At 50.2% G+C, this 529009-nt stretch overlaps 14 protein-coding genes across 24 annotated transcripts; 6 read left to right on the plus strand and 8 right to left on the minus strand.

Moving 5' to 3' along the window:
• Positions 1–1521: 1521 nt before the first annotated feature.
• Positions 1522–14427, minus strand: hyal2b (hyaluronidase 2b). Of its 2 annotated transcripts, none has more exons than XM_088917735.1 (4): positions 14334–14427; positions 8160–9163; positions 4293–4382; positions 1522–3951 (listed from the first exon to the last, which is right to left on the minus strand). In XM_088917735.1, the coding sequence occupies exons 2-4, from the start codon at positions 9093–9095 to the stop codon at positions 3559–3561; spliced, it is 1419 nt and encodes a 472-aa protein (XP_088773861.1). In that variant the 5' UTR covers positions 9096–9163; positions 14334–14427; the 3' UTR covers positions 1522–3558. The 2 variants fall into 2 exon arrangements, with proteins under 2 accessions (XP_088773861.1, XP_088773860.1); XM_088917734.1 differs by lacking the exon at positions 14334–14427 and adding an exon at positions 10171–10526.
• Positions 14428–17296: 2869 nt separating this feature from the next.
• LOC148835468 (tumor suppressor candidate 2-like) lies at positions 17297–26313 on the minus strand. The gene is made up of 4 exons (XM_088916881.1): positions 26034–26313; positions 25026–25305; positions 23964–24084; positions 17297–23585 (listed from the first exon to the last, which is right to left on the minus strand). The coding sequence occupies exons 2-4, from the start codon at positions 25175–25177 to the stop codon at positions 23520–23522; spliced, it is 339 nt and encodes a 112-aa protein (XP_088773007.1). The 5' UTR covers positions 25178–25305; positions 26034–26313; the 3' UTR covers positions 17297–23519.
• Positions 26314–28309: 1996 nt separating this feature from the next.
• Positions 28310–63455, minus strand: rassf1 (Ras association domain family member 1). The gene is made up of 7 exons (XM_088916882.1): positions 62332–63455; positions 58773–59663; positions 46900–47018; positions 31471–31575; positions 31033–31318; positions 30081–30196; positions 28310–29457 (listed from the first exon to the last, which is right to left on the minus strand). Exons 2-7 carry the CDS (start codon positions 59095–59097, stop codon positions 29311–29313), a joined length of 1098 nt encoding a protein of 365 aa, XP_088773008.1. The 5' UTR covers positions 59098–59663; positions 62332–63455; the 3' UTR covers positions 28310–29310.
• A 1337-nt stretch (positions 63456–64792) lies between these two features.
• zmynd10 (zinc finger, MYND-type containing 10) lies at positions 64793–72883 on the minus strand. The gene is given in 13 exon segments (XM_088916883.1): positions 64793–64978; positions 65484–65609; positions 66280–66401; positions 66562–66632; positions 66635–66686; positions 68276–68448; positions 69387–69487; positions 69885–69973; positions 70432–70584; positions 70908–70961; positions 71478–71594; positions 72159–72267; positions 72636–72883. Coding segments are annotated over 13 exon segments (1362 nt in total). The 5' UTR covers positions 72731–72883; the 3' UTR covers positions 64793–64878.
• A 1187-nt stretch (positions 72884–74070) lies between these two features.
• On the minus strand, positions 74071–81004 carry nprl2 (NPR2 like, GATOR1 complex subunit). 3 transcript variants are annotated; one of them, XM_088916592.1, is made up of 11 exons: positions 80794–81004; positions 79806–79897; positions 79160–79328; positions 78485–78593; positions 77966–78102; positions 77739–77836; positions 77028–77064; positions 76781–76874; positions 75750–75867; positions 74965–75107; positions 74071–74597 (listed from the first exon to the last, which is right to left on the minus strand). In XM_088916592.1, the coding sequence occupies exons 1-11, from the start codon at positions 80869–80871 to the stop codon at positions 74530–74532; spliced, it is 1143 nt and encodes a 380-aa protein (XP_088772718.1). In that variant the 5' UTR covers positions 80872–81004; the 3' UTR covers positions 74071–74529. The 3 variants fall into 3 exon arrangements, with proteins under 3 accessions (XP_088772718.1, XP_088772717.1, XP_088772719.1); XM_088916591.1 differs by lacking the exon at positions 74071–74597 and having other exon boundaries at positions 74668–75107; XM_088916593.1 differs by lacking the exons at positions 74071–74597; positions 77028–77064; positions 77739–77836 and having other exon boundaries at positions 74668–75107.
• A 435-nt stretch (positions 81005–81439) lies between these two features.
• cyb561d2 (cytochrome b561 family, member D2) lies at positions 81440–86856 on the plus strand. 3 transcript variants are annotated; one of them, XM_088916885.1, is made up of 4 exons: positions 81440–81581; positions 83723–83971; positions 84466–84503; positions 84947–86856. In XM_088916885.1, exons 2-4 carry the CDS (start codon positions 83845–83847, stop codon positions 85448–85450), a joined length of 669 nt encoding a protein of 222 aa, XP_088773011.1. In that variant the 5' UTR covers positions 81440–81581; positions 83723–83844; the 3' UTR covers positions 85451–86856. The 3 variants fall into 3 exon arrangements, with proteins under 3 accessions (XP_088773011.1, XP_088773013.1, XP_088773012.1); XM_088916887.1 differs by lacking the exon at positions 81440–81581 and adding an exon at positions 83482–83576 and having other exon boundaries at positions 84466–84664; XM_088916886.1 differs by lacking the exon at positions 81440–81581 and adding an exon at positions 83488–83576.
• A 2315-nt stretch (positions 86857–89171) lies between these two features.
• On the minus strand, positions 89172–93740 carry tmem115 (transmembrane protein 115). Its single transcript, XM_088916888.1, has 2 exons — positions 91773–93740; positions 89172–90082 (listed from the first exon to the last, which is right to left on the minus strand). Exons 1-2 carry the CDS (start codon positions 92627–92629, stop codon positions 89860–89862), a joined length of 1080 nt encoding a protein of 359 aa, XP_088773014.1. The 5' UTR covers positions 92630–93740; the 3' UTR covers positions 89172–89859.
• A 671-nt stretch (positions 93741–94411) lies between these two features.
• abhd14a (abhydrolase domain containing 14A) lies at positions 94412–100823 on the plus strand. 4 transcript variants are annotated; one of them, XM_088916890.1, is made up of 6 exons: positions 94412–94467; positions 94782–94898; positions 95801–96240; positions 97277–97392; positions 98479–98714; positions 99683–100823. In XM_088916890.1, exons 3-6 carry the CDS (start codon positions 95981–95983, stop codon positions 99863–99865), a joined length of 795 nt encoding a protein of 264 aa, XP_088773016.1. In that variant the 5' UTR covers positions 94412–94467; positions 94782–94898; positions 95801–95980; the 3' UTR covers positions 99866–100823. The 4 variants fall into 4 exon arrangements, with proteins under 4 accessions (XP_088773016.1, XP_088773018.1, XP_088773015.1 ...); XM_088916892.1 differs by having other exon boundaries at positions 95961–96240; XM_088916889.1 differs by lacking the exon at positions 94412–94467 and having other exon boundaries at positions 94880–95115.
• Positions 100824–101619: 796 nt separating this feature from the next.
• Positions 101620–119152, plus strand: LOC148835475 (aminoacylase-1-like). Of its 3 annotated transcripts, XM_088916894.1 has the most exons (15): positions 101620–101755; positions 102942–103088; positions 106205–106269; positions 106730–106834; positions 107272–107366; positions 108707–108783; positions 109770–109859; positions 110391–110447; positions 111180–111253; positions 111892–111941; positions 113503–113647; positions 115253–115321; positions 115934–116013; positions 117264–117324; positions 117823–119152. In XM_088916894.1, exons 2-15 carry the CDS (start codon positions 102947–102949, stop codon positions 117985–117987), a joined length of 1275 nt encoding a protein of 424 aa, XP_088773020.1. In that variant the 5' UTR covers positions 101620–101755; positions 102942–102946; the 3' UTR covers positions 117988–119152. The 3 variants fall into 3 exon arrangements, with proteins under 3 accessions (XP_088773020.1, XP_088773022.1, XP_088773021.1); XM_088916896.1 differs by lacking the exon at positions 110391–110447; XM_088916895.1 differs by lacking the exon at positions 101620–101755 and having other exon boundaries at positions 102534–103088.
• Positions 119153–197639: 78487 nt separating this feature from the next.
• Positions 197640–450363, plus strand: cacna2d2a (calcium voltage-gated channel auxiliary subunit alpha2delta 2a). The gene is made up of 38 exons (XM_088915597.1): positions 197640–198096; positions 213226–213307; positions 257943–258059; positions 309596–309655; positions 354021–354065; positions 367360–367501; positions 380489–380620; positions 381876–381933; positions 390377–390427; positions 392880–392979; positions 401839–402000; positions 405449–405559; positions 409215–409293; positions 414387–414436; positions 420233–420322; positions 421894–421959; positions 424109–424183; positions 425630–425704; positions 426601–426672; positions 427341–427412; positions 428044–428105; positions 429058–429134; positions 434587–434647; positions 435998–436095; positions 436795–436885; positions 437401–437463; positions 437738–437841; positions 438813–438911; positions 439693–439784; positions 440108–440155; positions 440598–440669; positions 441368–441520; positions 441968–442020; positions 442160–442215; positions 442476–442599; positions 442979–443088; positions 443764–443846; positions 444715–450363. Exons 1-38 carry the CDS (start codon positions 197981–197983, stop codon positions 444841–444843), a joined length of 3330 nt encoding a protein of 1109 aa, XP_088771723.1. The 5' UTR covers positions 197640–197980; the 3' UTR covers positions 444844–450363.
• Positions 450364–450662: 299 nt separating this feature from the next.
• On the minus strand, positions 450663–459571 carry abhd14b (abhydrolase domain containing 14B). Its single transcript, XM_088915598.1, has 4 exons — positions 459474–459571; positions 457450–457702; positions 454143–454384; positions 450663–453361 (listed from the first exon to the last, which is right to left on the minus strand). Exons 2-4 carry the CDS (start codon positions 457661–457663, stop codon positions 453179–453181), a joined length of 639 nt encoding a protein of 212 aa, XP_088771724.1. The 5' UTR covers positions 457664–457702; positions 459474–459571; the 3' UTR covers positions 450663–453178.
• Positions 459572–461109: 1538 nt separating this feature from the next.
• Positions 461110–478262, plus strand: mst1 (macrophage stimulating 1). Its single transcript, XM_088917606.1, has 18 exons — positions 461110–461223; positions 464252–464396; positions 465876–465991; positions 466508–466622; positions 467287–467423; positions 468411–468531; positions 469279–469397; positions 470157–470325; positions 470497–470627; positions 471101–471203; positions 471953–472089; positions 472272–472304; positions 472526–472637; positions 474104–474181; positions 474670–474816; positions 475024–475130; positions 476370–476509; positions 477681–478262. Exons 1-18 carry the CDS (start codon positions 461169–461171, stop codon positions 477840–477842), a joined length of 2127 nt encoding a protein of 708 aa, XP_088773732.1. The 5' UTR covers positions 461110–461168; the 3' UTR covers positions 477843–478262.
• Positions 478263–491938: 13676 nt separating this feature from the next.
• Positions 491939–511489, plus strand: LOC148835479 (uncharacterized). Its single transcript, XM_088915811.1, has 7 exons — positions 491939–491974; positions 492143–492238; positions 492286–492374; positions 492928–493011; positions 493494–493544; positions 499741–499773; positions 511348–511489. Exons 1-7 carry the CDS (start codon positions 491939–491941, stop codon positions 511439–511441), a joined length of 483 nt encoding a protein of 160 aa, XP_088771937.1. The 3' UTR covers positions 511442–511489.
• Positions 511490–518316: 6827 nt separating this feature from the next.
• On the minus strand, positions 518317–523776 carry c5h3orf18 (chromosome 5 C3orf18 homolog). Its single transcript, XM_088917267.1, has 4 exons — positions 523388–523776; positions 523015–523040; positions 521840–521966; positions 518317–520819 (listed from the first exon to the last, which is right to left on the minus strand). The coding sequence occupies exons 1-4, from the start codon at positions 523640–523642 to the stop codon at positions 520739–520741; spliced, it is 489 nt and encodes a 162-aa protein (XP_088773393.1). The 5' UTR covers positions 523643–523776; the 3' UTR covers positions 518317–520738.
• Positions 523777–529009: the final 5233 nt, after the last annotated feature.

Genomic DNA, 529009 nt, shown 5'->3' on the forward strand with positions numbered 1-529009 from the left:
AATGCGTAACCTGTGAAACTTCACTCCATTTTCAAACCCCGGTAGGTTCATTCTGCCATGAGTCATCTGGTGGGTTAATCAGGTGAAAGCGTTTTACGTGAGAACCGCTCAATCAAGAGGAGATCAGGCAGAAGGAGTACATTGCACGTACAGGAGTAAACCCCACTTGGGAGCTCTCGTTTCCCTGCAGGAGAGCATTTCCAGCCCGCGACAGGCAGAAGGTAAATTGAAGGAGATTATTTCTTTCTGGTACCCAGAAACATACTCAGTGTAATGAAGAACACATGGTGGCAAGATAAGGGAAGGTTCAAAAGTCATCCTGATGTTGTTTTGGTGTAAACAGAGATTTTGTCTTCTGGAAAGAAACAACAATGACCAAAAGTAGGTACCATTGCAAAAAAGAAAACAAGGAAACGAGGAGAACATGCAAAGTCCGCACAGACAGGAGCCAGTGGGCTGAACCCAAATTAGGGTCTTGCACCTGTGAGGCCTCAGTGCTAACGGCCACCCCACACACAACCAACATCTCTCAAAGACATCAGATGAAGATGTCACAGCTTTTACTCCAGTGCAAACATTTCCTCCATTTCTGTAAAGAATATTCAGCAAAATATTTTTTTAAAGAACTGCATGTAGGTAGAAAAAATTCATGTTGTCATACCTGCACTGTCCCTGACAAATCGTGCACCGCTAATGTCTTGCGTTCACAAGAAATCCTGCAGGGAAGGAAAGCTTTGAGAACGATCTGGCTCTGTTCCTCGGCAGCGCTGGGTTCCTGAGCCTGGGGACGGCAGAGGAATTTTGGGAACAGGTACTCCCCAATCTAGATTCCTTTAGGTTAATCTCAAAGTTCGGTTAATTCAGAATCTTCTTCTTGAGAACAACCTTACCTTGTAAAACGTACTGTTTACAAATTTAATAGGGATTTTTAAAATGTCTGCAATGATTCTTTAAGAGATAATCAGCGAAACAGGAACTCAAGGAAACGGGTCTCCTCAGAAATGTGCCCTTAGGCCCAGAAGAAAGAAGCTGCTGTAATGGGAAGAAACCCTTGATATATGACGCCCCCCCCCCAGGGTACAGTACGGTTTAGAGCTGTCAATCAGAAGTAACCAGTGTGTCTTCAGGAGAGGGGAGCAAACCAGAATGCCCGACAAAAGCATGCAGACTCCATACAGACAGGCACTTCCAGCAATCGAACCCAGGACTCCGGAGCTGTGTGGTAGTGGCGCTCACCACCAAGCCACTGTGCAATGGCTAATTATTGGCCTTCCGTTTACCACTGCTAAATTAACAAGGGATGAATAATTACGACTGTTGATCCAGCCTGAAGAGGGTTAGGGATTTCTTAGACACAGGTACCATTATTATGAGCAGCTTAGTAAATTCTGCTCTAAACCTGAACCCCTTGCAGAAGCAGTCATTAACGAGCAGATAACAGAATCCATTAAAACTTAGATACAGACCAACCACTGAGAAGGGAAACAAACAAAAAAAAAACAGCTCAAACCATGAACGCCATCTTATCTGGAATTTTAATAAAGTTCATTAATCAGAATTTCGCTACTGAACATCTTTGTTTATGTGTAAAAAGACTGATTGAGCAGCCCAATAAAATTATAAATAAAAACCCAAACCGTCCCCTGGCTCGTACGAGTCTTGTGGCTTAAACACTCTTCCCGAGAGAGCTTAAGACATTGAACACGAACGTTTGAGTTTGGGCACTACTTCAGCACAGGCCACACACAGCCACACTTGTCATTTTTCTCATGAATGAACCATTTCATCTTGGTTCCTTGGCAACATGTGGCAGAGTATTCAGTCTCAAGGCTCTGAATTATCCAATTTCAGCATTGTTAGGAGCAACACACAACCACAAAATAAAAGTGTGGAATGTGATGCAATTATGTCAAACTCAGCTGGATATTCAGCTGTACTGAAACAGAACCTGCGTACAACAGACTAAATAAACTGAAGCTGAAAATCACCTTCCAAACGCTTCTTAGTGGACACCTGAAGTCTGCAGACTAATTGTCAAGGTGCACTACCAATTGTGCTCTTTTTTAACAGGCCAATCTACAGCCTTGAGATTGGCACAAGATTCCCCTCAAAAGGATCATCATCTCCTTGTTACGTTTCCGCTGCCCATCTAATCAAGTTCTTTACAAACAAAGGTTGTTGCTGAAATTGTTTCCTGCGACACTTTAAATAAAAAGGAAAGCGACTGACTCGATTTAAAAAACAAAACTAAAATAGTCATGAAGCTAAGATTCATTTAGCACGGGACTCTCATGGAGGAAATGGTTGTAAATACCATTGGCTATCCATGTAATTTGATTAATATGTCTATTGTCGCAAACCCAGTGAATTATCCTACAGATAAATATTGCTTACACAGATGTCTATCAAATACTCTACTGAAAGATTTGCAAATACATCCATTTTAATGTTCCAGTTTCGCTCCACAAAATATCAATACTTACAAAATCAAATACTCATCAGATTTAAAATAATTCCTTGATGTTACAATTCCTAACATTTCTAAGTTGTCTATGACACTTAGGTAATCATGAAAATTTAAGACAAAAATTGAAAGCTTCATTAAAAACCTCCAATTGCACTGCTCGGTTTTTCCAGTTTCTGGAGTGGTCTTCCAATAGGTTTGTCTCCACATTGCTAATAATCTGTTTCTTCTGAACACACAGAGAGGAGTGCCCCACACACATGTGCTGGTATTCCCTGAATCTGCACGGACAGAAAAACACAGCTCTTACATATCGCGTGAGCAGTTACTACTGGGGAGGTGGAATGGTATCTGTGCAGTGCTGTAGCTGTACCAACGGGAAAGACACAGAAGGCAGGGAAAAGAGTGGGGGTCTACAGGAACTGGGAATGGAGTCTTAAGACATGAAGGAATGAACACTTACACCTGGATTAGACAGGAGGCCAATCTGGAAAATGGTGGTGTGATTCTCAGATCTGGTACTGGAGTGACCAGGGCCGAGAATCACCAGAACAGAGCACACTTCCAGAAAGCTCAAAGACACAGATGAAAGGCTACTTTCACCTAAAGCATCAGTCTAACCCAACAGCCGCTAAAAAAAAGGCAACTGATGCATCTTGGTTCCCCTTTATTCATCTTGTTTGAACACACCAAGCTGTCACTTCTAATAGCAGAAAACTAGCAAGCTGGCTTTCTGTAGGGAAGCCAGCGAACCACTGTGCTCTGGGGGCAGACTGGAACACCAAAACAGTGCGTGCAGCTGCACAAATGTCAAATGCACAGGAAATCTGTAAGCAAGATTTCAGGAAACAACGGCACTCTCACGCACAGCTCTTTGGGACACAGTCGGCAATTCACACAGACTTCTTGTTTTTTAAACAGGTCTGGCGACCCGGCACTCCGTTCAGCTCCGCCTGTGGCCTTGCCTGCCCACAGACTACAGAACCGGTGCCACTCTGCTCCCTTCCACCTCCCAGGAGGGAGAGCACTGTCCTTCTCCCCCCACCCCACGCACAGCATGAGCGCCAGTGTCCGGTGAGAGACGGCCTTCGCACTTAGAGCATGAGCCGCAGGAGGGCGAGGGTGGGCAGGACACTGCTCACGGCGGTCCGCAGGCCCGGGGCGGTGCCGCTCCCTTCCCCCGCCTCTCTCTGCGCGCAGGACTCGCCCCTGTGCCCGCTGTAGCACTGGCACTGGAACTCCCGCTGGAAGAAGTCCCGCTCGCCCGCGGTCAGGAGCCCCCGCGCCTGCAGTCTGCCTCCCTCCCGCTGGATGCTGAAGCTCTGCGGGCTGAGGTGCAGGTAGGTGTCCGTGTTGGGGTTGCGGCGCAGGCAGCGGCCCTGAGCGCTGCACCTCGCCTTGCTGCACTGCTCTGCTGCCGTCGACACGTTCACCAGGTACCGCCCTAGCGCCCCCCGCAGGTATTCATTTAGCGTGTTGCAGTTGGCCTGTGAACACACAGCAGGAATCCAGTTGTGTTTGCAACTGCTCCGAAAAGTGGGCTTAACACAGTTAACACAGTGACACTCCTTTTATTCGGTTTCTCTCCTATTGTACACACAAGGTCTCCGTTATTTGGTACAGAGGGTTTTTGCCTTCTAGGAGATTTGAAAGAAGAGTAAGGCTAGCACACTTCCAAAACCGCTGGGAAAAAAACAAAACGCTGTGGTCAGAGTTTTTGCTTAAACCACATCATGGCTGTAAAGTGGGTTAGTTACCAAGGCAATAAGATGCACACGATGAGGCCGGTCCAGGTTTTCCCTCCCCAGTAAAGAGATGCATCACTTACAACGCTGCTGGCGTAGGTCGAGTCTCCCCAAAAGATGATTCCCGCCACTCCCAGAGCCACGCTCTCCCCTATAGTGGAGACGAGGTCCATCTGTCGAGAAACAAAGGCCCTCGTGTTCAGCTCACACAACAAACTCCTTCTACAGAAGGGCTACTCGCCTCTGCCACCGCACTGGGTGTCCCAGTTCCCTGCAAAACCTCACTGGAACGCCAACCAGTTCAATCACTGGCTCCAGTACGATGGGACTGGATGCAAGTGATGAAAATCCCCCAAGGTCCTGACGAAGTCAATCCAACGGGTTTTCAGGTGCAGCAGTGGTAATGCAAACTGAGAACGGGATGCGCTTCTTTACGCCAAAGGTGGTGGGGGACTGGAACAAGGCGCCCAGCCTTGCTGTTGAAGCCGAAAACCCTGGCTTCTTCCAAGACATGGCTGGGTGAGATCCTGGGATCCATTAGCCCCTAATTAACAAAACAGGCTGAATGCTCTTGTTCGTGACCCTTCAAATATTCTTATTCAATTAAGTCATTAAGGGCTCAGGAGGTTATGAACGCCAGACACAGGAGACTTGTCTCTAGTCACTGATACAGAGATCCCTGTGACATGAACTGACCTATGAGGGCAAGGGTTAACTAATCTGAAGGACGACAGATAACGTGCGCCGAGAAGCACTGAAAACACAACGGTTTTGCAAATGTTACTGGTTTCAACACGCATGCGGTATTTTCAGTAGTTACATCATACATGCTGAATGGCATTAAGAGATCTGGAAGCCTAATAGGTGACATAAAGATGGCACAATCAGCTTAAAGAACTGCTCAACTTGAAGAAAGCCTGGAAAAGACACCTACAAAACGTGTTACATGCATCAGTCCTTGTTCACAGCATAAGAGGAATGCAGAATATATCAATGCACCTGAAGAAGAAAACAAGAACGATACACAAACGAGGCCCAGAATGGGCATTCCTGAAGCCAGACGTTTTTCCCAGAGCTGAAAAGGGAAAGAAAACTCTGCAAAAGGCCTGGCTGATGCCCCCCCCCCCCCCCTCGGTTGAAGGGGCTGGTGAGATGTGCCCCCCGCTCCAGCCTGCACAGAAAAGCAGACGTGAATTTAAGAAAATATTCTCTGCCTGCCTCTGATCTCATACTTCATCAGCTGGTCAGTCCCTAACTAATAACCACGTAAGAGGACCCTGTTAGTTTAAAAGGAAACAAAACACACAAAAAAGAAGCAATAAACCGAACCCAGATTACAGTGTGGCTCAGATCCTTATTTCACAGTCACGAAATAAATACGACTTCACAACTGTGGCTCATTTAGAAGTGAAATTAAATGCAGGTTTAACACGTTTCTTCGAGCAGACTTTCACCACCGACACTGTTCAGTGGAAAAATCCCATTTTATGATGAGATCAGCAATTTATCCTTTCCTTCCTATTTCAACAGATAATCTAATGGAAAAACACAGAGGCAGGAAGAACAACAAAAGGTCTTTATTTTATCGAGGATGTTTTTTTTGTGATACTGATGGTCGAAAAATTCCTGATGTGCGATTCAGGAGCTCAACCCTCATTATTTTCTTCTCCCAACAATAACATCTAAAACATTTCACTCCCTACATCTGCTTTTTCCACTGGGTCCAGTCCTGGGGTGTTCCAATTAAAATTCCAGAAATCAGGAAAAACCGACGAAGGGTGGGGATGCGAAAGATTTCGTTTTTTTCAGAATGTTAAGAAGAAAGCAGTCAAGTGAATAAATAACAGTGAAAAGATTACACATTACTACACAGCTGTCACAAGGTAATGAGGTCTCAGATTTAAATGCAGCCTTGTCCTTGGCTGTCTGGGCCACAGATAAGGCCCAGTTTTCGCAATTCTATACTTAGAAATAAGGTAGACCTGCCCCTTGAGCCTTTTCTGCTGTATCAATTCCAGTTAATGGCGCCTGCCCCTCTGAGCCTGCTTGGCCTGGAATTCTGTCCTGCCAGGAGGATAAATATGAAATAAAAACAGCTCCTGAAATCCAAATACTGAAAAATGAAAAATGAATTAAAGTTCCTTTATAACCCCCCTACATCCCCCTTCCAGTCTAGGAGGCCCGAAAAAAGTAAGTTCAGCTGGAAAGCAAGCGTGGAGTTTGTTTTTTTATGAGCCTGCTCTTCAGTGAAAGACAGGCTGGCTGGACACCAGGAGGAGGGCAGCTGAGCTGGACAGACCCCCTCCAGCACCAGCTCCCACGCCAGAGCCGTTTCTCCACTTTCAGGTGCCGTCTTGCTCCAGCATTAGTTTGCGCTACCAAAACCTCGTGATATTCTCTCAAACCTGCAGGCCATGCCATTTGGAACTTAAAAAACGATGTCTACAGAGACGCTAGGGGAGAGAACAACAGAGAACAACAGTTTTTTTCATATTTTTATCCCAATGCGCACTGTGGTTTGCGCATGCATGAAAGCTCTGCTGTTATACCCCGCTGCAAGAGTCGATAAGGGCCTGAGTCTGGACCAGTGAGTCAGCGCAATGTGTCCTCCTTCAGCTGGGAATTGTGCAATGGGGCAGGTGTGCGAAACCTGATACACGAACTTACGATACGTGCACAGTGAACAGTGCCAGAACACAGACAGGTGGGGGACAACGCCGCTGGCTTGCTCCAATGCCTGGATTTACCAGCACCTCCTGAGCAGCTGCTTGTTCACTCTTTAAAAACGTATTACAGAGATTGACAAGGAAGTTGCCCCATCCCTCCTCACATTAGGAAAGCAGTACTGATAAGAAGTGCATAAACTGTGCATCACGTCATCTCCTTTTAACTGCCGTGGATATTTTGGAAATGACTGTACTTTACAACCCTTAAAACTGACCTTCAGAATTAATTTGACAACACACACCCTTTTCCTGCTAAACAGAGGACTCTCCGAGCTGCCCTCCAGGCCTAGCCAGAGGCACTGTGGGACATGGTGATTAACACTGCCTCACAGCTCCAGGCTCCTGGGGTCGATTCTAGGCCAGAGTGCCTGTCTATGCGGAGTCTGCATGTTTTTCAAAGTTGTTTTTTTTTTGCTGGGAGCTCTGGTTTCCTCCCACCTTCCAAAGACCTGCAGGTTAGGTTTGACTGCGTCTTCCAACATGTCCCTTTGTGGAGGGTATTTCCTACCCAGGGCTTTTACCCCCAAATGCTAAAGTTGTACCCCCAAGAGAACCAATTGAACTCAATGGCCACAGTGACATCTATGACCCTGCTGGAGATCTGAGGTGTTTAACTCGGCAGGACCTGAAGCTGTGAACTGTCAAGACAGCTCACCCCACCCACACAGCTTCACAGCCTCCACAGGCTGTAGGAGGACACGGAGGTCAATACTGTTTATATCCTCATTGAAAACCTTTTTGTCTTTTACTGTTTGGTTGTTATATTTTTCCCTCATTGTTTTTTTTTTTGGGGGGGGGGGGGAGGGAGAGCTTTTTAGGCTTTCTGTTTCAAGATGCCATGTAAAATAACAATCATAATAATTGACTCAATATTATGCTCTCCTCACTGTTTCCTGAGAACAGTCTCCTCGCTTTTTGGACGTCACTCTTCTCTGCCCCATCGTTCAAGACCCGCCAAGTACTCCATGATTCAGGTCCTGACGAAACGCACCAGCACTGGTCCCGACAGGTGAGCGAGCAGCCAGCCAGCTAACCAACCAACCCGGACTGCCGCCCAGCGAGGCACAGAGAACATGCAAACTCCACACAGACTGGCACAGCCCCCGCCAGGGCTGGAAATCGAACAGCGGCACTCACAGCTGCACCGCAGATGCCACAACCCATCCGAAGAGCCTTACTTTCGTCACCCCACCCACGCACAGATCCTGCCCCGGCACGGCTCACCTCCGTCAGCAGCTCCATCTCGTTGGTGTAGGTGGGGCGGGTGTAGACGAAGACGGGCCGGGCCGGGCCCTCCCCCACCTGGGCCAGCCTCATGCCCTCCCTCACGCGGTTGCGGACGAACTGGCGCCCGAAGGGGCTGGAGCGCAGCACGGAGCCCACGTAGATGGAGGGGAAGAGAGCCGTGCTCTCGGCCCACAGCCAGGCCAGCTGGTCGTTGCGGCTGACCTCCACGTCGGGGCAGCGGCCCGTGTAGTTCTCCAGGCTGTTCTTGTAGTCGTGGTTGTAGCAGTCTGGGAAGAGGTAGAAGCCCCAGAGCTGGTGCGGCCGCAGGTGCTTGGCGTGCCTCAGGGTGCCCAGCATGAACGCCCTGGCCGAGGCCTCGAACTCCTGCTGCGCCACCTTGTTCACCTCCTCCTTGCTCCAGGTGGGGTTCCTCCTGGCGGTCAGGTTGCGCGACACGCTGCGGTACACGTCCTTGGCGTCCCAGTTGCGGATCCACAGGGGGCGCCACTCCTCCCAGTCGATCACGGCCAGCCCCCTGGCGCTGGGGTCCCGGATGTACTTGTTCACGCCCTCGGGCATCTTCTGCAGGTGGGCCTCCAGGCTGGAGGTCTGGGGCAGCCCCGTGTTCACGGCCCGGCCGCTCCTCTCGAAGTAGGGGTACAGCCCCAGCCGGTCCTTGTAGAAGATGGTGAGGTTCTGCCCCACGAAGCCCTCGTTGGGCGAGGCCCGGATCTCGAACTGGCCCAGGTCGAGGTCCACGCTGTAGCGGGGGCGGCAGTCCTCCGTCGGGGCGTTCCAGGCCAGGAGCAGGGCCCTGCTGGAGAGGAAGGGCCGGCGGGTGGGCTTCGGGGGCCCGGCGCGGCAGCAGCCCGGCGACAGGAGCAGCACCAGCCAGAGGCTGCAGGCGAGCAGCGGGCAGCGGGCGCCGGACATCGCTTCGCCGACAGGGGGCGCTGGGGGGGGGGGGGGGGAGGTGCAGCGAGCCAGGCGTACTCGGGTCTCTGTCGAGGAATAAAGTTGTAGTTAATGGAAAAGAGGAGGGGGGAGAAGCACCAGGCTGCAGGCCGGGACGGCGGAGATGTTGAATCCTCGTCCCGGAGGGTCGCAGTTCAGCCGGGTTTTTTTTAACCTCCCGTTGAGTACAGAGCTGGGGGGGGGGGACACAGGCGATACAGCGCGATTCAGGGGGTGAAAACTAGGAGACACGGGGGCCCTGCAGGACCAGAAGTGAAGAGCAGTGCTGTGCACACTTCACCCTGAAGGAGCCACGCAGGTGCACAGAGAAATAAATGCCCACTGCACTAGAACTACGGTACTGAACAGCCCGGGAACTCGTGGGTCTGCCAGACCGCGTTACGATACCCTATTGTTTTCTCTCCATTTAAATACTTCATTTCCCAAGTAACGTACGTTTATTTAAAAAAAAAAACAAGCCTGGTCAATGACGAAATGAAAACTTGGCATTTGGATATTAAAACGGTTTAGTGTGTACAGAACTGTGGGAAGTAGTTATCTCTAAGTCAACTATTCATATTGTTTGCGGAGCTGCTGAGCGGTACAGCGCTTGCAAAAAGCGTCCAGATTTGTTAACAAAGCCATAAAAGTGCAGAGACTCCCGTGTCACGCGTGTACTAATTCTTAGTTTACTTGTGCACGCATAACGCGGCGCCAAAGAGTTCTTCAGAAATCGGTTGGAGGTCTGTAAAATAAATTACACTGAAGTGGAGCCCATCTACACCCTTTTTAAACTGAACAGAACAAAGCGTGGCATGTCACAGAAGTCGGATAAAGATCCAATGAACTATCCAGTGCGATTCTGTTCGGGTTGACTACTCGCAACGCCGCTGTAAGAGATGATACAAATAAAAGCTCTGTGCATTTAATTAAAGATCCGCACACGCACGCAAAACCCGCTCACTGGGAAAGTTTCGCAGGGTAGAACTTCACCATCACGGCTCACAACTTGAGGACGCAAACAACTAAAATGAAAACAAACGAGATACAGTACCTTTCCGACTGCTGCTGCTACCTTGTTAAAGGTAAAGGCGGGCAGGCGAGCACGACCATTCCTGCGCACGAAAAGTTGACCTGGAATGATTTAAGAATAATTCCCCCTAGACGCCCGGTCGGCTGATCAGCAGTCGGCACGCATGAATACAACTTTAAAGAACTGAACAGCCCATTAAACTCCGTTGTTTCTACCAGACCATGATTCCTCGTCGGGGAAGACACAAGAGCCCCTACTCGAATTTCTTCTTTTTCCCTTTCATTGTTTTACGCGATCGGCGATCCGGTCCAAACCACATCCCTGTTTTTTTTTGACGAAATCACCCCGCAGCCTCAGCGTAGCTCCAGGTTTCTAAGCGTGGGGCTCTTCAGATGGCTTAAAAAAAGCAGCTTCGACACTTTCTAGACTGGGAAAATGAGGGGAGGGGGAGCTAAGAACTCTTCTTGTGAGAATGTATCAAATAAACGCGACACATTATGCGTCCCACATATATCGCGTCTGTTCACGTCCAAGGCACACACTCGTTCACCTGAGTTCAAAGTCTAAATATGATCAATTCTCAAATTATTTCTCTCTCTACTGTACCCGAACCCCCCCTCCGCCATTTTTACGAATAGATTATTCCGCACACAGCACGCTGGAGCGCAGCTGCCCGAGTTCTTACAGTAGGAAGGAGCCCACAGCAGTTACTCTGTAGTAACACAGGGCTGGAAACACAATGACGGTATCATGTTACAGGGTAGGGGGAAGTGAATCGCCAGGGATTAAACGGGATTGTGCTTTTGGATTAAAAAACCGAGAATGCCTTTTCTTTTTGTTAAAACAGACCAACAGCAGACACTTTTGACCCGTGTTTAAAACCCCATCTGTAGAAAACCGCTCACCACCAGCGCGTGTTAACTGCACATTCCTAATTCACATGCAAACAAAAAAAAAACTCCGTTTGAGAAAGCGGCATATGCAGCCGTTTCTCTGCATGTTCTGCACACTAATCAACCGTTTCCCTTATTTGTTTCTGACGCTTATTTATTTAACTTCAGAAACTTAATATGACGAACGCGGTGTGTATTATCTGACAGGCAAGTGTAAAAGGGTTTTTAGAGGGCACAATACTCGAGGCGTTGCGAGAAAAAAAAAATAATATAGCGCACCATCATCGTCCCCGTGGCACCTGCTGGAAAATATCGGCATGATTTGATTCTGTTAAGATCGGATGTTGTACCTCCGCCTACGAGAGCATGAAAGAGGAAATGTGATTTGAGTGAGACTGGCTTGTCCGCCCGGCGTGGTGCAACACGTGCGGTCACACCGTCTCGTGAGCTGCATTTGACAGGTCAGTGAATTGAGGATCAGAGAGAGATGCCAAGCGCATTACATCTTCAGGTTGCAGTCTCTCTGTAAGTCCCCAGACCGTCGCTCACCTCGTGTGGCAGACAAAAGTTAAAAGAACCGGGGCGTAACGTTCACGAAAAGTGAAAATGCGTCAAAAATGGAGAATCACAACTTTTTTTTTTCCGAAATGCATTTCAGTGCAGTACTTCAAATAAAGTGCACCAGATGCACATTCGCGGCAAGGGTGTGTCAAACGGATAGCGCTTTCCTAAGAACAGGATATTCCACTCCGGTTTACGGGGATGACATTTGAAACGAACACCCGTCGACATGTTGCATTTCATTCCTGCAGCCGCAGAGCTCTCCACACACCTGCAATAGCTAATTACAGCGCTTGTTAGCCTGGGGCAGAATGTTAATTAATCCTGTTGTTGTTGTTGTTGTTGTTGTTTTTACCTTCTTAAGCTATCTGTCACATACAATCAAATTATACCGATGTTGGAAAACAATTTAATTCAACTTCTCTCAGAATTCGGAGTTTTATTTTTTTTTTCTCAAGAGTGTTTCACTTGAGATTCCGGATTGGGACAGTACAGTTCGGTCTGATCATGGGCTCTGTTTTCCTCTTGTAAAAAAAAAGTACTTGTTACAACTTGTCGCTCAAAAACTCCCCCCCCCGCTCGCGTCTTGCTCCTCTTCGCTTGCTTTGAACCTTGTCGCGCTGACTCACCTGTTTTCTCCCCAATCAAGGAAAAGCAGTTTCCTGTCGGGAGGGGAGCCGACACCACTTCCTCCACCATCCCGCCAGGAAACGTCTACAATGGGGGGGGGAATTCTGATGGCTATCGCTGGCTACTTTTCGTTTTTAACCCCTTTCTTTTAAAAAAAAAATCCTTCTCCGCCTCAGTAGCTCAGACCCCCCCCCCCTCCCTGGAAAAATCCCTTTCAACCTCACGGAGCCGGATTTAAAATCAACAGCGGGAGCCAACGGGCCGACTCAAAAAAAGTGAACGGAACGGTGCTTCCTGGGCGTTTGAGCATAATCCGCCGCCCGAAACGTCTTGGAGAGGAAGTCTCGGTGATGTAACTGTCGTACTGTTCCCACTGCAAGGCCGGCAGGAAGGGACGAGCGAGCGCCACCCACCGCAACACCGTCTGGGGAGCCTTTGAGGTGCCGCTCCGTATTCCTCACTGCGCAAATCGCAACCTGCTTTCATTTGCCCCCGGTTACGCGCTGCGACTTGCCTGGAGAGACTTGCGGGGAGGCGCGAAGGAAGCAATGCCTTTTAAGTTAAGGCCACGGTGGTGGGTTTCTCTCCTGTTTCTGGAAAGCTTTCATGTTGGGGTTTTTTTTTTTTGGTTTTTGGGGTGAGCGCAGCTGTTCAGGACACTAATTTTTTTTTTTAAACAAGTTCAAAGTCTCCGGGTTACAAATGGGTTTCCTCTGTCATCAGAGTTAATTTCAGAAACTGAATTTTGCAGCGTTACGGGACACCCTAACTCCGGCTCTGTTCACCCTCGCCTTGAGTTCTGGAAGGAAAATCATAGTATTTTTATGAATAGGAATAAAAAAAAATGTCTTTTCCGTGTTTATGGAAACACACATCTGTGATCTCTGTCAGTATTTCATGGGTCTGTCAAGATGACGATGAGTCACTTTTAATAAAATAGCATTACTGTTTTTCCAGAGCAGATGTTGAAAAAGAATCATACGTTGTGCTTCCTTTCTTCTCTTTTCAGCATTAAATAAACCTATTACTTGTTCCTTTGCAACATATTATAACGTTGTTAAATGTAAAGATGAAAACACGGGCGACCCAGTCCAACTGGGAACAAGACAGAAATATTTGCTGATCATCAGAAGACACTACATATCACCTAAAGAAAAAGCACAGTGAGGAAAGTGCCTCTATCAATAGCAGGTGCAGTGGAATTTTATTCGACACACATGACGTGGGCAAATTCATTATGCTGATGAACATTTGTAATTGGCAGTGCTGATCGACGGGAGGTCTGTTGTCAAAGTCACAGGCTAGTAGACAGTCTGCACCTCTGTGTCACACTGGCTTTCCAGCAGGTTGCAGATACTGTCTGATGGGATTCTGTGTCTTCCCTCTGTTAGAGCCTGTACAGGCCTGTGCCTGTTCGCCGGTCTCTGAGCCCTAGGTGCCACGTGTCATCCCAGCTCATCCCAGGAGTGTTCACTGGGGCTCATGTCTGGTGCGCCCCAGCGATCCACAGCAGAACGAGGACATGTTGTCACTTCGGGATGAGCCCACAGGAGGGGCCGCGAGTGGGCTCCCAGGACTGGATCAATGTAGCGCCGTGCAGTCAGGCTGCCATCAATCAATCAGTAGGGACTAGACACTCCTGCCCATGCGCCCATCGCAACACGGACCCCTCCCTAGACTGGTCTTTCACACACGAGACCCCCGTTCAGAACACCTGCATCGCCCTCACCGACATCCGTCATGGTGGTCTGCACAAGCTCGTGACTCATCCCTAGAGACGATCTGACTCAACACGGGATGTTTCTCCAGCACCCCAGTGGCACCAAAGGCACCTTCTTCTTGATTAGCGGAGCATGCGGGCTGCTCAGGTGTTCGATCACCTCGTCCCCCATGCCCCAATCAGCTCTCTCGCCGATGAGGTGATTTGGGGGTTCACGCGACATAGTCTCAGGAGCTTATTATGGTCATTCTCAAAAGGATTGAGCAAACCGACACCCAAACTACTTACCCAGTATCTCAAACCTGGATATTTTCCCCCATGCATGAACACAGCAATAGGTTTCTTTCACTGCTCAGCTCATTTAGAAGACGACTACTTACCCTGACAGAAGCCAAAACCTCCTCTTCTTAGAAGGCCTCCTGGAGCCCCGGCACTATTCCAATCCACTCTCAACGTAAACGAATCCCACACGTATCAAACAGAAGCTTTTAAACCATGTGCTCTGTGTCTTGAATGCACCGCATGAAGAATCCCACGGCTGAATGTCCGCAGGGGGGAATGACACTTCTAGTAAGTCCCCTCTACCCTTCTGTAACCCTTCCTCTCCCTGTCCCTCTTCCTGCCCTCCAGCGACACCCTTCCTCCTGCCTCTGCTCGCCTTCCTGCCATTAGAGGAGAACAGGAAGTCAGCGAAAGAGGGGAGCTGCCGGTCTCCCCCAGCCTGGCAGACATACAGAACGACACCGGACTCGTCGGAGAGCCAAGATGGCACTCCCCTGCCCGGCCCTTGCATTATTGATCCTCGATTTCCTCCGTTACTGGTCGTTCTCCTTTCCAGGTGCCAGCTACTAGGAAGAAAACGCCCGGAATCGGGATCGGCAGTGAGTCAGTTTTGGTTGGGCGGAAGGGAACTGTAGCACACGTGCTTTGTGTTTTGTGTTTCGACCCTCTGCAAGTCCGTAAGAGAGCTTAAGGAAGAGAAGTAGCGAAGTCTTGTTCGGCTCCAGGCTGACTCTGCACCTGCCTCTTTTGAAGGAAGGATTTAGACTGGGGTCATTTCTGGAAAAAGCGCTTTAGAATCCTGGTTAATCTCCTCCTCTTTTCTAGTGAATTACCGAAGAGAGCTTCTAAAAAGGTTTCCATGCTGAAGCAGCAAACCTGAATCAGTCTAGCTCTGGTGCAGAGTAGAAGTTAGGTAAGGAAAAATATACAAACTGATTTCAGTGTCATATATTATTTTTTTGCTTGTGGTAAGGCAGGAGGTTAAAAGAAATATACCTTAATGGATGGTTCTGTTCTGAGATTATTTTAGAAATGAAGCACATATGAATTTTATTTATAAGAATGTGAAGATACATGGTCCTCCCTGCAAAACAGCCCTACAAAATAGAAGGTAGGCACTGGCTTAGATTTGTGACTTGATGAGGGCCAATTGTGCAAAATGTAATGTTTTTGTTGTCCTAAATACCTGCAAATTGAACAACAGTGGAAGGCCTGGGAGTTTGCTGCTCATAATGGGACCGAAGATGCCCCAAGAGTCACGAGCCTTTTCTATCAGTCAGCGAGAAAGAGGCCAGTGTGAGCCTGTCTGTTTCTTGGAGCTGCATCCAAAACGCTTGAACACATACTGTAAAACTCCAGCCTCAGCTGCAGCAGCAGCAGCAGCAGCAGCTCTGTGGAAATAAAAGTCAGCGTTCCGTAGCTTTTGCAGGACTCCGAGCAGGATGGGAGGCTGGTAAAAAGCCAGCGTGGAACCTGCAATCCCCAGGCAAGATTGTGTGTGTGTGTGTGTGTGTGTGTGGGGGGCGTGAGAGTCAATAAAATCGACCAGGCGTTCGCGCAGAATCAATCGAATCGCTCCAGAGGGCGCTGAGAGGACGGCCTCCCGCCAAGCCTGCTTTCAGAGCAGGCCAAGGAACAGGGCGGGCCAGAGAAAACGCGCGCCTGGCTGCACTGGTGGCAGTGGCCGTCGACCTTCTGACCTCCAGCTGCGTCTCCCACATTCTTACGTTAATGGGAATCCGACGGTCCCGAAGCAAGCTGGGACCGAGTTTCATTCAAACTCCAGACACACTCAAGGTCTCACATTCCAGCAGCCCTGTGCACTCGGCTCATAATTCAGAGTGTTACATTTTAAAGCCCAGCGACCAGGAATTCTGCAGCTCTTAAAGTGGGGTTTTTAAAATGAATAAGGAGCAGCTAGGGCACTAGAAGGGTTTGAACTGGCTTCATCACTCTGCTCTCCTCCCCACTGAGAGCTGGTGTGTGGGGAGCGGACTGGAGCATCATCCAGGTGGGGGTACACACTGGTGGGGGTGGAGGGGATCCCCATGATCTGTAAAGCACTTTGAGTGGAGAGTCCAGAACAGTATATATTTAAGGAAGAATTATTATTATTATTATTATTATTATTATAATTGAAAAGCACACAACTGATGTTTCCCCCCGTGTCGGCGATAAGGGCAGAATGAGGTAAAGTGGCCCGTCCGTTTTTCCACCCCCATCATGCCTGCGATCCACCCTGGTCACAGTTTCCACAGCTCACAGGATATCCAGGCCGGGGGGTCGGCAGGGGGAGGAACACGGATGGCCGACGGAAACGAGGGGAACAGTCCTGGAGGAAGCCGGGTGTATTGAGTCCAAATCCTGTGGCAGAGGTGGGAGGGAGCAGAATGATGAAGCCAGTTCACAGATGTGGATTATTAATATTCAAAGCGCTTTACAGGTAAGGGGGACTCCCCCCCACCTCTGCCACCAGTGCGTAGGCCCCACCTGGATGATGTGACAGCAGCCAGAGTGCACCAGTGCGCTCCCCACACACCAGCTCTCAGCGTGGAGGTGAAGCCAGTTCAGAGATGGGGATTATTAGGAGGCCGTGACCAGTAAAGGCCAGGGGGGAATTTTGGCCAGGACGCCGGGGTAACACTCCACCTCTTTTTGAAAAATGCCCTGGGATTTTTAATGAGAGTCAGGACCTCAGTTTTATGTCTTATTCAAAGGACAGTGCCTATAACTGCTGGCTATAAGCAGGATATCTCACTATGCTAACACCTCAACCACATGATCTTTCATCCCCAACAGCAGCTTCACACCATGCCTGTCATCTTAATGTCCAGCTCGTTGGAAAGATCCTACAAGCACAATCTAGAGAGCTGCTGCTTTCAATATCAAGTGCTCCATGTCCTCAACTGCAGGACATTTACACAGTCAGCTGCTTAATTCCGAAATGGATCCTACTAATTATCAACTGAATTAAGGAGTCGGCTGTAGCACAACTGTGTGCACAGGAGGTGCCACAGGCTGAATAAACTCTTAAATGACACACATCACCATCGCAAACGTCTTACTTGAAGAGCTTTATTTTAAAACAAAAAAAGACAATCGAAACATAATTAAACATTCTTTTAACTTAAAAAAAAGATCCATAAATATCAAACTGATTTTTAATTGTATCTACGCACATAGTTTTCACCCCACCTCCAAATTATGCGATATGTACTTAGTGGTGCACACATTGTATCATTTCATATATACACTGAGAGTAAGCAGACAATTGCATGAACTGGGAGTGCTGCCTGAAGGAAAAGGACACCACAGCTATGCACTTACACAGTACAGTACTTTTAAGAACACAGCATCCCTTTTTGTTTTTGTACCAGCACGTGTCAGTTTATCTCCATCATGACATAGCCAAGTACTGTCAGAATAATGCATTAATGTCTCTTTGTTTAAAAATACACTCCTGCTCCCCCTTTCTAAACGATTACATGTTTTTTATGTTCATTTCTATACACCGAAGTCAAGCCCAGCGGAAATGCACAAATGCTGCCAGTCAGTTGCGGACATGACCACAACGTGACAGTTTTGAACAGCTTGCTGCAGTTGGGACGAATCACAGACCAAGAGGGTGTTCCAAAGTCAGCTGGTGAGACTTTTTAAAACAAAAACAGCCCAGACCATCTCCAGGTGCCTCTGCACCCGAGTGAGCACTGCTCGAGGTCTCTCGACATTCAGCACGACGGGGACTCCTGGGACTCGCCAGGGCCTGATAAAGAGCACCCCTCTCCCCATCAGTGCTCACTCTCCTGTGAAGCGCCGCAGAGCTCTCGGTGTGTCGAATAAGCAGCAGCTCTGACAGCTGAGCATCACGGGGGCTCGTCCACAGGTGCTCATTCCCCCCGTGTGTCACAGGGGCTACAGCTGTAAAACAGGACCAGAAACGCCCGACCACCCCAATCCAGAACACCGCCAAGTCCAAATTTAAATACAGGCCGCGGGCGCGCGCAAATCTGTGGTCACTCGACACCCCCCCCCCCCCCCAACACACACACAAACACCACGATTTTGATTGGTTTGTTTCAAACGATTCAAATTTTACCAAAGGGAAATCTTGCCAAATACCAACTGTCCTGAGGTCAAAGAGGCAATGAAAACCAGGAAGATCAAAAGTACATTTCTGAAGGTTTACGCTTCTAAACACACACTGACGCTATGCTCCACACCTGGGTTACTCAACAAATGGTCCTCCCGATCCACCACTTCGCTGCGCTCGGATGCAGCCAGCTCCTTCTTGGTTTTTATTTATCCTGTTAACGTTCAGTTTACAGTAGCAGTAAAGGAGCAAATTTCTGCAGTGCAGCAGAAAGGAATGCCAGGGCTGTTTCAAATGTAATTACGAATATTTCTTTGTCCGTGTGCCGTGAACACACACACACACACACAAAACACCATGTCATTGGACAAACCTCCAGACTAAAAGCAAATTAGTGTATGTGGCTCAAAGCCTTGGACTATGATGAGCTGTGGGGGAGATTTATGATTTACAACCAAACGGCACTCCACCTAATCACTCTGTCTTGGAAGCCCGTTTCATCTTGGCTTTCTGACACCTGTGAACACCTCAGTCTTGGCCTGTCTTGCAGGAACTTCACAGTGAATATGAGAAAATGTGCAGTTGGATATAAGCAGGGAGATTGAGCCTGGGTTCAGCTATGCTTTGTAAACATGTCTACATATTTTCAAGAAAAGGAAATGGGTGAATGAAGTCACAGCATTACAGGGAAATACATTTCATCTGCTAGCAATTAAAAGGACAGCTTACGCACAGGGTTCCTTACAGAACACTCACTCTGGCATCTTTCTTGCATTTTGTTTATTTTTGAGTCACTTTTTCTCCCAAGTCCAGTAAAAATGAATGTTCATCCAAGTTTAGTACAAAGTCAGGGTGCCTCTGTAATAAAAGAGGGAGCAAGTCTCATCAAAACCAAACTCAGTGTTCTTCAAAAAGGAGCTACAGGGAACAGTCTTATCAGAGTGTTACCCAAGTTACAGGCATTCTCAGTTAACGAGTGTGAGGAGTGGGGGCTCAAATTAAACACAATGCAACTTAATGGAGAACTGCTGCTGCTGCTAAAGGACAATTCAGCTTTCAAGAGTGAAGCATGGATCAGTTATATAGCACACTATATCCATACACTGCTTCCAAAAAGGTCTCCAATTTATCATGTACTGTACAGACAGTACATAAGCAGTTAAGGAAATAATTCCTGTTTTAGTAATGGGTTAATTTAAAAAAATGTGGTACTGTAAGCAGATTTTTTTTTTTAAAAGGAAAATGATCTAGAACTCTTGACCTAAACATGAAGGGAAGCAGTTCTGCAGAAACTGTACAGAAGGATAACGAGGGGAAGCACTTAGAGGATCTCATGGGTGCTCTTCCTCCCAGACAATAAGCAGGAATTCATGCAGGAACTCGCACATGAGCTACCTTGATCGGTCCTGCTTATTCAACAAGCAAAGACAAAGAAAGAAAGATTTCCAGTCACACCGCCAGCATAATATCAGTGCGCTCTTCCTACGTTGCATACGTCATATTTTTGGCAGAAAAATAAAAGCAAACAGAAACATTAACAAGGAACACCAGGCATAGTGGGCTGGGCTATCAGTTCATTCATTTTCACAATTAATTATTCACCCCACCAAAACCCACATATCCTAAGTGATACTTGATTCTCCAATTACTATATCTGCCAGGGTCTGCTGTATAATCATCCAGCTGATGAGTACTTTCTGCAAAATATATTCGTTTTAGGAGGCTCTCGGTAGCCATGTCTCAGTGCAGTGGGAAGGTTTTGGCAAAAGTACTGGAAAGTTGAATTTATGCTTCCTCCAGCACAGTCTCCAACACGGGCCTTGGACAGCCCCTGTCCAGCAGATTCAGGTACCTAACCGTTAAATCTAAACACCTGGCACAACTTCGGTATGAACAATTAAAGCAGGTGATAAATTAGAGACCATACTGGACCGCACTCCCAAGTACTTTTTAAACCTCAAGGACCAGAGCTTTCTTCAGTGAACAGATTATGTTCTTACCAATAACAGATGTTGGAAATCTTTAGAACCAGGCGACCTATAAGACTGAGTTGGGACCCCCTGGGACGAGGGTTGGAGACCCCCCTCTGCTCTAGCCAACAAAGGGTTTCACATTTTTGTGGTTTACTCTGTGCTGAATGCACCTCGTAAGCATCTCATTCCTCTCCTATAAAAAGAGCTCCTGTGGGGCAACGCTGACATTCAAAGCAAGATCCAGGGTTCTCTAAATCTGCGCGCTCAAGGCTTCACCCTCATTTTCGAATGGCTTACGATAAAAACGCAGGATGTTGGCCTTCGCTGCGAGTGAATAGGACAGTCAGGAACTGCCAGGACCTCCTATGCGGGACTGGAGGCGTCCCAGTTGGAACTTCTGGGCACCCACTGCTGTCGAGAATGGAAGTGGCCATTGACCGCTTTGGTCTGTAAACGCTCATGTACGAAACACGCCAGAATTTCGGCTTTCGGAAAAAAAAAAAAAAAAAAGGCCTCATCATCTCCGAACAAGTTCCGCACTGTGCGGTGCGCCTGTGTCAGCCTTTCTGTGGTGCTGCCACTCAGAGTCCTGAAAAAACAATGCACACAGAAGTCATTACAGACATTCCAGCCCTTCTGCGTCTGAACGCAAGGCTTGGGGGTTCCTGCTTATTGACTCATTTTTAAAACAGCAGGGAGCCTTCAGGGGAAGGGATGAAAAAGCCGTATCGGCCGAAAGAAGATTAAAGCACTGAGTGGGGGCAGGGGAACCTAGACAATTAGCCCCGTCTGCAGACTGGGCATGAGGTCTTAAAAGGCAGATTTGCTCTTCCCACCGACTTCCTCAGTTCCACAAAGTCTGGGCTGCAAACCCACCTACTCTCCAGACCCAGATCCAACGCGTATCCCACTTCAGTCTTACAGAGGTCACACAGGCTTGGCCCAAAGCTTTTCCATCAGGTGTCAGAGCCTCTCGCGTCACATTCTTTTATTGTGCTTTGCTGGGGTGTGTGCTCCGCTGCATGGTTTTTTTTTTAACAAAAAACCATTTCAAAGGTGGAGCCCTCCTTTAAGTGGAGATTCTGATTTCACTACAGGGGAGCGGAGAGCTGGACCAAAGCGTTTCTTTGTAAACTTGTTGACGCAGCAGATGATGATGATGGCGGCGACGCCCATTTCTGCCTGGCGCAATTTCTTTGGAATCAGAAGATCACGCTATTAAGAGGTCAGCTAACACCTAAAAACAGGTGGAAAGACGAAACACGACAAAGGACGACAGAACAGTAACGAGTGACGGTCCTGAGATTCGCGGGGGAGCACACCGAGAGCTTAATCCACATGTGGGTGAGCAGTCGAGCCGAACGAAAGACACATTTCATTCGATGGGCGGAAAGCCGAGCTCTTACACGACTGCTGCACCATTAAAAAAAAAACAGCAGATTAACGGGGTCCAACACTTTCAGGAAGTGTTTTTTTTCCCGGGGCTTCACGTCGCCTCCGCGGAGGTCACACAGCTATCAGGCCCCCGCCTCGCACCCTCAGCGTTGCGCGGGGCGGTTTTTTTCCCCACCCTGCTGCTGCTGGACACATTTCAGAAGCCAGCAAATCTGCTGAGCTTCCTTGGTTTCTCGTAATTTCGATAAGCCTGACCTTCCTCCCTCCCGTTATCTCCGCTGCGCTGATTAATAGCTGCTGACAACAGGCAGGAGTCTGGAGGAGAGGGTTCAACACCAGCCAGCCAGCCCAGAATGAAAACAGGATACAAGAGTGCAAGCCCCTTGTCAGACAAGGCTCACCTACACAGGATGGGCCCTCTAGCTTTCCAGTCTCTCTGCCAAGAAATGGAAAACCTTTCCGCTGGTCGTGCTATCCTGCCACCTTGTGTTGGGAGAGTGACTTGCACTTTTTGACGTACACTTCATATATCTGCACGGCGAGGTACGCTCAAGTCACCCGAACCCACAGCCTGCAGACAAGCGGCTTGGAATCCGAGCTCAAGCCACACAAACTACTGAAACCTCTGTCCTTGAAGAGCCTGCTTGAAAAACAAAGCCGAAATGGATCTCATGAGAAATGGCCTTGCCTCTAAAGTCCCTTAGAAGAAAAATACCGCTGATCGCTTCTCGATGCTGAAGGGACGTTAGGAAACTAGACGGTTTCTTTCTGCAAAAGCTGCACGCTAGTCAAGACCAGCTTACATGTCAAATACAAAGATAAAATTCCATCTTAATTCCAATTATCCAGCTGGCCAATTTGGAAAGCAGAACTACACTTCAGGTTCACATCATGCATGGTATAACATCCTGGTATTCGGTACGCTGTTCTTATTTTTTATTACCTAAAAACTATACCAAGCAGTTGGGCCCTTCTTCCCTAACGAGATGTACCTTTAATAATAATAATAATATTAATATCAAAGTCTCTTAAACAAAACACACTCTATCCACTCTAGCCTTTAAAAAAAAAAAAGTTTCACAGCTTTAACATTTATATAGATTCCTAGTTTGGCTTCATTCCTTATCACTCGAAACAAAAGAAGTGATTTTTTTTCCTTTCCTTTTCCATCTGAGATATACAGATGCTGACGGATTTTTTTTTCCCCCCATTCTTCACTCCCTACAAAAACGAATTGTTGCTTTCCCGTTGGGCTGGGGGGGGTGGGGATAACGTGAAGCTCTCATCAGCCTCACGAGCAAGACTCGCGTTTTCGTCTCCAGTCTGTTCTCCTTGGCGCCCCGCCGAGACGAGCGCGGAGCTTCGGGGAAACGGGAGTCAAAACAAAAACAGAGACAAGTCCTTCAGATTTTTCACATGCCAAGGATGCCGCGCCAGCTGAAGAGACGGAGCAAAATCTCCCACATAAGAACCCGTGAGCTCGGGCGCACAGGGCCTGTGTGTTCGGCGGGGGGGGTGGGGGAACGGGCTGTCGTTCTATAGGCTGCACTTGTTTGTGAAGCTCTCCGCCTTGGTCTCTCTCCCATCGGGGTGAACAGGAACCCACAAATCCCAGCCCCGCCCCCTCTTCCCCCGGCACGCCTTACAGTTTCTGCGCACCATCCCACGCGGCTGAGAGTCACCACAGTCGAAGATCGGAGTCCGGGGTGGTGGTGGTGGTGGCGGTGGGGGGGGTGGAGTGGGGTGGGTCGGGGTGGCTGGGGGTCTGGGGGGGGTGAGGAAGAAGGGCCGGAGGGGACGGAGGGTGCCGGAGGAGGTGCCGCCCCTCACACCTCGCAGAGAACCACCGGAAAATCCACGTGGATCCGTGGGTGATCCAGCTTCACAATTCCCTGTGGGGAGGAGCCGGAGAGAATCGAGGAGGCAAGGCAAAAAACACAACAACAAACTATTAGCATTTGTTACTCGGACGTCAAACAGTCTGCTTTCAAAACGTCTGGGGCTTTAAACTGGCTCAAAGCGCTCTTCCCACAGACGAAGGCGGGTGAGCCGCATGCAAACACTGGGGTCAGCTCAGGCGGTCTCTGCCAGGCCCCCCCCCCCCTCCTTCGTTAGAGCAGCTGTGATCTGCCATCGCCCCATCTCCAGCAGACGGGACCGTCCCCATCCCGGATGGGCATTACAGCACAGCCTGGCGGCCCTAACCCCTCTTCCACCAGCCCCGCCCCAACCCCAAACCGCCCCGTCCGCCTGCGGCCCCCCCCGCTCACCTGAGGTATGAGGTTCTTCTGGATCCTCTTCAGCTTCGCCCTCTTGCGGCCGTTCTTCGTCACAATGGTCTCCTCGTAGAACTCGTGAGCCAGGTCCCCGTCCTCATCGTAGTACAGAGAGCTGCAGGAGAGGGGGAGAGGGGAGGTGTGTGACTGTCGTTCTGTCAGGGTCACAGACACGTCCAGGGGAAACACAGACAGGACAAGGAAGGCCCGCGGGCCAGGCCTCAACTTCTCTGCAGCCGGGCCTCGGCGCACAGTCCTAGCCGAGAGGCCGCAGCCCGTGCCCGGGCCTCTCCGAGAGATCACCCCCCCCCCCTCCTCTAGTCTGGCACCCACAGCCACAGCAAACGGAAAACCAACCCCGCATCCCCCCCCCAAAAAAAAATGGCATTACAGTCACACCGCTCACTGCACAAGAACGGTCTCACCGCCCTTTCGTGAAACCGTTAGCTCCCTGGGGTGTAACAATAAAAAGGATGAAGCAATAGCTCTTTGTAGAAACCTCTGCGTTTTATCACTGCTGTTAAGGAGAAGTGTTAAAGGGGTTAAGGGGTGACTCAGTGCTGCGTTTGCTCCTGGTGTCTCTCCAGCAACAGTCTTTCCAACAGCCACAGGAAGGATCTCCACGAACTCCCTGGTCTCGCACAGCGGCCCCAGTGAATCACAGGGTCGCACTGCGCTCCAGAGGCGTGCACTTATTTCGACTGCTCAGATGCAGACGCGCGTTTGAGACACGTCAGGGGCTGTAAAAAAGAGCACTTTCTCTTAACACCTGAATGATGCTAAGTGCCATACAACCCAAGTCTGCAATGTACTTGAATACTTTCCCAATGAGTTGATTATTTTCTCTACAGTATAGGACAGAGTCCTAGCATTGCACAGCGTTACTTATATAATCGTTTCACGGTCCGTATGTCGGTTTACGCACGAAACATGTCGTACAGCATGTTGCACCGCTTGAGGCTTCAGCTGCCCAACTCTACGGGATGACTCTAGTATTGCAAAACGAGCTGAACTTGAACCGAACCGAACCGAACCGAACCGAGCGCGGGTGTTTACCTCCGCCTCGTGAACACGAACGGGGTCGCGCTCCGGGCGCCTCGCAGCCGGGCCAGGGACTGCTCGTGCCCGCCGCCGCCGGCCGCGTCCGGACCGGTCCCGGACCCGGCAAAAGGCCAGAACCCCCTCGATTTGGAGCCGCTGCCTCCCATCTTCAGCGCCGGAACATTATTTTCCCGGCCCGGACGGACGGACGGAGTCAGTTGGGAGGGGGTGATGAAATGTTCGCCGGACAACTAACTCCCCCGATATCCTTTATTATACCGGATGTGTCGGAGTCCTAATGTTCCCCAGAATGACATAAATACAAACAAAACAAAAAAAAAGAACAAATCACTGCACACAGAACCAATAACGGCAACAGCTCTAACTATAAACAGCCTATGAAAAATTCTGAAATAACATTAGAACCGTTCCAATATCCCACTCCTTCCACACAAACCCCCCGTGCTGTCATTCCACGCGTGGGTACCCGTCTCCCCTGCTACGGCGTCGCACTAAAAACCAGACACTTGAGATTTACTCCAACAGCTGCAAGACTCCTGCAGAAGATCCCTGCTCCCAGAAGACACCCGGCTTCCGTGCCCTCGTCATTTTAAATGCATTTTCGCTATGACAATGACGAACTCATCGCCGTCCTCCGTCCAGCCCATGCAATGCAGTAGTTTGTTGGTATTTTTTTTTAAATCTACCCCCCCCCCCACCCAGACAGTCTACGTCTGCTCACAAGTCATCATCGGTCGAGGGGGCCCCGGATTTTTCTAGCTCCTCGCCTCCCGGCCCGTGACCCGTAAAAATACTACTTTCAGTACTGATGTCATTATTACTATTATTTCTCCACCCGCAACCCGCTGTCTTTAATGTCATTGCTTTTATCTGTGCCGAGCTGTGGAGATATCGTCCCCCCGTTTTATTGCGGGGTTCCTGACGCCCCTGTACCCGTGGTTTAACCCCAGAGCTGAATGCCTGCCCCCCCCCCACAGAGACAGCAGGTCAAATATCACCAACCTGCTCCTCGCCGACAGCCAGTTATTTATTTCCCGTTACTGATGTTTAGCCAGACACGACTGACACCATGTCTTTCCCAACATTGTCCTGAGCAGGGGTCTTCCGGTAGTCCCAAAAGCTCATTCGAGTCCGGGGGCCCCGTGATTCGAATGAAACAACTCTTTCCCCCACCCCCAAAAATGAAAAAATAAAATAAAAAAAGCTGATCTTTACCTGAAGTTTTATTCTTTCTTTTTTTTTTTTGCCAAAACAGTCTGCACTACAACCACACACACACAGCAACTAAGCCTACCTCACTTCCGGCGCCAGATTTCCCCTGTCACATGACGAGGGAGAGCGCCCATAGCGGAATGACGCGTCTGTCTTTGGCTTTCTTTAAAACAGAAAAATGTCATGTTTTCCGCAAAGTGTTCCTTACTGCCTGACCGTTGAACAAACTTTTGATTTTTTTAGAGTGGTGATTCATATTTGGTTCTCATTTCTTACTGTGCCAGCCCACTGAAGCTCAGCAGGTGTGAGCCCGGTCAATACCAGGATGAGAGACCTCCTGGGAAAAGCTAAGGTTGCTGCTGGAAGAGGTGTTAGTGGGGCCAGCAGGGGGCGCTCACCCTGCGGTCCATGTGGGTCCTAATGCCCCAGTATAGAGACGGGAACGCTATACTGTAAAAAGGCACTGTCCTTCAGATGAGATGTAAAACTGAGGTACTGACACTCTGGTCATTAAAAATCCCAGGGTGTCTCTCGAAAAGAGTAGGGGTGTTACCGCAGTGTCCTGGACAAATTTCCCCCTGGCCTTTACCAATCATCACCTCCTAATAACCCCCATCTCTGAACTGGCTTCATCACTCTGCTCTCCTCCCCACCGAGAGCTGGTGTGTGGGGGGTGTACAGGTGCACTATGGCTGCTATTGCACCATCCAGGTGGGGGTACACATTGCTGGTGGTGGTGGAGAGGTGTCCCCATTGCCTGTAAAGCACTTTGAATGGAGTGTCCAGAAAAGTGCTACAGAAGTGTAAGGAATTATTATTATTAGTGTAACTAATGCACCAACCATATTAGATAGATAAGACTTTATTGATCCCGAAGGGAAATCGATGTGTTGCAGCAGTCCAGCCCAAGACGAGCAAAAACAGACATCAGAATAGATGAAAAATTAAAATATGTACAGTAATACAAAATAAATATAAAGTAAAATAAATACAAATACATAGGTGTGTGCAAAATATGCTCATACTCACTGTAAAAACAATAAAATCTGTGCAAAATGTGCATAGGTATATAGATTGAGTGTCCAAAAAGTACAATGGAGCAACATGCTGTCCATAGACGAGCAGATGAAGGGCTAACAGTCCTAGCCTAGGGCAGCGTTATACACCCTAAACTATATTTAGGGTGTATAAATTATAAATGATAATTTTACTAAATTATATATATACACATATATTATGCCTGACATTAGTACAGTTCACTCAACACGCTTTTAATGAAAGCCACACAAGTTTTTGCCCACACCTTTTCTTGCAGTAACCTCCTGGTATAGAAAATACTATTTTACTCATCGATTGTGTTTGGCAATACCAATAATGTTTTTTTTAATTTGAATTATTAGCACTGAACTTGAAATTCGTAATTATAAGAGCATAAAAAAGTGACGAGAGAGGAAGACATTCATACTCTAACTCGTGGTAGTTTCGCGCTGTGGTTATCAGACTTGGTTGTGTCGAAAAACAGTGTTTTTCACTGGTTTTCACTTTTCATAGATGACTTAATTTACTGGGTAGCTCGGTGGCACACTTTTTACAATCACTGCCTTGCAGTGCTGGGGTCTTGGGTTCAATTCTGGACCTGGGGTGCTGTCTCTGTGGAGTTTGTATGTTCTCCCTGTGTTCATGTGGGTTTCCTCCAATTTCCTGGAGTGGCTATTGGTATTTATGACGCTCTGGCCTGACTTACGATACAAGTTAAAAGTCTAAACAAGCATCCATCCATTTTCTAAATAATTTTAATCCAACCCAGTTGCTTTCTTTGATAAGAAACGGCTGTCACAAGGGAATGGTGGAATGTGTTGGTAGCTGGAGTTCTCATCTTCTCAATATACAGCAGGTTTGTCCTTAAACTTTCTATATCCCTTGAGGAAAGTACCAAGCAGATTCCCAATCACCCGTCTTTCTCATGCTTTGGAAAATCAGCAGCCCGAATACTGGGGACTTGACGTAGCGTCATCTGTGAACTCCGGACACACTTCTACCTGCTGTATTGAATAAAAACCCAAGACTTTTTTTTCTGGTTTAATTCATTTATTGTGCAGTCATTCTGGCAGGTTTACATTTTGCATTATTTCAGGGGTGTGTAAACATTCTCAACTGGCTGTAGAAAAACAGTTAACATTGAAGCTCACGTCCCCGGTTGGAAATCTGCTACCCTGCCTCTCCCCCTCAGTTCACTCAGGGCAAAGATGAAACCGCCATTCCCAGACTGTGACAGCTGTCCAGAACGGGGACAGAGGAACGAAACAGAGGGCTGATCCCTTGGAGAACATCACATTTACAAAGACAGGAACAAAAACAGGTACAACAGTTTGGAAACGGTACAAAAAAAAAGCCACCACACACGTTACACCCCTTAGAAACAGTCTTGCAAGAAGATGTCCCATCATCCTGAAAAATGCAACCCCTCATTGGCAGACCATCATCTCCGGGATACTGAAATTTTATCAAGTCTCTCGGTGTCCCGGATAAGTCGACAGAGCTGCTCCACAATCAGTCCTGGGACTCACACTGTGCACCGGTCAGACGTCACACCCACTCACAGCCAATCGCTGCACACTCCGGACACACAGCTGGTTGGCTTGCGCCAGTCGCAACACCACAAAAGACACTGCTGTCAGGGAAAGGGGATAGAAGATGGGCTTGAGTGTCCCCCCCCCCCCACCCACCCCCCAAGTACAAATTCCCAAGCAGTTCCAAGTCCCCTCAGTGCGAAGCACTGGAAGCACACAGGAGTCCATTAAGGCCTACATGCCTGGCGACAGCTGGACTGCACACCAGGGTCAGGCTCGCTCACTCGCTCGCTCGCTCGCTCATTCTCTCACTCTGGATTCGAAGGCACAAACTGTATTCTCCCCACTCTCACTCTCTCTCAGGACAACCACCACCCACGCAGGGCTCGGCGTCACGTCCATCCGCGCGCAAGGTCAGCTGGGATCTTTGGGATAAAGGCGACAGAGGGCCCCCTAGTGACCCCCCGGGGCAGCACCGCGACCGTCCGCGGCCAGCTTCAGCCCGGGGTGACGCTGGCCAGCGCCTCCCTCATCCTGTCGCGGGCGCGGGCGTAGCGCAGCACGATCTGCTTCACGTGCTCCTCCTCCTCGCGCTGCAGGATCCGCAGGAAGTTCCGCAGCTCGGGCATCGTGAAGGCATCCCACTGGAGGCAGAGGGGACGAACTTTGAGCGGCGCGCGAAACACGCGATAAAAGGATGCGAAGGTGCAGAAAAGCACCCATTACCAAACACGTGATTCATTGCCGTTTCCCCCCCACCCCAGTGTTATAACCCACCAGTTTGGAATGACCAACTGTGCAACATGACGGCTCTCGAGTTAAAGCCTCTGCAGCGAACAAAGAACACGAGGATCTTCGCACACACTAGTCCGACGTGCTCACCCATCAGTCAAACGGCATTTGACACGACACAAGCTTTACAATAACTTATAGGAGAGCAAGCACTGACTGGAGAGGAGGTGGTGCAACTCTTGCTGAAGTCGCTGCAAGACTACAGACAGCAACCCCAGGGCTTAGCCAATCACGTGCCAAGCCCAGCGGCACTCAGCCAATCGTATGCTGCCACGTGGGGAATTCCAATTGGCTAATGACAGGGCCTAAGCTCGAACCAGTGAATAGTTCTTAAACTCTGCAGCTCAAACAGGTAGTCTCATAACGTCTCCTCGGCTCCCCAAAGACATCAGAACTACTTATTCTATGTAGGAAAAAGAGTAAGAATCTCGGAGGTCGGGGTGCGTGGAAAATCAGGGGCGCGGCAGTGACTCACATGGACCTCTCCCGTCTCGTTCTCCTTCAGGATCAGGCTGAGCGCCTTCTCGCACGGTCCCGCACACAGGCGCAGCTGCAGCGGCCGCTCCTCGTCGGCCAGCTTCCGCAGGTACACTGCGCACGCGGCAGCCCGGAGCCAGCGAGCGAGGGAGAGGAGAGAGAGAGACACGGAGAGAGCTGCTCAGCTACAGACGATCACAGCTCATTCGCCCCCCACCGTTTCAAAGGGGAACTTCAAGGCTGATTTTCTATTTCAGGGTTAGAAAGAATCCGCACTGATGAGTGCATTTCAAACCGCAATACAAGTCAAATGTAGACAATAACTTGTGAAACCTCCACTTGACATCACAAAATAGACAAAATTTCCAGGTACTGTATGTGCAGCTCTATGTTCTGCGATTCAGAACGAGGCAGCAAAACCTCCAGTGCGGCCCTATTACGCTGTAAACATGCAGGCTTGTGAATACCTCTCTTTTGATCCAATAGAAATATTGCTCTCGATATCAACAAGGTTGTGCCGTCAAACACTACTTGCTAACCCTGCATGTTGATCATATTGGAAACTTTCTGCAGTGAAATACCTGCTGCACAACCCATTTTTATTCACTCATACGTCGCATTAGTCGTTAGGGAGACTAGTGAGCAGGAAGGGTTGAATCATGGTGCAATTCAAGGGAACTTGACCCCAAGTTTGCGACAACATGGCGACTTACAGCACTTCCCCTACAGTTAACGATTTAGTGTTGAATCTGAAATTCATCAGTGAATTTGTTTTGTTACGGAGATGTAATAACCGGTCTGAGAAATTGGGACTACACTGCCCCTTTAACTACAGAAGAATCCCCTTTGTTAAAAGCAGCAAAGCCTGACAGAGAGGGATGCAGCTCATTCCAAGACAGTGTGGCGTCTCTTTCAGAGGCAGGAGAAAAGGGCGGCCGCCGGCGCCTCACCCTGGTCGTGCCGCTCGGTGCGCTCGAAGAGGGCGAACTTGCGGGGGTTGTCCACCACGGTGAACTTGTTGAGCAGCGCCTCGATGACCTCGCGCGCCCGGGTGCGGGAGCTGATGTGCAGGTGCTTGGCCGTATCCTTGGGCAGGTAGAAGGAGGTGCGCCTCTTCACCCCGGCACCCTTCCGGGGGTCCTGCCCCGCCGCGCCCTTGCGGGGCGGGGGCACCGAGACGGGCCGCACCAGCTTGAACTGGACCTTGATGAAGCCCGTGTAGGAGCCGTCCTTGTTCTGCGGGATAGGAACCACAAGCTAGGTTGAGGCTGGATGTGGACCGTGCGGCCTGCCGTTCGGGAGCCGAGTTTGGAGACCGATTTCAGACCCCTGAACCGTGTGTGTGTGTGTGTGTGTGTGTGTGTGTGTGGCCTCTGTCCAGCACTCACCAGGGCCATGAAGAGGTTGCTGTTGATCTGTGCGTTGTACTCCTTCACCTTCTGCTCAATCTCGGACAGCGACAGCTCCTGCTTGCTCCACTCGATCTGCTCGTCCTGCCGAGGAGAAAGACCCACAACGCTCAGCGCTCGCTTGTCCACCGTGCCTCCCGCGCACTCCAGAAATGCCACATCGCATTCGCGGCCACAGCAAAGGCAATCCAGTTCCGGTAATAGCAGAGTCAAGAGTCTAATTTTCAGCCTCACACCCTGTGCTCCTCAGGCATGGTCAGTGCCTCCAGCAGATGGCAGCAGCGCGCCATGCACCACCGGCACACACTTCACGAGTGTTCGGAGCAGCGCCTGCCTCAGCCAGACTGCTTCTTCCTTCCTCCTTTTCATACTAAAAGCAAGAAAAACTTGACCTCATCCCCCCCCCAACTAGCTTTGAAAAAATAATGCAGGAGAAAATGCTTTTCTCCTGCCAAGATCATTTCAGGTCCAAAAATTGACCAAGTATTAAAGCACGACAGCTGACAACAACGTTCCACTATTGCCAAATTCCTCTTCCAATTTCTCGCACGGCCTCAGAAGCACAACTGAAGGCAGCTGAGAGCAAAGTGACGGTCTCGGGCACGTTTTACTCCTATTAAATTGCTCCTCCTTGCCAGCTGCACACTAGGTCAAAGTCAGGGAATTAACAAACATCCTCTTTGACACTGTCCGTTCTGAACTATGCTGTGCTTTTGTTGCTGTTTTCACTTGTGCCTTTTTTTTAAATTAAATGTTATATTTTTGTTATGCTAAAATTGCCATCGACCCTCGTTCCATAAGAACCCAGTACGTCCGTTTTCCGCTTCTCTACTACATTGGGAAGGCAGTTTAAAATGAAACTACCTTTCCTTAGAAACGCAAGCATACAGAACTCCTGTAATCTTCCAGACTTCAGAACCCTTTAATCCAATTGTTTTTCTAAAATTTTATTTGCTGAACATGCAGTTCTCCGTTCTCTAAAAATGTAAAAAAAAAAAAAAAAACAGCGGTTCTTGTCTGTATAGAGAAAGTGGGAAAGTGGGGAACGTGCCGCATATCTTAGGAAAGCAATTTCTTAATACTGTTTACTTCTGACAGAAGCTGCGCTGTGGCAGATTTATCACGATGGGCACATTAAAAATGGACAAATAAATATGAGCCTGGTGGGACCAGCTGTGCACGATAAGGCTTTTCTTCCCCCGAGCAAGAAGGCACTCATGCACACAAAATAACCTACAAGCTGAATTTAATATGCATGAGAACCTTCCTCCTCTTTCCTCAAGCACACCGTTAAGTCAAGCGGCTCTCCGCCGGTTTACTCTGTATTTAAAACGTCGAAATCTCGAGGTATTCGATCCCCAGCGTCCTGCGTGACAATGGTGTGGCCTGTGGACAGGATGCGCTTTGTGCACAAACACAAGGCCAGCACTGTCACGAGCTCGCCCTGCCGCCTGCTTGATCTTAATGGCACAGATGCGCCGAGCCCTAGGGCCCCGGAGAGACGTCCCGTGACAATCGGTCACAAGTATCGGATTAAAGTGGGCATCTGCACCCCGGTTCACACTCTCATCCAGAAGCTCTACCAATCCTTAACCCCTAATTCTCTGGAGACCACGGCGTGAGCACATTAGCTCACTCCGCCCTCCAGAATGTCAGGAACTGGAGGTGTCAAGCATAGTGAAGCACTTCCTGGGGTTAAAGGGGAGGTCAACCTGCAGGAAAAATGTGCTCAGGTTGTCCTTTAGAGGTACAAACGAACAGGAACTCCACTTGCATTTTCCCCATTTCAGATTGGGGAGGCAACCACTTCTAAAAACCACACATCCTCAAAAACGGGCTCAGATAGATGAGATTTAATCTCCACGGCCCAGTCCTTCACGCGTGCTTCACTGAAGGAGCCATCAGGGCAAGGCGCAGGGGCAAACTGGACTTCCCTTCCTTGGGGTCTAGACTCAATCCACCCCCCCACACGTCCAGAGAAATCAGACAGGGAGAGCCTGCCCTCCCCCCGCACAGACACAGCACTTATCGCATGAGTAACATGTGCTGTCAACAGGGAGATTAATGCAGTGGCTCACTGAGTGCTGCACAGGCCCTTATTCATGTTCCTCAATAGCCACTGGCCCCAATCATCAGAGGACTGAATTCAATAATTGCCCTGGAGTTCAGTATTCATTCTCTTAACAGGAAGAAGACAGCCTCAGACAGGGACGGCAATTTATCAGTGTCTTCTGCTGCAAAGTGCGATTTACACTCGAGAGTCAGAGGCCACCTCACCATGTCCATAAAGAAAAACATAAACTGAGCATGTCACCTCAAAATACTGATCTAGGGCTATATCATAAAATATATCATTTGCATTAAAAAGTGAAGCACGTTTCTTGGAGAAAAAAAAAACAAGCATGCTTATTCAAGCAGTTATAGAATTTATTGTAACACCTACAGGTCTGCAACTTCATTGTTTCAGTTACTGAAAAACAGGTCAAAGACAACAAGCTTCAGAGAGCAAATGCACCGAAATGCTGGAATCAAATTCCTCTTGAAGGTATTTACTGCCACCAAGCAAGCCTTCGGAAACCGTCCGGCATCCCTTTCATCCTGAGCTCCAGAGCCACAACTTGCATTCCTCCGATTCCACTGCCACGTTCTCCAGCGATCAGAGCGCAGCTGTCTCACACCGGGCAAGGCCACGTGCAGAGGACGCCTTTTTTAAGGAGGCTGAGGTGCGGAGAATCTGCCTAGCTGTGCAGGCTGTCTTCTGAACACGTCTGTTACTGTGTGCATCTGTACCGAGGGGGCAGGGAGCCCTGTGGGATGATCCCTATCCCACAGTGTGCAATTACATCACATAATCACATACAAAACATGATGGATCGCTCCCGTTTCGCACAGAATTAATAAGAAAACAAGAGTAGTTAAGAGCATGCGGCGCTATCTTTATCAGCGACCGATCTGAGACCTGCGCTAGTAAGTAAGGAGTTCAAAGATTCCCAATCTCTCCTATTGGTGAATACAGAACTGTTCACAACTGATAACAGTTGAGTTGCAAGTTTACACTCTCTCAGTCAGTCCTGAGTGTCATAAATATAACCTCAACACACAGACCCTCATTCAGAAAGACAGCAAAGTTGAGGGGAGACTGAAGAGCTCTTACAGATCACCCACAGTGGATGTGACAACATGTCAGACACGCCCACAGCACAATGTCCACCTGTGTGCTGCAATTCAGACGGGACACCTGACGCAGGGAGGACCTGTGAATCAGAAACGGGTACAGGGTTTGCCAGTTCCGTATCCAATCTGACCTTTTAAGGGCTGAAAACATTCTTGGAAAATACCCCAAACTAAAAACTTGAATCAGTTCGACTGTGATGAAGTATTTGGCTGGAACAAATCCCAGAAGAGGGGTGCTCTCCCAGGAGCAGAGCCTGGGACCACAGCTGTACACAAGGCAAGGGGACGCATTTCAGGCACAACACAAGAAAACACTTGAAAGCACAGGACACCTCAACTCCACGTTTATTCTTTGACAGACAACGGCTCTCAAAAGGCCAAGTGCTCCACCTGTCTAATTTCAAATAATAAACCGTTCGTGCTCCTGCCTGTCGCCACTATCAAACACTGGCAAGGGAACCTGTGTCTGCTCAGTGTGCTCAAGTCTCAGGTCATTAGTCTACCGACACGCACAGACAGGTCATTTGTGCATTTATACTCCTGACTCGGACACGGTGAAACACCCCAAAACAACCTAACCTCACCAGGTAAAACTGTGAAGAGGTGAGGGACTGACTGCCTGGCCAGAGATGAAAGCAAATCACTACAAGTGCATGAGTTGAGCAGTTTTGTCTCTGAATGCCAGGACAGCACTGTGCTTTTCTATTCGGTCTCATGAGCTCGTGGGGGGAGCAAGCAGACGGTTCTGTAGCTTGAGCTCGTTCAGAGCTCTGGGAAAGGGAAAGCTCGGCCACTGCCGTTAATGCCTTAGCCATTTGAAAAGGCTTTTGTTTTCAAACGGGCCGCGACCCGGAGCCACCAAAGTCTCGTGAAGTATTCAGGAAGCGTTTCCCCTGGAAATGGTATTCCAAGACTTGGGAACCTCACCCCCCCCAGCTCTTGAGGGAGAGTGGCCTCGCTTCCTGGACCCTGCTCTGTCCACTTCGCAGCACAGGGCTGGTCACTCACAGCCTCAGAGGGTCAGTGCGAGACTCTCGCCCTCCTCTCTTAGGAGTCGTGTCTGAGCCAAGGCGCGTCACCAAGCGAGAGCCCCTCGGCTTCCTGTCTTTCTCCCGCTCCACAGCTCCCCGCCCGGGCCACTTTCCCACAGCGATTAACTCCCAGTTGCATCAGACTCCCTTCCTGTCGACATTTAAGGACACAATCCTATGATGTCAGCGCCGGCCAATCAGATTCCTCGGCTCCCGCCTCCACTCCTTTACGAGGCATGCATGAGAAACCGGGAGCCGTGCCAAGCCTGTGGTCACCTTGATCCGCGTTCCACAACACTGTGCTCATAAGGGAAAGCGCGGCCACAATGCCTGCACTGTTTTACAAGAACGCTTCCTCATGTTGGAGTCACAGCTCCCAGACGCACTCGTCACCATCCAACAGCTGCAGTTCTGCCTTCGGGCTGAGGAACGCCACCCCCCTCCCCGTTCTGCTGTGTCACTCTACATCACTGCGAGGGAGAGAGAGGCTCCGGGACCCCCGCGGGGTAACGGGGTCGGTGGGATCCAGGAAAAAGCACCCACGCTCCGGGCCGAGACTGCAAAGTCCAGCCCAATTGGCTGCTTCAGACCCAGCGGGGACACAGGAACGAGAGGACGCGACCGGACACTACAGGGACGAACACCGCCGGCGCTCGGCGACAAAGGATAAACACAGCCGTGCAAGAGCCTGAGATGGTCTGCAGTGCTCTGCTCTCCCCACAGCGCTCCCTTTTCATTCTTTACGTGGAAGCAATCGGGGGCTGGCCGCTTCGCTTGAAGACGGGGGTCACTCCCTGCGTGTTGCTGTCCAGCTTCGTGGGCGTGCAGGGAGGAACAGCTGACGTTCGAGACAAGGAACGCCCGACAGAGCCAACGAGATCCCATAGCTGAACGCCACCGATTAGCGACAACAACACTTCCCATGGGCAGCGCAGGTATACAGGGTATAGTTTACCCCGAGATCTCGTGATGGGGTAATTGAAAACAACGATCCATGCGAATTACAGCCTGCTAAGCGACAAGCTTGGGCTCTTCTCATCCAGGCCACGCTGTGTTAATCATCAAATCTGTCATGACTTCAACACTGAACACCTTGAACACCAGAGGAGGAGGCTGCCGGAGTAAATTGCAGATGCTGTTTTTGCACAGCTCGTTATTATTCCGTCAAGCCTCACTGTAATAACAAATAAATCACAGTATTCAGGACGGTTTGTGAACGTGTTGCGTGGATGCATTATCGGCTCTATGTTGTATATTTGTGTTGTATGTCTAACAGTATGAGCTCACTAAACCAAATACCATGCAACTAGTTGTTATGGCAATAAAGTATTGAACCTGAAGCTTGTGAAATACTTCTATTGAAACTCCTGATTGCATCTGACATGTCTCAGGTTTTTCCACTGTAGTCATGGGTAATTTTCCATGGGCACGACCTGACCTTCCTCACACAGCTCTGCAGGCGCCACATACAATACGGCCCAGTCAGCGCACTCAGAGGCTCTGCCACGTGCACTTTCACACCCCGAAGTTCTCCTGGATGTGAAATGCAGTGCAGCTGCTGAGAATGGGGGGGGGGGGGGGGGCTCTGTCCATTCCAGAGTCTTCCCAGCCACCTTGTGCAGCTTCTCCACCAGAGCTGTCACCCTCGCCCAGCTTCCCAGCAGCCCCGCCTGCAAACCTGACATTCAGGGTGGATCTCCAGTTCCTTCCATGTCCCAGACCCCAGACCCCAGGCCCTACCCTGAGGAACAGCTGGGAGGAAGCACTTGACGACCCCTGACCCCTGGGTTCTGCACACACGGCCCTGCCTCCTCTCCATCCTGTTCGGACTGGAACTGCTAGCCGGACACGCAGCAGGTCCTAGATTTCCGTCTCGGATCTCTTCCAAGGCACAAAAGTTTAGGAATAATAATCCAACTGCTCCCATTTCCCTCCCGTCATTTAGTCTTGAGAGGAAATATATAATAACTGAAAAAGTGGAAACAGCACTGACCTGAACACATGCAGTTTCATTAGGGGAAAAAATCAAACCCAGCAAACTCCAGCAGCTGCTGAGGGCTGTGTTACACAGCTACAGTGCAAAAATAAAAAAAGCTAGTTTAAACTTAACTTATTTTTTCCCCCCCATTGTGTCCAGGGTCATTTAAGAAACTTTACAGATAGGTTGCCTTCGCCAATAGTTCACCTCTCGGCTTTCATATTGCAATTCTGCAGCTGAAATATGCATAAGTGTAAACATCTTGCACAAAAAATACATAAAGATGAAAAACAAGGCAAGGAAACCACCCCCAGAAAGTGACTAACAATTCACAGAGCTGAACTCTCCGAGCTGTGGGATGACTCCTTGATTTAGTCACTGAGCTCACGTCTAGATGTGGAAATGACAGAGCTGAAGCTCTGAAACACACGCTGGCAGAGGGGTAGGCTGGAGGTGGAGGGGGTGGACAAGGACTTGTTTCAGGTGTCGCTTCATGCCATTGAAGGACAGCACCAGCCCAGGGAGGGTTTTTGAAGTGCAAAAGTGGACAAGTGGTGTAGGTGCAAGTGGCACTGAACAGGATGGCAGGTTCAGAAAAAATATAAAGGTCAGAAGTGACTTGAAAGAAGTCCCCCTGAATTGTTTTTTTTTTTACACACACACACACTTGGATTTCAATGGCTTTTCTTTTCAGGGACATTTATACCAACCACACTGCGTCTTTGAAGCATTCAGACCCGAAAGGATGAAGGAACCAGCCTAACTGTGTAACAAATCCCTCCTGCTTGTAGTCACTGGACAAGGACAGAGAGAGAGAGAGAGAGAGAGAGAGAGAGAGAGAGAGAGGCGTGTGGACGCTGGACAAGGAGGGAGAGAGAGAGAGAGGAGACACAGGTGTGTGGACGCTGGACAAGGAGAGAGAGAGAGAGAGAAAGAGAGGAGACACAGGCGTGTGGACGCTGGACAAGGAGAGAGAGAAAGGAGACACAGGCGTGTGGATGCTGGACAAGGACGGAGAGAGGAGACACGGGTGTGCAGCCCCCTGCACAGAGCTCTAGGGAGAAACAGCACAGGCTTGTGAAGGAGGAGACGAGGGGGTGGGGGCAGAGCTTCCTAAAGGAAAAGGAGAGCAGGAAACACATTGGCGAGCCCCATACACAAAGGCAGCTCCCAGGACTCTCATGCTAATGCATTTATTTCAAACAACAGCCTAGACTGACGCATGGTGAGCATGGCTGGAATCACACCCAGACTCGCTGGACTAAGCCACCTCCGTCCTCCTGCAGGGCTTAACCAGAACGCCTCTGCAATTACAGGGCAATCAACACCACAGTGGCAACAGATCAATAGTCAATCACAAAGCCAGCGGGTCTTGATGAGCCCATCAGCTTGTGTGACAAGCACTCTGCAGCAAAGACTTCAACAAGACAGGCTTCGGAGTGACGCAAACACGGCGAAACTCACATACATGCTTGCAGTGCGTTTGGGAGACATCGCCGGAGAGCAAAAACATTGTAAGTGAATTTTTCCACGATGAGGCCTCAGGCAGGCCCACTTTAACCCCTGCTTTACAGATGCGCTTTTGAGAAAACGTCACACGATTTGGAAAGCTTCGACGACTCGCTGCTTCTTTGAAAAGCTGGTTGATCTGCACGCCCGACAGCCCCGGTTGTACTCCAAGGACTCTCCTGAACCCCTGTAACCCCACCACCGACTGCCATGTGAACCCCAAATTAACCTGCACGGGACACCGCACCGATGATGCGCCGGCACCTGAAAAGCACATGGAAAAAACGCTCAATTTCAGCGAGGTGCCGTGGCGTTTCTATTCCAACGGCTCAGGACGAGCAGGACACCCCCCGCCCAGCCCAACACAGGCCACACCACCACTGGCAGCAGGAGAGCTCGGCAGACTCCGTCCTCACCTTAGAAGGCAGTACAAGCTCCGCTGTGTTTGAGAGGTGTGTTAAGAGGCCCCGTTTTATTTTTTGCAGAAAAACTGCCGGACTGGGAGCTTCCCCAGGGACTCATCCGAGACAGGGCTGTCACTAGAGTCGTCTGTCACACCACACGCTCAGTCTCACACATACAGTCCCCAAAATGACTCTCTTAACCAGCACCACCCAGTTTAACACATTAACACACACACACACAGCGGTCGGCCTGACCCAGACGGGCACAGACAGCCTTTCCAAAATAATGATGATGATATTATTATTATTATTATTAATAATAATAATAATAATAATAATACACGAAGAATCCAGTCCAGGGAAACTGCAGCATTTCTAGGTGTCAAAAAGGTTTTGATCTGTTCTGCACAGAAGCTAATCCTCGCCAGTGAAAGTAAGCAGAGATCGGCTCATCACTGAAGCTCATCAGTCAACGGCTCACGCAGAAAAGGTTACGACACTGTATGCTGGCAACAGCGAGGGGCGCACTAATGCTCGACTGTCCGAAGCATCTCATCCTTTCTGGGGGTCGGTTTGCCTTTTGTGCGAAAGGCCCAGGTGTCAAATGCACAGCAGCCAGCTAAGTGTTAATTTGAAAGCGAGTCAGGCCACGCCGCGAAGCCCCGTGTCCACATCCTCGAGAAACAGACAACGTGCGTGCAGGGACTTCGTCCATCGCGCCAGACGAGCCATATGGTTTGTGAACCGTATACCTCGCCGGGCGATCCTGCTGGATGACTCAAGAGCAGCACAATCACGATTAGAGATGAATGCGTCACCTAGAACAGGGATTTACAGTCTGGGGCCGATAGAAAAAGTCTGTCACCCCCCCCCCCCCACACACACACACACTCTCTCAACTACCCGGTCATTAACGGCACATATACAATTCTCCTTCTCTTTCAGGCCAGGAAAAACAGAAATAAAAGACCGCACCGTACCACATGACATATTACTGAGAAGCAGCAATCGTGTTTCATTAAAAAAACAAAACCCCAGCAAAACTAAATCTAGTTGATGTAATCCAACAATCCATGAGTTTATTTTACAACGACAACAACCAGCCCAATGAAGCTCTCCGGGACTTTCACCCTGCTCTGAAAACTAGCTGACGTAATCGTTTGGTTTAAGACAATTACAATAAGTGTACTTTTCAAAGCCCAGGAAATGCAAGGGCGTACAAGAGCGAATGATTCTTCTCCCCGGTGACGCACGAAATAGATTTAGGGACGAACCCCAGACATAACGGATACCCAACGCTTTCGCCTTTTTTTTTTAAAAAAAAGAAATACATTCAAAATGCAAACAGCAAAGGGGGGGGGGGGGAGGAGAGGGGGTCCTGATTTTCAAAGAAAACCTCATCAATAATATTCACCAAAAAAAAAAACAAATAAGGGGGGGAAGGAGGTGGTGTCAGAATCAGAACTTGTATTTATTAATTTTTTTTTAACGTGCCGCAGAACGAGAACGGCGACGCGGAAGTGCTGCTCGGGCGCGAGGAGGAGGAGGAGGGGGGGGGGGGGCTCACCTTCTCCCTGCGGGGCTTCCGCGCGAGGGACGTGCGCGCGGTGAAGTACTGCTCGAGCTCGGAGTCCGAGTCCTCCTGGCTGCAGTAGCCGCTGCTGGCCGTGCTGCCCCAGGTCATCTCGAAGGAAGCGGTCAGCTGCTGCTGCTGCTGCTGCTGCTGCTGCTGCTCCTCGCCGCCCCCGTCCCGCATCGCCGCCGCCACCGCCGCCCGACAACGACTAGGCTATGCACGGAGCTAGTCTCTCCCTCGGACCCCTCTCCCTTAATTAGTTCAAAGTAAAGTTCTGTTGCAACGCCGGCTGCGACAACTGCTACTGTATACTCGCCACGGGTAATTTCTTCAACCTTTAGAGTTCGGTTTCTTTTTTGTTTTTATCCTGTTCTGACGGCGACTCGGGAAATCTATCAGCTCTTTCGTTGTGTGTGTGCGTGTTTTGTTTTTTTTTGTTGCCACCGACCGCGAAGGCTGCCTCTTTCTCCTCTGATCTCTTTCGGTTTGAGCTGCCCGGTCTCTCGCCCACGTTGCAGTTCGGCAGAGACTCTCAGCTTGCCCCTCTCTCTCTCTCTCTCGTCTGCCCCTCCCCGGGCCGTTGAGATTGGAAAATACACAAGCTCGCCAGAGCCACTCCCTCATTGGACGGGGAAAGGAAATTCCAGCTCCCCAGTGACTCGAGTCCACTCCCTTTTCCTGCCTCGCTAAAAAAAAAAAAGAAGGAAAGGCGACCGTCCGCTCGCTCGCTCGCTAACTCGCAGAGGGAGGAGAGACCAGCGCTCCTGTTTTATTTTCGGTCGACCTTACAGTCGATCCAGCACTGCAAAACAACAAGACACACCGGCGGAAAGAAAGGTGTGCTTGCCGAAGTACAAAAAAAAGACGTGTTGGGAGAATTTGAATAAACCTGCATGTCTTCATCACCCGATTTCTACAGCACTGTTCCATCCCAGCGCCATGAACACACTGCCCATGTTATTACACCCGGAGGGATACAAGCGCCTTATGATGTGATCGATATAAGCGCCGATATTTACAGTACGTGATCGGGGTTGGTGGCAAAATTAACCGGCGCATCCGTGGGCTCAATAACACGTCTAACGAAGCGACACATCATTAATCTCGCACATAAGATCTTAAAATGACCCCTTCTCATCCACTCCTTTTAGAACAGACTCTCCTGCTCTCTGTGGGGGGGAAGCAGATCTGAGAGCAACAGCACAAGACTTAAGAGAGCATTTACTTCCTTCATACCTAAAAGCATCCGATCGTGGAACAGAGTCTTTACAAGCTGTGTTTTATTTTAAAAATCTTATGGTACTGGAAGAGTTCTGATTGAGCGATGTTGCTGAATGTTGTTTTGTGTGACGGTATTGTGCAGTTGCTGTATTGTATCAGTGCCATACGTGTTATATGTTTATGAGCTCCTGAGGAACTTGTCTCCCATGTTGGGACAGTAGCAGTCTACACCCGGCACGCAGAGGATGCACACCAGACTGGATTTTACAGCGAGGAACGAGCGCTGGGCGTCGCCTAACTGGGAAATCAACAACTCGTCAAAGCCGAGGAGTTCGTCTCGGCCTTTGAAAAACACGCCCGTGAAGCCAATCATTTTGAGTACATGAAACAGTCCAGCCTAGTTTTGCTGTGGTGCATTTCTGTGAGGCTTGCAGATGTAACACCGGCAGACGTACGCGTGGTACCTCTTGTTAACGTGCGCAGCTTGGAATGGAAGCTCGAAATCACTTTTTGCGTGACTTCAGCTGGTCCTGGTGCTCATCCTCAAGGAAAGCAGCCGTTTCAAAGCCACAGCTGGGGGGCATGAACAGAGAGTCTGTCTGCGCTGGTCAGAGCAGAAGCGCCTGGTTACCCAGAGAGCACACGAGGACGCTATCAGCGATTTAAACGGTAGGCGGCAAGGCTGTAGGAGAACCGCAGTCTAAAAAAAGATCAGCGCATGAACCAACCCTCAAAAAGACATTTCTTACAGGAACCATTAATCAGATAGAGACGCCAGACAGCCCACACCAAACGCCCGCTGTAGTGTGAAAGGCTGAAAGCCCGTCTTCCACATCAGAAACCCACTGGGTCAGCACCCGACTGGGTCGGATTCTGACTAATATGACACGTTTATTGGAAATGCACTACTGCAGCGATGCTTGCTGTGTGCTGAATCAAAAACCGTGATTGACTCACTCTGTGGGACAGAACTGAAGTACATGATGATGTTTTTAACGCACCAGACGCTAGTCTCTCCCCCGTACATATTCGTGGAAGAGTTTCAAATGCGATCAAGTTAAAAACGGTTTGGGTTGGGTTTTTTTTTACATTCAAAGGAATAAAAAAAAACACACAGATGAGGTCATGCCTCTTTTGGTAACCGCGACGGAGGCGAATCTCACCCAAAGATCTCATTCCCTCAACAGCATCCCCCTAGCGTTTCGATATAAATAACTTTTTTGAAAAAAAAAAGTATATCCAAATAAGAGAAGGACAGGAGGAACTGAAACGAGGCTGGAAAAACCAGCGTTTCTTGAAAACAGGAAAGCATGACCGAAGCCATTAAAAAAAGCCCAGAAATCTTGGGTTACAAAGACGATGTTAAACACAGTCGCCAATCTATTCTCCGTAACGTTCCATTTTTCCCAAAGCCAAGCTTTATCTTCAGGTCCTCCTCCGTGTCCTTCAGACAAGAACCGGTGCGCAGAGGAGGCTGACGGGAGAGCAGAGGGATAGTAAAAAAGCCGCAGCATGAGTTCTCATGTGGGCCGAATCCTTTTCCCATCAGCCTCTGGGCGCGGCATCAAAGTGCCAACAGGCGTACCCTCTCCCTCAGTGTCCGTGTCACTGTGCACCAGGCCACGTACCCGCGTAAAAGAAACTCTTCCAGGGACCCTCGACACTTTTAGATACTCTTGAGATTGCACCAGGTGGCAGCTCATGACCGGTTACGGGGGAGCGCCTTCTGTTCGAGGCTGACTTTCTCTGTCCTACAGATGGAAAGCACTTTCAAATCTCTTTCCTTCCCCGCACCCCGGCCATGGCACCAGTCCAGCGTCCCGTCCGCCGCTCTCCGCGGTCTACTGCCCTGGCAAGCCCTCGCTCCGGCTCCAAGGGCCTCTTGTGCCGGCTAATAAGCGCCTTTGTCCCCGACGCCAACCTCCGTCCGACCCTCCACGTGCCATCTAACAATCCAGACCGGTTGCCCGGCGACGGGGGGACTCCATCATCAAGCCAGCCCATTTTGGTTGCTAGGTTACCCCCCTTTTTCCTCCTCCCCAGTTCCCCAGTTGCCTGTGCTACTGCTGGAGACACTTAAGTGATAATTGTGCCTGGGCTCAGTCCTGGCATCAATAGGTAGGTAATAAAATATGGCATTTGTACAGATGGTACATGGAGCCACTCAGCTCCCAGAGCCCTTAACCCCAATCCCAGGAGATGATGAAGGGTCACACTCCCAAATATCCCCCTTACCAGTCTTTCTCCAGAACACACTGTTGAAGCCCTATTTCCTGCCAACAAATTCTGCACCAACAAAACGATTTAATAATGGCAAACAACGGCTTTAAGTTCACGCATTTTCTTTCTTTGTGAACATATACATGAATACATACAGCTTTCTAGGCTGGCATGTGGAATTCATTGAAATGTCTCACGACGTCTAACAAAGACAAGATTTCAGGCCCGCCTGGAAAATTCCAGAAACTAAATCTACAGTTCAGTAGCACCCCGGGCTCCTTTCTAAATTAAAAACAAAATTATGAACAAAGCCTTTTCTCAAAATAGTTACCGCCCTGTAGATCACTTCGTCTGAATTTAAAATAAATGACGGGCCTGTGCACACTGCAAGCAGCAGGGACGCAGACCTAGAAATCAACAGACTATAAAAAGAGAAACTAAACACAGAGACATCTGTAATTGCGTGAACTGCAAATGCACAGCAGGACTTGCTAACCCTCCCACCTGCGCTGCCTGAAGTTACAGGCTCTTCCTAGCACGGCTGCTCGAAATACTGCTTAAGCGCTTGTGCGACAGGCCTGGTTCGATTCGATCCAGCCTTATTTATGCGTATTGTAATCAAAATGCCCAAGTTAACCAAGGTCACTGCACTGCTTCATACTATGCCTATATGTAAATGGGAAAGCAAGGCTGGTGTGTTGTGTACATCAAGGTATTTCAACAAGAAATGGGCTTCTGCATGCTTTTAACGCTTACTGCTTACAGAGCGACTGATTTATATTGTAATTGTGTTTTATCTTGTGTATTCTTTTTATTTATTGTTGTTGTCATTCTGTAAAGCGCTTTGAGAAGCCACCTCCTTTAAAGCGCTAAATAAAATAAAGTTTTATTATTATTATTATTATTATTTAAGTTCAACAGACATGGTGAGGCAATGTGCGCATGTATTTTGGGAGTGGTCAACAACAGAGACGGCCATTCTCAATCTATCAGTATGTCGGGTCCTGCAGAGACAACAGACCGTTTGCTCTGTCTGAGGCAGCCAGTGCTTTACTGCTGCAGTGCTCGTGGATCGGAGAGGGATCAGTGATCTGTGATCTGTGATCCCCGCAATGTATGAAATCTGGACTTTGCAGAGACCTGTATTGGCACAGGTGTCCCTGATTGCCGATGAGATCTGCGGACACCCGCAGTTCCTCGGTCTTCTCTCCTCGTGCGTTTATGGCTTTGGGCGAGAACACATTACAGAAATCGACGATAGTAATCTAATTGAAAAAAGACGGCTGTTACCTGCAGCTATTGCCTGTATGACAAGTGTCAGACCAACACGTCCAGGGCCCTACCATTGTCCTACAGCTGCTGTTACAGCAGATGAGCTGAAAGGGAGTCGTTTCTCATGAAATGCAGAGCAGGGCAGGTTGATAGAAGTGGGAGGTGACAGACGTTCAGGGGATCTGATTTGCATCCCCTGAGGGAAATAACGAGAAGACACCCCCCATAAACCCTGATCAAATTCAGGGAGACATTCAGTGTAGACAAGTGCATGTTTCAACAGCTGTAATTCAATTTTAGTTCCGAGTGCTTTTCACATGCGGCACAACACTGTAGAACCAACACACTATGCAACAGAAGCAAAAACAGAGTGAAAGAAAAAAAGCATGGTACAGTGACTCAGGGAAACCAAGAATGAGACCACATTACACAATGAAAGCTTATTCAATTCAGTGATATAAAACCCCGAAGGACAATGACAAAGTCAGCCCTATTCACTTCTTCAGAAACAACAGTGAAACACGAACCAGAGGACTCTAGGAAAAACCGCAGGGGAGCAGACTTAAAACACAGAACAGGAGGCAGATCTTTACACAAAGGGTGGTGGGAGGACAGAACAAACCAACCCTATATTAGCTACTAACTACCAAATGGGCTAGATGGGTGAAATGGCCTCCTCTTGTTTGTGAGTTTATTGTTCCTTATAATAAAAGCATTAAAAAAGCACAGTTTAGAATCAAGGGCATGAATATGTTTAGTTGTTCTTTGTTTGACGTCTGTGCTTTGCATGCCTGCTTAGATGTAAGCTAGACGCCATTCTTAAATCACGCTGTGTGAAGCTCTGGTCTCCCATATACTGTCAATTCTGTATTATATCCCTGGTGACACACAGGAGAAGGCTGACGATCACAAGACCACCAAGACAATGCAAAAAAGGACACAGTTATTATGTTTCAAAGCGGTGGACCTTGAAATCAGTAATTGTGTTACTTTTTTTCCATGAGTAATTGTAGCTTTCCATACCACATTGGTGTCTGTCTCTATGGTGTCTTCTGCGGCGTCTGATTGGTCGGCGCCGCGCTTGGAGCTGCAGTCTAATTGGATGAGAGCCCGGCAGCGGTAGTGGCAGGTGAACCTGCAGTCTGGGAGACAAACAGGGGCACTGTGGTCAGAGAACATGGCTGTGTCAGACCCCGCACACGGACCACATACAGCACAGTACCCCCGGAGAGGTGCCAGATAAGACTGCACGATAGTTCACAAGACAAACCCACACGCGATGCATTTTTACAGCCCAGCCCTTGCAGAACATTATCGTGGTATATCACTGTGAAAGCACCGTCCAGCTCATTTTAAAACAGGGTCAAACGGAATAAACTGGGCAGGGTGGCGGCTCCTGAGGCCCAGGCTGAGTGTGTGTGTGTGTCTGTCTGTGTGCGTGTGCGTGTGCGTCTGCATCTGTCTGTCTGTGTGCGTGTGTCTGTCTGTCTGTCTGTCTGTCTGTCTGTCTGTCTGTCTGTCTGTCTGTGTGTGTGTGTCTATCTGTGTGCGTGTGCGTGTCTGTGTGTCTGTCTGTCTGTGTGTCTGTCTGTCTGTGTGTCTGTCTGTGTGCGTGTGTGTCTGTGTGTCTGTCTGTCTGTCTGTGTGCGTGTGTCTGTCTGTCTGTCTGTCTGTGTGTGTGTGTGTCTGTGTGTGTGTCTGTCTGTGTGTGTGTGCGCTCTCCCACCACTCTGGACTGGAGTAGGAGGTCAGTAAATGAACAGATGTTGCAGCATTAACCGCCGAAAATCAGGGCAAATGAAACACAGGGGAACATTGTTGAAATGCCAGGGAAAAAACAGCTGAACAAACACTCAGGAAAACCCCAGGTACTCCTTCTGCATCAGGCTCGTCTCATCATGAGCACCCCGCACAAGCACAGCCACACGCCCCCGCCCGCCTCGCCCGGAGACAGAGCAGGCTCGAAGTCTGTGGGCGGAATGGCAGCACACGGGCCACGCTGCCTGCGAACCGCGGCGCTGGAGCACAGCAGAGGCAGGAGGGCAAAATCCGACCCCGCCTGAGCTGGGCGAGCGAGGAGCGCGGGACACGGGGAGGCCCGTTCCGAAACAGTGCGGGTCTTGGAACGCTGCCCATCAGTGTTTTCATTCCCATCGCGAACTCCCAGCTCCTCCGGGAAGGGTGGGACTTTCAGGGAAAAGAGTTTTATCAGCCTGTATTGCACAGGATGCACCTTGCCTGGGGAAGAAGTCACAAGACAGAGATGACAGCGACCCGACATCTTAAGACAGGATGTGAGACAATGCTTCAAAGAGGTTTTTATCTGCTCTGTTCCCTGACAAAGAACAGGGACTAACCTGCCATCCACTGGCTCAGGTTGTAACAAAGTGTGCAAACATTTCTACAGATGAGCACTGGGACAGGACACGACTCTCTGGGTGTTCTGGCTGTGCGTGTTTACTTCTGAAAACAACCGCAAGATTAGCGGTAATAAAGCTGACGCTGACAAGAGTCATGAGAAGCTTCAATCTAGCGGGTAGATCAAAGGGACTGTCTCCCAGAAGCTTTGCTCCTGTGCCCAGAAGGTCTGTTAACCGTGCAAACTGTGTTATGTCTTTCAAGGTTTGTCCCCGTTATTTTGGAGCGGAGAAAGTCTCCGTTTCTTAACCCGGCTATTATTTTTTTCCTACCTAATGCCAAGAAACGTTTTTTCAGCGTAACCTCCATGGTTGCGCTGCCCTCTAGTGGCAACGCGTGATCATAATCAGAAAGAGCAAACGGCGCTTTCGACAGCGCTGTGTTTACAGATCCCGTCCATTCATTTTCCAGCTGCTTTAACCAATACAGGGTCACAGGGAAGCAAGCAAAATTCAAGGCAGGTTACACCCGGGTCAGGGCTCCAGCCCATCAAAGTCCAACACACAGACACACATACATGAACAACAGGGCCAATTTTCCAACAACAACAATCTTTTATTTATAAAGCACCTTTCCTAACCCAAGGGTGCTGTGCATGGTGATAAAGACAAAAACAAAAAAAAAGTATATTAAAAAGTAAAAGAAAAAATATAAACAAGAATTAGAAGAGGCCAGTCGACCTACTAGCATGTCTTTGGAGCACCCAGAGGAAACGTATGTGAACAGAGGGGGAACATGCAGACTCCACACAGACAGCACCCAAGCCCTTTGAGGCAACAACGGTTTGCATCCATGCTGCCCTTTACAGAATCCTTTTAAACCTCTTCCTGTTTGCCCCCCACAGTCGGCTTCAGAAGATGAGTGCAGGCTATTTAAGCGCCAACTCCGCGCTCCAAGCACAAGAACACCAACTGATCACATCAAACATGCAACTTCTCTGTGTTGTTTCACTGGCCACCGCAATGAAATAGTACAGCAAGGACAACCAGCTAATTCAAAAGTCCAGCCCAGGGCGAAGGGCACGTCCTTACAACAAAGTGCACACAACAAATTCCTGTTGCGACAGACACGCCAAGGCATCAGGTCAACAGAAGGCACTGCACACAGTGCTGCACACAGTCACACGACACACTTTCGAGGTTCAGCCAAATAAACTGTGGACCAAGCACAATATAAACAGATATCTTGGATCTGGACAATGTCCTTAGATAAAAGTGGCTGCAATTTCCCCATCAGCGGCGCACAAATCCCCATCACCTCCCGATCTCTCTGCTAGTGAAGGCTAAGTGCTTGGGGCACTGTGGGAGGGAGGGGCAATAGCGACCCCTGGTGGTTTCCTGGGCACCTGCAGGAAGAGCCAGGAGGTGTGAAAAACAGCAGAGCAAAGAGAGCCTGATTTCCCCCCCTACTCCTCCTCACTGCATCTGGACACTTGATCCGACCTCAGTTCCAAACTGGAACTGGAGAGGGCTACAATTTTTTTCCCCCAAATTTAATTTAAACAAAAGTTTAATAAAAAAACACATTTACTACTACTGGGTGAGAACCGACCAAGGGTGTTAATACTGGGGTTCGAACCCAAAACCTGCAAGTGTGATGATGACAAATGCGTGACTTGTACATGTACACCCCCTCTGCTTCTGTGGGGGGTGGGGGGCACAGAAAACAGGCACGGCCGCAGAATGGATTAAGACATAAACACTACAGCTGACACAAATAATCAGAATTAATCATCCAAAAACCTACAAAATTCTTCAAAAACGTAGCACCTTGACTGGCGGCAGTTACGGATTGACAGCTGGTGTGTGCTTCAGGACACTGGGGTACTAGACACCCTACTAAAGCACAGGGTGTCCAGAATGCATCAGACGGTTCGTTTTCAGTCTTGAAAAAGACACAGGAAACAGGAAGACACCATCGGCCAAGGCGATGAGAGCGATTCGGTCATAGGTGAGGGTCAAGAGACCCACAGCTCGCTCAACTCACCTCCAAGTGTCGAGAGGGTGGTTTTCGTTTTTGCAAGAATGCGTCAGTTCCAGTGCAGGGTGCGCAGAGAAGCGAGGCACGCCTCAAACCCTCACCTCTCTCGCAGCACCCTCTGCTCTGTTAACCACAGCCCCCTCCTCTTCTCTCTCAGAGCTGCACCTCCTCCCTGGTGCCGACCTGCTCTCACACACTTCTCAAGACCTTCTGGAAGCGTAACTTCCTCAGCGAGCGCCCCATCCGGTCGCTTGATCTACAGACCACCGGCGCACCTGGCTCACCTGCAGCGTGTGGATTAAAGTTCACTCCACGTACGGACACCAGCGCAGTCGTGAGACCGCTCTAAACCCGCCAACTCTGCTCTCTTCGGCAATTACACAACGCGTCCGATGTCTGCAGGGTCTGGGGACGCGCTGAAAGACAGCACAGTGACAGTCTGACGCAGACTACTGAAACCACATGCAAGTCAGTCGCCCGGGAGGCTCATGCCAGCGAGGTCAGGAAGTCGCTGCTCTCTGTGCGCACTCTGAGATACCCACAACACAGCTCTGACACACAGGCGTGGGAGACGTCTGCACAGCAACGCTTAAGAAAGAGGTGAAAGACTCCAGGGCTCTTGGCCTCTCGGCACACAGTGGCTGCACTGTTCCGGGAGGCACTAGTGGGCACCTCGACCCATACGAGAATCCTGGCTTCCCGATTGGCTGAAAGGGACTTCGTTGCATGATGGGAAGTACAGCATTGTACTTCATTGTGAAACACCCATCCCCCCCATCAAGAGCTGAAAGGCCTGGTTCTCCAAAAGAGCACAAGCTGTTGAAATGAGGGCCTTAATATTTAACAACCCAGTTTGAGATTAATGCAAATCCAAACCCTCAATAATGTAGGACGCTCGGAAGCATTATGTCCTGAAAGACGTGTCTTAGTACAGTATGTGTTCAGTGTGTTTGTATGAGGGGGTTATCTAAGCAAAGAGCTTTGGATTGAGATCCAAATACCCTCCCCAACTGAAGCCCCCAGCCCCCGTTTATCCTGTCCTTCCCATTATCCCTTGAAGTCCCACGGCTCTCCTCCCTGGCAAAGAGGTGAGAGGGCAGCTGCCCACAGGAGAGAGGCTCCGGGTTCCCAGAGAAATCTGGGAAAGACCCTCGACCGGATGGCTGTGCGCCAGAGGCTGGAGACCGGGGAGGTCCCCTACAGACACTCGCCCTCCAGGAACCTGGAACGCCCCCGGGACACGTGCTTCCCCGAGGAGACGCAGGGGCACGTGTTCTGGAGCTGCCCCTTCGCCAAAGCGGTGGGGGGCAGTATGGAGAACACCGTGCAGCTCCCGGGATCCGGAGCGGTGCTCAGTCACCAGTGCCTCCTGCTGGGGCTGGCACCAACAGTACTTGCTTTGCCTACTGGAGTCCCTGATAAAACAAGGACTGTGGAAGGCAAGGAACACTCTCATCCAGCACAACCCAGAGCGGGGAGCGAGGGAGCTGGACTGAAGAGGGAATCCCTGTTCCCTGAGCTCCTGCGGAGGACTGGACAGCCGCAGTTTCAGAGCCGGGACAGAGACATGGACCACAGCAAGGGGTGGGGCTTGGAGGGACTCTCTTATCGTGCAAATCCAGACCCAGAAACTGCTTGCACAGCAAAGGGAATGAAAAAGGACAATCACCTTTCTAAGATCTTTTTTTTTTTTAGTAGAGATTTTAGATTTTGTCAGGGTACACTCTCACTGGAAGATGGGGCAATAAAGTTTATTTTGGGGAAAAAAAAAAAACAACCCAGCGATCCCACCTCTGCGCTGCTACTGCTGTTCCAGTTCAACACGGGACACCCGCAGAGGAAACCTCTCCTCGCGCCACCCTGTGCGCACATCACAGAGAGTATCTGTGTCTCAACGGCACACCCCCTCCACGCAAACCAGCAAATGCTTCAATTTCCCCCCTTTTCTTGTTACTTTCGCCTGCAGCTCGGTGGAATATTCCCAGGAATGAAACAGCAAATGCGTTCCATTTTAATCCTCTTAGCCACATCCCCCCCCCATCCACGCCACCTGTTCTCCTGAAAGATACAGGAGCGCCACCCCATGGTCTCTCAACGCAGGATGGAACAGTAAAGTGGTCGTTCACACGGAAGACGGACTGTACACATCTGCTGAGAGCGGAGGAGAGCGACTCTCTTGACAGGCAGGCGCCTCTTTCTGCCTCGGGTTCGGCCCCACGAGCCGAGCGCCGCGGGGATGGCAGTGTGCAGGCTTTAGCCTGGGGTTGCTGTTGTTTCTTGTTTGGATCTGCAGCTCCAGACATCAAGTGGTAAACAACACCGACGCCTCTCTCTATAAACCACATGCCATTTTTCTAAAAAAGCTGCCGAAAAGCACGACTCCAGAGTGAAAATAAATCGAGCCGCTGTTCTGCGCAAAGGTCTGCCATTGAGCTTCCCTATAAAACTCCGTCACAAAATAAAACGGCGTTCTTTGCTACTAGCCAGAGAGGAAAATGGAAGAATAAAGCTTACAGAAAACCCCTAGAAATGTGTCGGCTAACTGTGTAAAAACGAGGAAAAGTGGCAGTTTTAGGTCAGATATTAGGTCTTTTTAAGACCCAGAATGACTCTGCTCTCACTACAGTATTTCTCATCTGTCAGATTAAAAAAACAAAAACCTCCCTAGGAAAGAGACGCACGTCAGCTCAGATAGTTAATCCTTTAATAACTGGATTTCTTTTGCAGAATATTTTAGGGGGTGCTCCACTGTGGGAAAAAACGCAGCAGAAACAGAGGCAAAGCCACATAAAAGCATGAGAATGAATAAAAAAACATACAATGAAATTCTATGGAGAGGCAGCTCCGTGTTGCCTTCTCCTCTCCGGTAGCACACTGGACAGCAGACCTGCTCACTGAGCTTCTGCTGCCAGCCGGTCTGAAGCACACGAGCTCTGTGCAGCCTGACACTGGACTCCTCGCGCGAACGGCCTGTCCTAGTCACTGGTGCGACTGGGGGGCGTCTAAGCTGGTTCTGGGGGATGGGGGAGGGGGAGCAGCGGTAGTCTTAGGGCCACCCTAATCCTCTCCCACAGTGGGGTACATCCTCATTTTCCAAACTCACACAATATTCAAAATACCTACAAATAGTCCCCCCCCAGCTGAAACCAGCTGTTAAGGTTACACTGTCACAATGTCAGATTGAAATATCATTTAGAAGGTGCTCTTTAAAACAATGACGATGGTTGTTATTATCATGTCACTTATTCTAGTTTTTGGACAGCTCAGAAATTCAGCCCCACTGGCGACTGCATTTATGCTGACTATTACAGTGCGCTTGCTCGATCAAGCATGAACACAGAGGTGTGCATCTGGGCTGAGCGGTAATGACCGCAGTCAGATAAGGAGGTGAGAAATGACGGAGGATTTTCTTATCACTACCCACGCTGGGATTTACGCGAAACTGCTTCATCGGAAGCCACACTCCGATCTCCCCACAGGTGAAGGTGCTGCGTGGGCTCTGATGATAACGCCTGCCTGAAGTCTCTCCGGGGAGACGAAGGGCTCACTTGAGCACGGAGAACCTGCGCAGCAGCTGTGCCCCTTTTCCTGCGCTCAGGCGCTGGAAGCCATAGAAATGAGGCTGCAGCAGGCTTGCAAGCTCGACGCAGCGCTCCAGGCACAGGAAATCACAGAGGACTCTGAAGGGTCAAACGCAGGCTGCGTGCAAATGGGCACCCACGGCGAACGCCGACAGGACCGCAGTTTGCTCAGAGTCTGCAAACGCCTGAACCTCTCCACATCCCTCACGCGGCCTGCTGGGGGCTGGGACTTCCTGTCCCTCCCTAGAAACGCACAGACACCAGGAAACAGCAACACCTCTCAGAGGGAGGAATTCAAGACCTGTCAAAGCGTCACCTGACCACAAGCGACTCTGACCTTCATTAAGAAAGATCATGTTCTCACGCAGTGAAACGGAGGTGCAGACAATAAATGCAAACAAAGCAAATGAAACCATTGCTGACTGCATAACATCACCCAAGGGCTAGCAACCAGCTCATTACTTCTTAATCTGCAAATATGCAATTAAAAATAGCGGCATCTTTTCACCCTGTCTAAACATAGGAGGGTCTGGTTAAGACACAAAAAAGGTGTCAGATCTGTGGTCAAACGGGGACAGATTCTAACTCCAGTGTGACGTTTTATATGCAAGGGAAGCTGCTGTGTGGCCTTGCGGCAGCCAGTAAAAAATGTTAATGAAAAGAAAAGGCAGCTTTTATCTGTGAACAGCAGTTAATACTGTTACTTTATTAGCCCTATACAATTTCTTGCATTAGGAATCCATCTTTTCGCATACCCCAGCTTTTTCTCCATGGAGACACAGTCAGGGAGAGAAGCTTGGGGTCAGAGCACAGGGTCAGCCATTGTATTGTATAACCTGGAGCAGTTAGGGTTAAGGGCCTTGCTCAGGGGCCCAACGGAGTAGGATTCCTCTGCCGGCTGCGGGATTTGAACTGGCAACCTTCCAGTCACAGACGCAGATCCTTAGCCACAGAGCCACCGCTCCGCTCCGCTCCGCCCCGCCCCGCAGTTAATATCTGGGTGGAGGAGCAGCCATGTTTTTCCCTTGATCACCACGGCGACAACTCGTTCTCCGCGTGCTGGTGCCGTCCACGGCGTCATCGCAAACGCACGTCTGCGTGAGATATGGGAGTATTACGGGCAACAGTCCTAGACCGTGCCTTGGCCTCACACAGCTTCTTGGGTCTCCTGTCCTTCTTGTTTTACACCTGACCATCTCCTGACCGTGCTGCACGACAAACCGATTTGAAGGCTTTGTTCTAAATCCGTGCACATTGCAGGAGTCGGGCGAATCCACCTCCAGTCAGGCGCATCAAATCTGCACTTCTTGTCTCCTCTCACCCAGTGAACGAAATGCTCATTACACAGGAGCCCCAAACCAGGCATCACCAGACAAAAGCCGTCACTGTTTTCTTCTTTCAGTACGTACAAATCTGCGTCCTCCGTTTCGAGAGCCTTGTCTTGGCATTTCCTGACAAGGACGGCCACTGGACTTCCTCTGGATGTTTACAAAGGCCCTGTAGTGAACCCGCAGTCCTGCTGTCACATTGCTTCCTCAAGGTCTCGGGGCTGCAGGACTGCTCTGACCACAGTCTGATGCACACAGCTGGTGTTGGAGTTGTCCCCGCACTGATTTTCCATGATGGAGTCTATTTAATAATGTATAATAATAATAATAATAATAATAATAAGCTTTAGCTCCACGCTTCCTGAAGCACAAGCTAAAAGAGCAAGAGACCGAAAGAGAACTTTCCAGGAAACTAGATGTTTCCCCATTTGGCAGCACAACCGCAGAGCAAGTCTCCTGCGTATATATCTGGGCCGCTGACTAACATGTAAAGGCGGCTGTGCCACAGCGACAGCAGCCCCATGACAAATAAGATGCAGAGACACGCAGAAACTGCAGTCGTTTTCAAAACCTGGAGATTAGAGTTTCAAACACGCAACTTTTGAAAATGCTGCCACGAGAAATTGGAATTCCCAAAAGTCGATTTTCAGCACTAGCAATTTCGATGCTCTGACGCCCATGGAGAGCCAGTCCTTGCCAGCTCACGGAAGACGCTGCTCTCTACAGATCCCCCGTACCGGCAGGGCACGGGGCTCATCCCTGCCTGGCACACAGCTGTCCCGCCGGCTGGCCGCCGTTGCTGGAGTCACGGGGTCCCGGATCAGAGACGGGACGGGAGCTGCCCAGGGGGAACCTGCTCTTTCTATTCCAAAGAAAGCGAGCGGAAACCGAGAGGAATTTCATGCCCAGGAAAGATTGAAACACCCCAAAAAATCACACGACACCCAGCCGAAGCGGAGCTGGAAACCGCCGATACGGATGGAAAGATGGGATTGCTGGCAACAGAAAAACGACTCGCCGGGGGAGCTGAAGTCTCGCCCCGCTCCGCTCCAAACTTGCGTTCGCAGTGAAGTGCCAGTCTCCGGGCGCCCCTGGCCCCTGGCCTTCGATTCTCGGATGGTCCTGGTTTATCTCTTTCTTTCTCGCCCAAAAAAGCGATGCGAGACTAGCCGCCCGGTCTCGCTCACTTTTAAAAAATGATCAGGCGTTCGCCTCTGCAGCAGGCTGGCGTAGCTCTGAAACCTCACCGCCCAGACGTGCCAAACCTGCCTCACAGGTGCCTATCCGGGTTTCAGCCATCTCCCCGAGCGCGTGGCCCGGCCCATAGTACCCTGCAGATCTCCTTAAAACAGACCCATGTTCCGCTCGTCTATGGTCTCTCCCCTGCTGCCTGCTGCGGGCCTCAGGAACACACATTTCAAGGTGATGCTGCAGTCGGGTGGGGGGACGCTCGAGGAACCGCAGGCACAGTGAAGGCCAGGCCCTGCGGTTTCCCCTCGCGGGGTACAGACAGCTTCGCGCGCACAGCGTGCTGGAGGACGCGATTGCACGCCTGGGCCAAGCCACTGTGCTGCTGAACTCCTCGCCTCATCGCGACTCACCGACACAGAGACAGGGAAAGGGAACCAAAAGATTCCCCCAGAAAGCCTAAAGAGAAGTGACGTCAGCCTTTTCTTCCAGAGCCTGTCTTCTCACAAAGACTGTTAAAATACCAAAATCAGGAACGAGGGTGTGTGAGTCTCTATGCGTGTGTGTGGGGAACATATTATGTTTAGTTAACATAACAGGCAAATAAAAGTGTGGAAATGGCTTCTCCCAGACGAAGTCTTATGTTTGGTACAGGTGAACAAAATCTTAGAACCAACAAAACTCATTAGAAATCTGAAAGCTGAGATACAGGACCCTGCAAGACTCACCCTGCCAGTAGCTTAAAGCTACAAAATCAGTCCTGAAAAAAATTACAGGTCCATCAAGACTCTGACAGCTTTGCAAACCATATAGAATATAAAGACAACTTTTTAAATGAGAAAAACAACTTTCACCAAGCATGGCGATATTGAGAAGAGATCAGCCAGTGCATTTGGGCGAGCATCTGTCTTGACTTCTCCGCTCTCAAGACGGGAGAAAGGCAAGAGCTCTTTCAGATTTGCGATTAGCTTCAATAACAGACGCATGGTATTATTTCCACCTCCTTGCACAAACAGAAGAAGGCTGGTGTGCTGAGGCAGCCATGTCAGCAAGGGGGAAGGAAATGTGTCTTGCGAAAGCTGGAGATAATCGAGGGATTGAGGAAACTGATAAAATAAGGTTAGGGCTCACCAGTCAGCACTGAAACAGGCTTCTCGTAAGGTCAAAGATGCACGATACGTTAATCAGAGCAACAGCTAAAGGCAGCCTTCTCGTCTCTTATAAATAGGCTTGTTCCGTCCCAACATTACATTTTTACAAGCACACAACTGAAGTGAAATTTAGGTTCATTGCTCTGTTTTACTGAAGCTGGTTTTGACACCTGTATTTACGGTCTGGGTGGAAGCTGTGTAACTTGACTGATTAGTGCGAGAAGACTTTCAGCTCACTGCCTGGTTTGTTTCTACATTAAATGGTTTTAATCTTAAAACTGCCCTGTTTTGCAGTCGCCCAAATCATTCACTCGAACTTTCCTCTCGTTTAATATACTATCAGACCAGTACAGGACATGTGTGAATATTACACCACAGAAGTTGTATCATCTAAATCTATTTTCCGTGTCTTAGTGCTCCGTGAGTGTGGTATGAGTTTTTAAAATAAAAAATTGCTTTTAAATCCCTATGCCCTCATATACTTTGGGCTGTCAACAAACATAAAAGAGCAATTTTAAAAACAATCAACAAGTTTAAAAGAGCACTTTAACACAAATCCTTCACATCTAAAGCCTGGAGTTTTAATACGGTATCTGGTGCATTTAGATATTCAGAAAGAGGGCCCACCTAGTTGTAAACCAGCACAATTAATAAAAGGCTTGTGCATTTACAGCACAAGCACGTGGAAGCTTAATTAATCACAATAAAGATTTTATTTTTAAAGAGCCACAAGCACCAGCTCAAGTAGTTTGCTATGGTTTTATGACCACACCACTCTTCTGAATTATTTTTAGAGAGCTTGTGCGCTCGGTTACCGTGCGTAAGGTAACTCTGCAGACACGCCACTCTAACAGCAGGCACACTTCCTGGGCTCAGGCATGCTTCTGAAGCCATGCGATGGCGATCTCTGAGGAGGACTCATGGCCAGATATGACTACGCTGTCACACCTGGGTGGAGTGGTGGCTCAGTGGCTCAGGATCTGCGCCTGTGGCTGGAAGGTTGCCGGTTCAAATTCCGTGGCTGGCAGAGAAATCCTGTTCTGTTGGGCTCCTGCGCAAGGCCCTTAACCCCAACTGCTCCAGGGGCGCTACACAATGACTGACCCTGCGCTCTGACCCCAAGCTTCTCTCCCTGACTGTGTGTCTCATGGAGAGCAAGTTGGGGTCTGCGAAAAGACAAATTCCTAATACAAGAAATGGTATAGGGCTCATCAAGTGGCCTTATCTGATCTCATGTGAGCGGTACTCACGGGTGCATCGCAGGCTCTGCTTGTACAGTCCCCAGATGAAGTCCCCGCACAGGTCACACCAGGTGGGCTGCGTGTGGGTGCAGGGCTGGAAGTCATGCCCCTCCCCCGCCTCCTCCGTCAGCTGGGGGTCCCCGCCCTCGCCGAGCAGCCGGATGATCCTGACCCGGTTCAGCAGCTCGGGCACCTTCCCCGGGCTGATGCGCAGGGCGTTGACCCGCTCCAGGCGGGGGGTCCGAGGCGGCGGCAGCGGCGGCGGCTCCGAGGCCAGCTCGATGCGGTCCTCCAGGGACAGCTCCTGCAGCTCGATCAGCTCGCCCTGGGACATGCTGGGTGAGTGCCAGGCTGAAAGCAGAACTGGAGCGAGAGGCTCTAAACCAACACCGTGAAGCAGCCGGAATTTATCCTAAACATGGATCCTTCCGAATATACAAGCCGGGCAGACACTCTGCTAGCTTGGACCACGGGACAAGACTGGGAGACAGAAAGCGTCCATGTCTTAGTAACAGCTCAGTCAGTGTACGAAGGTAGAAGATTCGTGCAATCGCTGTCTTTTCTCCTCCTCACAGCTGAGCCCCCGAAGATGCCTCTGGAACCCATAGGAGACACAGCCAGGAAAGTCCACCGATGTCTTCAGGTCATGCTCCAGTGCGCAGGACGTGACTCGGGTGTGTCACTTCACATAGCACCAGCCCCATCATTCCAGCCACGCACACGGCTTCCCGGCAGTGGTCTTGTCAGTCTTGTGGGGGTCTGCTGCATGGTCGATCTGCGAGACCCCCCAGAACCTGGGATTGCTTCGACGGGGTTCCACAAACGGTAAGGGTCTCCGGTCTTCTGCGGTGCGCGGCTCGGAAAGACGCTCTCGGTTTCCACAGGGAAGGGAGAGACTCACTGGGGAAACAAAGGGGAAGACTCACGGTGAAGACGCAGGAACAGAGACGTTTCCAATGAAGCAAAAGCTATCAGGCGCCAAGATTCTGGACTTTCGGAGAACACGAGGGACAGTACGATAGTCCAACCCACAACACGGCAAGAGTCACTGCTGAGATACCGGGTCTCTCAGCCATTGGTACAACGCCGCTCAAAACTGTTCAGTGTTCTGACGTTTTTGTCAGACAAAGGAAACCTTCCTTTGTGTGCGTGTCTTTGGGAATCCAATGTCTCGCAGGATAAAGATCATTATTTAAATGCACCTTACAATTGCGTCTGTTTATACAGTGAGGCAATGTGCCATAGCGGTCTGAACGAAGCACCTTGCTCAAGGGTACAGCTGTAGCAGTACCCTGTGCAGGATTCAAACCTGCAACCTCCTGGTTATAAGCACAGTACAGCGGCCTAATCACTACTCCTTGTGATGAACCATGCAACACGCATTCTAGTTTAGAATTCTCTACTCTCATTAATGCTTCAACGGGACTTCCTAGTGATAAACAACACTGATAAATAGGGAGAACACTGTAACATGTAACACAATTTACTTCCCTGGTTGAACGGTTTCAGTGATCGCGCATTTATCTGACGGCAGCGTTCACGGAGAGCATCCTAGCTAGAAAGGTGGCGCTTCTGCCGAAGAAGGAGAATCACACCCAGGAAACCAAGTCAATTCTGTGCTGCGTTTTGAGTTCAAGCACACATCACTGAGATCTGTTGTTTTTTTTGTCATGCTGCACGTAGGAAAATGCTCTTCTGCGCACTTTGAAATGCTCTTTTTTGTAAATGCATTTGATAATGCATTTTTTACCGTGTTTGTACAGTATATTGCTCTTTCACGCGTATCCACAGTGCATTCATGCGCTGTCGAAGTTTAATCACTTTTTAAAAAAACTTTTTATTTATGCTTAACAGAATAACAAAAATTACCATACAAACGAGAGTACACATAACAATTCAAGACAAAAAGATCGTCAGGGGTACATATTACTACATTAATTCAAGTTATGATTGAACAAATTAAATAAAAATAGGGTCCGCACCGCTTTCATATTTTTGCACTTCGAAATAGTCTGCAAATACCCCCTTACACCCATTTTAAAATGCTCAAAGGGTTCTTCCCAGACCACTTCATTTTATGTATATAATAACGCGCCATTATAATCATTAAATTTATTACAAACGAAATTTTAATATTGTTTTCGATGGGGCTGAAACTTAACATAACGTCTTTTTCATCAAAACAAATATCAATATTGGTTTCTTTTCTAATATGAGTCTGCGACTTAGTCCAGAAAATATTTACCCTGGGACATAACCCAGACAAAGGCTGAACAGGTCGAGGTTTAATCGCGCTCGCCATGCTGATGCGCTCTGTGCTCTGACGTCTCAGTGCACCGCGGTGCCACCTGCGCGCCGCTCCGCTCACGGGAAACTCCGACTCGATCAGCGCGTCTTTCACGCGCCCCACGCCCACGCCACCGGGAAGCCGAGAGCACAGAAAGGGGGTGACAGTCCTCCACGGGCCACGCACGCCCCACACTAGGGGCGCCCATGGCTGAGCCTGTCCGAGCTGTACAAGTAGGAAAAGCATCCTCCACAAGCTGGTGCAAAAAAAAAAAAACCGTTCAGTTCCGCCACTAGTATAGAAACGTTTAGACTAGTATTCCCCCAACACACACTAAAAAAAAAAAAGCTTCCAACAGTGAATGTAAAACCTCTATCTATGCACTGAGCCACCGCGCTCTCCGGAGATTTTCGTTATCGGAGCTTCGACTATTTTATTTTAACCGCTTGGGTGCAATCCGGTTATTTTCTTCCGGACAGAAGGCAACAGACGAGCCGCAGCCCCATCCGTGGGAAACGCATTTTGAACGCCGGGCGCATCCCAAATTTTTAAAGGGAAAGCGCAGATGCTGAAACATCCCCATCTCCCCGCCGTGCGGGCGGTATGAGGACTCCGGGACACCGCGCTGATAGTTCGAGCTACACTTCGTTCATGTGAATTTTATCATGAGAGGAAAAAAACAAAAACACTTTCTGGCGCTCACACTATTTTAAACTACATTTTAAACTACATTTAAAGGTCATAGATTAAAAAAAAACTTTTTTTCCCAACTGAGCGGGATGTAAAACGCGAAAATAAATCAATGATCCCTTCGGGAGGAAGGGAATCAGTTGGGCGTAGCTGCTCCGAGAGCTGTCCCCATCTGGGGCTTTCCTCCGCACCGCTCACGCCAACACGGTGACCCGAAAATGCGGAACGACCACTTCTAGTTTTCGGAATGAATCGCGCTTCTGCTCCTCCCTGAACAAAAAAAAAAATCGTTTACACTCGGATATGAAGTTCTGTCCGGAGCTGTGATTTTGGGGGATTTGCAACTGCAACTACAACTGCAACCGCTTTCATAGTGTGAAGTCTTCAGCATCAGTTCAGACCTCTCTCTGCGTCGAGACTGAGCCCGCTTGTTTTCAAGCGCTGGATAACACACGAACTTCCAACAGCCTTTTTTTAAAAAATATATATATATTTCACCGTCGTGATTTAAAAAAAATACACCTCGCGTTCAAGTCGTCCCCGAAAAATATATAATGCATGTAAAGATGTAAGCTGGGACACACCACTTACCAAGGCAAGACTCGATCTAGGTCACCAACACACAGGCGTGGCTACAGCGGAACAAAAACTGTTGAGTTGCAAACGCTGTAGCAATTTAAAATGCCCTTCGTGATCTGGAATACTAATCCTCCGTTATTATGTAAAAAAAAAAAGAGTTCGTGTTTGTCGCCGGCAACCTTGGAAGGTCGCAATGGAGCAGAAGAAAAAAAGATAACAGTCGTCCACAGTTTGCCAAAGATGTATTTTTATTTAACGCAGTCCATTTCCCCCAGCTAACAAGAGCGAGCAAGCGAAGCGAGTTAACTCCTTAAACGCGTTTGCGACCACAGACGCAGCTTGTCAGCAGTTAAGCTGTAGCAGGACGAGCTCCTCGGTTTAAAACACCGCCAGGGAATTTTCTGAAGGTCTGGCAGCTTCATACGGTCCTTCGGTTGTCCACGCACTGTCTAGCTGGTGCTTGAAAGGAGGACAGAAAGTAATTGTCTTGAAACACGGAGAACAAACGGTTTTTCTCTCGTGAAAAGTAGATGCAAGCAGAAAAACGCTACACGAACGAAAGAGCCCCCTTTTTTTTTTCCTCCGAAAGCTCTGCCCCCTTTTCTGCCCGCGCTCATGTGATTTTATTTTCTCCTCCGTGCAGGACAGCCGAAAAGGAACAAATCGAAACTTTGCACGGACGAGCCCGGAGAGAAGACACGCAGCCGTCTTCATGTGCTCCAGCCCGGAGCTGGGCGCAGCTGTCGCGGCGGTCACACGGAGAGGCGACGCGCGATCTGCCGGGCGCTGTTATGCTGGTAGGAATCCGCTGAAGTTTCCGTAGAGAGTGGGTTGAGGAGGTGTGGTGTCCCGTCTCAGCGACGGTTTGCGAAAGGGAAAAAAAAAGAGAGAAGGAGGAACATTCAAAGCCTTCATGTGCGAGATACGGAGACCGCGCAGAGCCCGGTTGTTGGTGTCGAATGCAAGCCGTCTGCAAAAACTGATGTTTCAAAGGGTTTTCCACGAGGTTCCACCTTAAGCATCAAGTCCTACTTTCCGTCCTGGGGTCGTACCCGAGGGTGGGCGCTGGGCACACAATCTGTACTTTTTAACTATTCCCGGGCTGGTGCTGGGAACGGGTTTAGTCCTGCAACCTCTTATCGCTTACACGCTGAAACCAGCTATAATAAACGATTAGGGGTGTCAAATAAGTGTCGACAAAAAGATCCAACACACACACACACGCACAAAAAAATAATAGCGAGACATCGCCCTGTCTGTATACTGTAATACTGGAATAAACACTGGCGGACAGAAACGAAACAGAATTTTTTGGAGGGAATGAGAACAACATTCACAAAGATGCAAAAATAAAATAACTTCCCCTGACTAGTGCATGAAAGTTATTTATTACTTGTCGATGTTAGAAGTTTCTTTTTACAGGGAGATGTTTTACAGGTAGTCATGTTCCATTAGGGTGTGTAGTAAACACCAAACTGTACGCATTGTAGTATCACAACATCCACAAACATATATACACAGTCATGCTACACCATGGCTAAGGGATTCGGTGTAGAGCTCTTGTGTCCTCTGGTTTGCTCTGCAATCAGTGATGCTCCCCCCGAGACTATGAACAGTTCTTTCCAGATGTGCAAGAGTGAGGTAACACCATCGTTCTGCTTCCAGTGAGAGCAACGCACGCAGACACAATCAGAAAAGTGTGTATTTCTAGGCCAGAGTTTCTGAAGAAGAGAAGATCTTGGATGAGCTTTCAATCTGAAATAGCAAACAGACAATAAACTACTGCCGTTGGCCATCTAGTGGTTTCTGGCAGAGGGTGCAACAGCCTCTCCATCACTGCGCAAACATGGCCTTCGGTATATTACCCAGTTAAACCACTGAGAATCTTTAACACAAACGGGTTGGATGGATGGATGTTCTCCTCCCATTTCTTAACCGGTATGTCCGCCATGTGTCTACATGCCAACATCTGAGCAAGGGAGACGTGTGTCTTAATCTTCAGAGGAGATGTCATGTACTGTATGTCACAAGCGAGCCAATGTTCCTGTCCTTTGACACGAGTAAGCAACAGACAGTTCCCATGTGGAAAGGATAAAAATAACACATCTTGATCAGCCAAAGAGGGAGGGATATGTCGAACACCATGATATAGTAGATAATTGCACAGTGTCTGTTTAGCATTTAATCTTTGGCAGGGAGCCTTGGATCACAAGTAAAGCCCCAATTCTCTGTTCTAAAATGCTCTAATTTGTTTTTATTTTTGTGAGCTTGTGGTTATTTTGCTACTGTGAGTTTACTAATAAATGTACAACAATCAAAGCTAAGTGACTTAGATACTATTAAAAGGAGTTTTAGCTGAAAGCAGTGCAACAGTAGATGAACGTTCTCAGAACACCAATAGCTGTCTAACTTCACCTCTCATTTAGTTTTAGCACTGCACCGACATTGACAGTATATTGAAGGGCATGTCAGGCAGACTGCTGGGACCCTGTGCTTTAAAACCTCAGTTCAGTTTGGGCTGTCTTTCCTGTTAGACCCACTGCTGACTCTTCTCGAGTCCTACGGCTTGACGTCCAAGTCCCCCCGGACTCTGTGAAGAGCTTCGGCCATCAGCTCACATGCTTGCTTGTGTTTCGCCCAGTGTTTCACCTGACATTCCCTGCAGGCAGACAAAACAGGTTAACCTTGCGAGTGTAGAAAACACTAGGGGACCCAGATTAGAAGATTTCGGCAGGTGCCATTCACTTTCATTCTAACTGTATTTGTTTTTTGTTGCAACAGACATGCAAGGGGGATGGGGGAGGAAATAAAACAAAACTCAGTGTTACAAAACCATGCAGTAGAAAAAAGCCAAATTTTCTTTCTTCCTACTTTCTCAAATATTTTGAAGCAGGGATACAGCCACATAAGGTTGGCTGCCCACCCATTTTCATACTGTCCAATAATTATTTACAAACACTGAATGGAGTCTCACACTGCCGGAGGTTTTGTCAGTCATAACTGTGGGCCTTCGTATTAAATGCTGACACCGTTACACTGATTGGGTCTGTTGCAGCTGTTTTTAGTTCTGCACAGCACTCTGGGATGTCTAGGCCCGTGGGCTGCTACAGGATGTGAACCCACTGCGCCCTCCTGCAACGGGGCGTCTGCCCCTGCCGGCTCACCTGCGGCAGTACCACTCGCTCCGGCACCGGGAGCAGCGCTTGGAGGCCTCACAGCCACAGAAGCCGCACTTGGGTTTGTCAGGGATGAGGTTCTCCATGACATCCAGACTGTAGGTCTGGGCCAGCCTGACAGGAGAGAGGGCAAGGTGACGCGAGGAAGGACACATCTCTCTCTACCTACACCTCAGACGCCGCGTCTTCGAGGTGAATGGTTTCTCAAGGATGTTACGTACGTGTCCAGATTTACATCATACAGTACTTAGGCTTTTTTTAAGCAGCCCTTAATAAATACAAATGTCCTTAATGGGGTAAGAAATACAGTGCCTGGGAGAATAAAGTAAGCATCCGTGTCATATTTTGACTTGATCATTAAATACTACATGTGGCTCTGAAAGGGGAAGTAATTGTGTTTCAGAATATAACCAGATATTTAGTAAGCAAGCTGTGCCAGGGGGGGTAAATTGGTCAAGAGAGCACATGCCTTTATCCCAACTAACCCCCCCCCCCACCACCACCACCACCACAATGAACAGCTTTGTTACTAAACATTCTTCTTTCAGGCCCAAATCAAATGTTTAATGAGAAAGCCTTATCACACAAGCACCTGCTGATGCCCTTTCTTACTCATGAGACAGATGCTTAGATTGTAATTTTATTCTGCTAGGGCACTGCCCCCTATAGATCTCAGTGGCAGTTTACAGTTACAGTTATACGCTGCTGCATAAACTGAGGCATGTTTGTGTAGGCTGCACTCTCCCTCTGCAAAAGTCCCGACACCCCTGCCCCTCTGCCTTACCTGTGTGCCTGCTGCCTCAGGTCCTCTTCAGAGGGGCTGAATGCTTGCTTCACTTGGTACTTAGCAATGGCCTTCCACTTCCCAGAGTTCTCTTTCATAATATTATTCCACATTTCCGGGATCTACAGATCAAGGCATGGTGAGATAAAAAAAGAACAGGCAAGGAAGAAACATCCCTGTGATTTAAAGAACACAGTAGGTGAAGTGATGCCTTCTTGTCAAGCAAAAAGGAGTCACTCACTTGCTTGGTAGGGGACTAATTCTTACAATGCGGTGCTTTACCTGTTCCAGAATGAGGTCCTTCTTAGGGGGTGCGGGGTCAGTGATGGCCAGGTGGCTGAGGAAGCGCTGAGCTCGGCCAGATTGGGCAGCTGGTCAATCAGTACCTCCGTCAGGAAGCCACGGAGCTGGGAACACACCCACAAACATCAGGATCGGGCCAAAACAGGTCCCGTGCTTACAGTAACTAGAGCACAACACACAGCAGCAACTATCTGCGCTTGTCTGAAGCGAACTGCATCACACACGGCTGCTCTGCTCACTTAGCTACACCACGGCTCACCGTGTGTCAGAATTTATATCATTTTGTGTTGGAGAGTATTTAACTGAATGTGATTCTGAAGATGTATCAAATACTGTATATATATTAATATAAATAAACCTGTGTATACACCGCAGGTGAGAGCCGGCGGAAGGCAAAAACATATCTGTGTATATATACCAGGCCAGTGAAAGGAAGATGTTGTACATGAGGGGATTTTCAGAATTACCACGTGTTTATCACCATTTATCCTAAAACCAAACCACAGAAAGCATGTTTTTAAGACTAGGGTATATTAAAACGAGCAGGCACCCTGATCACTACATAACAATAATTTATACAAGCTCATGAGCTTTTTTTAATCATTTAAAAAATGAAAAAAGTAAAATTTAATTCACACAGTTGTCGCTTTCGTCTTCCTTATCTGTCCGCGTGTCTGATTTTGTGGTTTGCTTGCCCTCTGGCACAGTGGCTCTTCCCAGCTCGTTATCTTATACACCTTGACAGGATGTTTTAATTGGAAAAGAAGAAAAGCGAAACAGGCAAAGGGAAGTGGCTTCAATCGGAAAAGGCATCTGGGAATCTAGCGGAGTGCCTCTTAACAGGTCACAGTGAAAAGACGGCTCAGGGAAAGCAAGACGCATGGCAGACTCGGATATCCCTCTTAAGTGCTCTTCATTTAAACTCACTGTGGTTGGAAACTGAAGGCAGCTGGAACAGATCTATATCATTAAGGGATGCATTGTTCCTTTGTTTTCTATTAAACCGTGTGTCTCGCCAAACCAAGTGTTTATTGTGTTAGAAGTAAACAGCTTTTTTACCTGGCATGACTTCAGCCCTAATTACAGTATGTTGCTAATGATCTTCAACAAGATTGCTTATTATGTAGTGTCCGGCTATTCATTTTAATTTGGGATTACACCTATTAAGCATTATCTGTACCACAATGTACGCAAACATAGCTGTATAGCCCACAGGTCATTCCCAAAGGTTAATTGCTGGACTCAAGTTTTGCTTGCCTTTTAGGATTTAAAAGGTGTCAGGCCAGTGTTTAAAAGCTGAGCACTGCCTTTGGAAAGAGATGTATAAAACTTGGGGCAGAACTAAACTTTTATCAGTTTTGTTCACATGTAGAGAGACTGGCTCCTCAATTAAAGAGTGATTACCAAGCACTGGGTGTCATGGTGGCTAGCTGGTGGCTCACAGTTCTGGGGTCCTTTGTTCACTTTCCTCATGGGGAGTCTTCCGTGTGGAGTTTGCATGTTATCACTGTCCGGCATCCACTCACCTCCCAAGGACTCTCTAACTTGTCCCTGGGTATGTGCGTGTCCTGCGATGGACAGCAGTCCCATCACGGATGTAGCCCCCCCCCTTCTGCTTTCAGGATAAGCACTGGAATTGCCGTGATAGTTCTTGGGAATAAGCTGCTTTAGATAACGGACGGGGTCACTGTACCTTTAAGAGCTGGGTCTTGCTGAAGCTGTTGAAGTCGTATTTCCTCTGACATTCGGGCCTGAGCAGCAGGTTGTACAGAGCAATCCACACCTGCCCATCCAGCTTGGTCATTTTCAGGTGGTCTTCTCTGGGGATCTGATGCCACTTCCCATCCATGTACTTCTCCAGCTCACCTGTAGAGGGAGACAAAAAGTGAAAACACAATGAGTGAACACTAACACCAAAGGTTTTGTCATATATATTTTTAAACGAGTGTCTAAAATAACAGAAAACCCCAGTTAGTCAGAACAGGATGTAGGGCAACTTGTATCCCACATAGTTAATTCGTTGTAGTATGCTTGGAAGGATTTTATTTTCAGATCCTGCTTCAGCATTGATCGTATTTGAAAATGAAATTCACTGAGACTTACAAGTTACCCATTTTATAAGATTGTTTGAATCAAAACAGGACTGGAGTAGGAGATGAAAAGGTTTAGACCGTTTAGTGCCCTTAACTGTCTTATATTTATTTTTGCACCGTAGTTGCTAGGCTAAAACAGAGCAGAATGAAATGTACCGGCTAAGCTGAGAAGATCAGCAAAAAAAGGAAAAACAAAAACGAGGTTGTATAATTATTTTTTAAGTTGATTACATAATTAGACCATCTTTCAAGTTCAGCAACACTTATCTTTGAATACATTCATATTGGCACATTTGATAAAACTGCTTCGGAATGCAGTTTTTATTCCGTCTCTTTTCAAAAATGGGTTGTATGTTCAACCACAAACAGCGCATTTGTATTCTTACAATGGTATTTTGTTTTGTTTAAATGGGTTGTTAATTCATTCATATAAAATTAGTCACAGTATTTTCCTTAAAGGAAGGACAGCTTATAACAATACCAAGAATTTTTTTTGACTAGAATTTAAATGTGGGAGGTGAGCTTGTTTCAGTGAGCATAAAGGTTTATTTGATTTAATGCTGCAAAGGACTACACAGATCTCCACTTTCTGTGCACAATCTCTACCGATTTCGAGACCGTTCCACGGTACGCCTGCGTGCCAAAGAACAACCTCTGTTGACACGTGGCAGTGGAATATGCAGTACATTCCTCTCCGAATTTCGATGTTACCATTTTTGTGACGGCTCCAGGGACAGTGCTCCACCAGATGCACGAGCACACAGGGCAGGTTGTGGGTGCTCAGCAGTCTTGTGAGCGCGCTCAGGCTTAAACTGAAGGGGAGAAACAGCACAGGAATCTCCTATTGTCAAGTCCAGTTATTACAAGCTCCTATTCATGGCCTATGGGAATACAATACGGTAAAGCACTACCAAATGGCACTCACGTACCAAGAGAACATTGACACTGGTAAGAGTGGAGAAATGAACTGAAAGGCATAGTTACTGAGAACACATAAAGAAGGGCAAACTGCAAAATTCAGAAAGGGGAAAGCAACAGCACAGCCTCACTGCGTTCTTCTGGGACGATGGCTTGAGATTTTATTTTAATACTTAAGACTTTTTTTTCCAGCATCAGGATTTAAGGAAAAAAGAGGTAACAATCTTTCAGTTCAGCGGGAGAGTCCAGTTCATTACACTGAGCCCCTACGAAGATTGAGAGAATACAAACCTGTCGATGTGGTCAGTGATGTAGCGGAGGACGGAGAGGGACTTCAGAGAGATGTCAAACTCCAAGGCTGAGCTCTGCTTCTGCAGCTCCTGAGATAAAAGGAAAGCAGGCTATCGATTCCAAGATGCAGGATCTTCAGCATCTGCTTAGAATGCCTAACTGCCTCGATAGTTAAAGACAACTACCTCCTTAACCTCCATCATTAATGCAGATCTTCTTATCTATATGCCTTCATCATTAAGATTATGATCAATATCCTGTTAACCCTTGGTGTCTGGGTTAAACATTTCTTAAAATTACAGATTATTTAGTGCATTAACATTCTGCATATTTTTAATGCGCTTATATATTCCTTGGAAAGTGAACTAAAGAATTTAAGGACTGGGCTTGTTACTCTTCTTTGACATTTATCCTAAGAAGAAGATGACAAACTCCCATTGACTGTTTCATAAAAGATTCTCAGACTGTGTTCTCTGGAGTCGTCGCAGCCTCTGTGTTTTAATGAGTGAGGAGCACATGCTCATGTGCTCCCTGCTGTGGTGCGGACCTGCAGGGAGGACATCTCTGGGCCCTCGTCCTCAGTCACTCTGTCCTTGGCTGGCACGTCCCCCGTCTCGCCTCTCGCTGCCAGCAGGGTCAGTTTGCGGTGGCAGTAATCGATCAGGTCCAGAATGGACTCCTCAGCTGCCTCACAGGAATCCTGCAGTTAAGAAAAGAGTTCTTACAACTTCAGCAGAGAGAGCCTGTTGTAGGCATGAACAACAGAGTGATTAGTTTCTGTAGCGCAAGAACATCACTTCTCCCTAACTAGCGTATGTCTTTATCTCTGTGTTCCACGAACTATATATGTTTGTGCAGCATTCATTTTAAAAAAAAGTCTGTGCCCGGTGAAAACACTTAAGTTTATTTCCGCTACTCATGTGGATGAGTCTCAGCTGGACAGTCTTTGTGACCGGAGTAAAGCACAACACACTAGTGACACTGGCCACACTCACAGTGTTTGAATTGATCAGGTATACGTACCTGGTAGAATAATACGGTCTCCAGGAGATTGATGATGGTGGCTTCGTGATGAATCTGTAAAGACATTAAAAAGTCAACACTAAGCAACCCATCCATTATCAGGAAGATGCTTATTCCAGGTAAAGGTTGAAGCAACTTGAACCCTAGCCTTGAAGAGATATAGGACTGAACCCTGGGTGGGATCTCAGTTTCAAAGCAAGGCTTATGCATGCAAATACACATGCACACACATCTACAACTGAGCTGTGAGCTGTGAGGCAGAGCACTAACTTTCATGCCAACATACTGTCCAGTATCTCTCAGTCTACTGCAGTTAATCAGAAAAGAACACTTTATTGGCCATATACAATTTCTTGTATTAGGAATTCGTCTTTTCGTAGACCCCCACATGCTCTTCGTGAGACACACAGACAGGGAAGCTTGAGGTCAGAGCGCAGGGTCCAACGCCAACTGGATTTTTCGTGCCTTTTCAGATTTGTTCTTTTACAGTTCTTATCATTATAGTAGTACATTGTGAACAATGTCTGCCCTATTACCGGGGCATTTATTTAACATATTGCACTCACTTACCACCATGTATAAAGGGAATGTGCTCTTTGGGTTGAAATCCTGTAACTGGCACAACACGGGCAACACCTTCTGTTTCCATATCTCCACCGAGATCATTTCTCGGATCAGTATGGGAATCTGAGGAAAAAAACAGGGCAGGAGAAACCGGAATAGAAGCCCTTACTTACTTTAATTGTCCCACATGGAAAAAAATTGCCGTGCAGCCGGGTAAATGATGTAACACAATGCACAACACTTGTAACACAACACGAACCCATCAACAAACAAGAGACAGTAAAATATACAATCAATGGTCCAAATTAAACAGGTGAATAGCCACAAGAATAAAACGTGGGCAGTGAAAATCAATGCCCCAGATGAAAGGAGCTCAAATTCACTGTGCATGAGGTGGTCATGACAGTCAGTGATTATATTGGCCACGCTCACTATCTGTTTGATGTGGATATCTGAAAGCTGCAGCTGTTGTGCGCCAGTACATGTGTTGGCTACCTTCACAGTCCTGCTGAGTCCGTTCAGCTGATGGATGAATACAGGCAAACACACCGATTAGCAGTCTCCCCGTTCTCCACCACAAACACATGATGTGGTATATAATGTTCAGCAGAACATTAAGAAAGTTACAGTGCGGTAGCGTACAGTACATGGTCTTGGAACCCCACGACAGGACCGGAAAGACTGTACCTTCCCAAGAGACACCAGAAAATCCTTGATAAACTCGTCCTGGCTGGCGCTGGCGTTCAGGATCGCCTGCATGTTCAGCTTCTCGATGTATTCGTGCTGTCGGAACCATCTGCCAAAAATTCAGAGACGCAAAAACCGATTACTGCGGTAACAAGTTTTGTAATAATAATAATAATAATAATAATAATAATAATTATTATTCATTCTGACACGATGTTGCAACATTCAGATGCGAGTTTAATTTTATCAACACACTGATCACGACATAATAAAAAAAACAAAAACAAACCGGTCAAAACAATTAAACACAACGCGGACCTCCAGTCGAAAAACTTTCTGATGATTTTTTTATGTTGTTGTTGTTGTTGTTATTATAATGCATCTTGAATTTCTGAGTTTCATGTTTTTATTTTTCTCCATGATTTAGATAAGGGTTATAGCAGAAACCTTGTCTTTTCTTAATTCAACCTTACGGACCTTGCGGAACCGATCTCTTTGAGTGGAAAAGTTTCCAAACTCCGGATAGACCCTTCGGCTTCCCCGGCAAACAGCACCGTAGGTGTCGACTCCATCGCCAATACACCGTAGAATACGAAAAGAAAAAAAAAAAAGAAAAAAGCCCGGTGCCTCCAAAACTGTTTTAAATTTTAATTTCACTCGACCGCGTTATCAGCGGCTCCTTCTGCTCTGCAGTGCGGCCACATCAACCGCCGTCGTTGCCATGGCGACCCGGGGAACACACGCATGCGTGCTGCGCTGCTCGGATCTGCGCGCTAGGGCCCGTCTCGGTCGAGCTGCGCTGCAGCTCTGTTGCAACGACATATCTGTGACTTCTATTTATAAGTATACTATTTATCCTTCGAGGAGGCAATGATGATCTATTTACGAAACGATTACCACAGACGGTAAACATGCAAAACAAACACACACGCAAAAAAAAAAAATGCTCGACAGGAAATGAATTGCGTTTTAATACGGTACAGTGGTGCAGCGATGGGCTCCAGGCTCAATTCCTGGGGTGCTATCCCCGTGTGGACTTTGTAAGTTCTCCCCCTGTTCGCGAGGGCTTCCTCCCAAGGTGCAAAGACATACTGGTAGACTTCTGGGGAAACTGGCCCTGGTGTGAGTGGGCCCTGTAATGGACTGGTGTCCCACGGCTGGATGAATTGGATCGATCTAGCGCAAAAAGCATGGCGTTTCTTTATGTGCCAACACTGTATGTGGGTGTCGTTCGTACCCGTCGATATGGCATCTCGCTAAACATCCGATGCGGGAAGGGAACTGGGCACCTTCCAGTTACTGGTCCAGCATTTTCACCAGAGCTCCAGATCAAGTTCTGGGCACCCTTTCCCTCCGCTGGAGGTCTCCTCAACGGAAACACAGTATTCAATTTTCCCTTTTCAAAACACCCTTTAGAAATCTGAAGGAGATGTAATACCCGTCAGAGGAAGTCTGATTGGAAGTCAAAATTGAATACTGTGTTTCCGTTGAGGAGACCTCCAGCGGAGGGAAAGGGTGCCCAGAACTTGATCTGGAGCTCTGGTGAAAATGCTGGACCAGTAACTGGAAGGTGCCCGGTTATATATATATAATATATGCCAGGGACCTGTGCAAAAAAATTATATTTGTAGTCATATTGTGCAATACGACTTTTTTGTGTACTGTTCTGGTTTGTTCTTTGTGTGTTCTGGACTGTGAGTAACTCTTCTTAGTGCACTTCTCACTGTACTGATTGTATTGTATGTATTGCATTATTATTATTGTATCATTCGTTACACTGTGTCTGTGTTAAGCTGCTGTTGCACTGCAATTTCCCTCACGGGATCAATAAAGTTTCTGTCTATTCCTGCGCAGATGAACTCGCCGACCGCGGGCGAAACTCGGAAAAAGAGTCAGCCAGAGAAAGAACACAGCTGAAATTGAACTCAATTTATTCATTAAACAAAAATCGCTTTAGCACACAAAGTCGGGGGCTGGGGTTAGGGGGAATTACACAACTCACAGAAAGCAAAAGATCTGTAATCGCGATGGCGGATCTGGCAGTTTTCAATCATCACCGGCGTGGATGCAGACTTTATGACTCTCCAGACGTCCACGTTTCCATCGCTTTCCAGCCGCCCCCTCGTCCTCTCGTCCTCTCTCTCCCCGGACGGCGAGAGCCGAGGCGCAGACGCTGACCTCTACTACCCCTTGCACAGCTGGCTGCCAATACGCTGCACACTGACCATTAACCCGAAGGAACTGGCAGCAGCAGCCCGGGGAACACCGGGGGAAAAAAACCGGCGCAGGCGCTTCCCACGATCAAGCGCGTCGCTCCCGACGACGGCGACGGAGCCCGCCCCCCCCCCCCCCCCGGGGGAGCCCCCGCGCCTCACTTCCAGCACACGATGATGTTGGGGTCGTTTTCGAGCCGCTCATCCAGCTCCCGGTAGCTCATGCCTGGAGACCCCAAGGGACGAGGAGTTAGTCGCATCCAGGCACCTGCTTCAGCGGGATGTTCAAACTTACCAGCGCCACCGAGGACACTCGAAACGTAGCCCGCTTGTAGCCTGGTGTCCGAGCAAAACAACGAACGACTCAAGGAAAACGAGGAGCCCTGCGCCAATTAGACTACAGCGTACACTGCTGCAGTGTCTCATGTGCAATGTTCAATCCCGCCGAGCAAGCGTGAAAAGACACACACACACAAAAAAAATGAACGACGCGCCGTTAAATGAAAAGCGTATTTCCTTCAAAAACTGTTGGCAAAGTTTTTTGCCGATCCGAAGAGCATTCCTCCGTTCAAGCTGGAAGGGGAAGGGCTCACCCGTTTTGCAGCAGATCTCGTCGTAGCTGTGGCAGCCAGTGTAGAGCCGGGGCGGGCGGCTCCTCTCGTCGCGGGTCGCCTTCACCGGGTACTTCTGCAGGCGCCGGATCAGCCCCTTCATCAGCCCAAACTGGATCAGTTTCCTGAGGGGGTAGGGGGGGGGGGTAAAGACACCCAGAACACACCTCTCATTCATCGGGGCAGATTGCACGGGTTCGTCAGCATCCATCCGACCCCCGAGGGCTATAACCCTCTCCCGAACGAACAGGGGAGCACGGGCGGACGGACACCAGGTGGAGTGTGTTTGTCAAACCGAGAACGGGACGCAGGAAGGGTTGTGGGAGCACGGAACAGGACGCCCCAGCCATGTTTTTGAGACCACCTGGTTTCTTTAAAAAACAATGGCAGGATGAGATGCCTGAATCAGTTAGCTACTAACGAGCAAACAGGCCAGACCTCTCATTTGTAACCTTTCTTAAGTACCTATTAATATGCGAAGAACGGAGAGCACAGATTCAGTAGCCATTTCAGATCTTTGTTTATAAGGAAGGGTGCATTATTTACGCTGCGCACTAAACTCGTACAAACAGTGTGTTACCATTCAGAAGCAACGCACGTTTTTTGTTTTTTGGCTTAAAAATGGGACATAAAGTTAAAAGCACAGATCTTAAGAATTCTAACTGAATAACAGATGGTGGTATAATACTGAAGGTTTGGACTTTCATTGAGGCATTTCTGCCTTCTTTTTTTAGCTTATTTTTGGTTTCATTTTCGCGCCGACTGACCTCTCATCGACCCTCTGCAGTTGCTGCGCGTAGCGAGAGCACAGGTCTCGCACTGTAGTTCCTGGACTCAGGCCGCAGTAGAGCTGAAACACATCCCTCAGGTTGGCTCTCTTCTGGCCTAAAACATGCATATAGATCGTGTGTACATGCACAGAAACTTAAATGTTTGAAAATTCGTGCTGTGGAAGAAGAAACGCAGGCCGAGAATAAATCACAATTACAACTGGCTTGGCAATCCCAAAGCCAAAAGGTCTCACTTGTATCTAGTCTGTGTTTTCCAGACGTTTCTTGTGTCTGACGATTGGGGAAGTTCAAAAGTGGTTTTGAACCGGAAGGGTGACAGTCTTGATTAAATGTAGTCCTTACGAGAGTATAAGCCAGCTTCAGTTGTGTTCACACATTAGTTCACATCCATTCATCCTTCACTGCATCTTTCTACAGCTATCTGAAGCGACAAGTATTTCATTCACTTCAGTCCTGACCCTGCTACACTGGCTACCAGCACACACTTTAGAGATTTAAACATAGCATTTTTGGAAATGTGTTAAATAAAACAAAAACAAAAACCACTCTGAAATCAAACTACTCTGTAAAGATTTCTTAGGGTGTCACGATGATGAGTGCTGAAGTCTCACGGCACTAGGAAACGGGCTCCAGTTCTGGCCTGTCTGTCTGGAGTCTGCATGTTATCTCTGTTATTGCACGAGTTTTTAATAGGTACTCGTGTTTTGCCACACCTCCTTGAAATGTGCTGGCTATGTTTCCCTAGCTATGCTGAAGTGTCCCTTTCCACCTTGGCCTTAAATGGACTGACATCCATTCCAGGGTGGCAGAGCACCTGCATGCTCTAAATGTCATTTTCTTTCCAGGATATCTGTGGAGGATCTGCAAAATTCACCAGGAGAAGAAGCTTTGGGATGATGGATAGACTAAAAAATGCCCTATCCTTTACAATCAATAACACAGCTGGTATTTGATTATGACAAGTCTAGCTGCCCGGGAATTCTCATTCTTAGCCCTTCCCAGTCTACCTTGCTTTGTGACATAGGCGAGGCAATCCTCCTGCATCGACTTGTCATCCATCAGGTTCTGAACCTTGGGTGTCGTGGAGTACACGTTGGAGTACTGCAAAGAAAGACAACAGCACTGTGTCAGGTGAGAAGGGGACTGAAGCCCTGATGAGAAAAATGATGAGATATGGACTCAAATATATCAAGGTCAGTTCTGCTAAAACCAAGCATGACCATGGAGATTGATTTTTTTAACTCCCCTGCTCACCTGAAAGATGGAGACCACGGTTACAACGCCATAGTACCTGTTGGAAGAATTCTAGGTTTAATACTGACACCCAAAACCTGCAGGAGAGCAATCAATCCTCTATTAGATTTACTAACCATGAGTAAAAAACTATCTTCTGCTAACAAAAACACTTAAACCAGTACCACTGTGTGCACATTAAGTTATGTACGCCAATGTGGAGAGGGTCTCTGTGAACTTTGTACATACTTTTTCTGCTGAAGCTGCAGTTATAAAGTGGACACACAGAACTGGTTTGAACTGTAACGAAAGGACGCTGGACACAAGGGCTAGGGTTTAGGAAACTAAACTAAAGGCGCGCTATGAAACTAAGTAAGCAATTGTGTTAAAAGAAGTCATCTTTGGCAAACAGGGAAGAGGAAGTTGTGCGTGGTCTTGGAACGATGTCAATCTCCTAAGCACAGGGAAGTGCGATAGATAACAGAAATGTATTTAAGGACTGTTCTAGTTTAATCGCTTTGAGAAAAATACACAGAGCATCTCTGTGTTTCGCTCCCGCGTGCAAGAACTAAAAACTTCAGAGACGGACTTCCTGACTGTCTTTTAAGGGAAAGCGGGAAACTTTCTCCAGCACTAAGGAACACTGGCCCATATTCACCGGACGAAACTGCTATCTCCACAACAGGGCTGCACAAGCTTCACTACAGCACTACATCACAAAAGTACGCTTACAGCAGGTTCTGCACAGCTATCCGCACGAGATTCAGCTCCACATCCGCCTCTGCAGAGATCTTCTGAATGTGACGGAAGCCGTCAATGTAGGGCAGGATCTGCCACACAGAGAGCCAATCTTAGCAGTGAGAAAGAGTGCGCGGGAAACCAGTCCCGCGAGATCCGCGCTTGGAACCTGGGAATCTTGTACCGCCAGGGCTGCCCCCAGACTGTGGATCTGCCGGTACCTGCTGTGTGGTGAGGTCCCACTGCGACCTGTAGAACTGCTCTTTGCACTGCGTGAAGACGGGCACATCGTACTCCTGCACAATCGCCGGGTCCTTGCGCTGCTCGATCAGCTTCAGGTGGATGGTATTGGACTCATCTACGGCGGCCAGAAAGAGAGAGAGAGAGAGGACACAGAAGGGAGATTACAAACAAGAGGAGGCCATGCAGTCTATCCAGCCCATTTGGCACTTATGAGCTGATTGATCCCAGCTGTTTCTTCAGAGAAGCCAGGGTTATCAGCTTAAAAAATATGGCTGGGCAGCTTGCTCCACACTCCCACCACTCTCTGTGTAAAGAAGTGCCTCCTATTTCCTGTGTTAACTGCTTGTCCACATAGTTTCCACCTTTGGTTTATATTTCACTGTTGAGGCCTCTTTAGAATCAGTCCTCTTTGCTCTCACTGACACACACGATGCTGATCGGTGCAGGACGAGAATGGCCCGGCCTGCAGGTGGACAGTCTTGGGGAGCTGCACTCACCAATGGGCAGGGTGCACGCTCCCTTGGCATTGAGCTCCTCCAGCAAGGTGGACATAATGGGCACCAGCTTCTGCTTGCTCTCCTCGTTGGAGATGAACCCACTTTCCAGCTGCAAAACAGGGTTCAAACCAAAACCAGTCAACAGACGATGAACTAAACACACAGGGATTATGCACAGCTGCCATCTGATTGAATATTAGATCTTTCTTTTGCCCTGTGTTCACTGAGCACTGTTTTTAGGATATAAAAAAACAAATCACTGAGCTTTTCCACAAGAGCTGAATTTCTCCAAAAATCATTCTTTTTTGACATTCTGAGATTTTAAAACCCTGTGATAAAAAAAACCTCTAGTTGAATTACAGTACAGGCCTCAGCATCAAGACATTCCAGTGCAATTCTGAGTACGTTCCTCACCACAGTACGGTCCATTGTTCATAAAGACATTAAGTTGCAGCAGTGTTGACAAGGCATAAGTGCTGATGTCTGCAGTCCAGAGGGAAGGTCACGGGTTCAAATCCCAAGCAAGACACTGCTGTACCACTTCTGAGCAAGGTACTCAACTTGCACAAGTAAATGCCCTGCTGTATATATAGGTATTTTCCTAGACTGTCATGAGAGAATGACAATGGTGTTTAATGAAGAGTTCAAAAGAGCCTGCGGGAAGTGAGCAGGTACCTCCAGTGTCGTCAGGTATCCAGACAGTTTTTTGACAATGGGCTCCAAGGCGCAGGTCTTAGCCTGGGCGTCGCACACGAAGCCCAGGTTGAAAAGCAGAGCATTGCGGCTGTATTTCTTGTGCTCAATACACACTGGGCAGCCAATCAGCTTCTTCTCCATCGCCGTGCTGCACCAATCACAACACGTGCTGGCATTAGGTGACACAGCCCACATAAATGCTGGAACTCTTCCCACAATATAGTGCAATAAAGTACAGTACTATCAGGGTAGAAGAATATAACAAAGCTCTGGAATTCTAACTCCAAATATATCAGAGAGTCATTTACTCCGAGGGCATTTAAATCTAGACTCGAAACCTTTCTGTTCAGAAAGGCTTGTACTTACTGTAACAAGCGTCTGTTCCATTTTCTAATGACCATGCATTTTCTACTGCGTGTCTTACCTCCTGTCTTTCTTATAGGTACTTATATTGTAATTTGTTACCCTTATAACTGTTTTTTTATATCTACCTAAAGTGCTTTGAGATAATACATTTGAAGGTGCTATAGGAATGAGTTATTATTGTAATATTAAACAAAGCTTGAAAACATTTTCTACAGCGATTAGAAACCTAAAACGCACAATCGGCACCAGAAACACTTACACTGTGATGAGCTTGTTCTGGAGCTCAGGCTTGGTAATGATGTACACTTGCACTGTATCAAAGAGCTCTCTAGAGATGTATTCCTCGGGGACCTGAACACACAGAACACAGGGGGGCAGCAGACCTGTCAGAATGGCTGAAAGACCAGTGAAAAGTGCCTGAGATGCAATAACCACATTCACAAGGAGCAGACGCACTTAGAGCAACATTAAAACCAATGTCCAATGTCGATGTCAACTTAATTCTTTCGGGAATCACACCTCCACTGTTCAACACCAGACAGGTTCCATCTCTTCAGAAAACACTCGGTGTGTACAGCCTGCTGGTGTGCTACCCGTAGCGTGTGTTATGGAACTGTTCCGACCCCCACAGTACAATGTAGGATCTATTTTAAGTTAACACGAAATGCCGTTCGTTTTCACAGGTGGGGACCCCGCATTCTTGCCCCGGTATTTATTCACGTTCTTGCAAGAGGGGCTCCACTTTTTTGTTCCCGAAGAGGGGGTACCCCCAGACGTCTTATTGGTCAAAGGGGGTTATCCCAGATGACATTTTAGTGCAAACAACGAGAGCTAACAGGTGTTCGCAGCATCTCGAAGGGCCCTGCAGAGGCCAACCATCCCACAGGCTGATGAGGCCGTTAACAGCCCGGAACACCGCGGACTGTCCTTGTCGTCTGGAGCGCGGATGATATTCTAGATCAGGCTTCAGTCAGCGGTGTAGCTGGAGGTCTTGTAACGGGTCTGCGGTGCCTCAGGGTGCACACACCCCCACCCCCACCACGACTCTATCATTGTAATAAAATGCATTGATTTTTAATCAGGTAGTTGGAAATAAAACGACATTAGCTCTTTCCCCCGCCCAGAATCCTTGGCATTAGCAGAGACCACTCTCCTGCCACCTAAGATAAGCTAAGAAAGCGATTTGGCGAGAAACGACGAAGAGTAGGAAGAAGCACAATGACTATAACGGTGTGGTTTAGTCTTACCTGGTAGGTGATTTTGGGCCCCAGAGTCGGGTGAAATTCACTGAAAAAGACGCACTCGATGCGGCTGCTGCTCCCCATTCTTGAGCGAAAACGCCAAGCAAAATGTTAAAGGAAGTCTGCATACAATTCTGCAGGAAAAGATCTTCACCAGGTCACGCACAGAAGAGCTAAAAAGCCTGCACACCCACCCACGCACGCACGCACGCACGCAGCGGCTTCTCAACAGCAGCTCCACATCCAAAACAAACGAGGGGAGCAGCGTGTGTTACAGGATATAATCCTCAGCGCACCAGCGAGCGCCACCTAGTCAGGAGGTGTGAAACACCTGCGTGTTACGCTGTCATTGTATGTGTGTGTGCGTTTGAATTCCATGCAATGGCAAACTTATTCGCGCGTCCGAAACTCAAACGAATTCGCAAAATCGGGCTAGAACCGGAAAGGCGATGTGTACGAATGAGGTCACCGCATCACGTGTGGAAACAGGAAGCAGGAGGCCTGCCACGTGGGTGGCGAACGGCTGTGTTGGAAGGGGCGGGGCTAAACACACCGGGGGAGGTGGGGAAATCGTGTCGTCTTCTCTTTCAATTGGCGGAGCTCCGCCGGGGGGGCGGAGTCCTTCCTTGTGATTGACGTGGACTCTGGCCGAGGAGAGCGACGCGACTTCCTGTGTCAATCCGTAGTCGCGAAGCAGCAGCAGCAGCAGTCGATGTGATGGTGATGTTTCGTTTTAAAGTAATCGCTGCGGGGGGACTCTTAAAATAAAAGCTTTTCCACCCCGTTAGATACAGGTAAGGTATGCGTCTGGCACTTTACTCTACTTAATGCTCCTAATTTAAGAACGAGGAAAGAACAGGAAGTTAACCGTTCAACCGTAAGGTTCTTGTACCGTTTTTTTTTTTTAATTCAAGCATCTACACATGAAAACCTTAAGACCGTTTTAAATTAAACCCAGCCGGTGTGCGGGTACTGATTCTGCGTCCATGCCAGTCTCGGCCCTGGGTGAGCGGCGGCTTTTAAAGCGATACGATCATCGCTTGTTTTTGTTTTTTTGTGTTTAATTTTACCGCTTCAGAGCTATTGTCACGGCGCTTCGAGAGGCTCCGCTGGGCAGCTTCCGCTCCGGTTGGAGCTGCGCTCGCCTGCAGGGCTGAGAAACCGCTGCCGCAACCACAGGGGGGCGTCATTAGGACTCCTAATCCTAGGGCTCCCCGCCTTGTGCACTCAGGAGTGGAGCTGGTGCATTGACACCAGCGGGCTAAATTAAAGCTTTATTCCATGCTGAAAAAAAGAAGAAAGAGAACACAACGTTTCGGCCGTGGAGCCTTCTTCAGGTGTGAGAGAGACAGGGCAGTAGGCCAGTGCATTCTCTCTCACACCTGAAGAAGGCTCCACGGCCGAAACGTTGTGTTCTCTTTCTTCTTTTTTTCAGCATGGAATAAACCTGTTACTTGTTCCTTTGCAGCCTACGCATGCTGACGCAGCTCCCCACCTAAATAAAAGCTTAACTTTCAAGCCAGTAATCCAAGCTGCCAAGCGTGTGTGATATCCCCGAGGAAAACGAGTAGCCTTGCATGGGAGCCTTCTCCGTCTCACCCTGTCTCCGGGGAATAGCAGGGTAACTCATTAAAATGACCTCTTCGAAAACAGGGTTTTTTTGGGGAGGGCTTGTAAAGGTGGATGTTACACATTGGTGGTGGTGGAGGGGAGTCCCCATTACCTGTAAAGCGCTTTGAGTGGAGTGTCCAGAAAAGCGCTATATAAGTGTAAGCAATTATTATTATTATTATTATTATTATTATTATTATTGTAAAACTTTCGTGTCCTCGGCTGCGTGTCACAACGGCAAAGGAGGAGGAAATCCCTGTTCATTTTCTTTTTAAATTATATATATATATTTTTTTATTCATACACCAGAAATACGAAAAGGGAGACAGAAATAAGACACTTCGCAGCCAGAGGAATTCACCATTGTAAGAACTAAAAACGATACTTTTGACATATTTCCATTGTGTGTCTGGCCTTTCGATTCTTTTAAATTTCTGATAGGATTTAAATTAAAAAAAGGAATTCAACTTTAAAAACACGAATAGAGGGAGCAGTGTTAGACCATTTACTTTCGTGGATGAAGTATTTAGCCCAAATAATTTACAGATTAACAATAAAAACATATCCTCTATCCAAATCGGATCTAACAAAATCTAAAATAATATCAAAATGATTCAGTTTAACAAATCCCTGAGGTCCGGATGACCGCAGTGTCAGAGCCGGGACAGGGGAAAGGAGTGGGGCTTGGAGGGACTCTCTTATCGTGCAAATCCAGCCCCCTCATGCACTCGCCCTGATTGATCAAGGAGAATCGCTGATTGAGAAGGTTTTCAACGGATGCAAGTTTAATATGTTTTTTTAAGAGTGCGTGCTGACTGTGAAGCGTCTTTGTGAAGTAAAGGTGGGGAGCTGCGTCAGCAGGCGTAGGCTGGAAAGGAACAAGTAGTAGGTTTATTCCCTGCTGAAAAAAAGAAGAAAGAGAACACAACGTTTCAGCTGTGGAGCCTTCTTCAGGGCTCACGGCTCACACCTTACACCTGAAGAAGGCTCCACGGCCGAAACGTTGTGTTCTCTTTCTTCTTTTTTTCAGCATGGAATAAACCTATTACTTGTTCCTTTGTGAAATAAAGTTTATTTTGATAGGTAAACAAACAAAAAAAAAAAGTCCCAGCGGAAAACTACGCAGTGTTGTTGCTGGGTGCCTTCCCTGTCGCTCTGTATCTCCGGGGGAAATCAAGGTAACTCATTAAACTGACCTCTTTGAAAAAGCAGTTGTTTTTGCTTGTACAACGTGTCCTAGGCGGCGGCGCCAGCGTGCGTTGTGATCTCCTCCCCCTGTTAAATCCCTGCCCTTCTCTTTTCTCCCTTCCCGGCACCCGTGCAGCCCCGAGCCGGAGCCGGAGCGTTTCGGGGAGCCCAGCGACGGCAGCCCTGGATGGGACTGGCCCTGACCTCGCCCCGCCCCGTGTCTCGAACCCGAGGCAGTCTGGCTGGAGACCCGCGAGGATGGCGCAGGGAGTGGAGCCGGAGCCCCGGGCGTACCGGCACCTGAGGAGAGCCGCCGGAGTCCTGGCCCACCTCCTGGGCGCGGCGTTCACGGTCTTCATCACGGTGCTGGCCCGGCCCGGGACCAGTGAGTACCTCCTCCTCCTCCCCCTTTCGGGGCCGCCGCTGGATTAGGGAGCAGCCCTCTGGTTCCTTGTTCTGGGAACCAGTGGGCGCAAGGCGGGGTACACTCTGGGTGGGACACCAGCCCGTCGCAGGGCACACACAAGCACACGCTCGCACCAGGGCCAGTTAACACACCAGCAGGCTGTGGGAGGAAACCAGATCTCCCAGGGGAAAACCCATAGATACGTGGGGAGAACATGTAGACTCCACGCAGACAGCACCCCCAGGTCCGGGATTGAACCCAGGGCCCCAGCGCTGTGAGGCAGCAGTGATAACCACTGTGGCTGGACCAGCTCACCGCAGATTCCATGGTGCTCCAGGGAGGGTCTTTCGCAGTAGCCCGTGGTCTTTGAAAGCGTCTGACAGCATGCTGCAGTCTCGGGAGCTGAGCAGGACAGAAGGCACGCCTGCGACTGCTGCAGCCTCGAACCCGTGTCCCCTTTCATTGTGTTTCAGGCTTGTTTTCTTGGCACCCCTTCCTGATGACCCTCTCCGTAAGTAGGACTTCCTTCCTGGCGTCTTTTCCGTTCCTTTCGGGCGTCGCCCCAGAAACGGCGCTTCCTCGGGTCCTGCTGTTTGGTATCCCAACTCCGAGATGTGGGACGGACTGCTCCCTCCACGCGATGAGGACAGCCAAGGGAGAACAGCAGGAGAAGTAAATTAAGTAGGAGAGGAATGTAATTCCGAATAAAAGGAGCTCCGCCTAGCATGCTCTGCATTTTATATCGTGTAACTAATTAGGCAAATTGCATAATTAGGGTATAGGGTTCTGATTTTAAGTGTACAAATTTTATTCCAGTAGATCAGGAATAAGGCATGGAGACTGTGGCTGCAATGCTAATGCACAGCAACCCCTGTTAGTTAGAGACCAGACGCATCCTTTATTTTCTTCCTGAACCTTTTTTTGTATTCCTCTTCCCTTCCTGCCCTCCCCCAGTTCTCCTTCCTCATGACGGAGGCCCTGCTCCTCTTCTCTCCGGACTGCTCCCCTCTGCAGCGGTTTTCCCACAAGGTCAAAGGTCGCTACCACTGGATACTGCAGAGCCTGGCTGCCGCTGGTGCCGTTCTGGGGCTGGCGGCTGTCTTCTACAACAAGTATCTCAACAACAAGCTGCATTTCACCACCTGGCACGGCCTGATCGGCCTGTCCGCCGTCCTGTGCGCTGCGGCGCAGTCCCTGGGTGGGGTCTCCTTGCTGTACCCCAAGCTGGTCAAGGCCTGGTCCCTGGCCAAGCTGAAGCGCTACCACGCGACCTCGGGGCTGGTGGTCTACCTGCTGGGCTGCACCAGCCTCCTGCTTGGCATGTGCTCTCTGTGGTTCACGACGGCTGTGCACAGCCTGGGCTGGTACCTAGCCTCCCTCTGCCCAGCCCTCTGCGCACTGGTCATCATGAACCAGGTCACCAGCTCCTACGTGGCCAAGAAACGGTTCCAACCTTAACACGCCCTCCATCCTGTCTGTCTGAGAAACCCTTCCAGGTGGAATTCCACATGTTGTTCCATCTGGTAGTTCAGGTGGGGAGCTGCGTCAGCAGGCGCAGGCTGCAAAGGAAGAAGTGACAGGTTTATTCCAGGCTGAGAAGAGAAGAAAGGAAACGCAACGTTTTGGCTGTGGGGCCTTCTTCGGGTGTGTTTTCTTCTCTTTCCAGCAGGGAATAAACCTATTACTTGTTCCTTTAATCTGGTAGGTTGTTAAAACCCAATGTTTCAAAAAAATGCATCTTGGTGGAGTTTAACATGAGTCGTTTTGGATTTTTTTTGAGTTGTGTAAGTAAGGAGTTTTTTTTGCAAATGGGTGACCGAACAGGTTTTGAAGTTGGAATGGACGTTGCGGATGGATCACAAGAAGTATGGACAGAAATCCATATACCTCGCTGATGTGTTCATCAATTCAACATCGTGAAATTCATCATTCCTGCCACTCCTACAGTGGTATTGTTCGCATAGCAGCAAGCAGAGGTTGATTCCATACTGGACAGTAAAAAAGACAAGAACAAGCGATGATTTATTTGCCTGTGGCATTTTCTGTGGGTGTGTTCTTTGTTTAAAATTCATTTTCTGAGATTTTAATGCCTTTTATTATATTAAAAATATATTCCAGAATGCCCATCTTTGGCAGTTAAAATTGGGGAAAAAAAGGTCACTATAATGAAAATCTCATGGTTATTCTGATTATGGATTTCAGGAAAACCTTGCACACCAGTCAAGTCACACTGGTGTAGATGAAATAATGAAGCCATGTGTGGCTGATGCAGCTAGATGATGGACTTTTATCAAACAAAGGTTAGAAGGTTCAAGTGTAAGTTACAAACTGCGGTCTCCAGTGCCAAGATCTGATACCACGTTGCTGTTGCCGATAGTATTGCTTAGAAATAGCAGATTACATTTTTTCTTGTCATGACTGTGTTTTGGAACACGGGTACTCCTAATGATAGTCTTCCAGGATTGCAATTCTAGTTTTGGTATTGGGGTTATTTTTTTAATGACATAATGTAGGAGGTTATTTACATAATTGGCCACAGTTATGGTTATTATTGTGCTATCTATGCCTGGTCTTTGGAACATCCATGCAGTCCATGCCTGCTGTGCTGGATTTTGGATGTCTCTGTGTCAGCAGGTCCACTCAGGACTTGATGTTATTGCTGAGAAGCATTTAGTTCCTGTCTTGGAATATGAAGGGAGAAGGTCATCAACGTTGTGATTGGGACTTCCGGCTCCCGGTTTAATGCTGATTAAAATGCCTGTGATGCCAAACACGAGAAAGTGGGCGATAAGAAATTTTAGATTTTTTTATTCTGTTTTTCCGGTAAATTTAAAAATAAAAAATACGGATTTGAATTGTGTGCATGCACTGTGCTGAAATGTGTTTTATTGTTCATATACGTGAATTCCTTGGGTTTGAGGAAATGCTGTCTGCTTACATTATCCTGCCTAATACAGACACGTTTAATCTGTCTAGTCTACAAAATGTCCTTTTTGTGCTTTATGTAACTATTATATAGACTACTAGCAATACTATGGAAGGTATATCCTCGTGCACAAGAAATTCCCAAAGCTGCCCCACCCAACATCAGTGAATTCTAAAGTGAAAAACTGTCTTCTGTCTGAAGCAGTATGTGTTCCACGTTGCTGGAAACGTATTAACACTTTATGGTGCTTCACCAGATGTTTAAATCCTTTAACCTTCTGGTAGGTAAGTTCATTTTGGTGGTTACAAAAACCAAGATGATGTCCATGCCCGCCTGCTTCAGAAGGATTGAGCTGCACAACAAGACAAGTAATGTTCTGAGCACTTGTGAGCACCATGAGCTGGTTTCCTGTCACACAAGCTTTCTGAGGCTCGTATCTCAGCCCCTGTGGTTTTTCAGAGCTTCCTGCAGAAGCCTGATTTGTGAGGCAGATGCATCAGCTAGCTTACGGTAACTGATAGAAATGGTCCGACTTCTGACCCCAACTCCAAAACTCATTTTTTTTTCCTAGATGCTTATTTTCCTCGATGCTAGTTTGGCTGAAGACAAATTAATTCTCACTATATAAAGTCTGTGCCTTTTATTTTTTGAGATCAGGGTTAGTGTTTATGAGGTTTACACAGCATGGTGTATGTTAGGGAAAAAAAGGTTCCGGATATCATGTGTCCAGATATCAGGATATTTCCTTTTGAGCCACAGTTTATTATTGTTGCTTTGTTAATTGTGTCTATTTTGGAATGCTCTACTCTCCTTCCTGTTCCAAGTTATGTTTCTCTAGCACTTCAGATAAGAGCAGGAGTTACTGTTTTACTATCTGCGTCGCCAGATATAATACTGCGAAGACCAAATCCAGGGAGAGCTCAAAAGTCTTGTCTATCAACTGCGCATTACCACCTCTAAAACACCCAAGACCTTAAGGGTTCCTTCAGCTACAGGGGTTACACTGACAACTGGTGGCCATTAAGTATTACTGCAGTGATATAAAGAGCAATCAAATCTATTTTTCCCAAATCAGAAATTTAGAAATGCTCCCTCCCTCCTATCCAGGGTCTCGATTATGAAAATACCTTAAATTTACAGAGAGGACAGACTGTCTGCAATCTATCAGCTGTAACACAAGCATGAGTCAGAGTGTTAACTTCATTTTATTAAATTACAGGGATTAGGGAATGGTATTGAACTCAGGATCCAACACCAGTGACAAGTGAGCTTTATTTTTTTTTGTATTGCTGTTAAGGAAGTTTCCTTGAAAATTGTTTCTGATAATATTCTGGCCTATATCAATCAATTTTTTTCAATGTTGAAATTGGTTCTATGATGATTAAAATGTTTCTTTGGGTAGGATCTGTCCAAAACGGATTGACAAAACTTTAATAACAGGCAAGTTCTTTTTTGTTTATGCTTTTTTAGGTTGTTAAGCTGAACACAGGTCAGATTGATCATTTTTCTTTTTTTAAGCGACCGATCCGCCCTGCAGATACTATCACCATTATACCATTTAATCTTTGTTATTCTCTTCCAGTGTATGCCAGTGGTATAAAGACACTGAGGATCTGAGGCTCGGTTTTTAAAATGTAGCCACCCCAAGGTCAGGAGAGTTTAATGATACAGGAGTCCTTTATTCCACATTATGGAAAAAAAAAACTTAATTCAGAAAAGGTATCTTTGCAACAGCAAATTATCAAAACACATTGTTTCTGCAAAATCTTGGTCTTGGAAAGAGAACATTTTCCCTCTGGTGTTTTGAAGTGTGAGTTTTAACCAATATACATATACAGTTCCCCACAACAATTCCAGCAACTGGACAAATTATACATCACTTTCTATATTTGCCTTTTTCAATCTGTATGTAAAGAGAGAATATGATTATTTCTAGCGTTATAAATTCTAGGTTGTACTGAAATTTGAATTTCTCTGAAAAAAAGTGTTGACCTTGCAGGAAATTACCCTATTTGACACTGCAGATTCATCCTTCGTCACTGCAGTAATTTACACACCTCAGGTATGATAGATGAGCACTAATCAGACTCATAGAAAAACTCTGCAGTCTGGTTTAATTCAGAAAAATGCTCCAATTGCTTTAAATCAAGCACCACTGATTGAGTTTTTCTCCACACAAGAGAAATGAAAAATATTTGTTAAAGTACTTATTCTGTTTGAACAAAATCGGCTACAAAACACCCAAGAGGACCCTTAGAAATGAATGAGTGGAATGTGTTTTAATATTGGAAACCTCTGAATAAGCGGGTACCTCAATGATAAAGTATATTATATGTCACAAGATCAAAGATTTATTGAAGTACAAATAGATTTCTAAGCAATTAAACAAAAATAGGTACAGAAAGTGTCTGCAGGCAATCCTAAAGTTTGTAACGCTCTTCGTGAGGGGAAAAAAAAAAGCTTACAAATAGGACGCAACCATGAATTACTGGCAGCACAAGAGGGTGACCTACAAACTGCAAAACTGTAGTGCTTTCAGCAGAAAACCTACTTTAGTAAGGAAACACGAAATACAGACGTTGGCCACGGAATTCCAGCAAGCGCGCCCAGCAGTTCGGGAGAAACTGTCCGGCAGACCCACGCAACTCCATTTAGATCTATTTTGCTGAAAGAAAGGGGAAGGGGGGGGAGATTCCCTCCGACCACTACATTTTCTCTCTATAAAACTGATGCTGTACCCCCACCCCCCCACCATCCCCCACCTCCAGGAATAAAACACTTTTTAAGATTGATTTTTTTTTTCCTGTTCGTCGTCCAAAACCCTAGTGAGCTGGGGCAGGAGAGGGGGAGAGGGGTGGAGGTGTCCTTTCGACAGCCTGGCACTCGGTGTCACATGTATGTGAATGGGTGTCCCTCAGACCGGGGCTCAGCCCACTCAGCGTTAGGATTTGGAGGGGGCGTCCTCAAAGCTGATGATACTGGACTCCTGTCCCGAGCCGCTCTGCGCCGCGCTGGCAGCCCCTGCGGACAGGGCCTCTCGCCCTGCGAGGAGAGGCACGTCGACGCGCCCCTCGTCCTCCTCCTCCTCGTCCTCCATGCTGGGCCAGGCCGACTGGTCCTCCACTTTCTTGAGACGCTCATTCAGGGCCTTCAGGGCCAGCTGCCTGCAAAAATCAAAATATAACCAAGTAAAGATCCTGTTTCTTTCACTTCCCGCAAATGGCTTTTTCAGCCTCGGACATCTGAGCCCATAAAAAACTGGAACCAGGGAATTTTCAATCGGCAAAGCTCCTCTCTAGACGGTACAGATGATGTGCAGCAGCGAGCAGGGTGGACAGTAGCAGCTCCATTTAAACGTTCTGCCTAAAGCACAGGTTTGCACTTTGCATTCCTGTATTTACAGAACAGCATACTTCCCTTCAAGGGTCTAGTGTTTGTAACATACAAGTCACAGATTTCCTAAGTCAGGATAGCATGCTACTTATAGGTAGAGACTGAATTATGCGCAACATAAGTATAAATGGATTTTGGACTGTATGTCTTAACTCAGAATACCCCACCTTCACTCCCACATTCACCCAGTCTGCAGCAGACAGCGGTGTGCAGGTTAGGATGACTGGACTGGTGATGTCAGAGGTAACCCACAGCAGCCCAGCTGGAAACTAACACATCTCCGCCCAGCGTGGCTCAGTGAGAGAGCACGAGAGGGCGTCTTCCCTATCTGTGCATCTGCATGTAATTATAGGATTCTGAGGCTCGGGCTTTATCCCGACATCGTCTGCAGATCGCCAGACAATATCCCAGCACGAACCATTAATTAGCCAATGTATCTGTGCTAGAAACAGTATTTTTCTTTCTCCCTAAACAAATGGAACTACTCTTAAAATGTACAAGGAGGGAGGCTACCATTTTCAGAGGTTTTTTTCGTCCAGACAGTTTCGCAGGGTCAACAGGCTTGAGAGGTTCAAATCCCATCCTGTGCTCTTCACTCACAGAAAATATCGAGCAAGCGGTAGGTGAGACTTCCAGTAAGACACACGCCTTGCTGCTGTTGGTAGGAGGATTTTCTTTCTGACCGCACACGACCGCTTCAGACACGACTGCCCCCAACTAACGGATCTGGCTGCCGCCGCGGTTGTCCAGAGTGGCTAACGTGCGCCCACTTTTAAACAGCGGGGTGCTGCGGTACTGGAACGAGCCAGGTGAGGCGCTCCGCTCAAGGGGACAACAGCAGCGTGTCCCACCTGGGAGCTGAACCCGCAACCTCCCAGTCACAAGTCCGGATGCGAATCATATTGCATTCTCCTCCCCACATGTCCGGATGGCTTCCGGGCTGGGCGCCATCTGAGCTGGATGGTATATCCTGCCATAGATCCAAGAGGGGCATCATGGATATAGCTATCATTTAGGAGGAATTTACTGGTCTACAGAGACCTGCATGGAGTACTGACACACAGAAGACATGATGGATGGATGGATTAATACCCTCATTCATTTCCTTTTTTTTAAAATTATATAATGTTAGCATGCCCAAAGGGGTTGGGCAGCCAGTTGACCTTGGACCCCTAGAGGTTTCTTTTCTCCTTACTAAGGAGTTTTTGGTTCCTCTCCTCCGTTGTCTTCAGGTCTTCTGTACTGACAAAACGTATGGTCACTTGCACTGTTAAGCACCTCGGGGCAACCTTGCTGTGAAAAGCGCCATATAAAAATAAATTGAATTGAATTGAATATTGCATTAGCTTGTACAGCAGCCTCCCCACCAACCCCTTCAAGGACAAATCCCGAGAGTGTCCAGTGCGTTACTGTGCTCACAGAGGCTTTACCAGCAGCAGCGCGGCAGGATTTTGCACCTACCTCCTCCTCTCGGCGTCCTGGGGGTCGGTGCCCGGCAGGCTGATGGTAATGGAGGAGGGGGCCCCCACATCGTAGCGCTTCACGGTCTTGCGGCACACCCTCAGCCTCACCAGCAGGCCGTGCACCACCCCGGCCACCAGCCCCACCGCGGGCTGCAGGATCTCGGGGAAGAAGGAGGCGAAGGCGAAGTGGTCCGACATGTCCCCCCGGCCGCGGCTGTGCTTCTGGTAGAACCGCAGGTAGACCCAGCCCGACAGGGCGCCGTAGCCGTAGGCCGCCAGGGGCGCCGTCGTCGCCAGCAGCGTGGTGAGCCGCAGCAGGGCCAGGGCCAGCAGGACCAGCGTGGGGGCCACCTTGACCCGCACCTGGGGCACCCTCAGCACCGTGGAGTCCTCCATCGTCTGCTTCAGGGCCACCAGCACCCCGCCCAGGAAGCCCAGCATGCCGTGGACCCGCACCTCGAACAGGTAGTCCAGGTTGAAGGTGGCGACGTAGGTGAGCAGGTAGGAGAAGCCGGCCAGGAGCCCCACCGAGACGTTGACCACGGCGAAGAAGACGAGCAGCTCCAGCGCCCCCCACAGGGGCTCCAGCAGCCGGCCGGCAGTGACCACCGTCCCCAGGCTGACCGCCACGCCCCAGACGTGCCGCTCCACGACGGGGTGGGTCACCAGAGTCCAGATCCAGAAGTTAGGGGGGAAGAGGTAGCCCGGGGTCACCCCCAGGACGTAGACCGTGTCCACCGCCCAGGACAGGAGGTACAGCAGGAGCACCGTGGCGCAGATGGACTTGACCACCACGCTGGTGCTGGCCAGCGCGGCCAGGAAGTGCTGGCGGGCCACGGGCAGGTAGCGGTTCATCGCCGGGCCCGAAAAGGTTCCCCGCGGACGAAGACCCGGAAAAGCTCGGCCTGCCGGATCAGCAGAGGCGGGCGAAGACGAACACAACCCAGGAGCCCGTAGATCGAGGCACTGCACCGACGAGCAACATCCAGCGTCCAGACAGCAGACGCCCAGGCAGGGAGTGCCCTCCTTAACACTCGTGTCACTGTGAAAATGCCTCACTGACAGACCTCAGCTCTAGTCCCTGAACACTTGTAAAAGTAGCCCAGAGGACGGGTGCAGCTGTTTACACAAGCAGTGTACACCGGGGAGGTCAACAAGTCTAAGTTCCTTACAGTCAAGGGGAAAAAAAAATCGTTATGAAGCAATAGGGTTGGAAAAAACTCAGGCCCTTGTCTTCCTAGGCCACTGTTCGCACTCATCTGATGCCGATCATTACATAACAGAGATGCAGTCTTCACCCCCGGCTCTCACCAGATGCCTGCCTTCGTCGTCCGAGCTGTTCCAGTGGCAACTTTTCTTTCCATTTAAGAAAATCGCTCACGCCACCAGAACTCATTACGCGCCCCGGTGAGGCGGCAGAGCAGCTGAGCGGGGTCACGCGTGCACCACCACAAAAGCGATCTGAGCCCCCAAAACAAAACTCCACACCTACCCCCGTACTGGTTCAGGGGTCTCTGAATCGGTTGCAGGCACGAACCGCGACCCCCGCACGTCCCGTCGTCGTATTTCGACGTCCTATTATCTCAAGACAGCGGCGTTACCTCCTGTTTTGTTTACGGTACGGACTCCCACCCCGCAGCGGGGCTGTGCGCTCTCCGGCGATCCTTTCCGCCGCCCTCCCTCTGCTCCAGCCCGGCCTCAATCCACAGGCTTGCCCGAGGACTCTCCTGTCTCGACAGGCCCCGATAATGAAAACGAAAGTGTCATGACCCCTCCACCACCCTCCCCCCCCTCTTTAAAACAGCACAGCTAGTGATTGTTTTGCGAAGATTACGGGTTTTATTTCTTTTTTCACTTGATTCGGACTTTCAGGCGCCGCTAATCTCAGGTATTTCTCGCTGAAATGAAAACTCCCCAGACACTCCCAGTACTACCTGGCCTCTGCCACCGTCACCAACACATCAAGGAGCGTCAAGCGCGCATGCGCTCTGAGGGGCGTTGGGGAAGGCAGAGGCTTATGGGAAACTGAGTTTTTTTTGCCAGATGCGCTGTAGTAGGTGATGGCAGTAAACTGGCGTGCGTGGGTAAACTTGATATTACCATTGATCTGTCCTGTTGTGACATCTCGTCACAGCCCCCTCTCATGTCCGCTGGTCTGAAGTCTTCGTTAGTGGCTATTAACCTACTTTGGTATGAAAAACGAAAGCGAATAAGAGCCTGATTAATTGTAGGTTTGCCCACTTGTCGTTCGAACGTCAATCTCAATTTAATCGGTTTCAGGGAAAACCTATATAACGCATAAATCGATATATATATATATATTTCATACAATAATTCTTCACCTTAAAGCAAACTAATATCAACACGAAACTGAACATATTTATATAATATGCCTCTGTGAAAATATGTAAAAAGTATCATTTTTAGTTTTTACAATTGTGAATTCCTCTGGCTGTGAAGTGATTATTTCTGTATATATTTTAATATTCTGGCTCTTTTTTTTGGATGTCTGGTGTTTAAATAAAAACCTATTAAAAAAAAAAGAATTGTTGCATAAATCAGGTTATCGTGTGTGCTGTGCTCTCGCAGGGAGTTGTGGGATATGGGATTTCCTGTGCGTTATACAGCCTAACCACAACAACAAAAAGTCCGTTGGCAATAACGAGGCAAAAACAAAAAAAAACACTGCTGGTGTATGTAATTTTTTAACGTATTGTTTCCAGATTTGTAATCACCTCTGCCTGCGTATTGTTCTGTGCTTTTTGTTCACTTATCTTTTTTGGATTCGTTTTCTCCTTTGTACTATTTGATATTCAATAAAAGTTGGAAAAAATCTGTTATTGGAGGACATCATGTCATTATTACAACGGTGGATGCATTTTTTTTGGTTCTCGCAAGCGTGTATTTACTTTTTTTGCCGAAGGTGTAGTAGTTCCCGAGACTGAATAATAAATCGTTTAAAACTTTTCCATTGTTATTTATTTTTATTTTTCCATTGTGTTAGCAGTGAAGTAGTGAAGAGGGGGCAGACCGGAACCTGCCATATCCCACAATCCCCTAGCTCCCCGCGAGAGCGTGGACGGAAGTCGCTGAACCGGAAGACCTAGGTGTCTCGAGTCTTGACGTAAGTTTACAAATAAGACCAAGGCACCTGACGTGCGATATCATTATGTTTAGTAATTGCATTACGTTTCTATTTACATTGTGTCAAAGCTGGTCGGTATTTCGTTATATTTTAACGTATGGTGTTTAACGAAAACAGCGCCAACTTAATTTCTGAAGGACTGCGTAGTTTTTTTGTTCTCTTCTAACAGCGTTAAGACGCCCACGAGAGAGAGTGTGTAAGTGTCCTAACGTGCCAATTGCAAGAACATACGTAGAGCGAGGGGGTTTAATGTCTCATTTAAAATATGTTCGCCACTAGCTTACATTTTGTGAATAATTGATGTCATGGATATTTTGTTTTATAGTTTTAAAACGCGTTGCCACTAGTGTGATTTCCCCCCTAACTCTGGAGTTGATTTGGGGTTATCATCTGAACGTTACAGTTTCCCGTATTTGTCAGGCTGAATTGCAGACGCATCTTTGTCAAGTTGAATAACAGTGCGTGTCACCAGGAAGTCTCAGCTTTATGTAAGAAATGGGGTTCATTCTGCAGCTCTGGCTTGAACTGTATTCGGGAGACAGAGCCTGCAAGGTCGTTTTTAAGATGAGGGCTGCATAGCAGGTCGGGAACTTGGGCGGTTTGCTCAGCATTCTTCCCAAGTTTAAATGTTAGCAGTGCGCTCTTGTCTTACTTTATTAAGACTCTCACGGCTCCTGCCACGTTTTCCGTGTTGAGACTTAGTGTTTCACTACGTACTCCGTGACAAGGTGGCCTGAAGACTGATGTCAGACGAGGAAAAGTGTGAAAACCTTCTCACGCTGGGCTTCGGAGTGCACGCTGGCGCCATGCGGGTTCCCCGAGGCCCTTCCCAGTAACCTGTTCTGAAACGCCTTTCACAAAAAAAAATTGCATTTTTTCAGATGGGTTCCATCCGAGCATCGGTCGCTTGCACGTGAGGCGGCAGACCACTGCAGACCTCTCTTTTCTCGGAGCGCCGCGTGTCCATCCGGCTTCGCCGAAAGAGCGTTTCACTCCTCTCCTCCCCCCATCTCCTCCTCCTCCTCCTCCTCCGTTCTCCAGACGACACAGGGACGCCGGGGATGAACTTCCTGCGGAACCGGCTGGCGGTTCTGGGCCTGGTGCTGCTGGCCACCCTGCTCCTGTACCTGCTGCTGCCGGCCATTCGCCAGGGCAGCATGGAGCCCTCCCTCGATGTGCAGAAGATGGGCCTCGCCGGCGCCACCCCGGCGCCCGCGGCGCCCAACATCACGGTCCGTTCGGAGCGCCTGCCCGGGGACCCGCCGCTGTACTTCAGGGTGGCGCTGCCTGGCGATGCGGGAGGGACACGGGCGCAGGGCAGGTGGGTGGCGGAGACTGGGGACATCCCGGTCCCGGTTGTGTCTGCTGTGGCCCAGTAGTGTGAGGCCGGAGAGGAGATGCTCTGCTGTGTTGCCCCGGATATAAGCCGCGTCCAGAAATCCGGTCTGTGGAAGCTGGAAAAAAAGGCTGACGTGAAAAAACGGTTCTCCCCGTTTTAACTAAATAAAGGAAAATGGAGAGGAGTTTAAAAGACAAAATGCACGTGATGTTTGGATCAACGCCATGCTTTTGTCCTCTAAAACTCCTCTTGCTTCCCATTTCAAGCTCACAGAGACCTGTTCCTTCCCCCCTCTCCATCTCCTTAAGCACCATCCGTCCCCTCCAAACTGCCTTACAGCCTGACAGTTTCCCATGCTCCTCTGCACACAGGATCCCCTCCTTCTTGACTGCAAAAGTGTGCTGTGATCTCTTGTTCATTTTGGATTCGCTGAAAGTGAATAGGAGTTTTAGTCACTCTATAGCAGCAGCACGCTCCGGAACCTGGCAAAAATGTGGTTGTTATGGTACTCAGTGACAGTTCATCACTCTGGTGATAAATATGTCAGCAACCACTATCTTCCAGTTTGTTTGTTTTTTTACTTGTATTTGAATGTAGGCCGCAGGCTAATTTGTACTACCCTGAAATTTGGGGGAAAAAAAGAGCGGCTTATTTATTTAAAGTGCAGCTTATGTGTCCTGGAGTATTACGTGAGGTACATAAGGTATAAGGCGGGTGTTTAATGGGGGGCTAAATAATAATAATAAACTTTATTTTATATAGCGCCTTTAAAGGTGGCTTCTCAAAGCGCTTTACAGGATGACAACAACAATAAATAAGAAGAATACACAAGATAAAACACAATTACAATATAGAGAGGAGACCGTGGATGGTGGTACTAAGAAAAGCAGAGGGGTGAAAAATGGAACCAGTTAAGTAAAGGCTTTTCTGAAGTTGAGTCTGGATTTGAAGGAGTGTAGAGAACTGTCTTGCCCTCTGGTGTTTTTCGCCCAGTGCAGCTTGTCTGCCTCTTGTCTAGACTGCAGGTTGTTCTGCTGCACGGTCAGTCATTCACCTCCAAGAACTGGTTGGACCTCGGTACCCTGACGCTCCTGGCGACAAACGGCTACCAGGCTGTGGCCCTGGACCTGCCCGGTAAGAGCTCAGCGTGTCATTTCGTTTCTCCCCTCTGTTGTGCCAGTTTCTGAAAAATACAGCTGTATCGCTTTTCGAAGAAAACTCAGTCTTCACTCAGGTTAGGAGAGTGTCAACAGAGATCTTTAATTCAATCAGCTGAAGGGGAGCATATCACAGAGAAAGGGTTTCCCCTAGCACTCAGTAAGACACGCTCACTGGACTGAAGTTACACTTTCCTTTTTATACATTAAAAGTAGGCATGACTTTAACATATCAAAGGGGCAGTGTCAGAAGTCAAACAGGACAGGAAGATGCCATTTGGCATCCTGCAATCTGTTTCATTTCTCTCTGGTTGAATGGGTGTGAAGAATCACAGGCTTTAGTTTGCACCTAAGACAGTGGTCTTGGGTGCAAACAGAAAAACCTTTCCCGTGCACAGTCACTGTCTTGACCTTTTGACTCGGCCTTACACACACTGTTGTTGTTTTTCTTGTCATATATGGAAAAAGGGGGAAAACACTACTTGTTTTTTTTTTGGAAGAGGTGTTAGCGTGGCCAGTAGGGGGCGCTCACCCTGCAGTCTGTGTGAGTCTTAATGCCCCAGTATAGTGACGGGGACACTTCAGTGTCAAAAAGACGCCGTCTTTCGGATGAGGTGTAAAACTGAGGTCCTGACTCTCTGTGGTCATTACAAAATCCCATTTTCGTTTCTCAGAAAGAGTAGGGGTATAACCCCGGCGTCCTGGTCAGATTTCCCCTTGGCCTGTCCCAATTATGGCCTCCTAATAAACTGGCTTCCTCTGCCCTCCTCTCCACTGAGAGCAGGTGTGTGGGCAGCGTACTGGCGCACTCTGGCTGCCGTCACATCATCCAGGTGGGGCTGCACACTGGTGGGGGTGGAGGGGATCCCCATGATCTGTAAAGCGCTCTGAGTGCAGTGTCCACAAAAGCGCAATACAAGCGTGAGGAATTATTATTCTGTTCAGGCTCAGGCAGCACTGCTCCTGTGCCTCGAGATGTGGAGGGAGCGCAGTCTCACGGTCTGTGCACGCCGAGACTGCAGTGGGAAACCCCCGGATAAGTGCGCGGTCTTTCCCCTGGCAGGTTTTGGTAGCTCTCCGGACTCCGATGCCATAAAGACGGATCAGAACCGGGCAGACCTGCTGCTTCGCTTCCTGGACTCCTCGGGCCTGAAGGCCCCCGTTGTGGTCAGCCCCTCCATGAGCGGCCGATACTCGCTCCCCTTCCTGATGCTGCACAGCTCGCGGATCAAGGGCTTCGTCCCCATTGCACCTGTGGACACCAAGAGTTACACTGCAGAGCAGTATCAGAGCATCCAGGTACTGCTAAGGGCTTCCCACGCATGTCTTTCGGCTGTAAATCTATGCAAATCTATTAAAATATGTTCAGTGTTGATTTGGGTAGTGAGAATAGGATTTTGCAATTTGTGTGGCAAAGCAGGGAATTGAAACGGGGGTTAAGTAGTAGTAGTTGCGAGTTGTGGACACTAGGTGGCGCACGGGAGTTAAATGTTTTCGCTGTACAAGGGTGATGAATCCGTGTTTCGCAGCTCCTTAAAAAATTCCGCGCAGGAGCGCCGCAGATTTCACAAGAGTTGGTGGAATTTAAAGTTGGCGAGATTTTCAGCACTCAACTGATAATTCAGTCCATGATGCCTGCCATCGGACATTAGACCCGTTTGGCGGATTTCAGAGTGCTGTGCAGTGCAATACTGTGAAGCTGACTACTCAGTCCTTCACGATGACTTTTCAGGACTGTGACAGAAGAAAAGTCGAGAACAAGAGTGGCGATTTGGATCCTTGCTTGGATATTGCGGAGTTTTGATAACGGAGAGTTTAGAGTTAAGTTTGACCCAATTTGAGTTTTCAGCTTTATCTGTATCTCTGTGACTTTTTCCGTTAACTAGCTTTCAGTCCGATAATGTGCATTGCACTAAACGTTCGCCACTTGCAATTCCATAATCTTCCGTAACCTCATCAAGAAGTCTGTCTTTTCCTCAATTAGTAAATTAGTCATTAGTCAGGGTCGTCTTTTTCTGAATCCATGTTGCATCAGCCCTTGAATGGTACTGCCACGCATTAAGTTGAATTCTAATGAGCATTTCCATAACGTTAGATGCAATAGGAGGAAGAGTTATCGAGGCAGAGTAGCTTGGCTTGTTTTTAGAGACGGATGCTGCAATGTCCAAATCGGGCATCTTCCGGTCAATCGGCATCGCCTCCGTCCAGGAGCGGAAAAACCGCACTGACTCTCCTTTCTGTCTTTGCCCCCCCCCCCCCCAAACCAGACCCCGACTCTGATAGTGTATGGAGAGCAGGACACCGGCCTGGGAGCCCAGTCCTTGAAGAGCCTGAGGCAGCTGCCCCATCACTCCGTGGTGCAGCTGGCCGGGGCACGACACGCCTGCTACCTGGACCGGCCCAGGGAGTTCCACCAGGCGCTGCTGGACTTCCTGAGCAAGCTGGAGTGAGGGAGGGGTCCTTGGCCGAGCGGGACTGACCGAGAGGAAGGAAGGGGGGAGAGGGGGAGGGGATCAGGAGGGATGGTGCTCTTTCTCTCCAGGTCACTAGAGGCTGCAGGAGCGGCACTGGCACACAAAGATGAAAGTGGGAATCGAGGGATGTGAGGATGTACCCCCCTTTTAGGAGCGAGACAATCGGAGATCCAGACCTAGATGCTTGTGTAAAACGCCCTCTGTGTTGTGTGGGGTTGGGAGTGGGTTGCAGCCGATTAATTTGGGAAAGCAGAAATCTTAATAAAACAACTCAGGGGCAGTTCTGCTCATTCACTCAGATGTAACAACAGCATGATGGGCTTCATTCTATAGCATCGCCACTCTCCACTGTCTTAACACAACATGATTTCCAGCATTTTCTGCTACATTTGTGTAGACATTATCTGAGTTTTATAGTTGTTTTGTTATTAATTTCAAAGGTTGCTGTGGTTTTTTTTCAGTATTGAAAAATACTTTTAGTAAAACAAACTTTGGAAGCTTTGAATTCAAATTAAAACAAGCTTTCTTGGACTTAAAAATAAGCAAATAACCAAACAAGCCCTCCCTCATGATGCTTGTAAATTGTTTTTTTTTCTGTGTGCAACTAAAGTACCATTGTCACTGTAACCACTATCTAATTTATTTTCCTTAAAGGGCCAGGCTTTGTTATGGCATTTAATAGGTGAGGCAGTGCTGTATTTTAATTCAGTGTTAAACAACTGTCCAGCAATAATCACTCTGCCCGTGTTTCAGCTGCTATAGCCTGTACAGTAGAGCAGAAGATCTATTTGATGCTGAAGTTATGCTGTATTTTTGTTTAAATATCTCTTTTGAATCAGTTGTACTTAATGCTGCAGTTATAAGCTTGCATTTCATCTTTGTGTGTGTAGCATTGATACAGTGTTATTTAAAAAATAAACGCTATTAAATTGAACACTGTCGAATTTCTATTTAAAAAATGCAAGACTGCTTAAGTTAACGAGAAAATAAATTCCCTATGGAACAGAGGGAAAATGGAGTTTAACTGAGCTGAAAGGCAGCCTTTGGGGATAAGCAATGTCACCTGACATGTTTCATACTTTTAGTGCTCATTTGTTAAATTACTGCTGGGCTATATAATAACTGCTATAAAGAAATTGATTATTAACAAGTTGCAGATGTGAATTTTATGTACTTTGGTCAGTTCTTCTGTGCAGGCTGTGGCAAGCCAGGCTTCTGAATCATCATGTTTACCACTAACATGAATCCTTTACCTAACCAGACAGCTCAGTCCGAAGCAGATCCTCTTTCACGATGACCTGTTCGCCATCAGTTGATCAGCTGACGCCCTGTCTGCTGGGGGTCCAAGTCGGGTGTTTCTGATACTCGGGACTGATCAAAGAAAACAAGTGAAACAGAAGCCCGAACCAGCAACCGGATGAGTAGCACTGCGCAGATGTGTAGATCTGCAGTGTGTTTTGAATCCATCTCTGTCTATGTGGAGTTCGTAGGGTTTTTCTTGTGTGTGTGTGCCCAAAGACACGCTTGTCCAGTTAAATCGGCACCTCGCCTGTGCTGCGATGGGCTGGTGTCCCGCCCAGCGTGTACTTTGCCTTTTGCCCCCCTTCCTTGCCGGGCTAGACTCGGGCTCACCGCGTTTCTCCGAGCACCAAGCGGTCGGAGAAAACATGGTCTAGCAAGTTCCCTTCCTAAGGGGCTGGACAGCGACCGGGATTGAAGAGCAGTCGATCCGATCCGTAGCTCCGCGCTCGGCCGGCTGCCCTGGCTGTGTAGTGCCTGCAGCGCTCGGACTGTGACAGTATTGTTACCAGCCCGGATAAGTAAGTCCGTCCGAACTTTTGGTATCGGAAAAGCCCGAAAAGCAAGGTAAAGCCGACGCACTGTTTTTTTCTCCCCCCGTTTCTATATTTGCGGTGCCACTAAAACTACGCTGCAACTTTCATTGGCTATTATTTCACGTATTGCTAAGCGACTGCAAGTGCTTCTTTAGACACTTTCAAATAGGAAAAAAAAAAAACATGGAGTGACAGGTCAATACTTTCTTCGTCTGGTTCTTTGAAAATGCATTACCCCTGGCGGATTAAAGGATTAACGCCACCTTGAACGAGCCTCTTTCAAGACCCTTTCGCTGACGTGCTTGTGCTGTTTTTTTTGTTTATGGCACCTTATTTAAAGAACCGCTAGTTCGCATAAAAGTAGAGATTTGTTTGCTTGCACCGTCGTTTTTCTGCTTCCTGAAAAAAGCAAAAAAAGCAACAAAAAAAAAGCCGTAGCTAGAGATGCTTATCTCTTGTCCCGACCGGTTTATTGGCTTCAGGGCTTCCCTGTCGCCGGATGTTTTTGTCAACACGTCTTCGCTGGCCAGGTTGTCCCTGCGCTGTGTGCGGAAATAGAGAAATAGATGCGGTGTATTTAACGTCGTTAAATATGTCCTGGACACTTTCTGTTCTGTGCTTTGCTGGGGACACATCGCGCACATCCCTTGCACGTCCCCCTGAAGCTGTCGCGTAGCTTTCCAGAGGCCGTGTTTGCCCCTACTTTCTTCTCCTGCCTTACAGCTTTTTGGCAATATAATCTTTTTTCGGAATACCCGCGTCTCTCTCTCTCTCTCTCTCTCTCTGTGTGTGTGTGTGTCCGAGCGCTTTGTTTCAGCAAATTGGTGTCTGTAACTGATCTGCTAGCTGGATGTCACCTTTTGCTTTCTGCTTGGTTTTCTCCTTGGGTCCCAAAGTACCCTGGCAGGTTTATAATTAGCTGAAGTCCGTGATTTCAAACGGCTTCAGCACACTGAACCACCTCTCCTCGGGCTTGAAGAGGCTTCGAATTTGCCCCCTTACCCCTGACTGGGCAGCTCTTGATCGGTGATCAGCTGATGAGGGAGAATCTCAAACTCCCACCGAGAGTTTTTAACTGGACTCTCCTCCGTGACCCCACTTGACCTGTCCCTGTGGCACCGTCTCGTCAAGCGCGGCGTAAGCCGGTCGTGTGCAGAGCTGGCGGGGGTGGGGTGACAGCGAATAAAGGGACTGACTGCTCGGGGTCGCCCCCACAGCCGCCATGCTGCCGGATAAGGACGGGACCCGCGGGGAGCTGGGGTGCGGGAGTGGGGCGACCTGCCGGGGCCACTCTGAGGACCCCGCTGTCTCTCTCTTCCGGGAGTACCTGCGCATCAGGACCGTGCACCCGGAGCCGGATTACGGTGAGTCTGGGGCACCTCACCCACCCCCCTGCGTGGGACGAGCCCTGCGTCCGTGGGCAACTGCCGGAAAAATATAGGGGGGCGCCCTCTTCATCTGGGGGTGTTTTGGGAGACGGAAGATTGAATAGATTTAATATCACTGCCCTGAAAAGCGAGGAAACGACGAAGCAGACACAATGTGTCTCTGTTCAAGTTCAAGTTTATTGTCATTACACTCATACATATGGTATATGGTATAACGAAATGCTATTTAGCTAGCTCTCGGACATAAGTAGTACAAAGAGAAAAAAAACAACAACAACAGCAATACAATTGTGTAACAAAAGAAAGACAGAGACAACAGGCAGTGTGCAAAAAACAACAACAGATGATGTGCAAAAAACAACAACAGGCAATGTGCAAAAAACAACAAAAAGGTAACAGGTTATGTGCAAAAATATGCATCAACAGAATAAAATAAAGGGATAGAAATTATGGGGAGTGAGCCTTTGACATGTATGGTAGAGGTAGATTTTCAATGTGTGTTTGGGTTTTTGGTAAGAAAGGAAGAAGGCACTGTGAGGTTCAGATCATAGGTGAGAGGTGAGAGTGAGAGTGAGAGAGGCTGGGAATTTAACAGTTTGATAGTGCGGGGGTAAAAACTGTCTCTGAGTCTGGCAGTCCGGGCCCGAATGCTCCGGTACCGTTTTCCAGATGGTAGAGGGTCGTACAGTCTGTAGCTGGGGTGTGTGGGGTCTTTGATGATGCTTAGAGCTTTCCTCAAGCACCGTCTGTCATAAATGTCCTGGATGGATGGGAGGGCAGCCCCAGTGATGGACTGGGCAGTGTCCACGGCCCGCTGTAGGGCTTTGCGGTCAGCAGCACTGCAGTTGCCATACCACACTGTGATGCAGCCTGTCAGTGTGCTTTCTGTAGTGCATCTGTAAAAGTTAGTGAGGATCTGGGGACATATCTTAGCCTTCTTCAACCGTCTTAGGAAGTACAGGCGCTGTTGCGCTTTCTTGATCAGACAGGTTGTGTTGAGAGACCATGTGAGGTCCTTGGTGATATGGACACCAAGTAATTTAAAGTTACTGACCCTTTCCACTTCAGTCCCTCTGCATGTTTGGCATCTGCTCTGAGGGTTAAGTTTCAGTTTTAGGTGACAAGCTGGTGATGTCAACGGTGCAGTTGCAGGGCTGGCTCGTTGTAGATTTACGTTTAATTTACATTTCCAAACACCCGTGAAAAACATGGGTTGCACAACTCCAGTCCAGCAGTGCCTCTGGGGTTTTCATTCGCTTTAATGAAAAAAAAAAAAGCTAATGTTTGGCCTATGTGGGACAGAAGTCTTCACACCTGTTGATGATTTCAAGAGACCTGGAAAACCTGGGTCCTGACTCCAGTGGACCGGATTTGTGCACCTATATTACAAAGTTGGGGTTTCTCGTCGCCGGCTCCGGTGGAACCCCAGTCCTGCCAGTCATCATTTCAGCTGAGCTCATGGTCACCGTCAGCGAACTCCTAATTGATGTAATTCAGGAGTAACTCGAGCTCTTTGATTTAACGTTTGTGTTTCATACGTACCTTAAGATTTCTATACCTTAAGGTGCAAAGGCTACAGTCAACAAATTAGCCTAATTGTGGATTCAGTTAAGTAAAGAGCTCAGTTAGAACAAAGACACCAGCAAATGTTGTGGTTTTCCTGAAAAATTTAAACTAAGTAGTAAAAGAATAAGACAAGTTTTGATCTAGGTTTCTGTTTTTATATATATATCTGCTCCAGCCTAGAGAGAGTTAAATTTAGTTCACAATTTGTTCCTCATTTATTCAGACATGTGGTTGAGCTTTGACCCATGTGTTGAGAGAAGATTTTACTCAGAACCGAGTCTGTCTGTATGAGTTCAGAGTCCCTGAGCTTTGCTCTGAAACTAGTGTAATGTGCTTACAGTGGAAAAGATGGTCAATGATTAGGGAGAAAGGTAACACAGCTTGTGTTAAACAAGTCTGATCATTAAACCTATGGGAGAAAGTATTAACAGTCCTATCATGGGACGAGAAAAAGTAGAAATTTTAGATATACAGTATATTAATGTATGTGATCGGTAAGATTACAATATTTTTTTAAATAAAGGATGTCTAACCTTGTGTATCCAGAATTGATTTGCTGAATGTCTAAAGAGCAGTAGAGATTTGAAAGATGTTGGCAGGAATAGTTACAAGTTCAAAACACTTTTTGCATTACTGATCAATAGTGTTTATCCCCTCGTGTTGCTTACAATATTGCAATATGTCCATGCTGTGCCTTCAGTCTACATGGAGACGGGAGTATCAGGGTGCTAAATCACAGCTCTATCCTGCTGTCTTGCAGATATTCTGCTGCATTGGATGCATTTGTTTTGAAGGAACACCCCATTTAAGTGAGCATGGATGGTGTTTCAGAATGTAGTGGCGTGTCTCAGCAGGTGGCTTGAAAATGTTGGAGAGCTGGGTGGGATCGCATGGGTTATTTCAAATATTTGTTTAGTTGCATAAATCATTTTAAAGCCAGGCAACCACCACCGCCACAGAAATATGCGTTCAGATCCTGTCCTTGAGCCTGTAAAATACAAAGTAGCTCCTGCACATGACATGGGCTTCGGACATAAGAACAGGAGCATCAATAAATAAGATATAAATAAGAGTAAGCACTAATATGAATTCCAGTGTACATGCACATATGGCAATAAACTCCTCTACTCTACATGCAGTCTGGAGCGCCTTTCAAGGAGACAGTTGCTTATAAGATCAGATCACTTTATTAGCCCTATACAATTTCTTGCATTAGGAATCTGTCTTTTCGCAGACCCCAGCTTGCTCTCCATGAGACACACAGACAGGGAGAGAAGCTTGGGGTCAGAGCGCAGGGTCAGGCATTTATACGGCGCCCCTGGAGCAGCTGGGGTTAAGGGCCTTGCTCAGGGGCCCAGTGAAGTAAGATTCCTCTGCCGGTCACGGGATACGAACCGGCAACCTTCCAGCCACAGGCACAGAGCAGAGCAATACTAGGAAAGGGCTGGTGTTCCTTCAGTGGCTGAGCCCCTGATGTATTTTGGGACGTCTGTGTGTCCCGTGTTCCTCTGCTTGTTTGTTTCCAGACGCGGCTCTGAAGTTCCTAGATCGGGTTGCTGGGGAGCTGGAGCTGCCAATGAGGACGGTGGAGGTAGGGGGCTGTTCCTCGCTGCTGCGTCCGGTCATGAGGTGCAGCACAGCCAGTTCTGCACTGCTGTTAGATTCCATCGGCCCTCTCTGCGGCCCGACACTCCTACAAGAAGTCCTCCTCTCTTTAGAAACTGGTCTACAGGAAGTCCTCAGGGACGATATTGACACAGATTCCTAGGAAGCAGGACTGGAGAATTTCCCATGGTGCCCCTGCCTTCGTACAGTCCCTTTTACCATGTCTGGTGACTGCAGGGAACTCACATTTTTTGCGGTTTTGTGCCATGAACCCACCAGGCTGAATCAGTGAACACAAACCCCTCTGTGGGTGTTCCTCTCAGTCTGTAGTTAATCGGAATTAGTGATTCTTGTGTTAATATTTTCCCTTTCTTAAGAATCGGGGGGATCCTCCCTCGCACGTCTGATTGTGTTTCTCAAGCGTCATCGTCCGTGTTGTTCCTCAGGTGTGTCCTGGCCGGGTGGTGGCCATCGCCACGTGGGAGGGCACCGACCCCAGGCTCAGATCCGTGCTGCTGAACTCCCACACGGACGTGGTGCCCGTCTTCCAGGTCAGGGGTGCCCTCTGGGCCCGGCACACTCGCGGAAAGAGCTCCAAGCTCTTTTTTGGCGTTCCCGTGGAAAGCCTCTTTCTCGTTTTCCGAAATGAACACAGGCAGTCAGACGCAGCTTTGAAACTCACAGCCTGGTCGGACGGGGCAAAGAGAGTTTAGGCTTCTTTTTTCCAGCTTGGAATAAAATTGAAGGACGCTCCAAGTGATGGAGGAATCCGAGCTGAGCTCTGCTTGGTGTAAGGAAATAAAGTGCAGTTTTGGCCGTTAGGTTTGATAAATCAAGCACACTGGCAGAAGAGGCAGAGCAGGAAATCTGACTTTCTTCTTGTTTAAGCCTCCCAGTCTGGAGGTGAGAGGACAGCTGGGTGAGAAGGAGATGTGGCCTGGCTCAGCCTCAGACTCAGACGCTCTTTCTCCCCTCTGGTGCCCTGCAGGAGCAGTGGAAATACGACGCATTCGCCGCCGTCAAGGACAAGGAAGGGAACATCTTTGCCAGGGGGGCTCAGGACATGAAGTGCGTCACCATCCAGTGAGTGCCAGGCCCGCTCGGGGGTTCTGTCGGGTGGGCCAGAGGGCTGCGGAGCTCCCTTACGGTTCTCTGCAGTTGTAACGTAGTCACGTTAGCTCAAATCTAGAACGCAGAAAACGTCTTCACATTTCGACACTTACCGACACTCGGGGCGGAGCGGTGGCTCTCTGGCTCAGGATCTGCGCCTGTGGCTGGAAGGTCGCTGGTTCAAATCCCGCAGCTGGCAGAGGAGTCCTACTGCGTTGGGCCCCTGAGCAAGGCCCTTCACCCCAACTGCTCCAGGGGTGCTGTACAATGGCTGACCCCGCGCTCTGACCCCCAGCTTCTCTCCCTGTCTGTGTGTCTCGTGGAGAGCAAGCTGGGGTCTGCGAAAAGACAAACTCCTAATGCAGGAAATTGTATAGGGCTAATTTAGTGATCTTATGTTACAGTATGTTAATGCAATTCCCTTTTCTAGATTGTTAAGATTTATCTGTGTTGCCTTAAGGGGGGAACTGCAAGGCTATTTTTACGCTTTGGGGTTGGAAAGAATCGGCATTTCAACCCACAATGAAAGTAAAATGTTCTCAGTCATGTGTAAACCCCCCAGTTTCCATAAAAAAATAGATGTGCTGGATTCTGGGGTTCAGAACGAGGCAACAAAATGTTCGGTTACGTGATGCAGCCTTGTTACACTGTAAACAAGCAGGCTTGTGAATACATCTCTTTTAATCCAATAGAAATATTATTCTCGACTTCAAGATGATTTTGAAGTTTGATAAATTTGATAAATACTGCTTAGTTGTTAACTCTGCCTGCAGATCACTTTGGAACATTTCTGCTGTGAAATGTCTGCTGCACAACCTGTACTTATTCGCCTGTGATACATCGCATTACATTAGACATCACGGAGACTCGTGAGCAGGACGGGCCACATCACCTCACAATTCCTGGGAGCTCTCGCGAGATCAGGGGTAATAAGTGGTCTGAGACATTGGAACTGCGTTTCCCCTTTTAGGAAGTCCGCTGGCTAAGTTGAGGCTAGGTGCTTGAGATTAAACATAAAAGCTTAGCAAGAATGCCAGCATAGCCAACACACACAGATGATGGGTTTTTAATCAATCGCATCTGAGGCTCTTTAAGCGACCCTTAAGGGTAGGTGCTTTGGAGCAGCTCTTGCAGAGCCCGCAGTGCAGCCCTCATGGATGTGAACTGTGGATGTGAAGTGGCCAAAGCTGTACCAAGAGAACTGGCTGATGGTTATTAAATCGCCCGTGATTCGGGGCCTGACAAGCTGTCCAGAGTCAGACGAGTGTGTGTGTGTGTGTGTGTGTGTGTGTGTGTGTGTGTGGTTTTTCCAGGTACATCGAAGCGATCCGAAGGCTGAAATCGGAAGGGAGGAGGCCTGCTCGCACTGTGCACTTGATGTTTGTTCCAGGTGAAACTCGATCAGTAGTCCTGAAGCTTTTTTTTTATTTTCAATCCAGACCTTTATGCAGGGGGGGCGTTGGTCTTGAAGTAAAAACCAACGTAAGATGCCTCCCTTTAATCTAGCACAGCACTTGTTATTAAGGGGAGGCGCGGATAGCTTCATTGTTAAATAAGGTCTGAGTCTTTTAAGAGTTTAATGGGAGTTTTAAACCCTTTATGGCCTGTCGGGACTTGAAAGCCCCACCTGCAGAGTCAAGATAGATAGAGTCAGTCTCCTAAAGGGACAGCTGTGCAACTGTGCACCATTTAAAAACAACTGAATCTCGACCGCATTCAAAGTGTGCACTCTAAAATGTTCTCCTTTGAAAGAGCTGCTTTCCCGAGTTCCACAAATTAATATATGATATAAGTTTAAATAATAAACATAAATAAAATGTTTTTATCTCATCGAACTCTTGAGCCATTTGTTTGCAGCTGAATCTTTGTATTACAAATGTGTCTGACTCATTTTATGAATCTAACAGAACATTGTTTGCAAACCTTGTGTTAAAAAATCATCTGACAGCCTGATTAACATCAGGATCTTCAACATGGGTTCGTTCAGCATACAGTAGGTGCGGATACACCAATCTGGACGTCTGTAGACACTTCTCATTGCCTGCATATATAGTTGTACAACTATTAGGAAGCATGCCTATATTGTTTCTTCCTTACACAAATAAAAATTCAGGCCATAAAGGATTTTAAACAACTCAGAATGTGAGTGCTACTACCACCATTTCAACTAATGCTACTACTCCACTGATACTAGTACTTCTATTACCACTAATACTAGTGCAGTTGCTACAATTATTGTTACTAATGCTACTAAGGCTGTTATAACTCTAGCTGTTGCTACTAATACCACTGCCACCAATATTGATGTCGCTAGTATTGGAAGTGTTCTGTCCAGCACGTTTTGTTTGTGTGATTCCTCCTCATCTGCGCTTTTAGACGAAGAGGTCGGAGGGCACAAGGGAATGGAGGCGTTCGTGAATCACCCGGAGTTCCGCGCTCTGAACATCGGCTTTGCGCTGGATGAAGGTAACTGAGATCGGCCTCTTCGTGATGCGCGGGGACAAAAAAACTGCTGTGTGCAATAGAAATCGACCTATTGACGGTGGCGTGTGGAAATGGATTTGGCGTCGGTCACGTTAACGATGGGTTTAGGCGTACTACTGTATGTTTCTGTCACCTCTTTTTTCCCTGATCGAATTTCCTCCAGTGTTTTGGTGATTGAAAAAACTTCTTCTGCTTTGCGGGAATTTTGGAGTTTTGCATATTGATATTGATATGATAAAATAAGGACTCAAAAACATAAGAAAGGTTACAGGCAAGAGGAGGCCATTCTGCCCATATACCTATCTGACAGTAGCTAATAGGTCTGAGAATCTCTTCCAGCTGTTTCTTGAAAGAAACCAGCGTATCGGCTTCGACAGCCTGGCTGAGTAGCTTGTTCCACACTCCCACCACCCTTTGTGTGAAGTGATGCCTCCTGTTCTCTGTTTTAAATGCAGTGTCCACTTGTGCCCTCTGACACAATAAAAGCCTGAGGCAGTTTTTGGCTCTCTGTAGGTCTGGCCAGCCCCGAGGAACCGTTCACCGTGTTTTATGGCGAGAGAAACCCATGGTGTGAGTATCTGCTGCTGCACGGCGCTCACTGGTACTGTATGTCCGCTCTAGACAGGGACCCGTTGCACTTTGGATGCACCAGCAGTGCCTGCTTTGCGAATGTTTGGCTGCTCGTGTCGAGCACGCCCGCGGAGGCAGCGCTTAGTCCTCTCGCTGCGTGGACGCTGGGAGAGACGGGAGCTCAGGTGGCCCCCCCATGGGTCACGACGGCATGGATGACGTCCTGAAGCACGGTCCCCCAGCAGATCTGAATTCGGCTCACAGTGCTTCTCTGGATAATGCCTGTGATTTCGATAGGTTCGTTTTATAACCAGGAACATTACTGTGTTGTGAAATACATTGCAGCACAGCAGGAATGGATCGTTCTGGACTTGTTGAGAGAACGTCATCGGCATAAAGGGAGCTTTTGTGTTCCTCTTCCCCCACCAAGGCACCAGAGACAGCAGTGTTCATCCTTATATAAAATGTATATATTACGAATTTTCCCCCAAATGCGAATATTAGATCCTTATCCCCCTTCTATTTCGTGGAGGAGGGATTTAAGTGTCTTGGCATCTTCATTACTCCAAATATATTTAATCTTGTTGGTAAAAACTATATCCCTCTAATAAAAAATGCTTCTCTGTGTTTCAGGGCCTCACATTATGTTGAGCTAAAGGCTTTGCTTTTTTAAAAAAAAACAAAAAACCTGTTGCTCGTCAAAGGAATTCCGACTCTTAGCGTATTTTGCAGGGATCACCATAAAGTGCACGGGGAGCCCAGGACACGGCTCCAGATTTGTCGAGAACACGGCTGCTGAGAAGCTGGTAAGAGCACACGGCACCCTGGGGAGGAAGCACGAAGTGTTACGAGTGAGAGACTGTTGCCCACTGATTCGCAGATCCCACCCAGCCCTAAGCTGGGGCAGCCCAGGGTGTCTTGTTCACTCATCAACGAGTCATCTGAGCCCTGAGCATTTGCTAAGTATGTGTGGTTCATTAATCGCCACCATCACTGGCTTTGCAGAACTGATCACAGAAGCTCACAACACAACGTTTCGGCTGTGGAGCCTTCTTCGGGCGTGCACCCAAAGAAGCCTCCACAGCCGAAGTATTGATAATGAATAATGACATCAATCGCTTAATTGTTTTATTGGTTTTTATTGACTGTTTTATTGTCGGTTTGCTCTGGGGGTAATGAATCGATTTACCAGAGGTTTAGTGGTGAATGCTCTCGCTCTTGGGATCGCTGCTATTCTGCCTCTCAGTGAGGTTTGTTGTCTGGAGCCCAATGCGCCAATTTCCCACAATACTTTGTATGGAGAAGTGCTTCCTGTTTTCAGTTTCGCAGTTTTAAGTGCACTCCGTTTCACAAGTATTGAAACCCGAAGTTCATTGCCACCAAATTGCTCTGACAGAACTCTCCACCGACTTTATACCAGGATCTTTTATTTTTTCCTTCACAGCGCAAAATAATCAACTCATTCCTGGATTTCAGGGAGCAAGAGAAAAATCGGTAAGATTCCGACTCGGTTCTTTGACGGGACAACACTGCAGACACGCACTCTCGTAGGAAGCAAGTAATTTCACTGGGCTGAGGAGGTGTGACATCACTTTAAACTTCAGTCTCAGGGACATTCAGAGGAGTGATCCTTTCAAGATATAAAGCCAATGAAGCACAACAAAATGCACATCAATTTACACCCATAAAACATTACTGTCAAACCCCTGACTTAACAATGATCTCACCCCAGTGCAAGATGGCAGCATGTTCAACAGTACTGGAAACATCCTAAATTAAACCGTTAGCACCCCAAAATCTCATTACACACCCATACAGCTGGCGTGTGTTCTTCTACAATAAACTCCAGGGCTGTGAAGATAAGAGCTAGACATCCGACCTCAGATTCGTCGAAATGAAACAAATAAATCAAATGCACTTTGGATGTCGTCTCTTGCACTTTTTCTGAAAAACAGTGACTGACAACATAATGAGAAAAGCGTGTGAGATAAGGTGGGCTACGATCATATATTTTAAGCCTCGTGCCACCGGTGATCAATTGAGTTGACCTTAAAACTCGACTAGGCAGGTAAGCAACAATCCAGGAATGACTCTCTCGTGAGTCTAGAGCCGGGATCTGTGCTGTTTTTTTCCCCTGCCCTGTTATCTCGCTAGTAGAAGCCACTCTTTCCCAAATGAGCCCTTCTCTCTGCTGCCTCTGTAACCCGCCTCAGCCCCTGACAATCCATTTGTCTCCAGTGCTGTTCTGGAGCTACAAACACACTCTTGTCTGCTGTCAAGTACATGCGTTCCTCCCAGCTGGTGCACTCCAGTACCAGGCTGTGCCCTGCACGTCCGCACACAGAGAGGTCCCTTGTCCCTTCTCACTTTTGTTCCAGTTTTTTTTTAAAGGCACAAGAAAAAGATACATTTCTCTGGAGGTTTCTGAGGTTTGGATTTCCCTCTGTGGTATCGGAGTCTGATCAGTGCGTCACCTTCCTTGGTTCGAAAGAGTTAACTGGAAATGAAGGGGAACCGGAATCTGTTGGCTCTTGCAGAAAGTTGATGTATTCTTTTTCTGATTAATTTCATTCTTACTGGAATTTCCTGCATTTATTCTTCCTGTGTTCTCTAAGGTAGGGCTGCCATTTAAGTTTTGGAATCATTTTGCATAGTAGTAATTATCCTTATACGTATGTACACATGTAGATATATTCCCTTATCTCGTTGACTGGGGGATATTCATTAATGCCTGTCTACGGTGTTAATTTTGACATAATCAATGATTTCCTCATTCAGTCAGAGAAGTCAGAGATCTCAGCCCAGATATTTTACAAGAAATACAGGGAATTCAAACATTGGTCCTACACCAGTAAATAGTGGAACCCGAACAGTTTCAGGTTTTGGGGGAACCAAAAGAAGTGAAACAAGGATCTATAGATTCCTGCACCCTTAAGTGCACTGTGTTCACGCACAATTCGAGCGGCTTCAAAAACGAAGCGGATCCAGGATCCCGTTCACGGAAGCCTGTTGTGTGCCTGCCGCTCTGTGCTGAGACTGACCCGATCTGTTTCAGGCTGAACACCAGCGAGTGCCTCACGCTGGGGGACGTCACCACCGTCAACATGACCAAGCTGCAGGGGGGCGTGGCCTACAACGTCATTCCCGCAGAAATGGACGTCAGCTTCGACATCCGGATCCCACCCACGGTCGACCTCCAGGTACAGAGCAGGGGGAGAAGGTGGGATGCATTGATAGGGCCTAGGGCACACTGACTGCATCCCGTTCCTTTACTCGCATCTTCTGAAACTCAGTTTTTTTTATGCACTGCTGCATTTATTCAATTTTGCACATGGAGTATTGAACAATTGAGCCAGCCGGCAGTCCGGCACCACACTCTTGCAGTTGCGCGGGTCATAGTGGGGCAGCGCAAGTTCTGTCGTCGATCTGTCTGGAGAGCAGAATCCGCTCCACACGTGTACGTGACTAAGACATGCAGTTCTGCTTCCATCTAGTGGACAGAGAAAGAAACTTCACAGCAGACTGATCAGAGCGGTGGTCTGTTGTATTTGTAACGCAGCAATTCGATCCTCTTTGCGTCCTGCAACTAACTTTTACCATGTACAAATCATTTTTAATTTTAGTACAAGAAAATGTAAAACAGGCTCTGTTGTATGGTGCAAAATGTACTTGTTATGATTACTGGGGATTTATGGAGAGTTTTACCAAGGAATTAAATATTCTCAGTTTAAAACATTAGCTTTAACGAAGGGCTCACTGGTTTGATGTGAACTACAAGTGTGAAAGTAGTTTTGCATGCATCTGTGACACATTTTCAGCATGTAATTAAATGAAACTGGTACTTAAGTACAGGTGCTTTCAGGTATTTATCTGGATCCTCATAGAGGGGAAGTTATTAATTAAATATTAAGGTTAACATGAGGGATCTGTACCCTGCAGATCGCTGTCCGCGTGATTAGTGCACAGCTCTTGTCCCTATAAGACACGCCTGTCGAGACATCTCTCGCTTCCCTGCGCAGATAAAAGCACACCAGTGTGGAAAAGGCACTGTGGGCTGAAGCAGGGTGTGGCAGGGCTGCTTCAGGACTGAGAGATCGGCATGTCTCTCGGCGCCGCACCTGTAGCTCAGCCACAGTGAAATGAGCAGCAGCCAGCAGAGTCCTGTGTGATTCACCGGGAAACCACAGACGCTGTAAAGGAACTGGGAGCCCCCCCTGATTGAAAAAAAAAGCGAAAAATGCAAGACTGAGACTTTATTTTTATTACTACTACTACTTTATTTATGATATAGCGCCTTCAAAAGTATGTTGCCAAAGTGTTTTTACAGGGAAAGTAAAAAACACGGATAAAAAAAAAAGGAAAAAAGGAACAAAAATACGAGATGGCAGAATGAGAACAAAGAGCACAAGGGAATAGACATGAGGCAAGGAGCCTCAGACCCCAGTTACATGAACTCCTTTCTGAGGAAGGAAGGAATGACATGAATGAAATGATGGTCAAACTTCCCCTGAGCCCAGCAGGGACCTTGGTCCACAAAACAGCCTTTTGAGAGTTTCAAGCAAGATTCGAAACGGTGTGTGCAAATTGATCTCGGGTTTAATCCTTCTAGACTCGATCTTCCCCGGTACGTCATTTAGAAACGGGTGTCGGCCTGTAACTAGGGCTAGGCGTGCCAGAAGACGGCGGCTGTGCCTGTATTGTATTGTTCTCACTCCGGCACGAATCACCACGATACTTCACAGCCGAGCGAAGCCATTGAGTGAGGGCCACCTATTCAGCAGCCCTCCCTCTTCTCTGCCCGGCAGGAATTTGAGGAGCAGATCAAGGAGTGGTGCCGGGTGGCGGGAGATGGCATCACGTACCAGTTTGCCCAGGTAAGACCGAGGTCACCTGTCTGGCCCTGCCGACCTGAGCTCCTGCTATCAGGCTCTCAGGGACGGGACTTGAGGCAGGAGATGGGTTCACCTGCTAAAATACTCTATTATTTTAACTCGCACGTTCTCTCTGCTTGTGTTGGCTTTGAATTCACAGGAGTTATCTGTAGTCCGTCAGAACAGCTCACCTGGCTGAGGTTTATTACACCTGGCCTGTAATAAACACTCACTGGAAGCATTATGAAAGAAGGACAACATAAGTTCTTGAGAGAGTGGAAGGCCGGAGGCCACACGGATAATCTTTGGTCTAAACCTGCTGTGTATTTATACTTTTGAGACATGTTGCTCTTTTGTAATAGTGTTAATAGTGAAAGTCGTGTCCTGGAGGGCTGGTGTTTAACTCTGAATCGGATCGATATTGATTGCATGGAGCAATGTAACAGCTCTCCTCCAGCTCTTCAGGTGCGAGTGCTTCAGAGAGACCTAGAGACCCTATAGATACAGAGTCTCAGCTCTGCCCAGGATCACACACCTCTGTTGGGGACTGGCCCAGTCCGGCCCCGATCAGAGAGCCCCCTTTCCTGGTTCTAACCCTGCTTTCTCCCCGATCAGAAACACATGCAGCAGGGCGTGACATCGACGGCAGAGAGCGACCCCTGGTGGAAAGCCTTCACTGCGGCCTGTGGCGCCATGTGAGTGTGGTCTTCTGAAACCCCGTGGCGGGGCTGTCCGACAGAGCTCTCCCATGCAGCCCTGGGCTGGTGGTTCTCACGGATGTGGCTCGGCGCAGGCCAGCCGCTGATAATAAACGCAAAAGACAGTTAAATCCAGCACGGTGTTTGCAAGCAGTGTTTACAAGCACTGCGGTGTTTGCAAGCTTATTTACAAATACGGAAATGACTGCAATGCAGAGCATAAAAATCGAATTGTTTTTTTAGCAACACCTATAGAGCAACTTGTAAAAAAAAAAAGTGTCATGGTAGCAGGGATCATCTTTTCCTGTAAGATAACATACTGGTTGATTACAGCGCTAAAAACCGGTCTTGAGCTTTTCCAAGGTCCTTGTGTGACCTGGAGCCGAGAGAATTCTTTCGTATTTCCGTCTCAGTGAGACCAACATCCTTCCCAAGTGTGTGGCATTTATTGACTGCTGAAAAATGAGTGGTGTGCCCCCCCATCCCACTCTTCACAGTTAAGAGCACCAGATGATTATGCAGATCGCTGTACACTGGAAGGCTGGTGAAAACCGGTGATGATCAATCACAAAAGCGCCCGTGGCTCCCAGGCTATTTAATCTGTGTTGTCAATGAAGAGAGGCCGGGAGACGCTGTGTCACTGGGAGTCACTGAAATGGGGAGATGCAAGCACTGGGTAATTGTGTTTGGAATAAATGACTCATTCAGCCAGTATCTCGGTGCTTTGCAGGAGGATAAAGGTTGCAGAATTGTACATCTGTCTGAGACGGGACTCTTGATGTGATTGCTTCTGTGATTGCACCACACTTACTTCATAAATGGGAATACTCCGGCACATTCCTCGGCCGCGGGTTTCCATTACAGGCCGGCTAGGTTTCTAACTGGCGGATACGCCTCTGCATTGTGTTTATATGTTTTTGTCAACCGTAAATCACTTTCTCTTAAGCAGGCACTTCAGATGCAGTGTGTGTGGCCCGAGCGTGCATGTGATGTGCACAAAACCAATGCTGCCAGAAAATCCTATAGCCCAGGCAGGCACTTTCGACTGGAGGTGTGAAGACCCAGCACTTGTGTCATTTGCTTGGGACACGCAGACAAAACGTACAAAAGAACAGAAGTAGAACATTCTGCAGCACTCACGGGTTATTTTAAAAGTAGATAAGACATCTGTACTTTATCAGGTGTGCCTGTTAACGTTTCTTCCTTTAGGGAAAAAAATAAATAATTTCCCTCTTTTGTTTTCTCAGGAACATGACTTTAAAAACGGAAATCTTTCCAGCCGCTACCGATAGCCGCTTCATTCGAGCGGTAAGTTTCCTCCATTAGCTTTCAGCGACCCAGATAACGACGGTCGAATTACCCGTCAAGAACCTTTTGCTGGCCCTGTCGGTGAAGTCTGCTCGGGCCGTGCCAATACTGAGCTCATCGCCACTGGCTGACTGACCAGCAGGGGGCGCTGTGGCGCAGGAATAGCAGCCAGAACTCACCTGTGCCGTAGCCTGAGGGGCGGGTTCTGCAGGTGATATCATCAGGGTCAGGGGTTCGAATCCCTGTCTGATCAAGAGGAAGGACACCATCACCTGCCGGGAGCAGAGTGCTTCGTCCTTGACCAAGTGATACACAGTCAGGCTCACGAGTCCTTGTGACCGGGGATTAAATCTTCATTGGGTTTGTTTCGTGCCGGCCGGTGAGAAGCGAGAACTCATGTCTCGGCTCTCTGACCGCGGGGAGCTGATCAGCCCAGACCCCGGGGGGGAGCCTCCTCAGTGTGACCCCACCCCGCCCCCTCTTCTCTCCTCTCCCCAGATGGGCATACCGGCCATCGGCTTCTCCCCGATGAACCGCACCCCGATCCTGCTGCACGACCACAACGAGTTCCTGAACGAGCAGGTCTTCCTGCGGGGCATCGACATCTACCACGGGCTGCTGCCCGCCCTGGCTGGCGTGCCGCCCCTGCCCGGTGAAGCCTAGGCGTGCCCTCTCCCCCTCTGTCTCCAGGGGGCTCGGGCCTCTGCAGCTCCCTGAACCCAAGGACCTCACCCCCACTGCCCTGCCCTGCCCTGCCCTGCTCCCCTCTTCTCGATCAGTGCGCTCGTCTCCTGCCCGCTTCGGGATCGCCAGGTGTGGCTTTGCGGCTGGGCTCTCCTCCCCCCCCCCACCCCGCTGCCTGTGCCGACGGGCGCGTCTCTCAGTGGGCCCTGGGAGCAGGCGTCTGGTCTGGGCTCGAACCCGCCGAGCTGCTGTCCAGTCCTGCCTTCACTGCTTCAACACTGCAGCTGTCCGGCTCTCCCCGTCTCTCTCTCCCTCTCTCACACACACACACACACACACACACACACACACACACACACTAAACACATTACACACCCTACATACACTACACACACCCTAGAAATACACCGCACACTGCACACTAAACACACTACAGACACTACACACACACATCACAAACACACCACACACTTCACACGTAGACACTACACACTCTACACACATTACACACAAACTATAAATATACCTCAGATTGATTCTGCACTCTCTCACGCATACTTGCAACAAACCCCCCCCCCATACACAGGTGCCCTCACTGGTCATCTGTTCCTCTGCCACACAATGGCACACTCGCAGCAGAGCTCACCCAGGTGGAAAATTACAAGGCCCAGCCTATTGAGTGCAGAGAGTCTTCCCAAGCAGCAATAACGGCTCGGAAAGGACACCATCGCTTGCATTTTGCCACTGTGTAGAGAGGCTGTGCTGCAGAGTGTGATCAGCCAGTCAAGGCAGGGAACGGCCAGTTACTATAAGAGTCTGGCAGCGCCATACAAATGGTACAATAAGCAACTCACACCAAATAGCTCCCCCTTTCTAACGTCAGGGAGCCACAATGCGATCGTATGTAATTAATCTCTGTTTTACAGTTTGTTTTTTCATTTCCACATGAAGCTGTAGGTTGACTGCTGCAAGGAAATCCAAATAGCTTACTCCCAATAAATATTTAACTCTGCTGAATTTGCTAAAGAATGTATTCTGTAGATTTTTTTTCAAATTGCATTGCAACTGCAATTGTATATAAATAAATTGCTCTTTTAATTATCGCCTTGTATACCAAACTTAACAATAAAAAACTCTCTCAGTATTGGACCAAATGAAGGTGCATTTCCTTTAAGAGTGCAGACTGTCAGGCTCAAAACAGAGCAGTGGCATTACTGGCGATGTGATAGTGCCTGTGTCTCCGAGTGATATTTCTGATTATCTCTGTGCTCTTTCAACTGCTTTTTGGCGATAGCTTTTTCTCTCACTGATGGAGACGGGCGATTCTCAGTTACTTGTCTGCTCTGTTATTCTTCAGGTCAGAGAAATCAATCCTAGAGCGTTAAACTGCTGGCAGAGCAGAACAGCAGCTGTTGTACCTTTTGCAGATACACAGCTGCAGTGAAGCACGTTAACGCGCAGGAACACGTCTCTGTGTAGGATTAAAAAACAAGGAGATAAGAGGCAGATTGCTTGCATTTGTATAGCGCCTTTCATCTCGAAGAATCCCAAAGCACTTGCAGGGACCATCAGCAGCTATTCTGCACCAGAATCAGCAGATCAGGTGGGGCTTTGCATTGAATTAAGGGGGGGGGGACTTTAGGGGAATGTGTGAGTCGGGCAAGGCAATTCAACAGCTTCCTAACCTGGGAGGTGTCCCAACCCAGCTTTCCTTAGCTGCTGAGGCCTGGCTAGACCATGCTGCATGTTGGCAATGCTACTCTCATGACATGTCATTGAAGGAGTCATCATACCTGTGCTACGTTCTGCTTTATTGAGCATTAATATAAGTTGATATTATAATTAATAATTAATTTATCTTATAACACATAAGACTTTTGCTTGCATGAACGTTAAACCATAAACACTGAACTGTAAGACAACACTGCTCCAAGCCAAAAGTTCTCATTTCAGAAAGTATAGTCGCAAAAAAAACACAGATACAAACCATAGACATTAAAAAGGCAAATTAAATTTCAAATGCACCGGAACAGAACAAAGAAACTCAAGCAGCAGAAATTCTCAGAGAGATGCTGAAATATCTAAAAATCACGCTCCTTGAAAAAGAAAAAGCTTATCCCCACTTAAAATTAAACATACTGTACTTAAAACATCATTCCAGTGATTGACTTGCAAAGACAACATTGCCTTCTAGGCTCCTTGGTCAGAATTTTAACTAAGTTGTTGCTTTTTTTCTGAAGAAAGTTTGTTTGGCTTCAAATGTCTTCTTTTCGTTGACGGATAAATTGCACTCCTAAACTGTGTGGCACCTTAAAGTGAAGCCGTGAATTCTGTTGATGACTTGCCCTCTCACCCTCATGAAATTGTTTTTAAAAAATATAGATTTTGAAAGATGGATTATATAGTGTGTATCATGAGATATACAGCATATATACTGTATATATCTTAAAAATATACCGAGTAAACCCTTGGACTAATAGGGGGCAGGGATGTCTGTTAAATTACTAAAGACGTTTTTTCAACCCCAAAACACACTATAATATCTACATATATGTTTTCTGGTCAATACAAAAAATGTTCCTGTGCCTTTTTGATCGTAAATGTACCAGCTCTTTATTTCACGTTGCAAAATTCTTCTTCAGCTGCTTTTGCCTGTTAAATCTGAGAGTGAGGTGTTTTATGGTTTGCCGAAACCGTCGGTAAAAGTAAGTGCAGGTCGGAACTCTGTGTCCGCAGATCTTCCATCTTCACGACATGGTCCTGAGTGTTTTTGCCTCTCTGCTCAGCCTACTTTAACACCCCCCTCATGGCGACTCTCGGCAGTATCTAAAATCTTCCTGGTGCTTTGTACAACTACCAGGGAACCGTAAATATTTTAGGCAACTCCTTTTAAAGTATTTCCAACACATTTTCGGGGTTGCAGGAATACTGATATTGCCAGTTTCCTGTCCATTTCAGATACAGCAGTTTCAGCGCGGGTGGCTGGTCCGTGCTGCCCCTTCGTTCGACACAGACATTTTCTCTCCTACTTGTCTCAACTGAGAAGCAACAGGGATGATCCCGATGGCCTCGAAGCACTGCAGAGGCTGGGATCCGCACCGATTGTATCAGCCCTGAGTCTTTCTAGGGTTAATTTTGTGCTGAGGCTGCAGGGACGCACTGACAAAAGCTGGGATAATGCCGTGGAGATGAGGATATAGAAGGAAGATAGATAGGACACGATTTGCATGCGCTGATCCACTAAGGCCGTAGAAAGAAGATATGAGGGTCTGGTGGAGTCTTTTTCAAGACATGCACACTGATCCAGTCCTGCAGAAGGGAGGAAAAAGGAAAAGATTAAAACCTGACTTTCATTTCATATTCATATTTCAGTCAGTTGCTCTTCTCTGCTCTGTTGTTTCACTTATCTTTTCAGATTCAATTCTTGCCGACTTTTGTAGAGCTTCGGTCTTAATTAACTTATCCCCTGAACGTGCATCTAAAAGAACATTCTCTTTCAATATTATTAAATTAACTTTTTTCTGTAACTATAATTGATCCTTTTCTGCTGGGCTCGTATCGTATAGCAGTCTCCTGTTCGCCTTTAATGTGCCGGAGTTGAGTTGCTGACAGTGCGCTGATTCCGGCTCTGATTAAGGAGAACGTTGTCACAGCGGCCCATGTGATGAATAGAAGTGAGAGCCGGACGGGCCATACAAAGCCAAGCTCGGACGTGTTCTCGGGTTGGGAAATTTTAGAACCAAAGGACTGTGTATGTGGTGATTTTTTTCGTAAGGATTTTGAGCGGTCTTCTAGAAGATCTTCTAAAATCCGACGGTCCCCCAGAATGTTTGGGATCGGGAACGGCAGACTGGTCCGATCACACAAGTACTAGCCTAGCCGCATCCGCTGCCAGTTCAATATCGCATTGCCGGGGGCTCGTCAGTGGCACCGCCAGCAGAGTTGCTTGCTGTGGGCGCCCCGTTGAGCTCTGCCGGTCGTGTCAATAGCCGTGTGGGGCTGAACTCCGCAACAGCGATGCATCATGGGCAGGATATCACACAGTTAGGTCTGGGCTGAAGAGCTCTCTCGCCTACCTGGCCCAAGAGCGTTTCCTCTGGTTTGCGGGGGGTGGGGGGCTGCTGGCTTTCAGTGATGTCGGTGAGAGAGTCACGGCCCCAGCAGTCTGCACGAAACGCCTCATCAGTCCAGGATGAGCAAACAAATTCATTACGCCCTGACGGATGGAAATGCAGATAGGCACTAGTTACTAGATGCTAGTAGCCGGGTGTTTCAAACCCGTGCAATGCACAATACTATTGGACAAACCGACCCAACAACGCATTCGTTGGTGCTGCGGTGCGTTCTGTGTGCCGGTGTGCTGACAAGTTCGCGGAGCTTGTCTTGTGGTTGGATTCAAAGTGCGGGTGTTGTCACATCGTGTAATCCCGGATGGAAAGCAGGAGTAGATAAAGCTGAAGGTATTATGCACATTTATTACACGGGGGACACAAATGTCATCGGTGATTTCACAACGCCCTCACTTGTGTGTCTAAGAGCTGCGGGTGGGGGTGGGGTTATTAAGTACCGCATTTAAATTCTAATGCTTTTTTGTTCTCAGAGTGTCAGCCCTGAGGCTCTCTGGCTTTTGCAGGGCCCTGGCTCTGGCCTGGGGCGGGAGGAGGTTGTTGCGGGGAGAGGGGATGCGGGAAGGGCGTCCTGCTCGGCCGGGATGAAAATGTCACGCTCTGCCCTGACCTTTTCACTCGAGAGCCGTTATCTGGCGCGATAGCGGCTCGCTCGCCGCGGAAAGGTCGCTATCCGTGTCTCGCCCGAGGCCAGCTTCTCCCCGTTTCACAGCTCAGTGACACCAGTCCGCGCCTTCGCAACGACTGGAAAAAAAAGGCCTATTTTCTTTTTTTATTATTATTTTAACGCCTTGATCTCTCAGATCTGCCGCCGCGGCCGCTCGTACACCGGGAGCCAGACCCACTCCGCATCTAAGAATGACAGCCACATGCAAAAGTCCAAAATGTCTTCGAAAAAAAATCACCGAGGCCTACTATTACGACTAAGAAATGTCGTATTATTTTATGCAGAATGTATGAAAGCTGATGTTTACAGCTACACTTAAATAAAATAAGTCTTAAATACGATTGATACAGAAAGGTTCCCATTTAATTCCACTGAGAACTGGGAACATTTATATAGAAATCTTTAGGTCGCTTATAGGTTATTGACACAAGGTTAACGGTATTTCTCATTTGCGTGGAAGTTTTTCTTTTTTAAGTGCATGCACAGATCAAAATCGGTTTCGAACCCGTGTGAGGGATTGACCTGTGCCTTAAACCTGCCGGTTCTGGGTGGGGAAGAGAGTGGTAGCTCTCGGTGTGTCTGTGTGTGCGCTTCGAAGATTACGCGCAGCTCTGAGGAGCCTGCGAGTTTCGGGGCAGCACTATCGCCTCTCCACCAGCCCGCCTCGCCTCTTCAGACGCTGCTGATAAGCGCAGGTCTCTTGCTTTCTGACATGATCTGCCTGGTGCCGGGAAAGGGAAAAAAAAAAAAGCTAAGCAGGTAGATCTGTTCTTTGTAGCCTCCTTCGAGAAAGTGCTGACACGCTTCCCTGTCATCTCGCCCATAAGCTTCCTCAGGTGTGATTGTCATAATCTGCGGGGAGCAGTGGGCTGGCGGCGGGGTAAGAACCGCTGACAACTGTGCATGTGTTGAAGTAGGATTTTAAGGGTTGTCTGACAAGTGATTTGAAAAAAAAATGCCATCAGCACAGCGAAGGGGGTCCTGGTTTTGTCTGGGTCCGCTCATTACCGCACATCCGCGGGCGGGGGCGCTCTTTTCCGAGCCAGGCAGGGGGTCATTCCGGACCAGTAATAATAATATGTGCTGACGGGCCTTCCCGTCTGCGCGGATCTCTGACTCTGTCCGGGGCCCACTGGCTGTGAGAGACTGGGGAGATCGTAAGAGCCAGCCAAGTACCGAGTAAATGATCTAAAAAGTTTTAAAAAGTACGTGCTAAATAAAAATCGGTTAAAAACGCACGCGTTTTTTTTTCTTTTTGGCGTTAGGCATGCGATTTCGTCTTCATCCGGGGAAGAACTTTCTAAAATGAGACGATTTTAAACGACTCGGGGGTGCTGGCACGGGGCACTGCTCCCCAGATTGGGAATTTAAGGTCCGAGCCCGGCCCGCGAGTCCTTCCGTGGGGGGTTTGCATGCTCTCCCTGTGTTCACGTGGGTTTTCACTGGCTGCTCAAGTTGCCTCCCACCTCCCCACGACATGAACATCTCCCCCAGTGCCTGCGGCTGTTCACACATTGTGCGTTTTCTGCCTGCTTATCCAATACGGTCAGTGTGGAGACCAAAACCGGACACAGCGCCCCGAGTGCAACTATTGGCTTGTGCAGTTCTAGCATGACTTCGCTGGAGGCGAATTCTATGCGTTTAATTATACCGAACATCACAGAAAAATCATCCAATTATGCATGCTTTAAGAAAAACAAAGTATTTTGAATGGTTTTGACTAATTGATCAGTCATGACCATAACACACTGCAGGGACTTTGACTGCTGCGTCAGCTCTAAATGTGCTCATTAGGGCGAGAGTGGATTGGGCTCAGGGGATGAGGGGTTTGTAACTTGTTGAACATCGAGTCTGGTGAACACCAGGAAAGAGCAGCACAGAATGTGACCAATATGAACTTCTAACCAAGAGGCTGGACTGGGTCACTTCAAGTGGACTGTCCAGCAGTGATGCGGACCCCTCTCTAGTGATGAGTCATGTGCTGACCAAAACACCACAACACAACACTGCACAGCACAGCATCACAACACAGCACAGTACTACACAGAACAGCACAGCTCAGCTTAGCACAACACAACACTGCACAGCACAGCTTAGCACAACACAGCACAACACTGCACAGCTCAGTACAACACAGCACTTTACTACACAGAACAGCACAGCTTAGCTCAGCACAACACAACACAGCACAGAACAGCACAACACTGCACAGCTCAGCTTAGCACAACACAACACTGCACAGCACAGCTTAGCACAACACAGCACAACACTGCACAGCTCAGTACAACACAGCACTTTACTACACAGAACAGCACAGCTTAGCTCAACACAACACAGCACAACACTGCACAGCAAAGCTTAGCACAACACAACACAGCACAGCACAACACATCTGATGAACATAAGACAAAGAGTGTGATGTGGTAATGCAGAACGATGCATCGATGAATAGGTCTGTGTGCGATGGCCCATGTGGGAGTATCTAGTCACTACGGATCTCTGCTTGCACTGAACATCTGTGGGATGAGCTGGGCTGAGGTGTGGCATCAGAGGGCTCAGAGACCAGCGAACAGGCACAGGCCTGTCCAGGCTCTAACAGAGGGAAGACACAGAATCCCATCAGACAGTATCTGCAACCTGCTGGAAAGCCAGTGTGACTGACGTGCAGCTCGTATTCCTTCCAGCAGTGGCCACACCCACTGTTAGCCCCTGACTTTTCTCTGCAGAGCGCCTGCTGATCTGCCCTACTGATTACAAACATTCATCAGCATAATGAACTTGCCTACGTCAGGTCTGTTCAATAAGATATCAGTGCACCTGCTACAAAAAAAAAAGATCGTTGCTTTCCTGATAGTACCTTTGTGAATGCTTGAAGTGGTTGCAGAAGGAACGGGACACATTTACGCGTTACACCTACACACAGCGATGGCAGGGCGAGGCAGTGGTCAGCATTGAGGCCAGTAGTTCCAATTCCTGACCCGGAGAGCTACCTGTGGGGAGTTTGCATGTTCTCCCTGTGCTTGTGTGGGCTCCAGGGGCTCCGGTTTCCTCACACAGCCCAAAGACATCCTGGTGGGATAATTGGCGTCTGAGAAATCGTGGCCTGGTGTGCGTCTGTATCTGCCCCGTGATGGACTGGCCCCGTGGCCAGGGGGTACCCCGCCTTGCGCCCGTTGCTTGCCGGGATAGGCTGCGGCTGCCCCGCGCCACGTATGGGCTAAAGCGGTTAGAAAATGGCTGGGGTATCTCGCAACTTTTCCTCTGCCCTTTCGCAACCTCTTACGTTCTCCTTTTCAACCACAGGGGGGCAGTAGCGCCAAAGACAAGGAACTGCCTTTTTCAAGCGCCGCTTCCAGTCGCTGTTGTTACAAGGAGGAGGCCTAAAGCGGGCATTTGCAGGCAATGGACCGATACCGGGTCACGGAACCGTGGGGATCCCAGATCAATATACGAGAATCATTCGTTAATCTGTGTTTGCAGAGCGGCTTTTACGCTCAAAGTACCTCAAGCGCCTTGAAAAAGATTCAGAATATACAGCAGAGAAGAACCAGACAGAACCTCAACGGCATAGTGCACTATAAAGCTAATAAAGGCAGAAAATATAATCGCCGATAGAAAATCAAGATCGTAATACTAAAAACACACAAATTATAAAAACAAAAACAGCAACTACTGATAACAGAAATGAAATATGCTTGAAAACCATAACCAAAACCATATATTCTAAAAGTCATTAATCTAGATTTAAAAACAGCAATTGGATGTGTATTTCTTACAAAAGGAGCGTTACTCAGCTGTGAAGTGTCTACTAGAAAATTCGAGACGGCTAAATGAATCGCAAAATTAAAGACTATCATCGTTATAAGAACATAAAAAATATAATTGAGAACCCATCTAGCCCGTTTGTTAATCTTGGAAGAAGGCAGGATGTAGGCTTCAACACCGTGACTGGGCAGCTTCCCCCCCCCCTCGTGATTTGAAGAGACCTCCACGCTGCAGGTCCAGGTGAGTTTTTCGTCTGCTTAAGTGGCGGGTTTGGACGGAGACCAGTCGTAACGAGCTAAACCATGCGCAGTCGAACACTTTTATGGTCTGTTCTTTAGAACTCAGGCTAATGATCCGATCGATACCAGGGGTATCAGAGAGTGACAACACTCAGTCCCCGTGCAGCTGATATTCCAGGCAGCCATCATCGTGGAGTAGAGACAGATGTAACTGATCCTGAATGGCGCACACTCACAGCTCTTAATCGCGTTACCACCGCGTTCTAGGAAACTAATTTAGTCCCGGCTGAAATGTTTTCTAATATACTGCAGTTTGAAAATGGTTCGCGTGTCAGAGGTCAGGAACACGCATCGGGGTTTTTTTTATCAGTGTTGCTCTTTTCTATTCGATTCTTACCCTAACAATTCCATTGCCAACTGCCCAGACCACGTCTCTTCAGCGACAGACGAATTCGTGCTTTAGACTTGAGCGAGGACGCTGGGGCTCCGAGTTTTGCTCAAAAGAAACACTGTTATTATTTTCTAAAAGTTATATATATATAGCATTTTGATGTATAGCCCCGTATAAGGGACCAAGAACAAAATAATGTCGAATAAAGTTCAACGCAGCGATGCATTTAATGTTGTGGGTGCCCTCGCAGAGTTTTTAAAAAGCAATTTGTTATTATTAGTTACCCGAGTAATACGTGATATAGGACGAGGACACCAGCACTCTATAATATATGCAAATTTCGCAAATGCATGCAAATTGTTACAATTCGAAAAGATCTTTGACTCCTAAATTGAAAACACACACAGAAGCGACTCTCATGAACCAATTCCCTCCGCTCTCCTTCCTCGCCACCCACCCTCGCTGCTGTTCAGCTCAAGTAATGAGGATGCCCAATGATCTCCACACAGGTGAAGTCAGTCAAGTGAAACAAATTAGATTTTTTTTTCCCCGTCGTTGCTATCAGGTGACCCCGCGGCACAGTCGTGTGTGTGTTTGTTTTCTGCGCCTGCCTTCCGGCGTCTCTCTGAAAACCGCTGCAGCGCGGATCGCTGTCACTCCGCCTCACAGCGAGGGGGGGGTGACCTTACCCCCGAGGCAGATCTGTAATGCAGACGTTAATACACGCATCGATTAATAAATAAACACACACACACACACTCGCCCGCGCGCGTCTTATCCAGATTTTCACACACAACCACAAACCTCGTCCGCGTATCCTCACGTTATACTTCAAGGAGAGTGATTTTTGCGAGACAAAAACGTCTCTGGAGTAAAAATCCTAAAAGCAAGTTCCATAGACTCGTGGATCATTGACCAAAAGCCTTTTTTTTTTAAAAAAAGAAATAATGGCGTTTCTTTCACCCTAGGAGTGCTGAGTTAAAGTGGGATTGCAACAGATCCGTCCGTGTGTTGTGTGAATCACAGGACCGAGAGCTCCGGCCATATTTCCGACCATAAAGACCATATTTCCGGCCTCGCAGCTGATGTACGCGAGAAAATCGCGTCAACACCTTATTAGAAAACATGTTACAAATGTGACAGAGTATGTATGTCTTGCTTTTATGTACTTCCCATCTGCCCGGAGTTTGACGGGTATTTTTTATTTTTATTTTTGCAGAAACTGAAATAAGATGGATCTCTTGAAGGGCCCAAGCATAGTTTTTTTTTGCACAGCTACATTTTACATCTGCCCGCCCCTTCATCATTCCAAGACCTTGCCTGCAGTTGCAGGCCGTCTCGTTCCACAAGGAAGAGCATGAAGCACGTTTTGCTTTCCCCTGGAATATTGACAGATTGGCTAGTCCTTATTATGGTATGAATTGTGATAAGGGTTTTTTTCCCCCCGGGGTTTTACTGAAATTATTATACAGATATACAGGAGGTTTAAAACGGAGACTAAGCAGCAACAGGGGGGACATATACGAAAGGCTAAAGGGTGGTGGAGGGCCAATAAGTGTTGAGCATTACCATCCGACTCGTTCTCTTCCGAGGAGGAGAAGGAACAGCTTCAAAATCAATCCCTGTCACGGCGAATGAAAAGATGTTCGTGCTGCTGACAGATGGCACCACGGTAAAATTACGTTTAATTTCACTGACACCGTACCCGCCGAAATGTCATCGCAACGGGTAGCAAAGTGCTCATCATTTCTAATTATCTTAAGGTTGGGACGAGTGACATAAATCAGCAAGGAGGATTCGCGGCGGAGGTTTGCAAAGCGAGCGGGCGCAGGGGGGCAGGGGTGCGCGGATCGCCTCGTCCGCGGCCCCTGGACACAATTCGCACAGAAGGTCAGAGCATCAGGGTATCAAAGCGTCACAGCTCGCCGGCGTCAGTCACCCACCAGTCCAGTTCTCAAAAAAAGAAGTACCGACCACCTAATAATTAATAATTGCTTACACTTCTATAGCGCTTTCCTGGACACTCCACTCGGCCACAGGTCATGGGGACCCCCTCCACCAGCACCAGTGTGCAGCCCCACCTGGATGATGCGCCAGTCCGCTCCCCACACACCAGCTCGCAGGGGGGAAGAGAGCAGAGTGATGAAGCCAGTTCAGAGATGGGGGTTATTAGGAGGCCGTGACTGGTAAAGGCCAGGGGGAAAATTTGGCCAGGACGCCGGGGTTACACCCCGACTTCACTTGGTCATTAAAGATTGTCCAAGTTAAACCCCACTGTGGTCTGGGGCAGTCCGTCCTCCCTACAGTTCCCTCTGAATCCACCTGAATCCTCTCTCCTCCCCCTGGCCTGCGCAGAACAGCTGCAGCGTGTTGTCTCCTATATGTAAAGCGCCGTGAGATCCTTTGGAGTGAAAAATCCAATTCGTCCTGTCTTTTTCTTGGTCATGTGTGGATTGCTTTACAGTCTGCTGGTAGGGTGTTTATCCTTCCAAGTCCGCCGAAGACCAATCGTGCAAGGGTGTCTTACAGGAGACCCGGTAGTCTCGTCTTGCACCTGGCGCCCCAAAACACAGCCGGTGGTTGAGGCAAACGCCTTTCCTGCCAAACGCGTTTGAACGACTATGGTTAAGAGGTATGGAAAGACGGAGAATGATTTGTCACAGTATGTCGATCATTCCGACTGGCAGCAAGAGAACATCGGTTTTTTTTTGTGAAGCTAGAAATGAACAAGGCCCCGACAGGAGAGAATATTGTAACGCTTACGGCCGTCAGGTACTGTGTAAGAGCCGGCGTACCAGAGCAGGTGACGTCACCGCCCTTCCCTATGATAGCAGGACTACAGCTACTGGGCTGGATAGAGATCTCTCTTTAGCTCACGGGGCTAGGTCGCTGCAGAGAGACGCGGAAGTCCCGGGTTCGAGCCTCCAGTCGGGATGGGGCCGACCTGATGCGGCAAGGGCGCCCGACTGAGGCTCGTTGCGTTACAATATACATAAACTATAAACGGTAGTGATAGCAATGTGAGGGAGGTCTAAGCGATCGCATCATATTCGTTTATTATATATAATATTCCACGTCCCGAAAACCACCCTGTGTGGAGCATTTGTCTTGTTGTTTTTTTTTAAAGTGCTCTTCATGTCACGTCGCACATCGCATTCGTGCTCTTCAACAAATACAAAAGCTCTCCGAGCGAGGGCTTGCCGCGCGAGCTGAAGATGTGGGTTAAAAAAAAACCCGAGACGACGCGAGGGAGAGAAACGCGTGATGAAAAGTAAGGCACGAAATAATGGCAAGAAATGATAGGAGGAAATAAAATCAGGCCGGAACCCCATACTAGATAATAGGAATTGCACGGTTAAACTAGCGAGCAAGCAAAAAAAAAAATCACATTAACGGAAATAGTATGAACTGTTGTAATTTACCAAAAGCTATCTGTGAAAGCGGTAGTACAGGCAGTTCTACAGTCTATTACTCGTGCACACACTGAGCTTTGGGGGCTATTTACAATGTATTAATTATGCACGCTCTAGCGCAGGCTATTTGAAGTCTGTATTTTTAATGCGCGCGTTATTGGGAGTTATTTGTATATCCCTATCGTGGGAGCATGCCGAAGCTCACTGTATCTGTGTGCGCTCCACCCAAGGGGCGTTTGGATACTCACCTGGGCAGTTTTCACCTGCTCGTGTAGTAGACAAGCGCCAGGTTCGCTTTTGCTGCTGGAATATGCATATGGTTTTATTTTTGTTGTTGTCGTTGGAAAGTAGTACAGAATGTAGTATATGAAAACGACGCAGAGAAGCATGTGTGATAGAGAATAGCAAGCGCTTCTTTACATGAAGGGTTGTAGGAGGGTGGAACAAACCGCCCTGAGTTCCTTCAAGAAACAGCTGGATGAGATCCTGGGATTAATTTGCTGCTAGCTAACAGATGGGCTGCACGTACTCCTGTGATTTGTAATCCATTCTCATGTTCTTCTTATTGTTATCATTTATTTCCAGGCACAACGCGTCTGTTTCATTATTGCTACAAAGACACTTGAAGAGCCATTTTAAATCTGTCCGTATATAAGGGCTAAGCGCCCTTCAGGCTTCTTCTCAGTACATGTGCAAACTGTAGGTACCTGCTGAGACATTTGCTGTACTCTGCACAAAAAGAATGAGATTTTCCCCCGACATGTGCAGTTGTTATTGATGATTGGAATTTGCTTTATATTTTCCCTGCCCAATAATAGTATAGACAATAGTATCACAGAATACTAGTGAAAGGAGACAGGGTGGCGCAGTGGTTAGCGTTGCTGCCTGGCAGCGCTGGGGCCCTGGGTTCAAATCCTGGGGTGCTGTCTGTGTGGAGTTTGTACGTTCACCCCGTGTTCATGTGGGTTTTCGGCCGGAGGCTCTGGTTTCCTCCCACAGTCCCAAGACATGCCGGTGGGTTAACTGGGTTCTGCTCTGAGTGTGTCCATGTCTGTGTCTGTGTTGGTATGTTGCCTGTGACAGACTGGCGTACCCCTCCAGGGTGTGTCCTGCCTTGTGCCTGTTGCCTGTGACAGACTGGTGTACCCCTCCAGGGTGTGTCCTGCCTTGTGCCTGTTGCCTGTGGGAATAGGTTCCGGCTCCCCCACATCACATCAAGTGGTTAGAAACTGGATGGAGGGAGTGATAGCGACCACACTGATCCCATTATTGACCTATAAGTCATACCCCTTACAGTACTCCTCACACATTTAAGACATCTTGCAGTTTCTTATTATAAATGCACAATATATAGTAAGGAGGTGGACCTTAATTTTCATGAGGCTGTTTCAAAACTGCAGCACACTGGGCCCTGAAATGCTACAGCCTACAATCAAAAGCAATTCTGTAATAGAATTCTGTAGTCATGTTCTTAACAGTATATGTTAAGTAACAGTATTATTATAGTATATAGTATTATCAGTATAGTATACTATAAATGTAGTATTAACAGTATAGTGTTATTATAGTATTATCAGTATAGTATACTATCAATGCAGTATTAACAGTATAGTATTATTATAGTATTTAGTATTATCAGTATAGTATACTATCAATATAGTATTAGCAGTACAGTACTATTAAAGTATATAGTATTAACAGTAGAGCAGTGTGGTGCAGGAGTCAGGGCTCTGGAAGTGTAAGGCTGCGGGTTCGAATTCTGGGTTCGAGTCGCAGAGTGGCCCCCTGCTGTTGTACCCGTGTGGGACAGGCCCCGCTGTGTCACGCAGGTGGCGTGTGTCTCCTTGGATACAAGTCCTGTCCCGACCAGCCCAGCGCAGGTCACGCGTGTGCAGTCGGGCTGGGCTGGGCTGCGTCGCCCCCCGGGCTCCCTCCGCGCGCGCAGGACCGCCCCGTGTCGGAGAGATCCGCTGCTGAAAACGGTCGGCGACCCCGGTAATGGGGTCCCAGTCCCAGCGCGCCCGCGGCCGCCGGCGAGGAGAGGACGGCTGCCCTCGTTTTCGCGCATGACCTGGCTTTTTCAGTGCGACAGTGGATTGACATCCCCCCCCCCCCCACTGCTTCCTCCTCCGGCGGTCGCGGTACAGCTGGAAGTACCTGACCCTGGGAGGTAATCAGTGGAAGAACGGCCATCGGCTGCCGGACTGCCGAGGTCACATCCCAATCAGGCTTCCTGATGGCCGCTCGCCGCTCGGGCACGCGGCGGGCTGCCGGAGAGGGGGGGGGAGGCCCTGGCGGCCCCCCCACACAGCTTCTGAATCAGCTCCGTAGTGCGGCCAGCTTGAACACGCACTGACCTGCCCTTCCGCCCCAGAATCCTCGCCCCCGGGCCTCGGGTCCGGCCCCAGGGATCGGGCACCCGCAGGGCAGGAGGCTTGGGATCGGGGCAATCCGGCCCTGGGAGAAATCCGCCAGGGTTGGGATACTGTCCGCCTCCAGTCCACGGACCCAGCCAGCACGGTCAGCCCCTGCTCCTGGCCACTGCTGGAATCAGGGGGCTGAAAGGAACCCGGCATGGGAGCTGGAGACTGGAGAGAAGACCACTTTATCGGCCATATTCCATTTCTTGCATCAGGAATCTGTCTTTTCGCAGACCCCAGCTTGCTCTCCCTGAGACACACAGACAGGGAGAGAAGCTGGGGGTCAGGGCGCAGGGTCAGCCATTGATACGGTGCCCCTGGAGCAGCTGGGGGTAAGGGCCTTTAGGATATACCCTTTGAGACCAGAAATCACCCGGCTGACCTTTCTCCAGCCTAGCGATGTGGCCATACGGTAGTTTCGCACAACATGCTGAATTTGCTTTCATAATTTCATTGTGTAATTTTTAACATTCTGTCTCTCGCTTTTTTCTTTTTGTTACAGTTTTTTTTACACTGCCCCCATATTGTGATGAAAGCTGCCAGTAAGGCATGATTCAAGCCAGAATCCGTGGATCTCACTTCTTCAAGATCAGCGCCAAGTATCAGATATTTGGACAGCATATTCCCCTGTCTCCCGCGTGCATCACACTTGTTCTTTAGGCTTCAGCTCCAAAGCTCCCTGGATCTAGTGATCAAGGCACTTTACTCGCGTCCCTAAAACTACAGATAACGACGTTTAAAAAGATGGTCGTAAAACGTCGAGATGCGACGCAAAGCAGAGAAGACGAGCATCGTGCCGGCTGAAGAACATATCTCGCAGAAACAAAAACACGCAGAAAAAAACAGACATTATTTTTGTCACGTCGTGACAAACGTGACGAGAAGCTTTCCTCTCCGTTTGCAGCGCCGTGCGCGCGAGGGGGGAGGGGGGGGGGGGGGCTCGGTGTCGCGCGGAAAAAAACAAAACTCTGCGCGTGAGTGCGTGCCGTGCGTGCGCGCACCCGCCCGTGCCCGCGCCCGCGACTATCGCCGCTCCCTCTCCTCTCCACCCCCCCCCCCACAGACGGCGGGGTTATAAATCATGTCTGTGTTCCGTAATTTGTCGCTGGCTATAAAGACAGGAGCCAAGGAAGGATAATAACAATGAAAAAAAAAGTAAACAAACAACAGGAAAGCTCTGGGGGCTATAATTCTGCTCTCTCTCTCTCTCTCTCGCCTCTCTCAGTCTATCGCTTTCTCTCTCTCACTCTCCCGCTCTCTCCTGATCCAGGGTTAATGTTCTGTGACAAAAGATAACTATCTGAAAATAAATATACTGCCTGTAGCTCCCCCCCCCCCCTCCTCCTCTTTTTTTTTGAACAGATAATTTCCCAGCTATTAAATTATTACCCAGTTGCTGCCTTCAAATTGCTGTCCACCCCACCTCTCCCTCCCTGTCCCCTCCGGGCACACACAGAGAGAGAGAGAGATTCTCCGGCTTCGGTTAAGTAATGGGAAAAGACGAGAGAAAATAAAGATTCCTTCATACAAGGGTAATTTCTGCCCAAAAAAAACAACAAAACAAAACAAAGCTGAAAGGGCGACGTTTTCGCCGCTGGCTCGTGTTTTCTGTTGCAGTCATGACTTTTAGTAAGAGGCCAGTATAGACGCCAGGATATAGACCTCCACTTCATATGGCTGAGGAGAAACTGTGGATCTCGAAGCCCGCTGTGTCCTCTGAGCGACTCTGAGGACAAGAGAAAGGAGGGGGAGTCTGAGACGTAAAAGTTTTTTTTTATATATATATATGTGCTTAACTTTGAGCGCTTGGAGGATAGCGCCTGTGCTGCGATTTCGCGCTCATCACAGAGAGACGTCTTTCCCTCTCGCAGGTGGCTGTTCTGGAGAGAAAAGGAGCAGAGCTCTCCGCTGCTTTTCTAGTTGTTGTTTTATTTTTTTTGTCATGAAGAAAGCTGCTCTCCGGGGCCGGGTTAGGCGAGGTCCTGATCACGGAGCCGGGTTGCAGGTGGGGGGGGGGGGCAGCTCGCTGGGAGTCGAGCTGCGACCACAAACTCCATCCCGTCCGTGCGCCGGGTCAGGAGACAAAAACGTCGCTACAGTCCTGGTTCTGGAGAGGAGGTCCGTGGGGGTCAAGCTCTTCTTATTTCTGGACTCGCAGGTTATTTCGTCTCTTATAGTCCCTCCCCCCCCCCATCCCCGTTTGGAGGCGCCAATTGTCCAAACCAGGTGGGTGCACCTACAGCTACCTCTGTGAACCTCGATAGAAGCTTTCCGCTCAACACGCCCTCCGAAGCGAAGCGCTCCGGGCGGGTTGTGGTTTTTTTTTTTCCCGGAAGAAATGCCGCCTTCGACATAAGCTCTGAAACACGAGAGACAGGGGGGCGACACACTCGTGGTGACCACGAGAAAGTGCAGTTCGGACCGAGAATAGGATGCACGTCTGTACACGGAGAGTGGGGGGGGGCAAGCCGTGTCATTGAAGCCGATACCCCAGCTTCTTCCAAGGAAAGGATGAGACCGACCAAATCAGACTAGCGAGCACGTCTTTACTCTAAGGGTGGTGGGAGAGTGGAGCAAACAACACAGCCAGGCAAACCCCCTGTCTTTCTTCAAGAACACTCTGCGTGTATGACGTACAACTGAACGAGCCGCCCGGGCAGAATTAACTCCCCTCTGGTCTGGCACCTTTCTTAAAGCTAGAAGCGCTGGTCCTTGTTTTGTTTTGTTTTGTTTTTGTGCAGTGCGAACCTGCAGCCTTGCTGTCAAGGCGTCTCAAGCCCGACTGCCGGCTTTGCCTTTGCCCTGCGTGTCTCACAGGAGAGCTGCCAGTCAGCGCATGTTCTCAGCACACAGTACACCTCCTCCCAAATCTAATCGGCCCCACAAATCAGAGAAAATAGCATCTTCTCGGTGAGCTTATTGGGAGAATAACGCATCTGAACCCGAGAAAACTCCGTGTGAATAACAACCAGGATAGGCGTCTATCTTTTTATGCGTGCCACAATACTGCATATTATGGCATTTTTGAATATGCGATCCTAAATAATATACATGTACCAGGAGATGCCTTAAAACACGAGAAAAACAAACGACACAACGAGAATGACATGGAAATACACTATTTTTTTTCTTTTTTTTTCCGCCTTGACCTTTTAAAGCCTCAATTGCAATTACTCGAAAGGTTCCCCGTCTCTTCTCCGCACTACATTTTCGTCCAATTTCTTGCGAGCGCGCGTCGGGAGATTGATTGAGGGGATCGTAATCACAGCAGAGGGAGATGATTGCGGCGAGGAGCCGACGCCGCGAGTCACCGAAGCACCGAGTTCCCCTCGGCCACGTCGCGCCGGGAGAGCTGAACCACCCCGTCCTTCGTGCGCTCTGGGAGAGACGGGGGGCGGCCGGCGCACACCGAGACACACCACCGACAAAGCCCGACGTGCAGGCCCGGCAACGGTGGACGTGCCATCTCAGACTGGGCAGCTGAACTAAAAGCGTCGAGCTTCGGAAGCACGTTTTTAACTATGGCAGCGTGACGCGACGCACAGCCCCTTCAACAGTCGACAATGTGCACGTTTGGATAATTATATCAAGTGCCCTTCCGAGGCGTAAAAGCGACACATTACCGTGATTGAAGTATGAGTTTGCATATCACAAGATTTGTGTCTTTTTTTTTCATTTTGAAAAAAGCATTTTTGAACTCGGTGAGACTTTTCTGTATGTTTTTTTTTTCCGACGACTGGGGGGTAGGAGCATTTTTTCCACACCAAAAACGTCTCATTTTCCAGCCTGCTGCTTAGAGAACACAGTTCTTGCCACCGCCCCCCCTCCCCAATTTAAAATGGATGATTTTTTATAGTTGTCAGAGGCTAACGAATTCTGCAGTTAACGGGAATAGTTCTGGCAATGGGAGACCGGTGGGCCACTTGAGAAAATAAGAAAGTCTTGTTCAGAAGCAGACAGTTCCCATGCAATGGGCACAGGGGATATAAAGTACTTCTCTGCTCCACAACATTTCCCTAACACATAGGAAAGGTTACAAACAAGAGGATGCCATTTGGCATACCTGGTCTGTTAGTAGCTGATCCAACGGTCTCATCCAGCTGTTTCTTCAGGAGTAGGGCACAGTAGCTTGTTCCATGTTCCCACAATCCTCTCTGCAACAAAATGGCTTCTGCCTTCTGATCTAAATGCAGTTGGTATGGCTTTGGGCTTACTGGGCTGAATGTAGTCTAAGCAGACTTTATGGGTGAAGTAGCCATCAGGTTTTTTTTTTTGTTCCCTGACATTTCTTGATTTCCCCAAAAAGAACCAAGGGTTAAAAATACACGACAGCACTGACGAAGGAGCTGTGCTTCTTGTCTTAGAGTAAAAAAAAAAGGTTTCAAATGAGATGAAGTCGTTTATGCCATATACTGTACCTCTTTTAGATGGTCATCGCCAAATAATCCAAAACTATCCCCCAGACTAGACTTGAAAGAAAGCAGGCTATCGACCTTAACCACATGTCTGGGGAGTGAGGGACAGGCCGACAAATCCAATACCACTACCACACGTGTAGAGAAGTGCCTCCTGTTCTCAGTTTTAACCGTTCCTCCCTGTAGTTTCCACTCGTGTCCCCTGGCTCGTGTTTCACTCTTCCTTGGGAAGGAGTGCTCTGGGTTGGCTTTGTCTGGACCTTTGAGGATTTTCAGTTCTTGTACTGTATCTGTCAGCTCCTTCCAAAGCCTCCTGAAAGACGGGGAGACACACTGAGCTGTAAGAAGGTTCTGCATCAGGCTCGAACCCATGTCTGCTAACGAGGACCCAGAGTCAGTAGCTCAGACCGCTCAGTGCTCGGTTTGTGGCTGCTTAGCTAATGTTCAGTTGGTAGCTGATCTTCAGGTGATAAAGTCAGGACTGTACTGACCTGTAGTGCCTCCTGAATGTCAGGACATAAAGCCATTATGAGGTCAGGAGATATTTATAAAAAACACAACTGAAAGGTAACATACAGGGATAAACTCATAGCACACACAAAATGCATTCAATTCTGTGATGTAGCTTGAAGATTTCATTACCAGGCAATAGCACATCACAGATATATATGCCTTCACTCTGGACAAAAAAAATCAGAGAGTTTCTCTAATCGTGTCTTGCAAGGAGGACCTGCAGGTCGTTATTATGTGGACGGGCCATGGAGTGATTACACTGACAATTGACCGTCACTCCGGGCCACAGTCCAGCCTGTCCGCCCTTTTGAATGGCAAGTGATTGCTGGTGACATCCAATTCAGCGCACTTGAATACGGAGCACCTCCCCAGAGGGCAAACTCGTGGATGAGAATAGAGAGGGGAGTTCACTGGGTGCTACACTTTACTATTGACAAACCACCCCAACACAGCCTGCCCACCTTACCCCTCCCCCCCCCAGGGCCTGGTGCCTTCTCCTCTTTTAATTGCTTTCCCTTTTGGTTGTGGTGATTATCCCTCCCAGACCATCGCGGAGACATAATAAGCACTAACGTCAGCTGCTTTGCAGGCAGCCCCTGATATTTGCACATGAAAGGCGAGAGTGAAACCGTTATAGACCAGCAAATTACATCCCTTCACTAATTCAGCTGCATCAGGGAGTAGCTCTCCTCCTCTCCTCTGCTGCTGCTGCTGCCTCCCTCGCAGATCACACTGCAGCTACTTTCGCAAAGTTTCTCCGGCAAGGGACAGGCCAGGCACTTTTCCATTAAACAGAGCAGCTTGCAGTTTCCATGCTGATGAGGCGCCAGTGTTTTGCAGGCTGGGAATGTCTGAAATGACAGGAATAGTAAAACAATATCTTTGACTTGTGTGACTTTCTAGTTTTGCAGGCAGGCAAGGGGACGGCACCTCGCTGGGCCCTGGGGTGCTTTGAAGCTGCTATCCTATTCTGGGTTTGAAAGGTTTCTGAACCTTTGGAAAAAGGCTGGAAGATGGGTTTTAGTTGCACCACTGCGTGGCTGTTTGGGGTCTTGTATCTAAATCCACACTGAGAAAACTTCAGTAGAATTCGGTAGCCAGAATCCTGATCAGGGCGCGTGCAAGTGATGACATTACTCCTCCCCTGTAGTCCTTGCATCAGGTTTCATGTCGACTTCAAAATCCTCAGGCTCAGAATGCTCTACAGGGCATGGCACCTCAGCCCCTGTCTGATTTCTGATCTTCCTTCTTATCGTCCAAGGACAGAATCACCTTTCCGGACAACTTTCACATCCAAACTCAAAACTTTCTTCTTCAGAAAGGCCTCCATTTAATTGGCGTCTGTGTCTGCTCCTCTGCATCCTCTATTGCATTGAAAACCCTTGTTTTATTGTAACAACTTTTTCATCTCCTGTCGTTGTTTTGTTTCTTAGTGTAAAGCATTTTGTGAAGCTACTTATCAAGGTGCTTACAAAGTTTATTATATTTTATTATTACTAACCTGTAAGAGGAGAACACAACCTGGGATTAACATTGAAAGGGGATATTGTACAACAGAGTAATGAGTTTGCTGCAATAAATAGAATCCAAGTGCTCTTTATCTCTGTTACCAGAGCTTTCCTTGTAATAGGGGGATTTCTGCAATGGGGAGAGAGCCTCTTTTCACTCCGTGCACAGGCAACAAGCAACGATTTCTAATGACAAGCCTGTCACAGCCTGCCAGAACATTTCTTTTTCTTTTCCCACTCCAGCAGGACTTGCCTTTCACACAACTGTGCATGCTCGCATCACTTGCCTTTCACACAACTGTGCATGCTCGCATCCAGAAAGAAAGAGTTACACGGTTACTGAGTGAGTCCAGCTTCTTTAACTGGCACCTAACAATTCTGTTTTCTTTGATCACATTCTGGAGAAAAAAAAATAGTGCGGATCAAATTTGACAAAATTGCAAAAAAAAAAAGGTGCAGGCATTTTCTTAACTTCACGTGGCCTGCACAATGCAAAAGCAAGAAGGCAGCAGCCCATTTTTACGAAGAAGATTTGTCCAATTCAATTACCTGCCAGTTATTTGCTGGCTCATTCCAAGAACCTGTGACTGTGAGAAATCTTGCAAATTGACTAAAACTGTTAAGTGCTTCTTTTCACTTAAGCAGCTCTAGGATCCAAGAGCCTTAAAATGGTTATCTCCTGATATCTGGATATCACTCCATAGCCTGGAAATTGTATTCCAAAAGTCTTTCGCTTTTATGCTGTCAGCTCTGTGTTCTGTCTATGAAGGTTGTGTGCTTGTCCACACTTGCACAGTGTCTTGCCTTTCCAGGAGACGCCTGCTGCTTGCAACAGGTACCTCTAGGACATCTTAATGCAGAGCTGAAGAGCTTGCACGCACGGAGCTGTCCATGCTGATGAATACCCAGCGGTCCTGAGCACCAGCGCGTGTGTGTGCGGTGCATTCACGGAAGGGTACAAATTAAAGGTAGCTTATAGCAACAATAACAGTGCAAAAGCAATGACAGGGACTTGTTATTAGACACAGAAGCTTGTCACGCTCCTGTGAGTTTCAAAAGCCTGATGGAGGAAATCCTTTGATGGAAGGCGTTTACTCTGGGGACCCGATGTTTGTCGCTGGGGTGCAGTGGGGGGTGGCAGCAGCCAGGAGGAGAGAAAAAAGAAGACCTTTGTTTACCATAGAGTCTCCTTCTAGTGGAAGAATCGCACCAGGGAGGATCATATCTCTCTCCGCAAACACCGGTTGCCCCAACTGAGTCACCGAAGCGGACTCCAGGGCGAGATTGCTTTAATCTGGGGCAGCCTGAGGAATCTGAAAACACTGTGAATGAGATTGCTCCCTTGTCTCGTTTAAATAATGCAGTAATGGAAGACTAGAATCATAGCATAAATAAGGATTCCCATTACATTTACTTTCATCCTGAAGTCTGTAGTCAAATTTAATATCTCAGCTTCGTGCTGATGTTCGTGTATTGCTATTTTGAGAAGTTACTGTTATTTCCAGGTTCTTTGCAAGCAGTACATTCCCTGTTGCAGATGTAGTCTGACCTTGGTGATGCACAAGAAGGATTGCATTGGACTCCTCGAACTGAATAAACAAAAGCAGGAGAGGCTTCAAGTCTCTGTGCTGCAACATTGCCCACAAGATCAATAAGACTAAGCTGAGTCTGCCTTAGTTGAGCACCACATTCACAGCTGCACAGACTACTGACAGAGAACACAGTTACAATAGCCTCTCAGCAGTATTCTACAGGTAAACGGCTAGAGGCATTAATTTTTGGAGATTTTTCCCTTTACAGCTTGATCTTGTACACACAAGATATCAGTCTGATTGCTCACCCCCCCTGCATAACCAAACTCCTGCAACATGTTTGACCTTTAACAGTGTTTCCATCCTACCTTCATGCACCCTGGGGAGATGCCGCAGTTGTCTGGCACAGAAAACCCACACAGAGCCAGGCACGAAGGAGCTCGCCTTGCACGGGCCTGCGGAAGTGTGACTTTCACTGCTGGGGCTTCACCGCCACGAAGCAGCAGCAGGAGCACATCACGGTCACCTGCTACAACAACAACAACAAAGAATCAGATCTCAGTGGCAAGGCTGGTACGTCACTGGAGCAGTCAGTGGGATTGGGGAGACGCGAGCGAAACAATGCACAGTATTAGGAGTAGCCTTATCAAGAGGCACCGTTTTTGGACGTGTTTTAGTACTATATATCCCTGCTCTGTTTTTTAAAATTGACTGCCTGGATTCCAGCTGCAAGAGCCTGTAAAAACCTGACGCTTGCCTGAAAAGGGGCTTCATCTTGTCCCTTGCTACCTCATTTATTACAGTCTCAAAGCGGGCCCGCTGTCTCACTGTCACCTCCTCTAATTGGCCTGTCAGTCTCAATGCAGTTCAGTGCACTGGGCTCATTCAGGCCACTTCCCTGGTAGGCGTCCCTTCGTGTCGGAGCAACTGAGCCTTCCTGAGCCTTAATGCTTTTTCATGGTTAACTTGGGATGAGTGTGTCACTGGAGCGGGGTGATTAATTACATCTCTCACTCGAGCAGATGCATAATTGCAGGTCACCTAAATATTAACTTACTCGGACAGACGCGAGCGGGGATTCCTCTCGTGCCTTCTCGTCTCGGGCGGCGCCGTCGAGCTGCTCGGACCGGCCCTCGTCGGTCTGGCCCTCATATTGTCTCGGGCGGCGCCGTCGAGCTGCTCGGGCCGGCCCTCGTCGGTCTGGCCCTCATATTGTCTCGGGCGGCGCCGTCGAGCTGCTCGGGCCGGCCCTCGTCGGTCTGGCCCTCATATTGTCTCGGGCGGCGCCGTCGAGCTGCTCGGGCCGGCCCTCGTCGGTCTGGCCCTCATATTGTCTCGGGCGGCGCCGTCGAGCTGCTCGGGCCGGCCCTCGTCGGTCTGGCCCTCATATTGTCTAAGGCGGCACCGCCCGAGATGAGGGCCGGTCCAAGCAGCTCGACGGCGCCGCCCAAGTCGATATGATCCGGCCCTGGATATGATATGGATATATATATGAAGACACACCCCTAAAAAAACAAGGGAAATTCTTCAGCAGATGTTGAGACAGATGATGTCTTTTATGTCATTTTCTTGAAAGCACAACCTGGCAGAACAGCTGCTGTAACGAGGTGTGTTTCCCCTTGATAATTAGAGACGCTTAACATCTCATATTCCTTCGACACACTTCAAGCGAGGGAGGAAGAGGCAAGGTACTGTAGCTCTGCATCAGAAAGGAACTGAAGCGTTCAGGCTCTTGTCTAGAATGAGCTGCTTCTGATTGGCCTGAAACAGAGAGACACCGCTTGATTGTGAAAAATAAAACCAAGAGTACCTCATTGAATTATTCCGCTTTTAGGTCTGTATGTATTGCACTTGTGGAGCAGCTTAGCAGCACTATGAAAACTAGGAAACACTGGAAAAGCGTATTTAACAGAATCTAGCAGATGGGGTAGAAGCAGAATGCACTGTACTTAAATCCTGCCTGCTGTGGGCTGAAGGTTACGCAATAGAGCCGGCTCCAATCCATTGCAGTGAGTGGCTGTTTTTTACCTCTCTTAATCAAATAATTCGATCTAGGAGGGGTCAGTTAGGTGATTTAGTCAAGTTATGGCACAAAACAAACAGGAAGTGAAGGTTAAAAATGTGAGTGGTGCTGTATTGATACTTGTGGACGCCCGTTGGACATTTATTATGGAGTTTTGTTTTTAAGAATCCTATTCTTTCAGCAGTGGTATTCTTTTCCAATATCAAATTACCTGTCAAAGGTAACACGGCTCAATTACTTTAGCTTTGCTACCTAACCAGAGTACCCCAGCTGCTGTCTATCAGGTGTTGAGCATTCAGAGGTACAGTAAGTGTTCTTCACTGAGACCATGGAAGCCTTCTACCAATTTGTGAGAAGAGCTTGAAACCCCAGAATTAAAATATTGGGTTGTAGTTTTGAAGTCTTGGGGTGTGGATCAGTGTTATGATTGTGAGAATATTGTAATTGTATTTCATTGCTATCATTGAAATCACATTGGGCTATGAAGAAGCAAGAAAAAAAAAACATCAGCAAGATTTTGACCTTGTAATGCATCTCTTAATTCATGTATTTGGACTGTGGTGCCGATATCTGCTGCACATTTTCTGCATTACAGGAAGTCGATGGTGGCTGTTCTGCGGTGGGCATTGGAGACTAGCTTGTGAGTGCTGCTGAAAAAGCTGATGGTATAGCACAGGCTTGAGTAACCTTGACTCTTCCAGTGCACACTAATTGCTGGGCTTTGACCTTTCCATATACATTCAGAGCTGAGTTGGCCCTTAATTGCTTAATTGACCATGGTGCTGAAGAGCCCTCCAGCAATCAAGGATCAGCTGGAACAAAGACTTGCACTGGATTGGAATAAAGGAGTCAAGGTCACCTGTCTTCGGTATAGTGCTACAACCAGTGGGTTGTCAATCCAGATGGACTCTTGCATAATTTATTTGTGTCCCTTACTGAGCTGATAATTTGATTGATTAGATCAAAGTGGGGATGGCACAACTTTAATCCTGGGACCCAGATAGATTCTGGTTTTCCTTCCACCTGATTACCTAAGTGAACTCATTATTTTCTTAACTGGACAAGTTGAAGCTTCTCATTTTACAGAGACTTATAAACCCTGCTGGACAGCAGCGCTAGAGGACCAGAGCTGGACTCCCCGTGCATTAGAACCCGTGTTTCACACCGGCTAATCGTTTAGACAAGCAACTTAAAATCTGCAACGTTTTAGCAACTGAGAACAATGACAAAGAATTAAAGAATTAGAAAATGTTCCTTTAAGCAACATAGCACTCAGTTGGAATGTAAAGCACCAGAATCAGGGCTGGGAAGTACCTGGTGTAGGATTGTAATCCTGATAAAGGAAGGGTAGGTAAAAACTCGAACTGAGCATTTCCAGTTATTTCAGACTGGTGGGCATTTACTCAGTCCTCTGATGAAATCTGTCAATCCCACATACGACATGCGCTGTCCATTGGTCAAACACATCATCAGGCACAGCAAGCATTCTCAGATCGTACACACACCTTTTTGTCCTTTCAACTGGCACGAATGATACCCTGAAAAAAACAGCCCTGTGATCTCACTATAAAAGCCTTTCCATACCAATGAACCGAGAGCACTGTCCTGATGAGGCGGTGTTTTTCTTTCTGTGGGACATTTGCGGCTATAGATTTTGTGCAGGCCACTGTGGCCCTAATTAGTGTGATCAGAAACCCATGCTCAAATGATGTAGTTGTAGTTTCTGAATGAATTATGCATACTCACATTCAGTTTCTCATGTAGACACAGTGTTAGGAAGAAACATACATGTTATGCATATTTACACACGCAACTCAAGGGTCAGGAGGGGTGTCTCAGTCTTGCATAAAATGCCAATAAAACAAGAACAACATTCCGAATAGCATCATTACTTACTGTGAACTAGATAAATTGCAAACAACCAGGGTCTGAATTAGAGGCTGGTTCAGGGCTAATATTTATCTTTTTGTGCCTTTTTAGAGAAAAAACAAATTCTAACATTGGAGTGGATTAATTTCTGTAAAGTGAACGAACGCATTTCAGTGGTGTATTAATGCACTCTTAATAAGGAGGAAAATCAATGTACTGTATATTGCCATTTGAGTTGGAAACAGCTGTGAATTATGGAATTGTCTGGGGATTATACATTTGTATAAAAATGTTGCAGTTTTAATTTTAATTTTCTCCTGGTATTTTCAGCCGGCTGATTCAGTCATTGCAGATGTGTGAGCTAAGTAGTGTATTAGGGTATTGCTGTACAGCACCCACGTGAGCTAGGCAGGCAGACTTCTTACTCATTGCCTTTTTCGTTACCTTTTATACATGACATCAGGCGATACTTCATTGATTCGCAATCTCAGTTTAGTTCAGTACAGAGTGGCAGTGAACTGGTGGAAATGAGCACGGAGGAGGATATAGCCTGAATGGGACACCATTCCATCACAGGGCACACACGCATGCACATGGGAGTCAATTTAGCAATGCCAGTGAACCTAAAAGGCACGTCTTCAGAGTGTGCGACAAAGCTGGAGCACCTGCAAAAGGCACCACAGGCAGAACGTGCAAACTCCACACAGAACGTTGTTCCGCGTCGATCGTCACACCACCCGCATTTCCTCTAAAAAGTAGAAACTGGAAAATCAGGTGAAACTCCTCAGATTTCGGCTCTGAGAAACGCCAGAGCGCTCAGCACCACGGACCGCTGCTGCTCAGGCAAAGAGGGCTCTGTTCTGCTGCAAGGGCAGTCGTGGATCGCAAGCAAGACCTGTCCCTCTCACGTGGAAAATCAGGCCTGGGCAACAGGTCATCAGCTCTGAGCTGGAAGCTGCGCCCGGATTTCCGCATGAAATCCTTCAAGGGCAGCCCTAGGGCCCGCAGTGCCTCAAGCAGACCAAGAACCTGCAGCCCCTTGCGGGGTCATTTCGTTCTCCACTTTGGCTTCCTTGATTTAGCGCTGGCCTGAGACCACATAGTCTCTCGGACGAAGTGCACAGCCGCTGCTGGGAGCTGCTCGGCCGGACGGTTGATGTTAATCATCTCACACTCTGTTCCATGGCGCAGGGTGCTCAAGTCCTCCAGATCCGGCCCCAGTGGGCAGCTGTTAAATGAAGCCTTCCTGCCTCTCCCTCCCCACTCTTTGTGCCCCAGCAGGGTCATTCAGCAGCTCCAGCTCTGCTCCTCTCTGCAGGGTGACGGTTCAGTGAGAGGCTGCGGGGAGGCTTGGGTTGGGGGGGGGGGGGGGGGTGAAGGAATAAGAAAAACAAATCGACAGACCTATTTACATTAACAGGAAATGTCTGTGATTTGCTACACGAACCTGGGTTATATTAATTAGCTGCCCTTTTGGTGGTGATGTGAAAAAATCATCTGGCATTTAAAATTGTTTAATGGCAGAAAAGCAGCTCATGCATAATTTATAGGCATGCCGACATAACAAGGTGTGTGCGCTGGGGAGGGCGCTTGCTTTAGTGAGAGTCTGTAATACAGGGGCATTTATAAAACACTCATCTTCATTTCACAGGCTTCAGAACCTCAAGGTGCTCCTCTCTCCTGCGCCTCCCTCCCCCGTGACTCTGCAAACAGCTGTTTAAAATGAGCTAACAGATGTGTAACTTGCACAGGTAGCAGAAGCGGTGCCTACTATTTCTGCAAGATGGTGCTCAGTCTGGTGTTCAGACCTGAGTATTCTGGTACAGCGGCTCAGTGAGGATGCTGGTAGGAGAGGGTGGGTTGCTCAGAAAGACAGGAGATTGGGGACGTAGATTATCACCAGCTCTACATGATTCACACTGGCTTTATCAAGATCGCAGAGAGATAGCTTGCCGTTTGCAAAAGTTTAAAAGCGGCATGATTTGTCGGGCATGCGGGAATGTATTGTGTTAGAGCTCGATGAACACTAAACCAGGGGATTTTCAGCTGCTCCTCGAACGGCCTCGTTATCTCCTACCAGTGCAGGCCACCTGCCTGTCGCCTGATGCACAGTGCTCAAGGGTTCTTTTCATCAGGTTTTACAATTTTCCTTACAAATACTGGCAACAACCAAGGAAGTTAGAATATATAAGTTGAGTGAACGTGCTTTGGATTAATAACACATAGCAGTATATTGAAGTGTATATATAGTCATATCCAATAATTATGTACTAATAAGCGCTTTGCACTCATTAATGAAATTTTAAATGAAAGGAATAAGCCCTACTCCTGGCCATCTCTGCCAAAATGTTGTATATTGTGTACTGGTAAATATCACTGGGTGGTGCAGTGGTGAGCATTGCTGCCTCACAGCGCTGAGACCCTGGGTTCAACTCTGGAGTCTGTGTGGAGTTTGTATGTTCTCCTCATGTTCATGTGTGTTTCCTCCGGGTGCTCCTGTTTCCTCCCACTGTCCTGGTGTGAGTGTGTGCGTGTTTGTGTCTTAGTGTGATCTGGGCCCTGTGAGGCTCCACAATCCAGCTGGGGTTCTAGGTCACCCCTGGATCGTCAGGAGATACTGGAGTGATTTTGAGCCCGTAATCAGATAATGTGTTTAAGGGAGTGCTTTAGATATACTGTAAGTTAGAAAGGCAACCTCATCACCAGTTAGACCCAACAGGCCAGGTTTGACCACCCTTGACTTAAGTAAAAACAAATGCACTTTCTAAGAACAGAAAAAAAAAGTTTTCCCTTCAAAAACAGATGACTACATAACCGTCTAGAGATCCTGCTTTGCAGTGACACCCCTTATTAAGAACACTGGAAAGAGCACATCTGGGTCCGGGGTTGTTTAAAGATTTTAAAGATCACACTCTCTTACTGCACTTGGAGACACTCTGTCTATGCGGCCTCCTGCTACGTAAGCTGACAGATGAACGAACGCAGGCGTTGAACTTTCCCCCGAAGAAACGAAACTCAGGAAAGAGGTCATCGCTCATCACCCCCCATGCGTTTCCCCCTCCCCATCCAACACACGCACACGGGCAAAGGGTAGCTGGGGACTCGGACGTAGAAGGAAAGAAAGCATGTTTTCTGGCTGGCATGGGCGGGAGCTGCCGGCAGAGAACTAGTTCACCAGCTTTCAGAACTCTCTCCAAGACAGTTGGAGTGAAATGGGGAGAGGTGGCAGACAGAGCAAGTTTAGAATCACAAGGCTGTTCAGGGTGACTGGGACCACAGAGAGAAGCCACCCTGGGGCTGCAAGAGGAGCTCCAGGCTGGGCCATTGAGAGTAGAAAACGAGCCACGTTTTCATTCTGCGAGTCCCACCGGGCTCCTCTTTATAGCATTTCATTCAGTATTCCCTCTCTAACTGCAGATTTAATGAAAGGACAATTCCATTCTCCTAATTAATTGGCTCTTTTTCGTCTTCCGCGGTTGTAACCCGTAGCTGGTTCAGAGCGATGGGTCTTTTTAATTCGCTCCTCAGAACGGATTCAGACATGGGAATGAGAGGAGTCTCCCTCCCGCGCTCTTGGAACGCCCATTTAACTTTCTTCTTGTGCTGCACAACAACATGACGTAAGTTTTCTGAATCTCAGTGGTAAAAACGTGTTTCTGCCCTTGATCCTGCTGGCTTAGGCTGTCAGGTTTGCTGGAGGAAATAATGGCTTTCTAGGCTCTTTCCTGTTTCTGGGTATAGGTCTGGGACAAATCACGTCTGCATTGTCTGACAAGCACAACCCAGCAATCATAGACAGCAAGAGCAACCAGGACTACCGTCACACAGGGAAAAGAGCCTAAAGGCACACTGTTTCAGAGAGTGTGAGGAGCAGAGCGTGATGATAGCTGGGCTTTCTGTATTGGCCAGTTTCCTCAACTCCACACAGGGCGCTTTCCCCACAGGGTGCAAGGCAGAGAGCTGTTATTTTCCCAACTTATCCTGCTAATGAGATGTTAGGTTTTGGGCCCTCCAACGGTGTTAGAAACGCTCTGACGAGAGACACGCCGGATGAATCATGTTCTTAGTTGCTGTTTGTCAATGTGCAGTTCTGGGAAATAATGCTTTTAACATGATCCTCAGCCGAACGAGCTCCTGGCTTCTTGGGTGTTTTCTCTCTTTTTGGAATGTGAAAGGTAGTAGTTAGTGACTGCAATGCTAGAGAGCAGGTTAAATCCCACCAGAAGTTCAAGAGGCTTACAAAATGCCCTAATACAGTGTAATACACATGTAGCTGAACAATTCCTGACACTTATCTGTTTAAGCTGAATCTATTCAGTGATAAATCCTCTAACATGGAGAAAACACTTGATTTTATTGTCTTTTCACTTTTTAATGTCACCGTCAGAGAGGCTCCTACTTGTGCGAATTAGTACCCATCCACTTTAATATCACTCATTAAAATGTGCCTTTATAACTGTAATTGCATTTTAAGATGAACATGGATAACTGATTAAAAATGGCATCCAATTTAGCAAGTGGTTACTCCTAAGCGCTGGGTAAATTAAAATGGCATCACTGCGATTGAAATGGATATTAGCAATTGCATGACAGCTTTGCTCTGCAGACATTGGAAATCAATTGGATCGCGGGCTTGCTGTTGTGCAATGTTGCCATTGCTTGTGTTCTTTTATAATTGCTTCACTAAGCCCACAACAGCCCAGGTTAAGCCTTGTGCAGGATTCTTCCAAGGGCGGCCAGCAGCAGCTTGGACAACTAAAAGCAAAGCAAAGCAGAGATGTGGTCGAGGAGAGATGTCAGAGGCCAGTGCAAAGGAGATAAGCCCCACGTGTGATATTTATAGCGTGTGTAAAATTTAGGGAAATTATGTTAGAGATGATTACTTAATTAATTAAGGCAACTGGGGTGAAATCAGTCATGGTTGGTCCCGAACCTTTGTTGTCAACTCCATTTGGACTTATTTTCTCGGTCTTGTCTGTTTTCCTCATCATTGCCGGTGGGAGTCGCTTTTGCATGCAGAGCTCACTGGGATCAATTGGGTCCGGCCGAGTGAGCGTTCGCACCAGCCGGATGAGGCCGAGAATGTGGACGAGATGACTTGGGGAGAGGTCCTGTAGGCTTTGTGGTGTCAGCGGTGGGAATCATCTTGCTGTCAATGGGCCCAGTACCTCAGCACTCGCTTTCTGTACGGCGTGCAGCTAGGAGAACGCGCCTGGTTCTGATCAGTGCTGCTGTTGCCTGCTCTCTTGTGTGCCCCTGATCTGGAGTATAGTGTAGGAGTGTGGGCTGTAGACAATTGTGACTTTTAATTCCTCTGTTGCCAAGACCAAGCTCTCTGGAGTGGTAAAAAGGACGACACTCAGGACAAAAGGAATACGGAACATGTTCATGCAGTTTTATTTACTGTTTTGGAGACAGGTCCCTGGTTTTCACTTCCAGGCTTCACTAGGACAGATGACTCCCCAGTAGAATTGTGACCAAATCTAAAAATTTGAAAAGGTTTTTTTAAGCCTCTGCAGGAGATACCTAAAGAATGCAGGATTTCGGTGGTTTGTATACAAGTAAAGTTAAGTTTGTCTGTGGAGATAAGAGGATGAGGCATGTATTCATTAAATGTCCAGCTTCTTTGTCCTTGGTCCTACTGTTCCAGTGCTGTTTTTATGCCCAAGATTTATTGTTGCTGCTATCAGGCTCCTTGCAGTACTCCTTCTTTCTTTGACACACACAACGTTCATTTGTACCACATAGTCCAATTCAGCCCTCTGACTGCTCTACTTTCCTGAATCCCTTCGCTCCCTTAGTCAGTAATAGTGAGGTCTGGGTAACTGTGGAGCCACCTTCCAGGTGGGGCTGCACACTAGTGGGGGTGGAGGGAAGTTACCTGTAAAGCGCTTTGAGTGGAGTGTCCAGAAAAGCGCTATATAAGTGTAAGCAATTATTATTATTATTATTATTATTATTATTATTAAGGAAGGTACAGGGGACCACTACTTGAGTTTTCATTTAAGCAAGATTTAACTGGCAGATTTTCATTCTTGCAAAATGAGCTGAACTCTGCTACAGCATGACCGAGATTCTTCTTTGCTGGCATATTCTCGGATAAAAAAAAATACTTCTTGTTTTTTACTACATTTTAATCAAATAAATTTAATTTAGGACCTGTGTGTGTTGAGTGCATGCAGTACAGGACATTACCCAGTGTTTTAGCATTTGCTGATGACTGTAATGATGTAACAGCATTGTACCTATTGTTTATGCATCAGCTAATGAATTTAAACATGTTACTTGAATAATTAACCAGGAATGTTATTGTTTTCATACCTAGGTACCTTTCTGTGTTGTATTAAGGTTATGTTTGACTAAGGGAACACGTTTGAGTTCTGGGACCAATTGAAGATTACTGTATATCACGTCATGGGAACGTAATTTCCCATTTCAGTTTCTAGAGGAAAGAATTAAGAGTGTATAATGAGAGATTACAGTATTTAAAAGTTTATTTTAAGGTTGGGGTCATGTTTCATTTACAGTTCCTCCTTTGGATGTTGTCAAGTGTAGACATTTAGGAAGGACATTGGCCTATAACTAGCGACTGGGTCAACAGCACCTTGTGCGTTACAGGAGCTGTCATTCAGCACTGCCGGGAGACTACAGCGTGAGACTGGCAGCACTTTCCAAAGCCTTTCCAAACTCCCTTTAAAGCCCCAGCGTTCCTGCAGGCAGATCATCATAATGAAATATGCAAAACCCAGCAGGATGTTTCCATTAATGAGAAACTGCATGTGGATGATTTTAATTTCCTTTTTTTTAGGGGGAGGGGGTGTTGTGTTTGTTATTTTGTTGGTAAGGAGAATGTTTGATGGTTCCAAGATTGGGGACCCTTCACCCAGATGCTTGGATTAAAGCATTTGTGAAAGATAACTTAAGCTTCGCCACTTCATCAGATTTTTTTAACTGAGAGTGTGCTACCACGTAATATACTGGCTCGTGTTATTTCAAGGGGAGTGGTTCCTTCACCAATTTACATTATTTCTCTGTTCTGGACTATGGTCCGATGACAAATTGAACTGGCATTTGGAAAGAGGGATGTGTCTCTGACACTGCCTATAAATAACACCTCATCCCTTCAGCTGGGTTAATCTTCCATTGGTCTGGTTCTGGGAGTGGGCTCTGTGTGACGGAGCAGTGAGAGAGCGGCCTGACTTTCAAATGAGTGCAAGGGCTGAAGACCCTCACTCCATAAAAAGCCCATATCGCTTCTTATGCAAATGCTACACTGAGAGTTGCACGTGTGATTAGCTAACCGAAAGAGGTTATGGATCTCAGATCAGGCATTGCAAACAAACAGCCTAACGGCAGCAACACTAAAGCCCTCTGGATTTCATTGCCAAATTATTAATTACACTTTTTTGTGAGAGTAATTATTTTCTCCGTGGCGCATGTTGTTGCACGACAAAATTATTTATGCGCCACCATCTCTGCCAAGGGAGTACTGCTGTAAGTGCCTGTAGTAAAAATCTAAAAGGCTTGTCTGCATTGCCCATGCAGGGTGTTCTTTGTAACATGCATCGATTTCCAGTTTTACATAGCGACTGGACACCGGCTCCATTTCCAGGCTGCTAATCCTGAAGGAGATGGCTGCCCAGCTGTACTGAATCATGTGTCTAATTGTTCCACTCATCGTTTTAGCTCTTGGAAAATGCAACCAGAATAAATCCACTTGAACTATAAACTTGATACTGGGAAAAAATTTAGCTTGATGGTGTAAGGAATTCTGCATGCACTGTAGTGAACAGATACCTTTGCTTTCTCCCTCTCTTTCCCATTTCTCTTCATATTTGAAAGCATCTGCAGTCACAGCATTTCTGTTGCTCGAAACCAGCGAGGGCTGTATTCCTGGCGAGCACGTGTTCTGCACAATTAGACCCGGAAAGCCCTCCTGAATTCTGCGCTGCAGCTCGGAGCAGTTTGTCTCAGCTGCACCAGGCCCGGCGCTTTCTGCAGCTGATAAGCAGTTGTGTGCGCACCATGAGCTGCCACCTCATCCATTACACAGCTAGTTGTCTTATTGTGTGTGCGCGCTAGTGTGTGTGTGTGTGTGCACAGTCACTGGTGTGCTCCTCTCTCTTCAACTGCCTTTTCAGAGCAGGTGCAGGGAGAAGCCGACATTCCCGGATGCTTCCGTGGAATGCAGGAAAGAAAGGAATAAGCGTGGTGGAAGTGGAGCAGTCAGTAAACCCTCAACAGCCACCGAAAGGGCCCATGAGGCGGAGGCCCTGTCTGAGCTGGGGTGATAACTTTCATTTGCAAAAGCCTGCAGAGTTTGGCTGCCCTTAGAGAAAGCTGTATGATATTCACAGCCATCTGCAATTTAGCTGAAGCATGGTGTGTCATGCATGTGTTTTTCTGTGCTTCAGCCTGGTGTGGCTGGATTGATGTGTACTCTTACAGTAAGTGTGTCCTAGTCCTGAAAGAAGCTATTTTTCGATTATTTGGATGGGGCTCAGATTGATGTTGAGTGGGCTGATACATTTTTCAATTCACAGGTGAGGCCAGGAATGTTTTCCACATGCACATAGGAATGTGTGTACACACACCAAAAACGCACATGCACACAGAAACGTGTGAGCACACACCAAAAACGCACATACACACAGTGACACATGTGAAGACACACCAGAAAGAGTACATACACACACAGCTGGTGCTTTTCTGATTTTTTTTTCTTTATAAACAAAGCGTGTAATTCTGAAACTGTTTGAATAATGGGAATAAGCTGATAACCAGAGAGTGCTGGTACTACTAATGTCTTTGCTGTTGACATTTTCAAATAATTGTAATATGCCAGGGTAGCACTAATATTTACCATCCTGACGCTGCCGTTTAGACAAAAGAAAATGTGTTCTGTCATGAAAAGACCTCTTACATAAGACAGTAGACAGTATCTTGACTTACAGTATTCATCACTGCTGTTCAGTCCATTCATTGGACTTCAGAATTCGCAATGAAACACGAATCAGAACCCACCTCAGCACTGGCCAGACCCGGCGTTTGCGCTTTCCGTGCTGATTAGCAATTTGCTATTTATACTGGAGTGTGCCCGAGTGTCCCTCGGTCTTTTACATCCCCCGACACACTTCCACAACTCTACCAGTCCCCCCTCCTCTTCCAACACGGGCGACAGCGGTCCATTATGATCACGAAGGTTCTCAACAAAACTCATTTCAGTGTTTTGGCTGCCTTTGCCTCGCGGGGCGCAGTTCCACTCTAAGGGGTGGAACGTGCCGGCAGCGCTTGCTGTGTCAGTTCAGAAGGAGCTGAGGGCGGTGAAACTCGGGGTTCACACCCACTCAGACACCTCACCTGGGGGTCTTCCTCAAACCCACTATAGAGCATACAAACGACATACGTACATTATTGTCTTTCTCTCACAGCCTACCGGATGATCAACGCTGCTCTGCGGCCGACACACAGCAGCTTCCTCCCGGCGGATTTTAGCAGAAGTTTCTGAAGTCTCCCCAGTTCACTGCGTCTGTACCGCAGCGTGTGACTTCTCAAACAGCATCAGATCCATGTGAGTGAGTGACCTTCGAGCTGATGGCAATTTAAACAGAATTAAACACAAAAAAGAAAAGACAGACCGATTTTTTTTGAGCGGATATCATATTGTTTCAGTGAATAAGCATCATCCACTTCCACAATACAGGAATGAATGAATTAAAAAAAAACAAGGCAAGGAAGGTCTCAAATTATCCTGTCACGACAAATTCTGACCCAGTTTTTCTTCCCCGAAAGCTTAATAGATGTGTGGAAAAACTAATGAGATGACAAAACCAGGACCCTCCAGCTACCCGGCGTGGCTCCTTTCCAGCCTTATTGGTCCGTTATTGATCTTTCCTATGCTGAGGAATTGTGCGAATTGCCTGGGCGCCTTGGCAAATAGGTGCTATTATGCTCACTGCAGTGTAAATGGCTCCATGTGGGAACCAGCGTTGCCTTTCTACGCCAGTTCATCAGAGACATCTATTTCTCTCATCAGATAGAAAAACCCCAGAAAAACAAATGACTGAAATACATGACAGGAGTGTAGTTTAACAGCCTTCCTGAAATAGCAAGTAAGTCCAGCGTGGCTGGAAGGGATATGTTCGTATCCCGCAGCCGGCAGAGGAATCCTACTCCGTTGGGCCCCTGAGCAAGGCCCTTAACCCCAACTGCTCCAGGGGCGCTGTATAAATGGCTGACCCTGCACTCTGACCCCCAGCGTCTCTCCCTGTCTGTGTGTCTCATGGAGAGCAAGCTGGGGTCTGCGAAAAGACAAGAACTGGTATATGGCCGATAAAGTGATATAAGCTATATGGACTGAGCCTCACCTGGGCTTGCGCTTGTATGGATTTCAAACTAAACGCTTTTGAATAGGTGTCCAGAATGCCAGCAAAGTCATTTTTACATCAATATCTCTCCTGTGCAGCTTCCATTCAGTTCCCTATATGGGGGCTCTTTATGCAGCAAGCGCTGCTCTTTGATGGGCAGGATCAATCCTGCGGTGCGCCTTAATTGCAAAGATCTTTTCCCAGATTTACAGCCTTTGCTCTCCTTAAATATTTTCCTGCTCGCACTGCTCGTTACAGGGGGGGGGGGGGCTCCCATTAGGCCAATCAGGCCTTGTCGTCCGTCACCTCTTTAATAAAAGACGGATTGAAGGGTCCCTCCGAGGAGTAATGTGGAATTAGGGGATAAGAGAACCAGAGTAAGATTTATGGGACTGCGGCATGGAGGCAGGTGTCAGACGTTTATCGCTTGCACCTTTCATTTAATATCTCCAGTTTAGTTGGGATACCCGCAGCGTAAGGGACTGTCTCTCAGTCATGGCATGAATGTCCTCAGAGTGGACACTTTTAAAAGAGCTCAGGTGGGGAGCTGCATCAGCATGCGCAGGCTGCAAAGGAACAAGTAATAGGTTTATTCCCTGCTGAGAAGAAAAGAAAGGAAACACAACGTTTCGGCTGTGGAGCCTTCCTCGAGTGTCTTAATGTGACACCCGAAGAAGGCTCCCCGGCCGAGACGTTGTGTTTTCTGTCTTCTCTTCTCAGCAGGGAATAAACCTATTACCCGCTTTTGAAAGATGACTTGCAGCCTCACATCAGGCGTCTTCTGCTGCGCCAGATGCCAGCTGGGGATTCTGAATTTCCGGGTCAGCAGCGTGCGACCTTTATCCAAACCCCTGGGTCGCGACCTTCGTGCCCTCCAGAGCAATGCCGAGTTTCTGGCCGCCATGGCCTGCGCGGCTCTCGCCTGGCGTTAATGAGACCCCTCATCGTGGCTCGTCGTGGCTGCATGCAGGCGTGGCGAGAGCAGGCACCCGCGTGGACTGCGTGTCCTAAGCAAAGGGGGGCGCGTATATATAAAAAAAAAAGGTTAATTTCCACGTCGAAAAGTGAAACGAACAGAAGGAGAAAAAGAAACAAAAACACCCCCTTCTGCTGTGGAGCCTTGTTCCGGCGCGCAGGGTGAGAGGAGGAGAAAACAGATTTTTTAAAACAAAAATCAGATTCAGAGGTCTGGCACAATCCTGTTTCCACCGCTCTGCCTGTCGTCAGTATCCCGCGGGTCCAGCCGTCGCAGTTCTCTCGCCTGCAAACGTTACTGGGACGTATGGGCTGGGGCGGCTGTACAAACAGCGGCGCAGATAAGGCCGTCCTCGGCGGGCGGGACGCGTCTCTCGGCGGCAGAGCGTTCAGCTGGTTTCCTGGCGCGGCGCTGCGGCGGAAGGCGACGGCTTGGCGAGAACCACCTGCTTGTTTAATTAAAAGCAAACAGGTCCGCCGCACTGGAGAATATTTTAGAGGTCAGCCGATTTATGAGCTGAGCGGACGTCCAGCCACTGACCAGAGCTGAAGCCAATTATCTGTCCTGTCCACCAAACTACCCCCCCTTTGGAAAGAAAAAGATGCAGATGGTACAAATTGATTTTGGTGCCTAATGAGTACACAAACAGACACACCTTTTTCTGGAATAGGACGGCTGCAAGTTTTTCACCCCTGGATCACGGCTCAGACTGTTCTGAGTTTCACAGCTAGGTGGCAGAATTCCCCACGGCGGCGCCTCACCATGACCACGTCGCGCTTGAAAAATTCGTCTCTAGCGCTCCGTAGCGTCATTCTTCTTGCGAGAGATTCTGAACTGAAACCTCGTTCATCCATCCATCCGTTTTTTTCACCGCTTCTCCCAATCCAATTTTGGGTCAGAGGGGGGAGCCAGAGCCTATCCCAGCGAGCAATACAAGGCGGGGTACCCCCTGGACAGGACCCCAGTCACACAGACACAGAGACGCACACAGTCACACCAGGGCCAGTTTGTCCAATTACCAATAAGAGCCGATGAGCCAATAACCCCACCAGCATGTCCTTGGACTGCAGGAGGAAACCCATGCAGACACAGGGAGAACATGCAAACTCCACGCAGACAGCACCCCAGGTCCGGAATTGAACCCAGGGCCCCAGCGCTGCGAGCCGGCAATGCTGACCACTGCGACACCCATAGCCTCTTTTATGTGATATTGAAATGTGTGGGTGATAAATCAGAAGTAGACTCTGTTTATGTCTGAGGAGAAATATTCACACTTGTTAAACAGCGATGCACAAATCAGAGGACACACATGCATGTTACCCAAAACGTAAACTGAGAACAGGAGGCATTTCTTACACAAAGAGTTGTAGGAGCGTGGAACAAGCTGCCCAGCCATGTTGTTGACGCTGTGGCTCTGGCTTCTCTCAAGCAACTGCTGGATGAGCTCCTGGAATAAATTAGTTACTGACTGCTAGATATGCTGAATGGCATCCTCTCATCTCTAACCTTTCTTATTTTCGAACTGCTCATTTGTTGCTACCTAAGCAACAGCCCTCCAGCTCTGCTCTTAAACTGTTTACTCCCTGTCGTGCTGTCATACCGGGAAACATTCACCAGAGGAAGCGAGACTGAGATGTAATCTCTCCTTAACGCCAGCAGTGGCCATGATCCTATTTTACCTAAGATTGTTTTAATTTGTTCCCAATTAACCTTTGTTCTGTTTTTTTATCAGCTTCGTCTCTAACTGTATTTCGTTAAATTAAAACAGAGGTTTCCAAAGCACACCTTCTAATGGTGTAATGCTGTAAAAAAGGAAAGAAATTTCACGTTTCTGTTATTTTCTTCCTTTGTTTGTCTCTGTCAGGGCTCCCCGGGGGCACAGGTGTGTTCAGTTTCTTTGCTTTCAACAGCAGGTGTGTTTGCTGTCTCTCTTTTTCACTCTGGGAGCTGTTAAAGTGATATTTTATTAGGTCTGCAGAAGCAAAGCTTCAGCAAAGACTAGTTCAGATGGTGACGACACAGTAAAATGATGTTGAATGAACTTATCAGCACAGTCCAATGTCATTAAGTCCCCCAGGACATAAAACCTTGATGCAAAATGTCTAGTGTTCTACAAAGATGGGGCACATAATTTCTTTAGCTGCAGTGCCTGAGATCTGAGGCTAAATCGGTCATTGCATGTTACTGCTGTAGAGACTGTGTTTCCCTTACTTTTGCTATTTATTAACCATCTGTTTGACAATGTCCAAAACACCTCGGTTTTACGATTGAGGTTTGTTCTGGGAAAACACCATAATGGCAGAACCTGTCACATTTCCTGTGAGCTGCCCACAAAAGGCTATATGTGGAGGTATTAGCACACTATAAATGTTTCTGGTTAGTCTACTAAATGTTTGACTGCTGTCACTCTGTATTGGAAATGGCTCCCACGTCTGCAGATCTGTGATTTGAAGAAAATTGCATTTTGGCCCGCATGACTGCAGAGGCTTTCAGTGCGGCTGAATCTCGGCAGGGAGATCTGTGGACTCTGCTATCTCCCCAGAGATCAGGCCCAAATAAATCACCAGTAAGGCAGACATTTCATTTGGTATCTTTGCCGAAGTGTGTACGTAATTTCTCCCTTTACTCTTTATGGGAAGAGACATCGTTCTCCTGTTGTGTGAAAAGAATTGAAACCGACAGAACGTTCTCTGCACCGTTTGAAGACCTTCTGCTTATTGAGTGACCCTGTGTCTCAAAGACGCTTTTAGCGGGGTGCGATCGGCAGAAATCGGGCTCGTGGGTGGTTCTGTGGGCTGCGGCGAATGGGCCTGTACCTTTAAGAAGGCTGTGAGGATCAGGCACTGGGCTTTCGCCTCCCTCTCACAGCGGAGTCAATATCTAGTCTGAACAGCATCATGATCTGCTCTCAACGTGCTGACACAACTCATTTAGCCAAAGCCGGCTTGCTATCAGGGGAGGAAAATTCACTCTGTGGGTCCTGCCAATGCACCATCCATATAAAGCAGGGCGAGCTGTGCCAGGCTAGTGTGACTCAGCCCCCCCCCCCCCCCGCTCTGGGGCGGTGAGGCGGACCGGCCCTGAGGATCTTATACCGGTCAGTGGATGAAGGACTCAGGCGGGGGCATGGGTGCTGTGGTGTCGTTCTCAAGGGTTTCAGTTTCTAGTCCGCCTGCTCGTTTACCGTAACGAGTCGTGCGGAAGAAAGCAGCCAGTCCACGTCCTTGTTCTCTTCGAGAGCTGAGATGTGCAGGCGTGTGCACAGGGTGCGCGGGGCTAAGGCTGGTGACTTTGTCGGAAAAGTAATCAATCACAAGTTACTTGTAGGGACTGCTGCAAGGATAAAATGCTCCGAAATGCCAAATGTTATAGACAGTAGTTTTGATTTTAAAGTGACCGGTCACTACAATCTGTACAGTGTCGATCTAGTTAGCACTACAAAGCAATTTCACCCAACTTCTACATTTGAAAAAGAAACCCCTCCCTTAAATAATGAAAAACTGTAACAAGTAGCTTTGAAATGCCATCCGACATATACGTGCATATCTTTTTTTTTAAAATAAAATGTTTAATTTTTCCTCCCCAGCGTAGAATCGCTTGTCTCGTTGTTCCCCAGCCCCAGCTCTCGCAGGAGTGATCAAAGATCACGCCAACAGTCCAACTCCGCTGGCAGTACCTGTCGTGGAATGATGTCCGTCCCCGGTCGCTCCGGAAGTTTCCATCTAATTTTCTTTTCCTCTTTCCTCTTTCGTTTTGGCCCTAGGACGGCAGGGACCGCAGCTGGGTCCGCTGGTGGGAAATCGACCTTGGTTCTACTCAATTACAGAGGAAAGGCGGACGGGGGGGGGGGGAAGAGAGGCTCGCCTTTATTCAATTACAGCGGAAACTCATTGTCAGCCTCCGCCGATAAGATAAAGGAGGAAAAACCTGTTAACATGAACTCAACAGCAGGCCCCTCTGGATCGAGCGACCGCAGGTCCCCTCCAGTTCTGATAAACCCGGGTTGCTCATTTACATGCAGTGAGGATTACAGCTCTCCTCTCGTTACATGTTCCCACCTGGCAGCTCGCTGCCTCTCACCCTGAGAAGACAAACCGCCACCGATACAAAAACAAACTGAGCAGAAATCCTCTGCCAACCCCCCCAATAATTCCTCGGCCGTTTTTTTTTTTCCAGAATTGGTATGTCCATTTTTTTGTCATTTGCTCATCACCTGAAGCCAGATACCGAATGGATCTTGGCAGATGTCACTGCGGCTCTGACTTTCTCCTCTCTCTCCAGTTTCTTTTGTTTCTTCTACCCGCCCTTGCTCAAGCAGCCTTTCTGTTGCGCCAGCTACACGCTCCTCTTTGGAGCAGCTCTGAAGTCTGACCGCCGGGCTGTTAAAATGTCCGATTTCCGTCAGCGATGGTACAAATAATGCAAGATAAATATGGGCTTGAATGATCTGTAATAACAATAACAATTGCTTACAATTGCTTACACTTCAATAGCGCTTTTCTGGACACTCAAAGTCCTCTACAGGTCATGGGGACCCCCTGCACCAGCACCAGTGTGTACCCCCACCTGGATGATGCACCAGTCCACTCCCCACACACCAGCTCTCAGTAGGGAGGAGAGCAGAGTGAGGAAGCCAGTTTAGCCATGTGGATTGTTAGGAGGCCATGACTGGAAAGGGATGGGATGGGATGCCAGTCCATCACAGGGCACACACAGACCCACCAGGGCCAATTTTCCCAGAAGCCCATTAACCATGTCTTTGGACTGTGGGAGGAAACAAGAGTACCAGGAGGAAACCCACAGAAACATGCCGAGAACATGCAAGCTCCACACAGATAGCACCCCAGGTCCAGTATTGAACTCAGGGCCCCAGGGGTTAACCACTGCGTCATTCTGCGGCCCTTTGTTATGATCAATATTCTTCATTTCTTAGCTGTTGCGGTTGTGGCTGTTGAGTATTTCTGTCTCGCCTGTCGTGGGTTTACAATGCTGTCTCCTGTTTGTTCCACCACTGTGTGTCAGGGTGCTAGGATTCTTGGACCAGGAACATTTCTGTCAAAACACCACTTCTTGCAGGTCAGTCACACCAATACGATTTAAAGGCCTGTTGTATTGGAGCAAGTTATTGTAAACTGTGCAACAGAACAGCTTTAAGGCTCTGTGATCACTACTAGACTTATTAGACGTACTATTAATAATAATGATTATTACTGTGCCCCTCACACACACACACATCTGTTTTATAAACATATACATCCACTGGATTTGGCAAAATAACAGGTCACTTCTAATGATGACTGTAATATCAATCTAAAGCCCATAAGATTGCAAGTGTTCAATCTCCCAAAAATTAGCACAGCTCCTCTGCTGCTTGCAAACACCCATTGATCATCACAATTGGTGTGATGCCGAACCCTGAAAAACCTCCAATCGCCAGAGCAGCGCCAAACAGCTATCGCTTAACAGCGATCCGCCATCAGCTATCGGTGATCATCGGCCTGCCAGTAATCACTCCGAGGTGCCCTGCATGAAAGTGCCACCTTTCCCAGCCCAGCGTGAGAACACACAGCTCGCTTTTGAACGGTGCCCGCATGCTGCCACCAGTCTCTTTGAATGCTGCCTTCAAAAAGGCAAGGCAGTCTCAGAAAGAAAGAGCAACATTTCCACTGCAGATCACTCTTAATCTAGCTGATGTACAAGGGCGGCTGCAGACATTAGCACCGGTGCCCTGCGCTGTCAGCAAGTTAACTCACTGGACCGTCTTAACTACAGCCAGCTAGGATGAACAAGTGATCTATAAACCTAGCGGAGGTCTATCGATTATCAGGATAATATTTTATAGGATCTGTAGGATCCGCTCCATCCTATTGAGTGCTGCAGTCAGCCAGAACTGAACGAGCCGGAACCCACAAGTCTTTGGGGGGTGGGATGGAAACCCAACCGGTCTTGGGGCAACCATGCAAACTCCACACGGAAGGTGCCCCTGCACCTAATCAAACGCGAGACCCAAGAGCTGCCACTGCAAGGTGCCGCCTCCAGCGCAGAGGCATCTCTGAAAGAGAAAAGAAAAGGTTTAGCCCTTCTTACGAATCAGCAGATAACCTCATGTCCGGCTCAAGGGGCCGGCGTTTCTTCCGGGTCTTCGGCTGTCCAAAGCAGAGGCCTGCTGTGCAAGCAGGCAGGAGCCCTGACAAGTGTTAACGCAGAAGCTCTTGGCTTCCTGCCGCCTGAGTGGGACTCCTGAGGGAGGGAAGAGCCCAGATAACCAGCAAGCAGGAGGGGTGCCATTGGCGAACGCGATGGACCATGCTATTAATATCCTGTCTGTTACAGAGGGGGTGGGCATTCGGCTCAGATCTGGCCTTTTTCTCAGTCCATTAGCCTGGCAAATATCCCAGAAACCCTCTTTATGAGCTAAGTAATCTTAAACACATGGCCTACCCCCTGGGATTCCCAATCCTGCAGGATTGCATTTGGGGACTGTGGGAATGGCTGCTTTCAGAGGGCTCGGTTGACGCCAGGCACAGAACAGTCTTGAGCCAAGACCGCCAGCAGGTCAGCCACCGCCTGGTGGGGGGGTGAGAGCCCGGGGCGGACACCGTGCCCGGCCCTCCGTCAGCGGCACACGGGGAATGCGGCACGGAGTGAGTGATGTCTTCTAAAGGCAAGAGGGGGGTAGGGCTGGAGAAGGGTGTTTACAGCAGGGAGGAGTTACTGAAACATCAGCTTGCCGGGCTCGGGCTTTTTGGCGAGCACGTTCTTACAGTCTGAGCACGTGATGGACTCTGTGGAGGCTCCCTGCTAGTCCAGTCGTCTGGCTCGTAGACAGGGCCAGGGCATGGCGGAGCTTCGAAGCAGCGTTTGGAATAATGTGCCGCATAGAGGAGGAGGAGGAGGGAGGAAGCAGGAGGGAGGAGGGCTAAATGTGGCTTTGAGCACAAAACAATTTTTCTGTTGCCTGCAGTTGCATGCACTCTCCATTGAGGAATCAAGGAGTACTGTTCTGAAACACTAGATTGGACACTAGGATGTCCACCCTGTCCCTAAAGGTACAGCCTGCTGACACCACACTAGTGACCGTGCCCTGTCCGAGAATGATGACGGTCTGCCCGTCTCAAACCAGGAGCCAGGAGGACCAGTGGTGTTGTGGGTTACAGTGACGTGGTGGATTACTTTGCAAGTCCATATCTCCCATTGGCAATGTGGAGCTGAACAAACGGTCATGCGTGCTTATTGAGAGTTATATCTCTGCAGAGTTCTGAGATGGACCATCTGCTGCCTGGTGCTGAGCAAACATACACACCTGAAGAAGGCTCCACGGCCAAAACGTTGTGTCTTCAGCGTGGAGTAAACCTACTACTTGTTCCTTTGAAACATATAGTATGTCCTACAAACAAACAGGTAAAGATTTATTCCCTGCTGAAAAGAGAAGAAAAGAAACACAACATTTCAGCTGTGGAGCCTTCTTTAGTGGAAATAAAGTAAAGGTGGAATAAACCTATTACTTGTTCCTTTGCAGCCTACGCATGCTGACGCAGCTCCCCACCTGAACTACTTATGTCCTACAAACTGCGGGCTGTATATTTGCTCTAAAGATCTTAAATTTGCATCTTGCTTTTTTTAATTTAGTCTTTTACCAGATTAGTTTTCAATGTACGTTTTGCATGTATTTTGTGGGAATCAATTAATCTGGCTGTTCTGTATAGTGCTTCAGCTGCAATAATCCCCTTAAAGACAGATGCACCTTTCCAATTGGTGTGAACAATCGGTGAACAGGAAGTTGTCGTGTTGTGTTGCGTTATGTACAACCACAGAACTCTGCAGTTTACTCACTTTAAAACTATTTTAATTTATTTTTTATATAATGTTGTATTTTCTTTCTGAGGGCCCTTGCGAGTTTTCCTTGATTGAAATGTCAGCCAAATACTCCTAAACAAAATGACTTATTTAATAATGACATCACAGTACCAAACAAGCTGCATGTTTAAACTCATTCCAGTCGGAGATGCAACTATTCTAATCCTGGGCTTTGGGTATTTCTTATTACAGCAGATGTATTGTAGATTGAAATGATATATTAGTTGTATATACAACTTGCTTTGTGCCTGATTATATGGAGTCTCAGAAGACAGCAAGTTGATAAGAAACTGTTGCCATTGTGTGATCAATGGGTGACAATAGGCAAATAGGACATTAAATTATTTTTTATGGAATGAGCCTTTTGCCCAGCAGAAGGAGATGAAGCCCTGAGTTTCAAATTTCCAATCTCGAGTAAATAAAAAACTAGGAACCTGGGGAAGAAGCAGGTAATGTGCATAAATGCACAAGAGACAGAAACAGCAGAGCTGGCCGTGTCACAGGAACACAAGCGTCATGGCTGCTGGCCCACGGAGCTGTGCGTCCACAGAGGAGCTAACAGAAAGAAATGCTTTGCGAACCGTTTATCGCCGACATCTGACAGTGGATGCACACAGGAAGAGGATGTCGCATTAGGCAGTAAAAAAAAAAACCCACACAAAGCCGCTGTCCGCAGGAAAGCACGAAAGACCAGCCACCTGAAATGTCCACGCAGCTGATGCTGTATTTCTGTTGCCGTTTTGTTTTTCTCTTCTTTAACCCCAGAAGCGATCCTCGGCCACTTTCATCAACCGGCCGCCTGCTCGTGGAGTGCTTTATCTGATTTAATTGGGCAATTTATTTAATGGCTTCGAGCAATTTCAGCCAAGGCCGATGGAGATGTAACGAGAGGCATCGCCTGGCTGGCATTGCAGGGTAACCTTGGAAACACGCAAATTGCCCGGTGCCAAAGCACAGCCTACCTGAATAAATGGGCCTTAAATATGCCCTAGCGAGGCCCATGCAGAACGCATGCTTAGAGACACACAACAGACTCCCGCTGAAGCACTGCTGGCAGAAAATATCACATCGCTGTTGTCAGGAGGGCTCCCAGAGACAGCCCTTGCACTTCTTCACACAGACAAGCTCGGTCAGGCCCCCTCACTCCCTCCATCTCTACCCTGTGGAACTAGACTGGTTAATTGGTCTGGGAGGAGACTGAGCCACCCCCCGAAAGTTATAAATAAGGCCAGCAGGATTATTTTAACAGACATGCCCGAAATCCTAAATCTTCGAGCAACAGGTCCAGTTATTGACTGTTCCATGAACAATCAATGTTTTTATTTCTGTGCACTTTCTTTCCTTTGAGGTACCTGCAACCCTTATAGAATATAATCTCAAGTAAAGGTTTCTATTGAAATGCCTCAAACCTACAGGTTATATACAGTATATACAGATTTTTTCCTATGGGATTGTACTGAAAAGAGGAGTTGCTACTACTCAGGATAATTGCCGTCATACAGCACTCTCCAGCCCAAAGGAAAACAAAGCTCCACTCTACAGCAGACCAGGTGCAGCAGTGAAAAAGCGCCCCCCCCCCGTACAAGCCCAGAATACCCACTAACCATGAGTTCACACCCATTACAATTACGAATAGTGCTGTGGGAGCTTTAACAATCAGTCAAAGTAACAAAACATAAGTCAGGACATTGGTTTAATGTCTCTTTTAAAGAACGGCACCTTCTACAACACAGTGTACCCCGGTTACTATACTGGGCCACTGGTTTGGAAATTCTGGCCCAGACAGAAGAGCGCCCCCAACTGGTCCTCCAACACTACTCACAATTTGATTTTCTATAGAGAATTCCCATCCCAGTACTGTCTAGGGCCAGCCTTGCTCAGCCTCTGAAGTTTGACAAGATACCGTGTGTGCCCTCCTCTGTCTGCTCAAATGTAGAATTACAAACAGGGATTAAAAGCTGCAGATTTTACAATGAAGGGATTTGGGGAAAAAAGAGAACTTTTTACAGTGCAGTCAGGAGACTGAAGGCTAGAAGAGAATTAATCTCTGTGCCATGAAAGAGTTTCCTTCGGTGGTTTTACTGAGCACAAAAAGACGAAAAGTTAATGCCAGAAAAGTACATTGCTTTGTGAAAGCAAATGTGGCTTTGAAACATTGACTATACTTCTCTAAATTAAAGGCCATTATTATGCAGGGACCAATTTCTTTTGCCATTACAGGAGTGAGTGCCTGCTAATTCTCCCTGAATGGAGATAGGCAGCCACACAGTTCAGCTGTAAGGACGGTTTGTCAGTCATACACAGTGAGAACTTAAAAATAGTCCTCTGACTCTTCTGCTGTGGTACAATATCAAGGGTACAGGCTGCAGAGCAGGCTCCCCTGCGGTGTAAAAAATAAAAGGCTGAAAAGGGAAGATTCAGGCTTGTATGCAGTTTTTTTAAGCTCTCCATGCACTACCAAGATCACGTGTAGGAAACTGCTCCGAATTGGTCATCATCCCACAAAAAAGACAATACAGCCTTAGAAAGCGTTCAAAGAAGTCGGACGAAATTGGTCCTGGACCCAGGGGGCTATCATATATGGACAGACTGAGGGAACAAAATCTTCTGAGTCTGGAACAGAGGAGAACGAGAGGAGATTTGATCCAAAACACAAAATCCTAAGGGGTATAGATAGGTTCAACCCTGGGGACTGTTTCAAGGACACGGGGTCAGAATTACCATATAAACATAAGGGTCATTCGTTTAGGTCAAAGAAAAGGGCACAATTCTTTACTTAAGGAGTGGTGGGTGCCTGGAGCAAGCTTCCCACCCAGTTGCTCCAAGCCCAAACTCTGTGCACCTTCAAGAAAAAGCTACCGCGGCTTAAATTTGAGATGTTCCTTTCGAGAGATCACAAGCTCAGATTGGTTCAGACGAACGTCTTGCTGTCCAGCCCGTGGGGGTCTGTCGGTCCGGAGGGGCATCCACCTGCTCACGTGTGCTGTGGAACCGTGGGAGAGCTAGGCTACTTTGAGCAGTTCAGTGTGCCTCCCCCACTCCGTGCATGTTTTTTCCAGAGTCAATGTGCCTTAACTGTGCCCTACAGAGGGACCCCCCCGTACAAGGCATGCAAATACATTGACAGGCGCTGTTTGGAGCCAATGTGCCATGACTCTGCCTCGGGAGACGTCTCCCCGTGACACGCCCGCTCTCCTGCCTGCTCAGTTTCCCTGTTGGGACGCTCCATTGACCACACGGCTTGTGTGTTGTGCTGTTTCACGCCGTGCTGCTCGTCCGCGGAGCAAGGCGGCGCAGGAAACCGAAAAACCCGCGTCACGCGGTCTTCTTAAAAAAACTCCCGCCTCACACGACATCAGCTCTGCAGACCCCTCCGTTGTGCTGGGTGAAAGTCGTCCGGGAGGAACAGCCGAGTGCACATAAGGCAGAATAAAACTCCCTATGCCATGAAGCTCTGTTCTTATAGCCTATAATAAATAATACCCCTCTTGAATGACATAATGGCCAAATCACAGCTCTTGCTCTGCCCTATTGTGTTCTTAATTGTAATCCTTAACAGAAGAGAATGAGCTTGTTATGTCGGTAATTAAAAAAAAAGGCAATCAAATTTCCCCTCCAACAGACTGCAGCCTGATTCTTTTTTTTTTCCCCACGAAAACCAAGCACTTGTTACTTTTCCCTCATCCGCTTGATGTCTTTCAAGGAAAGAAATTAAGTTTGTCAAATCGGAGTCGTAAAACAGCTGCTGCACCGTCACAATCATTAACTTAATACAGCGCCTTGCAGGTCAGGGGTCTTGCCAGTAACGGGGGTGGGTGTGTGTGTGTGTGTGTGTGTGTGTGGGGGGGGGGGTGCTCACATGGGTTCAATCAAGAGCCCCCACCCCTGGTCCCGGAGACCCCCAAACCACTTTGTCTTAGAGGTCCCCTTGAATCGCCTGTTTTTTAAAAAGTAAGGAAGACCTTGAAATTATTTATCAATCTATTAATTGATTGGCTCAGTTAGGGAAACCCTGGTCTTCAGATTTCATGTCTCAGTGGTTTCCAAATGACAGAAAAAAAAATCCTCTTTATAACAGGCCAGAGTAATGAGAGCTCATGAGAGATCGCTGATTTAATTGCTCCGCAGGACTGGGGTTCGAGACCCCTGGTTTAAAGGTCTGACTGTGCCAGCCAGGATCACAGGGGTCCCCTTTCAGCGGACAGTTAGTACAGCGAGGCCAGCTTTAAAACACACTTGCAGTCGAGGATCCCCCCAGTGAAAACGCTATTTGAGGAGTTTGATTAAATGCAGTCTTTACTTACGATGCGAAGCAAGAAGTATCCAAGCCACATGTGGTGTGTGAAACGTGCCCCTCCGCTGTAATACTGGAAAGCAAAAACTGAGGCTATGCATGCTAATGAATGGGTTAGCACTGTACGTTATTAGATCAATTGTAGGTACTGCAAGTATATACTGATTGCGTACGCCTTCGTTATGTAGGCTGTAACTGTGGTATCAGTCTGCAAACCAAAACCTCAATTTCTTTGTGTTTCTTTGCACGAGAGACAGAATTAGTCCATTCTACCTTTGCACCCCCGTTCACAAATGACATTCAATCTTTCACCGCAGTTGCGGTGTGTATAAATTGCTTCTGTTTTTTTTTTCTGGTGCAGAGTGACATTGACAATGGAGATGGGAGAAAACCGTCTCCTCCCTCTGACCCGCAGCGTTTTCAAGAAACAGCCCAGGGAGGAGGCAGTACACGAGATGGGGATTTTCACGAGGGGGCTGTTTGCCGTTCATTACAACTGAAGGAGTGGCATGCTTTTTGAAAAAAAAAAAAACCAACTGCGGACGTACGGAACGATGGCACGGCAGCCCTGCGTTCTTAAGGGAAAGCTCATATCCTTTTATGGGTCTGAAATCACAGGCCGGTCGGCGGCCTCAAGTCTAGTTGTTAAGAGTCGTTTCATCTTCTGCCTCCCTGAAGGAGACGGCAGTCGATCTGTGTGGTACCGGCCGTGTGCGGCTCCTTTGAACTCGCCACCGATTTTACGAGGGAGCGTTTGAAGTTCTGGAGCAAGAAAACGGCCCCGAGGCTGCAGCAGGAGAAACAGGGCGGCGTGAATTATCTTTGATACGAGGGGGGGGGGGGGAAAGTCGTCCCAGCTTTTTTTTTTTCCGTGACCCTTGCCCCGCTTCTCTCGTGGCGTGGAATTCCACCCCCATCTGCGCACGGAGGGAGGGAGGGAGGGAGAGGGGGGGGGGGGAAAAGATGACCTAATGGCCCGTGTTGAGACGGTTTCTTTTCTTTATGTGACGTTTATCTGCGCTGCCAGGTTCATGCGCACAGAGCGGCTAACCAGCGATAGATTGAGGTCAGCGCTCCGTGGCTGCCGTGGGGAGGGGTGCAGACTGGCACGCAGACCTCTCAGGGAGACGGGAAGGAGGCTGTGCCCAGAAAGCGCCGCATTCTTCCAGTCTCTACTGGGGGCAACGCTTGTGTGTGACAGCGGGCGAACACGCGTTCCTCTGTAGACGAGAAGCCCCGTCCTGTTTGTACAAAGCTCGTACTGCACGGCGTGCACACGGATATATCCATTCCCGGCCAAGAACTACACCGCAGTACAGTGCTGCAGTGAGACAGAGCCTAACCCGGCAGGTTACACACCGGACGGGACACCAGCGCGTCGTGGGGCACATGTTTGTAGACGCCAGTGAATCCAGCCCTTGAGACTGTGGGAAGAATTCCAAGAGGGACACCAGACCGGCTGTGAGGCAGCAGCAATAATATGACACCTGGGCTGAAGTCTTTCCAAAAGTCATTCACCCCGCCTTGGACTGAAACCAGAAAAAGACGCGGGGAGAAATGTGTACATTGCGCTCGGGCAGGGACTTCGTGTCTCGGATCTCTCCGCGTACTTCATGTCACCGAGAGCAGAGGAGTATGCAGGAGCGTCGAGAGGTTTTAATTAAAGACGCAGACGGCTTATTAGTCGCCATTTACCCTGGAACAGAAGAGCTTGGAGCTAAACAAAACCAATCTGCGAGTCGCCGCTGGCTTTCTGTCCGTGCATTTGGTCTAATGCCCGTGCCGGAGCGTCTAGATTTACTGTTATTATCGACGGATTTCCAATATAGTCTGAGAAAAAAAGGATAAAAGATATATTTACAAGATAAAGAAAGCAACAATAGCTTCAAGGGAGACACTGTGATCTAAGGCTGGTATAGATATTTATTTTTAAACCAAACACAACGCAATGTGGAATCTGCGATTGTTTGTAACCCCCTGTACTAACCAAGGCAGACGTATAGATGCCCGCTTGTTAGAGCCGGTTCACCCTTGTTCTGCCGTGCCTTGCAGGAGAATGAGCGCCATCTCTGCTACTGGCATCGCTACCAGCTTGCAGGTGCTTCGTTGACCTGTGACCTGTGACCTTTGACCTTCCCCGTACACACGAGGCTCTGGCCACTTCTGGAAAAGGAGAGAGACGGTGACACCTTTGGCACGCGAGAGCCCAGTCCTGTCCTCGGTGTCAGCAATGCAGCAGTAACCTCGTTCAGGAAGAAATTCCCTCCTCAAGCAAGCCAGGACATTTGGAGAATCCTCAGGCTGATCTGAGCCTCAGAAATCCCAACAGTCCCCAATGTAGCAATGTAGCAAATTCATTATTCAGAATTCTAAATATTAAAATGCTGCTTTTATACTATCTCTTAATTCCACTTCTGTTCTAAATACAATGACTCACTCCTATGTATGGTTACAGATTTCTAACTAAGACGACCACATGGAAGATAACTTTGTATTAATTCCTGAACAAAAGAGAGTTTTATTCACGTCCCATATTTATTTCGTTTTGGAACAGAGCATACAAATGAAGCCCCCTTCCTTTTTTCAGACAGAGTCTCATCTTCATCTTTTCTTTAACCTATTGAATATTCAGTACGTTGCTTTGAAAATCATATAAAAGCTGTAGCAATGATTCCTAGAATAAAAACCTGTGTCTTGCCTCCCGAGCTCAGGTCTGGATTTAAAAATGATTTGGAGGGGGAGGGATTATCTCAGTGTCATTTGAGGGACTTGTTCCTCTGTAAGGTGTCTGTAAGGACCTTAATACTATAGATCGTTTGGTTTGATACAGCCAAGGAGCCTGTAGAATTTAAATTTATATCGGCATAACAGCTTGAAGATTTTAACATTTTTGTTTGGCATCAGAACGAATTCACCCAACAGAAATCTGCGCAGATGCAAATTTGTCCTGGAGAATGCTGATCGTGATGGCTGGGTCAGCCCTGTAATTGCTGTGGCACTGACGACTGGCCATAAAATCCAACAGGGCAGTTTGGCAACGGTCTGTGAGGCTCTCTCACTCGCTGAAGGCGAGACGCTGTTTGATCAGAGAGCACACAGTCCATTTACTTGCAGATCAGGCTCCGGCTGAGTTAGTGACAGGCGTCTGTCGGACTGATGAAACCACATGATAGGCGCGTTTTCGGTGTTTGAAAAGGCACAAAGAGCTGGGTGGATCTGCAAACATTCACACTATATCGCCAATACAGCTCCTACTGCCCTGATCTTGCCACCAGTAATTCAAGCCTCTTGCTCCTGCAGAAACCGCAGGGCCACAGGCAGGCTAGATTCTCTCCCAGGGGTTACTTTATGCATTGCAACGATAAGGAAGTCATCTGAATGCATATTTCTAAATGCGACAATGATTACCGTGGAAGCCCAGCTTTAAACGTAAAGGTTTTGCATTTTGTCGTGCAAAAAATAAACAAATTAAAGGGATCATCTCATTAGGAGCGTGTGCACACAGCGCACGATTTGGTGAGCGGATGCATCTCTTTCAGATAGTAGACACAGAGTACCTTTGAAAAGGAAGCAAGAGGAATCGCAAGGGGTGTGAAACATTTTCACTGATCTCAATAAAATAGGATTTGCCAGGTAGGACTCTATTATAGTCGGTGAAATACCTCTCCTCCTGTGTCCTCAGAAATACTTTCGGTGATCTCTCAGCACTCAGGACAAAACCATTAGTAGCTGCAAGGTTCAATTCTAGGGCCAGGGGACCAATATCTATCAATCCTGTCCATTGTTATTGTGACCAGGATAAAAGAGAATAGCCCTTGACTGACCTGGGCAATTCTAGTCCAGTATTCGCTTTCAGTGTGATGTTACACTGATTGCAGCAATCCAGACGTTCTGTTCTCTGCAGACCCTGCCCCCTTTACCTAACTCCCAAGGCATCAGAGCTGTAGTAACTCATCTTTCCCGGTTATGCTGTCAACAGAATGTAGTGTAGCATCTCTGTCATTCAAGCACGTCAGAAAGGTCACAACGGAGATGAGGCCAGGCTGCACATCTAGCTCGTTTGGTTGTTAGCGGTCACTGGTTTCAAGAAGCCAAGGTATTGGCTCTGACAGTGTAGCTTTGTAGCTTGTTTCAGACTCCCACAACCCTTTGTGTAATGAACTGCTTCCTTTTCTCACTTACATGTAGTTTCCACTTGTCCACTCTTCCTAGCTGTGGTTCTCTCTGTTCAAGGGTGTCAAGCTTCAGTTCCTTCAGCCTGTCGGCTTGGGACTCTCCCTTCAGACTAAAGATACTCCAATCCTCCCGCCTGTCAGTGTGGGACACTCCCTTCAGACTAAAGAGACTCCAATCCTCCAGCCAGTCAGTGTGGGACTCTCCCTTCAGACTAAAGATACTCCAATCCTCCAGCCTGTCAGTTTGGGACACTCCCTTCAGACTGAAGAGACACAGTTCCTCCAGCCTGTCAGCGTGGGACACTTCCTTCAGACAGAAGAGACTCAGTTCCTCTAGTCTGTCAGTGTGGGACACTCCCTTCAGACAGAAGAGACTCAGTTCCTCTAGCCTGTCAGTGTGGGACACTCTCTTCAGACTAAAGAAACTCAGTTCCTCCAGCCTGTAATACACATTACAATCTAACATCCCTAATAATGTTAAATGCTGTACTTTGACCTATACTGTACATCCCAACAGTCTGTTTACCTTTTGCAGTGCTTCCTCACATTGTCAAGAAGGTGTAAATGATGTGTCAACCTCAGAAACACCTCAGTCTTTCTCTGTCTCACAGTTTACATTTTTGTTACCGGCACATAACATTCTGCACTCTGTATTAAATGTCATCTGCCAGACATTTGCCTCATCTTGAGTTTAGTTTTTTTGTTCCTATTTTGATATCATGTGCAAACTTGATTGGCGATCTAACAATCTCTGAATCTAGATCACTTACATAAATTAGGCAGAGGTGGAGTGGCACTAATACAGATCCCTGTGGTACTCCACTAATTACATCACCCCAAATCTAGCGTTAATTCAAGAATTGGTCCTGTAAGTCCTGCAAAGTCCACCCAAAACTCAAAATATGCCAAATAAAATATTTGTTATTGCTGTTGCTAGCACAGAGAGCTCCAACACATTAGTGAAGTAAGACCTACCTTTTCTTAACTCATGCTGACTGTCCTGTAGAATCCTATTTCGGCTTGGAAATAGCATCATTTAGGTTAGTTCTAATTGTTGTTACCATAACCTTATGTGTAACAGAAGTCAGACTCATTGGTTTAGTCTAATTTACTTAGCTCTGGTTCTCGCCCTTGTTAAAGGTGGACGCTACATGTGCTGTTCTCCAGTTTGCGGGTACTGCCCCTGTCTTGAGTGCCTTAATTTAATACTCTTTGAATAACATCTCTTTTTCCTTTCGTACAATTAGTAGGATACTATCAGGCAGTGTAGAATTATTTGTAAGTGCATCTAATATACGTAACACTTCTGCCTCTGATATTGTGCGTTTTTTAAAACTTTTTCCATCCATTTCCTGAGGCATGTAGTTGATTTCTTCCTTGGTAAAAATGTGAGTAATTTAATAGATCAACTATTTCTCTTTTATTGTCTAAATGGGTCGCCTTTTTGTCCGTGTCATCCACCACTGTTCCTTTCCTGTAGTGATATAGAACAAAAGCATCTTCTTACATATATTTTATCCTCCATTTCGAGATTCTTTTCCTGCCTGTCCTTTGTCCATCTTGAACTTTCTTTTCCACCTGCGCTTGCAGTTCTTTAAATCCCTTTCCTCAACTGGATCATGCAGTTTTTTAATTGTTTTCGAAAGTGCTGTCTTTCTCCTTATATTTTTCTTAACTGATTTATTAAATCATATGTGCCTCTGCTTTCTTTAATTTTATTGTATATAACTTGAAAGGGCACATTGGGATAAGGTGTACTCCCTCCATGCACACCTGAATGCATCTCCCCTTTTTTCAAGTGTTATTGTGTCTTGGGGCTTCTCTGCTGACTCTTCAGAGACACCAGGCTTAACCGCATTCTTTGCTGAAACGCACGGCTAACCAGATAAGTGTATAATTTTCTCAAGGAAATTAAATCCGGGACTCAGCCCTGAATCACGATGAAACTTCACCAAGTGCAGGAGATACCAAAAAAGGTTGCTGTGAGCTATCAGAGTACTACTGCGCTGTGAATGTGAAACAGAGTGCTTTCTTTAGGTCACATATAGATCATGATTCATTCTGGAGAGTGCAGATTAAAGGAGCAGTACAGTATTGCACATTGCTAGTTTCTAAAATCACACATAAAATCAAAGTGGTTACAATTTTGATAGTTGCTATTTTTTCAGAGTTTTGGCTTTCTGCATTGAGGAATTACTGCATAATAGAATTTTTTCATGCTTGCTTTAGATTCACTGTTGAGGCTGAATTCCCCTATCGAACTGTTTAAGATTGATATCAGTACTACATTATCACCCAGTTATTATTTTAGGATTAATGCAAAGTGCACCAAAGCACAGAGATCATATTTGATAGAGAGTTGATCTACCTACAACTAGGTACTGTAGTTTGTATAATAAGCCAACCTGCAAAACTGACAGGTTCTTTGAAACTTCTGAAGAATTATCTGCTCATCTGTTCTTAATCTGCAAGAGTGTCTCATGTTGCCAGTTCAATCTGAAAACAAAAAACTGGCCCCAGTTTTTTTGTTCCTGCCCTGCAATGGACTGGTGTCCTGTCCAGGGCGAATGGGAAAATGGATGAATGGACACTGGATACAGTAAAATAATCCATGGAGAGGATTGGAAGGTTTGCAAGTGAAGAGATCACTGTGCCCAGAGAAAAAGGAGAACATTGCTGCACCAGATGCATGGACATCTTTGAAGATAGGACATCTTAGGCTGGGTGGAGCCCTGAATGAAAGGCTCTTAGCATGACCTGGGGGTGAGGGCAAAAGCACAGAGAACTTCAGAACACAAGAAAGGTCACAAACCTCTCCATCTGGCTCATTTAGTAGACGCATTGTGCGAGGAGCTCACCCATCACTCGAAGAATGCCGGGACAGCTTCAGCAATGTGGCTGGGCACTTCGTTTCTCTGTGTGAAGAAGGGCCTGCTGTTCTCCAGTGTCTTAAACAGAGCATGTCCCCTCTAGCTTGCCGCCTGGCTCGTGTCTCATTCTTGGCCTTGAAGAAGTCCACCAGCTCAACTGTGCCGGTGCTTCTGTCCTAGGGGTTTGGAGACTTGCATCAGGCTCACTCCAGGAAGTGAGGCTCCAGCCTGGGAAGGAGGTGTGAGGTGTGAGCAAAGGCAGGTCATACAGGGGTGTGGAGCGAGTTTAGAGTTTGCTTGAGTGCTCTGTGCACCAGGATAAGGTCAGCAGTGCTATAGGGGTGACTGGAAATACACTGGGGGATCCCTTTCTGATGGAGCGGGGTGTCAACTGTGAGGGGTCTCCCCCCACCCCCCAGCTGATATCCAGGGGTGACAAGGGATACTGAGTAAAGTGAAGTGAGACACACTGATGAGACACATTTATATGGGCCATTATGAGTCGTGGGCCCTGGTTTGGGATCATTTCTTGTCTTAAATGCAATAAAACTACTCATTCTTGAGCTCTTTATAAGTTAACAGGTGGTTTTCTAGCTTGCCTTGGAAGTGGGAACAAATACTCACAATATTTAAGTGTTCAGATTTACTCAGACAATTATCTTCTCATTTAGCTAAGATCGCATGTATAAAAACATGTCTGTGCATTGAGGTCATTCTGTCACAGGGATCAAACATTCATGCTTAATGGATTTTGAAGACTTCGTAGGGAGCTTTAAACAAATTAAGATCTTTAGCTCCCAGTAACAGAAAAAAAGCCTGTAATTGAACAATTTTTCACCCTTGAGAAAATCTCAGCTTGGTATTTAGGCTCAATAAAATCAGGTTTGAGCCTATGGTGAGACTGAGAAATTTCACATACTTTACAATCTTCAGTCGTGCAGGCGACACCTTTCGCGTGCACGTGTAATGTCTTGTAAACATCGCCCTGAAAACATCCTCAACAACCACTGTAACAAGGGGACAGTAAGTCTGCGTCCCGTCATCCTGGTGTTTGTTTCACCTTGGAGATCCAAATAGGAAGGTTCTGCAGGATCTGAGTCACGAGGGCTGATCTCCCTGTGGAGGGGAGCCGCGTGTCGTTGGGCAGGGAGCGCGTGGAGGAAACAGGGCGACAGGATTAGCCCAGGTGTAGCGTGAGGCACTTTTATTCTCTATTAACCCAGTCAATGGAAGGTCCCTGTATCCTATTAGAGTGGAGTTGAGGAGAAAGAGACGCCATCAGTAAAGGTGATAAAGATGTTTTTGTTTTAATGTTCATTAGCGCGGACAGGAACAGTGGGGCACAGAGGGAGAAGGCTGGCAGCTGAGAAAGTGCCCCCGCACCCCGCTTCACGGCCGCAGAGGGGGCAGGTCAGGTCCACGCATGTTCCAAGGTAGCCCCCCTTACCACCAGCCCATGCACTAAAATCCGTGTGAGGGAGAGGGTGCTCTGAGACAAAATGTATACAAAATGTATACACAGTGTGCTTGCTTCTGGCTCTCTCTGGGTCTCAGCTGGACTCAGTCTTGCAGAAGTCCAGCATGCAGGCCATAAAAACAAAGCAACAGATCTGATATGTAAGCTCTGAAGCGACGTGTTCTAAAGGCTCTAAGCAAACCGTTATTTTCTTTTTGAATCTCTTCTGAGGGCCATACAGTGGTGCATTGGTTAGCTCTGGGGAAGGCCTGGGCTTAATTCAGGACCTGGGGTGCTGTCTGTGTGGGGTTTGCCTGTTCTCCCCCTGCTCGTGTGGGTTTCCTCCGACTGTGCAAAGACATGCCGGTAGGTCAATTGGCTCCCAGGAAAACCGGCCCAGTTGTGTCTGTGTGTGCCCTGTGAAGGGCTGGTGTCCTGTCCAAGGTGTACCCCGCTTTGTGCCAGTGGGTTGCCAGGATCTGACTCTCTGCGACCCTGTATTGGATAAAGCAGGATGGATAGGGAATTTCCTGACAGGCTGCCTGTCTGAGATCTGTTTAAACGCACACTTAGAAATTGTTGATTTAAAGGTAGAAATATAAAACCAGCTCGATATCAGTTCTGAGAGCCGCCTTTTGATTGTGCACAGTGGCCTTCTCTTGTCCTGTGTAGATTATAAGAAATCTGATGTGTTTATCGTGTTTATGGATGGGGCTAGCAATTTGGAATTTGGCACCTTCACTATCTCACTACTTAATTAAGTGACTAATTAAAAAAGGTTCCTGTTTTACTCGATAGTTTCAGTTTTGCGTAACTCTTTAAAGAGAGGGAAGCTTGATTATAATTAATATGCAAAGCTAATTACCGCCCCAGTAAGGTGAAAATGTATTTTTAGGAATGTCACCAGTAGCATTGCAGGGACTGCAGCTCTGGGAGACACACAGAGGGTAACCTTTATCAGAATCTGTCTCCCGGCCCCTTTTTGAATAAGAGGAGGAGAAAATTGGATGTCAATCTCTAATTAATAAACTTGGCTATCCTCACCTCATCTGGGTGGCAAGAGCAGGGAGCAGATCAATAACTATTGTGGATTGCATCAGATAGAAAGCCATTCAGATTTATCTGCTAATATCCCTGCCTGAAAGCCTTTGCTGAACTGGAAATGACAAGACGGTCAAATCCTATTACTTCGTTATATACCGATCCACATTCTGTTACCACCCTGGGCTGCATTGTGTTAGAGCTGGGCTAATGGAATAGAAATTTCTCTCCACCACCAATCACGCCCTCCCTGCCACACACACACGCACACACACACCTGCTTCTCGAGAGCCGGTCAAGGTGAGATGGGAAATCCAGGTGGAATCAGGACAGCTGCAGAACTCTGATCCAGGTGGAAGCAGTGGCTAAGAATTAATCAGGGTTTAACTTCTCTAGCCCAGCGACAGCATTCCTTCACATTTAATTGCTGTCTGAAGTTTCAGAGTACAAAAGCTGCCAATATAAATGAACAATAATAGCTGGCAAAATTGTTTCAGCTATCCTGTTCAGCAGAAACGACTGGTTAAATATTATTTTAAATAAGTTGCTTGATCATTCAAAGCTGCGTGTTCTTGTTATTGTCACTCAGGTTTCCTCCAGGTTTTCTTTCAGGCTCGCGGTTTGTGTGTGTTCCCTGCAGCGGACTGATGTCTGAGCCATTCCGTGTGTAGTCCCACCCTCTGCTTACAGGAGAGACTGAAAGTTGCACTTTTGATATCTCACGCTCTCTGAAGATACTCTTTGCTCTTTCTGTAGTGAAAGTATATAAAATGATAGAAAAATTACTGTACTTGGCAAAAAAGACATGGAGTGATTGCTCTGGAAAAAGACAGAGTTGAAAGCATTTGCTACAGCATGGTTTCTTTTAGACACTTAATGGATTCTGTGGCTCAGTGTCTGAAGTTTGGGAAAGTTCAGATTCACTCTTCTCTGCTGCAAGCAGTGGCCACATTTCACAAGGGCCTCAGTTGGTTTAAATTCTGTTTTCAGATTTTCCAAGCATGTGGCGGTTTGTGCTGTCTGATCACATCAGCATTCTGAATGGTGACCTTAGTCTAACTTTGTATTGAGCAAAGACAGGATTAGTTTATCCACCCTGCTCTCTCATTCTCGGCTGAATGGGATCCTCAGATCAATTAACGTCTGGCAGCCAACCCAGCTGGATGATCCAAAAGGCCTTCTCTCATTTGTAACCTCCCCTGTGCTGTTAAACTCTTTCTTCTGGAACCACCAGTGTTGAATATGGGGAAGTGTGTTTAAACAGGAGGCACTTGCTTACACCAAGGGCGGTGGGAGTGTGGAACAGCTGATACCCTGGCTTCTTTCAAGGAAGGGCTGGATGAGTGTGCCGTGCAACATTGTTCCAGGAGGCTCCTTTCAGTTGCTGAGAGTGCCATGACTCTAGGCAGAGAAGAAACCACTGCAGATCTTAATAAATCGAGGGCTATATTAACGCAATGTGGCCCACTGTTTCAGCAGCGCTCACACACTGAGCATGCCAACAGAATGGTTAAGAAATGATTGCTGGTGATAGGCTAACAAAAGAAAGGGCTTAGCAGAGCATGCTTGGCACTTTGAAGTCAAATGTTCAGTGAGGAAGGCAGAGATCACCCAAGGTGAGCTCCTTCCTCTGGGGCTCCACAGCTTGGCACCGTTGACAAGGTACATTTATAGAATGTGAAGAAGCGTGCAAGGTCGAAGGCTGTTTCAGCTTCACTGATCTACCTGCACAGGTGGGTATAAGGCCGCAGTGAGTGGGGAAGCTGTTTGTGTTGGCTACCCTGTGTTTATTGTTTCCCCACAGGAAGCAATGGCTTTACAATCTGGGTGAAAAAAGCAAAAAGAAAGCAACACAAAAACTTGGAAAGGAATGAATGAATACAAAGTGATCTAATTGTTGCTTTTTCTTAGCTGTCAGCTTGCTGGATTCAGACAGCCCAGATGGTCCAGAGCAGAGAGAGTTCTGTCTTGTTCTCAGCTGTCTGCAGCACAGTGCACAAGCCGTGTGTGTGTACAGACACATTCGGAGCCTTGTGGGAAGCAGACACGGAGATGGCAGATTGCTAAAGCTTGTACAGGGTAAGTTCAAACATGACAGCACTGATCAGTGTCTGATCTCCTTACGGTTTTCTGCCTTTCTGATCTCTGACAGTTTCGAGTCTTTCAGTTTGTCTTTCTCTTCCCCAAAAGCACTGCTCATAATAGCCCCACACCTCTATTTTCAGTGAGCAGGGGTGAACTCGGAACGTGTGGGGTGAAGTCTGCCCTCCTGAACGCAGAAACAGTGCTGCCAAAGGAGGGAGGGAGCAGAGCTAGGGAGAAGATGGGGGGGGGTTATTGAAACGGGGGAGAGACAAATCAATGCCCCCCCCCCCCCAGATTGGATTGGATCGGGGGCCTCTGCAGGAGAGGTGCGAGGCTTCATCTTCAGGCCAATTGATTTCTCCTCCTCGTTACTGTCCTCTGCATTCATCTTCGTTAGCATCTCTGCGGCGGGCCCACTGTGTGCCTTGGTGCGCTGCTCGACACACACGCAGCGTCCCGCCCTTAGATCAGTGAGGGCCCGGATTCTTCGGGAAGACGTCTTGTCCGCAACGGATACAGGACAAGATGTGGTTGGTCCCAGGCAGTCAGCTCGCCATGGCATCCTTCCACAGGGCAGTACATCAATGGCATCGGAACACCTGTCAAGTACTGTACATACAGTAGAACACAAAACAGCTGTGCTGAACATCACAGTAACAGCGGATAAATGGCTGCAAATCCAATCCACTTTAACACACCCCAGTGAGAGGCAATTTCCATATGTAGGAGAATGCAATGTTAACAGCAATTTCACAAGCCACGCACCCTCACCACAGTCAATTAACCTGTCACCAGCCCTGAACATTAAAACTCGTTTGAAGGAGGAAACCATTGAAAAAACGGTGGTTGTGGGGGGGGGGGGGTGGTTGAGTCTAGGCTTGAAGGAAGAAAGGACAGGAACATTAATGGGATGGGAATTCTGGAGTGTGGGAGAAACGCAGCCAAAAGTTACCAGCACCGAGAGTCCAAGAGTTATACACAGTACTACAATTCTGGAATAGAATAACAGTGAAGAGTTGGGAGATCCATCTCTTGAGACAGGGAGGCGTTTCTTTTCACAAAGGATTGTTGAAGTATGGAACAAGCTGACCTGTCTTGTTGAAGCCGACAACCTTTCGAGAAACAGCTGGGTGAGATGAGTGGGTCTGTTAATGACTAACTTCCAGACGGGCTGCCCCTGTACTGTCGAATCTCGAGTCATATTTTGGGGAGCATAGATCATTGCACACAGGTGAGCAGCCTCGTTCTTTTCCAATCAGATCCGATCAGATGCAGGTCCTCAGGGGGTTTCATAACCTTGCAGGGCTGCCAGGGTGAAACAAAACATGTACCGTATTATTAACAGATTGACTTGCCCCCTTAATCAAGGCCGTCAGATTCATCACGGCTCAGAAACGTGAGGGTTTTCCCCACTTGTCGCATTCAGCCGATCGGTGCAGACTACCTGCAGCTGGAACAAGGGAGGGGGGGGGGTCACGTCTGTCTCGGGAGAGGCACCGGAGTGCTAAAGAGCAGGAGTCAGAATTAATCTGCTTAGTTCATTACTCTTGGCAATTTCCATTCCAGACCGAAAAGGTCATCTTATATCAGCCTCCTAATCATGTTATCTCTATTGCATCGTCTCTTTGCAAAGCTAAGAACGGACAAGCAGACTGCTTTGAAGCTGTCAGGGAGGGGTGGTGTGTGTGGGGGGGGGTTGATAAATGTGTTGCAGCCCACCTTAATCAGCCTTGACGCGACCAGCTCACTGTGACCAATGCCCTGCCCTGTGGCTTCAGAAACCCTTCAATACAGTGTCATGGTCAATGGAGGGGGGTGGCACTGTGGTGTAATTTCTCTATCTGTGGTTCAGTCTGTGTGGAGTTTGCATGTTCTCCCTCTGCTCGTGTGGGTTTCCTCCCACAGTCCAATCACATGCTGGTGGGGTAATTGGCTTTGGCGAAAATCGGCCCCTGTGTGTGCGTCCGGTTTCCTGTCCAGGGTGTACCCTGCCTTGTACCTGTTGCATGCTGGGATAGGCTGCAGCTTCCTGAGTTGGGATGAAGCAGGTAGAACACGGTTGGAGGGCTGCTGCATCTGCTGGGTCGTACCCCTCCCCCCATTTACAGACTGCAGGGTGAGCACCCCCTACTGGCCCTTCTAACACCCCTTCCAGCAGCAACTTCAGCTTTCCCAGGAGTCTCCCCTCCAGGTACTGGCCAGGCTCACGCCTGCTGAGCTCCGGTGCGCTGCCAGCTGGGAGATGCAGGGTGATATGGCGGCTGGTTATATTGTTTTATTTTTTAGGCAGCTGCTGCCTCATCTCCAGGCGGCAGTGGAGTAAGGGAAAGTGAGGTAGTAGTTAGTATAAGGGACCTGAATCATTCCCATGAGTATTTACCCATAGTGAACAGGCTGGTCTTTAATTGCACCATGAACACAATGTGTCCTTTCCTGTGCGCCTTGAATTGCCTGGACTGCTGTTCTTCGTCACATGCATATGACTGGGGAAAAAACGAGACCAAACGTGAAGGCATTGTATCATCATCATCATCACCACAATAATCCATTTTCTAGCTGCTTTATCCAATACAGGGCCAGAGGGGGACATGGAGCCTATCCCAGCAAGCAATGGGCACAAGGCAGGATACCAGATCCACCCTGGATGCGACAACCAGCCCATCACAAATAATCATACACATAACAGAGCTTTTTTCTCAACACTTTTCACAAACTGGACATCAGCAGGCACGGGCAACGTGAAACAGAAGAATGAAGATAAGGAAAAAAAGCCCTGCAATTGAATCCGCTAAAACACGATCAGTAGAACTGACTCAGACATTAAAACCTACGGTGAACAGGTTGCTCTCTAATTGAGTTGTGGAAATGCTGACAGCTGCAGAGTCCCTGATGGATTTGGGCAGTGAGCTGTTTTCCTCATCTGTCTGGGTGGTTTTACACAGACTGGAACAATACAGGCATCGGAAAGAAGTGAAGTAGTTACATAATCCATAAGGAGGTCTGGAGACTCAGGTAGAAACTAAAGGGGGACAGAACACCAGAACTAGGAGCAGAGTCTGCAGGAAGACCAAGTGCTGACAGGATGTCACATTCCGTGGCCAGAGATGCAGAGATTTAAACGTGGCCTCGAGTCTTATTCCACCTGGGAGCTACATGTGTCTCGTCTCTCCATGCCTCGAAGGGGCCTGGGCTTTTGCTGGCTTGGTCATCTGTTCCCGAGCCCCAGCCCCTTCTGTGAAGAGGTGTACCCCCCGATTTAAGCCGGGATTCGCCCCCTCTTTCTTTAACTCTATTGGTATCCGGAGGTCTTTGTTTCACTGTTGATCCTGACACAGTTTTCTAGATTGACGTCGTCAAGAACATTCAGGATTCCAAGTACAGTACATTACTCTATATCCTTACATCCCTTCGTTACAGGACTCGTTTCTACAGGACTAAAGAGGCGTAGGTCCTTCCGTACCTGTGTGAGATGCTGCGTTAGGGATGGAAGTCGGCTTGTCATCCTTACTTGGACAGATTCCAGAACATCAATGTTATGTTGCGTCCGTTTATAATTTGCACGTTTCTACCGACGGTGCACATTAGTGAAGGAAAGCGGTGAATTAGCTATCCTAGTCCTTATTCACTGGAGCGGTGGCTCAGGATCTGCGCTTGTGGCTGGAAGGTTGCCAGTTCAAATCCCACGGCTGGCAGAGGAATCCTACTCCGCTGGGCCCCTGAGCAAGGCCCTTAACCCCAGCTGCTCCAATGGCTGACCCTGTGCTCTGACCCCAGGCTCTCTCCCTGTGTCTGTGTGTCTCATAGAGAGCAAGTTGGGGTATGCAAAAAGACGAATTCCTAATGCAAGAAATTGTATATGGCCATAAAGTGATCTTATCTTACAGTGCAGCTTGTTTCAGGTGCTGTGTGTTAAAGCCGGCAGTGAATGGTATGAAGGCACTTCAATGTACAGTATTCAGCTTGGAGGATGGGCTCACACAAGTGTCCAGGGAGAAGTGGATTTTATTATGCATGGCAGAAGTGGAGTTTAATGTGACCACGAGATGCGCAGGGAAATTGAAAGTGATATATTCTCCTCTGGGAGCAAGCATGGCATCTGCAGCCCAGTGTAAGTGAGCCGGAGAGTTTCCAAAACTGAAATTTGAGCCCAGCTGTGTCTGTCTGGGAAAAATCGGTGTTAGACCCAGCGAGCTCTACATTACCGGAAAGAAGAAGAGTATAGGATTCATCAGCCCATCAGCTGTGCTGTGATTTATTGCTGAGGAGGAAGAAGACAGGTGTTATTAATTTGCGTTTTCAAGAATCAGAACAGGACCTCGCCAGCCCCACTGAGGGCAGTCTCTGCCAAGCGAGCTGCCAGGTGATGCCGCAGAGCTCACTCCTGTGCAGAATGTTGTTCTTATGCCAGGACTCAAAAACTGGGCAGCGAGCATTCACCAGCAATCCGCCCCATGTTCTGGTCAGTCCAAGCGCCATTAAAATGTGAACACCAGCTCAGCTTCACTGTGTCGCTGGAGTCCAGGGAAAAGACCAGCTGGTGCGCGCGTGAGAGTTCTCCGATAGCGGAGAGAGAGAAGGGGGGGACGCGGAGCTCTTTATGAAATTCCTGCGTTTCCCTGAATTCCACAATTTGTTAAAGCATAAGAAGTGTGCCGGCCCTGTCGCGTTGTCTGCCGTGGGTCTCCTTGTTCCTGCGTGTGTGATCCTGCGCTGACCTTTCGTCAGGAGCCTCAGACTCCAGCTCCCCGCCTCACACAGGCAAAACCCACGTATCTTCTTTCAGCGCACGATTCCTCTTATTAACACTAAATTAACGAAGCTCTAACAGCTCATTACAGGGAGGTCCCGGGGCGCTTGCCAACGATAATAAACTGATTAGAGAGAGCACAGCCCGGGCCCTGCAGGAGGAACAGGGATTGAGCAATCGTTTACTTTGCACTTACTGCTAGTAAAAACTAAAGGGACGTCGGAGCGCGACCGAGGCAGAGAGCTGCGCGGAGAGGAACTGTCACGACAAAACGGGGCAGAAGCTCAGGGTCACAATCTGGGAGTGTTCACAGTGGCTCGAGCCGCAGGGCTGTGAGGTCATTTTCTGCTGATCATGTAAAGCACATTTTACACTTGTGAATAGGCTGGTTAATAACCTTTTTGGCCAGTCAGCATGGTCAGGGGCAGATCTGCACTCAAGCCACTGGAACGCTTCTCCTGACGTTTGCTAATTAGGTGAAAATGACTTGAAGGCAAATCAGCCATGATTGACAAAAACAGGTGAGTACTACTGAATTGCACCAACAAAGGATATCAATAAGACTCCCACTTCGCTGTCTGTTTTGACTGGTGACCAGCAACCTGTTCTTGTTCTTTTCTCAAATTCAAAGCGTCAGTTTCTAATCTTGCAGATGCAGGTAACAGCTCATAACGTGTGAGCAGCTGGCAGCCATATCACTCTGCAACTCCCAGCTGGCAGCCCACTGGAGCTCAGCGGGTTTGAGCCTGCACAGTACTTGGATGGGAGACCTCCTGGGAAAAACTAAGGCTGCTCCTGTAAGAGGTGTTAGAGGGGCCAGTGGGGGCGCTCACCCTGCGGTCTGTGTGGGTCCTAATGCCCCAGTATAGTGACGGGGACACTTCCCTGTAAAAAGGATCCGTCCTTCAGATGAGATATAAAACCAAGGTCCTGACTCTCTGTGGTCATTAAAAATCCCAGGGCGTTTCTCGAAAAGAGTAGGGGTGTTACCCTGGCGTCCTGGCCAAATTTCTCCTTGGCCTTTCCCAATCACGGCCTCCTAATAATCCCCATCTCTGAACTGGCTTCATCACTCTGTTCTCCTCCCCACTGAGAGCTGGTGTGTGGGGGGTGTACTGGTGCACTATGGCAGCTGGCGCATCATCCAGGTGGATGCTGCACATTGGTGGTGGTGGAGGGGAGTCCCCATTACTTGTATAGCGCTTTGAGTGGAGTGTCCAGAAAAGCGCTCTATAAGTGTAAGGAATTATCATTATTATATCCAAAGTGTTATCATGGAAAGAAAGCCTCAATACACAACACTGTGCCTCCCCAGTGGTGTGCAGGTGCCAATGGAAAGGGCTACTGTCTAGCTTGCATGGCAGCTCCGAGCCAATTGATCTCATCCAGCTGTTTTCTCGACGGAACCCATGGTATCAGGCTAAGAATGGGCAAGCAGATTGTTTTGGAGCTGTCAAGGAGGGGTGGAGTGTGTTGGGGGGTGTTAAACCACATGGGTTGGTAGCCTGTTCCACCCTCCCACTTCTTTACTTCTTTGTCCGAAGAGGAGCCTCCAGTTCTCGGTTTTAAATTTGTGGATCTGTGGAAATTTGAACAATTGGACTGACATCCCTGCAGTCGGAACGGCCTCATCGCAATGGTCATCCGTCTGAAGCTCCATGAATTCCACACTCTGTAAATGACCGTATCGCCATCAAGAAAGAAACTGCTTGGAAAGGGACCCTGGAAATGGTCTTTAAAAGGGTGCCGTAAATAGCTCAAGCATACAGCTGGTGACATTATGCCAGAGGTACTTGTTTCATTCCTTGAAAGAAGTCATTATGGAATTCAAGGTCTATCTAAACCTTTTCAGCATGTTGGTAAAAGAGTCTTTATTATTTTACTTATCAAAAGGTGTCAGAGCAGCGGTCGTGAATAACAAGGGTGCGATTATTATCTGCTACTCCAGACTCGGTAGTATTTTCTGCTCTGGTAGGGCAGGTGTAATTCAGGTCTTGGATCTTTATTTCGTCATTTTCACGTTTTCTGTATCTGACACTGTTTGGATTCTGAGCTCAAGGGATTTTGTGTCGCTAACGGATCTCACTGGGTCGCTGAACACTGTCTTTCATGCAATGACAGGTGAAAAAAATGTGTTTAAATAGTGACGCTCAGCCATGTCTCTAACTCTTAATGCTGGTCCATCCCAGCTTGAAAACCACGCTATCTACAGTCCTATTCAAATGCCCGGTAGCCAGAGAGCTGTGGCAGTAACAGCCTCACCGGAAAGTGTGCAGTAAAATAATTGTGTACAACAAGCGCCTCTTTTGTGTCCCTGGCCTCCAGAGACTGGAGAATCAGTGCACAGGGTGTGATTAATATTTAACGGGTTCGTGACCTGCAGGCTCTAAAAAGGTTCTGTAGCCCTTGGAGGGCAGCAGCGATTTGGCGCTGGAGCAGGGTTAAAACAAATCCATGCACTGTGACCTTTTCTCCTCAGCTCCTCAGCAGTTACAGCACCACTACATTTTAACGTAGATGCGGGTGAGATCCCTTCCCCTGCATTGAATGACGAAACCAGGCGCTTGTAAAGCCTTCACTCGTTTGCTTTGGCTTAGTTTGCTTAGTCCTTGTTGTAGTGAGTGTTAGCTGATCAACGGCTGCGTAATCGCTCTTCATTCTTAGGACTTGGCAAAGTTTGCGTCCCTGATGTCTTGCAACAGGTGTGTTACTACAGGTAACTCATAGGTCTTTCACTCGGAAACTCTCCTGAGCTGATCAAAGCCCTACTTTTAGTCTCACTGAAGCACGTACACAGTGAATTGGAATAGATTTTTTTTTCATCTACAGGGAATCCTGTTTGATTTCTGGACATGAAGTCAAACTTTTCAGTGACCTCACTCAATCGTTCTAGAGACTCCTGCATTTTAACGAATGACTGTATTATTTCTACAGGACGTTTTGTCTGTTTTTTTTTACTCTAATCTAAACCTTACCATTTCTCAACTCGATAAATCAATTTTCTAGTTTACGTAAGGTGTATGCTTTGACTTGAGTTGCCATCTATGGGTTTAGCATGATATATTTCATGACAACCTTTCTGACTTTTTTCAAATAAGATTCAAGGCAAGGCCATCAGATTTGATTGATGCATTAGTCCCATCTAATTTTTTGCATTTCCATAGTGCTCTTCATTCCACAGGAGCATAAGGTCTTCTGGAGCTAGATTCCCTGGAGGTGAGTTCAGAGGGCTTGTCTTTCCTAGTCTTAGGAATTGTGATGTGGGGGAAGCACCAACACATCTTGAGCAGATCCACAGCGTCGTCCATATTCTTACATCTGTCCCACGATCCTGGGTTTTCATGATCGTCTTGCCCACACACACAATCCCACCGGCGCACACAAGCATGCTGTCACGGATGTCGGAAGGGGCATGCCGTGGAATGACAAAGAGAGCAATAAAGACCCTATGTGTAGCGGTAAAAAGGGGCAACATGGAGGTTAGCCCAGGCTCAGGAGGTCAGATGATGTCGGGTAGAAACCTATGCCCTCAGGCCTCTGGTGCTAGGCGGGTCTCAAGACATCCAAACCCTCAACGCTGAGCGAGGAGGAAAGGGTGACCCGGAAATATATAGCCCCAGACAAAGACACACCGGAAGGACAAACAAAGCACAGGGAAACTAGGAACAGGACAGAGTAGGAGCGCCCTCTAGGCATAGAGGGTGTGACACATGCAAGAAACAACACTGTACAGCGATGACTAAAATTGCAAACATTCCACCACTTGCTGCTATGATGACAGCGACCGTATGATCACATGCAGCACTTTTCATGCGCCCATCCACACAGGACACAATACTTCTTAATACATCACTATGCCCACCATTGATCATTTTAGTTCATGGCGCGTCTAAAAACTGCGTAGGGTGCTTTTCGACAGCATTCCGAAGAGAGAAACGGCTCTGTCAAACTTTGCAAAGATTCAAAACCACCCGGGCTGGTTGGCTTGGTTGTTCAGAACGTGGGTTGGATCCTCACAGCGGCCCAACAGAACCAAAATAATATTCCTTGCACTCCGACCCTGAGTTGAAAATAGATTAGGTGGAGAACAGTTTTTCCTGGTCTGCCATCTACTCCCAGTGTGAGAAGACCTCATCTTGGCCTGTTTTTCCACAAGAAATCCTGGCTCTGTTCCTTCAGTTTACAGCTCGCGTTTCTCATTTTGAGCATCAGGTATTCAGCTGGAGATATTAATTGACCCCGACACACATAATCGTTTACTTTCATGCCTTGATTCCATTTCCTTCAGCTTCCTTGGGAAGAGCACATACTGCATATAGTCATGCATCTGTTTCTAGATTTGCTTCGCAATCAAACAATATCTCTAGCTCCTGGCAGTTGAGCCTCAGGGAGTTTCTGACATTTCAAATGTTGTTTTTGCTTTTTGCTTTTTATTCTAGACATTCGGGTTGTTTTTTACAATCACCTGCTTCTGATAGCACCTGTCATTCACACTGCCTTGACCTAGTCTGCTTTCTTTGTTTTCACTTTCCCTTCTATGTTAGGAGCTGTTTTATGGCTGTCCATGTCATATTTAATATCACCACCCTGAGACAATATGTCAGTTTCTACTGTCATTGAGGTTTATTTTCTTTTTTTTTCCTCCCAAGTTTACATAGTCACCTGCAAACTGAACATGTGTAAAAGTTAAAGGCTCATTTGGAATAATTGGGATAATACTATCCAAGGAGTCTGTTAATGCCTCTTCCCAGAATATTTTTTTGTGTCTGATCTAAATACCCGACTCTCAGCTCTTCATCCATCTGCTTTGTTCTTCCACAACTAGGTCTTCTCGTGTTCTTTCTGTCTGCTCAACAGCCTGTAAAGGCGGTTCCAGCTGTAGATGGACCAGAGAGTTCCTCCCCTGAAACCTTCCTTGCCTTGAATGGCTCTGTGAAGTGGTGGTTTGGACTTCTGTACACACGTACCCCAAACTCATCTAAGAACGTTCAGTATACGAATTTCCGCTAATCCGAACATGAGGAATTTGCACCTTGTAATTCACTATGAGAACAAAATGTCGCTAATCTGAACTTTGAAGTTCGGAAGTGACCGATGTTGGCCAAGAACCTTCTGCGAACATTTGAATTCAGCGCCACCGAACAGCTGTGTGTTTCTGCGCAGGTGCAGGGCATTGTGGTTAAGGACGCCGTGAGGCAGCAGTGCTTCGTGTATGATCACAGCGAAAGCTTGTGCTCTCATTTTCAAGGTGTTTTTGGTGTTTGTTTTGTAGTCGCTGTTCGTTATGGGCCCTAAAGACTAGTCAACAACAGTGTGCACACCGATCCAGCCAATTGCTTGGATAGCGATCTATTACGAAAGAATGAAAAATGCAAATATGATCTCATTAATTATTTTACAGCTATAGTTGGCTTATTTGAGTAGAACCGCATTGTTCACTAAGCTTGCAATAATGGTCTGTATGATATTATATGTTTAGGGTGGTTTTTGAGTGAACTTGTCTTCAGTTCGGTTTGGGGTTTAATTTTCCCCATAAGAAATAATAGAATTTTTAGTTTCCCGCCTTCCAGACAGATTTTCAGGAACAAATTAGGTTCGGATACGGGGGTGTGAGCGTAACTGGACCCGGGAGGAGGCAGGTTCGAATTTTAGGTGGATTCTGCCGATTCTGCCCCTCGGAAGAGGTGCTCCAGCAAAAAGCCTTGATGTTTAAGTGGGAGCGACCCAGGCCATCATTGCCACCGCAAGCTTTGGTCCCCATTGACTTATCAGGGGAAACGTTTGGTAGTCGCTATGTAATCTGCCCTACACCTTCACAAACAGGAGGCTTCAGTAGAACCTACAGAGCTACTGCAGTCAGCACAGCCCCAGTGAAATAGTAGCCTTTGAAAAGGGACACAAAGAGGGACGTTTCTGTTAATTCTAACTTCCGTGCATTAACGGACTTCAGGAATCTAATGGTCCCTAATGTCAGAGGAGCCTTGCACTTCCTCTGACGGTTGAGTCATCTAATGGCAGACTCACACCCTTTACCCTTTCGGAAAGAGAAGGAAAAACATATCTGAGAAAAATGAAAAGGAAAGCTATATTTGTCAGAGGAAAGAAAAAAAAAACCCCACAGAAAGCCGAGACTGGGGCCCAAAGCTCACCCAGCCCCCATATGGCCTACACACCCCACTCCCCAGCAGTAACCTGTCTTTTCCTGAAGCACGATATCTGTGTTGGCACCGAGCAGTGTGCCACTGGGCTACAAAAAAATCTCAGACTGTGGGAAACGGAGTAAGAGTCTGACTCACCGCCACATTGAAACGTTATGACATTTGCCCATGAAAATAATATCCTGCCCTCTGGAAAATGTGTTTTTTTTGTCTGAGATAAAAACAAATTAGAAATAAGAAGTGACGTGTGGGCATTCTTTTTCTCGCCTCCAGGGATTTGAATTCCCCTTATAACCTCGAACTGAGAAGATGGGTGAGGCCTTTTTCAAGCTGGCTGGAAACATTTCCAACAGAATTGCATGTGTGGGGGCCGCAGATCCCTTTCCTGGCTCGGTGTAAGGCTGTGCTCTGCCGCTGAGAGATCACGGGTTCAAATCCAGGACTCTAAAACTCACTTCTTTCAGCCGGGATGTGCAACCCTCGTCGGGAGAAGCTGATGCGTCCACTTAATTAAAACAAGACGACACGTTGCCCTCGCATCTATCAGTGAGCGTGTAAAAGATTCGAGACTATGGCTGTCAAGGGTGTCACGACTGTAGTCCCTCCCCCTTAAGGGCGCTCCGGCTCTTTCCCTTCGGACTTGATTTTGTGCACCTGACCCCTGTTTCAGCCTCCTCCCAGCCCACCTTAAAAGCCAGACGCCCACTCAGTTCGGGGCTCTGCGTTGGTTCCCGCATCGTGCGAGCCCGGGACCTGGAATCGCCTGGCTCCGTTATGGTTTTATTTTCTGTTCCTGTTCCTGTTCCCCGCCGGTTCCGATCTGGTTCTTGTTTTTATCCTGTCTAGTCTCGGATGGACCGCCCGGCTTTGGACTTTGCCCGTTTTGGATTCCCCGTTTGGACTTCTTCTGGATTGTTAGCCCCGGACTCACCCCCCTTGACACCTGCGCACTTTGGACACGCCCCCCGTTTTCTTTCCCGACTCCTGCCTGCCTTTTTTTCCCGTGTTCTCTCACTCCACCCCGGATTGTGTCGTCTGCATAGGGTCCTGAAAGAACTCTCTCGTTACAAACGGTCTGAGTCAGAACCCCAAACGCTAAGGGAGTGCTTGTAAAAAAACAGCCGTGCTGTCCAGTCACGCCAGTGGGAGAGGCTTTTTTCCCCTGAGGACCAAGAGACACAGCTCCAGTGCTGACTGGATCTCTAGTGATGGTGCTCCTTCACGCATAGGGTACACTCGCACGCCGAAGAGCACAGGCTCAGAGACAACTCCCTCTTGGGCCGGCCTACAAGCTGCAGACAGAGGTCAGCTCCTCTCCTAAAGGGCAACTAGAGAAGCAAAAAATAACTTGTCAGGGAAACAGCGGTGTGTAATCAGGTGTACATAAAGAGGTGCAGGTAAGCAGGTGTATTAAACAGGTGCAGGTTAGCAGGTTTATGTAAACAGGTGTAGCAGGTAAGCAGGTGTATATAAACAAGAGAAAGTGAACAGATAGATAGATACTTTATTGATCCCTTGAGGGAAATTGCAGAAAACAGGTGTATGTACTGTAAACTGATGCAGGTACGCAGGTGTACTGTATATAATCAGCTGCAGGTAATCAGCTGAAGAGCTCCTTTCTCTTTGAACCCTGGGTTCCTCCCCTCTTCCCCTGCATGACCCCAGCTCCACCCCCAAGAGAAGCGCCTGCTGTCCAGCTGGATTTTAACAGTTGGCCCTACTTGAATGTTTTCATCAACACAAACGGTGAAACCGTGAGTCGATTCATCACTGTGATGTATTTCACTTGCCGTATCTTCACAGCTCTCAGAACTCACGCGGCCCTGACAGTGATAACAGCTGGATTGCGTTGCTTGGCTTGTGGTCTTGGTATCTTCCTCTGGATGTACCTGTTGTTGCACAGTGGTTCTTGGGGGTGGGGGGGCTGTAACAACATTTTTTATAGGAGGCTTTCAGGACCCCTATGGACCACTCCGTTAAAGACACTAGAAGTAGGTGGTTGTGTCTTCCGTTTTGATAGGTCACAGCTGTGTTTTCACCTGCATATTCTAAGTGCTTTTAGAAATGCAGTCTGACTCTGGCTGGACTATTGTCTGGTTTGTAGATGTATTGTCCCAAGCTTCACACATGCAATGCTTCTGAATTAAATGCACGTTGAGACTATTGCCAAGACCAGCAAATGTTTCTTCTCCTAAATTTCCAGAATATGGACATTCTTACTAGAAGCACTTTGGCTGGAAGACGTCTTGGGAACACTAAGGTGCTGGATGCATGTCAGTAGGTGTACAGCTATAATAAATGACAGCTTGTTTTGCTGAATCAGCGGTACATTTCTCATTAAATGGGTTTATTTGTCTTATTTGCTTTTGACGATTTTTCTTGCCTTGAGCTCGGATGCTCAGATCTCTCAGTTGCTTTTTTTTTACTGCCTTTCCTTACAGCTATTTTTCTCCCTAGAGCTGTGTTCTGGGTCTTCAGGTCTTTTTTTTTTCCTCCCTTGTTTCCCGAAAGACAAATCTGATGTTTGTTTCTGAGTCAGGGGAAGCGTGCTGTAAGCTGCAAGAGGCTGTGTGCCAGAGCGCCCAGTGTTTAGTATGATTCATGATGAGCAGTTTTGCTGAGGCATTGAAGAAGTACATCCTGCGTTTTACATTTTTATCCAGTAAACCTCAGCGCGTCACGGAGCGCAGGGTCGGGTGCCCAGCACAGAAGAAATTACTTTTCTTGTGCAGAGAAGCCTTCTCCGAGCCGGGAGACAGGGGAAACAAGGTGTGATTAATTTCTCTATAACAATGTTCTATTTCGGCTTCTCCGCAGAGGAGTAACCCCAAAAGAACTGGAAGGCGACCTAAAACAGCACTGTGTTCCTGCCCTGTTGTTCGCGTCGATGGCAGATTGGCAGGCGCAACATTTCAGGTGAGGCCTCCCGTCCCGTCAGCACCCTCAGTGCGCTGCGAGGCCCCGCCCCTCTATAGATCCCTAAAGATCAACTGACATGGACGCATTGATCTGCCTGTTTTCACCAAGCGGATCCGATACTCAGCCGATCAATCTCCCAGTTTACTAAGAAGGATTAGTGGCTTTACCACAACAGCGTCAGCTATCGGCTCCCAGTGATTAAACTGTGTGGGGATGCTTCATGATATCTCTGGCCCCCCTTTTCAGCTCTGCCCGGGGCTCTGGAGTGCTCAAGGCTGAAGTGAGGGTGGGGCTGCCACACTGAGGTAGCCAAGGACACGCACGGCTCTAAGGGTTCCGAGCTCTGGACGTGAATGCCTCATCTGGGGCGCTGCGATTTTGCATTTCTCTCCTTCCTCCCCATCCGTGACGTGTGAGCAGCGGTCTGCTGAATCACGAGGCTGCTGCCCTTTCCCGGGGCTCCCCAGAGCGGCTCTTTCTGTTCCTTCTGCGTGCTGCCAGCCTGCCTGGGAGACCGCTGAGGCCAGAGGGGGCCGATCGATCCCGCGCGGCACTGCAGGTGTTGCTCAGTTCCCAGACCAACACGCACGGCGAGGAGCGGTTTGCCGTCTGAGAGCCGCTGTACAGCAGGGGGCACGCTGTTTCCTTGTGACCGCGTTATCAGCTGTTTGCTCAGCTGGGCCACAACAGGAAAAGCCACAGACAATAAGGAAGGAGTTTGTATTTAACTGTCCTCGACCTCAGATTGTGTAATAGTAATAGATCATTCTTTAAAATGCCACACAGGTGCCTATTGAACACTTGCAGCCAGTTGTGCACATTACAGTCTGTTGCTCTCCCTGCTGACTAATGCATTACTAGGCGCCGCAGAACGTACAGATCCCGAAATCCCACCCTGCTCGTCACTCAGTTCGCTCGGATCTTGCAGAGCGAGTTGACATCTTCTCCTCACTTGTTCGATAGCAGGTTATTTGAGTCATCAATACATTATTTTAAATAAAAAGTGGGATATGTGAGTCAGCAGGAGAGAGAGAGGGAGGAAATATATGCCTCTTTTATAATGACTCACAGCTACATTACTAATCCAAACTTCTAATAAATGAATTAGTTAATACTGGAATGCTGTTAGTTCCAATGCATTTTAGATTTTTTTGTTTTGAGGGAGCAAGGGGTATTTTTAGATCGAGGTTAAAGGGCACCTCTTCAAACGCGTTTAAGCACGATGCCCCATTGCCTTAAAGAGCGCTCCAGCTGCCCGCTGCTCCACGGCGGGGTTAACAACCAGTCCTGACGCGTGGAACAGGCACGCTGTTGTTGAGTGCGTCTCTTCCCCCCACCCCTGGACTCCTCCAGTCTGCAGCTCTCCCGGTGTTACTGGAGCGTTTCAATTTGCAGCCAGAAGCGCGTGTTGGCGACCCTGAAGTTCCGGTGCAACGTGCGTTCTGCCGGTTTTTTTTTTTTTGGTGCCCGAAATTGGTTGAGAGGGAAGAGCCTGCTGTAGTGGAAGTTTTTTTTTTCCTTCCCAGATCCGGGGAATTAACACACGGTTCGTATCTCCGCGGTATCATTTCCATCCATAAATTACATCCCGCGAATCCCAGCCCCCTTTTCCTTCCCCGTGCAAGTCGAGAGGCTAATTAGCAGTAAAACAATGGAGCCGGCTAAGCTGATTGTTAATGGCAGTCACAAGGGCTTTACTTCAGTCACACTCTAGGTGTGGAAACACATTGCGGCTTAATTTGCTTTCCCTTCATGTTTTAACTGGCAGCGAAGCAGGTTTTCCGCTGCTTTGATTGACGGACCGTTCTTCTCCTGCAGCACAGCGCTGGTATTTCGGAGCACATTCCTACTGTAACAGAGGCCCTACGCGTCTTCAGCTAATCGATACGGTGCCAAGGGCGTGAGAAGAGGGGCGGCACGCAGAGAAGGGGGGGAGGGGGGGCATTGCTGGGGACCATGTGTCATAGCGCGAGCTGGTACAGGTCGGGAAACGCGATTGGGAAAAAGGGAGAGCGTGGCAAGAGTCGACTTTTCCTAACATAACATAACTTTATTGGCCCTTTACAATTTCTTGCATTAGGAATTCATCTTTTCGTATACCCCAGCTTGCTCTCCATGAGACACAGACAGAGAGAGAAGCCTGGGGTCAGAGCGCAGGGTCAGCCATTGGACAGCACCCCGAAGCAGCTGGGGTGAAGGGCCTTGCTCAGGGGCCCAACGGACTAGGATTCCTCTGCTGGCTGTAGGATTTGAACCTGCAACCTTCCAATCACAAGCGCAGATCCTGAGCCACAGAGCCACCGCTCCACCCCTGTGACTCGAGTCGAACATTTCTGTATAGAAGGTTCCTAGTGGGCAAAAGATGTAGCATATACGTCTATTAAACGCATACCTTAGACGTATAAATGTGGTCCGTAATACGTCTAGAATGAAATCCCTAATATACGTATATCGTTATACAGTACGTCAATTATACATCTATGATCATATGTCCATTATACATAAATGGTTAGAGTTCTATCATACGGATAACTTTAGAGGACTATTATACATATATGGTTAGAGGTCTATTATACATCAAAGATAGGTTTTATAGGTGTAGGAACGAGTAAATCAAGCCAATGATTAATTACGACACGAGTCGACCAACTTAATTTTTTCTCAGGCGTAAAAATTCCATTATTGAACTTCAACGTCTGGTCCCCTAAAGCATAACGTTAGAAATGACAGATTTTCATACCATCTTTCTTTGTATTCGTCGTCATCACTGTGTCAGGCTTTTTTTAAAAAAAAAATCACTCTGCATTTCAAAAGACAGCCTAAATAAAAAGACAATCTCAGCTGGTACATCCCTGGGGACTTTTGGTAATTAAGTTCATCTTCTTTTTCAATAATAAGAATCTTTATTTTATCAAGCGTCTTTCGTGATACATCACAGATAAGCGGATTTCTGACCAGCAAGAGGGTGGAATCCTGGTCGGCAAGAGTCGTAGTGACCGAGAAAAACTACTGTATGTGAAATAGTCTGTTTTTCAAAAACGTAGTTTACAAAAGTTTCTGATTCCACCTCACGCAACTGAAGTAATTGTAGACAATAAAAACCGCCAGTATGGTCTTGCTACTGGTTATTCCCACTGACTGCTCATTTAACACAAGTTGATCTTCAGTTAACAGTAATAGTTTTCCTCCAGTCTTTTAAAGTGTCAATCTCACTTGAGGTATGGTGTGTGACTTTCGTTAACTGATTAACTAATTAAAAACAATTCACAAGTCTGTCCCTAGGTAAGGTATTAAAATGTATACAAATATACCAACGTACTACGTAATGAATCAATAGACGATATTTTTTAAATATGTATTTTCATTTTCAAAAATGAAAAGTGAAGCGGTTAGATTAAAAATCAATGTATTTTTCTACATCGTGTGATTCGGTACTTTCCACACACACACACATACACACAAAAAAAACACCACTATATTATTTATGAAAGAAAATGCTGCACGTTTTTGTAGTTCCGAGTTGACAAACGCTTTCGTGTTCATTTCGATTTGTGGTACTTTTTTTTTTCTTATCCGGCAGATGTTGCCACGCGTTATCTCCCACACACGACGCGCGGCTCCTGCAAAAAGTCTGGAAAACTGGAACCGAAACACCGCCTTATTACTGAGCCCTGCGCGCTCTCCTGGGATCGGGACGGGAGCGCGCACACGGGTAACGGGACGGCAAGGGGAGGGGGGGTGGCCCTAACGCGCGCCCCCGTCGGACGTGTATGAATATTTGAGTGGATGTATCGGTTTGTGTTCGCTCAGTGCGTTTGTTACAGTGGGGAGAGAGGGAGGGAGAGAGAGAGAGCGGAGACGGCGAGCGAGAGAGCAGAGGCACAGAACCGGCGGCGGCGGCAGCATCAATGCATCTGTGTATCTTAACATCGCACCGCCTGTCTACAGCTGCCACTCCACCCCACAAAATCCCCTTCTGAGGTCTCACAGCGAGGGGGAAACCTCGGGGATCTTCCTCGTCTCCCGGCGCAGGAGAAGCAGCACACCGCTTCTGTTTGGGTTGGCTGGCAAAAGAGAGAATTCCTGCACTACAGTTACATTTACAACCCCCCCCCCCTCTCCGTTTCTTGAATTTTTAATGGAAAATGGCGATCTGCGCTCAGTCCTGCAGCATCTTCTGCTTCGTCTCCGTCCCAACTGTCCTGATTTTCAGCGTCTCCTCGCCGGGAGCGGAGAGCTTCATCTTCCCGCAGCAGTACACGTAAGTACAGCCACCCCGCGGCGGAGGCGCTGGACGGGGCCGGGCCGGGGAGCCGCAGGCGGGAAGTGGGGCAGGTGTCTGCGGGCTGCGCCGTTCGCGGTGGTGGGATGGAGCGGGCTGACACTGTTAACACCGCTGCTTAAAAACTGGGACCTCGTCTCTCTCTCTCCCTCTCTCTTTCTCGCAAGCTCGCTCGCTCGGCGGGGCTCTCTGCTCCTTGAGATGTGCCTGTTCTTTCGGCTCGAGTTTGCTTTTTTTTTTCTCCACTGACTCTGTACCGGCTTGTCTCTGAAGGGGACGGTTCGTGACAGTCTCTGCCTGACCAGGGTCCGAGCAACTCGCTCATTCCCCCCCCTTGTCGGAGTGCTGTAGCCGTGACAGCCGCCGCCGCCGCCGCCGCGGAGTTGCAGTCGAACAGCTATTTTGTTTTTGTTTGGGGTTTTTTTTTAAAAAAAAACCACACAAAAAGGCTGACTTTAAACGTGTTGCTGGTTCTGGCGTTCTCCTTTTCCGTGCGCTTGCAAGCGCCAGGAGGAGCAGGGACGCTGTAGCCCCGTGCGGCGTGGTAGTCGCCCGGCGCACACTCTTCTGGAGACGGGGGCTGGTGTATGAGACGGCACTAGATGGGCACTACACTGAGGTCTTTGCCCCCCCGAATGCAGCACTTTTAAAACGGACTTATTCAAGGGCCCGATGCAGTGCCCTGAACCTCCAGTCAGAACCTTGTTTCATGTTTGTGACCCCTGCTGGATTGTTTCTCAACAAAGCGCGACGCGACGGAGGTGTTTCGCCGGAGCGGCGGCAGGATGGAGCGCGGGCGACAGCTCCCATTCCCTTCACGTGCCCGTTCAGCACACTTCTCCGGTGTCTGCTCGCACTCGGCCTTTATTTCAGGAATGAGCCGCTCTTGCGTTGTCAAATGGCATATTTAAAAATCGGGCTCCGCAGTGCACACGCCTGCAGCAGGCCGTCTGATCCCCAGGAGCCCCCGTCTTAACGGGCCACAAGTGTTGGTTGTTGATGTCGGTTGCTTTTCGGGGTGAAGCGTGTGAGCTTTTGTGACATTTTAGGACGTTTCGCCCGGGCTGTTGAAAACGCAGTTCCCCCCCCGAAAAATCCCCACGTGTAGCCTTTCTCGGCCCGCGTTTACTTCATTTTAAATTCGAATTTCGTGTAGCGCGTTTCAGGCTGCAAATCGTTTATTTTCCCCTCACGAAGACGGTACGCATTCGCCAAAACGGCCGTAGTTTAATTCTCCGTTATTCGTTAAAGACGGTGTGTAGAGTACTAATGCCTTAATCCCGAAGAACACTTAATTACTGCCTGGCGTGGCCAGGGTCTCGTTCGAAGATGCAGTCTTGTTTTAACGACGTGGGTTCATTTCGGTGTGTCCTGTCGCACTGAAAAGGCGGTCATGAGTTAGTGCCGCCGATATCGTTTAAATTATATTTGATGCTGAGATGGGTGGTTTTCCACCGTGAGATTTTGATAGTAGTTCGACGCCATCTCCGTTATCAGATGGATATTACACAGCCGTATATATATATAGTCATATATATAAACACACACACACACGCACGAATGTACATTTTCTGGTTTGACAGCTATTGAACTCTACCAAGAGCGCAGTTTCAGTCCGCGCGTGAAGGTGGGCGCGGGCGGCGGTCCCAACTTAGGCAGCCGCTCTCGCGCATCCTCCGTCAGCCCCCCCCCCCGGCACGCGCCGTCGCCTTTCCGGGAGACCTCTGCTTTTCTACATCATTTTTTTATTTGTTTTTTTTTAAAAAAAAAAACCCCGATAAACCCCGCAAACATCACCCAGGTCCAATGCAAATATTTAAATATTTACGTCAGTTATCCCTCTCGTTGTTTTGTGTTTTGTTTTGGAGGTTTTTAAGAAACGTTTCAGCGTCTTTTCTTAATTTTAAAAACAAAAAACCGTGCACAATAACGTCGGCTTCCCACTTTCGGAAAAGAAAGCCGGGGTCCCCGATGAAGAAAGTCTGTGCTGTGTAAATCATTCAAAACGATTAACTGTTTTAGAGAGTTAGGGTCTTTTGTCACCTTCCATACACACAGGAGTGAAAAACATCAGACGGTGACTATTAGGATACTTATTTTATTACAACAGTACGTTTTTTTTCTTTGCATTTTCGAACTTTATAAACGCTGTGTGTGTGTTTTTAATTGATCCCTGTCCGCTGTTTCGGATTAAGCACGGCGATGACACGAGAGGCCCTAAAATTGTTTGCCATTTGCCGCAGGCATTGCCTTTTTCTGGGGTGGGGGGGGGGGGGGGGGTTATGCAATATTTATTTTAATTCGCGTGATGGAAGACGTTTTCGCATCACGGAAACGCTATCAAACGTCATCCCCGCGCCGGACAGCTCAACACTTGCGGGGTCGTTATGTTGGTTTAGAATAACAGTGTGTGTGTGTGTGTGGGGGGGGGAAATAAAATACTCCGCCTGTAATTGTAATGAGAAATCTTGGCGGTCACGAGAGCGCCGCTGGGGCAGGCTGCAAATTTCTTTCTGGTTTTCTGCTCGCACCGAACAGTCCACCAACTCCTCCTCCTCCTCCTCCTCTCTCGAACACAAACGAAGTGGTATTTGGACTGTTTGAAAAGGCCCCTGCAATGACGGTCAACCCACTCGGGCGACGTGCCGACATAAATCTTTGGCATAAAAACACGGACGAGCGACACCGACGAGGGTGAGCGTCTTTCTGTCTGTCTGTTTGTTTGTTTGTTTGTTTGGGGTGTTTGTTTGTTTTTAAACTGGAACACAGACCTTTCAAGTACGTTGTAATAGAGTTTGCGGAGGCAGTGCCTGTCCTGTCGTGACCCCGGCACGTAAACTCTATAAAGGCGTTTTCGGCACCTCGCTAAGATCGTGATTGTCACCGACTGGCCAGGAGAGGGAGATCAGGCATTTTTAGGGACCCCCCCAAAATAAGCCCATGAAACAAGCACTCAGTCGGGGGGCTCGAATCCCAGAGAGGAAAAGCATCTGTTTTCCGGGTTCCGGGAAGCCGGGGCCGGGTGGAAAGGGCCGTCTCGGGCCCAACCCGCCCGCGCACACCGCCGAGCGCGTTCCTGCAGCGCCGGGGGGGGGGGGGCACGCACTAGCACGAGCACGTCATCACGCGTCCCGCGCGATTTGGAACCTTCTGAAGCGCCCGTGCCACGCTCCTCCCAGTGTACTGGTGGAAAACACCAAAACAAACTCGCGTCGTATACTATATATAATACACACACACACACACACACTGCCTTTGTGCATCTGGTGGTGGGTGAGTGTACCCCCATTTTAATGCAACCCATCCCACACAAGCTGCTGGAAATGCTGAGTGCAGTTGATGAGGGGTGACCCATCCCCTGCTCTGCCCTGCCCTGCCCTGCCCTGCCCTGCCACCCGCAATTCTGCAGACGGTACAGGTCTGCCAGTAAGAGGCGGTCTACTCCAGACCACCCCAGCGGGTTCCTCTCCATTACATGAGCTAGGTATTCGGATAAGCCAAGTCGAATGACCCGCCCTGGTCTTCGTGTTCCGGCCCAACCCATCCTTGCACTAAACCAGAGTTCCCCAGTCAGGCAGACAGATCCTGCAGCAGGGAAGTCAGTCACCAGGCTTTGCTGCACACAAACCGCCTGTGATCCACTGAGAGCAATCCGCGATCACCTGCGATCAACGAAGTGGGCAGTTTGTCAAATCGGGTGTTTTAGAAACTGTAGTAAAAAAATCTGGGAGCTTGTATGCCTTCTACTACCAGGGCTCATTCAGTTGAACAAACTACCAGCTTAATTGACCGATAACATTCGAATGTTCCCAATCTGTGGAAGAAGGTGACCTGAGGTGACCTATCAATCCTACAGGATGGGGGTTCTCCAGGACACAGATTGGAGCTCCCCGATCTGGACCATCAAGCTCCTTCTAGTTGTTGGAGCAATTCTAGTGTTGAGTGCTGCTGCTGATGCTGGAGAGTGTAATCACCCCCATTGGCAGTCGGTGACCCCTCCTGTGACAGCCCCTTCCAGGAAGTGGCGCTCATGCTGACCTCGGAATGATCCGGCTTGGCCTGCAGCGCGGTGCTATAGAGGCTTCGTTTCAATCTTAACGCTAACTTTAAGCACACTCTGGGCCGCGGAAGAGGAGAGTCATCACTGTGCTGTCGTCCTTAATTGATCGGCTTTTGTGCTCCTCATTGTTCTCCAAAGATCTGGATTGCTAATTAAAATAAACTGAATTGTTGGGGCAACACAGTATACACGGATGTTAAACGAACTCTGCGATGTTAATTGCACACTGTTTTACAGACCAAAAACGGGGAAAAACGATCAGTTAAATAATCCCCTAGTGGAAAAAGGAGCATTTTTAACACATTTTTCAACATAGCATAGAAGAATTCTAACGTGCATAATGGCTAGAGAGACTGGTGCAAGCCAAGCCAAGAGAAAAATTAATAAAGAAGTTGCATATAGTTGCCTGGAGATACCTTGAATCTGGAAACTATATACAGTACTGTATATATATAGAAAAACCTGTATATCTGAAAAAATCTTGTTCTAAGGCGAGTTAAAAATTGCTTAATGACTTGTTTGGTTTCTTCTCACCTAACCTAACCTAAGTTGTACTTAGCTGTACTGACAACATTCAGAATTGTTTTAATAGCAGAAACCACTAGCGGGGGCTTTGAATAAATTGCTGATAATCAAGTCACTCGTGCAGAGGAAGTCTTGGTTGTGTCTGGGGTGTCTGAGACTTTTGCACGGCAGAACGTGAGTGGAATGGAATGGAGTGGAATGGTTTTCAGAGTCCACAAAGGCAGACCTGTCCTGTATGTCAAATAAGCAAAAAAACTAAGAGCTCAAATTTATTACAGAAGCACCCACAAAAACCTCTTTAGCTGCATGACTATAGGAGTATACAACAGGAGTCTTAGGGTGAAACATTTTTTTTCAGTTTTCCTTTGTGAAAGGACACAAGCACAACAAAAAAGCCAAAATGACACAGTAGAATTATAAATCTCTTCTGAAGGCAGCGAGCAGCATGCTGACAGCAATTTCTTTTTTTGAGTGAGATGAAAATAAGAGGGCATTGTTCACAGACTCCAGTCCCAGCGATACGGACGCGAGTGACGTGGAATCTGGAGGAGTCTCACTGGGCTGTACTTGCCGCTCGTCAGAGCCTTGTAGCCACTAGGAGGCTCAGATCTCCCTCAGAGCACTGTGACCTTTTGATGTGAGAGCACAGCTACTCTCAGCGACGCAGGAAGAAACTGTGGCAAAATGGTGACTTAACTACCGGCAAAGTCCCGAAATACATTTTCAATTAAGCTGTTTTGCAACCAGTTATTAAACCCGGGGAGTCACTTTTCTAATTTGATGTCCAGGCACACGCAGCTCATAAAGACCCCCGCGGAGCTGCGTGAGGGCTTGTGCTTTTGGCTGGGTGCATCGGTGCATTTGCAAGACAGCCCAGCTGGATCGGGCCTCTGACGGTTCCCCTGGGTCCCGAGTCCATTAGGAAACAGCGCGGTGCTGCTTGAGAGGCGTCACCAGACGAAGAGTGCACCAGGGAAAGTTTTTTCAAGTGGGAGCCATGTTGTTGAAGTCCGTTCTCTGGCTTCTCCCGAGAAACGCCTGGATGAGATCCCGGGATCAATTAACGGCTAATTCCCAAGCGGCACAACTGAACCTGAATGGCCGCCTCTCGTCTGTAATTTTTCTTGGGTTCTTGAGTGCATTTGCATTTTCTACTCCTCGTTCTCCTTCGTACAGAGAAAACATTCATTTCTTTTTTTTTCCTGTTCATTTTTCAGATATCCTTACATATGCTAATGATATATTGATATCTAATATCTTGCATTGCATAAGAGCCTGGAATTACTTTTCTTAAAAGGTAGTGGCATTAGCACTCGATCTCAATGCTAATGCATGCTTAAATAATTCAAAGTTACTAATAATATTTAATAGCTGTTCCCCACGGACTAATTAAGGTCTTGAGGGCCCTCGTGTCCAGCTATCGCTTGAACTTCACATGCAGGTTATTTTGCAAGCTTCGGAAATGGCAACATTCTGCAGTTCAGTCGTGTCCCCTTCTTCCGTGCGTGAGTCTGAATTGCGTGTCTCTTGGGCTCCGTTGGTGTCCGATAGGATTGGGATCTGGGGGTGTTCTGGCCAGGGATTGCGGTGGACCTCTGCCTGGTGCTCCTGGAGTCAGCCGTACTCAGCTGGTCACTGTCTGTTCTGTGTAATCCAGGCCCTGTTTATCTACATCCTGTGCCCTAATTGACCGGGCTGGGGGTCCTAATATCCTGGCCGTAGGGTGTAGTGTCTGTCACTGAGTATCGATTAGCTCATTAGTGAGCAGTGTGGAAAACTGGGAAGGGGAGTAAATGATGACTCAGGCTTAACGGCGAGATCACATTTGCTGTGTCCATTGTTCCAGTCCTGTGTCTTTGTGTGACGAAACCACACAGGTTTCCCAAATGGAGCGCGATGACCAAGAGTCACAGCAGTGGGAAAACAGCAGCTTCTCCCTCCTGGTAAAACAGGAAGGCAGCCGCAGTCAAAGGCAGAGGGCGAGTGGAGCAGAAGGGCATGTAACTGGGCCAGGCGGCCCAGATTAGCCTCTCGTTCCTGACTCTTAATTACGTGTGAGTGGGAATAAGTGGGATTTGTTCCAGGGTAATGGAATTGGACAGCCTGCTACTGTTGCTGATTACAGCAAATCCCGCAGGAGGAGAGGGGAGATCAAAGTGATAGCTAAATATGCTGGGGGTGGGGTGAGGTAGGAGAGTGGTAGTATAGTGCTACTGTTATACCCCATCAGGAACACACCCATCCATCATCAGAGAGCCGGTGAGGGAGGCGGTGACGTGGCACAGTGGCTAGCACTGCTGCCTCGCAGAGCTGGGGCTCTGGGTTCAATTCCAGACCTGGGGTGCTGTCTGTGTGTCTGTATGTTCTCCCTGTGTTGGTGTGGGTTTCCTCTGGGTGCTCTGGTTTCCTCCCACAGTGCAAAGACATGCTGGTGGGGTAATTGGCTTCTAGAGAAACCTCATTGGTTTCTGGGAAAGTTGGCCCCGATGACAGTGTGTGTTTTGTGTCTGCCCTGCCATGGGCTGGCGTCCCGTCCAGGGTGTAACCCCGCCTTGTACCCTTTGCTTTTTCGGGATAGACTCCGGCTCCCCCCCTGACCATGAATTGGAGAAAGCAGTTGGAAAATGCATGGATGGTGAGGGTGGTGGCAAACTGGAGCCCATCCTGGAATAACAGGGTGTAATAAAGTGAACAGTGGAAGTCATTCTGTGACACATCAGACACTCGCCATTCACACGCGCCCCACGCACGTCTTTAAGTGTGCTTGTAGGGACTGCTGGCCTGTGTCTTGCACCCTGGGCCTTCTGGGCTAAACTCCAGCTGGCTGTGACTGTCCTTGCGGTGATGAATGGTGGGAAGTGCAGCAGACAGGTCTGGCACAACAAGAACGGGACATACAGCAGGCGAACATGAAGTGTAACTGGAGAGACTGTATGGCTCCACAATTCCCAGAACACTCTGGGGCAGAAAACTGGTTTTAGGTCTTAGGTGTTTTCCTTACGCTGGAAAAAATTAAGTAATTTATTAAATAATTAATTAATTAAAGTTACTGACATGTAACTGCAGCGTACCACAATGAGCTCCTTCAATTTCCCGTTTTACTGAAGAAGCAGCCGAGTGGCGCTTTCCTGACGCGGTCGGAAGAGAAATCGCTAATTGGCAAGTTTTCACAAAAAAATAATCATTGCGGAAAGCAGTGATCTCAATAAATATTGGGCTTTTCCCCAGTCACAGGTCTGTTGTGAGTGTCTCGGTATTTGTTTTTAACTCCTCGCCGGAAAGGGCCGCACTAGCAGAGCGCTGGCCTCATCTTGCACGTTCATGGAGGCCTGACCACACCTACGGCAGGACAGCACGGTAGAACTTCTGAAGTAGACGCTGTTTTGTTTTTCCTGCTCCTCCCCCACACTCCACATTCCGTGCTTAATCTTTGGAAGCGGGCGTTTTTCCACTGGTGTGGAAGCGGTGAGCTCAGGCATCAGCTGAGCAGGAGCTCAGGGCCTCGTTCCACACCCTCAGCGTGCAGGATCGGCCGCGGTCAGCGGGTAGGAAGCGGAGAGGAGAGGCTTTTGGAGACGGGACCAGAATGTCGAGCAGCCCCATGAGTGGGGGCGCGGTGGCGGGGAGGGGGGTGGTGTTTGGTCCCCTAGAAGACGGCAAGAGTCCTTGCACTGCACATAGCAATCTCTCCTCCCTGTCTTAAGCGTGCTTTTAAATCCTCCAAATTCAGCTCGGTGTTTTTACAAACAGCACAGTGTTTTTACAGACCGTGTTTTTAAGATTATTTTTTTTAATTGCAGATTTCATGCTTTATGTGTGTGTGCGTGTGCATGTAAGTAGTGGACCAGAAAGATAAGGAGCATTTTTTTGCTTGGGGACAGAGGCTTTGTCACTGGCAATTAACATCAACACGCTCTGCACCAGTGTCTCATCAGTTTAAGCTTTGTTCTTCCCTCATTGCTAGGTGACCTTTTCACCATCAGCGTTCTGTCTTGCAATCCACATTGCATGATACTTTTGAAGATTGTTACACGCATTCTGTTTTTTTAGTAGGTTGTGCTTTAGAATTTCAACAGGGTTCCTGCCCCGTGTGATGTTTTTGTAGTCAATTTTAAATAAATAGTGATAATTTACTCCTTGCATCATATGATCCCCTGTGTGTTAATTATTTAATTATTCTCTTTCTAGTGGAGTTGACATTTTCCTCTGGCAGGTCTGAATCATTTTATAGCCGAGAGTCATCTGAACATTGTAAGTTACAGAGTGAGGCTGAATGTGTCTTCTGTCTCAGGTGGCAGCACATTTTGTGGATACTGTATGTATGTACCTTCATCACGGAGATATCTAAGAAAAAGAAAATTGCTGTTCTAAGTGTTGTTACTGGATGTGTAGGTGGTGCTCTTCCCTCTGAACCAGAATTTCCGGACAAATTCACAGGAGGGTGACCGAGGGCGCCGTGCTGTAGAATTTGTTGTTCTTTGTATGAGACTCTCTGGTCCTGACAACTTATGTTATTAAAAATTCACTGCTCGTAAGAGTAGAACTGTTCACCTGAGGAGTCCTGGCTAAATTTCACTCAGTGCTTGTAAAATCCCTGACGTTACCCCTTAATTCAAAGATGCGGTGTTTTGTTCTTGTCTGGAAATGTGGTTAGGCCATTGTGTTCTTTATTTCTGTTAAAGGGTGATTGAACAGTATTGAACAGTAGCATAAACACCAAAGCTGAGCAGGCACCAGCCCGTGTGCCTATTTCCTTCCTGTTAGAAACACCGTGTGCAAGGTCCCGAAAACTTTACCCAAGGACAGGAATTCTAACCATTTTGCCACAGCACAAATGTCGTGTGTGCTGCCCAATGAGTGATTTCTTCCTGCTTTGTTATGTGTGCAATTCAGGCTCCTATGAAAGCTAATCAATTCTCGGTTGGAGGATGTCATCCTGCGCTTTACTGAGCAGAAAAGCATGCCAGTCGCTGTTTGTCAGCACTGCCACAGCTCCGGGAAACAGCACCACTCATGGGGCACCTGGAACAACATGGCAAAGGGATTTTGTGGCGGCTCCGGCTCTTTTTTTTGGGGAGACACCTTGTGTGGACATGAGGTGCAAGAGTCTGACCCTGATACAGGGGGAAACTGGAAGGAATGGGTTCTCCTCCCAGGGAATTCTGCTTTCTGAGTTAACAATAACAGCTGTAGTTACTATTTTGCTTCTTCCATAAAAATCTACATCATTTGTTTCTCAACGCAAGGTATTTGTCAGGCCCACGGTGCATTTTAATTAATGGTCGCTCCCGAAGACGCACGCATCTTCCCAACTCGCGCTTTCGTCGCACAGTCACCTGCTACCCCGTTTAAAAATAATCTAGTACTAAATGCTGGAAAACACTCGAAAAACGTTGAAGCATTTTGTGGCATTGTTTGTGCGAGCTGCTCAGAACACACGCCGCTGAAGAGTCTCTTTAATGAGATTGCCCCACTGGCCCTGCTGAACTCTCTGGTGTTTTGAAAGGCTAAACAGAAAACGCTGCTATTTGAGGAAATTGAAATGAGACACAAACAAGATTGCGCATTTAATTGTTGGAGAAAAGGGGGGAAACGGGACCTTTTGCAAGCTCGTAAATAGCTGTGACGATACAGGAGTGCGTCGCTTGCCGAGAGGAATGTCACCGTGCGCCACTGCGCTGTTTTTTCTGCCACTGGAGCAGGCAGTAAAACGTTGAATAATAATCCACGATTGTAAAGCAAAATGCGTCTTGCTTAGAGGAGCAGTCATTTCCGAGTGTGGTTTTGTTCACTAGGAGACAGCCAGTACTCAGGTGTGCTCAGAGTGAGGTATCACCCCACCTCTGTCACGCACGTCTTTTTTTGTCGCCTTCGTTCAGCTGTACTTCTTGCATTTCTGCCGTGTAGCACTGAGAACGTCCAGACTCCGCCAGGTATCACCAGTGCCTCTGTAGGACATATCAGACCCTTCTTCCTATAATTTGTTTTTCTTTCAAACGTGACAAGTTGCTTCACTGGTTACACCGTACTTGAGAAGGAAACGGGGTGGTCCATTGAAGTAACTCCTGACGTGGCTTTGCTGCACTGGCTTCCCGTGATGTTAGAGTTACACCTGGCAGGCCAGGTGGCCCAAAGGCATTGTTGTGACAGAGAACAAGCCTATTTGACCTGTCTGACTGTTGCAGTCTTGCCAATTTAGGTGCCTGTTATTGTTCCGGTGGAGAGTCGGTGCCCACATTTATTCTGTACTTCAGCACTGTAGAATCCTTCCAACCAGCTTAAAGCTAATTGAGACCTATTTATATCAAAATACATTTTTTTCTTACGATGGTGTGATAAGTTGGCAGATAGATCCATCTGGGCCTGTTTCCTTGAGGCTGTTGGGATCCTATCGTTGTAGAAATGATTCACAGGGAAATGGCTGAAATGTACCAGTCACCAGCCGGCTACTGAACCACTCCGTGGTGTGGTCAAGTTTCCCTCTGCTTGTTTCATTTGCCCAGCACAGGTCGGGGCCCTCTGAGCACACGGCTGTTCCTCACCGCCCAGGATCGGCGAGCTGGCTCTCCAGGTGGCCTCTGACTGCTGAGAGGGTGCCGTGAGGAAAAAGTGCTGAAACAAAAGCAGTAGAGCTCTCGCCACTGAGGCCTGCTGAGCGAAGTTAATGCAACATAAATAAAGGAACAATGGGTGTAATGCCTGCAAGCCTCAAATTACCAGCATAATCTGGGTCCAAGTTACTGCATTGCCTTAATCATGTAGCACTGTGGCTGTGTTTGAATAATTGATGCCTCTGAATCGGCTGGGAAACAGACAGGGGCTGCTCCTCAGGTCAGCGCACGGCTGTACAGCTCCGAGGGGCTCTCAAACGCCACGCGCGGCTTTCGAACGGCCTGGAACTGCCGGTACATCCTCCGGCCCATGTGTCGGAGCGGAGGGGCTGCGTTGCAACGGGATGCCATGGGGTTTTGTGAAGTATGCTTTACCTCCCATCAAAAAGTGCCTCTGTATGTCCGAGTGTTGGGGGAACGCTGGGACTCCATGCCGTTATCCCAGCTTGAAAAAGTAAAGCGAAATATTTTGTTTCGCAACAAAATAACCGTCAGAGGTGGCTTGCTTTCATTTCAGTGTTAGAAGCTTTTTTAATTATTTGACATCTTAATGTTTCGGTACTCCAACCAAATTAGCACCATTTACACTGGATGCTCATTCGGAGGTACAGCAGACACCGATATTTTTATGGAAAGAAAACTGGGGTTGTTAGCACATTTCCCCGGCTTCGGTTTCATTCGCAGTTAATCTTCTCCATCGAGGTGCTGAGGCTGGCTTGTTCCAGGGTTGGGTGAGCAGGCGGTCCCCGTGGTTGAGACTGGGGGTCTGAATATCTCAAAGCCTATAAAAAGCTACTTGGTCCATCAGAGAGCAAAAATTGAATGATTAATGAGACCTGCCAGGAGCCCCTCCGGGGACTGTCTCATGGATCTTTAGCACAGAAGTGCTGTGTTTGCTCAAACGCTGACTGTTGCTGTGGCTCGCCGTGCTGCTTGTTGTGCGAACAGCCTGAGCTGGGGAAAGCGTCAGCGGAAGAGAGCGGTCTGCAAGGAGCAAGCACGCCGGGCGCAGTGAACGCCAGCAGGGGTGGCCTCCATCTCCTGCCCTTCTGTGGGTGACGTGGGGATGAAGTCTAGACGTGAATTGTACTGCATGCACTTACACAACACTGTGGTGGAGGGTGGGTTTAAAGAATAGACATGAATTGTACTGCATGCACTTACACAATGCTACAGCCTAGAGGGGCACACTTCTGGTCCCGACAGGCCAGCGAGTCTGCAGGATCTCTCAGTCTCTTTAAGGCCGGGGTTCTCAGTGTTGGTGTGGCTTTCCTCCGGGTGCTCTGGTGTCTTCCCCCCCGTCCAAAGACCGGCTGGTGGGTTACCTGGCTTCTGGGGAAACTGGCCCTGGTGCGAGTGTGTGCGTGTTTGTGCCTGTGTGTGTGCCCTGTGATGGACGTTGCTTGCTGGGATAGGCTCCTGCTCCCCTGTGGCCCTGGATCAGAAGAAGCGGTTAGATGGAGGAAAGGTGGACAATTGTGTAGCCTCTCAACGGTGCTTGTAGGCCCTCACCTCAAACACAGCTGCTCTGTGTTTGTCCTAAAAGTAGGGATTGATTGCACGGGGAAGAGCTTATGTAACAGCCCTCTAAATTATGCATGTCGGCCTGCATGCTGTGCAACAGTCTTGGCTCTTTCAGGAGAGCTAGAGAAACGATTAGAGGGAGGAAACAATGTTGTCACAATAGAGCAGACAGGTGCGCAGTCCAGCTGCATTGTTGCTGCTGGGGTGTGTGAATAGGCACTGTGCAGGAGGCCCCCACAGACTGGAGGCCCAGGTCTCTCAATAAACCGCCCTGAAGGAACATGTGGCACTGCTGGGGCTTCAGACGCCGAGAAACGTGAGTCTCTTGTAGGGACATGTTGGAGGTACATTGTTACGGGAAGTCCCTCTATTTATATGTCCACACCCTGTTTATACCCATATACTGGTATATACTGGTTCGCTTATGGCCAGTTCCCTGTCTGTTTCCCGCAAGAGTAATTGTGCGTGCTTTTGCTATTCTGATTGAGATGATGTACAGAATTCTGCAGGAATGCTACTGAAGGTCCCAGCTTTGTGTCTGGTTATGTGGTTGTTTGGCATGTGGTTTAGGTTGGATTAAACCCAGATCTCTGGAGATGAGAGAGTGCCAGGTTGTGTGTTTCACCTCAGCAGAGCCTGGCAGACAGTTCTGCCGGAGACCAGGGGTCTCGAACCCTGGACCAGCAGAGCCCCCACCCAGCTGGTGTTATAGGTGGCCATTAAATTAGACTAGCAATCTCAAAAGACCTGGAACAATGTAATTGTGATCCTTTTTACAGGTGGATTTTAAAAGTAGTTCAGTAATTATTTAACACCAAAGAGCAGGACACCCTCTGACCCTTAAAGACCAGCGTTCCTGTAGTTGAACAATTTAAATGCTTAATAGATAACCTGCATGTTGTCTTATTCTTCAATAAATAGGTGATTTGGGGTGACCTGTGGGATAAACCAGGATCAGTGCTGGAGACCTTTGCTCTAAATCATTTAGCTTTTCTAAAAACAGCTTTATTAAAAATTATTTAGTCTTGTACTAACAGGTACAGTGTTCGAGAAATACGCAGATTTTTTTGCAAACCGATTTTCGACTTGGGGCTTCTTTTTTTATATAAAGGCAATTCTCAGGCCTGTCTGACATCATTTACTTTGGTGCGAAATACTGTAGCTCCCGAGCAAGCGGAAAAAGAAAGGGAAAGAGGGTACACTTATTCATGCAAAACCTCCACAATTAAAAATGGCAACGCGACACAGAGATATTCTTCAAACTCACATGGAAAAAAAAAATGAGTGCCCTATTAAAAAGTGAAAAAGAGAACGATCCTACATTGTAACAGTTTATCAAGAATGTGGCGAAGACCCACAAGAGCACAGAACTCATTAATCTGTCCTCATCGGTCAGATAGGGTGAAATTGTCAGCCTCCGTCGCTCTGCGTTGTAGATTTTCAATCCCCCTTCTCTTCCATTCCTGTGCCTGTCGGCTCCCTCAGTCTGACCACGGAGGGTCTCGGTGTTCGGCAAGAGAGACAGCTCGTGGCTCTTTGCCATTTCGCACTCTCTGTCGTAACTGCCGATTTATCAATCTTCTTGGCGAGCTGCTGTGACACGTCTGTGTCTTTCGGCCCGTCTTGCCCATTGTTCGCCGTTAATTGATCTGAGCATCTCGTCTGGTGGCTGCGTGAGAGAAGCCAGGGTATCTGCTTCAGCCACATGGCGGGCTCGCTTGTTCCAGACTCTGTATGAAGAAACGCCTGCTGTCCGGATCGGGGCATCTCGCCCAGCCCTTTCCTGAGGGGTATCGACTGCAACAGCAAGCCCAACCAGCTTGTTTGCTTGTTCCATACCCCTGCCACCCTTTGGGTAAAGAAGTACTTCCAGGCGAACGTGTGGCATCCAAAGCCCTTTGTGAGCTGTGTTTTCTGCGACAAGTTGGCATGTTGTCATTTGTTGTTTTTTTTTTTAATTTATAAGAAGTGTAAATGTTGATGATTTGACCGAATTGTAAGTCCTCTACTGTGGCTTGTCCATGGCCTGTTGTATCAGGAGTCATTGTAAAGAGCCACGAGAGGGCGACCATAGTGAAAGGACCCGATAAAAGCAATTGACTGAGGGGTTCATTTAACAAGGCAGGTGTGCGTTTAAGAGATTTGAATGGTGACTCAGCATTATGTCATGAAAGACCGGAAACCATAAGACTTCCATTGTATCAACAGCCTAAAGCACAAGTACTGCTTCCTCACTCTCCCTCTTTCCTTGAATAGAACTGGAGGTGGAGAGGAAGCGTTTAGCGTTATTAACTCAAAAGAGCGCTGTGCTTAGGTCTCACTCTGCTGCTGTTCTGGGCACTAAAAGCTTTGTCCCTCTCCTCTCTCTCTCTCTCCCTCTCTCTCCAGAATGATGCACTGGGCAGGTCGCATCGAGCAAGAGATCGACAGAGTCCTGCAGCTGGTCAGCGGAGCCCAGCAGATGAAAGGGGTGAGTGGCTCCTCCAGGCTGCATTTTTTTCTGGCCCAGGTGCTCCAGCTGTGCCCTGGCTGTCCATGTTCTGGGGTTTCCCTCCTGCATGATGAGGACATGTGAAAATGCCTGTATGATCCCATAGCAGCCAAGCTGTCACTGACTCTGCTCTCTGGCACTTGGTAATTCACAGCTCCTCCTCCTTAAAAAAAGCTGCAGGGATCAGAGGAATGGAGACCAGAATCACAGAAGTGGAAATTTGTCTGTAAGACATTTAAGGCTTTGTAGTTCACAGTCAAAGTTTAAGGCGTTTATGGGACAGTTTTCAAAGCTGAACCACTCCAGAAAACCTTTTTTCAAAATGAATTTCTGAGTGGTGAAAGGACAGTATTTCTGTTTTCCTTTGATTCCCTTTAAAGCTCATTTTTTGCTTCCTTTAAAAATGACTTTGGGAGAATCAGGCTCTGATGCGTCTCTGGAGTAACGTGCCTTGGAAATCGGCCCCTGGTGTCTGTATGCTCACTACCTGCTCTTGGTGGTTGAGCTGGAAAGGTGATCGGACTCCAGAGGATGGCACCCAGCTTGGGGAATCGCTGCCTGAGGCCCTGGACTGTGCAGGTTGGCTGCTTTAATCGGGACAACCCTGAAACACAGGAGCCAGCAGATGCTTTAGCACGCGTCTTTCCTGTGTCAGAGTGACACTGGATCTTGGCGCTGGCTGCCGTGTGACAGATGGTTGGCAGTCTGGGAGAGAGTGAGCTGCGCTGAGTGGTGTTAAGGTTTTACAACCGTTGGTGATATCCACACTCTGTGTTGCCTTTCCTGTTTTAATTGGATCTCGAGGAGGATGTGTCGGCTCGGACGGGAGTCTCTCTGAATGATTGACGAAGTGGGGCTTCTCCTGCTTGCGCGGTGAGAGCAGGCGGGCCAAGCCTTGCAGAGTTGCGCGGGCTGGCAGCATCCCTCGCACAGAGTCACCCGAAGGAGCAGGCTGTCGGTGGCAAACTCCACGTTGCCCACTGCTTTGTGCCAGTTTAGGAAAGGTTGGCACCTTGTCCTTCTTGTCCACCTGTGCTGCTATATTAGCTTTGAAACCGCATCGCCTCGTTTAACGCGGCTCCTCTGCGATGCGCTCCCTGCGTAGTACTTGTCGCCAGCCCAGCCTTCCGTTCCAAGCAGAAATGAAGGGAAACCGACAGTAAACTAACTGGACAGGACCCACCATGGGATTAGAAAGTTTCTAGTGGTATTCTGAGAGCTATACTTTGCTCTTTGCATCCAGATGCTTTCCCTGTTTTTCAGGGTTGCTGGTGACTAATGTGTCTTAGTAAAAAAAAAAAAACTTGGAGAAAGCTGCTGTAAGAACTCCTTGTTTCCAGTCATCCGGAGGGAGTGGGAATTCCAGAAGACAGGGTTATCCTTAGATGGCAGAGAGGGGAATACGGCAGCCAGTTCCCTGAAGAGACTTGTTAAGAAAACACACGGTTACCAAGAGCTGTGGGGTAATACAGCAGAGATAATGCAGTGGGGGGCTCTCAGCACTAACAGGGGGAGGCCTACAGTGTACTAAATGGCTCAGCAGGGCTGCAAAAGCCATTTTCTCAATGGATGCCTCTATACATGCGTGCTGACCAAGATCCTCCCAGGATGCACAGGGTGATAACAAGGCTGCCTGCCACTCCGGTGCTTCCCGGAGCCGCTGCCTGCCATGGGAGTAAGTTTAGGAAGGGGAGAGAAAGTCCAGTTTGGTCTCTGACTCCTCATTCTCTTCATGAGTCGCACTCAGTCCTGTCACCTTTAGAACCTGACGGTCAACTAGAAACGTTCAGCTTTAAAACTACGTGGCGCCTATGTGGTGTCTTGGAGCACGATCTGAAAGTAGCCTTTTACCCAAAACGTTATGCGACATCTGGTACTCGCTTCTCCGAGAACTGCAAAGGCAAAAGGCAGTTTCGTATGGCACCGTTAGACAGAGGAAGCTAATGTCCAGGGACCTGCTACATAAAAAAACTCTGGTAGTGAGTGCCGTCCATTTTCAATGACTGCGTTATCACGAAAGCGTAGTGGTAGGCCAGGGCCCACGGGGTACACGGCAGGACAGCAGCCTGGGTGGGACAGGGTGCACGCACACACACTTACCCACATGCTCACACTGGGGTGTGGATATTTGGAGGCACCCATTAACCTGGGTAGCATGTTTGCGGTACTGTGAGAACAAACCCACGCGCACAGGCATGAGGATAACATGCAAGCTCCACAAAGACAGGTGCCCGAGTTCACAATCGAACCTGGAACCCATAAACTGTGATGTCCTGTCCCCCCCGTCGTCTCCTGGGCCCGCTGGGTCATCAGCGCTCGCAGTGCGGGCCGCCCCCTCCCAGCTCCCAGCATGCACCACGCACGGCCTGGCCAGTGGGCTAGGTTCTGCTGAATTAACCCCTTATTTTATTAACGAGCCAGCTCATCTCACCAGGGCCCGGCGGATGAACATGGTGTTTTACTTGAACGTTTTCCCCTGCTTGTTGTGCCCCAGTAACCTTTCTCTTACTTCTCATCGTACGAAGAGTATTTCAAGAATCCAGCTTTATCTAGGTCACTGCAGTTAGTTCTCCTCTCTGTGTGATTATCATGTTTTCCCAACATGCGCCTTGTTCCCCCCCAGAGCGTTTTTATTTTAATTTTCTGCCATGCAAACTTGCATAAAATGTAACGAGCAATTATTGGCTTTTTGAAAAGAGCGCTCAATCTCATATTGAAATTGGGCAATTGAAGTAAAATAGTAGCTCCATCAGAGAGAGAGAAGAGAAAATAACAGCCCTCCTAATCTCCCAACATTGCGTCTGTAATTTCCAGATACGCTTGTCCTTTATGTCAGAATGTGCTTGTTCTATCAGTTCCTTTTTAAAAGGCCTGCTCCTCAGTTGTTTTGACTCCATTAAAAAAGTTCAGACTTCAAATGGAATGTATGTCTACCAGTATTCTGTTCTTCTTGTGTTTTTTATTAAATTCCACACCAAAAATGGGGATTTCAGAGAGAGAAAGAGAGAGAGATGTTTCAGAATGTCCCCTGGAAAATAAAACAATGCTCGATTTATAGCTCCTGCTTGTCACTGTGCAGTGTCAGCAGGAGGATCCGTACTCCAGTGCTTCTGAAGACCACGTACAATTTCTTCCGATGTTCTAGTCTCAGTCTCAGTCCAGTTTATTGCCATGTGCACAAGTGCAATGAAGTGCTTGTTCGCATGTGCGCTCCTCTACAAGGACATTAAGGAAACACCACAAACATAAACACGGAAACACTATTCCTACAGCTTTCGTTCAGAAATGTCTGCAGCTTAATAGCTACGATCAAACCACCAGTTTTCCCAACCCCAGAAAGCATCGGGCGCAAAGCGGAGTACACCCTGGACGAGACACCAGGCCATCACAGGACACGCACACACACCCTGGACGTGACACCAGGCCATCACAAGGCGCAGATAGGCACACTCATGTCAGGACCAATTCCCAGAAGCTAATTAAGACACTAGTACATCTTTGGACCCTGGAAGGCAACCAGAGCACACAAAGGAAACCTACCTACTGTACGTGAACATACAAACTCCCCACAGACAGCACCCCAGGTCCAAAACCCAGGGCCTCTGTGCTGTCAGCCAGCAATATTAACCACTGTACCACCTTCTTTTTGTATCATACAGGAACATTTACAGTAACAGTCAGGGATGGCTTTTATCCAAGTGTTTGACCTGTGTTAAGACTGCAGAAACATATAGCCTGATAACATTGAAAACCACTGCCTAGATGGAACGTGCTCTTCCCCCTCTGTATCCCAGTGAGCCTTGAACAGGTGTTGCAAATCCCCTGGGATTTCTCCTGAGGACGGAACTGGGAAAGGTCATTCAACAGCCCTCCACTTCTCTGCACAACACATGTCCAATCCTCTGATACGTGTTTAGATGTTTTTTTTCCTGCCTTCTGGTGTGAAAGCAGCAGCAGCAGCAGCAGTAGTAGTGTGGCTCAGTGTTAGGGGTGGGGTGGCGTTAGACATAGCCTAGGTGCCCAGACACTCTTTCAGCGGGATTAATTGCAAAGACGGAGTCAGAACAGACACAAACCTTAGCACCGTTAATTATCGAATATCAAATTAAGCCACCTTCAAGCCAGCCTTTAGCCCAGCTGCCGAAGTGCTGAATTTTTAATATAATATCCTCGGAGCTGAATTCAGCCTGCATCAGACGGTCGAATTCATTGAAAATGACGGGTTTTGAAAACTTTCTAGAAATGTACAGTAGTACAGCATGTTCAGCGCTCATTGAGAAACCAGGCGACCCTGAAGTTCTGAAATCTCCTCAAACCTTGAGAAACGGCTTCGGCGATGTGGCTGGGGTGGAGTGCCCGTCAGTTTGATATCGGACGGCGGTGTGGGTCTCGCATCGACATGTTGCTGTCTCTGACGCCGTAGGGCTCGGCGGCGCATCGTCACGAATATTGCCTTGGTTTGAAAAGCACTCTCTGCAGCCGGGCGTTTTTAGGGCACGCGGCAGTGAATAACGACTTCCGTTTCCGTGGGTGACGGCGATCTAAGGAACGGGGTCCAGGCCAGCGGCTTCTCCGTGTTTAAAAGCTCTGTCCTGCTCCGTGCTGCATTTCCGATGGGCTCGGCACCAGGGCCTTGCAGCCTCTGTCGCTGCAGGGCTCGGTTGGCGACTTTGCTGTGAGCCGCTGTGTTAGAACGCTCCGTCCATTAGCAGGGAAACCGCTCTTCCTGATGAAGGCCTGGGCCTCTTCCTCACCCAGTTCCGCTGGTGTGTCGCGGCCCCTTCGCCCTAACTCACGCCCCCGTTCTGTGACGGATATCAAACCAGTTCTGGGGTCGTCTGGCCCGTTTGGGGGAAAACCAGCTCCTCTAGCGTTCGTGCCGGACCTGTTGGAGCCACTGTGGGGCTCCGCGACTTCGCCCCCCGCCGTCAGAGCGTGCTGGGCCTTTTAGGACTCGTTTTCGTTTGCGCAAGGAGGCTGATCTGCATGAATAATGCAAAGGTCTTGAGCGTGTGACTGGACTCCTCTCTGTTTGCCCCCCCACAGTACCTCCCTCCCCCCCTATCCTGTTGCTTCTGTATCTGACAAAGTACCTGGGAGGCTGCCTGTGTCTCTTTGAAAATAGGTTTATCCCATTTGATTTTTTTCCCGTGTTATTATTATTATTTTTTTTTTTTTGCCTCCGCTATTGAAACCCTCATGCGAAGGAACTAAAAGCTGCGCTTTGATTTATTCTGAAAGCGGAGGAAAACTGCGTGGGGAAGAGAGGGGGGATTAGGAAGGCGAGAAATAAAACACACAGTTGCTTTTCTCTGATCCTTCGGAGGGAAAAAAAAAACACAAAACAAGAAGAGATGTGGAAAGCGAGAGAGCTCGGTGGCTCTGTTCTTTCGCATATATTAATAGTGCGGCTGTAGAAACGACAGTGGTTTTTCTGGATCCTTGATGCGCTGCCGTCAAAAGGATTTGTAATGTTCCTAATGCTTTTTAATGCTGCACAATTTTTTATGTTTTCCTGTAGATGTGCTTTTTTGCTGGAATTAAGAGGTCCCGATATACTATCCACCCAGCCATTCTTTTTCCAACGGCTTCATCCAATTCAGGGTTGCAGGGGAGCCGGAGCCTATCCCAGCATGCAACAGGTGCAAGGCAGGCTACACTCTGGAAGGAACACCAGTCCTTCGCAGGACACACACACACACACCAGGGGCAATTTTCCCAGAAGCCACTTAACCTACCAGCTTAACTTTGCACTGTGGGAGGAGACTGGAGTATCGGAGTATCCTGAGGAAACCCATGTGAACATAGGGAGAACACGCAAACTCCACACAGGCAGCACCCCATGTCCAGAATTGAACCCGGGCCCCAGCACTGGGAGGCAGCAATGCTAACTGCTGTGCCTCCCCATACTGTACTTCTTGTAAAAAGAAGTAAGTGGCTTGTACAGTGATCTGTAAAACCCAGAGGATTTAAAAATTGTTTTTAAACCTCGAGGGTGTAAGACAGGACGAAAGACCTCGTTTGTTCTGTAACCTGTCTTGCTCGTGTGGTTGCTAGTGACTAATTGATCTCGGGGTGTCATCCTTCTGCGTCTTGGAGGATTCTGGGGGAAGCACTACGGGAGAGCGTAGCGGCCAGACCCCTGCAACTCTTCATGTAAACAATGGCTTCCCGACATGAAATTCTGCACCTGCAGTCACAGATAAAATATTAGTACCCCCTCCCCATGTCATCGGCGCCGTGGACCGTGACGGGGACTGCTTGCGCGGTGTGGCTGAAAGCTCAAGGGGGTGTTGTTGTGGAAAAGCACAGTGAAAACCATCGAGGTTCTGGGAGTTTTCCTCCCGCAGGTCGTAACCTGGAAGTGCCAGCTTGGAAGTGAACAGGTGGCTTTTGGCCTGCAGTTGCAGCAAACTGCCTCGCCGTTGGAAACCTGCAAGCGCCTGGCTGGACGTTTCTGCTACGCGACAGACAGCAGTTGGGGCGTCGCTCTCTGAAAGGAGGCGTGGTCCTGAATTCCACAGGGAAGAGTGGGAAGGACAGGGGGGACCACACCGAACTCGCCGCTGCTCACCGCTCACCACGTGACTCATGCGCCATTGGGTGCAGCGTGTTGTTCAGAGGCATTGCATTTGCCTTATTATTTGGTTGCAATAGGCCCAGTCTTTATTTCTTCAAGTTCAAGTTTCAAGTTGATTGTTATTATACTCATACACGGGTATATGGTATAACGAAATGCTGTTTAGCTATCTCTCAGACGGTAAGCAGTACAGAAAAAAACAACAATTCAATGGCCTAAGAAAAGAAAGACAGAGACAACAGGCACTGTGCAAAACAACAACAGGCAACAACAACAACACTGATTTCTTCAGCTCTGCTGCAAGGCTGGGTAGCACGCACACACACACACACACACACAAGTGAGGGGTTAAAGCTGCAGCAGCTGCCTTGTGTAGAAAGGGAAGCCGCGGGGAATAGGAGTGCTGATTTGTTGTCTGATGTGACTGCTGATCAATGTAATTGGGTCTTGATTTAATAGTACTTACTCCTGTCAATAATTTGCAGAAAAGGCTGAGTGACTTTAGCGAGAAATTACCTTGCCGCTGTGCCTTTTTCTCCCCTCCTCTGAGCAGCAGCACCGCGCTTTGAGCAGCTCCTGTCTGTGGCTCTGCACGCGGTGCCGCTCGTCTCCGCATCAGAACTGCAACCCAGTGACCCGCATGACCCGAGTCCAAACCCCACTTCGCATTTACAGAGCAGGAGCCACTCGTACGCTGGACTTGTTTCACAAGCGTGATGAGAAACGTTCCCAATAACTTGCTTTTTGTGCCGGCTTTTGCAACTGTAACCCCCCCCAGAAAAAACCAACAGCCTTGGTATCTCAGTTTTCTTGCCGTGATCATGATTAGACTTCAGCAGTTTATTGTTCCGTCCTGCTTGTTATTATGTCCTGTGATAAATTCTTTACCCCACTCAACCCCGTTTGTGCTCCTGCTCTCTCGACTTCCCCCGCGGCCCACAGTCCTCGGGGAACGAGCGAACCGCTGTCCCGTCCCGAGCGTTAATGGTCACATCTCGCCGGAATCCCTTCTCCCCAGCCAGCTCGGCTCACGCCTGTTTTGTCTCACAGTTTCCAAAACCCCTCTGACAGCTCTCGGCAGGTATCGCTGGCTTAAATCCATTCAGCGGCTTTTCCGGGGAATCGGTCCGCTGTCCCCTCAGCCAGCTGCTTCCTGGTTTCGATGTGTTCAGACACCTGTCGTCTCTCAGGACATCCCTTGGCAGTGTGAATGTATTTCAGGTATCACTAAGGCCAGGGGCTGTTACAGATTACCCCCCCCCCCTCCTCCTGAATATTTGTTATTTACAGCGAATCTCCACGATTATGGCAGTACTCTGTGGGCACTGGCATCTTGTTAGCTACCATCACTACTGGACATGCCCACAGCATCTTGCAAAGTAGTTGTTTTATACTGTGACAAACCTTGCAGGGTAAAATGACATGCGCTTTCTTTAAATTTTTTTCCTTCGCAGGTTAGTGAAAAAGAATCAGAAGTAAAGCACAAGACGCACGAGCAGATGCGAGACGTCTAAGTGCTGTTTAAGTGGTCTTACCTTGCAGAGTCTTGGTAATGGGCAGAGGCTTTTAAAAAAAAATTGCATGCACACAGTAATATGCATGGCGTACACTGTATGGGCGGTGTGTGCCGTAGCACAGAGGTTTATGAGGTACATATGTGATCAACCTTGAAAATATCAACCTCTCAAAGGTGGGCTGTTTGTAGAAAAACGCACAGGAGGTTGATTGCTAAAGCTTACTGACACCTCCGACGTGGTCTGTCTTTTCTCTCTGGGCTCTTTCCAGCGAAGCTCTTGCTGGAATTTGTGAAATTGCGCCATGTTGGTCCTCTGGGGATTAGTTAGGTTAAGGCCTTAAAAACCATGTTATGCAGTACGTGTCTTTACCTGAACTGACACCTTGTTCCTCGGAGCTGGAAGTGAAATTAATAAGTATAGACACTTGGCCATCCTATCTTCCAGGCTGTTTGGAATAAAGCCCCTAGCCGAAGATAGGCAGTTGCTATTGAGCTCTCGTGCAGGACATACAGTTTTCCTTTCTTTGAGAATGACTGGAGTTTTTTTTTTTAAATAGGATTGAGGAGCTATAGCTTTAAGGAAAGCTGGGAGAGCCTTTTGTGTAGTAGTGATAGAAATGCAATTTTTTCATTGGTGCAGCTAGCCTTGGCAAACCTACCCAAATGATTTCAAGCCTCTGGGACAAAGTGGCTGTGTGTTGGTTCTCCTTAAAGAAGACAATACCCTGTGTTATCTTAAAATAGGATTAAAGTGCTTTTTATTCTTCTTCTTTGTTCAAGCGCTCATTTCTTTTTGCCAACTCTGCAGAACTTTCTACTTCCAAAGCCTACTTTCTGTCAAGTCTGCAAGACTCTTTTCTGACCTTATACTATTTTAAAACATTTCACAGCCATCTGCACAGTCCCACTGTCAGTCTAGCAGTCAGATATCCCAACTGTGCATGCAGGTTGGGGAGGGGAAGCATTTTGTCTTTGCTCTTTTCCTTTTCCTTGTCAATTTAATTTACTGTGGTATTGAGTTGGGGGGGATGATCTTAGATGCAAAGCAACGATGTGAAGATGCTGTGCTCAGAGTCTTGCAGACGGATGTGACAGATAAGGTGTGGGTATAAATATTTCAAATGTTTTGGTTAAAAATGGCGTTTTTAAATCTTTCATCTGTAGCTTCCAACCTTCTCTAAGGAAGTTTGTCGAATGCGAAAGCACATTTACATGTGTCAGGAACTGATTCCCATCTTTCAGGGTTTCACTAATCGCTTCATGCTAAGAATATCATTTAGGAAAATGCCATATGGCATGTATTCTTCATGTGTGGAGATGCAGGGCTGTTTTCTCCAGTGACAGTATTAACATTACATTGGATGTACTGTAGCTTTAGGACAGGTTGTCTCTCATTCAGAGAAACTGAGACGTTTTGGCTTCGGTCTTCCACGGTGAGCTCCTTCCCATTGAATGTGTCTTCTTCCTTCTCCAGTCACTCAATGTCCAGTGCGTGCTTTTAATCCACTGGTAGCCTTTTTGGCTGGACTCCAGCCTCAGTGGCTTTGAACTGAATTGCTGGTACTGTGCAGGAAGCGTAATGCGTATTCGCCCTCTTTGACTGAAGGCGACAAGTTCAGACTTGGATCCGAGTTCCTGGCTGCTTTCTGAGCCAATGAGAGGCGTTTTTAAGGGCCGCTTTTTGATGGGATCGTTGCCTTGGCAACCGCATCGCTCCATCGGATATGGAGGCAAATGACCGCGTCCTCCAGCAAAGTAGCATGTTAGTGCCAAGTGGACACATCTTACTGAGCCCTCATCCTCGTGGTGCTGTATGAAGGCAACGCAAAAAACGAAGAAAGAAAATAAGCCCCCCTCTTTAATTTATAGAAGCAAATGCAAACTGAGAGAGACCTGGACACGAGAGGGAGCAATTTAATTTGACATCCTCCCTTTTTATTTCTAGTGTCGTTTTATTATTTTGTTCTAGCAGTCTAATAAGAGTTTTTTTTTTTGGAGAGGGGGTACAGTAGTTGAGGGTACATTTAATACTCCAGTATTAAAGCTTCTCAATCGGAACCTGACGGGGATGATCCGTCGGGCCCGAGGCCTGCAGACAGGGCTAGCCTGGGTGTCTACTCCACCTTAGAGCGGGCTCCGTGACCGCACGGCTACCACAGCGACGCCGCTGTCAGCGGGGTTCACCTCCCTGAAAGCTCTCTCGCCTGGGAGCGTTCCTCCTTATTTTCGCTTTGATTCCCTTGCACTGGGATGAGCCTCTACACCCTCCCGGTCTCCAGCCCTCTTCCTTCTCCACATGGTCTCTGGGGCTGCAGGCAGTAAATATTCTCACTTTGCCTCCCGCCGCCGTTGGGTCTTGAGAATAACTTTTTTTCTTGCTGATGGGAAGGCATTTTAGCTTTTAGCTGCAGGAGACTCGTTCCCGGGATTCTCCTGGCCGGTTCAGAGTGGGAGAAGGCCTTGACATGTCTAAATCTGTGTGTGTGTGTGCAGGCTGGGGGGGGATCACCAGGTGAACCTGAACCAGAACGCTCCTTCATAATGGAACCTTTCCCATGCCTGTTTTTTTTTGCATTTTTAAGTCCCCGAAGGAAGCCATTTTAGGGTGTGTGTGTATGTGTGGAGATTTTCTTTTGGAATGCAATAAATTCAAACTGCGCTTAACTTGGCCTTTGTGGTCCAGGATGAGGTAATACTGCCCTACAGCTGCCTTTGCAGGCAGAGGTGAAGTCACTTGGTCCGCTGGAGGTGTGGAGTTCCAGCGTAGAGTCACTGTGTTGCACCTAAAATGAGGCCATGTCATGACTACTCTCTGACCACATCCTGGTGCTCAGTCTTCCCTCGGCACACTTGGGAACATCCAGCAAGGAATATGCAGTTCCAGGATCCAGGAAATGCAGCTGAGGTGCAGTGAAGCACAGTTAAAAGTCAATGTGGAGATGGGGGTTAAATCAGGATAGTAATTATTGTGTGCTCCACGTGGCAGCAGAAGGAGGCGTGGTACAATGAGCTTCAAGGCAAGTTTCAAGCCTGAGAAGGCTGCAAGGAATGCGAAGCTGGTACGGGGGGAGGAGGGTCAAGCAGGGCCCAGCTGTCCAATCAGCTGACCACCTGCAGGAAGTGACACCCCGCAAGCCTGCCACAGCTGCCAAGACCCCGTGCGCAGACCTTTCCAAACAAAATCAGACTGGCCCCGATACGAGCCGTCAGGACTGCGGTCTCTTGCTCAGTAGGGTTGGTGAGAGTTCGTACGACATGGGGGGGGAGGGGGGGCGATCAGAAGTTCCCAGAAACGAAGGAAAGCTCCTGCCGCCGCCCAGTCTCCCGGCTGCTGCGTGCCAGCGAGGCGAGGGAGCGACGGATCTCTGGGCTGCGGGCGACCGGCTCATCGAGAGCTTCCTCGCCAAGTGCCTCATTATGAGCAGTGTGCTGTGAATGGGTTGTTTTTTTTTGGGGGGGGGGGGGGGGTCTGGTGAGAATGGATGTTTGGGGAAAATGACGGGGGGTAAGCAGCAGTCGTGCAAAACACCGATAAGAGTCCCCCCCCCCCCCCCCCAGATTCTCCCCACACCGCCAGCACAAGCCCAGCTGCCACAGATGAAACGGTGGCGGCTCTCGGCTCCTCTCTGCTCCAGTCTTTGATCTTGCCTTCCCAGCTGCCGTTTCGCGTCTCTTTCTTTTTTTTTCTTCGCCCTCCCCTCCCACAAACACCTTCCCCGTGCTCACGCTCAGCGGTGCAGGAGGTGTAAATTGGCTCATTTCTCTGTGTTTTAACACAAACATGAAGAACCCGGGGTCTCGGGTAGCGTGGCGGCACTGCGGGGGAGCTCGTGGCTTTGTGACACAGAGAGATAAAGTGAGAAGTGTTTAAACAATTAATTACCCCTCACTGGATCGGAACGCTCAAATTGCACGGATCTCTCCTCTCTCCTCTCTCCCGGGCAGGGGCTGAATTCCTCGCTCCTCGCCCGTTCCGTGCCGCACGGGAAAGCACAGCTGGAAAAGAGAGAGAGAGAGGGGGGAAGCTTCCGGGGATTGGGAAGCAGTTGTTCTGCGGTGTTTGCGCAGGGCTCTCCGGGAAGTGCAGGCGTGCTGTAGGGATTCACGGACCTGGCTCCGTCATCCTATTCCTGGGAGCGAGCAAGACTTCGCTTTTTGGAGGATGATGTATATGATGGGTGGGGCTGGGTGGCAGCGAAACTGGAGGAGGGTCCCGCAAAGTTTAGATGGCACAGTCACTGGCTGGAGTGTGAGAACCCCCCCTCCCAAGCTGGGTAGGGTACTGGGCCTTGGGCTTCGGCCCCACAGTATAGAACAGGGTCCACCTTGCGCTTCCCTTGTGTGAGCTAGACGACACGATGTCTCGCTGGGTGTGAAAACTCCTCACAGCCCACCTGGCCTTCATGCCCCCCCCCCCCTTCCCCGTTTATGGGCTCACACCTCGCCTTCTCTCTTTTGCCCGGGAAGCTCTGGCAGGATCATGAATCCTCTTCGCCCAGCACCTGTTGTCCTTGGCGCCCTGCCGCCTGTCGGCGACCCACAGTACAAAGTGGAGACTGGAAAGCGGAGGTTTGTACAAACGCCCCTGAAGATGGGAGCACTGACCCAGCTTATGTCACGTGCATGCTCAAGCCGATAAAAGCAGAAGCAAAAAAAACATTTTTATCCCTAACTTGGCATTTCCCCACCCTCCCCGATCTCTTCCTCCCAACTCGTGCTCTTCTTAGGGAGCCCCAGCGAGAATTCAGTTGCCTTTCCGCCATTCCTAATCGGGCTAGCTGAAGGTTCCCCCCGTCGCAGTGAATAAACAGAAGTTTAAAATAATGATGATAATTGGACTAATAATAACAACGATGGCAATCATAATAAATCAAGTGCCTCTAATTACCCCCCCCCCCATCTCGCGGTCTGGGCTCTTCAGCGCGCAGGGGGCGGTGGTAAAGTTTGTGATCCATCTTGGGCGAGCAGGCCCAGCATGGAGGATCGGTGCCTTCTCCCCCACTGACGCCACTCTGCCCCCCCCTCTTCCAGCTCTGTGGGCCTGTTACTCTGATTTGTCTCGTGCTGTCCTGACAGCCCTTCTGTAAACACATTTATTTTTCATTAGTGCCTTCCCCAGCCTCAGCCGTCTCTAAGACTTCCTTCCCTGCCTCCCTTCTCCTCTGCCTCTCTCTCTCTCTCCTTTCTTCTCTCTTGATGGGCAGGGCAGCCAAGCCCATTATGGATCTCGGCGTTTGCATTTAGAAAGCAAGACAAATGAGCTTAATGAACTAACGGCACCTCTCCTTTGATCCCTCTCTCTCTCCTCTCCTGGTCCCTCCTGCTTTAGTCTGGCAGTGCAGGCTGTTGTGTGTGTTTCCTTCCTGGGTACTTGAAGAAAGCTTTGTTTCACTCCTGTGGATTCTAATGAAGGTTACAGTAGTGGAGGAATTTTAATTTCCCTTTTTTATTTTTACTGGTAGTGCACCCAGGATGCTGGCAGGTTAGGAAGAAGCTGAGCTGCAGGTGGAACGGCCAATCCAAATCCGTCCAAAGATAAAAAATTGGACCAGGCATTCAATGCATCTTTGCCTCGTGTTTAATGAACTGTCCAGCTTGCGGTACCTCTAAGGTAGTTCTGCTGCAGTGGCTATAGGAAGGTTGCACAATTTTAAAAGTAAAGACTGAGAATGTCCTGCGAGATTACTGCTAATGTTGGGGTGGTCCAGGATGTTACTAGGATTCCCCAGAGTGGTGCTCTGCTTGCCGAATGCGACAGGGATGGGCTGGGCTGTGGCCATGGTTTTCTAGGCTGCTGGGAGCCCTGTAATTGAGAGAGAGAAGTTCTACACCCAGTGATCGCTTCTGCAAGGTGTTGTGTAGCATTGCATGGTGGGACGGGACAGTGGGTACGTGGGCATGGCAGTCTTTCCACCCCGGCTTATCGTAAAGCCCTGAGCTGGTGAACAGTGGGCTGTTCCGGAGTGACGTGAGCTAGAAAAGTTTATTTTCCCAAAAAGTCACACCAAAAGACCTGAGGCTAAATCTGATTGTCCCAAAGTTGGAAAACTCTCTAGGCAGATCGTTCAGCTGTCAGGCCCCCTAGTTTCGGAAACTGCCCACGATTTATAAATCATCGATGATTTGTGGTCAGGTTCCGGCTGATCTTGCCTGTTTGTTTGAGCTGGCTTTTGAGGGCAGATTTTGTAAAGCACCTTGAGGCTGGTCCTTGACTAAGTGCAGGTTGCTGATTTTATTTTTATTACGAGGTGCTGTATAAACTTGCATTGTCGTATGCTATTCTGTGAAGTTGCAGACTCCACATAGACATCCCCACAGCTGAAACTGAATCATCTGGAGCCTTTGCTGTAACTTACTAGCCTGGATTCTAAGTCTGATGCCATTGGAGGGTTTATAAAAAAAATGGTAAAGAGATATGTGAAAAATAATAAAAAAAAACAAAATGAGAGAGAATATCATTTGTTTTATATGAATGGATGAAAATCTGCTTCTGCAGATTTGTCCATGTGTGAGCGAGCCCAGATTCAGACCGCTCATGTCCTGAGGCCTCTTCTGCTAACTGGTGTGCTGTGCTGAGCTTGGTGATTTTTGCCAACCTTAAGGGTGTTTTACAGGCGTGTGAAATACAGCCTGATGCTTTCCGACACGTCAGCTTGAGTGGTCAGCCAGGCAGGGAATGGGGCGGCAGGTAGTGGCGTTTTCGACCCTCTTCTGACTGACGCCTTTCCTGCTTCTGGTTCTGAGCTTTTTGAGAGCCGTTTGTATTCCTGTCAAACCACTGACCCTCCATTCTGTTTTTATTCACTGCTCCAAGCTCCGCGCCACACGCGAAACTCCACCTGGGCTGAAACCAGTGGCCTGGCCAGGAGTTTATATCTGGGCTGGCAGGGACACCTACAGGGGCTGGCCTTTTTAAATGTTGGCCTTTTAAAATAGCATGTCCTGCTAAAACGTGTTTCTTGTCCGCAGCAGTTTTACTTGGAACCCCTCATTTACACCGCAGGTAACATGTTTGTTACATGCTCATTCCACACTGAGGCCAGTTTCGTTCAGCACTAAGTGGACAGAATTCATGTCGGTGCATTAGAGCCGTGTCTGGTCTACTGTACTGCCGGTGCATCTTGCTCCAGATCTGTTTCTAACTGATTTTGTTTTTGGGTCTTTTTGCTTTCACACTGAGGTCGCGTGCAAGATACGGCGCACATTGAGCACCGCACAGATGCTGTTTAGCCGTGTTTCCATCTCATTTTCTGGGAATGCCGTTTGTCTAATAGCGCAGGTCTGCAGTGCTTTAAGCGCGTCGTGCCAGAGGAGTTTCTGGAAACGAAGGGAGCATGTTGGTACGTGTGGCCCTGGGGGATGAGTTGAAGTTAAATTTACTGTTAAATGAGTCGAGCTGCTGTACTTGTAATCCTGTGCTGTTATTATATTTTTTTTTTTAGAGGCCAGCTGGCCAGCTAGCAAATCAAGTCAATATGTGCGGATGAAGGATGAGAGTGAATGTGGGTGTTATTACCTGGGAATGCTCTCCTTTGCTCACACTTTCTCTCCCTCCCCCCCACCTCTTTCATTTATTTGGCTGATACTTTTATCCAAAGGAGCTCCATGTGCTTCCATTCATACAGGAGGGTACTACACCCGAGCAATCCGGGTGAAGTAGCTTGCTCAAGGAGACACTCCTGTTGAATTGCCTGGGAATTGGAACCTGCTGCCTCCCGGCGACGAGGCCGGAACCCTGAGCTCTGCTCCATCCTGGTGCTGCTGCTCCGTGCAGAAACAGTCATGCTGAGAGAAATATTTTGGAACTGGCACAGCCCCTCTTCTCTGATCTGTCCAGGCGCTCTCCGATCTCTTCCCAGCACCCGGGCTGGCTGAGCTCGCTGCGTTGCTTGAGACTCCTAATTGCTCCTTTGCCAGCGTGACGATGCGATCCCTCAGTAAGATCCCGATTGTACGCGAGCAGCGATGTCTCTCCGCCCCAGGCTTGCTGGTGTCACTGACAAACTCTGCATATCGTTTGGAAGGCTTCACAGACTGCGGCTGCTCGTGCTCGGACAGGTTGCGTTCGTTCTAGGGGGCGCGTCGGACTGGAGTCGGCTCGGCGTGATGAAACCACGGCGCGGTGGAGGGCCTGAGATAATCTCGTCTCAGTCAGAAGTCTGCTGATCCCCCACTCCCCCGCTAAAGAAATAATCAAAACACCCGAGATGAAAACATCTGCTCCAGCTGTTGGACTGGCCCTAGAGCTCTCAAGAACAGAAGCGGGCAGCGCATGTGTGCGTCACGGCGGGGGGGGGGGTTGGGTCACGACGGCGAAGATCAAACGCAGCACTCGAGCCTGGCCATGCTGTTCTATAATGCGTCTAATTTGTCCAAGTTGGTGGGCAGAGAGAAGGAGGGAGGCAGGGAAGAATTAGACATCCGCCGGCTCCGTTTGCGTTGCTCGTGGAAAGGGGGGATTGAGGACGAGGGGTGGGCTAGGGGAGACGGCGTGTGCGTGGGGTGCGTGTCGGGGGGAGGGCTGGCGGTGGATGCCTGGCCTTCTGGAGGACAGAGAAGAGGCTGGGACCGATGATTGAGCAGGGACAGGCCTGGGAAATGGATTTTAGCCTCCTTGGTATGGATTATTTCTCTTAAGTGTGTGTTCTGGTTGCAGCTGAGCTGCGATATATGTTGAGGGTTGGCGGATTTGGGCCGTTAATCTGTTAATCTGAGCGGTGATCCGCTCTTTGCTCAGTGTTCTGTGCGCTGAAAGGCACGGAGGATCCTCGACTGCCCCTCCTGAAGCAAGACGCTTGCTTGGCGAAGTGGGCTCGGGCTCTCGCGCTGCAAGGTGAGCTGGAGTGGCAGGTGGGATCACTCGCTGACCCCAGGTAAAGCGTTACCAGGTCATCGGTTTGCGAGCGCAGCAGGGGGCCAGCAGGGGGCGCACCGACGAGGCCCGTCGGAGGCCTCCGCGACGAGCACATCGGCCGGCAGCCGGAGTCTCGTGTCCCGGGACTGTGCTTGGGCGCGCAGTCGTGTTGGAGAGAGCTGCAGCAAGCCCGCAGCAGCGCTGGTGGTGCTGGCAGGGGGCCCCTGCAACAGGACAAAAGTATGAGCAGGTGGATGCATGGCGCTAAGGCGTTTCAGGGCCGAGCGGAGTGCAGGCGTTTTGCATTATTTCTCACACGCGATAGCATGAAGGGTGTTAGTGTCTGGAATTTGCTTGAGGTGATCCCTTTGTGTGCCTGGGGAAATAGCTGAAACTTATTCAGTGTGCAATAATATCCTTAATTAAGGATCCCCAAAATAGCTTCTCCTAAATGATGTGCATGATTACTCTTATGATACCCAGCTAGTGTAAAACCGCAAGAAAGGCCAGACAAACCTGTCTAGCCCATTTGGGGTTTAGGAGCCAGCTGCTCTGCAGATCCCAGCCAGGTGTTTCCTGAAAGAAACCAGGGTATCGGCTTCAACGGCATGACTGGGCAGCCTGTTCCAGACCCCCGCCACCCTTTGTGTAAAGGAGTGCCACCTGTTGTTCAGTTTAACTGCGGTTCCCTGTAGTTTCCACTTGTCTCCTGTGGTTTGTGTTTCACTGTGAATTGTGAAGAGGCCCACTGCTTTGATTTCTGTCAAGGCCTTTCACAAGTGTCACTGAACTGGAACTTCCTAATTTTGGGGCCCAGCGAATTTTATGTTAAGGTCACTCATTTGGAAGGAATGAAGAAAACTTTTTAACATGTTAGTTAAAAGTGGCCCCGGTTAGGGCTCGGATCTGTTAAATATGCTTTAGAATTTCAAATCAAATTTTATATTGTTATACGGTCTTCAGGGGTATAAGCCTTTTGGCGTCCTTTATTGGCTGCAGAATTATGCGAAGTTAGCCGGAGTCTGTCGGGGCTTTTTCAATTGGCCCTTCTGATGGCCTCCTTAGCAGCACTTGAAATGAAGTTGCTGGGACCAATTTCGTTTCCATTCACTTGCATTCAAGTGTTCCGCACAACACCCGTGGAAAACAGGTCTGTGCACTGCATATTCAAATGTGCTTGATTATGCTGGAAAATATGTGAACGCACAGATAAAATCTTGATAAAAGGGGGGATTACTACTGAAAGAGACCCGGGAGGCAACGTTTTGGTTCTCTGTGAAGATTGCTGCGCCTGGGCTTTGATTTTTGATTTTATTTCCTCTTCTTGTGGTGATGGTTCACAGGCACAAAGGGTTTGCCTTTTTTGATATGCAGATTTGCTCAGTATGCATGCACAGGAAAAAAAAAGCTAAACACTAATAAGTGGCTAATTAAGTGCTATAATTTGGGGTGAATAGGATGGCAGGGGGTGATTTATTTATTTAGGCGAAGCTTTTATCCAATGCAGCCAACACTCGAAGCACGATTGCATAAGAGTGTAGTTCCATATTGCAGAGTGGGGGGGGGGGATAAACAAGTTAAAATTCAACGTAATACGGTAGGTTAACAAGGAATCGGAATAGCACATCATTCTGCACTCGTATCCGAGGAGAGGAAGGATTACAGTGCAATTCACCTGAATGGGAAACATCACTGTCCTCATACGGTGTTATTGGCCACCCTGCTTCCCTGTACTGGCTGCTCACAAATTACAGTGTTAAAGAAGCAATGGGCACTGCTGGTGCCGTTAGCAGACAAAGAGAGCACAGGCAATCTTCCCCGTGTTCTCCGGCTGGTCTCTTTCATTCCGTGCTTTACAGGAAACCTGTCATTAGTGAAAATACCTGTCTCTCCGAACCTCACAGCCCCTCTAATCCAGGCTCACCTGCATCAAGAATATGTCCAGCATTCATGTGGCCTTGTTGTGCGACGACGCGCTTTGACGAGTCTCTAGAAATGACTTGATCCTCTAGACTTTCCCCGACTAGTCCGGAGAGCGGTCCTTATGCTCTCACTCTGTTACTGCTGGCACTAAGGCCCATTACGTTGTCACTACAGTGCTGCTAACTCATTAAGATGGTTCCAGTGCAGCTGAACTCCAGATTAGTAATAATAATAATAACATCACTTTATTAACCCTTTACAATTTCTTGCATTAGGAATTGTCTTTTCAGACAGGGAGAGAGCCTGGGGTCAGAGCGCAGGGTCTGCCATTGTACGGCGCCTCTGGAGCAGCTGGGGGTTAGGGGCCTTGCTCAGGGGCCCAACGGAGTAGGACTCCTCTGCCAGCTGCGGGATTTGAACCAGCGACCTTCCAGCCACAGTCACAGATCCTGAGCCACAGAGCCGCCCTAAAATGTTGTTGCATTGGCCGGGAATCGAACCCGGGCCTCCCGTGTGGCAGGCAAGAATTCTACCATTGAGCCACCAGTGCTCACATAGTCATCCTGACAGCCTCGGGGCCAGTAGCTCTCCAGGGCTGCTTTTGGCTTTATCACCATGGAGGCCTCTTTATCAGGCCCTGCAATCTCTCTCTCTGTCTCTCTACCAGAAATCTCAGCACTTGTCTCGAGAGCCTGTGCATCTGGAAGCAAATTGCTCCCGATGCCTGTTCTCTCTGACACATCCTTTGTCCCCGCTACAATTATTACAATGATAATAATAATAAAAGAAGAAGAAGAAGAAAAACTTATTGCAGCCTGGCTTTCAATGGGCTCATTGTCGCCTTTTGTGAAACAGTGAGATGAAAACTCCAGAGGAGAAGGAATCTTGTAAATGTCAATAATGTAAGCTGGCACAATTCATGCCCAGACACACCGTTTCTCTCCTCCCTCCTCTCTTTCCTCCCGAGCCCTCTTTGTTATTCTTGAATGTAATAGTGGAGATCTTTTCAAACTAGAAGGAAAGTCAATCCCCTCCTGCTATTTTAATGGGAGGGGGAACGGTAGTCATCTGTGATTACACTGTGTGTGCTTAGCAATGCGCTATAAATAGATATTGTAGGGTGTACTTGGCAGCAACAGGGTAGAATTCTTTCTTCTCTGACGGGTTTTTGTGTCCCTTCTCTTAAGACATGAACTGGTAAAGAGTCAGCGGGAAGCTGCCTTGCTTTGGAAGAGTAAGGGACACAAATCACAGACTTGACGTGCAGAAAGTTCACATCTTACAGTAAGACACCTCATCCCGGCCCCTGATACAATACAGTTGGCGAAACTGGCGACCCAGTAAGGAAATAAGAATCCCGATCTATCCTGCTGAATCTGCTCAGCGTGCACACTCGCAGTACAGTACTTGATTCCTTACTGCAGCATTACAGCACTGCCCTGTTGGCATGGGGCACTGCTGTATACTTTCTGTATACAGTGTGACATGGGCTGACAAGTCATAGGACATTCTGACATAGAATGACATGGGCTCATGCATAGCCTACCAATCCTGGGAGTGTATACAGTACAGGATATGTTGTATCTAATATTATATGTCATAAATATATAGATATAATAGGCAGGTGTTACGATTCTGGTTTACTGACATGGTCAGTCACATGGGCTCCCACTGCATGACATAGCAGACCATTATCATTCTGAAATGGACTCATGTGCATGCCAAAGTGAGCTGCAAGGGTTAAAGCAAGGTCTCTTTTTTGTTTGGCATGCTCAGATGTTGGCAAGATCCGATGTTACTTGTGAACATCCTGGACAGGATTTTGGCTTTGTTTTTCTGTTAAGAAAATAATAAAATTAAACCAGAGAGAGAGAGAGTCTTTATTATCTCCGGGGGGAGGGAGGGGGGGGGGAAGTTGTTTTACAGCAGCAGTTTTGGTGTACAGATGGACAGGGACAACAATATACACATTTGTTGTGGTTGGTTTGGAGTTCCAGAACTTGGAATACGATAAGTGTGAGGGTCTCAGAATGCAGCCAGTCCAGCTACTCAATACGGGCATTATATTTTAATTTTCTACATTGTTTGTCTTCACATTATTAGTAAAATAATTTATCCGGTTCAGTCTGGAAAAGCAGTATATTGCTTTTACAAAACATTCACGGCAGTGACTTCTTGCTGGGATGCAGGGCTAAGCTGTCTCCATCTTATCTGGTGCGCGGGGCTGATCTGCAGGGCAAGGAGCATTCTTTTCCCTTTTTTGTGCACAGCCTTCCCAGCAGGGAGTCTGGGAAATTCCTGGGTACGGATGGCAGAGAAGACCAGGGGACAGCATTTGCAGGAAAGGGATCAATTTTGTTTCCGCCCGGCGCTGAGGTATCAGCTGTTCACACTCGGAGCCAGGAGGGAGTGAGAGGAGGGCCGTTTTAATGGGAACAACGAGGAGGGAATGTCTGACTTTTTTTTTTACGACTGGTGAAAGCCATTTCAAGCTGCCTGTGTGTCATTTGATAACATTATCCCATTGTAGCCAATGTCCAGATATCGATCAGGTTCCCCGTGTGTTGGCGCAGCTTGCAGAGATCTATTAGTCAATATCCTTGTTTATTGTGATAGGGAGAGGGTGGGAAGGCTATCAATTACTGGCCTCCTCTCTCTCGCTGGGGTCTTCGCTGTGTTTCCACAGTGTCAGGAAAGACCCTTCAGCCTGTTCTCAGCTGCACATTCACAAAGCGCGTGAATGAAGAACCGCAGTACCTCTGTAATACAGTACCTCCCCCTGGCTGGCAGGGTCATAGGCAGGCTTGGAGTTCGATGTTGCAGTAAGTGGCTTTGGAAACAGGGGACTGTTTTCAGTCCTACTTGCCTTCCCACTGGCTAGAAGCTTCAGTATTTTTGTGTGGATCTTACTGGATTATTTCTGGGGCTTTACAAGTGTATATTCTATCTATTACAGCGCCAGATGTGTACTGTAACTACTTATCGATTTTCTCTTCTCATTGCTCTGTCCCCTAAGCAATATTGCTAATGGACAGCTCTCTCCTCACAAAAGCAGTGCCCATCCAAAGCACTCCCCGTACGGATTCACCAGGCACACCCTGGTACTGGTCCCAGGTGCGACTTGCCTTCTCCCTGGAACACTTCATTTCTCTTTATGGTCCTTTGGCATGTTCCCTTGCAGAAACAAGTTCAAGTCCCCTGAATGCCATTGGTTTTTCCCAGAATTTTTTAGACGCACATGTAGAATCGCCAGAGATTGAATATTCCTTTTTGGTGGTAGCTGTTTTTTTATGGGAATGCATTTGTTTGTACCATGCTGCCTAATGAAGGGTAATTAATAAGCTGTTTTAACACTCTGAGAATCAGAGCCATTATTTAGTTCAAGAATTCAGCTCCAATAAGTACGAGGGGCCAACAGACTGCCTCACTTGGTGAAAACAGGCTTGTTCTCTCTGTTAAAATTATATATTATTCCCAATCTGCTAAATAAACTTTCCAAAATGTCAAAATATTTAATGTTCAAGGTGCCAGTAGCAGCTGTCACAGGTCACATGCAAACTAATTATGCAAATTTCCTTCTTAGTCTCCCATTATTGCTGGTAGCAGGCGCTGTGATAAGTATTAATTTAAGTCTATAACCATTTTTTTTTTTACTCGTTTTCTTTCCTTTAAGGTGTCAGATTTTTTTTTCTGTCCCTCCTCGTCTCCACGGGTGTCTGAATTCCCAGTAGAGGTCTCCCTGTGGCGCTCGTGAACTGGGCCGGTGTGCTCTGTGAAACGTGTGCGCGATAACCCTGACCCCCCTGTGCGCTTCAGGGCAGTGTGTAGGTACAGTACCCCAACACACACACACACACACACACACATGCGCTGCTGTGCTCCGCAAGTATATCTGCCAGAGCAGTGAATAAGAGTTTTCCAGTTTAAGGCGTCCCAGTACGTTTCAGATGTTCCCCGATGGCGGGCCTCTTGATTCTGTTTGGTTTCCGAGCACAACGGAGTGTCAATCCAGCGAGCAGCACGTGATGCTCTGAGCAACGTTGGATCCGCACTCTTGGAAAGCCCGGGACCTGCCGACTTCGTGTTTTTAAGACCGGGTTGTTGTTGTTGTTGTTGTTTTGTACGTTGGTTCCTTTTGTTTCGCGGCTGACGTTATGGATGAGGGGTGTGGAATTTCACCGGCTGGGATGGAAGGAGGTCTCCGAGGCCGTTAGGCACTTTAGCCATTGGCGAGGCAGCGGGTCCATCTGCTGTGTGCCATGGCTGTGTGATCAGTAAATGTGCTCTCCGTGCCTATCTGGCACGTACTGCGGGCAGGCTGGGGCCCTGTGAGCCAGACTCGAGGAAGAAGTCGCCTGTGCTTGCTGGAGTGCGGGGAAAGCGCAAGATGCTGCTCGATTCTTGGTGGTTTGCACATTTTTTTAAATGCTTTTTTTTATTTTTAAGCACCCCTGTGTTTTTTTTGTGCCATACCGTTTCTAAATTAATACGCTCTTAATGATATCACTTTTAACGGCAATTGCCCTATTGACGTTTTCCGAGAGCCACTTAAGTGTAATTAGACTCTTTTTTTTTTTACATCACTGATGCACGTTATTGCAGCGGAGTAACGAATTGAATCCAAACAGGAGCGAGGCCTTCCTGCACTGAGGCCAGCCTGCTTATTCCTGCGGTACGGCCACTGGAGCTGTACAAGGTGGGAGATTATAGCCTTGCTAGGCAAGACCCCAGGAGGGAGGAATCGGAATTCGAGTGTGTGATTTAGCCGGTAGCACTCGAGGTAGACTCTGTATCGACTCCAGACATGAGCAGACCTTCCAGAGCGGAAGGCGATGCTGTGGGTGTTACTACTCTGTTTATTATTGCTGAAACAACTTAGCAGGTACAGCTGTTAACGCAGCCGCGAACGTCCCCTCCTAGGCTATCGGTCCTCACTGAGCGTGACCCAGCCGGGGCGGGATGCCGAGACCCCCACTGTACCTGTGTACACCAGGCATTTAGACAATCTCTCTCTTTAACCATATAGATTGGTCTTTTCCACACTGATAGATCACTGGTCTATTACAACTCTTATCTTCCTGATCGCTGCCACTTTGTTTCTCTGGGGGGTTTTAGCTCTGAAGATGGGTTTGTTAGATCTGGTGTTCCCCAAGGCTCCATACTGGGATTCTTGCTCCTCTGCATTCACATGCTCCCAGCTGGTTCAATATTAAAATCACATGGCCTGAATTATCATCTCTATGTTGATGATACTAAAATCTATGTCCATAGTAAACCTAACACTGAAGTAGGCGTTTCTGCACTCTCTGATTGCCATCAGAGATCTCTGATATAAAAACTTGGATGACTCACCATTTCCTTCACTTACACTGTGATAAGACTGAGGTCGTGCTACTTGGCACCTCCCATCACATACATAAAGCCAATGCAGTAACCCTATCTGTGGATTGCACTGTACTTGAATTTCAATCTAAATCGATGAATGTAGCAGTAATATTTGATCCTGGCTTGACTTTTCACCCTTTTGGGCAGGATATTGTAAAAATATCTTTGTAAAAACATCATTCTTCCACCTCAGAAATACGACCAGTCTAGGTCCTGTGTTGTCTTGACTGTAGCAGAACAGCTGGTCAACACATTTGTTTTTCAAGAATTGATTACTGCAACACCCTATTCCCTGGGGTATCTTAACTTCACACTGAACAAACTTCAATATGTCCAGAAATTGGCAGCTAGGATCCTGAACAGGTCATGTGCAAGAGATCACATTATGCCTGTCCTGGAGTCCTTGCACTGGCTTCCTGTCAGGTTTTGAGTACTTCAGAATCTTCATGCCATCCTATAAGGCTGTACAGGGTTTGGAACCCCAGTTCTTGTCTGCTTCATCTTCTTGTTTAGCCTACTGGGGGTTGTACAATACTTGAGAACATTTGGTCTTTACCGTGAGCTGATGAACGGGCTGGGGAGTTTAGTTTTATATCAAACTGCTTGCAAAGGTACTATCTTAATGGAACAACCTTCTATACTTCATAATTGCTGAGTGGAAGTTCTTGCAATCATAGGAATGTTTCATTTTGGGGAATTTTGTTCCAGGCTGAATCTGTTGAAGTTCTAATACTCAATGACCCCAATTTGTAAGTGAAATTTCATTTCCAATTTTTCTATGCTGAAAATGCCAGGAAGAAGAATGAAAGGATTTCATAACTACACTACTGTAAAACAGAATCAATTTAGATGTGATCGCTGATGGCAGGCATTTGGGTATCATTATAATTAAGTTGGTTTATTTAACTAGCATGCTGTTCATGTTTAAAACATTCCACCCACTTCACAATCCACTGAGAAGCACAGTCATTAAAAGGCTGAGGTGTTTGGGTTTGGAACGATTCTTTTTACATAATTAAATTTTGCGACATTTCTGGGGGAAATATAATAAGATCGCAACACAGCCACTCTCTCCTCCCCCATCCCTATCGAAATATCCTCTCGAAACTCACGCCAGTGTCGGTAATATTTAGGGTGGTATTTATATGTGCTTCCACATTTGGGGCAGTGCTGCTCTGAGATTGCAATTAAATAGAAAATTGAGCCGTTTGTAACATTTCATTAAAAGTAGAGGGAGGGAACATGGAGGATTAATTTAAAATCGTGAAAGAAAAGGATACAGTGCATTTTTTGCCAGACGTGATTAAAATGTGAAAAGGCACTTTTCGAATCTGTCTCCGAAGACTGAAGTCTCCCTGTGCAGCAGGCAAGGAGAATACTGTTAATAACCCCACATTTCCACCTGTGGCTATATCGCCTCTGGCACACTGAGCTGATAAGTGCAGATATTTGTAGCGAGCTCTATTTCATGGATGTTATTTTTTCTGACTCAAATCCAGTTTTGGCAATAATCGCAACAGCAGCAACAAAAAAAGCTGATAAAAGTCTGGAGCTGAGCCTGTCGGTGGCAATATCGTGTTGTATTATCTGTCATGTGGGCCACCGGTTCCATCACCTGCGCACCACTTGGAATCGAAGCATGTTGTGTTAAAACTGTACAGCTCGTTGGCAAAACCTTATTTCAGTTTTTGGTTTTCAGTTTTCAGTTTTTAGATTTTGGTTTCGGTCAGGTCACCCTGTTGGGGGGGGGGGAATAGTTGCTGCTCTGGAATCAGTCTGCAGAAGACCAACCAGAGACATTCCCTCAAGTTCGGGAAATTCCTGTGCTGACAGAGTGAAGGAACTGAATCTTCTTAGTCTTTAACAGAGAAGGCTACAAGTGGACCCAATAGAAGTGTTCAAAGACGAAGACGTTGACAGCAGACTTCTTCAGAATCAATCCCTAAAGAATTCAAACTTTAGGGGGGGAGGGGGGAATAAGGCAAGGGAAAATGCCATCTTAGGAGCGCCACCTGTGCCACTGCTCTGTGGATTTTTCTACCTTTGTAGCAGCGATACCCTCTTCATGCCTGCTCGCTGCTCTCTGTATCAGTGTGTATCCGTCTGAAAACTCCTCTTTCACACGCAGCACTGTCGTTAAGAGCGCCTACGAGCGCTTGCCTTTAGCTTTTCCATGTTCTAGGAAATAATGTATTTTGTCACTTTTTGGTCTTTGCCCTCTGTGTGGCTTCCACAGTTTCTTTCACGGCGCGATTGAATTATGCCGGTGTGGCTCAAGGTTTTCGATGCCCCGTGCGCTGTGAGCCAGAGGGGTCGGAGGGTCGCTGTCTGCAAGCAAGGCTGGGTCGTGACCCCGCGGTGCATGCCTGCACGCGGAGGTTCGGTTTCGTGAAGCTCTCGCCGAGAAGGGCAGGCCATGTGAGTATTTGTGCTAAGCAGAGAAGGGATGAAAGAGGGGTTTCCAGGTGGTTCAGGTGCAATAAGAGGAATGATTTCTCGCAAGGGAGCCGAGGCAAATCCATCCATCCAGTGGGTGCAGCAGGGTTTCCTCGGGCTGAGAGGCTGAGAGATGCTGTGCCTTGATCCCTTTCCTTGGGGGATGTGTAGGAAGCTGCTCTGCTTACAATATCGCGGGTAAAAAATAAAATAAAATAAAGCGCTTTCACTGCTGCAGGCCTGCTGTCAAGATCACTGGAACAGAGGCTGACGCTCGGAGGGCCCCAACTCTAGTCCTCGGGGTTGTACGTGTTCTCAGCCCCCCCCCCCCAAGGGGACAAGGGGTAAGCTGACCCATTTAAACCTTAACTGGGTCGATTTAGCCCTTCCGAAGGGCGCAGAGGTGTTGGAGATGTGGAAATCCTGCGGGAGTCCAGACCCTCCCCTCCCCAGGGCCGGAGTGGAGAACAGCCGCCGCAGGAATTAGGCCTTGATTTGTATTTCCAGTATCCCTCTTCCACGTTTATGGGTTCATGCGTGTGTTTGGAGGAGAGGGTGGCGCAGTCAAAAGTGCCCTATAAATGGCATCCACCACATTGCAGGTGCTGGATAATGACAGCCGGCCCGCAGAGGAGGCTTTCCCGGACCGGATCTGCTCTGGCCCGGTCTAAGAATCCTCCCTCCTTCTTTCCAGAACGGATTTCCTTCCTGCTCGATTCCGCCTGATTCCGGAAACACGGGCTGTGAGGAGGAAAGAGCCTTTCTTCGGGATGTGATGAAATCAAAGAGATTTTACAGTCTCGGACTGTGCTTTTTTTTTTCTCATTTCACAGCTTGGTAGGAGCTTGCAAGGAGCGAGGGGTGTGTTCTGTATCGGACTCTGAGAATCGGGTCCTGACCTGGGTCACAGTGCAAACCCCCCCCTGGTGTGCTTTTTAATTCGTGTTTTCCTCAAGGGGGGACATCATTTTTAATTGCTTCTGCAGCGATGAACTGAGACAGGTCTGAGGTGTCAATTAATTTCCTTCTCTTATATCGAAATGAAGTATAGGAGCTCCTGAAATCCTAAAAGCTGTTCTGTTTAGGACTACTTGTGGCTGATATGAACTTAAAGGTAAAAATCAAAATGTTCTGTTCTTTTTCTATTTCTTGCTCCTTTTTTTCTGGAAGATTGTCTGAAGTTGTTGTTTTAAATTTTCTATTTGCTGCATTAACGGGCGCTTTTTTGGTTTGCTTTTGTAGAAGTGGCTTGATTAGAATATTTGAAAGCACGGACTCTCGCAATGCTTGGGTAACAGGAAATGGAAAAGGAACATAATGAAATAGCACACAAGTGCAGATGATATGCCCCACTGCAGTACTTTAAAAAGACTTCTGCTTCATGTGCTTCGTATAAAATTAGAATAGACAATTCGTATTATTTTCCATTCATTTTCTGTGTTTTGTTTTTCCATCTGAAATTATCCATTTGCGGAGTCTGAGATATTTAGACTAGCCCTAGAGCGGTATTCTGGAATATGTATAAACCTTTTTGAAATGTATGTAGGGCACTATTTAATTAAAATCACATTTCAAGCCTGGAATTAACTGAATCAGGCACAGGACCCTTTCTCCTCTGCACAAATTCAGAAATGAAGCAGTCAATGTGTAATGCAAGAGTGAGCAGAATGTCATTGAATCTTGACGGGTCTGTTGAAAATCCTTTGCTACTTTTGTGGTGTACTCCTATGCATCTGATCGGATACTTGTGTTCCTTGAGTAAAACCTTCAAATCTTCAAGACTTTTTGCCTTTTTGGTTATGTTAACCTGTGTGTGGTTCTCCTCTTCAGGTTTCAAGAACGAGCGCTGGGCTCTCTGGTCGTTTTGTCTCCTGTGTAACTATGGAATGAAACCACACAATAGTCAAGCATGGCGTTCTCTTGTGTTTTGCCGAGTTGGTTGAAAATGTGGAATAAAAACCCGTTCTGGACGTGCTGGGCGGGTATAACAGGGCAGGCTGTGCGGTTGGAGGGAAGGGCCTGGAGGAGCACTCTTTTAGCGCAAGTCTGGCGGCTCTCGTAGAGCAGAAAGTGGTGAGGAGGAGAGGTGGCCGATTGCGAATCGGAGCAAAACGGGAGCCGTACCTGCACAGCTGAGCTGCATAGCTCACAAAAGCCCTTTCGGTGCGTCTCTAGCCGTCCTCGTCGTCATGCCTCCTCGTGTCCAGCGCCGGGCCGAAGGAGTCCTCCCCAACACGGCGCCCGTGTCGCCCCGTGTGAAGCAGGCTAGAGGAGCCTGCAGCCCCTCGTTCCGTCTGGAGACCGGAGAGCTGTCAGTCTGGGAGACAGGCAGCTTCTTGGCTTCATCAACGGCAAGTAGGAGCCACAACAAACTGGCGCGCTGATTAGGGAAAATGACTGGGTGCCCCGACGAGTGGTGTAAACAAGCTCCTCAGGCTGATTTTGGCTTCCCAGGGCTGCTTGTTCCTCTCAAGAGTAAATGCCAAAGCAGGGTGCAGGGGGGGGGGGGGGTTGGGGCTTTAACCCAGCTGCAGCTCTAGCACTCCTCCAGCATAGGATGGGTGAGCAGCAGTGTGGAAATGCTTAAATGCCTGGTGCACTCGTCAACCTTTCCTGATCTTGCACCGCAGTCGGTGGTATGGCCAGCGCACCAGCAGACGTCTTGTTCCGATCACGTAATTTAAATGCTTAGCAATGCACTCCTCTCTGCAGCACTGCAATGACTTCCTACATTCCTGATGATGAATGGCTGCGTTCTTGGGGTGCTGTCCATTGATCAATGCCTCATAAATCCAGGGGCTGGAAATCAATGACGAGAGATGCAGGGACCCCCTTTTTCCTCATCCAGCTGTGAATTCAGCTGAGCCAATTCACTCCCTGTCCAGGGACAAGTCCTGGGCACCTCCGCTGTGAGCTGGCAGTGTCTGCTGTCTTGCACATGTGGTGAATGTTCATCATTTAAGGACATAAGAGGAGGCCAGGGGTGATCTACAGGAGATGAGTGCTCCTAGCAGGACTTTACAGGTCATAATAACATTGAATATTGAAAAGAAGCGTTTTTGAGTTGTTGGACCCAAATCAGGTCGATCTGACAGGTCTGTCGGTCTCATTTAAGTTGTTCCAGGCAGTCTTTGCTGGTAGCGTGGAGTGTAACTGGAAGGCTGCAGGTTCAAGTGGTGTATAAGGTGCTGAGGTTATATCCTTGAGTATGGGCGTTGCAGTGGGATTACTCTGGTAGGAGGGCCAGCTGTATCAGCGGATAAAAGCACGAGCTGAATAATTTATAATAAATGGCAGTGTTCATCGTGGAAGAGGAATAAACTGTAAACAGCAATACTTTAAAAAATCTTAGGATTTACTTTCCTTTTTTTTACCCTTTAACTTCCTCTGGGATTCCAATACAGATGGGGGGGAACTCTAAGACTCTGGCTTTTTTTTCCTCCATTTTTATTTACCCTTTATCTGCTTCTACAGATGGTATGAGCCAGGACCCAAGCTAGTTAAAAAGACTGATAAAATCTTAAACAACGCCTGTAAGGAGAGGTTATTGGGGGGGGGGGGGAGAAATGCTTGATTATTTTTTGCCCCCCAAAATGCTGTTGGGAAGAGCTCTCTGGAGAGCTGGGTGTTTAGTCGTTCGGGAAGAGTAGCTGTGAGGGGGTTTCTCTGAGCTGTGGTGGTGTTGGAGAGGCACAGTTTTGTGCCCTGTGCTGAGCCCTGGGAGCACGAGGCTGAGTGTCAGGAAACAGGACAGTTCTGTCAGCAGCGATTAATCTCACTGTGATTAACTCTCCTTCGCTACAGCAGGCAGCTAATACAGTGTAGCCAGGCTCCTTGGCAATGGATCGAACAGGGAGAGGGAGACAGTCCCCTCTTAATCACGCTCTGCCTTTGAAAACCCATCGGGCAGAAAGGAAAATACGAGCCTGCGCCATCAACAAGTTAGTAACGGAGGCGCTAATATCTGTGTTTTGGGAGATGGAAGATCGCGGGAGAGGGAGAATCTGAGCACGGACACGGAAACAAAACGCGCTCACCTGCAGCCGAGCCCCGTCGAGACTTCGACAGGCTGCTGAGTCCAGCTGGACAGAGTTCATCTCCCAAAGAGACTGAGGCGCATTGTGCACCATTTAAAAAAACACAGAATCTCGGCCTCATTCAAGATGCAGACTGTCCAGTTTCACCCCACATAGTTTATTTTTCAACTACAAGGACTTGAGTTATACGAATCTGTATTCTGTGAATGCACCGCATCTCGCTCTTCCTCGAAAAATATATAATACTGATCATTTTATGCATCTTATAAAATGGTCATTTAAAAATTGTAATTTAGTAACTTTGGGATATTCGGCATGGCTAAATTTGACATAAAATGCAGAGAGATGTATCGGGACTACTAAGTCGTGCTGCTTGTGTTGTTGCATGACAATAAAAACTGTTCTATCTATTCTATAGAAATATATTAATATTTAATATTATATATATATAAATATATGACCTGAAGGACTTCTATAGAAGTGTTCCTGTAATATACATACGAGCGCTTCTTAATTTTTTTTTTTTACAGTGCAGGTTGATTGAGCACAGCAGAGGAGGTGGTTTGACCTGTTGAATATCAAACTAAGATCAGGAAAAAAATGGGGAAATAACGCAGAGAGGTTGCAGCTTCATAAGAGAACAGCAGCATGGTGTGTCACCAGTATGTGGGAGCAAGACCTCAGGTGGAGTTCAATAATGGAGCCAAGTCCTCTATAGTGATGAATCAGCATTTTATTAGAAAACTGCAATGGACGACTGCACGTGTACCACGAATGGAGCAATAAGATGGCAGTTGGGTCCAACAGACCAATCAGTGTGTACGTCATAGTGGTGGTGGTGGTGTGGGAAGGATTGTCTAGTTGCTACAGAGCTCTGCTTTTATGTAATCAGATTTTAGTGATCTGATTGTTCAGCGCTACATTGATCAAGTCCTCACCTGCTCCGCTTCCTTGCATGGGACAACATTCCAGCTATGAAAAACATACATCCTGATTGCACCTTGAATAATTATACGTCTTGAGTTCCAGTGAACATCTGTGGGATGGACTGGACGTGAGGCATCAGAGGGCTCAGAGACCAGCGAACAGGCACAGGCCTGTTCAGGCTCTAACAGAGGGAAGACACAGAATCCCATCAGACAGTATCTGCAACCTGCTGGAAAGCCAGTGTGACACAGAGGTGCAGACTGTCTACTAGCCTGTGACTTTGACAACAGACCTCCCGTCGATCAGCACTGCCAATTACAAATGTTCATCAGCATAATGAATTTGCCCACGTCACGCGTGTTCGATAAAAAGCCAGCGCACCTGCTTGAAAAAGTGTCATTTTCCCGATGCATTTCTGAATGTTTCATTTATAAGCCATAAATCTATTTTGAAGCTCAGCCTCCTGTATATATCTGTCTTTTTCAAACAAATTCAGAATGCGTAAATTCAATTTCTGTCTCATGGCAACACCTCCGAAATGATTAAGGAAGGCTGAAGTCCACTTTAAGGTCTCGCAATTTAATCTGATGAAATTACATCCCTTGAAAGAAAAGCTGGGACACTGTGGCTTGGCATCTCCAACCTTTTATTACTGAATTAATTGAGCTGAATGCTGTCATGTGGGACACTGGGGTCTTGCATAGATTTTGCTCCAGGTTATATACAGCATAATTAAGGAAAATAACTTCATGTAACATCTACATGTAATATAAACTTGGAACAAATAGAACCTTGAGTTCCACACTGAAAAGAGAGAAATTGACCTCCACTTGTGCCCATGCAGATCACATATTGATGTATCTATCCACTTGAAAGTAAAAAAAAAAAACTACTACTTGTTTTTGATCGTGTGCAAATTGCATCCGAGTAGCAGCTCCATGAAATTGATTTTGTTTCTGGCTTTCTCATGAACGCCCAAAGTGGCTTTCTTTACCCATCAAGGAATTCTCAGGATCAGGATTGTTCCCAAGGAGTGCATGCTCTCCTTTCACTGCTGATGAGCTGCAGGTGGGTGGTTTCACCTGTGCACAGTGTCGTGTGAACAGAGAAGGTTCCCCAGTTCAGGCCTTTGAAATGCTTTTAATTACTCGCCTCCTGGCGTCGCATTCATCACGGCACCTGTACTGTATCCCATGAGGACCTCAGTCTGCATCGAGATGAAGGGAGGCCTCCTGGGCACTGTTGATTTCCTCCAGGGTAGCTGGATTGATCGCGAGAGCCATCTGATGGATCTCCCCTGTTGGGAGAGGTAAACGAAGTCCCCTGTCCTGGGGTTCTGTAAATTGCTCCCTTGGTGCAGGTTGAAGAATCTTTTTTCAGCGAGTCTGTGCAACACAGCGTATACTGTACTCTTGCATGCAATATCCTATCTAGAATGTTAAACAGTTTCAGTATTTTTCAAGCAGTTCATTTGTTACACAATCCACCTGCTTCAGCACAAAGGTGAGATTTGGATGTTCAGCCACATGAAAGAGCTACCGAGTTAAAAACTCAATGATGCTATGGGTTGTGATCATCATGCTTCCCTGCAATTGGCAGCTATTCCCTCCCATTCATTTCGGGACTTAAGCCTTCTTGAGCCGCAGTGCAGATGATGCCAGATGTGCAGATCTTCCAGGTGTTGCCTTTGGAAGTCAGTAGTCCTCAATAAGGTGCTCCAGGTATGCCGACACTATCACAGACACTGGCAGCCACCTTTGTATTGCTTCTTGCAAAACTGATTGCAGGCCTCCAAACAGGCATGTTCCTTCTTTACATAAAACCATCTTGCAGCCCATGAAATGTGCATCTGACGCTTAAAACACTCGGTTAGCCCCAGTGCTTTAGCAGAATTTGTTTGTGTGTAATAGGGTTTTTGGCACATATGTCTGAACAATCCACAGAGATTAGAGATCAGACAGGGCTTTAAATATGGAAATGAATTGTGATGTGCTGTTTGTGAGCTGGCTGACAGGTTGCTGGTTTTGAAGGATACTTCAATTACAGCAGAACCACTTAAATGAAGACACTTTAAGTTAATAAAACCATTTGCATGAAGGGAATGCTGTGGGGATCCAGGGCCCTTTACCCCGAGCAGCTATTCGAGCTAAAATATTTAATCAGGGGATTGGAATGGGAAGGTGCACAGGCACTTGAATTATTTTTCCTCCTGTAATTCAGCAGCGGGTCTGGTCTTGCCACCTCACTGGGCTGGCTAATTGAGTTTGAGAAGAAGGGTAAATGGCTCAGCGTTGCTCCGAGTGTGTGCTGAGGGGTCAGCTCTGGGGGCTGTTGTTTTTTTTTTAATGGGGACACTCATCTCTCCTGATCTGACGGCAGCTGGTGTAATACCGTGCGATTCGGTGCAATTTGCATCAGAGGAGATGGCTGAACGGGGGGAATTGAGGAGGTATTTCTAAGCAGGGCAGGTATGGGGAGGGGAGGATTGGCCGAGCCTAAAGAGGAGATCTGCTCACGCCAGCCGGAGGCACAGCTCAGTCATCGCTTGGCCTGCCTCAGAAAAGTGCGTTAGGAATAACTGTGAACTGACGCTTGGTGTGATCACCACCCACTCTTTGTACGGGCTTTGCATTTTGTAATCAAATAAAGGTATTTTCTAATCATATCTTCCTATTAGTTACTGTCTCTCTTATACTGAAAGTTAATTGGATTAGCAGTGCCTTGAACACTCCATCTGGTAGGGTTTGGATAGTCAAAAATACAGCAGGAGAAAGCCAAAGAAATACAGGACACTAGATTCTAGACCAGGGTCTTTAAGGAAAGACACCTAAGCTGAATCTGTTGCACTCTTTTACTTAGGCTTTTGAAAACCCTAAACCCGAGTTTTTGTTTGGAATGCAGGGCACTAATTAACGATGTGCCAGGTCTTGGTTATTGCAGTCTGCACATGAAGTGCCCTTCAAGGAGTTATGTACAGTCTCGTGTTGGAAGTGCCCTACAAAGCTGATTTGAAACATACAGGCTGTCTCTTCAAATATCTGCCGCAGTGGTACATGGTATACAGCGCAGACGTTGATGCAAAACCCCTTTGACTTTCTTAATGCTAAAATGTTGATGAAAGATGGATGAGATCTGTCTGTTCTGTTCAGCTCAGCTCTTAGCATTGCGAATGCTGCGTCCTTGCAGTTTTCTCTGATGAAACATGACCTGTGCTGTGCTGTTTTGTAGCCACGCTGCCTGTAAAAACAAATGCTACTGTACACACATTTTTAAAGACTGGAGCAGGACTACACTTGTGGTTTACAGGGCGCAAATGTGCTGTAGGGTGCTTAACTCTTGACCTGAAGGACTTCTCTCTCTCCTGGTTTTTATTTCACATGGCTTTCACAGAGATCCCGCTTGATTACTCCCTTTGTGCCTCCAGTTCTTGATTTCAGAACTATCCTGCTGCAAGAGGAAAGTTTCAAGTAAAGTTCCCTGGAAAATCTCCCGGCCTCTAGGTTTTCTCCCAGTTTCCAAAGAAGTGGTGACTAGGTTCTCCGTTTTTCAATTGGTTGTGCGTGACCCGTGTGATCCCATCACAGATGTAGTCGTGTTTTGCGTCCTACAGTATGCTTCTGGGATAGGTTCCGGCAACACAAACATCAGGAGTAAGGTTTTCTTTCCTAATGGATGGTTGCTCAGTCTCTCTTCTTCTCTTCTTGCTTAAATCCTTAGGTGACCAGTTAATCCAGATGGGTAAACATGACACTCTACAAGATGCCTGCCGAGGTCCTCACACCTGAAAGAGGGGAAGTTTGAAACCCATAAATCAGTTCAGGGTTGATTCTAGTCACTAACCTTATGCCAGCTTAAGAACTGAAAACAAAAGGCTGTAACACTGAACTTGAGAGCTCAGATGGAAGGAGAAACTGAAAGAGACCAGTTGCACCAGGACTAGGGCTGGGAACCACAGCTGTAGCTTTGATTGAAGAACTTGAGAACAGAGGTGGGCACTTGTACTTGTATAACCAATCCCATACATGACTAGGGACCGGTGGAGCCCAGCCAGGAAAGCAGCCCTGTGCAGAACAGATTTAATTGGAATAAAAGCCCAGGCAGTTGAACTGGGATCAAGCAGGTCTCTGGAGAGTCGACTCAAAAAGCCCCACAGATGGAGCAGAACTGATTACCAGACAGGCATACGAAACCTCTCTCCTTTACAGATTACAGCAACTGCAGAGAATAATGGAGCAAAGTCAATGGCTTAATCCCCCACTGTTCCGTCTGCCTGTGATCTTTCGCTGTGGGGAAATGATGTACAGTAGGGCTGATGAAGATAACAGCCCATGATTTAAAGGTTGGGTCAGTAAAGCAGAAAACAATTCTTATGTAATGAAAGAGGGAAAAGACAGTGGAGGGTGGGGGGAGGAAAAGACAGTGTGAGTGTAGAGGCAGACGAAAGAATTACTGTGCATTCTGTCGAGCACCTGACTGACACCTCGACTAAATTGGAGGCTAAAACCAATATTAGTTAGTCTGTGAAAATGAGGGCAGTGGAGCATCGTGAACTGTGTAAAACATGACTGCTGTGATTTCGTCTGGATGATATCAAGGCATTAACATTTCACTTTTAATGTGAGACTGTGTGATGTAAGAAGCAGAAGGCAGGGGGAAGTTAGCAGGTGGTGGGAGGAGAGATTATTAGAGACATTTTCTCAGTAGTATTGGCATTATTGGTGTTGGTAGTCGTAGTAAACTGAGTTTTTTTTTTACCCCAAGTTAGGACTCCCAGATGTGCGTAAGCACTTTCTTGAGCTGTACTGCTGTACTGCAGAGTTCCTTGGGAAAGCTGTGGAATTAAAACGAGGGCAGGCCAGGGTTCCTCGGCAGCGGAGCAGGCTGCTCTGACCCAGTTTAGGGTTTCTTCCCGATGCTGCCAAATTTGAGTTCTCCTACAGCCCAGGTAATGGCCATTGGATTCGGTCCCTGTTTGGAGCTCTATATGTCCTGGTTTCTGTGCTACTCTGCTTGGGAATGAGCCTGCCTGAACCGAGCTCTACAGGAATATCTCCCCATTCAACAGCCACGGTATGATCAGCACATTGGAGGAGGATCTTGAAAACTAAAGGCGGCAATGGGGCGAGAGTGATGATGAACCGATTTTAAAAAAGATATTAAAAATGCAGTTTAACAAAAGAAGGACATTTTAATGCTCTCCAGCGTCTCTTCGGTGGCGGGTTTATTGAGATATAGGGTGCATCTTAAGGCTTTGACAACCACATTTAATCTTCCATAAACTGCAACTGTCTAATTTGTCTGCAGACGGTCCCCGTTGCTTTCAGCTGACTCCTCTTCATGCTTCACTGCAGCTTGCTTTCCTTATTGACGACTTTGACATGTCAATCGGGTAGCGTGCTTCATCAGAAGGCCTTTGCTTCTTACAGTACTGTAGCTCTGAAATGAGTGCGAACTCCGAAAGGCCCTGTTGCAAGGCTCCGTCTCCTAACCCCTCTTTTTTCACTCCGCCGTGCCTATTTTGTTTTACTACTTGTTCGTTGGCAAAAGAGCAAAGCCGTGGAGCCTGAATGATTGGCAGTGGAGACATCTGTGCTGGAAAGCTGTGGATCAGCCCGGCGCTGATGAGAGTTTCCCTCTATACTCCCGAGTGATGGACTCCTGCTGTAGATGAAAGGTCTCCCCTGTATATTGTTTTTCTCAGATTAAGCTGTCCATCCTAGGTGCCTGGAAGGGATTTTTTTTTTCATGGAATAGATTTAAGGGGTTTGAGCGGACACCTGAAAATACCTGCGCCCCATACCCTAAACCGGTTTCCTAAAATTATAGGCGATACGCATTTGGTGAAATGCCTGTGTGTATAGATGGAGATGGTTGTAATGAGTAGAAAACCAAGTACAGATAAGGGAGTGGATACTCGGGTTGGGGTGATGTAAGGTTGGAGTGGGTTAGCAGAGTGCCACAGGGATCTGTGCTAGGAACATTCTAGTTTAGGACAGTCTAGGTTCCGGCATAGTTAGCTAAATTAGTCAAATTTGCAGATGGCACCAAACGAGGAGGACTGGCACACGCCACTGAAGCAGCAAATAAATTCAGAACGATTTAGGACAGATAATTCAAGACTGGGCAAACACCTTGAAGATGAAGTGCCGTTTGGACAAGGTCAGGGCTTGGCATGCTTTAAAGACAAACTATACATACAAAATATGGACATACAGTAAGATTTATGAACGAGACAACATGGACAAAAATTATGAATAAGACTTAGGCATTAATCCCGCCACATTGGCAGACCGACTGCTGGGATATGGAGCTAAAAGCATTTAAATTGAAATAATGGGAGGTTGCTGCCGAAATCGGTCAATGAAAATATCGGAATCGGCTCCCGCTCTCTGATGGGCTGAAGCCCGGACTGGTGCCAGGAGCCGCTGCCTCATGTGCCCAGCGGTGCTGGGAAGAGCTGTGCAGGCCCCCTTGTCAGTGCGCGTTTTATTTCCCTTTCCCCCTTCCTGCCCACTGGGCACAGGGATCGAGGGGAGCAGGTCCTCCGGGGGTCAGGCTGTGAGCAGGTGGCACTGGTTGTGTGGGAGGTTAGGTCTCTCTCCTTCCTGGCACGCTGCCTCTGGCCCTGAGAAGCTAGGGCATGCTGCCCCCGGCCCAGGTGGGCACATACTTCCTGTTCTGGGACAGCTCGGGGGGCTGTTGGGGGCTCCCTGCTATCCACCAGGCCCAGCTGTGCCGCACCCCCGTGGCCAAAATCAGAGCGCTGCCACCCCTGCTATCCCTTAGACGAGTGGAGAACATCTCAGTCTCTGAGTATAATGAAACTATCGTACGCAGAATAACGTTACAGACTGCGCTCCTTTTTTTTTCCTTAGAAAAATTTATAATAGAAGCACTGTTAGTTATTGTTTTTTCTTGACTCCCCAGTCTTCCGAACTTACAGCTGCGCCTAACGGAAACCCTGCTGCTCTTCATATCGCACATAACTGGGCTAACCTGCAGGCCCACCCTGGTTGCCCTTGCTGTAAGTATTTACAGGCTAGCGCACGGCTGCTGGCTACGAAGCATCGCCAGCATCTGAAATTGCTTCTGTTTCTCCTTTTGCGCTGTGCTTTCAGCTCGTGTTTGGCTTGAGACAGACTTCTACTGTGTTGCAGCAAACTAGGCCTGTCACCGGTGCTGCTAAAGGAATTGCAGAAGGGGGAGACATAGGTTTTTCAGACACGAGGGCATGCACATGCACATGACAGATGCGCATCGCCAGGATGATATTTTAATATAATGCAACATTCACAATGTCGCTTGGAGGACTTACAAATGTGCATTTGAACTGTTGCTCCTGATGGTATGGGAGCCCAGGAGGCCCCCTTGCGGGGCCCTGGAAGTTCCTGGCTCCTAGATGCCCTGAAGTTCTCGTCACTCGTGATTCCTGTGTTCTGCTGGTACAGCAGGGAAGAGTGAGGCTGTGGAGAAATCATGATTCTGTTGTCTGTTGCATTAATGAAGCCGTGATTTCCCGTTGCTGGAAAGTGGATTTGAAGAACTGCACTTGATTGCTAGTGATTGATTTCCTTCTCGCTATGTTCTTCTGCAACCTGGTTATTTTGGAAGTGCTGGCTTTATTTTTTTTCCCCTTTTGGGATATGCTCCAGACTAATTTCCGTGCTGCGCTGTATTTTAGCGATTGGAATGAGAAGGCGAGCCTCTTCGCGGCCGGTATGCTTGTTTGCTGCGTTAGCTGCATAGTTGCATCCAGCTGTTGAAAAACCTTGTGGTTGTAGCTGTTGGAGAACTGTCCAGAGCTGGGCGACATACTGTAGTAGCGCGAATTTGCACTCAAATATCCCCTCAGATCTACAGGGGTGAGAATCATCTGTTCGCTGCTGAAGCAGAGTGCTTGAAAATCATAATTAATTAATTGTTGTTTTTTTGTCCTTAATTGTCTGCAGTTGTTTCCATTTGACATTTTGACTCCCTCATCGTCACTCTGTTCAGCTTGTTGTCTTAACGCTCATACAAATGGCAGCGATCTGCCTTTCAGTCCCACCTCGGGCTCCACAGCGCCCGGAGCAGAGTTAGGAAGGATCCAGCGCTCTTCGATGAATGTGCCTGACAAACCCACAAGGGGACGCTGTTGAGCATAAAGCTGAGGATGCCTTAGTAAAGCAGTATCTTTAAATACCTTTGTAAAAAACAATGGCTGGAAGTTAATTTAACAAGTTGTATGAGTTTTTACTGAAGATTTAGCTACTATACTGTAACTATTCGGTCCATCTAGCCCATTCAGTAGTTAGTAGTTCACTGATTTTAGCCAGCCTTTTTGGAAAGGGGCCAGGGTATCGGCTTCATCCACGCCGGTTGTTCCACCCTCCCACAGCCTTGGTGTAAAGAAGGGCCTCCTGTCCTCGGTTTTCAATGTCCTTCTGCTTTGTTTCCACCTGCGCTCTGATTTTGTTTATCTGCCGATTCTGAAGGAGTCCACTAATGACTCTGCATTGGAAGCTTAGCCTGTGCCTTGAAAGAGGCATCTTTTTACAAGTTGGAACGCCTGGGAAGCCTAGGGTTTGCTCATTTTAAAGGATTGAGATGCTCGCGTTATTTAAGCTCCCCTTGCAATCAGAAACTCCGGGTTTCCTGCAAGAGATCCTCAGCTCAGTCACGTACGAGAAACCAAACGAGCTAGAGCTGTCACGAGGTCGCCTCGTTCGCAAACTTTCTGTTCTTAGGTGGTAAAAATTACAGTTAGGCTGTAGTAATAGACCTTCTGCAGTCAGCAAGACAAAATAGACTTGTCAAGTAACAAGGAATCAGACGAGTCACTGAGTGAAGGCATCTGCGTGATCATCCTGAGTTCAGTGGCATTGTAGCTGTCATGTCGCTGAGTGGAAAAAATGAAGCTTCACTCACCACTTCCAATTGTACTTAAGGAAATAAACACCGACTTAATTAGCGCTTCGGACTGAATTCTGAGCAAGGATGCGCGGACTCATGTGTCATGTGTCGGGAATATTCACAAGGTGGGGAGCTCGGGCTTCGCAGCCGAAAGCCGAAAAGAGAGCCGAAAGCGATGACGGAGGGGATGATCGTTGGACATCATCTTCATTAAGGTGGCCATGCTGTCCAGACGTCAGATTTCTCCCAGCTTTGTCATGCACTCAGGGGGAGGGCAGTTAAATGCCCTTCAGAGAGGCCCTCCAGGTCAATGTGAACCACATGGACACCAGCAAGTGGGAGCTCATAGCCCAGGACTTATAACCCAGGGCTGTTTTTGGTGGAGGAAGTCTCCGCTGCAAGGATCTCTGTCCTTTTGAAACCACACGGGGACAAGGGGAGGGGAGAGGGACCGTGGGCACAGCAAGTCGTGGTCCAGATCAGTAACCCGGTCCACTGGGACACGCATGCCTCCGGCACGGACTCTGTCCTGTGCCTGTCCTGGGTTGGCTCATTAACCATCTTCTCCCACTGATGAGACCGGGGAGAGGGTCCGGCTGGTGTGCGATGCCAGCGTAGATCAGCGTTAATCCCCTTCACTATCTCCATGGGGTGGGGGGTGAGCCCAGTCAAGCTGAGAACTGATGTGCAGGTTGAGCTTTAATAATTAGAGTCCAGAGGAATTCTGGTGCTCGCAGTGACGAGCCTCCAGAGTGGGCGGCACCCTGGGGTTACCGGGGTCGAGATCGAGGGGTTCCACCTCCTGTCGCTCCCCTCTCCCCTCTGGAAGTGACGGGGGGGTGGGGGGGCTCCCAATTCGTGGGTCAGCTTCCCCAGCCCCAGGGTGTCTCCCTGCCAGTACCCTCTGCGGTATATGAGGACGCGAACAGCTTGTTTAAACCCCCTTGCCTTGCTCACATTTCCCCCGATCAGCCTTTTCTTTCAACAAGCAAGACGGTGAAAGTGGCTGGCCTGTTCCCCAGGCGTCGGCGCTGGGGCTGTGCTTGTCTCCGTTTGGGGGTTTTCACTGCTCGTCTTTCCGAAATGATGGGCACCGAGTGGCCGTGCCCCCTCGGCCCCCCCTCCCTCTGCGTGCAGGTCTGTGCCGGCCGGCCCGGGTTCTGGCGCCCAGGCTCGCTCCACAGGCTGCTTGTCGGGGAGCTCGGCGGCGGTCTGCTGCTCCGCTCCCCCGGGCTTGGCAGCGTCCGGCGCCAGCGACAGCATATTAACTGCGCCTCCTGCGCCACTCCATCATCTGCTTCTGTTTCTGAAGCGCCGTCACACACCAGCCGGTCACCTGGCTCTCGGCTGCTCCTGGGCCCACGCAGCACAGGCCTCGCCGTTGACTCAGTTCTGTTTCTGCATATGCTAAGAGCGCCCAGCGCGGCGGCGCCTCTCCGGCTCGGAAAACAAGCGCGGGACGGGCTGGGGCGCTTCGGCCATCTGAAAGATTTGGATGACGTAGGGGGGTTGGTGTGGTGTAGCGGATGTTCTTGCCGTTCTTATATTCACGAGTGAATGAATATTGATTCAAAGTGATGTATAAAGTCACATCACACACACAAAAAAAAGGGGGAGAGTGATCTATTAATGGGGACGTGACAGCAAGGTCATGTTCCATAATGCGATAAGACTCTGATAAAGGTCATTACCACTTCGAGGAAAAATGTCCTTTAATTGGTTGATTAAGTATGTAACATATTATCCTGATCATCATCCGGGGATGAAAACCCATTGTTCTCGTCCAGGTCCTGATGAATACTCTACTGGCGGCTAATGAGTTGTGTGTGTGGGTAATTGAAGTGCGCTGTAATGGGGGAGCTGAACAAATGGGCTAATAGAGACAGGTTTCTTTGGATCTGATCGCCCACAGATATCTTAAAATACACCCCTGGATGCACAGGGTGTACTCTCCCGGGGGGGGACAAGATGCAAAAGCAGGTTTCTTTTCCAAATGCAGTACCGTCTCCCGGCACCGTGCCGAATCGGAGACCCGGCTCCTCGTTTTTGCTGCGTCTCGTCTGGATTCTGACGTAACTGCTGCCTCCCCGCCCCTGAAAGACGGGAGGTTTCTGCTGCAAAGACACCCGCCCTGTCGTCTCCCTGCCCAGCGCGGTCTGGATCCAGGCGTGCCGAGCGCGCACTTGTACGCAAGCTTGCTGCGGACTTGCAAAGGCGCTGTTCCTTGTCACGCCTGGAGCCGGCTTCTGATGAGCGGCTTTCTCTGTCCATATCCCCGGAATAATCTCGGATAAGGCACTGCTGGGAGCAGGCCCAAGCCGAGAGAGCTGGAGCTCCCCTAGGGAGTTAAACGGAATTGGATGCTGAATATCCCCTTTCTCTCTCTCTCTCACCGAGCTCGGCTGGGAGCCATGCAATGTGCATCTCCCCCCGTCTGCTGCCAGGGTGCACAACTGGGAGTATTCTGTCAGCGGCAGAGGCGAGAGACTGGAGCTGTTTATGGCGTGACACTTCACAGTTTGGAGAGCTGCAGATCACCAATGCATAACAAGCTATGAAGTCTCATGTATACATCAGCAGAGCACCTGTGATGGCAATTTTACAATTTGTCTTTTATTAATAAACACGGAATTGATCATTAGGGATCAGTTCCTGCTGGGTTTATTAAGTGCATTATAGACCGTAAAAAAGTGAGCAATGGATTTTGCAAGTCTTTATCTCACTTGTTACCATTTATGGAGTTACACAGGCGAACTACGTGGTGGTGGTGGTGGTAGCAGTAGCAAGTTCCATAAGCTTAAAGGCCTTTTTGATTCTCTTTCCTAGCTGTTTCGAACTCTTGCTTATGTGTCATTTTAGCCGATTCCAAATTGAAGCCATCAACTGGTCATCCTGCGAGCAGTCCTGTAGCCGAATCGCGGGACCGATTGCCCGCTCGCTCCGAGATGATTGATTTTGTTGCAGTTCTTTTTTAAAGGCGTCCTGTGAGATGTGAGGAATTGGGAAACCACGTGTTGGAGGCTTTAGGAAGTAAATCCAGGCCTGCGGAGAGTCACTGACCCTGCTGCGGTCAGAAGTGGTGGCACAGAGACGCACGTGCCGTGTGCCCATCTGTACGAGGGCTTACATGGAGGTCAAAGGGGACAGGCTTGAGATGGACAGGCAGTTGTGACAATGTAGTCCATACAGGTTCTAGCCTGGAGAGAGACGGGCAAAAGGTAGCGAAATCTCCCGCTGGAGACGAGACGCAGAATTTCAGAATGCAAGTCTGTTTCACGCCTATTTAAAAACAATTACGAGCGAGGGCTCTGCGTGGCTCCATCTCGGGGAGGAAACAAGAGGAGCTGTCAGCTGAGCGAAGATTAAAGCACAGGCAGCATGCATTTAGTCGTTTAAGGAAAAGGCATTCAACAGAGTTATTAAAAAGTAAAAAAAAAAGAAAACATTGTTCTTAACGCTGCGGCCTCGGCACACGGGGACTGTCAGGCGGCGCGGAACACGAGGCAGACTGCCGGCGGCCTCTCGCCCGTTTTCATTTCTCTCGCATTTTATTTTTGCCTCTTCCCAGCACCCGCCTCACCTCTGACTGCCGGGGAAACAGAGCATGCAGAGAAGGCAGAAGACGGCGCGCAGTAAAAACATGGCTCATCCAGAGCCGGTTTATTAGAAATGCTTTTATCGGTATGCTTTCAGGCAGCGCGTAGCAAGCACAGCGGTGGCTCTGAGTAATAGAGGCGTTCGTTTGAAATATAATGATGTAGTGCACTTTTTGCAGGAGAAAGTTTCAGCTGGCTTGTGTGGCTGTGGCTGAGAATTTAACTGTGCTGGCGAGATTTGTGCAGCAGCTTTTGTGAATTCGAGGCGGGGGGCTGTGTTGTTACACGGGGGGTTCTGTTGTGCACGTGCAGTGGAAGTGCCAGCATTTGCTCAGAAGTACCCGGGAGGGTGCCTGGTTAAATGCCAGCCTGCCGATTCCTTCCCCTAGCTCCATGCCCCCATTCCACAGAGGTTTAAACTTCAGCTGAATTTCGCTCTCCTGTGTTTTTTTTTTAATTCTCCTGCAGATCTACAGCGAGAAGAGAAACCAGTTTGACATCAGGAAGAACTCCCCCAAGGAGCTCGTGGAGAAGGTGGCATCCAACATCGAGAAGCTGCTGGCGAAAAAACGGAAGGCCCTGGAGGTAATGGGGGAGGGGTGGGGGGGTCGGTCACTCTTCTGTAACGGAGGCGTTCTTTCCGGACCCTATGCAGACGACACAATCCGGGGTAGAGTGAGGAAAACAGTGAAAAAAGCATGTAGGGGTCGGGAATGAGAACAGAGGGGCGTGTCCATGGCGCGCTGGTGTTCGGGGGAGGTGTGGCCGAGGCAAACAATCAGAAGTGAGTCCAAGGGGGAATCCAAGAGAAGGCGAAAATCCAAAACCGGGCGGTCCATCCAAGATGAATTAAAACGGTAACCGGGTCGGAACAGGCAGGAACAGGAAGTTAAACGCCTGACGGGGACCAGGCGCTTCCAGATCCCGGACTTGCCTGGATCGGATATTTAACTGATGTTCAAAAAGGCTAATCCCATATCCCCTGTCAATGGATTCTATGATCTTGACACCAAAGGAAACCAAGCACATTTTTCAATCACTATTGTAACTCTCCCATTTAAAGGCTGGACTTTTGCCCTTCCCCATTATTCTCTATTTGATAAATAAATATTAACTGAAGACCTACCATGATTTTTAAACAGGGAGATGATTCACCACCCCATCTAATCAGAAATTGATTTCTTAAAACAAATTATTGAAGCACTTTTTGGCTTATTAACTTGCTCAACAAACCATTTAATACATTTGCCCAACTTGCATTGGATTAAACACCCAAGATATTCACATTAAAATGAAAAATGTATCACAGACATCTTACAGTCTCTACGTTTTTTTAAAAGAATTTTTGTTTGAACATTTTGCTTGAAAGCACTGAGCTACTGAACATGCTATTTCTCTGCATTCAAGCACAGAGCTGCTGAACATACTACAGCTCCGCTCTCAAACACTGAGCTGCTGAACACACTACAGCTCTGCACTCAGGCACTGAGCTGCTGAACACACTACAGCTCTGCACTCAGGCACTGAGCTGCTGAACACACTACAGCTCTGCATTCAAACACTGAGCTGCTGAACACACTACAGCTCTGCACTCATTCACTTAGCCATTGATCTACTGAGGACTGAGCTGCCTAGTATCGAGCTGCAGAAGAGACTGCCTTCTGAGACTTGTACTGTACTTGTGCAGAGCTGCTGAAAGCCAGGGTTCACACCCTATTTTAATTGTTCCAGCTCCCCCTAGCACTGAGCTTGCCCAAGCCGAGTATTAAATGCCAGTTGAGGAAAGGAGGGAGGAAGCACGTGGGATGGTGACTATTCCTAACCAGTCTTGCATGCAGCATCATTGAGTTATGAGGCCTTCCCTGTGCACAGCACCCCACTGTCAGCCATTAGACATCCTCGGTTTAGCTCATTGCCTATTTACATAGGCCTAGAGTAGAAAGTCATTTCTTTCCCATCCCGCTAGTGTTTGTTTCCCCTTGATTGATGACTGTCCTCGTGGTTGTGGCGGGGTGTAATTAGAAACGTGGCTGACACGATGTGCATGTGTTTGTGAGGCTTGCAGTCAGGCCGGTCTTATTATTCGTCTGCCCTGGATCCTGTTTATTGGTGCTGAAGATGGAGCATTTCTTTCATTTGCGAGAAACGTGCTGCCTGCATTGGAGACCAGTAGGGCACTCTTCCAGATCCGTGAGCTTGGGAATGTAGCCCCCCCATTCCATCTTGAGTTCTGTTCTGTCCTTTTAAACTCTGCGACAAGGGGAGTACTCCCTGGAGGATCTTGGTGCTGTTGGTGTGTTTGTCAGTAAGAGTCCTAAATGAGGATTAAACCACCTGAGATCACCCCCCACTTTAGTCTTCATGACTTATTCCTGATCCTGCTGACTCATAAAGCTCCACGCAGTCACCCAGGCACACTTGGTCACTCCTGCAGGTCCTGCGTGTTTCAGCTATAGATACCCTGCCGCTGAGCACCAGAGTGCTGAAGGCCTGTGTGTTTCCAGGGGTGGGGGGGGTTGGGAGGAAATAAGGGATTCGGAAGTTCAGCAAGCTTACCTCGTACTGTCATGTGTAAGTAGTTAGGCCTATATTGGACTCCTGTAGCTAGAAAGTTACAGGGGCTTTGTGGACCCTATGTAGGGCAGGGCAGCTGGGGGCACGGTTCCCTCGGTCCACCCTCTGCTCTGTGCTCCACACTTTACCTTCACCTGCAGCCTGAGTGCCCGGTCTGTAATTGAGAAGCTGGTTGCCGCAGTGCACGACAGTGTAGTGGCTGTGTGGGAAAGATTTCACAGTGCCCTTGGAAACGCACAGACCCAATTGTCCCTTGACCTCTGCCATAAGGAAAGTCAAGTTACAGGCCTGAAATCCGGCTTCTGTCACAACAGAGGTGTTTCTAATGCGAGAGCGCACCAGCTCTGCAGCTTGAGGGCTGAGTGAAAATGCCAGACACCCAGAGCGTGCCTGTTCGGGTTTTTGTTTGTGCGATGGAAGTATTCAAAAGCCTCAAAGGCAGTAACAGAGTCAATGCACTGAACATCTTTCATATAAACAGTGAAACACGAACAGGAGGACACGAGTGGAAGCCAGGTGGAAGTGCCTATCTAAGACACGGTGTCAGACATGGCTGCAGGTGGGAGGGGCACTTTCACAGACACGCCCCTCGCTGGGAGGGGCTCTGTCTCGAACACGCCCCCATGGAGGAGGGGCACCGTTTCGGACACACACCCAGGCTTTACCCTTCTTCAGATCTCATCAGTTACATTTCAGGCAGCACATCTGACTCAGGGCAGACCTGCGACTTAGAAGTGGGTCCAGGGTTCACCAGCTGCGTATCCCCTAAAAGCAAGTTCACACATACAGTACGTCCCGGATGCAAAACTGAAATCAGTGTGCCTACAGTTAAGAACTCCTCTGGAGCCAATCCCGGAAGAGACCATGTTCCTCCAGGACCAGGGCTGGGCGCCACTGCTCCATAACGCGCCCATTTGCTTCGCTGCCCCACGGTCACTCCACCAGTCTCTCCACCAGTCACCAGCAGGGCTGACTCTTTCTGGAAAGCGCCCGTGGCTAGCCTGCTCCAGCTGGATTGCCGTGGTCGTGTGCAAGGCACGCTGTGTGTGCGCGTGCCGTTAAACAGGCCAGTGCCCTTCAACCCAAGAAGCTCCTCCTTGGGCCCCGCTGTCGCGTTGCATCCTCTCGATTAGTGTGCAGAGTTATTTGTTCCAGGAGAAAACGACATTTCCCCCTTTGGCGCTGTGCTCTGTGAAAATTGGGAAAGGAAACGAGACGATGACCTTGGTATGTTTCAGAGGAGGGAGTAAATAAAGGCAATTGTCTGCAGCCACATCGTTCGAACGTTCTGACAATAAAACGGAAGATCTAGTATTATGGCAGAATCCTGAATTGCCTTTTTGTTTTTATTTACAGTGCTGTGCTTGAGGCAGGTTTATTCTGGTGAGAATCCTGTTGCAACGAATCTATACAATAGGCCACATTAAACCCAGAGTTAGTGTCCTCGAAGGAAAGAAATACAGAATAATTCACACCTTAGAGGATTATTTGCAGGGTGACATACAAATTTAGAGAACATGGAAGAGTTTGTGTCCAAGTCTCCTGTCCCCGTGTAGCCTCACCTCTCACCCTGTGATGAGCGAGAGTCCTGTCCAGGTGAGCAAGAGTCCTGTCCAGGTGTCCTGTCCAGGTGTAGCTCCGCCTCACGCGCTGTGATGAGGGAGTGTCCTGTCCAGGTGTAGCTCCGCCTCACGCGCTGTGATGAGGGAGTGTCCTGTCCAGGTGTAGCTCCGCCTCACGCACTGTGATGAGGGAGTGTCCTGTCCAGGTGTAGCTCTGCCTCACGCCCTGTGATGAGCGAGTGTCCTGTCCAGGTGTAGCTCCGCCTCACGCCCTGTGTTTCCAGGATAGGCTGTGGGTTTCTATGGCTCTTACCAGGATTAAATGGCTGTCTGATAATGCAACGGATGAATGCATGTGTCTCATTGTAATTCCCTGGTGTAATCTGGGATATTGACAGATTGTAGACAGATCTTTCTGTGAGGTCGCATCACAGTGTATTATATCTGCAATTAATTCAGTTTCTTGTCCTTTGAATCCACATGCAGTGGCGTCCGTGCTGCATACAACTGGCCGAGCACCTTTGCATAAAGAGACTTCTCATATACAGAGCAAGGCCTTTCAGGACAGGAGGTTCTGTGCTCTACTCTTGCACTGTTACTCTCGCAGTATGACTCTTCTGAGATTCACAAGCCCATTAAGAAGAAACGTTTAATAAAAAGATTGTTTTATGCATCTCCAGCGGAAGTGTAGTAGACCAGGGGGAGGAGAGAGAAACTGCAGCACCAGGTGGATTCAAGCCCTGAGTGGGACTCGAGATGGACATGGGGGTTCACAACCCTACTCTTACAAACAGCCACAGGAATGATACAGGCCAAGGAGTCACAAGCTTAGCTTTGTCTCACTTAAAGGGTAGCACCTCCTACAACACAGTGACCCCAGTCGCCATATTGCAGTGTTTGTTCAGAGATTCCGGTCTGGAGGGAAGAGCGCCACCTACAGGTCCACCAGCACCACTTCCAGCAGCCACCTACAGCTGACAGTGCCAGGCCAGCCTGATGCTCACCTGGCACCCGGCTAAAAACGTTTTGCTTGTTGTTGCATGAGCAGGACTCGAACCTGGGACTCTAGAGGGTCATAAATGCAGCCGAATTAAATTTCTGTGTGACAGGCGCCGCTTGCTTTGTTTGTTTTTTACTTACTCGTGTGCGTGGTGTGCCATAGCCAGGAAGGGACTGAGCAATTAGAATGAAGCATGCTCTTTTGTCGTGCAGCTGCTCGAGATGAAGGGAAAGCGTCAGAGTGGAAGGCATGCGGTTTTATTGGAGCCACCTCTTCGGCACACGTGGTGGGGGTCATTTCTTATTGTTCATTATTGTATTGTAGTTATTATTATATCACATTATTGTATGCAGGTGCTCTGGCCTCCTCCTACAGTCCAGAGACATGCTGGCAGGTTAATTGGCTTCCGGGAAAATTGGCCAAGTAACTCATAAGAATAATGTGCTGTTATAGAGAGGGCTCTTGTACTGACGCATGTGAATCAGGGCATCTGCTGTGAGCGTCTGTCCAGTGATGGACTGGTGTCCCATCCAGGGTGTGTCCTGCCTTGCGCCCGTTGCTTGCTGGGATAGACTCCGGCTCCCCCGCGACCTTGAGTTGCAAGAAGCAGTTAGAAAATGGCCGGATGTATCCGAGTCGGATTAACTTCCCCGGAGGGTTTTTTTAAGTGTTCCTGCAAGCCAGTTTTCCTCGCAATGAAGCCCGTCTCATTACCGCCGATGTCAAGAACTGTAGATGTTGGGGGGGGGGGGAGACAGGAGACGGGATAAGATATTAAACGAGATGTTGACTTGCAATTGCAGAAATGAGTTTGTCTCCAGTCTCTTCCCGGTTGGCTGACTGTAGCTCTGCTGTTCACGGCTGCTGCTTCCGTTTAACTAATTTTTTTTTAAAGTTGCAATGTGGTATTTAGGAGACAGCGCAAAGGAAGTGTTGTCTGGTTATATACGTAAAAGACTTTTTAGCAGAAATCCGACAGAAGCGATTTTTAGCGGTTGCATTTATCTCTCTCGTGGTTTCTTCGATCATTAAGTCAGTGACTTCCAGGATGGTTAGTTTGCCAGTCCTGGATCTGGGTGGGTCTACAGTATTCCTTTACCTTTCCTTTTTATTGCCAAAGAGGTCTCATGACGCATGGTGAAAAAAAAAAAGCAAGAAAAAGCCTTTCTTTTCTTTGGGCACAGGAGGCTGGACTGAGCCAGGCAGTGGTGACCCCACGGGGTCAAATTCTTCACAGAGCGGGTTTTGATTAAATGTGGGGCTCTTCACATTAGGCTGCGTAGATCAGGAATGACAGGGCTCAGGGATCTGCCTTCAGAACGTTAACAGATAATGAGCTCTGAATGTCATTAAAAATAGCCTTTCTGATAAGGCTGCACATTCTTTTTATATCTGGTCACTTTTGTGGGCTCATCGCTTTTGGATGGCTGAGGATCTGGAGCAGGGACAGTGAGCAGGGAGGAAAGAACCGCTGCTCGGCTCATCGTGTAGACAGACCGTGCACCCCGAGTGGGGAGAGGTGCACCCCGAGTGGTCAGAGGTGTTGCCATGTTTCGCAGAGAGGCACAACAGAGCTCAGTTGATCTGGAATCTACGCAGCCACCTTCCCTGGGAGCCAGGATAGCGGGACACCTTGCTTTTCAACCTCCCCCAAAAAATCAGCAGACCAGCATATGATCTTCACACCTGGACACTGTCCTGTATTGTTTACAGGTTTAAAACCAAAAAGGGGGCTGAAAAAGAAAGCTTGAATTTCAAAATGTTGATTTTGCGCTGGTGACTGGATTATGGTCGCGGCGGACCATCGGACTGAATCGAGTTTGGTTTTTGTGCTGGCCTCCGTGATTTCTTCTTGGCTTGTGCAAGTTGTGTCAAGTTGAAATGTCAGTTTCCTAGCTGCATGAATCGATTTAGATTTCATATGCTTCCACGGGAAATTTGCGTATTTTACTCAGGCTAGGGTCATGATTATCATGATGATTTTCATTTGTTATTTAAGATGATTTTTGCCCGTTCCCTAAATTCTGACCAGTTTCCACCTCGCCTCACCTCAGAGCACAGTGGGAACTTTTGAACACAGTGCGAAACTGTGACCCCTGCTGGCAGAAGGAGGAAGACGCCATCCCCAACTTTCTGTCCGGTATTAGTTTAGCAAATGCCCTAATCCAGGTCAGATTTAACAACAAATGCACTAGCATCTAAAGTGAATCCAAAAATAAATGTTCTAACAATAAAAAAAAAACCTCATAAAATGAGACACAACAAAATAGTAGGCTGGCACGATAGAAGTACAGTGTCTGTGCAGAGCGGAGTGATGGACCATGTGTTCTCTCCCACATGCGAGTAGGTTAGGAAACAGTGCTGAAGCTGCAGAAGGCATGCCAGTGCACGGTGTGCAGGATCGGCGGGTGGGAAAAGCTCTTGCCTGAGAGATCACGGCTGATTTCTGAACAGTTCGGCTGCCAGGGCGCGGGTCGTTCTGTCACCGCGGGACCAGGGCCCGGAGCACACGGGGCAGGAGCTGGGGAGCTGGGGCTTAGGGAAGGAAGGAGGGGGAGGGGCTGAGGCAAAGCGAGGAAGAGCCAGCTGCAGAAGAGATGCTTGCCGCTGTGTATTGCTGCCGGAGCGAGTGAGGTTACAGTGGGATACAAGTGACCAAGTCTGAAGATTTTTGCATTCCTCCCCATCCTGGAAGATCTGAGACCTTGTATCGTGGCAGTATTGCCAGTTACCTCCAGTCTTGCTGCTTGCAGCCAGTGCCCCTGTGACTAGAGACAATGTGCTGTAAGTGGCTCCCACATTCAGATGGGATTTTAAACCAGTGTCCTGACTACTGAGTATTAGATGGCTGTCTGTAAAAGTAGGAGTGTGCGCCCCAGTATCCTGTCTAAATCAGGGCTTAATTCATTTGATGATGTAGTTTCTGTCTGCTGTGCAGTGGGGTTGCTCGGAAGGGCTTCGGTCAGGTGGGAGATGAGACGGGTCACTGTGGAAGGAAAAGCACTTTATTTTATTACTACTTCTGTCTGAATAGAAAAGCCAGGGAAAAGAGGTTCATGCTACAGTAAGTCACGGATTAAAAAAACAAAAACAGAGAAGAGAGCTACACTTGATACAAGACAGACTGTCATCAAAACAAGAATCTCCTCGGATACCCAAAGGTTTATTTAATGGAATGGATTTTGCACATACTCCTTTTCCCTTCTTCTTTTTTTAAAACATTTATCTTGGCTCCAGTAATTAAAACAAAACCTCGTTTACTGCCGATGTAGAAACACAGCAAATTGGCCCTTATTCTCCGTATTGATGGCCCAGGCTGTTAATTGAGTTGATGTTAAAGAACATGGCGATCATTTTCTCCTGATGGTCAGTCTTTTCCTAGGCCATAGCTGAGGCATTAATTGTTAATTGAATTCTCCCTTAATTAAGTCACAAGTTTAGATTTTTCAACCCCGTGAACTCCTTGCCTCCCAGCAGGACTGCCTGTGTGAGATGATTCTTTCTGAGCCTTGGAAGTGGAATGCCTTTCCGCACGAGTTCTGCCTGAATATCCCTGGAAGGAAAAAGCAGCTCCTTTCTTTTTGCATACAAATTCAGAAACCGTGTTGAAGAGCCCTGATTTGAGTGTGCCTGGTGGTTGATCAAAGGGGCTCACTGCTACTCCAGGAGAGTCATGAAGGGCACGTCTGGCACAAGGTGCGCGGTCAGGCGCTCTGTGACTCTTCACCCTGTGAGCCCTGCAGTGCCTACAGGGGCGATGGCATAAGCTGGAGGAGTGGCGCAGCTCTGCTTGATGGCACCGTGGCTGCAGAGGCTCATCGACCGTCTTGCTGTGAGACTGAGCTGATCTCTGTGCAGACGGTGCGGGTTCGAGGCCTTGTTATGCTGCTAGCTGTGAGAGATTCCCCCTGCTGTGGAGACAGGGGCGAGGGGTGGTGGAGTCGGGATTTGCTTGCAAGGGTTCTCAGTTTCCCCAGTGACTTCCTGCCGGTTTGCAGTGCTGTTGTTCTGTTGGTCAGCTTCACGGAGCGTGGGAGCCTGGGGTGTAGGTGCGTGCGTCTGCAGCCTCGGCCTCTGTGTCAGGAATCCGAACCGTGGGCGTCGACCGGCGGAGCTCAGACTCGAGTGGGACGATGGCTGGACCACAGGCTTTGACCTGTTGCCGCCAGCGAATACCTCGACCTGTTGCAGCCAGTTTGGAGCCCAAGAAAATCTTCTTCCTGGACCGTGTGCTAGGGAATTGCTAGTCCGTTTTGAAATGAACCTTCAAGGTTTGATGCGCGCTCTGTTGCCGTGTAAGACTGTTGCCCGTGTTCAGGTTGTGGGGGAGGGAGCTGTCTGTGGTTTTCGTGGGCCCTGCAAGAATGGGTCAGTGAGAATTTTATGGTGCACAGCTCCCTGGGAAGAATGCAGACCCAGCAGGTCTTAGTCCTCAGACAGGAGGTGACTATGCAGTGGACTGCTGTTCCAACAGGCCAGATGGGAATTTTCTGGCAGGAAGAGGTTCTTAAGTTATAGTGATGTTTTAAAAAGCTGTCGGCAGAACAGTAGAAAGGTTTCTCTCACCCTAGCTGGACTGGTTTCCCAACAGATCAATAGCAGTATGAGGTACTAGAAAGCAGTAGCTGTTTGTTTCCTAACCTGAGAAAGAAAGAACATACTGTGAGTCTTACCAGGGTATTATTGGAAATCTGGGTAGCTGAGCTAATTAGCCAAGCCAGTCATCCTACAAGTGCAATTGATTTTTTTTTCTGTAAGATTGCTGCCAAATTTTCAGATTGCATGTTCTGTAAGATAAAGCAGTTCTTGGCTAAGGCAGGTTATTTGCAGCTTTAAAAAGAGACAGTTTACGCTACAGGACAGTTCCATGAGACTTCATTTTACACATTTTTTGATGAAACTTCCTTACACAGTATGACTTCGTAGTGTAATCTGTCCACACAGCTTTCACTGTCATGTGTTGGCTTTGACTTTGAACAAGCCCTGCAAAGTGTCCATGTGGGAATCATGCATATAAGATCAGATCACTTTATTAGCCCTATACAATTTCTTGCATTAGGAATTTGTCTTTTCGCAGACCCCAGCTTGCTCTCTGTGAGACACAGACAGGGAGAGAGAAGCTTGGGGTCAGAGCGCAGGGTCAGATATTTATACGGCGTCCTGTCCAGGGTGTACCCCACTTTGCACCCGTTGCCTGCTGGGATAGGCTCCGGCTCCCCTGCGACCCCGAATTGCGAGAAGTGGTTAGAAAATAAATGGATGGAGGGAAATTCGTATTGCTGGAAGCGGGTTTTATGAAGCTCTTGTTGTCTCAGTTCTTTTGCATCAACCGTGTAGGCTGAAGGTGAAACAGAAGGGGATCTCGGAGAGGACTATAGGGTTGAGACGACTATGAAATGAATGGAAATCGTTTCAGATGCAGCAGAAAGTTGCCAGGTTTGGCCATTTGTGACGACGGTGTGGCGACTGTGGTCTGTTCCTGCTCTGCGCCCTATCCAGGGACCTGGCTTTTAAGGGTTAAGGCCGACCTGGTTTCGATCTCATTAAAAGGACAGCAGAGAGCTCACTGGGATGATGAATGTACAGGGAGATTAGAGCTCAGCAGCCTGTGGGCACAGTTTATCCTGCTGGACCGAGAGAGGTGGGGTGGGGTATGTGGCTGATAAAATCCTTTCTGACTCCTCAGTCACAATAATTGCGACATCTGAAAGAAGACAGGGCTTTCAGGCCGGCATTGTGCTGGGTTTGCAGAACGCAGCTTGACAAAATGGATGAAAGTCAGCTGGTGAAATTTGGCATAGTTTTTATGTACCTTCGGAAATGATGCTTTTTCCGCCTCCATGACACACACACACACACAGAGACACAGACGCTCTGAGACAGTGACGAGGTTGTGGTTTCGGTCGTCTGCAAGTCCGAGTATCCGATTGCTGGGGGCAGCGGAATATCGGAGTTGCTGCTGAGTTGAGGACGAGGCTTTGTCAGCCTGGCATGACCTGGAGGAGTCTGAGAATGACAGGAACCATTCGACTGGATGGGGATCGTACCGGGGAATCTGTTTCACTCGTTCCCCTTCGTCTTCTACACTGTCTTCTACACATTATTAAAATGTTAATTATTAAAATGTTAAAATGTTAGATTTCACAATCGCAGACGCAAAGGCATTTGATGAATTTGTTCCATGTTGCAGCTAATATGGAAATGGTCTTATTATGTAAATACTGTAGCTCACTTGGGTAAGTTCAGCACTTCCTGCCTGTCCGTTGTATGGAAGTGCTAATTCACATAACTAGTTTAATGGAAATTAAGCTCATTTTGTTAGCTGGGGGAATGTTGGATAATAAACATCTGGATTCAATTAAATCGTGATCCTCTGAAGATCAATCCCAATTAATGGCCTTGACAGTTAATCACAAACAGAAAAGGTGACTTGGTATTTAATTTCTCACTCTTACAAAGCAAAACAATTACTTTTCACGTGACAAGATATTAGCGCAAATTATGAACGATTGCTGGGAATCACTCTTATGACGTTCATCAACGAGATATAATGGCAATGTGTATGTGATGACCTCATCAATATTTATTGATCCGGTGCTGGAGAAAGGCTACTCCATAATCCTTTCCACGAACTCCTGCCTTTATATACTGCATATGGCTTTTTGCCTCTGCTAAGCAGCTGAAGCAGAGTTAAATAAAACAGCTACAGAGGTTATTCTGAGAGATATTATCTAGACTTGTTTTGAATCGCCTCAGTGGTTCATTTTAATTGAATGCCACCCATAGGGATGCTAAATATAGCAGGACCTTTTAAAGCACTGCAAACTAAACAGGGGCCTATTGCTTTTGTGGGCACTGTCTTCCTTAATTAAAATACAATCTGGTGGGTTTTTGCGGGTTTGTTGCAGCAAAGGTCTTGTAGGTTTCCTGAGAATCTCTGGAGCAGTCCTTCTGTTGGTGTACAGAGATACAGTACATTCCAGTCCTCCATTCCTGTAAACACTAACAGACAAAACACAGGGGATTCTTTTAATACTTGTGGCTTGAAATGCAGATGCAGTGCAAGGCATCATCTAGCCTAGGCATCTTGCAAATATGAGGAACATTAGACGCTTTTCCACATTGCAAAATGACCACTTATTAAAATGCTATCCAGCCTTCAACAAAACCCCAGATTGAAAAACCACTGCGACGTGGAGAAGAGGTGATCTGAATCTGTTATTTGCCTGTCCCAGGTGGCCCCGGGATGTGCTCCTCCCATGCCCTGCAGGGGTTAAACTCGCAGTGCTGTAGCGCACAGCCGAGCTGTACCAGCCCACTTCGATGCAGAACGGACACGTGGAGGTCTGTACCAGGGAAATTCAGCTGATGGCAGCAAATTGTGCTCCTGGTTTAGATAATTGCACTGCTGGGAAGGAGGGAACTGAAAGCTTCCTAAACACAGCAAGATTTTACTGGAGAGTTCTGGAGGAAGAGGAGGGGGCTGGGTGCCCAGCTGAGGGAAAGGGTGCCTACCTGCTCTCTAACTACCCCTGCACTACCCCCCACCCCCAAGTCCTTATGCAAGAGCCCCTTGCCGTTGCTTAGATGTAACCCCCCAATTATTTAAAAAAACTGTCGAGCACTGCAGTGTTCTTATGTTGGAATAGCAGCGGGAAATGGTGGTGGAAGCAGGGGAGAAAGCTGTATTCTGAAAACTAGCCTCCAGGGAGGGAGGGGGGAGAGAGAGAGAGCTCGATTGATCAATGACTGGTCTCAGGGAGCCTTTGTTTTCCTTTTTTATTCTGGTTTTTTTTTTCTAACCGGGATTTTGTGCAGTGGGCTGAATTATTTAACTCTAGAGGGGTGGGAATGAGCCCACGGGCTTACAAAGTCCAGAGTGATGAATGATGGAGCCCCCTTGGCTTGTTTAGGAGTTTTAGTCGATCTCCTCCGAACAGCTACTGTACGTCTTGGAAGGAGGTATTTGTCATTGACCAGGGGCTGCAGAAGGGTCAGAAATACTGCAAACCCCCCCCCCTCCCCCCCATTTTTTTTCTTTTACTGGTTTAGTACCAGTCCTGAGCCTTGGAGCACACAGGGCTGAAAAAGTCCGACCCACTTCCTTGTGGAGTGCGGAGAAAGGTGTGAACGCTGGTTCTGATGCCCTGGTGTGATTTAACTGGCTTTGAGAAGCTGTTGCTGCCCTCGTACCCGGACGGCAGCTCCGTAGCATCGTTCCCTTCCTGGTGGGAGCTGCTGGTGCCTCCGCGCCCGGGCGCGGCCTCATCGAGCTCTGAAATCTGCAGACGGAAGCCACCTGAAAATGAACAGGCTGTCGCCAGGCAGGTACCTCCTGCCTAGATGAGCAGTGCTTTATTGCCATGCCCTAGCACTGCCGCCCAAATTTGTTAAATTTGCCCCGGCCGATGGCGTTGTGGCAGTTGTATCAAAACTACACTTACACCAACACCGTTCACGTTATTCCGTCAGCCAGTCTCAGAGTCAGAATGTGAAATTAAAAGCCAAAACGTCTGTTCTGCTTACAGTCTATTCACTCCCAGCTGGCCGGCGTATCGAGGCGTCTCTAGAGAGGCGCTGCTTCGGAAACCGAACAGAACTACATGTGGTACAGCTCGTGGAGAGCTGGGGGTGCGGGTTCTGCGAGTGGGGGAGAAGCGAGGGCGTCTGCAGCTTTTAGGTTTTTTTGTCAGTTGTGACGAAAGGGAGGGCCGTGCCCCCTGGGGCAGCGGAGATGGGGAATTTGCGTCCCCCTGGCGGATGTTTGGCTGCTGTTATGCTGACTGGCCAGTGGTTTTCGAGCCTCACTTAGTTGCTTTCTTCCACTCAGCAGCGAGACGCTTCTCAATAGGCACAGAAGCCAGTTGCCAAACAGCTGATGAGCACGCAGGTGGGCAGCTCCCCGGTCCTGAGCTGATGTGTGCCCGTCAGACCTGGAAGACCCTCTCAACGCAGGTGGTGGATGTGGAGGTGGTGGCGAGTGATGAGTTTTTATCCCATCCTGCGTGAGCAGAGGGTTGCTTCTTGGTCTGGAATATTAAATATGTTTGCCGATAAGTGTTTATCTTAACCACCGTGAGTAGTACTGTATATTCCCCTCACTAGCAATGTAAGAACGTTTACTATGCAATTTGAGAAAAAAACCTGCTACACCATAATTGCTGTTTGTTCCATTTATGTCTTTCAAAAATTAACTCACAAGGTACATAGTCATTAATTTGCATTGAGAGTAAGTAGTAATGCTGGATTCTTAATAGGGTTTTATGTTGGATTTCATTAAGATAAACACACAAACATCCCATTGCAAAAGAAACCCAAAAGCCAGAGACCAGGATGCCTCTTAGACCTGAGTCCATACTCACACAACATAAGAAAGACCCATTAAAGCTTAACTGTACAGAGCGGAGGTGTCCAGTCCTGATCCTGGCAGGCTGGTGTGTCTGCAGAGTTTCATTCCTGCTCAGCTTTTAATGATAATAAATCAGTTCGTTGTCAGTTTAATTGGAGCAATGTGACCACTTCAACCTGCAGACAGACTGGCACTCCAGGACCAGGACTGGACACCCCGGCTGTAAGGGATCCTGACATATTAAAATGAACAACACCCTTCTCAACAAAAAAAAGTACCAGCCTTCTGCATGGCAGTCTTTATTAGACTTTGCAATGCCAAGCAACCAGACTTGTGTATGAATCAAATTACTTTTTTGCTTGGTGTTTTATCAGAACTGCATTATCTCTAGTGCAGGCCTCTTATTTTAAACATGCATGCCTGTGTACCAGTCATAGGATTGTGTGTGCAGAAGAAAGCCAGTTTCAGAGTTCCTTCCTCTCCTTTTTGGGGCTGTGGGTTGCTGCAACTTTGTACGTGTACGAAGCTGCGTTAAATTTGCCAAAGCAATGACGTTGTGGCAGAACCTGTTTTTTTTCCTCACCCTCCTGGAGTGCTTCAGTATCCTGTACTACGCCTGGAGAGTGCCCGACTGTGCCACCTGTCTCCTGAGCCTCTGCCCGCTCCAGGAGAGCTGGCCTGGGGCCTTGCAGGGCCTTACAGGGCTGCTGCTGGCTCTTTCTCTCCCGTTTCCCTCTTCCCATCAGTGTCAGGGAGATCTATGAACGCCAATTAGCTGCCATCTGGTAGAACCTGCGTTTGCCGTGAAGATAAAAGCCCGAGCGCCCGCGTGCTCTCCCCAAAACCACGTCCTCTAAAAAAAAATATATAAAAAAGCCAAACCACCCCCTCTCGCAGCCTCAGGCAGCAGATCCCTTACTTCACCATTGCCACTGTCAGACTCTTCAACGTCCGGCAGGCCTACCTGTCAGATTATGCAAATAGTACGTCAGATTTTTCATTTTTTTGGACGTGCTGCAAAATCCACTTCATTGCTTCACCACCCAAAAAAAATCAACAAGCTAATGCCTGCCAAAACACACACACAGAAATGAGTGAGCTGCCAGCTTGTGCCCGTTTCCAGTTTTTCACTCCTCTTTAAAGTAAACTGCAAGTGTCTGGCTCTTATGCGGTCTAATCACAGCGCACGTTTTTTGGAGGGTTGACCAGGGCAAAAGTGAAACTTAAGTTCTTTTTTTTTTTTTTTTAGCAGGGATGTTGAACCTTGATGCTTCGAGATCCCCAATCCCTCGGGTTTTTACACGTAGACCTCGTTTCGAGGACACTCGGAAGGATTCCATTTTGACCGCTGTCGCAGGTCATTCGCTCAGTTACGCATGTCCGTTTCAGATCTCATTTGGAATGAGTGTCCCAAGCCGTCGTCCCTCTCAAAGGATACAGTTGGACTCTCTGGGCCAAATTAACCAGCTGAAGTGATTAAACACCACCCATCCCTCTCAGACTTGAGCAGCTGCTGATTTTAAGGGCGACCGGTCAGGCCTTCTGTGCTGGGGCTCTCCGGGAAGGTGGTGCTCCGGTTCTGGAGCAGAGCAGGAGCTGGAGCGTCTGAGGGGCTCTCGCTTGAACGGTAGCTATGAGGCGGGATTGTAAGAGAAGCGCCATACAGTACCTGGGACGGATTGTTTTGCATTCGTCTGGTAAATTCAAAAGCATATTGTGGTGCCGCTCTGGGTTTCTAAATTCGAGTGAAAGGCTTGAAAGGAAAGAAGAATAAAGCTCGCTGTGAATAAATCATAGCTAACTCGTTTGCCCTTTCAGTTTAAGAGCGGGCTTTGTTGAGGGGCATTCAACATGGAGGACATAAAAAAAACGTTTCTGTGGCTTATTTATATCGCAGCTAGACAATGCTCACTGTGGATTAAAATATATATGCGTTTTTTCCTCCTCTTGTAAATGGAGGTTTAGGGATTTGCAGTGAAATGCTGTTTTGTGCGCTCTGTTACAGATTACACACGCCACTTCTCAGATGGAGTGCATTAGATAGTCCCCCTGCTCTCTTAACTACAAACCCGTTATTTGCCGAGTAGATGCTCTAATCCAGAGCGTCTTATAAAACGGGCATTAATACCTAAAGGAAATAACCGAAAAAAAATAAATGCAAAGTTTTTTTTTTTTAACTGGGGGGGAAGAATTATATTTCAAAGATGCCACGACTTGTACTAAGTGCCAGTCGCCTTTCTTCTCTTCCTCTGTCGGCCGGACTGCGCTGCGTGGTTCAGAGTGTATCTGGGCCCGGCAGCCGTACCGGGGGCAGGCAGACAGGACACCACTCTCTCGCTGTGTGTGCGTGCAGTCGCAACACCTACCGGGGCTTTAATTCCGCTTCTTGACTCCGTCTGTGGCAGCAGGCTGTGGCGTGCTCTAGCTCACCTGGTGTACAATGTCGCGTCAGAGCCGCGCAGCCTGTGCGCCTGTGCGCCTGCTGCAAGAGACTTTCACTGACGCGCTCCTGTGCTGTAGCCTTCGAGAGAAATTCTTCCGCCCCCCCCACCTCCGAAGACGCATTGACAGACGTCGCTGAGAATATATTTTTACTGCGATATCCAGTAGTAAATCGGATATCTAGTGGGGGCTTTTTTTAGCGTCTGATCTACGAATCCACTGGCGAGAATCGGAATTGACATCATACAGTAGCTCGCCGCGATGCGGGGCTGTGAAAAGTCTTTTTTTAAAAAAAAAAAACAACACCGGTAATTTGGAGCCATATGGCACCATGATGGGCTCCGATATGTTTTAATGTTATTGAATTTAAAACCATCAATGCTCTAATTAAAAACATCTGCGTGGCGTTCAGCCCTCGCGTGAGACGCCTCAGAGCAGCCTGACGGGAAGCAGTCGCGCCGGCTGTGCGGCTGCTGGGCTCCACGCGTGGGTTTCATACCCGCTGCCCCGGAACTCGTCTCCTGCCCGCTCCGTGCACCGACTGGACCCCCCTTAATCCTCTGCAAAATCCCAGGGACCGGGGTGGGAGGAAAACGCGGCTCTGACACGTTGTGTACTCGTCTTGCCCGTGTGCACATCTCCAGCACTGAATTTAGTCAGTCTTGTGTCTGGGCTGTCCACGGGGAAGGTCCGCCTAAAGTATTGATCCCAAACACCATCAGCTTAGGGCAGTGCCTTCAGACCGGGTGTACTGTGGCTCATTCTCTTCTTGCAGCAACACTGTGCTGTCGTTGTGCTCTTTCTGCAGATGTCTTTCTGATAGAAGCGCTTCCATTAGTAGTTTTGACATCTGCTGTGATACTGTGAAAGCATGTTTTTGGTTGATGTCTAGTGTACAGTATGTAGTATTGGTAGCATTGGTTCTCAGTTGGACTCGTGAGCAGATTTTAAGAGAGAGGCCGTGTTGCACGCGGTTACCGCAGCGAGAGACCGTAAATCAGGGTTTTCCAGCTCTGGTCTCGGAGCGCTCCAGTCCAGTGAGTCTTGTAAATCACCAGTTTCTAAAATCGGGAAGACTTCATTGAATTTGAGAAATTCAGCCAGCAGTTTGCTCCTTGTGCCTCTGAGAAGTCCTGAGCGCTTTAGGTTTGTGCTCTGAATGATCTCTGAAGTGATCAGCAGCTTTGCAGATTGGAGTTCGGTTGTTCCAGGTCTTTAGAAATGGGGATTTAACGGTTACTGTAGAATCTGAATCTAGATTATGGATTAGGAGCCTGCAGAACCAGGGCAGGAGACCTTGCAGACTGTAGTTAGTGGGTGGAAAATCGATTAGACATTCGCAAGCAGCGAAGACGCACATGAAAGGTGCACTCTGGGATTTTGCACCTGCTAGTGTTTTGCCATTATTTTCCGCTGCAGGGGATGACTGGCCCTTCAGTGCTCGGCACTGGGCACCGTCTCTCATTTCCCTCGCACTTGGACTCCGATGTGCAGTGTCTGTAGCAGGCACCCGGCTCCCGTCTGTCTGCGCCCCTCGTGGGGAGACGCACGTGGCGTGGATCAGAGAGGCGTTCTCTGCCGAAACCGTTTCGCAGACACTTGGCTGGGAGCTCAGCTGTATAAATGGATTGTGAAGCACCGCGTGTGCGAGCTCTCAGAAACCCTGATGGTATTAACCTACATGTGACACGGAAGTTACATTTTAATTCCAGAGAGGTTGAGGCGCGTGGCAGGGATCCCAGAGGGTGAAAATATAAAAGGTTCTGACTTCACATTCCTGGGAAGGAGTTTTTTTTTGTTGTTTTTGGAGTAGATGGAGGTCTGTGAAATTTATCTGGAAGTGGCCGTGAAAGAAATTCCTGCAGTAATGAAAGAAATTCCTGCAGAACGTCAGATGTAATAGAACTGCTCCAGCCCCTTCTCCTATGACGAGCGTATTGTATCGCACATTAAGGTGATACTCGGAGCTCTTTAAGATTACTGGCAAGCTCTTAACTTCACTGGTCTTTCTTAGAAAACTGAATTCAAAGTTGTCCAGGCTAGGGAGGTTGCTTATTGCTAGAAGAGTGCCAACAAAATAGGTAAAATACTAAAGGAATCCATAAAAGAAATCCATAAAGATCTGCCCGACAATACAGTGCTATCAGCTTGCTTTCTTATTGATCCAGTCCTCTTCGCAGTTTTGTCTTAATTAGAATGTTGGAATAATTCTCGAAAATATCAGTTTAGAAATATGCTAAATATCCACGCTCGAATTTGCTCGTTTACAAAGTATTTTCAAGTTCCTGTTTGTCAGACAAAATAACAAGTGATTTCCTCATAAATCATACATTGGCCTGTCCCACAGTGCCCCTCTCTAGTCTGAAAAATGGTGTGCTCTTCACTCTAGCGAGTTTCTTTGCTAAATTATTCATGGAAAACTTATACTCGTCCGTTGTGCACAGGCCCTGCCCGTGGTTTCAGGGAATTTAATGCCTCAGACATGTAAATCCTGCAAAAAGAAGAGAGGCCGGCCAAGATCTTCAGCGTCTCGTGGAGACTGCTGGGGGAATCTGTGCTGTGTGCAGGGGGTGAGGGGAGGGCACTGTTTGAAATCGAGCTGCGTCGGGAGAGCTCCCTCTCCGTGCTGTGGCTCGTGGAGGAAGGCGAGAGCCCCCATGCGCTGTACAGTGTGTTCACGGCCACGAGCGACCTGCAGTAGGAGCCCTTCTTGATGTAAAGCACGCGTCTGTGGGAAACGGACGATGGTGGCAGTGAGCAGGCGTCCCTGCTGTGACAAAGCCCACACGTGGGCACCAGTACCTCAGTGCATGGCAGCACAGGGGCTTTCCAGTCGTGCCCCCTCAGCCCTGTGAATACCACAGCTCTGCAGACGCTCTCGGGAGCGTTCGCTTTCCTGATTCCTCTCCAGCGAGAGCTTGAGAGCTGAGCCGGCCTGGCTCCCTCTCTGCCAGCCAGAGCCGGAGCATGAAGCCGGCAGGGGAGGGCCAGGGTCTGGCCTGGCCATGCAGGAGGTGCGGAGAGAGGCTGGGATAGAGGGAGCGCTGCGGCCGCCTCCTGGACCTGCTCTGTCACCGGAGGCTTCGAACGTCGGTCCCGAATCGCTCCACACACCGTGAAGGGCGCAGCTGGTTTCCGAGACGTCGTGCACACCCGGCCCAGGAGGGCTCGAGTCCCATTCTGCAGTGGGAGCAGAGTGCGAGTATGTGCAGTGTCAAATCACAGCCCCCTCCAGGGACAGCCGTCGAGAGTGTCCTGGCCTCATTCCCCCATTCCGACACATCCGCTGTTGGATCCGTGCGCTGGCCCGTGTTAGCGTCGCATTGGGATGGCCAGAATCATCTTCCAGCAGGATGAGAGGACAGCTGTCTTTCAGCTTTCCTTGTGTGGTTTTCCTAGGGCCGATGGGGTGGGAAGCTCAGGCCCGGTTTTTATGGATCTTTCTCTCTTTTGGATTTTAGGACCCATACAGTATTTGGGCTGGTTCAAGCCTAGTGGGTGGTAATATATTCTGGAGCTCTGGAGAGAGGGGCACTGTGCTCACACACAATCTTGGTCACCTAAGAGAGAGGGAGAAACCTCCGGCGCTGCTCCTACCGCCGAAGCAGAAAGACGAGAGAGGAGGGCTCTGGGAAAGATTAAGTGGTTTTACGCTTTCATTTGAAAGGTGCAGGCACACCAATTTCTGTCTGCTTAGAACATGAGCCCAGGGGGTCACATCTTTTAAAACAGTGCTGCTACATTTCACCCGTGAAGAGCCTGGATTATCACTTTGTTAATGGGAGTTTATTTTTTCTCTCCATTTCCACGAAATGGCAAAGTTTCAGGTTTTAAGAGCTTGAATTCCTCGGTGTTGATACCTCCTCGCCCTCACCCCATTCATCTCGACAGTGCAGCGGTGGAGCTCTAGGAGTGAAGAGTCTCTACTGTGGCCGGGACGCTGGATTGCGGGCCTGCTTTTTGAAAGCAGAAGGGGAGAGAGGGGGGTGTGTGGAAACATTGCCGCTTTTCTGAGTTTGTGTACGAAGCAGAAACAAAGACAAAGCTGCAGTTGGGGCATGATTTGGAAAGCTGCGCAGGAATGTGCCGTGTTCACAGAATTAGAACGAGTGATTCCATCCTCGTCTGATCTGCTAATAGCACATCTGCCACCATTTCCCATATATAATCAAAATGTTAATTTCTGCAGTTGTGTACTGTAGGCAGTTTTGCTCGTTTAAGCGACTCGCATGAATTAGGGAAACGTCTGTCTTCTACGCGGCTCTCTGTCGCCGCTGGGGCTGTGTGTTGCTTTCCCATCGATCCAGCGCTGGCTCTGGGCTACGTCTTGGTGATGAGGCCCCCTCGCCCTCATCCCGGGAGCGTCCCATGAGCGCTCCCTCTGTGTGACGAGCTTCCCCAGTGGTCCGACCCTGGAGGGACAAGCACCAAGCCGCACAAGCCTGAAAACTCTCCCTTTTCACAAGCCTTCAGCTCGCTGATCGAGAAGCAGCAAAGACAGCCGCTCTCCTATCTGAAATCTAAAATGAACGCCTCCAGAACAAAGATAAAATCAGAAATCAAAGGTACATTTTGTCATCTCTCGACAGACAGTATAATCACAAGGCTATTTTATCCTCTTGGAAGGGACTTGTTGCTGACAAAAAGCAGCATGTAATCTCTTGTAATTATCCTGGCATTGTTGCTAAGTTGTTTGAGCACACATTCGTCCTGTACATACATTTAGGTGCATCTAAAAGGATTTATTTTAATTTCCAACTTGTGTATAGTGTTTCTAAACCTTTTCTAAATTGCACGTAGATACATTTATGTGCTGAATGTAGCCATCGCCACCAGTCTAAATAACTTCAAATTGACTTCACAGAATTGCTTAAAATCTAGACTTATGCACTCTGCATTCGAATGAGAGTGAATGAGTGTCGTTTCGTAACGTGTGAGTTATTTCATGCTGATTTCTCTCTTGAGTCTCCCCTGATGCTATTTAAAGACATGACTCATCTCAGTGAGTTTTTCCCCACTGTTAAAAAGCAGTAACCTAATAGATTAATAAAATCAATTAAATGTGGGTAGGTGGACTATTTAGTGCTGGCGGAATGTGAAGGCAGACAAAGGCAGGAGCTGTAGTCTGATCTTCCCGGCAGTGAAGCAACTCTCAGGCAAAAGTGGGCGAGAACAAAACAGCAAACCCATACACAAAGTGTGTAGGGAGAGGGGTGTGTGTATGAACAAGATCTGAAGTCTGTAGGGAGAGGAGTGTGTGTATAAACAAGAAGTGAAGTCTGTAGGGAGAGGAGTGTGTGTGTATGAACAAGAAGTGAAGTCTGTAGGGAGAGGGGTGTGTGTATGAACAAGAAGTGAAGTCTGTAGGGAGAGGAGTGTGTGTGTATGAACAAGAAGTGAAGTCTGTAGGGAGAGGAGTGTGTGTGTATGAACAAGAAGTGAAGTCTGTAGGGAGAGGGGTGTGTGTGTATGAACAAGAAGTGAAGTCTGTAGGGAGAGGGGTGTGTGTATGAACAAGAAGTGAAGTCTGTAGGGAGAGGGGTGTGTGTATGAACAAGACCTGAAGTCTGCAGGGAGAGGGGTATGTGTGTATGAATAGGATCTGAAGTCTGTAGGGTTAGGGTTGGGGTAAATAGGGTTAGGTAAAAAACGATTGTGTAAATGTGCACAGAAGGTGTATGAACTGAATGCACATCAGATATTCAAGACTTTCTTCTGCATTTGTGTATGCGGATGTCCAGGTTCCACAAGGTTGACTCTTCATTTGAAGAAGCCCCTTATTTTACTAGAAGCTGTAAAAGATCTTTAAACAAGTGATTGCTTTTATTATCACTTCTGCACTTTATTACTGTTGGGCTTTATGTAGTCATGATATTCTTGCAAGAATTTTTCATTGATTTTTTTTTACCCCTCCCCCCTCCTTCACAGACGTGGCCCTGGCCCTTATGCTTTGAGTGTGACTTGTGAATTAACTTCAAAAACTGCTGATGAAAAGAAAAAAGATGTTCTTTATCGCCACCGCCTGTTTTATTCAGACCTCTGCCTGCGATCTCGTTTAAAAAAAAAAAAAAACGAAATTAAATAGCTTCGCCTTTCCCCTTGTGTTTCCCGTGATGCTAATGTAGCCCTGAAACCCACAAGCGTCCACGGCAGTCGTGGGAACTGGGGTGAGTGGGGGTGGGGACCCTGAATTTCCGAGCTGAAAGCCAGGACTTGTGAGGTCTTCGTGGTCAGCAGCTAATGGGCAGAATAGCCCTGGTCATCATCCTGTGCTTCTGGCCAGTGAGTAAACCTCTCCCACAGAAGGACAGAATGGGCAGAGACACTTGATTGCCAGTTGCAGTGGGATGTGTCACGATCGCTACTCCCCCTCTTAAGGGCGCTCCAGCCCTTCCTTGTTCTGCCCCATTACCTGCACCTGTTTTAGCTCTCGCCCCACCTTTAAAGCCAGACGCAGGCGTCACCCCGACGCTTCTCAGTGAATCCCGTTTCGTGAGAGCCCGGGGTCCTGCCGCGTCTGGCTCCGTTATGGTTTTAGTTTCCTGTTCCTGATTCCCTGCCCCGCCGGTCCCGACCCGGTTCTGGTTTTTAATTTCTTCGGATGGATCCCCTGGTCTTGGACTCTGCCTCCCGTCTTGGATTCCCCCTCTGGATTTACCCTTGGATTGTTCGCCTTGGATTCACTCCCCCCGGACACCTGCACTCCTGGGACACGCCCCCCGTCTCCAGACCCTTCTCCTGCATGACTATTTTTCCCTGTATAGTGTCCTCACTATTCCGGATCGTGTCGTCCGCATAGGGCCCGGAAAGAACTGTTCTTGACAGGATGGGGCGGGCTGGCGTTTTTAATCTCCCCCCCCATAGCTCCCGGCAATGGCGCATTGACCTGGGAAGCCTGCTTCTCGGCTCTGCTGCGCTGCTCTCCGTGGCACAAAAAGGGACACGGGGGGTAAGGAAACAGAGACCAGCTGTTTGACTTTGTTTTAGCGGGGGACGAGCCTGCGAGTGGCCATTCGTCTGGGAGTGCCAGGCGGGTCAGGGGTCAGGCGGGGTGCCGGCAACCTGCTGGTGACTCAGGTCGCCGCGAGGAGGAGGAGGAGGCGGCTGGGTGAAGACTGTAGCGGCCGGGACTCTTTCCCATCACCTCGGGACGTTAGTTTGTTCTTTTTTCTTTTTTTTAAAAAAAAAATTCTTAAAATACTTAAATTCTCAGGGAGAAGTGCACACTGCCCTTCGTTTGTGAAATGATGAAGTCTCGTTTACAAGGACAGCGGTCTGTGAGGGGGGTGGGGGCTGACGTGGCAGGTGTTTGACTCCAGAAGCGGACAGTGGTGTAGCAGTCTCAAATCTGTTGATGGCGTTGAAGATGCGGAGGATTTCAAGTCTCGCTTTTCAGTTTCGGGGGGGGGTTTGGTCCATTCAGCGCCAGCTCGGCACCTTCTCCCGTCGCGACAAACGGACGGTGTGGTGATGGCAGCCAAAGTCTCCAGGGTGTCCAGAGCTGGTGATTCCCTCCACGTCGGAAGCAGCTTGCAAAACCAACTTGTGCTCTCCAAAGGCAGAATTAAAATGCCCCAGTTGTGGCCATTAGATCGCACCGGGCCTCACGCTGAAGTCAGTGAAGGGTGCTGGTTTTATTTGCACCACTGTCCATAATTGCTCCCCACACAGCATTATTAAATAACCTTAAAGCAACTGCAAAACTGCCATTCATTATGATGGGCAGGCCTCCGATTTGCTTTCTGCTGTCTTAATGTACGATGGATTGACAGGTGGCTCCTATTAGTGCAAGCTGCATGCTTGATCTGCAGTTTGGTTTTTTTTTTTGGTTTTTGAGGGTTTTAAAAAAAAAACATGAAAAGGGGGTTTTCTTTCCCTCGGCTCGTCTCCTGAAGCAGAACACGTCTCAGTCTCAGCCCTTCGTGTAATTATGACGGTCTGCCACGCTGCTCTTCAGCTTAATTGAGCTTCAGGTTAAGCGCCAAAGAAAAAAAAAGCAATTGCGTTAAATTGCAGTGTTTACCTTCCCTAATGGAGTCCTGTTTACCCTTGTGTGATGTCTTTGGTCTTCTGCAAATGGAATCCGCATGATTAACAATTCCTCTGCAACAGAGGGGGATGCTGCAAAGGCAGGAGATTCTGTAGCTGATGGCTCTGTCCCGACAGTAGTGTCCAAAGAGCCACTTTAGCCATCATTCCTTGGACAGGTCCCTCTTTTATTCTACTCTGACCCCTGACCTTCTGACCTCTGACCTCTCTGGCTTTGGTCTAGGCGAGCTAGAGCACTTCCAGACACAGTGGCATGTGGGTATTTCGTTTTGATTATCAATCCGCAGGTCACATTGTTGTCCTTTGATGTGCACGCAGCGACTTGAGTGATGCAACTTGCTATGATTTCCCTTCTGGGGTATTCCCAGCAGGTCTAATTAATACAATTATTGTTTTTCGTGTTTCATATTTCAAAATATTAAACAACTTTCCCTTAATGCGGGGCTCCAAATATTTGCTTCCAGCTTTCCCACATTTTTATTTTCTGAGGAAAAAAGACCTTCCTTAATATTGATCTTTAGTTGCGTTTTTAGACCCTACCAATTGTTTTCTTCAGATTTTAAATTTGCTTGTAAAATCAATTTCTTTATATCATGATGTATTCCACAGCACTTTGATTCTTTACATAATTATGGGTTAATATTTCTCGTGCATACGATTAAAATATTCCGTGCAGCATTCCTGCGGCTGACCTGGAAGCGCTTAGGGATGGGATTGTGCTGGTGAATGCAGAGTAACTATGGAAAAATGGGAAAAGGCTGGAGCAGTGAGAGCAGGGTGGCGGCTTTATGGAACTTGACTGGCTGTCATCTCGGGGGGCTTGACTTTTCTGTGCGCAATTAGCGATGAGGCCCATGACAATGGAGAGAGTCATCGACTGAAGTGCCTTTTCAACGGAGTTGACCAAAAGCTTTTTGCCGCTGAATGACAGTGCTAATTATGCCTGTCGCAGGGCTGGAGCAGGCCGGGGTGTGTGAGAGAGCGAGTGGTGGGATGAGGGATGGAGAGGTTATAGGTAGGCGAACAGTCAGCTTGGAATGATTTAATAACACCGTCTTCTGTGGCTTTTTTATTTCTGTTTCACATCCTGTCATTGTCTCGCAGTCAGGGTTTGAGAAAGGACACTGTAGAAGCGTCAGTTTGATTAGGAATGTCTTGCAAAGCAGACACAAGCTAATCCAAATGTCACTTTCCTTTTGTGTTTGAAATGCATGTCAGCAGGAAAGAAAGAACCTGTGATCTGACTTGACTGGGGAGCCCATGTCTTACACTCTCTCTCTGACACTCTCTCTCTCCCATCTTTTCCACTCCTTTCTAGCAGTCGGGCGCTGTCTTACAGGTAGCTGCTCGGAGCGGGGATCTGTGTACTTGCCGCAAACCCGCTGGCTTCTGTCGTGGTCACGTGCAAGGTGAAGGCTTAACAGAAGCCAGGGCTCGTGATTTCATCCACATGCTGAACATACTGTGAATAAAATCTGAGACCGGAACCCTGAACAAAGAGTAACCAAATGAGCAAATGGTTTAAGAAAAAGGGGAATCTGGGGCACGCAGGAAATTCTTTTAAGCAGTCTTTGCTTTATGACCCTTGACCTCTAAGTTGCAACTTGCCCACACTGAGTTTTCCCTGTCTTTCCTTCACAGAACGATGTCACTCCCCGCTCAGTTACTGAATCGCAGAGGAATCAGCTCAGCCAAATCGTTAACAATGAATTTAGCGAAGTCGTCAAGCTCATTTTTTTTTTCATAAATACGTCGGGTGAGGGTAGCAGAAGAGTGTTTCTCCTAATCCATTCAGAGTATCTTAGCATCTCCGGACACTGCTGAATCCCGAGGCCCCTTAGGTAACAGGTGCGTTACAGCTGTGACAAATCATTTATCCTGTGCATGTTAAATCTGGAGAAACTAGGGTCCAGATAGAAGTCACCCAACATTGAAGTCATTTAAATCTTGCCTGGTCTTGAGGGTAATTCCATGCATCTTTTAGTTTTTTGGGCAGCAGACTGTAGAGAGTTTTTTGCACCTTCCTGAAATACCTTATCATAATTGCCTTTTAATAAATTAAATTCAACAAAAGGCATACATCAGTTCGACATATGCAAATGTTCCCTTGAAGGAGAATTTTTGCAGGTCTGACCTTCAGGAATAAGCACTTGCAAGAGTAGCTAATAAAATACATGCGCACTCCTAAGCAGCTCGTTAAATATGGTTAATGACTCCGATATCACTGGGGTTTCTTCCCAATTAGGTGTTAACGATGCTCCCCAAACAGCATGGCTTGTGGTGCTTTTCCAAACCAGATGTGGTTTTCCTGCTTTTTCCATGAGGAACAGGCTTCCCCTCAAGTGTGTGTAACCTGCATCTTGGCTTTTATTTCCAAAAGAGCCGTGTCTGAATTAGGATCTCCGCTGCTGTGTATGCTACTGAACGAGGCACTAGTAAGGAGAGGAAGTTATCGCTTCCGTCAGGAGAACTCGTCTGGATTGATGCTAGCTACATGGCACCCTTGGCCTCTACACTCTGGTCCCTTGAGCTACTCTGCCTTCTCATCATAAAGACATAAGGTGAAAGGTTCAAAGCCCAGGTGAGACACAGGAGATTCTGTAGCTGATGGCTCTGTCTGACAGTAGTGTCCAAAGAGCCACTTTAGCCATCATTCCTGGGGCAGGTCAGAGTCGAATAAAAGAGTGACCTGTCCAAGGAATGATGGCTAAAGTGGCTCTTTGGACACTACTGTCAGACAGAGCCATCAGCTACAGAATCTCCTGTGTCTCACCTGGGCTTTCAGCATTTCGCCTTTTGTCTTTATGATGAAGAGGCAGCAGTTGTACCCTTGACCAAGGTGCTTTGCCTGGATTGTCCCAGTAAAATACCCAGCTGTATAAAAGGGAGCATGGCTTTGGGTGGAAGTGTTGACCAACCAAAAATAAAAGTTCCTCATTTGACAGTGACGATGCGGTAGATTAAAGGGCGGAATGTGTGCTGGAGCATTTTGTATTGGAAATCGGGTTTTCTGCTGGATGGGAGGCCAGAGCTGTGTCAGGAAATCGGGGCTGCTGTGTTGGACGGGTGTGCAAACCCAGGTGCCCCACTTTTCATCCACACTTCAAAAGGATTCATTCTGTAGAAACTTCAGAAACCGTCTTTCTCAGTCTCACGTTGAATGGCCACCTGCGATGTGACATTTAATCTGCCGGAGAAGACGACCTTCATTGCAGTTGTTGTTTTTGAAGTATTTTCACATAGTGTATATATCATGTTTTCTGAAGGGAAAATGCATTTTGGCTTTTAAAAGGAAGATCTTTGACCCAGCATGAGCTACCTGAACCGCTGCAGACATGATGGAGAAGCCCTGGGGCGACTGAAGGAGTGTGTGTTTGAAATATCGAGAGAGAGGAAGGGAAGCGGAGGCGTGTTGGAGCAAACCAAGCAGGGGATGATCATCACTCCGATCATTATCAGAGTGACGGCGCTGAAGTGGCTGCGAGCCGCCATCGCAGCGCGAAGGACGGCTCATCGCTGGATCAGCAGAACGATCAAGAACCTCCGTTCTGCAGCAGCGGGCTGGGTCAGCCGTGCACTGATGGAGGGTGCGGATAAGGACGATGATGGCGGCGATCCTGAATTTTGGATGCACAGGAGGGAAAAGGTGATGAGGCACCCGTCCAGACACGATCAGGATGCCATCTTTTTCTGGAGATACTGTGTGCTTGGCGGGACTTCGGCCTGGATGGCCTGCCACTCCATAACTGGGCACACACACCTGCACAGGGATGGATTGGAGATGCCAGTTAGCTTAGCTCGTATGTCCAGTTTACAGAAATAGGGAGAACACACACACACATACCGGTGTCCCAGCCTGGGTTCGAACCCAGGATCGAAGAGCTGGGAGGTAGCAGTGCTAGCCACCACATCACCACGCTGTGCCATTATCATATACAGCGCATTAAAAAGGTGAGATGCAGACTCAGCTGACACCTGATGTTTTCATTTCTTGCTTCAACTCAAAGCAGCTGCTGGTAAACAAAAATCCAAGAAGGTTTGTGGTCTACCACGTGCAGGCTTGGAGATAATTTGATTTAATCTTGGCCGCTGTAGACATGAAATCTCACGTACGGAAAGTAAATCTAGACATCTAGAATGTGATCGCAAAAAAAAAAGATTCACTACTGATTTGCAGTCGTGCTCGTTAACTGATTTGCCAGACGAAGTGTGGTTCCCGGTCACACCCTACTCTCTGCCGTAGAAATTCGTACGGGTTTCATGGAGCAGTTTATTCTGAGAAAATTCAGTAATGCGCCTTTAATTTTTTACAGTATGTGTGTAATAAATTTGTCTCCGCTGTGTTCGTACTCAGGTGGAGAATATAGGTGTTGTGCTGGAGCTATTCAAATTCCTCTCTCCTCGCTCTGTAGAGATTCCCTTTCCTCTTTCTCCCCTTGGATGTAGATAAAGGCTATTGAAACACCACCCCTGCCGAGTGCTGTTGCTCCCTTAGAACAAATTAATCCCTGTGATTGATTACAAACTTACAACAGGCTTAGGTGCTGTTTATCTGGAGCTTCGCTTCACCTTCCTGAACTTGCAAAACACGCACGCTGTGGGGGGGGCTGCCAGCAGGATGAGTTTCTGTTCAGGCATTCTGCAGGGATGCCTTCGGGGTCTTGAAGGCGCCATATTTAAAAAGAACGTGTGGCTGTGTTGTTCACCAGTTACAACCAAGTGGAATTCCCTGATTTGTCTGCGTCTACCATTTTTATTCCTTTTTTTCCCCCCCACTGGTGTTGTTTATTGAAGTGGCAAGGAGTAGGTCAGCGGGCCCAGATGGGAAAGTGTAACTTGTGTGTTTTTAACGCTAGTTTGGATTTGTAAAGCTGTCAGTAATTTATAGGACTGTAGTTATCCATGAATAAACCCGGACTCCAACACACTGAAATCCTTATGACGATGTGTTTGTCTAGCTGAAAACCCCACCTGGGCTTTAAACCTTTTTAAATCCAGACAACCGATTGAAATACCTCTCAGCACTATTAAGTCACTCGAGTCTTTGGATGCTGTCGAGAAGTTCTGCAATTTTGTGAAAGAAAAAACACACAACTTTTATTCTGTGGTTTTTCCTCTTTTTAAGGAGCTGGCTTTTGTGAAAGAAAAACTGTTTTTCAGAAATAAAAAAAATCAGTTTTTTTTAACTTACATTATTGGTAGACAGATGTACTTACAGTACTGTAAATACTGCTCTAATTCACTCGAATTAATTTCTACCCTGGGTTTGTGGTGGTTTTGTTTTATTTTTGCAAGTATGTATTCGGTGACTGAGCTTTTAATTTCTCCTGTTTCTGCGTTGCGCGTTGCTCGGACTTTTGGGGAAAGATTTTTACGGGAATTGGAAAAGCGCCGTGAAGTCGGCACATCTAAAAGACGCACAGTCGATTAAACCCACTGGATCGGTTTGCGCTCCACTGGTACTGTTGAGTACTGCTTGACTGGTACTGTTGTGCTGCTTTCGTTCCCGAGATATAGCGCCTTATTTCTGCAGGGATGTGAGGCCACTCCTCCCCACCAGAACCGCACAGGAGAACCGGACTGGTCTCTTTCGTTTGGGCTCTGTCGGTTCTGGTTTGTGCCTTGAAAGTAGCGTCTGGGGTGCTTTTGTTCCTGAGATGTAACGCTGGGAGTGTGGCCCAGCTGCGCCGGGGCCTGACGCCAACGGGTCAGGAATAAAGCCCTCCCTCCTGTCCATCTTGTTGTCCAGCCTGATAGCAGAGCGTTTTCGTGGTTGTTCTTGATGTTTTCGAATACATATGCATCGGGATTTCTTTTTCTAACATTAGAAAATATTGACCAAAGTTGACAGAAGTTAATTTGCAGCTCAGAATCCTTTTGTCTAAAGGACGCAATCTTGATTATTGGCCTGTACGCCGGACCCGAGCAGGCAGGAGCGGAGCACTTCGGAGGCTCAGCGTGTGGCGATGAAGGAGACGGAGATGCGATGAGACCAGACGCTGTCACGTCGGCGGGCAGGGATGGGAATCCGTTGTGATCGCTGTTGAAAGGCGAGTCCGAGCCAGGACGTTCCCGGGCGCCCTGTGACTTAACTGGAAGCGACGGCGGATGAGGGCTTGATGAATGCCGCTGACAACACGGGGGTGACCGCGGACCCCTAGCTGCCTTCCTCTCCCACCCCCTCCCCAGTGCGTCCGCAGATGAGCTCTCCGCGATCAATGCGAGTCGAGCGCACACAATAGTGAGCCGCTAAATAAGAGGTATCGATCAGGCGCGCTGCGCGGATTCCGACAGGTGTGCTATTGTGAATCCTAGATTATTTGGAAATTATTACAGGAGGCAGATGCTTGTCAAAAGATGTTCTTTTTCAAGGTTAGGGATTTGAAGTATTTTTTTTTCTCTCGCTCTCTATCTCTTTCTTTTTGTTGTATTTTTTATTTATTTAATTTGAACCTCACCGAAATATAGCCAAGCCCCCCGAGCTGCTCTTCAAGGTTAAGTCAGAGACGGAAGGTCACGTCAGCGGGTATGTTGAAACAGTGGTAGATATGTTGCGGACAAAGATATGCACGTCCTCCCTGCCGTGTAAAAGCTTTTCTGTAAAACCCAGGTCTTGTACTGTGCGCACACCACTTCTTGCTCGTTTTCAGTGAAACTGAGGAGGCCCTGGAACTGTCGCATCCTGCGGTTGTGCTCGGGATGTTCACCCGGTTTGAGATCCAGCAGAATTGTACAGTGTACAGTCCTACATAGTCACTGCACGTACATTAGGAATGCAGAGGGGAATCTGGTGTCTAATACTTTATGCGGACATCATCTGTAACGAGGGGGAACAGAGCTTCTTGGTTGCTGGAATCGGCATTGCCAGCAGATTGTGATCCGTCAGAACCAGAACCGTCCTGTTTTGGGAAATGGGAACAGCAGCATCAGGTCAATGCCTTAGGACCCCTGCTTCTGGAGAGCTGCACAGCCTTCGGTGTTTACTCCCAGGACACCTGTCAGCTAAACACACCGGGGATTGATGTGATCAGGGTCGATTGGTTTCTCCTGAGACCCTTGGCATGGCCGAGCAAGGGTCCAAGTCCCAGGTGAATTCTGGACCTGCACCCCATCTGATAGACCGATGTACTGTAGCCTTGCCGATAGACTGAATTCATAATCGTCAGATCAAAAAAAAAGAGGGGATCGTTAATAAGGGCAACTGCTTGTTCTTCTCTTTGCGGGTGATTGTTAGGACCATCTCTTTAAAGTTACTTACTGTGCCTTGGTCTTATGTTTGTAGGTAGGAAGGAAATGTCTGTGCAGGACAGGCATGTGCAACACCAAATTTGAGCATGAATGCTTATGTGTAAAGCATTTTTCCCTCTCACCCTGCCAGCACAATAACGCAGACCCAGAGAACTTTTATCAGCTTGTTGTCAACTTGCAATTGTACCCAAAAGGGGATCGTTAATAAGGGCAATTCTCTCAATCTGTCATTATATTGTAGTAGCAAATTAAATTCCTGGCAATTAGAGGTGACGCGCTAGACTGCAAAAATCAACATGGAGTGCGTTGAGAGAGCCTCTTCCTCATTTGTGGTCCTGCAGCCTAATCAAGGATGATCAGGACATTAGCATCATCGCTGATTGCAGACTGAGCCTGTGGTGTTAATTGCAGCTCGCAAAAGCTGTGCTGCTGCCGTTCCTGAGAGTGTTGCAGAAGTCGGAGTGCTCTGGCACGTATAGGACCAGTGCACCTGAGCTTCACATTTCCGACCCCCTGAAGAAGGAGTCTGGGTGTCCGAGAGCCTCAGACCAGCAGGTCCTGTCTGCCCCCCCTTAAATTGTCCGTTCATAAAGACACCAGAGTGTCAAACAGTTATCCTGTTTTTTCTTGGGAATGTTTAGGGTTTTTCTTAATGTCCTTAACATCCTCTACTGTTAACATTAAAAAGCTGTTCACTAAAGGTGAAACCTAGGAGTCACCTTGAAGCCTAGTTAGAAGCGTTTGCAATTATGCAGCGAATTAAGTGATTGGAACAGCTCTGTAACAGAGAGCTCGGGTGGAATAAGAATCGGAGGAGGCCGGGCCCTCCGGGACCTGAGTCTGACACCCCCGCTGTGAGCTCAGCAGCAAGGACACCCCGGCTGACTCGCGCCCGCCCGGCCCTGGTCTGGGCCAGTTGACGAACGCCAGTCTAACAGCGAGCGGTTGGCCCCAGGCTCATTCTTGAGCTGCTGCACGCGTGCAGAGGTACACCTACGATCCGCTTTTGATAATCAAAAAAAACAATGGGGAGGAGGAGAGGATATAAAAGGGCAGCAGCCGAGAGAGGTGCCAGAATAGAGGAGAAAAGGATTAATTGCTCACCCCGAGGAAGGGAGATGAAATCCGATAGGCTGAGATGTTTAAAACCTGGTTATGAGTAATTGTCACTTCCTGGACAAAAGAAGCGAGCGAGGGAGGGATCTTTCCTCTTGACACAGACGGATGAGGGGTGAGATGCCGTGGCCTGTAGCTCCAGCAGCGTGCAGGGGAGGCTCAGGAGAGCTCTCCGTCTCGGAGGGAGAAATGTCTGCAGCCTGGCAGCTGGGTGGGCGTCTGTGTCGGTTTCTTTGCTTTGGGCAGCGCCTTGCTGGCAGTACCCGGAGCAGGCCGAGGGGAAGCGCAGAAGCAGCACACGCGTCGTGCTGGGTCCGTGCTGTTTCCAGGACCTGGGCCTGCAATGTGTGGGCGGCCCTGCCGCTCAGCGATTACCCTCCACCACCACACCGCTTGGCTTGAACAGCGCAGGCCCCGGGATGATAGTGCAACACAATGGCGGCACCACGTGGTGTCTTCTTTCAGGTCTGCTCCAGGCAAAGCCCGTTCATCGGTGAAGAAGTCGCTCCACCATGACCTCTCAGGTGAGCTCTGGCCTGCAGAGGATACGCCTCTTAGCTCTCAGCGTTGCTTCTGTATGCACGGAGGTCGTTTGCCAACAGATGGTGACGTTCGTTCTGCATCTGCCCAGGGTAGGCTTTCCTGAAATTCCAGGCAGTAGCAGCTGCAGTCTTAAATCGATGACCTAGCCGGGGTCACAAGAACCATTACAGAGGAGGGTTATATAGAGCCACTTGGCCCGTTAAGCCCTTCTGGCAGGCAGGGGCTAGTTGTTGGAGGAGATCCATGAGTCCGTTTCTTGAGAGAAGCCAAGGTGTGGGCTTCAACAATGTGGCGGGGCAGCTATTCCTCTTATCCACTCCCACCAGGAAATGCCTCCTGCCCTGTTTGGAGGACCTCATCCAGCTGTTTCCTGAGAGAAGCCTGGGTACTGGCTTTGACAGCGTGGCCGGGCAGCTTTTTCCCCCGCTCCCACCCCCCTCTGTGTAAAGAAATGCCTCCTGCTCTGTATGGGAGATGTTATCCGGCTGATTCTTGAGAGTCAGATGGATGTGATGGTCCTTGGCCATCGTGGTGGATCTCTGCCTTCTAAGATGCTTTGTACAGTACAGTACGTCACGGAGCCAGTTCCCCGGTTTCTCTAGACTAGCCTGCTGACTGTTGAACCAGAGCATCTCTCCATCCAGGCCTCTTCTCTCTACAGACAGATTCCTCTTCAGCCATGCTGATAGTAACCAGGTGTTCTTCATTTCGCAGGCGGGGGCGCGATCGTATCTTCTTGTCTTAATTAAAATTCTTTGAAATGGCTCTTCATGGGATTCTCAGTCAGCTCTGTTTTTTTGTAATCACATGACTGGCGCTCAGTATTCTGCTATCCCAGGGGACAGTCCTACTCAAACACTCCACAAACCCGTCTGCTCGCCATTTAAAATGTAAATACTCTCATGGATTGTTGAAGTAAACCTTTTCTGCGTGTTCCCGCTGTGCGTCGCTATGTCGTACTGGAGCGAAGGGAAATGGTTATGGCTCCTGTTGTAGCTCTGCCTTTTAGCTGCTTTCTTCCCACGCATGGCACAGTTATTACAAGCACTTAAATTCTCAATCACACTTCAAACACGGGGTTAAAACTTTCAGGAAAGCGCTTTCTTGCAGGTTGCAAATGATTACTGCTAAGTTTTATTGCAGTAAAGCTCGACAGTTTTTTTTTTTCCCCACCAAAGAAGACCAGTTTAGCCACTTTCTCTAAAGCTCCCCAGCGAACAGACCATCTCATTTCTTATTAGCTTTGGGTTGTGCTGTTGAAGAGGTGTGCTGCCTGTTTTTCAGGATGATGGATGAGCAGGTTTTTTGAATCTTGTTACACACTCAATAGGGGATAGGAATACAGGTCTCAGACCTTCTGGCATTCAAGTCTTGGGAAAGATCTGCGCCAACCAGGCCAAATGGTTTATTTTGGCCAGTTCAAATCGGATGCAGAGAAGATCTGATTGCTTGCTTTCTCCCAACGTGCTCGTTAAAATAATGGATCTAAATTAGGTTAGGCATGAAAAGCAGGACTAGATGCTGGGAAAATCATAATCAATTGAATGCCTTCTATTCATTTTACAAAGCTGGCTGTGAAAGTCACAAGCTAATTGGGCTGTAATCATGCCTTATGCTTTATAAACCTCTGTGAGACCACAAACCAAGGCCTGAAATAAAAAGCATGCTTCATTTTCTTAACTGATTTATAATTGCTTTAATACACTCTACCCCATTCGGGACTACTGGAAGATGTAGGCGTTGCTTTTTGCTCTCTGGTCTTATTCGCACAAGGAGTACAGCTGAAATCAAGTTTTCAGCACTCTCCCCCTCCCCCCCCCCCCACTCCAAAACTCCCCTCTGGTTTTGAACAGAAAAGGCCTAAACTGGACCTCCACTCTCCCTCTGTCTCCCAACCCCCACTTACAGCGTAGATGACATAATGTCGTTTTTAAGTGGTTTTGATTTCTAAATGGCTTCAGTGGCTCTGGCGGGTCACGCCTACAGTACATGCATTGTGAGCGTTCTGGACATGCAGGAGTCAGCGGGGCCTGCGATGGAGATCTGCTGCCGACAGGTGTGTGTGGGGAATCTCCTCGCGGAGCCGGACTGTACAGCTTCACTGCTGTGCCAGCCTGCAGTGTCCGCGCTCTGGGTTCCTGGCAATGTCCTGCCTCCTTTAAACAATGCCTTTTATGATCATTTGTGAATGCATATACAGAAGTTATGCATTTCTTGAAAGAGTAGCTCTTAAATTACTTGGCTCTTGTTGGGAGGGGGGATATATATTAACTAACCACAAAGCTCTTTGCAGGATGCAATCGATAGTCAGATAGTCAAGTGATCTTTTATTTTCCTTTGTCAAAGGACACTTGCTTCTGCTGTCCTGCTTGAGGTTGTGGCTTTGAAGTTTTTGATTGCTGGGATGAGGCTAACTGAGTGATTTAATCAGGGTCGAAGCTGATGTTTCACTGTTGATTTGTTAAAAAAAAAGAGGATACATTTCCCAGGCTGGATCAGGATCACACTGTGGCTGTCGACTGGAAGACGAAAAAAAGAATCTGTCAGAAATTTAAGTGAACATCCCTGTCCCATGCAGATAGCGGCCTACAACTCCCCTTTCTTTGCTCAGTAAAAAAAAAATAAAAGAGAAACTGAACATCATTATTTCTGACCTTTTGTTTAAACGGAAACCATCTGGCTATTTGTTATCAAAACCCGCAGCAAAGTAGAACAGAGAGAGGATTGAAGGAAAGGTCAAAGAACATACAGTACAAAAAACAGGAGAAGTGGCGTAAATGAAATGAAGTCTTTCTCCCGGCAGCTGACAACTTCTCCTGGGGGGGGATTCAGATTAGCTGTGCTCATGCTGAACAGGTTCAGAGTCGGGGGGCCGCAAGGGAGGAGGAGCAGATATCTGAGGGGCACAACAGCCGTGAATGCGGAGGGGGGGGGTATGGGGAGATTGGAAGAGGGGAACAGAGAGGGAGAGGTGCTGAGAGAGAGGGAGGGAGAGATGGACGGAGGGGGGGTTGTGGAGGTGTAGGAGGCGGAGGACGGGTGTCTGGTGCAGACGGTCAGGATGGAGATGGTCGGCGCTGCAGTGCTGTCTGGGAGCGACCGTGCCTCGTGGCAGAGACGCCCCGGGGGTGGGACAGAAACCCAGCATGCACACCTGCACACCGCTGCCCAGCAAGGCCAGTCGAATCGATACCCACTCTGCCGCTCGTGGGGTGAGAGCCAGAGCCGGGCGTGCGCTGGTAATGAAGCAGGGGGTGGCATGGATTCAGGGCTCCCTTTGAGCCTGTCCAGCCAAGAGTACAGTACAAACAGCACACTGCTTGCTGTGTAGCCTACTGTATAAGCAGGCCTTTGATGTGCTGCACTGTACAGACCTAGGTCTGTCCACAAGGAAAATAAATGCTGAATTAGGACTGAAGTTGAAAAACAAGAATGAAATTCTGTCTGCACAGCTGCATCACCAAAGACCACTACTGCAAAGTGTATGGTTTAAGGGGGGGGAGGTGGAGTTTTAGTTCAGTTTATTTTCTCCTTTGAGCACTCTCCTGTTATTTTTATATATTGGCAAGATGCGGGAGTGTCCCCATCCCAGGTTGGATTTCAATTCCAAACCACAGACTTGAAGTTCACAGACTTATTTAAGAGGGAGCTAGGCTTGGGTTACCTCTTCCTGACCCCAAAACGTTCTCTGGTATAAAGGTACGGGGAGAAGAATGAGAAATGTGATGGATAAACGCTGTCGCTGTTTTCCCTGTATCTGCCTGTAGCCTGTAATCATATCAGGGCCAGCATTCCAGCAGTAGATGGATAACAAAAGCATTTGGCCATCTGGTGTTCTTGCATACAGAAGCCAATCGCAGTCAACCATCCCGCAACTGCAGGTTATTATTCCCATCGATTGCTCCCTGCCTGAAACAGAAATCCCGTTAGATAAGAATAAAAGTTATTAGAAAATGTAATGCAGTATTTGAGGATTACTGTAGCTTGTTTTGAGGCTCTGCTGGCAGAGAGGTGAGTACCAGCGTGTTTGGGCTCGTGGGTACTGGCTATGTCTGCGAGGGTGAGTGGGGTTACAGTGACAGGCCCGCGTCATGCTGTGTGGTGTCCTGTGTCCTGCCTTGGACACGTTACAAATCGGCGCCCACGCTAGGCGCTTTTGCAAGGAGTGGGGCGTTATGTGGTTCATCATCGCGTGCTTCTCTCTTTCTCTCTCATCCGCTTACTGCTGGTTTGCGAGATTGCACTAGCACGGAGGGCTCCGGTTCTCCCAGCCTGTTGTACTGTGCCCTCTGGGCAGCGCTGTTTGAACTGAACCAGCTGAGATGGTTTATTAGATACCGAGTGCTGTAACAGGACAGGGGGTCAAGCCTGGTATCTCGCCTGTGCGGAGTGTATATCTGACATGCATACCCAAGTCGGGCAGCAGGCCTTCGGTGCAGCTCTTATCTGCTCGTGAAAGTGAGGGCCGAGTTGAAGCGAGTTGCAGCCATTGAGCAGCTCGCTTGAATACAAACAGGACGCTTAAGCCTGTCACGTCTCGCTTGAGCGAGCGCAGAGCTTCTTTTGTTTTAAGAAGAGGGAGGCGGTATCTGAAGAATGGAGAGAAAAGTGTGGCGCGGTCGTGTGCCCGCGGAGGTGAGCCCCGTTTCTCCCAGAGGCCTCCGGCGCGGGGATGGGGGAGCTGTGCCCTGCCTCTGGCCTGGGCCCGACCTCTCCAGTGCCGGGGCGCTGCCCCTGCAGCCGGGCCCGTCCCGTTCCCCGCAGGCGATCGGCGATCGGACCTTTCACGGCAGTGACATCCGCAGCCGGCTCAGACGCGATAAAGAGCTGCGTCGATCCTTCCAGGGCAGGGTTTTCGGCTTTCCGCTGCGTCCCGCTGGCTCGCCAGCCGATTGCACAGCTCCGTGATTAATACTGCGTGCGCCACAGCCCCACCTGGCAAGACTCCGATCAAGAACCCTAGGCTAGCAAAAAATCAAATTCAGCGTGCTCAACTGACACTTCTGTCCTAAGCACCTTGGAAGACACTTAGACTATATCGGTTAGTGCTTGTGTAGCACCGCTAAGATCACCCCCTTGCTTTCTTAAGGTAAAGAATTCCTGTTAGCATAAGAAGGCTGACAAACAAGAGGAGGGCATTTGTCCCATCTGACCCGTTTGGTAGTTAGTAAAACTACGAACTGATCTCGTTGAGCTAAGGTGATCCAGCTATTTCATGAAAGAGATCAGGGTCTCAGATCCAACAGCACGGCTTGGCAGCCTGTTCCAAACCCACACACGGATTCCTGACCCTTTTATTCCTGGTACAGCTGGCAGTGTGAGAGCTGGGGTCGGAGAGATCGTAGCCTCTTCTGAAACTGTAACGGCCAGGAAACCTGCCGATGGGTTTCTCTGTCGGCCACAGATCCCAGTGCCTGCCAAGCGGACGCGGAGTCACAGCGCCAGTCACGCCAGGGCCATGACGCGCTCAGTGTGAAATCCAGGCGGGTCAAGGGCTGTGACAGGCGGCGCTCAGATGGCACCTGGTGAGACGAACGGTTCCTTACAGACAGCGCCACACGGAAACAGCTCCCTTGCTCAGCGCAGGTAGACTGAGGAGGGCTGTCCATGCCCGTCTGGAAGGGGGAGGCGCGGCGAGGCGAGACAGGTGTGTTTCTGGCTTGGGACACCTCTTGCACACGGCCGACGGGACAGGAAGTTCCCCCAGCGCGTGCTGTTGTCCCCCGCTCCTCCTCCAGTCCCCATCCCACTCTCCCCCGGAGCCGAGTAAAAATGAAAGTGGGGGGGCGGTTCATAAAAGATGTTAAATTACCTTTAATAGCAAGGTGCTCTAGCAAAAATACCTCACTGCTGGCTGCCTAACTGCCGCTCAGTATCCTGCTTTGATTTTCCTCCCTGGATTATCTCCAGGCCAAAGAAGAAAGAAGAAATTGCAGGGCAATTACAGGGGATATAAAAGGCTTCCTGTGCCTTTAAGCCGCGCACAATGGACATAATTACACCCATTATTGTTTGAATGCTTCAATTAAATAATTAATACTTTAAATGGGCTCTGTATTATTTCGCTTTCATGTAAAAGCAGCTGCCGTGCGTGGTGTTGTACAGCCTGCAAGGGACTGGTCCTTTCCCAAGTCTTCCCGAAGAAAGAAACGCGCTCGCAATATCTCTGTGTTGCCGAGTGACGGTAGCACCTTACATAAACTAATCAAGGTGGAGGGGGGTAAGAAGTCAGAAAGCGAGAGCTGCACATTTCTCTTGTAAATCTTTCTCTGGATCAGATTGTCTCCGGCCCTGACAGCTGCGTGCGGAATTGTGGCGTATGCAGGTGTTCCCTGATTGTCCCACTGTGGGTCATCAGCCCCAGCTCTTTTCCTGTGGAGAAGAGAGATCGTTTCTAAATTAAACGACCTGGATTTCGTAGCTCGGATCCAGTTTATTCTTCTAGATGGGAGAGGAATAACAGATTCTAGATCGGGCATCTCCCCGCACGTGTCGAATACTTCCAGGAGTATCGGGAAAGTCTTGGCATCATCACCGGTGTCGGGAGAGGCAGCCCTGCTTACAGGGAGAGACTGTGAACCGTGCACCTGACCGAGGAGTGAGTGGCTTGAAAAGTGCAGGGCTTCCTGTATAATCAATATTTGTCCGAGCAAAGGAGAGATATCCCTTCCTAACACTTTCTAAGACGCGATCGGGGCTGATTGAAAGCAGGAGTCCGCCAGCACGCGTGGCCGTGATCAGGGACAGGGGAGGAGGTGAGAGAAAGAGCATTTAGAGACCTTTTACGCTCGTCAGCGTTGGCGGTCACGTTTGCGTCAGGTGTTCGATCAGTGGGATCTTAAACCTTTTAGTGTGGAAGTTTACTGCTGTTGAATGATGTGCGATTTGGATTGGTGCAGCCATAACACGAGAGGAGTACAAACTGAAGGAGGTCATTCGGACCTGGGGCTGCATAGCTGCGTTTGGCATTTAGTAGCGAATAGATTTCTTCAGGATCCTGGGATCAGGGGTATCAGCGGGGCAGCTTGTTCTTTGTATAAAGAGGTGTCTCCTGGCCTCGGATTGAAATACACGTCCACACTTTCCCTTTCTGCTCTCTGGCTTGTGCTTTGCTGCTGAATCTGAAAAAGGCCACTTTCTTAACGCCTGTGAGGATTTTGAACACTTGCTTATGACTAAAATGGCTCAGTTCCTTCAGCGTGTTGGTGCAGGACATTCCCTCAAGGCACCGACTGTATCTGCTTGCTCTTCTCAGTTTTTTCTGTAAAGGAGTGTCGAACACCGTACAAGGTATTCTAAAAAAAGCCTTGCTAGTGCATTGTGCAATTTAAACATTACTTCCCTTGATGCACATAATCGCTAGCTAGATTAAAGGACAAAACACAAAAAAAATTGGCTTAAACTAAAACACGGCTTGCCTTTCAGAAAACTGCAGTCAGGCTACGTCAACCTTTGCTGTAGGCTACAGGTGATGCTGTTGAAACTCATCCGACATTGGCGGATTTGTTTTAGGGTCGGGGTTCAACACACAGGAGGGTGGGACCCCCAGCTACATGCCCTCATGTCAACTGTGATCGAAGAGAAATCGGCCCACGTGTGACTACTGTTGCATTTCTGTATATTCAAGGTGCATGAATATACATATACAATTTGCAAACGCGGTCCTTTTGAAAGAAATTCCAGGCCCACCTCTCCATTCGATCTTTTCTGATTTACATTTTTATACCACGGGCAAAAGGTAAACACAATTTTAGGACAGAATCATTTGTGACAGACCTTCAGACAACAAGGGGCTGTTTTTTTTTTTAAAATTGCCTTGCCAAGCATTTGGATTATAAAATTGTTCTGGGTAATTTCGTACAGGGTATTGGATCAGGTGTTTATGTTGGGAAGTCGCTGTGAAATTGATGTTTGATGTGACAGTTGTCTTGCTGTGGTATTAGGCAACGACAGTTAAAAGATAAGTGCCAAGTCGTTTGCTTTTAGTAAAATATAGTAATTCCAAAAACGGTAATAAAAAATCAAGTTTCCATTGTGCCTTCCTAGCTAAGCAGCAGTACGGCGTGCAGATGAAGTCAACATCAAAACAAGACGTTTCGTGCAGCGCAGTGCAATTTTTCTTTCCTCACTTAAACGAATGCACCAGACAGCTTCCAAAATACTACACTGTAGGATAAATTAAAATAAAATGTGCATTTGAATAAGCCTGTGCTGCACTTACTGGGTAATAACCAGCAGAAATGGGAAAGCACGCCTTGAGATGGAGCGGAGCCCAGCCGAGGCCTTGGGGCTGTGGCAGTGGATGGGGAAGTCAGTAATTACTGCTGGCGGCCCAGAGCCCCTTCCTCCAGCGCCACACGTCCGGCCTCATCGAGGAGCGGAGGCAAGCGGGACTCTGCCCTTGATGAACGAGTTTTCCGAACGCCTCCCTGTGCCTGACCCGTTTCTGGTGCGGTTGGGACCCGGGGGGAGGTTGCGGGGAGCTGCGACCCGTCTGTGTGATCAATGGGCTCATAGGGGACGGGCGATTCCCAGGGCGCCCCCTGTGCTGTTGCTGCTGTGGACGGCACAAAGGAGCTGCCTTTATCTGCACTGTCAGAGTCCCGAGTCCACCTCCTTGCCTGCTGCTTGGTCAGCACCAGTATTATTAGAGGCCCTTATTCTGGGTGACTTCCACGGGGTGGGAAAACACAGATGAATAAAAATAACAGAACCGCTCCAGGAGCAGCAGTGCAGTCGTGCTGCTTGGCTGCGTTAGAAACGCAATACAGGACCGTCCTGTCTTCAGCTCCGATGGGTTTCTATCATGGAGGGTGTAGACAAAGAATATCACCAACGAACATAAATGGAGCAATCCATAACATATCGCGTTTTAGAAAATAGTCATCTGGTTTGAAATCCACCCCCCTCCCCTCATGTATTTAAACACGTTTTCCAATTGTGAAGAGCACACCACTGACTTTCTTCCCTGCACACCTTTCTTCAGCTACACAGAGCTGCGAGGCGCTTCCAAGCGGGAGTCTGGAACAAGCTGGACGGCTGTGTTGTTGCTGTTTCAGGAGGGCAGTACCTTGCATAAACTAGTAGCACCAGTCTTCCAACTGCTCAGTTTTCGGTCACTCCTGATGGCGACTGCACAAAACAAATTAAAAGTTGCTCCCGTCTCTGTCTGTTTTTCTGCGTGCCGAGACACGTTTTATGTGTATTTTTTTTTTTGCCTGCAAATTATCATAAGTAAATTAGAACTGCTTCAAATCATCCTGTTTTGTTTTGGTTTTTTTTTTAGCGCATATAATATATTCCGCGGTGTTTGTTTTTAATAAGAAAACAGATGTGGCCCGCGGGAGATTGAAGAACAAAAAAACTGGAAAAATATAAGCAATCAAAAGTGACACCTGAAATAACTACACAATTACTGTACGGTTTGCGGTGTGCAGGGTCCAGCAGGAGAGGGTAGTTTGTGTAACGCTGCAGTGTACAAGAAGGCAGTAGGGGGCAGTATAACCTATTGGAGCTGTCCGACATGCAGCCTCCCCACCACCATCAAGAATAATTGGCGAGATTAGGTGGTTTTTCTTTCCATATCTTTCAACGGTTGCAAACAGAAGTAGCAAACGCAGAGGATGGAAATCATTTCGGTCAATGGTTGGTCTGAAATCATCATGACATTTCTTAAGTAGTGATCTGTTTTGTTTTGTTTTTTTCTTTTAAATCCCCAAGTCAGACCGCCAAGTACGGCCACAACACATGGCGCCCAGCAGTATGGCGAAGAATTAGAGAGCTGCACAAAACCTTCAGCTAAAGCTCTTTTATCGCATATGAGCCGAATTCATTAATGCGTCGTCTTTTTTTTTTTGGAACACATGTTCACATGCGTTTATATGGAATGAAGTGACGGTAATAAAGCCTGATTCGTTCGGACGGATGCGGAGGCAGTCTGAAACCAAGCAGGGCAATCTCCAGAGGGCTGGGCTGAGCCGGGCTGGGCCGGTCAGGTCACCTTGCAGTTTGGGGTGTGCCGACTGGTGGAGAGGTGTGGACGACGTGTGGGGAGACTTGCGGGAGTGAGTGTGTCGGTGCGTGTGGAGGTTGTGGAAGTTAGTGGTTGTTGGTGCGTCTGTGGGGCGTGGAGGAGGGGTGGTGGAAGGGAGCTGGGCCACCCCTTATGGGTCCTGGAGAGACTCTGCAGGTGCGCGTTGACACCTGAGGTGTGAATCCAAATCATCTGACGATTCAATTGTGACTCCCTGCTTTATACTGTTCTTGCTGCTGCTTTAGAGAGACATCGAGACACAGAGAAGCTGTCCTCTAGAACCAGGACTGGACACCCCTGACGTAGGAAACTGTGCATCTACAGTATGTCACTGTTAATAATTGATCAAATATTTCATTTAGAAAGCATTTCTAAATGCCTTCTGCAAACCCCGGTCTGAAGTGTTACCTTGTCATTGAGCTGATCAAATGCTGATGTTGATTAATCAGTCAGTTAATGACTATTTAAATGATTATGAAAGTGCAAATAAGCTCCAGGGTATCTTTACCTAGACTTGAAAACTGTGCTACTAGATGTCTAGTCTTAGCGGGCGAACTCTGAGTTTGTACCTGCGTCACATGCCTGCCGACATCGGTAAGAACAAATTTCACTTGTCGGTTCCGTATCTAAAAACGTTGGCGGGGCTGCAGACTGGGGAGGCCCCCGCACCCCTTGAGCTTCACCAGACATGCTGGGGTTCCCCCCACGTTCTGCAGGAGCCCCCCGTCTCTCTTTAGCAATTGGCTGAGACAGTACTGACTGCACTTACTGCATCCTGAAGACCCATACGGCCTTCCTTCTCTCTGCGCTGCGGAAGACACAAACCAGAACTGCTGCATCAGTTTGGCTTCTTTATTTGACGAGTTCATTTTTATACCTGGGGAAGCCTGCAACAGACTGCGGCTGTGGGCCGGCAATTGGATCTGTGTGTGCCTGCAGGAGGCTCCGAAACCGCAGAGAGGTGCTGAACAGCGTTTAGACAGGGAAGAGGAGAGTAGGAGGGGATTAAGCGAAACAAAGAGAGAGATTATCTTCCCGGGCTGCAGCGGCAGCACCGCGCTAGCCTACGGGTCCCACGCAGGGCAGCGCGCCGCGATGGGCTGCTCGCAGACGCCATGACAGGACAGGACTGGGGCTCGAAAGGCCAGGGCTAGACTCCTCCTCCTGGTGCTTTTGAGAGTCCGCTCTAAGCGGCAAACATTCGCATTTCATAACACAGGCACACAAACGCAAACTGCCACTATCACCTTGCAAACATCAAACATCAAGCTCATCCTTAATTTAGAGCTTTCACACTTTGCTTCAGCTCACTGGTGCACTGTCTCCCAGGCCAGACAGATAAACGCCTGGATCGGACTTCTGGCAATGGCACACCTTTTAAAGCATTCGAGTAGGATTTACAGGATCACGACTGATGTTCATGCAGCGCGACTTACAATCAATTACACGTGCACCTTGCAGAAAGGCTTTCTTTTTTGGTCTCAAAGGAACCTGGGGGTCTTTCAGCTTTCCTAAGTGAGAGGAGTCTGACAGGTGAAGAGCGCAGCGAGTGAGATCTACAGCCCATTTCGGTTCACACTGTCAGCATTTTGTTACCTTACAGATTGTTTAGGAATGTAAAGAATGAGCAGTTTCTTAAGGATAGAATACCCGGCCCGTGGATGACCTGATAAGTTACTGTATCTGCTTTAAAATCAATTTTAAAGTCAGTGATATGCAGTGGAAGCACAAAGCACTGAGGTCTAGTAACATGTTCAGAAGGAGGGAGCCTCCTACCCAGCTGCTGTGTTCTGTGCAAGTTGGGCTATTGAGCTCTTTATTACAATTACGGATTCAAAGGCTGCAGCAGTAATCAGTTTAATGGAGGCGATTAAATGCCATTAAGGTTTCGTGCACAGCTTCTCGTTTCGTCTTCTGCTTTGTATATGCCATGTAACTTGGCCATCCGATTTCGGGCGGTTTTTGCTTTTCCAGGAGGGATAGTCGCAGGAAGTGCTGTGCTGGCGGTTTCCTGGATTCGCGCCCCGCGAGAATCGGGACCCGCAGCCCGAGGCTGGGTGCCGCCGGCGCCGAGGTCCAATCGCCCGCGCCCTCGGAAAGATCCCATAGTTTTTTTTATGACTCCATAGATTGTGGAGTTCTTTTTTGTGGATGCGGTGTTACTGCACCACTCCAGGTCTGTAGGGGTTTGAGGGATGGATTTATTGATCACTTGATCGAGCTTGGCTGCAGTTAGGACTTTCCCAGTTCGAGCTCTCTGGTGCAGGTATTAGAGTGAAAGTGTGTGTGTGTGTGCTTTAACTCTTCTATGGATAAAGAACTAAATTCCGCAACAGTGATCGTTCGAAGACTTTTCCACAGGCCAGAACTCCCTTATCAGTGGTGGCTCGTTGTCGTTTTGCGTCTTCAATTCCCCAAAAATCATTCCCCCCCCCCCCCCCAGGTGAGACTCTATTTCTCTTTAATATGGGGGGGGTAAACATCAGTGCTGAGAAGAGAAGTGTTTGAGATTCTGGGCCCAAACATCTTTCCATCTGTCATTGTCTGCCGGTTCTGACTCAGTACTTTTCTGATTCTCTTTAATCCCACTCTGGTATGAGCGAGAGAATGGAGAGCTTAAAGCAGATTTCTGAAGCTCACTTGAGGAGTCTTTTTCTGAATTCTGAGTGGACTTGGTGTGGAGGCAGGAGGGGGGGGGGTCCAAGTGACCCCCCCCTCTCTCCTGCAGGGCTAAGGAAGAGATGCAGAGTGAAGCGTTTTGCACACTCATCAGAGGACAAGAGGACAGAAGGAGAAACCGCGTTGTGAAAAGAACTGAAAACAATCGAAACTGTCTCAAAGGAACCTTTCAGCATCATGGTGACTTGAGACTAAGGAGGAAGCAGTCCCTATGAATTACGGGAAGGAATGTCAAAATGGCTCTCGGAATTTTGCAATCTGAGGTGGCAGATCTATGTTTTGTGGACATAAAGTCAAGGACATTACTTGTAACGTGTATATTCTCCCTTTTTCCAGAGTTAGCTATTCCCTGCTTTTGAGTCCAAATATGAGCAAAAGAGAGCTTTTTGATTCACTGCTCATCCTGACTTCATACACTGTATATCCGAAAAGCAGAATTAGAAATCTGTTGAGATGGTGGTACCCTTCTTTCCATATTGTGGAACAGGGAGAGGTAATAGTTCTCTATTATCTTATGTCTGCATAACAATCGATCAGCCAATCGATCAACTGTTGGCTGGTCTGTCTGAACACGTGTGCATGCACAGGCGCTCAGTCTGTGGTGTATGGTGACATTCATTTCAGCTGTGCTCTTTCTGGTGAGCTCGGGGGTTAGTAAAGAGCTGTTGGGCATTTCTACTGAGCACTCTCTGCCCATCTTCCTGGAGTGATCCTGATGGGCTCCTGGGCACTTGGGGGGTTTTGGACAGGTGTATGTCCACCCCCTTCCTCGAAAAGGCCGAGTCTGCCTTGGCCAGTTAAAAAAAATAGCAACCAGGAGTCTTCTCACTCCTACAGGAGACAGACTCCAGATTGAGCTTTGACTTCATAGCACCAGGCTTGGAGCTGGGAGGGACAGCTCGCAATCCATAATCCAAGCAATGCAGTGTTCTGCAGCAATTAGGTCGGTCATATACAGTAGAGAACACACAGGCCCTCGTTTTCTTTGCTAGGTTCTGGACATGTAACTTAGAGGTTGCAGGATCGAATCCCAAGGGAAACACAGCTTTCGTTCCTTAAAGCAAGGTATTTCGCACTGTTCCAGAAAAAATACCCAGCCGGACACAGATGTTGGTCACATTGGATAAAAGCATCAGCCAAATAAATTAGTAAGTAAATTGCAAATGTATCTAGTACAGCAGTTCCATGTGTCCCTTACAGTGTCCCTGTATTCTAATGGAGAAAGAGGCTGTATGCATCAGGAGAGCTCCAGAGGATAAAGATCTCTTTCCTTCCTCCATCGCTGATCCTTCCCGGGATCCTGGATAATCCCACTGAGCTGTGACGGGACGCTTGGAATGATGCTGTCAGTGCTAATTCTTCCTGTGATTTAATTTATTTCTCTGGTGGAAAAGCAGTTTGATCCCCAATAAATCTCCCTCAGCTCTTTGCTGTTTCTTTCCCTCGCTTGATTAGAAAGCCTGACTTCAGCTCCTTCCCTCGTCATCTAATTACAGGGATCAATAGCCTCCACCTGCTAACTGGACTGGCAGAGAGCAGAGCCAGGCCTTCTCTCTGTCCACCTCTTCTGAGCTGTAAATATTCTAACAGCTTCCACTCTGTAATTAGCCCTCTGCAGGACAGATTTCATTACCAGTCATAAATGTGCATTTAACGAAATAATGGCACTTTTTAATCTACTGGTGTATTTCGGAGAGGTCTAGGGGTTACAGAAAGTGAGGGGTAAATGAGCGAAGGGGACAGATTGAAGTGGGTCAAAACACTTGCTCTTGGAAGTATCTCCCCCCTCCTTTTGTCCCCTCAACCAAAATGAACATGCTCATGCACGATCATAACATGGCTCTTAAAAAAGCGTCCCTAAAACATTTTACCAACTCGGCTAATTGGAACAATTTCAGGCCATTAAGCAATTTAACAAACAGCATCTTTGCTCCTAGTGACAGCCGTCAGTTTGTTTCGACGGATATCGAAGATAATGGCTTGACTCAGTTGGGGGAAAAAAAATGGTAGAAATTAGTGCTGGCAGATCTCGACATGCGTATCATTTTGTGACTCTGTGATACAAGAAGCAAGGTTATGAATTATGGAGCTGCACAAGCACTCTGGGAGTGACCTTTGGAATTATTAAAGATTAATTGCTACTTCGCTGCTTCACTGGCTTATGTGCTGAGTCTGGGGTGGAGCTGTGTGCTGGCTTTGAAGAGAGCCTGTGAAAACTACAGTACAAAAAATCCATGCCCGAGCAGTTGCTAGGCTGTACAGTATGTTGCGTGTTCTTGTAGCACTTAACACTGCACCACAAATCCATCTTCCAGCCCGTGTGAGTCCCTGAAGGGGACGTGTGAATTGTGCCAAAGTCTGGGCTCCGCAAACTGGTGTTCTTAGTTTTCAGCATGCTCCCTTCACACCTTTTTCCCAAAGCTTACACTCTCCACGTTTTGGTGCCGATTTTCACATCTTGGCAGCTCTGACCTGTGCCTGTGTGGATAATTGTAAATGCTTGGATCCTGGAGACGGAGAAATCACAGGTTTGGAAGTTGTGCTCCCATTCTACAGCAGTTTGAGCAAGCTCGGGTTTTGCCATGATCAGGCTCTTGCATGTAAGCTGAAAGACCGGATCCGGGCGCATCATCCCCTGTGATGTTGTTGTGAATAAATGTCCTCGGATGAACTGGCAGCGCTGGAGGAATGTGATACATACCCATGACTCTTTCACTTTTAACTGCCTCAGTGCCATGTGTGCATGAGCCAGCAGGTCACAGACCCAGCCCTGGATTAAGCTTGCTCTGCAAGCAGTGGGAGGCTTGTTCCCAGTCCTGTACTAGTCTTGTCCTCCAAAGGCAGCACAGGGGTTTCCTGCCTGGGTTTCTCAGATGGCCCCTAGTCTTCAGTGCTTTGTCAGCTGCCAGAGTGCTCCCAGATAGCCGACCATATGCGCACGGTGTCTTTCACTCTCTTGTCCAACAAACAGTTTGCACTGGCCTCCAGCCAGCTTTGCGTGTGTGATGTGTGAGCAAAGCGTTGCAGATCTTGGAGAGCTGAGCTCTGGTGTGCTCTGTGTTGTTTATTAAGTGTTGTGGCTCTGGGATGCTGACAGTGAGAAATGTGCAGGAAATGGCAACGACAACGACGAGAGGGACGGTTTTTGATTGGAGGCGTGACAACAGATTTGAAATCACTTGCAGCGTTTGTAGGATTTTAAGGTTTATTTGTCTGATGTGCAGTGAGAGCCTTATCTCACCCTTGCTTTGCAAAAGTATTAGGAAAACTGAACTGTACAGCAGACAAATTTGCAAATTTGCATGTATTGCATCTTTCCAAAGATCACATCACTCTAGGCGGGAAAAATAGGAACAATTCGCAATTATGTTAAAAACGACATATTGGGTATTATCTCAATGAACAGGTCTTTGATTGTGCTAAAGGTAACCGGAAAACCAAAAGGCATGATGCAGGTCTTGGAAAGTGGCAATAGGTTATGACTGAGAACAGAAGGCAGTTCCTTACACAAAGGATTGTGGGAGTGTGTAACAAGCTACCCTACCATGTATTGCAAAGAAAGCAGTACAATGGGCAAAAAACCATAATGCTGTATGACGCTTGTGAAAGAATTCTGCTGCCGTGTTCTTATGATATTGTCATACATAAAGTAACTGAAGAAACTGCTTTCTTTTGTATAGAAAAAATGTTGTATGCAAAAAGGTGTGCATGGGAGGCACTCTACACAAAGGGTTGTGGGAGTCTGGATCAAGCCATCAAGCCAGGTTGTTGAAGTCGATGCCCTGGTTTCTTCCACCAAACAGCTCAGACTGCACAGCTACTGTACTAGCTGTCAAATACAACAGATGGGGCGACTGGTCCCCTGTTGTTTGTGACCCGGCTTGTACTCCAGCGTGTTATAGGAGGACAGGTGACACTAAATAAGCCTTGCGATGAGTGATAGAGGGTTGCGTGAGAGAGAATGAGGACCTGACACCTGGTCGCACCGCAAAACGGCACTTAAGAAAACCAAGGCTGACACTCATCAGCAAACACCCATCGTGTGTAAAAGCAGCGAGTCGGAAAAACTATTACAAATATTGATAAATGCGTCTTTTAATCCTGAAAGAGGGCGCAGGGACGTTAACCAGAATTGGAAGGCAGCGACAGGGGAAGAGGAATGGCTGTCTCATAAAATATGACCCCCGTCTCGCACAGCGGGGCCCAGTCACAAGTGGCTCCTCTCGGCAATAAATTACAGAATTAGTCGCCGCTTCCCACCAATGTGAAAAGTCCTTATCTTGGAACAAAGGCGAGAGGGCTCAACAGGCTGGGCGCGCTGTGCCTGTGTTCAGCTGATGGCTGTTGGCGCCTGGGGGCCTGCGAGAGGGGGCAGCGTTAGGGGGTACACCCCTCTGGCTCTCCGCAGACTCACAGGGAAAAGAGGGAGGACTTTACTCCGAAGGTCAGGTGATCTGTGGAGTGTCGCTGATGTCTTTCCTTTGCTGCTGTCTCCATCAGGCTCAGAGTCTGTGTGCCTTCCAGATCGCAGATACTGTATGAAGTCATCACTTCAGATACCTTCTTTCATTTTATGTCTGACTTCTGTTCTGTTCTGTCCTGGATGTTTGATCTGCTAGTCTGTCGTGTTGGTTCTGCGCTGACCGCTGGGGAGCGAGGGGGGTGAATCACAGCCATCAGCACATTGAGCAATCCTCTATATTATTTTAGCTCACAAAAGAGTCTTGGCAGGGAGAGGTACTGCAGGTGACAAGACTTTTAGCAACCTCAGTAGGTTTTATGTGCAGAAATGGGAATGCTACTACAAGCACAAAAATATTCATCAGATGTCTGAAATTGTAAATGCATTTGATTCAAGGGGATTTTGTTGAGCTCACATTCACATTACTTTTAGATGAAATACAGTAGCAGTTGCACCATCATAGATAAACTATTTCCACACCCAGCTACAGTGTTCAAAAGCACAGTCTTGCTCAGCCTGCAAGGAGCTGTTTTTTTTTCAGTAAAAAAAAAAAAGGCATTCGATTGTAAACACTTCATAGACATGAGCACACTTGAGAGCCAGGGGACCTTAGGCCCCGTGAATGCATTTTACTTTTCACACATTATCAGAACAATTCCTAAATTTCCCAGTGTGTACCCTGCTGCAATTAAAGCAGTCGCTCTCGTGCTGGAAAGATTGAGTTGGCCTATTCTTACAGCCAGACATAAAATCAATTGGTCTAAAGTAGTGTACAAATGTGTTAACAGCCTGTGGCGCAGTGCTTGACAAGGTTTCTTAAGCCAGTTAATACTAGTTAATGGGAAGAGAGGTAAGCATGCAGAGAAGCATGATAGGATGAGAACCCAGAAGAGAGCAAAGTTGGAGGTCAGGCCAGATTGAAAGAGGCAAAGAACGAGCCGCGGTGTAGGCGGCCGTGAATCGTGGCAGGTAAATATGTCCGGCGGCGCCTGTGTGGCCCTGCCGCCACTCTGGCCTGTCTGGCCCGAGCTCCCTCTCTGATGCGTCTGCATCTCTTTCCGCAGAGGCTGACCAGGGAGGCCGAGAAGCTGCAGAAGGAAAACCCCTGGAAGGACAACATCAAGGTAAGACACCTGACTCCGCTTCCTGGGGTTAAGGGGGGGGGGGGGGGGGTGTCAAGCCAGGTGCTCCGGGGCCTCGCTGAGAGCCGCTGCAGGTGGAGCAGTGGTCCGGGGCCTCGCTGAGAGCCGCTGCAGGTGGAGCAGTGCTCCGGGGCCTCGCTGAGAGCCGCTGCAGGTGGAGCAGTGCTCCGGGGCCTCGCTGAGAGCCGCTGCAGGTGGAGCAGTGCTCCGGGGCCTCGCTGAGAGCCGCTGCAGGTGGAGCAGTGCTCCGGGGCCTCGCTGAGAGCCGCTGCAGGTGGAGCAGTGCTTCGGGGCCTCGCTGCAGGTGGAGCAGTGCTCCGGGGCCTCGCTGAGAGCCGCTGCAGGTGGAGCAGTGCTCCGGGGCCTCGCTGAGAGCCGCTGCAGGTGGAGCAGTGGTCCGGGGCCTCGCTGAGAGCCGCTGCAGGTGGAGCAGTGCTCCGGGGCCTCGCTGAGAGCCGCTGCAGGTGGAGCAGTGCTCCGGGACCTCAATGAGAGCCGCTGCAGGTGGAACGGTGCTCCTGGACCTCCCTGAGAGCCGCTGCAGGTGGAGCAGTGCTCTGGGACCTCAATGTGAGGTGGGGTGGTCCTCCGGGGTCAAGCTGGCCGTGACCTCTACAGAAGAAAGGTCGCTTACTGCAGGAAAAGGGCTGTTTCTGCTCTCTGGGTATCACCCACCATGCTGGTACAGCACAGTGGTGGCATACAGCAGCTTTACGGCAGTGCTTATAGTGGATTTTAAACATTTCTAAAAAAAATAGGTGGGGGATATAACATTGGTACAATAGTCAACCGGATGTTTTTTTTCCCCCCCACTCAAACACAATTCCAGACGCTTCCACGTGTCTTAACTGAACGGTCCATGTGGAAGCGCTGGATAAAAAGGCCTCCCTTCCCTTCTTCGAGCCCGTCCCGGAGGGTTAAGGCGGATGTGACGCAGAAGGTGCCATGGGCGCGGCGCGTTGGCCCTCTGGCCCTGGAAACGGGCCGGCCGCTCGGGTGCAGCCCTGGTCGCTAACCAGTTCCTGGTTCCGGAACGATCCCCCTGCCTGCAGCGCCTGTCGGGCCGGTGTTTAAACAAGCACGCGGCCTCCTTCTGCTGTGCCTTGCAAACACACAGTTATGCGGAGCTTGTGTTACGTCAAGACGCATTTAAAACACAATATAATCAATAGTGTTGGAAGCAGCAGCTTAATGTCTCAGTTTATTTCTGGTCATTAATAATAATGGGCTAATATTGGCCCAGATTGGGTTTTGTCCTGTATTGGTTGGTCTTTATTTAAAATGCTGGAGCTCCTTTACATACCCGTGCAGTCTTTGAGTAAAACTGAGGGCTTGGGGCAGTGGTTAGGACTGGTTCACGGAGATCCCAGTGGCTTCAGCCTTTCAGGCGATACTGTCAGAGAAGATCGCTTAAATGCCATCGGCATTGGTTCTGCCGTTAATGTGAAACATTGATCTACAACGCAGTGCAGACACCTCCCTGTGATGTCTCCGGGCTGTTTATTAATCCATAAGTATGCTTCCTAAGAGCTGTGTGTTCCCCTGTGAGGTGGGAGCCTCAAGGGTCCATTGTGCTGCCATTTATCCTGGTTTCCTGATGTCCAGGGCCTGTCTCACAAGTGCCTGGTTTTATCTGTATGTTGAAATGTCAAGGTCTGATTTCTGCATCATTTAAAAAGCTCCCACTCATTTGAGATGGAGGGTTAAGCTTCGCTTATGGGGAAAAATAAAAGATAAAACCCACAGGTGGCACAGAGTTACAATTCCTGATGTACAAGATGTACAAGATTTCAAGCTTCTAACACATGATACGATAATTGAAGTCCACGACTTTGTATTTTCAGGGCGGGACAGTTGCAGTTGTAGGTTTTGACTCCATGTAGCCGAAGCAAAGATATTCATTATTTTACCCTATTAAATATGTCTTCAGCTCCACATGAATATCAATGAACAGTAAGAGATAAAAGCTAGTAAGTGCTGGTTAAAACTTTCCAGCCCATTAATTCATTTTCAGCTATAAGTAATTTAGGTAGAGCCCCTGTTTCTGCACTTGGCATTCTCTACACCATCTTAAAAGAAGCTGATGTATCTATAAAAATGTGACTTTTAGAATATATGGATAGACAACAATCCTGAGGTGTCCTGATAATGCCACCACTTTTGGCGCGGACGCTGAATTCCAAGTGTAGTGTTTCTCGAAAGATTCCTCAGGGGTCCCGAAGATCTGTGCTCCACAGCAGCGCTCTCCTGCTCAGCCATGCTTGCGCCACGTGCCTGCTGTACCCTGGCTGGAATCGTGGTCTGCCTCCCCTCGCCTTGCACTGTTGGGCTCTCACTCTGTTTTAAGAAACAGAAGAAACTTTCTGGGCAGGAGGGGACTACGCGGCCCAATCTCAATCACGTGGTTGCTGGCATGCTCCAGCTCTGAGGATCTCGCCCAGCTGCTTCTTGGAAGAAACCAGGGTCCTGTCGTTGCCAGCATGCCTGGGTAGCTTGTCCGAGACTCCCATAACACTTTGTGTAAATACGTGCCTCCCGTTGTCGTGCACTTCCACTATCCACACACCTTCACTGTCGATCTTGTGATCTGTCCTGAGGAGGTCTACTAGCTTGACAAGCAGCGTTACAGTGTTGGAGCCAGTTGTAGATTCCAATGTGACTTGTGTCTTCTGGGCTGGGGCCTCAAGCTGTAGCAATTGCCTTGGGATTGATCTTCCACGGTTCTTTCCTTTATCCCTTCATAGTCGCCTTATCCCCCCTCCTTCCCAGCCGTGGAAATGCAGCTGTTTTAAACCTTTCCCATCGGGGCATGCACCTGACGGCCTGCCGGTCCTTCGCATTTCCCTCACATCCCAGATCGGGATGCAGCTGGGCAGACCAGACTAGCGCTGCTGTTTCTCCCACCTTTTAATAAAGCAGGCGAGTCTCGCAGCAGAGCAGAGCTGTAGGAGTGATTAATACTGCAGTGATGCAACACCCATTATCTGTGTCTTTCAGGCCACCGCTCGTCAAATTACCCAAGCTTGCGCCAGCACTCAGTATAGAGTACAGACGAAGACTTGTTTCAGTCAGGTTATTCGAGACATTGGCATTTGGCTTCAGCACCAGGGACAGCGCTGCAGTGATATTAAAGGGGAGGAAAGAATTCGTTTCTGTGGTGGACACTAAGTGATATCAATTCTTTTTGCTTCTGGCTTGAGTTGTACGAGCACCAGCTTCTCCAGCCTTGCAGTTTATTAACACCACTTACAAGCTGGTGATGTATGAATCGGCAGCGCACAGGCTGTACATTTCACTAGGCACCTGAATATGTAGCCTGCTAAACCTGCAGATATGATCTCATGGGGCTTGTGTTGTTACAGGGAAGCGTTTTTATCATGTCGTTGCTGGATCTCAGGTGTTTGCAGCACAGTGTTCACTGGCAGTGTTCTTTTCCATCGTTCTTGGGTATTTCATAGGAATGTACTGCTCACTGTGCTGTGAAGTAGTTGGATTTCTTCTCCTGTTTAGGAGATCGGCTAACTAGTCCTCCTTTTAGTTTGTGCACATCTGAATTTGACTTTCCATGGAATCTGCACTGTACTGGAGCGGTTCTGGATGTGCATCATTACAGACATGCCGGACACACTAGGGGAACGCTGAAATTCACTCGACTGCCCTTCTTGTCTGTGTGGAGCTGTCCAGCAGTGTGCCTGAGAACGGCGGGGCTGCCTTTAGTTTCTGATCAGGGAGTGAATACACTTAACAAAGTGCCAATGTGACCTCTTTCTGTGCAGTGACCTGAATGCCTCTCATATTCTCTGTAAATTTTTTTATACAGAAATATTTATTAGGCGGACTCATATGACAGCTGTTATGAGTTGGGCCCTTAGTCTTGTTTGTTTTTGGCCAACTAACGCAAAAGATGTTTGTTGCAGTTCTGAGTCATTTCACCCTGAGCCCAGAGTTAGCTCTCCCCTTCCCTCTGGAAAAGAAATGCCTCCGCTCTCCGGGTCTCTTGAGCCAGGCCTTCAACCATCATCCCTGCGCAGTCATTTCTTGTCCTTCCTGGTCTGGAGGAATCACAGAACAAGCTGTCTCAGAGGAAGGCTGCACTGTACCTTTTTTGACTATTTCCCCACCCGGTCTCCCTCTCCCCTCCAAGCTTCTGTGCTTCCCTCCGCCACACTCCCTCTCTCTCCTCCGTCAGCGGGCACGACAGTAAATGGAGTCGTGTGCTGCCCGTTTCCTGTCGAGCTGCGTTCCCAGGCTGCCCCGGCTGTCTGCGTGCGTGGGCGAGAGACGGGGGCTCCTCGAGCTCAGGCGAGCCACGGTCTTGCCATGCCCACAGTGGGCACACTTTCACCTTCGGGCCCGACACTGCGCTGGACAGCCAGGGCCTCCTGCTGTGCAGCTGGACAAGGTCCATCGAGACAATTTAGATCTGCAGAACAGTGTCCCTCAACCCCAGTATACGGGCACACCCAGCTGTGCAGTATTATCCATCCAGCTGTTTTGAAAGCTCTACTGCTTAACATTGTACATAATCCTTTCATGTGCTTCTTTAGCATTACAAATCACAGTGAAGGGCAGAATAGATGCTTGCTGGATCAAACTACTAGGCCTTTGTGAGGAGTGGCGAAAGCCATTTCTTTTAAATAAAGGTTAAAATAATCCCCTAATACGTACGGACCACTGTAGCGTGTAACAATCGCTGTGAAATCAGGAGCTTACTATTAAACTTCTCCAGGCAGTGCATCTCAACCTTTGAAAAATATTCCCACAGACGCCTCCTGGAGTCTCACTGCGCAAAGAAAGTACCCATTATGCTTGTGCACACAATATGTAGCGCAGGGCACAGGCTCTGAGATGATCAGAGCCGACAAATTCCATCGATCGCTTCTTTCAGCCATGTGCTAACGTTCCACTTAATTTAATTAGAGGGAAAGTGTGGAGTAGTAGCATGGCTGCCTGGAACTCGAGAATATCCGATCAGATCTAGGAGGAGATGAGACAATCAAGTCTTGTGCAAGAGGCATAGCGGGAAGAGTATGTTAAAGAGAACGCCATAGGTCCAGGGGTCACTTAGCTTGACTGTAGAGGTCTAGAGGTTCTGAGAGAAGAAAACACGGCTTAGCCTGGGAGAGGTACAGTAAAGAGGTGCAGAGCACATACAGTAAATACAGAACTTGCCTTTTCCAGTGCAGAGAGCAAGACAGTCTGTCCTAGGTGGCTAGGGTTCTGCACTCATTGTATTTTGTCTCTTTACTCTTGGGCAGCCCCACTATGTAAATGGGTAGTAGTCTTGTTGAGGAAGTTAACCTGCAGTGGGCTAGCATGACCTCTAGGAGGAAGCGTGTTCTCTGTGTAAGGCTACAGTCACTGACACAACCTCCAGTGATCCAAGTTAGATTGTGAAGGACTTGGACCTTAGTCCTAAGTGTTGCATTTGCAGATAAGTTCCTGCTCCCTTTCGTGTGAATTTCTTTTAATTGCACAGAGCTGTCACCAAATTTCCACGGGTGAGATATTTGCAAAGGCAAAGATTTCCCCAGCGTGAAACAAGTCCTATATAGACTTGTCTGAAGTTACCTCTCCAGAATTAGTTTACTTCTCCTGTTAAGGACACAACAAAGCACAGCTATTACACTGCATCCAGGAGAATTGGCAACACTGGAGTATTTTGCTTATGTAGGTCCTCTTGCTATCTGGTCATAGATCTGTACCTCACAGCCCTCCTGAGCCCCGTGCCATCAAAGATGTGTCTGAGCCTCTGAGACAGGAATACTGATAGAAATTGAAGCAATGCCTTTGCCAAGCATGTCTAAAGCACAGGGGTGCTAATTTGAATAACGTTTTAAATGCTGCTGCCAGTGGTTCTGAAAACCACCTAGAGACAGGCCGGTGTGGGGGGTAGAGTTCTCCTGTAGACCCTCACAGGCCATTCGGGAATGAAGAGACCTAGAGTTCTGTAGAAAACCGCAGGGCTAGAGACAGTACGTGTTCTGGGAAGAAAAGCAATCAATAAGAGGTAGCATCTAGGGGTGAATTCATTCATTTTGTCAGCTATATAAAGCTTTAATCAAGTACCTTGACAGTACGTGGTGACCTGCATTAACATATTGTCTATCCTGGGAACCTCTAGAGTCACTTTGTGCTCATAAATTCCTCATTTAACTCTCTTAAAGTAATTTATTGGCGTTCTCGCAGGTCCTCAGCAGGTGTCGGATCTACAGCAGCGGTGGGGTGTGCGGACTGGGTTTTGGGTCCCGCCCTCCCAGAGCCTTCCCGGGCCTGCCTGACTGGTGTACTGATAAGACGGGCTTTTAGTTCTAGCGCAGCGAGCCCAGTTAACTTGCCATCGGTTCTGGTGCTCTGGCTCCCAAGAATCGGTCACGTCAGGCAAGCTGCCATGCTACACTAAACACAAATGGATTTTCGAGCCCCTGGGATATTTGTAAAATAAAGGTTTGAGGAGATTTAAAACCAACAATTATGTGGCAGCTTTCCTGGGGAGGTCACTTCTGTTCACGGTCTCTTAAGCAGTTAAAGCTGCTGCCTGAAGAGCCACACTTGGGGACTCTCCTGGGCACCAGGGCACATGTGGCCCCGCGGTACATCGGCACCCAAATTGCAGGTCTGAAATGGGCCAGATCCTGCGGGGTTTAGAGCTCTGACACCCGCCAAAGACTTGGAAAATGAAGGCTAACAGCATTTCCTAACTGCTGCTTCCAGTTCAGGGTCGTGGGGGAGCCGAAGCCTATCCCAGCAAGCAACGGGCACAAGGCAGGGTACACCCTGGACATGACAGGGCGCACACAGACGCACACACTCACACCAGTGCCAGTTTTCCCAGAAGCCAGCTCACCCACCAGCCGGTCTTTTGGACTGTGGGCTAGTGAATCCCACATGAATGCATGTGGGAGAGCATCCAAACCCCAGGCACATGGCAGCTCAGGAAATGAACCCAGGGCCCCAGCACTAACCACAGCTGCACTGTGCCACCCCTTATTGCAAATTATTCATCAATAATTCTTGGTCATCTGTACACCGGTGAAGCACGGACGACAGTAGTGTCCCAGTGTCCAGCTTGCAATGTTATGTGCACACTGGCTGCTGAGGATTGGTTCTTGTGTTTTAAGGCTCAAAACCTTCTTCTCCAGAAGAGCCTTTACTTAACTGGTTCTGTTCTTTACCCCTCTGCTCCTGCTGTGTTCAGTGCCCCCATCTACTGTCTCCTCTCATTGTGCACGCCTTTTTTTCATTGTTGTTGTCGCTCTGTAAAGTGCTTTGAGAAGCCAGCTTTAAAGGCGCTATATAAAATAAGGTTGTTATTATTAATATTGTTGTTGTGCGTACAGTATGCAATGGATATAAAGGAGTTAGGGTGGTATTTTTAGCCTCGTTCAAATAGTGTTACCCAAATTTCTTTGAAAATAACTTCTTTGCTAAATTGCTCGTAAGACACTTTAAAAAAAGGCTTGATGTTTTAGTTCTGAACATATATTTAAAAGTTTTTTTAAAAAACTACACAAGCTAGTTAATGTTATGATCTGTTGACCAGCTGTTCAGACCCTGATCTTGGGGAAATAAAGCTCATCGGCAACACCCTGGAAACATGGACGGCTTTAGTAATTGCGCGTTTTCACACGGTACAGTGTTTTTCAGCAGGGGCTTCCATTTCGAAACCTGTGTTTTCTTACGTATCTGGCGTTCTTGAGACTCGAGAAAACCCTACGGGTTGCGTATTCAAGAGGGAGCTTTGAAATGTGTGTTTCCAACGGGCCGAATGGTGCCGTGTTAAGATAATGTAAGGATATATCGGCATCGATTTCATTCGCTTCGATAATTACGGCAGGTAATGAAACGCGGCGGGTCGTCCCGTGGAAACAGCTAAAAAAAAAAACACTTGAAAAGGGGGTCTGCAGGCGGGCGGGCGGACTGGCGACGAAGACCCCTTCTGGCAGCAGCAGCAGTCGACGTTTTCAAAACTGGGCGCATCGGCCACACTTGGATCTTTTTTTCTTGGTTTCTGTTTTGTCGTACGTTTGTTTTTCTGTCTCTGGCTCTGTCTGGGCCGGCAGTTTAATGAGATGATGAGTTGATGAGTCAGCGCCCATTTGGTGGTGGTGGTGGTGGGGGGGATACATAAACCGGCACAAAGCGTCGTAAAAAATGAGAGACGCGAGTATAAAGAGGCGATATAGACCTTTGCTGATCTTTTAAGGAGCAGAAACGGGGGGGTGGCGGTGGCTGAGGAGCTAGGGGACACCACCAGCACGCGCCAACCCGGCAGGACTTTTTTTGATCTAATTGGCTTAATTGTTCCCGACAAGCAGAAAATAACGCGGCCCCTATTTCTAATGTGATTGTGTATGAAGCAGAGCATTCTTCTTTCCCCCCCCTCCCCTGTGTACAGTTCGCGGGAAATAAAACTTTCCATTTTCTTTTATTTCACGTTTGTTTTGTTTTGTTTTTTAAATGGGCTGTTCTCTGTCACTTCAGATTTAGCACGAACGCGAATGTGACACTGTACCGGAAAGGGTCGTCCAGAATGACACGTGTTCTGCAAGCGAGTTTGTTTTGGGTTTTTTTTGTTGCGTTTTCTTGCTGTTGGACGACATAACAGTTTGCACGTTGTTGTTTTTTGCGCTTGCTTCCTAAATGTTTCAGAGTAGCCCAGTGCCTGGTGACGTACTGTACTGTAAAGCGCGTCTGCTTTTTTTTAAACGCCGCGGTGCTGAGATGCGTTAAACGGGCCTCCTTACTGTCCGAGACGGCCTGGAGATGAATAATACCCGACCCAGGGGAAGGCTCCTGTCTCCTTGGACCGTTTAATGCCGCCACCACCACTTCCTCCCCCTTCCCATTATTTCTCTGTCGTCGGGTTATTTCGCTCTTTTCCAATCTACCGGAATTCTTCAAGGCTCGTTAACTTCAGAAGCAGGAAATGGTCCGTCTCCGTGCGCAGTCTGCGCCTGTTGTTGTTGGTTGTTGATGTTGGGGTTTTTTTTTCTTGCTGTTTGATGTCAGGATGGGTAACTGAAGGTGAAGGAAGAGGAAAGGGAGAAGGGTATTCCTGCCCTCCCAAGCCACCCCACCCCCACCTTCAAACAGTGCACCCCCCACCTGCCTGACCTGCACACCCTCTCTCTCCCCCCCCCCCTCCCAGCAGAGTGGGGGAGCCCCTCACTGATTTCCATGTAAATTAACAGATTAAGAAACCATCGCACGCGGCCGCATTTTCTAGCTCTTTCGGTAGGGGGAGGCTGCTTCTAGTAACGTTGATCAACCGCATTAACATCTCGGTAGTCTGGTCAAGCAGACGACAGAGGGATCAGGCTCGGTGTCGAACTGTGGTGTTTCCTTCCCACCTCACCCGCCAGCCTCGAAGAAAAACTCCCCCCCCCCAGTTTATGCGCGACTAAGGGGGGTATCCGTGTTCCTGCGCTTACTGCCTCTTCCATCCCCTCAGAGCCCCGTGAAACATGAAAAGTGCGAGCGCACGTGTGGGGGTTCCTGCTCCCCCGGTGGGACGGAATGTAGTTCATGCTCTGTGGCAGCTCAGCTCAGTCTGCGCACGGCAGGGGGAGGAAGCTGGAGGTGCGTTCGGCTGCGAGACGGAGGTGTCGCGAATCGCACCCGGGCGTGTAAGCGCTCCCACATTCCCACGAGCTCTTCTCTCCCCAAACGTTCACGCACCAATCTTCTCAGCACTATTTAAGCCCTCACCAGTCTTCTTTTCCCTGCTCAAGATTGAGGTCTCCTCCCTGAGCTGCGTATCCGTACGTTTCCCAACCCGCAAAACTAGTAATTAGACTCCCGGCGTTTCGACTCCACGCTTCCCTTCGACAGCGTCTTCGCCTCTCGATTTGGTACTTGCGATCTCCCTACGCCTTTCCGGATTTTGGACCCCAGCTCTTGTACTCGACCACGTCTTCGCCTCCCCTCTACTCCTAACCTTCCAAACCTGAAGTGACACCGAAGTCCTGTCCCCCCTGACAGAGGTGTCACGAGCAGATTCCACAGCCCCTGGTGGCCAGAGACGCACTCACAGCGCGGGCCAGGCTGGGGGGCTGCCAAAGTTTGGTTCTAGGGTGTTCCTCTAGAACAGGGGGGCGTCCGATCCCGGTCCCGGACAGTCCTGCGTCTCTGCAGGGTTTTTTGTAGACTTCCTGCAGAGCTGAGAACAGAGGTCAGCGGTCCAGTTAGGCCAGTAACCAGCTGGTTCAGCTGGGTAAGAGCGCAGCCGGAATGGAAATTTGCACTGACACTGCCAGGTCCAGAAACGGACTGCCCTGCTCCTGAAACAGGCGTCTCCAGCTCTGCTCCAGCGCAACGTGTACAGTAGATTACCCTGAACAGCCTACTGTTAAAGATTGGATACGCTTAAGAGTTATTTAAATGAAGCAAGTAATCTGTTCAATTTACAGACCTCTGATTCTTGAGAGATGAGGAGCTTCAGTTTTTGTTCTAAATTTGCCTAAGAAGGTCGGATGTTGTTCCAGGTCTTTAAAACGTTGCTGATTTCATGGCGATCTGCAAAACCTCTGCAGGACCAGGGTTCGAGACCCCTGCTTGAGAGCGAGGAGGTCAGTCGACAGTTCCCTTTCAGGGCCACGCGGACTTTTCTGCGAGGTGGTCCGTGGAACTCTGGATGATGGGAAATGTCTCGCACAAAGAATTTGTCAAAGTCATTTCCACCATTTCAGGAAATCGTCAATTAGCAGCCCAGTCATGCACTGAGGCATACTCCTGATGATAAAGGATGATATGCTTTTTTGAAATAGTGGGAGAAATTGGAAAGTCTCATTCCGCTGTTCACTTCAGCTCCTTTGAAGATAATTTACAGGGCACCCAGGAACTATTTAAGAGCAGATTTCTGTGGGTTTTGGTATAGAAATAGAATGACTTCACAATAGCACCACACAATCTCCTTTGTGATGTGCAGGGGTTTGAAGAGGGAGGTTTTGTACCTTAAGAGAATACCAGCTGTAGCCATTGAGCTCACAAAACGTGCTGTAGCAGAACTGGGAGACCGCGTGCTCTTCACATAAAGGGCAAACCTATTTAGAGCCTTTCAGGCCCCAAGCAATGGGTCCTTGGCCTGATAGCGCATTGTCTGCATCCCCCTTAGGCAGGTGATCAAGAGGAAAGTGTCCAGAGAAATCAAAAGGCAGGAGTTGAAAGGGTTTAATGGAAGTGCTGTATGAGGCTCTCTCCATTTTCTAGTGCTCCTCTCGGCTTGATTACTTTTAATTAGCGAGGTGTTCTTTCCTGAAGTACCCTCTCCGCACAGGCCCAGGGTGACTCTGAATGTCCTCTCTCGACCCCCCGCTGTAGACAACACCGCAGCCCGGCTTGCCCACATTCCTGCGGACTGAGGTCTGTTCACTCTTGAATTCTCTAACGATGTAGGAACAGGATTGTCCCCGAGTTCATGAAATAGTGCTCTGAAACATAAAAACCATACCAGTAGTTCTGTATCGGCTTTCAGACTTTCTCTCCGGCAGCCCTCCCGACTCTGTTTTTGAACGGGTTGACTCTGTGGGGCAGTGCCCTCTCCTCCAGCAGCAGACCCGGATAGGATCGGATCGTTCACCAAGTGCCTCCACTTCCTTGTGCTGCACGGGCTACAGCAAGGATCGGGAACACGGCAGGATTCCGCAGTCGGAATCGTGGAGTTGGTCTAATAAAACGGTTTGGCACGCACGGAAGATTCAGAGCTGCTCACTGGGGCACTTGACAATAAGTCTTGTCTTTATTTTAGGTGTGACAGGCAGTATACAGAATTCCATGATACTGTATGATTCTGACTGAGGTTAATTTTTTTTATGTGGACCCCTATATGAACTGGTTGGATGCTGCATAAGACTTCCTTTGGTCTGGCTTTTCTGCACAGTTCGCAGGGTGAGACAGCGCGTTTCCAAGAAGATGTTTGATATGCCATAATGAGCTGCAGGTGCCTTGCAGGGAGCCTCCTAAATCTGAGCTGAGCGCTGACATTTGCAGTGAGCCGGGCTTGTGCTATAATGGGAGCAGTACGCAGGGAGGTGTTTAAACATGGGGGAACAGGCGTGAGACGGATTCCTTTTTAAATGACTGTGCCCTCCGCACACTCCGTTTCATCTCACCACCTCATCGCGCTGATACCCGCCTGCAGAGTGTCGATACTGTCGATACGATGGAACTCGTCGTGTCACCCAGCCCCTCCCTGCATGGCGAGGGAGCCCTTTAGCCTGGCCTGTGCTGCAGACTATGGCAGAGAACCGTTAGATTTTTGCAGTTTGCATTGCACGTTGCAATAGGTGCCAAGCTAATGGGCTCCTGTTAGCGGGTGCTGTGATCACCCGTGTTGGGTGATTTCGCTGGAAGCTGCGAGGTGTCCTGCGCGCAGCCTGAGCTCAGAAAAGGAAGTGCCCTTCGACTGCCCTTCGCAGCTGTACCCCAGGTTGACGAGGGGGGGACCCAGCTGTACTGTTCTTCCCTCTCTTCAGACTCGCACAGCTCCTGCATGACTCTGCGAAGTTCTTGACCCGGGAGTGCACGCCTCCAGTCCTCTAACACTGCAGCCCAGCGGGTGACCCCTGTACATCAGGGGAGCTCCAGTCCAGTTCATCTTACAGCATGAGCTGCTTATAAAGACTGGCAACACCTGTGTGATACTGGTTAAGCCAAGAGATCTGTTCAGTTAGCAGACCTCGAGTCCATGGGGACAGAAGGGGAGACTTCTTTACCTGCTGAGCTGGTCACAGCGCAGATGTTGCAGGTCTTTATAACCTGGTGATTTAGTGATGATCTGTCAGACCTGCTGGAAAGGGAAACACCAGGATCAGGGTGGGAGATCCTTGTCTTGCCTCCCTACCAGCAAGAAACGTTGCTCCCAGCACAACCAGCCACGGGTGCCTAGCTTCCTCATGGCTGCTTTGCTTTCTGGTTCTGTGATCTCGACTCTCCCCAGTTTCCAGTGTCGCCATGAGGCAGTGTTCGCTGAGCACTGGGCCGATTGCCCCAGCGGGCAGGGAAAGAGAGCTGGGATTGGGCTTTTCGGCAGTTTTGTTTAAAGAACTGCCACCTCCCCCCCACCCACCCCCGGCCTCTCAGCCCCCGATTCTGCCTCCCTGCCTCCGGCAGCTCCAGGAAAAGATTAAGCAGGGGCTGGCCGGGTTTCTGAGCGACTCCATCTCTCCGGGCTTATCTCCTTGCCGAATATCCCACTGCATTATTGGAGGGATCTGTCGGCAGTGAAGCATGAAAACAAAAGTGCCAATCCTATCAGTCCTGCGCTGTTCGCTCTGAAATATGAACTTGGCGAGAAGCCTTCAGTCGTTTCCCCCAGCTCTGGCTACTGAGAACAACGCACGTGATCGCAGGTACAGCCAGGGACCGGTCTCGCCCTCGGGTCCGTACCTTCAGTGCCACTGCAGTGAGCTTCATGCAAAATCATTTTCTTTTCTAATCTCGGATATACTGGAGAGCCAGTGCAGTAAAATCAGTATTACCGGCGAGAGTCCTGGCCGGTATAAAACACAGAAACGGAGCTCCATAGTGGTTGGGCATTTGGTGCCGCCACCTCATAGTTTTTGAGTCCTGACTTTGATTAATTTGATCTCGTCAGATCCCAGAAGCTAAGCAGTGCTGAGCCTGGACAGCACTGGGATGGGAAACCAGGTGGCCACTGTACTGTAGGTGGCGTTGATGGACCTATAGGTGGCGCTCCTCCCTCTGGGTGAGAACTTGCAAGCTCATGCTCCATTCCGGCGACTGAGCTGCGCTCCGACGTTGTCCTGTAGGAGGTGCCCTCTGATGAGATCCTGATTGCTTGGTCATTAAAGATCCCATGACTGTGTGTGACAGTAGAGGTGTGATCCCTGGTGTTCTGGCTAAATCCCACTCTGATTTGGTACAATCTGGCTGCCTAAAGTGCCCCCTTAGTCCACCTGGTGCGGCGGTTTCTCTCTCCTCCCTGTGACCTGTGTGGAATGGGGCTGCACTTCTGCAGTGGGTGAGTCCTCTCCTGTAAGGCTCTTTGGATTCATTGAAATGAAGAGTGCCTTAGGAATACACCCCTGCTTATATGTGTGTGTTTGCCCTGTGACGGACTGGATTCCTGTCAGGGTGTAGGCCGGCCTTGTGCCCTGAGCTTTTGGGATAAACTCCAGGTTGCCACCACCCTCACCAGGAATAAGCAGCTTTCCGGTTCCACATGGATAGATAATGCATAATATGGATAATCCTATGCATAAACACCCATGTGCCCAAAAGTTTCCAGTGATCTTCAGTGCTGTGCCTGCATGTCTGTCTTTACTGCATACCCACATCTACAGTATATAATATACGTGCGCTGTGCGTACAGTATACAGTACAGTGTAATAGCATCAGCAAATAAAACCGCTGTCAGCAAGGAGAAGAGGAAAGGCTCTGACATCAACCTCAGCTTGCATACTGTACTCGAGATCAGCAGATGAGCTGCCTGTTTCCTCAGCTGTGTGAGACGGGTCCTTGTCAGGGTGCGATCGGGGCTGCAGGGGGCGGTCGAACAGCCAGCCTGACTCCAGCGCAGCACCGAGGGGATGTACAGAGCCGCCCTGTTGCAGCACGGGTTCGTCCCACGCTAGAGATGTGCTGAGGGTATAAGCATTTCCTGTCTGCTTTGCCCCCGCACCCCGAGTTCTAACACCCCGAAGGTGGTCGTCTGCAAATTACCCGTAGAAATGTCACCTGTCTTGTACAAGGACAGGTACATTTCGTACACGTGCGCTGTAAGCAGCACTACACACCGGTTTCTGCTAAGAATACGGGAATAAACTTTTTTTTCCAGTAAGATAAGTAGCGGCTCCCCGTTATTACTGCAACTCCGGGGTTTAAACTGCATTTTCACTGGAAGCTTTGCAAGGATTTGCTTTTTTGTGTGTGTGATTTTTGTCAAAGTATTATTGTCACTCGTATTTAGAGAAATTGAGATGTGTGTTTTATTTTTATAAAATAATAACGCGTAAACAAGCGCAATGCTTTGCGTTTTTGCAAGTGTTGCGCGGTATTTTATTACTGTGACGGAGCAGAACCCGCAACTTGAGTGAGTGCACGTCATTACAGGAGCAACCTGGTCATGACCCTGATAAAGAAAAGGTTCAGTTGTCTTTTACAACTGTTTATTTTACTTTAGGATTTAGTTGACAAGATTTTCGCTAAATCGTGGTGGTTAGACGTGAATTATTTTTTTTTTACGAACTCGTTGCCCCCGAAGCCTCTATTCCTTTAACAGCTACTTGTCTCTGGATCCCGCGCGTTCCTGTACGCGTTGCGAGTGTGAACGCGTGAAAACGGGATATTTTCTGTAAACGTGTGGGACTGGGCACTCGTGTGGCCACGGGTCGCGCATCACGCTCGTCCCGGACACCGTTCAGTCGTGCGCTTTCTCTGGCACCTGTGTTCGATGCAAGACGTCGGTGCAGCCACCTGTATGAATGCTGATGAGGACGTTATCACTTGGCCCCTGGTGTTTTTGAGAGAATTTTTAAAAGACGGGACACGGTCGGCGTGCCGCGGGCCTGTGCGTCAGCCGTGACACCCGGTATCCCGGCCCCTCGGCGATGGTCACAAGGCTCGGGGCCAGTCGACCCCCATCTCGCCGTTTCTGAACCCTCGTGCGGTGTCGGCGCCCAGAACCCACGGAGAGGCGGGTGTGGCCTCTGGCTCCCTGCGCCCCCGACCCGGGTACCCCCCTCTCGGTTGGTCGCATCGCCTAGGCGCCCCGCAGGCTGTGGCGCAGTTCACGTGAAATCGAGGACGGCGGGGGTCTCCCGGACGCCCCTGAGATACTGCACCCCATGAGCTGCAGCTGCAGCAGCCGCCGCCGTCGTTATGCTGTCTCGCTGACAAGCGAAGTGCGCGCTAGCAGCAGTCTAAATTTAGCTCAAGACGCTTTTCAGCCGCGGTGTGTGTGTGTGTGTTTTGCTTTCGCTGCCGTGGTCGCGGGTGCCCCCCAGTCCCTCCCGATGCACGACCGAGACCTGAGGCGCAGCGAGGGTTCGATGAGATGGAGCTCCTGCCGCTCCCGTTCGACACCGGGCACCCGGACAGGCAGTTCAGTCTTCGTGTGGGACCCAGCGGGCCCGAACCTCACCTCTCGGCGTCGAGCCGACCTGTTCGTCTTCAGCACAGAGGCGACACCCGACAGGCTAGAGCTCAGGTCCCGCACGGCCGGACCGTCGGAAAGATTGCTCGGGTTTTCCCGGAATGGCTGGGGAGGGGAAGGGGGGGGAGAGAGTTAATTGATCTAATATTCTCCTGTCCGAGTTACTTTTCCCCGACTGTTGCGCCGCCTCGTACTCCGCGGTCTGACGGGGGGGGGTGCAACAGCGTGCACCATATTAAAAAGATATGCGCACATTGCACACATCGGTCGCTTCCATCAGAATGCAGTACAGCGGGTGCCGCGTATTCGAAATGCATTAGCGCTAATAGCAGTGCCATTAGACGGGCGAGAGACTCTCTCTACAGATGGGTTGCTATGGAGGTTTGGGTGTAGAGGGAAAAGAGACCGAGAGAAAGGAGTCGTCTTGTAAGGCCATTTCCTGTAATCATCGCCGTGTAATCAATCAATCCTTTCGTCGCAAGGCGAAAAAAGTGTGTTGGGCTGCACGTCTGTGTGGCGCACTGTGTGTGTGTGTGTTGGAAGCTGCTTGTAGTTTGCTTATAGCGTTCTTTAATGGTCTAAATTTTCACCGTGTATTTATAATTGAAGAGCTTTTTTTTTTTCTTTTTGCTCGGTCTTTCCATCAGCGTTCAATTCGCGCCTTCGTGTCTGTGAGGTGCCAAGCTCTGCTCAACCGCTTTTAGCACAGTGACCCCTTGTGGTGTCGGTTGGACATGCACCTGCTCCTTCTCGGCTCGGCTTCCTGTCCCAGTCCTGCACTGCCCCGTTCTCGAGTTTAGGACAGTCCTCCGTAGAGGAAGTAGTCGCTGGTCGTGCGAAACGACGGCTGTATAAAACTAAGGGACAGATAAAGGTTTATTCCATGCTGAAAGGAAAAGAGATGCAACGTTTCAGCTGTGGAGCCTTCTTCAAGCGAGTACTTCTTCAGACCTGGAGACGGCTCCACAGCCGAAACGCTGTCTCTTTTCTTTTCCTTTCAGAAGGAAATAAACCTTTACCTTTTCCTATACAACCTACGGTACATAAAATTAAGCCCATTCCAGGCAGGTTTTTCTTTTTTTATTATTATTTTAATGGGCGTGGTACTCAGCGCTGTTTCTTCTGCTTTTGTTTTGTCCGATCTATAAAAAGTGCATTTGGGAAGAGAGGTTTGGAACCGACTCCTCAGACTTTCTGCAGCCTGCTTGATGAGGGAGATTCAAGATTCAAGCTTTCTGTATTTGCCATATACAGCAAGTGCATTGGAATGCTTACTCGTTCAGCTGGACCCAGGAACATTAGAGAAAGAGAAAAGAAGAAAAACAAATAAGAAATGCACAAATGACAAACAGACATGGACTTGAGGGGTGTGTTTCAAAGATGAACCCCTGAAAGGCGGAGTGGTGGCTCTGTGAATCTGCGCCTGTGGCTGGAAGGTGGCTGCTTTGTATCCCGTGACCGGCAGAGGAGTCCTACTCCGTTGGGCCCGTGAGCAAGGCCCTTCACCCCAACTGCTCCAGGGGTGCTGTACAATGGCTGACCCTGCGCTCTGACCCCAAGCTTCTCTCTCCCTGTCTGTGTGTCCCGTGGAGAGCAAGCTGGGGTCTGCGAAAAGACGAATTCCTAATGTGCTAATAAAGTGATGTTAAAAAATATGTTTAAAAAAAGACCTGTAGATCTGGTTGGGGTATCGGCACTGGAAGGCCGAGGACAGTGGAGGTGCCAGCTGGGGGGGACAGTGCTGCGGACTGCAGGCTCCGCTTCTGGGCGCGTGACTGGGAGGTTCTGACACAGGCTCGGGTGCTGGATGTGGACGCTGTGGTACTAAACCTAATTCCTTCAGACTGAGCCGGGAAACACGGACCGGAGGGACCAAGCGCAGCTGTGTGTGAAAGTGCCTTTAAATCGGGGAACAGGTGGCGCGCCCTTACACAAAGAGTGGTGGGAGTGTGTGAACCCAGATGTGTTCTTGAAGCCAGGAAACTTCCAGGAAACGGCTGGATGAGATCCTGGGACCAAATTACTGTTAACTAATGAACAGGCCAGATGGTCGGAATGGCTTCCTCATCTGTAACGGCTCTGAAGAGCCCAGGCGTGGCAGTTTTTATAGGGAGGAAAGCTGTCCCGACACCCTGCAGCGTCACAGAGCAGCCTGTTCTGGTTCTTTTTCAAATCAGTGGACCTCCTGTCTTGTGTATGAACGCCCTGGTGGGGGGAGGGGGACCCTAAAATTGTATTCTTGATTCCAGTCGTCCCGCTTCTTCGCCGAGCCCAACGATTAGAGGTGTGCTCGATGTGAGACATGCGCGTCGGCTGCCGGGGCTTCTCGCTTGTCGCTTTGCTGGGATGAACGGGTTTCAAGCGTCTGGAGAGGTGCTGCTGCTGCTAAGTATCGTTTAACAGCCGCTGGAGGCGGTGGTCGCTCGTGCCGCTGTAGGAGAGGGTCACCGCCGGGCTGCCGCAGATAAGGAGAGTCCGACCGCAGTCACACGGTGGGCCTCGTGTTATTGGTGTCGCGCAGGACCGCCATGAGCGTGGCACAGATTGCACCGGGCAGGAGGGCGGTAGAGAAGAAACGCCTCCCAGTCTGAGCACAGCCCTGTCTGCTCCAGGCGCCGACACGAAGAGCGTCCGCTGACACACCCGCACCCGCGGGCTGATGATTCTAATCAAAACACAGGTTTCGCACACGGACAGCAACGGGGCCCGGGGCTTTGAAAGAGGGCGTGACTTACTATATGTATATACCCACTGCTCCTTTGGACCCCTCTGCGGCAGTGCCAGCGCTCATTTCAAGGTGATGGATGTAAAAATAAAAAAATCCGCCTCGGCTGAGGTCTGGTGATTTGCCGGAAGGTGTGGCCCTGCGTTAGCCGGCTCCCACAGCGGGCTTCTGCTCTGCTCCTCTGGGAAGGAGGCAGAGGAAGGGGGAACGGTCCACTCCACGCTGCCAGGTGCAGTTTATGCCGTGGGGCTTCTTCAGTTGTGAGGGGAGAGAGGGGAAGTGACAGATAAATCAGGCACAGGAGCAGAAGGGCAGGGAGCAGGCGGGAATGAGAGTCCAGACTCGGGGAGAACAGGAGGAGAGGTGAGGAAAGCCCAAACCTGCACAAGCCTGTCCTTGACAGAAGGGGGGTGGGGGGGGGGGAAGATGCAGTGTGATCCAAGTTTGAGGATCATTTTGGTTTCGAATGCCTTTCTGCAACAGGGGTCCTGACTCCCCTGTGTGAGGACGCCGGGGAGAGAACAGAGAGAAGGTGGCTTGTGAGCGGTGAAGAGGGGCACTATCAGTCTGGGGAGATCATTGATCCTCACAGCTCTGACACGTTCCCTGAAACGCTCCGCCGGTCTTCTTCCTGTCTCACCAGTGCAAACAGCTGGGCATTTTCTGCACGGGACGCAGTAAACAAGGTAGCTGGAAATATAGGATGTCCTCTGGGTGACTCGGAACCGTCCGGAGGGGCCTCCCTTCCGATAAGGAAGCAGGCAAGTGCTGTGCCTTGAGGGGCGGGTCCTTGGAACGTCGGCAGTTTCCAGTGTAATTGCCATGGGGGACGTTAACCCAGTTTAGAGACATGCAGTGGGTTTGATTTTTTAATTTAGAAATGCGGCACTGTAAAAATTATACAGCATTATAGATGACCGAGGGAGGGTATCTACAAGCATAAGTCAGTCCCTGGCCAATAATAATGCACACTGCAAATCTGGACTGCATTATTCAGTGTGAAGCTTTTTAACTTCAACACGTGTAGTTGTTTAGGTTTATGTGCTCATTCCTCAGACTGGAGAGCCAAGTCTTCTCCCTGACGCAGATCAATCCTCGCGCAGTCTCTTCCTCTTCCTCTTTGTGGGATGCAGTAGCTGCGCAGTCTCTTCCTCTTTGTGGGATGCAGTAGCTGCGCAGTCTCTTCCTCTTCCTCTTCCTGTGATGCAGTAGCTGCGCAGTCTCTTCCTCTTTGTGTGATGCAGTAGCTGCGCAGTCTCTTCCTCTTCCTCTTTGTGTGATGCAGTAGCTGCGCAGTCTCTTCCTCTTCCTCTTTGTGTGATGCGGTAGCTGCGCAGTCTCTTCCTCTTTGTGGGATGCAGTAGCTGCGCAGTCTCTTCCTCTTTGTGGGATGCAGAAGCTGCGCATTTTCTGCAGTCCAGTATCAGCGCAACCTTTCCCTGCCTCTCTGTCCTGGTGTGAACCACACGTGTGAATAAATTGTGCTTAGTACAGGTGCTCACCTACAAGGGCAGACCATGCAGGGAAGACCAAATGGCAGCCGCAGTAGCTGTGCTGTACCTGATGGATAGCTGAGCTGTCTGCCACTAACCGTGCTGGAGCAGCTGTTCGGCCTCATGACAGCTGAAAGAGATTCGGAAGCTGCTGTAGTGCAAACTATCCAGAAAAAGATGGAAAAAAAAGGCATCTCAAAGCGTACACTCATTTGAATTTGTTTTTTTTTTGTTTTTTTTTGCAGGGGTTTCTCATAATTGGGGATTACAGTTAATTCCTTTAAAAAACACACTGTACATGAATACCAGTGTCAGCTGGAAAAGCTGGAGAGCTTCACAGTAATGGTGGATGGCTTCCCCATCCGCGCGCCAGCTGCAGTCAGGAATCTGGGAATCACACTCGATCTTCTCCTGTCTTTTGAGCCCCATGTGAAAAATGTGATTAAGACGTCTTTGTTTCACTTTAAAAGTATGTCCTGCGTTAGGCAATTTCTCTCAGTGTCCGATGCCAAGCGCCTGATTCATGCGTTTATAACATCAAGGCTTGATTTCTCCAGCTCTTTACTCTAGGGGCTCCCCAGCTCTCCTCTCAGGAAGTTGGTATGTGTCCACAACTCTGCAGCTAGTCTTCTAACTCACACCAGGCCCTGACAGCATATCACTCCTACGCTTAAACCTCTTCACTGGTTGCCAACAAAGTCACTTGTTCAATATAAGGTCTTGTTAATGGCTTTTAAGGCTTTGAATAATCTGACTTTACCATACAGTGCATCTCTGACCTCCTCCGTGTTTACACTCCAGGGACTAAATCTCACACATAAAGTGACCAGTCACTGGTCCATTGCTGTGCAATGCTTATAATGATTAATATTACTAAGGTGCGATTCTGGGATCTAGACCTCTTAATTTCAAATTGAGTAATCACAGTGGACCAAATGGCCTCATGTGTCCTGTGACCTTGCTAATACAGAAACGACTGTCGCTGCTCTTCTTTCCGGTAATAAAAGCACACTCTGACTCTCCTGGCACCTCCGAGCTCCCCGTCGCTGGAAGAGCCCCTCTCGGCTCTCATTTACACTCTGACTAAGGACTGGGTCTGCTCAAGTATGGAGCTCATTTCACTAATCCCCCTCCTCACTTATCACACCCGCCACTCAGCGCTTATCCACTCTCTTTAGAGGTATCCTTGAGTGACGGAATGACTTAAAAACTGCGTGTGTGTGGCAGAGAAAGGGGTGTGTGTGTGTGTGTGTCCCTCTTTCTGCTGGGGACGCTGTGGGGTGTAAATCCTGCGCCTGCACACAGTGCGCCCCCTTCCTGCCCCCCACCCCCCAGCTCCGCCTCGCTACAGCAGGTCTGCAGCTGGAGTGGGTTCTACACCCTCGAGTCCCGATGGAAGACGCATCTCCGACCGCTCCTCCTGCTGCGGAGGCCCAGCCCTGTGGGAGCAACGGTTCCCCTCGTTTGTGGAAGAAGTCCTTGGGTCCTTCCAAAGCACGAGCTCGGCTCTTCCCACGGAGAGCGGGCAGACGTCTGCCTTCACGCAGCGGGGCTCGGGACTCGTGGCCGAGGGTGGCGGGTCTGTAAGTCGGGGTTTGACCCAGATAGGAGGCTGTTCATTTTCTGGGGAGAGCGCATTCTTTTGCATGAGCTTCTCCTCTGTTGTTAAGAATCTGGCTCTTGCAATACTGAACGACTCATCTCCACTAAACGTGACGCCATCTCCTTGTTCATTTGTGCCTCTGCTGGGCAGGGGGCCTTCCAGCTTCTTCTCATAAAACCAAAAACAGCACAGCTACCCATCGCCCATGAATGCGCCCGTCCTTCTCTAGGCAATAAATGATATGTTGTATAAAGCATCTTAACAACACTGCCTCCTGTAAGAAATAAAGCATGGTCTTGTGCAGATTTCTGCGCTCTACACTATATAATTATTTTATGTGTACGAAGCGTTTAGTGCGGTGAATGTCTGTTTATGCCTATATATTCGGATGTATGTTTTTTTTTAAGCAATTTAATGGATTGTGAGGGGAGCAACAGCCAGGCTAGTAATGGAAAACAGGAGAGCGTTTTATCACAAACACGGGGCTGTGGAGCTGCGCGTTCCATTTGTTTGCTATCGAAGAAAAAAAAAACCAGCACAGCACATAATTTCACCGAGAGGCGCCCCTATCAAGCGTATCTGATCGCAAGGATGCCTCGCCGGAGCGCGAATTCTGCCCGTTAATAAGGAAAACCATGGTCCACAGACTTAATACTCAGTGTGGTGCTGCTGCTGCAGGAAATTTAACCCTTTTCGCGTGCTCTTGCCCCAAAGGGGACCGATCTTTGGCCTCGGGACGCCCAGCTTCTGCAGCGACGGCCGTGGAACTGGGCGGCGCGTCTGGGTGACGTCACCGGGAAAATGCCGAGACCGCTCACCAGGCAGGACTCCGATCGGTTGCAGGTTTAAGGCTTGTGTTTGGAAGATGCAGGTGAAAAGAAAGGAACTGGTTTAAGGGTTATGTGGGGCGTGGAGGGAGGGGAGAAGAAGGGAGTCTGACCTTGAAATTGAAATGATCTAAGGAAATTGCATTAGTGCTGTGTGTTTTGGGACTGTACTTCTTAAGTTATTTTTAAAAAATATATATTTTTTGCACACATTCCATTTTGAAATTTCCAGTTGTTCATCAGATTAGCCATGCTGCTACAACTCCCTATTTTATGTTTATAAATAATAAGTAAACGGCCATGTTTTCCATGCAGCATTGTTGCAGGAAGCCCCGCCCCTCCCGTAATCCCCTCCCTCTCACCTGGAAACCCCGCCCTCTCAACTGGAAGCCCCGCCCCCAGTGGAAGCCCCGCCCTGTTGATTGAGTAGCCAGGTTTGGGTTAACTACTGTTCACTGCACCTGCTAGGACTGCTCAACTGGGATCAGGGTTCTTTGACATGGAAACAGAGGAACCTTTTTTTTTCTGGCTGCGAAAATCAAATAACTCATTTAACACGCTCCAAAGCCGTCACCTGCCGGTCTGTTTGTGTTTTAAGAGACAGAGACTCAAATCTCTGTGCTGCGGTAGTCAGAACTCCGCATTACGGCGCCGTTAAGCAACTTACTTCTATGAAGTCAGGAGCCGCGAAACACGCCCTCCCCTTCTTTTTCCTGCCTTCCAGAACAGTGCTCTCTAGTTCTGCTTGTTATTTGGTTTCCTTGGTGACCCTCCTAGTAATTTTAGCTCCCTGATTGCAGGCCGAGGATAATGTGGTAGAGCATCGCTCCAGGTAATGATAATCCTTCTCCTCTTCTCTCTCCATCCTTGTTCTTAAAAAAAAAAGCTCAAATTATTCTACATCCTGTACAGCTACAAAGCGACAGATCCTGTCTAATTGGATAGATGGGGGGGGGGAAAAATCCATTCTTCTGGATCCTTCTGTGAAGGAGAGAGGTACAATCTCCTACGTTTCGTCCTCTTCCCTCATGCCTCCCCCTCGACCTCTGCAGTGTATTTGTCCGTTTCCACAGCGGGTCTTTGAATTAAAAAAAAAGCTTTTGAAACGGAGAACAGGAGGCAGTTCTTCACACAAAGGGTGGTGGGGGTGTGGAACAAGCCGCCCAGCCGCGCGGTTGTAGCCGATGCCTTCGCGTCTCTCAGGAAGCGGCCGGATGAGATCCGAGATCCCACCGCTGACCAAGTTATCATCATGAGCCGAACGGCCTCCTCTTGTTTCAGGACATAAGAGAGGTGAGAAATGGGAGGAGGCTGTTCAGCCGTTGTACAGGAGCTCATTGGGTAGTTAGTGTGTTACTAAATCCCAGAGTCTCATCCGGCCTCTTCTCGACAGAAGCCAGGTTATCGGCTTCAACAGCATGGTCGGGCAGCTTGTACCCCACCCCCACCACTCTTTGCTCAAAGCCACGCTTCCTGTTCTCGGTTCTTCTGCCTCTGCTGTGTGCTCTGGCTCCTGTTTCACGGTTTATTCGGCCGAAGATGCCTGCGCTCAAAATGTTCGCTCCCAGGCTGAGCAGTAGCTGTTTTCCGGCAGGTCAGTCGCTGCTGGCCCGGCTCGCGAAGGTGTTTCCTGGTTCTGCTTTATCAGAGCTCTATCCTTTCCCCAAGGTGACGTTCATGCTAAATGTGTTGGGCTGTCTGGGATCATCTCTTCACCCATAAGAGGACATAAAATGCCCGCCAATCTAACGGCTCATTAAGGCGGTTTGTGTCGATATTTAGAGGCAGCAGGAAAGGAATCAGGTCTGGATGGGCTGTAGTGGGTAGAATCCACATTTCCTCTCGGGCTGGCAAGGAATGATTATCACAGACTCACAGAGTTCCACACACACGTCCTCAGCCAAGTCCCCCAGAGCTGGGCTCGTTAGGGATGGGGGGTTTATGATCTTGCTGCTCGTTAGGGTCTTCTGTTCTGCTTCGGCGTGAGGTTTTTGTCTTGCCTCTTCTGATGGGAGCAAAACGACGGTTAAAAGGAGCGAAGTCCCGTCTGAAGCCCCCAGCAGCAGGAGTCGCATCCCGTCACGGCGCTGGGGTCGCGTGTGGGATCAGCTGGAGTGAGGGGGTGTGGAGGCCTCGGCGTGGCGAAGAGTTAATCCCGTTACTGTGGCTGAGCGCTTATCGATCTCCCCTGGCAGAGATGAAAATCGATACCCGCAGAAGTTCCAAACCAAACAGCGAGCTGGCTTTCTAATTCCCCCATTTCATGACGCGCGGAACATCGATAAAAGGTTTATTAAAAGGTCCGGTGGCGAGCGCCAGGAGTCGTGTCTGGGGGTGTTGTGGGGCTGCACGATGTTGTGAGAAAGGGGAGTGGAGAGATGGAGCTTCAGCGTGTGGCACAGCAGAAGCCCTCACACCGACTGATCTGCAAGACGCGTGAAAATCAATCGGAGAAATTAACAGAAGATACGACCAGGGCAGGATATTTTCTGGGGCTGTGGGTTAAGAAGGTGTGCAGAGCTCGATGCATTCAGATGCTTCATCTTCCAGATGTTGGCTGTTGCTGAACAAAGCTTCTTTTAAAAGCAGGACCTCTTGATCCGATGAGGCAGAAAGCGAAGAAACAGGAGTAGGATTGAAGGCTTGACTTTCCAGTTAATAAAAAGTTTTGCTAGTTCACGGTTTACTGATGATTGTGAAAGTGCTATTCGTAGCACGTAATACTGCTTTTGGCTGCTTTTGACAACAAGATAACTTTAGCACTTGGATTCTTGATCTGTGTTTCTGAGCTGTGACCTTCGAAAGGTTTGCTGACTAGTCCCCGTGTGTCCATGCTCCTAACTTTCCCTTCGAAGGTGTCCCCTACCTGAAAAAATATTTCCCAACTTTGGGAAAAGAGACTCTTGGAATGCAGAAATCATTTAAAAAAATCGAAGAAAACTGTTTTTCTTTCTTTCTTCTTTCTGTGCCAAGCCATCGCACTACACAATGTTCAGGGAGATTTTTTTTCTCTGCCGGCTCCTTGAATTGTAATAAACAAGGATGTCTGGAAATAGTGAAACAGCTAAAAGAAAAGATTATGGGGTGTGAAATAACAGTGTTCGTCAGTACTCTCCTGACAGGGCAGCCTTCAGATTGGCTGTGACGAGTCAGTTCAGTTACAGGGAGGACGCGGAGGAGAGACTTGAGGAGACGACAGTATCCCAGCACTGGCGTGCAGTGAGGAGGTCTCAGAGCAGAATGCAGTCGGTCGGGCCCAGCCGTGGGTCTGCGCTGGTCTACGGGGCGAGGATAATGGGGCCATTTCTCAGCTGCACCCCTAAATATATGTATAGGAAAACAGAGCTGAGAGATGTGCTTTGGGAATTAAGTGTGACCGTGATCCTGTCACTGTCTCTCAGCCCCCTGGTGGAATGTGTCTGCAGGAGAGGTGAGGGAGCTCTGTGAAGCAGTCCCCCTTCTTGAACCCCCGTGTGTGTACTCGGAGCTTGACATGGGGCACAGGGCATAGGGCGACGCTAGTGGTTCTGGGGGCGTTCAGAGATTGCAGAGCAGCTCTCTGGCGAGTGACTTAACAAACCAGAGTCTGGTGTATGTCCCAGACATGTTACTGAGCGTCATTTTAAAGAAACGGCAGCGAACTCTGGCTCCTTTGAAAGGTCAGGCCGGGCTGGTGCGGCTGGCCATCTCGACTCGAGCATCACTCCGTGGCAACGGCTGACCTGGCCTGGCGGCCTTCAGACATTAGGGGGTGACGTGGAGCATTAAAAAGCTGCTCTCCGGCGCTCTGTGTGTGGACCTGGGGCCAGTTTAATTACCAACAGGTGCTGAGGGGGATTCAGCGCACCAGAATGATGAATTACAGAGTCTGGAAGAACAGCCTCGTTAGTCACAGAGTATGCAGGGCGTCAGCTGGCTCTGTCCCACAGAGCGAGGGGCCAGGAGGAAAGGTGTGCAGTAGGTTACCGAGTGCTTCTGCAGCAGGCCGATTTCTATAGTGCTGTGCTCTGCGGTCTTTCATTCTTCTGTGACAACAGGGCAAGGGCTGGTTTGTTATTCTTAAACACATCTTAAACGGTCTTCGTTTCAAAGCTTTTATTACTGTGGAGGCTTCCTTTATTACGGCACCACCTGTGAGGCTGTCGTGATGACGAGGCGTTCATTACCCAGCAGCCCTTCCTCCCCTGACTATCTCTCCTTCCAGAATGCAGCGGTTTGAGACCGAAGCACCTGGCATGTCATTGGCATTCAGACGTGTGAAGGAACAGTTAGCGCTGGAGCCGAAGGGCTTTGATTTAGTGCCACTTATCTTCTGATGCATTTCGCTTTGAGAAATTTAAGCTCTATATGTGGAGAAAAAAAAATAATCCCGAGCATGAAGTATTTTGCAGGTCTTCTCCCAGAGGGATGGAGAAATGTGAGTCTGTCTGACCTGCTAAGGGATGCACTTTTTATTTTCTTTTAACACCCCTAAACAGCTTGAAGTCAGTCAAACTTCCTCTGATACTTCCATTGTGTTTTTATTTTGTGCCGAGACCGATGGTTGTGTCTGTTCCCATCAGATACTGGGTTCTGCATTGTGCTTCACAAAGGTGTTAATTTGCGAGCAGAGCAGCGTGAGATGGCATGTCGGATAACGTTTTATCTCCCCCCCCCCCCGTCCAGGCAGCACGCGATGCTATCGGGGTTAAACTCCTCAATGGCAACCTGTCAGGAAACAAAACAGGGAGGGATTTAGCTATTGAGGCGATACATTACCCAGAGCGGAGCGGGACAAAAGCCGCCTTTCCTTATCTGGGATTGTAATATTTTAAGGCCGATTTTGTTGCTTTGTCAGAAGGTGAGGGATTCAACAGCCCTGTCGACTGAGACCTGCGCCTCTCTGACACGGCACGGGGTGCGTTCATGCTGCCACCATCTTGCCCCTGGCAGTTCTCTCGTGCCGCTGTCAGCTGAAGCACAGGAGCACACGCGCGTCTCCCCGTGACTCATCGGCGGGGATGCAGCAGCTTTGTTGCAGCCCTGTTCTTCGGCCGCGGTGCTCTCCTGTGGCTCCCCTCTTCGTTCGGCCATTCTCTGCTCTGCCCCCTTCCCCCCACCCTCTGCTCATTTTGGCCTGGTCAGCACTGCGGTGGGAAAGCACAGTGGAGAAGCAGGTTGCTGGCTGTGTCGTTGGCAGCCCAGTAGGTGGCGCTCTTCCCACTGGGCTAGAAACTACAATACAGTGTCCCCAGTATGATGACCAGGAGGACACCGTGCCGTAGGAGATGGCATTGAGACATCCTGACTACTCGGTCGTTAAAGATCAAAGGGCTGTTTGTTAAACAGGGGTCTTAACTGGGGTGTCTTGGCTACACCCCACTCTGGGCTTGAACGATCTCACCTCCTGTTAGATCCCACTTAATTCCCCAGCCGAAGCCGAGTCCCACTCCTCCCCTCCTCTGCTGTGCAGTGCGGCTGCTGGTGCGTCTGAGAGAGGCTCTTTCTGTGTCACCCACAGGAGGGCTGTACGTCAGCAGTGGAAAAAATAGGTCCCCTCCCGTTGTCTGAGGTGCTTTCGGATCCAGACAATTAATTGTGATTAATATGGACTTCTGCATTTTGACATGTGTGTACTGTGGAAAATGCATTAAGGTAATTTTCCTGAAGGAGGTTAAGATCATAAGCACAGTCACAAACGAGAGGAGGCCGTTTGGCCAATCTGGCCCCATGTGGTAATTAGTCGCTAATTGATCCGAGGGTCTCCTCCAGCCGTTTCCTGAAGGAAGCCAGGATATCGGCTTCAATCACACGGCTGGGTAGCTTGTTCCACACTCCCGCAACCTGTACACCCAGACATCCCAATCAAAAGATAAGGTGGCTTTCTGGACACAGGCAGGAACGCAATTCAGGAGACTTAATGTGATGTTTTTTTCTCGCAGTCTGAAGATCACGGCAACGTCAGCTTACCCACTGTTGCAGGCGAGGCACGAACTTTACCTGCTGAGCACCCCGTCGAAGCAGCGGTTGTTTGTATGAGCTTTCTAACTAATCTAACTTCATTGCAGGTTATCAAGTCTCTTAAACCACGACTGGAGCTTGCTGTAGCTCCAGTTCGAGGGTTGAGACACGATCGCGAATGCTTAAATTAGCAAAACAAGTGTTCTGGATGTGCCTTTCACGGAGGCACAGAAGCTGTCTTGTTAACATACCATAGAACATATTCTAACCCAGCTCTTTAAATTTTATTGATGTTCTCTTTATTGAACTGTTTTATCCCAGTTTTTGTTAGCACCATTATTTCCAGCAGCACAACAGCTCTATCACCGCTGCCTGCAGCGCCACAAAACCTAACCAGATTTGCCGCAGAGAGACGGAGAATCCTAGCGCTGCTCTCCTTGATAATAGCCAGGCTTAAAACGAATGTGAAAAGCTTGCTTCCAGGAGCCGCGCTCCCCCGGTGGCTGCTGTCCTGCAGTAGTGCAGAGCAGGCTCCCTGAGAAGACCAGGGATTAGGAGTCTGCAGGCTCTTCTCACCGCCTTGCCGCTATCAGATTGTGTGCAGCTGTTGCACAGTGGCTCTTTGAAGTAAATAAGCAAGAAAATCGAGAAAAGGGGGACCGTTGCATCTCGGCTCCGACTGCAGCAGCGGCGTGGAGACGTCGGGAGGGTCTGTGTAGAAAATGCATTCCCATGTGGTGAATCTCTACCGCCAAGATCAAGAGTGATTTATTTAATTGTACCCCCATTTATTTATTTGCATGTAAATTTGCGTTTGCATGGTCTTTACAGTTAGGATATCATTTTTTCTTATGGTGGGGAATCTCACTCACGTCGCTTAATATATGTGTTCAAGAAGTCCGTAAATCACCGGCGGTATTTTCAGCAGATGGATTGCAAGGAATTAAATACACAGAAAATGTCGAGTAGCTGTATGCACTGCAGGTCAGCACAAACACCTGGTCGTGCAACTGGCCTTCTGTACAGCATAACGCTCCGTTCTGTCGCAGATCCAAATGAGCTGTAGTTACACACATGCTCTTGTAAGAACAATGAATACATGCAAAGCAGTAGGCACTAACGATCTGGTCTCGCCGAAGACTCTCGCTGACGCGGAGCAGACCGTGTTCTGATGGCCAAACAGATGCGCACGTGTCGAAGAGGCTCCGCTGTCCGGCACGGCCGGCTTTTCGACGTCTGGTCCTTTACCGTGTGCGTTTTCGCTGGGGGCGGCAGGCGGGGGTGAAGATGGCAGAAGGGAGGGGGGGTCCGGGTTTTTTCCGATAGTTCGGTGGGCGGAAGGCGAGCGCCGTGTGATTATTATGGCAGGGAGGCAGTCGCCGGGCCAGCGAGGGCTCCTGGGAAGCCCAGTTCTCGTAACCTTTCTGCGGCGACAGAATCACATCTCGCCTCTCTTTTTTCACCAGGCCAATCAGCAGAATTGATATTTGTCTGCCCTTAATAGGCTTGTGTGTGCTGGAATGATCTTCATCAAATGAAATCCTTTATTGTGTTTGATATAACGTCAAGTTCCATTAGGCGGTGAGGTCGCCTGTGGAGATTGCTGGGATTAAACTGTCTTGATAGCTCCAAGGCTCTCCGGTCTCCACTGCGCTGGAGGAGAGTCGGGGGGGGGGCGTGGAAGGGGAGACAAAGAAGAACCATTCCAGTGCGGAGCTGCCGGTCTCCCCCAGAGCCGCCCTGCAGCGGGACTGCGCCTCCCTGCCTTGGCATTCTGGGCCCAGCCACTGCCGGTGCCTGCTGTCCAGCTTGCAGCTTCTGTAGTTCCGCACTAATTAGCCTCTGCCCTGAAGAGATACAGAGCGGCCCCTGATCTGTCTCCCTAAACCCGCAGAGTTGAAAGGGCTCCTTGGAGCTTGACATGCAAGGTCCCCAGACTTTGTCCCCCAAAAGTAGCACCCAGGCTTGCATGTGCAGTACGGCATGTCCTCTCATTGAGACGGGGGGGGGGGGGGGGGATGACCTGGGGTCCCGCGAAAGAAATGCGTCTTCTTTGAAAGACGAAAGATGAAGGGCGCAGAACGGAACACGTCCCCGTCAGCCAAGGTCACCTTCAGCCCACGGGAATTTTTCTTAATGCCTCCCTGACAAATGAACCTCAAGCTCGAAACGACAAATATCGGAAGGAGAAAAGAAACGTTCTCTGAATCTGTAGAAATCAAGTTTAAAGCGAGCCGGGAGAATGAAGATGTTCAAGGGCCCTGCCAGACTGGACTGTACTGTAGCTGTCATCGGAAGTAAGAGCTGTAAACAGCTGTGTAGCATGAGACGGTTTGTCTTTATTTCCCGTTCACTAACTCCAGGGGCCGCGTGCACGAAATCTGCTGATGTCCGTTATCTCTGCGCCCCACTCTCTTTCCACCCTGCGCCCCCGCGGAGAGAGCAGCAGGCCCGCGAGCTCTGCCGGGAGACGGTGATGTGTCCGGAGCTGACGGAGTGTCGCCGGCGCTCGGCCCCGGAGCGCGGTGAGGCTGAGCGGGCCTGGCAGGGAGGGGCTGAGCCTCTCGCGCTGAGCTGCCCCAGGTCAGGGAGGGCCGCTGCACTCCTCACGGAAGCAGTGGGTGGAATTAGCCGGTTTCCTCACCCCTCTCCCATTCACTGTTAACCTTCTGTATGACCAGATGCACAGTACACAACAACAAGCTACCTAGTGCTGATGTGTTTGTGGCTCCTCTCTTTTCAGGTTAGTGTTGGAACTGCATGTCATGTCCCTATAAATATATCCTATATATCTGTGACCCTGCTGTGGTTATCAGATCTCCTTTCACCCTTCTGCTGTTGTGGATAAGACTTGGATTCAAGCCCCAGATCTACTTGGATCACTCTAGAAAATCCGCCTATACCAGCAGGCTCTACAGTGTACATAGCATATAGGTAATGGTGACCCTTGTAAGGGTTCCTTGTGTAAAATCCAGCAAGTTATTCTTCTCTTCAGACCATAGCGCCGTCTAAATGGATCCTGTTGCGCTACGTGGTCACGACTGCATGTTTGTGAATCACTGGGCAATCATCTGCGTTTTGAAGGACGAAACTGTTCGGTGTCAGACTGCCCTGCACAGGAAGCAGGAGCTCAGCTAATTAATTTGGAAGAACCAGCCACAGAGTCAGCATGGCAGACCTTTCTGTGTTTTGTTTTTGTTGTCACTGCATGTCCTGGTTGGATATTAACACACCACTATGCTCCTTCCAAAAAGTAACAGCGCGCTGTTTCAGCCATCGTTTCCCATGGCTGCCCTGCTCACAGTGCTGTTCTGCAAGGCTTGCTTTCCATTCGAGGCCTAGAAAACATTGTGGCTCCTATTGCGCAGTGGACCGATCCGGTCCAGGTTTTGCTGCCTGCAGGGCTCTCCTCTACATTCCCGGCACGAAAGACACTGTGGTTGGGCAGCAAGCTATCCCACTCCGTAAAGATGCATTTCTGAGAGAGAAAACCGTGAGCTTGAAAGAAGAACTGTGCCAAGAGTATTGCACCTTCTGTATGAAGGGCTGGATTGCATTAAGAAGTACAATAGGACTGATTGCTGCACACGTTGCTCCCCTGCAGAACAGCTGGTGTGCGTCTGACATTACCTGCCTTTCCACAAGATTCTCCACCGCAATTCCGGCCCACGGGAATGCATTCGTAGAAATGAATTAAAAGCAGTAGTGGAATCCGGCTGACAGCACCGTAGGTCTGAGCAGGCATAGCTCCTTTAATAAGAACTGGGTGAACGCGGGGTGCACGCTTGGAAACAGGAGGGGAGTCAGGATCGGGACTCGGGATCGGTCGGTCCCAAGTGGATGGTCACCCAGGTGAGGCTGCCAGACCCCAGTTTGCAGGGGGGTTACCCTCTGTGCTCGCCATGGCTAAGGATTCGGATATTTGATAACCTGATTGATTATCGTATAGTATCATGTAGTAGATGGACCGGACCCCGACAATTGGCATGTTTGAGTTTCGGACTTCAGAGACGTGCACAGGCACGGCCTCCTCATCACCAGCATGTTATCTGCTACAGAACACCAGTTGTCTTTTGCACATTGACAGCTAACGGGCAGAGCTCTTCGCTAATTGTGTGATCTTACATACTTCCTGGGGCAAACCCTCTTCAGTTCACTGCATGCTATTCAAACCTCCGGATAGTACTAATAGAAATACATTATTTCTATACATGGAAGATGGACAGAGCGAGCGAGCTCCTGTCAGGTGGGTGGTTTGGAGGACGGTGGGAGAGCAGGAGTCTTCGACAGATTGCTGAGGACATTGTCCTTAATCTGCGAGTTTGTCCCCGGCTCCCCATCTCCTATGTTAATAAAAAAAGAAAGAAATCAGTAGGTCTGTGTGTTGAAAAAAAACGCATTTGCTGCTGAATTTAATTAAATTCACGCAGTAACAGTGCACTCTCTCTCGTTTTGTTGTGTAAAAAAGCTTTTTACCCCCAAAAACGGCAACAGAGAATTGCTTTTTAGACGCTACACATGAGCCTCGTTTCGCACAACTCGAGGTGTATAAATAGTTTAGCCTCCACGCGCCGCTGAGCTCTGTGCACAAACAGCTCCTCAATCATGCTGGATTTCCAGGGAGCTGGTCGGCAACAAAGCAAGGAGTTTCTTTGCAAAGTGGAGTGTCTCTGCTGGTCTTGTCACCAAGCAGTTCCTGGAAAATGTGATCAAAGCTGTCATTTCTGGCGTTTTGATTGGGAGCTTGATAACAGTAAGGGTGTTAATTTTTCACCTTCAACAGTCCAGCCGATCTAATAATAGAAATATGGGCAGCTTTGTCCTGACCGAGCAGCACAGGGTGGTGAAGTGGCGCACTAGGAGCCCCAGTGGTAGCTGTAGGAAACTGGGATTCAGAATCCCACTCCCAAGACCGGAGCTCGCAACTCATCAGTGGAGGGGTTTCAACCTGCAGTTCTTGGGGGCGTGACTCCAGCAGGTTGGTTATGACTTTCCAATTCATTAAAAGCTGAAGGTTGAAGTGGAGGGTGATGCTGATCCAGTAAAACCGAACTGTCACGGCTTCTTCACGGTGTAGAGACATGGGCTTGAACCCACATTAAACACAGTGGATGCAGGGATCTGAAGACACGAACAACCGACAGGAGTGACACTGAACACACTGTTCAGGGCAGGAGGACTTAATGCAGGTTTCAACAGATTCCTGACCTACACCCCAGGATTATACAGTGAAACTGTCCCAGACATTGCTCATTTCACCCATGTGAGAAAGTGATTATTAATAATAATTATTAGATTAACTGGTCGGTCCCTGGTGGGCTTATTATTTGTCTTTTAGTGCCAGGTTGGCTGTTATCACAGCCCCTTCCTACAGCAGCCTTCCACAAGCTGCTTGGAAGTGAGAGATGTAGAAACTCCTGTGGATTCCAGACCAATTGATAACAGTAGACTCCTCCTCTGTTGATTTGCCTCAGCTGCCTCGCCCAGTTCGGAGTGAAATCTCAGTGCATGCTTCCGAACTGGATCAATGCCGAAGTTTCGGGAAGAAAGGAAAATCGTTGACCGTCCGTCATCCCTGTTAATCAGGGCAGCATTCCTTTGGAAGGGAACGCAGTGGAGGAACCTATTTTTTCTCCAAGCCAAATGTCCTGCCAAATCGTACTTGTACCAAGCTGCCAGTCTTGAAGTGTGCCAGTTCAGTCTCGCTCCTGGTGCCACGCTGGACAGCAGAGCGAAGGGGTGACTTTCCCCTCTGTAACACAACACAGGAGACTGTAGCCTTTCTGTCCATGGCTGTAAACATGTTGCTTACATTCTTTATGGAACTAGTGTATCTATACCCTGGGTGTTTTCTGCCAGTTTGTGTTTAATAACTTCTTCAGCAGCTGATTGCTCAATCCGTTTTCGTCAGAGTGTTTCTAATAAGGAGCCTCTCTGGTGTTCTTGAAGCGTAATTGAAGTCTCTTGCTTGTCATTGTGAGGCCTGTAATTAGGCTCCGCAGTCAGTGTCGGACCCGGTATATGCAGTCCAGACACATGCATCTCCACTCTACGTAGGAGGGACAGAGAGTGCCTGCTGTTATCCATAGGCTTGGCTGCCCAGTTGAAGGCCTCATTATGTGACACTGAAGCAAAGAGACTCCAGAAAGCCAGCAGTGGTTACGACACGAGACTGCAGCCTGCAGCTTTTATTCTTCTCATTCAAGGTCGACCGGTCGAAAAGGCTCGTGTGCTCCACATCTCATGGCCACTCGGTCCTGCAAAACTCTTTCTAAAGCGTCTGCACACGCCCGCGCGCCCGCGCGCAGGGCTCAGTCGGGTCAGCTCAGGCCACGAGCAGGAACACTGACACACAGGGCCCCGTCAGCCTGCAGTCACGTCCACACTCACATCTGCTTAGTGACGAGGCCGTCGGCTCGCGTTCGCGCGTTTGTCCCAGTCTGCTGCGCCGGCCCCCCCGAACACGGGTCCGCAGACCTTCCGTGGAGAGTCGAGGCCCAGGTGGAGACAGCACGTGACTGGAGCGCCTCCGGTGTATTCTGTGGTGGCTGAGGGAACCACAAGCCACTGCGACCCCCTGCACTTACATTCAAGACATGTCTGTGTCCGTTACTATATCCACAGCTGTCCTTGTAGATCCTACATGCGGCATTTAGCCGTTTCTCTGCACGTTTGCGTTTGGTGGTGTTTAAAAAGTCTGCAGGCTGCTCTGAGGTTTGTTTCTTCATCCCCTCGCACGCAGGGGGCAGTGCAGCCTGTGTTTAAGATGCAGGCCGGCGTGGGCCGTCCCTTCCCATGTCTTTAAGGTCTACCCTGAGTTTTAAGCGAGGTCCTGTGCCTTCAGCTCACCCTGTCGCTGAGCTGGACAGTGTTGGGGTTAACTCTAATTTCCAGAAGGAATGCAGTCAGCGCATGTTTATGCAAAAGGAGTAAGTACATGCCCCTCCAAGCATCGGCCTTGCTCTAATGAATGAAGAAAGGGTTTGAAATAAGAAGGTAGAAATTCTACAGTAACTGCATGGGCCTGGCTCGGACAGTGTTAAGAATTCACCTTCAGGTCACTGAAGGGCTCTTCGAGCAGCTGTATCCTCTCCGCCATCCAGAATAGTCATGAAGAGGCAATAAATCAATTGATAGTTTCTCCTTACACATAAAATGTCCCTTACTGAATTTGCTTCTCCGCAAGTTTATTTAGAATCACCAGGAATTCAAGCGAGAGTCTGAAGTGTGAAACGAAGAAAATTCTCCAAAGATGGTACCATATATAGCCTTAAACAGATCGCCGATTTTCTCTTTTTTCTCTTCGGAGTATCTTTCCCTTTGCTAAAGGTACATTTCTGACCTGTTTTAAGTGAAATCGAGGGCCTTTCAAGGTCGCAGTAACCTTCTGGTTCATTCCTGAGAAGAGAACCAGGGCGATTCCTGCTCCGGCAGCCTGGCTAACTGCACATCACTTCTTTTAAACAACAGTAAAACTCTGAACCTCGGTATGCAAATTAGACTTGAATACCAGACATCGTATAATCTTGACCTGGCTCCCTTTCCCGGTGGCTGATTTTGTAAAGTGATTTTCCTACTTCAGACAGGGAGGGGGTCGAGACCTGTCGTTGGGCGAAGAGTTCCATCTTCGCTCGTCTGGAGAGATTAGACGTCTCTGCGCGGCCCTCTTTGAAAGAGCGAGGTGGCGAAGGTGTCGATAGCCGCGCGTCACGGCGAGAAAGGCTTCTCGTCCTTTCTGTCCCTCTTTGTTTTCCTCTGACTTCTGTCTCCTCAGTGCCCCCTCCACCCAGATCAGAAAAGAGCAGAAAGAAACGACTCCCAGAGTAATTGTGGGGGGGGGGGGGTTGCCCCAAAATCTTCCTGCTGAGCTGGTGGGTATCTCTGTACTGAACCTATATGGGAGGCGGCAGCCGCGGGGGTGGCGGTGGGGGTGGATCTTTGAAGGATTGTGCTCTCACTCCGCCTCATTAAACGTGTGCTTAACCCCTGCTCCCCCTGTAGAGGCTGTGGAGCCTCCGCACCAGATGGCCACTAATTGGGAAAGCAGACAGGCTCCTCTTGAAGACTGGGGGGGGGGCGAGGGGGGGTTACTGCATGTGTCGTGCTTCTCCTGCGCACTTGCGCGTGATGCAGTGCGAGTATCTCGGTTGGGGGTGGGGGGATGCAGTTACTCCAGAGCAGGGCTTGGCTGTGTGCATGCCGGCTGGAAGAGAGAGCCAGTGTTTGGGCTGCCCTCTCTTCCCTGACTCCCATCAAGGTCTGGCATCGTCCCTGGGCCCCGCCCTCCTCAATCACCGATGGCTCATCTTAACTGAACTTATCAAGGCTCTGAACTGCCTGCAGCTTTCATTAGAATCTGCCGGCGTGGACACCCTTCTTTCAGGCTCCTCTCTCTATCCGGATGTCCCGGACCAGAGAGACCTCAGCTCAGAGCCTCCCGCTCCTCGCCTGGCAGGGACTCTTCCCGCTGGGGCTCACAGCTGTGGACAGGAAGTGAGTTTATGGAAGCTGATGCATCAAAGGGACCCCCAAAACTGTGGCCCCTGCAGCCTTTCGGGCTCCGTCTGCAAGCGAGCGTCCTACTTTCAAGCGCAAAAATTAATTTCTAAACCGAGTGTCTGTGCAGGGGAAAGGCTTAGTTTATAGGCCTTGACAAGTGGAAGACACAAGTGTACAAACCTCTGATGAATGCAAAGGAAAACACAGGCTCACAGAATCCTTTTCAGTGAAATAATGCTATATAGGCATTGCTGTTTAATCAATAGACGTTTTTTAGACCAGTGCACAGAATGTGTGGGGAATTTCAGACTGGAACAAGGGGAACTATATCTTGTTTTAATAATGCATGTAGTCACTCCTTAGGCAAAGGAATTAGATAAGAGATGGTTAAAGACCTCCACAGCCCCTGGAAGTAACGGGACGTCATGCCACCCCCGAGCTTGCTATCATTCCTGCTATAGCTCGAAAACACAAGTCACTGCAGAGGGGGGCTCTAAGTGAAGGCTGCTGCTATTTTAAGCTGCTGAATGTCCTCAGCTTTCCCTCAATCTCACAGAGCTGCTGTCACCAGCTCGGTTTCCCTTAAAGAGCTGTGGTAGGGGGGTGATGTGGAGCAGCAGATAAAGCCTGAATGTAGAATCGTGTGGGTTGCGCTGCTGCCAGCCCAGGTGAGCCTGAGCCTGGAGCTCATCATCCTTGTAGAAACCCAGCTCTTATCGGCGCCAGGGTCGTCATGACAGCGGGGATTCAGAAAGCTTCTGGAAGTGACTAGAAATCTGGGGAAAAAAGCTTCTGGAAAAGACGCCCGCTGACGCTGGCTTTCCTGCATTTGTGGCTTTGACCTATGTCAGTCAACAGATAAAGCTTTACTTTAGAGCAAGGAGTGAACCAAGTAGGACCCCTGCAGGAAGACCTACTTTGAAGCCTTTGTTAGTTTAATTAGTGACCTCATATTTAACCCCCAGGCTCCCCAGCCTGAGACAGTTCTCCCCCTGCCCTGGGCTGCACCTGACTCCGTCAGCCAGCAGTATTTCTTCCTGTGCTTTGGCACTCCTGTTGCCAGCCTGTATTTCTCAGCGGGATTCTCCAACGGGATGCTCACCTGAAAGAGACCGATCGTGGAGAGAACCCTAATCCAGGCACTGCTCCTTCTGTCAGCTTGAACTGATCTCCAGCACTGACAATCACAAAACGGCAGTGTAGTATCTTGATTTCCCTATAGGATTTCTTTCTGGAAGATTTGCCCTGTGTGCAAGAATTTCTTGGGTGAAGGACATGCTGCACAACCACCTGCTGTTCCCACAAAGGAATCTGACAGATACGCTGAACAAGCAGACTGTTGTCTTGTACAGTACATCTGGAAGTCTATAGGAAGGATCGCAGGTTAACCCTAAATATATTGATCCTAAAATATGTGCTTCTCCAGTACCATGTTGGGTACATAGAGGAGGTGGTTTAAAGTATAAAAGGTTGCCTGTGAACAATGGCAAGCAGATCAGACAGGTAGAGGACTAGGTAGAGGAGGCTTCCTCATTATTAATAAACCTCTTTCAATTCTTCGCCGAGCTGCGCTGTGGCTTGTTTCTCTACAGCAGGTAGCCTGGAACGTTTAGAAGCAGATTTCATAGGCTTCGGGACCCTTTTTTTTAGATGCAAGTACTGTATCTAAAGAACACTGGATGGGGGGGGGGGAAGGCAAAACTCGAAGGGCTGGCAGTGGGCTGGCAGTGGGCCTGCAGTGGGCCTGCAGTGCTCGGTAGCTCTGTGCCCCGAGTGTACAAGGAGCTAATGATGATGCTGCCGTGGTCACCTGGTCCTTGTCCAGACAGCGAGGCCGCGCCACAGGTTAACAGCTCTGTTATCCCCGATAGAGAAACGTCTGGCTCCGCGCGCGCAGTCCAAAGCTAACAAGCTTGTGGCCGGGCTCCCTGCCAGAATAACCGGCTGATTTCTCCTATTGTACAGAGGGACATTTCTCCCAGCCCCTGCCCTTCCTCCAGTGAGCTCTCCCTGGCAGCCCCTAATGAAGCTTTCTCCTGGCACACTGTGCTCCACAGCCCCAGGCACAGCCGGGTGGGAGCAATCCGGAGCCCTTACAGCTTGCCCAGGGGAACTGCTCACCTGCAGGATTGGGGGCGGCAGTCCGCCCTCCGTGGCTAGCTGGGAGAGTGTTTTACATCGGGTGCCGATCACGATCACGATGAGGTCACGATCGCAGGCAGGTCATCTTTTCACCTGGTCCGCGTTACTGTAGCAAAAACAAAAAATGCCATGTCAAAGGCAATGCTTCTTAAAATCATAAGCCTAGGCTGAGCTTCAAGCCACGCCAGAATAGCTTCAAAACAGGCCTGTCATCAAAAGAAGGAGAAGGAAATTCCCTTGCCTCTTAGGTGACTGAGTATTTGCGTGTGTAGATTGTTTATTTTTTATAATTGGGTGCGTGGCTATATTGTAATGGATTGCATCCGCCTGTGTGTTTGTCCCTTCCATGTGTGTGCTAGTGGTGTGCAGGTGTGGCCGTCTGTGGTCAGAGGGAGCTGCTGGGTAATGAGGACGCCGGGGCAGGGAGAATTAATCCCCGTCAGACCGGTCTCTTTCCCCGGCCCCTCTTGCCCCAGCTAAGGGCGCCGAGATCTGAAACCGAGCACACGGCCGGCCCAACTCCTGCACGGTCCAGTTCATCCGTCCCGGCAAACGCTGAACTCTCCGGCCACGCACGGCCCGCACCGGGAGAGAAAAACACGTCCCGGCGCAGCTAAACAACGCCTGCCAAGGCGACGCAGACGCGGTCTGGGCCTGGGGAGGCCGAGGGATAAAGTGATCGTCGTGCTGCTGACGTTTACCATCCTCAGCGCTGCGTATTTGCTGTCTTCGTGGCAGCTCCCATGTCTGCATTCGCTATCCCAGCTGACATTTCAGCGAGGTGCTGAAGTGCCACAGAGTTCTTTTCTCCAGTCCGTCTCGGGGGCACGGTGTGTGCGGGTCACAGCGGTCTCCTTCACAGTCCTTGGTTTTCCGTCTCGTCTTCGGTCCCCCCCCTCGCACTCTTGCGTCCTCGCAGCCCACATGTTCCTCCCTGGCGATCTTCGCTCCGCGTGTCCTCAGCAGGACAGGAACCGGTGGTCCACCAGCGGGGCTCAATCATCCAGCCAGGCGATTCGCCCTTTGATTATTGACCTTTTGTCCCGAAGGAATGGGACTGCGTTATTAATAAACGCAGAAATAAACAGTGTGCTTGGAAACGGCTGACACATTTGAAGCTGCTACAGATGTGCCGATAATCTAGTAGCTAGTTTTTCCTCCTATTGGAACAGAGGTTTATATTGGCATGTAAGTGGCGCAGACGTTCTCCATCAAGGGCAGAGGGCCTGTAATGATCAACGTGCAACATGAATTGAGAATCAAGCTGTGTTTTTTTTTTTAAATTGTGGAGTGCCACGGTTATTAATGGTGATGGTGGATTGTGAGATAAGATGTGGCAGTGGATATTTAACATCCTCTGCACATTGGAGCTGCTCAGCCGTCCGGTCAGTCACGCTGGGTATCGGTTCTTTGTTTTCAAGGGTGCCCTCTCTCTGTATCTCCCCCCCCCCCCCCCCCCAAGTCATCTCCAGTGGTGTAAATACTCAGAGCTTGATAACATCCCTGAAGCACACCTGATATTAGTGTAATAAACTATAGTGTGGAGAATACACTGTTTATCCCTCCTGCTGAAAACCGCTCCAGCTCTCCTGCTTTCAGGAGCGTGACGAATGCTTTTTCGCACAAAGAAAGAAAAAAATCGCAGCCCAATTCGTGCAGCAACTGCCCTTGAGAAGCGTCCTTCTCAGAGGGAAAATAATAACAAGGTAAGTCCCGCGGAGGCACTGGGGAGCAGCGGGCAGCTGGGGGGCTGCGCTCCGGATCTTGGACGGCGCAGGCTTGCTGGTGGGACATCAGGGAGTCGCATCTTCCCTGGCTCGGGAGGGTTTTGGAGGGGCTACAGCTGACTTTCTGCCCAGATCGTGGTTTGTGTGACGCCCCCCCACCTCCTCCTCTCTCCTGCACCAAACTAAAAAACCTCCACCACCTGCGGATCGGTCTTGCAGCGTTCGGGGCGTTTCCTGACCTTGAGCGCTCAGGGTGGTCGCCCCAACCCGGCCGCCCGCACGTTACGCGCCATCTTCAGAAACGGAGCCGCCCCCCACCGGGTTCAGGTCCCGCCAGCACGTCGTGCGAAGGTCCAGAAGAGCGGTTCTGTTCTTATGGCTGGTTCCCTCGCTCCTCCGCGAGCGGGCGCATGTATTAGCATTCGTGCATCCGCGTGGTTCTGGAGGAGTGCTCATTACACATGAAATTAGCTCGTTAGCGCCGGGACTCTCTGGTGGATTTCTGTTAATTAGAGTGCGCAGATGGCTGCCTTCGCCATTTTGGCGGCACCTTAGCCCGCTGCGCGGAAGAGAAGAGCCGTTCTCGGCTCTGCAGCAGCGGCGGCGGCCCGGGGGGGGTAGGGACTGGGGGGACGCAGGGAGCGGGATAAGGGGGTGAGGAGTTAGGGGGCAGGTGGGGGTTGTTCGAGGGGAACATGTTGCCTTTTCGGCGGCTCCCCGCCACGCCCCCTTTTCTCATTCCGCCCCTCACCTCTGCCCGCAGAGAAGAGCACCGTTTGTCTGAGCAGAAGCGCGTAATTACTGCTGGCTGGCGGTGGGTTGTTCGTCAGCGACACCCCCGCATTCTGCAGCTGTCATGCCCCCCTCCACCAAAAAGAAAAAATTGAAAAGCAGCTCGGCATCGGTGTGCAAATGTCAGCCGTTGCAGGTTGTGTGCGTCTCTGCAAGCTAATGCTCTCCCGCGCTGTACCTGTGCCACTCGACCGGCTTGTTTCCCACAACGCCCCTGCCTGCCTGCCTGCCTCTTCAAAGTTCGCTCTTCCGTCGCCACCCAGTCCGGGACACTCGGGGAGGTTCTCGCGCAAAGCGGGTGCGCCTGCGCAGGCTGTCCAGCACAGACCGGTTCGTTTCGGGCTCGGTTCGGGCTGGTGGCGTGCTCGGGGTGCCCCGCCGATCGCCAGCAGGGCGGCGTCTGAGCTCAAGGCTGGCTACCTGCTAGAACTAATGTAGCATATACTACGCATTGTTAAATTTACAAGGTTGACATCTGGTAATATCCTCTAAATGTGCTGAAAATTCAGCAAAAATAAATATTGTCGCGTTTTGGAAGTCATCTTGCAGTTGAGCCCAGCCTCGGAATGTTTGTAGCAGCTCCTGAAAGTCACCCTGATCTCCACTGGCAGGGAATATACTGTAGTAAAGGTGGCCGAACACAGAAGCAAAATGCTAGGCACCTGACTGAGAGCTGTCTGAATATCTGGAGTAGACGAGTATGCATCTCCCCAACTCTGACAGCAGTAAGAAATCTCTAAGACATTCCATTTGTGACTCTTCAAAAAAAAGCCATCATCAGGCTGCAGTGTCTCTGAGACTCCTGTTTGGGGCTGCTCTCGGGAGCCTGGTCTATGACAGCTTTATGGCAATGTGAAAAGGCATGAAGTTGTCAAACAGCACCTGACTGACTCCCGAGTCAAGTGGGATCAAGTGGTGTAGCTGGATGAAATTGATCTTTTGGAGAGTCTCACCAGGAGTGCAATTAGCCCAGAATGATGAAGCTCATAGTGGAAAAGAATGACGTACTTTCTATGAATAACAGAAATGGATTTGTTTTGTTGAAGGATATTTTGCATCCTCTGATCCTCGTTAGAATTGAGGGGCAGGCGAATTACAGAGTCTATCACGGTGTTTTACTTCAAAATCAGGTACTTCTGTCGTGACGCTCATGGCACTGGTGATGGGTTTCACAATGGAGTAAAAAGACAAAATCTGTTTCGAGCTCGATAAGTTAAACAAGCATAAAAATCGGTGTCCTTCATCTGTCATCGGTCTCTAAGAGAACAGAGACGAACCTGGAGAGGTTTTGCATGGTGGAGTGGTCAAATCTCCCTCATCAGATGATTAAGAGCCTGTTAAAATGCCATAGGTAGTGCCTTCTTTGAGGTGATCAAATCTGAAGGAGCATTTTACAACATGGAGAATGCAGGTGCATGAGTACAGGTTTTTAGAAATACATGTGATTGGTGTTGACAGATGTTCTGTTTCTGCAGCAACAATGAAGGTCATGCAATCCTTTTGTTTTTGTCACAAGATACTGAGTGTACACCTGGATAATCCTGCTAAATCAGCTCTTAGTTACAGTTCATTGGAGGTATGAATCTATTTGGAAGCTCGTGTGATTGATTGTTTAAACGTGTAAGCGCTGAACTGTGCACATCCTGATTTGACATGGAGGACAGTACAATAGCATGGGTATAATCTTGAAACTGATTTAGTTGACTGGCTGATTTATTTGCTTTTATCTAAAGTGACTAGCATGTGCTCCCATTTATACAGCTTGGTGTTGTACTTGTACAATCTGGGTGAAGTACTTTGCTCAAGGCTTCAATGGCTGTGTCTCTCCTGGGACTCGAACCCGCAACCTTCCAATCACACGTCTAGATGCCCGACCACAGTGTGGCAGGTCCACACTGCTGCCTTGTTAGATATTGTTCTGTTTTTGTATCACCCAGGCAGTCAGAACTTTGCCGCGCCAATGAAAAACTCATTTTGTTCTCAATAAGCTGTGCCGTGCTCCGACGCAGGTCATCGTGTTATGTGTGGTGGAGGGGGGCGTGGCTGTTGTTAATCCCTGCATCCACATCCCTCATGAAAACAGGAGAGAGGCGCTGATGTAAAGCTCTTGTCAGTTTAGTAAACCCAGGAAGGATTAACCCGTTAAAGTATTTCCTCAGTGTCCATGTGCCTCTGAGGTTGAGATGCATGTGGAGTGGACGTACAGTAATATTTCAAGAGGGGGTCAAGAGAGACACCAAAAAAGCCTTGTCTACTGTGATCAGCAGGTTTGGGAGAAAGCGCCATCTTCTGGTTGGAAGTGGGGGTGCGCCACTTGACAGAAGTAAAGGGCAGCATACACCTGCCTGGCTCAGGGCATTGCATGCTTTTCGGTCATGCTCTGGGGGAGGTCAGAGTTCATATCCCAGCTCTTTCCTCCTTCTCTGGAGAGCTGGCAGAGACATAAAGACTAAAAAAAGACTTTCTCTTTTCTCTTTTGCAGGAAAGCGACATTGAGTACTACGATTCCAAGGCCGAATCAGAATATGTAAGTGCTACTTAGTCTTGTAATACTGTATATTACGACCTGCAGGTTATTGCAGATTCCAGATGATGTTTGTGGAAGTATTGGTCTCTGAGCTCTGAGCTCATCCCCTTACAGGTCGGAATGTTTGTATGATATGAACGTTACGTGTTCAGTACCTACTGCTTGCGGTGTTGAGTTTCTTTAACATGATGGTCTCACGATGCTGGGAACACGAGGGGGAAAAAAATAATTCAGCGTGATCAGAGGATTTTCCACATGAGGTTTTCCAGTGCTGAGTCCCTTTTTCCGAGCTGTAGACATACGTTTCCCATGCCCCTGTGTTCCACACACCAGGCACGGGCTGGTCCTCTGGGTCATGCATATACCACTACCCCAACCCCCGAGCCCCAGCACGTTCTGTACAATTTGCTCTTTGACCCTCCTTGGGTCATAGGGACTGCTTTGGACCTTAAAAGCAGATGTCTCTTAAAAGAAGTCTGGGTATCGGCTTCAACAACATGGTAGAGTAACTTGTTCCAGACCCCCACAACCCTCTGTGTAAAGAAAGAAGTGCCTTCTTACTGTAGTAGTTTACAATACTGAAGTACTTCAGCGTCAACCAGCCAGCAGCGGAGCTGTTAGGAGAATCCACAAGATATCCCTGTTCAGGGCATCCCTGCTGCCGATTCATTTGATCGATATCTGACTTGGGGGAAAAGAGGTCGCTAAATTGAATTCAGGGATTTTTAATTCAGATGAAACCGTCATCTTTAATTATACATTGCATGTAATTCACCCCCCCCATTCCTCCTCCCAGAGCAGGAGAAACGCCAACAGAAAAGGGCCAGTATTCTTAGCACTCAGCATATTTAAATCTAAACTGCGTCTTCGAACCCTCCCTCTCTCCCTGCTGTGCTGGATGCGCTTCTGAGAGGGAGGCAGGAGGACCTGGGGGTGGGTTTACTATGGGAGAGGGTTGGGACAGCGGCAGGTGCTGTAGTACAGCTGGAAATAAACGCAGGAGCTTTGCCCTGGCTCACACAGCCCCTGTGTTTCAGTCACACCCTGATCCCGGTCTCGCTGTTCAGGAATCCCGCTCCACAGCGGTGCAGATGCATGGATCCAAACCGGCATCACACCCACAACAGCGTGCCATCGCAGACTCGGGCGCCCAGTGTACCACCCCTGCCCCACGTTTAAACCGTGCATTTTCTTATTTTTATTTTAATGCATGCGTTTACAGTATTACAGCTTAAAAAGATCATTAACAGCATTAACAGTGTACTTAAATGAACTGCAGTTTATCTCTATTTGGCATGAACAGAAGAGTATAGAAGCTAGCCATGTGTGTAGGACCACGCAGTACATACAGCACAAGCACCATGTTGAGGCGCAGCTGTCCTAAAGGAAAGGCTGCATCCAGTTCAGCTTCCACTCCTCCAGTGAATGACCTGTCTGGAGACCAGTCAGTTTCCTCCCACTTCATTGAGGACTATCCCGTTATTTTCAGTTCTACATATCCTTTAAAGAAAATGTTGTCAAGGTTATAGATTTAGCAAAATGCAAATGCACGAGTGCAAACAATAATAATATAAAAATGGGCTAAATAAACAGGTGCGTGTGCACTGTTCCGCTTCGCATGATTTGCTTAGGAAGTGCAGGTTTATAGGAAGCATCTGTGCAATTTTTGCAGCTGATTGTTCCAGCTGAGAATCCTCAGGAACAAGCAAAAAAGTGAGAGTCTAGGCGCTTTGTGGGTGGAAGCAGGTCAGCTGCGTTGTTAAAACCACTGCCAGGGCTGATCTGCATGTTTCACAATGACATACTGTACTTTTAAAGACCCCGAGCTGAACTGAAGATTTTTTTTTCTGGGGACGGCTGGCTGTCTGAGCTGTGGCCAGACCCGCCCCCAGTTTCTTCAGAGTCACTGGACCTGGTGCTCCCACCCATCAAGTCCAGCTCCCTCAGGCCTGACCCACTGTTCCCAGTGCAGTTAGGAGGGAAGAGGCTGTGCTCCTCTTTCCTGGAGTCCAGTGATTCAGGATCTCTGTCGACACCTGGATAAGGCTTGTGTACAGCACCTCGGTTGGAAAATATGTAGCCGAGACGTCACCCACTATGAACTGTGCATTTCCTGTGCTTGGCTGTACTATTGTTCCACACCACAATAGTGGTGGTAAAGTTGTGCACATGGAGTACTGGCTCCAGGTGGCCTGCAGTTCATCTCTGGGTTTGCCTCAAGAGCAGATCTTGAGTCGTTTTGGACAAGATGTCTTTACCTGTGTACCTAACTTTCAATACAGTATTTATCGTTCTTTGAGGTACCACCAAAATGTTGCCTTCCTCAGCTTACTGGCCCCCATTCACGATTTTGACAAACCATTATCACTGCGTTCTGCATGCTGCACGACTGCACTGAGCAGACCAATTGGATTTTCCTTTTGTGCTGTCAGACTTCACAAGAACAGTGTATGTCAGGGCCTGGATTTATTGAATGTCTCAGTGATGTGAAATTTCCAAACGATCAAACAAAAGATTTAAAATGAAGATGGGAAAAAAAGCATAAATCAATGCAAGATTTCCATTTCCAGGGTAACTGGGTGTGATTAATGATAAAGTACTTAAGGGGGCCTGTCAAAGCTTCTAATTGGTTTTGATCAATCATCATTTACACGGCTTAGGCAGAGGCCTGGGTACAACGACTACCGACTGCTTTCTGCTGCACTGAACTTGGCATGTCAGTGAGTAATGACCGTTGTAATGAAGAGAGAGAGAGCACCTCACTGGTTAAGAAAAAAGAAGAATAAGCTAAGTTTAAGTGACCTTAACTGCTGTTCTATACGGAGGCCTGCTGACTCAGTTACCTGGTGAGTCTGGGTGAAGTCGGGTGGGAGTGCCTGGGTTGAGTCCGGTCCATCTCAATTCGCCTCCCCTTCAGCTGCCACAAGCTAGGAGGAGAGTCTGGGTAACAGAGGAGACGGGATAGTGTTTGGTAAAGTGTAATATCTTTGTGCGGACGGGAGTTTGGTTTTCCTTTAAGCTGGGCTTTTGCGAACAGACCTACAGTGGGTGTCGGAGCATGGAGGAGTGCGGGTGGTTGGGATGACACTGGTGGATCCTTTTCAAGCTCCCTAGGGAACAACCCAGGTATGGTTCTCTTCATTCCCGGGACGGAGGGAGGACGTCAGCGCGACAGCCGTGTGTGGTGTGTGTGGACGGTATACGAGTCTCTTCCCTTGCTCTGGTTCTGGTTGGGAGACTCCAGCCTGCGTGGCGTTTTTCCAGGCCAGAGGACAGGCTGCTTGGAGGGAGATGAAGGTGCAGATGAAGCTGCCTGGGATTGATTTCCTTGCCACGAGCCCCGGAGCCAAACGCAAGCCCGCTGTCGTCTGATCAATCCGCATCGCCACGGCGGAGCAACCCGGCACTCGAGCTTGGCGGCTTTTCCGAGTCGTCCCTGAAAGTGGGCAAAGGCGTCGCAGCAAAATACGGGCTCCTGAACTTCTCCGCGTTTTAAAGAGCGCAGGGCGGGAGGCGCTGTAGCGAGTTCCTTTCCGCCCGCGCCGATTCCAGCGCGCCTGCGGGAAACTCGCTGGCGTTTCTCTGGAGTCTAGGGACGTCTTGCTAATTGAAAGCAATTCATTAGATTCTGTGAGCAACAATTTTACAAGAAGCAGCAGCAGGGACACAGCCCCGGAGCACCTGTCTGAGGTGGAGCTCGTTTGGAGGGGTTTCAGTGCCAGTTAGAAGTACTGTCCAGCCAGGCAGTGCGGTGTGTGATCTAAGACTCTAATTCTAAGGGGGAATTGGAGGCTACTCTACTGCTCTAGAAATAGAACACCAACTTGCCCTCAGGCAACAGAATCTGCCCCTGGAGCAGCTGGGGTTAAGGGCCTTGCTCAGGGGCTCAACGGAGTAGGATTCCTCTGCCGGCCGCAGGATACGAACCGGCAACCTTCCAGCCACAGGCGTGGATCCTGAGCCACAGTGCCAAGGCTCTGCCCTAGACCCGAACACAGATACCCAGACCACCGGGCCGCTCCGATATACAGAGCAAAGAGAAGGTGCAGAATGAGCCTTGCAGATTTCCAATAGGCAGCTCTCCCTCTGCATGCAGCCAGGCAGAAGACAGCACAGGCTGTGGTTACAGTGAACCAGGGTGTAAAATAATGAGTCCTGCAGTAAAGGGATGCCACCTGTCTCTCTTCTCTCCTTGTCTTTTAGTTCGCAAGATGTAACAGCTAAAGAGGAGAAGGGGTGCTGGTATTTTGGATTTAACCTGCCTTATTTCGGGGTTTTTTTTTTATTGAAATGGGTGTTTTGGACCTCCCTGCCTGGAATGGTCTTCTTCACTCTCAGCCTGGTCTGGCCCATAGGTGCTCCATGCTGCCCTCTCACTGTGTGACTGGGGCAGAATCCACTTGTTAGAAAACTGCGCTGGGACGGAGACGCACTTGAGTAACGAATAGAACTGAGAGATTAGAAAGAAACTGATTAAAGGTGCCCATTGAAAGAGTCTTCAAAGTGTCACTTTGGTGCTTCTCAACCTTTAATTAAACCCTTGAAAACAGGGGAAATAAAATTAACAAATTGGTTAATGAATCGAGCAAAACAGGTGCTAAATGGCTGAAGAAAATTAACCAATCAGTCTTTCCTCTGTTGATTTATTTAGCACCTAATTAGAATCTGCCTTGGTTAATTATGATTGGGCTCGAGAGGGGAAAAAAAAGTGCTAAAATAAAATACCACTTTAAAAAGCCCAGAGATGTTGCCAAATTCATTAAAAAAAAACAGGTTTAAAAAACATTGCTGTGGAGTCCTGGTCTAACATAATTGACCTCCAGCCTCCCTGTTTGTTAGCAGAGGTGAGAAATTTAACTTAAACGTCTTTCCGATATTTCCTTTTTCGAAGTCTCCTTCGAAGTGTCTAGATCTAGGATCGACAGGGGGTAATGAGAGCTTTTTATATCCAGCAATGCGTACCATTTTTATACTGCCTTACAAGTGGAAGCGCAAGACTCACCAGACTTCTCCCGATGTTCGCTGACTTGTGTTTGCTTCTCGCCCCGCAAGCCTGGTTAAAGTACTAAAGTACTTTCCTCTCTGCCCCCCAAACAGGCGAGCGAGCTCTGGCCAGCCTTGTGCCGTTTTCAGCCTCTGGGCGAGCCTGGATTTCCTGCTCTTGCGGGGCTCAGAGATCAGCACCTGATGTTGAAAGCGACTTGCGTCGAGCTCTGTCTTTCGCAGAGCCGGGAATTTCAAATCTTGCGGCACATCCAGTAGTCAGTACAGCACAGCACGCAGCGTCGGACCCGACTTTGAGTCGCATGGATTCACATGCGAGACAAGCTCTGAAATAAATCGAAGTTCAAATGTGAATTTGGATCGTACTACTGTACATTCAATCTGTTACACCATTTTTAAAGTAAGAATTATTTTTTCCGTTGATGTAAATCAATTTAATCATTTTTAAAAATGGTCTAAATAAAATTATTACCCCATTCACCAAGGGGGGGGGCGTGTGAGTTTGTGTTAACTGGAAACTGGAAAGGGGGCGTTGTGTTCAGAACTGTTGGTCTCGATCATTCTCAGCAGTAGAGAAAACGGCAGTTTTTTTTGTTAGAGTTTCTTTTTGTTGGACGGGGTCATCGGAATTCGACCAATACGAGCGCTGTGAGGTACTTCGTGAAATGCACGCTTCGCAGGCGTGAACCCCCCTCTCCCAACCCAGAGGAAACTGAAAACCTGTTTTCTTCAGCTATCCTCATGCTGCAAAACATCACGTCCAGGGCGTGCAAACCAGCCTTTCAGTCCGGGTATCCAAGACATGACGCACTGCGAGTTTCCTCATCTCTCCCCTGCAGCGGGACAGAGTTCAGTCCGGGGAACCGTATCAACATTCAGAGGAATCCGCGCCTTCGGTCTCGCATCTTGTGCACCCCAGCAACAGCTTGTAACTGCCTTTTAATAGACAATTAAAACCGAGCGATAAATCAATGCTCGGCGCCAAGAAAAGGGATTGGAATTTAATTTAGCAAAAATATTTGTGCAGCTCCCACCAGCTCGCTTCGATTTAACCCGCTCAGGAGTTTGTCTAATCGTTATTTCATATTTCGCAAATGCCATATTGCAGAAAATAAAGCACTAGGGGGAAATCGATCAAAACTGTTTCCATATGGGGGAAAAAAGATCATTTAATATCTTCCCTTTGTGTACAGACATACGTGGAGAGTGCACTGCATTGCGTGGGTAACAATGAAAAGTGAAAGCATTAACTGTCGTAGGTCTGCCATCTTTATGTGTTTTGTTAGGAGGCCCTTTAAAATCAACTTCGAACACTGAAGCTATTGGTCTGATTCGCGTTGTTTGGGGGTCGATGCTAGGATAATGGTTTGTATTAGATGCAAATCAAGAATCTGAAATCTAATTTTAAAAAAAGTGCTGATAGAGACAGCCAAATGGGTGCCTTTATGCCCTGCAGCAAAACAAGAACAGCAGGCCCTTCTTTACTCAAAGGGTGGTGGGTGTCTGCAACAACGTTACCCTGCCACGTCGTCGAAGTCTGTTTCCCGGGAACATTAAGGAAACCACTTAAAAGAGATCCTTAACACAATTAGCTATTAGCAACCAATTAAGCAAGGTGAGATCTCATTTATAAATCGCTGTTATGTTGTGACTTGTCACACATTGCCTTACACAATGCACTTTTAACACCTTGCAGTCACAACTAGGTTTTCCGGACCAGATTAAAATCCCAGGTGCAACACTGTTGGGCACATTACTTCACTTTGACCTGCTGTACAACTGTCTTTGTGATTGATTTTTCTCGATTGACTCATCTGGTTAAATACCCCAAAACAGGCCTTTGTGGAGTTTGTATGTTCTCCCTGGGCCGGTGTGGGTTTCCTCCAGGGGCTCCAGTTTCCTCCCACAGTACAGTACAGTAAAGTACAGGCCCTGGTGTGAGAGTGTGCCTGTGTCTGTCTGTGTGTGCCCTGTGATGGACTGGCATCCTGTACCCTACCCTACCTTGCACCAGTTGCACCCAAAAATGGATGAAACACTAGAAAGTGGATGGATAGATTATCAGTCTGAGGTGATGTAATCAGTGGAGCCCTCCAGGGATCTGTACTAGACGGTGATATAGATTCTCTTATCTTTAGTAAACTAGTCAGGTTTGCAGATGATGCCAAATTAAGAGGACCGGCAAAGACGTAAGAAACAGCAAATGAAACTGAAAAATACTGAGATCAAATTCAGAGCTGGGGAAGAACCTGGCAGGTGAGGTTTAATGTAGACGTGTGCACAGATTTGTCTGCAGGTAGTAAGAGAATAAACTATAAATGCATACTGGGAGACAATGAGATAAAGGTGGCTGCTTACGTAAGACATCTGATTGGGCGTTTCAATCTGGGGACAAAAACAAGAATGTTAGTACATGTGGTTACAAGAGTAGAATCTAGATCAAGACGCATTGTTAAAATTGTATAATACACCAGTGAGACTTCATTTCATGTGAATTGTGTGCAATTTGAATCAGCACATTACTGAAGAGATATCGCTGCTCTGGAATCAGGTCAGAGGAGGATGGCAGGGGCACGCGACCCAGGTACTCCACGTCCTCAAAGGTTTGTCCACCCAGCTGACGTCTTCAGAACGAGCTGTGAAATACAAACTGGGGGAAATGTGGTTTTAATTCAAGAAACTGCTGGATGAGGTCTTCCAAACAGGAGGGATGGGAGCGTTTTCTTTACTCAAAGGGTGGTGGGAGTGTGGAACAAGTTCCCCAGTCATGGTCTTGTAAGGCGACACCCTGGCCTCTTTCAAGAAGTCACTGGATGAGATTCTCGCATCAGTCAGCTGCTAACTATCGAACCGACCATAGGGGCCTCTTGTTCACGTCCTTTCTTATGGTCTCTTGTCTGCTGTCTTGTCAACAGGGAGTAAGAGAAAGATGGGGACTGCGAAAAGAACATCTGATTCCTGGGTGTGCGTGATTGTGTCTTTCTCTGTGTGTCCACATTCCAGCGTGTGTGTGTGTGTGTGTGTGTGTGTGTGTGTGTGTGTGTGTGCACCAAACTGTGTTAGCTCCTTCTCTGGGAAAATAAAAAAGAGAAAAAAATTGCCAGAGGACCTGTTTAGATCTAGATCCTATTTATTTTTTAAATTACTGGCCCTACAAACGGTGAGGTTTCTCGTCTGTTGATAGCTTATCAAGATTGAATCCAGAATGTCACGTTAATAGGGAAAGATTAAATTCTGAATGCCCTTCATCCTCTTTTGACATTTAACACCTTTCGGATTCCAGAACAAGGGGGCTGCGGCCGTGAGGACGAGGCAGAAACCAGCCCCTGTCCGAGACCCCGGCCACTCCGGGCGGCGTGCGCGAGTTCCCGGCGGCAGAGGGGCCCGTCTCTTTCGGACGGGGGGGGGGGAGATCACAGCGGACAGAAGGCAGACCCGGGGGAGGGGGCAGCCGCGTGAGCTCCGCTTGCGGTGGAGGAGGGCGGGGGACCGCAAACCAAAGGCGCCATGACCGTATACCCCTGGGGTCTCAAATTCAATTTCGCCGAGATTCACACGGCAATCTGGGATTTGATTTGCAGCTCAGATACAGGAGAACGTCATCTGTACTGCTGTGTTAGATTTAGCTTGCTCTGCCTCTTTTATTTGAGCACATTTATCAATGGAAAATGTCTGAGTGTATATATAGCATACAGTCCCCTTTGGGCTTTGATCTGGGTGTGAAATCTGCCAGGTTCCCTTCGGACTGGAATCTCGTCTGTGGTGTGAAGGGGTTCCCAGGGGGTGATGGGAACTGTAGTTTTTCCTCTTGACTTCCTGCAGCCATGACCGTAGAATATGATCAGTTCTGTGTCACTTTGTCACTTGTTGCCTGAGCTGGCCGGGAGGTGAGACACTTCCACTTACTGCCTGCCTCTGCTTTATCTTCCTGCTGTGAGGAATCTGGGCCACCAAGATTTTCCTTTGAATTACAAAGGGATCCCAGAGAGTCTGGAACTTTGGTGTAAAATCAGAAACCTAAGCCACAAAGTGCAAAATCCATGGTAGACATAGTACGGTTACTTAATTTCATAGAGGCTGCCTGGATCATAACACTCATTTGCTTTAGGTCTATTGGCTATATGACTTTCGGACCATTATGGCTGAATTATTTTAGTGGATTATCCTAGACCAGGATTGGACAATCCTGATCCAGAGGAACCTTTGTGTTTCCACATTATGATTATTCCAACCCAGCCCTTCATAACGTCAATCGGGTCTTTATTGGCCTAAAAGGACCCATTTAGCAGCTTCTCCCACCTCTCCTGGTTGCTGCTGCCTTGGGGAGACCTGGAAAACCTGGAGATAAAGCAGCCCTGCAGGATCAGGACTTGCCCCCTCCTGTCCCTTGAAGATTAGGCGGCCTTGTTTCTGGAAAATTAGCAGTCTTCCGTGCAGAGTACTGTTTACTTACAGAGAATAGATAGGATAGTGGAATCCGATAATTCCTTGGCCGTCTGGTTGGATTACAAAGCCTTGTGTGTGTGCGTGCACTATGGTGCTATTTTCATAACCAGACACCATATAAACTGTTCTCGGCAACAGACCGAGGAAGGTCTTGCAGCTGACCAACAGATGTACTGTATGAGTGCTAAAGCACAGACACCAGCATCAGCTCTCTAACCACAGGGGGATAGCATTAAACCATCATTAGAGTTATGAACCTTCACTACGTGGGGTCTGTCGTATGGATTGTAGGGGACATAGGAAGTCCGCACAGTTCCAAGAAGGTTTGAAACGAGTTTTAATTTAATACAAAAAAGACCATTTTCAGGAGTGCAACAGCGTGTACAGTACTCTTTTGTACAGCTCTGAATTCAGTTGTTCTCAGGAAGGGTTTTTACTGTGAGCACAGGCCCTGCCCCTCTCTGTACGTTAGAACCTATAAAAGGATTGTTCCACACATGACACTATGGCTCTTTGTACAAAGCTACCCCCCGCCTTTCAGTTATTCTCGAAATATCACATACAGCAGATGTCCGTCTCTCTGCGCAGAGTAAATTTTGAGGGACAGACACAGCCGATCAGATCAAATCAGACACAGCAGATCGGAACAAATCCTGCAGAATGAAAGCGAATATACAAGAGCTCTCTCGTCGAGGCGGCATAATCTGTTCTGCATCACCCTTGTCATGCTGCAGTAAGGACTAGTCCTCCGCTTTCAGCGGCGAACACGAAGGGTCTGGAATAGAGGCTAGGTCTCCTGCATCTCAAAGCAGCACGCTCCCACCTGGCACCTGGACCGAACTCCACGGGAACAGCTGCTGCCTCTTCAGCATGTGTAGCAGTCTTTTCATCTTCAGGTTCTTGAAGAGACAGTCCAGGATTTTCTCATCTGCCCTCTGTTCAGCGTCCGAGCGCCTCAGCCCTCCCCCAGACCCGAAACCCAACGGCTCACAGCCCGACCGTCCGGCCCCAGAGACAATCTGCAAAGGTTATGAGAGAATGTTACTGTGAGAAAATGTAGGAACGCTTTGTCCACTTCAGAAAACACTAATGTGCCACCTCTGTTCCTATCCAGCTCTCCCCATGAGTTACAAAGCGGTAGCCTCTCCAAATCGCACTCCGGATTAGTGATAGGTATGTAGTTAAGTAAGTTAAGGACACATTCAGGTGATTGTGAAATCATTTTTGGATATTGATACTGGAAATCCTAGTTTCAGTTTCCAGACTGGGACACTTACAGTGTGGAGGTTGCATGTTCTTCCCAAATCTGGGTGGGATTTCACTGGGTGCTCCCGTTTCCTTCCACATCCCGGAGGAATGCTGACAAGGGAGAACTGGTGTCTACAGTGTTTGTCCCAGTGTGTGTATCTGTGAAAAAAAAAAGAACCGCTGCCCGTTCTGTCTCACACATAGGCGCACATCATTTATAACTGTTTCTTAAGGCAAAAAGATCTGAGATCAGCCGCTGTAGCTAAGTTACTAGAGACTGGCAGTGTCGGTTCCTGTAATACGTCATATCTGGGCTAAAGAAAAAAGTCCTCCCTTCCTTCGGTTGGCTGGGTGGGGCGGAGAATGCAAATAGGAGAAGAATGCTTTTGTCTTCTGCCCTTAATTTAGAGCCGTGTGCCTGACTAAGTAAAGGTAATTACAGCTTTTTGAAGATGCTTCCTGTCTCTCCTTGGCTGTAATCAGTGTCCAAACTGCCTGGAGTCAATACCCCCTGTCTGACACTTCAGCTTCCAGCAAGCGTGTTTGTGCAGCCTTTCCTCCTCGGATTCGCTGCCAGCCTGGGTTCGGAAAGATCTCAGGACTCTTGTCAGAGTGACAACTGGAGCAGGAGGGGCTGAGGGAAGCTCGCACTGTAATTAAGGATTGTTTGCCTTTCGTTATTGACAGAGCACTAATCTACAAGGCCTATTTAATGTGTTCCCTGATAGCCATCTTTCAGCGCTAATTGATTTCCGAGGGTTTAATACCTGCTGCTTCTCTGGTTAAAAGAAAATGCAAAAAAGGCAGTTAAACAGGGACAGGGTTTTTTTTTTTTTTTTTTAGACGGAGACATGCTGTGAATCTTTTAGGACTGCAATGCTGTTTTAAACGTCCAGAAATAATGCCGAAAAAGCCAGTGCTGCTCCGTGAAGATCATCCGGACCAGAGTGCAGGGAGTGGGCCCTGTGATCATTGTGCTCATGTGCCCATCGTAGGGATGAAGTGTTCCTGGGACCCGTGGGTTTTAGGAGATTAGAGGGGTGAAGCCAGGTTAGGCATCATCGTCCTGCTGTCCCAGTTTTAGGTCTGAAGCAGGTTTTCCTTTGTTGCAATATGATGATTCTATTTCTGCAATAAAGTGTGAAAACCGTGCAAGGGTCTGAGTACTTCTGCGTATATAAAGTTTTTGTATAAGCCTCATTAAGTGTCAGTGTACAAGATCCTCTCTTTGCCTGCACACACACACACAGCCTGTTTTAAACAGGAAGGCAGCAAAGATCTGAGTCGGTCCCTCTTATCTCCCAGCACAAACTCCAGACAGTCTCATTCCGTCGTGAGAGAAGGTCAGAGCCAATCTGCACTCTTCCTGCGGAACAACAGAGACATGGAATTGCTGTGACTTGCTGGGTCTGTGACTTGAGCCCTCTGACATCCTGCTCTCTCCCTCTCTCAGTATCTTTCTCCCAAAAGAAATCCTCATGACCTCCGTGACACACCCTGGAGCTGCCACAGGTGAGCTCATCACTAGGGCCAAGATTCAGGGTCAGAAACGTTCAGCTCTTTGTAGGCTGCCAGTGTAGGACATTGCTTCCATTGCTGTGTGTTCAGAGCATACCTGTGGCCACATTTCCCTGGGCTAATTCCACATGTGCAGCTCCAAGTAACATTGGCATTAATTATTTTTTCGCTTGCCTGTGATCATTCTCGGTTGGGCTAGCAGCTGTCCTGTTTCCTCGGCAGGGCGCACAGATTGGAGCATCAGTGCTGGATTGCTTCTGTCTGGCCCTGCACTTTTAGACAAAGGCTGAAGATTTCTGTTGGAAGCTCCCTGCAGCGCCAGTGCCACAGGCAGCAGTTGGGGTTGTTACGAAACCGACTTACTGGTGTGAAAGACTGTCATATCGCCATTTATATTTGACTGGAAGATGACAGTTAATAGCCGCAGAGCGGAGTCTGTGATGCTTTGTTCTTTCAGCTGTAAAGATTTCTTCATTCTTAAGGTTTGCTTGCCCTGTGTTCACACATTGATGCTGGTACTGACGAGCAAATTAATTTGGAGCGAAATCACTGGGGGATTGTGCTCTGCTTGACAAGTATTGTCTGATTTTTTTTGAGGTGTGCATCTGCGTTTTGGGGTAGGGGGTGGGTGGGGGGGGTGTTTGTCTCTTTGGAAGCCTATTAATGCGATGTTTGGAAAGAAAATGCCTGTCCTCCTCAATTCAATATATAATTGGGCGAGTTGCAATGCATAATTTACCCATAATGCAGCATGTTCCCATAATGCAATGTGGTGTAGACTCATTCCTGTTTCAGACAGGAGAAGTGTAAGAAAGGAAAACAGCTCTTGTTGTGTCCAGGATGAGGGCTTTTGCTGCACTCAGTGGTGGACCTCACTGCTTTTAGTCAACATGTTCGATTTCGAGATGAATTCCCACGCAGACCCGTGCAGGTCCGAACTGTGGCTTGGCGCCTCTGTAGTTTCAGAAATGGCCGCCGTGGCCCACTTGCAGGGCAGCGTGCGGTGCTCTCTTTGTGCAGGCCTCCTCCTCTGAGGAAAGAACTAACAGCCGGGAAACTGTGTGTGCTTCTTTCGCAGTCCGAGGACTCGGAAGGGGAGGAGAACTTGCTGGGGAACCCGTACTCCCTGAAGCTGGAGTTCGTGGACGACCCGAACTTCAAGAACCGGGTCAACTACTCCTACACCGCCGTGCAGATCCCCACTGACATCTACAAGGGCTGTAAGTAGCACCGCCAGCAGAGTTTCTTTATTCACACAAGCCCCCGTGACCCCGGAGCTCGCATCACTGTGGCCCTTTCCGCAGCGCTCGTGGCCAGTCCCTCGCGGAAAAAACAGCCGGGGCAGTTCGGGAAGACAGACTTCCCAAACCCCTCTCTCGGTTTCACTTTCTCTGACAGAATGGCTAGGGTGTGCCAGAATTCGTTTTAACGCGGCTGTCGCGTGATTCGGAGACGAACCTCTTTATCCATTGGTGCCCAGTACATACCCCCCACTCTGAGTCTGATCTTATTTTTCAGAGTGATCATAGCGAACCTGGTGGAAGGATTTAGACCAGGGGAGTGCAGATCCGATTCCTGAAGGGCCGCTGGCCTGCGGAGTTTTTAGATCCCTCTAATTCTCCAGCTTCTCAAGAACAAGGAAAGGCTTCAACATGGCCAATTAAGTAAATACTGAGTTCAATTCGGCAATTAAGGGCTGCAGCCTTCCGACTCTCCAGCACTGGAGCTGTGAAGCGCTGATTTAGACCTGCACAGAGTTAGCTGGATAGTAGATATATCTACAGTACCATCCAGTTTTCTTTATCGACTTTTTTTTTTTGCACAGCAGATGTTCCAATCTCAAATGTCACCATTTGTTAGTGTCACGTTTGTGTCTGGCTCCTGGAGCCCCGGCAGCTTGGCTCATTTCCCTGTTAGTTGCCGTTTCACGGCGGGAATCTCCTGCCAGTCAGTCCGTGTAATGAACACGGATGTGAGAGCCCTGCTGGTGTAACGGTAACCGCGACGACGCGCTGCGCTCAATTGCCAATCAAGTAGTTGAAGGTGCGGGCAACATCTGGAGCAGGACACATCAGGAGGCCTCCAGCTGCTGGCTGCTGGGGCTAGGCTCGTGGGGCGGGACCGCGCGCCGCGCGAACGAGGCTCTCTCTCCTCGATGAAACTCCGTCCCTTACTCGAGACGCGTCTGCAGAGCCCTAGAGAGAGGGGAAACAAAGGGGAGAGAAAGGAAGCCGAGCGACAGTGAGGATTTATTAATAGAAACCGTTTATGTGCAGAGCGTTTTTTTCCCCCCTCTCCTTTTGAAAGGCTGAATGAGACGGTCGCAGTGTCCTGGTTTGATTTGTCTGGGACCCTGGCCGGTATTCAGATCGAAGCTATTCCCTCAGCGCCGTAATGAACCTTTTTACGAATCATTATTTCAGCAGTGACTATAGCTGGCAAGACTCAAAACTTTCTAATTAGCTCGGGTCAAACATCCACACGTCTTTTTTTTCTAATTATCAATGCTTATTACAAAATGGATACAGGAAAAAAAAAAAGAAAATTACAGTGAAAAATAGATTGTGGCCTCTTGTGGTTGAGAATGAATGGAGGCGCTGTGCTCCCCAGAGGGAGACACGGGGGACCAGCAGCATGGACTGTGGAAATGTGCACTGGAGAGAAGGGGACAGAATGTGAAATATTGCATGGCTTTTGTCAAGTAAGCAAGACAAAGTTTACTTTTTTGCTTGTAGGAATCGCGCGTGAATGTGCTCTGCAAAGCATGACACAAATGCTGGCACAGATGAACACCTGCAAACTCTCCGCACACAGCACAGTGAGGGCCGAATGGGCGAAATAATGCACATTGAAAACGCAAGCACTACAGTTATCTGTTACACGTTTCACATTTTATGCTCTCGTTTGCATATGTGTATACGAGTTGAATACATATTTTAATGCTGTTTAGTACAATGTTTGTAAACATCTATAAATTTAACAGCATATTAGCGTGGTAGATTGGATTTTGTCAAACTAAAAAATATAATTCATTTTCGTTCCCCCTTCCCTAATCTGAAATCATAAAATCGGCTCAATTCAACCCCATAATAAGTCATAAGAAGAATCAGGGACTATTACAGTGCTTTCCTCCAGATTGCACACCACCAGTCCAGTGTCATGTGCTGTTTTTCATGCTGAGAGCCCCACAGCTCCTTCAGCCGGGTTAGCTATGATCGGAGGAGCGATGCAGCTCTCTCCTGACAGCGCCGCAAGGTCCTGGCTGAGGCCAGGCAGGTCGCGGGGTCACTGCCCTCACCCCTGTGCGAGCTCTGGCTGACCCTAGCCTGACCCCCAGAGGCGGTCAGCTGAGGGTGCGCTGCCTTGGCCATGATCGGCTACTGACGCAACCCAAACGTCTCATCAGCAGCGTCCTGACTTCGCCAGTAAGGTGGAAACACTCTGGAGCCCCACTCCTTTATGACTGTAGCTGAAATGTCTGCGTAATGCCACACACGGCTCAAGGAGGTACACAGTGTATATTTCCAAAGCATAATGAGCGTCTGCCTGTAGCGTTCATGAGCAAGCGTCTAGGCTAACAGGGTTTCCATTGTGTGAAGGCCGTGCACACTGTATGGATGCAGCTGCAAACGAAGCTTTTCTGCCGAATTTCTAATACAACCCCACTGCCTGCTTTAATAATACGGAAGCTGGAAAACTACTGAGGGGGACAGATACTGAAAAGGCAAAAATACAAAAAGGCATGCATCACAAACTGGAGCCTGTTATCAAAGTACGACAAAATAAGCAATCGTTCATTCTCACTTGGCGTTTGAAAGGGAGCAGTAGCGCTGTATAGCTGAGCCAAGCAGTTCGAAAGCTCCCCTTTCATTATTTAAAATAAGTAATAGTTCACCTTCCATTCAGTATTCAAAATAAATGTAGAACTAAGTGGTGGGAATATAGTAATTAAAATAGGACTAATTGTGCTTTCAGATGAAGAATAAATTCAAACAGGCGTGAATGTGAGAAAATCCTGTCACCTTTGCACCACTCAGCTACTTTATTTTGCTCGGCCTAAAAGATCTAAATTAATGTCGGCTTCAGCGAGGGAGCCCGGGGATTTTTTTGAATGCCGGCTCTTCTCTGGCTCCGAGCTCTTGCGGCTGCGTCTGCCTCAGGATTGTTTCTGGCTCACGCTGGGCTTTCGGTGTTTGTTTTAAATGATTTTTCAACCACACGGAGCTGCCGTTCTCCCACTAGAACTGGGGAAAGTCAGGATGAAGGGCCCACGTTGGCTGGCACCGGGATTGTCACGAAGGAAAAGCGATTGAAAAGCAGGACCTGCAGACGGAGCTCTGCTCAGCCTGATCAGTGTAAATGTGTTCATGTAGTGAGGCCTCCGAGTGGCTCACATGCAGCATGCTGGAGAGCAGGACCTGAAAGGACAGCAGCACTGTGTTTCTGTCCTTAAACTTTCTGTTATTTTCGTAAGGCAGGCAGACGTGTCAAGCAGACAGTTTTCGGCCTGAGTCCAGTGTCCATCCATCCACTTTCTAACCTCTTTATTCGATACAATGAGCATGGCGGACGAAGGGACTGTCTGGCTGGGAAGGAGGGACTTTCTCCATCTGATAAAAGGGCTGCAGAAAGGAAGAGAGACTCAGGGCAAACATGGATCCTTTTAACCAAACATGAGATAGTCTTATCCTCCAGAGAAGACGTAAGGAGTGAGAGGGAGAGAGTAGGATGCTGGAAAACCAGAGGGTTCAACACTAAAAGAGAAAGGAGCTTTGAATCTGTCCACGAGATTTAAGAGGATGAAAGTGCCATTGAAGATCTTCAATCACGGCACTCAAGAGGATACAGAGGAAACGTTCGCTCAATGGATGCGATTTTAATTAAACAGATGGATGAAATAGTACCAGACAAAAGAGCCCGTCTCTCAATAAAGACTAGCTTTCTCTTTAATAAAGTGGAAATCAAGCCAAAAAAAAAAAAAAGGCGAAATGAAAGCAAAGCATGTCTCCGAGGCCGGTTTGGGAATTGTGGCGCAGCGCGGACATGCTGGCAACGTCCCCGATTGGCTCTCCTGTTCACACCCCCCCCGACACACGGACGGTGATAATAGGGTTACATCCTGCCTCCCCGGGCCTGGCACATTTTCTGAACGGCAGGCAAGGCGCAGTCTAACCGGAGGGTATTTAAATACCATTTAGCGGCTGACGTGGCGCTGCTGCTGCAGGCGGAGCTCGATGACTGCGGTGCCGCCTGCGCTGTGGCTAACCGGGCATGTCTTCAGAAACGGCGGAGCATGTCGCGCGTTTTCCCCCTGTGAGCCGAAGTCCGGCCCTGTCACACGAGGAACCCTGTTTAGCTGATGAGATTCTTGGTGATGGGATTCAAGGGCACGCGCTCACCTGGGTGTGATGGGTGAGGCTTGAGGATATACTGTAGGGAGCCTTGTGGTGCTCGGCAGTGGCCTTTAGGTGTAATCCTGCTCAGTCTCTGGGGTAAAGCCTCCTGCGCTGGAGAGCTGATGTCGCCGTGATCCCTAGAGACGCCTCACGGAGGGTGTGGTCCGTGGCAGAGCGTGATGATGCGCTCCACTCGAGGAGAGCCTTCTGTTTTTAAAATAACGTGCCTTGTGCTTCGTCTCTCTCTAGAGCGCTGGCTGCTCTGAAATCACTGAGCTCTTTCCTCTGTGGCAGGCTGATTGTCCCTGACAGAGAAGGCGAGGTTCAGCCGGCCTCCGGTCCCCCCCCCCCCCAAAAAAGAACGGCGGAGGGCGAAGTAAGAAGTTAGACCTCCGCGGGGTTTTTTTTTTGTTTTTGAAGGAGAGAAAAAAAAAATCCAGTAATGTAAAAAAAAGAGCAGGAGAAAAAAGCGGCCTTCCAAGAGAAATCATTTTCTTTCGGCCGGGCAAGCAGGGAGTCGTTCTGAAGAGAGAATGAAAATGGTGTCATTACGGCAGCTCTGAAGGTCGGCCGCGGAGAGCGTGCGGCGCTCCGGGAGACGTGACTGGGGAGGACCTCTTTAAATTGGAGTCAGACACACTGAAGGAGACGGTTTCCCTTCTGATCAGCGCCAAGGCGCCCGAGGCCCTGGGCCCTGCAGCACTGCTGTCTCTTGTCCTCCCCCTGTCCGCGCACTCTGGCAAGTCGGTCAGGATCACTGAACAGACACTGGACTGCAAGGAGCCCGACTTTCTCTCGCCTGGCTGGCGGGACTCAAGCAGGCAGCTTCGTCAGCAGGCGCAGGCTGCAAAGGAGCAGGTGAAGGTTTATTCCTGTTGGAAAGAGAAGAGAAGAAACACAACGTTTCGGGTGTTGACGCCGTGTGTGCGTTTCTTTTCTTCTCCTTTCCTCATGGCATGCACCCCGTTTGAAGGTGCAGGGAAGTGTGCCGGGGTAGCGCGGGGACCCCATCAGCGTGCTCTCTGTGAGGGCGGGGCAGGGCGGCTGGACCCCAGATGTGTGCAGACGTGACAGTGGCACACAAACGCGCAGGCCTGCCGCACGAATCGGGAGCCTGTCGCCTCGTACCGCTCGTGACCATTCGAAGGGTGTTGTGACGAGTTGAAATTATGCGAAGACGAAGAGGTGCCGGGGGCTGTGCGGCCGTTTTAGGAGACGGGGGCTGTACTCCGGCGACGCACGGGCCGTTCGAGCTCGGCCCCTGTAGGGTGCCATAAGGCTTTGTGTTTCGTTGGAAGTTGTTGGAATGTAGAAGACGGTAATTTGTTTGAAGAAGGGAGCTTCCTCACGGCTGATTGACGTGCTGTGTTTTCTGACTTCCAGCGCCATTTTACTGGGGACGTGTGCTCAGGGTGGGAAGGGCTTCCCAAGGCGCGGAGAACTCGTGGCTGGGGGGGGCGAGAAAGGATTAGAGAAAAGCCCGCGCAGCAGGAAGCAGAGCGCTGCAGTGCGGGAGGGGGGGTTCAGTAAAGAGGGACGAGTGGACGTGGGGTGCGTGCACTGGGCCTCTGGAGCTGATCGGAACAGGTTACACAAAGAGCTGCGGGTGCGTGGAGCAAGTCACCTAACCGATCCGCTGAGGCTGCGACCTTGAGGTCATTCAAGACACGTCGGGGTGAGAATCGTGGCTCAATTCGGTTCTGGCAGCGCGGTGAACAGAACGGGCCAATCCTCTTTTGACCTACATGTATTGTGTATATACAGTATATATATTTTTTTTAATTTGGTGGATGTGGCCAGCGGGTAACTCTTTGAAAGCACGCGCTGTGAAGCCCACAGTAAAAACAGTGCGTTGGGTTGTCAGTCTGTCTGCCATGAAAAGACTGCTGTGATCTCCCCCTCGTCTGTCACCTCTGGTGCTCTCATGCCCTCGTCACGTCGGGCCTCTCTCGCAGGAGAGATCGTGGGCTGCCGGTGGGGGCTCCTGTTCAGCTCCGTCATAGTTATCCGCTTGGCCTGTCATGCTGCCCGCCCTGCCCAAGGGAGCACAGAAACCAGGCCCGGTCTCGGGCCGCTGAAGGAGCGCTATCATTCGGCCGCACGCTAATTAAAACATGGAGCACAACACCCACCACTTCACCCACCACTGAGCGCACAAATTACATTTCATTTGTTTATTATTTACTGTGTCGCCTTTAATTAAAAACGCAATCAGTTCTGCGAAGGAAGCCGGTTCTCTCTCTCTCTCTCTCTCTCCTCCCCCACCCCTCTTGTTTGACAAGGATAGGGGGGTCTCGTTTTCACAGCTGCGCCCTCCGATCCCGATTTTTCCCCGGAGGCGCCGCCAGGCAGACGCGCGTGCAGCCTAGGTGGCCGCTGTCCGTCGGGGGTCCCGTCCACCGCTGCTTGTCCATCAGTCAGAGGCTGGGGGGCCCTTACCGCCGGAGCACAGAGCAGCAGCCGCCACAGTTCAGCTGTAAAAGAGCCAGGCGCAGGCGTGTTGCTGTTCCGTGTTCCGATCGCGACGCGGCGGCGGCGGCAGCAGGGGGTCCGTGCACTCACCCCAAAATTCGAATCTAATAAAATAATTGCATACACTTACTGTATATAGCGCCCTTCTGGACACTCCACTCAGAGCGCTTTACAGGTAATGAGGATCCCCTCCACCACCAGTGTGCAGCCCCACCTGGATGATGCTCCAGTCCGCTCCCCACACACCAGCTCTCAGTGGGGAGGAGAGCAGAGTGATGAAGCCAGTTCAGAGATGGGGGTTATTAGGAGACCATGACTGGTAACGGCCAGGGGGGAAATTTCATCCCAGACTGCTACCAGGGCCCAGGCGCAGATTACTCCAGGCCCCGGGGGCTTGCAAGAACGGCGTCTTCAGCTCCGGCGTCCCCAGTGGCCAGGGGCTTTCTGGGAGTAGGCGAGCATGTGCCAGCCGGTGTGCTGCCAGGTGAAGCACTCAGGGCCTGATTTTGGTGCTCGTAGGCCCTGGGCACTTTCACTCCCAAGTGTGCAGAAAGAGGGGGGAGACGCCAATTGAATGACGTCGATGGACACGATGCACTTGAAGCTACTCTCACGCTAAACCCCGTGACTGATGGAGCGGGTTTCTAGAACAGCCGCTGGATAGTGTAGGATTATTGATCTGGAGCACCTGGAGTCGATCGCAAGCCTGTTATTCCAGCTGGTTTTTCGTGGGTCACTAGTGTTTCCCTCCTTCGTGGGCCCCAAGAATGTCGTAAGACCCTAGTGCCTCATGGGAAACCCGGCACTGACTGCACTGCGATCCTGTGATTGGGCCTCCCGTGAGCGGGAGTAATCGGGGCTCAGCGCACAGAGCCAGTTACAGAAGCGACGTCACCCCCTGGCCTCTGAACTCTTGACGGAGTCAAGCTCTGCCAGGTGAGCTGGCACACGCCAGGCAAAGGAATATGAAAAGGTTGCAGAAAGGGGAAAAAAAAAACAGCCAGCAATATTTAATCCACCTCCGTCGGCGTTTGGGGGTGGGAAACCTTGAAGGGTAAAGGAAGAAAATGAGATCTGAGAAACATGCCTTTCCATTCGGTGCGACGAGGCTGCTTTCTGGGCTTGTGGGAGGGGTTCAGAGATGCAGGCATGAGTAATCAAGGGGTGAGTTCAGGGCAGTCATCTCATTCGACTTATCTGGCCTGAGCTGGCCACCGCCCAGGTCCTCGCTGAGAAGGCGCTGGTGCATGTCTGTGCCCAGTAATGAATTTAACGCGACCAGACAGTTTTGGGGCTCATTAAAAGCTTGGGTCAGGAATGGGAAAAACATTCTCATTCCCCCAACCTTTTTGTTTTTTATCCGGAAGGCAGAACGCGTCTGTTTTGACGAGATGGTTTTATAACTCGAGCGGCGTGACAGAGGGATTAAGGGTGATGAAACATTTTGCTGACAGAATTTATGACGTGGATAGGTGACGTCACAGACACGGCAACTTCTGCACCGCAGGTCACGGAGAAAGTCGGTTTTCTCCAGACGAGACGGGTGCGGTATGCAGCGAATAGATTAAGGTAACCTGTTGCCACAAGGGATGAGTACAAAGAAAGCAGAATCCTATAAGAATAAATAAAAGTCATCACTATGAAGAAAAAAAGTTTATTTCGGCAAATGCTCATAAAGTCAGAGAAAAGAAAAGTTGTTATGCTCTACTCCCACTTTTTCCATATAGGCTCTCCAGAAACATGCAGTATCAGATCTCTCAGGGCATTTGAACTGAGGGATAGCTTTTTAAAAGATATCATTGGAGAGGAATTTAGAAAATGAAAAATGCGTCGCGCCGTGACGCTGTTTCGGAGCTGCGTTGGCGATAGGGGGTTTGTGATTTTCTCCGGCGTTTTTTTTTCTCTTCCACTCTGTATCAACCGTCAAGGGGGAGAGTGAGAAGAAGAAAAAACCCGGAATACATCAAATTAAACGAGTCGGCTTGTATTTCCTTATCTTGGAAAGCTCGTATTTCTTGTTAGATAGCTTATCGCGATGAATAAATCCCAAGAACATGGCATTGTCAGCGCGCCTCCTCTTTCTGCGGCGGAGGTAGGAGACTGGCGGTTTCCTGACGCGGCGCAAACACTGCGTCCTACAAGCGCTTAGAGAGCCACTTCAGCTGAAGGACATCGGGTTTCACATGGGAAGTCACACGGGGGGAAATTCAGCGCCAAGTCCCTGTGATGGCTGCGAGATCGGCCGGGGTATCAACAGACCGGCTTGATACAGAGACAACGAAAGAGTGCGCTCTTCGTGTTTGGTGATCTCCGTCTTTCGCCATTTCTCATATCGATTTTGCTTGATGATCCAATTAATAATAATAGAAAGAGTACACGGGAGAGGGAGGGCATCCTGCCTACCAGACCCCCCCGACCAACGCTTTGCGTAAAGAAACGACTCCTGTCCTCAGTTTTAAACGCCTGCTTCCGCGCAGTTGCCTGGGGTGTCCTGTTTCCCCATGGGCTCTGAAGTAAGATGGGTTGGGTTTGTCTTCGAGGACTTCAGGTAATGGGATCCACTTTTGGTCGTCTGTTTTTAGGACTTGAGAGCAGGGCCGGATTGTGGTGTCCGTAGGCCCTGGGCACTTTCACTCTGAAACGTGCAGAAAGAGGGGGAGACGCCAGTTGAATTGCGTAGATGGACATGATGCACTTGAAGCTATTTTCATGCTTAACCCCGTGACCGATGGAGCGAGTCGACCGACCATCACTTCGATACCTCTAGTTTTTAGAACAGCCGCTGGATAGTGCAGGATTATTGATCTGGAGCACCTAGAGTCGGTCGCAAGCCTGTCGTTCCAGCTGGTTTTTCGTGGGTCACTAGTGTTTCCCTCCTTTGTGGGCTCCAAGCATGTCGTAAGGCCCTAGTGCCTCATGGGAAAACACGGCACTGCTTAAGAGACCAAGTTCTTTCTCCTCCGCAGAACAAGATGCTCTTTCATGCCTGGAATTTAGCCGATTAGTGTTTTTTCTATCTGATTTATGAGCAGCTGTATGTTCTCTGTAATGTCTCCATCATCGTGCAAGCTGAAAACTATTTAAACATTGTGTCTCCCCCAGGAAAGCCAGAGGAGGGGGAGGTACTGTCTTTACACAAAGGCTTGTGGGAGTCTGGAACAAGCTTCCCAGTCATGCTCCCAGCCAGTATTCTGGGATCTCCTCAGGAAAGGGCCGGATCTTTGGATCAATTAGTGGTAGCAGGCAGGGGAGCAAGATGGACAGACTGGTTTCTTCTCATTTGTAGCTGTTTTTATGGTCTGTAGGGTGGGCAGTACTGTGGGGTTGTGCCTTTTTGGAGTTTTTTTTGTGCTGCCCTGGGCAGTTCAGGTTCTGTTTCCTCAGCTGCGCCATGAGGCTGTAAAGAAAGTGCATGAAGTGAGGACGAGTTTATTCAGGTCATTTCAAACCCACGTGTAGAGTTCGCAGCGGAAAAGCAGAGGAGTGAATTTTACTGGGATGGACGTGCAGCATTGCTTGGCTGACTTCAGACGCTTTTGTTTCCCACAGCTCTTGGACTCGCGACATGTGGGCCAAATGATCAGACGGAGATGCTGATTGTGTTACGCGGTGCTTTCGCTGCACGACATCTTGTAACAACCTGTGAAACTCCCCGGGGAACTCTCCAGCTCTTGCAAGTTGCAAGACTGATTGTAGCCTGAATAAGTCCTGAATAATTAAATACCACCCCCATCCCCGACTTGACAAACCTATAAATTACAGGGCCCATATGCAGAATGTTGAGGAAACAATCAGACCCAGGAGCGCTCCTCTCTTTTTTTTTTAATGGAGAACAGCGCTCCGAGCGCCCGGATTCAGATGTTCCCTTCGCTGACAGGAGCAATTTACTTTGCATCTGCTCACTGCCCCCAGCTGGTCTGCCAGCTATGAGCAGAGGGGGCGTCTGTCCCGTGTGTGTGGGAGGAACGCGTGCACCATCCCCATCCGCCCCTCGAGACAGGCAGCAGCAACACCCGCGGGCCAGAGACAGCGCGCGGGAACTCGCTCTGCAGCTGAACGGCTCTCACGGGACCGGGTCCTGGCAGATCCAGCCGTATCCTTTGTTTATTTTTTTAAAAAGTCGGTTGTGATATTTTTAAACGGAAGCAACTCTCATCGGGATGTGCCGGTGGGAAATTGAGCACTTCGTAGGAAACAGAGCAGTGACCACTGATGCGTTCCGAGCTGCAGGTACAGAGCTGCTTTTCGTAATTGTTGCTGGTGTTTCCCTGCAGGAGAAGGCTAGTGTCTATGTGTAGGACTGAACTGTAGGACCGAATCCTTCCTGGCTTTGAGCTCCACAGGCTTGCCTGTGAGTGGAACTCTGGAAAGAGAACAGAAGACCGACCACGAGCAAGAGGGGCTCGTGCAGCCCGTCCAGCTCACCTGGCTATTAGTTAACTTGTCTGAGGCTCCCGCCCAGAGTATTCTCTAAAGAAAACACGGTATCAGCGCGCACAGTGTGGCTGAGTGGTTTGTTCCGGCCCCCCGCGACCCTTTGTGCAAAGCAGTGCCTCTTGCCCTGAGTGGAGGACTATTATCAAAGAGCAGGGGGAGAGAGTGGGAGGTTTTCCTGTACACAGAGGCTGGTGGGGGTGTGGAACAAGCTGCCCAGCTATGTGGTTGAAGCCTATACCCTGGTTTCCTCCCAAGAAACGGCAGGACGAGATTCTCGGTGTTACCGGTTCAGTGGCTATGGCCGGGCAGGTACTTCAGGGCTCAGTCTGCCGACAGCTGAAGACGGATCTGGTGCAGGTTCGGGCCGGCGGAGGCCGTTTGGATCGGAACCGTCCGCACTCGCTCGGCCCTGGCTCGGGGGGGGGGGGGGCTCTGCGCGTGCGCCAGGGAGGCCACCGGCCCGTCGGAATGAAAGAGGATCTGTAATTGAAAATCCAAGCAGAGAGGATAATGATCATTTATTTGTCTGAACTTTTAAAACGAGCAAAAAGAAAAACCTCTGCTCGCGAATTCAGCAGCTTATCTGGCAAGCGCCCCGGTTAATTAAATCTAAAGGCATGCAAACACAGATTTGTGCTTCCCCAGCTCGGCAGCTCACATCCCTCTTCATTTAATCAAGCCGGCATTATAGTTTTGATTGCACTACACATCTTTTTAACTTCTGCATAGCTATTAAATAATAATTGAAATTAATACCCGGAGTAAAGTGATGCAAATGGAGGCAGTGTGTGGGTGTGCGTGTGTGCATGTGTGTGTGTGTGTGTGTGTGTGTGTGTGTGGGTGTGCGCGCGTGCGTGTGTGTGTGTGTGTGTGTGTGTGTGTGTGTGTGCGCGTGTGCGTGTGCGTGGCGGTGGGGGCTGGGGGCTGGGGGAGGGAAGTGCCGTCTCAGTGGCTCACATGACAGGTCATTGGCTGTGGCAGTGAGACTCCCGCACTGCAGCCGCGCGGCTGGCCCCGTGCCTCGCAGGGCCGTTTCACGCGCTCGCCGCCTGGTGTGGACCGCAGTGAGAGAGAGGTTTGGATCTGCGCGGGACATTCATCACCGGCCCGCGTTTCCGCTGGCAGCAGGGGATCGGGGGCTGGCGAACGGGTCCGACTCCCTGCCCTTCGTGTCTTGACCCGGCACGCCGCCTTGTTCCCGGTCTGTCCTGCTGAGGGTGTGGAGGGGCTGGGAGACCGTTTCTGCACGGCTGTTGCGCAGGCGTGATATGTCGTGTTTTATTAGGGTGCGGGTGCCCTACGTGCCCCACAGCACTGGGGTCCGGGGTTCAGTTTTGCATTGGAGCTCCTTCTGCGTGGAATTTGCAGGCTCTGCCCAACTCTTCATGGATTCCTCTGGGCTCCGGGCCTGACCGTCTCGACGATTCAGTGTAAAAATACTTAGTATACACAGTATTTTAATATTTCAAATAATCTTTACTAATATTTTTTGTTTGTTTTGGAGCTATCGTTGCACTTTGTGAAAGACCTCCAAAGCCCTCCAGCCTCTTTCTGTCCCCACTTTTATCTTTTGGCGTGTGCATTTTCACTCAGGAGGAAGAGGGGGTGGGGCTCACTTTTTATAGCTTTTCAGGATGTGATGTCATGGACGATTATGACATCATAAGGAGAAGGAGGCCCCGGACTCCCAGCGCACTTTCAAGTGGATTGGGCAGTGTTACACGGGGTGGGGGGGTTACGAAACTGGTGAAAATCAGGATTGGACCGAGCGGTTCTGTCAACTTGTCAACACTCGACAGACAGACAGGGTGTGAGTGCTGTCAATCTAGCTGGGGTAACTACGGAAACAGGCGGACCCCCCCCCGTTACCAAGGTCTCAGCGGCTTGTCCTCCCCTTTCTAGCCACGGTGATCCTGAACGAGCTGAACTGGACCCAGGCCCTGGAGAAGGTGTTCATCGAGAACCGCAACGAGGACCCCTCCTTGCTCTGGCAGGTGTTTGGCAGTGCCACCGGAGTCACCAGGTACTACCCAGGTAAAAGAAGCCGCTCGAGAGGAATGGGGGACCCCTGGCCTGGCACGTGCCAGAAGCCCTCCCCCGGTTCTGCCTTCGCACGTTGCTGTGCACGCGAAAGAATTAAAGCTGATTAAATTAAAATTACACCTACATTAATTGCAACTATTAGACTGACAATATCATACAGTTTGAGAAACGTATGTGGTGACATAGCCCCGTTCAAATCTGTGCTGCAGGACAGCAGAGACACCCCACTGTCACCCCACAGTGGCTTAAAGCACAGCTAAATGTCCATTAAAGGAAGAGAAAGGGGGAAAATACTCTCGTGCCACACTGCTAAATTTATTTCCTTTACAAATCTTTACTCTGTAATGTTCAATTTTGTAATTCTGTAACTCTGTAATTTTCTTCATCCGGTCTAACTTAATAACTGCGGATCTGAAGCATTTTCCAGAACGCCTCATTCCTGGCATCGATCAGGGCTTCGGTTTGTCTTCTCCCAGGATCGGAATGCTTCAACAGTGTAGACGCAGGAGATAGGAACGTCTCTCCTTGTGAGCGATCAGACATGGGGTGTGGCACGGAGTATCAGCAGGGTACTTTCAGAGTCTGGTGGTCAGTATGCAAAGCATTGCCTAACGAACAGTTGATCAAGGTGGAATCAGCTAGAAGCTGGCTGATGAAGTGTGTCACTTCCTGGCTTGAGAGAGCTGAGAAGCAGCATTGTTTCAGAACCAGCCTTGTTTTCAAGTCATTTTACATTTCAAGATGGTAGCACCCATATTTACAGAAAGTATCAGTTGTCAAGTTTGAGCATTTTCAAATTATTACTCCCTTACTGTGTGTTAAACCAAAAGCAACAACATAGAATTGGCAGGTATCTTTTATTTCTGAGACATCTTAAAGGAGCCTTCCCTTTTTCTCCCTTTAGATATCAGACACAGAAGCAGGCCACATGCAGAATTCACTCTGATGAAATTGTGGCTTTTTGTTCTTAATTTGAACAACGCTAATATCGGAGGGAAAACCCACATTCTCAGAGCACTGATTAGTAACAACAACACAGCTTTTTTTTCAAAATCGTTTTAAACAGTTAAACTTGGCAGTCTTAAATGTTTTATGAATTTCTTCCTGGCATCAGCTTAGATCTCTTCAGCTCACAGAGGCTCAAACAGAGGCTTTGTCATCTCTGATCGCTCACCTGTGGGCACTGCTCCGGCTGTCCCGATTGCTCTGTGACCGTGTTTCCTGTTTGTCTGTGCCCTGTGTCCAGCAACGCCATGGAGGGCTCCCAATAAGATCGACCTGTACGACGTCCGAAGGCGACCCTGGTAAGCACAGCATGGTTTTGATCTCCAGCTGTGAAGTAACGGTGAATACAGTCCTCCTAGTGTTGGCTGAGCTGACAGATAGTCTATAAGAATAAATGAGAACATTAGAAAGGTTACAGAGAAGGGGAGGTCATCTGGCCTATTAAGCTCATTTGGGAGATAGCAGCTAATCGATCCAACAGGTGTGTCCAGTGGTTATCTGAAGGAAGCCAGGGTGGCGGCTTCAGCAACATGGCTGGGTAGCTTGATCCACACCCCCGCAACCCTTTTTGTAAAGAAGTCATCTTTATCACCTCGTTCTCGGCAGCCCTGTTTCAGAACTGAAGCAGAAAGCGTCTTTCCTGCCCAGAGCAACAGCTCTTAAGAGCACCGTGACCGTTATCGTCCGGGGCTGGGTGAAAACAGAGGTAGTACACCTTGTCTGCCTTTGAAGGAGCTGCTCTCTCGCTGTCGGCGTTCCTCCATCTCCGTCCTCTCGGCCTCCCGTTCCTTTCCTTATTTCCGTCTCCTCCATCCATCCTGCGTGCCTCTGCCAGGGCTGGCCCACACGGCCAGACGGAAGGAGCCATTTGACCCATTCTGCCCGTCCGGTAGCCAACAGCGAGCTGATCCAAGGATCTCATCCAGCTGCTTCTAGAAAACAGCTGGAATAACCCTTCTAACATCCAGCCCACGGCTCTTCAGGACGCTGAAGGCAGGATTGAAGCATCTGAAAGATTCGGTTTGCCGCAGAAAATCGATTAGCGGCAGGTTTATTTTTTGCAGACGGATTCTAGAAGGGGTGTTGAGAAGCAGCTGGTGGGGGAGACAGGTTTGCATGTGTCATCTCAGGGATCCTAGTGGTGGCTCTGAGGTCGAGGCAGGGCTGGGCGGGGCTGGGCTGGCTCTGCTGTTCTGCAGTTCTGCTGGCAGGTGGGGCCCGTCACCGTTGCCTTCTGACGGGGTCATTCTGATGACGTTTTGCCCCTCTGGGGGGCAGCCCTGCTCGTCCAGCAGCTCCGTAGTGCTCGGATGAAAACGATGCAGTCGGGGCCGGTTGATTAATTACACTCTCAAGTTCCCTCGCAAGCAACTGCAGCCCCCGAGCTCCCAGTCTGCGCTCCCATGACGGCTAATGCGTTTTTTTTTTGGTGAGTAAATAACTTCCATCTGCTTTGCTTTTCTTTGTCACTACGTGGCTGGAAAAATAAAATGGTTCTGGGATGAGCCCCTACTACCCACAATGCATGGGAGACGCCGACGCTTTCCTGGCTGTGGCGGCACCTTCCCAAGGTTTTCCCAAAGTGGAGTCCGTGGGTGGCTTGCAGTGTGACAGCGGGGGACGTCTGGGGACCGACAGCATGCCTGTGAACTAGCGATATGTTTGGTGCAAAATGTGGAGTCAGACAGCGCGTGTAGTGGTCGCGTAGATCATGGTTCATGAGCTAAAAGCAGAAGGAGAATCTGCCCCAGGAAAGTCAGCAGAAGGCAGTTGGAACCTGAAGGCTCTTGATGCAAAGTGATGCTGAGGCCGGCAGTGTGATTGATATACAAACTGAGAGCAGGGGGGACATGTCTTTACACAAAGGGATGTGGGGGTGTGGAACAAGCGGCCCAGCCATGTTGTTGAAGCCAGTGCCCTGGCTTCGTTCGAGAAAAATCTGGACGAGATCCGGGGGTCAATTAATTACTAACTAGCAAACACGCCAGATGGGCCAAATGCTCTCCGCTCGCTTTTAACCTTTATGTTCTCTGTTCTAAAACCAAGATTGAGACGGCGATGCACAGTAATTTGTCTAGATGTTAATTAGCGTCTGTGCAAGTTGTGACCCGTCTGATGTTCTTAAATGGCAGATACTGTAGGTCTGAGTCCAGGGGGCTGGGCCACAGTTCCTGCGTTACTGTGCTCTGGGGCATCATCAGGGCTTCGGTCATTTCATCGCCACATTTCAGACAAACCTCTTTGTAATGACGCAAGCTCTTTGCCTAACAAATTGCTCCTGCCTTTCCCGCTTCACGAAGAGCCCTGTGTTTAAAGATGAGGAGACTGGCTTGTCTGGCCCTGTGTTAAAACTATTAAATCATCATCATAAACAGAACCTGCTTCCTTCTGTGCCATGCAATAATAAGACTCAACTATGTAAAGAGATGTTAACAGGGTCTGAACTGACAGACTAATTAGATTTCCACTGTCAGAAATGTCCCTGGTGATTCTCCCTGACAGAACCTGATTTAGCAGAAAACCTGTAAAATAGAGTATAAATCTTAGAATGAGGAGCTCTGGTAATTGGAGTGTTGCTGAGGCATTTAGTCACTAACGTGAGAGGCAGAAGCTGGCTGCTGTGTTCTTTCAACAGATGTGCAAATCCAGTTTCTTTTTCAGAAACACAGTTTGCTGGTTAGAATTCATGTCATTTCTGTAGGCCTTGGATTGGCACAAAAACACAAGGTAGCACAACCGTTTAGCTAAGTGTAATATAGTGACCAGTCATTTATGAATTATTATGTAACTAACAATTTTAGGGATTACTGAAATTCCCATTAAAATAATTGCCTTCCAGACCAGCTTCCAGAATTTCTGCTGGGCAGCTCTGGAGGAAGAGTTCAGGTGTCGTCATTCCCAGCATTACTTGTCTGATTCCAGCAGACCCTCCTGTGTGTTAAGTCCTTCCAGATCGGGTCGGTACCCATCCTGTGTGCAGTGTCGTCCCTCTAACTCCTTGCCGTGTTCACCTGGGCATTAGGGCAGCTCACCTGCTGCGGCCTGGCTGTGCCGTCTCTGGCTGGACAGCCCGTCTGCTGGCGCGGGTTCGAGGGGTGTCAGGCGCTCACCAGCAGGTGGCACTGCAGTGAACGGGGCTCGTGCTATAGCGCAGTGGTGCCCAGTCCTGGTCCTGGTGACCCACACGCCAGCTGCTCCCCATTCCATCCCGCCTTCATTAGAATCCATACACGGCCAAAGAGGGATCTTCATCTGAAGATTTGCGTTTTGTTTTCTAGTCCAAAGTTTGGGATTGGATGTCCCCCAAATTTATTTCACTTTCAAAATACAATGGTTAAAGCTCCGACACGTTCAAGAGCCGAAACAAGCAGCCATTGTTGATCTTACTATTTATGATGTCAGTGCACATGGTGTGACTGTGAGACTGATGGCTTGGCTGGAACGAAACCCAGCAGGTGTGTGTGTGTGTGTGTGGGGGGGGGAACACTGGGCCCAGGATTGGGAGCCCCTACATTAGCAGCTGGCACAGCTGCGCCCTCTGTGAGTTCAGGGGTCAGGTAGTGCCAGTGTTGCCCCTGTGCCAGCACACGGCTCTCTGGGTCCGGTCAGCGTGTGCGTGTAGAACAGGAACACGGCACCTGTTTCCCTGTTGCTACACAAGATGCCGCTTCCTGCTCGGCACTGAAAGCTGGAGGAGTCGCTCCGGGTTCCAAGACAGAATGGCTTGGATGTTTGCGGAAAAGTTTGGGTGTGGGGGGAGGGGGGAGGGGGGAGTAAGGTCTCAGGCGCCTCTGGGACGGCTGAGCGATCTCTTTAATTAAGTGATGTTCCGATTCCTGGTGGCTGAGCTCGTGATTTTCTGCTTGTGCTCTGCGATGACCTTTGCACAGACTCGGGGAGTATGTAATTGACTCCCCACTAATTGCCAAAATATCTTTTGCCGGCTGCTCCGCAGGCCTGCGTGCATTCCGGAACGGAGCTGAAACAGGAGGAAACAAATGATGCTTTGGGAACGGCAGCGTTTAAACTTGTTAACTGGGAGCCTAGCAGCTATGCAACAATGCATTGGGAAGTAAATGGTGTTTATTGCATGTGTATGTATACTGTAGGCACTAATGTAAACCGTGCCAGGCTTGTGGCTGTCTGGATGCAAAAGTGAGCAGAGGACCAGCTGTGCTCCAGTGTTTCTCTCTGTCAGCCAAGTGATTAAGCAGAAATCGTAGGACATTTTGGGGTGTCAAGTGGTGGGGTAGCCTTTGGACGTCTTTAAAAAAAAAAAAGCATTTTTCTTCCAAGTTGCAGCCCCAGAGAGCAGGGAAATGAAGGCAATTACCCTGAGTCTGCCGATCTGTTCCCCCTGGCTGCCTTCCCACCCCCAGACCCCCCGGAAAATTAATGGCCCAACCAGCACAGTTAATTGTCTCCAATTGCTCCGACATTAATTATTAACATTTCTCAATTGTAACGTCTGTGAGGGTTATTAAAGGGAGGAGGGGGGGACAGAGAGATGGAGCCAGGCAGCACACAGAGCAGAGGACACAGACTCGAGCCACCGAAGCATCGCGAAGATCCCATTACCGCCGCGGCGCATTCCAGCGTGCAGCCGGCAGAGAGAGATCGATTTTCAGAAAAGCCCATCTCGCGGCGGTAAATATTTTGGGCCGGCGGGCTGGCGGTCAGGCCCACAGGGAGCCGTTTAATAACGCGCCCGCTTGACGTGAGCGGGGTGGGTGGCCTCTTGTCTTCCCTGTCACAGGCCCGCCGCGGTGCCGCCCGCTGTCTGAGACGCGCGGCAGACCCGGGGGAAGGCCCTCCGCAACGCAGAGCAGTCCGCTTCCAAAACCCGCCCCAGCAGCGCAATCCGGACGCCGTTCCCGTATTTCTCCCTGAACGGCCTTGGGAAAACGATCTGACAAAATCTGGAGACCTTAATTATTCGCTGTCGCTACTGATAGAACCACAGGAGTGCCTGGAAAGCATACCTGAAAAATGCCTACGGTAGTGTCTCCGGATTTCTGTAGATGATGGACTCTCCTCTGCACTGCAACTCCGTGGAAAGCCGGACCCCAGTCCCAGATCCCAACAGAACTTCCTTATCGTGCTGAATTAGGGAGTGGGGATTGTGATGAGAATCGACAGGGTGAACACAACGCGTGCCGCACTTCAATTTCAGTGACGGCAGCTCACAAAAGCTGCAGACTGATTAGATCTTCGGCGTTCATGTTGTTTTTTTCTTCAATAGAGTTCCATTGCCGTGAAAAGTTGATCACTTGTGTTTTTTTTAATACGTTTTTTTTTATTTTTACGCTTCAGAAACAAACCATAATACAAGAATGGCCCCCCTCTCCCCCCCCCCCCTCCCCGCCCCTGTTCTCCCTCCCCACGGAGCGGCCGAGATGCTGGAAGAAAGAGCCGAGCTTCTGGAGGCTCAGGCGGAATAAACAAGTCAAGATTACATCATCTTTCTGAGGGCAGCTGTGGATTTGCGTCTCCTGGAGTTTATTTTATCTTAATTTAATCTTTATTCAGTCCGCACGTCTCCCGGGAGAGCCGGGCTCGGGAGGCGTCAGTCCGTCAAATAACAAAACCTGTCGCTCCGACACGCACGCGTCGGGGGCTCTGGCGACGCGCGACACTCGCCGCTGCCGAAAACACAGATAAGGCCTACTGATCTGGCACCTGGAAATGCTGGAAATTCAAGTGTAGAGCCGGTAACGGAGCCTGTCTAATCCGCCCCTCCTTTACCGCTGCTGAATTTCCGTCTTTTCGTATCGACTCCCCGGTCCTGACCCGGGAGAGGAGCGCACGGACAGGACTGGAGGCCCCCAGGTACCGGCGCTGGCGCCTGCTGAGCTCCCCCGCGCAGTGTCTTTGCGTTGCTGTTTGGCTGTTTGGAAGCCGCTGTGCTACAGAGGGCGGGTTTGGGTTTGGGTTCTGGTCCAGGTGGTTGAAACGCCCTTCGGCTGACAGAGAACTGAGTCCCGCTGGGTTTTCCCTTGATCCGGGCCTCCCACGGCGATCGCCTCGCCTGTCTCTGATTTATTGATTTATAGCGACTCAACCCCCCCAGAAGCCTGCAAGGTAGCCCTCACAGATGTCCATAACTGCCGAATGCTGTATGCTGAACATGCAGTGTGCATCTCAGGGACACTCAAGATGACTTCTTTGATTGTAAGGTCAGGTGCTGCTTTTGAACTTTCTAGAGCAGACCTTAATGTCTTCTTGAGTGTGCTGTCGTGCTTTCACTTGAAAGTTACAGAGAGCCCTTTTTAAAGAGTGCACGTGGTCGAGACAGAGGCACATGCAGCGAAGTGGGAGCTTTTGTTAGATACTGTAGGTTCGATAGCTGCATAAGTGCGAGTGGGGTCCCAGGACTGGATGAGTGCTCGATCCTCGTTATTCTTAGACCACGCTGCGCAGCGCACTACAGCAGGAGACCCTCAGCCTGTTCAAAGGTTTCGAGTTTAACTGTAATACCCAGCGGTTTTCTGACAGCTGCTACACAGACCTCATGAACAGGAGGCAGTGCAGAAGTGACAAGAAGGAAGTTAAAGGCTGTATTAACCCTATAAGAGCAGATCGGCAGGTTTGTCAGATTTGAAGTGAGTTTGTATCCGGGTGATGAGGAGTATTACACATCGCCTTTTGCAGCAGGTGTGTTGACATTTGATTGAACCGACATGACGTGGGCAAATTCATTATGCTGATGAACATTTGTAATTGGCAGTGCTGATCGACGGGAGGTCTGTTGTCAAAGTCACAGGCTAGTAGACAGTCTGCACCTCTGTGTCACACTGGCTTTCCAGTAGGTTGCAGATACTGTCTGATGGGATTCTGTGTCTTCCCTCTGTTAGAGCCTGGACAGGCCTGTGCCTGTTCGCCGGTCTCTGAGCCCTAGGTGCCACGTGTCATCCCAGCTCATCCCAGGAGTGTTCACTGGGGCTCATGTCTGGTGCGCCCCAGCGATCCACAGCAGAACGAGGACATGTTGTCACTTCGGGATGAGCCCACAGGAGGGGCCGCGAGTGGGCTCCCAGGACTGGATCAATGTAGCGCCGTGCAGTCAGGCTGCCATCAATCAATCAGTAGGGACTAGACACTCCTGCCCATGCGCCCATCGCAACACGGACCTCTGCAACGATGGGCCTGCTGTACACACAGCCATTAGCTGATTGTATTGCACTCGCCAGCATCTGTCAAGGCAGTGTATATAGAGGAATGGACTCCACTGCTGGCGATAGCCCTCAGCTTTCACTTACCGCTCAGCAGACCAGTTGCCTGTGCAGAGCTCAGCGCAGCCGTGATACTGGGAGAATGCATCAGAGGCCAGGAGCCGGCAGAAACACTGTAGCGTGCGGTCGTTTGTCCTGGTGCGTACGGTCGTGCTAAAAGGAAGGCGTTTTCCCAGTGTTTGGGATAAACCTGGACAATTCCAGTTCTGAATTTTTGTAAGTGCTTATTTGAGCACAGAACATCAGTTCCTGATTTTCCATTTTAAAGCATATGAAAGTTAAATAACAATAATGTTATATTTTATAGTGTCCTTACAATGGCCTTTGTGACTCTTGACAGGGTGTTCCTGAAATATGGGGGGGGGGGTGCAGTGTACTGTACATTGTTTCCGTTGTGATAGTGATTTTTATTTTATTTTTGGCAGTGTTTTAATGGTCTCCACCGTTTAAGATTGTGCCCAGTGTCAGAAAGGACTCTGGGCACAACAAGCTGTACCTTTCAGCCATCGCGTGTCTGATCAGTTGTGACCCTCCCCTGCACGCTGTTGTTCAGTCTATTAGACCCTTCTGTTTTTCTGTGAAGACTCCCATCAACCAATTGAGTCTCAAAGCTCCACATATAAACCTCTCCTGGCAGCAGTGCTGCTCTTTATTAAATTGTTTTGAGTCCTTTCCTCTCACTGGCACCTAATCACAAGAAGTAAAGACCATTTCAGTTTCAGACAACTAGAACATACTACTTATCCCTTTTATTTAAAAATGCTCTCCCCATATTAGCATAAACCAATTTCTTGCTGCGTGTTTGTTTTCAGTAAAAGCTTGTGTCTCTGCAGTGAGAGTCCTAGACATGCTCTCTTGAAGAGGCAGCCACAGCACACGTTTCCTCACCCAGGGATGGGACTGCCTTGATATGTATTTAGCAGCACCATATGAAAGAGGAGCTTTCTCTCTCTCTCCCTCTTTTTCTCTCTCTTTTTAAATTAAGATTTTAGTAATTAAATTGATAAAAGTCACGCCAATACGCCTCATGGTTCCAGTCCTGATTCTGAATGCCGCTCGTCGTGGAGCGCGGTGGAAATTCTACCTTTGATGTCTCGCTGTCTATTATTAAAAATAATTGGATTTTTTTTTCTTTTTCTTTCCACCCCGGACATGCTCAGTTAATCCCACACTACAGGCTGCAGTGTCTCAGGGTTCCAGCTCTGCCTGACGAGATGGAGGCCCTCAGCACTGCGCTGTTTATCGGTTTAACAGTTTAACTCAGGACTCAAGGTTGGAGTGCCGACCTTTAACAGTAGGAGGTCAGGGAATCGCAATACAGCCCTAGCCGAACCAGGAACATTCTCCAGTGGATTTTAATGCTCCTGTGTTCCCCCTCGATGATGTGCAGTTTTGTAAGAGTGCAGGAAAAACTATAAAGGGCCTAGGAACCTGGCTGAATCCATGCAAAATCCGATCTCTTAGTGCACCGTTGCTATTTGACTAAACAGTTGATTTCTGTCGTTCGCAGGTACATCCAAGGGGCGTCGTCTCCAAAGGACATGGTGATCATTGTAGACGTGTAAGTTCTGGCGACTCGTTAGCGTTCCACCTGCTTCCTGTCTTTATGTTCCAGGAAAGCAGCAAAGCGACGCGTGATGGTGGATGCCATTTGTGAAAAATAATTGCATTAAAACAGCTGCGCAGTTTCTGAAGGTGTGAAACAAGGTGGTGCAGGTAGGGTAGGGAGGGAGTGAAACCTAGCGCAGGGGTCCACAGCCCTGGTCCTGGAGGCACACCGTCTCTTCTTGGGTTTGCTCCCATACTGCCACCGCAGTATGGGCGTGTCTCACATGGTGTTGCACTCCGATGTGGGCGTGTCTCACATGGTGTCATACCCAATATAGGCGTGTCTCACATACTATCACTCCCAGTGTGGGCGTGTCTCACACTTTTTCACTGTGGGCGTGTCTCACATGGTGTCACTCCCAGTGTGGGCGTGTCTCACATGGTGTTGCACTCTGATGTGGGCGTGTCTCACATGGTGTCATACCCAATATAGGCGTGTCTCACATAGTATCACTCCCAGTGTGGGGGCATGTCTCACATGGTGTTGCACCCCGATATGGGCGTGCCTCACATGGTGTCACTCCCAGTGTGGGCGTGTCTCACATGGTGTCACTCCCAGTGTGGGGGCATGTCTCACATGGTGTTGCACCCCGATATGGGCGTGTCTCACACAGTTTCACTCGCAGTGTGGGCGTGCCTCACATGGTGTCACTCCCAGTGTGGGCGTGCCTCACATGGTGTCACTTCCAGTGTGGGCGTGCCTCACATGATGTTGCGCCCTGATATGGGCGTCTCACGGTTTCACTCGCAGTGTGGGCGTGCCTCACATTGTGTCATTCCGGCTGTGGGTGTGTCTCACATGGTGTCATTCCGGCTGTGGGTGTGTCTTATGCTACCACTCCCACTATGGGAATGTTTCATACTGTGTCACTCCTAGCTGTGTGTTCATCATTAATTGATCCCAGAGTAAGACCCGTTTAGTCAGAAATCACAGCAAGCTGAGGGGATGGGGGATGCCCTGTGTACGGACGTCAGTGGAAAGGACCCTTGAAATAGGACGTTTTGGACACTCGGGACTAACAGAAGAAACGAGTAAAAGAAAAGCCAAAATGGTGCAAAGCAGATAATTTGTAATTAAGTCGTCAAACAGCACCGGAGAAACGCAGCCAATCTGGACTGAGCCAGCATTCTTCCAGGACCAGAGTGGGAAACCATGGTGTGAGAACTGCAAGCTGAGGGTTAATAAAATGCAGAACTAACAGCTCTGTGCAGAATGGCAGCCCTAACTGCACAGCTGCAACAAGACAAGAGGCCGGATATCAGCCAGTATCCATCATTGCTCTTCAGCGATTTCTGCACCCCTCCATTAACCACAGGTTTGGCCTGTCTCAGTGGAAGGCAGCATGCTGCAGTTTCCAAAATCGGTGCTCATCAGGTCTGTGATACCAGATGTTAGGTTAGGCTGTTTGTGCTGTGCCTGCTCTCCTGCGGCCCTGATCCAGCCATGTCCGTGTGGCGGCGCAGTGGGAGGGGTGGGGCTGGGGTCGGATAGTCTTATTTACAGCTGCAGCACCATCCGTACCTGATGTTCCCATTGCAGTCATGTGCTGATCACTTCCAATTAGAGACACAGTTACACTTCGGGTCATTGCTGTTATCACATTTGTTCCAACGATTAATCTGCACTGTCATTTGCCCAGTTCTGCAGTGGGGTAACATTTAGTTTATCAAACTAAAATTGTTGGAAGGATTAGCATTGTAAAGGGGCTTGCTATTGAGTGATACGGCTTGTTATTATTATTCCATTAATAAAGGGGCAGTTATTGCTGACATTCTGATTGTGGGAAACTGGAGCCTGTCCCAGGAGTGCCGGGCGCAAGGCAGGACTGCACCCTGGATGGGCCATAGCCCGTCCCAGGACCGGCACTCACAGGCAGGGACAATACAGAGATGCCAATAGAACTTGACAGCATGTCTGTAGAAGGTCAGAAGAGACATGAGACAAAAACTCACAAAAACTCCACACCGAAGGTGATCCAGTCTGCTGCTTCTGCTACTACTACAGCTGTTGTTGTTGTCATCCACGTGCTAAGGTCACACATTTCTTCGGGTCCCCATATGTAGGTTTCACAGATACAGGTGACTTCTGTTGGCACAAATGTTATTTGACTGACGACTGACGAAAGCAACTTGTACCCATTCACTCAGCTGGGTATTTCACTGAATATGTGAAGTAGTGTGATGTACCTTCCTCAAGGTTACAACAGCAGTTTGTCACCTGCGATTCAACTATGAGTCTCGAACCCTGGTGGCGGTTCCGCCTCGCAGCGCCCGTGAATGTGTAGGCTCGCGACTGGACTTCCCTTTTCTGCCGGTGGTGGAAGGGCACCTGTAAGGCTGCAGGCCCTCTGTCGCAGAAGCTGGGGGTTCAGCCCCTCACCCTGTGTTTCCCTTGTCCTCACCAGGAGCGGCAGTGTCAGTGGGCTGACCCTGAAGCTGATGAAGACCTCCGTCACGGAGATGCTGGACACCCTCTCGGATGACGACTACGTCAATGTGGCATCCGTAAGTCTTGTCCGTAAGGACTTCCCAGTATGGCCTGGTGGGGCATGGAGAAGAGCGTTTTAAATGTTTGTAACAGAGTTCTGAAAAAAAAAAAGGAAATGCCTGTGCCCCCGAGGAATAAGTGCAGTATATCATTTCACAGTGGTACTGCGAATGCAAATGGGACACATTCATGCAAACTGCAGTCCGGATCTAGTATGAGTGTTTGATCGTATAGCAGACACAGACGCTGTGCTTGTGTTAAACCATGTGTCAATACCAGACAGGCCTTCTGTTGCTCCTTTCAGGCTCAGAATGTCAGTCTAACCCAGTGGTTGTCAATTTGTGGACCGGGACCCAGCAGCGTATTATAAAGTGGAACTTTGGCATTTCCATATTTATTGTAACATATGTTAGAATTTTTTGTGAAATCCTGTTTTGTGAGCTCGTAATCAAAGTCCGTGATTTTAATCTGAAAGGGAATGTAATAACATTCTAAATAAGGTGGCTAAGTAATGCTCAAAGGTTTGCGATTCTAAAACCCAATTACTATTAATACCATGATATCCTTTATATACCAAAAATTGCTTTAATTACACCCAGTTGAAAGTCTGTCTTCTAGCCCTTAACCAATTATCTAATTGATTATTTAGTCATCACCCAGTGTGTCTATTTACAATGACCAGAGTCTTATGACTGCCTTTAAGAGGCAGGCTGACTGTAATTTGTCCTCCCTGACCTGGCCTGACACTAAATGGACATTCTAGGACTCTGACCACTGTAAATAGACACACTGGGTGATGATTAAATAAGCTTCTGAAGAGATTCTCGAAGATGCTGATGGCAAGACACCCGGGGTAAAGGTTCGAAAGAAAGAGGAACTCGGCTCTCCTCTCAGGCGAGCTTTAGCACCCAACATTTAGCACAGGAGACATTGTGTGGCCTTGAACAGTTTTTGTCAACACTCCAGTGTAAAATGGCCTTGGCCTGTGAGTGTGTACGCCAGGCATCCCCACTGGGTGCAGCAGGCTCTGCGTTTTTCATCCCAGGACTGTATTTCTTTCTCTCAGACATCATAGAGTCAAAGCTGGACAGAGCCGTGGCTTTATTGCATACCAAGGTGGGCTGTCAGGCTGAAAAGGGGCGCAGACCACTGAGACACAGAGAGCTGGGTTGAACCCCGTATGGCCCAGGGCGATAAGAGGGAGCTCACTGGCACCAGCAGATCTCGCTGCAGGGTCGGGTGACGACGCCCAGTGGCGTGAGCTGTGTGCTGAAGGGGAGACAGATCCTGCTGCTTTCGCGGCCGCAGACAAGGCAGCTCGTCAGCGGAATACGAGGCAGGGTGAAATTGTCTGGAGATGAGTGGAACGAGAGTGGCTCAAGCAGCTGTCAAATCACAGGGCGATACAATTTTGCTGTCTTATTAGTACGCAGAGAGGGGACAGGACATTACTTCTGTCTTGTTGATATTCATCCTTTCTTCCACTTTAAAAGGTAATAACAGCTTTTTAAACAAAACAACGGGGAATAATCTGTCCCTTTTAATTCTGCTGAATACAAATGGGAGATGAGCTGCCGCCACAGCGAGAACAAAATTGATTTTTTTCCCATTTTTTTTGCATTGTTAGAAAAATTCTTTGCTATTATCCACTTTCAGTTGCTATGCTTTTGGCAGCCTGGAATGTGGGGACTGGAGAGTGGGTGCATCGTTGCTCTTCATGTACAGTACAGTGTTAGCATCTGCAAGGAAGTGTGTTTAAAATCAAAAACAGAGGTCACTGTCTGCAGAGGGTGGGGGGTGGGTTTGGAACGAGCTGTCCAGCCATGTCGCTGAAGCCCATAGGATGGCTTCTTTCAGGAAATGGCTGGATGAGGTCCTTTAGCTGCTAGCTACTGGATGGTCCAGATGTGCTGAATGGCTCCTCTCGTTTCCCTCTTTTTTAGTTTTCTGAAATAGGGTTTTGTGTATCTATGGGGAATAATTGCAGTAAACAAGTCAAAGCAGTAAACCAGAAACAAGTTATGTAAATAAGAGCCGTCCCGAGCTGTTGGTTTATTCAATTAGAGGGGCATGTTTAAAGCAGAATTTCACAAATCTTCTTGTTTTATTTCTAGAGATTGCAACTGAGCAGGAAGTGCTTGCCCGTGTAAGAGAAAAACAATCTCAGCTCAGGGAAGGCTGGAATAAGGGGATGTGTTAGGACCACAGGAAGTCATAAAGCAGTTCCTTGAAGATGGTCCCCTTTGCACAGGGAGAGGTCTAGCTTTGCCACTCACCCAGAGCCCTGAAGGGTTCTAAAGCAGACAGGGATCGTGCAGCGGCGTTCTCTCAGACAGGGAGAGACACCAGCCTTTGTGCTTGTTTTCTCCGCCGGAGTTTGTGGAGCTGGACTGGCAAGCCCTGGGAGCTGGAGAGCTGGAGAGCTGGTGCTGTTGAGGAATTAGTCGGCTGTGGCTGACAGACGGGGTGCAGTCGGGGTGGGGTGGTTCACAGGCTTTAAAAACTCTTTAAAACCAGGTGTGATGCCATCTTGCAGGAGGGAACGGGACTGAGATCAGAGACATCACTCTCTCCAGATTCTTCTGTCTCTTTGTCTTTCACATCCCTGCAGACAGAAGGTCAAGTCCATTCTTGCCTCTACGGCTCCGGCCTCAGTTCTGTTTCTCCTGGGTAATTTCCTGTGCGTTCAATCCTTACTCGCTGAAAGGGCTGAAAACCGCTCTCAGCGTTGCAGTGACGCAGATGGCTGTTTTTGTTTATCAAAGTGAAGTCAGAGATATTGGGTGCAAGGCACAGGCGAGCGAGATGAAATCTGAAACCTCACTCATCTTTTTGCAATCCTCTTTTCCTCCGAAAAAAAAAAGGTGCTCTATTTTGACCGCAGAGAGAGCTGTTCCTCTAAGGCCGACATAAGCACCGGAAAAGTCTGACGTTGTGCCGTGCAGCAGTTTGTGTTCTCTTCGGTGCACAGATTTCAATCCTCCCCTCTCAGACACACCCCTAGCACGGAAGTCCATTGGAAACCGGAGGATTTCCAGGCACCCTGGCAGTTCTGCAGTTTACGTGCACGCACAATAACAAAAGCCGGGAAGCGAATCAAGCCGTTGGTGCAGAAGCTCGGACACGCAGCAGTGGGTGGTTGGGGGTCTTGGGGTGTGCTCAGTTCAGATGTACACAGTAATCTCTGTTAATCCCTATCAACCGGTCAGGGTATTTCTCAATCCTACAGTAGGAGCTGCAAGCAGGGCAGAAGGGGAGCTAATTAATTATGCAAAGGATTATGTGTTGTCCCCCCCCCCCCCCCCCCAATTTGTTTTGCTATTTGTAAGAAACGCTTTGCGAATCCTCCGCTGAAATTTAAAAAGAATAAAGAGATCCGCATACCCTGCCTTCCGCTGCGTTTCTGTAACGTCCTCAAGACTGGGGGGGCAGGTGGGTTTGAGATGCGTTCGCCAGCTTCGCTTCACTCCCCGCGGGGGCACCTGGGAAGGCGGGCGGCCCTTCCTCTTCGCTTTGCCGACGGCCCTGTTTCGAGGGCACCCTGCTGAGAGCCCCGCCAGTCGCTCGTTACAGCTCAGACCCGGCCTGGGGCGAGACCCCCATCGAGCCAGCTAAACACGTGCAGCTGCACGCCGGAGCCCCGAAGGAATCGGCTTGGAATATCTAACTAGGTCGTCCTGCAGAGCTGGAGCAGACGGAGACTGAGGGAAGAACGAGGGAAAAGGGGAGGGAAAGGGGTTTCTGTTTCAGGCACTGCGGTGCTACAGCAGCTCCGGAGTTCGAATTCACCTGTTGCACTGACGTTCGCTCAGACTGCGCCGTGCCCTCTCCTGTCCCACGCCACCATTCCCAAAGCTGAGCCTCCGGGCGGCGTGTTTGCTTGAAGAGGTTCACAAGGCTTGGAAAAGCTCCCGTGCTTGACAAGGCAGGACAGCAGACGGGAAGACTCATCAGTTGCACCAGCCAGACGAGCGGGAATAGTGCTCAGATGGGGCTTGTGCGCTGGAATTGGCTGACTCTTTCTGGTGGCCTTGCCTCTCCCCCGGTCAGCGAGCCAGCAGTGATGCTCTGTTGGGCTGCAGCTACAGCCGAGGTAGAAACAAGACCGGAATTTCAGCGTACGATGAGTTTTACGGGAGCACATTGTGATTTCATGCTGTCTGGTGAGGGCGTGTCATTTTAGACCCATGTGATAATTAAGGCAATTATCAGATAACATTCCCAATTAACACTGTCTAAACCGCTCATAACAGTTCCATTAATTAAAATACCCAAACTTCTGCCTACATGCACAAATACAGACGTCAAATGCTGAATAAATCTCTCCCTTATCAGCAGCAGAGGAGAAAGGCTCGCGCTTCTGAGCTGCCCGGTGTTCGTGGTTTTGGAGGAATAGTTTGTAATTGAACATCTATTCCAAGATGTGTGAGAGAACATGTTGACTGTTCATAAAGAAAAAGGATTTTGCAGGCTGCAGCGGGAGCTGGAAGGATCAGATAGCTACGGCTCGTCTGCCCTCGGGAGTTTGGGTGGAAAAGTGCTGATTAGGAAGCAGTGCCTTGATGAAGTATTTGACAGGTTCCCAGAAGGGCTCGACTGGCTGTTGTCTCTGTTGGCGGACAGATATCTAGCGCTACCTTTGCGATCCTCCTACTTAGACAGCAGTTACCCCGCTGTGCAACACTGAAGGTCACGAGTCCAGACCGTTCGTTGCTTTGCCCGTTTTTAATGCGGCGTTAACTTTGCTTGTCTGCTTTGGAAGGCAAAAATCCACTTCACAGCTGCAGCCTGCATGCTGATAGAGGAGTCTGCTGAGGAGCCGTTGAGTGTGAACCCGCTACAGCTGCAGTCAGCTGAGTCTAGCCCTCCCTCATGTCCTGCCCATTTACACTGGTTCTTGCACCTAGAGCCGGGGTTTGTTCTTTCTTCTGCAGTTTGCTGGTTTGAATCCAGGTTATGCCCTTTGCAGAATTTCTGATTCAGAGGGAGATGTACTTCCTGTTGGCTTCCACAGGTTTCCTTACAGGTCTCCGGTGCAAGGAACCGCTCAGCTCCTGACGTTTGGTGCCATCAGGTCTTGTTGCATTGCTGCCTGTATGATAGGGCCCCCGCAGGAGGTCTGTCCAGTGCAGGTCCAGCTCTGCTTTAGCTGTTAGCACTCGAGACCAAATCTAAAGAGACTGGCTGAGAGGGGCAGGCTTACTGGAAACTTGGGATAAGAAAGGACAGGGAGAAACAAAGGGAAAAAATGAGGAATGGAAAGGAAGAGGAAGTGAAATGAAAGAAAGAAAAAAAGAATTGAGCCTGTTGGAGACACCTGCTGGCCAAAAGAGACCTGGGGCCCCAGTGGTCATACACAGGCAGCCCCTGAAGCAGTGAGGGCTCTTCATTGTCAGTGCCTATTTGTAACCACCTTTCAACTGCTCATAAATCAGTTCTGTTTCCCGGTTGAAGGCACTTATTCTGCAATGCCAAGTCTGAAACGGGGCCTGAGCTTCACAGCTTGGCCTGGAGAGGCGGATTGTTACGTGTGCAGATTTACTTTTGCTGGCATTTTAAGCGAGAGACATTGGCAGAATGGCAGTGTCTGAAGAGAGTGGCATTTAATCCCATCCTGAACCCAGAGGACGTTCGGAACAGATTTTTGTTGGTTTTAATTGTGTGATAGATAAGATATCTCACCCCAAAGTGAAGCAGAATCTCCTGCCCTCAGCAGACACTCAGAAACACCAGCGCCCCCTTCACCAGTGGTGCCCTCCTCAGGGTTTCTCTGCCCCCCAGTCAACAGCGGCACCCCATCCTGCCCGTGCCACGCCCCCTGGCGCCATGCTCCTGATCTAGACGGCTCCATACAGTACAGGTGGTCCTAACTGGTCAAGAGCGAGATCTCGTCAGGTCGACAGCCGGGGTAGAAGCACGCCAGAGACGCAGGCCCTTAAAAACAATCCGTGAGAAAAAATGTGTTTTCTTGTGTTCCTTTGCGCTGGCGGATGGGCCGTGTCTGTTAGGGAGGACTTTTGAGAACACGACGCGCAGACACACAGACGCGCACACGCACGCACGCAAGCACGCACGCACGTCTTTCACGGGCGAAGCTTGATGGAAGCGGAGAGGCACGGGGCTCTGCAGTGCGAGAGGATCGGCGGAGCCAAGGTGTTTGGGGAGCTGGGGGGGGGGCCGACATGACAGCTCGGGAAAGCGAAGTGGACGGGCGAGATTAAGGAGGCGGTGCGGCGTGTAAGTGATATTTACTCCCTTCATTTGTCTGCATAAATACAGAGCTCCCGGTGCCCTTGTGGGGAAGCAGGCAAATGGAATGTGACGGGGTCCTGGCTCCGTGGCTCCACAGCTCCCTGATGCTCTCCGCTCTCTCTCTCTCTCTCCCTCCCCGTCTCGGCAAGCTTGTTCCGAGGGGACATCACCTTCGCTCTCGCACTGGTGCAGAGCCAGAACAGAACAGAGAGGGAAGTCTGAAAAATAATAATAATAATTCCTTACGCTTATATAGCGCTTTTCTAGACAGGCCACTCAAAGTGATTTACAAGTAATAGGGAATCCCACTAACGCCCCTACCAGTGTGCAGCCCCACCTGGATGATGCACCAGTCCGCTCCCCACACCCCAGCTCTCAGTGGGGAGGAGAGCAGAGGGATGGAGCCAGTTCAGAGAGGGGGGTTATTAGGAGGCCATGACTGGTAAAGGCCGGGGGGGGACATCTGGCCGAACTCTGGGGCGAACGCATCCAGGAGTCCAGGACCTGCTGGAAACAGAGCGACGGGAGCACCAGCTCTGTGCGCAGTGAAGGGAAAGCGCTTCCTTCTCTTACCGCTGGGGCGTATTGTCGTCCTCGACGGTTTCAGAACAAGTCATCGCCCGCATCCCCACGCCAAAGAAATTTCCCCTTCCCAGGAGCTGTGAGAAGGCTGGGTGGGAAAATATGAACAGAGGGCCTGCAGGTGGCAGGCGGAAGGAGGATTGCGTGAATGTCTTTTTCTGTTCCGGCGTAGTATTTATTACAAATGAACAGGGCTCGCCATCACCCCGGCTCCGCCGGCCCGGTCTTCCTCCGCTGTCAAGAGCACTCTGAGACAGCCACCGGGAGCGCGAGTGCGCCTGAGCTATTAGGAGGCAGAAGGAGTGTTATTCTGCCTCTGTCACATTAAAGCAGAAGTGTCATTAATTGGCTACCCCGGAGGAAGCGGCCAGCTGCTCACACATCTTCCCAGCCTCCCGTGGGCGCCGTGAAGGCGGCAGAAGCGGGCCCCGCGGTCCCGGCTGTCCTCCGGCGCTGTCCGCGGCCAGCCTTCCGCTACACTGAGGCGCTTCAGCCGCCCACCACGACCTCGGTCTGCTGAACAGGCGGGGCGCGAGAGGCAGGGGGGGCCTTCCTTATTTCCCACCCGCGTTTTCTCGACAGAAAGGCACGGACCCGGCCGGCTCCTCGCGAGCTGGGGCTGCAAAGATCCCGAAGCCAGCTGGGAAAGGGCCGGCCGCTGCCCTGAGCCTGTGGCAGCACTTGCTGGAGGTGTAAATCGTGCCTTACCCATGTCATGTCAAACCGCTACGCTGCTTTAAAAGAAATAGATACGTTTGAGTCTGACAGCTCATTTCTAAATTGGGATGTAGAGGTTCAGCCAATCGGTGGTGTTAAACTGCAGACTAAAACCACTTTGTTGCATTGTAGGGCGTCTCCAGTGCACCTGTGATTTGGGAGGGCATGCTTTTCATGCGTGCAGATTAGTGTCAGGGCAGTTGCTAGCAGCTGCCTGCCGGGACAGCAGCGGCAGTAGTGTGCCGCCTGTGGCTGCCAGCCCTGCCCTTGGGGTTGGAGGTACCTGGCTGTATGAGGGAAAGCTCAAAGCTCGCAGGCAGCGGTCGCTCTGCCAAGCAGCGCAGCGCATCTGTCCTGGTGAGCGCAGAGCTTAACGCAAAGCAGTGGTGTTCATGAGATAAGGCTTCTTATGCAGCGAGAGGCTGACTGGAGACTGTGCACTCCGCTGTCCATGGTGCTGAAACAGCCCTGTGAAACCAGAAGGGGCTTTATTTTTCTGGACAGATCATTGGGGCTTTGGAGGCTTCAAGGATGCAGCAGGCAGAAATCTATTACTTGCGTGGCACTGAGAAGATTTAGTGTTTTGGGTGACTTAAGAGTCTTAAATCTTAACCTGCCGTCCTAAAAAATAAAGGAAAGCGAAACACTCGAGATTGCAGGAGAGTGTGGAGTAATTCTTTCTGGCTAACTGTGGTGTCAAGTTCCAACAGAACAGGTCGTCACGACTGGGCAGCTCATTCATCACGACTGAGCAAGCCAGAGTGGGCAGGGTCAGAATAGCAAAGTCATTTCAGTAAAGACTCGCATGTGGAAACGGGTCACATTGCCGACTGTTTAAATGTATGGATTTTTTTTTTTTCTGAAAGCAATATTTCTTTAAGCAAACTCTGAGATTTCTTACGTTAGACAGGGGTGTTGCTCCACCTTAAGGTGATTGATTTAAGTTGCTTACTCTCTTTCTGTGACTTGTTTTCCCAGTCACCATTCTCTGGAATCTCCTCTCTTTCTCTGTCTCTGGTCCCTGGAATAGACTCTTTCTCTTTGTCTGTCTGTCCAGAGTCTGGAATCTCCTCTGTGTGTCTGTCCAGTCTGCGGAATATACTCTATCTCTCTCTGTCTGTCCAGTCTCTGGCATCTCCTCTGTCTCTGTCTGTCCAGTCTGTGGAATCCCCTCTGTCTCTCTGTCTGTCCAGTCTCTGGAATCCCCTCTGTCACTGTCTGTCCAGAGTCTGGAATCTGCTCTCTGTCTCTGTCCAGTCTGTGGAATCCCCTCTGTCTCTCTGTCTGTCCAGTCTGTGAAACGTCCTCTCTCTCTGTCTGTCCAGTTCAGTGAGAAGGCCAAGGGCGTGGTGCCTTGCTTCGGACACCTGGTGCAGGCCAACGTGCGCAACAAGAAGGTCTTCAAGGAGTACGTGCAGAACATGACAGCCAAGGGCACGACGGACTACAAGTCAGGCTTCCACTTCGCTTTCGACCAGCTCCTCAACGTAAGTGTGTGGCTCGGGCTTGTGGGTTCTCAGCCTGCCATTCCCCTGCACCGGAGAAGAAATGTTTCTGCGTCCATTTTTCAGACGTTTCACGAAGGGGTGAGGTGTTTCGTGCTCCAGTAACAATTCGACGTGGTGCGAGTCTTAAGAGCGCCGCGCGGATGATTTACAGGAGCAGTCAAAAATAGAAATTGAACATAACAAGATTAAGTATTAGAATAAGCCTGAGATTAAAAATAGGATTTGAGTCACAATTTAAAAAAAAAAAACACGCCAGTAATGTGGGAGTCTCACAGGGTTGTTGCAGCACACACATACAGCGCAAAGCCAGCGTCTGTGGACCTTGAGTGTGGAGGAACAGAAACGTGGTTTTGAAAGGCCAGGACTTGATTTTCCCCACAGCCAATCCAGTTGAGTGGGGAAGCCACTCGGACAAGCGTGTGCGACCCCTGACCCCTCCAGAGTCTGTTCCTGCTCCTGGTCGCAGTGGCTTCTGTTGGCCAGCGCTGGGAGCAGATCTCCAGCTCCACAGCCCCCTCGCTGACTTCGCTTAGTACGGCTCGGCCGGTTCCTCTCCCCCCTTCTGCATCTCAGGATTCCTGCAGCCGCGGCTTCTTTTTCGGGATGCCCGTTTGTTCCAGGCTCTTATCGGACTAAATTACAGGTTTGGTTTTCTTTTTGTCCTGGTCCTGGTTTGTACTCGAGACCCTGTGGAACTGATTAGCATTCAAATAGAACCACCCCCCGTCTCTGCGATTCTCCCTCCCTCTTGCCTCTACCAAGCACATGCCTGTTTCCGAGCTCACGTGGATTTTTCCTCTTCTGTTGAAAAGCGTTAATTGGCCCAGTGTGACTGGCTTCTGTCATACATGGGGCCACGCGTTTCCTTCTTTTAATATCCTACTGTGCTGGAGAATAATGCTCTCCAGCTGCTATTTTCATGATGCGTTTTTCTTTCCCGTTCCGCTGTAAAAAAACCGTTATTTACAGAAAGTTTCTGACCTCCTGCCGGCAGACACTGCAGCCCGCGGAAAAGTTTCTAGTGCAGACGGGAGTGGTGCCGGAGATCTCTGTGTGATCCTGGCCGAGTGCCCGAGCCCAGAGTCATGCGACAAAGACAGGAGCGTGCCTGCTCTTCTGCGTTTTTTCATCGCACAACCTGCTTTCGGACCACCACTAGCTCAGAGTGCAGTGCCTGGGGCTCGTTACCGTACCACCATAGAAACGGCACCCGTACTTGCTCTGTGCTCCTGGGACTCCTGGGGCTGCTTGCAGTCAATCTCTCCCACTGTTTTAACCAGCTGTTTCTAGGTAGTTAGCTCATGTAAAACAGCTGGGAGGTTTGTTCCAGGCATCTGCCACTCTGCTACTACACAGTTGCAGGCTTGTTTGAAGTTCCTGCTTATCCTAGAGCCTTTTTACTCCCCCCTGTGCCCTAGTCCTCAGCTCTTTCTGTTTATAACTTTTTTCAGCTTGTTTTTTGTCGTTAATGGGATTGCGAGTCGAGAGGAATGGCCCGTCACGTGAAGGAAAAGTACCTGGTTCAGTTTCACGGGCCTCGTCGGGGACAGAACCATCTCCCTGGGCTGTCAGACCTGCTCGGCGACGATGGGACCCAATGAGTTAATGTGCCGAGCCGCTGTCGCGAACTGCGGGAGTTAAAAAGAAAAGGCATTTCACTGCGTGCGCAGCAGTTGAATTAAATAATTGGTTGCAGGATAAAAAAAAAAAAGCTGTTATTGTAATGATATTATTTATCTTTATTAGAATCTTGTCAGAGTGACACCGTCCTGCCCTGCATATCAATGATCCTGTCACACAGGCGGACTCGGGCTGAAAGTTAAAGAGACTGCTGCATTGTAGCTGGCAGAGCGCCTGTGCAAAGTGGGCACGAGGGAGAAGCTGCTGGCACCTGAACAGACAAAGGGAGCTGAGCTGTGCCAGCGCGCCGTGCCACCCGGGCCCCTCACAGCACCACCTCTTATCCCCCAGGGGAGATGGTTCTGACACCTGCAAAGGCCCTGCCTGGCCTGCGCTTCTTTCTGAAAGATGGTGGTCCGATCCAGAGAGGGCGAGAGCGGCCGCCTCCTGACCGTTTTGCCGGCTGGCCCTTGGACCACGATTCTCAAGCAGCCGTTCCCCGGCAGTGCGATGCACACGCCTCCCAGGATGGGGCAGTTGATTCAGGAGGTTGTAAACTAGAGGTGCTTTGCGGTTGTCAGCTAGTTTCGAGGTGTGAGGAGTGGGCGAGACACCTCCAGTGATCCTTCAGGGGGCGAAGCTAATGCAGAGAAATAGCCCCGCCAAATGGAACAGGGAGCAGGCTGCCTGCGTTGTATTGTCACAGTGGAAACGTGCGATGCAAATACAAGAAAATAATAGAAGTAGCGACCTCATGGAAAGTGCATGGGCGGATGTGCACTGATTCTGAGGGTGAAGGACATGCCCTACTGGCTGGCAGCAGGGGTGTGCCAGGAGGCCATGCCAGAGCTGTGCTGTGTACGGGGGGAGGGGAAATGTGTGGGAAGGGGTTCTCCACAAGCGGAGGCCGAGGTGCACGGCCATGCGGCTCCCTGCGCACTCTTCCGTACAGAGGAGCATGGCTCTCGGATGAGAGAGAGTGGGATTTATTCATCTGTCTTTTGTCACCATGGCTTTCTGTGGTGCTGAGAGGGCTGGGTTTAGCCTGGGAGCTTTAGGAAACAGTCTGTGAAAGGATTTGAGCAGTAGCGCATTAGCATAACCCCCGAAGCTGCCAGCATCCATCGACAACGAAAGGAAATAGAAGGGGATTTGAAGAGGAGAGGCTCTTCTGGGTTGCTAAATATTTGAATTCATGCTGTGGCCCCGCATTCACATGGGAGACCTGCGATCCTGTCACTGGTAGGAATAGAGGAGTGCTTGAAACGCACTGCTGGCCTCACCTTATCTCGTGAGAGTCGATGCATTCCCTCTGCCTTTCACAACGCAGTCCAGCACTCCCACAGTGAGCCCACTGCAGTCCAGTGCTCCCACACTGAGCCCACTACAGTCCAGCGCTCCCAACACTGAGCCCAGTCCAGCCCAGCACTCCCAACACTGAGCCCAGTCCAGCCCAGCGCTCCCAACACTGAGCCCAGTCCAGCCCAGCGCTCCCAACACTGAGCGCAGTCCAGCCCAGCACTCCCAACACTGAGCCCAGTCCAGCCCAGCGCTCCCAACACTGAGCCCAGTCCAGCCCAGCGCACAGTCCAGTATTTGTAAATACACCTCTGCCCTGGAGCTGCTATATTTGATTGTCAGGCATGTGCTGTTTACCACAGATGTGTTTTCTCCCTCAAACATAAATTGCAGATCTTGCTGCTGATCAGTGCGCCTGCTGGTCTTATGGCACACGTTCCACTGCTTCTCAAAGTTTGCAGCAGTCACGTTTCTCCTCTCCCTCTCTCCCTGCGTTCCTCCTGCGCAGAACACCAACATCCCGCGCGCCAACTGCAACAAGATGATCATGATGTTTACGGACGGAGGGGAGGACCGGGCCCAAGACATCTTCGAGAAGTACAACTGGCCCAACAAGACGGTGAGTTGCTGCGAGGGCCCGGTTAGCAGCAGGGTTAGGCGACACAGCAGCTCTGATCTGCGTGCACTGGAGCCCAGGAAGCAGGGTGGGTCACTGCACTGGAAGATCTGGGAGAGAGATGAGAGGGGACCTGCAGGAACAGGCGTCATTCCTTATTCAATGATCTGCTCCCAATGAACAGGTGATTGTCGGCAATAAAGGAGTCCAAAAGGCGCTGGTGGGGGCGCACTGCAGTCTGTGCATCCCTTCACCAGAAGCTGAAACCCGCTGACAGAGTAGCACCCTGTGTGCCCGTCTGGCACAGCTCCAACGGTGCCAGGCGGACGGGGGGGGGGAAGCTCATTTCTGATGCTTCAGCTGTGAGGCTGCGGGCAGAGGTCAGCGCGGGGAGGTGGGAGGGGTCACTGTGTCCGCTGATGAGAAACAGCCAGGGCGAGCAAATCGACTCCGTCCGCCATGCCAGAGCCAGCCGCGCCAGCCACGCCGTCTCCTGGTGGCGGGAGATCGGCTGCTTGTGTTAACTGCTCTGACCCGGCGACTAATTAGGCACTCAATCATCCGAGCTCGAGAGGCACGCGGAATAGGATCTCTCTTGCTCTTTCCGCTTAGGAGCTCCGTCTGTCTCTCTTCCCCTGCCTGCGCCGTTCACCCTCGCCCTTCCTTTCCTGCACGCTCGCTCGCTCTCTGGGCCCCGTATCTCAGGGGGGGGGAGTGGCCCTGTGGCTCAGGATCTGCGCCTGTGGCTGGAAGGTTCCCCGTTCAAATCCCGCGGCTGGCAGAGGAATCTTACTCCGTTGGGCCCCTGAGCAAGGCCCTTAACCCCAACTGCTCCAGGGGTGCTGTACAATGGCTGACCTCACGCTCTGACCCCAAGCTTCTCTCCCTGACTGTGTGTCTCATGGAGAGCAAGCTGGGGTATGCAAAAAGACAAACTCCTAATGCAAATAAGTTGTATATGGCCAATAAAGTGATCTCATGTTCTCTTATCTGGGCAGGGGACCCGCTAATAGGTGCAGAGTAAGGAACGCTGAGGTGGTGAGGAAGGAGGGTTTTATCACTGCCTCAGAGTTGGGGCCTTTAGACAGAGCGGATGTGGTTTGGCAGTAGAAGGGGTCTCGAGGTGTGGCATTACCTCTGCCAGGTACAGACCACGAGATGGCCAGTCCTGGAAGGTGTAGAGCTGTGGTGATGTTGGTATCAAGGGGAGAACAGATTGCCACAGATTTTAGAAAAGAGAGCGTTGCCGGCTACATTGTCCCGGTGTACATGCGGCTGTGATTGACCAGATGGACAGGACTTGCGCCCCGAGTTGCGGGGAGGGGCTCCCTGCTTGCCGTGACCGGGGATACGCAGCTTTTCTGATAACAGGCTTGATGGAGCTGGTGAGTGTCACGAGGCGGAGAGGTACCGGTCTCTCTTTCTGTCAGCCTGTCTGCTCGTCCGGCCGGACTGAAGGGGCCCTTGCACCACACCCCAGAAAGATCTGCACCCCCCCAGGTGGTGAGCGTTGGGGTCACAGCCCCGAGGGAATCGGCTTCTCTCCTTCCCTTGCTCTTGCGGTGAGGAGGGTTGGGGCAGCACAGCGGGGGGAAGTAGGCGAAGCTGAGGGATGGACAGAGACGGATCTCGGGGGGGCCTGGGCACCCCATTTTCCCGGGGGCGAGGGGGGTGACGAGGACTTCTTTTCTGAAAGCAGATCTGGACAATCAACAATAAAGGCGGTTCAGTCCATTTGCATTTTTGTATGACATTCTGGACTCCCTGAGCTGTCTGCCGACTGAAGCTGGGCTGCAGGCTCACTGTCGGCAGGTTCTGGCAGAGCTCGTCCCGCTGGCGCCTGACAGACAGGGGCAGGGGTTTGCCCTTAACTGGCGATAAGTGGCAGGTGAAGGCCGGTCGTTAATATTGCGGCCAATTAAAGATATAAAGAACTTTAATGTGAGAGTTTTACAAGTCTGTTTTTTTTTTTCATTTCTCTCCCGGTTTGTAAGTCCTTGGGTTATAAATCGCCGGTTCAGGTTGTCAGGTTTTACAGCCCTCTGACCAGCCCATGCTCCCCAGTACTCTGACCTTGACCTGAGCTGGAGAGGATGAATCTGCTGTCGTTACTGCCGCCAGGCAAGCCCTCGTCCATGGAGAGCCCCAGACTGCGTCCTCATCCGTCAGCCCTCACCCTGCGATCACAGGCTTGTCCCAAAATACAGAGCGGGAGTTTTCACACGGCTCTCATGAGGAGTGCAACTCTGGCACGCCCCTTCTGGAATTCATCTCAGCTGATCTCTGTCTCTCCAGCGCTAACAGGGCGACTTAATTGATCGGCTTGTTTGTTTAGACTTGTGTGTAAGTTGTTTCGGAGGACAGTCCTGAGTGACAGAGGGACCCAGCTTCGAGGGGACTGTTTCCAGTGACTTGAGCACACGCAAGCTCGCTCTGCCTCTCCTCAGCCTGCTGGCCTTGATTTCTGCCTCTTTCTAGTCGATCAGCTGATGACAGACAGACCCTGGTGGCGGCCGCACTCCCTGTACAGTATGTGTCAGACACGTGCTGACTGCTTCATCCTTCTGCAAGGCCACTTGCTTTCCTTTCAGGCAGCACACCTGGCTGAGGGCGATGCTGGAAAAAATACCTCATGAGCAGCAGATAATTATGCCATGGTGTCGAGATAGTGATTTGTGCACAGGAGGTAATTATGCTGTGGTAACAAGAGAGTAAGTTGTGCACAGGAGGTGATTGCGCTGTGGTGCTGAGATAGTAAGTTGTGCACAGGAGGTAATTATGCCGTGGTAACGAAGTAATAGGTTGTGCACAGGAGATATTTTGTTTTCTGTCTCCCCTCCCTTGTGCCTTAAAGCAATTAGTCTGAAAGTGTGCTAACTTCCCATGTGGCAGTACTCGTGTGTGTGCACTGTGCTGAGCTGCTCCTGTTCACTTCCTTCAGGAGCTCAGCAATTTGCTTTGAACTCATAGAGAAGCACCCTGCTGTGCTTCTTTGGAGAAAGGGAGGTGCAGCCATACCATACTGTGGTAAGTGCTGCCCTTCTAGTGAGAAGGGTGTGAAATCTGGCGGTCTGGTTGCTGGAAACGGATCCATTTTCCAGCTGTCCGCTAGCCTAGTTCTTTTCTTTCCCAGGGGTGAGAGGATCAGGACAGCTCCGATGTTTCCCATCTGCAAGTTACTTCTTGCCCTGTAACCGAGACAGACTAGGAGCCACAAATACCCCCCCTCTGCCAATGCACAACCCTCCTCAGTTTTCTCTTCTTGGACGAGTCTTGATACAGGTTCATCTGAGCTCTCCTGTCGCTCGCCTCCAGCTCTGCAAAGCCACTCCCCGTTCCCGTATGGAACACAGACAACAACACACGCTCCTGGTTTGAGGAAGACGTAACGCTTTTCTGTAACCCAAAGCACGTCGCTTCGCCCCCCAAACCCGGGTCTCTGCAAAGTTTACAGTTTAATAAGCGCCCGTTCCAGAAAGGGGAAGTTTGTTTTTTTCGTGTTAATCAGCACTGGCCTTTGCCCGTCCCCTCTGTCTGCCTCTCATCTCTCCCTCCAGCTCTTTCGCTTTCTGTTTCTGCTCCGTTTCTGTCCTTGTCCCTGTCGCTGCCCCTCACCCTCTCGGTTAAGCACGCTCTCCCTCTCCCTCTCCCTCCCCAGGTGCGGGTGTTCACCTTCTCCGTGGGCCAGCACAACTACGACGTCACCCCTCTGCAGTGGATGGCCTGCGCCAATAAAGGTAAGGCAGGCGGGGCCGGGGCATTAATCATGGCAGCAGGCCTTCCTCCCGGGATGCAGAGCCTTCGCTGTGCTGCGTGACCCTGTGTCCCAGCCGAGCGGGAGAACACAAAGCGCCTGTCTGCTTAGAAAGCCTGACCGCACCTCCCACAGGAGCTGTGCTTAGAGCCACGTTCAGCCCACACTATAAGCGAGCACTGTGTGCAGCACTGTACGTAAGTTCAGTGTCGTCTGAGGTGTCGGGAGACTGTCCCGGCTTCAGGAAACTGGATGATTTCTTCTTGTTTCCAGTAAAATGAGTAAAATGGCTCTGGGAGACAGTTCGATTCTGCTATGAGCCGTGCCGGTGGCCTTAGGTGTTTCGCCAATGAGATTTCTTATAGTCGCCGTGTTTTGAACTCAAAAGAATTTCTTGCTGTTCAACATTAGGAGTCGCTTTGTGCATCTGAGCAGTGAAGTTCGGGATGGACACTAGATGTAGTGCAGGATGCAGATAGGTGTCTGGGTTGTGCACAGTAGCCATCTTGGCCAGTCTTCCGCTGAAGGTCAGGGCTCTCCGTCACTCTCCCCCTCCGAGCTCCTGCAGCGCCGTTCCGCGGTTTGAAGCCGGTGTCCCTCAGCCAGCTGGGCTCAGCCCAGCTCATTTGCTTTCCGCTGGGCTCGCCGGCGGGGAGACGGCCCAGATGTTGTGTTCCCTCGTCGCTGGTTGTGGCGGACTGGGGCGGGTGGCCCGGCGCCAGTATAAATAATGAGGTGTCAAGCTGTCTCTGTGAAAATGGAGCACGTGCTGCTGCTGGAGCCGGCGCTGTCAGCAGCGATTAGCCCAGCGTCGGACGTAGCCGGTCCGTGCATCTGTTTTAGGGCTCTTTTTTATAAGCGCCCCTGTCAGGGGCTTGAAAAGATTTTTACAGATATAAGTTGATGCCATATGAAGGTCATTCGCGTCAGTCGCTGATTTGTCCCTGAAGTTTTCACACATACACTATTATACAACATTATTGCTTTTGTGTTTTGTGCTTTGCCTGGGTGCATGTTTGTGCACATTTCCTACGGCGCACTTCTCTGCACTCAGTGAATGTTTAGCAGGGGTGACCTGCTGGCTCCGAGCTCCAGTTCTTATCTGACTTCAGCCCACGGTGGTGATTTATTGATGCCGTTTAAAGGCGCCGTGGGCGGCAGGGTGGGGCTGTGGTCTGGGCTCAGGACTCCTGAACAGGTGGGGTTGCTGGCTTCAGTCCCAGGAGGAGACACAGCTGCTCTGCCCTTGAGCAAGGTGGCTTACCTGTGAATGCACGTGCAGGACCTGGTCCAAAAATATGCATGTAAAAACAGGGTAATTACAACACTTCTGTAAAAGCAACAAGCAGGTCAATTGATTCTTCTGGCTCCTCTTAAACTGTAGACAAACTCATTGCCAATGTACAAGCCTCGGCAGTTATCTCATTTGTATCAGAGTGATTTCCAAGTGTTATGCTGTTGGCGTAAGTTGCTTTGTTTTGTTTGTGTGTGTAAATGGCTCTTTTATGCATGCATTTTCATTAATGAAATAAAACACAAATCTGCTCTGTGTAGCAGTCCGTCACCAGGGTGGTAATTAATTAATTGAACACTAAGCCGAGAGCTTTTTTTTTTTGAGACATTGTAACGAATGGAAGGTGGAAATTACATTTTTACATGATAAACAAGTTTCTGTTGATTAATGAAAACCAGTTTGAGCTGTAGATAATCTCCCCAATGTATGCAAATGTGCCTGCTGCCATAAAGAATCTGATGAATTGATAGGAATTTGCATTCTTTCTTTTTTTTCATATCCTGGTTTTCTTATTCACTTTCTGGAAAGCTGTGTTGTTGTTCACTTGAGTAACAGGGTCAATATGAGCCGGTGCGCAATAGAGGTCATGTTTACATTGGGACAAGACATAGCATAAAACAGAGGAAGCAGAAACACGGCAGCGTCTGTCAGCTTGGCTGTGTTTGGGCACCACGCAGAGTCTGACGCACAGGGTCAGGAAGATGGCTCGTGGCGTGCAGAATTGTTGCGGGTTTACTGGACTGTTCAGATTTGTTTCAGAGCCAGAGGTGCTACGTTTATGATGTCATGGCTGTGTACAGCCATAACCGCATGAATGAAGGAAGTCTTACGCCTCAGTGGATTTAACAATTGCGGTTTTCATGTTTTGTTGAAAGAATGCCCTGCCTAACACATCCCAGTGTTTGTTCCCCTTATTAAAACATTTTCACTTTCTTTTTTTTGCTTTTTGCTAAACACACAGGTTCTGTCTCACAGCAGAGTTGTGCCTTGAGAGCCATTATCCCTGGAGTGCAGTAGCACCTCTCCTTCCTGGACGGAGAGCTGTGCCTGTTCTCCACATACGACTAGTTACAAACGAGGGGAAGGCCACGTCAGCCTGTCTGACCCTTTGGGGTAGTTAGTAGTTAATTGATCTGAGAATTTCATCCAGCTGTGTCCTGGAGGCAGCCTGGGTATCGGCTTCAACAACATGGCAGGGCAGCTAGTTCAGACTCCCGCCACCCTTTGTGTAAAGAAGCGCGTCCTGTTCTCGTTTTTTTTAAATAGATAGATAGATAAGACTTGATTAAATGCACTTCCACGTAGCCTGCTCGTGTGCCCCCTGGTTTGTGTTAACACCCATTCACGCAGATGGGCCCGTTCAGACCCGTCTTGCCCGTCAGGGTGCCTGTGGATCAGTGACCCTGTGAGAATGCGAGAGAGGGTGCCGCTGAGATGAGGGAGGTGGTCACAACAGCTATCCAAAGGCAGAGCAGTGTGAAAGCTTGCATGCCCCTTACCCTCAGATTAAGTCTTTTATTGGCTTCACTTAGTCTGTCGTTTTGCTGGCAGGACTGCCACCGGACAGCGAGATGGTTTTAGTAACGGATCAGGAAAAGATCCCGGACTGTAGGAAAAGAGACTCATCTCCTCGGCCGGGAGGAGGGCTGCGGTAAACAGGTGCCCCTCCTCAGAGGGCCTGTCCTTGTGCTGGAAGGTGGATGCGTCCAGGTAGCCTCCGCTTATTAATCTTCCTGATGGATTCGCCTGTCGGCTGGCACTCGGCGGGTTTTCTCAACGACAAACGAGTGTTTGCGCGTCTCCTGAGCCCGTGCTCTTGAGATTTATGGCCCTTGGCCCTGGCGACGGAGAGCTCCGCGCTCTGCTCTCTCCCCCTTCTCCTGCCTCTCCAGCCAGCCTGTCTGCTGCACCCACAGCTAGGGGGCAGCGTGGTCGCCTGGGCGTGGAGCTCCACCCAGTTCCGCTCTGTTGTGCAGATGGCGCCACCTAGTGCATATGGAATTGTGCATACGGCTCCCTCAGTGCTGGTGCAGATTACAGGCGTGCAGTACATGTGCTCGTTTATCCTTTTGAAGGAAACCTTTGCCGATTACGAAAAACGAGCACGAATCGGCTACTGTGTGCGTCTGTAATAGGGATTCTTTCTGAAGGCCGTTTAATTGTCCTCTAGTGATGAACAAAGCCTCTCTCCCAGCAGTGATCATCCCCTCCGTCTGAATGTCGGCCACTGCTGGGGAAGGAGACTAAGGAGTCTAATTCCAAGTTTGACGAGCCTCGGCTGAGAAGCCTTTTCCGAGCTCGAAGAGAGGAACTTAGCATGCGTCATGATGGTCAACCTCAGATAGCTCTGCGCCGTGGTTATTGCTGCAATTATCTGGAATAAAAAAATAAGAACTCCATTTAATTTATTACAATGACAGGCTTTCTTCCCTCGTGCTCATCTCAGGCTTTTCCGGCGCTCATTTTCAAGAACCGCTTTGCGGCTTTAATAACTTTCCCAAGCCGTGACTATTGACCCAGCAAGTTCTCGTTGTTTTCGTGCGTCGCCGACGTTGTCTTAAGTGATTTGCTCTGCGGGCGCCTCCGAGCGCAGGGTGCTTGAGCAGGGGAGGACTGCGGGCGGACGGGGGGGTCAGCGTTCGGAATGAGCTTTTCTAAAACATGTCCCTCCAGGTCGTCAGGTGTGTTTCTCGGGGTGCAATATAGCAGCAGCACACCCCCCCCCCCCAACTCACCCCAAACCACTCTTCAGGTGAACTGAATTTCCCTTGGCCTTCCCCTGAGGGTATTTCAGGAGCCCCTAGAAGACACACAGCCGCGAGAAGCAGACGCTATCGGTTGAGGGGACCTCCGGCTCCTCTTCCTGATGCACTTCTGGGGGATACTCTTTATTACTGCACCCCAACACCCAGGGGGCTCCTCTCCAATCTTTGTTTCAAGGCCAGCACCCGTCCTGGCCAGCACCTACCAGGCGATACGACCTGTTGGCAGTGACCCAGGCAGCGATCCCGCAGGCCAGCGCGGAGCAGGCGGCGTGCTCCCGTGGAGATATAAATGAACCTCTCCTGAAACGGTGGCAGTTGGTGCGATTACAGGCGCCGAGACGCAGGGGCGGGAGTCGGCTCGGGCCGCCGTGCCGGCCTTCGCTCAGGAGCAGTCTCTCCGCGTGATGGATTGCAGGCGCAGCGCCGGCCGGGCCGGGAGATCTCAGATCTCATCGCCGCGTCCTCTGCTAGCGGCGCGCTCAAGGGCCTTTAGAGAACATCTTTGTTCGCTGTCTCGCTGTCTCTGAGCAGAGAGCCGAGACGTGCCCTCTTCCTGGCCCGGGCCGGTCTGGACAAGCGGTCAGCGCGGGGGCTGTCTGCCCTGGTAGTACAGGTCCTCCTGCCTTCTTCCCCCTTGTTAATTCTGTGTTTGTACCTGGCGTTAAGGAAGAGCCTACCAAAGTGGGTGCTGTGCTTTTGCTAGAATGTTTACCCGAACGTTGCACTGAAAAGGAACCCGCGCGGTGCGATCTGTGCTGTAGATCGATCCTGGGCCAGGATGAATGAACTGACGCTCCACGATGTCCTGCTGAAGCTGTGTGAGTCAGGCACTGTGTCTTCGGTCACGCCCATGAGTCAGACACCTGTGCATTGCTGCAGGAATTCTGGAGGACAGTGTGAGCATCTCAGTATGGCAGGGCCTGTGTGTGCATTGGTCCTCTGCAGCACTGTAGCTTTCTTTCTGGGGTGGAGAGTTAGACTGATGGTCTCTTCTGTTTGCCTCTTTCTTCTGTCCAGGCTACTACTTCGAAATCCCGTCCATCGGAGCCATCCGGATCAACACACAGGTCAGTCCTCACTCGGTGTCCCGCCCTCTTTACACGTTGTCTGCATGTTTTCACGTATGTTGGGATGCAAAATCTCTCCCATCGTTTAAGAAAATGCACCGAGCTGAAGGTGTGAATAATTAGGAAATGCTAAGAGATCCATCTGTTTTCGGTTGCTGTTTTATCTTCACAGCGTCGTGGTGAGGTGGAGTCTAACCCAGCAGATCATTTAATGATCGTTGCCTTAAGATCATTTGACTTAAAATCCAAAAATAAAAAGAATAACCAAAATAATAATTCCTTTTTCGTGTAAAAGCATCTTAATGCACAGCAAATTGGAGGGGGGCTTGTTTCATCCCGTGCTGGGAGAGATGGAGGGTGTTCTGTAGCACTAGAACGTGTGATCTCTGTGATGCTGTCTCAGGACACACATTCTCCGCCCCCATCATATCATGCCCCTCCCACAACACCTGGCTCCACCCCCATCACACCTGGCCCCGCCTCCAGACCGAGATAATTTCAAGAGCAATTAATTGGACTGTGTTTCGCCCTTCACGGCACTAAGTCTTGACCTGCTGACAGTGCTCTCAGGGCGCTGTGTTACAGCCAGAGAGATCTCGCTGTACAGTGCAAAGCAACACTCCTCAAGCTTGGGAGGGGCGTGGCGTGCTGGTGGAGAGCGAATATGTGTGCTCTGAGAGCTCGTTCCTCCAAAAGAGTTGATGGGAATGAATGTCGGCCTCGTAATTTTCCCGGACTTGACCCGGAGAATCTCCCTAGCAGAGGTAACCCGGAAATGGGGCATTAATACATTCTCTGGAAGGGATGCCCAAAGAGCCACCACTGGGAATCACACTGAGGTCTTCAACAGGTGGGGGAGGGGAGCTGCGCGAATGTCGTTTTTAGTTCTGCCGACAGTGTATGCCTGCTCTCACGTATGGCAGATGTAAGTGCTCTCCCAGAGCCATTACTGCTGCATGCCCTCTCACTTGCTGATCTCTCATAGGCAGACTCTTCGAGCCGACAGCCTTTTGCATATAAAATGCAATCAAAGCCGTCCGGGGAAGGGTAATCAGATGCCATGAAGGCCCCTTCGCCGTGATTGCGTCCTGATTTTCGCTGCACTTGCGCTCGGCGCAGAACGAGGTGGTACGCAGACGGGGGGGGGCATAGCTGCTAATTAATACGGCTGCCTATGTAATCAGCGTCTGACGCAGTTACCCAGGAGAGCTGCGGCAGGAGAAGGAAGAGCTGGGGACGCTGTCCTCATACAGAGAGAGGTAGAGGAGGAAGAGCTGGGGACGCTGTCCTCATACAGAGAGGGATAGAGGAGGAAGAGCTGGGGACGCTGTCCTCATACAGAGAGGGATAGAGGAGGAAGAGCTGGTGATGCTGTCCTCATACAGAGAGGGACAGAGGAGGAAGAGCTGGTGATGCTGTCCTCATACAGAGAGGGACAGAGAAGGAAGAGCTGGGGACGCTGTCCTCATACAGAGAGGGACAGAGGAGGAAGAGCTGGTGATGCTGTCCTCATAAAGAGAGGGACAGAGGAGGAAGAGCTGGTGATGCTGTCCTCATATAGAGAGGGACAGAGGAGGAAGAGCTGGTGATGCTGTCCTCATATAGAGAGGGACAGAGGAGGAAGAGCTGGTGATGCTGTCCTCATATAGAGAGGGACAGAGGAGGAAGAGCTGGTGATGCTGTCCTCATATAGAGAGGGACAGAGGAGGAAGAGCTGGTGATGCTGTCCTCATACAGAGAGGGACAGAGGAGGAAGAGCTGGGGACGCTGTCCTGAGACCCTGAGGGACAGAGGAGGAAGAGCTGGGGACACTGAGTCTGCTGCCCGAGACTGCCGTCCGAGCAGTGCTCAGCCCCTCCTCAGGCCGGCCGGCGTTCTGCGGCACGCTTCAGGCTGAGGCCTCTGCTCCCGGTTCTGGCTGTGCCGTTCGCCGGTCCAGAGGAGGATGGAGCTTGGCCGGAGGCTTGGGAGAGACACACCGGCCTTCGTGCAGCAGATCCGAGATCCGGCTTCGCCTTCCCCAGGGTTTTCTTTTCGTGTCGTCCCGGCTTGCAGGCATCCTTACGCAGGGAGGAAATGAAAGACTTTTGGCAGTGGGCGGCAGGCACGGGGCTCGCACCCGCCTCTCTCTGACCCCCCCTCTGTCCTCCTTCCAGCAGTCTATTAACCTTTGACCCCGCGCGGGAAGCGTAGCCGATCCTCCTGTCACATGTAATTACCCGCTTCAAAGAGACACGAGGAGGAGACGGAGATATTTCAATCCGGAGCTTGAACTTTTTTTTTTTAATTTGTTTTGGAATAAAGTCATTCTATTAACATCGGACTCGACGGGATGGAGCCACTGAGCAGGATCCTTTGTTCTGTCGCATCCCAGCGGTATCGCCAGGGCACAGTGGTTTCTCCCCCCCCCCCGAAAACTTGGGGAGCCCACTCCTCCGCCGACCCCCTGAGGAGACGTCCACCCTGCCCCCCTTCAAGCCCTTAGGGGTGCCTTAATGTGAGATGGAAACAGTGAAATAAAAGGACCCCCCAAATTCTCCAAAGATTATTTAGCAATGGAGAGTGAGAGGGCGCTCCCCTAACACAAGGTTTTGACCCGTCGAGGGGTTGCCTAACACCGGAGCGAACACCTGCCACCACAGAGCCCCCCAGTGCAGCCCCCCCCCCCCGTAGAGGTGCAGGTTTCCACAGCATGCACGAGAGCTGGGTTGTGAAATTCGAGGAATTGGCCGGGACGCTCACAGTTCCCATAGGGAGAGAGGGAGATCGGAGCTGGCAGGCAATTCGGCAGGAGCGGGAATGCTGAACGAACCCTACCCCCCCCCCCCAACCCCCTGCCTCCTCATCCCGAGATCATTCCAGGCAGCTGCCAATTTTCCTTACATCCTGGAAAAAGAAAAGGTTTGCCTGTCACCGTTTTAATGAAGTGTTTCCCTGTGGCGTGTTAACCAGGAGATTTAGTGGGCTAATGATAAAATAGGCCACGCTTGTCAGCACCTTGTTTCTCCAGGAAAAAAACCCCGCAGGATATGTGAAATGGTAAGAAAAGAAACTTGAGTTGAACACAGTGCCGCCTGGTGACCCGGCTGGAGTTTGGGATGAAGCCGTTATCATCAGGAATCCCCAGGTCAATTTGCATGGCAGTATCATTAGTAATAGTAATTAGTGATGATGCATCCTATTGTGTTGCTTTGGCTCATCTTTACCCTGTGTTTCAGTCGTTCTTCACTGTATCTCTCTGGCCATGCTTGTGCTGTGGCGAATCACAGTGAGATTTTGTAGCCCCAGAGCGCTATTCGTCAGACTGGGAAAGGTGAGGCAGTCCTGCAGTTATCTTTGATGTCATTTAAGGAGCCTGAGATCAATTGAAGCGAGCCGGCAGCAGGCAGCTTCAGTATTTTTTTCTTTCCAGGGGAAGCAGGTGTAATGCTCTGGAAGGTTTTGTGCAAATGAAGGTCTGAGCCGTGCAGTTTTAGATGTAGTGTAATTTATAAGTGAGGGACGGGGGAGTGACTGTGAGCGCTCACCGGGCAGATGAGTAACTACCCCAGCTAGGCTCTTCATCATTCCAGTGTCTCCTGTCTCCGGGCCGCTGTGCGGTACATCTCTGTCTTGTCTGGTGTTTGCCTCACCTGCACTGTCTCTCCCCTGCGGGGGTTTTGCTAGCTACTGGATTGGCACTGTCTCTAGATTTTCTTGGAAGACATTAGCGTTTTTATCATTTTGTCCCTTTTTAGTGTGTTTTCCCAGTGCAGCTGCAGAACATTTCTTTGCTTTTTGTTGTCTGTGCTTGGACCTTAGCCAGCAAAGACTGGCTGAACAATCTGTCGCAGGCACCCACCACTCTCGGTGAAAGGGAGCCTCCTGATTGCAGCTGTTCTTTCTTACGCTTCTGTGGATTTTGATCTGATGCATGATCAGAGCTCCCACTCCTCGACGAGCACAGCTGCAGGCTCCGCGGAAGCAGACAGTGTAGCTTCCAGACACCAGTGCTGCCCGGAGTTTGTCATAACAGACTGACTGCTGAGGCATTTCTCCGGCCTCCCCCACGCACTGCAACTAATAAAAAGTTCTACAAACACAACACTGCCGCACTCTGAATACTGAAATCCTTCCAGAACCCGGTGGCACTTGCTTTTCAGCGTTTTTTCAGAAAGCTTTCAAATTGTACCTGCACCCTGTCTTACATGGCAGATGTTACCTTATAGAAGCTACGGTTTTGTTCGTCATTCACTGAAGCAGTGTGGAACTGGTGGTTAGGGATGTAGACTTTAAACTGGAAGGTTGTGCGTTCGAATCCTGGATGGCGTGCTGCTATTGTTGACCTTCAACAAAGTCCTTCCCTTGCATAGCTTCACAAAAATGTCCCAACTGTACGGGTACAAAGGCCACTTGAATTAATGATATTGCAGTATTGTGATACGTACCCAGTGCTCCTTAAATCAGTTCACCTCGTTAGCTTTAGATTTGTCTTATAGACAATTTGCTTTTATCATTTTTGTAGATCTAATCCATATATGAGTGGCCTTGGGAGGTCAGGATGATTTCCAGGAAAAGAAATAGTCCAAGCCACGCCCCTGAGAAGGAACCTTGGCACTCCTGGATCTCGAAGAGCGATTATCACACCCCTAAAGCGAGTGTGTGGAACCTGCGTAATTGGTTGCAGGCTGGCCAGGTGTTTGGGAAGGATCTCTGACAGACAGACTAGAAGATCGCTAACCCTGTGCTGTTCCCTTCCTTGCGCTGAACTCTTGCAGCCGTGATATACTGCTTTATGGTTGCCCGTTGGCACAAACTGCAGTCTGCTCTTAATGCTTTCTTTATTTTTAATGGCTCGCCTGTGACGGCGTGTAGCGGCAGCGCAACTGGGCGCACCTCGGAGATTTACGGGCTGCGTGCCCCCGAGCAGCTCGGCAAATTATTCTCCAGCTCCTCGCGGCGTCTGTGATCATATGATCGAGCATCTGGCAGCGCTCTCTGCTCTTATATTTAACTGCTTTTAATTATTATAATTGCAGAGTTAACGGCACCATCCATCCACTTAAACCCTCTCTTCTTTAACGGGGGCTTCCATTAAGAAACGTTCTCTGTCCCTGTCTCTCGCGCTGGCCATATGGTTCCTAAATCATACCCGCCAGAGACTGCAATAAAACCTCCGCACGAGGAAAACATTTTCTTCTTCTTTGTTTTGTTGTTTTTTTACCTCGGCCCCTAGTTGTCTGTTTGGAGAGGGACAGTGGGCATGACGTACTTTGAACCTCCCCTCTGTTTCCAGCTTCATGTCGGGAGCGCTGCCGTTTTTAAAGCCTGAGGTGTCTCAGCGAGCAGGTGAGCGCCTGGCAGTGGCTTTGTCGGGGGCATCACCTGTGAGGGGGGATCCCACCGTCCTGGTTTTGATGGGTGGCGTCTATGGCGGCGCTGCCTGAGCTGCCTCAGCCTGGTCTTTCACAACCTGCGCGCATCTGGCCAGCTGTGAACGGAGACCGGCGGGCACAGGCCTGGCACCACGCCCACAGCCCACAGAGTGACAGTGACCCGCGTCTCTGTGTGCCCGTGCCCGCTGTCCGGCCTGGCAGTGTGCAGCCACCCCGAGCCTGGCCGGTCCAAAAGGGGGGGAAGGCCTCTGCCAGCTGGGCGTGCCCACACTGGTGGCGAGCATGGACAGCTGGCGGTGCCTGCCCAGGAGCGTGTGAGAGTGAAGAACTGGCTGTGCCGCTGATGACGGTGTAGGGAGCTCTTATTGAAGTGAGGAAGCTGGCAGTGGTTGAGAGGTCCCCCCTGTCCTGTGTCTTTCAGGAGTACCTGGATGTGCTGGGACGTCCCATGGTGCTGGCGGGAAACAAAGCAAAACAGGTCCAGTGGACCAACGTCTACCAGGACGCCTTGGTAAGACGAGACTCAGGTTTGTCTTTTTCAAGGCACCCCCATCCCCCCCACCGCCAAGAAAAAGCAAGTTATGGCCCCCTGTCCTAGTTTCATTGCTCTTCCTGTTCGGGAGTGTGGGACGTCCAGACGCTAGCTGGGACTGAAGGCGTTAAACCCACACACCTGCCTGGGCTGCTGGTAGAGTAAATGACAGGCGTCCCTGTGAAATTCCCAGATAAGGTGAGTCGGCGCCATCCGAGATTTACTCCGATAAGCAGGTGACTTGCGTGAATTATCACGTGACGAAAACATGCAAAGAAAAATCCCATTTCTGGCACAAACAGGCCAGAGATTCATCGTTCGAATTACTGGAATGTGCTGGAGATCGAGGGGGAGGAGACGGCCTGGAACACGTTTTCTTCAGTGGGGAGAAGTGTTATTGGAAAAGTACCATACAGACAGCAAGGCTGCTGGCATTATTCTCAGGCTGGTGCACTGCGTTAGGAGCTTCGCAGACCACAGTGACCGCAAGTCAGGCAGAGCGTCGCTTTGTTCCCGCCTGAACGTTATTAAGTTAAACCCTGAAACAGAGCAACCTTTTCAAAATTTGTTTGTATTTTAATGACAGTTTTAGCTCTCAACACGGTATGAGGGTAGGAGGTAGCATACATTTTATGACTTGAACTTGACCCATTCAGTGAATTTACCCAGGAGGCTTTTGCAGCACTAGGAATGCCTGTTGGGGTATCGGACTCTGCCGTGCTTTCACACCTGAGTCTGCGCTGCGTTAACTGTACACCAGGAGTCTTCTGGACAGACACGAAGGGAGGAACAGTTTTGAATCCGGTCGAGTTCTCTTCACTGCGGGTCTTGGAAACGATGACCGTACGGATAGAGGGGGTTCTTTTTTATTTCTGCATAAGCCGTCTGGAAGCAGGGGAACAGGGCTTCGCCTCCGCCACCGGCCGCCACTCAGCCCTGCAGCTGATGCCTGCCAGGATCGGTAGCACCACCCGAGGAGCTGCGGTGCTGGTTTAGAGCAGGGGAGGGGAAGGGCAGCCGTGTGAGATGGCCATCTCTGAACTGGCTCCATCACTCTGCTCTCCTCCCCACTGAGAGCTGGTGTGTGGGGGGCGGACTGGAGCATCATCCAGGTGGGGCTGCACACTGGTGGGGGTGGATGGATCCCCATGACCTGGAAAGCGCTCTGAGTGGAGTGTCCAGAGTCTGCCAGCAGCTCATGGGAGGGTCATGTTAGTGTCCGTCCTTTAAAAAAATAAAAAGGCAGAATCTTCAACAGCAGAATTCACAGCGTATCCCTCAAAGACAGCCAGCGAGCGGGGATGTCCAGACCTGGTTCCGGAGGGATGGTTTGTCTGGTGTTTCATCTAAATCAGCTCCTTATGGGTTCAGCTGGTCCAGTGTGACAGCCTCTCCTACCTTTTTTAAACTATTGTGCATCTAAACTGGGAATGTTTCCCCACGGGTGTTGTCCCTGTTGCAGTTTTGCAGAAGTATATTAAAAAAACAACAACAATGTGCTCATTGCATTGGCTCTAGAAATGAGCTTCTCTCTTGGGTTGTGTTTGCAGGGTCTGGGGCTGGTGGTGACCGGGACGATGCCCGTCTTCAACCTGACCGTGGAAGGCAAGTCGCAGGTAAAGAGAGAGCTCTAATAATTGACTGTCATGAGTTTGAAACCTTTTTTTTTTTCCTGCCGGAGCGTGAATGACTTTGTTGATATTATACGGGAAGGTGAATTTTGAGGAAGGACTATGATGTCAACAACCCCGCCTCTCCTCGTTGTTCTCCACGTGTTTTGTGTGCCGCATGTCTGTTAAAACCAATTCTTAGTTGGCTTGTAAACTGGCGTGTACATTGCCAAGCCCTTTTCGCCCTCCCCTCGGCGAAGGCTGCTCAGTGCAGTTCGCCTGTGCTCGTGCTCGTCTGGCACTGTTGGCTGTGCCTGTTCCAGCCTGTCGGTCCTTTTCTGGAGCAACACTGACCCCTGCTGGCAAGGAAGCCACATTGACAAGGGTTTTTTTTTTTAGATCTTTCCAGTTGGCAGTGAAATAATGGTTTTTAATGTGTTTGTTTATTAATTAGAAACAAATAATTACTGTAGAAAATATTCATCTGCGGCTTGTGCCATGCTGTTTCTTAGCAGCAGGGCCTGCGAAGAACGAGGCGCCAGCCTAGAAAGTGCTTTTCGAGCCATCCGCTGAGCGCTCCGTTAATGGTGAGATCTGATGCGGCGCTGGCGGGTCACCCTCTGAGCCTCCGTCCTCCCGGGACGGCGAGGTGGCGTTCGAGCGGAGTACCTGCCGAAGAGCGCGCCTTGCCTTACCCACCTCCTGTGCCACGTGCCGCGATGGGCCGGCGTCCCGCCCGGGGGCACCCCTCTTTGCGCCCCACTGCTTGCCGGGACGGGCTCCGGCTCCCCCCACGACCCTGAAGTGGGTAAAAGCGGTTGGAAAAAAGGATGGAAGTGCAGTGCGGCAAAGTTCTGAACGGGAATTTGCGAAGCTGGGAGGGGAGCTCGCTAAGTCAGCTGCGATTTAAGTGAAGTGAAGTGAAGTTAGTCCGTTGTTCAGATCTCAGAATGTTTCCTGATCACGGCAAACCTCAAAGTGCCAGACAAAGAAATGCACTGAGGCTGCATGACCCCCCCGCCGCCGGGGGCTTGTGAGGTGCTCGGGACTCGCACAGCATCGTGGGACAGCAGGTGCAGCGCCTCCTCCCAGCTCCGGGGACCCAGAGCCGGAGGAAAGCTAAGGAGCAGGCCGGGGGGGGGGGCTGGCGCGGCGGGGAGATGACTGAGACTGAGACTTCACGGGGAGAGGTGGGGAAGGGGGAAGGGGGACTGCCTGCTTGTCTTTGAGAGGTACCGAACGAAAAAGGTCAGGTTTCATGTTAATGAAAATAGACTTTAGATTGGAAGAGCCGAAGGCAGAGGCCGAGGACGCAGAGAGCCGGGAGGGAGTGTTAGAAATGAAAAGCTCTTTGAAAGAAATTCCCCCTCCCAGATTTTTAACACACTCATTGCACCGGACCCACGAGGTCTGGTATATCCTGCAAACCAACGGACTGCGAGCTCCCCGACGGTTGTCATCTCTCTTGAAGTCCATGAAACTCCAATGGACGTAGCCCTGTCTGCTGATGAGGTACTGTATAATCTCAGCAGTTCCAGACAGGCCTACCTGTCCTTTGAGATGATTCGTTGAAATTGCTTGACCTGCTGCATAAAACGGTTTATTCCATGCTGAATAGAGAAGAAAGAAAACACAACGTTTCGGCTGTGGAGCCTTCTTCGGGTGTAAGCCTCCACAGCCGAAACGTTGTGTTTTCTTTCTCCTCTTCTCAGCCTGGAATAAACCCGTCACTTGGTCCTTTGCAGCCTGCGCCTGCTGACGCAGCTCCCCAGCTGAAATACTGCGTAAAATGCTGCACTCGGGTCTAAAAGCTCTGAAACAGAGCTGTGAGAGCATGAAGCACAGAGAGACGCAGCACTGCCATGACCGCCCCTCCAGGTGAAGTGTGTGCTGTGTGATCCGGGTTCGACCTTCCGAAGGGCAGGATCCTGCTGGCGGGAATCTGTGCTGGATAAGAGCAGAAACTCTTTAACGCGGGACGCTGTCTGTCTGGACCCTTTGGCTCGCCCCTGCAGGGGGGGCACACCCCTTCTCCCCCTGTCCCCTCGTTGTGCCATCGCTGGCCCAGGACGGGCGGGAGTGGGCTGGTCATCCTCCATGGAGCTGTCTTGAAGTCTGGAGTCTAACCCCCCCTGGCCTGGCTTGTCTGTTTCAGAACCAGCTGATCCTGGGGGTGATGGGCGTGGACATCCCTCTGAACGACATCAAGAAGCTGACTCCACGCTACAACGTACGTACGGTGCTGATAGATGCAGGGAGCTAGACTAGACCGCACTAACGCTCTGCAATGGGGGACAATCCACAGAGTCTGGGGCAGGAGAAAGGCAGCACCACAGCTTTCTATCCATTCTGTTAAAAGTGTTTTGCACAGCCAGAGCTTGAATCAGATTATTTAATGGTTAAATCAAGCAATCACAGTGCTGAAATGGATGAAGAGGCAGCATGGCTTGGTCCAGGTGTATCTTCTCTTGTGCCCATTGCTTGCTGGGATAGGCTCCGGCTGCCCTGCGACCCTGTATAGGACAAAGTGGTTAGAAAGGGGATGGAGGGGTAGATATTTGACTGCCCCCACCCGGGGTGGCACAGTGTCAGCAGTGCTGCTTGTGCAGAATGGTAAATCCCTAGAGGAATGCTCTCATTCCACACCATGAGTTTCTGCCCCTTTTATAAAGAGCAGCACAGCGCACAAAGTCCTAACCCCTTGCAGAGGCGGGAGGGAAAGGGGTTTGCTGTTGCCTGGCTGTCCGCCGGCCTGCAGGCACGGGCAGGAGGAGGTGACCCACCACATCTCCGCTTCTCAACCACACCTCCTCCGAGAGGATCGACATGGCAGGCAGCCCCCGGGCACGCCGGCATCCGGAAAGGTTTCCGGATCCCAGCAAAGAGTTTCAAACATACGGTACTGGAGCCGGCTGGCACGGCTGTTCAGCTCGTCGTAGATGACAAATGCAGACAGCTGTCTGTCTCCGCTGAAGGAAAAAAAGAGCACATAGACTTGGGGATCCTGGCTTTGGATATTATTAACTACATCCCTGCAATGTCCCTTTCTAATGGGGACGTTAGTTCCAGTCTGTATCAGGCACTGTGGTGTGGACTGTAAAAACTGAAAGCATTATCTTAAGATTGTGCACACATATTTGCACGTTTTAAATGGATGCTGACTGAGAGCAGAAGCAGTTTTATCAGGACAGGTGTTCCTGCATCGCAGGCCCAGTTACTAACGATATACAGATAACGGTGTGCTGTACATCTTGTGCTCATGTTCTGAGACGATGCAAGCAGCAAGGCTGAACCACTCTAAACTTTAGTTGCAGTTGCCTTAGACATTTTTAAGAAGGATATATTTTAAAATTAAATTTTATAAGGACACTGATATGACCATCAAAACTAATTCAACTGGTTTCACCCTGTTAACTGTGGAGATCATTGTTTGACTGAACATGAATAAATTAAATACCCGATTATGAGCTGAAGGCCCAATTTCAGAAACTCCACATGGTCACAAGGATCTGGGGTTTGGGTTTATATCTCTTTCAAATTCCAGCCAGATTTGAATATATGGTACAGCGCTTAACTGTATTGCAGTTAGTCCAGTCCTGGAATGGGGACTGACGAACGGTATCAAACTTCCCAAGTTAAAATCCTGATTTCCATTGCTTTTTTCCTGTCTTTCCAGCTGGGAGCCAATGGGTACATTTTTGCCATTGATCCAAATGGCTACGTGCTCCTACACCCTAATCTGCAGCCCAAGGTAACATCTAGTAGTCAGCATGCATCTCTCTCTGTGATAGAGATCACAGTGCAGCTCCTGAGTTCATGCAGGGGGGTCTGCCTGTCTACAACACAAGTCTGTCGTAGATTTCAATGGTTTTTTATTGACATGTTTTGTCAAGACAAGTTAGATTTCAAATTGTTTGAAATGCAGGAGGGTATTTAAAGATAAAAAGTCTTCTGTACGCTTCAATTGCTTTTTTTCCCCAGAGTAGTTGTGTTTTGAATCTTTGACAACAATAAGAATTGCATTTATGTATTCCTTCACATCCCTAAAGATTGCCAAGAGCTTTACTTTTAGCAAAATGTATCAATGTATGTGTGTATCCTGCCTGCATGTCTGTCTGTCCTCTCTGTGTCTGTCTACACCGGTCTGTATATACTGTATATTTATATACTGTACCTGTCTGCATCTATCTGTACATACTGTATATACTGTACCTGTCTGCACCTGCACCTGTCTGTATATACTGTATATATACTGTACCTGTCTGCATCTATCTGTAATACTGTATATACTGTATATACTGTACCTGTCTGCACCTGCACCTGTCTGTATATACTGTATATTTATACTGTCCGTCTACACCTGTCTGTACAGTATATACTGTATATTTATATACTGTAGCTGTCTGCATCTATCTGTACATACAGTACTGTATACAGTATACCTGTCTGTATGTACTGTACCTGCCTGCATGTGTCTGTCTGTCCTCTCTGCATGTGTCAGTCTATAGCTGTTGCAAGCACGCAGGACCAGAACCCGACATCACCATGTCCCTTTCGTCTTCCCTCTCGGCCTCGGCCTCTTCCTGCCTCTTCCGGGATCTCTCCTCCCTCTCACCCTCTCACCCTCTCTTCCCCCCCCCCCCCCAGATCATTAACTTCCGAGAGCCGGTCACCCTGGATTTCCTGGACGCGGAGCTGGAGGACAAGAACAAGGAGGAGGTAGGATCCAGGTCACCCCACACCAGTGCAGTAGCATGGAGTGCCGCTGGGGTTCCGTCTCCTGGGAGCTTCCCAGCTTTCCAGCTGGGCTCTTCACTTAATCGAGTCCTTAATTGAACTAAATTGAAGTATGCTGTGAAACCTTGTGGAAACAATTGAAGAATCGTTAGGTCAATTAAGCATACAGCTACATAAGAGAGCTCACCTGAAAAGCTGGCGTGGCATGCCCAGGGCCCAGGAGATAAAACAGTAGTGTGAAAACAAGACAGGAGATAAAACAAGACATAAAACAGTAGTGTGTCAAGCTGGCTGCCATGATAAAACTGTACAGCAGGAAGGCAGAGCTGCTTTCCAGAAGGGACTGTCCTGCAGATCGGACATTTCTAGACTGGTGTGACATGACCCGCCAACTACAGGCGAGCACTGTCAGAAGGTCTGGAGTTCCTCTTTCAGGGCGTGCTGTGTGTGCGAACCAGCTGCCCGGGCAGGAATTACAGCCAGCAGGGAGGACGAGAGGCTGAGTGACGTCCTGTCTGAATGTTCAAGGGCGCGTGCTGACCGCTAGGCCGGCCCTTGGCTTTATGAGAAGGAGGATGTCCGCTGGCGTTGCCCAACCGGTGGGGGGCTTTCAGCATCTCGGCTGAGGGTCTGCTCCGTTCTCTTTTCAGATCCGGAGAAAGATGATCGACGGGCACTCAGGGCAGAAGAGGATCACCACGCTCATCAAGTCGGTGGACGAGGCAAGTCGTCAGCTCGCCCCACTCTTGCGTACCCCTGGGGTGCAGTCCTCTTGGTGTATGACCCCTGGCCTGCAGAGGGCCGACCCCTTAGAAGTGACAAATCATTGCACTTGGCTTTTCTTTTAGTGTTGCTGATATGACGTTCTTTACTCCAAAATAAAGGACTAAAAATCCACAGTACAGAGCAGTGTCCCACAGCATGTACTGTACAGTACGTGCGCAGCAGAAAGATTCTAATGTGAGAATACTAGTGACTGGAAAGGTGAAATGCATACTCCACTGGCACACCACTGCTTCTGTAGCACAGGCATTACCTGAGCTGAAAACACTTCGGAAATACCCCTGCGTAGTGCACAACACCGAGTCCAAATCATTCAGGCAAAGTCTTCTACACAGCGGGCGTTCTAAGATGAATAGACGAATGATGAAGGGAGACGAGTAGAGTCCGCTGGAGTTTTTTTATAACTACACTCCTTAGCAGTGTATTTCTACATAAGCCTTTTGCCCGCTTCTGCCCCCGAAAGACGTGAAGTTCTTTTACACTGCTTACTCAGCAAGCGTATAGCGGAGTCCGGCTCTTGAAGGTTTTGAATTGCCTCGGTTAATGGGCTTCTCTGGTCTCTCCGCACAGAGGTACATCGATGAGGCTGTACGGACATACACCTGGACACCTGTCAATGGCACAGACTACAGGTGAGGCGCCTGGGCTCGGGGATGGGGATCACTGTGCTAAACCGCGGGCTGGGTGGTAAAGAGCAGTGCCGCTCACTGCCCAGGGCAGTGACAGGCTGGCCGGACCCCGCCGGAGGTCCCGGTCCTGTCTGTCTCCCTATTTCAGGGCAGGCGGCCGGTGGCCTGAGCCCCACCACGCTGTCCAGAGACCGGTTCTGGGCCCTGAGCAGGAACAGGACAGCCCCTTGACTCTATGGAGGAGCTGTACAGATTCAAACTCCACTGCCTGGGCTCCGATTCGTAGCGATCCATGTTTACAACAGCGTCATGGGATCTTGTCACATGGTTTCAAGGACAACATAATGGGGCAGAAGCTCGTCGTCAGAGAATTGTCTGCGATAGATGAGGAAGAGTCAGGATTGGGTGGAATGTTTTTTGGAGGCTGTGTGCCTTGTCCTGCCACGGTTTGTTTTTGTCTGCAAAGGGCAGGGGTGTCCCGTCCTGGTCCAGGCGGGCTGGGGGGTCTGCAGGTTTTCATTCCAAGCCTGTTCTAAACCAGCTTCTCCCAGCTGGCGATGTGCTGCTGCTGCTTTAAAGAGATCTAGAAAACCTGTGGATGCACCAGCCCCCCAGGACAGGGACAGGACCCAGCCGGGGGAGGGCACTCCGAGGATCCCTTGAGGAGGGCAAGGGATCATGATCATGAGCATGAGCTCTTCACCCCACTGCCCTCAGGCAAGAGATACAAAAGCATACGGACACTGACCACCAGATTCCTCAATAGCTTCTGCCCCTCGGACAACATCTAAGTAAGAATTCTGTTGTACCAGTACAGGTACCAGTTACATATGGCAATAAAGTTCAAGTTCAAGTTCCAGGAGAGTGCTTTGGGACTAAACTGCGCGCTACTGTACCGTTCTGACTGGGTTGTCTTGTTCTCTCCCTCTCCTCCGCACATCTGTCACCCCTGCAGCCTCGGCTTGGTGTTGCCTCCCTACAGCGAATACTACATCCGCGCCAACGTGAGCGACCAGATCCTGCAGGTGCAGTGTAAGTACCCGCGTCGTCGCCACCCGCGCCTCTCTCAACCCCTCTCCCCCCCCCCCCCTTCAACCGCTCTCTCCCTGACCCTCGCCAGCGGCCTCCCCGCCGCTGGCTCGGCCCAACACCGAGACCGCCCGAGACGAGCCCCCGCCAAGAGAGAGAAAGGGAGAAGAAAACACTAGAGCCTTCCTCCCACCCCGGACGGGCACTAGACACGCCAATCCCCCCCCCCCCTCCCCCCTCTCCAAGCTCCACTGCCCCATCCCAAGTATCGCTTTATCTTCTGCGAGGTTTTTCTTCTCTTATGGAAGAAAACGGAAAGCAAGAAGGTGAAAGCAGCAGGAGAACGTGTTACCAGTGAACGACGACGACAGGGCTGGGGGTGGGGGGGGGGGCTGTACTGGTTACTGTGTGCTGTTATTCTTGCGCAATGTTCTCGCCTCTCTCTCCCATGCAATGATTCTGAAGCAGCTTCATATCGGAAGGTTACGATGCTGTGAAAACTCGCATGCTTTTCACTCTCTCTCTGTGTGTGTGCGTCTCTTTGATTTCGTTCTGCTTTGAGTTGGGGTTTTTTTTTTCCTCTCTTGAGTTGTTCCTTTGACTTCTGTTCTCTGTCCGCTGCGGTCGCTAGCGCGCTGTGTTGCTCCGCTTTCCTGACCTGCTGCTTGCCTGTCGGCTTTGGAATCATTCCTCGGCCAAGAAAGAAACAGAGCCCCCCTTTCCTCCCTGCTTCCCTGACATTTTATTTTGCATGGGCGCGTCTGTTCAGTAGCGGGGTCAGAGGGTGGGGCGGGGGGTGCCTCTTCTCTCGTTCTTTCTCTCCTCTCTCTCTCTCTCTCTCGCTGCTGCTGTGGGGGTTTTTGCTACTGGATCTGGTGTCATTTCTGTTTGAAGACTTTTCTTTCCAGTGTCACGTCTTGTTGTCGTCAAGTTGGATTTTATCATTTCCTGGGCGTGGCGGTTTTTCTCTCGATATCGTTTCCTTTCGTTCTTTTTCTTTAACTTTTTGTCTTTTCTTTCTGTTTCAGTATGACTGAGTTTTTGATTTACTTTCTTTTGAAGAAAACAATATTTTTATTCAAATAGTAATTGAATAAAATATTGTCTGTGACCCCTTCCTACCCGAACCCCCTGTTTTTTTTCTTGCCTACTCTTCTCTGATGGACTCACACAGTGCAAAACATCTTTAACAAGGGCAAGTATACTCAATATTGGTCCACTTACCCCACACCTCACCCCCTCTCTCCCCCTGCACCCCGACTTCCTCTCCTGTCCTCACTCACCCACCCACTTCCTCCCTCCTTCGCCGTCCCAAGCCTGCTTGCCTCGTCTTCCTCCTCCCCTCCTCCTCTTCCTCTTCCTCCTGCCCGTCTTGCCTACGAGAACCCCACCCCCCACCGACACCCCCTCACTCCTCTCTCCCCACGCCCCCACTCCTCCGCGAGGCCACATGTCTGTAGAGTTGCACGATGGCTTTGTCAGTTCTCCCGTTCGGACTCCTTCACTTCACAGAATACCCCCCCCCCCACCCCTAGTTCCGCTGAAGTTTTCACACTTTTCTCTGGAGCCAAAAAAAAAAACAAAAAAACAAATCCAAAAACGACCTCCTGTAAAAACTAAAAGACTCGGCTGCTTTAATTTTGCAGTTTCAGTGTGTTTCCTTTGTTTTGTTCCTCCTCCTCCCCTCCCCTCTCACCTCCCCTTCTCTCCCGTGTGAAATGCTCCGACTTCGTCACGTCTGACTACGTGTCCCTCTCGCTGTCCTCCTCTCCTGGCATCTCTCTCTCCCTCCCTCCCTCCCTCTCTTTCTCTCCTTTATCTCTCTCTCTCACTCCTTTCTCTGTCCGGCTTGTGTGAAACCCAGATAAACCGGCACAGCCTAAGTGTCCGGGACCAGAGAGGAAGGTCACAAGCCGACCCCCCTACACTGGGCGTCGGGAAGGTGTTTTCTGCGCTCAGTATCTTGACCCGTGCAGCTCTCATCTTTCCAAGGCACTGAGCCTGGCCCGCAGGCCGAGGAGGGCAAGCTTCTGCTTCCTCAGGAGGCGCGACACTTGCTCGTTTGGATAGTGCAGTCTGTAGCGGGCATTGCCGCAGAAAGGGGTCTCTTCACCAGTCAGCAGGTTGAGCAAAGTCGCGTGGTGGAGCCATTCCCTCCCGCGTGATTTTTGTGCTGGTGAGAATCATGTTGTCACGGGAGCCGGTTCTGAGTCCCGTGAAATGCGTAGTTTCAGACCCTGGACCCTGGAGAAGGACATCAGTGGAAGACAGAGCTGGGTTAGGGCGGGTCGACAGGCAGGGAGCGGCGACTGCGGTGATCCGGTGTGCGGGGGGGGGGAATGTGAAAGCAGCCAAGTTCAGGGAGGTCCAGAAGGGTGGTCGGGGCACAGGCCATATTCCATGAACCGGGAGATCCATCCGGGACGAAGACACTTAAAATCCCCGGGAAGGGGAACCAAGACCAGGACCACAGAGAAATCAAACCTTAACGGGACCAGGCGCTCCGAGACCCGGGCTCGGAGGTCAGGACGCTGGGGTGAAGGCCCTATGCCCTCATGGTGCTCCAGGCCCGGTGGATAGGCGGGCCTTCGGACGTCCGTCTTCCGGTGCCGAGCCAGGAGCTGCAGAGCCGCTAGGCTTTTAAACCAAAATACAAACGAGACACACCGGGAAATCATAGAACCTAATCAATAACAGAAAAGGGTAGGAGCGCCCTCTAGAGGAGGGATGTGGAACGGAGCATGTGGGACTTACAGTAAGTGTAAAACTGGTGGGCCCACTGATGTTTTCTTTCCTAATCTCCAGTTCTGTCTCCTAATTATTCCCTTTGTTTGTTCGTCGACTACAACAAGAGATGCTCTAAGTTATGCATTCGATGGTATGCAGCCACGACTGAGTGAATATCAAGAGACCTCTCTCTTAAAACAAAATAGCATTAGGAAGCAACAGTGTGGTCTGTAGCCAGTGCCTACAACAGTTCATAACTCATGCAGTCGAGCTGCTTGCTTTTCGAGAAGAGGAAAAGGGCATTTCCGTACCAGTGTTGCCCAGTCAGCTGGGTTAATGAGGAATCTCTTGGTATTCAGCCCACAGTGGTGACCTGTGACCCCCTCCTTGTGGTGTGCACAGATTGTGATCAGATCGGAGATGTTCGGTCTCTAGCGTAGGTTAAACCCACAATCCGTGTCTTTCTTATCAGCGGTTTGGGTCAACCCTTCTTTGTGTTACGCTGGGCAGAGCTGCCCCATTCGTGAATCTTCCATTTTTGTTTTTTCCTCCACCGCCGGCAGTTTTTTAAAACCCACCACACTCTCCCTCCAAACCGCCCCCTCAAAAACAAAAAAAAACAAAAGCAACCCTACACCTGAGGAAAATCCCCCAGCATCCGGAGGGACTTTTCTCCGTAGACGATGAAAAGCAAGCAGTGCTTTCCCCTCTGAGAGAGACAGAAACGGAGAGAGAGTGAGCGTACGGAGCTTGCTCTGAGCAACAGCGTGGGAGCCCTGACCAAAGCACAGCTGGACCCCCGCTCTCGCCTGGTCCGTTACCTGTGGCGCATCTCAGCTCTGCAAAGGGGCGCCGCGTGGCGTGTCAATCCAGTGTATGGCTTCCTCCTGTACCCTTGTGTTCATTGGCTTGTACCCAGATCCCCCACCCTGCTCCCTGTTCCCTCTGTGTCCCGGTCCAGCCATCACACCACAGACATCCAGAGCCGCCCCGCCGAGACCAGAACCAGTCCGGGAAGTGCATTGCATTGTGGGCGGGAAAACATCTGGGCCCAGTTCTACAGCAGCTCCCTCGACACCAGGATCTAAACTCAATACCACCTTCTTGTCTTCTAAATGATTCAGATGGTTCTGAACAGGATAAAATAACCTCCCCCCTCCCCCTTGCCAATACCTACCCACCTGCCTCCGGTCACAAACAGGTGCTAAATGTTAATCAATTACTGTAAGACCTAGGCTACGGCCTCTTTCTCTTGGTGACAGACGGCCCTCCTCACTGCCTCTGAAGAGTGCGGTTTTGGAATGGCCTGCGCCTGAATGCCAGTTTAAATTGACAGAGATTGAGATTTGATTGCTGTGTTTACGTTGAAGTGAAAAGCAGGCTTCTGCCGGCTGCTGAAACCCCATGTGGAACAAAGAAAAGCCCAGCAAGTTCGCGCCATTCTGAAGCTGGGCAACGTCTCCACTTGTCTGCACTCTGACTGGCGCCCAGTGTGTCTCTGAAGGCCTTTTCTGTATGTGACCAAAAACACAGACTCCTTGATTTTTGCAGCTTAGCCTGAGAGCTTCTGTCCCAGCGCTGAAAAAACTCCACTTCCACTCTCCTGCGCGGCTTGTCTGGCGAGCAGTGTGAAGATGCGGGAGGAGTTCAGGGAGCAGAAGGGAAATGAGTTGTTTTTCTTGCTGACACAATTTGTTTCCGTCGTTGAGATACCTCTGCGCCGCCAGGCCAACGTTCGTCTAGTTGGGAGAGGCTGATTTGAAAGACGAGCACGGTTCCTCGATTCACGTCGTGAAATCTTCATCGGCAGGTGGGCCAGGTCGTGCACTGCAGCGCTGTCCCGAGAATGGCAGGCTTTAAGGTGAAGTCCAGATAGCACTTCAACAGGTTCCTGCATCTCTTAAGAATCCTAACATGCCAATCCAATTAAAATCATTTAAAAAAAAATAACACAACAAAAAATAATGAAGGCCATCAGGACCTGGACTGAGCATGGTGCCTCAGGCCGAACAGCTCATCAGCTGTGGAAAGAGGGTTGTCCTGGTAGCATGTAGAATGCCTTCCATTTTAATTCCTGCAAAGATTGTTTTCTCTTGTCCAGTTAAAATGCTTCTTGAAAAAGATTTAAAAAAAATAAAACTGGTTCCCTGAACATAACCTTCTCAATGCCTTGCACTTCCCACGATTCCACAGCTCTGACTTCCTGGGCAGACGTCCTCTCTGCTTGTCTGTGGTGTGACTGTCTCCATCAGGACCCTTGCCCCACCCACCTACTCCACAACAGTTGGCCATGTTGATGCCTGATGAAAAAAAATCCACTTTTTTGGTGGATATATCTCGGACAGCTCACTTCCTGTCAAGTGCAACACAAGGGAAGTCAGTTCTCTGTAACCCCTGCTGTGCATTTGCTGTCTTAATTTGAAGGAATCAATCATCTTTTTTTTTCCTTTAATTCTTCAATTGGAAGACGACTGCAAAAGGACTCAGTAAAACCATGCATTGCTCAAATTATTATGCATCATGTTTGGCAACATATTGGCTAACGGGTATTTTCCCTCCATGAAACCTAAATGTTAACTGGTTGACCACTCCCCGGCATCGTCTTAAGACATGAAATTCAGCCCTTAAATTTTTCTCCCCGCTAGTCGACCAGTAGCTCTTATTCTTGATGAACGACGCCATGCCCACTCGACGGCTCTTCCCAGATAATGTTGCCTTTCTATTGCAGATTTTGAATCTCTGCAGCCAGACAGTTTTGAGTCCGAAGGACACGTTTTCATTGCTCCCAGGTAGCTGTGTGTGTACTGCTCGCTTTCTTCCCATCAGTGCCTCTTATTTTGTTTTTGTCGGCTCTGTTACCCGTCACGCGCCACCCTGCCAGCTGCCATCCTGTCTTCCACCCGCCACACCCCCCCTGCCCCCCTGCCCCCCACGCGCCCATCGCGATGAGGCTCTCCTCGCCACTGGTTTCCAGTTCGGTTTTAGTTCTTTTTTTGTTGTTGTTGTTGTTGTTCCTTTTCTTTTGTCGCTGCTGTTGTTGTCGTCATCGTCGTCGTTGTCGTTGCTTAAATCTGGTTTAATTTTGTGCCATGGATGTATCCAGAGGAGTGTGACACAGTGCTCTATGTCAAGGGATCATACCGATAAAGGGATCTCACACACCGTTCAAAGACCCTTCCCCCTACCCGAACCCTACAGTTCCACAGCCCACAGCTCCCATCCTTTTCCCACCCTCGACACCACTCCCCTCCACCCCAGTCTCCCAGTCTCCCAGTCTCCCAGTCTCCAGTGGGACGGCATGCCTCAGCATGGTTGCAGATGGAATGGGCCTGCCAGCATGCTGCGAGGCTTTGTGTGCAAGTGCGGTGCGGAGCGAGCAGGAGGGCGCGAGCGTCTGCGTCTGGACCTGCACGGACCTGTTTCTAGCAGCTGTGCGGTGCCCGGTGCCCTCCCAGACCCCTTTGTCGTTGTTGTTGGCGGTGGTGGCGGCAGCGTTTCCGTTGAGGCCGTGGCCGTGAACATGGCGGCGACAGAGCGAGCCGATCGCCGCCGGCCCCAGCTCATCTCTGTCAACGAGCTGACCGGGGTGCATGGGCGTGAGCGTGGGGCGGGTCCCGTCCCGTCCTGGCCCGACTGCACGTGAGCAGTGGGCCGAGCGAGTCTTCTTGTCGGCTCATGCTTCCCCCAGTGCCCAGCGTGGCTCGCTCACTCGCTCGCGGCTGCATCACGGGGTCGCTTGTGCCATGGGGGTGACCATGCGAGCCGTGCCACGCTACGCCAGGGGGTGAACCACGGGCTGGACAGATACCCTGCCCACCGGCACCCAGCATGCCCTGGGGCGTGGCAGACTGCGGCTCGGGGGGGCCACTGAGCCCAGATGAGAGGGGCGTGGCTCGGCCCGTTTGTGCTCAGAGCGCGTGCGTGTAACGAGTGCATGTCTGTCCCAGCGGTGCAGTGTCCCGGTGACCAGGGAGGGTTGGGAGGCAAACGCGTACCTTTTTGTGTTGTTGTTGTTGTTGTTGTTGTCGTTTTTGTTTGTTTCTTCTATCTCTTTGTCGTGGGAAAAAACAAAAAAAAACACAAAAAAAAACAAACCAAATCCTCTCCCCATCCTGTGCCACCATGCCCTGCATTCCCAGGGAATACTGCAAGGATCTGCAGATCTCCGATGACAACACCGAATTCCTGGAAAACTTCATCGCCCTCATAGAGAAGGTCACTCCGGACTCCAAGCAGTGTGAGTGCATCTCCCTGTCTCTCTCCCCTCTGTTTCCGCTCTTTCCTCTGGCACTCGGACTCGGACACAGCACCGTCACGGTCTCGCCGGACCTCGCCAGACCTCCAGCAAGGAGCAGGGCCGGGCCGGGTCAGTACTGGGGCTGGAGGCCTCCAAGGTAAAGCAGGCTGCTGCTGTAAGTGTTGCTGGTGGGCCAGTAGGCGGCGCTCTTTCCCCTGGTCACTGAAGATCCCAGGCCCTCTTCTTAAGAGCAGGGCTGTGAGCCCTGGTGTCCTGGATAAACCCCCCTCTGGTCTTATACTGTCTGACCTCCCTATAGCTTCCCCTCATTCACCTGGTGCAGCAGTTCCTCTCTCCTCCCCCTGTGCTGCTGTGGGGCTGCAGTGGGGCTGCTGGTGAATTGAAGGTCCCTTCCATAATGTTAAGCATTTTGGAATCCCTTGGGATAAAAGGAATCATTTGTAATCGTTCTCCTCACACTTACTTCCCTTCCTCTCCTGCTGCCCTACATTCAGTCTTTCTCACCTTTCCTGTCTCCTCTCTCTCATCCCATGTGTGTCAAAATGTGGGAATTATTCACTTCTGTCTTGGAGCCGCGCGGTGTCCTGTTTAATTCTTCTGTGATTCCTCACAGCCAGGGTGTCAGTTTATCTTTTTCCCTTTTCTAATTGTCATCATCTGGGTTTTGTCCCATCAAAGGCGACAACTTTCTCCTGCACAACCTGATTCTGGACACTGGGATCATCAGGCAGCTGGTCAACAAGGTGTGGAAAAACTGGGATCTGAACACGTAAGTTGGATCCGCCAGCTCCCTTCCTGGAAGACGTCCCCCCTGTCCTGTCTTCCTGCCTCAATGTCATTTCCTCTTGCACTCCCCGAGCCCCCTTGCATGGCTGCCGATCATGTAGGAGTCCTGATGGGTGTAAGGCCCTGCAGATGCCTCTGGGCCCCTCTGAGGAAACGCAGAGAAACCTCTGCCTCTGCCCTTCTACCGTTCTGTGCTCTCTTCCTGTCGGGCTTCAGAAACCTTTTTTTAGGCTGTTTTAAGGCTCTTTTTTTTGTTGTGCGTTAAAACACTTTACTGCCTCCGATTTTCACAATTCCCCTTTTGCCACGGGTTGCTCGTTGCTTTCACCTCCCGCAGCGCCCCAGCCTCGTGCTTTTCAAGGTGCTTTGCTACGCACCACGGCGACAATGCCAAAGATTGGGCACGGTAAAGTCAGTACCCCCGCCTCCCCGCCCCCCTCCGGCTCCTCGCAGACGTCTGGGAAACTCTTCTCTCTTCTCTCTGCTCGATTTGCTCAGGTACGGCTTCCTGGCTCTCTTTGCTGCCACGGATGGAGGAATCACGCGCGTCTTCCCTAACAGGTGAGTCTCCTGCGTCTGCCGAGGGGGGTGATGGGATCGTGCGGAGGATTGTGGGCGCGCTTGGGGGCATGCAGCAGCTACAGGGGTTCGTGTCGCAGGATCCGTTCTGTTCCTGCCTCCGTTGCCCAGTTGGCTGGGCCTTAAAGACAATGTAAAGGTAGAGGGGCATCTTGGTAGGAACCAAGATGAGGTGGCATGAGGAAGCGTCGGCGTGCCCCCGAGCTTCTGACCTCAACCCTTTCGCCTCTGTGCTTTTCTTGTCCGTGCGGCGCAGGGCTGCAGAGACCTGGGACGAAGACCTCGAGCCCTTCAACGCCAGCTACTACCGCCGCAGTCTGGACAACAAGGGCTACATCTTCAAAGCGCCCTACAGGGACGGTGCGTATCCTCGGGAGCTCGCCCACCCTGGTCTCCCCGTTCTCCAGTTTCTGACCTGCGGGAATTACGCTTTGAATTGGACACTGGGTGCACAAGTCTGAGGGACGCCAAACTAGGCCTTTCCCCTGGAAAGGCCGAGGAGCACGTCTGGACCAAGGCAGCCTCCTGGAGAGAGCATTCAGTAGCCCCATCGTCCAAATACAATGCAGTACCCTTCTGCTCTTTACATAAACATCGAGATCTACAGCCAGATTGTAATACCGATGCTAGAGAAGCACCTGAGCTCAGTTTTGATCGAGATCAGGACACGTCTATCCCAGGGCGCTCCAGAAAGGATCGTCATGATTTTACATCCAATGAGGAACCTTTAGTAGGCGTCCTTGCACTCCTTGCACAGGTACTACTGTACCATTGCTTTGCTGAGTATCTAAACACAATCTCAAGCCCACTCACCCCAAACTCAGTCTTTTAGGGACCCCTGCACTGCCTTTGTTCACCGTGCGTCAAGCTACAGCTGTGGGGGTGGGAGAACTCTCCCTGCACCTCCGGGAAGTTTTCAAATGAGCTTAAATTTGCCGAAGGCCCTTCTGGAGAGTAAATAAAACGGGGACACAAGTGTATCTTCTGCTGCTGCTATGCTCCAGATGCAGTCATTCACAAGGGCCTTTTTTATAATCCAACTACAGCCCCAGCCAGCCTCTTCTGTTACAATCAATCTCAAGACAGACAAAACTTACTGTAATTAAACCAGTGAATTTATACTGCAGAACAATTGTATTTAAAGGACATACATACATACTTGGTGTGGGGACTTAAGCACCAGTCACAGAGTGCATATTTTAGTGTCCAGCTGGTTATAGCCAGAGTCAAACTGTAGGTCTGGCTGCCTGAATTGTGCACAGCTTGTTTTTCATAATGAAGTGGTTATCCCTGAGCAAGTTCCAGCCCTGTCCTGTTCCTGTCCCTCACAGCTGGCTACAAGTCCATGTTTGCCGAAAACGACACCATAGAAATCCTGGTCAGTACTGCGGTAGAGGTCAACATCGGTGGGAAGGTCCTCAAACCAGCAGGTAGGGGGCGCTCTCTGGCTTTTTTTCCCCTGGTCTGTTTCCCTGTTTCCCCATACAGTGCAGAACACACAGGGGCTGTCTGTACCGGGTCCTGTGGGTGAAATACACATAAGGTTAGAGCATGATCGGTTTGATCCTGTCTGCAGTAAATATCTGTTGACACTTTAAGCTCAGAAACCATCAATCAATCACATTATACAGATTTCGTTCTGTAACTTGTCTCGCATCACCACGTGAGCTCTTATGTGGTTTCCTGGCTTCTTGCCTGTAGTCGACTGGCTGCCAGAGAAGCAAGGCTTAGTGAATCCAGGGTAGACGAATAGCCCAGGTTCAGCTGAGCTGCTCTGACAATATGAAAAAGCATTTGAAAACTTTTAGACCCTCTGAGGCTGGATATTTCAGTCAGTCACAAGGAGTCCCCTTGTACTATGCATGTAGAAGAAATAGTGAAAGCTAAGCACGTCTACTACTAATTTATCTGGCCGACACTTTTATCCAAAGGAACTTTTGGATTTGCACTCATTTATACAGCTGGGTGTTGTACTGGAATAAGCCAGGCGAGGTGCTTTGTTCGAGAGTTCAACAGCTGTGTCTCACTTGGGATGTGAACCTGTAACCTCCCACTAACAAGTCCACAACCTTGACCGCTGCTATCCACTGCTAGTAATTGGGTTGATGGGGCCAACGAGGAAGGGTGGCTGCGACTTCACAGGACCTCCCTGTATCTCTGTGCCTGTTCTCTCTCCCACGCTCCCTCTCTCTCTCTCCCCCGTCTCGCCAGTGGTGGGAGGGAAGCTGGACCTGGAGGCCTGGGTGGACAAATTCAAGATCCTGGCCAGCAACCAGTCAGACGGCCGACAGGGCGCGCGCAAGGTAGGCCGCCCACGCCCATGCTCTCCTGCACCCGTGTGCCCACAGGTCAGGGGTCAGGGGTCAGAGGTCAGAGGTCCGGAGAGCCGACATTAAAACAACATGGGCCATCGGAGTTGCATGTGGTTGTCGGACCGGACAGATCTCACCCATCCGAGACCTGGTAGCCCACCGATGCTTTCGGAGCCAGGAGGGCGTTATGGGTGCTGTGTTAAGGATTACTGTGCTCGTTGTGCCAGTGGAAGGAAGGAAGGCTTTGACCTGAGCATGTCGACACTCTCACCTGCGGTGAATTGAACACAACCGTGCTGTTCTCTCATTCACAGTGCGGACTCTCCAGCAGCTGTGAGATGGACTGTGAAGTCAACAGCGACGTAAGATACACGCTTCTCCTTCATTTCACCATAGCCATTTGGTTTATTTATTCTTGTCATTTAACATCAGGCTGATGACATTATACAGATTGACTTCCACACAAGTCAGGAGCCTAGAGCTGTTACCCCTTCCACACAAGTCAAGAGCCTAGAGCTGTTACCCCTTCCACACAAGTCAAGAGCCTAGAGCTGTTACCCCTTCCACACAAGTCAAGAGCCTAGAGCTGTTACCCCTTCCACACAAGTTAAAAGCCTAGAGCTGTAACCCCTGCTCCAGGCTGCTGATAATGTGAAGTATCGTGTATTGTAATTCACTCAGTCTTGATCCACAGCTCTGCAGCTCTGAGCAGTTTCTGATCTTCGGTTTCTGGGCACAACGTGAGGGACCACAGTCTCAGTCGCTGCAGTGTGCCCCGCCCCCTCACTGTCCTGTCTTCCCCAGGACCTGCTGTGTGTTCTGATTGACGATGGGGGGTTCCTGGTCATGTCCAATCAGAGGGAGCACTGGAGCAAGGTGAGGAATCCCACACTCTGGCCGCCAGCCTCTTCCCACCCAGAACGGACTGCTCCAGTGTAGCCGAACCGCTCCTGGCCTGGAAAAGTAGCTGAAATGTCTGGTTGGAGCTCATCCTGGTTGACACCAGGAGTGTAAAATTGGGAGCAAAATTTGTTCAATTAAGCTGAGAGACCTTTGTATTTCTACATGTCACGAGCGACCTGCTTGAAAGATCACAGTGAAGTTGTTTTTACTGAGTCAGCTGAATGTTGAAATGGTTAAGTCCGTATACAGCCTGCTGGACTGGGGGCTTTCTTTTCAGACTGAACCCAGTCACACCAGCAAGAATGTTCTTTCAAAATCTGTGTGTCGCAGCTGCCTCTGCTCATTATTGCTGTATGAGAGCAGCTGAGAAAAGTTTATTTGATTGATCGATTGATTGGTTGGTTGATTAGTTAATTATGCAGAAAGACAGTGAAGTCACACGTCATGTCAAGCAAGCACAGAGCTATGGCATAATCCGCAGTGATATTAATGCTATAATGATGATAGTGATCACCATTAGTGAGCGAATTAAATGCTTTAAAAAATTACTGTGAAGCTGACTACAGTAACCTTTAGTAAGGGCGTGGACCCGGGCGTCCACGAGCTACAAGACTGCGCAGAGCAGTGGGAGAGGGGAGAGCTGACTGTGTGTGTGTGTCCCCTCCCTTCAGATCGGGATGTTCTTCAGCGAGGTGGACTACGCCCTGATGCATGCCCTCTACAACAACTCCTTCTACAACAGGAAGGAGTCCTTCGACTACCAGTCCGTCTGCGCCCCCACCCCCAACAGCAACACCGGCGCGGCGCCCAGAGGCGTCTTCGTGGTGAGTGGCCTTACGGACGTCGCCGCGCGTGGTGGGGTGAGCCATGCAGCTCGTTTGGTAGTTAGTAAGCGATTGATCCCAGGATCCCATCCCGCTGTGCCTTGAGGGAAGCCAGGGTATCGGCTTCAACAACATGGCTGCCCAGCTTGTTCCACACCCCCACCACCCTTTGTGTAAAGAAGCGCCTCCTGTTCTCAGTTTTACTCGCACCTCATGTAGTTTCCACTTGTCTCCTCTAGTTCGTGTCTCACTGTTCCTTGTATAGAGATCGGCGTGGTCAGGGCCTTGCAGGATTTTGAAAACTTGAATCAAAGGCAAAAGCGCGTATGTCCCTTGACTACGTGACTCATTTTCTCACCTCTTGCTCTCGCTCCCGTGTTTATCCTTAAAGGAAGTGCTTTGGCCCCGAACGTGTTTTTTTAAGGTTTGCTCTTTTCTTGAATTCAGCCCACAGTGGCAGATTTCCTCAGTCTGGCCTGGTGGACCACAGCTGCTGCCTGGTAAGAAGGATCGTCACCTCCCTCCTTTGCATGACATCGGGGAGACGACCCCCTGCAGCAGACCGACTCGCCGCTTTTCACCTCAGAACCGACTCTTTCGGAAAATGAATCATCCTTTTGTTTTGTGGTCGTCCCGTAGGTCCCTGTTTCAGCAGCTGCTGTACGGATTGGCCTATAACAGCTGGCTCAACACAGGTGAGTGCTCCCTGCTTTCTGCGTTCAGGGGCATGCTGGCTTCCTCCCAGTAGCAAACACATACTGGCCTCCTAAAGTGATAGGGAATAGCCTGACCTACCAGTACAGTGCCAGTATGGGCTGGCCTGTTCGACCTGGCTCAACACCGGTGAGGTGAGGCCCACTAAAATAAGAGAGAATGCCCTGAATATCCCAGGAGACTGCAGACGCCGTTCGCGCTGGAGTCTGACTTCCGGTTTGTGTCTTCTGCCCGGCAACAGACGATGTCATGGCGGAGGGCATGGACTCCAGGGAGACGAGCTGCATCACCAAGCAGACGCAGTTCTACTTCACCAACACCACCAGCATCTACAACGGCTTCCTGGACTGTGGGAACTGCTCCAGGTGTGTAGAAGAGAGGTCCCTCTGTGCCGTCTCCTCCGGCTGCATCATTATTAACACTCTATACCGTCTGCACACACACAGGCTCGGGTAGAGTTTAGTATGGGTACCGCCACCCCAGGGCCTACAGTACGAGGGCGTCCAGCTCTGCTCCTGCTGCCTTAGCCCAGAAAGTCTTCCTGCCGGCCTTGAGTGCCCCGATCCACAGAGCCTGCAAACTCGCCTTGCCCTCAGGCGGAATGAACTGCAGGTCCGGGGCTCCTCACTCCCCAGCTCGGTCCCTGAAGTGTCCCGTTGACGGGCCGATCGGTTTCTCCGTGGCCCGTGGGCCGAGCTGCGGGCTCTCGTTGTTCTCCGTCCTCCTCTGTCGGTCTCGTTCCAGGCTCTTTCACGCCAAGAGGATCAACAGCACCAACCTGCTGTTCGTGGTGGCGGAGAAGATGGTGTGCAGCCCCTGCGTCGTGGAGAAGCTGTCCCAGGCCGAGACGCGGTGTATCCTGTCCCCGGTCAGAGAGCGCTTCATGGGTGCTGGGTGTTCCTCACCGATCATCTCGGGCAAAGGGGCGTCTGAATTGCTTCCCTGAGGGCCGGTCTCCTGGCTTTTGCTCCAGCCTTGATGTTTAATGAAGTCGGTTAGGAAATTCCGAAGGAGGCCCGAGGTGCAGAGCGATTGTTTAGCAGAATGAGCCGGCTGCTTGGTGTCCTTCTTCCAGGCAGGGGTGTTGGGCAAGGGGCTCACATGGAAAGGAGGAACTAACCCTCAGAAGATAGGGAGAAAGACGTTTTTGCCTACCTAACACCTCCCACTGTCTCAGAAATCCTCAGACACAGTCCGTTTTCCCCCTGCTTCCACAGGCCTGTCTGCTGTCTGATATTCTGTTGCTGAAGCTTTGCCGCTAGCTTGGCTTGCAGGTAGAGACCAGTGTTGGACCGGTGGGTTGCTGGGGAGGTAAACGTTGGAGCATTATAGGAGTCTTAAACGGATTATTGCTACAGCTTTCTCTGTTTTAGTAAGCTGAAGCTATAGTTTTGCATGAGTTATAGTTCCGTTCCGGTCCCTGGGGATGCTCCCAGACAGAGGTGCTCGGGCTGGGGTTCTGCGTGTGGTGTTGTCGGCATGTGCCGGAGGATGTTTTTTTCCGCACGCTTCCTTAACCCTGCTCCCAGCGAAAGGGCCGGAGGAGTGCGAGCTCGTGACCACGCCCCGGTATCGGAAAGGACCTTCCACCTGCTTCGACTACAACACCCTGGTAAGAGAAAAGGGCTCGTCCCAGCTCCTGGGGCCTCCCTGCCGTGGCTCCAGCGGAGTCCCACCAGTAGCCGAAGTTATTCACCGACGTTCGGGAGGGAACAATGACAGGTCCATCTCACACGGCTGTACCAGATCACCGGCGTTACAGAAGTTAGCTCTACATATCAAACACAAACCCCTCCCTTCACACGCATCTCCCCCAGCCCATCTCCTCCCTGCTGCTGCCCCTGGGTCACTCCCGAATGGGGTCCGAGCTCCTCGTCCTGCAGCCAGGAGGCTGCCCACTGGCCAAGCAGGCCGAGCCAAACCTGTGTCAGCTGGTTTTCCCAACAGTGTGCGGTTCTAGGATGTCCCTGGTCACTAGTGAGAGATTAGTAACTGTGCAGATCTCTAGTGTGTTCGAATGACCGGCCCTCATCATGGAGATCCGAGTGTGTAACACAACAGCCACAACGCTTATCCTGCAGTTTGCACACATCACGCAGGGCCTGAAAACAGGTCCAGGCAGCAGGGCGACATTTATTGTACGGGACAGTAGGGGCTCTGGTTAGCGTGTACGGTCTCACTGTATTTACAGAAGCGTGGTTTAGCATGGAGTAGAGGAAGGTGCTCAGGCAGAGCCTGTAGCCTTCAGCAGCGCCTGCACTGCTCTCCCTTCTGTTTGAGGTTTATGTGCTTTCAGCACAGCAGACTTGCAGTGGCAGGACCAAACTGTCCTCTTCCTGAGGGACGACGTGCAGGGCGTCATTTATAAGAGTCGCGCGGCACAGACTCCGCTCCTGCACAGAGGCAGGCGGGACGCTGGGACTCTGACCCGTCTCTCTCTCTCTCTCCCTCCCTCCCTCTCCGTGTCTCCCGTCCGGCAGGAGAACACCTCGGACTGCGGCCGGGGCCACTCCTTCGGGCCGTCGTTAGGAGTGCTGCTGGCTCTCCAGCTGCTGCTGTTCCACCTGGCTGCCTCCCCCCGCCTCCTGCCCCTCGCCCCCGCCCTTTAACTGCCCTCCCCACACCCCCACGGCTCTCCCCTTCCTACCCCCGAAGTCGGTCCCTGGTTGTCGTGGTGACGGGGACTTCCTGCTCCCCCCCCTCCGCCCCGCCCCGCCCTGCCCCGCCCTGCCCCGTGTCTTTTCCTTTGTCTTTCCCTTCCTGGAAGCCCTGGAGCACCGTCCCCGTCCCTCTCGACTCCTGCTCCCGCAACTCTCTGGGCCGCGTAGCCCGCTGAACATGTCCACGCCGGAGAGGCGCTCCTTTCCTTCCCCTTTCGGAGACGGGAACTACCGCATCGACGCCAGCGTGGGAGGGAGACAAACCCCACGAAAGATGGACGCCCTCTTGTACGCCTCCTGCTGTCGGCGGCTTCATCCGTCTGTCTCACTCCATCGATCACCCGCGACCGGCAGGGACGGGGGCAACACCGGCCATTCCCATTCCCGTCCCCATCCCTTCTGGACCTTCCTCGAGTTTTCCAGGATTTTTCTGTCTTTGTGTCCAATAGGAGTCTTTGTACCATTCACTTGTGTGTACAGGAAAAAAATATATGACAACAAATAGGTATACAACAAGACAAATACAACTCAAACCCTAATGTCCGTGTGTAGGATATGATTTGAAGGGGAAACAGTAGAATTTATTTATTAACATCAGTTTGTTTATGCACTATTATCTACTTCTTGCCAAAATGAAATAGTTTTTTCATGTGATCTTAATTTTTTTATATATATATATAGCCAAAACAGAGAGAGAGGGACAGAGAAATCTCAAAATGAATTGGCATTCAAGCGACCGATTGTCTCCAAGTTACGACCCTGTCAGTGTGGGCTATTTGTAGTTTTTACCCAAGGGACATCTTACTGTGCACAGATCTGAGTGCTTTTACAAAATCGTTTAGGGCTCTAGAGATCTATGTGTGTCCTTCTGGCAGCTTGCCTGTTGGAGGGTTTTTTCTCTCTCATTCTGTTTGTCTCATCGCATTTAATTTTGGCTTGATCTTTAATACGAGCTGTAGTCCTGAGGCGTTCACTGCTGTGCTCAGTTCATGTTACCTTTCTTCACAAGTGACCCAACCCTCCTGGAACCAGCAGGCGGTGGTCTCAGTTAATAGAGTCGTGGCCGGCAGTGGATTGCGTGGTTCAGCTGGGACCCGCCCACCATGTCTAGGGCGTGCTCTCGTACCCGAGGCACCTACCACCTTCCAGTGGTGGTGCACCAGAAGGCCAGTCTGCCGTGGAAGAGCTCGGCCCCAGTCATTTAGTCTGTTTTGTTTACAATAGCTGTGCAGCACTTTGCCAATAGCGAGCTTCACGGGATTATACCATTAACAACAATGCATCCGCGGGGGCAAAGAGCAGGGGGCACCACCTCCCAGGGCGAGGAAATACACCCCCGGTGCTCTCGGCGTCTCGTGCGACTGTGACAGTCTTGCCCACGTGCAACATGTCCACCGAAGTGTTCGTCGCTGTCGGAGCTCTGTGTCGTTTCTCTGCTGCTCGGTCGGTCTTTGCTTCTTCGTGCTGCTGGGTCGTCGTGGAAATAACACCTTGCCTGTGTTTTTGAATGATGGAAGCTTGTCGCGGCTTTGGCACAAAACAAAAAACTCCGCTTGGCACAGTGGGGTAGCGCTGTGGGAGCCTGACTGAGCAGTCTGCTGCCAGGTGTTTCCACATCTGTCGTCTCCCACGCTGAGAAAACATCCACTGGGATGACCGTTAAAAATGACACAAATATTAAATCAGGGGTTCTCAACCTGTGAGGTGCGTGACCCTGGGCGGCATATAACGATCCACAGGAGTGTGCAAGAGTTTTTTTTATATATATACTGTAGCTACTGTACTTCAAAATAAGTACCAAAGTTTTCCAACTGTAAGGCAGCATTTTTTTAAGTAGAAACATAAAACTCGCCTTCTAATTGAAATTCTTCTGATATTCTGAGCTTTCGGTGATTGGGAAATAAGCACAGCTGCAGACCTCTGCGTTGTGCTCTTTCTCCCAGAGAGCCCTAAATTTTTCAAACTTTCTGCAGCTGTGCAGCATCAGAGCTCACACGGGTAATGTTTGCGGACTCTCAAATAAACCGATGTTCAGGTGTGAATTTAGATTATTACCTTCAATCTGTTTCACTGCTTTTTAAAGCAACAAAATATTTTAAAATTATGTATGATTAAGTTCCGAAATAGCAACTGAAATAAAAAACATTTTTTAAATAAGAGTATTAGCTCATGTGCCAATAGGTGGCCTATGGTTTTGTGTTAACTAACAGGGGGCATTGTGTTTCAGAGGTTGAGAACCACTGTAATAAAGTCTCCTTGGCCCCCTGTCGCTGCGCTGAGGCTGCACACATCTGTTTCTAAATACCTTCTAAGGACACACACAGGTCACATGCGAGAGGCAGCAATTTGGTAGTCGGTAGCTAGTTGATCCCAGGATCTCATTCAGCTGTTTTCACTCTGGAACACCAGCTGCGTAGCCAGCAATCGGCCAGCGTCCACTCACACTGGGGATTTCTCGGAGGTTCAGTCAGCCTGGGACTCAAGTAAAATGAAGGTGCCTCGTGTTTAACCAGGACTGGGGAGTCCCAGCGGGGTATGAGATGGATAAACCACCGGGGGGCTCACCCACATGGGCCCCGTTTCTGGCCTGTCTGCTTGGTAACGAGTCCCAAGTCTGGGGGCGGTCGGAGGAAACACACAAGGCCTTCCTCTCCGAACACGCTGTTGGTTTTTGAAAAATGAAATGAAGAATCGGCAGTAGCACAGCTGGTAATATCGAGGAGTTCCGCAAATAGGAGAGTAGGTTCCGAACTGGGCCGAAACGAGCCGAACCGAGCAGCCGGGCCAACTCTGGGCGGGGCTGTGGCCCGGGTCTGCCTCCGGGGGCGCCACCACACCCCTTCTCATTGCGGACAATAACGTTTCGTGTTTTCCATGTCGTGTGTAGGCCATGGCCTGCGTCTCGATGACGGGGGTGCCATCTCGGGAGGGCCGTGGCCTGTAGGTGTCCACTAGGCATCAGTGTGGGGCACCGAGACGTGCAAAGACGCTTGAAAAAAGTCCGTACGCTTACAGGCAGCCAACGGGATTCTCGTGTCGAGGAGCTACAAAACTGTGCCGTGATGCGGGACACTAGGGGGGCTGTACAGGTACAGCGTTCAGTATCCACAATTCTCCGCGCAGCACCTCCGGAAACAGGTTAACAGGAGAGCGTTTGGCTGCCGGTGGCTAACGGAAGTGGGGCTCGGCTTCGGCGTCGTGGCTGGACAGCGCGTTCCACGCTCCCGCCTCCCTTCATGTCAAGAAGTGCCTCCTGTTCTCGTCTCAGAAACACGCCCCCTTAGTTTCTCCTCGTATCGGTTCTGATCCAGAAGCACTCGAGCAGGCTGTCTGTGTCCTCTCGAACTTCCCCCGTGTTTAAGACCCAAGAGATTCGATTTTCTTCAGCCTCTCGGTGTAGGGTCTTCTTTCGGACCCTCAGAATGATCCTGGCTCCTCTTCACAGGGCGTGTTTTAGCGGTAGAACTGTTAGATGTAACAGGAGCTGGTCGAGACAGAGAATCAGAGAATGGGCAGTGCCTAATGCAGGGAACTCCAACCCCAGTTCAGCAGAGCTCCAATCCACAGGTTTTGTTGGTCCCTATTAAATCGCTGCTTTCTCGTGATCAGGAACAATTCCTTTGTGGTCAAGTTAGACAGGTGATTTATTCAATTAAGCAACAAAGAGAGGCACCTTATAACGTAATTCTGAGGTCTTTTTAGTTCTCAAGGACTAGAGCTCTCTTAACTGATCAGCAGTTTCCAGGTGTTGTCAATCTTTAGATACAGGTGACCTACAGGACCGAGTCTGGAGACCCCTGCTCTAAGGACTGCACTCAGCCCAAACTCCGGGCCGTGAGGGCCAGGGTGTACTCCCTCAGCTGCTTAACGAAGTCGGTACTTTGGCGAAAGAGATCACATGGGGGAAACTGTGAGGTGCTCAGCAAGTGGCGATTCAAGGAGGCCCACAACCCTTGTGTGGAATCACAGCGCCCCACAGGTGCCGAATCTGAGAAACTGAAAGTCGCCCCAGAACGATGACCTTCACCGGCGAGACACGTGGCGTCTTGCCGAGACTTCGAGAGAGAGCGCCGGCCAGAGAACGAGGTCCTCCTCCTGCACAGCTGGACACCTCAGGTCTAGAAGGTCCCAGCTGACCCTGCTGCTTGGAGTAATTCAGTGCAATACAGAGAAGGCTTTTCTCCACAGCACGCTGGTTTGCAGCCCGAGACGCAAATAATTGCCAGGATGCAAACTCGTCTGTTTTCCTCTGAGGACTTTTGGAAACAAAAAGAAAAGCACAGGAAGAGTGAATGTTCCTTTACAGCTTCAGAAATCCTGGATCGCAATTTTTTTTTTTTTTTCCGGGGAAAGGGGGTAGGGGGGGGAGAAAGATACTTGAGGAGTGTCCGTGCACACACTGCCCTCTGTATGTTTACATTCAGATTTAAAAAAGAGCTAATTGTCCGCCAGGTTTCCTCTGGGGACGGCAAGTGGCGCTGTCCCAGGTGTGACCAGGACGTGAGTTCCCACGTTTAGGAAGGGGGACCCTGGTACCAGAGCCTTCCCAGTCCTGCCCATTGGCTCAGAAAGATGGCTCCTTTTCGCTGAAGCCCAGCCTCCGCCCCACCCCCCCCCCACCCCCAGCCGCGACTGGGAGCGTGTCCTTGCCAACCTGCAGGCTGCCATCGTTCTCTTCCTTTTCCCTCTCCTGGGACGAGCCGCGACCCTCCACAGGCGGCGCGAGGAACGGAACGCTGGCGGTCTCCATCGGGCCACGCGGACGCGGTTCCCTCCTGGTTGGAAAGGGGGGGGGGGGGTCGTGCCCTCCCAGTGGCGAATTTCCCAGTCTGGGGGGGGGGTGACAGGAGGGTAACGCAGGACACGCCCGAAAGCGACCACCCCCCCCCCCCTTCTCCCTGAAGACTGCTTTCGGGACGCCTGTGTCCACGCCTGCGGCCTGCTGGGAGCCCAATTGGCCGCACGGCCGAGTAAGGGTCAGAGGTTAAAGCCAAGGAATTTTTGTGTTTGTTTCTCCCCAGGCTCAGCGAGCAGCCAGCTGCGTTGCAGGGTATCAAGTCCTATTTAAAGTCTCGATGGAGGTGCTGGGAGTTGTACAGGTCCATATATATATATACTTGTATGTGTCGAAATATTCATTCTCACTGATCACAGCCACGAGCTGGAGGGGGCCCTCAGAGGCTGTTCTGATCCAGGAGGGAGGGGGTGGGATTGGGACTCGGGAGTTTTGTGGGACGAGGAATGCTTTCCTCTTGCCAAAAGTGTTCCAGCCCAACACGGTGGGAGGGGGGGGGAGGGGTGGTGGGGTTCGGGGGGGGGTCATTCTCCTTCACCGTCTCTGTGTAGGTGCGTCTTTCGAGAAAGCCTGTGACTCAGACCGAGCGTGTATGTGATTCTGTAGTCTGTAGTTTGGTGCTATGTGACGATGTTTGACAAAAAGTGTACAATGGAAAAAAATCATTAACGAAACGAGAATTCAGCTTTTATGAGGAAAAAAAAAAGCACTACCGATTAATCATACGTTTTAAACTGAAATCGAAGCGATTTGATTTTTTTTTTTGTCTGTCTGTTCGGGGTTTGCCTGTTCGCTGCTGGTGACCATGTTCGTGAGGAAACGCAGCTCATGTCGTCTGAGAAGCTTTGTCCACATCGCTCCATTCTTTTTTGTACAGACTTAAGAAGAAGAAGAAGAAGAAGAAGAAGAACACAAAATAGACGCAAAAGGCAAAATTTGTAAAATATCGTTGTCTGTGACTCCTTGTAAAATATTTTCAAATTGTTTATTACAGAGAATCAGTTATTAAATAATGTTCATATTTTTCACTTCAGACCTGAGCTGGCGAGTGGTTTGTGTGGTCTTGACCTTTCTTGTCTCTGACGGGATCGCGCAGCTCATTCTTCGGTTCAGCAGTGACACTCTCCAGCAGTTGCAGCACTAAGAGTAACATTCCAATTCTTTAACGCCCAGCGTGGCTACTTTTCTTTAATTTGTCTGCCCTTGATATTTTGGAGCCCCCCCCCCTTCAACCTTTTCCCCCCTTATCATTAACCTGCAAGAAAAGGAGCTGAAAAAACACCCCATAGTGTCCCTACAGGACTAGGTTTCAGGTCCAGTGCTTTTAACACTTTTTGCAGCTGCCAGCCAGTACAAGAGTTGCACAAATAAAAAAAATAAAAAAATCCATTTCACTTCTGCATGCATTCACTGCGCTACGGACTCTAACCTCTCCTGCCACCAAACTCCCTGTTCCCTTTGCCAGGGTCAGTTCATCCCGCTGGCCCTGCTGCGTCACTTTTTATAACAGAGCTCTCACATTCTGTTCCTGGGGGTTGCGTCTCCTGTTTTTTTTCAGTTAGCTGCAGGGGGAGTCTACTGAAGGGGCTTTTACAGCTGATTACCAGCCAAGTCGCTGAGAATTCAGGTCAGAGGACACTGGGCCTTCCCCAGGAACTGGGTTTTGTGTCCCCAGCTTTCTAATTTAAAACCTGACTTCCCACTCCTGGAGTTTACAGTTCAATTAAAAACTAGATTAATTGTTCTCAGATTTTAAATGCTTAGAGATTTCAGGTCATTAGATTTTAGCCATCCTCTAGCCCCATGTCTTTCCAGCAGCTGAAACCGATGACGAAAGCACATGGCTAGTTCCTTTAAGCCAGGCACATGCAGTTGTATTGCTAAAGAGCTATATTGACACACCCTGTTTTAAGTCGGAAAGTAGCGTCCGGGAATATCATCTGGGTGCCTCAAAGCTCTGTTGTAACTCCTAAAGGAGGCCAAAGAGGCAGATGTGAGAATCCATGATTTGCAGGAAGACTGCCCTTTCCAACTGGAAACAGGCAAAGATAGTGTGGGGGGGCTGCAGCATCAGCCTTCAGAGGAGGAGTAACCCGGACCCTGGGGAAGACAGAGGCACTCTGGAGCAGAGCAATGATGGCTGGACACCCTGTGCATGCGTGGAACCGCTTTATTAAGCAGGTGTGAAACAGTAGAAGAACAAGTCTCGGTCCAGTTAGCATCATGCCCACAGCAGCAATACATTCCTCTAGCTAATGGTGTGACAATGTTACTCAGTACAAAGTGATGTGGAGCAAATTCAGTTTCTGGAGGTGGTTTATTTTTCTATGAGCCCTTTTAAAAAAAAAAAGAATAACCCATTAAACTAAAACAAGGTTCACCCTTTCTTCCTTCACTCACACCAAATGTCAAGTTGCGCCATTCTTTCTTCTTCTAATTATGACTTCCCAGCCCCAGGAAATCCTGCATCTTCTCTCAAAGGCCCATAAGACGCTTTTCCATCAGACCTTATTCTGTATTTTCACTTGGAGTAAAGCTCCGAAATGTGGTGTAATTTCACGCTTAGCTGGCGTTTTTTTAATCGACACTTTGCTCAACGCCAACACCGACTTCAGCGAACGCTGAGCGGTCGATAATAAAGCAGTGTCCTCTGTGCCCAACACCCCATTAAAACACACCTGTTCGGCACAGCGAGGTGCTCGTCTCTTCCAGCTGGTTCCTCAAAGAGCAGTGTTGAAGGTGAGCCTCCAACCCCTAACCGAAGAGCCCCAGGCCAGTAAGTCTTGTAGGGCTCAATCAGCTGTGGATCAGTTCAGCAAACAGTTTAATTAAGAGAATTATAGAGCTGGGGCAGCTGGAGGTTATTTCTATTTTTGTTTCAAATGACCCTCTGAGCGGAGACTGGGGGTCCAGGGGGTTTGAGCTAGGGTGCGCATGAATCAAGGGTCCGATCCCTGTCAGGAAGGGTGTTGAGCTCCAGACCAACATGCTCTACCCCTGATGTCTGATGCCTCGGGTTCCAGCATGGGCAGTCTGTCTGACCTGCTTAACCGATCACCACCTCTTTTAAAACTGGCGAGTTCACGGGCAGCTACGAGCCCTCCAGGACACTGGGAGATCCCTGGATTAAAGGAACCTTTCATCACCTCTCTGGCTCACACCTGGAATGCTGCAGAAACGGTATCCGTGGGTTTAATTACAATCATTAAAGAAAGTGGAAAATCTATCAATCGGCAACCTCCAGCTTTCACTTCAGCTAGAGGCACAACATTGGCAAACACCTCAGCCTTCCTCACACATAAAACCTCAATCACAATGACATTTCAATGGTATGAAACTGGAAACTGAAAGATAGCTCAGGATTAAAGTCTCTAAGTGAGGGGATGCAGAAGACTAGTGTAAGTAAATGCGTCTGTCAGAGGAAAGACTTTGTGGGTCTGTCCTCCTGAAACCTCTCCCTGCCTTCCTGTGTCGCCCCGAGAATTTCACTCATTCCAGGGACTGCAGGAACTCCAGCAGCACCCTGTGCCACTCCTCAGGGTTGTCAAGGTAACACGCGTGCCCCGCCCCCTTCATCACCACCACCTTGTGATTGGCCAGGTTCCTCAGGTTGCCGAGGGACACCTCCCCCAGCTGGGTGTCCTGGTCACCATAGACGATCAAGGCTGGGGTCTGCAACAGAGGGGGGGTGACACAGTCAGTGCCACAGCAGTATAACATGCATGAGATGAACTTGCTGCACAAACTAAAGTATTAGAACACCGGGCGGCAATAAACATTTAATTACAGGCCATCCTCTTGGGACCATCAGGATTGCTGCATGCACTAATCATCGCTCCCATCTTTCACTTAAACAAAATCTTGAGGTACAGTTTCAAACCATAAACCGGAATACTGCCATCTGCATTTCTCAGGGCACTCCTGACTGCTGCGGTTAAAATGTAAAAGGATGACAGTCGAATGCTCGATATCGTGCAAATTACGGGGATGTCTGAGGTTAGGCAAACTAAAGCAGGTCGGTTCAGCTCTGGTGCCGGTGACTCTGCAGGTTTTAATGACCTAAACCAGGTCAATGTCAGCTTTCTTTGGAAGGACTTGCCAGCTTCACCCAGCTCTCTAGGCACTGAGCTGCGGCTGTGAACGAGGGAGCAGGACCGAGCTGAGCTACAGCACCGCTTCTCTCAGTGCGGTCAGGCTCCAACTCTGAGCCGCGCAGCAGTGTAGGCGCCTGTCTGCACCCCCGCTTGTCAGATTCCTGCAAAGTGCTTGTGAAGTTACAGTGGGCAATGAAAGCAGCAAATCTGCTTGTTATCCCCCTGTGCTGACAAGCAGCCACAGTGCTTGACTTCCCTGCGAATGCTCCTGGGACAGAGGGAATTAAGGCCAGATAAGACGCCGACTGATCAAATGAACTCGTTAAGGGCACACGAGGCATCCTGCCTGCAGGGCTCACCTGCACGGCCTTGTACTGCTCCGCGCTGAACTTCTCTGTGCAGATGGGGGCCACGGGCACGTAGGCCCTGACCATGCCGCCGTGCTGCAGGAGGAAGGGCAGGGAGTACATGCCGCTCAGGGAGGGGCTGACCACCACGGCGGGCCCCAGCTGCAGCGCCTCGGACACCTGCTTCAGGAAATCCCCCGGAGCCAGCTCCCCCACCGGCGCCGGCGCCGCCGCGTCCCTGGAGTTCCCGAGCCCTGGAGAAGGCAGAGCGTCACCCCTCGAGTCGCGCGGCCCGCACGCGCCCCGGGCTCTCTCCAGGTCTCCCTGCTTCATCACCAGCTGCACGCCACGTGCGTGCTGAACCGGGCCAATTCCCAACTCAGCTCGGGTCCAACCGGGTCAGGCCACCAAAGAGCAGAGGTGGAGAGAGAACCTGCGCAGCTGAAGTTGGGCGCCACTGACTTCACCCAGCAAGGCCTCTGACCCGCCCGCGATGGGAAGCTAGTCACGCCGGACCGCACAGCGGCTTGTTGTCCTCCACCTCGCCGACGCCTGCCTGCTGGGGCTGAGCCCAGCCTTTTCATTTCCGTTTCCCAGTGGGGGACGGACACTAGAGAGCCTCCGTCGACACAGGAGTGACAGCGAGGAACTCCCCTGGCCGACAGAGCTACACTCTGAGCGTCCATCCACTCATGAAGCGGACTGCGGAGACACCGAACATTCGGCTGTTAAAATCCGCCCTAACTGGGCCTAAGACAAACTGCCCCACTCCGGACCAGAGAATGGGGATCGTGGAGAAGCTCACCAAGCAAAAAGCTCCCATAGTTACGCCAGCCCATGGCAACATCCCAGTGCACTCATCAGACGAGCGCTGCCAAAAAGGGTACAACTGTCCGATTTCTGCACACCAACGTCACACGCGCTATACAGATATCAACTTCCTGTGTGACCACCTCCGTCAGGCCCTGCGTTTAGCATGAGGCACGTCAAGCCACCAAAAACGGATGTTTTCGCTCGTCCTCAGTGTCGCAGTGGTTTAATCTTTGTGTCTCATCGCGGTGTTGCAGCACACAGATGGGCACATGGGCACAACGACGTGATTGGGGGGGAAGGGGCGGTGTTTTGGGGTGTGGAGATGTGATCAGGGGGAAGGGATGGTGTTTTCGGGTGTAGAGACGTGATCGGGGGGAAGGGATGGTGTTTTGGGGTGTAGAGATGTGATCAGGGGGAAGAGGCGGTTGTTTTGGGGTGTAGAGACGTGATCAGGGGGAAGGGATGGTGTTTTGGGGTGTAGAGACGTGATCAGGGGGAAGAGGCGGTTGTTTTGGGGTGTAGAAACGTGATCAGGGGGAAGGGATGGTGTTTTGGGGTGTAGAGATGTGATCAGGGGGAAGGGGCATGTCAATGGGATCGGGGGGGACGGGGGATGTTTTGGGGTGTAGAGACGTGATCAGGGGGAAGGGATGGTGTTTTGGGGTGTAGAGATGTGATCAGGGGGAAGAGGCGGTTGTTTTGGGGTGTAGAGACGTGATCAGGGGGAAGGGATGGTGTTTTGGGGTGTAGAGACGTGATCAGGGGGAAGAGGCGGTTGTTTTGGGGTGTAGAGACGTGATCAGGGGGAAGGGATGGTGTTTTGGGGTGTAGAGACGTGATCAGGGGGAAGAGGCGGTTGTTTTGGGGTGTAGAAACGTGATCAGGGGGAAGGGATGGTGTTTTGGGGTGTAGAGATGTGATCAGGGGGAAGGGGCATGTCAATGGGATCGGGGGGGACGGGGGATGTTTTGGGGTGTAGAGACGTGATCAGGGGGAAGGGATGGTGTTTTGGGGTGTAGAAACGTGATCAGGGGGAAGGGGCGGTGTTTTGGGGTGTAGAGACGTGATCAGGGGGAAGGGGCGGTGTTTTGGGGTGTAGAGACGTGATCAGGGGGAAGGGGGATGTTTTGGGGTGTAGAGACGTAATCAGGGGGAAGGGATGGTGTTTTGGGGTGTAGAGACGTGATCAGGGGGAAGAGGCGGTTGTTTTGGGGTGTAGAGACGTGATCAGGGGGAAGGGATGGTGTTTTGGGGTGTAGAGACGTGATCAGGGGGAAGGGGGATGTTTTGGGGTGTAGAGACGTGATCAGGGGGAAGGGGCGGTTGTTTTGGGGTGTAGAAACGTGATCAGGGGGAAGGGATGGTGTTTTTGGGTGTAGAGACGTGATCGGGGGGAAGGGATGGTGTTTTGGGGTGAAGAGATGTGATCAGGGGGAAGAGGCGGTTGTTTTGGGGTGTAGAGACGTGATCAGGGGGAAGGGGGATGTTTTGGGGTGTAGAGACGTGATCAGGGGGAAGAGGCGGTTGTTTTGGGGTGTAGAGACGTGATCGGGGGGAAGGGATGGTGTTTTGGGGTGTAGAGACGTGATCAGGGGGAAGGGGCGGTGTTTTGGGGTGTAGAGACGTGATCAGGGGGAAGGGGCGGTGTTTTGGGGTGTAGAGACGTGATCAGGGGGAAGAGGCGGTTGTTTTGGGGTGTAGAGACGTGATCAGGGGGAAGGGGCGGTGTTTTGGGGTGTAGAGACGTGATCAGGGGGAAGGGGCGGTGTTTTGGGGTGTAGAGACGTGATCAGGGGGAAGGGGGATGTTTTGGGGTGTAGAGACGTAATCAGGGGGAAGGGGCGGTGTTTTGGGGTGTAGAGACGTGATCAGGGGGAAGAGGCGGTTGTTTTGGGGTGTAGAGACGTGATCAGGGGGAAGGGATGGTGTTTTGGGGTGTAGAGATGTGATCAGGGGGAAGAGGCGGTTGTTTTGGGGTGTAGAGACGTGATCAGGGGGAAGGGGGATGTTTTGGGGTGTAGAGACGTGATCAGGGGGAAGGGGCGGTGTTTTGGGGTGTAGAGATGTGATCAGGGGGAAGAGGCGGTTGTTTTGGGGTGTAGAGACGTGATCAGGGGGAAGGGATGGTGTTTTGGGGTGAAGAGATGTGATCAGGGGGAAGGGATGGTGTTTTGGGGTGTAGAGACGTGATCAGGGGGAAGGGATGGTGTTTTGGGGTGTAGAGACGTAATCAGGGGGAAGGGATGGTGTTTTGGGGTGTAGAGACGTGATCAGGGGGAAGGGGGATGTTTTGGGGTGTAGAGACGTGATCAGGGGGAAGGGGGATGTTTTGGGGTGTAGAGACGTGATCAGGGGGAAGGGGGATGTTTTGGGGTGTAGAGACGTGATCGGGGGGAAGGGATGGTGTTTTGGGGTGTAGAGACGTGATCAGGGGGAAGGGGGATGTTTTGGGGTGTAGAGACGTGATCAGGGGGAAGGGGCGGTGTTTTGGGGTGCGCCCGGGTACCTGGCAGATCCACGGCGACGGCGCGGCACCCCGCCTCCGCCAGCGTCTCCAGGGTGCGGATGCGGAGCCAGTTCTCGGAGGAGAAGCGGATGCCGTGCAGCAGCAGGACTGCGAGCCGGGCCGGGCCCTCCGCCGGCGCCGCCTGCCGGTAGAAGAGGGGCGGCCCGCCGGTCGCCAGCGCCACCCGGCCCTCGCTCATCTTCACCGCCGGCATGCCGCCTGCAGTCGCGCCGCCCAGCCGGGGGACACGCACCTGCGAGCGGGAGAGGCCACAGACCCAGGCTCTGAACAGGCGGGCGGTCGCGAGGGGGCCCGGCGGCCCTCCCATTCGCCACGCGCCGCACCCCTGCAGCTCCAGCACCGTTCCCAGCCCTGTGAAGAGGGCACGGGCGAAAACAGGCCCTCCGCGCTACAGAAAGTCAGCCTTACGAGTTAATAACGTGAGGCTGAAGCGAAGGAGAGGCTCTCGTCTTTATCGGTCGTGTGGAGCCCCTCGGACGTCCTCGCGCTCACTGCGGCAGCACCTGCTGTGACCCACAGCGGCCTGCGCGGGCTACACTAAACCCAAGCCCGCCTCAGATATGTGCAGAACAATCTACCTGTTCTCAGCTCAGCGCACAACAGGGGCTTTTCTTCTGCCTCTCTCTACCGTTCAGCCCTTTGTCTTCTTGAGCTTCTTTTATTCCAGATCAGGAGCTGGTGCAGGCACTCCGCATGGGGAGTGGCAAGAACTATATTTACAACAATAATCATTCCTTGCACTTCTATAGCGCTTTTCTGGATACTCCACTCGAAGCACTGTATGCTTTGGGGACCCCCTCCACCACCACCAGGTGTGTACCCCCACCTGGATGATGCTCCAGTCCGGTCCCCACACACCAGCTCTCAGTGGGGAGGAGAGCAGGGTGATGGAGCCAGTTCAGAGAGGGGGATCATCAGGAGGCCGTGACTGGTGAAGACCAGGGGGGAATTCATCCCCAGGTGGGGCTGCACACTGGTGGTGGTGGAGGGGATCCCCATTACCTGTAAAGCGCTTTGAGTGGAGCGTCCAGAAAAGCACTATATAAGTGCAAAGAATTATTATTATTAGTAGATAACGGGTTTATTCCAGGCTGAAAAGAAAGGAAAGGAAACACAACGTTTCAGCCACGAAGCCTTCATCAGGTGTGAGGACACGTTGTGTCTCTTCTCTTTTCAGCCTGGAATAAACCTTTACTTGTTCCTTTGCAGCCTTCGCAGGCTGACGCAGCTCCCTCCTTGAATTATTATTATTATTATTAGTTTGTATTTGTTCCGAGTTGATCTTTTTATTAATCCAAAACAGGAAAGCGACGGCAGCGGGAGGGTGACGTCACTTATACGTGACGTTATAAAACGCTCCTTCAGTGTCTCGGTACAGATCTTTGCTATGCGTCTTTAAAAAAAGTTTTACTTTAATATCGGACCTTCTTGAAACAATTTATTTATTTATTTGCACATTCAAGTGTTGCCTAACTTGTAAGAGGCTTTACAGATACAGTATGCCCATAGACTGTGGCAATAACATTTACTGTTCCAAGGTCTACTTTAAAAGCCTGTCAAAAGTAGAGAGTTCCGTGCTTTATCGTGGAAATCTATTTAACCGTATATTACCCTATTTCTTGTAACACAATACGGTTTAACTGGGATTGTGAAATGTATGATTAACTGGATACAGAAGGGATTCTGCATGGATTTTTTCTGTATGCGGACCTGGATACACCGACAAAACATACCGACCTGACTTCTGTCATATTCACAGTATTGCTCCGCGAAGACGTGCAAGACTTTAGTTTTTAAACACATTCGGGCAAAGCCTGGCTACTGTAAATACTGGCGTGTTACCGACCCGAAAGATCAGAGCAAAGTCCATGCACGTTTCCGCAACTTGCGCCACAAAAACCACGAACAAAACTAGCAAAGCACTTAACACACTACAGGACGGTAACCCCACGTCTTCAGAGCTATCGCTATGATAATTCAGCGGTAAAACCGAATACTATTACCTTAACTTCTTTTGCGTTCTTCCACACAGCAAGACAAACCCCTCGAGTTTACTCTACAGCCCGGAAGAGCTATTTTCCCTAAACCCCTTTACTGCCCACTAGTGGACTGTTGGAGCATAAACCCATTACCACCCGGACGAGCGCTCTGACCGGTGGAAAAACTGGTCAAACTCCCCAGCAAGTTTAACCGTGAATTAGAAATTAATCATCCTGTTACTCGACACTCGTATTTCTCTCCGTTCGGGCAGCGGCTCCCGAAACGAGTTTGCCTCGAAAAATTATGTTGAAATGTAGTTGGGAGTTCTTCGGCGTTATTTTTTTGTTAATTAAGGAAGATGTGCCTTGTTTGTTCCAGGGAAATAATCTCTTTGATGTCAATGGGGGGGGGGGGGGGGGTTAGAATCAGAACTCGCCAGTTTTGTCTCCGTTACAGGACAGGACTTCGTGCTTACCTACGCCATGTCCCTATTCCTCCCGGAGCTACGGGGTGTTTTACAATTCAGTTCAAGCGTTATGAGCCCCCTGGGGAAAAGCGCTTTACGACAGAGCCCAGCGCGTCAATCCAACAAAAACGGACGAAATTCACCAGCAGGGAAGACGGAGCAGCAGCGCTTCAGGAGACAAGAGCGTTATTTTACCTTGAGGGCGAGATTGCGTGCATCTCTCCTACCGTCCGGTAAACGGTACCGAAGCATCCGGTCAAAGTCCAGCAGATGAAACAGCCAACCTGCAGCTCCTTCAGCAAATCGCCCGTAACGGCTACATGCACAGAAAGTTTTCATGGTATTCGGCAGACTGCACTACTTGGACATATTGCATACACCCAGGACGCATCGCAGCTCTGTTTATATTGAGCTCTGTCTGAGTTTATCTTATTCCATTTCTATTGCGCTATTATCTATTATTTTGCAACTTTAATTTTGTGATTTTTATCCCCCCCGTGAGCTCGTAGAAAAGACATTTCCTTGCCAGCGACTACTGCCGCACGCTGTATTGTTGTGCATTCGATCAATAAACTTTGATTGATTGATTGATTGATTGACTGACTGATTGATTGGTAGAGGGGGTGTAGGATTTCTTGAGTCCTAGGGGCCGGTGGCCTAGCCGTGACAACTACAGCGAGAGACATGCCGTCTTCAAGCCCGTGCTTGGTCATTCTCGCGCGGCCAGTCCCAGCGCAGCCAAGACGGACAGCATGCAGTCTCCCCACCGAAGGAGCGCCGGTCCGGCAGCGAACCCCGGACCCAACATCTGTGAGGCAGCAGCGCTGAAGCCACTTTGTTCCGCGCTGTGTCAGAGAACAGATTCCATCGTGTCCCTCACACTCCCCTCGCTACCCACGCTTGGGGGCAATATTTGCGTGTTTTGTTGTTTTTTTTTTCCACGCGATGGGCATTTTCCACGAAAGGCCACGGTATTTTCGGCTTTTGCCAACGCTGAGGGGGTTAGGCCAGCGCGCAAAACCAGAAGAGCACCAGCAAAGCGCAGCTGTGCCGGGGGACGTACGTAGCGGTAAACCAGTCACAGGTCCGCCGACAGATGGTGCCTTTTAACACGAGACCGCCCGACTTCTGGAAAAAAAAAACAAACAGCTGGACTGTTTCTGCTACCAAAGTCCGCCTCCCCAGCCAGCGCCCCCAGCACGCCACCGCGCAGAGCACCGAGGAGAGCGCTCCAGACCCAGATCAGCTCGAAATGCAACCGTTTTTCTTCTGTTTGACAGCGGCGGTCTGTGGCGGCCTTGTTACAGGTAAGAAGGACTCCTGCTCACCGTTCTTTTGGGGAAATTGCCCGTTTGTTTTTACCGGATAGAAGAGCGTCGGGCGCTTCGTTGCCTTGCTTGCTCGCCTTCATCTCAAGACTGCTTTTCCACATCAGCTCTTTGGACAATAAGCATCAGGCCCAGCTGATGTTATGCGGGCTCTGAAAAGCGGGGGACACGAGCAGATTTAAAGTCCCGGAGTCCCTGTGGTGAATAAAGGAGTCACCTGGGGGTTACGACAGCCCTGCAAGGCAGTCTTTAATCCCCCCCGCTGGCCAGCGTGCCTGAATCATCACTAGTCTGGAGAGACCTGGGGGAGAATGTGGCATTTCACCCATTAGGGGGATAAAGACTTGGTTGAGTCAGGCGAGAACTCGGGTGGAGCGACTTTATCATCTCTCCATCGGCGTCGGAATAATCGATTCCTTGAATGGTTGTTTTGGTTTCGTTGATCGGGTCTGGTTCTGCAGTGCCCATGTCGCAATAGCGATGAAAATCAGCCCACGGAAATGAAGGGGACCGATACGTTTGACAGCTGGAATTCTGTTGTACAAAGAGGCGACACTCAAGTGTGGAAAAGAATCGGAGGTTTCAGACTCCGATTTCCACATTTCTTGAAATAACTCCTTGCCCTTACGTTTTGCCCACCGCTCCGAATGAAACATAACGATTGCAGTTAAGCTCACGGTAGGAGAAGAATCGGTCTTGAACTTTTCAGGAGACTTAACGATTCAGGCAGCTCCTGCGTGCATGTTTTTGTCTGTGCTTATTATGATATGGATGAAAAAAGGGAGCTCATTGTTTGCGTGCCTGCGTGTGTGTGTGTGTCAGTATAAGTTTTTCGGCGTATTTCATGAGCTTCCAAGGGATGAGAGTCATGCAAAAAAAATAAATAAATAAAAGTACTGTCACCACGTGAATGAAAGCTTAGGTCATGTTCACACGGGAGTCCGGATCCCGAAGAAAAGCACCCGACGGCTGTCTGCATCTCGGGTCCCTAGGTGTCGCATAGAAATCATTTTCTAAAGAGCAATATCGCGTCCCTGAGATAACGGCGCGTGAGCTCTTCGGAGGGGGGGCACAGATTGTTTGGGGTGGGGGTGGGGATATTGGAGTTGGATGCGAGCCCGGGACACACAGTTTGTTGTGGGCGGCGCTCTTGCGGTAAACAGACTCCCCCCCGGCGTTCCTGGAAGGGATGAGCGGATAAGAGCGAGGAATGAGGTGTCCCGGGACGTTGAGGCAGCGGGGGGGGGGGAGTTGTTTGGATTGTGTGGGAGTTCAGGAAGAACGTTTGTCTGGATTGACCCTGTGTCCTTTCGTAGTGTCCCGAGACCCGGCTTAGCAAGGAACAGCAGGCCCAGGTGATACTGATTAGGGAGCACAGCTGTTCCGTGTCCCTCTGGCACTGAGCTCCTCACCCAACCCCCAGAGCCCACAGCACGCCACTGCCCCTGCCTACACAGCTGGGCATGCCGTTCTCCAGGGGCTGGTGCCCCCCTCCCTTGGTTTGCTTCATCCAGTGCAGGAGCCCATCCCAGCGAGCAGTGGGAGCGAGGCGTGGTGCACCCTGGACAGGACACCAGTCCATCGCTGGGAAGACACGCCCTCACTCGAACCAGGGCCAGTTTTCAGTAGCAATACTTTCAAATTGGAGCTGCCAGTTTTGTTACTGTATTTACTCCACCTATTGTAGACACGCCCCCCCCCTTTGGATACGCCCCTTCCCTGTCAGAGCCAATCATCTTCCGACCTGCTGCAGATGCCACTGCCCCTCGCTGGAGAGTCTCTCCCAGATGTCATGGCGAGCCCGTGAGGGCTCTTAGGCTGTCACCCGGGAGGTGCCTCTTTCACCAGACCCACAGGTGTCCAGGCCGAGCCGTGCCGCTGTGGGCGGAGCCTCAGTCCCAGTCGGCTAGTAACTGCTCCAACCCGAGACGCTCAGCCCGCACGCCGGGAAGTGCGCTGTGTCCAGCGGGGTCAGTGTCCCCTCCGATCTAACAGACTGCCGCCCCTCCACTTTCATGAACGGCGATGCAGCGCCCCTTGCCCTAGTGATGGCCGAGCCGCGGGACCCTCTCGGAGCTCGTCCACGGACCTCACCGGAGCCTCTGCTGTGCACCTGTTGCTCCGCGGGGACGCGCTGACCGCGGTGTCACTGGGGCTCCCTGGCTGACCTCGGCTGTGCAGCGAGCAGACAGTCCCACAGCCGCAGGCGCTGCTGTTTGCTAACCTTGAGTCCCAGGCTAAACCCGCCGCCCTCCGCGCTGCTCTGACTTAAAGGGACAGAGGGGCCTCTGACGTGAGCTCTGGTCGCGTAGGATTCATGGTGTTTGCACCATCGCTGATCTGAGGGGAACGAGGTTAGTACCACCCTGGAAAGTATAAAGGAAGAAACACAATGTCTCAACTCTCTGAGCCTTCTCCAGGTTTGTGTTTCACCTGTCTGCAGATTTTCATTCTGACTCGGCTCTTACGGAGCTAAAGCAGCTCCTCTGCGGGCTTAAGGGGTCTGGTTTGATGGCGTCTTCCAGAACTTCAAGTTCTGGTGCTTTGGACAGGCCTAGAGAACCTGCAGACACCCAGGCCCTGCAGGACCGGGGTCGGACATCCGTGTCTCATCCCCCGCGTGCTGTAACTTTGCACAGAAAGGAAGCCCGTGCTGAAGGCCAGCGGAATACAGGAAGCTGTGTCTGGGAGAAAACCGAAGCCCAGTTAACGGAAGTATAAACCGAATCGCTTGGTTAGCGTTGGTTCTGTTTCTCTGCGCTGGATGGGCGTCCCGCCCAGGGTGTACCCCGCCTTGCTCCTGCTGCTTGCTGGGATGGGCTCCAGACTGGATGCGGAGGTTAGAATGTGGCTGGATGTTGGTTCTGTTGCTATGGATCAGTGGGGCGCTCACGGAAAAGCTTGGGCGGAGCCCCGCAATGGGCTGGGAGAGCAGAGGCCAGCGGCGTGGCGTCCCCAGACCCTTGACGGAGACGCTGTGTGTGTGTGTGTGTGTGTGTTCTGACAGGATACCGGAGCCCCCTGAATGACTTCCAGCGCTCGGAGGGGCGTGAACTGGTACCCTTGAAAGGCAGCGTGGACCGAGTGCGGCCGTTTCCTGGCGTGAGTCTCGAGGAGTGTGCCAAGCAGTGCTCCGAGTCCCTGGACTGCAGGTAATGTGGCGCGGAGAACCTGGGCACAGCCAGTCGACACTCTGGGGGCAGGGCGCACTAACTGCATGATTTCGCACGGGCTGCTGAAAACACAGAGCTGAAGTCAGGGGTCTTCTTCAGACAGCCAGTCGGCTTCGCTCCCAGCTGGAGGCCAAGGAGCTTACAGACCACCTGGTCGTGAGATGTGAGGGCTCTGCTGGCCGGGGTGGGCGCCAGCTCCTGTCAGTCAGGGAAGAAGCAGGTCCGCTTCCTGTCGACCACAAACAGTGATGCTGAAAGGCAAAGGGGAGTAAGCCATCCTCAAAGACCCTGTGTTCTTGCGCTCTTGGCTATAAAATAAAGGTTGCAATCTGCCAGGACCCCTCCCCCAAAAGGCATTCATGCTGTTACGCTGATTAAATTAAGTAGTGTGAAAGGAGTTTAAAAATATCGACAACCTGAATAAAACCATTCTGTAACCCCAGGGGCAGCTGGTGGCTCCAGCTCCTGTCTTCCACTGTGTTCTCCAGGACCTGGGTGACATGCTGTTGTTCTGGGGGGTCATTATGACCTCATCACTATGGTCGCCCAGACTGGCCCAATGATGTCATGGCTTAACCAGCATGCACGACATTGCTTAATTGCAGCCTGCCATTACAGGTCCAAATACAGTGACAAATACAGAGTCTGGAGCAAACCAGCCAGCTCTTGAGTAATGTCCAAACCGCCCTGCAGTAGTGAAATGAGCAGCCCTGGTACTGAGACAGTATGTAGGCATCACAACACCAAGCACTAAAGAGAGCATACACAAACACTGCAGTATTTCTGTATTTGGCGTGGTTCTGGCCTTGTGAGCTGGATGCTTGCACAGAAGTACGACACCACAAAGTTTAAGGGGAAAACCAGATTATTCTCCTGTGCACTGGGGTCTTCTGTTTATCTGTCTACAATTTGTAGGAGACGATCAATATGGGATACAGTACATTGTCATGGTATTTCATATTTCCATTACTTTTAAATAATTCTCTGATATTACTGCTCTCTTTAAACTAATGAATTCTAAGCTATTTCTACTCATTCCCCCTCAGTTTTGAATTGCCAATGGCTAGACACCTACTGCGGGCCTGCAGGCCTACAGGCAGCTGCCCCAGAAGGGGCCACACTGGCACTCCTCTGGAGTGCTCTCCTGGCGAGGGGCTGTGCCCTTCTGTCGCCTGCTACACCCGGTGCTTCCCAGAGCCCAGCCTGAGCGGCCTGAGTCGTGCCCAGCTCTGCAAGCTGTTGTGCAGCCAGTCGCGGGGAACGCTGGTCACATCCGGCTCGTGCGTTCACCCCGGCATCCCTCTGCAGCTGCTCCGGGACGATTGCTATCCAGGCGTCCGCTTCCTCAGGGAGCAGCCGGTTCCGTCGCTCACTCGCACGTCCGTGTTGTGTTTACTCATGTAAGCCTGGGGGATCCGGTGTCTGTCATTGGCCCTCTCCCCCCCTCCACCCCCACAGAGCCTTCAATTACGAGACTCGCCCCTCCGTCACCTGCAAGCTCCTGCCGTGGATCCGGGACACCAACAGCGCCGAGGTGAAGAGAAATGTCAACTCGGACCTGTACGAGAAGAAAGGTGAGCCGCGCCCCTGTCATCAGGCCCGCGTGCGTTCCTGCAAGGCCTCCGATTAGCTGACGGGCCCCATTCGTGCCCCAGTCGGGAGAGACGAGTGTGCCCTTTGACCTCTGACCTCTGACCCGTGACAGCACAGCCGTCACTTAGATGAAGCAAATGTTTCTTCTCCTGTGGGTTTGCTGTTCAATAAGCACGTTTCCCACACTTGATTGAAGAGGGCTTGTGGATCCGAATACTGCGGGAGCTGCATGTAATTCAACATCCGGGCCCCCTTTAACGTAGGTTCTTTCCCTGCCTTGACTGGGAGCGGAAGAGGACTCACGCAGTCCTGCTGTTCTGAGTGGGTTTGCATCTGGAAGGTGAAATTAGAGGCTTTAGGAAAAGGAAAAGGAGAAGTCCTCCTGAGCTGTAAATGTCATCTCAGAGGAAATCCAGGAGCCTTGCGCCCAGAATGAGGCAATGTGGGCTCCCGGCTGCCGGCTAACCCGTCATCACCTAATCTCTGTCTCTCCGCAGATTACCTGCGGCAGTGCATCGTGGGAAAAGGCACGACCTATCGGGGCAAGGTGTCCAAGACCGTGAGTGGGCGCGAATGCCAGCAGTGGTGGTCCAAGTTCCCCCACGACCACAGGTGAGGTGGGGGAGGGGAGGTGGGGGAGAGCGCCCCCCACCAGGCGAGATCTTTCCGTGCAGCTTATGAGTCCTCCGGCTTTTGAGCGAAGCATTCCCAGCCCCACCCCACACCAGTTGGAAAAAAGGCAATCCTGCAGCTATGAAAGCCCCACCAGCCTGCATGAGCAACCGCGTGCGCCTCCTGTTAGGGGCTGTTCTACGCCATTTCTTCTGGCATGTCCAGGGACGGTTCAGATCAGACAGAACTAGACAGTTTGATTAATATAGACTTCAGGATCATTGGCAGTGAAGACACGGAGGCACTAACATAATGTGGATCTCTTTAATCTTTACATTGTTTTTAGAAGTTCATGGCATACTGACATATAGCTGTCTGGCAGCCACTATGACAGGAACCTGCTTTTTCTGTGTTGAGATTTGCATCAATTCTTATACAAAAAGCTCAACAAAAGTTGACTGCTGGATGCACAGTGCTGTGGGAGAGGTGAGAAATTTAAGCGCTTGCTGCCAGTTTTATATCAGGGGTGCTTGTCGGTCCCTGAAGCCTTTAAAGCTTTCAGAAAGCTCTGAAGTGGCCAAAGACACGACTTCCCCATTGTTCCCCACTTGCCACACCCCCGAGTCCGGTCGCCCAGCAACAAGCTCCGCCCCTCCCCATGTAGACACACCCCTTCCGCCAAAAATGGCCTGGAGCTGAACTACTGCCGGAACCCCGACGGAGACCCCAGCGGCCCCTGGTGCTACACCACCGACCCCGAGCGGCGCTACGAGACCTGCGGGATCCCGCGCTGTGAAGACGGTGAGGCCCGCCTTGCGATTTTGCGTTGGGCTTGCGTTGGGCGGGGCTGTGGGCGGGGCAAAGCTGGGAGATCACCCTGCGTATCCTAGCATGAGCGCTGGGAGGGACTGTGGGCCCTGTTCCCTGAGCTCCTGCGGAGGTCCGGATGACCGCAGTGTCAGAGCCGGGACAAGGGAAAGGGGTGGGGCTTGGAGGGACTCTCTTATCGTGCAAATCCAGCCCCAGAATCCACTTGTTCTGACTGAAAAAGGACAATTGCCCTTTTTAAGAAGAGTGTGTACTAGAGATGGCATGAATTTGCATGAGTGTGTGCTTACTGGTGAGTACTATTGAGAAAAATAAAGTTTATTTTGATAAAGAAGAAAATATCCTCACATGAGCGAACGCAGTGCTCTGCCACAGGGCTCGCCCAGAGCGTGGAGTCACATGGGGTCAGACGAACAGTTGAACTGTTGTTAACTGTTAGTACAGCACCGTGTGACCTGCTGATCGCTGCTCACAGGCTGGGTTCTGGGTTCAAGTGACCAGCGAGGTGGCCAGCTGCATCACCGGCACTACCTGTTGGGAATGCATGCTGCCCGTTTGACATGAGGCACGAGTTTGCTATTGGCTAAGAAAGAAGTCAGAAATGTTGTAGGCCGCTATTCCCAGCTGGCTCCTTGGGAGACGAGCTATGTCCAGTGTCCACCTCCATCCTGCACGTCTGGTGCTGCTCACTGAAAACCTTCCCTTTCCTTCTCTTTGAAGTTCGGAGGCTTTTTCCTGCCGGCGGGGCTCCTGATTAAGGGTTGAGGGCAGGTGTGTTTAGGTCTGCAAATGAGGAGACGCTTCTTCATGCAGAGGATTGTGGGGGAATCTGGTTCAGTCTCGCCCAGAGGCTGCTTGAGGTCCCTCAGGAAGTGTTGGGTCCACGCGGGGGGGCCGGGGGCTGGGGGGCCACCTCTTTTCCATGACCTGTCTCCTGCTCCTGTCTCTCCTCTCCTTCAGAGGTGTGCATGACGTGTAACGGAGAGGATTATCGCGGGCAGGTGGACCACACGGTGGAGGGGCTGGAGTGCCAGCGCTGGGACCAGCAGTACCCTCACCAGCACATATACCAGCCCGAGAAGTAGGTACCGGCCCGGCCCGGCCCGGCCCGGCAGAGCCCCTGCGCCTGCAGGTTCAGGCCACGTGCCGTCTTCCTCTTCCATTAAAAGGCGTCTTGAAAACACTACATGTTTAGGAGCTGCAAACAACTGAACAAGGGTCCCGTTAAACACAAGCAGCTGAATCAATCAATTAGAGCCGAGCTCAGGTGGAACAGATACTTTGGGGTGTCCCACGGCTAGGGTGCAAAAGCCCACAGCCTGGGGTCAGCGTGTGCGACTGGGACAGCCCCGCAGGTCTGTGGGCACAACGGTGTCACGTAATTTGGGGTCTCAGCTTTATTATCCTCCTCCTAGATCCATCAACAGCGCCCACCCCCGGCTTTCCAAGCACTGTCAGAGAGAAAGGGCTTCCCTGTTTGCTCCCTCTGCTCCCACACAAGGCGTTATCTGTCAGAAAGGTAGAAAAGCAATTAGATTTTTTTCCTCCTGTGATCCGCTGACCCCTGGTGGTCCACAGGCGCCCCGACTCTGGAGTCAGTAAACACCGGCGGACTGCCCTGCTCCGCGAGTGTATGTACTGAGGCCACAAATAAGGATTTTCCAGTTTAAGGCGGATATGTTACCGATGTGACCTGATGGCGGGCCTCTTGAATCCGTCAGACTTCCACGCACGACGGAGTGTCAGGAACGGAGGGGTGAGGCACGTTGGCGAAAAGAACAGGGGTCTTCGCCTCCTCATGCACCCCACCACTGTCCTCTGTCCCCAGGTACCCCGACAAGAGTCTGGACGACAACTACTGCCGCAACCCCGACGCGTCTCCCGTGCCCTGGTGCTACACCACCGACCCCAAAGTGGAGAGGCAGGACTGCCGGATCAGCAAGTGCCGTGAGGGGCTCTCCACGCTCACTCTGCACTCACTCCTCCAGGGCTTCCCAATCCTGCTCCCGAGATCCACACCTGGTTTCCATTCCAGCCCAGCTGCCATCAGACGATTATTTTACATGACTAATATTGTGCCCCCTAAGGGGCTGCTTACTGAATGGGATGCTCGGGAGCCGTCCCTAGGAGTCGGGTTGGGTACCCCTGGAATAAATGTATAGAGACTACCCCAATCGGCAGGTCCCCAGTGGGGAGCACAGCTGCTTTAATTCCACTAGATATTGATCCCCGGCCCCGCAGAGCCCCAGTCCAACAGTTTTTATAGGTCACCATCAAACAAGCCAGGGGAAGTTTAAGTATGAGCAATTAAATGGCAATGCAGTCATCTAGAGATCATGTGGAATGAGATCGGAATATCCTCCAGCCCTTGGGGACCACTGTTCCCTCCATGGAAACCTGGCTTGCTCAGTCGATCGATGGCTTCCACAGGTGATGTGGGGTGATCTGGAAGAGGAGCTGGATCGGGGGCTCCCCGGGACCCCCAGGGGCGGGCGGAGACCCCCCTGCTCCAGGCCTTCGCAGATGCCCCCTGGGGAGACGGCACCCCCTTGTGGTTTCACCCCCACAGGGGGCGTGAAATCTGCCCGTCTGTGCAGTTTTGGTTCAGTTTCATTGTGAGGCACAGCGCCGGTGCGGTGATGGTTTTTCAGTCACTCAGACGTCGCCTCGCCCCCTCTCTCTCTCTCCCTCTCTGTGTCCTCGCAGAGAAAATGCTGAAGCACTCCCGCTCCACCCACACCACCTACTGCTTCCGCAACCGGGGGGAGGACTACCGCGGCAAGGTCAACGAGACCACCTCGGGCATCCCCTGCCAGCGCTGGGACGCGCAGTACCCCCACCAGCACCCCTTCTACCCACAGGCCTATGAGTGCAAGTGAGAGAGGGGGCAGGGAGGTGGCAGAGGGAGGGGGAGAGAGGGAGGGGGCAGAGGATCGGCGATTTAAAAAAATTCCATTTTAAATTTGCAACGTGTAAATCGCAATGGGAAGAACTTTCGGTCCTGAAAGCACGGCGCTGCCAGCTCTCTTCCTCCGGGTCTCTGCAGGGGGCTGGAGGAAAACTACTGCCGGAACCCCGACGGCTCCGAGGCGCCCTGGTGCTTCACCTCCGTGCCGGAGATGCGGACGGCATTCTGCCTGCAGATCAAGCGCTGCGCCGACGACATTGAGGCGGAAGGTAGGGGGCGCTGCAGCTGTCGGGGGGATGTGGGGGGGTTTTGGAGGTGGCTGGACTAACGGGGTGACGTGCAGAGCCTGTGCTGAAGGTTCCCCTTTCCTTCTGCCATGCAGCACCGGGAAGATCAGAAGAGCTGGATAGAAAATCCATCCATCCAGAATCTGAGCGTTTGTCCCCATCCAGTCTTTGGACTGTGGGAGGACACCCGTACAAACACGGAGAGAACATGCAGACTCCACACAGATAGGAGCCCAGATCTAGAGTTGAACCCAGGGCCCCAGCAGTGCTGACCGCTGTGCCACTGTGTTGCCCACTAGCTAGAAAATGCAGGGTGAATTTTGCAAAGTAGCAAAAATCTGCAAAACTGTTCAGAAAACGGGACGGAATCAAGAAACGGTGCAAAAAAATGCTTCCAGTCAGGCTGTCGGCTTTGTGCCTCCCTGTGAGCCACGGTTGTCTTTCTCTCTCATCAGACTGTTACCATGAAAATGGAAAAAACTACCAAGGCACTGTGCGCAAGACCCGGAAAGGCATCACCTGCCAGAAGTGGTCCCTCAACACGCCTCACAGAACCAAGTAGGTCTGGACTGAGAGGGCCCAGTACCACCCCTGCTTCCTCTTCACATTCCCTTGCTCACAAACATGCACAGACATTTAGAGCAATAGCATTAGTATTATTAATTCTATCTGAGAGGCTCACTCTCTGTTCCTCAGGCTGGGACAGGAAGAGTAACATACTGGGCAACATCTCTGTTGTGTTTTCTTCTCCATTTTTTCCGTGTAGTGTCCTCTCTGAGCAGCCCAGGACTGCCTGTCACCCAGTTTCTATGGCCAGGCTATAGTCCCTGAGTCTGTCCTCTCTGAGCAGCCAGGATTGAATCTGAACCTGAACCTGTTCTCTCTGAGCACGAGTCCAGCTTCTATGTCCAGGCAGTGGTCACCGAGCCTGTACTAGACCAGGGTCCTACCCCTCTGCACTCCCCAAACCACCCTGCTGTGGATCTTTCTACTTGAAGGGACAAGCTTTAGGCACAGTTTCAACCACTTGCAGGCAGGAGGATGGAAGTCTATATGCAGTACCCATGTTTGTAAGAGGACAGGTAAGAAAAGAAGGTGTTTTAAGTGCATGAAGCAAACCAGCACTTACCTGACGAAGCGAAGATGCTGTACTGCCTTGTCTGTGTCTCTCTCTCAGACAGACAGTGTGTCAGGGCACGTTGCTGGCAGTGCTGTATACTTAGCTCAGCCACAGAGCGCCCTGGGTCGGCGTGAGAGAGATGACTCGGGAGGCCCACGTGTGTGTGTGTCTCTCTCTCCCCGCGCAGGATCAACCCGACAACGCACCCGCACGCCAACCTGACCGAGAACTACTGCCGGAACCCCGACGGCGACCGGCACGGCCCCTGGTGCTACACCACCGACCACAAGACGGAGTTCGACTACTGTGCCATCAAACAGTGCGGTGAGGGCGGGGCTGCCTCCCCCACCACTGTCCCCCCCTGTCCACGATTCCTCCCCTCGCTCGCCCCCCTCCCTGTAAACGATTCCCGCCGAGTCGGCGATTTAGGGCTATGAAACACGGCTGCCTGTCTGTCTCGGGTGCGATCAGCTACTGACGTTTCTGTTGTCTCTGTGCCTCCACAGCTGGGGAGAAGGTCTCCATCGTGGAACCAGCAGGTGAGATTTCCCTGGGGGATCCGTGAGCGTTTCCGATGGATGTGGGTGGCGGTCGCTCAGGGCGCGTTGTGTTGGTTCGGGAATGGGAAAGGCGTGTGTGTGTGTGTGTGTGTGTGTGTGTGTGTGTGTGTGTGGCTGGGCACGATGGGATGGGTCCTGCCTCTGGCGTGTTTAACGTTACCTGCCCTGGCGTTCCCTGCTCCTGTCTGGATCTGCCGCAGAGAAGGTGGAGTTTACTGAGTGCGGGAAGAGGGAGGATCGGGTGAACATGAAGGCGCGGATCGTGGGAGGCATGCCTGGCAACTCGCCCTGGACCATCAGCCTGCGCGACAGGTATGGGCGCCCCGTCACTGCGCGGCTCTCCCGAGAAACACGAGTCCGCCGGCTGCCGAAACCTTTCCCATCCGTTAGGAAAACATGGAGCAGCATTGCTCCTTGAGCACAATCTGGGCATGAAGCCCCTCCGTGCACGAGGTGGCTGCTGTTTTTTGTTCATTCATGCCAACACTCCCAGTCATGGGGGGGAGCGGGGGCAAGAGTTGCTCAAATCTGCAAAAAAGAGCAAAGTTCAGTCACTCTTTTCCGAAGGCCTGCTGGGAAGTGTTTTGTTTGTTTTTTTGCTCTTGCGATCAGGGACATCTGGAGTCAAGGTGACTGGGGGGTTTCTAGAGTGCTTTAAATCCCTTGTGGAAAATAACATCTTTGCACTTCTGGCTTCTGGCGGGGGGTTTCTAGATTGTGGAAGGGCAGCTGGAATTCTAAGGGTTTTCAACTTTTCAACTGGCAGCTGCTGAAGATCTAAACAAAATAGGCGATAGGAACCCTTAATCGCATAATAACTAAGCAATGAAGACCAGCAGTGGAAGGGGAACCTGCCTGACCTGGATCGGGAAAGGATCCCGTTCCAGAATCCTGGATCTAGTACAGAGGCCTTCAGTTCCCTCTGCTCTAGAACTGTGTTTGGAAGTGGAAAACACGGACATCATTTTCCCACCATGTGAAGATGCTTGAAAGATCTGAGGTCTCCAAACCACATTCAGGAAACGCAACAGCCCTTCAAATGTCTTCTCACAGTGGCTGCACATTAACGGACTTTTTCGTACGGGTGCTTCCTTTGTCCCCCTTTCGCCAGATTAGTGGTGCGCATGGCTATTTTACCTTCCAAGCAGTTGACCTGGGTTTGATTCCCGGCCAATGCATTGACAAACTTTAGCCAGCAGCCACACAGCCCTGCAACTCTGCAGATGGCAGCCCCACTGGAGCTCAGCAGGTGGGAGCCTGGCCAGTACCTGGAGGGGAATCCCCTTGGGACAAGCTGAGGTTGCTGCTGGAAGAGGTGTTAGTGGGGCCAGTAGGGGGCGCTCACCCTGTGGCCTGTGTGGATCCTAATGGCCCACTTTAGTGATGGGGACTCTATTACTGCAAAAAGGAGCGGATTGAGATGTAAAACCAGTTGTCCCGACTCTCTGTGGTCATTAGAAATCCCAGGGTGTCACTCGAAAGGAGTAGAGGGTGTTACCCTGGTGTCCTGGCGAAATTTCCCCCTGGCCTTTACCAGTCACGGCCTCCTGATGATCCACCTCTCTGAACTGGCTTCATCACTCTGCTCTCCTCCCCACTGAGAGCTGGTGTGTGGGGAGCGGACTGGAGCATCATCCAGGTGGGGCTGCATGCTGGCGGTGGTGGAGGGGATCCCCATGACCTGTACAGCGCTGTGAGTGGAGTGTCCAGAAGAAATGCTGTATAAGTGTGAGGAATTATTGTTATTATTTTGTCACATCTTCTGCCATCGCCCCCAGGAAAGGTCAGCATTTCTGCGGCGGCTCCCTGGTCGACGCCAAGTGGGTCATCAGCACGAGGCAGTGCTTCTCCTCCTGGTAAGGTGCTTGCTGGGGTAGGCTCCCCCGCGACCCCGTGACCCTGTCTTTCTAAGAAAAAGTTAGAAAAAGAAAAAGGGGTTAGAAAACGGGTGGGTGGCTCAGGAGGTGTTGGTGCTCCGATGGAGAGCGCAGGATATCGGACCGCTGCAGAAGTGCAACCATAGCGGAGCTCGTTCGGACACAGTGATGTCAGCGCCCTCCCTGCGCCTAGCAGGGACCTCAGCTGCCTGGGCTGAGGGAGGTCTCCTTTAGCTCGTGCGGCTGCTTCCCTGTTGCGTTACACCGGAGACCTGGCTTCACGCCCCAGGTGCTGCGGGACGAAACCGGTGCCGGAGGGCACGAGCCCGCGCAGAACCCCGACGGTCGCACAACGATATCCGTGTAGGGCGAGGAGACGAGGCGCAGGGTGTCTGGGGTGAGCTCTTGTGTCAGACGGGGGACTGGGTGCCGGTCCGGTCCCGGGTGACGGTGCTATTGGTTCGCAGCGACGCCGACTTGACCGGGTACTCCGCCATGATGGGCACGCTGTTCCGGGACCCGAAAGAGGGCGAGCCGAACAAGCAGAACATCCCTCTGAGCAAGATCGTGTGCGGGCCGTCCGAGTCGTTCCTGGTCATGCTGCAGCTGGAAACGTAGGGCTCTCTCTCTCTCCCCCGCCCTGATCTTCACTTCTCACTCCTCTGCCTCTCTCTTCTCTCCTCTGCTCCCTTCCCCCGCTCTATCCCTCTATCTTCTCTCCTATGCTCCCTTTCCCTTTCTCCTCTCTCTCTCCCTCTCTATCCCTCTCTCCCTCTCTCTCCTCTCACAGTGTCCAGTTCACTCTGTCTCTCCTTCCTCAGCCCTGCCCAGTTCAACGAGCGAGTGTCCCAGATCTGCCTGCCCCCCGAGCGCTTCATCGTCCCGGAGGGCAACACGTGTGAGATCGCCGGCTGGGGGGAGACCCAAGGTAAGGTGGGGCGCATCTCGTGGCCGGGCATAGGGCCTTTTCCAGCACCCTAGGAATTTCCTGGTTCTGGTGTTCCTGTTGTCCACTGGGGATTTTTCTAGCTGTGCTCCACCTACTCAGTGACCTTGGATACTTCATTGGAGCGCCATATACAGAAGTACAGGGCAGAGGTCAAGTCCTCCTGCCTCGCTCCGGCTAAGTCTCACGAGGCTCCACACTCCAAATTCCCAGCAGCCCCTGCTTGCTGCCCCCTTCTCTTCATCACGACCCCAGCAGCAGCCCCTCAGCTCGTTACTCCTAACGAGCATGAAGCTCGGCCTTGTCCCCGTGGCCAGGCTGTCTTTCCCTCGGCGAAGCAGGTCTGCGCCACACCTGTAAATAGGCCTGTGGCTCTAGAAAGGATGCAGCTACTGAGGAGCTGAAAATAAGGGTCAATTTCACTGGATCTTCCACTCCGGAAAAATCGATCCGGAGCGCCGCCGGAATGCAGGCCAGCCGAACCTGGGATCAGGAGTAGCAGGGGTGGGAAGAGGAAGCCCTGCTCTCTGTGGTTTCCTTTCCCTGCCCCCCCCCCCCATCCACCCGCCTGCCCTCAGCCGGGGCAAGAGGCGGGCGCTGAAGTCCTGACGTAAAACGTCTTTTGGCAACAGCTGGCAAGTCCTCTGGGCGGCACAAAAGAAGAAAAGTAGCCAGTTTATAAACACAAATTGATGGCGTCATGTACTCCATCTCATTAATAAAGCTGCTGTGTGCTTTATGTCTCCGGTACGATGCTCCCTGTCCTTTCGGGTTTTCGCAAAAGGCGGCGGACACTGTTTCCGTCATTTTCTTCTTTAAACATACAGTGCTGTCTGTACAGCTGGGCACTGGAGTGATTACAGTACACCGAAAGCATGCACGACAACCACCATTTAAAGGGTGCCAGGGCGGTACTATTATAGTAGTAGATATTATAATTATTATTTTGCTTGGTGTTTTTATCCAGCGTGACTGAAACACATGCCCTTTGGTGCAGCAGGGAATGTTACCGGCAGACTTACGTGCAAGGGTAAAAATAGCAGCTCACCATTCAGGATTTGAACCTGCAACCCTTCTCTTAAGAGGCCACAGCCCTCACAGCCCTCACCACCCTTCCACACAGCAGACTGCTCCCCTCGAAGCCCAGAGTTTTCCACCCTGTGACCCCAGAGGGACTGCTGTAGTGTCATGGTCGCCCCTTGTCGTGCTCGTTTCTCGCAGGCACGGCGGACGAAACGGTGCTGAACGTCGCCCAGATGCCAGTTCTCAGCAACAAGGAGTGCAACAAGTTCTTCCGGGGTCGCGTGAAGGAGAACGAGATGTGCACGGCGCCCATCCATATCCCTGTGGGCGCCTGCGAGGTACAGCTGACTGACGGCCCCCCCCCGCCGCCCCTGTTGTCTCTTGCTGCGTTTCAGTTTTAGGAGCAAGAGGCGATGTTTCTCCCCCAGCAAGCTCCAGGGTGAGAAACCTGGACCCTCGACCAGCTCGCCTGCCCTGGACACATGTGTGCACCCCATGCACCCCTGGGGTCCACTCACCCAGGCTCATCTGTGGAAGGGAGTCCCTGGCATGCAGTTAAAAAAAACCTAAGCAGATGTTATTTGAGGGCTGTAAGAATTTGAGGACATCGGTTTAGTTCGTCCCTCAACACTAGTTTCATCACATGGAGGTGCTCTCATTCCTGTCTACTGCAGAACAACCTCTGTCTGAATATTTGTTTGTCTGTCTCAGAGGGACTGGTCTGTCCCTGTCCGTCTCCCCTTGTCAGTCTGTCTCAGAAGGACTGGTCTATCTATCTGTCCCCGTCTGTCTCAGAGGGACTGGTCTGTCCCTGTCCGTCTCCCCTTGTCAGTCTGTCTCAGAGGGACTGGTCTATCTATCTGTCCCCGTCTGTCTCAGAGGGACTGGTCTGTCCCTGTCCGTCTCCCCTTGTCAGTCTGTCTCAGAAGGACTGGTCTATCTATCTGTCCCCGTCTGTCTCAGAGGGACTGGTCTGTCCCTGTCCGTCTCCCCTTGTCAGTCTGTCTCAGAAGGACTGGTCTATCTATCTGTCCCCGTCTGTCTCAGAAGGACTGGTCTGTCTATCTGTCCCCGTCTGTCTCAGAGGGACTGGTCTGTCCCTGTCCGTCTCCCCTTGTCAGTCTGTCTCAGAAGGACTGGTCTATCTATCTGTCCCCGTCTGTCTCAGAGGGACTGGTCTGTCTCTGTCTCTCTGTCTGTCTCAGAGGGACTGGTCTGTCTCTGTCTCTCTGTCTGTCTCAGAGGGACTGGTCTGTCTCTGTCTCTCTGTCTGTCTCAGAGGGACTGGTCTGTCCCTGTCTCTCTGTCTGTCTCAGAGGGACTGGTCTGTCCCTGTCCATCTCCCCTTGTCAGTCTGTCTCAGAGAGACTGGTCTGTCCCTGTCTCTCTGTCTGTCTCAGAGGGACTGGTCTGTCTCTGTCTCTCTGTCTGTCTCGGAGGGACTGGTCTGTCCCTGTCTCTCTGTCTGTCTCAGAGAGACTGAGCTCTCTGTCTGTCTTACTCCTACAGAAGGACTACGGAGGCCCTCTTGCCTGCCAGAACAGTGACTGCTGGGTTCTGGAGGGAGTCATGATCCCCATGAGGAGGTGTGGACACAAGGGCCAGCCCAACATCTTCATCCGGGTGTCCGTGTACGTGGACTGGATCAAGAAGGTCATGGAGCTGGCTTAGACACCCGCCCGGAGCCCCCCGAGCCCCAGAGACGAGCTGGGCACGACCAGACGTCTGAAATCCTTTAAAGACAAACTGGCAGTTCACCATGACGCACGCGAGGCGAGACAGAGTAACGCGGAGATGCGAAACGTCCCCCCCGCGCCCTTCAGTGCGGCCGTCAGCGCCGTCTCTCATCGCTGCACGGGGTGGACTCTGGCTCTGGGTCGCTCTGGTCTTGCTGTTGTGCCCCCCTTGCCTCATCCCACCCGTGTCTTCTGTGCGTGCAACCTCTCCCCCCCCCCCCCCCGGAGTGGGCTTCCCCGAGCCCGATCCCGCATCGCGTTCCGGCAGACCTTCAGAAGCAGAGAAAAATACATCGCCTAAAGAGCACGGCACCTAGGTTCATTTGAACAACAGGAATCTTTGAGCTCAAATATTATCAGCGGTCTCTGCGTCGTTTGTTGTTACATTTCGACTCCCACGCAGGGGGCTGCGGCAGTTAGTCCCTGGGTTCCCGTCCAGTTTAAGGCACCTTCCACGTGGAGTTTGCATGTTCCTCCCAAAGACACACTAACTTTACGATTTGATTGGCTATTGGTAATCGTCCTCTTGTGATGGGCTGGGCAGGATGACCCCTCTTACACATTCTCAGTTTCCCCTTAAGCAGAATAGGTGCAAATCTAGACTCAACAGTTCCTTTTCAGCATGACATAGACGCAACCTTTGATCGCATTTAAACAGCATTTAGTAAAACCTGCACCAGCTCGTGGGCTTCTGTGAGTTGTAGCTTAACTGTGTTAGTGCTGAGTGTTAGATACCAAAGGATTTTGCTGGTCTACAGGGATCTGCATGGAGTACTGGCACACGGGAGGACATGATGGAAGACTTAATACTCCACATTTACAACTTGTATAATGTTAGCACGCCCAGAGGGGTTGGGCAGCCAGTTGACCTTGGACCCCCAGAGGTTTCTTTTTTCCTCATTACAGAGGAGTTTTTGGTTCCTCTCCTCCGTTGTCTTCTGGCCTTTTCTCTTTCAGTATTGTAATGTCACACAGCTTTGTTAAGCGCCTTGGGGCAACCTTGTGGTGGAAAGGCACTATATAAAAACAGATTGACTTGAAATGCATGTGTGACCCGCAGGCCCCTGCACAGCCCAGCGCAGATTTTGTCAGACCTGCTGTGGGCGACTGACTGCGGCTCTAGACCCAGAGATTGCCCAGTTTGATCAATCGATTGATCGATTGATTGAATGACTGATTTTACTGTCAGTGTTTTTTTTTTGTTTCAAGTGATCCCTGTGTCTGACAGGCTGCAGCCTTTGAAGCAGCACATGGCAAAATTAAGTGCAGTTACCCCGTTCCAAAAACAAATGTCGTTTTCCTACCCGCTGGGTAAAGTGTGGAAGAAGCACCCGCGTGTGACGTCAGACGGCCGACAGCCGGCGCAGGGATCCCCAGCAAACGACAACGTGACCAACGTCCCGAAACACATCGTCCACAGGGCTCGCTGATCGTCCGAATCAATGAGCGCACTGCTCACGTCGCCCACAAGGTGGCAGTGCTGCATCTCCGGAAAGCAGTAGGTCACTCGTGTCCAGAAAAACAGGTGCCTTCTCAGCAGCATGTTCATAAAACCTCTTCACAGCAGTTGCAGATAAGCCTGGAGAATTCGGGACGCTCTCTTCTACATTTGTTTTACTCGTTATTACGTTTTTTTTTCAGAACGACAGAAAATTAAAGTCGATTAAAGTCTCCCGCGCCGTCTTTTTTTTTTTTTTTTTTTAAGTTGAAGCGGTGAAGCATCTGCCGCACTTTCCGCGCGCGGGGAGGTGTGCCTGCAGGTGTCGAGAGGTGGAGAACCACCGTGCACCAGCGTCCTTGCGGTGGGCCGGGGTACCGATGAGCCGGGGCCCTCTCGCGAGCGGTCGGGGGCTCTGCCTTTTCCTCGTGCTGGAGGCCCGGGATCTCACGTGGGCTGGGGGGGGTCGGCATGCCGGGAGTTTGCGCCTCGGGACGCCTCTCACCCCCCCTGACCTGCCATCTCACGGCTGGGAATTAGCAGGGCATGACTGGACTCCGCGCCCGAAAACCACTGTCAGGTTTTCATCTTCCCTCTCTGCCTCTGGGGCTCTACCTGCGAAATCCCGTCTTCCTTCCCCCTCTCCCGCCTCTCTCCGGGCTGTAGAGACATCCTCCTCCTGGAATATCTCAGCGGAAAACCTGCAGGGCTTATTTTTGTTTTCAGTGCGTGTGTTTCTCCCGCGGTGATGAACCACGTATTTTATAGACGGGGACAAGTGACAGGTTTATTCCCGGCTGAAAAGAGAAGAAAGGGAACACCGCGTTTCGGCTGTGGAGCCTTCTTCGGGCGACGTCGCAGTGTGGTCCCACAGCCGAAACGTCGTGTGACCGCTCCCTCTGCAGCCCGCGCACGCTGACGCAGCTCCCCGCCGGAACTGTGTGATATACGGAAGCGCTTTTCCAAAGCCGGGGACGCTACAGGCGGCGAAAATGGAGGAAAAATAAAAGTGCAATAAAAGGTAAAAAAAAAAAAAACGAAGAGCGTACCGGTGTATCCAGACAGAATGACATAAGCCCTGAGTTTGGAGAAAATAAATCTCCGTCTCCGGTCGAGTCGGAGGAAGGGCATCGGCAGAAGAGTCACGCCCCCCAGAGGTCGGAGGCGAAGCCCCGGGTACACGTCGTGCGTGTGTTTACTCTGCCCCCCGCGGCTGAGACGCGACGCCTCTGATCCCGGCCACCTCCTTCAGAAACAGAGCGCGGGGGGCAAACCGGAGAAACGGGACAGACCCCCCCTAAAGTTCAGGGGTGTCCCATTCTGTCCCTGTGAGGTCCTGCTGTCCTCCTCCTCCTCTCGCGTCCCCCCCTGAGCCGACAATTAATTAAACAATTAACCTCAGTATGTGCTTAATTGGACTATGGGGTGCTTCTTTAGTCATTTCCTTGGGCGGACAGTATATTCAATAGGATGTTTCTCAAGGTCCTCGACAGCTGATCCCTCAATCCCATTCGTCTTCATGCAGGGGGCCGGCAGCTCTGAGGTTAGAGGTCTGGCCATCAGGCGGTTAATTGAATAATCAGCCCAGCCCTGCAACCGAGAGCACAGAGCGAGCGGAAACCCCAAGGCGCTGGGTGGGTCGCCCCGGACCTGAGCGAGACTCCGGGCTGAAATGAACTAACTAATATAAAATACCTCGTTGTCGCCCGGCTGAGGACGAAGATTAAAACTGTCCTGTCCGCAGAATCCCGTCTTTCCGTCTTCCAGCCAGCCTGTTGCAGCTCTGAGCACATTCTGCCTCGCAAGCACAGCCAGCAAACGTGCTTCAGTTAGGGAGGGGAGGGAAAAAAACACGCCGGGGCTGAGTTGTCCCGGGTGGATGCGGTCACTCGGATCCTGTCTCTGTCTCTGTTCTACCCGCGCGTGTTTACAGCCCAGGTATATCGACAGGTGAGCGAGTGCTCTTCCTATCACAGGACTCCCCGGTGCCCGACAGCCGCCCGGTCCCTGCGCCAGAGCCCTTGCGATTCCAGCAAGTCTGTCCGTCCGATTATTTCCGACTCCGTGAGAGTTAGCCCCCCCCAAAAAAAAAACACACCCGGGCATTCTGCTCCCCACATCCCCTCCGGTCCTCCTCTTTCCACGGCTCTCTCTCTCTCTCTGTCTCTCTCTGTGAAAGAAATTCCTGCCTGCCGTATGTGAAACTGCGACATGTGCACCTTCTCCGGGAATCGCCAGCTCGGCAGGAGGATCGCGGACGAGCCGCCGGAATTCGTCCTAGAACAAACCTCAGGATTTCCCGCGTGCCCTTTGGAGGAGGGGGGGGGTCTCACGCGCGCGTACCGCGGCCGCCCCGAGGGCTGTGCAAAAAGTCACGTTTTCTGTTTTTTTTTTATTTAAAAAAAAAACGAAAATTAAAAATCCTCCCCCTACCAAGCCACCGCGGTCTGATCACGATCCGCTAAAATCCCCCCGTTCGGGATGGGCGCTCCGTGCGGTGAGGTGCAGTACCCCTGCTCCTCCAGCAGGGGGCAGTGTGCGGGCTGAGGTATCGGAGGGGGGAAAGTACCCAAGAGCACAGCGGCACGCTCAGGTAAATACGGGTTCTTCCCGAAGACGCGCATGACGTCAGGCTGTTGCTGTTATTGTTGTTAATAAATTATTTTTCATTCTACGACACACCTGTCCCGGGTTCAGCTATACATTGTGAGAAAAGACACAACAAATACTTTCCATTTTGAAGGTGCAAAGATTTTTTTGTTTACCTAATCTAGCCACGTTTCACTGCACGCATCATATAAAAAATAAACTTGAACTATTAGGCTTAGAAAACCAATTATATCATAAAGAGGAGGGCAGTCGCTGGAGTTTTTTTTAAATAAAATAAAGCAAAACTTGACTTGTCTTTGGAGCAGGGAGACCAGAACTGTAGCTTCCTTGAGGTTAAAAAAAATTGAATTAAAAAACTACTTTTTAAAAAGTAGTTTTTTAAAATCTTTTTTTAACCCCTATTCGAAGATGCCGGTCTTTTCTTTTCTTGTAAAGAACAAAGGCGAGCATTTGACAGATACTTTTTCTCACTCAGGTGGCAGACAGGAGAACCGTCTGCGGAAAAACTTCAGTCAGTAGCTCAAAACTGCAATTAGTGAATCAATTAATTGAATCTCGAAAGAGCCAAAATAAACGGAATGATTCTTAACTGTATAAAAGCAGATTTTCTTTGAGGTGGGGATTTTTATGTGGTGCATGAATGGGACCCCTTGTCCGGCTGTATGTAGTTCTGTAGCGCAGCCCCAACCCCCTCCAGATCTGTCATCCCTGTCTGCTAATGATCAATTCAATAGCGGAAAAGGCAGTTTCAACAAACAAAGCAGGTGCACAGATAACATGTTGAATCCCACAGACCTCCGCCGGGGTGAAACACAGAAGACCCCGCAGCACTCGGCGAATTCCCAGATTCCCAGAGGACCGTGTGCAGCGCGGTTTCCCAGTCCCAGTTTGCCCGTGCCGGTAACAGTTACTTGCTGAAGTAACTCATTAATCGAATGAATAACTTGCTCCAGTTCACCATCTTTGCAGCTTTGAGCCGCCGAGAGGCTTTGCAGAGTTCATTTCAGGAGTGAAAATCTCCTCAACAGTTCAATATCGGGTTTCCTAATCCTGGTCCTGGCGAACCAGTGTCAGCTGATTCGCGCTCAGGCTGAGCTCTCTCCTAGTTGATTAACCCCTTAATCGAACTATGCGTTTGTGTAAAGAGATGTCCGTCAGTGTTTTCAGTTGGTAAAATTCTCAGCCTTAGGTGTGAAACTCATTAGTTATCTTAAAATCTCTTAACAGTTTTTTTGGGGGGGATTGAGACGAATATAACAGTTCTAATAAAGCCATTTTCTTCACCTGGACAGTTCAGGTGCAAACAGCATCACCCAAACAAGTGAGTAGTTTGGAAGCATGCTGCCTGTGAGGTGTTCATCTTTTCTGGGCGAGCAGGAATACGGAGATGCCTCTTTGAAAGCAACAGGGTTCCACCTCTGGGCTGGTCCTCCTGATTTCATGCCGACCTGCAGCAGAACCTGGTTCTTCATTGATTTAGCAAGAAACAAGACAGCGCATGGACCAGCCACAAAATAGTTCTTAAAGGACATTTTCAGTAGGTGTCACAGACATTTGCTTCCCCCCAGGGTGTTTCCTGATTATCCGCACTGAGGGTGTTTTCCGGCGTGTTCTGGTTCTGACCTGGACGGACAACGTGGGAGCAGAGAAATTTGACCAAGAGCAGCAGAGGAGTGGCTCTTGAAGGCTCTGGATCGGGACGCGCTTTGAATCGTCCGGTCTGGATAGCTCTGGCGTAGATCTGGGATGTCATTAGCCGACTGTGACCAGGACTCGTCAGACTGGTGCGAAGCGGGTGCAAGACTGGCCCAGACTCCTCGGGAGTGGGAAGGGTTTTTTTTTTAATTTTGGGATCCCCTGCAGACCCCTGAGACTCTCCTCCCGGTCACCCGTTGCAATGCTGGCTGTGAGAGCCTCTTCAGTCGCCTTTAACGGTGTCGCTGGCAGAGGCAGATTCTGGACCCGAAGGAAGGGAGGATGTGGCCGGTTTAACAGGGCGTAGTGGAGGTCAGGCATTCTGAACGCTTGTACTGTACGAGGGCTCCAGCTGTGAGATCTGGGCATTTCTCAATTAGCAGGATGTGGAGGAAAAATTATCAACTCCGGTCATCAAACCCCACATCCCATGCGCAGGGCAGCAGTCCCAGTTACCCAGCCTGGACTATTGAGGAATTTGTGAAAACGGGGGCTAAATGTTTGAAGATCCTGGCACGTTTCTCTTGTTTTCCCGAAGGGAATCAGTCCAGGGGGGTGCTGTAACATTCCTTCACACCCCTGTATTTGTGAAGGGAGTTTGACTCAGTAATGTGCTTTTTTTTTGGTTAGACGCTAGATGCTTTTGTAATAAAGTCTGACTTAACCAGGAATTACTAAGTGTAAGATAACAGTCAGCTCTAAACCATTTTTTTTTCTCTGTAAAACCGAATGGAACTGAATTCAATAGAACTCGCAGCGTTGAGTGATGAGTCCAGAGCTCTCGGTGCACGAAATTGCCCACTGCGTGTGTTTGTTCTGAGAAATCTCTACAAAATCCCCTTGCCTGCTGTCGAGTGAGAGCAGTTTAATTTTTCAGTAAGGACCGGCAGCAGCTCACGGGCAGAACTAGTGGTGGATCGACTCCACAGCTGTTGAGCCGATACGGAGTATATCGGGCTATACCGTATCCATTGATCCATTTCCCAAAGAGCTTCTCCCAGCTCAGGGTCAGGGGGGTGCACGAGTGGGCATGCTATAAACAGCGGGAGCAAAGAAATGAATACAGGTCTCGCATGTAGAAAAGAGACGCATGCTTAAAATGTGGTCCAGACCCCACCAGCTCAAGAGAATGATTCTATATATGTCAAGGGTCAGAGGGCTTTGAGACCGAGGTGGAGATGTTTTGCGTGTTGCACTTCTCCAGCGCATGTGAGGACGGCAGCGTGTTGTGATTCCTAAGCCTGGGTCCAGATCTGAAAGCTTTACACCCAGAACGCGAACTATTGCGCAGAAAACAAACGCCGGACGGTACACGACGGGCTGTTCAAGGAACGTTAGAACTATCTTTCTTTCTTTTCTTTTTTTTTTGTCGAGCTCAGGGTTTGGTATTAATCGTTCTGCAAAGAACAGCAACAAAAACCGACAGAGCTACAGACTTCTCTGAAATCTGGGGGTACCGCAGCTGTAGTAGCCCCTGATTTGTGAAATTGCCCTCGGACATCAGTGGAGGGGGGGGGGGGGGGGGAGACGATCCCGTGGGGGTGTAGGGGGGAGCCTGTTGTTTTTCCGGCCGGGGGAGGCGCTAGGGTCGGTAGTGACTGCGATGTTCAAACGAGAAAGTGGTCGAGATGTACAGTATGTATGTGCGGCGGGAGTTGGGGTCGAAACGCGCCGGACGTCTGTTTCGTGTGCTTATGCGCGGCAGGAGGGGGCTGATCCAGATCGCCGGACGGAGGAGAAGGTGCTCCAGCCCGTCCGCTGACTTTTTTTTTTTGTTTTTTAAACCAGGCTTGGGGCAGCTGCGGACTTGCGGGTCGGGTGCTGTTACAGCACATAGACCGAGCCAGCTCTCACACGCGCCGCGCAGAGCCAGAACCGGCGTGACGGCACGAGTCGGGACGGGACGCGCGAGGCCGCGGGCGGGAGGGAGGGGGGGTCGAGAGCCAGCTCGCGCGGGGAACGCGGTCTCTTCATTGATGGGTTTGATTTCTGCGACTCGCGCTCGTCGGCTCTGTGCCGTTTCTCAGGCGGGGTCCCCCCCCCTCAGCAGCGCGCACCGACAGGAAGCCATGGATTTCTATATGTATGCATGTAAAAAAAACAAACACACACACATCACTCGGAAAATATCTGTTTTCTGTCTTCTTTTTAAAACAAAACGGTGTGAAGTGGAGCACATGCGGGCTACGCTATAAGGCGGGCGCGCACACGCAAAGGCTCACGCGTTGTGTGCATCCCAGTGAATGTCTCTCTCTCTCTATAGAAGGCGCCCCTCCTCCCGATTTCTATACAGATGAAAAGGAATTACCCGCCCTCCAGCTCGTCGTCCCTCGGCCAGGCTGTGTCGGCTGTGGATTGAGGCTGGTGGGGGGGGGGGGGGGGGGTGTGGCGGGTTCTCCTCTCGCTCCCCCCCCTCCCCTCCACTCCACTCCACTCCACTGCCGTCCCTCCCTCCCTCTCTCTCTCTCTCTCCCATTACCCCTCTCCTCGCTGGATACACGCTGCATGCTTTAATAGAGAAAGTATGCGAGATGTCTTTGGCAGTGAGCGCGAGTCCTTTACTCTGTCAAGCCGGGGCTTTCTGATGCCGAGAGGCCACGGGTGACTGGAGCGGAGCTCGGATCACACACCGACCGGGAGGGAGAGGAGGGAGGGAGAGAGAGAGAGAGGGAGGAGAGGGAGGGAGGAGAGGAGAAAGCGCCGGAGATAGTGTAATTCTTTTCCTTTTTTTTTCTTTTTAATTAAAAAAACAAAATAGAGTCGGCTTTGCCCGTCTGGTTTCCCACCTTTTTTTAAAAAAAAAAACAACAACAACAACAACAACAACAAAACAACACCAAGAAGAAAAACAACCCCAAACGAACTTATTTCGAGGAGGAAAACACACACCGAGAGAGAGAGAGACAAGTGTTCCTTGCTTTGCACGTTCAGTCAGAGACGGGGCGGTCGACCTCTGCTTGCTAGGGCGCTCCGCGGGCAGATGCATGTGCATCTGTGTCATCTGAAGAAGGACAGATCTCATATCCGCAGGGCAGGAGAGGGAAAATAGTTCTGCAGGGACCGCAAGGTGAGTGAAAGTTTTGTTTCGCACCGCCGTGTGTTTCGCGGGGATTTCTCGGCTGTGTTTTGTGCTCTGTGCGTGTACTGTAGTAGCCCCGGGTTTTCTGTGTGTGTTTTTGGAGGGGAAAAAGGGGGGGGGGGGTATCCCCCCACCCTCCCCAGATTCCCAGTGCACGACTAGCCCAGCGCCGGCCGGGGTGGAGATTCGCCCTCTGGCTCACAGCACCGTGTCGGCACGAGACTCGTCCGCGAGCGCCGTTGTGTCGCGGCTCCGGGGCTTGTCCCTCTTCGGCGCGCGCGCAGGGCAGAGCGTGGAAGCGTCCGGGGCGACCCGCGCGCGCCCCGCGCTCCGGAGGAGGCGAGTCACACTGGCGGGGGGGGGGGGTCGGTCCGGCGGGTCGTGCCTTTTGTTTGTGTTTGTTTTGGTTGTTGTTGTTGTTGTTGTTTCTGCTTTAAAACGAGGAAAGATCAAAGGAAGCGGCCCGTTCTTTTTTTTCTTCTTTCAATAAAATACTTTTTTTTTTGTTTTTAATTAAAAATGAAGACTCTTCCGTGGAGGGCGGAGGTGTTGCCGGCCAGGTAGGGATGTACCGGGCGGGATGGGCAGAGGTGTGAGCGCTGGGCGCGCTTCGGAGCGCTTGGCTTGGCTGTCCTGGTTGTATCCGCGCGTCGCTGCGGCCAAAATAATCTGGAAAAAAAAAAACCCAGAAAGAAAGACAGCGTTCTGCCGCGACCTCCGGGTGTGTTGTTCTTGCAGGCTGAGTCCTGCAACTCCGACCTCCCGTCTTTCACATTCCCCGAGACCGTGTGGCGCGGGGGATCCGGGAGCGATCGCGGCGACGGGCTTGTTTGTACGCAGGCTGCAGATTTTAGGTAGTTTACAAAGAATGTACAGTATGTGGATTTTTTTTTTTTAGCTTGTAATTGCCGCCCCATATGGAAAAAGTACATTCAGTTCCACACTACTGCCAAAAAAACATCGCAATAGCCGTCGCCCGCCTGCGCTTATAGCGAGGGCTCCTGCTCTCGCCTGCGCCGAGCGGGATGAAGGCGCAGGCACCGGCGCAGACGCAGACGGGGGGACGCGACCGGGGCGCCTCGCCATGCCCAGGTGACCGACGCGCATCAGTGTGCGTCCTCCAGCGTCGCCGTCCGGCTCGCACGGTACCCCAGGGGTGACCGCGGGTGCCCCGGGCCGGGCCGTGTACGCTCAGGCAGGACGTCCCGGATTGGAGACAGACCCGGTGACGGGGGACACCAATGCAGCACGCGTTGTGTTTGGGGGACATTCCACCGGGCCCACATTTTCTACGGGAGTTTCGGGTAGAGAGGCGCTGCTTTTATGTTTGTTTGCTCTTAAAAGACGTTAGTTAAAAAAAAGAGAAAAAAGAGGCGTTCTTTGCGCCAGTCCCGTTTTTGGAGTAATGCTCGTCGCCTCGTATTCTGGGATCCCTTGCTGGCTTGCGGGGGGGGGGTTGACGGCATGTGCTGCGCCGAGGCACTGCCGTTATAACCGAGCATCCTCAGGGCAGGTGCGCTCCGGACTCCGGAGAAAGACCCGGGCGCTGCGAGATCGCTACGGCCGAACTGACGGCACCAGCGGCGCGCCGCGGGTGTCGCTGGCGAGAAGGAGGTGGACCGGCTTCCCCCAAAGGCAGCGAGAGAGAGAGCTGCCTGTCCTACCTGTCCGCTGCGCGGCCCCGACCGCGCTGGGACGGGACCAGGAGACGGGCTTGTGGACGCGCTCGCTCGGGGAGGGGAGGTCCAGAGAGCGTCCAGCCGGCGGGCTCACGTGTCGCCTACAGAAACGCGATCCCGTCCGGGTCGGATCTCCAGTGACACGCAGGCGGATTGAGTTCCCGAACGCCCGGGCTACTTTTAGTAACCAGAGGCGCCCGGGGTTCACATTTCGCTCGGCCCCTCCGAGTCATTTCAAATGTAAAGCCGGAGAGTCATTTTGATCTTTCAATATATCAGCCGTAGCGAACCCGAAACCTCAGGAGGGTCCCGTTGGCCGTTCCCCAGTCAGAACCGCAGGTCCAGTTCGATCTCGGTCCCAGGTTTGTCCCCTTAGCATCTAAATTAATTAAATTGAACTGTCGGCGGATAATTGACCTGTGAATAATCCCGGAAAAAGAAACCACTGAAATAATTTGACGAATGAGGAACTCCTGAAGTGGACGAGCCCTGGATTGGTGGAGGCCAGACCACGACATGGAGCCTTTCCCCCGTTCAGGTCTGTGCGATTTTTCAGACGAAGGAAGGAGTTGAGTTAAAAGTACGTTTTAAAAGACCCCCCCAGCGTTTTTACCCTCTGCTCACTATTTCAAGAGCTGCTCGGATCTCTACTTGTCTCGCTTGTCTCACGATTGACAGTCTCGCCGTGCTCTGCAAGGCGGGGCTATGCTAATGAGGAGGGATGCATTCTGGGCGATGCATTCTGGGCGTTTTTCACTGCGTTGCGTTCCGTCGAAGTCCAGACACGGGGCGCAGCTCGTTGCTAGATGTTTAAAGGTGTAAATCGGTTTACGTAACTGATCTAATAGACCACCCCGAGATTATGTACACGGCTTTAACACTTTTAGTGGGGGCAAATGCCCGACAAAGGACTGACTGTATCACGGGTACGGGTATAGATCCTGCCGTCCCCGGGAAGGTGCAGGAATGCAGAGCCTGTGAACGGCGTGGATCACGAGTGCAAGATTAATCACATCAAAGCAGCTTCGAAGCAGGAGAAACCTCCCACTTTCCCACTTTCGTTGCCCTGCCTGGCCCCTGGCGGTCAGCGGTCAGCGGTCAGTGGGCTCGGTTCTGTCTGGAAACAGGCCTTCGGGCCTGTCTTTCATCTCCATTTCTGACCTGGGTCCCCCTCGTGTTCTGCGGGCTGGCTGGACCACACAACTCCAGACTCCCATAGTCATAACAATCCCTCACACTTACACAGCGCCTTTCTGGACACTCCAGTCAGAGCGCTTTACAGGTCATGGGGACCCCCTCCACCCCCCACCAGTGTGTACCCCCACCCGGATGATGCTCCAGTCCGCTCCCCAAACACCAGCTCTCAGGAGAGCAGAGCGATGAAGCCAGTTCATTTGACTGGGAGCTCTCCAGCGTGCAGGGACGGGATGAGGTGGCTGGGCGGTGTGTCGCCTTAATGGCCAACCCAGCCCTGTAGGGCTCCTCCAATCAGGAGCGACTCTCCTGAGCTTCTCTGTGGGCTGTCGACACCGAGAAAGAGCGAAACGTCGCCCAGAAGCCTCGGCTTCGGAGAGGCGCGCCAGACACCTGCAGCTCTTTGTGTAAAGAACCCCCTCACCTCCTTTTTTCCGGTTGCGATGCCGGCAACTGTCGGGAAGGTTCAAACCCGGGCTCCGCCCCCCTGCGCTGTGGCTCCGTTGGTGTTGGCCTTTGCTTTGGTGCACAAACAGGGGAAACATCAGAGCCTCAAAATCACCCCCCCACTGGGGCGCCCCAGCAGAAGCGTGCAAATTGTAGCCGGCGATAAAGTCACCCCATCGAGGAGCGGGGTGTCACGTTCGCGTCCGTGTCCGGGGTGATCACAGCGATTCCCAGCAGCAGAGTGTTACTGGTCCCAGAGAGTCAGAGATGATACCGCCAGATACCTAAAAAATCACTCAGACGACACAGACAGTAGTGCTGCTCAAACATACCTGGATGCATTAGACACTATTTTTTTTTGTCCTAGTAAGAGAAAAGCTTTTTTTTTTTTTAAAAGAGAAACGCATATTCCCTGGGATGTGCTCAGCGCTTAGCAATTAAACAGCGTAAAAAGCCAACGCCGTACCCGATGAGATCTTGCAAACTTATCACCTGGAGAAGTCCGGGCCTAGAACTGCTCCCTCGACTTGTAAGACACCTCCGTAGAGGTGCACAGTTTACTTCCAGGCACGCTGAGGCCCTAATCGTGGACTGTTCTGGTCCCCACATTCCGAGAAAGATATCGCTGCTATGAAATCAGTCCGGGGAAGAGCCAGCAGATGCAGTTCTGAGCCGGAAGGAAATATCCCACACTGACAGGCAGGAGGAACTGGCCCTCGTCTCGCACACAGCAGCGGAGCCCGGGAGCCGGTACAAGTGTTAGAAATTCTCAAAGGCCCCCCCGGCAGTGGGCTGGCTCCGAGTCTGGAGGGAGAGGGGAGCCAGGGAACGCGGTGAGCGGCCTCATCTCTCCCCTCTCCTCTCTCGGGGTTCTCGAGTCCGCGTCTCAAGACGAGCACCGAGAGCCGCGGTGAGACGGAGCTTTCCGAAGTGTCTCGGGGTTCCGCCGTTGGCGAGCTTGAGACGCGTCCTCCCCAGCTGGGAGCCCAGCCCCTGTGCGCTGATCACACGCCAGGGTGGCACCGCAGTCGCATCAGAAGCGTGCCGGAAGCATGTCGACCCACAGGCCACCGGGATGCAGCTGAGCCTCGTGGGCCGCTCCTCAGCCCCCAGTGACCGGACGAGCGATCCCTTGCGTCTCTGGTGCCGCTGCACGTGGGCAGCGGGCGGCGGGGGGTTCCGAATGGGATGTTGTGTCCCCTTTTTCCGGGCTTTCGGAAGATCTCGGCTTGCCGATTTCTGCGCTGCGTGCTGGGGGGGGGCGGGAGGTGAGGGGAGGTCTCTGGACCCCGACCCCCGCAGGCCCTCTCGCCCCCGCCCTGCCGTGCTGCGCCAGGATCTGCGGGCCGGGTCGGCGCAGGGGTAAGAGAGGAGAGTGGCGCGGACTGCCACGTCCGGCCCTTGCTCCTGGACTCGTCGGTCCACGTGCCCGCTCCCCGGCTCCTCCGCGGTGTTGTTCTTCCTGCAGGCCGAGTTGGCAGGCGGAGCAGGGATTTCTCTCCCAGGGCCACGGCTGCCGAGCGGGCAGAGGCCCCCGGGTGGTGTCCCCCGGTGCGCGGGCTGCCAGCTCGGCTCTTACTGAATCCGCGCCTCGCTGTGCCTTGCCGAACGCCCCTTCCTGTCCCTTGTGCGCGGCGGAGCCTGGGCCTGGGCCGCAGTTGAGACCTGAGCCCCGCAAAGCCGCAATCCCTGCGGCGGGATAGCGACGGAAGTCTGCGACCTGGAGCCCGCTTGCCGGCCGGCGCACGTGTGCAGCCTCAGCACGTGCCAGCACTGTCGGCCTGAGGTTGTAGTGAGACTGAAAGCAAACGTGGTGCGGTGCTTTGCTCTGTCCTTCTTTTTTGGTTTGTGGCATTTTTTCACACTTGTGGGAGGAATACTGTCCGGAAATGGGAATTGCCCTCTCCCTCCACCCTTTGTGTAAAGTAACGTCTCCCTGTCCTGGTTGGAGGATCTCGCCCGGCTCTTTCCTTGGGGAAAATCCAGAGCATCGGCCCCAACAGGGACGGCTGGGCAGCTTGTTCCACACCCCCACCACCCCTTTGTGTACAGTCGCTCTCCTTGCCTCACTGTCTCCCCCTCCTCCCCTCCAGGTGCCGCGCTCCTGCCAGGAACGAGCCTCCCCCCTCCCCCACACCGGGCGCTGGCGGCCGCAGCTCCATGCCAAGCGCCGCCCCTCCCTCTCTCCGGTGAAGGCCCAGCGACGCAGCGATGAGCAGCAACGGGGCCGGGCAAGGCGCGGCCCGGCCGGAGCACCCAGAGCCTCCCGCCGAGCTGCCCCCGCCGCCACGGAGAGGCCGGGGCCGGCCCCGGAAACCCGCTCAGGTGAGGCGCTTCTCCCATCGACCCCTCAGGCCCATGAGTGATCCCTGCTGGCTCCTGCCTGCGTTTCATTCATCATCATAATAATAATGCTATGTAGCGCTTTCTAAAGTAACTTCTCATGGGGCTTTTGCTGGAATAAAAGGAGAAGTAAAACAGAATTAAAATGAAGGGTGATGAAGGTGCCAGGGGGCAGACCCGAGAACAGGACCGATGCAGGGAAGGCCATCCTGGAGAAGAAGGCCCCGAGTCTGGATTTGAAAGCGCTCTAGGGTCCGTGACTCCCTGCCCCCCAAATGACCCTTGACCTTTGACCTGTAGGCAGAGACAGGCGTCCTTCAGCTGTCTGTGCGCACAGGCTGCTGTCAGGCCTGGGGCTGCCCTGCCCTCCCCTCCTTGTACCCCACTTCTCAAGAGCACCAGGCCCCTCAGCTTTTCTCCGGGGCAGCCCTCCGCCTGCCCGAGCCGGGGAGAATTCGAGCGCGGGAGAGAAAACGCCAGACCTCTCCCGACCGCGCGCCCACTCCCTGCCTCTTTTTTTCCCCCTCTCCGGCAGGAACCGACGGGTCCCCCAGCCCCGAAGAGACCGCGAGGGAGGCCCCGAGGCAGCAAGAACAAGGGGCCCCGCGCCACCCTTAAGGTGAGGGGTGGTGTTCGGGGGGGGGGGTCAAAGGTCACATGCAGCTCTGGAGCTCTCTGGAGCCTGGGAGGGGGGTTATTAGTAATTTTATTCATTTTAATAATATAATTAATTATTAACTCATTAAAGCGTGATGTCAAAGCAGGAGGGGGAACATACAGCTGCAGTCCTGCGCCCCAAAGTTGTAATTCCATTCAGGGGGCGCTTGGAGCATCAGAAGGGTTACAAACTAGAGGAGGTGGTTCGGCTCATCAGGCCCGGTTAGGTCATGAGTAGTTAACTGTTCCCAGGGGGGCACCCAGCTGTCTTCTTGCAGGAAGCCAGGTTATCGGCTTCGTCAGCATGGCTGGGCAGCTAGTGAATCGCTCCCACTGACCTTTTCACGTGAAGATTAGAGCGCGAGGGCAGAGGGACGAGGCAACGGGGACAGTGACGGCGGGGGGCTGCAGGGGCACTGACGTCTTGTGTCCTCTCTTTGTCAGAAGGCAGAGCCCACGGGAGAGAAGAGGCCGAGAGGCAGACCGAGAAAGTGGGTGAGTGTGCCGGCTCCTCGGGGACCGGGCCTGTGCATAGCGCCCCGATAATTCATTAATTCCTCCTCTCAAGGGAACCCCATCAGGAGTCTATTTGAACCTTAAAATAACCAAACCTCTTCAGTCTTGGATAAGCGGTGCTCCGAGCAGGGGTGTCGTTTTTAGGATGTGGCTGGAGGAGGGGGTTCCCTTCCTATCCTTCCCCAACTGTGTTGGTGGTGTTTTGATCCCCTCTTGCTCCATGAGTGTTTTCCATGCTTCTATCCAAAGCAAGTAACGCATGCTCCCCTTTATACAGCGGAGTATTTTCACTGGAACAATCCAGATGGAGTACCTCGCACCAGGGTACGACAGCAGGCAGCGTCTCGCCTGGGAATCGAGCCCAAAACCTTTAGGTCACGAGTCCAGAACCCTGACCTCTGCTCCTCCACGGACAGCGGGGGTGAGACGTGCCCCAACAGCTTGGCTCTGGCCGCGAGAACCGATCACAAATCCCATCACGCCAGGAGGGGAGTCTGAAGTCCCTACTTTCCACCCGTGCGCCTGTGCACACGCACCACTCTCATTCAGTAACGTCGAAGCTGGTCATTATTCTGGGATACTGCCCTCGCGGGCGTTTCTTACCTTTCACTTTGCGTCACCCGTGCCTTCGCCTCAGAGCAGGAGCTTCGCTCTGCTGTTTGGGAAAACGCATTACGGCATCTCTCTGTGCTCCCCGGTCTTTTACTGCGCCTGCGCTCTGGCTGTGCTATAGCACCACTTAATAGGGACAGGTACTGGACTGTACTTGTATCCCTCAGTGCAGGTACAGCACACAGGGGGCTCAGCCCTGTCGGCCTCAGCCCTGTTTGTGGGGCAGAAGGCGTGTCAGTCCCCTCACCGGGGCAGTAACCTCGAGGCTTGCCCCTACACTGGGGCAGATCTGTCAAGGATATAGGCATTTGGGGGGTTTGCGTGATTCACCGGGTTTGTCTTTATTGTTCTCAGTATCTGTAGCAGACTCATCGAGCCCACAACCTTTAGGTCACGAGTCCAGAACCCTGACCTCTGCTCCTCCACGGACAGCGGGGGTGAGACGTGCCCCAACAGCTTGACTCTGGCCGCAAGAACCGATCACAAATCCCATCACGCCAGGTGCTCTGCGCGTTTCAGGTTCACGCCTAAGAGCGTTCCAGCCTGCCACCTGCTCGGATTGGGGAGCCCGAGTCCTGGAAGAGGAAGTGACATCACTGACAAGCGAGTGCTTCTGCTCGGTTTCAGTGACGCAGAGCCTATTAATTGCCTTGGCACCCACCGCGGAGGCTGGTGCGTAGATCCCCGCCTCTGACACCCCGCTGTCCCGTAGTCCTTGTGCTCTGCGGGACGTCTCGTCGGCGTGACGGTCTCGCTCTGCTTCGCGCAGTTTTGATGTGAGGGGAGGTGGGCCGGTGCTGGCGAGAGCCAGGAGTGGACAGGAGGATCAATCCCAGGACCCCCACATGCCAGGCCAGCTACAAAAGGGATCCGATGTGCTGGCCACCCACATGTACAGGCCCCTACTCGGTGGGCAAGCCGCTCTCTTCCTCTTGCAATGTGCTTCAGATTAGCCCGCTGGAGAGTGTGGGAATGGGGCTGAGGAGTCGGATTGGTGTGGTTTGAGGGCCATCAGGAAAGCATTAGGACCTGTGAAGAGGGTTTCCTCCCACAGTCCTTTGTGTCCAGCTCGACGCGCCCGGGCCAAAACTCACATCCTCTCACCTCTGAAACAGCCCCCACCCCACAGACACCCACCCTGTCTGTGAAACCCCTAGGGCAGGACCCCCTCGCCCAGGCCTTCGGCATCAGCCTCCTGACCGTCCTGAATCCTGGGGCCCTCGGCTGCCGCCTCAGAACCACAGAGTCCCCCCCAGCGTGGGAATGAAATTGCCTCACCTGCACATGTGAGCTTTGTTAATGGCAGCCTTACCTCATTTTCCATGACATTGCCTTTCCTTCCCTTACCTGGTCTTACCCTGCTGTACCTTCCCCTGCCCTGCCTTGCCTTAGGGTGCCAGGTGGTCCTGCTGTTACTCTAAAGCTCTTCCCGCTGTTCCAGCTGTGCTCCGGACTTGCTGAGCGCCGGAAGGCGCAAGTTCCTGGATTTCCTTGTCCAGCATCCTTGACCTGAGAGGCCAAACCCAGCTGCTGTTCTCCCTGACTCAGAAGCGTTACAGGGGTGTATCCTTTCCTGCTCTTTTTCAGCAGGAAGCCGTTTATGCACCGATAAAGCAGTCAAAACTAGTGTTCTACCTGACACACACGGCAGGGGATGTAATCGTGACTCATAAATAAGGAGTCAAGTTCGGATCTTTATTGCCAAAACAACTTGTTGCTCGTTATGTGGTTTGGTGAGCTCATGCGATCGAAGACGTACGACGCAAATAAAGCCGAGAACAGACAGCAGCCCCCTCAACCCATACATACCTAGTCACTGAGCACGTGCTTTTATTCAAAATGACAGTCTCACAGACAGAAGAACAGACGACACTTCTGCTGCCAGCTGCTCCTGGGTCACCTGGATCGGCGCTGGATTTCGTTCTGATCCGGAGGAGGCCGTGCTTTCACAGCAGGGCGTGACACGCCGCCTGCCGGGGGCGGAGCTGGGGACCTCCACGAGAAGCCGGCCCTTTTCCTACCACCGCCGGACGAGCGGAGCCTGGAGCCCCCCTTTCCAGGTGCATGACTTTGAGAGACACAAGCGGAAAATGAGGAAAGACGAGGACGGACAGAAAGCAGCTCAGCGGGCGAGCAGGAGAGCCTGCCTCTGCAGGAGCCTTGAAGAAACAGCACTTCTGGACGCGGGTTCATACTGGCCGCGGGCGCGAGCACACGGAAGCCTTCCTCTCATCCCTCAGCTGTTTCTTCTCAGTACGGGTCGGGTCCTCCAGGAGGAGAGCAGACTGCCCGCCCGTGCCCCTCTGCCCGGCTCTCCGCCGCGGGCCAAGCCCCTGCTCCCCCCCCAGCGGCGTGCGACCGCGGCCTTCAGCGCGGAGGATGAAACGCATCGCCCTGTGGCTGAGCAGGGCGCAGAGAGCGACATTCCAGAGCTTTCCAACAGAGGACAGCTTGCCTAGAGGCTGCGTGTCGTTTTCATGATTCTGGAGAGCGGGGCCGGAGCTGGTGGTGGACCAAGCTTGTCAGTCGTTATTTTATCTCTCTAAACAGGCTGGAGTCGTACTTCTAGCTCCCTGACTCCTTCCTCCCCCCTGCCTGGCTCTTGCCTTCCCTCTGCTCTCCCTGGCCTGTCCCCTCTTCTTGCACGCCCCCTCGGCGGACCTGTGTGTGTGTGCATGTATGTGCGCGCGCCTCTGTCTGTGCCCCTGCGGTCTGAGCCAGTGGCTGCAAGGCGGGAATGTGTGCAGGGTGCAGGGGAGTCTGGGTAACGGCCAGGGCTGGCTGCGGGGCTGCGGAACAGTGGGGAGGAGGAAATGTGTTTGATTAAAGGAGGAAGCGGGTCTGCTGGGGCCCACATTCCACAGATACCACACACAATAGAGAGTGGGAGAGAGAGACAGAGGCAGTAGACTGCATTCACAAATCAGCCTGGAGTGTGGAGGAGGGGCTAGGAGCAAGGCTGGAACTGAGGCAGCTCGAGCCCATTGGTTGTTTCAGACAAGGGGGTGTGTCTATGGCGAGTAGGGGAGGGGCTAGAAGGTAATGGTGGGAGGAGGTTGGCGTAGCCTAAGGCTTAGATTTCACTCTGGGCTTTAATGAGCCACAGAGCATAGAAGTCTTTTAAACTCCTTTAGCTGCGTTTTAAATAAAAGCACGGCAAATCTGGAAATGCTGCATCAATAGTGACAAATAGAACATTTCACTTTCAAGGCACCTTTTGCTGAGAAAAGCCTGAAGCCAATGAACAGATCATTCAGCTTCTCTCGGAACTGAAAAGGGCGCAGTGCCGGATGCGACGCAGTCCACGAGCACGCCGCGTGAGAGCCTGCGGGTGCCTATGTCGAGGAGAGAAAACGCAGAGCGCCTCCCGGTGAAGGAAGGAGCCGGGCGTGTCTCTCCCTGAGGGGAGCCCCATCAGTGCTGCCTGCGCTCGCAGGCTTCTCGAGGGGCTTCCAGGAGTCACTCAGGGCGCCCGCGGAGCCCCGGAGACACGGATGAATCGAACCCCCCCCCGGCGTGCCGGAGGAGCAGGGCCGCCCGTCCCCGTTCTCCCAGCCCGGCTCCCGGACCCGGGACCGGACCGCCCTGCGCCCCAGACGGGCATTCCGTCGGCGACTGCGACTGCAGTCGAAATCCCCATGGATTCCTGGAAGAATTCAGGAAATAATAAAGTATTCCTGATGGATTACGGCGCTAATTTGGTTCCAGAAGGCCTTTTTTTTTTTTGCAGGAGTCATCTGCGGTGCTTTGTGTGGGGAAACGCAGCTGGATGTACTTAGCCAGTATTTTCGGAGTCTGATCGGCTTATCAAGCTCCAGCCCCTGGATTAATGCAACAGTGCTCTGCTAGGGTATTGAATGAGCAATACCCCTTGGCCGCCATGCTGCCTAATGCTTTATGGTCCCGCACTAATTTCCTTACAGCATAAAACAATACTGGAGTCATGCAACGCTCCCATAACACTCCTGCTCTGGCTGCATGGCCTGCATGGCTGCCTGGGCGTCTGTGTCAGACCCTGCGTGGCGCACAAGCCCACCGAGCCTCCGTCAGCCCGCTGCCCCTGTCTCTGCAGCGAGAATGACACTGGATGTGGTGTGAAAGGGCTCAGTATGCAGCGTACAGGCCAGCCAGACTCCAACCCGGGACCGGAGCGGGCAGCTGGCTCGGCGCAGCGCTGAAAGGGTTGCTATCCGGAGCCGGTCCCCTCCTCTCCGCGCCAGAGAGTGCCACTGGCTCCCTGCCAGCAGCCCTGCTCCAGTAACTCGCTGCTCAGAAATGTCTGCCAGATGGAATTCGGCTCCAGTCCGCCAACCCCCCTCCTCTCTTTCTCTCCGTCTTCCCTCGCTCCCTTCTTCAGCTTCCGCAGCTGACCTGGGGGCAGACGGGATCTTCCTCCGTTTCCCGCTGGGGGGCTGGGGTCCCGGGACCTGTCGCGCTCTCCTCTCTCCGACGGGAACCGGGCTTCCCTGCGCCCGAGCTCCGGGAGCTGGAAGCTCTCCCCCACGCAGGGGTCTTCCTGAGCCGCCACACCACACGGACGAAAAAAGAGGGAGGGTGTCCGGATCTTAAACAACTAGCTGGGACTGGGGGGGGCGTGTGCCTGGGGTCAGTATTATAAATAAAGGTCGTGCATCCCCCCCCCTGTGAAAAACGGTGTGGCCAACTTTAAGTGGGGCATGGCCAGAGAGGTCTAGCGAGGGCGGGGCGCACGGAGACCTGCTCCAGACTGACCTCCCCGCTGGACGTGTGCGCTTTCTGTGCGTTCTGGCACGTCTGGGCCCAGCGCTGTGCAGCGCCCCGCACGTGCTGCTGGCTGTGTGAGCAGCATTTCCCTTCCCATCACCTCTCCTCCTGGTTTTTGTCCTCCTCTTCACGCCCTCTCCGAACCCTCTTCTTCACCCCCTATCTCCGTCCGCTCCCCCCCAGCCCCCCGGCCGCAGTGACAGGGCCCCCCATGTGAGCTGTTCTTTGGATGCGCGAGAAGCCCGTCTCCGTTTTTATGAATGGGACGCCTCTTTCTGGCTCCCCTACTGCCCTGGACAACTGCCAGTCAACTGCGCCAGCCCCGCCCCCCTGGCTCCTCCCCCCCCCTGGCTCCTCCCCCCCCCCAGCCAGCCCACATCTGTGAGGCTGTTTGTCAGAGGAAAGAGGCTGGGAGTCCTCTCACATTGTTTACAGCACAGCAAACAGACTCCCCCTCTGACCAGCCGCTGGGTCTTTAATGAAAGTTACACTGGGGAACTGGGCTATATAGCTATGCATTGCTACACCCCCTCCTACGTGCAAAGCTCTCTGAGATTCTTTGAAGTTAAAGGACTGTGTAAATGCAAATAATTGTTATTTATTAATAATCTATTATTAGTAGTAGTTTGCAATGGACACCTTGATTTCTCACCCCTCATAGCTGCCTGTGGTTTTGGGACAGTGGCGCAGGATTGTAGACAGGATTGTCCCATTCTAGGTTTTTCCTGCCTTACACAAGACAAACTATAAACATTTATTAATAAGAAGAAGGACGAGGAAGTGACTGTTGTTTTTTTTTGTCTTCTTTTCTGTGTTGCAGCCCCAGAAGGTGGTCCAGGAAGAAGGACAGCAGGTAGGAGAGGTCGCCATGACAACACCCCCCCTGCCCCGCCCCCTGCCCATTGACCCCGCCCCCTGTCCCCACCCCCCACCCCCTGCCATGCCCTTCGGTGCAGGAACAGTACCAAGAAGGCAATGTGCACTTACAATATGTCTGGCCATCAGTTTCGGCCCCAAGCAGTTCTGCGGCGCTGAGAGTATCCCTGGCGTGTGCCATGTCTGGACACAAAGAAACGGGAAGACCGCAGGGATTTGAGCCGGGCAGCAGTGGAAGTGGCCGGGCACGAGGCCACAGCGGGCCTGTAAATGTAGGGATATCGGAAGTTCCCCAGTCGTGGCTCCGGCATTTCAGGGAGCAGTCTTGTCAGGGTCTGCCTTTCCAGGCTGGGGCCGGCTGGGCAAAACTCGTTACACCAGAGCAACTGCACACCCGGCCATGTAAACAACAGAAGGTCCCTCTCCGAGGGCTGATTGATCTATCCGGTATCTATCTTTAATCAGGTGAGGCAGATCGCATACTAGTGCTCATGCCACATTTGCAGGGTCATATCCAGACACTGCAATATTGATTTGATCTGTACGCCAAAAAACGTAACTTAACAAAAGTATCCGTTCAATATCCGTTTTGTAATCACTGACATCCACTCAGGCTCGTGGCGACAGGTGCAAGGCAGGGTACACCCTGGGACGGGACACCAGCCCATCTCGGGACACATGCACACACTCACGCCGGGGCCAGTAAGGCTCTGGGGCTGTGGGAGGAAACTGGACCCACGCACACACAGAGAGAGCATACAAACTCTACAAACCACACAGAGCAGGGCCCCAGCAATTGAAAACACGGTAGAATTTTTCTGCATCCAAAGAGAGGATTGCACTGCGCCGCCATGCCAGCAAAAATGTTCGAAATTAAACTTTTGCCGTAAAGCACGGTTTTATCGGTGCATATGATGAGGATGAAAAAATGTGATCTGTTGGGTCTAGTTTCACCTGGACCAATCTAGTTTTGCAAGGGGCATCTGCTTCCTGGGGTTACCCTCATCCAAAACGGCTCATTTAAATAACTTGAAAACGATGACCGGGCAAAACTCCCCACTTATTTTTTTTTACAACAGTTTCCAGAGAATCTATGGGCTTGTCCCGGCCAACCTCAATTTGGCCAAGTTGGCCAAGGGAGACTGCTGAAAGAAAATGTCTTTACTTTGGCGTTCACCAAAAGCCCCTTGGCAAAACGGGATGGTCCCAGGAAGAACCTCATTGAGCAGTGACGTGTGTCTGATATCTGTAGGTCACACGATCATGCAGGCTGCGGTGTGGCGCTGATGTCAGAGTGTCGCACCGGAGATGTCTAGCTGCAGCTGGTGTGGGGAAAAGATGGCTCGTGCAGATGGAGAGGGCACTGGCCTGCCTCCTGGCCCGGGGTCACTGCCTCACTTCAGAGAGCCTTTTCGTCTCTGTGTGTCAGTAAAGCAAGCAGGCTGCACCCTGCCCGTTGTAACGGTGATGCGACGTACTGCCTCTTCTGAGAGGTGAGTCCATGTGGAATATTGACTCTGGTTTAGAAGTGAAGCACTTTTGCAGCGATTGTTACAAAAAAAAACCCTCGGAAAGTTTGCAATACTGATGAAGGTAAAAGGGCACTCCTGCTTTTACTGCTATACTGGTTTACTTAGAAGAGCTGGCCTGACTAACAGCACCGTCATTTGAACTGACAAGAGCCTGTTGGAAATAGAACTGTATTCCCCTTATTCATATTAACCCTTTCACTATACATCACCTAGAATTAAAATGGGGGTAGGTCAGAGCAGCAAATTTCCCCTGAAAACCACAGAGAGACAAAGTCCTTCTTGTGTTTCTCGTTCTGTAACTCTTGCTCGGCACTTGCGATCTGTCATGGCTTAGGGAGGCTGACCTCTTCTGCTGAAATAGGGTCAGGGCCTTGACACGAGCTTGGCTTCACGGAGGCCTCGTGCTTCGGGAGCTCTCTTCTGTCACAGCCGAAGCGAACGGGGTCGCTCTGGTTTCCCCCCTGCAGGGCCTGCGGCTGTGCTGCGCACTTCTCCGGCTCCTGCAACCCACTCGACGCGCAGTGTGTCAGGTCAGGCGCAGGAAATGCAGAACGGTCATAAATGAGAGGAGGCATCCAGCTCATCTGTCTGAATTTAAGTAGCTGACTGATCCCGGGATTGCAGGGTATCGGCTTTGACAACTTGGCAGGGTAGGCTGTTCCAAACTCCCACCACCCTTTGTGTAAGGAAATGCCACCTCTTCTCCATTTTAAATGCTCTTTCTTTAAACGCAGTTTCACACTCATGTCCTCTGGCTCATGGTGCATTGTTAATTCTGAAGAAGCCTGATGGGTTGACTTTGCCAGTCAACCCCCCCCACCACCACCCTCCCTGCTCTCTCTCTCTCTCTCACTTGCACTCGTAGGCCTGTGGGTAAAGGGGTGACTGATGTCCTGGAGCTGGCGGGGGATGCCCGCAGTGGTCCTGTTGACGTGGCTGCGTAGCTCTTTCTGCGCTGCCACTGAAGATGAAGGGTATCTTGTCTGACAGGGCTACACAAGAAATCAACAGGGCATTTTTTCTGACCCAGAGTTTGAGTCTTGCCAAGAGCCCCATGTCCCCTCACGTTTCACGAATACTTACATTTGCATCCCCTCGAGATCAGTTTGAAACAGCATTGGCTATTTCCAGTGGTTTCCACATCTGACCACAGGTATTTACCACAGTGCTGAACAGACACACAAACAATGGGATATCACACAGCATCACCATCTCTCTTACACCTCTTTCCACGCCACTGTGCTGCAGTGGTCTCACCTACATTTTAATGGTGTAATTGACCCTCAATTGCATAACGAGCGGAAGACCGTATAAACGAGGACGGTCTGCAGAAGCCTGCAACAGAATTAAATGAAGGAGCCAACATTTTCTGCCATGGAGTCAGAAGACGCAGCACAGAGCTGCCATGTCTGTGTCGTCCTCAAGGCCCGCCTGCAAGCACGACTTCTTTCTCTTGCAACTGACTTTAGCTGTTGATTGGCAAAAGGAGATTTTTTTAGAACTGTTTTTTTTCTCCTTGAACAGAAACTTCTTATCACCATTACTTACTCAGAACGAACTCTTTCACTGCCCTACTTGTCCTCTGACCCTCACCGCCCCACCTGCCCTGTTTGCCCCACTCCGTCCGAAACCGAAAATCTTCAACTGTCTGTCTGCCTCTCTTTCTCACTTTCACTCAGCCTCGCAGCCCCACAAAAAAAAAGAGCAAAGAAAATGAGTCAGGGTGAGGGGAAAACAAAACAAAACTCACTTCCTCCCCCTTCACCTTCTCAGTTTCGCTTGCAACTGAATTTCCTTGAATACAGCTCGGGGAATCCCTCTCTGAGCGAGCGGAGTCTGCGTGCAGCTCTGAGACTAGCGGACTACTGAAGGCACGGCAGGCCCTGCCTGCTGTCACGGTTCAAGAGCATCTTTAACGCACTGTTCGCCACACGACGTCTGCACATGTGGCTTCAATATCAGCCCTGTTAATGGTGCACAAGGCCAGGGTCGCTGGGTGCAGGTGCGCTCTCTGTTTCAGTAGCTCAGTAGTTAAGAGTTAAGAATGACTGCAGTTCACTAGCTCTGTGTCAGAGCGCAGGGCTGCAGTGTGTTCAGAAGCTCTGTGTCAGAGCGCAGGGCTGCAGTGTGTTCACTAGCTCTGTGTCAGAGCACAGGGCTGCAGTGTGTTCAGTAGCTCAGTTGTTTTGAGTACAAGGCTGCAGTGTGTTAGGTAGCTCTGTGTCAGAGCGCAGGGCTGCAGTGTGTTCACTAGCTCTGTGTCAGAGCGCAGGGTTGCAGTGTGTTCAGAAGCTCTGTGTCAGAGCGCAGGGCTGCAGTGTGTTCACTAGCTCTGTGTCAGAGCACAGGGTGCAGTGTGTTCAGAAGCTCTGTGTCAGAGCGCAGGGCTGCAGTGTGTTCTCTAGCTCTGTGTCAGAGCACAGGGTGTAGTGTGTTCAGTAGCTCAGTTGTTTTGAGTGCAGGGCTGCAGTGTGTTCAGAAGCTCTGTGTCAGAGTGCAAGGCTGCAGTGTGTTCAGTAGCTCTGTGTCAGAGCGCAGGGCTGCAGTGTGTTCAGTAGCTCAGTTGTTTTGAGTACAAGGCTGCAGTGTGTTAGGCAGCTCTCAGAGTGCTGGGCCGCAGTTTGTTCAGTAGCTCTGTATCAGAGTGCAGGGCTGCAGTGTGTTCAGTAGCTCTGTGTCAGAGTGCGGGGCCGCAGTGTGTTCAGTAGCTCTGTGTCAGAGTGCGGGGCCGCAGTGTGTTCAGTAGCTCTGTGTCAGAGTGCAGGGCTGCAGTGTGTGAATAGTGTATCCCTTAATGACACCCTGCTCCTATCCCTGCATGGAGTGAGGTCACGGCTTTGCAGCTAATCCCCTCCTGCAACCCTTTTATCATGGGAACCAGCAGCAGTCAGAAAGCAAGGGACTGGTTTAGGAGTTCTTGTGAAAGCACGACGACGGCTCTTGGAGACTGTGGGAACTGCAGAGAGAAGTTGTGTGGGGAAAGGGCTCCCTCACCTGGATCACTAACTCCTAACAAACAGGCTCAGCTCTCCGTGTTTCCCTGCATGCGACACTGAGGAGCTCTTCATGCCTTCAGGCCTCCGCCAGCACCCCTCGCTGTTCCCCGCTGACCCGCCCTCGCTGTTCCCTGAGGAAGCGGACAACAGCGCCTCCGTTTGCTCTCGCGTCGCGAAGAGGCTGCTGGACTGCTGGACTCGTCCTGCAACAGCACTTCAGCGCCTTTCAGCGAGGAAAAGAGCAAACACTTCACTGAGCCAGGAAATCGGGCTCCTCGATTCCCAGATCTCCTTTAGTCCCTCCCAGCCTCCCTGCAGAGCTGGTACTACGACAGGCACGAAACCCAGCACTAGACCAGCAGGAGCCTGCAGCTAGAGGGCTTTAACTGTCAATGACCCGAAGGCGGGAGGAGGCCCAGTCAAGTGAAGTGACTTCGCTAATCCCGTAACAGCAAGGTGGGACTTGGGTTCGAGTGTCTGGCTCCCACTCGGGTTTCGGCGTTGGCATGGGAGGCCCCAACGCTGCCTTGTCTCCTGCGTTTAAAAAAAGTAAAACCGCCGGTCTGACTGTGTCGTCACAAAAGGGCATCAGGGAGGCATTTTTGTGCAGCAGGTTTTGCTGCTGTCCGTTAGAAACCAGGCTCAGGACGCTCGCTTGATGTTGCTGTTTTCGAAGTTCAGCTCTGACTACGGGATCGCGGCGTTGCAGTTTCTAAGGCATCCCGATACTGTGAGCAAGACGAAACTGTTTGAGCTTGAGCTTGTGAGCTCAGCTGCCCGTTGGGCCCGGAGTTCGGGTTGTGTTAGTTCTGGAGGTGGCGGCCGGGGGGAGGGGGAGCGTGTGTCGTTGAGACCCCTCTGCTGGTGCCCTGTGGGGTGACCGCTTCCCTGCGTGCTCGCACGGGCAGGGCACCTGGGCGCGCCGCGTCTGTCTCACTCCTCTGTCTCGGGTTTGCCTCTCTTCCTGGAAAAAAAAAACACAGAGGGCGCACACACACACACCTGCGTCACTGTCACTGTGAACCCCGTGGCATCACTTCCTGTCAGGCCTGACGCTTCTGGCTTTGGTCTCTCGACCGCAATGTCGTCTCGAGTGACGCCAGGGCCTCCCGGGTGTGAGAACACGTGTGTGTGCGTGTGTGTGTTCTGGCATCGATTGTCATGGTGATCTGGATTATTGGTAAACACAGATGCGGCGTCGGTTGCCGTGGTGCCGAGACCGGTCGAGACCGGCTCTGCGCCGCGGCGTCGCATGCGTCAACCATGCGCGCTGAAAATAGCACAACGTGGGGCCGAAGGCGCGCAGAGATGAAAAACAAAAAGACAAGCGCCGCAGACAGCAGGTGCTCTTCACACACGTCTGCTGCTCGCTCCTGGTTTCCACGGAACCTCAACCCCTGCTCGAAGACCTAAAGCCAGCCTTCAGAAACGGCCCTTTTATTTTTTCCCCTCTAGCTGTTCTGACTACCGAAAGGTGACCAACGGGGAATTTCCCTGGAATTTTCCAGCCTTCTTGCACGCGTGCGCATGGCCCTGCCTCCTTGTGCCTGCGACGTGCTTTTCCCAGGATTCCCCCTGACTCCGAGACGCCTCCCTGGGGGCGCCCCTCCCCAGCACAGCACGGCCACAGGTTCGCAGGTTTGCAGGTTCGCCCCGGGATCTGGTTTTCCCAGCCTGTCCTGGGGGGCTGCGTTGCCGGCCCCTGGGTCTGAGCCCCGGCGCGGCCCGAGGAGGCGATCTCCGGCCTCGGCTCATCCGTACGTCCTGCGCTTCCGGCCCCGGAGCAGGATCAGGGCGCTCCTCGCTGGCCCACCTGAAGCCGAGGTCCCCGCGGGCGTCACTCTCCTGTCGGTTGCCGTTTCGGCACGCAGCCTTAGTCGTGGTGAGGCGCTAAGAGGGGGTGTGCAAGGGCGGCTCCGGTGTGGCCCCAGTGGAGACTGCTGAGGGGCGCATCAGTGTCTCGGCAGGGCTGAAGATCGTGGGAGTGGGGTGCCCCCAGGGCAAGCGCCACAGCCGTTTCCGTGCTTGTCTGACCCCCGCAGAGAGACCCGGAGAACCTGACGTCAGAGAAAGCCTCTTCCCGCCGCCTCCTTCGCGGGGCCTGGGCGTGCAGACGGGGCGAGACCGGAGCGCCGCGCGGCAGGCCTGTCGAGCGCCAGTAACGGCATGAAGGGCCGGGTCTCGGCACGAGCGGGCAGCGTCCTGGTTCGGAGGGGGCCGGAGGGCCTTTCCTGCAGCTCCCAGCCAGGGGAAGTGCTGTGATTAGGGTCTTATCTGTGCGCGTCCGGGAACGGGGCCAGCGGGGACGGCGAGGGGAGAAAGAGAGGGGAGCAGGAGCACGCAGGGTGTGTGGTAGCAGCCTTCTGAGAAAGACCTCAGCCTTATCTGTCCACAATCTCCAGGCTCAGGACCACCGCCGTTCCTGACAAGCCTGCGTTTCTGCTTTCGGGTTGCTTAAGGGGTGATACTGGAGTGGGGGGGGGGGGCGAGGGAGAACGGTTTGTGGTTGGGGGTGAGTTCACATTTTCGTCTTCCTGGCTTCCTGCGGTTAGCCCCCAAACTGATCATTTCCCAGACTGAAACCCCCCACCATGACCACTACTCTCTGGGGACTGAACGCCTGCTGCTCTTCCCAGCTGCGTCCACAAACACAGACGGACACACACACTCACACACACAGCAGGGACACACACACTCATACACACACACAGCAGGAACACACACTCACACAACACACACTCACAGTCACATACACAGCAGGAACACACACACTTACACATACAGTACACAGCAGGAACACACACTCACACATACAGCAGGAACACACACACACACAGCAGGAACACACACTCACATACAGCAGGAACACACTCACAGTCACATACACAGCAGGAACACACACACTTACATGTACACATACACAGCAGGAACACACACACTCACACACACACAGCAAGAACATACACACTCACACACAACACACACTCACACATACACAGCAGGAACACACACACTCGGACACACAACAGGGACACATACACAAAAAATGTCCAAATGTGTCCAAAAGCCCTGAAGCAGCTTTTCCATAAACAAGGAGTATCGAAGGAACAGGTCAGACGTAGCTGGAGGAGACTCTAGAGACTGGACACATGGCTGGACGTGTGTGCCCAAGGCCTGGCAGATCTGGGCCTCCCAGCGTCTTCCTCCTGTCTCTGGGCTCTGTCTTCTCTTCTATCTGCTTCTCCCTTGCAGCGCTGTGACTCGCCCACTCTCGAGCTGGTCCCTCTTCTCTCTCCGCCTGCTCTCCCTCTCTGTCGCCCCCCCCGACCCCGGAGTGCCATGCGCGAGCCCTGGGCTGGCGCTGTGCTCCTGTGCTCTGACCCGCATGCGCGCCCTGTTGGCAGAGAGTGTGTGCGGAGTCCGGGTTTGGACCGGGGCTGTGGGTGGGCGTCCTGGCAGTGGGCCCAGCCGGAGCACAGCTGGACCACAGGGGCTGTGCAGAGACATCGGACGGCAGAGTAGACGGCACTGCAGGCCCACGTGGTGCAGGAGTGAGAGTCTTTGCATTCAGCCAGGTGGAAGGGGTAGATGCCCAGCTGCGGCCCTCTCTTCTGCAAAGTACCCTGCAATCTCTGAAGTGCAGTTCACAGTCATTGTAGCTTCTGCGCATGGCCTGTATGCGCTGTGCTCACAATTATATTTGGCCTTTTTCTGCCCTTTCCAATGCAGTGACATGATTTCCTTATTACCTTTCTCTGGAGGGCTTGAGAGGAGTGCGCCTCACAGACGTGGAGGCTGGGTTTTTGAAGGCTGTGGGCTCCTCTGCAGCAGAGGGAAGGGGCAGATCTAGCAAGTGGCGAATTGAGGATGTCAAAGAGCCGCCGAACTCATTATAGTAGAGGGAGTTCCTCTGTGGTCATGCGACTAGGAGGCAAATTTAGCAGAGAGGTCAGGGCTCAGGAGACTGTCCTGTTGGTGCACTTTTATTGACATGGATAAAATGTTTATTCTGAGGGTTAGCACGGCTTCCCTGCCAAGGGACTTGGGAGGTGAGGGTTTGGTGGTCTCTGGCTGGACAGCCAGGCAAGACATTGGCATCTGTCTCATCCTATGTTCCGGCCTGCGCTCGGGTTTGATTTTTTTAGCCTGTGCGGCCTGGATGGTGCTCTGCCTCCAGCCTAACAATCAGAGTCCATCCCGGCTGTCTGCAGTGGATTGGCCGGGTCTGGGGGGGTGGGTAGGCTGGGGAACTGGAATCAGCAAGAGTACAAGTGGCAGGAATAAACCAGTGGGCCCCTGGGAAGAGGCGAGGGAGAGAGGGAGGGATGCATCATTTACACATGAGGTAATGGGGGGCGCGCGGGGAGGCAGGCTTGGGGGGGGGGGGTGACAGAAAGGGGGCCCTGTTCTGCAGCTGGAGAGCGGGAGTAAACATCCGTCAGCCTGCTTAAGCCCCGCGGAGCCCAGATTCACTGAGTGGCAGAGCGCAGGAAGACCAGATGACCCCTGGATCACCCCCTCCCCCTCCCCTCTCTGCCATCGGAGAAGGCTGGGGTGCAGCAACCAAGAGGGATACCCCGCTTTGCAAAACTGCATTCCTGTAATCCGAGGGGGGGGGGGGGGGATAGAATAATTATCAATAAATTAGTCAATGCATCAATAATAAGCCTAGCAGACATAGAAGACATACAGTAGAAGTGCACCTGCCTGCCACGTGTTTATGATACTTGTGAGGTGAGATCCACACCTCTGGGCTGGTGCTGTTATCGGAGAGAGGGTCCGCGGCCTCCTGTGCAGCAAGAGGAGACTGGACTTCTAATCCTGGGCTGCTCCTCAGTGGTTTGCAGCTACTGTCCGCCTGACGCGGGAGCGAGTGTGCGTGCGAGTGTGTGTGATCCGCGTGCGTCCCTGCGCGAGTGTGTCCGTGCTGGTGCCGGGCTGCGCGCAGCTGTCCTGGCCTGAGCCCCCCGGAATGCTGATCCCACTGTATCCCGACAGGCACAGCCAACACCCCCCTCCACCACCACCACCACTACCGCACACACACACACACACCCACACCCCCCCTCCCCTCCTCCTGACCCCAAGAACAAGCGCTTTCCAGACCGGGGACTCTGAGGAGAGCACAGTGTTCGCGCCCCAGAAAGCACTGCCCTTGTCCCTCCATTCAGCGAAAGTGACGGACGGATCCATTAAAGAGGAGATCCTGCATGAATGTGGGGGAAGAAAAGAGAGTTCCAGACATATTCTTTCTCACTTCCCATGAAATGGAATGGGCCTCCGGATTGGCTCCATCTTTTTGCTCTCCCGGTAGTTCCTTTTTGTGTTTCTCTGGTTTTTAATGAATTCCGAACACAAGCTGGAGCCGAGAGGCAGGCGATCAGCCCTCTATCGCGAGTGTTCCATCAGTCCGTGTTGATCATTCAGTTTCTAGTACCTAAACGATTCGATGGCATGGTCCAGACGTTTCTTAAAGGAGTTCTAGCGCTAGCCAGCACGGCTGGGGTCGGTTGTCCCTGACACCCACCACTCTTTGTGGAAAGACACGCCTCCTGTTCTCAGTCTCCAACGCTCCTCCCTGGATCAGAGTTTCTGCTGCCGACTTTCACCCCAGCTTTGTGACACCTGACTGGGGACCCCTGCTGGCGAGATCCGCGCATGGCGCCTGCCCCGTATACAGGCAGAGGGGCCCGAAAGGCACACACACCTGCACTGGGGGGGATTTTGCCTTCAGCAGAAACGCAGCCTGTCCGCTGATGCAGAGAGAGCCGTGGGCCGAGCCCCACCACAGTAATCCTGAAAGCCTGAAAACGAACGGCTTTCAGATGCGCCGAGGCCCGCGGCAGAGAGAGGAGGGGGTGGCCAGTGCTTTGCGGCAGAGCAGAACCCCGCGAGTCCGGGTGCCCGGAGAGCGGGCCGGCCAGTACCCGCCGCGAGTCCGGGCGCCCAGGCCGAAAAAGCCTCACTTTAAGGATGAGCAGACACTTTGTTTGATTAGGGTGGTGGAGTAGGGGAGTGAGCAGTGGAAGGCATTTCGGATTAAGTGCAAAAGAGTTTAGTTAATAATAATTCTTTACTCTTAAATAGCTCTTTTCTGGACACTCCACTCAGAGCGCTTTACAGGTCATGGGGACCCCCTCCACCAACACCAGTGTGTACCCCCACCTGGATGATGCTCCAGTCCGCTCCCCACACACCAGCTCTCAGTGGGGAGGAGAGCAGAGTGATGAAGCCAGTTCAGAGAGGGGGATTATTAGGAGGCCATGATGGGTAAAGGCCAGGGGGGAGATTTGGCCAGGACACTGGGGTAACACCCCTACTCTTTTTGAGATTTATTCTGTTTTGTGCTTATCAGGATATGATTGTATTCCTTTTAGAATGGACAATGTGCAATTTACCTGCAGGAAGTGTGTGGTAGTTGCTACCACAGGGAATCCACCTGCTGGTTCTGTACGTTTCCCATAGTTCCATACGATACTTTTACCTTCTGTTGCCATGGTTTCACTGTGCTCTAGCACATTCTGTTCTGTTTTCGCTCTCGTGTGACACCAAGGCATCATTCAAGCCAAAAGCATCAGGGAGTGCGTGTCTCACCCCCTCCACTGTGAATTCACACGCCTCTGTGCCCCCAGACTCAGGAAATCTTTTATCCCCACTGAGGACCCCCCCCCCCCCCCCCGGAAAATGGAACAGTCCACAAGTTCTGTGCAGGGTTACTACCACCTTGGTTAGAGAAGGGGGGAAAAAGCCAAGAGAATCTGAGAAAGGATACAAACAAGGAGGCTCTTCGGCCCATATGGCCCCTTGGATAGTTAGAAGCCAATCGAACTCGCCAAGAATCTCATCCACGTGTTTCTTGGAGGAAGCCAGGGGGATCGGCTCCAAAACCAACGGCTGGGTGGCTTGATCCATGCTCCCACCACCCTTTGTGTAGAGAAGCGTCTCCTCGTTTGTGTCCTCCTCCTGTGTTCCACCGCCCATTCTGCCGCCCGGCTCCCTCACGCCCGCTCTCTCTCCCCGCAGGGCGAGCCGGAGGAGGCCGGGGAGGGGCCCTCTCAGCCGGAGCGCGGAGGCGGAGCGGACTAGACCCCCGCGGCGCGCACCTCTACCTCACTGACCGGGCGGCGGCGGCGGCCGGGACCGACGCAGCAGCAGCCCGCTGCCCGGAGAGCCATGAAGATTGCAAAACAGGAAGCAAAAAAAGTACCTTTTTTTTTTTTTAAAAAAAAGAAAGTGTCTAATTGTTATTAATGTTCTTGTTGTTGTTGTTGTTGTTGTTGTTGTATTGGTCGTTTTTCTGAAACGTTAAGAGAAGATCAGGAGTCGTGCCACGACGCTGCCTTCGCCTAAGCAGACCTCAGTCCTGATGCTCGTCAGCCTCCGCCGCTTTTCGGCCCTCGGCACTAGACCTGTATGAGCCACGCTCTGTTGTTGTTGTTGTCGTTGTCGTCGTTAAATGTAACTTTTAATCTGGACTTATTTTAAGAATGGAAGGCATTGCTACGTCATAAACAGTACTGTTTACCGAATGCTCTGGTCAGCTGACGCAGAGCTGGGCGAAGGAGAAGCACTCCCGGTTCTTTTCCGCCTGTTCCGCTACTCCTCCGGTGTTTCAAGAATGTGTTTTGTGTGTCGTTGCTGTTGCTGTTGCTGTTCTGCACGTTTTGCTTCTGTCTGCTGCGGAGAGGGCGGGGGGCTCGGTCCCTGTCTCCGTGCTCTCGCTGCGATCAGGGAGCTTAATGGCAGCGAGAGCCCCGTCTCTGGCCCGCACCGGGGGGGGGTCTGAGGGACCCCGGCAGCTCAAGCGCTGGGGTCAGTCGGCATCGGGGGCAGCCAGGATGACCCCTCCAGTTATAATGGGGCTCAGATATACCCCCCCCGCACCACATGCTTGTAACTGTAGGACCCCTGTCCAGAGGTGTTCGACTAACTCCCTTAACTGGCGCAGAAAAGTCTTTTCAAAATGTAGTCTTTGAGGAAAAAGATCTCTTCCCAAATGTGTATTTTATAGAGGTAAAGAAATCCGCTCTACCAAAACATACAGTTGGCCTGTTTTCGGGCGGAGCGCAAACAGCCCTCCAGAGCAGGCAGAAGCAAGCAGATCAAGAAAAGAGCAGCAGCTTTCGGTGTTTTTGCTCACGATTCAGGAACAGATTTCAGTGCACTCAGTTAGGTGTGCCATTATGCACTCTTGCAGTCCATCTGCATGCCTTGAAGCAAAACCCCTTACCTCAGCACCCGTTGTGGATCCACTGCAGCCAAACTTTTAAAACTCACAATCTACCTCAGTGACAATGATGGCCCACTGTAGCCGTGGCGACGGCCACGTGCTCGATCCACTTCCTGTTTGCGGGCAGTCTCTCCGCTGGGCCTTTCCCAGCCCAGCCTGCTGCCCAGGTCTCAGGTGTTCTCTGGCCCGGGTTCGGACTGGAATCTCAGTTACTCGGGTCATCTCTAGAACCTCATCGTAATGGTCCTTGTCCACTTGAAACCGAGGAGCTCACAGCCATTCCGATTCCCCTGTTTAACGTCGTTGACGGGTCCGGGTTTAGGGCTCAGCCGGGGAGCTGGGAGTGCCAGTAGACCCCCGGAGATCCTGGAGCCCAGGACGGCTCAGTCCAGGTTCGGCTGTGAACCCAGCTCGTTCTGCTGGGGTCGGGGGGGCTCACGCGGAGCCCCTCTGCCCTGTGAGGGCTGTCAGAGGTGTAGCGTTGGTTTCGCGGTGCTCCGGTGTGCGGTCCTGGTGGACAGTAGGGCAGGGGAGTTTTGTGCCCCGTCCCGTGGGACAGAGAGAGTTGTTTCCAGGGCTTTTCAGGACGGCGAGTGCTGACAGGTGTCCCATTAGAGGTGTTCTGTGCGCTCCAGGCTGTGCAGGCCAGGCCAGGGTACGGACAGCAGGCTGCGATGATTTGGGAACAGTTTCAGCTGGGAGGGGGGCCAGCTGGGCTATCCAGTAGCCCACCGATCCCAGCATCTCCTCCAGCTGGTTCTTGCGAAAAGCCCGGGGTCGCGGGGTCACGCTTGGGCGGCTGGTTTCATGCCCCCCCCACCCCGTGGGTGAGGAAGAGCCCCCTGTTGTCGGTTTTAGTGCGAATGCGCTTCCACTTCTAAAACTGTGAACTTCCTGAGAAGACAGTCCGTGGGCTTCTCCAAGCCGGCTCAGTCTTCCAGTCCGAAAGCCGGCTCGTGGGGTGTGGATGGCCCGGAGTCTCGCTTGCCGGGCCGCTGTCCCTGTGCTGTTTGTCAGAAGCCTAGACGGGGCTGTCCTGTCGGTGGTGTGGCGTCACCCACTCTGAACGCAGGCCTCGCAGTGGTCCGGGCGTTTGGGACGCTGTGCCGTGAGAGCGTGAAGGCGGGGTTGTTGGTTTTTATTTTTTGCCTTTTTGTTTTTAAAAACCGGCTCAGTCTCCACTGAGACCGGACAAACAGTGACCTCTAGTGGCCAGAGACTCATAATTACAGGGTTTCCTCACGACTCTCAGGGTGAGGTTTTTCAAAGAGGAGTCTGTCGATCTCATTTTGCGGCGGGTTCTTTTTTCTGTCCTCGTTAGCATCCTCCGAGGTTCAGAGGATGTGTTTTCATGTTCTTCATTCGCCGTGTTTAACTCCTGTATCCGCTCCTAGCCGGGTGGTTGTCCTCCTCTTTGTAAGACTTGGTGCTATGACAGTTCTTACAGCTTCTGGGTGTAAAAGTGCTTTGTGAATTTGCGCCAGCAGCGCTCCCACTGGGAGCGCCTCGCCTGTGGCTCGGAAGGGCGCAGTCCGTGAAGATGAGCCACTCCGATCGTCCTCTTGGGACGCGAGTCAAGCAGAGGGGCTCGGTCTGTCTCTGCTTGCGCAGAGCTTCAGCCTGGAGAGAACGACTGAGCGCGTCTTCGGACAACGAGAATTAGAAAAAAAAAAACTTGACTCCTTTACCAAAGCTTGAAGATCGCTGATCCTCAATCCAAACCGTGTTTTTTCCCTTATTGCTTCTTGTTTAACAAACAAACAAAAACAAACGAAGGTTTAGTGTTTTTTTTATATATATATATAGTAACGTGGTTGATTATGAAGTATTTTCTGACAGAAGTGTACTTACTCAGCTACTCACTGGAAAATCGGGCTATACTACTGTCCCACCTGTGTTTCCAACAGTACGTGCAGCGTTTCTTTTTATTTCATGTTTAATGTTACTGTTCGACATGTCGGATTTTTTTTCCTCTTCCTCGCGCGTGTGTGTGTTTTTCAGACTTCTTCAGGTAATATCGTACTTACCGTTTGTGGCATTGGAGCGCGGCGGAGGAGGGAGACGGTCAGGCGCAAGTCACACCACTGTCCACTGTCCACTGCCTACTGCCCTCTGCCCTCTGCCCTCTGCCCACTGTCAACTGCCCTCTGCCCTCTGCCCACTCTCAACTGCCCACTGTCAACTGCCCTCTGCCCACTGCCCACTGTCAACTGTCAACTGCCCTCTGCCCACTGCCCACTGCCCACTGTCAACTGTCAACTGCCCTCTGCCCACTGTCAACTGTCAACTGTCAACTGTCAACTGCCCTCTGCCCACTGCCCACTGTCAACTGTCAACTGTCAACTGTCAACTGCCCTCTGCCCACTGCCCACTGCCCACTGCCCACTGCCCACTGTCAACTGTCAACTGTCAACTGCCCTCTGCCCACTGTCAACTGTCAACTGCCCACTGCCCACTGCCCACTGCCCACTGTCCTGGTCAGGGCTTGACCCCTGCAGCCCAGCCCAGTGCACGTCTCTGCCCCTTCTCGTCCCTGGCTCCTTAGTGACAGAGCCGGTCTGCAGCTCCTGGGGTTAATTAAGCAATTAAGGATCGATTCGGCACTTCGCAGCGTGGGGGGTGGGGGGGTTCGAAGTCCTGTAGCGGATGAGAGCCCAGGATCCCAGGCTTCCCATGCGACTGGGGAAGGAGCCTCAAGCCCCCCGCTGGCCGGAGCCGCTCCGGGGTGTCCAAGTGGCGGAGCACGGGGACAGGCCAGTCCTAACCGTCCCACCCCCACGCCCAGGACCCCGGTAACAACCCGGTCGTGTTCAAAAACAACCATGCAGAACTTTCATGGGCTTCATCCCTCAGCTCTCCTCCCCACTGAGAGCTGGTGTGGGGGGAGCGGACTGGAGCCTCATCCAGGTGGGGGTACACACTGGTGCTGGTGGAGGGGATCCCCTTTTCTGAGGGGAGGGTCCAGAAAGGCGCTATAGAAGTGTGAGGGATTGTTATCGTTCCTGGCGGAGCGTGAGGCGGCTGTGGCTTCAAGCTTGCGGTCACGCAGAGTGGGCACGGGTTGGGGGGGGGGTGGTCAGTGTCCGCAGCCGGAGCTCGTACCGGCCCTCACGGGCCTCCTCCACAGTCGCGCTACTGACTGTGAGCGGCTGAGGCAGCGAGCAGCTTGCTAAAACCTGGAGCGGATCCGGACGGTCCCGGGGCCGGGGGCTGTGGGCACAGGGCTGACCCGAGGGGGCAAGAGGCGCTGCAATGTGCTCGGGCGGCACTAGGTGTCGCCCTCCTCCTGTTACCCCGAGAAACAGATCCGTGGCTGAAAAGTTAATCGGTCGTTCTGGAGGCTGGCTCCGGTTCGCCTCTCTCTGTGTGTGTGTGCCTCGCCCTCTCCTTCCCCGCCACGCTCGCCCTGTGTAGACCCTGTGGACTACCTCTGAAGCAAGGGGGGCACACGCCTGCCGTCCTCAAGAGCTGTATGCCCCGGGCGGAGACTGCTGCCGCACCCCCACTCTGCCCCCCCCACCGCGGCACCAGCGCCCGTGCCCCCCAAGTCTTCCTCGGGTCGCTGTTCTGTTCTGTGCCAAGATCTCTCGGAGCTCGTCTGCGGGCCCGTATACACAGCACACACAGTACACAGGGCCGGGGACAAGGTCTGTTCCGTGCTGAAAGGACGAGAACAGAGGGGCGACGGTGCGTCGGTGGCGCCCCCTTCAGGAGCCGGGAGCTGGCCGAAGCCGACAGGCCGCCTCTCTGTTTTCTTTCCCCTGTCGGCCGGGAATAAACCATTACCTGTCCCGCTGCCGCCTGCGCCTGCGCCTGCAGCTCCCTACTTGAATGAACTTCTTAGATTATATATATATATCTCTACGGTGTATATATATATACAGTATATATATTTTTGAAAAACCGCGCCAGTAATAAATCGACTCAAGAGGCACCTCGACGCGAGTCGGTGACGAGGGGGGTTGGGGGGCGCACGGGTGGTCGGGCCGTGGTTGGGGAAGTCCTCTCTCCCGCCGTGTCCTCCCCCCCCCCCCCCCAAAAACACGAACACGAGGAGCGCGGCAGGGAAGATTCCTCGCCAAGTGTGGAGCTAACCTCCCTCCCCTGCCCTCCCCTCCCCCAAGGGGGACAGAGGCTCTACGCAGCTCCGGATTGCCCCCGGGGCAGGTGAGGGGGCAGGTGAGGGGGCAGCTCAAGCCACGACCGCAGTCAGGTTCCTCTCCGATACCTCAGCGCCGGGAGCGGGCCCGCGGGCCGGCGGGAGCAGCACGGGGATTGACATATATATTTTGGGAGATAATTTTATGTGCCTGTTCCTCGCCGACCGCGGGGGCCGAGCTGTTTTTGAGATGAAGAATTTTTTTTTTAAAATATATATAACGATTATTATAATTATTGTTACTGTTACGGTTCATGAATTTTAACCTCCGCCTAGTAAGTCGTTTATATACAGTATGTACGATTTTTTTTTTCGTTCGGTAGTGGTGTCTTTACTTGAATTCGTGACCTGTAACCCTTTTTTTTGTGTCGTTCGGGTTTTGTATCGTTTTTTTTTTGTTTTGGTTTGTGTGTTTGATTCTTTCTCCTACACATTTCTGTTTTAAAGAGTTGGGTCCTGTGTCCTTTCTTCTGCCAACAGCAACCCGGTGATAAATGTGTCCCTTCACTGGTGTAACCCTCTCCCTTCCCTTCAATAAAACAGAACTTCAGCATCTCTAGACTGCGTCTTGTGTGGTTCCATCATCATCATCTTTATCATCTTCATCATCACCATTACTCCTGGTGTTATTCCTGTACAAGATGAGACCAATCTTTTTTTTTGTCGGGCATAAATTATTCCCACATTTCTATTAGCAATCATTCCATTGCACGGGTACAGTACAGCACCCTTCATCCCAGAGAATTCCCAAACTTCTTTACCAACAGGGGGGACCAAGTTCACCCCCCCACACACACCACAGGGGGACACACAGCAGCCCCACAGCACCCAGCAGCCCAGGGGCAGGAGAGAGAAGCTGCTGCACCAGCTGGGTTCTGGGGGAACTGCAGGGAGGCCAGACTGGCCCAGACCACAGTGGGGTTCAGGCAGGACACGGGCGTCAACACCCCTGCTCTGATGTCCATCTGATGACCAGTGCCGTGGGAAATTTAATCCACAGTAAAGGACAGCTCCTCCACGTTATTCCTGTCTAACGTAGTCACCTGCAGTCCTCGATACAGGGAGTCTTGGAGGTTTGTCAGTTCTGTTTTCTGGAAGCTGCTGGTAAGGACCTGGAAACAGGCGATGAAACGATCCAACGATTTGTTCCATTCGGCAACTGAGATCAGAAATAGAATGAGAAGTACAGGCAGAGCCCAGAAAAACGAGTCCCTGAAAAATGCATATGTCTCAACCAATCAATCAACCAACCAACCAACCAACCTACCTACCTATCTATCTAGGAACAAGGAACTTCTTCAGGAGTGAGAAAGACAGGGCAGACAGCAAAGGTGATGTAGCAGGAGAAGAGCTGGGAGAGAGGAGGGGCGAGGGGAGGGAGCAGGGGACAGACAGAGAGGCCGATCAGGTGGTGTGAAGAGAGGCTGCTGTTTGCGGCCTACGCATGCTGACGCAGCTACCCACCTGATCTATCTATCTATTTCCAGCTAGAAGAAACAACAATCAGGTTTATTTATAGGTTGACCAGCGTGCTGAATGCTCAGAGAAACACCATCCGTAAGGACAGGGGGCGGTCAGCAAATAAATCCACCAGCACACAGACTCTCGTGCACCGAGCGCCTTTATTCACATTCCTCCTTCGGCTGCAGGAGCTGCCGTTTCAGAACCTTTTCAAAAAGGTTTCCGCTCTAGGCCTCTTGTCCTGCCCCCTAGTTAACTTGGCATTCCTACGCAGGCATGTTATGTTTTGAAACAGGCAGCCCCGAGTGGCGAGGAGAGCCCAGAAAACTTCACAGAGGCGGGCGTGGGCCCTGCTTCCGTCTCTGCAGGACTGACGCCCCCACAGCCACCCGCCTCTGCTCCCCCTCCTCCGGAGCTCTCCGTTCTTCGGCCAGCGCAGCCCAACATGGACGGAAGGGAGGACCGGGGGTGCCTGGCTGGGACAAGGGACAATGTACTCATCCCCAGGAGAGATTTTCTTGCACTTGCCTGGGAGAGAGCATTGCGATGCTGCTTCAACCACGTTTCACTCAACACGAGGCTGAAGAACTAGCCCTGTGAGCAGGCAGGTCCAGAACTGGGTCTGATTTTTGCCAGCTCTAATCAGTCCTGCAGGCCTCCTGTGATGCGGCGGATAACCAGGAACTGAGGGCGGACAGGTCTCGCAGACCTCGGCTCTCTATTGTGCATCACTCCTAACTCACAGAACGGCAAAAACCCCCCAGGCACCTAGTGCCGTGAAGCGGTAACCCCCAGACAGAAGCGCAACAGTGTCGGAAAACCAAACAGACACCGTGTGCGACACAGCACCCCCTTAATCCCGGAGCCCGGTCCAGAGCTCACGCAGTCCACAAGCCAGCTTGCGGCTGCTCTCAGTGCAGTCAGCAAAACAGCAGCCTGTGCATCTTCACGGCAAGATGACGCCGCCTTGACCGAGCCCCCAGCCGCCCGACTTCTGGAGCAGGTGCCGAGCTTCGGTGGGCCGGGCAGCAGGGTGGGGCAGGTGTTGGGGCAGAAGGTGGATCCCCTGCAGACTCCGCTGGAGCCCCCCGGGTTCATAGAGCATACCGTCTCATGCTGGGTGGGGGTTTCCGTGCTGTAAGATTCTGCAGCGCGTCGCTGGGGTGAGGCTGAGGAGAGCGCAGCTGGCGCAGCCGGCCCTGGCCTCCGTCAGCAGCTTCCTCTGGGGATCGGGGCTCCTCTTCCTGCTGCAGACCCGAGCTGCTCCAGCTTCGCTGCATTGCCAGAGCCACACACCTGGGCTGGAGCACCCCGACAGGCAGCATGGCCGCCGTCGCTCAGGTACTGTGGAGTGCACGGGGTCGGCACCGGGCGGGTTTTCAGCGCGCTGGGTGCGTCACGCTCTTATGAAGCTGAGATAGTTGATGAAACAGGACTGAAGTGCCCTTCCACGCAAACTGAGTCACTGGAAACTTGTGTGAAGTTGGGAGCACAGCGATGGTGATGACGCAGATAATAAAACTAACACTTCATTCTGCAAGGCATGACTACATATTAATCCCATGATAAATTACGGATTATCCCACGCCCCTGAATTGGTCTCTTGGTTATAAAATAGATGGATGTAGCATCTAACATTCATTTCAAGTAATGCCAAAATAAATGCTGTTTTCAAAGTAAGCAGACAATGTGAAAATGGAAACCGGGTTCATTTCTTTTAGTGTTGGTATTATCACTGCTGTGGATCCCTCATAACTTCGTCAAAACTGGATAAATGTCAACGAGACACCATTCAGCCCCACACGTGGCTGCTTCTCAGTTTATTCTTCATTTTCGCCTTGAGAAAAAAAAAACACAGGAGAGCCGCCCTGCCCGTGCTGGGATGTGTGCCGAGCGTTTACCCCGCTGTGTCGTTTCATTCCCCGTCTCCGCTCGCCCTCGGTCGGCAGACTTGCCGTGATTGTGCTCCATTTCCCCAAGGAGAAAGATCTCATGCCAGGCCAGAATCCCAGGATTCGAGTTGGGCGTCTTGACACAATCGGATCCTCATCCAGCCCAGCGAAGGTCTCCGAGGGGCGCTCTCGTCAACTTGACTGTCAAGACCAGCTTGGCGTCTTCAGTCAACAAGGCCCAGCTGCCCCAAGCTCGACTGGTCTCCAGTTAGCCATCAGGCCACTTGGTCTACAGTTTATGAAAATAAATAAAAAGGAGAAAAGAACACCAGCAACAGGAGGGGAAAGAGGAAAAAGAGGTCTGCTTGTATCCCATGGGTTCGAATGGCCTTTTCCTGTGCTACCTGCAGGAAATACTCAGGCGGAGACAGAGTCCGACACCAGGGAGAGCTCCAGGCTCAGGTCGGAAAGCATTCCGAGCAGTTCGCTTCATTTTTGTTCAAGAAGAAGAAAAGGGAAAAAAAAATCGACATCGTTTGATGATCAGAACCGAATTGATGTGATTTAACTGCGTGTTCTGGATGGAAAGAAGGGCCGCTTCCCTCCCTCACCTCTCCCCCCAGGGCCCCCGGAGAGCCCAGACCCAGACCGGCCGCAGGGGGCGCGGGGACGTCACGCGTTGATGGCGTTGGCGACGTCCGTGAAGACGAGTCGGCTGGGCCTCTGGATGGGCCCCTGGTTGGTCACCAGAGTCTGGGGAAGAGACGGGGGGAGACAGGAGTGTCAGGAACAGAAAATGGCTACAGCTCTCTCTCTCTCTGTCACAGGATTCCAGTGAACAGCGACTCTGACTCTCCACACTCAGTCCACTCTTACTGGCTTTCTTACTGCTGCCCACACCTGTGAAGCCACAGTTTGCCTGGATGGGAGATCAGGGATCCTGACCCACCACAGGAGCAAGCCCGATGGCTGTGTAGCAGGAACAGGGGGAAGCATGGCGGTCTGTTGCTCTAACTGTTCGAATGCGACGGATGTTGCCGCAGCTCGTCCTTGTACGTGCGCCATTTGTTTCAGTTCTTCCACCTGAAGCACCCCTTCTTGTCCACATCCTGTTCCTTCCTCATCCTGCTGTACCCAAGCCAGTCCGTCTCGAAGCCACTGTCCAGTTTGCTGTGTGTGACCAGTAGGCGCCAGTCCAGTTTGCTGTGTGTGACCAGTAGACGCTAGTCCAGTTTGCTGTATGTGCCCAGTATGTGCCAGTCCAGTTTTCTGTATGTGCCCAGTTTGTACCAGTCCAGTTTGCTGTGTGTCCAGTATGTACCTAGTTTGTTGTGTGTACTGGGTATGTGTGCTGTGTCCAGCTTGCTGTATGTGCCCAGTATGTGCCAGTCCAGTTTTCTGTATGTGCCCAGTTTGTACCAGTCCAGTTTGCTGTGTGTCCAGTATGTACCTAGTTTGTTGTGTGTACTGGGTATGTGTGCTGTGTCCAGCTTGCTGTATGTGCCCAGTTTGTGCCAGTCCAGTTTGCTGTGTGTCCAGTATGTACCTAGTTTGTTGTGTGTACTGGGTATGTGTGCTGTGTCCAGCTTGCTGTATGTGCCCAGTTTGTGCCAGTCCAGTTTGCTGTGTGTCCAGTATGTACCTAGTTTTTTGTGTGTACTGGGTATGTGTGCTGTGTCCAGCTTGCTGTATGTGCTCAGAGGGAATCTGGCTTTCTTGCTGTGCTTGGTGAGCATCAGTCCGGTTCCCTGTGCCCGGCCAGAGGAAGGGTACCTTGCTGTTGGTGCCTGGGGCTGCACTCTCCCTGCCATGGTCCAGCAGCTCCTGCTCCAGCTCGTCCTGCTCCTCTGCCGGGTCGAAGTTGTACATCGGCATCAGCTGGTGCCGCAGCTTCTCCAGCCTGTCTCGGGGGTCAGGGGTCGGGGGTCACACACAAGACAACACCACAGAAGGCCGTGAGGAGTCGGCAGCACAGACATGGGGAGAGAGTGCAGACAGTAGGCAGCCATGACACGTCTGTGCAGGACTTCAGCCCAAGCCATGCTTTATTCTGTTATCTGACCCTGTAATCACTCAGATTGTCACTGCTGAGGTGGAGCAAGGGTGGCTCGGTGATCAGCATCGCTGCCTAGCAGAGCTGGGGTCGCGGGTTCAATTCCAGACCCTGTGGTGCTATCTGTGTGGGTTTGTATGTTCTGCTCGTAGGTTTCCTCCCAAAGTGCAAAGACATGCTGGTGGGTTAATTGGATTCTGGGAAAACCGGCCCTGGTGTGAGTGTGTGTGTCTGTGTGTGGCCTGTGATGGACTGGTGTCCCATCCCGTACGTATCCTGCTTTGTGCCTGTTGCTTGCCGGGATAGGCTCTGTCTCCCCCCCAACCCTGAATTGGAAGAAGCGATTAGAAAATGGATGGATGGATGTTAAACAAAGATCTAAGAAAGAGTCAGCTGGAGCTGCAGTGCCAAGGTTGGACACTCTTCTGCCAGGGGTGGGGGGTTGGTTACCAAAGAACAGTATCACAGTCAACCCATCACCTGTTACAGCAGCCCCAGACACTGGGCATGTGCTCTGGGTTTCCCAGCAGGCAATTAGGCAGAAAGTGCCTTTGTGGTTCTGCAGAATTGCTAAGGCTGGCTTGGAGGGGAATCCCCATGTTCCGACCTACGGACAAGTGATCTAATCTGACCCGTCACTATTCTACAACTGCGCCTACGAGGTGTTTTTCTGAACCACGCTCGCTTGTGGGTGGACCGCTTCCTCTCGCCGATTCGCGCAGCCGAGCTCCACGCCCTGCGCAGAGGGCCCGTGGTCAGGGCAGGGACGCCGGCCCTGACCACGGAATGGGCAAAGGCCGAGGGCACGGTGTACAGCTGGGGGAGAGGCAGTGCCGTGTGGCTGGCCCGGCCCGGCCCGGCCCAGTCCCGCAGGCAGAACAAGACAGACTCTCACCTCTTGCGTTTCCTGATGTACAGCACCTGTAGGGCAAACAGAGGGGCCGTCAGAGCCAGGCTTTCCAAAGGCAAGACAGCTGTGCAGCTGTGCGGCTGTCGCCTTACATTAGCATCTTAATGCTCACGGTGTCTACAGGCACGACGAGAGGACTGCTGAGCAGGGAGACAAGGTGAGAGTCGGGGTACAGATGCAGGAGGTGAGAAGGGACAGAGAGAATGGTAAGGGGGTGAATGAGAGGAGAAGGAGTGAGAGGTCTGAGGTTCTGTAATGGGAGTATATAGCAAGAGGGCCTCCTCACTGACGGAGGAAAAGGAAGTCGGGGTGTATGAGGCTGCGTCGCAGCTGGGCAGAGAAGGCAGTGGGCTCTCACCATGGCAACCGCTAGGCCGATGACGGTGATGATGCCGAAGGGCAAGAGCACCATGCCCATCCCCGAGCTGCTCGCCACCAGTTCAGGGAGCTCGGTGGAGTTGAAGCCGGTGTCGTTGGTCGCCATGGTGATGGGGGTGGTCCGAGAACTGCCGTTGTCCCGCCCGCCACCGGTCGTCGTGGCGCTCAGGAGGTAGATGGGCGTGGCGGTGGCGGGGCCGGAGACACTGGCCCGTGCCGTCGCCAGAGACAGCATTGCTCCACACCGCTGAGTGGGCCGAGTGGGGGTACTGGAGCCCCTCAGGCTGCTCTGCAGTTCCTCCTGCCTCTCGCGGCGCCATTCAGAGAAAAGTGCATCTTCAGGTCGGCCCCTCCTCCCACCAGCGCTAGATGTTCCTGTCACCGAAACAGACAAAAAGGATCAGCATTGAGAAGAGATCTCTCTGCACCTGTCACACAGCACTTTCTGCTTTCGGAGTGCGGTTGGTCAGACCAGGATCAATGCTGGGTTCAGTTCCGGACCTGGGGTGCTGTCTGTGTGGAGTCTGTATGTACTCCACATGCTCGCATGGGTTTTCTCTGCGTGCCCCAATTTCCTCCCACAGTCCAAAGGCATGCTGGTGGGTTAATCAGCATCTGGGAAATTTGATCCTGGTGGGAGTGTGTGTGCCCCGCGATAGACTGGCGTCCCATCCAGGGCGTGTCCTGCCTGGCGCCTGTTTCCCTTGTGGGGATAGGCTCCAGCTCCCTGGTGACTTGGAGTGGGAAAATGGATGGACAGACTGCCAAACGGGTTGAACAGGCCGCATTGCCTCATGTTGTTTGAGACCCTTCTTACATTTGTGAAGTGTAAAATGGAAACTAGGTATGGATCTGCATACGAGTCGTGACAGAAAAACATGCTTTCACATAGACGTCCTCCAGGATAATTCCTCTAGAGCAGGGGGGAGCAACACCAGTCCTGGAGAGGACTGGAGAAGGTTTCTGGTTTGTCACCGGAGCTCTTAATTACACAATAGAACTCTCTGTGTGCTTACGGTAATTGGACAAGCTGAAGCCTTTCCTTGTTCTTGAGCTGCTGGAGATTCCCAGAGGCCTGCCGTATAAGCCCTGCTGGACAGCAGCACCTCGAGAACCGGACCTGGGTGTCCCCCGCCACGGGGCCTCGTCAGCGCACAGGCGCCCACGCCAACGGGGCCCATCAGCAGAGAACAAAAGCTCGGTGCGGGCAGAAACGAGGCAAGGCTGCTGGCCCTCAGCCGGGGGATAAGAGCGGCTCCCGGAGCGAGAGGCGAGTACAACGCAAGCATCACCCGAACACAGAGAACAAGAAAAACACGCCGTTTCTCCGGCTGGGACAGTGACCAGTCAGAACGTCGACGGCAGCAACAACAGCGGTTACATTAATACCGAGCGGCAAAACCCACCACAAACACAACAGAGCACACAGCTACAGAAGGGAGGAGGCGACGAGCTCGCAGAAGCGTCGCACCAGCACTCATAACGAAAGCTCCTGTTATGAATGAGCGGCCGGTACAGCACGTCCCCGGTACGTCTGGGTGCCGGTTTGCTGCCAGCAGGAGCCGGCACGCGGGCCGCTGGGCTGGAACGCCCCAGCCGAGCGTCGCACCCAGCGGGGTAGTGGAAAGCAAAATGTGAAACAGCGCCGAGCAGAAAGAGGAACAGCCTCTGCCAGCACCTGTATCCTTTGGGGGCTGAGGTCGGAGGAAGTGTGGAGCAGGAGCCCGTACAGTGTGCGCAGCGTGTCTGCGTGTGAGCGAGGGGGCGAGAGACTGGGGGGGAGGGGGGGTGGTAACTGTAGGTGAGGGAAGGGCAACTGAAGGGTGGTTAGAGGCAAACCGCACGCTTCCTTCCCACAAGCCCCTGCTCTTCGCAGGAGGCCCTAACCGTTGGGGCGGGGGAGAGCCGTGCGGCGCAGCAGCTGGGGCACCGGGGCGCTGCCAGTGTCCATCCGGAGCTATTTCAAGCCGTCCAGGCCTGGCCTGCCTGCCTGCGCCTCGGTGCCCAGGCGTCTGGGGCTTCTGTGTCACACCGCACTCGTGATGTCCACAGGGGCGGCCTGCTGAGAGACGCTGGCCGTGTGGCCACTGTGGCTTGGGTGGTAAAAAAGATTTCAGAACGTGCCGTTACCCTCTTCTCGTTCGGCTTCCAGAAGAGCACCAACGCCCTTCGCTGTATACATGGCCGGATCGGGTGGCAGGTCCTTAAAAAGAAGGTTTTTCTACACTGGTGGGCTGAGCGAAAAGTCCCCTTTAGCCTCGAGCCGAAAAGACTACAGTGGAGGAGGGCCTGATCCAAGTCTTCAAAAATTTCTCAAAGACCTGGACCAAGTCGTCCCGGAGAACCTCTTTAGGAAGAAAAGGGAGACACAAAACAGAGGAAGCAAATGGAAAATAGACAGAAGTGCATTCAAAACTGAGAGCAGGAGGCACTTCTTTACACAGAGGGTTGTGGGGGCGTGGAAAAAGCTGCCCAGCCACGTTGCTCAAGCCGATACACAGGCTAGATGGGTTGAATGGCCTCCTCTTGTCTCTTAAATCTTCTCATGCCTTTCCTCGTCTGCCCCAGCAATACAATGCCCTCCCTTGCAGGCGGATCAGAGACAAGCTCTCCTGAGCACATGAATCCTCTCTGTTCACAGCTTCCGAAGCCTCTCGGCAAAAGGCCGAGCTACAGCCGCACTGAGACAACTGAAGCAAAATCTGACAACCATGCCAGCGGACCCTGGCAGATGGAGAAAAAGAGACAGCACACAATATCATCAGTTACAAAGTGTGTGTGCGTTTATTTCATTGCTGTCATCTTTTTCTGATAAGAAACTGCATCGCGATAGATCTTCATCTAGGTGACACACTGCCAGCTCCCGGACAGTACGAGACCCAGAGTCTGTTGTCTTGAATTCTTCCAGGTACTGGTACAGTACTAGTACCAGTACCAGAACTGTACAGTTCCTGGTACAGTACCAGTCCCAGTCCCAGTAGCGGTCGGCTCGCCCACATCGCTGGCACCTACGTTGGCCCCCACGACTTTCTGTTTTTTCCTTGTCATTGTTGTTGTTGTTGTTGTTGTTGTTTTGATTTTTCGGCCATGGGACGTGCATGCGTGTGCGCGCAGGCAAATCGCCAGCCCCCCTCCCTCCACCCTCTCCCCCCAGCTTTTCCCATTACGTTGGCTGTGGCTTGGCTGAGCCCCGAGACAGCGCGCGGTGTTTACAGTGTAAGCACATCTGCACGGGGAGGGCAGGATGTGGGCGAAGTCTCTCTGAAAGAGAGTAACAGCACCGCCACGCAAATACCAGTGAAGGAGATCGCAGTTACTGAGAAACGGATTGGCGCTGCGGCAGCGCCTCGGCACGCGATGCTCCTGCACCCGCGCCCCGCGCCCAGCGTGCACAGGCCGCCTGCAGCCCCGCACGGGCACAGTGCGGGCCTGGCGCCTTGCAGTGACCCCACCGGTGAGACCAGGGTATCCCACAGCTCCGTCCTCACCCGGAGGACCCGGGCAGCCTCCTTGCAGTGCTGGTGTAGCCCTCCAGAACAAGAGCAACACTGAGTTCATCCTCAGGCCTCTGCGGTGCCTGGTGTCGACCACGGATTATTAAAGGTGAAAGCAAATCGACAGGTTTCGCCCAGCCGCTCCCAGTACGGGCCAGCAGGGTTGATTCAGAACAATAAAGCTGATCTCGGAGGCGACCTCAGCCCAGAGAGGGTGAAAAAGGAATGAGAGAAACGAGTAAGGAGCTCTCTGTGCAAGAGAAACAGAGAGCAGGCCTGTGCTGCCTGGTGCGCGGGTCAGCGCCCTCTCGGGTGTGGCCACGCAGAGCTCCAGCGCCGCTCCTGCGGTCTTCCCGGTCCGGAACCGCTGCGCTCGCGGGGTTAGTGAAGACCCGCTGGTGGCGCTCCGATGGGAAGGAGGAGAAACGCGCGCAGGTGCTTTGGTGGAGCCGAGCCTTTGCAGCCCTTCTGGGACGAAGGACGACACCCGGCTCCTGCATGAAATCAAGCTCCCTGTTCATTCATTCATTTATTTTTATTTTATTTTTTTTTGCTGCAGAGGGTGTTAAATGGAGGCCTGCTGTACCAGCAGAGGTGGCAGGGGAGGGCGCGGGGCAGGTGAGCGTGGGGGGGCCCCCAGCTGCGCTGCCAGGGGCCCCAGCGCCCTCTCGCTGAGTTTCCACGCTGCGCTTGGCGCCGTGCAGCCCCCCCCTCTGACCCCGGCGCAGGCCAGGGGCCCCAGCGCCCTCTCGCTGAGTTTCCACGCTGCGCTTGGCGCCGTGCAGCCCCCCCCTCTGACCCCGGCGCAGGCCAGGGGCCCCAGCGCCCTCTCGCTGACTTTCCACGCTGCGCTTGGCGCCGTGCAGCCCCCCCCTCTGACCCCGGCGCAGGCCAGGGGCCCCAGCGCCCTCTCGCTGAGTTTCCACGCTGCGCTTGGCGCCGTGCAGCCCCCCCCTCTGACCCCGGCGCAGGCCAGGGGCCCCAGCGCCCTCTCGCTGAGTTTCCACGCTGCGCTTGGCGCCGTGCAGCCCCCCCCTCTGACCCCGGCGCAGGCCAGGGGCCCCAGCGCCCTCTCGCTGAGTTTCCACGCTGCGCTTGGCGCCGTGCAGCCCCCCCCTCTGACCCCGGCGCAGGCCAGGGGCCCCAGCGCCCTCTCGGGTTTTGCTCTTCACTTATTTTTCCACTTCAGGTTTCTGTTGCCCTTTTTTTTTCCCTGCTCTTGTCATCTCTAGCTGTTTGTATTTCCGCTGCGACGCTGACGCCGCCCACAAGCTGAACGGCACGCTGATCTTTCTTTGTTTCGTCTAGGCCCCGGAGCGTAGTCGCGCCACGAAATGGTTTGTTTTTTTTGGGGGCACATTTCTCCTGAACTGGATTTGCGGAAGTGGCCTCTGACTCTCACGAGAGAGATACCATCGGTGTCGTCTCAAGTCTCCGCAGTTCTAGGAAAGACACTGGCACTGTCTGTAGCACGCTGGAACCGAACCTGGCATTCTTTCTCAATGGCACGGATCGAACCGCCCCTCGCGGCGCGGTGACCTTCGTGTCCAGTGGGCGCTGCCAGTGTCCGCTAGTTCTGTCGAAACGGGTTTTGCGCCGGCACGTTCTGCACACGCGGAGCGCGGGGTCGCGCGGGTATCCAGCGCGCGCAGACGGATCTCGGCCTCCCAGCCGCGGCGCGGGCCCCCCCCCCCCCCAGGCTGGCAGGGACCAGAGCGGCCCACGCGGGCTGTAGGAAACACCGCGAGGTCTCACTGGGCTGGCCTAGCTCTTCGGAGAAAACAAAACGAAAGGCGCCGCCACCCTCCCGCCCGGTGCAGGGTCCCGGCCTGCCTCGGAGCTGCACGGCAGGCCACTCTGCTTCCCGCCACCCAATCAGGCGTCCGCGCTCCCGGCCGCGCAGCCAATCAGAGCGCGGCCCCCGGGCGCCTGCCCTGCGGAGGCCCCACCGGCCCCCCGCGGATCCTCCCTGGAGCGAAAATCAAGAGAGCACAACCGAGAAGACGGGGGTGGGGGGGGGCTCCCAGCAAAGGCGCCCACACTCACCTTAACGAAGCCGTCCGCCGTGGGGGGCGCTTGTGTCTTCGGTGAGGGAGCTGCTCTGGGGG

Source organism: Atractosteus spatula, chromosome 5 (assembly GCF_055471065.1).
Source record: "Atractosteus spatula isolate fAtrSpa1 chromosome 5, fAtrSpa1.hap1, whole genome shotgun sequence".
In the NCBI taxonomy this organism is placed as follows: Eukaryota; Metazoa; Chordata; class Actinopteri; order Semionotiformes; family Lepisosteidae; genus Atractosteus; species Atractosteus spatula.

What these genes read in the sequence shown, in the direction of transcription:
- nprl2 (XM_088916591.1), bottom strand. Translation starts at nt 80,871, where the DNA reads ATGGGGAGCAGCAGCCGCATCGAGTGCGTCTTTTTCAGTGAATTTCAC. An exon ending in CGCCTATGTCACAAAGCAAG is followed by an intron (nt 75,868 to 76,780) that starts GTAGACTGGGAA and finishes TGCATGTTTTAG; the next exon opens with GCCAGAAGAGAGCCAACCTG. An exon ending in CTGCAGAGGGTCGATGAGAG is followed by an intron (nt 75,108 to 75,749) that starts GTCAGTCGGCGC and finishes CTACCCCCTCAG; the next exon opens with GAAACTGATCCAGTTTGGGC.
- mst1 (XM_088917606.1), top strand. Translation starts at nt 461,169, where the DNA reads ATGCAACCGTTTTTCTTCTGTTTGACAGCGGCGGTCTGTGGCGGCCTT. An exon ending in CGACGACATTGAGGCGGAAG is followed by an intron (nt 470,628 to 471,100) that starts GTAGGGGGCGCT and finishes CTCTCTCATCAG; the next exon opens with ACTGTTACCATGAAAATGGA. An exon ending in ACCATCAGCCTGCGCGACAG is followed by an intron (nt 472,638 to 474,103) that starts GTATGGGCGCCC and finishes CATCGCCCCCAG; the next exon opens with GAAAGGTCAGCATTTCTGCG.
- tmem115 (XM_088916888.1), bottom strand. Translation starts at nt 92,629, where the DNA reads ATGAACCGCTACCTGCCCGTGGCCCGCCAGCACTTCCTGGCCGCGCTG. An exon ending in CAGGACGCCGAGAGGAGGAG is followed by an intron (nt 90,083 to 91,772) that starts GTAGGTGCAAAA and finishes TGATTTTTGCAG; the next exon opens with GCAGCTGGCCCTGAAGGCCC.
- cacna2d2a (XM_088915597.1), top strand. Translation starts at nt 197,981, where the DNA reads ATGGCGATCTGCGCTCAGTCCTGCAGCATCTTCTGCTTCGTCTCCGTC. An exon ending in ACGTCTACCAGGACGCCTTG is followed by an intron (nt 420,323 to 421,893) that starts GTAAGACGAGAC and finishes TTGTGTTTGCAG; the next exon opens with GGTCTGGGGCTGGTGGTGAC. An exon ending in AAAAACTGGGATCTGAACAC is followed by an intron (nt 436,886 to 437,400) that starts GTAAGTTGGATC and finishes CGATTTGCTCAG; the next exon opens with GTACGGCTTCCTGGCTCTCT.
- LOC148835468 (XM_088916881.1), bottom strand. Translation starts at nt 25,177, where the DNA reads ATGGGAGGCAGCGGCTCCAAATCGAGGGGGTTCTGGCCTTTTGCCGGG. An exon ending in TTCGTGTTCACGAGGCGGAG is followed by an intron (nt 24,085 to 25,025) that starts GTAAACACCCGC and finishes CCTCTCCTGCAG; the next exon opens with CTCTCTGTACTACGATGAGG. An exon ending in AGAAGAACCTCATACCTCAG is followed by an intron (nt 23,586 to 23,963) that starts GTGAGCGGGGGG and finishes TCCTCCCCACAG; the next exon opens with GGAATTGTGAAGCTGGATCA.
- LOC148835475 (XM_088916894.1), top strand. Translation starts at nt 102,947, where the DNA reads ATGCTGCCGGATAAGGACGGGACCCGCGGGGAGCTGGGGTGCGGGAGT. An exon ending in TGGCGAGAGAAACCCATGGT is followed by an intron (nt 110,448 to 111,179) that starts GTGAGTATCTGC and finishes CGTATTTTGCAG; the next exon opens with GGATCACCATAAAGTGCACG. An exon ending in ACTGCGGCCTGTGGCGCCAT is followed by an intron (nt 116,014 to 117,263) that starts GTGAGTGTGGTC and finishes TTGTTTTCTCAG; the next exon opens with GAACATGACTTTAAAAACGG.
- abhd14a (XM_088916890.1), top strand. Translation starts at nt 95,981, where the DNA reads ATGAACTTCCTGCGGAACCGGCTGGCGGTTCTGGGCCTGGTGCTGCTG. An exon ending in GGGACACGGGCGCAGGGCAG is followed by an intron (nt 96,241 to 97,276) that starts GTGGGTGGCGGA and finishes CCTCTTGTCTAG; the next exon opens with ACTGCAGGTTGTTCTGCTGC. An exon ending in TGTGGCCCTGGACCTGCCCG is followed by an intron (nt 97,393 to 98,478) that starts GTAAGAGCTCAG and finishes TTCCCCTGGCAG; the next exon opens with GTTTTGGTAGCTCTCCGGAC.
- LOC148835479 (XM_088915811.1), top strand. Translation starts at nt 491,939, where the DNA reads ATGGGAATTGCCCTCTCCCTCCACCCTTTGTGTAAA. An exon ending in GGCCCCGGAAACCCGCTCAG is followed by an intron (nt 492,375 to 492,927) that starts GTGAGGCGCTTC and finishes CCTCTCCGGCAG; the next exon opens with GAACCGACGGGTCCCCCAGC. An exon ending in TCCAGGAAGAAGGACAGCAG is followed by an intron (nt 499,774 to 511,347) that starts GTAGGAGAGGTC and finishes CTCTCCCCGCAG; the next exon opens with GGCGAGCCGGAGGAGGCCGG.
- abhd14b (XM_088915598.1), bottom strand. Translation starts at nt 457,663, where the DNA reads ATGCCGGCGGTGAAGATGAGCGAGGGCCGGGTGGCGCTGGCGACCGGC. An exon ending in CGTCGCCGTGGATCTGCCAG is followed by an intron (nt 454,385 to 457,449) that starts GTACCCGGGCGC and finishes TGCCTTCTCCAG; the next exon opens with GGCTCGGGAACTCCAGGGAC. An exon ending in AGCAGTACAAGGCCGTGCAG is followed by an intron (nt 453,362 to 454,142) that starts GTGAGCCCTGCA and finishes CCTCTGTTGCAG; the next exon opens with ACCCCAGCCTTGATCGTCTA.
- c5h3orf18 (XM_088917267.1), bottom strand. Translation starts at nt 523,642, where the DNA reads ATGCTGTCTCTGGCGACGGCACGGGCCAGTGTCTCCGGCCCCGCCACC. An exon ending in TCGGCCTAGCGGTTGCCATG is followed by an intron (nt 523,041 to 523,387) that starts GTGAGAGCCCAC and finishes TTTGCCCTACAG; the next exon opens with GTGCTGTACATCAGGAAACG. An exon ending in TACATCAGGAAACGCAAGAG is followed by an intron (nt 521,967 to 523,014) that starts GTGAGAGTCTGT and finishes CCCCCGAGACAG; the next exon opens with GCTGGAGAAGCTGCGGCACC.
- cyb561d2 (XM_088916885.1), top strand. Translation starts at nt 83,845, where the DNA reads ATGGCGCAGGGAGTGGAGCCGGAGCCCCGGGCGTACCGGCACCTGAGG. An exon ending in GCTGGCCCGGCCCGGGACCA is followed by an intron (nt 83,972 to 84,465) that starts GTGAGTACCTCC and finishes ATTGTGTTTCAG; the next exon opens with GCTTGTTTTCTTGGCACCCC. An exon ending in CCTTCCTGATGACCCTCTCC is followed by an intron (nt 84,504 to 84,946) that starts GTAAGTAGGACT and finishes GCCCTCCCCCAG; the next exon opens with TTCTCCTTCCTCATGACGGA.
- hyal2b (XM_088917735.1), bottom strand. Translation starts at nt 9,095, where the DNA reads ATGTCCGGCGCCCGCTGCCCGCTGCTCGCCTGCAGCCTCTGGCTGGTG. An exon ending in AGATGGAGCTGCTGACGGAG is followed by an intron (nt 4,383 to 8,159) that starts GTGAGCCGTGCC and finishes GTTTCTCGACAG; the next exon opens with ATGGACCTCGTCTCCACTAT. An exon ending in CGACCTACGCCAGCAGCGTT is followed by an intron (nt 3,952 to 4,292) that starts GTAAGTGATGCA and finishes GTGTGTTCACAG; the next exon opens with GCCAACTGCAACACGCTAAA.
- rassf1 (XM_088916882.1), bottom strand. Translation starts at nt 59,097, where the DNA reads ATGTCCCAGGGCGAGCTGATCGAGCTGCAGGAGCTGTCCCTGGAGGAC. An exon ending in TAGAGACAGACACCAATGTG is followed by an intron (nt 31,576 to 46,899) that starts GTATGGAAAGCT and finishes TCTCCTCGGCAG; the next exon opens with GACGAGCAGATCGAGTGGAG. An exon ending in ACGAGACGGGAGAGGTCCAT is followed by an intron (nt 29,458 to 30,080) that starts GTGAGTCACTGC and finishes CTCTGCCTCCAG; the next exon opens with TGGGATGCCTTCACGATGCC.